The 576716-nt window shown below is 44.1% G+C and overlaps 9 protein-coding genes, 1 long non-coding RNA gene and 6 pseudogenes across 19 annotated transcripts; 4 read left to right on the plus strand and 12 right to left on the minus strand.

Annotated features, from left to right (window-relative positions):
- Positions 1–44909: 44909 nt before the first annotated feature.
- On the plus strand, positions 44910–277570 carry RAP1GAP2 (RAP1 GTPase activating protein 2). Of its 10 annotated transcripts, XM_064271568.1 has the most exons (26): positions 45095–45169; positions 50132–50167; positions 61309–61381; positions 142543–142627; positions 192083–192118; positions 196354–196398; positions 197566–197598; positions 197946–198158; positions 199319–199422; positions 217657–217735; positions 218557–218610; positions 221857–221940; positions 230687–230787; positions 233728–233857; positions 236022–236177; positions 242928–242999; positions 243737–243823; positions 247430–247564; positions 258532–258669; positions 265284–265402; positions 266728–266841; positions 267106–267223; positions 267923–268049; positions 271814–271890; positions 272725–272763; positions 273855–277570. In XM_064271568.1, the coding sequence occupies exons 4-25, from the start codon at positions 142622–142624 to the stop codon at positions 272731–272733; spliced, it is 2037 nt and encodes a 678-aa protein (XP_064127638.1). In that variant the 5' UTR covers positions 45095–45169; positions 50132–50167; positions 61309–61381; positions 142543–142621; the 3' UTR covers positions 272734–272763; positions 273855–277570. The 10 variants fall into 10 exon arrangements, 8 of the variants coding, with proteins under 8 accessions (XP_010594797.2, XP_064127635.1, XP_064127634.1 ...); XR_010318428.1 differs by lacking the exon at positions 61309–61381 and having other exon boundaries at positions 44910–45169; positions 267928–268049; XM_010596495.3 differs by lacking the exon at positions 61309–61381 and having other exon boundaries at positions 44910–45169.
- Positions 54965–79302, plus strand: LOC100662785 (heterogeneous nuclear ribonucleoprotein A1-like; annotated as a pseudogene).
- Positions 227264–233727, minus strand: LOC135228114 (uncharacterized). The gene is made up of 2 exons (XR_010318430.1): positions 232206–233727; positions 227264–228284 (listed from the first exon to the last, which is right to left on the minus strand). It is a non-coding gene; the product is annotated as an uncharacterized LOC135228114 (long non-coding RNA).
- Positions 277571–297510: 19940 nt separating the features above from the next.
- Positions 297511–298547, minus strand: LOC100663072 (olfactory receptor 1A1-like). The gene has a single exon (XM_003416821.3). It carries the CDS (start codon positions 298532–298534, stop codon positions 297605–297607), a length of 930 nt encoding a protein of 309 aa, XP_003416869.2. The 5' UTR covers positions 298535–298547; the 3' UTR covers positions 297511–297604.
- Positions 298548–315852: 17305 nt separating this feature from the next.
- Positions 315853–317075, minus strand: LOC111752485 (olfactory receptor 1A1-like; annotated as a pseudogene).
- Positions 317076–333122: 16047 nt separating this feature from the next.
- On the minus strand, positions 333123–334325 carry LOC100663638 (olfactory receptor 1A1-like). The gene has a single exon (XM_023556110.2). The coding sequence runs from the start codon at positions 334279–334281 to the stop codon at positions 333352–333354; it is 930 nt and encodes a 309-aa protein (XP_023411878.2). The 5' UTR covers positions 334282–334325; the 3' UTR covers positions 333123–333351.
- Positions 334326–371728: 37403 nt separating this feature from the next.
- On the minus strand, positions 371729–372877 carry LOC100663920 (olfactory receptor 1A1-like; annotated as a pseudogene).
- A 41971-nt stretch (positions 372878–414848) lies between these two features.
- On the plus strand, positions 414849–417173 carry LOC100665632 (olfactory receptor 1A1). The gene has a single exon (XM_003416825.3). The coding sequence runs from the start codon at positions 415391–415393 to the stop codon at positions 416318–416320; it is 930 nt and encodes a 309-aa protein (XP_003416873.2). The 5' UTR covers positions 414849–415390; the 3' UTR covers positions 416321–417173.
- Positions 417174–444321: 27148 nt separating this feature from the next.
- On the minus strand, positions 444322–445492 carry LOC100665913 (olfactory receptor 1D2). The gene has a single exon (XM_003416826.4). It carries the CDS (start codon positions 445466–445468, stop codon positions 444506–444508), a length of 963 nt encoding a protein of 320 aa, XP_003416874.3. The 5' UTR covers positions 445469–445492; the 3' UTR covers positions 444322–444505.
- Positions 445493–470269: 24777 nt separating this feature from the next.
- On the minus strand, positions 470270–471448 carry LOC135228036 (olfactory receptor 1D2-like). The gene has a single exon (XM_064270388.1). The coding sequence runs from the start codon at positions 471369–471371 to the stop codon at positions 470403–470405; it is 969 nt and encodes a 322-aa protein (XP_064126458.1). The 5' UTR covers positions 471372–471448; the 3' UTR covers positions 470270–470402.
- Positions 471449–489279: 17831 nt separating this feature from the next.
- Positions 489280–492417, plus strand: LOC111752506 (olfactory receptor-like protein DTMT; annotated as a pseudogene).
- Positions 492418–500975: 8558 nt separating this feature from the next.
- LOC135228037 (olfactory receptor 1G1-like) lies at positions 500976–502514 on the minus strand. Its single transcript, XM_064270389.1, has one exon. It carries the CDS (start codon positions 502451–502453, stop codon positions 501512–501514), a length of 942 nt encoding a protein of 313 aa, XP_064126459.1. The 5' UTR covers positions 502454–502514; the 3' UTR covers positions 500976–501511.
- Positions 502515–522918: 20404 nt separating this feature from the next.
- On the minus strand, positions 522919–524532 carry LOC135228038 (olfactory receptor 1A1-like). The gene has a single exon (XM_064270390.1). It carries the CDS (start codon positions 524252–524254, stop codon positions 523325–523327), a length of 930 nt encoding a protein of 309 aa, XP_064126460.1. The 5' UTR covers positions 524255–524532; the 3' UTR covers positions 522919–523324.
- A 10961-nt stretch (positions 524533–535493) lies between these two features.
- On the minus strand, positions 535494–536703 carry LOC100666769 (olfactory receptor 1A1-like). The gene has a single exon (XM_064270391.1). It carries the CDS (start codon positions 536556–536558, stop codon positions 535563–535565), a length of 996 nt encoding a protein of 331 aa, XP_064126461.1. The 5' UTR covers positions 536559–536703; the 3' UTR covers positions 535494–535562.
- A 24993-nt stretch (positions 536704–561696) lies between these two features.
- LOC100668280 (olfactory receptor 1A1-like) lies at positions 561697–564019 on the minus strand (annotated as a pseudogene).
- Positions 564020–575289: 11270 nt separating this feature from the next.
- On the minus strand, positions 575290–576342 carry LOC100664774 (olfactory receptor 1A1-like; annotated as a pseudogene).
- Between the last annotated feature and the right edge of the window lie 374 nt (positions 576343–576716).

The following is a 576716-nucleotide window of genomic DNA, read 5'->3' on the forward strand; positions in this document are numbered from 1 at the left end:
GGAGCCTGCTGGTGTCAGGTTACCAGACTGCAGGCTGAGAGGGTTTCCGACGCATCCAGCAGAGTCACCTGGGCAGGGCCGGTGGAGCTCATGTCTCCAATGTTGGAATGTTCGGGGCTGCTTCGGCCAGTTGCCCGACCTTCTGTGCTTGGCGGGACTAGGATGCAGGGCAGCCAACTCAGCCCACACCTGCCCTAGGAGAGAAAACCCAAAAAACTCGTTGCTGTCCAGTCGGACTCATAGCGACCCTATAGGATAGAGGAGAACTGCCCCACAGGGCTTCCGAGGAGTGGCTGGTGGATTCGAACTGCCTTTTGGTTAGCATTCAAACGCCTAACCACTGTGGCACCAGGGCCCCACACTTGCCTTAGGAGGACCCCAAAATTAACAGGACAATGGCAGCGTGCGACCCCACCCCATCCCAAGTCACCCCGCCCACACCAGGGCCAGGGGGCGTCTCTGAAGTAGCATTCCCCCCACATCCACCGTGCACGTTCTGTAACTTGAATACCTATGACAACAATATTATCAATAATAGCAACGGGGACCTCCTGAGCACTTCCTACTGGCTCCTGGTAATCCAGGTCCAGGCACTGACCATGTTACTCTTCATGGCCCTACTCAGAGGAAGGCATTAGTACGCCCATTGTAAAGAAGAGGAAACTGAGGCTTGGAAAGGGAAATTGATTAGTCAAGGTCACCCAGTACGCAAATAGAGTCAGGTTTGAACCTAGGTCTTGCTGATGGACTTAACTGCTCTTCTCTTTTGCATCTTGTTTCCTGGATGGCCACACCCAAACTGCCACACATTCAAGCCACATTGTCAGAAAATCCCAGAATGTCAGAATAGGAGGGGTCAATGTGTTTCCAACTTTCTTATTATTTAATAGTGGAGTCACCCTTCAAATGAAACCCCAATCTATAATTCAGATAAAAGCAAAGTTAATCTGTATGAAGAGCTGACAGGAGCAGGCAGCTACTCAGTGCCCTCTTCCTTGAAATGAGGCATCAAACCAGGACCCCAGAGCCTCCCAGAGCAGTTTTCTTTAGTTTAATTCCTTCCCTCACTTCACGCAAGAGGAAACTGGATTCCTGCTCTGACTCTGTTTCTCTTGTGACCTCCGCACCACCTGGCTGGTTTGGATCTTGGACTGGACCTGATGCAACATGAAACATTGTTAGTACTCGAAGTTTTGGGTCCCCCATAGCCCCTAAGTACAAGCTCATCTCTCTGAGAGGGTCCTGAGGAAGTGACTTGAATGGCTGAGCAGCCTGGCAGGACGTGTTCCTGAGGGCAGGACACCCTCTGAGTCCCATGGCACACTCAGAACAAGTCAGTTGGCTTTTCCTTTGGCTGAGTCAAGATTCTTTCCCTTGTAGGTTTTAGAAACCAACTCAAACTTCCTCAAGAGAAAAAGGGAATTTATTGGCTTACAGAACTGAAAACTCCAGGAACTCGTCTGGTTTCAGACATGACTGGATTCAGGTGTCCAAATAATGTCACCAAATAACTCCCTGTTCTGTTTGTCCCTCTGTATTCCTCTGTATTGGCTTATGGAGGCAAGGTGTTCATTAGCAGCTGCAGGAAGCCCTCCTGAGAGCTTCCCTATCTCAGGGGATCCAATCAAAGGCTCAGGATGTCATCTCATGGGTCTGACTTTGCTCACATGCCCATCCCTGAGCTAATCACTGTGGTCAGATTGGTGGGACTGGGTCGTGTGCCGACCCCTGGAGCTCTGGGCTGGGGTCAGCTCCATTCAAAACAGAACTCTGAGAGAGGGGAAGGGTGGTGACTGGTCATTGAGCAATAAAAACAGCTAATGTTCACTTACCCTTTTGGAACAACCTGCTTCCTTTGAACCCTCCTTCCCCATACATACTCTCTGCAAAGTCCCCAAAACTAAATCAGAACCTGGAATGGAATCATCAGTTAACTTATTAAATTTGTATGACTTTGGTACTGCTATTATGTGTCAGGCCTGTGCCGGGGCCCGTGGATGACAGAGATGGACCCGGTTTTTGGGTTTCTGACAGTGGGGTTGGGAGTCTGAGAGAGGGAGCTGACAACTGGATCTGAGGCTAGACGCTAAGGCTATGTGAATGGTTGAAAAGGGTGCAGAGTACTCTGGCCCTGTTTTATTTATTTATTTTATTTTTTATTGGTGGCAGAGAGATCCATCACAAGTTTGAATCATGATTTATTCACCAATTTAACTGGCCTCCCTCTATGGATAATCTTTTGTTGTGCTTTGACTATTTTCCTAACAACAAACTTCACTGCAGTGAACATTCTTGAACCTATATCCATGCACATGTGTGCAAAGATAATGGCTGGATAAATTCTTCACTGTGACGTTAAGGGTAAACGCACATGCACGTTGTGAAAGGCAATGCCAACCTGGCCTCCAAAGACATTGTGCCATTTTATATTATCTCCGATATTGTGTGAAAGACCAATTTCCCCACAACGTTGCTCATACTGGGAATTATCAAACTTTAAACCTTTGACAGTCTCACTGGTGAAAAACAGTCTATCACTGTTGTTTAAGTTTTTATTTATTTGCTTATAAGATAAATTGAGCATTTTGTCATGTTTATTGTTTAGGTCTTTTTTTAATAAACTGATTCATTTCCTTTGCTCTTTTTTTGTTATCATTAGTTCATTATCTATTTTTGCATATTGTTTTGTAGAAGCTCTTTGTTTGTCAAGGGAATTAGTTTTCTTTTTAAGTAAACTTTGTATTTTAGAACAGCTTCAGATTTACAGAAAAATTGAGAAGATAGTACAGAGAGTTCCCATATATTCCTCACCCTTATTAACATCTTACATTAGTATAGTACATTTGTTGTAATGAATGAATGAATATTGATACATTATTATTCATTAAAGTCCATACTTTATTCAGATTTCCTTACTTTTTACCTAATGTTCTTTTTCTGTTCCAGGACCCATCCATTTAAGTTGCCGTATCTCCTAGGGTGCTTCTTGGCTGTGACTATTTCTCAGACTTCATTTTTTATGACCTTGACAGTCATAAGTAGTAGTACTGGTGGTATTTTGAACAGTGTCCCTCAGTTTGGATTTGTCTGATGTTTTTCTCATGGTTGGACCAGGGTCATGGGTTTTTGGGTGGAAGACCACAGAGGTATAAAGTGTCATTTTTATGACATCCTGTCAAGGGTACATACTATTCACATGACTTATCACTGTTGATATTGACCTTGGTCACCTAGGCGAGGTAGTGTTTGTCAGGCTTCTCCACTGTAAAGTCACTCCCCTTCTTCCCGCCCCCAGACTGTACTCTTTGGAAGGAAGTCACTATGTATAGCCCACACTTAAGGAGTGGGGAGTTATGGTCTACCTCCAAGAGGGCAGAGAATTTACACACATTTTGGAATTCTTTGGCACAGATTTGTCTCTTCTCCATTTATTTACTTATTCAATCATTTATGTAAGTATGGACTCATGGATATTTATGTTTTTCTAACATCGTTATTGAAATAGAATTCAAATACCATACTTTCACCCATTCAAAGTGTAAAATTCAATGGTTTTTAGCATAATCATAGAGTTTTGCAACCATACACCACAGTCAATTTTAGAACATTGTCATCACCCCAAAAGAAAACACTGTGCTCATTAACAGTCACCTCCCCCACTCCCCTTCCCTCAGCCCCTGACAACCACTAATCTCCTTTCTGTCTCTATGGATTTGCCTATTCAGTACATTTCGTATAAATGGAATCATACAATACGTGGTCTTTTATGACTAGCTTCTTTCACTTAGCATAATGTTTTCAAGGTTCATGATATAGCACTTACCAGTATTTCATTTCTTTTTACTGCTGAATAATATACTATTGTATTGATATATCACATTTTGTTTATTCATTCATCTGTTCATGGACATTTCAGTTGTTTCCGCTTTTTGGCTATTATGAATAATGACTAATGCTGCTATGCATTTGTGTAAATGTTATTGTGTGGATGTGTGTTTTAATTTGTCTTGGGTATATCCCAAGGGTGGAATTGCTAGGTCATGTGGTAACTCTATGTTTAACCTTTTGAGGAACTGCCAGATTGTTTTCCAAAGTGATTATACCATTTTATACTCCCACCAACAGTGTATGAGGGTCTGATTTCTCCACATCCTCACTAACCCTTGTTATCTTTCTTTTTGATTATAGCCATGCTAGTGAGCACGAAGTGGTATCTCATTGTGGTTTTGATTTGCATTTCCCTGATGACTAATGATGTTGAACATCTTTTTCACGTGCTTATTGACCATTTGTATATCCTCTTTGTCTATTCAGATCTTCTAGACATTTTAAAATTTGATTATTATTTTTTATTATAGAATTGTAAGAGTTGATATGTCATTTTGAGAACGAAAGTGTACTGTCCCAAGCTGTGGTATTTTCAATTGCCTCATATGCGTGTGAAAGTTGGACAATGAATAAGGAAGACAGAAGAGGAAATGATGTTTTTGAATTATGGTTTTGGAGAAGAATATTGAATATATCATGGACTGCCAGAAGAACAAACAAATATGTCTTGCAAGAAGTACAGCCAGAATGTTCCTTAGAAGCAAGGATGGCAAGATTTCCTCTCATGTATTTTGGACATGTTATCAGGAGGGACCAGTCCCTGGAGAATGACATTATACTCGGTAAAGTAGAGGGTCAGTGAAAAAGAGGAAGACTCTCAAGGAGATGGACTGACACAGCGACTGCAACAATGGGCTCAAAAACGACAATGATTGTGAGGATGGTGCAGGACCAGGCAGTCTTTTGTTCTGTTGTACATAGGGTTACTATGAGTGGGAACTGACTGGACAGCACCTAACAACAACAACAACAAGATACAAGATCCAAGTCCTTTGTCAGATATATGATTAGCAAAAAGTTCTCCCATTCTGCGAGCTATCTTTTTACCCTTGATGATATACTTTGCTGCGTGACAGTTTTTAATTTTGATGAAGTCCAACATATCTTTTATTATTATTTTTTTTGGTTGCCTGTGCTTTTAGTGTCACATCTAAGAAACCATAACTAACCCAAGGTCATGATAATGTTTTCTACTAAGAGTTTTATAGTTTTAGCTCTTAAGTTTAGGTCTTTAATCCATTTTGAGTTAAATTTTTTTATATGGCGTGAGGTAGGGGTTCAACTTCATTCTTTTGCATGTGGCTATCCAGTAGTCCCAGAACCATTTGTTGAAAGAATTATTTTTTCCTCACGGAATTGTCTTGGCAGCTTTGTTGAAAATAAGTTGACTGTAAATGTTAGGGTTTATTTCTGGATTCTCAATTCTTTTCACTGATGTATATGTCTCTCCTCGTACCTGTACCACATTGTCTTGATTATTGTAGCTTTGTAGTAAGTTTTGAAATCAGGAAGTTTGAGTTCTCCAACTTTGTTCTCCTTATGAATGGATATTCATTTTATACTTTGGGTTATAATCCAATACTACTCTATTTCGTTGCTCAAATTGTTCCAGCTTTGCTCATTGGCAGCTCTTTCAGTTGGCTCCTGTGTCTCTTTGACATACCACCATCATTGTGGCTTTTTTCTTTTTAGCACTTCCTTACTTTCTGGCATTATAAGATGCTCCAGGTTCATCTTATATACTTCCTGCCCCAGTCCTGAAATCAGCCATTTTCTCAATGAACCTCAGTTTCTTTTATTGGAGAATGGCATTAGAAACCAAAATCTAGGTGCTAGGTATGCTTAGTCCTTTATTTTTTAGTTGCAAATATTTTCTCCAAATTTTTCGATTGCTTTTACATACGGGATTTATATATTTTGAATACTCAGTTGTGTTTAAATGTCTTCTGGAAAGATAGTATTTTGGCAGGCAAAGATAGGGTTGTTGTAGTTAATTGCTGTGAGTTGGCTCTGACTCATGTCAACCCCATGTACAACAGAATAAAACCTTGCCTGGTCCTGTACTATCTAGAGATAGGGTAGGAGGGGACATTCCAAAGTACAGAAGACACATGGAAGCTGGAAAGCACAGAATGTTTGGAACAATACAAGTTGATGGGATTAACTGGGAAATTGGACCTATGTATAAGAGGAATATGAAATAGGCTCAAGAGAAATTAGAACCAGGTAGCAATAGAGCCCACCATGTGTCTGTCAGTTTGTCACACTATCGTTCTTCAAATTTATGCATCAACCACTAAGGCCAAAGATGAAGAAATTGAAGATTTTTGCCAACTTCTGCAGTCTGAAATTGATCAACCATGTAATGAAAATGCATTGATAATTACTGGGCTTGGAATGCAAGGGTTGTAAACAAAGAAGGATTTGTAGTTGAAAAATATGGCCTTGGTGACAGAAACCATGCTAGTGATCCCAAGATAGAGTTTTGCAAGACCAACAACTTCTTCATTGAAAATATCTTTTTTCAACAACATAAATGGCGACTATACACATAGACCTTGCAGGATGAAATATACAGGAATCAAATCGACTATGTCTGTGGAAAGAGACAATGGAAAAGCTCATTATCATCAGTCAGGGCAAGACCAGGGGCTGACTGTGGAACAGACCATCAATTACTCATATGCAAGTTCAAGTTGAAGTTGAAGAAAATTAGAACAAGTCCGTGAGAGCCAAAGTACTACCTTGAGTATATCCCACCTGAATTTAGAGATCATCTCAAGAATAGATTTGATGCATTGAACACTAATGAACAAAGACCAGAAGAGTTGTAGAATTACATCAAGGACATCATACATAAAGAGAGCAAGAGGTCATTGAAGACAGCAAAAAAAGAAAAGACCAAAATGGATGTCAAAATAGACACTGAAACTTGCTCTCGAATGTAGAGTAGCTAAAACGAAAGGAATAATGAAGTAAAAGAGCTGAATAGAAGATTTAAAAAAAAATTTTTTTTTCAGTGAACTTTAGATGAAAGTTTACAGAACAAACTACTTTCTCATCAAACAATTGCTGTATAACGTTGGTTAACAACACCATGGCATGTCAACACTTTCCCTTCTCAACTCTGGGTTCCCTATTATCAGCTTTCCTGTTCGCTCCTGCTTTCCAGTCCCTGCCCCAGGGCTGTTGTGACCCTTTAGTCTTATTTTGTTCCATGGGTCTGTTCAATCTTTGGCTGAAGCGTGAACCTCAGAAGTGGCCTCATTACTGAGCTGAAAGGGTGTCTGGGGGCCGTAGTCTCCGGGTTTCTCCAGTCTCTGTCAGGACAGCAAGTCTGGTCTTTCTTTTTGAGTTAGAATTTTGTTCTACATTTTTCTTCAGCTCTGTCCTGGACTGTCTATTGTGATCCCTGTCAGAGCAGTCAGTGGTGGTAGCCGGGCACCATCTCATTGTACTAGACTCAGTCCGGTGGAGGCCGTGGTAGATGTGGTCCTTTAGTCCTTTGGACTAATATTTTCCTTGTGTCTTTAGTTTTCTTCATTCTTCCTTGCTTCCAAATGGGTGAGACCAGTGGAGTATCCTAGATGGCCACTCACAGGCTTTTAAGACCCCAGATGCTACTCACCAAAGTAGAGTGTAGAACATTTTCTTTACAAACTCTGTTACGCCAATTGAGCTAGATGTTCCCTGAGACCATGGTCCCAACAGCCCTCAGCCCAGCAGTTCAGTCCCTCAGGGAGTTTGGATGTGTCTATGAAGCTACCATGGTCTTGCCTTGTACAGGTTGTGCTGGTTTCCCCGGTATTGTGTACTGTCTTACCCTTCACCAAAGTTACCTCTTATCTTTTGTCTGTTAAGTGTTTTTCCAACCCCATCCCTCCCCTCCCTCATAACTATCAAATAGTTTCTTTTTGTGTGTAAACCTTTTCATGAGTTTTTACGGTAGTAGTCTCATACAATATTTGTCTTTTTGTGATTGCCTTATTTCACTCAGCATAAGGTCCTGTGCTGAGGTCCTTTTGTTTGTGGATTTCTTTTTCATTTCTTTTGTTTTTGTAGATTTTGTTTTTATTGAGACTTTATGTTTCTCTTCTTTATTTTGATGAGTAGGTTTGTTAACTTTTTTTGTGTTTACCTTGAAATTTACCCTTATCTTCCTAAGTTTGAACCAGTCTATTATTACGTGGTATCACCTTGCCTTCCTCTCCATTAGAGAGTTCTATACCTATACCATTTATTTCCTCTTTTATTGTTCTGACATTGTTGTCATTTACAGATTAACTTCTCTGTTTTCCTGTTGCAATTGTTTTGGTTTTGGATACTCCTTGAGAGTTCATTTCCTAGGTTGGTATCTGGCTGGTACAGTCTTGCATCCTAGATTCAGGCTGTGGTCTGATGTTTGTTTTCAGGCCAAAGGACTCCCTTCAATAATTCTTTTAAGTCTGGTTTGGTTTAATTTCTGTTTATCTGGAAATGTCCTAATTTCACCATCATATATGAATGAAAGTTTTTCAGGATATATTATTCTTGGTTGGCAGTTTTTTTCTTTCAAGGTTTTATGTATGTCATCCCGTTGCCTTCTTGCCTGCATGGTTTCTGCTGAATATTAGTCTTATTGTTTCTCCTCTGTATGTGACTTTTTGTTTTCTCGAGCTACTCTCAGGATTTTTTCTTTGTCTTTGGTTTTAGTGGGTGTGATTATGATATGCCTTGGTGTTTTTCTTTTGGGGTCTATCCTATATGGGGTTCATTGAGCTTCTTGGATGGTCAGCTTTTCATCATTCATGATATTAGGGAAGCTTTCTGTCAGCAGTTGTTCAATGACCCTGTCTGTGTTTTCCGTTTTCTCTCCTTGTTCTGGAACTCCCACCACTTGCAAATTTTTGCTTTTGATTGTATCTCATGTAATTCTCAGGGTTTCTTCATTTTTCTTTGTTCTTTTTTTCTGAGTTTTCCTCAGACAGAGTTCTATCCAAGTGTTTGTCTTCAATTTTGCTGATTCTGTCTTCCAATGTTTCAAACCTGCTCCTTAGCCCTTCTATTGACACTGTCCATTTCTGAAATATTGTTGCTTATCTTTTGGATTTCTAATTGTTGTTTTGTATGATTTCTAGTTATGAATTTATTTTGGCATTTTGTTCCTGTATTACTTTCCTGAATTGTTCCTTTTTTTGTCTGTATTTTTCAAGAATTTGTCTGCCTTTTCCAAAAATTTGCCTATTTTTTCCTCATTTTTGTCTGCTTTTTGCTTCAACTCTTGGTTTGCTCTGAATATTAGAGATTTGAAATCCCTGTCGGGTAGTTCTAGTGCCTTTTCTTCTACTGGAAAGTCATCTGGTGTTTTATTTTGGATGCCTCCTGGACCCAACCTGTCCTGTTTTTTTTTTTTTTTTTTTGTATGTTTTGATATTGCCTGGTGTCTTTGGGACATTCAGTAGCTATTTTCTTCATTTCTTGATTGTAGATTTGTTTTGTCCTGCTTTTTTTTGTCTTATTTGGTTATGTCTGAGCAGGCAGGCTGTGAGTTCTTTGTTGTTTGCTTGTCTGTAGTCACAGTACTTTTCACCTCCTTGACCAATGGGCAGGGCCAATCATTCAGCTATGGTGCAGCAGGGCAGGTCCAGCTCAAGGGGAGAGGCTGGGATGGTTGTTTGTGGCATGTACTAGGGCCAACAGGGCAGGCCGGGAATTAGTGCTGGGCAGATTCCAATAGGCCATGGCCATGCTGCTCGGGGGTGTGATGTTCAGTGCAAGGTGCAGGTAGGCAGGAAAGAGGGGGGAGGTTGTGATGTGTAGAGCTAATAGGGGTGTGGGAAAGAGGAGCGAGAGGAGAGAAAAACAAGAGCCAAAAACAAACAAGCAAACAAAGTAAGAGAAAAAAAAAGAGTGTTAAGGGAGCTTGCTGTTGGAGTGGAGAGATGAGAAACCAAGAAATGCAGAAAAGCAAAAAGGAAAAAAAAATAGAAAAGAAAAAGGAAAAAAGGAAGAAAAAAAAAACTAGATAAAAATTCGGAAAAGAAAAGCCCGTAGGAGTCCCAGAGTCCCACCAGTGGGGCTGTTAAGACTGGGAGAGTGGCTCCCAGGCTGCGCAGTATAGCCTGGCTAGAGGGGGTATAGATGTCACACAGCACCAGGTATTCAGGAGAATTCTTTTCCTAAAGAAGATAAGTGTAGAGAGATGAGAACTGAGAAATGACTACAGACAGAAAGGGAAAAAGAGAGAGGAAAGAAAGAAAGAAAAAAATGCCCCCAGGGATCCCATCTATGTGGCTGCACAGATGTGGCGTGGCTCCTAAGCTGTGTAGTGCAGCCCAGCTAGAAGGGGCTTCTAAGGTGGGAAAAGAAAAAGAAAACAAACAAAACAAGACAGAACAAAGCAAAACAAGGGAAAAAAAGCCCCAGGGATCCCACCAGTGTGGTGTCACAGGCTGGGGGAGTGGTTCCCCAGTTGAGTGTGGCTTCACAGCCTTTCAAGAAGAAGGAAAAATGGTACACAGAGCCAGGTGTTCCAGAGAAAGGAGGGGGAGATGGTAGGAGGCACAGAAGAAACCAAAAGAGACGGAAAGAACCAACACCAGCTCAGGGGCCTGGCCAGCGTGGGCAGGGTGAATTAAGCAGCCTGAGGCCAAAGCAGTTGCCTCCCAACCAAGAGACTTGAGCTGGTGGGAAGCAGAGGAGGCCGAAGGGGGGGGGGTGCTAGGAAAGCATATATTGGTTGTTACCAGGTGCTCTGTCTCCTGCTGGGAACTTCATGAAGCTGCCTTCCTGTACCCCCTGTCCGCTGATCTCAGACGAGGGTGGGAAGAATCCAAGCGGCCAAGCCACCGCACCTAGCCAGGAAGCTTGGAGGTAGAGCAGCAGGGAGAGAATGGGGGTGGGAAAGTGTGAATCAGGTACTGTGTCTATGCTGGGAGTTCCATGAAGCTGCTTTCCTGTGCTCCCCGTCTGCCGGTCTGCCGATCCCCTACTGGAGCCCTAGATGGTGAATCCATGCTGCCTTAGCTGATGGGGTCGTCTGCATGTATCTCTCCTCACTCTCCATCCTCTATCAGTTTCTTATTCCATTTGGTGCTTGGCTGAGTTCTCTATCTCTTCATTTGGCACTTCAGGTTCCAGGAATGATGTTTGTCTCTGTTTTACTTAGTTTTTTTTGGTCTTTGCTGTGGAGGGATGGTGCTTCTGTCTGTGGCATCGTGTTGGCCGGAAGTCCTGAACAGAAGATTTCAAAGGGCAGCTCAGGAAGACAAAGTAAAGTATTATAGTGAAATGTGCAAAGACCTGGAGATAGAAAACCAAAAGGGAAGGACACGCTCGGCATTTCTCAAGCTGAAAGAACCAAAGAAAACATTCAAGCCTCGAGTTGCAATATTGAAGGATTCTACGGGGAAAGTATTAAACAATGCAGGAAGCATCAAAAGAAGATGGAAGGAATATACAGAGTCACTGTGCCAAAAAGAATTAGTTGATGTTCAACCATTTCAGGAGGAGGCATATGATCAAGAACCAATGGTACTGAAGGAAGAGGTCCAAGCTGCACTGAAGGCATCGGTGAAAAACAAGGCTCCAGGAATTGACAGAGTATCAACTGAGATGTTTCAGCAAACAGATGCAGTGCTGGAGGTGCTCACTTGTTTATGACAAGAAATTTGGAAGACAGCTATCTGGCCAACTGACTGAAAGAGACCCATGTTTGTACCCATTCCAAAGAAAGGTGATCCAACAGAATGTGGAAATTATCAAACAATATCATTAATATCACACACAAGTAAAATTTTGCTGAAGATCATTCAAAAGTGGTTGCAGCAGTACATCAACAGGGAACTGCCAGAAATTCAAGCCGGATTCAGAACAGGATATGGAACAAGGCATATTATTGCTGATGTCAGATGGATCATGGCTGAAAGCAGAGAATACCAGAAAGATGTTTGCCTGTGTTTTATTGACTATGCAAAGGCATTCAACTGTGTGGATCATAACAAATTATGGATAACATTGTGAAGAGTGGGAATTTCAGAACACTGAAGTGTATTCATGAGGAACCTGTACAAAGACCAGGAGGCAGTTGTTTGAACAGAACAAGGGGATACCACATGGTTTAAAGTCAAGGAAGGTATACATCAGGGCTTAATCCTTATTCAATCTGTATGCTGAACAAATAATCTGAGAAATTGGATTATATGAAGAAGAATGGGTTATGAAGACTCGTTAACAACCTGTGATATGCAGATGACACAACTTTGCTTGCTGAACGTGAAGAGGACTTGAAGCACTCACTAATGAAGATCAAAGACCACAGACATCGGTATGGATTACACCTCAACATAAAGAAAACAAAAATCCTCACAACTGGACCAATGAGCAACATCATGATAAATGGAGAAACGATTGCAGTTGTCAAAGATTTCATTTTACTTGGATCCACAATCAACACCCATGGAAGCAGCAGTCAAGAAATCAAAGGATGCATTGCATTGGGCAAATCTGCCGTAAAAAGCCTCTTTAATGTGTTAAAAAGCAAAAGTGTTACTTTAAGGACTAAGGTGCACCTGACCCAGGGTATGGTGTTTTCAATCACATCACATGCATGTGAAAGCTGGGCAGTGAACAAGGAAGGCAGAAGGAGAATTGATGCCTTTGAATCATGGTGTTGGTGAAGAATATTGAATATACCATGGCCTGCCAGAAGAACGAACAAATCTGTCTTGGAAGAAGTACAGCCAGAAAACTCCTTAAAAGCAAGGATGGTAAGACTTCATTTCACTTACTTTGGACATATTATCAGGAGGGACCAGTCCTTGGAGAAGGACATCATGCTTGGTAAAGTAGAGGATCAGTGAAAAAGAGGAAGACCCTTACAACAACGGGATCCAGCGTAACGACGACTGTGAGAATGGTGCAGGACCAGGCAGTGTTGTCTTCTGTTGAACTTACAGTCACTATGAGTCAGAACCAAATGGAGGGCACCTAACAACATAACAACAGCAACAGGGCTTGAATGCTAAGCCAAAGAGTTTGAGTTTAATTTGGTGAACAATGGGAGTCATTGAATGTTCCTGAACAGGGAGGAACACTCAACAATATGGTTTGTGAGAACTTCCATTAGGCAACTGGCTCTCCTATTTGAAAGCAATATTGGCCTCAAGCATACTGGGTAAGTTGGAATTCTTTCATTTACGGATGAAAGAAAACCAAACCCAAACTGCTAAAGCAAAACAAACCAAAAAACAAACAAAAAGGGAATTTATTGGTTCATTTTACTGAGCTGCCCTGGGGTGATTGTTTCAGGCACGGTTCCATCCGGAGGTCAAGGAATTATTTTCTAAGCTCTGCCTCTTTTGTATTGTTTCCATCTTCTAGCTGTCTCTTCAGGGAAATAAAATAGTGTTAGCCATCTCAAACCTTATATGGTTTATCTACCTTCCAGTTCAGTGAAAAAAGATCTGAGTCCCAACTTTTCTGTCACAAATTCTGAATGTCACTCTGATTGGCCTAACTTAAGTCATGTGTCTGTCCCTGAACCAACCATAGTGGCCAATGGAAGAAGTTATTTTGCTTTATGTTTGGAGCCAGGAGTTGGGGTCTATATCACTCAAACCACAAGGCTGAGATTGGGGTGAGGCTGGTTCTAAAATACATCCAGGGTATTGGTGCCAGAAAGAGGGGAACTGGGTTCTGGGCAGCCAATGGCAATGCCCACTACATATGTATCACTGCATCCGCCCTTGAAATGTGGGGCATGAAGCCTGGTCTTGGGAAGTGAGGGGCAGAGGAGACTGGGCAGGGACCAGCAGGAGGTGAGGGGTCCAGGGAAATTCTGCTAAGGACTGTTGGCAACCTAGGCTGTCTGCTGCTTTTATTGTGCGCCACCTGTATAAGTCTCTCCTTTGGGAGATCTTTCCTCCAAACCTGCCCTTCTTCCGCGTGAAGGATGCCATAGCCACCCACCTGCACAAACCAGAAACTCGGGAACAACCTCACTGCCTGTCTCCCCCTCACCCATATCCAACACGTCACCAAGTCCTGCCAACACTACCTCCTTAATTCGTTTAAGGAAACGGAGTCTCCCCATTTCTCTCCATCTCCAGCACTACCCCTCCATCCAGGCCGTCACTGTCTCCCACCTGGACCCCTGCAAGAGGTTCATTTTACTCTCTGGAAAGAGTACTGGATTGGAATAAGAGTCCTGACTCTATCACTTAGGGGTTCTGTAATCTGAGCCAATCACTTCCCTACTTTGGGGCAGTCTCAGTTTTCTCATCTGTTAGATGGGAGAATTATGCTTGCCTGAACTCCCCCAGTGTTGTTGGAAGGACCAATTGAACAAATAGGTACAACCTGTAAACTGCCTGACCCTTCTCTCTTTTGTTGATGGGATATAACCTCCTAGAGGTGCCACCCCACCCCCACGACCTGAGGCCTGTTTCTATGAGCATCTTCAATCCCTCCTCTTCTCATTCTTTCAACTTTCCCTGACTGCCTAGTTCTCTTGACTTCTACTCCTCCAGGAATAACTTGAGAAATTAGTTCTTGCTAAAGTGTTAATGGAGCCCTGTTAGCGCAGCGGTTAAGAGCTCGGTTGCTAATCAAAAGGCCAGCAGTTCGAATCTACCAGCTGCTCACTCCTTGGAAGCGCTATGAAGCAGTTCTACTCTGTCCTGTAGGGTCACTATGAGTCGAAATCGACTCCCTGGCAACAGGTTTTAAAGCGTTAACGGCTGATAATGTCTTAAAAGGTTGGCGTTCCGCAGTATTTAGTTTCCTTCAGTTCAATGGAATTTCAGGTGCATGGCTGGCTAATAGGGAAGGTATTTGGGGATGAGTGGCCTTCTGTTTTTTCTTATATTCAGTGCAGTCCAGTTCAGCAAAAACACTTCTTTAGTTAGTAAACGGGATTCATTAATGGAGATAATCCGTGCCACAGCATTCCGTGGAAGAAGCGTCCCAAAGATGTAATGAGTCAGTCGCTGCTGTGATTTTATGGCGGGCTGGCTCAGTCAACCCGAGGCTGTATGAGGACATTGCAGGGTTTCAGAGACGCATCAGACACAGTCTTCACACTCTAGTGAGGAGACAGACAGGCACATAAATAACCCACATACAGGCAGGCGGAGAGTTGCTCTGTGATCAAGGTTAAGCAAAGCATCCTGGGAACCTTGGGGCCGACTTGGATTTTGGCTGATGGATTGGGGACAGATTTATAGAAACTGTGGTTTGAGCAGTTGGGGCGGGATGGGGAGGTTTGGAGTACGCATGGAGGGAGGGCGGTTCAGCTAAGACCACGGAGCAAAGAAAGGCTCAGAGGCAAGAAAAAGCAGGGCATCTTTGGGAAGGACAAACAGGTCAGGAGTCTATATATGTGGGGTGGGGGTGGTGGATGGGGTGGGGGTGGGGACAACAGGTAACGGTGGGCAAGTCTGGAATGGGAACGAAGTGAGGCAGGATTTCACTTCTAAGATGAGCAGTTTGGATGATATTTGAGATGCAGTGGGAAATGTCTAACCTTTTTTTCTTTTCTTTTGTAATTTTTATTGTGCTTTAAGTGAAAGTTTACAAATCAAGTCAGTCTCTCATACAAAAACTTATGTACATTTTGCTACATACTCCCAATAGCTCTCCCCCTAATGAGACAGCCCGCTCCCTCCTTCCACTTTCTCTTGTCATGTCTACTTCTCCAGCTTCTAACCCCCTCTACCCTCCCATTTCCCCTCCAGGGAGGAGATGCCAGCATAGTCTCAAGTGTCCACCTGATCCAAGAAGCTCGCTCCTCACCAGCATCCCTCTCCATCCCATTGTCCAGTCCAATCCCTGTCTGAAGAGCTGGCTTTGGGAATGGTTCCTGTCCAGGGCCAACAGAAGGTCTGGGGACCATGACCACCGGGGTCCTTCTAGTCTCAGTCAGACCATTAAGTCTGGTCTTTTTATGAGAATATGGGGTCTGCATCCCACTGTTCTCCTGCTCCCTCGGGGGTTCTCTGTTGTGTTCCCTGTCGGGGCAGTCATCAGTTGTAGCCGGGCACCACCTAGTTCTTCTGGTCTCCGGCTGATGTAGTCTCTGGTTTATGTGGCCCTTTCTGTCTCTTGGGCTTCTTTTATTTTTTACTGTGGTAAAATAGTATCATGGATTGAATTGTGTCCCCCTAAAATATGTGTTGTAAACCCTAATGCATATGTGGTTAGATTGGTAGTTTGAACCTACCTGCTGCTTCCATAAAGATTGGAAACCCTCTGGGGCAGTTCTACTCGTGCTATAGGATTGTTATAAATCGGAACTGACTCTGACAGCAAGGGGTTTGGTTGTGGTTTTAATCTGGTTTGGGAATAGGTTTTATTTATGTTAATGAGGCAGTATTAGTGTAGGATGTGTCTTAGTCAATCTTTTTTGAGATATAAAAGAGCAGATTAAGCAAAGTTTCAAAAAAGCAGAGGAGGAGGAAGATAGATGCCGTGCCACATGAAGGTCACCAAGGAGCCAAAGAATGGAAGCTGAAGAGACAAGGACCTTCCGCCAGGGCTGACACAGAGAAAACCTTCCCCTAGAGCCAGCACCCTGGATGCGGATTTCTAGCCTCCTAGGGTTTCAGTGGGTAGCTATGAGAAAACAAACTTCTGTGGTTTAAAGCCACCCACTTGTGGTATTTCTGTAATGGCAGCACTAGATAACTGAGACACAGAGAAATAACATAAAATTTGTGATTTTAACCATTTTTAAGTGTTTTTTTTTTTTTAATTCAGTACATACCCATTGCTGTAGAGTTGATTCCGACTCATATGGACTCTATAGGACACAGCAGAACTGCCGCATAGGGTTTCCAAGGAGCATCTGGTGGACTCAAACTGCTGATCTTTTGGATAGCAGCCAAGCTGTTAACCACTAGGAGTGGCATTCATTAAACTCATAATGTTGTGCAACCGTCATGGCTATTCGTTTCCAAAACTTTTTCATCACCTCAAACAGAAACTCTGTTTCCCTTAAGCATTAACTTCCCATTCCTCCTTCCCGCCCCAGCCCATGATAACCACTAATCTACTTTCTGTCTCTATGCATTTACCTAGTCTGGATATTTCATATACGATCTTTCAAAATTTGTCCATTTGTATCTGACTTATTTCACTCAGCATAATGCCTATTGTTTTCAAGGTTCATCCATGCATGTATCAGAACTTCATTCCTTTTTATGACTGAATAATATTCCATTGTATTTATGTACCACATTTTGTTTCTCCATTCAGGTACTGATGGACGTTTGGGTTGTTTCCACATTTTGGCTGTTGTGAATAATGCTGCAATGAACACTGGTGTACAAGTGTCTGTTTGAGTTCCTGCTTTCAGTTCTTTTGGGTGTATACCTAGGATTGGAATTGCTGGATCTTATGGTAATTTTTTCATTTTTTGAGGAACCACAAACTGTTGTCCAGAGTGGCTGCACCATTTTACATTTCCACCAGCAATGGATGAGGGTTCCAGTTTCTCCAGATCCTTGCCAACACTTGTTATTATCTTTTTTTTTTTTTTATAATAGCCATCATAATGGGTGTGAAGAACCCTTAACCTTTTTGGACAGGGGAGGAGCTGAGAAGATCTGTGTTGGGAAATGGGGGCTGGCATGGAGACAGAAGATATGTTTGTGGTGGGGAATGGTTAGGAGGAAACTGGGTGCTGGGACTGAAGGTGCAAGGAAGCTTGGCCTCTGCATCTTCCTGCATGGGGACCTTGAAAAAGTACACTTCTCATCCTGAGTCTCTTCTTCCTCATCTCTAAAATGAGATCAACCAGTTCCACGACATTTGATGGGAGGCTTCGTGGAGATAATGCAGGGGATGGGGTTGACCTTGGTGAAGCTTGTCAGCCTGATGATGCCACTTGTGGAGGCCAATGAGGATTGTGGGAAGGGATGGCAATAATGATGACCTTGTGGAAAGTGCTTCACATGCATTATCTCATTTAATCCTCACAACACCCCTTCAAAGTGGGTATTATCACTGCTCCCATTTCGCAGTTGAGGAAACTGGGGCTCATAGTGGAATCCAGGTCAGTGTGCCTGCAAAAAGGAGCCCTGGTGGTTAAGTGCTAGGCTGCTAACCGAAAGGTCGGTGGTTGGAACCTACCAGCCACACCGGGGGAGAAAGATGTGCCAGTCTGCTTCTATAAAGATGACAACTTATGGGGCAGCTCCACCCTGTCCTATAGGGTCTCTGTGGGTTGGAATCGACTTGACCACAGTGGGTTTTGTTTTTTTTGGTGCCTGCAAAGCCAGTGTGTAACCACTTTGCTGAGTGGAGAGCAGTCCCTTCTGCTTGCCTTTGGGAAATGAGGGTGGGAGAGAGGGGACGAGGGGAGGACTGGCTGGGTTTTTGTTGGGCAAGGAGGTGGAGGTGTGCTTGTGGCTGGGGTTGTTTGTATTTCACATAGTGGCAGGGGCGAGTTGTGGGGGAGGAGAGGAGTTGGAGTAGGGGGTGGTTCCAGGAGCAGGTCTATTCCTCCTTCAGTCTGGGGGCTTGTGTGTGCCTGGTGGGGTGAAGGCCAGTCCTACTTGTGGTCTATCAGCTTGGTAGTCGGAGACATCACCACCAGGCCTGGCTCTGCCAGCAACTTTGGGCAAGCCTTGTGCCCTCTCTGGGCCTCATGTCCTCCTCTGTAAAATAAAGCTGTTGGACCAGATGAACGACCTCTTGGGATTTTTCTGGCCCTAACAACCTATGGGAGTCCTTGAGGAGTGCAAATGGTTAATGCGCTCGGTGGCTAACTGAAAGGTTAGGCTCGAGTCCAACCAGAGATGCCTCAGAAGAAAGGCCTGGTGATCTCCTTCCGAGAAATCATTGAACACCCTATGGAGCCCAGTTCTACTCCGACACACAGGGAGCCTCCATGACTTGGAATCAACTCGACAGTGACAGAAAAAAACTAACCCAGGATTTCATGATCAGTGCCAAAAAACCCCATGGCTGTTGAGTTGATTCCGACTCATGGCAACCTCATGTGTTACAGAGTAGAACTGCTCCACAGGATTTCCTTGGCTGTAATCTTTATGGAAGCAGATCACCAGGTCTTTCTTCCGTGGTGCCGCGGAGCGAGTTTGAATCAGCAACCTTTAGGTTAGTAGCCGAGTGCAAACCGTTTATGCCACCCAGGGACCTTTCATGATCAGTACCAAATCTGTGAACGTCGAGTCAATTCTGACTCATACCAACCCTATAGAACTGCCCCGTAGAGTTTCCAAGAAGTGGTTGGTGGCTTTTGGTTAGTAGCTGAGTTCTTAACCTCTGTACCACCAGGGTTCTACCTGATGAGTAGAGATCCTAGTGAGTCCTCCTCACCCTCTAGAGCTCAGCTCAAATGACACCTCCCCAGGGAGGACTTCTGGGAAATTCCCTCCCGTCACAAATGGCCTGTGCCTGTTAGGTAATATCAGAACAGCTGCACAATTTGTTTTGTAGCACTTTATGCAGTTTGTAATCACACACACACGCACAAATCAAACATTCGGAGTAGATAATTCCTTTCCTGTATAAAAAAAATATTGTTAAAAGGTCACCCACCCACCAAGTTTTCTCTTCTCTCACCCAGGTAATTACTTCTATTAGTTTTTATGTCTTCAAAAGGTTTTTTTTTTTTTTTAAAATGTTACCATTTTTGGTGAAGATACATACAGCATACATACATACATACAGCAGGACGTACGGCGATTCGACAATCTCTGTGTGTACAATTCAGTGGCGCTGGTTACGTTCGTCAAGTCGTGCCACTTTTCTCGATATCCTTTTCTGACTATTTCACCATCATCGACACAAACTCACTGCGTGTCTCCAGAGTTTTTATGTGTAAAGATAAGTGAATATGAATCTATGCTTTATTTCCTTGTCCCCTTTTAACATAAATTTCTCCTACTGCTCTGCACTTGAAATTTTCTCTTAACACTGTGTCTTGGAGATCTTTGTATGAGTTAGTGAGTAGATAGACTCATGATTCTGCAGAAGGGGGTGGCCAGAGTGAGAGAGAGACCACCTTCCCTTTGAGCTCCCCTTGCTCAGCCCCGCTTCCCTGATCTCTGCTCTGGGCTGACTGCCCATCCTGAGGGCAGCTGGAACTTTGTGTGCAGAGAGCACCCTCGGTTGAAAACTTTTTCTGTGGCTGCACCCTGTTTTACTCTATGGATATACCCATAATTCATTTAGCTAGTCCCCTGTTGGTAGGTGCTTGAGGGGTTTCCAGTCTTTTGCTATAAGCAAATGCCACAAATAACGTTGACACCATGAGAGAATCTGTAGGTAACTTTTCTAAAGTGGGATTGTTGGGCTAGAGGAGAAAGGCATTTGTAATTTTGGCAGATATTGTCAGATTGTCTTCCAGAGGGATTGCACCAATGGACACGGTAGTGTATGAGCAGGCCTGTGTGCAGTGGTGTAATTATTCATATGACTATTTGATGGTTTCTTTCCCCATAGGACTGTAAGCACCAAAAGGGCAGGGGCCGTGTCTGTTTTGCTCATCATCATAGGCGCTTGATCAGTGTTGAATGAATGAATGGATTCATGGTTCTGCTAGGAAGGGGTGGCCAGAGTGGGAGGGAGACTACCTTCCTTTTGTGCTCCCCTTGTTCAGCCCACCTTCCCCGATCTCTACTCAGGGCTGACTGTCCATCTGGAGGACAGCCAGAACCATGTGAGAGAGCCGTGAGATCTTGGAAGACCTAATCCTGACCTCTGACTCCCACTTTGAAGCAGCCCTTCTCCTGCTGTGAAATCAATTAGCATCTCAGCCCTGTAAAGGGGCTTGAAGGATGGACTCTTGTCTGCTGCTTGAATCCCTGGCCCAGCCTCTGCTTACATACCTCCAGTGACAGGGAACTCGCCACTGTCCGAGTGACTCCTTTCATCTCAGACAATTAGCTTTTAGAAAGCTTTTCCATCTGTTAGATTGAGACCTGCTACCCTGTGGCTGCCTCCTCTTCAGGGAATTCTAATTGCCTCCTTCTGGAAGCAGGACTCTCTGAAAGATGAGCAGGAGGGATATTTGGGGACAGGTGTGCCTTTATCTTCTTCTGGCAAGGGGGACCAACTCCCCAAAGGAGCTCTGCAGATCCCTCCCCCTCCTCACCCTGTCTTGTCCTGCCCACAGGTACGTGCAGGAAGGGCGGTTCCGAATTGAGGAGAGGACGCTGACGGCCTTCCAGTGGCTATACACCCCACAGCAGCATCGCATCCTGAGCCGTGCTGACCTCGAGTCTCCCTCCAGGTACGGGGACCTGCTCGCTGCCTTTAGCCCCAGTCTTGGGCCAGAGTTCAGGAAGTGGTGTCTTTCCCAGGTGATACTTAAGCAGCTAGCCCCACACTGGTCCATAAACCCACAGTGGGGAACCATTGCCCTTAGGGTTCTGCAAAGAGTTTGTCAGCCTGGTTGTTTGTTCAGGCTAGAATGCACTGAGTAATTTGTGGCAACTCACTTTACCCACTTTCTCTTCTGTAAAATGGGTATGATCATATTTCCCTGCCTTCTAATCAGGAAGACTGTGAGTCTCAAGTGAGATGATGCCTGCAGAGATTTCAGAGGCATGGAGATCACCTGGTACCTCTCCAAGAGGGAGAGTGCTGGGACATGAGCTGGGCAGTTCCGGCTCTGACCTGGCTGGAGCTGGCCCTGCCCTCCCGTCTCCCTCTCCCATGGCAGAGAATTCAGTTGGGATCCTGGGTCTGAGCTGGGGCTGGGAGAAGACTTTTCCTGACCCAGATTCCTGCCCCTGCCGGCTCCTCCTCCATCACTGTGGACAGGTGTGACCAACATTAGCAACCTTGGCAGAGATACTCTGGGCAACCCTGCCACTGCCACACCCTCCCCCAAGGCCTCTGCCAGTCCTGACCCTGGACTTTCCTTCCCACCACCCCCCATCAAAACGTCTTTGCACCAGCTTCTACATTGGCAGGACCCTAGCAGCCAAGAATGAACAGGTCTCTCCTCACGGGTGTTTTCATGAAAGAGGAATGGAAGTGATGTCACTTGGCAAGTACCTCATGGGCTTGCCTGCAAGAGAACAGGGATAATACTCTTCCTGCAACTCCCCCAACTGGCCCCAGGGAAAAAGCTTACAGGTGATGGGAAACACCCCCCGGCCAGACATCTGCCAGGAGTCCTGCTTAGCTGAAAGCAGAGCATCTGCTGCATTCCGGTCTCGTTGGCAATTTCAGAACGTACAGGAAGCAGCGAGGTGGACAGCTACCCTGCCCCCAGTTCTGACCAGTGAGGAAGAATTAATTAGATGATGAGGTGGAAGTGACAGGAACCCTGGGAGAGGTGACTCGGGCCACCTAGGAGCTCCTGATAGTCAGGGAATGGATGGTCACACAGGTGCCCTGGACTCCAGAGACTAGATTTCAAGTAATGAGAGTAAAGACAAGGAGTCTTGCTGGCACAGTGGTTAAGCACTCTGTTGCTAACCGAAAGGTTGATGGTTCGAACACACCCAATGGCTCTGTGGGAGAAAGTCCTGGCAATCTGCTTCCGTACAGATTACAGCTTAGAAAACTCTATAGGGGCAGTTCTACTCTGTCACGTGGGGTTGCTGTGAGCTGAAAATTGACTTGACAGCACTTAACAACAACACAGAGAAAAGACAGAAGAGCCCCCAGAGCTCCAGGCAAGAGCATTGAGAAGTGTGCAGAAATGAAATTCTAAGCGTGCAGCTGTGAATGCTCACGGGGGAGAAAAGAGGCTGTTTTGGCTCTCCTGGGGTCCCTCTAGTGAGACTTGGCACCCACAGAGGACACGTGGTCTGACTCAGTTTCAGGTAACATTCAAAGCCCGACTGCCTGTCAAGTGCTACCTGACATAAATAGCTTCCCCCACACCTTCTTTCTTTTTTCAAGCTCTCATCACCTGACATTGTCTCTTCTATTTGTTCCTTGTCCTTGTCCCCCGCTGGAATGCAAGTCTGTGGGGGCTGTCCCCAGGGCTTAGCACAGTGCCTTGCCCAAGGAGGAGCACATTTACAGGCACCGAAATGAATGACCAATTAGCATAAACGCAGGCTCAAGCCTGTAGGAAGGCTGACAGGGAGGTGAGCCCCAAGACTGAGGGGCCCAGATAAGACTACCCAAGACGATGGAAGAAAGGAGGAGGAGGAGGAGGAAGGTGAAGCCTGTTGCCCATGTAGGTTGCCTGAGGCTGATGGAACTGCTCCCATATTCTGAGCCAAAGAGCAAGAGTGCTCTTCCCGGTTACAGGGGCAGAGCTGAGTCCTCAAAGGAGGAAAGCAATTATAAGAGAGGGTGGAACCATTCAAATTAACTGTAGATTTCATACTTGGGAAGGCTACATCCCAGGGGAGCTGAAGGGAAGCCGCCATAGCTCCGTGACTGTGCTAACTGCGGTGATAGAATATTAATAGTTAATGTCTTGAGTGTGTATTACATGCCAGATGCTGTTGTAAATGCTTTGCCACATAACGTAAAACAATGCTATGATCTAAGTGGTATTGTTCTCCCCACTTTTCAGATGAGGAAACTGAGGCACAAAGGTTCAGTAATAGCTAGTAACTGTTAGGAGTCCCTGGGTGGTGAAAGTGCTCAGTTGCTAACCAAATGGTTGGAAATTCAAGTCCACTCAGAGGCACCTTGGAAGGAAAATCTGGAGATCTACTTCCAAAAAATCAGCTAGTGAAAACTGTATGGAGCACAGTTCTGCTCTGACACGCATGAGGTTCCCAAGTCGGAGTCGACTTGATGGCAACTTGTTTAGAAACCATCAGGGCTTGCCACCGTGATCCACACTGCCTCTGAGAGGCAGGTACCCAAAGATGTGGGACAGGGAAGGTAGTTTCTATCTTTACAAAGAGGAAGAAGGTGGCACCCAGAAGCATAGGTAGGTGGACTTGGCATCAATCCTGGTCACATTTCAGAGTCTGTTGTTATTAAAGAGATGGCTTGGCGGAGCACTTAGAACAGGAAGAGTTGGATGGTGAGCAGTAGCGAGTAAATTCCCAAAGAGCCCAACCTGCTGGGGAGCTTATTTGCTTTTCTGATGAGTTTTCAAGACTAGAAAGTAGATGGGTGACGGTGGAGCTGGAGACAGTGTTTCTGAGTTTCAGCAAGAAATTATTCTTTTCTTCCCATCAAAGCCTTGCAGGAGACAAGAGAAATGTGGTCTGGGGGATGGCACAGCTGAGGAGGCTGATGAGTGAGGGACAGGGACAGGGGCCATTATTGTCTGAGTCCAGCTCAGTGACTTGGGTTTTTATCAGTGACTTGGGTGAGGAAGGATGTGGACAGCATGCTGGTGACCTTGCTATGGCAGGAAGCTGGGTACCATCCCAGCAGATAAGATGGCAGAGTCAGGACCCCAAATTCCCTGGAGACTGGATTCCAGGACGAAGCCTGATGTTGTTGGGCACCATTGAGTCGATTCCAACTCATACTGACCCCATGTATCCATCTTTTGCTCCTCTACCACTTGCATAGAGTTGACTCCTCATGGCGACCCCATGTGCATCAGAGTAGGACTGTGCTCCATGTGGTTTTCAGTGGCTGATTTTTCAGAAGTAGATCACCAAGCCTTTCTTCTGAGGCATCTCTGGATGGACTCCAATCTCCAACGTTTTGATAGCAGCTGAGTGCTTAACTGTTGTGCCACTAGGGCTTTCTTTTAACGGGATTAAGGAGAAATCTCCTATTTTGTCCCCCAAACTTGTCTTCATCTGGGCAGCAGGGGAAAGGGAATCAGAGCTGTTTGAGAGGTTTTCATTGACTAGAATCTTGGTTTTGGCTCCATGTTTTAGGTGTTTACCAAAGAAAACACTTGCATCTTGGGGCTGCAGGAGCTCAGGACAGAGTCCAGAGCAAGGGATGCCCTTCTGAGTTTCCAACTCTAAGAGGAATGAATGTTTGTTTATTTGTTCATTCATTTGATGGACATTTGTGCAGCTTTCCTCTGTTAGACACGGTGCCAGATGTCACCCTTAAATGGCTGAATAGGCTGCACTGCAGGGCAATGGACCAGGCTGCTGAAAGGACTCAGACTGCAGACTGCTCACTCCTGCCTCCCTTTTTTTTTACCCATAACTATCCATGATAAAAGGAGCCCTGGTGGTACAATGGTTAATGGCTCAGCTGCTAACTGGGAGATTGGTGGTTTGAACCCACCCCGTGGCTCTGCATGAGAAAGACCTGGCAATCTGCTTCTGTAAAGACTATAGCCATGAAAACCCTATGGGGCAGTTCTACCCTGTCCCATGGTGTCGCTATGAGTTGGAATCGACTTGAACGGTACCCAACAACAACATCCATGATAAATGGAGAAAAGAATTGAAGCTGTCAAGGATGTCATTGTACTTGGATCAACAGTCAATGTCCAAAGAAGCAGGAGTCAAGAAATCAAATGAAGTGTTGCACTGGGCAGATGTGCAGCAAAAGACTTCTTTAAAGTTTTAAAGAGCAAAGATGTCACTTTGAAGGCTAAGGGGCACCTGACCCAAGCCACGGGCTTTTCAATCGCCTCATATGCATGTGAAAGCTGGACAGTGAAAAAGCAAGACAGAAGAAGAATTGATACATTCAAACTATGGTGCTGGTGAATAATATTGAATATGCCGTGGACTGCCAAGAGAATAAATTGGTCTTAGAAGAAATACAGCCAGAATGTTCCTTAGAACGAAGGATGGTGAGACTTCAGCTTGCTTACTTTGGACACATCAGGAAAGACCAATTGGTAGAAAAGAACATCATGGTTGCTAAAGTGGAGGGTCAGTCGGTGAAGGCAAGGAAGGCTCTTGGTGAGATGGATTGACACAAAGGCTGGAACAATGGACTCAAACAGAGCAATGATGGCACAGGACTGGGCAATGTTTTGTTCTGATATACATAAGGTTGCTATGAGTGGGTGCCAGCTCCATGGTACCTAACAACAACAACAACCACCTGTTGAGAACTTGCTCGGGGTCAGGCCATGGGGTTACAGTGATGATCAAAGCAGACAATGGTCCTGCCTCTAGGGGGCACACATCTAATGGGAGAGAGAAAATAAAGGTAAACAAATAACCAAAAGCCCCATTGCTGTGCAGTTGATTCCAACTCATAGCGACCCTATAAGATAGCGTAGAACTACCCTATAGGGTTTCCATTCCAAGGCTGTAATCTTTGAGGAGGCGGACTGCCACATCCTTCTCCCAAGGAGTGGCTGGTGGGTTCGAAACCACTGACCTTTTGATAAGCAGTTGAACACTTAACCACTGTGCCAACAGGGTTTCTTATGTAAACAAATAGAAGACTTTCCTGAGATGATCAGAGGGCTGAAGAAGCTAAAACAGGGCATCGAGATAAAGAGTGACTGGTGGGTTGTGGGAATTTTGGAAGAGGTAAGGAGAAAGCCATTGTGACCAGAGTAGAGTGAGGCCATGGCCAACAGATGGAAGTAAGGCGATTTTGGTACAATTAAGGGAAGGACTTTTTAGCACTTAGAGTCCTCAGAAGATGGCCTGGGCTGCCCTGGGGGAATGAGCATCATGTCACGGGAGGTGTGCAAGCCACATTCAGGGTCCACCTGCTGAAGAAGAGATTCAAGCATCCCAAGGCTGGCTAAAGGAGCCTTCTTCCCTTCAACCATTCAAGTTCAGGAGCATCCTTAGTTGGCAGAAGCTGTTGAGAGACAGACTCAAAGCTCCAGGCCGCCAGACCATGGCAGGGGGGCAGCTTCAGGGGCTCTGGCAGCCCTCGATGCTCCCCACTTCCAAGTACAGACAACACTGTATCTCCTCCCCGACCCCACTCCAGGCATAACTGATGAGGGCCCCAGCGCGTCTCCCTCATTAGACCAGGAAGGAATCCACGGATCTTTCCGCACCCCCGTTCCCGGTTCCCCACGGCTCCGGGGCCCTATCCTCCAGGAACCTCAGGTGAACTGTTCCATCACTCCATCCCCGGGGTCCCTTGGGCGCGCCTGCCCCGCCCCGCGCCTTTGTTCCAGAGGAGCCGCCTCGGGCAGTCCCCTGGTGGCAGCGACAGGAGCGTCCCCGCGGAGGGCGCAGTGCTCGGGACCCCCTGTACCCCAACCCCCACTGCCCTTCTCCGCCCCCACTGCTCGCCCCCGCCTTCCCGGTCCTCCCTCCAGCAGCTGCGCGGCGGCTGCGCTTGGCGAGCCGGGGTGGGCACAGCCAGGACCAGGACGCGGATCGGGCGGCAGCGTGGCTGGCGGCGGAGAGCGAGGTAGGCGCGGCCAAGAGCTGGAGCTGCGGGAGGACCCCCGGCCCCGCGCCAGTCTGGGCTTTCCGGTTGCGTTGTGCACGGCTCCGGCGGCTGGGGGCGCGCCCGCCAGGTGTGCGAGCAGCGCGGGCGGGCGGAGGGCACAGCTTTGTGCGTCCCCAGCCGCGGAGCCGGGTGTGCGCGTGTGCGCGCAGCGGTGACGGGGCACGCGACTGGGCGGGCTGCGAGGGAGTCCGCCGCCCAGGAGGAGGGGGCTTGGGTCCGGATGGAGTGGGGTGGACGCCGCCGATCCGAGCGCACTGGCAGGGTGAGCTGTTGGGACTGACTGCTGTCGTTCCGTCGCCGTCGGAGAGTGAGCCTTCCGCGTCAGGCGTCACGGAAGGTCAGTGAGTCCAGCCTGAGCTGGGTTGTAATTCCGTAGCTAGCCTGGATCAGGACGTGAGTCCTGGGTGTGACTGAACGTGGAATTGGGCTGTATGTTGTGAGCGTGAGTGTGTGTGTTCGCAAAGAGAAACCCAGCCTGTATGGACGTGTGTGAGGGATCGGAGCTGCGATTTCGCAGAGCAGTTCAGCGTAGTGAGCTGTTTGGAAGGTGGGGTGACTGTCCTCAGAAACCCATGCAGGGTGGGGCGTTGCACACACACGTCCATGATGGGGGTGCGTGTGTGTGAGATGTTGTTCAGCCCCCGTCAAAGTCTCTGGAAAGAGAAGCTGACCGAGGTGGAGGTTCGAGGTGGGGTGTTTACAGGTGGTGGTAGAAGGAAAAAGCCAGGAACCCCAGGAGAACCCTGAAGCTAGCCTGCCGTTAGTTTATTTCTGAAGGGGTGTAAACTCCACCTCATCTTCACCCCATCCTTTGCCTTTTGCAGGGAGGGGCGCTAGGATGGTGGGTTGCTGGCTGAGAGGCCTTCAGGGACCTTTGGGGTAGGACCAGACTCCAGCCTGATGCTCATTTCTGGAGGCCCTGGATAAGTGATCTTGGGGGTGCCAGTCCTGGGTGGGGGTCTAGGGCAGGTGTGTGTTCAGGGGACCCCGCTACCAGGTGCTGTGAGTCTGGTCTTGGAAGCTGGTTGGGGAGATAGCCTTCCCACTCCTCTCTGTTTTATAGCTCCCCCACACCCTTTTTAACAAATCCGAAGGGCATTTACATGCAAGTGGGGTTCAGGGTCTGAATGCCAGGTTCTAAATGCTGGGATCTGCCTCTGTTGAGTGGCCCCCATCAGAGCAGCCTGATAGAGAATAACGGCGCTGGTCTGGGCTGGGTGCCAGGGCTCTCAAGTTTTTTTTTTATGCTTTGTGACCCTGGGACCATCCCCAAGTCCCCCGGGCCTCAGTTTCCCATGGAAAGGGGAGAAGGCCCTCTCCCCTCCCCCTTTTTTCCTGCTGCAGAGTGAGGAGTAAACAGCAAGCTAGCACAGCTGTCTGGGCCTGAGAGGCCGGGAGTGACTCAGGGCCAGTGAGGTCCTGAGCGGTGATTTCCCGCAGGAAAGTCCCAGCACAGCTTTGTGACTTGGGCAGGAGTTGGGGGGGCTTGCTCTCACCCCAAGCAGGTGTGCTGGATTTTCTGAGTCCCTGGGGAGGGAGATGTCTGTGCTAGATCTGGCTGCTCAGGCTTCAAGAAGCTGCCTAAGGCCCCCCTCCGTCTTGAGTTGTTGAGGAGTGGGGGTGAGGTGGGGCTTGGGGAATGGAGAGAAGGGGTGCGATGGGGGACTGGAGGTGAAGAGCCATAGTAGCAACTCTCAGGCCCCTGTTGTTGAAGTTTCTGGGCAGAGGCAGATGCTAAATCTGGGTAGGTCAGGGCATATTGAGCTGGGCCTTCTGGGCCTTCAGCCAGGGGTGTTGAGATGATTTGGTGAGATGATGAGCCTTCTTCTGCAGCAACCTCACAACCCTCCTCTCCTCATCTCCATGAATCTGCCACAGTGGTTCGGAATGACATGGGCCTTGAGGGAAAGAGACCCTGGAATGGGTGGTGGTGGTGGCAGTGTAGCACAGTGGTCAAGCATGAAGGCTGTCTTGTCACTCAGACCTGAGTTTGATCTCAGGTCCACCACCCGCTTGCTGTAACTCCTCCTGCATCCCCCAAAGCAGAGTCTGAGATAAAGGCTTGGACCCTGGTGGCTTATTCGGAAGTGATCTCAGGAACAGGAATGGGGGCAGGAGTATGAAGGAGAGGAAGGGAAAGCAGCACGAGGATGCATTATTTTTTACCGTTACCACCACTCTATTCGGGTGGTTAATGTGCTCAGCTGCTAACTGAAAGGTTGGAGTCCACTCAGGTGCCTCAGAAGAAGGGCCTGGTGATCTACTTCCCCCAAACACCGGCCATTGAAAACCCTGTGGAGCCCAGTTCTACCCTGTTACACATGGGCTCTCCATGAATTGGAATTGACTTGATGGCGACTGGGTTTACCTGGGTGGTCTTCTGAGGAGCCGCGTGGAACGCATTTCAGAACTGCCCACTTAGGGAAGAAACGGGAAGCGTTCATCCTTTGGCTCCCGTCCTCTGGCTCTGTGAGTGTTGACGCCTGTGCACTTCCGTGTGTGTGAGGGCCTAGTGAATGTCTGTGGGCGTCCCCCCTGCAGCTGCAGAGAAGACCTGGGGCGGCCCCAGGTGAGGCACTGGCTTGTCGCACCTGTGAGATGCTGCTGAGGTCTTGCAGGACACTGGCCCCTGCAGAAGTGGCTGGAGTAAGAGGTGGCGCTGAGAGGGTTTGAAGTGACACACTCAGGTGTCCAACACTGAGTGACCTTGGGCAAATTACCTAAATTCCTTAAGCCTCAGTTCCCTTATCTGGGTGTTTATGGGATTCTTGGACAAAGCGCTGGGTCCATAGCAAGGGCTTCATGAATCAATTATTTCTGTAGAGTCAGGGGAACAGCACTTTCTGGGTAGTTTGGATATTCATTCCTCAAGGAGGGGGAGGCTGGATAAGAAGACCTCTAAAGACCCCCTCCTGGTTGTGGGTTCTGGGGCTCGAGGACTAGACTTGTGACCTGGTCAACGCCTCTGGGGGCCAGGAGCTAGTTTCCCAGACTCCCGGAATGTTCTGTGCATCGGAGCCAGGAGCGCCCTGCCCCTGGCTGACTGCTCAGATGTGCCTGTCTCTGGGCTCAGCTCCGGGAAAATCTTGGGCCCAACAATCAGCAGAGGAGGACATGGGGAGCATGCAGCTTGGAAGCAGGTGCTTGAAGGAGGAGCGGAGGGAGGGAGGGTGCTGGCGTTTGGAGCCGGCAGATGGTCGTGGGCACTGGCCTGGGCCACAGTTGGTGGGGAGGGCAGGGCAGGAATAGAGGGAACAGAGAGCAGGATGCAGAGGAGAGTGGGCTGCCAGAAGGTGGCCAGGAAGGGTGGAGGAACCAGGGCTCTGGGGTAAGTTGTCAGGAATTAAGGGTATATGGGGTGATGGAAGCCCTGGTGGCGTTGTGGTTAAGTGCTACAGCTGCTAACCAAAAGCTTGACAGTTTGAATCTACCAGGCGCTCCTTGGATCCTCTATGGGGCAGTTTTACTCTATTCTATAGGGCCACTATGAGTCGGAATTGACTTGATGGCAACGGGTTTTTTTCAGTGGTGGTGGTGATGGAGTGGGCAGGCTTGGGCCTGAGGAGGGCAGTAGGGTAGCATGAGAAAAGGGAGGTAATGGCTGAGGATGAGTTGGTGGCCTGGGGCATAAGCCAGGGCAGGCTTCATATTTCAGTGTACAGCACCCCAGCCCTCCTCATTCTTTTTTTTCTCATCTGTCTACCTGCTCCTTTGACCGGGGAGGTGCTATCTGCAGGCACTTTTAAGTCCTGCCATGAGCTGGCGATTGGAGGAGTTACGGAAGTGATTCTGCCAAGCCCTGTTGCCATGGTGCCAGGGTGGCCCTTGGTCGCTCCCCTCTGCCATCTCTGAGCAACGGGCCACCACCTCAGGGAGAGGTCCCAGCGGGGAAGGTGCCCAGCTGCCTGTTGCTCACACACAGGCTGCTCAGACTGGAGCTCCAAAGGTCACTGTGTCCATCCCTCTACCTGTGGGCAAGGTCACATGCAGCTGCCACTCTGTCTTCATTTAATTAGCTGTTTAAAGACTACTCTGACCTCTGATATTTGGGGTTTCTTTTGTTTTTAGTGGAGTCCCTGTTAAGTGAAAGGTTGGAGGTTCTAGTCTACCCAGAGGTACCCCAGAAGAGAGGCCTGGTGATCTGCTTCTGAAAATTCAGCCATGGAAAACCTTGTAGAGCACAGTTCTACTCTGACACACATGAAATTGCCGGGAGTTAGAATTGACTTGACAGCAACTATTAAAAAATAAAAAAAGAAGTTTAGTAAAAAAAAAATAGTACCACCAGCCTATTCTTCTACTCCCCTTTTAAATAGGGCATCTTTTTATGGAGCCAGATAACACGTTCTTCTTGCCCACACCTCTTTCAGTGCTTTGATGCTTCTTTAGCTGGAAGTCCTACCTTTTATCTCATCTCAACCTGCCATATTGCACTTTTTTTTTCCTCTTTCTTTTTTTTTTTTTGCTGTGTTTGCCGCCACCCTTCAGGGCTTCCAGATGGCTATAAGGGGATTCCGCTCTACTCACTCACGCTGTGAAGCAGCTGTAGGGGCTTCTGAGGCACGTGGGATGGCAAGGCAGTGATTATGCTTTGGGGGACCTGGCTCTGCTGAGCCTCTAGCCGTGCCTGTGCTCTGGTTCTGGCTCACAGCTTGCGCTCAGGGCCAGGTTATGTCCCCCGCAACCCTAGTTCAGATCCATGGTTATCAGTCTCTTCCCTGGATCACCCTGGTCTTGCTGGCTGGGCCTGGCCAGGTCCAGGTCAGCAGATGGCAGCAAGGGCGAGCACCTGGGGGACCTGGGCACAAGCCAGGGCTCTGCCAATTAGATGCTGGTAAGAGCAGCAGATGAGTGACAGGCACAGAAGGACACGGTGAGGTGTGCCTGACGTGTGCCCACAAGTGTGCTTGGTGTGGCGTGTGTCCCTGCAGGGCCTGTCCCTGACTTTGTGTGTCTGCGTCTCTGTGTGGGCAGTTGTGGTCCCTCTGAGCATGTCTGTATGCACTGTTGTCTGTCTGGTTTGCTCCTGGGTACTTTTCTTTGGGCATTCATGTGTTGGCCACCTGCTGGTGCCCTCCAGAGTCCTTGGGGATATGCCTGTCCTGATGGCAGGTGATACTTTACCCCAGCAGGATTTCCTGGCCCCCTGGGGCTCTCTGAGTCTTCTGTCTGCCCAGCTTTCCTTCTCTCCAGGCTCCCCTTCCCTGGCTCTCCCTCTGCCTTGAGGAAGCTGCTTCTCCCCCACTGGCTGTGTGGGTGGCTGTTGCCTCTGGGTGGAGTCTGGGGAGAGACAACCAGTCCAATCTCCAGACCTATCCTCCTGATCCCTGAGCTGAGGGTGACTGGTGGGTGAGCCCTGGGTTGGGGATGAGTCAGGGATGGCTGCAGAGGGTGGGCGGAAGCTGGGCTGTGTCTCTGCGTGCTCCAGGGAAGTGAGTGCTCTCCCTATGTTACGCCTCTCAGTGGTTTGGGCACCAAGGCAGCAGTGGCAAGGCCTCCTCTCGTCTGACTAGCCACACTCTTTTGCCTGGTATCCTTGACTGGCACAGCTTCTAGTGGGGAGCAGAGTGGTCTCTGGGGCTCTGAGCATCGTGCTGGGGACCCTGGTCTCAGCATGATTCATGTCCTGACAGTCATTTCTATGTATGGAGTTCTTCCTGTGCTGGGCCCTGGACCACACACTTTACACGTGTTAACTCACTTACTCCTCAGAACAAGCCTGTGAGGTAGGTTCTGAAAACATTCCTGTTGTATGAGAAAATGGAGGCTCAGAGAGGTTGGGTCGCTTCCACAAGGTCACACAGCTAGTAAGTGGTGGAGCTGGGATGTGAACCCAGGTTTGTTCTGGACATTTGCTGCCTTTCCCTGCACTCTTCACAAACTTGGATCCATCTCATCCTCCCAGCCTCACCCCCTCAGAGAGGCCATCCCAGATCACCTCCTCTAAATAGGGCTTCCCACCCAACCCAGTCCCCTTAAGGTCACATCACCCTATTTTAAATGCCTGTATGAACGTACCCTCTTTTATCCCCCATGTCCTTACCCTCCACCCAGGGCAGGGATCTTGTCTGTCTTGTTCACTGAATATCCTTAGCACTAGCAGAGAGCCTGGAGCACAGTAGAGATGCAATAAACATTTGATAAATGAATAAATGAATGAGTGAATACATGCAGATATGGCTGACTCCAAACCCTGGCTCATAATCCCTGCTCTGTCCCTCACATGACAGGGATCATTGAAGAGTGGCTAGGAACACAGGCTTAGGAGCCAGCCTGCTTGGTTCAAATCCTGACTCTGCCACTCTTCCGGTTATCTCATGTGCATAAAAAGCCACCCAAAGGCTTCTGGCTTGAAACAATGATGACATTTATTTTGCTCTGGAATCTGCAATTTGGGCAGGGCACGGAGGGGATGGATGGCGTGCATCTGCTCTACTCAGAGGCATTCGAGGTGGCTTAAAGCCTAGGAGCTGGAATCCTCCAAAGGCTCTCTCGCTCACACGCCTGACATTTGATGCTGGCTGTTGGCTTGGGGTCTCAGTTCCTGTCCACACGGGCCTCTCCATGCGCTGTCTCTTGGGCTTCCTTGAAGAGTGGTGGCTGGGTTAAGGGGCAAGTGTCCCAAGAAAGGGAGCCAGGCAGAAGCTATAGCACCTTTCCTTGCCTAGCCTTGGAAGTTACATAGCATCCTTCTGCCATCGTCACAGACCTGCACAGATTCAAGGGGAAGGATCAGAGACCCACCTCTCAGTGGAGGGGACTCAGTGTTATATGGTAAGAAAAGCATGTGAGGTCAGAGGTCTAGTGGCATGGCCATCTTTGGAAAATACAACCTGCCACAGCCACTTACTAGGAGTGTAACCTGGAGCAAATCAGTCTCTCTGGGCCCCACCCAAAATGGGGACACCATCAGTATGTACCTCATCGGGGTTACTTTTTTAGCAACGACTAGACTCTCACTCATGGATCCCCCTGGCCACAGATTGGTCCAGGTTCTCACCTCGTTGCAGGGTCCGGCCCCAATCCCTGACCCGGGATCTAACCACCGCCAGGTAGTACAGGAGACACCTTGCCATGCAGAGCCTTCCTGAGGGCAGGGCTGGTAATGGGAAGTGAGGGGAGGGGGGCGGGACTTTGAGTGCAAAGGGCCTTTTCTGTCTTAGTTTATTACGTCGTTCCAAGTCAGCTCTGCCCCCTTCAAAGGGGCAAAAGAACGTGTTTCTGATGGATACCACGAGGCTGGAACCCAGCAGGACCTGGCCCGGGGGTGAGGCAGACCCTGCTAGGACCCCCCATCTTTATCCAGTGACATCAGGGTAAATGAGTCACGAACATGCTGTGTTTGAGCCACAGGCTTTTTTGTAAGTCCTCAGGGAGGCCCTCCCTTCCTCTGTCTCCCCTGCCTGCTTCCACCTGAGTCACTGTTCACCTGCTGGCACTGTGATACCGCAGCCCCCCTCCACACACACCCCAGCTCACTAGGCCTTGGGGAGGAATCTCAGGGTTTGCTCCTCCCAGCCGAGGTTGGCGCTACTTATCACCTGGGCATTGACGGGGAGCCCAGAAAGAATCTTGGGGTTTCCTCAAGTCCAGCCTGGCAGCGTCTCTATTTGGTGCCTCCCTCATTTGAGGTCTGTTCCCTACAGGAGCGGCACATGGTGAAAAGCAGGGGCTCTGGGCTTGAATTCTGCTGCTGTCCTACCAGCTGTGTGACCTTAGGCAAGTCCCTTAACCTCTCTGAGTCTCCCGTTAGGAATCACCAGGAAAGTGGACACAGTTGTGGTAAGGATTGAATAAGACAAACCAAATGACATATCTGGTTCATGGTACAGTCTCAAAAAATGACGGTAGTTATTAAAAAACCGAGGCAGAGGGAGTTTAAGTGGTTCCCCACAGGGACATTTAACGGCAGAATCAGGGTGAAAACCCTCACCTTCTAACACCAGGTGGTTGTTGCTCATCCTCTGTAACTCAGAGAGATTCCCCATCTCTTAATCCCTTTTGCCAGAGGTCAATGTGGCCGCAGCCCTGAAAATACAAACAAGACCCTCTTCTCATTGTACCACCAAAGCTTGCCTATAGAGGGTGCTGCTGTCCATCTTCTGGCCCATCCTGATGCAGGGAAGTAACCTGGTGAGCCTCTGCTGTGGGCAAATGACCGATCTCCTTGAGGGTCAGCAGATGCAGGGAGGGACGAGAGCTGGCTGCTTGATCTCCTTTGGCGATTTCCTTCAGAAAGCCACTAGTGCTCAACTCTTCCTCGGGCTACCGATGTGGATATTGTAGTGGATTTCTTTCCAGTGTTTCCCACACTATCAGAATCATGTGGGGAGTTGATTAAAGATGCAGATTCCCTGGCCCCACCCCAGAATGATAGAATTTCAGCAGCCGCACTAGCTAGCACTTCTATAGCTCTGTGCCAGGCACTGCTCTGAATGCTCAACGTGAATTAACTTTTTCACCCTTGTCAGCAACCCTGTGAGGAAGTACTATTATTATCCCCATTTTATAGATGGAGAGTCTGAGGCACAGAGAGGTTAGGTGACTTGTTCAAGGTCACACAGCCGGCAAGCAGCGAGGCTGAGGTCAAACCCATGCTTTTCAAGCCTCAGTTGGTTTCCTTTCTTGTCTCCTTTTGCTTCCTTTTATTTGTCATTATTTTAAACATTGTTTATTGTGTCTTTCTGTTTATAAAATAAGGTATGCATGTTTCAGGAAATTCAGAAAAACACAAAGAAGAAAATAATGATCTATTATCTCACCTCCTGAACAATATGACCCATAGCATATTGTTTAGCCTTCTTTTTTCCACTCAGAAATTTACTGTAACTGTTTTTGCATATCATTACAATACCATCTTCTCCTTTTTTTTTTTTTTTTAAGCCAACCCATCTTATTTTGTCTGGTATGAAAAAAAATTTTTTTTTAAATAATTTTTATTGTGCTTTAATTGAAAATTTACAAATCAAGTCAGTCTCTCATATAAAAACTTATATATACCTTACTACATACTCCCAATTACTCTCCCCCCAATGAGACAGCCCACTCCCTCCTTCCAGTCTCTCTTTTCGTGACCATTTTGCCAGCTTCTAACCTCCTCTACCCTCCCATCTCCCCTCCAGGCAGGAGATGCCAACATAGTCTCAAGTGTCCACCTGATCCAAGTAGCTCACTCCTCATCAGCATCTCTCTCCAACCCATTGTCCAGTCCAATCCATGTCTGCTGAGTTGGCTTCTGGAATTGTTCCTCTCCTGGGCCAGCAGAAGGCTTGGGGGGCCATGACCACCGGGGTCCTTCTAGTCTCAGTCAGACCATTAAGTCTGGTCTTTTTATGAGAATTTGGGGTCTGCATCCCACTGTTCTCCTGCTCCCTCAGGGGTTCTCTGTTGTGTTCCCTGTCAGGGCAATCATCTGTTGTGGCTGGGCACCATCTGGTTCTTCTGGTCTCAGGATGATGTAGTCTCTGGTTCATGTAGCCCTTTCTGTCTCTTGGGCTTGTAATTGCCTTGTGTCCTTGGTGTTCTTCATTCTCCTTTGATCCAGGTAGGTTGAGACTCATCGATGCATCTTAGATAGCCTCTTGCTAGCGTTTAAGACCCCAGATGCCACTCTTCAAAGTGGGATGGATGCAGAATGATTTCTTAATAGATTTTATTATGCCAATTGGCTTAGATGTCCCCTGAAGCCATGGTCCCCTGCTTTGCTGACCTTCGAAGCATTCAGTTTATTCAGGAAACTTCTTTGCTTTTGGTTTAGTCCAGTTATGCTGACCTCCCCTGTATTGAGTGTTGTCTTTCCCTTCACCTAAAGTAGTTCTTATCTACTATCTAGTTAGTAAATACCCCTCTCCTACCTTCCCTCCTTCCCCGCTCTTGTAACCACAAAAGAATGTGTTCTTCTCAGTTTAAACTATTTCTCAAGCTCTACCACCTTCTTTACATTGACTACAATGTACTTTATTGTTGGCAGATGCCCTATTTCTTTAGCCTACCTCTATTATTGGATGGAATCCCTGAGTGGTGCAAACAGTTAATGTACTCAGTTGCTAATCGAAAGATTGGAAGTTCCAGTTCATCGAAAGGTGCCTCAGAAGAAAGACCTGGCAATCTACTTCTGAAAGATCAGCCACTGGAAACTCTGTGTGGCATAGTTCTACTCTAACACACGTAGGGTTGCCACGGGTTGGCATCGGCTTGACGGCAACTGGTTATTATTGGGTATTTAGGTTTTTCTGGAGTTTCCTGGTTCTGAGCAACAGTGTGACGGAGACACTTGAAAGTGCAACTTTGTACCCAGCTCTCATTATTTCCCTTGGGATAAAGTGGAATTTGAAATGCAATTGCTCAGTCAAAAGCTGTGCATATTTAAGTGGTGTCCGGGGTCTTAAACACTAGCAAGCGGCCATCTAAGGTGCATCAATTAGTCTCAACCCACCTGGAGCAAAGGAGAATGAAGAACATCAAAGACACAGGTAACTACGAGCCCAAGAGACAGAAAGGGCTACATGAACCAGAGACTACATCATTCTGAGACCAGAAGAACTAGATGGTGCCCGGCCACAACAGATGACTTCCCTGACAGGGAACACAACAGAGAACCCCTGAGGGAGCAGGAGAACAGTGGGATGCAGACCCCAAATTCTCATAAAAAGACCAGACTTAATGGTCTGACTGAGACTAGAAGGACCCTAGTGCTCATGGATCCCAGACTTTCTGTTAGCCCAAGACAGGAACCATTCCCAAAGCCAACTCTTCAGACAGAGATTGGACTGGACTATGGGATAGAAAATGATATTGGTGAAGAGTGAGCTTCTTAGATCAAGTAGATATGTGAGACTGTGTTGACATATCCTGTCTAGATGGAAGGGTGGAGGGGGTAAGAAGCTGGCTGAATGGACATGAAAAGAGAGAGTGGAGGGAAGGAACATGCTGTCTCATTAGGGGGAGAGCAATTAGGAGTATATAGCAAGGTGTGTATAAATTTTTGTATGAGAGACTGACTTGATTTGTAAACTTTCACTTAAAGCACAATAAAAATTAAACAAACAAAAAAAGCTGTGCATATTTAAAAAAAACTTATTATCAAAGCAGAGTATATGTACAGGGAAGTGCACGTATTTTTAGTGTACAGGTTGGTGACTTTCTACAACTTGACACACCTATGTGAAACCAACATCACGATCCCAATACAGATGAGGACCTGGGCTAAAGAAGCCCTCTTGGCGTGCACATTTTAAGAATTCTGATTCGTATTGACAGATTCTCTCTAACAATCTTGTGTTTTGGTCTTCCTGAAATTCTCTTATTTAGGATTGAAGCACAAACTCTTTGCTTACAAGCAGAGTGGATGGAAGAACCATATGGAGGGTTAAGACAGACTTCTCTCCAGGCAGAAGGGATGGTTCCAGGCCTGGAATCCATGGTCAGTTTGAGCTCTAAATAGTTCTAAGAAGATTTTAAAGGAATGAACTTTCATAGCTTCTTTAGTCCACAGCCACATATTGCCAGCAGCTCTCTTGGTAGACAGGGATTACTGAACAGATAAGAATGAACTGTGCAGTCACTGTGTGCCTGGGTCCCGCTTTTGGAACCAGTTTTTACAAGCACTCTTCTTGCAATTTTTTGGGGGTCATCATCTTGCTTTTTAGAATTTGTGCCATGGAAAATTCAGTCTAGCCCTTGAGGTGATCTGTGGTCTGCAAGTCACTCTACAAGCTTCAGATGTCATTTTCTTTTGTTCCCAAGGCATGGATTCTTAACTGATGTGGGGCTGCTGGCTCTGGATGCCACTGCATCCTGTTTTCCTGGAGATCAGAGAGTATTTCTCTGCCATCTTCCTTTATCCTCACCAGGTTTGAAAAGGACCTTTTGATGAGATGTGAACTGAAGTTCCCAAAGTCTAGGTGGTCTGCTCAAAGTGACTCAGTGGCTGAGCTAGGAAGAGAGCAGTGCTCCAAAGGGCCGAAGCTGGTGCCAGCTGAGGCCGTCTGGGGTGGGGAGGATCCAGGCCGAGCAATCCAGTGCTGGCCTCTCTAGGGGCATCTGTTTTCTGAATTTCCTGTAACTGCCTCATCCCCACGCCTGGGAAAGGAGCTTGTCTCATCTTCTGCTCTTACTCATGACCGCGAGAACAGAGCTGCCCAAGCAAAGGAAAGCACACTTCTCTTCTTGCCCTCCTGCCCTTGAGAGCCTGGGGACCTGATGGAGGGACTGCTGTTGGCAGGGCCTTCTCTGATCCCAGCCAGCTTTCCTGGCTCCATGTACATCTATAGCCCATAGAAGCTGGGTGGGTTTTCTGGTGCTCTGCACTGGTTTGGGAGCTCTGGCTGAGACTTGCTCCCTTGGCTGTTCCTCTGGGAACATCCACAGGTCTCTCACCAGGAAGTTAGGGCCTCATGACTTGGTGACCCCAAGTAAGGTCTGTGGGAGAGATGAGGAGCAACCCTGAGAGAGAAGCCCACGTGGCCAGTCATTGGGAGGATGGGGCCATGGAGACTTGGGCACTTGCTCTTTCCATTTCATCATTGTTCTTTCCCAGCTACTGAGCTGAGCTTTGCTTTCAGTGCCTTAGTTTCCCCATCTGTAAAATGGGCACGGTGTGCATGAATCTCTGAGTAGCGTATTTCTGCAGCTTGAATCTGGTGACTGGTACCTACTGACTCCGATTGCAATACAGAGCAGTGGTTAAGAGCTTGGGTTCGGCAGTCAGACCTGACTCTGGTGCCATGAGCTGGGTGAATTTCATCAAGTGCCTTAAACTCTCAAGCCTCAGTGTCCTTATCTGTAAAATGGGGATAACCCTGGTACCATCTCAGAGGTGGTTGTAAGGTCGAAATGAGCTAAGTGGTTAGGACAGCACTGGCCTATAGTAAACTCAGAGATGCGGGCTCTGGCCCTGGCTCCCCTGTCCCTGTAGCTTGTCCTTGTCCCCGCTGTGACTCCTAGGCGTGCCAAGTCAGCCAACGTCTGAGCGGAAGCTTGGCTGTGCTTGGTGGGGGGAGGGGGTGCGGGCCTGACTCACAGAGGGCTTCCCTTTTCTCTTGACGCATGATCCTTCCCAGGGAGCCCATGCCTCCCTTTGCGCCCAGCTCTACACAGAAGAGGAACTGAGGGGTCAGAGCAGATGGGACAGGAAGCTGAGTAGGACTGAGGGAGAGCATAATCATAATTGATATGATAGCTCCCATAATGGTGTTGGAGCCCTGTGCTAAGTGTTTGTTGTTGTTAGCTGCCGTTGACTTGACCCCCTCACCGACTAACAGCTCGTCATGCGCGATGGAACAAAATGCCGCCCGGTCCGGCGTCATCCCCGTGATCTGTTGTGCGTTGGACTTTTGTGATCCATAGTGTTTTCGTCAGCTGATATTTGGAAGCAGATCACCAGGTCTTTCTTCCTAGTTGTCCTAAATCTGGAAGCGCCACTGAAACTTATTCAGCATCGTAGCAACAGGCAAGCCTCCACTGACAGATGGGTGGTGGCTATGCACAAGGTGCATTGGCCAGGAATCGAACCTGGGTTTCCAACATGGAGGGTGAGAATTCCACCACTGAATCACCACTGCTGTCATGCTAAGTGTACAACACAAGAGCAGTGATGGTTCCTTTATAATCTTATGAGATTGGTGGCAGCTGCCCTGTTATAGAGGAGAAAACTGAGTGCCAGAGAGGTTAAGTAACTTGCTTGAGGTCACACAGCTAGGAAGGCTGGCACCAGCCCCAAACTAGGTGTGCCTGATTCCAAAGTGTGGGAGACTGAGAGCTGAGGAGGGAAGCATGGAGGGGGCTCTAGAGTGGCTCTCACCCCTTCCAGGGCTCAGATTCAAAGCCATCTAAGAGCTTCCCTTCTCTCTCTCCAGCTCCTCACTCTGGGTCCTTCTGGCTTCTCCAAGGTTCCTGGATCTGGGTGGCATCAAGGAAGCCCAACATGCCGTGAATTTTGTGCCTCTCCCTGCTAATGCAGAGATGAGGAATGGCCCTGTGGCCAGGTTTGTGACTCTCATGAGTGTCTTTGGTGGCTGCCAGGGCAAGGGGCCAGAGTCCCAGGGGTGTGGCAACAGCTGAGGCTTTGAAATGCACCTCCTTGCCTGGCCGCTAGGCGGGCCTGCTCACCTTCAAATGCATGGGCTTGGGCCCAACTCCTTCCTGGCTATGGAACACTCTGTCCAGGTGGCCTCCCACCTGGTGTCACCATACGGTGGGGTCCTGTCTAAGAGCATCTCCCAGCTTTTTCTTCCCTACAGTCCATGTGGTGGACAGCACTCACACATGCTCAGGTGGGGTGCAGATAAGAATAGATAAGGTGGGTGGTGGGTGTGCCCAAGCCTGGAGGGCTGGGACCCCACCTCTTTGTCTCACACTTGAAAGCACATCACAATCCATGATGGGCTTGCCATGAACTCCTCTAAGTAATGTGCAAATGGAATTTTGTTCCTAGTTACCAACCGACACCCACTCCAGCAGTTCCTGAGCCAAGGCCAGGAGTTGTGTCTGGCTCACCCTGGTATCCTCTTCACCCAGCACCTTGCTTGACACAGAGGGTGTTGGTGTGTCTGCTGAAGGAGCCGGCAGAGGGTCAGACAGGCTGTTTGTCGTGCTTTCATTCTTTCGCTGGTTAGTTTAGCTGCTGTGGAGTCAGCCCCTGACTCATGGTGACCCCATGCACCACGGAACAAAATGCTGCCTGGCCCTGTGCCATCCCCACGATCGGTTGTGGATCAGACCATTGTGATTCATAGGGTTTTCATTGATTGATTTTTTTTTTTAGTAATTTTTATTGTGCTTTAAGTGAAAGTTTACAAATCAAGTCAGTCTCTCACACAAAAACCCATATACACCTTGCTGCATACTCCCAATTACTCTCCCCCTAATGAGACAGCCCGCTCTCTCCCTCCACTCTCTCTTTTCGTGTCCATTTTGCCAGCTTCTAACCCCCTCAACCCTCTCATCTCCCCTCCAGGCAGGAGATGCCAACATAGTCTCAAGTGTCCACCTGATCTGAGAAGCTCACTCCTCACCAGCATCCCTCTCCAACCCACTGTCCAGTCCAATCTCTGTCTGAAGAGTTGGCTTTGGGAATGGTTCCTGTCCTGGGCCAACAGAAGGTCTGGGGGCCATGACCACCGGGGTCCTTTTAGTCTCAGTCAGACCATTAAGTCTGGTCTTTTTATGAGAATTTGGGGTCTGCATCCCACTGCTCTCTTGCTCCTTCGGGGGTTCTCCGTTGTGTTCCCTGTCGGGGCAGTCATCGGTTGTAGCCGGGCACCATCTAGTTCTTCTGGTCTCAGAATGATGTAGTCTCTGGTTCATGTGGCCCTTTCTGTCTCTTGGGCTCGTAATACCTTGTGTCCTTAGTGTTCTTCATTCTCCTTTGATCCATCATTGATTTTTGAAAGTAGATTGCCAACCATTTTTTCCTAGTCTGGAAGCTCCGCTGAAACCTGTTCAGCATCTTTCGCTCATTAAGCCCTTTATCTTAGTTGGGACTTTTTCAGTTGAGAGAGAGAGAAACCCAACTCAAAGAGGCTTTAGGAATAAAGGGATATATCGGCTCTTCAAGCAGTTTGCGATTGGCTGCTAACTGAATGGTTGACCATTTGAACCTGTTGAACCCACCCAGTGGCACCTTGAATGAAAGGCCTGGCAATCTGCTTCTGTAAAGGTTACAGGCAAGAACACCCTATGGAGCAGCTCTACTCTGTCACACATGGGGCCACCACGAGCCGGTGGGGGAGGGTGGGCAACTAACAACAACAACAATATACCCAAGGGCTCCTGCTGCTTTGGAGGAAGGGAGCCTGCACTGGCCTGCTCCAGCCCTGCTGCATGAGTCCCCTGTAGCTTCCCTGCTGGGGAGGAGTCAAGAAGAGAGAAATCCATGTGCCCTTTGTCTGTGACTTGGGGGTGGCCTGTAGCACCTCAGTTTGGAGCTTATGAGCCCCCAGAGTGGTAGTGGGGGCCTCAAACCAGAAACTGTGGGAAGGGTCGGCAGGAGAGTGAGACCCTGTGGTGGCAACTTGTGGCTTGGTTTCCCTTTCTCCACTGCTTGAGGGCAGGGCCGGGGATCTGGCACCTCGCTGCGCCCCCACCCATATCTGTTGTACTGGGGTGGACGTGCTGTGCCCCACCCAGGGGCACACTGAATGGCAGTCATCAGTGACGCCTACTGTGTATCTGGCAGTCAGCCCTGCTGCAGGCAAAAATAAGAAGTAGCCCCGTGGGAACATCGAGCTCAATTGGCATGACAGAGTTTATAAAGAAAATGTTCTACATTCTACTTTGGTGAGTAGCAATCTGGGCTCTTAAAAGCCTGTGAGTGGCCATCTAGGATACTCCACTGGTCTCAAACCCCGCCTAGAACAAGGGAGAATGAAGATAACCAAAGACACACGGAAAAGATTAATCCAGAGGACTAATGGACCACAACTACCTCGGCCTCCACCGGACTTGAGTCCAGAACAACCAGATGGTGCCCAGCTGCCACCACCGACTGCTCTGACAGGAATCACAATAGAGGGTCCCGGACAGAGCTGGAAAAAATGTAGAACAAAATTCTAACTCACAAAAACAAACAAACAAACAAACAAACAAACCAGACTTACTCGTCTGACAGACTGGAGAAACCTGGAGAATATGGCCCCCAGACCCCCTTTTAACTCAGTACTGAAGTTACTCCTGATGGTCACACTTCAGCCAAAGTTTAGACGGGCCGCTAAAATAAAACAGGATTAAAGGGGCACACCACCCCACGGGAAAGGAGGAGAAGGCAGGAGGGGACGGAAGAGCTGCTAATAGGGAACCCAAGGTCGAAAAGAGGAGAGCGTTCACATGTCGTGGGGTTTGCAACCCATGTCACAAAATAATATATGTATTAAGTGTTTAATGAGAAACTAGTTTGCTCTGCAAACCTTCACCTAAAGTACAATTAAAAAAAAAAAGAAGAAGAAGTATCCCTGTGGTTCTACTTGGAAAGACAAACACACCTTGCACAGAACTGCGGCCCCCTCCCCACCACTGCCCTTGTGAGAGCGTGGCACAGAGCTTCTTCCCTGAAGCCTGTCATGGGTTACCTGGGCACATCACCTCTGTCCAGACGCTTGAGGGAGTCTGAGCAGCGCAGATCTGAGCCATGTATGTGCATTGTACATGTGATGCATCCTATGGGTGTGTGTCTAATCTGGGTGTGTGCCTGGGTGTGTAGACATGTACGCTGATGCATGTGAACGTAGGTGTGTGCATATGTCTGTCTGGGTATTTGCATGTATATGAGATGTGTGTGCACATGTCTGTCAGTTTTGTGTACCTGCATATGAGCACTCATTGTGTGTACGTCAGTGTGCATATACTGGTACATGACACGTGTGATCACGCATGCACCCATGTGATGTATTCTGTGCACATATACGTATGTGTGTGCCTGTGTGTCCCTGTGCCCATGTGTGCATGTATACTTGTGTCCGGGTGTATGCACAGTTGCGATTCTGTATCGTGTGGTGGTTTGTCTGGTATGTGCTTGAGCCTTTGTGGAGTGGGAAGGCAAAAGTCCGGTCTTGGGCAGCCCCAGGGACTGCGTATGGGGACCCTCAATCCCAGGGCTCCCAGGGGACTCCTGACAGGTCTGTTCCTCCCTCCCAGGCCTGGTTATGAGGCTCCTCAGCCTCCTTTGGCTCTGGAAAGCTGGGGCTGTGTGGGGCTGAGCTGCCAACTTGGGCTATGGCGCAATCTGCCAGCCAAGCCCCTTCCGGAGCTGTGGGTTCCTCTGAGTGTGGGGAAGCTGCCCTCTTCAAAGCCCCCGCCCCCCTGTCTTGATGCCTCCCTGCAGGCGTGCAGGACCCACCTCCCAGCCCTGCAGCCTCGCCCACAGGAAGTGCTGGGGTGTGGGCGGGCGAGGGGGTGCCTCACTAGGCACCCCGCCCTATGCCGGTGGCCCACACACCCCACTGCACTACGGCTCTCTTACTAACAGCCCTGGGGACATCGCTGGGACCCGGGGCCCTGAGGCCACAACCATGTTTCACAGGAAGCGCAGCGTCTCCTTTGGGGGCTTCGGATGGTGGGTGACCAACGGGAGGGTGGCTGAGCAATGCGAGCGGACCCAGATGTGAAGTCTGGTTGAGTGCGGGGGCTGCCTGTGGGAACAGAGGGTTCAGGCACGGCCTGTCTGTCTGAGGGACCCTGGGCTGTGTAGAGATGTCAGTTCCTGGTGGAGGGCAGCAGAGACCAAGCTTTTCCTCTCTGCCCTGTGGACACAATCTTCTAGGGGTCTAGGAACTTGGAGCGGAGTGCCAGTGTGTGTGTGACTGCCGTTCAGTGTGAGTCTGTGTCTGTGTCAGCGTGTTCCTGTGTCTGTCTGTGTGTGCACGTCTGTGTCTGTGATTATTTCTGAGTGTGCGAATGCATGACCGTATGTGCATGCGTGACTGTGTGCAAATGTATGTGTACACCTGTGGTTATTTCTGAGTGTGTGTGCATGCGTGTGCAGATGTGCATGTCTGTGATTATTTCTGTGTGAGTATGCGTGACTGTGTAAGTGTGTGTGTGGGCACGTCTGTGATTATCTGTGAGTGTATGTGTGTGCATGTGGAAGACTGTATGTGCAAGCGTGTGTGCATTCGTGCGTGTCGGTGATTGTGACTGCCAGTCTGTGTGACCCTGTGTAAAGGCTGTGCGGGAGGCGTGTGCCTGGCTGGGTGGGTGTGCCTGTGTGTGTCATCACGTGTGCAACTTTATGTTTCTGAGGAGGTGCTGCCTGCATCTCTGCTCCCTGGGTCTGTGTGTGCTCATGTCTGTGTGCGTGTGTCACGCTCCTGTCTGTGTCATTCTTGTGACCTTGTGGCAGGGAAATCTATGGCCTGCTGGAACTTTGGGCTGCCTCCTCTCTGAGGGGGTGAATTGTGAGAGGAGGGACAGCCTGTCTCCAGGCCTCCCCACCCCCGCCAGGCAGCCAGTCCTCCTCTGTCTGAGCAGGGTCTTCTATCAGCTTCTTGCCTGGCTCTCTGGGTCGCCTTTTGCCGCTAAGTTTCCCTTTAGGGCAGGGGAGAGGCTCTTTCCTCCCCGGTGGGCCAGGAAGTGGGGGAAACTGAGGGCAGAGGCTTGTCTCTGGTTCCCAGCGGCTGGCAGCTTCTGCTCAGCTAGGGAAAAGAGCCTGGTGGTTCTCATTATCGGTTTCCTTCCAGCTCCTCTGGGTGTTGTCAAAGAGAAGGTTACTGCTGCTGGGGAGGGTGTCCTGGTGTGGAAGCAGGTGGGCTCATGGGGGACGCAGGGGCAAGGGAGCAAGGGAGGGAGGACAGAAGGGCAGGGAAGAGACAGGCTCTGTTCCTATGGTTGATTACTTGCTTCCGTGTGTGTAGCTTTTTCTTTCCATTTTTCCATCTGTGAGAGCACATTGCTATCCATCCTCTGGCTGGGAGGCGTTGTAGGGGGGGCTTTGTGTTTGGCAGAGGGTGGGGATGGATTACCCAACAAGCAAGGTATGCACAGGCTTAATTGTGCTTACTTACTAATCTGTAGTGAACAATATCATCTGGTTTTCATCACATCTGATGTTTTGCACATGGCAGGCATTTGGTTGGGGACCGTGGAATTTAAGGGGACAGCAGGGCCTTCTGGGGGACTTGGAGGGTTAGGGCATCCAGAGAGAGGGTTAGACTGGAGATGTGAGTTTGGGCATCATCTGGGTATAGCTCTCAGCTGGGGCGGGGGATATCCAAGTAGGCTGGCAACTAAAATGCAGATTCCTGGAGTCCTGGCCCACTCCAGACAAGACCTCTGGTGGTGGTATTTAAAAAGTGCCATTGGCTGCCAGTATGGATAACCACTGGCATCAGTGGTAGGTAGTTGATGAAGGTGAGTGGGTGGGGGAGGAGAGGAGGAGAGAAGGCTCCAGGGAGAACCCGAGACTCTGGTTTCCTGAAAGGGAAAAGCCCAGCCTTGTGGCCCCATTTCAACTCTGCCACAGACCCTGCCCTTCCGGGGCCACACCCAGCGTGGGAACCCTGTGGGCAGGCCACAGGATAGGTGTGGGGCTTAGGGAGCAAGGGTGCTGTCGGGCACTTCCTGCTCCGGAATCAGCCTCGCACGGGGCTCTTGCGAGGATGTACCAGGCACTGGGCAGCTGGATGTGGCAGGGGGCTAGGGGCCACTGTGACTCAGAGTCCTGGCAGGCGGCGTGGTGGTCAGAGCTGTCCACATAGAGATCCAGAGGTCCTCAAGTACTAATATTGGCTTCACTGGGGAACTTGGATGAGGCACTTCTCTCTGGATTTCCCTTTCCCCATGAGTAAAGGAGATTTTCTGCTCTACCCACAACACAGGGACCCTGTAAGGATTACAAGAGATGCCTTGAGAAAATGTAAAATGTAAGGGCTTATTATTAGGGGTTACAATTGGATTGAGGAACTCTAGTGGCACAGTGGTTAAGTGCTGGGCTACTAATCAAAAGGCCAGAAGTTTGAACCCAGCAGCTACTCCGTGGGAGAAAGATGTGGCAGCCTACTTCCGTAAAGATTTACAGTCTTGGAAACCTTATGGGGAAGTTCTACTCTTTCCGACAGGGTTGCTGTGAGTCAGAATCAACTCCATGGCAGTGGGTTTGGTTGGTTTTGACAACTGGATTGCTCTGGGCTAAAAATATTACCGTAGAAGGTGGGGATCTGACTCCCCATCTGGGGAGGGGGGTTGAACAGGAGAGGAGGGTTTACATCCCATAGGGGATGGGGGGCCCACAGTGAGACCCTAGGGGACCAGTAGTGGAAGCCCCAAGGAAGGGGTCCAGGGAAGAGTGTGGGGAAGAAGCTAGGAGGGACCTAAAATGGAGCCCCAGGTGGGGCTTGTTCTGCTGTTGGGAACTGAGATCCGAAGGCGCTGGGAGCTAACACAGAGTGAAAGGCTGCACCCCCCAGTCCAGGGCTTGGTGTTGACTGTGCCGTCAACACTGACACTTTGTGATTGCTGGGGCAGCCCTGTGTCTTCAACACGTGGCCCTTGACGCCTCTTCCCTACCCACACTGGCCCATTAGTCACGTGTATAGCAGAGCCAAGCTGCCTAGACAGGGGGGCCTGAAAGAACCTTCCAGGGTTTCAAGCATCCTGGAGCTGGGATGATAGACACTGGTGGTGGTGGTGACACCAGTGGTGGTGTGACACTGGTGGTAATGGTGACACTGGTGGTGGTGGTGACACTGGTGGTGGTGTGACACTGGTGGTAATGGTGACACTGGTGGTAATGGTGACACTGGTGGTGGTGGTGACACTGGTGGTGGTGGTGACACTGGTGGTAATGGTGACACTGGTGGTGGTGTGACACTGGTGGTGGTGGTGACACTGGGGGTGGTGACACTGGTGGTGGTGGTGACACTGGTGGTGGTGTGACACTGGTGGTGGTGGTGACACTGGGGGTGGTGACACTGGTGGTGGTGGTGACACTGGGGGTGGCGACACTGGTGGTGGTGGTGACACTGGTGGTAATGGTGACACTGGTGGTGGTGTGACACTGGTGGTGGTGGTGACACTGGGGGTGGTGACACTGGTGGTGGTGGTGACACTGGTGGTAATGGTGACACTGGTGGTGGTGTGATACTGGTGGTGGTGACACTGGTGGTAATGGTGACACCGGTGGTAGTGGTGACACCAGTGGTGGTGGGACACTGGTGGTAATGGTGACACTGGTGGTGGTGACACCAGTGGTGGTGGTGACACCAGTGGTAATGGTGACACTGGTGGTGGTGGTGACACTGGTGGTAATGGTGACACTGGTGGTAATGGTGACACTGGTGGTGTGACACTGGTGGTGGTGTGACACTGGTGGTGGTGTGACACCGGTGGTGGTGGTGACACTGGTAGTAATGGTGACACTGGTGGTGATGATAACACTGGGGGTGGCGGTGACACTGGTGGTGGTGACACCGGTGGTGGTGTGACACCGGTGGTGGTGGTGACACTGGTAGTAATGGTGACACTGGTGGTGATGATAACACTGGGGGTGGCGGTGACACTGGTGGTGGTGACACTGGTGGTGGTGTGACACTGATGGTGGTGTGACACCAGTGGTGGTGGTAACACTGGTAGTAATGGTGACACTGGTGGTGATGGTGACACTGGTCGTGATGATAACACTGGGGATGGTGGTGACACTGGTGGTGGTGTGACACTGGGGGTGGTGGTGACACTGGTGGTGGTGTGACACTGGTGGTGGTGGTGACACTGGTGGTGATGGTGACACTGGGGGTGGTGACTTCTAAACAAGAGTAGACACAAACAGTGGGTCGAAGGCCCAGAGTTCTGTCTCTGAAGAGGGACGGGGCCTCCTTTTAGCCACCATAAGGCTGGCATATGCAGGGGGTAAAAATAGAAGCTTAGAAGTGCTGCCTTGCCTCCCAGGAGGGTGGGCACAGGCTGGGGGCGGAGGAGTGGCTGCCAGGACAGTCTGCAGCAAACGTGATCTTCCCTGCTCTGAAACTCTGCCTGACGGAGCCCACCTGCCGGTTTACCCTGGCACCTGTTGTCAGGTTCTGTCTCCCTGCATGAACTGGCAGCAGCCCCCTGAGCAGGAGAATCCCTGGTGGAGGCGGTGCTCGCATCTTCCCAAAGCAGAAACCCAGGAAATATTGATGTGTCGATTGTCCAGCTGCTAGTGGCTAATGGAGCTGGGCTGTAGAGTCTTCTCGTGGGAATGGAGATAATAAAAGGAGAGGCCACATAAAGAGTGCCTAAGACCCTGGGTCTGGAGTCAGATACCTGGATTCAGACTGGGCAAGTGATTGTACCCCTTACAAGCCTCAGTTTCCTCATCTTTAAAATGGGGAGAATAATGGTACTTGTGCCATAGGGTTCTGTGTGTCCCCAGCCCTCCCAGAGCTCATAGTCCTCCCCTTCCTTCCCCCTACAGCAGCTGTCTCCTACTGACCCTGGCAGTCTGGTGGTCTCGCTGGCCCCGCGACCCCTCCCCTGCAGGTGCCAGGTGGGAGGGAGCTTCCAGCCCCAGCACTGACTGAAGCCTCTGCTTTTCTCTTGGCAGGATCGACAAGACCATGCTGGCGAGTCTGAAGGTCAAGTAAGTAGCCACTTCCTGTTCTGTAAACGCAGAGGCCACGGCAGACTGTGTGCCTCTGGGGCCTCATTTCCCCTCACGCTGTGGGAACATGAGTGGGGCTGTCGCGCTTGTCATGTTCTCCATCTGAGCCTGGGTGGCTTCCGGGTTGGAGAAGGCTGGAGCAGGCTGTCGATTTCTGGGTGTCCAGAAGAGGCAGAGGCAGCAATGGAAGCAGCAGGCACTGGGGTGGTGAGAATGTGGGTGTGTGTATGGGGGGGGGGTGTGACTTTCAGGCCATAAACTCAGGGATATAAGAAAGGTAACTGTATTTCCTATCACCTTAATTTCTATTGGAAGTCTCAATCCTACCTACCTGAAAAATTGTGGCACGTAGTTCTAAAAAAAAAAAAGGTCTAGAACCCCACAAAATGCCCTGGCATCAGGGTGTGTGTGTGGTCAGCTGGTCACTGAGTTACCAGACATATGTCACGCTGGCCAGTGTGGCCCTGGGGCTCTCTGAGGCCTCCATGCCAGATTCAGCATCTGGGAATTGTTCAGGGAGAGAGCTGCCATGATTTTTTCTGCCTCAGTTTACTGTGTGCCCGCTGTTCTGAGCAGGCGTGCCTCTCTCCTAGAACCCTGGACCTCTCTTACTTCACTGCCTTTGTTCCTTTTCCCTCCACGTTTCTGTCCAAGCCATTTTGTCTGCATCCTGATCCTGTTCCCCCTTAGAGGCTTAACAGAAGTCTATCCTACTTCTGCCTGCCTCTCCCTCTTGGGGCAGGGGTACACCTGCTAACCACTTGCTCCAACCGAGTGAATCGAAAGGGAGGGAAATTCAAGGAGGGAAAAATAGCATCGATCACTGGCTCAAAATATTATCCTGCCATGTGTGAATTAGCTCTGCGTGAAAAATCCCTCCATTAAGTTGTCTTCCTTCAGAGGCAGCATCTCCAGTCATAACTCCCCCATCTCAGGTTGTCCAGGCCAGCCTCACTCTGTCAATGCCATTCAGTTGCCAGTACTGACTGTGTCTCCTCTGGGTACAGGTTCCGGGGTACAGGTCACTGGGCAAGGCACAGCCAGCCTTGAGGATTGACATGGAACCCAAACCCCAGAGAGGGGTCAAAATGAGAGAAGTCCCACTCTGGTTTGTTCTGCTCAGATGGGTGTGAGTGGGTGGTTAGCAGGGCTGGGATAAAGAAAACTGTCCCTGCCCTCTGAGAACTTTTGGCCTCTCTGCCAGGGGTGCAGTGATAGCAGTCCCAGAAGACTGCCAGGAAGAGGTGGCTCTAAAGCAGTTCTTGAAGATGGGAACAGTTGGCTCACCAGCCTGTGCTGGACTGGCATGGGGTATGTGTCAGTGGAGCCTACCGTTCAGGGCAAGTCATTCTCGGGCAAGACACTTCACTTCCCTGGGCCTCAGTTTCTGTAGCTTTTGTCCAGTGGGCACAGTGATGCCTGACTTTCCCAGAGCTCCCCAGAGCTTCTCTGAATATTGAATGAGACACCAGGCTTGAAGGCCGAGTTCCTAAGGTGTGTAGGGTAGTTGGAATGTTTCTTTTGGTGCTCTCATGGGACATTTAGTTCAATTTCACCGGCATTTATTGAGGGCCTGTTTTATGCTTGAACTAGTAAAGATGACATTTATAACCTGGAAGGGGACTAGTCACAGGGTGGGGGCATGGGCTTCTTTTGGGAATGGGGCCCTAGTGGGGTTTCTGGGTATCCAAGAGGCAGCCTGGGAGCTCAGGCACTGGGGAGGGGATATTGAGATGGTGGTTTGGGGTAATGTGTAGGACTGTGTTCCTGTTTGTACTTGGTTAAGGTTCTTTGGGTTGCAAGAAACAGAAAGCCAGTGTAGCTGGTTAAGCAAAAGATTAAATTTATGGAAAAGGTCTCAGGAGGCCTTAGGGAACCTAGGGGGATGGAGTGGAGATAGAGCTTAAGAGGGCTTGAACCAGGAACTGGAAACCTTTAGGGCTCACTTGTGCTCAGTCTGTATTTGCTGAATTAATCAATTATGGCCCATCACGCGCAGGTGGAGGGATGGAGAGAAAAAGGAAGGGACCAGCCTGTTCTGGGGGCTGGCTTGAGTCAGGGTCCCCATCTGCAGTAGTTGAGCCATAGATGGACTGGATCTGCCCAGAGAGGTGAGTGCAGGGAGTCAGGGTTTGCTCCTGGAGGTTCCTGGAGCAGTACTCAGAGGGTGAGGGCCTGAGCTGGGAGCCTCAGGTCCTTTCCTTCACCCATTTTCACTGCCTCCTGCCCTCCCTCCCCAGAGATCTCTGCCTCTTTGCTAAAGAAAGAAGGGTGTGTGTGCTGTATGGGCTGGTAGGCCCTGATCTGGGTTCAGCCACAGAGACGACCGTTGTACACAAAGACTGGCCATTGAGCGACTGAAAGTGCAGCCTGCCTCCACTGCTGGAGGCGCAATGTCAGGTATACCTGTTGATGATGGAGAAATCTAGAATCGTTGCCTTATAGGAGAAGTGATCCAGCTTTTAAATTGGATGGTCCCAAGAAATGGCAGCTCTGAATAGGGAGGAGGCACGCGAGGAGACATGGGGTGGTGGTGCCCTCTTACTTCTACAGGAGAAGGAGGGAGAGGGCCTGGGGGAGTTGTCTCCAACCACCTGGGTGGGAGCAGCACTTTAGCTGTATTATGGTTTGGCCAGAAGACACCACACACAACTGCCTTTACTCTAAATCCAGGATTCAAAATCCAATTAGAAATGAGGTGGCCAGTGAGGGCAGGAGCAGACAGTGTATCTTCCCTTGGCCCCTGGGGTCCCTGGTGGCAGCTGCTGGAGACCTTGTCCATGTGGAACGGGGGCTTGCCAGATTTAGAAAGCTCAATTTCTTACTATGCCGCAGCCCTTTTAAACTTGGGACTTCCATCCCTAGTCTGTAAGAATTATCTGAAATTTAGATGATTGCCTTTATAAACATCTGCCTCTCCTGGTTTTGTTGGTGTTAGCAAGACCACATTCTCATCTTGGGGGAAGAAAGCAGAGTCAGAGCTCAGATGTCCCTGAACCAAATCTCTACCTCCAGATTTCTAGCTTACCTTCTGGAAAACCCATTTCTTTACATTCCAGCCCTTGATGGCTTTTTCATGCATGATTTAGATACTGAGTTGGGTTGAGGACCATGACCACAATTCATTACTCCACCTTTGGTCACCATGTCTTTGTTTACTGTGGGTTTCCAGAGTCCTCAAGATGTTCCAGAGCCCTCTGGGGCTGACCTATCTCAGTCAGCTCCTCGCCTACATACCTACGGTATCTGCTGAGAGTTTGCTGGGGTTGTCAAGGACAGGACGACCTTGATGTTTTGGGGGTAAATGGCTGAATCAGTTCAACAGACATTTACTGGACATCTTATATTCTAAGCCCAGTCCTGGGCCCAGGGGTTGGTGGAAGAACAAAGACGAAAAAGACCCAGTCTGTGCTCTTTAAAGCTTACAGCCTCGCGGTAAGACGGACGCACAGACAGACCGTGGCAATTGAATGTGACAAGTGCTAACAGAGATGCCCTCAGAGAGGATGGAGGAGGGCTTCCTGGGCTGAGTCTCCAAGGATGAATACGGTCAGCCTGGAGAAAAGGGCAGACACTCCAGGCAGCAGCAACAGCATGTACCAAGGCAGTGAGGCATGAAACAGCTCCGTGTGCTAGGAACTCCTGAGCGGTTATGATTACCAGATAGAAAATAGGGGCGAGGGTACTGGACAGGCTGGGCCATGCCTAGGAGGGCTCCGTGGCTTGGTTTTCTAGGTGATGGGGAGCCATCCAAGGGCTTTAGCAAGAGTCGTAGTGCGGTCAGATTTGAGTTTGAGGAACCTCTCTGGAGCCACACTGGCCGGCTGACTGGGAGGCTGGGTAGGACAGTAGGGTTGGGAAGAGTGGACAGGACTTGGAGAGCTACCGAGGAGTGGACTTGCCAGCTTGGAGCTGGTTTGAATATGGGGGTGAGGGTGAAGGAGGGGTCAAGGTGGCAATTCTCAGGTTTCCGAGTGAGCCCCTGGGTGGTTCAGGCAGTTTGGGGGAAGGGTGGAGGAAAGACTCTGCGTATAGAATCCACCTCCCTCTTTCCACTCTTACCTTCTGTGTGGTTGGCTTAAATCTTCACCCTGATACTTACTGCCCTGCAGAGGGACACAGAGGAGAGGAACAGTGGCTTGAGGGGTATGACAGCTGGCTGCAGGCAGAGCTGGCAGTGGTCCTGGGCTTGGGCCCCGACCTTGCTCGGCTCCTGTAGTACTTTTGGCAGGTGAGGTCCAAGCGGACACGGCTGATGTCATCAGGAATGGCTTACCCAATAAGCAAGGTATGCATTCGCTTCCTTGTGCTTACTCACTAATCTCCGGTGCACAATTTCACCTGTTTTTCACCACATAATGTGGTGAAACCCGTGTGAAATTATGCACTACAGACTGGTAAGTAAGCACAAGTAAGCCCATGCTTACCTTGCTTACTGTAAGCCTCTGAATACCTTGCATACTGGTATTTGCTCCTGGGTGTCACTAACGGCCGGCCGGCCTGGGCACGCAGGGAATCCCTTTTCAGGCACCTCCAGGTGGGCCTGAGGGAGAGTCCTTGTTTCTGTCCCGAGTGTCAGGCCCTGACTCAGTGATTTCTCCTGGATGGGCCCCAAGTTGGTGGGTGTGTGCGTGTGTAGGTGTGTAGGCGTGTAGGCATGTGTATATACTTACTCGTGCAGTGGACGAGAGCTCTGAGGGCCCATGTTCGTGTCTGTATGGTGCCTTTTTTTGCTTTAGCGGGTTCCTATGGTAACCACGAACATGTCTGTTTTAGGATCTGGATTTGCAGGCGTGAGTGGCTACAGGGAGAAGCAGGGCGGGCGGTCGCTTAGCTGGCAGTTGGGCTGTGGCCTGATTTCATTGCCAGGCACGGGGGATGCACCGGGAGGTGCCATTTGCCAGACAACCAGGTCTGAAAACTCCAGGGACCCGAGTGTTCCTGGCCCTCACCTGGCCAGTTCCCGCCATGCCCAGGAAGCTCTGGTGAGTCCCTGCTCTGATTTCTTGGTGGCCTTGACTCCCCAGGCCTGGTAGGTATCTGGTGGCTGACGGGCAGGCAGGGAGCCAGGTGGGCAGCCCTGGCCAGCAGGTGCTGGAGATGGGGCTCCTCTGAGGTGGGCGTGGGTCAGTGGCAGGAGGGGCTTTGCTATTTCTGCAGTCCTGTGAGGGTGTTTCCACGTGACCAGTGGAGATGAGTGGTCCTGGCTGATCCCAGGGAATGGGGAAACTGTTAGTGTGGAGGACAAGGGCCGGGATGCAGGAGAGGAGAAGGCAGATGGGTAGCCTGTAGCCCACCAACCCAGCCCCAGCCATCCCTGGAGGCGTCCCCCACCCCAGCTGACTCCCTGAGGATTCCTTATGGACCCGAGGTCTCTGGCCATGCACTTGGCCTTCCTCACAGGTCTCCCCAAGACCAGGAGCTCGCTTGGCCTGGATGGAAAGGCTCATGTCCCATGGAAGAGGAGGCTGGAGGACACTGTCTGGCTCACTAGGGACCTGGAGCTGGGGAGGAATTGCTCCCGCTGGGCTTTGGGGCAAAGGTTCTTGGCTGCCCAGACTGTACTGACCTGTGCTTCTTGTCCACGTAGTGTGGACTCCTGGATGTGTCCTGATGGACAGACAGGGGGTCAGGCAGCACTCAGGCCACAGAGGCTGGTGTTGGTGTCTGGGAGTGGGCAGGTGCTTTCTTCTCCTGTTGGCTTCTCCGGAGCTGGTAGCAGCGGGTAGGGGTTGGGAGTGTCAGGAGGATGTCAACAGCCCCTCGGGCCTGTTCCAGGAGCCCCCCTACCTATGCGCTCCCTCTGCGTCTGTGGGAGGCCTGGGTGAGGCTATGTTGGGGATGATGCGGCAGGGGTTGTTGGTCTGGCTTTGGCTCTAGGCTTCCAAGGAAGGGAAAGGGGAACAAAGAAGTGAATGTTCTGTACTTTCTCCTGACCTTCTAAGCTTTTCCTCTCTGGGAGGCAGAGTCCAGAGCTTGCGTAAGGAGAGGGGAGCCTTCAGGAGAGACCCCCAGCTCTCTGGAGTCCTTGAATCTTAGGGCTTGATGTCAAGAAGTTGAATTAGCCACTGCGTGAACTCCCTGTGCCTCTAAAACTGGTCACTTAGCTTGAGCTTGGTCACTGCTAGTGATGGGGAGCCCATTGTCTGCTAAGGATGCCTATTCTATTGAAATACAGCTCTGGTTGTTCGATGCTGACCTTCTGTTTCACCTGGAATCTCTGTAATAGCCATTGCGTGGTCCAGCCCTATCTCCTGGCACCCTTCCCCATCCCTCCCCCTAAACAAGGCTATTCTCCTTTTCTCCTGAGAGCCCTTTGGACGTTGGAGGTGGCTCTTGTGCCCTGAGTCTTCTTTTCCCCTGGTTGATCATCCCAACCCCTTTGCCTGTTTTGGGGATTCCTCACTGTGTGGGCTGGTCTTCATTGGAAGAGTTCCATCTCAAAGCTGGGCCGGAGGGACTGGCCTGGCAGCCTGCGGGAGCTCCATGACCATGGTGATGGATCCCAGAGGTCATGGCTTTCAACCTCCTTATTTTTCAGGTGAGTAAACTGAGGTCCCAAAAGGGGACGTTTCTTACTTGATCTAGCATGGCAACAAGATGGTGGGTGCAGGATCAGGGTGTGGAGAGGCCTGTTCTAGGTCTCTCGTCTTGCTTCTCCATCATCTCCTCCATCTTTACTACTTTCTGACCTAACACCTCCTCTCTTCTTCTTTTTTTTTTTTAAATAATTTTTATTGTGCTTTAAGTGAAAGTTTATAAATCCAGTCAATCTCTCACACAAAAACCCATATACACCTTCCTACACACTCCCAATTACTCTCCTCCTAATGAGACAGCCCGCCCTCTTCCTCCACTCTCTCTTTTCGTGTCCATTTTGCCAGCTTCTAACCCCCTCAACCCTCTCATCTTCCCTCCAGGCAGGAGATGCCAACATAGTCTCAAGTGTCCACCTGATCCAAGAAGCTCACTCCTCACCAGCATCCCTCTCCAACCCATTGTCCAGTCCAATCTCTGTCTGAAGAGTTGGCTTTGGGAATGGTTCCTGTCCTGGGCCAACAGAAGGTCTGGGGCCATGACCACTGGGGTCCTTCCAGTCTCAGTCAGACCATTAAGTCTGGTCTTTTTATGAGAATTTGGGGTCTGCATCCCACTGCTCTCCTGCTCCCTCAGGGATTCTCTGTTGTGTTCCCTGTCAGGGCAGTCATCGGTTGTAGCCAGGCACCATCTAGTTCTTGTGGTCTCAGGATGATGTAGTTGCTGGTTCATGTGGCCCTTTCTGTCTCTTGGGCTTGTAATCGCCTTGTGTCCGTGGTGTTCTTCATTCTCCTTTGCTCCAGGTGGGTTGTGACCAATTGATGCATCTTAGATGGCTGCTTGGTAGCGTTTAAGACCCCAGATGCCACTCTTCAAAGTGGGATGCAGAATGTTTTCTTAATAGATTTTTTTATGCCAATTGACTTAAATGTCCCCTGAAACCATGGTCTGCAGACCCCTGCCCCTGCTACGCTGGCCTTGGAAGCATTCAGTTTATTCAGGAAACTTCTTTGCTTTTGGTTTAGTCCAATTGTGCTGACCTCCCTGTATTGTGTGCTGTCTTTCCCGTCACCCAAAGTAGTTCTTATCTGCTATCTAATTAGTGAATGCCCCTTTCCTACTCTCCCTTCCTCCCCTTCTCGTAACCACAAAAGACCTCCTCTCTTCTTTCTGAAGACATACCCAGGTGCGACCCTGGGGAACAGGGTCTGGGGGTGCTGGCAGGCTCACACCCTGCCTAGAAGGGCTGGCAGCCCCTGGTCAGCTCCAGCCCTTGGCACTGTGCAGGAATGCTGGGCCCATTTCACAAGCTTCGCTTTCCAAGAGAGGCTGGAAGTCTGGATTTTTAGGCAAAAATCTTACAATGAACTAAAAAATTTAAGAACAGAGCCTAAAAAACAAAAAACTACCCTGCAGTCTAAGTTCAGCCCATGGAGCCCCCGTGCGCCACTTCTGCTCTGGGCGGGTGCTTCCTCCGAGGTATCAGCTCCCCGGGGCTGATTCCCAAACCCCTTTCCCCAGGTCCCCCTTCTGGGAGGTCTCACCCCCCACCATCAGCTGCTGCCTGGTCATTTCCAGCTCTGTCCCCACAGTGGACTCACTCGCAATTAACCTTTCTTCCTTCCAAATCCAGCTCTTTCTCTGTCATCCGGGTTGAGAAGCCTCTTAGTCACAGGTTTGGTCCTCTCCCGCCCTCCTCCCTGCTCCTCCACCTCCTGGTTCAAGCCCATTATCTCCTGCCCAGACGGTGACAAAGGCCCCTAATTAACCTCCTCCTCCGTGCCCCACCAGCTCTGACTAATTCATTATCTGTGAAGCCGGCTCCAGTCCTGCATCCCTGCTCCGAAGGGGCCCGTCCTCAGTGCTGACGGCAGACCTCATTAATGCTGAGCCCACGCAGGCACCTCCCCAGAACCATGGCTAGCCATGGGCCCCCACACCCTGGCTAGGGGGGTGCTGGCCAGGCGGTTGGTTGTGTTTTCTCTAAAGTGACTGCTCTGTCTGGCATTAACATCCATTAAACTGTCTTTAGATCCACAGTAGATAATTTGAGGTTCCTCCTTCCCTCCCCAAGGCAGTCGTTCCCACACTTTGCTGCACAGTACAATCACCTGGGGGGGCTTAAAAATTTTTGATAACCATGTTGCACCCTACACCAATTAGAATGTTCAAACGTGGGAGCCAGGCATTTGTACTTTTTAAACATTCCCAGGTTGTTCCAACGTGCAGCAAAATTTGGGGAGCACTATCCTTAGGGAAGGGTCCCTAGGTGGCTCAAATGATTTGCTCTTGACTACTAACCTAAAGGTTGGCAATTCGATCTCACCGGTGCCACAGAAGAAAGGCCTGGCAATCTGCTTCTGTAAAGATTACAGCCAAGTAAACCCTATGAAGCTCATTTCTATTCTGTAACAACATGGGTTTGCCATGGGTTGACTCAGTGGCAACTTGTTTGGTTTTGGTTGGCCCCAAAGGATAACAAGGGAGATTATTGTCAATAGTTCAGGTTGGGCTGGGTGTTAAAATGGGCTCCAGGTGGGTGTGAGCCACTCTGGGCCAGGGTTTCTCAATCTCAGCACAACTGGCAATTTGGGCTCCATAATTCTCTGTTGTGGGGGCTGTCCTGGGCTTTGTAGAATGTTTAGCAGAGTCTGTAGCCTCAATCTGCTAGATGTCAACAACCCATTCCCCTAGATGTGACAATCAAAAATGTCTCTAGGCATTGTCGAATTTCCTGGGGCAGGGGTATATGATCCCCCTCCTCACCCATTGAGAAAGACTGCTCTAGGCCTAGCCAGGTTCACCTTTATAGCGTTCTAAAATAGGCAGAGAAGACAAGGATACCGACTGGCAAACCCCATCTTAGTGGTTAGTTCCTGGACTCAGGCAGCCTGTGCTTGAATCCTGACTTCATCACCTACTAGATGGGTGGCCTTGGGCAAGTTATTTAACCTCTCTGTGTCTCAGTAAATGTCCAGCTTTTTTTTTTTTTTTTCCTTACAACCCTTAGCTCCCGATGGTGTTACCTGCCATTGACTGACGCTTTTCAGCTCAGACGCCTTTGCTTATGCTGCTTTCCCTGCAGGAAGGGCCTTTACCTCTCCCCCGTCAGTATCACCTGTTGACATCCCACCATCCTTCCAGGACTACCTTAGGTGCTCCTTCCTCTGTGGTCCACTCCACCCGCCATCAGAATGAAGCGCTCCCTCATTTGCTCCTGGAGCAACTAGGGTCCCATTTAGCTTCCCCTGCCCTGGATGGTGCAAATGATTTGCATTCGTATACTAACCTAATGGTAGGCAGTTCGAACCTGCCCAGTGGTGCTGCAGAAGAAAGACCTGGCTAACTGCTTCCCTAAAGATTGTTGTTTGTTGCAGTCCAGTCAATTTCGACTCATGGTGAATCATGGTGCGTCAGAGTAGGACTATTTTCTGTAGGATTTTCAAGGCTGTGGCTTTTTGGAAGCAGCCAAGAGAACCTGATGGAGGAGTTCTACTCTGTAACACGTGGGGTTGCTGTGAGTTGGAATCGACTCAGTGGCAATGGCTTTGGGTTTTCATTTTATTTTGCCCTGTAGTGCAGTGGCTTCTGTCTGCGCCCATCTCCTCTGAGGTCTGAGACTGGGGTGGGGGGGTCCTCTCCTTTGCTCAGTCTGGTACCGGAGGTTGGGTTCCGTGGTTGTTTGTTGCCCAGGTGAAGTGGCTGACCCCTCCCTGCCTCAGCTGAACTGTGAATCAGCAGGTGACCGCAGCATTTCCACCTCCCCACCCAGCTCATCCTGAGAGGGTGGGGTGGGCGGAAATCTGTGCCCCGCAGGCCACAAAGCCACATAACTGACTTCTGGAGCCTTCCTTGGGTGTGTGTGTGACGACAGGCAGCCACCACCCCTTTCTTGGTTGTCTTGCCACTAGCACTTTCTGGAATTGGGAAACTTTGGGCTACTTTCCCAGGCCTGTTTCTGGGCTAGAAACAGGACTCCAACGGACAGGCCCTGTTCCCACCCTGTCACACCCTTGCACCAGCTGAGCCTGGCTGGACCACTGGTCGCCCTCTGTGGCTGCAGTGCCTACTCATCTAGGGGACCCTGTTAAAGCACAGCTTCCGGGGCCCCACCCTTGGAGACCCTGCTTGACCAAGCCTGGGTGGGGCCCAGGAAGCCTATGTGTTATCAAGCGCCAGAGGTGGTGTGTGTGATGCAGCTGGTTTTTGCAGCTATCTGGGAACTTGCCATTTAAAGCTCTCTTCCCCAAAATGCAGATTCAGTGGTTAGGCTCGTGTGCCTTGGAGCCAGGCAGTCTGGGTGACCTTGGGCAAGTTATACAACCTCCCTGTGCATCAGTTTTTTTTTTTTAATCTGTAAATGGGGATAATAATAGTACCTACATAGGGTTGCTGTGAGGTTTAAATGAGATAATCCAGGTGAAGCCTGGAGCATAGTACCTGGTACATGGCTAAAAGAAACGAGTTGCTGTTGAGTCGATTCTGACTCACGGCGACCCCATGTGTGTCAGAGTAGAAATGCACGCCAGAGGGTTTTCAGTGGCTAATTTCTCTGAAGTAGATCTCCGGTCCTTTCTTCCAAGGTGCCTCTGGGTGAACTTGACCTACCAACCTTTTGGTTAGCTGTCCAGTGCTTCAACCATTTGTACCACCCAGGTACGTGTTTAGTGCTGAATAGGTGTTACTCGCCTTAGTGTTTCTGATAGTATTAACGATAGTCCTGGGCTGTATGGACACAAATGTAGCCGTGTGACGTGCCCACATACATGCAAACATCCCCAATGGGATGTATACCCAGCCCTAGGCCTCCTGCCGAAGACAGATGGGTGCACATGGTGGCATTGCTGCAGACACACGCGTGAGCACGCAGACACTCAGATAACTGTGGTCAGTAGGGCACCTGGCGTATACAAGCCCCAGATGACCAGGGCTTTTTTTATTATTCACACTCTGACATTATTCCTGGAGTTAGCAGCACCTGGGCTCAGCTCTGGGAACCCAAGGTGCCCCTTGTTTCCATAGCAACCACAATGCAGTAAAAATAGGAGGAGGAGGGAAGAGATGGAAACAAAAGGCTTGAGCCAGCTGTGAGGGGCATCCTGCCTGCGTTGGGCCTGGTTCCACATCCTCGGCCACACAGAGGACAATGACATGGCAAGCCTGTGTGCTCATGACCCAGAATTGACAGTTGTTAACGTCTTGTTGCATTTTTTGGGGGGGATTTAATACTTTTTTTTTTGTTTCTTTTATTGCTTTAATTTTTTGCACTTTACTTGCAATTTAATTTTTTTTTGGTCTAAGTAATAGATAAACATAGCTTAAAAAGTCACATAGTATTATTAGGCTTGTAATGACGGTCCATTGTTGAACCTTCCCATGTCTCCTATTTCTATTCTTTATAGACAATAACTTTACAAACTTTTAGTTATTTTATCTTTTTTATTTTTTTACGTTTTCATCAAGCTTCTTTCTTGATTAAAGAAATAAAACATCACAGATAAACCTACGTCCCTGGAATCGCTCCTTCTGGCCCCATTTCCTGTCCGCCCCATCCGTGGAAGCAACCACTGTCGGGAATTTGGTGTGTTTTCTTTCAGTCCACTTAAAAAAAAAAAAAAAATTTATTGTGGTAAAATGTACACAACATAAAATTTGCCTTTTTAACCCCATTTTCAAGTGTATGTCCCTGCGGCATTAATCACACTCAAAATGTTGGGCAGCCAGCACCATTATTTGTTTTTAAACCTTTTTTTTAAATTGTACTTTAGATGAAGGTTTACGGGTACAAACTGGTATCTCATTAAATAGTTAGTACACATATTTTTTTTCTTTTTTTTAATTGTATTTTATTTTTTTTTTATTATACTTTATATGAAGGTTTACAGAACAAACTAGATTCTTATCAAACAGTACACATATTGTTCTATGACGTTGGTTAACAAACTCACATGTCGTCACTCTCCTTCTCAACCCTGGGTTTCCTATTACCAGCTTTCCTGTTCCCTCCTGCCTTCCAGTCCCTGCCCCAGGGCTGGTGTACCCCTTTTGTCTTGTTTTGTTCCACCGGCCTGTTCAATCTTTGGCTAAAGGGTGAACCTCAGGAGTGACCTCATTACTGAGCTGAAAGGGTGTCCGGGGGCCACACTCTCAAGGTTTCTCCATTCTCTGTCAGGACAGCAAGTCTGGTCTTTCTTTTCAAGTTAGAATTTTGTTCTGTATTTTTCTCCACCTCTGTCCAGGACCCTCTATTGTGATCCCTGTCAGAGCAGTCAGTGGTGGTAGCCGGGTACCATCTAGTTGTACTGGACTCAGTCTGGTGGAGGCTGTGGTAGATGTGTTCCATTAGTCCTTTGGACTAACCTTTCCCCTGTGTCTTTAGTTTTTCTCACTCTTCCTTTCTCGCAAAGGGGTGAGACCTAGTACACATATTTTTTTATGGCATTATTTAACAACCCCACAACACATCAACACTCCCGCTTCTCATCTTTGGATTCCCTCTTACCAGCTTTCCTGTCCCATCCTGCCTTCGAGTCCTTGCCCCTGGGTCGGTGTGCCCCTTTAGTCTCGTTTTATTTTATGCGCCTGTCTAATCTTTGGCTGAAGGGTGAACCTCGGGAGTGACTTCATTACTGAGCTAAAAGGGTGCCGGGGGGCCATACTCTCAGGGTTTCTCTAGTCTCTGTCAGGCCAGTAAGTCTGGTCTTTTTTTGTGAGTTAAAATTTTGTTCTACACTTTTCTCCAGCTCTGTCCAGGACCCTCTATTGTGATCCCTGTCAGAGCAGTCAGTGGTGGTAAAAAAAAAAAAAAAAAAATTTTTTTTTGGGGTAGCCGGGCTAAAAATTTTTCATCATCCCAAGCAGAAACTCTGTACCCATTAAGCAATGACTCCGCATTCTCCCCTCCTCCTAGCCCTTGGTTAACCTCTGATCTACTTCCTGTCTGTCTGCATTTGCCTGTTCTAGATGTTTCGTGTAAGTGGAATCATATAATATTTGTCCTTTTGTGTCTGGCTTATTTCACTCAGTGTAATGTTTTCAAGGTTCATCCACGTTGTAGCATGTATCAGGACTTCCTTTCTCTTTACCGCTGAGTAGTCCATTGTATGTATGTACCACATTTTGCTTAGCCTTTCATTTGTTGATGGACACTTGAGTTGTTTCCATCTTTTGGCTCTTGTGAATAGTGTTGCAGTGAACGTAGGTGTACAAGTATCTGAGTTCCCGCTTTCAAGTCTTTTGGGTATATAGCTAGGAGAGGAATTGCTGGATCACATGGCAGATTTATGTTTAACTTTTTGAAGAACCACCAGACTGTTGTTGATAGTGGCTGTACCATTTTACATTCCTCCCAGCATGCATGGGGGTTCAGTTTCTTCACGTCCTTGCCAACACTTGTTTCCTATTTCGGTCCACATTTTTAATACTTTCACATCCACAGAAAGGTCTCTAGAAACAACATATAGCTCTTTTGAATGTACGTAAGTACCATGTGGTGTAATGGTCAAGAATACAGATTCTGGTGCCAGGTTGCCTGGGTTTACATCTTGGCTCTGCCACTTATCAGCTGTGAGACCTCTAGCGACTTAGTCTATCTGCGCCTCAGTTTCCTCATCTGTAAGATGGGAGTAATAGTAAAACCTAAAAACTACTTGTAGGTGTAGAGTTTTTTGCGGGGGGGAGGGGATTAAGTAGGCTTATAAGGAGCCGTGATGGTACAATGGTTAAGTGCTCAGCTGCTAGCCAAAAGGTTGGTGGTTTGAACCCACCCAGCAGCTCTGTGGGGGAAAAAGACCTGGAGATTGCTCCCATAAAGATTATAGCCTAAGAAACCCTATGTAGCAGTTCAGTTCTGTCTTATAGGGTTGCTGTGAGTCGGAATTGCCTCGATGGCACACGACATCAAGTAAACTTATCTTTGTCAAATGCTTCGGACACTGCCGAGACTTGATGTACGCTGGATGTGTTGTTGCCGTTATTGTGCTCTACTTCTGCCCCTCTACATGGCCTTTGGAGCCCTGGTGACGCAGCGGTTAAGAGCTAGGCTGCTAACCAAAAGGTCGGCAGTTTGAATCCACTAGCTGCTCCTTGGAAACCCTATGGGGCAGTTCTACTCTGTCCTATAGGGTCGCTATGAGTCAGAATCAACTTGAAGGCAGTGGGTTTGGTTTTTTATGGGTTTACATGGCTTTTGGGGTCTATTCATGTTGTCAGACATAGATCCTTCCTTTCAACTGCCATATGGTATTTATCTGTACAAGTATATCACATTTTGTATCCCCTACTGATGGAGTCCCTGGGTGGTACAAATGGTTAACACACTAGGCTTCTAACAGAAAGGTTGGGGGTTCAGGTCCACTCAGAGGCACCTTGGAAGAAAGTAGTGATGATCTCCTTCTAAAAAATCACCACCAAAACCTTATGGAGCCCAGTTCTGCTCTGATACACATGGGATCGCCATGAGTGAGAAGCCACTGGTTTACTGACGGAAACTTAGGTTGTTTCCATTTTCTGGCTTTGCAAACCATGTTGCAGTGACCATCCCCTCATTTGACCCTCTGTGCACTTGTGTGAAAGGTCACCAGAGGAGGGACCTGTTGCGTTGTAGCTTTACTTACTACATGTTCCAAGTTTGCCCTCAAGAGTGGTTTTACCAGTTCATATTCCAACCACGGTGTATGAGAACTCTCTCAGATTTCTACCACACTTCCTCTCCTCACTGATTTTTCATTTGTATGTCGATTTGATTGACAAGAGCATGTTCCATTTTATTCTTGTTTTAAATACGAACTTTAATGTAACTCTGAATAAAAGAACGAAAACCCCCATGGCCCAACCATCTGAGCAAAATGTCTGTGTCTGGTTCGAGTCCCTATCTGCAGGCTGGGGTGGATGTGCTTGTGTGACCCTTGTTTCTATATTGTATCACAAGCATTTCCCCATGTTGGCACAGGCCTTTTTCCCCTTTTAAAGATAGCATTTCTTCCTGCTTATAAAAATAGTACATGCTCACTGTAGAAGACTTGGAAAGTACAAATATAAAGATGAAAAACTGAAAGAATACACAGCTCACCACCCAGAGATAACTAATGTTTTGATATTTCATTACAGTCTTTTTTTTTAGCTTCCTTTTTAAACCTTAAAATTTATGTAGCAATTTTTTCCACATTAAGTATTCTTTAAAAACATGGTTTAAAATGTTGCACGCTATCCTGTCACTGTGATATTCCCTAGTTTATTTAAGTATTGCTTTATTTTTTAGGCATAAAGGTTGTTTTCAGTTTTTAACTCTTAACAAATGATGCTGCAAAAATATCCTGGTATATAAAACTTTATAAGTATGTCTGAAGGAGCCCTGGTGGCACAGTGGTTAAGTGCTAACCTGCTAACTGTAAGGAAAATATTAGTCCAAAGGACTAATGGACCACATGAACCACAGCCTCCACAAGCCTGATCCTGGAAGAACTAGATGGTGCCTGGCTACCACCACTCTGACGGGAATCCCAATAGAGAGTTCTGGGCAGAGCAGGAGAAAAACGTAGAACAAAATTCAAATTCACAGAAAAAGACCTTATTTACTGGTCTGACAGAGATTGGAGGAATCCCTGAGACTATAGCCCCTGGACACTCTGCTAACTCATAACTGAAGCCACTCCCAAAGTCAATATTGGGGTGTATGACATCCCAGAAAAATGGCACACTTCCCGGTACCCAATAGTAACATTAGTGCCCTGGTCCCTCTTGTCACTCAGTAGCAAGTGTCCGTTGCTTCCTACTGCCTTCTCTTTGTGTATTGTATTTATATGCCTATCGGTCAGTTAGTCACCATCTGATTCGTGGCCAGAACCCATTTCAAATGAGCCCAAGAAGAAAGGGTTGAATTGGTTCCTATAACTGGGAGGTCAAGGGGGTCTGTCTGGCTTGAGGCCAGGGCTTTGAACCGGTTCGTTCCCTTTCAAACCCCTGCTGAGAATTTGCATTTCCACCCCATATATACTGAACCAGAATTTACATTTTTATAAGACCCCCGGGTGATTCTTATGTATAATAAAATTTGAGAACCACTACTTTACTGGTGGTTCTTAGAATTGGACCCTAACCAGCAGCATTAGCATCGCCTGGAAACTTGTCAGAAACAGGTTCAAAGCTCTACTTGAGGCACAGTTGGTCTCCAGGGGTAGCTTACCCAGTAAGCAAGTTAAGCATGGGTTTACTTGTGCTTTCTCACTAATCTGTTACCAAAAAACAAAAAAAACCAAACCTAGTGCCGTCGAGTCGATTCCGACCCATAGCGACCCTATAGGACAGAGTAGAACTGCCCCACAGAGTTTCCAAGGAGTGCCTGGCGGATTTGAACTGCCGACCCTTTGGTTAGCAGCCGTAGCTCTTAACCACTAATCTGTTACAGGGACTGTAAATTTGAAAAAGAGGCTCTGAGTCTGTAGCAAGGTGCTGTGGGGTTGGGAGACGGACAGGTGCCAGCCATATCTGGAAGCAGGATTTTTGATATAGTGAAAAAATGTGAAATTGTTCATTACCGATGATCAGGTAAGCAAGGTAAGCACCGTGCTTACTTTGATTATTGGATAATCTTCCCTGGCTGGTCCCAGGGCTCAGTCCTCCAGATCTGCTCTGTCCAGGACAGCAGCCACTAGCCATGTATGGCAATTTAAATTAATTATAATTAAAAATTCCATTTTTCAATCGCACTAGCCACATTTCAGGTGCTCAATAGTCACATGTTGCCAGTGGCTACCATATTGGACAGTGCAGATACAGAACGTTTCCATCATTGCAGAAAGTTCTGTTGGATGGTTCTTGTCTAGATTGAAGGCCAGACTCTGGAGGATTTCCGAGGGTCAGACAAGCCTGGAAATTCTACCCAGTCTGTGACTTGTCCCGTGTTGCAGAGATGCTCCGGGACCCCCAGGCCAGGAGGGATCTGAGCGGCACAAATCACGTGCCACTAGGTGGTGCCATGGAGGCGGCCACAGCTGTTCTCTTTGGCTGTTGGACGCTCAGAGACAGCTTCTGCCTTGTTAGGCTTCGGAGCAGCAGAGAACTGCCACCTCAGTAAGTTCCTAGTCCTGTGGTCAACATCCAGTTCAAGTGTAAGATGTTGTGGGGCCTGGCTTCTCCTGCATCCACACTCACATATACACACACAGGTACATGCATTCAGATAAAACCACACATACTGTCCCTTGCGGTCACACACACACAGCCACATCCACTCTCAGAAACACACGGTCCCAAAAAAGGCACAAACAAGGCCAATGGCATTAAAAATATTATTATAACAGCCAAAAGCTATTATTTTTATTGTGCTTTAGGTGAAATTTTATAGAGCAAGTTAGCATCCCATTCAATAGTTTGTACATAAAGTGTTTCACGACCTTAGCTTTGTTCCCCACGATACGTCAGCACTCTACCCATTTCTGCCCTGGGTTCCCTATTTTTTTTCCTCCTGATTTTCTACCCATTTCTGCCTTCTCATCTTTGCTTTTGGGCAGATAATGCCCTTTTGATCTCATATAATTGATAGTCCGAAGGAGTAGTTTCCTCTCAGCTGTTGTTTATCTTATGTGATTGCCTGTTGTTTGACTGGGAGGTGGTCTCTGGGAACCGCTTCAGTTCCAGGTCAGAAGGGTGTCTAGGGCCATAGTCTTGGAGGTTCCTCTAGCCTCTGTCAGACCAGCAAGCCTGATCTTTTTTGTGAATTTGATTTTTTGTTCTACGTTTTTTCTGGCTCTGTCCAGGACCCTCTGTTGTGATGCCAGTCAGCGGAGTTGGTAGTGGTGGCTGGGCACCATCTAGTTCTTCTGGTCTCGGGGTCATGTAGACTGTAGTTCATGTGGTCCATTAGCCCTTTGGACTAATTGCTACTTTGAGACTTTGGTCTCCTTCACTCTTCCTTGCTCCAGACAGAAAGAGACCAATAGTTGTATCTTAGATGGCCGCTCGCAAGCTTTTAAGATCCCAGATGCTACTCAGTAAAGTAGGATGCAAAACATTGTCTTTGTGTACTACGTTGTGCCAATTGACATAGATGTCCCCTGAGTCTATGGTCCTTTGCCTTCTAGCCCAGGAACTTCACCCTGCGAGGTGTTGGTTATATCTAAGAGGTTTCCCTGGCTGTACCGCTTGTGCACTGTATATGAGCCACACGTACAGTCGTGTATGTAGAAATATCCACCACGAAACCTATATTTGCCGGTGGGTATGTTCCCATACATCCTCGTACATTTCTTGGCCTATCTGTCTACTTGTCTGTCCATTTGTAAATTGTTGTTTTTTAATACTATTGCTGCAGAATTGTCTATGCTATAGTATGCCATAGTAGTTACCGTAGCTGCTCTTTAGTCTTGCGTTCCTCTCAGTGTCCCTCTTTTCTTGGTCATGTGGTGGTGACTTCCCCCATATTATGTATTACCTTTCCCTTCACCAGTATTAACTCATGTCTTCTCTCTAATTGATATTTTTTCCTCCCTCCCCTTCCTGTCTCTGGTAACCGTCTTCTTTTCCTGTGCATAAATCTTTTGTTGTTACTTTAGTGGTCTCATACAATATTCATCCTTTTGTGATTGACTTATTTCAATGTTATTATCTTATAACAGCAACAAAAATAGCTGCCAATTCCTGAGCACTTGCTCTGTTATCTCATCCGACACTCACAGCTGTCCTGTGAGGTGGGTCTAGTTCTATTCATTCTAAAATGGAAGAAAGCAAGACTCAGGTGGTTAAGTAACTTGCCCCCGTCACACACTGGTACGAGATGGAGCTGAGATTCAAGCTGGGGGGGGGGTCTGACTCCAAATGCTTTGCCATTCTGTTGTCATCTTCCTCGTACCTGACTCTGCGCCTAGGCACACAGACCCAGGCCCACACGCAGACCATTGTGATCACACGCAGACACACGATTGCAGGCGTGGAAGGACGGGTTGTGCTCTACACCCTCAGAGACATACATTGATGCCGCTGATCCCACTGAAGCTTGATGCTGGTGCTGGCCCGAGAGGCCCGTGGAGTAATGTTGGAGTCAATGAAGGGATGATGATTGCTGCCTCCCAGGGGTGTGAGGCACACATGGGTGGAAAATCCCTTGGTCAAATGTAAAGTGCTGTAAATGGGGGTGTGCCTGGATCCAGAGTATTTAGGGGTTATGGAGATGGAGTGGGGGTGGGGCTGGCTTCCTGATATCTGAGTTCTGGCATTCTCTCTGTTTACACTTGAACCCAAGACTTCCAGGTGCGGTTGTTGAAGCCCTATCAGCCAGGGAGTTGGAAGGACCTCACTTTCCCTTGAGCCCACGTTTGTTTCCGGGTCATGTGAGACTGGGAGGGCTGTGTTCAGAGAGGACATGTCCCTGTGTGTTATGTGGTTTTGGCCCTCCACCCCAGGCCCAAGTTCCTTGGAGGGAACTGGGACCCAGGCTTTGTCAGGGGAACCCCAGCAACACCTGCCTGCTCAGCCCTCCAGATGGTGTGGGTTCAGGAGTTTGTGTCAGAAAGGAAAACTTAATTAGGATTTAGTTAAGTAAAAAAATCATTTTTGCCGTGATTTTTTCTTGGTGTCTCTCAATCTGTTCTTAGTCAACCACAAGTGTTGAGTATCTACCGTGTGTTTCCTGGGGAGGCGCCTCGAGGCCCACAGAACGAGCATGGGCTGTCTGCGTCCCCTCCAGGAGCTGTGAGCCTCACATTTCTCTCTGGACTAGCTGTCCAGGACTTACAGCTCACGTGTCCATCAAATCAAGGTCAAACATGCGGTCATGTTCCTGAGGGGTCATGTAACCAAAGACCATGTGACAAAGAGTACAAAACAATACTGGGGCAATTACTGATTAAATAGAATGGGAAACAGCATTGGGTAAGAGACAGTTTGTTGTTGTTAGTTCCCATCGAATCAGCCTCCTACTCATGGCGACCCCATGCACAACAAAACAAAATGCTGCCCGGTCCTGTAATTGGTTGCAGATTGGGCCATTGTGATCCATAGGGTTTTATTTTCTTTTTTTAAATTTTATTTATTTTGTTGTTGCTGTTGACAATATAAATAGCAAAACATACACCAATTCAACAGTTTCTGAATGTACAATTCAGCGACATTGATTAAATTCTTTGAGTTGTGCCCATAGGGTTTTCGTTGGCTGATTTTTGGAAGTAGATTGCCAGGCTTTTCTTCCAAGGCACCTTTGGGGGGACTTGACCCTCCAACCTTTCAGTTACCAGTGGAGTGTGTTAAAAGAGATTATTTACTTGTCGTTAATTCTGTGGACTGAACAAAAGTAAGGAGGCTTGACCAGAGAAGAGGAAGAAAAGGCACGTGGCAAAACCTGTGGTGTTTCTGAAGGAAACACCTGGAATCTTTGAGCGATGCCTCTGCCCAGTGTCTAATTTCACCTAAAAACTTACAATTCCCCTTTACACATAGGCTCATCACGAGCATTTCTTTCATCTGTCACCACAGGGTCATTTTGGACAGGAGGAGGGAGAGGAAGAGAGGAGGAGAAACTTTGCTGGTGTAACTGGGTCGGAATCAGAAGAGAGAAGGCGAGAACATATGATGTTCATACCCTTCTCTGAGGTGTGAACACACCAAGGTCAGATGCAGGAGAAGTGAAGCTGGTCATTTATCTAATGAATATTCATTGAGCCTCTACCCTGTGCCAGGCGCTGTTTTAGGTGCTGGGGATCCCTTGGTGGACCCTGGCTCTGCCACTCACTAGTGAGGTTCTCTTAGGCAAACCCCTTCACCTCTCTGAGTCTCTTTTCCCCATCCAGAAAGCGAGGCTGGTGAGAGTCTCTCCCTCTTATCATCTGGTCCTTGGCACAGTTAGTGCCCATGACTGCCCTGTTTAATTAAAGACAGAGAGTGGTTAAGTGTGACTAGAGCCTACTCTAGTCTGAGGAACTCACGGTCCATGAGGAACTCACGCCTGAGGAACTCACGGTCCATGAGGGAAACGTATTTAACAGCCAGCCACCAAGCAGGAGGCAGTGTGCACTCTTCCTAGTGAAATCGGGGGAGACTTCATGAAGGAGGTGGCATATGAAGGTTGAAGCAGAACCCCAAGGAGAATAGACTTGTGGGGGCATTTCAGATTGAGGGAGTGGCACACCTGTTGCCATCAAGTCAATTCTGACTCATAACGACCCTATAGACAGAGTAGGAATTGCTCCATAGGGCTTCCAAGGAGTGCCTCGTGGATTCAAACTGCTGACCTTTATGGTTAGCAGCCGAACTCTTAACCACTACGCCACCAGGGTTTCTGAGTGAATGGCAAGGGATAGGAAAGTGTATGGGGCTGTTTGAGAAGCTGAATCGGGCTCCAGAAATGGATGGAGGGATGTGGCAAGTGTGGGGTGTCTGCTTAGGAAGGGTCTTGGATGTGGTGCTGAGGAGGTGATGGGTGCTCCGGAAGAGTGAGATGGGGTGGGCTTTCTCCTTGGTGATTTGGGAAGGTAACTTTGGAAGTCCTGAGGGATGGATTAGGGAGTTGATGCTGCTGTGCTCCTGCGGAGAGTTGGGGGCCTGAACCTTAGAGGTGGCTGGGGCTGGAGAGGAGGGGCCTGGTTAGGGCCACGTGGGTGTGGAAACCTCAGACAGGTGTCTGCTCCATGTGAGGAGTGGGAAAGGAGGGATCCCATAGAAGCTGGGGTTTCCTGCTTGGGGGATTTGTAATCTTGTGGATCACCCACCGGGGAATGTGGGAAGGAAATCCTGTCTGCAGGGGAAGATAATAACTTTGCTCTTGAACATGGTGAGTCTGAGGTACTTGTATGTCATTCCTGTGGAGTGTGAAGTTGGGTCCTTGAGCTCAGGAGAGTTCAGCTGAGTGACTGGAATCATTCATTCAACAATGAAACAAAACAAACCCATTGCTGTTGGGTCGATTTTGACTCATGGTGACTCCAGGTGTTACAGGCTAGAACTGCTCCATATGGTTTCCTTGGCAGAAATCTTTACAGAAGTAGTTTGCCAGGCCTTTCTTCCACGGTGCTACTGGGTGGGTTTGCTGATTCCCGAGGCATGAGTAGGCTCTCTGCTGCTCGCTCTCTCTAGCTGTGGAAAATGCATCCTGAATGCTACTGTCAGCTCTGCTGTGGTCTCACCAGGGGATGGGGGCTGAGGGGCGCTGGTTCCTGCTGAGTCAGGTCCGGCAACTCCTCGCCGCTTCAGAACTGTCTCTCCTTCCCACTGCTCAGTCCGATTTCTTAACTTTGCCTTTGATGTTCAGGGCTCCTAGCTTGTCATATATGTAATTGATATACTTGTTTTTTCTTTGTTGTGAGAGGGACCACCGGAAGCACCTGACTACTCTGCCATCTTGGCCCGGCCCTCTCTACTGGGTGTGTTTGGACCACCAAACTTTAGGTTAGTAGTTAAGTGCAAAATGCTTGTGCCACCCAGGGATCTCATTCCACAATACTCAGCGACAATTGTTAAGACCTGTTCTGGGTGCAAGTCATGCAAAAGTGAACACTTCAGACCCTGTTGGGCCTCGTGGTACCTTCTAGTTGGGGGGAGACAGACAGTAAACAGAATAAAGAAACCAGATGGTTCCAGATAATGTTCAGTCCTATGAAAGAAATGGAAAGGTGAGGTGATGGGGTGAGGGGTGCAGGAACTGCCTCTCTATAGAAGGGACACTTGAGCTGAGGCTGGGAGGAAGAGGAGCCAGTCATGAGGATATCTGGGGGAAGGGCCTCCCAAGCACTGGGAACAACATGTGCAAAGGCCTTGAGGCAGGAAAAGTCCTGGCAGGTTTAAAGATGAGGAAGAAACCTGCTGAAAGCTGAGAGGGAGAGGGAAGGGCGGCAGGTGGGGAGTGGAGAGGTGGTGAGGTCTATCACCAGGTGGTGGGTAAGATAGGAATACCAGACTGTACTCCCACCACCAGCAGGTGGCACTGTTAGCCCCAAACCCATTGCAGTCCAGTTGATTCAGACTCATAGTGACCGTATAGGACAGAGTTGAACTGCCCCACAGAGTTTCCAGAGTGCCTGGTGCTCTTAACCACTACGCCACTGGGGGGCGGGGGGACTGTTAGCCCAAGACTACCTATTTTTGAAAGTCTCAGGGTGGTGCAAAAAGTTAACCAAACTTTTGGCTAACCAAAAGTTTGAAGGTTCAAATCCACCAAGAGATGCCTTAGAAGAAAGCCCTGGCAATCTGCTTCCAAAAAATCAGCCATTGAAAATCCTATGGAGCACAGTTCTACTCTGACACACATGGAGTCGCCATGAGTTGGAACTGAACTGGTTTGCCTATTTTGGGGCATAGCCAGGAGGGCGAGTGGGCAAGCAGATGCCTTGACCTCAGGTTTGTGACTCCGATTGGGCCCATCTTAGGACCCTGGCTCCCACCATCATTCAGAGGAGGTGAGGCTGACACATGCGAAAGCCCTGGCTGGAGGCAGAAGAGCATGTAACGGTTCCCGACTGCTCTGCTACCCCTCTGTGGCTGTGGCTTCTTGGCAGTGTTCCTTTGCTCCTCTCCTCCTGTTTCTGGATCTCTGTGTCTTTCCCCCTCTCTGCTTCCCTGTCTTTTCTTCTCCCCTCTCCCAGTGCTCCCTGGTGCAGCTTGTTTGTGTCCTAAAGATAATTACTTGTTCTCCTGATGAGGAGGTGAGTTAGGGTTGGGTTCATACTGTGTCTTATCTCAGTGCCACCCCCCTTCCTATGGCTTCAGCTGTCCATGAAAGACAGGGGCCGGGGTAATGACTCCGTCATCAGAGAATGGCCCTCAGTCCAGGACCCCTTGGGCCCGGCTCCCACTGCCACACCCAGCTCGCCCTCAGCGCCTCCAGCAAACAGCCCTGGCTTCACGTGATCGCTGAGAGTGGGGACCAGGGCTTGGACTGAGCGGGGAGAACTGGGCAGTGAAACAGACCACATAAAACAGCGGCAAGAGTTCAGTGTTGGCACTGTTACCAATGGGTCATTTTAGTCTACAACGACAAAGCTTTTATCCTACCTGCAGGCTGAACCAGTTGCCATCTAGTTGATTCCGACTCATGTGACCCCATGTGAATTGCAGTAGTAGTGGTTAGCAGCGTCAGAACTTGTCTAGATTCCTCAGGGGTGACAAACAAGATCGGTCCAGAGCTGACTCCTGTGAGATAGAGGTCAGACATACCTCCGCTCTCCAACTTCTTTACCGTTTCTGACACCAGCTGTCCCCTGGGACTTTCTGTTTCTATGCTGGGTTCAGTAATCCATTGCAATGGCCACACAGAACTCGCAGGCCATACTTAACACTTAAGTGTTTTTTTAAGAAGTGCAATGCAATGAATTGCTATTATATGGCCCTTCTAGCCATGGTCTTGTAACTCCCACAAAATGATTGGGTGGGACTATGCAAATAAGATGTTTGTGGCCCACCAAGGGGGATTGGACAGCCTACTAATACAAATAAAGTACCTGGAACCCTGGCATGGGTGGGGCTATGCAAATAAGGTGCATGGTACCCTTGTAGGGGATTGGTCAGTTTTGCTATCCCGCTAAGCTCAAAGGGAGCCAATCCCAGAAGTTAGGGGTAGGAACCTCACTACCGTCAAGAAGATGAGCCAGGAGCAGAGTACATCCTTTGGAGCTGGGATCCCTGCACTGAGAGCCTCCTACACTCAGGAGACAGAGTGAATTGTAACACTGGAGACAGCGTGAGATGGTGAGAAGTGGTGGCCAAAAGTGGCAGCAAGCAAGGAATAGTCCAATGGCAGCAGAACCAGGATACCGGCACAAGACAGTGCAGTGGACTTTCTAGCCCACGGAGCAAGAGAGCTGAGAGCCTATGGGCAGGAAGCTTGTTGGCAGAGTGGGGTGCCTCCAGGCACTTATTGGCAGAGTTAAAGAGCTTTGTAACATTTGCCTGAGCAGGCAGAGGCTGAGAACAAGGGCCCAGGCTGAGAGCGTGGGCCTGGCAGCAGCAGTCGAGAAGAAGCTGGCCTGCCTGAAGAACCATATCCCGAGTTGTTCCTGCTACTTCCCAGTTAATTCTGATCTTAAATTGTAACCTGTAACTTACCTAATTAACCCCATAATCGTTAGTATGGTCTGTGAGTTCTGTGTGGCCATTGCAATGAATTATCGAACCCAGCAGAGAAGTAGAAAGTGCTATGGGAGGGACAGCTGGTGTCAGAACTGGTAAAAAGGTTGGAGAGTGGAGGCATGTCTGGCTTTCATCTCATAGGGGTCAGCTTTGGGCTAATGCTGATGGTGAATCTCTCTCCTGCTCCTGAAGATAGAGGACCTCTGATGCCATGACATTTTTATAGGAAGTAAGGGTACAACTTGGCATCAGGATCAAGAAGCATGTAGGCAAAGCCTGGAACGCTCCCCCTGAAGTGGGGAGCACGTCTCTCCCTTCTTCAAGTGCAGGACAGCCCTCTCAGTTCCTCTTGGCAAGCAGGCAGGCCCTTCTCTCTGCCATGCACACCCGCTCTCCGCCATGCAGCCCTCTCTGCTGTTGGCCTCCCTGTTGTAGGCCTCTCCATTGCTAAGTGACCCAGCTCATAGCCAGTGTAGCAGCTTTGTTTAGCTCCCTTAGCTGCATTCCTAGGAGCAGGTTTCTGCTGCCACCACCGACTCTGCTGCAGGGACCCTTCCAGGCCTCTTGCCACCAATTCTGCTATAGGGCCTCTTCTGGGCCTCTGTCTTCAGTGTTACAGCCCTTGACTTGTTACAGCTCTTTTAGGAGGTTCCTTGCCTCTTTTCTCTCTTCCTGCCTCTCTTGCCTTTTCTCCTTTCCTTCTTTCTGAAACCTCTGTGGGGCTGGCTGCACATATAAGCAAACTTTTTGTCAATTTCAAGGCTTGGCCCTCCCAGCAGGGCCATGAACTGACCAACCACCTCGGTGGACCATAGTCACTGGTGCCATTTATTTATTTACTGCACCACCAGGGCTCCTATTTATTTGTAGTTTATTGAATTTTTGAATAGGAGATGTATTCAAATAGTTCAAGAACCAAAATGATATAAAAACATATATAGTGAGAAGATTCTTTCTTCCACCCTGACCCTACCTTCATAAACCCATTTTTGAGTTTCTTATGTAACTCGCCAATGCTTCTTTATTCATGCAATAATATGAATATGTATTCTTCTTATTTCCCTTTCTTATCTAAAAGGGGATATCTTACACAACATTTTTACTTCTTGCTTTTTTTTGCTGGAAAATGTAATTCACAGATCTGTCTACTGAAATTTTTTTCCTCCTTTTCCTTTTTTTTTTTAATAACTCTGTGGAGGTACCTTCCGAAAATTGATGATACTTTTAAGAAATTTAATTTTATATTACACACGTAATATCCCCTAGGCACAGTTACCATCGAGTTGACTCCAGCTCATGATGACTCCATGTGTTTCACAGTAGAACCGAGCTCCTTAGGGTTTTCAGTGGCTAATTTTTCAGAAGCAAATCTTCAGGCCTTTTTTCCAAGCCACCTCCGGGAGGACTTGAATCTCCAACCTTTCAGTTAGTAATACCAGCAGTCACTGGTTTATGCATGTCTGACTTAACATACAACCTGTAGTTATGAATCAATCCCCGTAAAACCTATTATATTAAAAACATGAAGTACATACAGTGGTTCATAATAACAAACAGGTGCTACTTTGTGATGCCCATGAAAACATTACCATTATTATTACTGTACTGTTAAGTTAAGGATGTTTTAGTGTATCTGAAAGTGTTTCTCTAGTGCTTTTATGCATAGAAAGGCACATTATATACTATATACTAAGACACACATTTGACTAAGTGACATTAGATATGAACCATATCTAACTGTTCCGACTTACGTACAAGTTCAACTTACAGACAGTTAGAAACAGAACTCATTTGTAACACGGGGACTGCCAGTATAAGGAGCCATTTTTCCTTTTTAAAAAAATCAGAGGATTAAAGATAAAGTCCCTGTTGGCCACTAATGCGAGTTCCCGTCACTCTTCAGAGTAGCCACTGTATAGTTTCGTACATATTCTTCTAGATGTTTAAAAAAAAAAAAAAAAACTTTTACATGCATCTTAAGAAATCATAGCCAATCTATAGTATTACTTTGTGTGAATTTTAAAAACGCAAATAGTATATGGTTGATATGGTTCTGCACCTTAATGTTTTTTTTTTTTTTTAGAAGTCTTGATATTCCTTTTTTTTTTCTTTTAATTTTTATTGTGCTTTAAGTGAAAGTTTAAAAATCAAGTCAGGTTTCTGCTTGTGGACGCCACCGAAGAAACATCGTTAAGTAACCTCTTCTCACTACCATCATGTCTAAGTCAGAGTCTCCTAAAGAGCCCGAACAGCTGCGGAAACTCTTCATCGGAGCTTTGAGCTTTGAAACAACGGATGAGAGTTTGAGGAGCCATTTTGAGCAATGGGGGACGCTCACGGACTGTGTGGTAATGAGAGAACCAAACACCAAGTGCTCTAGAGGCTTTGGGTTTGTTACTTACTCTACTGTGGAGGAGGTGGATGCAGCCATGAATGCAAGGCCACACAAAGTAGATGGAAGAGTTGTGGAACCAAAGAGGGCTGTCTCACGAGACGACTCTCAAAGATCAGGTGCCCACTTAACTGATAAAAGATCTTTGTTGGTGGCATTAAAGAAGACACTGAAGAACATCATCTAAGAGATTATTTTGAGCAGTATGGGAAAATTGAAGTGATTGAAATCATGACAGACCGAGGCAGTGGCAAGAAGAGGGGCTTTGCTTTTGTTACTTTTGATGACCACGACTCCGTAGATAAGATTGTCATTCAGAAATACCATACTGTGAATGGACACACTGTGAAGTAAGGAAAGCCCTGTCAAAGCAAGAGATGGCCAGTGCTTCATCCAGCCAAAGAAGTCGAAGTGGTTCTGGAAACTGGTGGCAGCCGTGGAGGTGGTTTTGGTGGGAATGTCAACTTTGGTCGTGGAGGAAACTTCAGTGGGCGTGGTGGCTTTGGTGGCAGCTGCGGTGGTGGTGGATATGGAGGCAGTGGGGACGGTTATAACGGATTTGGTAATGATGGAAGCGATTTTGGAGGTGGCGGAAACTACAATGATTTTGGCAGTTACAACAATCAGTCTTCAAATTTTGGACCCATGAAGGGAGGAAACTTTGGAGGCAGAAGCTCTGGCCCTTATGGTGGTGGCGGTCAATACTTTGCCAAACCACGAAACCAAGGTGGCTATGGCGGTTCAGGCAGCAGCAGTAGCTATGGCAGTGGCAGAAGGTTTTAATGACTGCCAGGAAACAAAGCTTAGCAGGAGAGGAGAGCCAGAGAAGTGACAGGGAAGCTACAGGTTACAACAGATTTGTGAACTCAGCCAAGCACAGTGGTGGCAGGGCCTAGCTGCTACAAAGAAGACATGTTTTAGACAATACTCATGTGTATGGGCAAAAAACTCGAGGACTGTATTTGTGACTAATTGTCTAAGAGGTTATTTTAGTTTCTGTTCTGTGGAACGTGTAAAGCATTCCAACAAAGAGTTTTAATGTAGATTTTTGTTTTTCACCCATGCTGTTGATTGCTAAATGTAATAGTCTGATCATGACGCTGAATAAATGTGTCCTTTTTTAAAAAAAAAAAAATCAAGTCAGTCTCTCACACAAAAACTTATATACACCTTGCTAAAAAACTTATATATACCTTGCTACATACTCCCAATTGCTCTCCCCTGAATGAGCCAGCCCGCTCTCTCCCTCCACTCTCTCTTTTTGTGTCCATTTTTTCAGCTTCTAACTCCCTCCATCCTCTCATCTCCCCTCCAGGCAGGAGATGCCAACATAGTCTCAAGTGTCCACCTGATCCAAGAAGCTCACTCCTCACCAGCATCCCTCTCCAACCCATTGTCCAGTCCAATCCCTGTCTGAAGAGTTGGCTTTGGGAATAGTTCCTGTCCTGGGCCAACAGAAGGTCTGGGGGTCCTTCCACTCTCAGTCTGACCATTAAGTCTGGTCTTTTTACAAGAATTTGGGGTCTGCATCCCACTGCTGTCCTGCTCCCTCAGGGGTTCTCTGTTGTGTTCCCTTTCAGGACAGTCATCGGTTGTAGCCGGGCACCATCTAGTTCTTCTGGTCTCAGGATGATGTAGTCTCTGGTTTATGTGGCCCCTTCTGTCTCTTGGGCTCATAATGACCTTGTGTCCTTGGTGTTCTTCATTCTCCTTTGATCCAGGTGGGTTGAGACCAATTGATGCATCTTAGATGGCTGCTTGCTAGTGTTTAAGACCCCAGATGCCTCTCTCCAAGGTGGGATGCAAAATGTTTTCTTAATAGATTTTATTATGCCAGTTGATTTAGATGTCCCCTGAAATCATGGCCCCCAAACCCCCACCCCTGCTACGCTGGCCTTTGAACCATTCAGTTTATTCCGGAAACTTCTTTGCTTTTCGTTTAGTCCCGTTATGCTGACCTTGCCTGTATTGTGTGTTATCTTTCCCAGCACCTAAAGTAGTTCTTATCTACTATCTAATTAGTGAATACCCCCCTCCCACCCTCCCTCCCTCCTGATAACCATCAAAGAATATTTTCTTCTCTGTTTAAACTATTCCTTGAGTTCTTATAATAGTGGTCTTATACAATATTTGTCTTTTTACAACTGAAAAATTTCACTCAGCATAATGCCTTCCAGATTCGTCCATGTTATGAAATGTTTCACAGATTCATCACTGTTCTTTATCAATGCGTAGTATTCCATTGTGTGAATATACCATAATTTATTTATCCATTCTTCCGTTGATGGGCACTTTGGTTGCTTCCATCTTTTTGCTATTGTAAACAGTGCTGCAATGAACATGAGTGTGCATATATCTGTTCGTGTAAAGGCTCTTATTTCCCTAGGATGTATTCCAAGGAGTGGGATTGGTGGGTCATATGGTAGTTCTATTTCTAGCTCTTTAAGGAAGTGCCAAATCGATTTCCAAAGTGGTTGTACCATTTTACATTCCCACCAGCAGTGTATAAGTGTTCCAATCTCTCCACAGCCTCTCCAACATTTATTGTTGTGTATTTTTTGGATTAATGCCAGCCTTGTTGAAGTGAGATGAAATCTCATTGTAGTTTCGATTTGCATTTCTCTAATGGTTAATGATCATGAACATTTCCTCATGTATCTGTTAGCTACTTGAATGTCTTCTTTATTGAAGTGTCTGTTCATATCTTTTGCCCATTTTTTAATTGGGTTATTTGTCTTTTTGTAGTTGAGTTTTTGCAGTATCATGTAGATTTTAGAGATCAGACGCTGATCGGAAATGTCATAGCTAAAAATTTTTTCCCAGTCTGTAGGTAGTCTTTTTACTCTTGGTGAAGTCTTTGGATGAGCATAGGTGGTTGATTTTTTAGGAGCTCCCAGTTATCTAGTTTTTCTTCTGCATTGTTAGTAATGTTTTGTATACTGTTTATGCCATGCATTAGGGCTCCTAACATTGTCCCTATTTTTTCTTCCATGATCTTTATCGTTTTAGATTTTATATTTAGGTCTTTGATCCATTTTGAGCTCATTTTTGTGCATGGTGTGAGATATGGGTCTTGTTTCATTTTTTTTTTGCAGATGGATATCCAGTGATGCCAGCACCATTTGTTAAAAAGATTGTCCTTTCCCCATTTAACTGTTTTGGGGCCTTTGTCAAATATCAACTGCTCATATGTAGATGGATTTATGTCTGGATTCTCATTTCTGTTCCATTGGTCTATCTGCACCTTACTGTTTTCACTTACTGTTTTGGGATCCACTCATGTTGCTACATATAGGCTTCTGTTATTCCTTCTAACCACTGCAGAGTGTCCAGTTTATGCATATACCACGTTCTACCTGTCCATTTCCCCTCTAAATGGTTATTTCCGTATTTTTTTACTCTGTGCTCTGGTGAACATCCTTGTGCTTGTCTCTGTACACATGTGTCTCTCCCTAGAGGACTACATCTTAGGAGTGATAGGGTAGATGACATTTTAGTGTTATAATACTGCTAAATTGCTCTCCAATTTCAACGCCCACCACTAGTAGGCGTGTACATTTTGCCAGTCTGGTGGGTGAAACATCCTATCTGCTTGTCATAGTGGCACTTCCCTGATTTCTCATCCTCTGTGTTTCTCTGGCTGTGTGTTGCCTGCCATACCCTCTACCTAGACAAGCACGGTCCCTCGTTAGCCAGGTGGACGCTTGCCCTCTGCAGTTCTGGCATCTGCCTGGGGCCTCTGCGGTGTGGCCATTTGCTGAGAGTCTCCTGGTTTTCCTTTCTTCAGAAGCCCTGGGAATCCAGAGGGCTTTACTGACCAGAGAGGTGGCCTGGGAGTTGACACGGGACTGAATGCATTCACTTCCCTAGCTGCGTTCTGAGGGGCTGGCCTTGGCTTTTCACCCTTATCACAGTTATTAAGATATAGGTTGTGCCCCGAGGGCACCTTGGGGAAGTCACAGCTTTGCTGGTTGAAATGAGCTGTCCAATTCTCATGGCACTAGTCCTGAGATGTTACCTGCCATCTTAACCCCAGGGTCTGGTTGTAAGAACTGGGTCCCCTGAGAGGCCTGGAATTGGGTGGTTGGGAGAGAAGGAGGAGTGACCTTGGACAGTTTCTGCCACCTATACCCACCTCCTGAGAGAGGACCTTAAGATGGAAGGACCATCTCAAAAAGGGCTTGGCTTCAGATCTGAACCCCTTCACGATGCTACTCCACCCACCCAAATCCTTACATAGCATCTTGTGAGTGCTTACAGAAGCTTTGTCCCTCACTTTACGGCTGAGAAAAGAGACCTAGGAAAGGGACATCCACGTAGTGAGAGGACAGATCTGGTCCAGAAGCTGGTTCTGCTGACTTCTGGCCCAGAGTCCTTTCCACACTAGTCTGTGGCGTTGCAGAATGTGTTTACATGCATGGTGTTGCATGTGTGCACATATGTGTGTGCAGATTTGAGGGCAAGTATAGGCAAGGGAACCTGGTTGTGCAATGGTTAAGCGCCTGGCTGCTTACTGAAAGGTTGGTGGTTCGAACCCACCAGCGGCTCTGCAGGAGAAAAGACCTGAGGATCTGCTTGCGTAAAGATTGCAGCCTAGGAAACTCTATGGGACAGTTCTGCTCTGTCCAATAGGGTTGCTATGAGTCAGAATTCACTCAACGGCAACGGGTTTGGTTTTGGTTTTTATAGTACAAGGCAAGGAGCCCTGGTGGCATAGTGGTTATGTGCTCAGCTGCTAACTGATAGGTCAGCAGTTCAAATCCACCAGCTGCTCCATGGGAAAAAGATTTGGCAGTCTGTTTCCATAAAAGATTACAATCCTATGGGGCAGTTCTCCTCTGTCCTATAGGGTCGCTGTGAGTCGGAATGCACTTGACAGCACACAACAACATAGGCAAGGGTGATGCAGCCTTCCTCCGCACTCTGATTTTTCGTTTTCAAAATTATCAACCTACCCAAAAATTAGAAGAATAATACAAGAATACTTACATTCACCTAGATTCACCACTGAACATTTTGCCACAGTAGTTCTTTCTCTCTCTTTCTCTGTATAATGGTAGATAAATTAAGTTGCAGGCATCACGACACCTCACACTTAAATACTTAAGCAGGTGTCTCCCAAAAATGTCATTGTCTGACATATAAGCACAATATCATTATTAGACATAGGAATACTGAGATTAATTTAATAATCTAATCTAATATCACTCTGTGTTGACATGTTCCTAGTTGTCTCCACATTTGAATATGGACTGTATGCTGGATTATTTTGTTAACAGTGTTGATCGTCACTCATTGCATTGGGTTGTCACGTCTCTTTCATCTCTTCAAATATAGAACAGCTGTGCCCTCCCACACCTTTTTCATGCTGACTCTTTTGAAGAGAGCTGGCAAGTTGTTTTGTAGAATGTCCCACATTTTGGATTCGTCTGAATGTACCTTTTTTCCCAGCATTTTTCTTGAATAGTCCTTGGTTTTCCTGAAGAAAGAGGGAGTGAGTGACCTGAATGACCAGAATGCAGAGAAAGGGAAAATCCCTTGTCTTATCATCAGGGCCAGTTTGTGCCTTCCCCTTGGGCAGGGTCAAGAGGGTGGTCCACAGACTGTCCCTAAGCCTGTCACTTATGGGGCAGGTTAGTGCATCTGGGTGTGCTTGGCTTTGGGGAAGTAGCCCCAGGGGCTCCTCCTGGGAAGGCTTCCTCATGGCCACCTTCAGAGTGGCATGGCCTTTGCCCTTACTTGCTGCCTCCTTCTTACTTGTCTACAGCTGTTATTTTGCATCCTCATGTGTTTCTTTGCCCTTTGAGTAGAGATCTGCTATGTCAATTAACTAGGTTCCTAGTGATAGAAACCTAACTCAAGCTGGCTTAAGCAAAAAGGGGCCAAAAACAAAACCCAAGATAGCTCTTGTAACTGATAAGTTTAAGAAAAACTGGCTTCAGGAATGGCAGGATCCGGGTGGTCAGACAAGATCACTGGACCATCTTTTGGTCCTTATCTCTCGGCTCTACTTTCATCTGCATTCACTTCATTCACAGGCAACTCTCTTCTCATGTTACAAGACAGCCACCAGCAGCTCCAGGCTGAGATCCCCCCACTTTGGAAACCCCAGTGGGTAGTGAGCTTTTCCTTCCTAAAGGTACCAGCAAAAGTTCAGGTGTTCACTCTGTTTGGATCAACTTGGTTTACAACCCCATCCCTGAAGCAATCACTGTGGACTGGTGCATGGAATACCTGGATTGGCCAGGTCTGGGCCATGTGCCTAGCCTAACCCAGAGCTCGGGGTGGGTGGGTTGAGAGAGGGACAGCCCCACTTGAACCACAAAAACCTATAGTGGTATCAGAGTAGTCCCCAAGGGAGAGTCAAGGTACTGTCAACCAGAAGAAGGGCTATGGGTGGTGAGCAGCAGAAAAGCAGGCTTTTCTGGTGACAAACATAATGAGCATCTGATTGACTGAGCCCGTGTCCAGTCTCTGGGAGTCTCCAGTCTTCTGGGAGTCTCCAGTCTTCTGGATTTTGTGGAAGTCAGCATCTACAGAAATACTTGTGTCTGGGTCCCAGCTCTGCTTCTTAGTAACTGTGTGATCCTGGACAGAAGTGTTAACCTCTCCGGATCTCAGTTTATTCATCTAGCAAATGGGGATGTTAGTTATATTCCTTCCTTACAGAGCTGTGAATTTCAAATGGAATAATAGGTATGAAAGTACTTGCATGCTGTAAAATACTATACCAAGGTGGGGGGAGTGTTTATTACCCTCCAAGTTGATTCTCCTGCTTGAGGGTGAGCAGGGCTGGCTCACACAGCTGAGGCAGGGGCCACTCGGCTGGTGATGTCCACCTCATGGAGCCAGCTCCATGCAGGCATCTTTTTAAATGTCTCTCGCTATGAGTCGGAATTGACTGGATGGCACTGGGGATTTGGGTTTTACTGTTATTGTAAGGAGCCTGTGTGGTGCAAGCGGCTTATGATTGGCTGCTAACCTAAAGGTTGGTGGTTTGAACCCCCCCAGTGGCACCACAGAAGAAAGGGCTGGTGAACTGCTTCCATAAAAATTATAGCCAAGAAAACCCTATGGAGCAGTTCTACATGGGGTCGCTATGAATCGGAATCAACCCAAAGACTTTTTTTTAAACTGATATTGTAGATCTGTCTATTTCTCCCTTCAGTTTTGTCAGTGTTTGCTTGGTAAATTTGGGGGCTCTGAGGTTAGGTGCATAAATATTTATAATTGTTACATCTTCTTGATGAATTGACCCTTTTATCATTCTGTGGTGTCCTTTTTTGCCTCTTATGACAGATTCTGACTTACAGCCTATTTTGTCTGTTATTAAGATTACCAAGTAGCAGGCATCCTTTTAGACACCTCCTGGGAGAAGATGGAGGATGGGTCTCCATCCCTGGGACCATGCTGCTGCCCTGTCCTCCCGTCCCCTCGGCTAGTCCAATTCTTCAAGTCAGAAGCCTAAGACATTTTTTTCAGGGGCAAAGGAGGCTTGGACTCTGGGACGTAATCCTCCTGGGGCGGCGGAGGTAGGCAGTAAAACCAAAAACCAAACCCATTGCCATCGAGTCAATTCTGACTCATAGTGATCCTATAGGACAGAGTAGAACTGCCCCATCAGGTTTCCAAGACTGTAATCTTTACTGAAGCAGACTGCCACATCTTTCTTCTGCGGAGCTGCTGGTGGGTTCAAGCCGCTAACCTTTCAGTTAACAGCCGACCACATAACCATTGAGCCACCAGGGCACCTTTCGGGAGGGAGGATACCCTCCCTCATTTTTTTTTTTTCTTCTCTTCCTCTTTTTTGCCCATCTTCTTTCCCTCTCGGTAATATTTATTGAGGATTAGATGGTCTCTGGGTGGCACAACCAGGTTGCTCTTGGCTACTAAACTAAAAGTTGGTGGTTTGAACCCACCTTGTGGTGCTGTGTAAGAAAAGCCTTACCAGTCAAGAAAACCCTATGGCACAGTTGTACTCTATAATACATGGGGTTGCCATGAGTCAGAATTAAACTCAGTGATAATGGATTTGGATTTTTTTTCTTCTTTTTTAAAGAATGGTCAGGTACCATCCTAGGCATGCAGTGGGGTGGGGGGTGGTTAGGGAGAAGATACTGATCAATAAGAGACACACAGTCCTGGCCCCCATGGAGCTTACATTACACTAGGGGAAACAGACCCAAACCAAGCAAACAGATAAATCAATTAAAAGAAAGAATAATCCTGGAAGCTAGAATGACTGCTTGCAGAAAACAAACCAGAGGTGCAGAATAACCTAGCCGGGGTGTGCTCTAGGTGAGTGGTCAGGGAAGGCCGCCCTGGGGAAGTGACATTGATTTAGGACGGCTCTGCAGCTGAAAAGCCAGCTCAGTAGCTGAAAAGCCAGCTCAGTGGATTTCCGCGTTGGAGCGTTTGGTGGCATTACACTCACAACAAACTGTTTACACGTATCCTGCGCTTCCCACTGCCTTGGGGGGCGAGGCTGCACTGAGACTCCGCCCACCCCAGGTTCTCCAAGGAAGGACAGTCTCTCACTTTCCCCAGCCCTTGAAGAGAGCGAATCTAATAAGGGACACGGGGCCACACAAAGGTCACTGCTGACGTTGCCTTGAGACCGTATCGTGGAACACGCTTCCCCACGTCTCCCGCGCTGTGACAGAGAGATGATGGATGGTGTCCACGCAATAGCACGCTCCAGAGCCCAGCTCCCCGAGTGAGGGGAATGTTTCAGAACGTTGAAACTGCTCTGATGTATTAAAAAAGAAGGAAATGATTTGCAAACTATGGTACTTTGGTTATTAGCTGTAACACATTATTTGTGACCCATGGCACCCCCATCCTGGTTTTTGTCTGTTCAGAGAGTCAGGGAGGCTGGAGCAGGGGGGAGGTGGAGAGAAGCAGACTTCTGAGTCGCTGCGGGGTGAAAAGAAACAACCAATGCAGTTTCTGAACTTACCTTGGGACTTGGGGAAGGTCTAGGACAGTGGGAACTGGATGCAGTTTTTCCTAAGGGTGGGAGAGTTGCTTAGGAAAAGAGAGCTTAGATTACAACAGGAGTGATGCAGGCTAGACAGCTGAAAGAACTTTCCTGAGGGACATAGCTGAAAGGCCCGGAAAGCAGGTCTGGTACAAGGCTTGCAAATTTTAGGAACAGCTGCTGAGCAGGAGACACAGAGCTCAGTTCTGGGCGGGGCCAAGTCTGGAAGAAGCTTGGGAGTCTGTGTCAATATGGAAGATAAGCTTTGTGTTTGTCTTTAAGGCTAAAAGGACTTAATGTCAGGGTGCGAGAAAGAGCCATTAACATATCAAAGTGTTGGAGTCCAGCATCTTTTATGTGGGGAACTGTGTTGCCAGCTAAGTAGAAAGGTTTTGATTATTATGCTAACCAATAAGGGTAATTTCCCTCTGCAAAAGAGTATCCAACCCATAGTTCTTCAGGTGCATGTAGAGGCAAAGGATTAATTCAAACAAGAAACAAACAAACAAACAAACAAATGAAAAACAACTTCACCAGGTAGATAGAGCCCCAACCTATGAATTTTCTGGTTGACCACGAATAAACTAGGAATCCAGGGCAGTCTGCAATCCACATGGTGACCTGTGTGTTGCTGAATCGAAGGAGAAGTGCTGTGTCCCTGTGCTCCTGTCCCATCACCTCCTGGCCTGAACCCTCTGCACCATGTCCACATCCCTGAGCATGCACGTGTGCACGCATGCATATACCCCAGTGGAGTGCGAAGAGAATGCAGACAGGCCACAATGGCCACCTAAGTCCTAGATTGGACCACAAGGGTCTATATTTAAATAAATACTCAACCACATACAGCAGTGCCTTAGCAGTGTTTTTGAGATTCATCTTTGTTGTTGCGTGTATTGGTATTTTGTTCCTTTTTACTTCTGAGTGGTATTCCACTGTATGGATATACCACAGTTTGTTGATGGGCACCTGGGCCATTTTCAAACTTTGGCTATTTTGAATAAAGCTGCTATGAACACTCTTATACAAGTCTTTATAAGGACCGTACATGTAATCCTTTTAATCCTTGCAGTAACCTTAGTGGGTTATTGGCGCATTGTTATAACTATTGTTATCCCCATTTTACAGATGAAGAAAGTGAGGCTCAGAGAGGTTAAATTTCCTATCCCAAGGCCACATAGGTAGTAAAAGCTGGAGGCGTAATTCTAACCCAGGGTTGTCTGACTGCAGGGTCTGTGTTTTACTCTCACTACAGAGAATTGACTCGACAGCACTGGGTTTGGTTTTTTACAGTGTCTTTGGAAACCCTGGTGGCGTAGTGGTTAAGAGCTACATCCGCTAACCAAAAGGTTGACAGTTTGAATCCACCTTGGAATCCACTTTGCGCTCCTTGGAAACTCTATAGGGCAGCTCTACTCTGTCCTATAGGGTCACTATGAGTTGGAATCAACTCAACAGCAACAGTTTTTTTTTTAATGGTAGTGTCTTTGCAGCACAGCTGTTTGGGGCCATTAAGTGTAGGGACAAAGGGGCCAGTGATCTCAATGGCCTGTCTGTTCATACCTGCATTTTAGCTCAGTATAGTAGCTGGTATTCACAACAATGGCCCTGACTCATCAAGAAAAAAGTTACATAAAAACGATCTTTAAAAAGGACAAAAGTATGTAAGACATTTTAGAGAAATTTCTAGCCAAAGTCATTACAAGAAAAACAAGCAAGCACACAGATGTGCTACTCAAAGCTCTAGTTGGCTGAAAAGCTCACTCAGGGGTAATAGGTTCTCTCCCGAGAAGGCCCAGCACAGAAGGCATCGCCGATGATATAAAATAGTATATAAATACTGCACATATAAGAAAGCAACTATTCTTTGTAGAGCCAAACAGAATAGGTTTTTGGAGAGTCTGCTGGCTCTTGCTTTGAGAGATGTTGCTAAGCAATATTGCTAATGTTATGGAAAGACAGCTTCCCTCCTGACTTTTCCACTCAGCCCCAGAAACCTCCAAGTTGGAAGTGGCTTCTGTGGTAGCAGCAGCTGGGGGAGGCTTGGTAATTAGTGAGGTGGGGGCTGGAGACCCTGGGTGTGATGGGAACCCTGTTGCAGGCCACCTGGCCCCAGGCCTCATGGTCTCCTGACTCTCCGTCTGGCCCCTTTGCAGCCTCTGTGCTAAATTCTCTTCGTGTTCACGAGAAATTTCAACTCACAGTGAATGCTTCCGCTGTGGGAAAAATTAGAGTCACGAAGCTTAGCAAAAACTCAAAAATCCACAAATGATCAAAATATATTTTAAACATCTTCAGCAACCCAAACGCTAGATGAACTCCTTTGTTTTCTTCCAGGCTGCCTCGCTTTTGTAATCTCTGAGCAGGTAATCAGCAAAGGTTCTGGTTGGCATCGTGCCTTGCGGGCTCCCCCTTGATGGCGTTGGGTACCAAATTATGTACAGTCCAAGGGCTGAATCCCCCTTCTGAGTGGGGTCTGTGGGCTTCTTCAGGTGTGGTTTCTTTTCCCTGACGCTCAGAAATGCTACACCAGTCACCAAGATTCATTTCCAAAGCCTGAGCCAGTTTCTCACCAAATCCTTTGCTTTATATGCCATGGGTGGGTCTAGGAAAGTCGGAGTGAGCTGCAGTTCCCAAGGCCGGTTACCCTTGCTGAAAGATTCTGTCGTGGTGGAATGGAGCCTCCAGGACTGGTCCCGGCACTGGGAGGGGAAGAGTCAGCGTGTTGGCAGACAGTCCTGTCTCTCTCTCCTAAAGATAGAGACAGTCCCCCTACCTTAAATGACCTTTCAATCTCTCTCTCTCTGTCTCGTCTCCCTTTTCTCCGGACTTGGTCCTCTCCTTCTGTCTCCTCTCTTTCCTTCGTACGGTAGTATCTCAGAGCAGCAATTGTGCTGTGCCCAGCAGGGGGCGCTGCTGTACCTGCCAAGAACCAATGTCAGGTGTGAGTGCTCAGCGGAAGTGAGGCGTACACGGGGCTACTGAGTGACTTCCCCGACGGGGTATGTGCCCCCCATCCCGCCCCAGGCAAAAGTGTGGGGGTGCTGGCCTGTCCTGGGCACGTCTGAGGTTGTACGTTAAAAAAAAAAAAAACATAGGAGAATTGCTTCAGGGGTTGTGTGACCCATGGAATGGCTGGGGCCCCTCTCCCCTGCAAAAGGGGAGGGGCTGGACATCTGAGGATATCTGGTTTTCAAAAAGAGCCCACCTTCCTTGCTCTATGTCTCTTTTCTCCCATGTTGTTGTTGTTTGAGGGTGTTGTCGAGTTGACTTCAACTCATAGTTACCCCATGTGACAGAATAGAACTGCCCCGCAGGGTTTTCTAGGCTCTAATCTTTACGGAAGGAGCCCTGGTGGCACGATGGTTAACTGCTCTACCGCTAACGGAAAGGTCGGTGGTTTGAACCCACCCAGCGACTATCTGGGAGAAAAGAAATGGCTATGTGCTCTCCTAAAGGTTACAGGCCAGGAAACCCTATGGGGCAGTTCTACTCTGTCCTATAGGGTCACTATGAGTCAGAATTGACTCCAAGCACACAACAACGATCTTTACCGAAGTAGATCCCCAAACCTTTCTGCTGTTGAGTGGCTGGGTGGGTTCAACCTCCAACCTTTGGTTGGCAGCTGAGCGCTTAGCTATTGGGCCACCAGGGCTCCGAAAATGGTTGCAGCCATTTTGCAGAGTGGCAGAGCCACTGGAAGTTGGAGGTGGGGTGGGGTGGGGAGGCAGCGCTCAGCCCCAGACAGCTCTGGGTTCTCTGAGACCCAGGGGTGCTGGCAGCCAAGCCCATTCCCGGTTTCACATGGATGTGCCTCCCAGAGTGGGTTCCCAGGCACAGAAGGCCCTTTTCTTCCAGACCATGCATGCGTATCTGCCTGTCTCAACCCACTGGCCCTTAGGAAGGAGCAGTGCAGCTGCCTACCCTCTGTTCATGATTAACTTCCTGTCCCCTCCCCCATCTCTGCTCCCACCCAGGCCACCTCTGCCTTTGGGTTTCTCCTGGATTGGGGCAGAGACCCAGGCTGGCAGCTGGCTAATACTTTGTTCTCAGGGACTGTGGGCTCTGGGGGCAGGGGGGGGAAGTGGGGGGCTGGAACAGGCCTTTGAGGTCTTGTGAGCTGGGGGTTGCCTCTAGGCGGGAGCCCCTGCCAACCTGCTTAGACAGTGAGGCCATCCAATGCAGCATTCCAGCCTGTGAGCGCTGGTGCCAGGTGGGGGCACTGGTGGGGGTCTGCTGCTGGGTGGGACGGGCTCTGGGCAAAGACCCCTTCTTTAACTACTGCAGTCCTTCCTGATGTGGCTCCTGTGGTCTGAATTCAGTGTCCAGCTGTCTCTGTCCACCCCAAGGTGGCCCATGGATGTGGCCTTAGAAGACCTTCGAGTGACCAGTGTGAATTGTTCCCTTCTCAGTTCTCTCTCAAACTTTGTGATTTCTTCCAGGACAGTGACTTAGTTTGGTACAAGTGTGTCCTTAATACCTAACGATTTATTTTTCTTTTCATCAGAGGTGCTTCAGCCCTGGAGCCTTCTTCAGGCAACAGTATTGAGCTAGAATTTAGTACGTTTCCTATTTGTTTACATGGTATTAATGGCAAGTAATAATGGTATTTCATTTAGGGTGGTAATGTTTTCTTTTAAAATTAATGAAGTAAAAAAGTGAGTTGACTTAATTAAGGCAAAATCGTAAGTAAATAATCAAGTAGTGTGATGTTAAGACAAAAAATTGTAAAGGCGGTAAGTGAATGGCCTAATTTTGAGAAACTTTGGCTGGGTCACAGTGCACAAGGCAGCCCAGAACAGTGTTCCATGTTTGTTAGCCCTGCTTGTTCTGGGCAAGGATTATGTCTTCATTTCTCTCTCAGCCTAGTCTTTTGCACAAATCTGGATGCACAATAAGTGTCTAATAAAAGTTGGTGGAATGGGCAAGTCTAGCATTAAAAAAAGATTGCCATCCAGTCAATTCTGACTCCTGGCAACCCCATGTGTCACAGAGTACAACTCTACTCCATAGTGTTTTCTTGGCAATAATCTTCCCAAAAGCAAATCATCAGGCCCTTCTTCTGAGGCACCTCAGGGTGGACTCAAACCTCCAACCTTTTGGTTAGCAGCTGAGTGTGATAACTGTTTTCACCACCTGGGGACTCCAAAGTCTAGCATAAATTAAATTCCACAGATGGGTTTTCTTAAGTTTTGGTGTTTCCTGTGTGGGGTGTGGGTGAGGTGGGAGCTGACACAGGGGTTAAGCAGAGGAGTTTGAGTGGCCCTGTCTGTACCCCAAGGATGGAAGTCTTGTGGGGACAGGAGCAGAAGGAAGGGCCTCCTCTCCCAGGAAACATCTGTCTCTTAGGGTCCCAGGAATCAGAATCCGAGAGGTCCATGGTCTTTTGGAGACAGCCTTGTGTTTTCAGCCACTTTGGGGCTAGAAACATTGAGGTTGCATAGTGACTGAGAGGTCCTGGAACCCAGGAGCAAAAATGAATAAAGAAACCTGCTTGGCAGGAAGATTTTGCGTCTTCACCCCAATGCCCTGTTGCCCACTGATCCACTTGACCTGAGCTATCTCTCAGGCAGTGAGTGTGGGTAGGCAGTGTCGGGGCTACCCACACTCCAGCCCATGGGGGATGGTTAGGCCTTCCACAGAAACGCAGCCTTCTCTGTGTGGATGAAATACATGCCATGCTAAGTAGACCTATGGCCAGAGCCACATCACCCTCCCTGCTTCTAGCTGAAGTAGTCCGTCAGCTTGGTCCTATGTGGTACAGCTGGCAGGGGAAGCCTGGGCTGCACCAGGGCTCTGTCTGCTCTGGTCCCACTGAGGACACTAATCCCCCCAGTTCTTCCCGGCCCATTCTCAGGTCACTACTGGTATACTCCTTGCAGGCAGCCTCATTGCCAGCCCCAGGGGTGGGGCCTGGGTCACTCGCATCTGTGGCTATAAATAGATGTCCGGTGCTATATCTGTGATCCCCCACCACCCAGGCAGGCCCAGGGGGCACCAGGCCACTGCTAATGGATGCTTCATAAATAAACCAGAGCATTTTGGAACCACCCTGGTGCTCGCTCCTCTCCACTCCAACTCCAATGCCAGGAAGGAGCTGGGCTGGCTAGAGAGGCCGGGCTGAGGCCTCTCGCTCCTTAAATTCATTTGCAGCCCCATCCACTCTCCAGCAGGGTCCCCTTCCCTGCCTGGATTTGTGTGCTTGCTGCGTTGGACATCATCAGACTGTATAAAAAACAAGGCAAATTGCCTCAGGGACCTCTTTTGGCCGTAACGGGGCTGTTTCCAAAGATGGACTAATTGGCTTGTTTTAATTCCCTCCAGCCCCTCGCCCGCTGCTCTTCCCCTAGAGGGATGGAAGGAGAAGCAAAGCTAGTAGTTCTGCGTGGGGGGCAGGGGGGGCTGCTAGACAGGGCAGCAATGAGATTGGGTGAGGGGAGCGTAAGCGTGGCCCCGCCCGGATAGCAGGGACAGCTTAGCGGCCTTTTCCCCAGGAGCAGGCGTGATCTTCCGTCCTCCCGTTCCCAAGTGAAGGTGAAGCTTGCACACGGAGTGCGGGAGGAGGGAAGACCGCTTGCGGAGTGTGTGCGTTGGCCAGCGCTGGGGCCCTGGGCGCTGGCGGGGTGGAGGGGGGGCGCTCCACCTGCATCTCCCTGGCAACCTGGGCGGCTACGCAGAGATGTAGCCGCTGTGAAGTTGATCATTGACTCTATGTAATGTCACACTCCCAGGGTCAGGAAAACAATTGTTCACCGGGAGCTGACCCCGGCCCACGTAGGAGCCAGCACAGGGGTAGACCCCTCCACCCCCGCTCGACAATCCTTCCTCGGACTCGGAGGGTGGTGGAAGCTAGCATCCAGCTGAGTCTAAACGTTCCCCAGCTGCACGGCCAGTCCAAGAGCCTTGGGTTGCGGAGGGCAAGTGCCCGGCGCTTGGGTGGACCCTCTGTCCGCCTTGCAGCCTTGTCCTGCCGGGGGTGACGGGGCTGAGGAAGCCCGCGGCGGTGGCCGTTGTGCGAAGGCAGTTTCGCTTGGATTGAGGACGCGCGTTTCCTCTCGGTGCATGTTTTTTCTCCCTCTGTTTTAAACACTGACAGCATCGGAGAAGTATCCCGGCGGGCCGGACTGGGAGAGCGCGTCAGTCGCCTCTGCCTGGGGAGAGAGCCCGGGGCTCGGCCGGCGGGCACGCGGGGTGGCGGCCGGGGAGTGCTGCGCAGAGGACGGAGAGAGGACGCGAAAGGGTGGGAGATATCAGCCAGTCCGGCCGGTCCGAGGGTGGAAGCCCGGGCACTGGGAGAGGGCGAGGGGAGCGCCTCTCTCCCTCTCGCCCAGCGGGTCTGGCCCACCGAACCGCCTGCGCCCGGGGCCAGCTGGGGTACCCGGGGCCGGGGCGCGGGAGGCGGGGCCAGGGCGAGGTGCCGGCACGGCGGCGCGTCTGAGTGAGAGCCCAGGAGCCGCCCGCCCCGGCCGCGCCCGGAGCGAGCCTCCGAAATGCCTGCCCCGGTGGAGCGGGCGCCGGCCGCCCCGCGGGCCCGGAGGAGATGGTGAAGGTCGCTGGGAAGTGAGCGCCCAGTCACCTGACCCCCGGGGCGCACCTAGGCGGGGCGGAGCCCATGCGCGGCGGGCGGCCGGGGGCCGGGGCGCGGGCGCTGGGGCCGGGCGCGGGCAGAGCAGAGCGCGAGGAGCCGGGCTGCGGGGGCGCGCGGAGGGCGGGCGGGCGAGCGAGGGCGCGGCCGGGGACCGCCGGCGGCCTCGCCATGTCCCAGCCGGCCGGTAGGATGCATTGCCGAAAGGCGGGGATCCGCGCCGCCGTGGTGCTCATCGGACTCCTGCACAAATCCCGAAAACAGAATAAAGAGAAAAGGTAAAGACTGGCCGCGCCGCCTACCCTTTCCTCCCTTTCCGGGCCAAATCCTGTTTTCTTTGGGGTGGACTTTTCAAAGGCGTTTGGGTCCCTGTTTGATAGCAAAAAGACTGCACCCCTGGTGCTGAGGTGGAGAGCGATTGCAGAGCTTCGCCCCAGATACTGGCTGGTAGGAGGCAGCCCAGGCAGGACATCGGCTGGGTCGGAGGGCGGCAGAGAGGACCCATCAGGGTTCATCCTTGGCTGAAGGACCCCAAGACTTTAACCTCCACTTCCTGCATTTGCCGATTCGGGTGCCCTTCCCGAGTCCTGCGGCGCAGGTAGCGTTGATACAGCCCGGCGACAGTCCCTGACTCAGGCCGAGTGGCCCAGTGCGCTGGTGATGCCATTTGCTTCTCTGCAACTTGGCTGAGCCCGCGAGCTGCCCGCCGGGCCGAAATCTGCTTGCCCTGCGCAAGGCGCGCCGGCAGCCACGGAGCAAGTTTGGAGATTGTTTTCTTCCTGGCTGGGTCTCTGCTTTTGGATTTTTCTGCTTTCGATCCTTGGCCTTGGTCGGGTTTACTCTTCTGAGTGGTGCTGTTTGCTCCTGGGTGTTGAACATCCTTCTCTTGGGCTATTTCAGAGACACGGCGGACGACCTATGGGGTGAGAGGTGTGGGGCTTGCGGTGGAGGAAGGTGGTTCTGGGACAGCTTCCTGGGCTCCCACGGAGCTGCCCACACACGTTACTGGCGCACATCTCCCTTCTCCACTAGGGTGCCTGGATCCAAAGCTTCCTGGCAAATGGGGGTCATTGGAGCTGACTGCACAGAGAGATGTCTTGGGAATTAGGGGTAACCTGTAGTGGCCCTGCTAGATCCTAATTTCCAGGGGAGTTTTGGAGTGATTTGTGCTGTGCTCTGCATAAGCCAACAGCTAAGATAAGGTCATCAGGGCCAGAGACGCCTGGGTGATGACTGGAGGCCCCTGAGCTTGTCCAGAAGCTGAGTGTCCCCGGAGGACGTGGTGGTCAACTGAACAGGAAGCCTTTGAGAAGCTGGCATGGGTAGCTCCTGTAATGGGGTTGCCTCCCATCCCACGTGTCCCCTGTTTCCATAATGTAGTCTTTTGTGATGTTTCCCACAGTGTAGGATGAATCTCCAATAAAATGACTTAAGGTGGTTAAGCATGAAATAACATTGAGTCACCTAGTGAGAAAGTTCTTCCCTTTTCATTTCTCTATTATCCTTGTGATTTCTTCAAGGGGAAAGGTTCAGGCTGATGCTAGTCTGGCTTTAACACCATTTTAACACTTACCGATCTTCCTTTTTATGACAGAGAGAGGACTTCTGGCTCAGGGCCTTTAGTGGAGAGCACTGCCTGCCTGGGACTTAGGTGGTTTTGTTTTGTATTCCGAATTTTTAAGAGTTCTCTCCTATTTATGGCTGGTGATACGGATTTTCCATTTGTGGTAGTCATGTAAAGCATCATTTTAAATTAAATGTGTTAAGTCACGAGAATGAGTCAGTTTAAGTGAAATAGCGGTGGTGATACAAATGGTATGGAAGATGGCAGCAATCCTCCAGGTGGTCTAGGAATGACTGAGGTGGGGAACACACTGTCTAGTAGAAAAAGCTGCCAGTAGACCTCTGGAGCCCAGCGCTCCAGCTCTGTGCCCCATTCTTCCCTGGACTTTGATTCTCTTTCGTTCTCTGACGTCCAGCGTTGTATCTGTAGGGCGGGATGAACAAGCCAGCTCACTGAAGTTAGGATGTGAGGGATGGGTGTTCTAAGACAACCTGGGTCTGTTTTGAGGAATGAGAAGGAAAAAGTACTGGTTAGAAAGGCAGATGCCTGGGGCCAGCTCCTGATCCTGAGGATAGAATGTGGAGTGGTGTGGGAAAGTCCCTGCGAGGGGAGCTGCACCTTCTAGCTCTGGCTCGGCCCTTGACCATGGTGCGATCTGATGTGATCCAGTGGCTGTCGAGTTGACTCCGACTCATGGCAACCAGTGTGTGTTGGAGTGGAACCGTGCTGCACAGGGTTTGTGTTGGCTGATTTTTCAGAAGTTGATCCCCAGAACTTTCTTTCAGTTAGTAGCCGGGCTCGTTAGCTGTTTGTACCACCTATGCATTTAATCTCCCTGAGCCTCAGTTTCTGCCTCCGCCTAAAGGGATTGTGAGGCTTCTGTGAGATAACCTGGGTGAAGATGCTTCTGAAAGGCGTAAAGTGCTGCATGAGGGTGAGGAGGGTTTGGTCAGAACCGTTCTCTCTCTCCTCCTGCGGCACCTGGGCCCCTGATGACGGAAGTAAGATGTCTGATGACGGAAGTAAGATGTCTGGTGGTGGTGATCTCACTAGTAGTCAAGATCAGCCATGCACAGGTGGAGGAGGTAGCCAAGTGGGCATGGACCTGGGCAGACATAGCTTGGGGGGATACAGTGAGTCACAGCAGAGGACCTGGCCAGAGGATTAGGAGGGATAGGCCAGGGTCAGGATGCCCCAGGCCCATAGCATCTTTCCTTCCTCCCAGATGCACCGTGCTCTTCCCTCCAATGCAGGCTGACCTATTGGTGGTCCTCCCAGCCCCTGGCTTCATTGCATTTGGCTGCTGCTCCTGCCATCTTGATGACTTTGGCCATGTACTTAACCTCATCCTAGGAGAGAGAAGAATTGATTTCATCTTGGTGCTAAATGACCTTTGCTTCCCTTGTTGTAATCTGGAGTTTCTTTGTCTTTAAGCTTCTGAAATCAATGCAATGCACATTATTGACCTTTGCTCTGTGGGGCATTGGCCATGGGGTGCCTGGAGAGGCTGCAGCTGGCAGTCCTTCTTAAGCACTCCCTAAACTCAATGCTAGGTGTTAAATTTGCCAAGTTCCTCCTTCCTCCCTTCTCTCCTCACAGGCTCAGGCCAAACTCGGCCCCTCCTTCATCCTTCCGAGAAGTCTTGATCTATCCATCGATCTTTCCAGCACCTCTAATTGACAGGCCTGTGCAGATAACACTTTTAGCCCTTGGCCTTAAGGGATGAAATTGTTGTATGTAGCTTGCAGTGATGGCCCGGTGGTCTTTGTCATCCTTCTGCTCTTCCCAGGCTACTTGGAAACCTTACGTATGGGTGGGGGTAGGTCGGTGTGGCATGGGGGATGATAATGAGACAGACAGGTAACCTTGTGGGCTCACAACCAGGAGACAGCATTTTCTGCCAGACACTCTTAGGAGATCCTGAGGCCTGTGCTCCAGGCTCCAGCCTCGCTTTGCCTCCTGGAGAAATGGATGTGGTGGTCGTCAATCTTTGCTTAACGGCTCTCTAAGTGAGTTGTGGAATGAGTTGAAGGTTCTGACTCTTTCTGACCATCTTCCAGGAGGACGGTCCAGTGGGTCCTGTGAAAATGATGGTGTGTTTGAGAGGGGATTGGATTTGAGTACTGTTCCAAGGGGCATTTGGACAAAGCCTTCTTTGGAAACTGCAGTTCGAAATCCACTGTCATGGACAGTTCCCAGTTCTCTGAAGTGCTTTGATTTTCAGAGTCTGCTTTCTGAAAGACAGGGAAGATCAAGGTAAGCTCCAGAGTAGCAGTGCTGTAATGATCGAAGTGCATGTAGGGCTGGGGGAGTGCAGCCCTCTAAGGTGGAAAAGGCATTTTTGGTGGGAAGGATAGAGGCAGAGGAACAAAACCAAAGTATGTAAATTTTGAAAGATGTGGATAAAATCAGTGTGGCCTTGGGTGTGACATTGTGAATTATGACAGAGGTCAATTAGCATACATGAAAAAAATTCTTGCAGGGAGTTGTTATTTTGGGGCAGCTTCCACCATGGCCTTTATGAGGAGGAAAATATGAGTTCATTCAGCAGCTTCACCATTTTACATTCCCACTAGTAATGCATGAGGGTTCGAATTTCTCCACCTCCTTGACAGTATTTATTAATATCTGTCTTGTTTATTATGGCCACCTGAATTGGTCATTTTTATATCTTCTTTGGAGAAATGTCTATTCAGATCCTTTGCCTGTTTTTAAATAGGGCTGTCTTTTTATTATTGAGTTGTAAGAGTTCTTTATATGTTCTAGATAAGAGGCCCTTATCAGATACATGATTTTCAAATGTTTTATCCTGTTCTATGTGTTGTCTCTTTACTTTCTTGATGGTATCTTTTGAAGCATCCCTAGCTTTAAAAAAAGCAAAAAACAGAAAGAATACAAAACCCAAAAAACAGTATTTTATTATGGAAAATTTCAAACATACAGAAAAGTCAAGAGAATAGTATAATAGAATACCCACCTTGAACCATTATCAATTCATGGATAATCTTATTTCCTTTATTTCTCAACTCACTCCCTCACAAGGAGATTTTGAAGTAAATTCCAGATATTCTGTCATTTCATTCTTAAATATTTCAGAGTTGTATTTTAAAAATAAAAACAGTTTTAAAAAATGTAACAACACTACCATTATCATATCCTTCAGAAACTAACAATAATGTCTTAACGTTATATTCAGTCAGTATTCATGTTTCCATGATTATCTCATAAAATTTTTTCAAAAGTTTTTTTGAGTCAAAATTCAAACAGTTCAGTGTGTGATACGTCTCTTAATCTGTAAGTTTTCTCCTCCAACTCTTTTTTTTTCTTCTTACAATTTATTTATTGAAAAAACTGGATAGTTTGTTTTACACAGTTTTCCACAGTTAGGATCTTGTGGATTCTATCTCCCTGGTGTCATTTACCATGTTCTGCTGTCCCATGTCTTTCCTGTAAATTGGTATTTCGTTCTCGAGCTTCCATCGTATTTGGATTTGATTCTTCTTTTTTTTCAAGACCATATTGGAGGTTGTCTGGTTGTTTGTTTCTGTGATGTTGGCAGCTATTGATTGATCTGTCCGTAGGGTTTTAGGGCTGGTGTTGTGGAGGACACTGTGTATCCTCCATTAGATAGCCAGAGACAGCCCTTAGAGCTGGCTGGACATAGGGTCTGAGCCTGTGGAGTGTCTAGAAGTTCTGGCCTTGAAGTCACAGTCATAGAGCTGGCAGGGGCATGATGCGGGAACTCCAGAACAGATGGCTGCTTGTTCTCGTCTTAGGAGGTTGCTGGGTCCTGCCCTTTCTGGAGAGGTCTGTCTTCATCCTCTCTTGTCTGATGTTTGAATGCCACCCAGCTGGCTGTTGTTGCTTTAAAGAACAAACATCTCCCTTTAACTAGCTTCCTGTTTTTTAACCTCACTGAGTTTCTGAGAAGTTAGACCCTTAGAGTTTAAAGCACAAGATTTGAGGCATAAATGAATTCATTTGATTCCTTGTGAGCCACTATTTTAATTTCTCATTTTGTCCATGCTGCCATCTCCTTAATCTATAATTCTTACAGTGGCCAGAGTGAACTTTATAAAATTCCAATAAAATTTGGACTTTCTTCTGTGGAAAGCTCCCCTTAGGCTTTCCATTATATTTTAAATGAAATCTAGCCCCTCTCTAGCTCTCTGACCTCACCTCCTACCCTTTGTCCCTCACTCATCTTGATCACTGTGCTTCTGTTGCAGAGGCTTTCTTTCTGTACCTGGAACCTGCCAAGCTTGTTCTTGCCCAGGACCTTTGTACCTGCTGCTCACTGTGACTTAATTGTTTGGTATTTCTTCCTCACTAGGCTCTCATCAAGTGTCATCTCCTCCAAAAGGACTTCCCTGACCCTCCAATCTAAGCAGCCTATTCCAGTCATTATTGCATTGCCCTGATTTATTTCCTCCATGGCATCTAGGATTAACTGACATTATCTAGTATATTTAGGAGCCCTGGTGGCTCAGTGGTTAAGAGGTACAGCTGCTAATCAAAAGGTCAGCAGTTCAAATCCACCTGTTGCTCCTGAAGCCCTATGGGGCAGTTCTACTCTGTCCTGTAGGGTTGTTATGAGTCGGAGTCAACTCAACCACAACAGGTTTAGTTTTTGGTTTTATCTACTATATTTAATAAACAGTTTATCAATTGTCCCCCTGCCCCAGAATGTGAACCCTTCTGAGAGGAGAGACTTTGCCTTTTTCACCGCTGGGTCTCTATTGCCTAGAATGGGAGGTACTTAGTACATATTTGCTGAATGAATGAATGAATGCTCAAGAAATTCACTGGCTCTCCAGGCGAAACGTGCCATTGCCTGATACCCTGAGGTCCTAATGCTGTAATGCCCTCTGACATGACTTTTCTTGTCTGGGATTGGGGAATTTTCCCCATCCCTCTCCTTTCTGTCCTTCCAGAAGAGATTTTGGAGAGAAATACAAACGATCACTTTGTTGTTGTTGTTACTGGCTGCTGTCGAGTTGGCTCTGACTCATGGTGTCCTTATGTGTAACAGAACAAAACGTTGCCCAGCCCTGTACCATCTCTGTGATCGTTCATATGTCTGAGCTCATTGTTTCAGCTACCGTGTCAATCCATCTCATGGAGGGTTTCCCTCATTTTCTCTGACCCTCTACTAAACATGTCCTTTTATAGCGATGGTCTTTCCTGATGATATGTCCAAACTAAGCAAGAGAAAGCCTCACCATCCTTGCTTCTAAGGAGCATTCTGATTGTACTTCCTCCAAAACTGATTTGTTTGTCCTATAAAAAAAAAAAAAAAAAATTTTTTTTTTGTCCTGTTTGTCCTATAGTCCATGGTATATTCAGTATTCTTTGTCAACACCATATTTGCATATATGTAATTCCACCATTTCTCCTCTGACCCCTTCTCTGCCTTTGTGTGGTTTTGATACCCGTAGAAATGAGGGGCCAGGCTCAACCCTGACCACCCTGAAGTTGGGTTCCTGATTCTGGGTTCCTAGATCTTGGGTCCTGATTGGCAGAGGCAAGCTCCCTTCGTTTATCTCAAAGAGGGGCCAGTGGGCGTCTGAATTAATGAACAGTCGCCATTAGCAAATTTATGTTTTTTCTAAATGCAGCTTTATCTCTTTGGAGCCCGCATGGTGTACAGATGGATGGTTACCAGGATGTTGCCAAATAGAGGGCTTGCCAGGCCTGCTCAGTTAAACCAGCGAAAATCACGGAGCAAACGGGGGCTGCTGGAGGGCTCAGGAAGTTTCTTTTAAGCAGATGAGCACCCTTCCCCCCAACTGAGTGTCTTTGCCTACCAAGCCCATAAAAAGCAAATGAGGTAGGCAAGTTGATTTCAGGTGGACAAGTGCTTTTTATTTTAATAGCTGTTTAAAAAAGTGAATTCTGGCAAGTGATACTGGTGTTCCACGTATGATAGTTATATAACATTTTAAAAAAGTGAATTTGTTTAAGTAAAAAATTGTGAGTCAATTTAAAGAAAAGTGCTAAGTAAGTCAGGTGGTACATGGATTTGGCAAAAACTGGGAATGTGGTATGGAAATGCCTGAGGTTTAGGGAGCAACGTTTGTGGTGGGGCACACGTTCCCATATGTTAAAATGGACCTTACAGCACCTATATCCTAGGGTCATTGAGGGCTGAATGACTGTAACAAGGCATTAGTTGAAGCTTAATGTTTGCTAAGGAAACCCTGGTGGTGTAGTGGTTAAGAGCTAACCAGTAGTGGTTGGCTGCTAACCAAAAGGTCGGCAGTGTGAATCTAACAGGTACTCCTTGGAAACCCTATGGGGCAGTTCTCCTCTGTCCTACAGGGTCACTGTGAGTTGGAATCAACTCAATGGCAACTGGTTTTGATTTTAATATTAGCTGCTGGCACAATTGGTTAAGCGCTGGCTGCTAACTGAAAGGTTGCCGGTTTGAACCTACCCGGTGGTTCCAAGGAGAAAGACCTGGCCATCTGCTTCCTGAAAGATTGTTGTTGTTAGGTGCTGTTGAGGCTGTTCTAACTTATAGCTACCCTGTGCACAACAGAACGAAACACTGCCCAGTCCTGCGCCATCCTAACAATTGTTGCTATGTTTGAGCCCATTGTTGCAGCCACTCTGTCAGTCCATCTGGTTGAGGGTCTCCCTCTGTTTTGCTCACCCTCTACTTTACCAAGCATGATGTCCTTCTCCACGGGCTGGTCCCTCCCGATAACATGTCCAAAGTAAGTGAGATGAAGTCTTACAATCTTTGCTTCTAAGGAGCATTCTGGCTGTACTTCCTCCAAGACAGATTATAGCCAAGAAAACCCTAGAGGGCAGTTCTACCCTGTCACATGGGGTCACTATGAGTCAAAATTGACTTGACAGCACCTGACAGAAACAACAATGTTTGCTAGGCTCTGTGCCAAGGGTTTGCACGTGTTATCTGTTTAATTGTACCAGTTATTATCTCTGTTTTCCAGCTGAGGGACTGAGGCTCAGAGGTTGAGGAGCATGCTGGGGGCAGAGTTAGGAGGTGGTGGAGCAGCAGGATTTTATCCCAGGTCTGTTGAGGTCTGGGGGCATTGGTAGTTCAGTGGTAGAATTCTTGCCTTCCATGTGAGAGACCCAGGTTCAGTTCCCAGCCAATGTACCTCATGTGCAGCCACCACCTGTCTTTTAGTAGTTTGTATGTTGCTATGATGCTGAAAAGGAGACTTGGTGGTGCAATGGTTAAGTGTTTGGCCACTGACTAAAAGGTCAGCAGTTTGAACCCACCAGTGTCTGTGGGAGAGAAAAAACCTGGCCATTTGCTCCTATAAGGATCGTAGCCTAGGAAACTCTATGGGGGAAATTCTCCTCTGTCCTGTAGGTTTCCTGTAGGTCACTATGAGTCGGAATCAACTTGACGGCACACAGCAACAGCATGATACTGAACGGGTTTCAGCGGAGCTTCCAAACTAAGATAGACTAGGAAGAAAGGCCTGGTGATCTACTTCCAAAAATCAGCCAGTGAAAACCCTATGGATCACAATGGTCTGATTTGTAATGGATCATGGGGGTAGCTCAGGACAGGGCAGTGTTTCATTCCGTTGTGCATGGGGTCATTAAGAATTGGGGACCAACTCGATGGCAGCTTATAACAGCTATTGAGGTCCAGTGGTCATGCTCTTAACTGTCATACCATTCAGAATCCAGGATAAGCTCTTGGTTGGTGCAGTGCCTGGCTTGTAAGTGTTTAATACATGCTTCTGTTATGATTATTATCATAAATATTGATATATAACATGCATATGGTAAGTGCACAAATCTTAAAGCCAGAGCTCAATGAATTTTCACCTATGTATCCATCTGTGTAGGTCCCACCCAGATCAAGATATAGAATTTACTAGGATCCCAGCAGGACCCCCCCATGCCTCTTCACAGTCAATACCCTGTCCCCCCACCCCCCTGCTAGTTATTATAATTAATGTGATGTCAGGTCCATCACCTTGCTTCTGGGTGATGCTGAGCTCATTCAGTGACTGGATCAGAAGAAAGGTTACTGGGAAGACTTTTCCACTAATGACAACAGAAAAAGAGTGTCTGGTATCCCATGGATTTCTGAGTGGAGAGGCCTGGTTCAAGCCTGAAGTTATGTTAGGTGCCGTTGGGTCAGTTCCGACTCATAGCAACCCTATGTACAACAGAATGAAACATTGCCCAGTCCTGTGCCATTCTCATGATTGTTGTTATGCTTGAGTGCATTGTTGCAGCCACTGTGTCAATCCATCTTATTGAGGGTCTTCCTCTTTTTCGGTGACCTTCTGCTTTACCAAGCATGATGCCCTTCTCTAGGGACCAGTCCCTCCTGATAACATGTCCAAAGCAAGTGAGACAAAGTCTCACCATCCTTGCTTCTAAGGGACATTCTGGCTGCACTTCTTCCAAGACAGATTTGTTCGTTTTTTGGGAGTCCATGGTGTATTCAATATTCTTCACCAACACCATAACTCAAGGGCATCAATTCTTCAGCACTGAAGAGGAAGATGTAAAAGAACCCAAACCAATTTCTAGAGGCAAGTGAGCATGGTTTAACCTTCCCTTCTCCTTCCAGACATGCTCAGTGGGAATCTGAAGCCAACACTATTTATTCACTGCCCTTGAAACAAGGGTGGGTTGAAAAATTGTCACTTGCTTTTAAGCTTATCAGTTGTGAACACTCTGTTTCATGAAGGCTGGAGTTCTTGCCAAGTCCTTCCCAGAACCCTCCAGGGGTGGGGAGGCATGGGGCAGGGCTTGGGACCCATCTCTGTAGGCATACTCGGCCCCATGTGTGTCCTGAGACAGCTGATCTGCCAGGCCTCATGCAGCCCTTTCCTTGTAGGCAGGAGGGAGAAGAAGGCCCATTGAGTAGAACAGCCCTCTCCCCTGTCCTTCCCTCCTCTTTTTCTGCTTCCTTCTTGTAAAGGTCTTCACCAGCTGCACTGAATGCTGTGTGGTGGAATCAGGGCACCGGGGTGATTGATGCCTCTCGTTGTAAGCACTTACTCTTCGGGCTGCTAAGCCCTATACTCACATTCTCCCTCTTTTTTAAAAAAAATTGTTTTTTGTTGTAAAAAATGTGTATAACACAACATTTGCCAATTTAACGTTTTTTATTGTGGTGAAAATATACACAAGAAAACACATGCCAATTCATCAATTTCTACATGTATAATTCAGTGACAATGATTACATTCTTCAAGTTGTGCAACCATTTTCCCTATTCTTTTCTGAATCATTCCACTACCATTCATGCAAACTCAATGCCCCCTAAGCAAAAGCTCCCCCTCTCCTCCCTCCTACCCCTGCTAAACCTAAACCCGTTGCCATCGAGTTGATTCCGACTCATAGCGACCCTATAGGACAGAATAGAATTGTCCCATAGGGTTTCTGAGGAGCAGCTAACTGGTGGATTTAAACTGCCAAACTTTTGGTTAGCAGCTGAGATCTTAACCACTGTGCCACCAGGGCTCTCCTACCCTTGGTAACCATTAATAATCTTTAGTTTCTATATATTTGCTATTTTCATACAAGTGAGATCAGTTAGTATTTGTCCTTTTGTGTCTGGCTTATTTCACTCAGCTTGATGTTTTCTAGGTCCACCCATGTCGTAGCATGCATCAGAACTTCATTTTTCTTTATGGCTGAATTTTTAGTATACCATTGTGTGTATATACCACATTTTGTTCATCCATTCATCTGTTGATGGACATTTTGGTTATTTCCACCTTTTGAAAAGTGCTACAGTGAACATGGGTGTACTAGTATCTGTTTGCTTTCCTGCTTTCACTTCCTCTGGGTATATACCTAGGATTGGGATTGTTGTTGTTAGGTGCCGTTGAGTTGGTTCCAACTCATAGCGACCCTATGTACACAGAATGAAACACTGCCCGGTTCTGTGCCATACTCGCAATGGTTATGCTTGAGCCCATTGTTGCAGCCACTGTGTCAATCCACCTCATTGAGGGTCTTGTTCTTTTCCGCTGACCCTGTACTTTACTAAGCATGATGTCCTTCTCCAGGGACTGATCCCTCCTGACAACATGTCCAAAGTATGTAAGACGCAGTCTCGCCATCCTTGCCTCTAAGGAGCATTCTGGCCGCACTTCCTCCAAGACAGATTTGTTCGTTCTTTTGGTGGTCCATGGTGTATTCAATATTCTTCGCCAACACCACAATTCAAAGGCGTCAGCTCTTCTTCGGTCTTCCTTATTCATTGTCCAGCTTTCACATGCATATGATGTGGTTGAAAATACCGTGGCTTGGATCAGGCGCACCTTAGTCTTCAAGGTGACATCTTTGCTCTTCAACACTTTAAAGAGGTCCTTTGCAGCAGATTTGTCCAGTGCAATGCATCTTTTGATTTCTTGACTGCTGCTTCAAGATTGTGGATCCAAGTGAAATGAAATCCTTGGCAACTTCAATCTTTTTTCCGTTTATCACTACGTTGCTTATTGGTCCAGTTGTGAGGATTTTTGTTTTCTTTATGTTGAGGCGTAATCCATACTGAAGGCTGTGGTCTTTGATCTTCATCAGTAAGTGCTTCAAGTCCTCTTCACTTTCACCAAGCAAGGTTGTGTCATGTGCATAACACAAGTTGTTAATGAGTCTTCCTCTAATCCTGATGCCCTGTTCTTTTTCATATAGTTCAGCTTCTTGAATCATTTGCTCAGCATACAGATTGAATAAGTATGGCGAAACGATACAACCCTGGCACTCACCTTTCCAGACTTTAAACCACGCAATATCCCCTTGCTGTTCTGTTTGAACAACTGTTTGAACAACTGTCTCTTGCTCTAAGTACAGGTTCCTCCCGAGAACAATTAAGTATTCTGAAATTCCCGTTCTTCACAATTTTATCCATAATTTGTTATCATCCACACAGTTGAATACCTTTGCATAGTCAATAAAACACAGGTAAACATCCTTCTGGTATTCTCTGTTTTCAGCCAGGATCCTTCTGACATCAGCAATGATATCCCTGGTTCCATGTCCTCTTCTGAATCTGGCCTGGATTTCTGACAGGTCTCTGTAGATATACTGCTGCAGCCACTTTTGAATGATTTTCAGCAAAATTTTACTTGCATATGATATTAATGATATTTGCTGGGTCATAATTTAACATTTTTTACATGTACAATTCAGTGCTGGTTATCTTTTTTAAAACTCGTAGCAGCCCCACAAGGAAGGCACGTCTCTCTTCCCTGTTTTTTCAGCCTGGGCCCCAAGTCACAGAGTCTAGTAAAAGCAGAGGCAGCTTGCCACTCATTTTTCACTGTCTTGTCCTAAAGTTCCATGCTGTCCTGTCCCCGGAGAGCAGGTGGGCAGCACCCCGGCCACTAGGAGTTTGCAGTTGGAGACAGAAGTTGAAACCTGGCCACTGCAGATCCCTTAACTCTTTATGAAGCCTTGACTCTGTGCCGGACACTGTTCTAGGTGCTGGGGATAGGGCCGTGAGCAACACAGAAAAAAAGCCACGTCCTTTTTTTGTTGTTGTTGCTTGAGTTGATGCTTTAAATTTGGAAAGTTCCATTTTACAAATTTCAACCTTGTCTTGAAAAATCAGAAGCTCTGGCAATATTGGCTTAGAGTCTGTCTTCCTGCATCGCACCTTACTGCCTGCTCAGTATAGGGCTGGTGCCCTCCTCACCACAGCCCTCCACCCCTGAGGGATTTGGTGTGCTGTCTGGGAGGCCCAGATTGGGGAGCTCTAGGTGTAACTTGGAGTCCCTGGCTGGTGCAAATAGTTAATGTGCTCAGCTGCTAACTGAAAAGTTGAAAGTAGCGATCTACTTTCCCTAAAAAATCAACCACTGAAAACTCTATGAAGAACAGTTCTACTCTGACACACATGGGGCTGCCATGAGTTGGAATTGACTCAATGGGAGCTGATTGGTTAGGTGTAATGCACAAATTTTGGAGGCTAGGGGTTGGGTCCCAACCCTGCATACCCACCAGGCTTTTCGTGGTTTGGGGCAGGTCCTCTGTGATTGGAAATAAGGTGTCCTGGCAGCCTAGGCAGGCTGTCTGCAGGGAGCTGGGCTGAAGAATAACCTCTTTTGATTTGCCTTCAGATTTTCCTCCTCCCTAAAATGACACAAAACCAGCCCACTGCTGTTGTCAAATCAACTCCAACTCGTAGCGACCGTATAGGACAGAGTAGACCTGCCCCCACAGTGTTTCCAAGGCTGTAAATCTTTACGGAAGTAAACTGCCACATCTTTCTCCTGCAGAATCGCTGGTGGGTTTGAACTGCTGACCTTTTCGTTGGCAGCCATGAGCTTAACCACTGCTACACCATGGCTCCTTCCTGTTCCTTAATTACTCCCAAATGACATGACAGTAATTATGGGAGTCTGTGTGTTACAGTACAGAAAACTCCGGAATAACAAGAGAGAGGAAAGAGGTAGGGATACACTTCGAGCCCCACGCTGGGCATGGCACTGGGCTGGCACTTATACTGCACTCGACTCACTTCGTTCCCTGCCCTACAGTTACTGTCGTCATCTCCGTTTTTCACAGAGCAGAGAGCTGAAGTTCAAAAGGGGTGACCTATCCAGTGTCACCCAGCTTGCTTAGCAGCGCTGGAATTCAAACCCAAATCTGTCCAATGCCAAGAGCTGTGCCTTTTCTCCCATTGCTGATTATGTGGTGATCCTGACCAAGTTACTTAACCTCTCTGTGCTTGACATTTGCCCCCTGTGAAGTGGGTAGTGTGGCACAGAGGAGACCAGCCAAAGCCCCCTCTGTCGAGTTGATTCCAACTCATAGCTGCCCTATAAGACAGAGTAGAACTGCCCCATAGGGTTTCCAAGGCTGTAAATCTTTTTTTTTTTTTTTAATTGTACTTTAGATGAAGGTTTATAGAACAAACTAGTTTCTCATCAGACAGTACACACATTGTTATATGATTTTGGTTAACAACCCCATGACATGTCACTACTCTCCGTTCTCAACCCTGGGTTCCTTCTTACCAGCTTTCCTGTTCCCTCCTGCCTTCCAGTCCCTGCCCCAGGGCTGATACTCCCCTTTAGTCTTGTTTTGTTCCATGGGTCTGTTCAATCTTTGGCTGAAGGGTGAACCTCAGGAGTGCCCTCATTACTGAGCTGAAGGGGTGTCTGGGGGCCATACTCTCAAGGTTTCTCCAGTCTCTGTCAGGCCAGTAAGTCTGGTCTCTCTTCTTTTCCTTTCTTAAAAAGTTAGAATTTTGTTCTACATTTTTCTCTACCTCTGTCTAGGACTCTCTATTGTGATCCCTGTTAGAGCAATCAGTGGTGGTAGCTGGGCACTATCTAACTGGAGGCCGTTGCAGATGTGGTCCATTAGTCCTTTGGACTAATCTTTCCAAGGCTGTAAATCTTTATGGAAGCTGATTGCCACATCTTTCTCCTGTGAAGCGGCTGGTTGGTTTGCACCTACGACCTTCTGGTTAGCAGCTGAGCGCTTTAACCATTGCTACACGAGGGGTCCTGTCAGAGGAGACCAGGTGTATGAAAATGCCTCAAAACATTAAAGACAGTGGGAATTTATCAGGTTCTAGTTATTTTTTCAGGAAGGGATTGGATGGGTCTCTGGGGCAGCTGGGCTTGTTTTGAATATGTGACCTGAGCTGGTGCGGGGGGGGGGGGGGGGAGGGGAGGGGGGAGGGTGGTTTGAGAGGCCCTGGAGTCTGGAGTGGGGGAAGGGTCTGTCCTGTCAGGCTTCTGATAAGCTGAAAGGTCTTCTGGCTGCTGTCCTCACTAATTAGAAGAGAAATTCCTGGTTCTCTTTGTGAACCGGCAGGTCCCTGCTGCAGTCTGAGCTCATCCAGGCCATCTGTATTTTAATAGTACATTTATTTTAATAAGATGTTTAACCCAAGATGCAAAGGCAGAAGCCGTGTGTAAATCAAGAGGTAACTGAAACAGGCTGTCTGAAAACCAGATCTGCAAACGTGCCAGGAAGGGCTTTTGAGTGTGACATCAACAAAGACCAGTTAGCGATAGCTGAGAAGATTCTCCAAGGGCACAGCCACGTGGAGGCAGGACACAGGCTGTGGTGCAAGTGATGGGAGTGGGGAGAGTTGGCTTCCAAGTCTCAGGTCTGTGCTGCCTTCCCGCTTCTGGAAAGTGCATTTACCCTCTCTTTCCCCTCCATAAATGTAAACACAGGCAGCGCCCTGCCTACAAATGGGTTGTGTGCCAAACATTCATTTGTGCTGTGGTTCAGCTCACTTCCGTCAATATTTGTGGAGTGCCAGGTGTGTACCAAGCCCTGGAAAACGGCGTCTAGGAGAATAAGACGCGCACTGCCCTCAAGCAGCCCACACTCCAGGAGAGACCAGACAGGTAATGGGAACCCACAACAGAAGAGGGCATGTGCTGGAGAAGGGATGCAAGGTGGCCTGGAGGTCAGAACCCTTTGTGGTGCAGTCGCTTCTGACTCGGAGAGACCCTGTAGGACACAGTAGAACTGCTGCATAGGGTTTCCAAGGAATGCCTGGTGGATTCGAACAGCTGGGTTTTTGGTTGGCAACCGTAGCTCTTAACCGCTATGCCACCAAGGTTTCCGGAGGTCAGAAGAAAGGCAGGATTATCCAAGGAAGGCTTTGTGGAGTTGGTGGCATTTGAGGTGAGCCAAGGAGACTGGATAAGATTTCTGAAGGAAGAAATGGACTGGAGAAGTACATTGTAGGTAAATGAGACAGTGTAAGCAAAGGAATGAGGACCTTGGTCATTCAGTGGCAGGATTCCCACCTTCCATGCAGGAGACGCATGTTCAGTTCTCGGCCAGTGCACCTCATGCAGAGCCCTCACTTGACTGTCTGGAGGCTTGTGTGTTGCTATGATGCTTAACAGATTTCAGTAGAGCTTCCAGACTAAGATGGACTAGAAAGAAAGGCCTGGTGATCTACCGCAAATCAGCCAATGAAAACCCCAGGGATCACAATGGTCTGATCTGCAACTGGTCATGGGAATGGCACAGGACTGGGCAGCATTTCATTCTATTGTGTGTGGTGTTGTCATGAGTCAGGGTCGACTGGGAGGCAACTAACAGTAAGAGAAGCTTAGAGCTAGGGAGTCTTTGTGTTGGAGGGATGGTCAGTGGTACCCCCAAAATGATCCATCTGATTGGCAGTTTAGCGGAATTAGTCAGGAATCTTTGGTTGAAAATTAGAGGAACTGTAGAGTTCAAGGGGAGGATTCAGGCATGGCTTGATCCAAGGCTCCCATGGCGTCGCTGCACACTGGCTCTCTCCCCCCATCTTTAGGCCCTGCTTTCCTTTGGGTTATCTTCATCCTCAGACTGGTTATCCACAAAGATGTCTGATGGCTGCTCCAGGCTTACATTCTACCTGTTTAGCAGGAAGGGCATACCTCTTTCCCACCAGTTTCAGCAGAAATTCCTGGGATGACTTACATTGGACAGCGCGGGCCGCCTGCCCATTCCTGAGCAGAGGGATGAGATACACTGGTTAGCTAAGCCTGGATCTTGTCTCCACTCCTGGTTCCAGGGATGGAGCCTCTTGGACTGAGCCTGTAGAAGGGATGGGTCACCTAAGGAAATCTGGTGAACTGCTGTCGGAAGAGCAAGGCATGGGAGCTGCATCAGGGAAGAAGAGAGAACATCTTGCCCAGCAGAAGTGGCAGGAGGTGCTCCTACCTTTGGGAGAGTACCAGCCATCTTGTCACCTTGTAGGGATACCTCCTGTTGCCTCTGCTGGGTGAAGTGTTCTCCTCTCATCTTCCCTCATGCAGCATGTTAAGTCTCCCCCCGCACCCCTTCCTGGACATTTAGACAGTCAGACATGTGGCTGCGTGAGGTGTCCCTGGGGCACACAGGCTGCTGCTGAACCCCCTCTGGGAGGACAGCCTGGCCTTGTCCAGGATTAGCTGTCAACTGTGGGGTTGGGTAATGCTTCCCCAAATTCCTCTGCTAATGCTCTGTGGGGCCCAATTACCCTTCAGCCCAGAAAGTATGAATTCTTTGAATATAGATTGCTGCTCCCTCCAGCCATCTGGGTAATGGGTACTTTTGGTCACAAGGTCCTGGTGAGAGTATGGCTGGAGTTCTGTGGTCCATCCCTCTGCTGGAGGCCCAGGCCCAAGCACTGGTCTCAGGGGTATGAGAGGTAGGGACCCCTAGATATCTAGAAGAACTCAGGGGAGGCAGCACCATGTATGATCTTGAACATACGTATATGGTGTTCAAACTGCAGCCCTCATTTTCCCCATCCGTGAAATGGGACTAGGACTAGTTAATGATTTTTAGTCATTCTTTAGTAGAATGATTTGTGTAAGTAAAAATACACAGAGCCCTAATACGCACAACAGATAAAAGAGGGTGTTTCTCTGGTTGTTGATGAGGTGGGTGGGCAGGAGTGGCTGCAGCCTGGTCGCTGTGAAAACTGAGATGCGTTTGGAACCAGAGTGCCTTGGGGACTCCAGGGAAGTGACAGCCCTCCCTTCCCTAACAGTCCGTGTTTTGCAGTTGAAGGTCCTTGAGCTCTGTCCGGGCCAAGCTTCTATCCCTCACCAGTTAACAGTTCTTGCTAGGGGAAGGTCAGGCCCAGAAAGCAGGTGCTGGAGGAGCTGGACCACCTTCTGCGAGTTCTCCTTTCATCCCTCTTCATGGGTGACATTTCCCTTTGGCTCATGGACAGGCACTTGCCAGGGCCCTAATGGGGCTCTCCTAGAAGGCTGATGTGGTCGGTGCGGATTTCTAGGGGGTCAGCATGGGGTCTAGGAGGAGTGTGGGCAGAAGACTCTGGGCTTTGGGGCTGGCCTTTGGGCGTAGTCTCAAGCCTGTGGGGCCACACAGATAGAAGGCTTGGGTTTAGTGACCGCAGCGTGGATACTCTGCAGTGGCCTGCCAGCCAGCTTTGGGATGGGCAGCAGCCCCCCTTTAGGGTACACTGCTTGTGCAGAGCAGGAGCGGGTGCCTCTGCTTCCTGTGACCACGGTCCAGGCTCTGAAGTTTCCGCTGAGGGCTGGCCAGCTGCTTATTTCCGATCTGATTTCTTAAAGAAATGTTTATTATATTTTAAAATCCATGTTCCTCACAGAAAATTTGGAAAACACGGAACAGTACAAAGACTAAAATAAAACTTATCTGCAGCCCCAGACGGGCCATTGCAGAGATAACCACTATTAACGTTTAATATATTTTCTTCTGGCCCTCTTTTCTATCCGAATACCTACCCTCCCACAGGCTATATTTATATCTGTATCTACATCCGTTTCTCTGTGTTATAACACAATTGGGATTATACTTCATATATAGTGTATTAGTCAGGATTCTTGGTGGCAAGTGACAGAAGCCCAACTTGAATTAGTCAAACAAAATAGGGGAATGTCGTAGCTGGCATAACCCATCTGGAGGAGCTCTGGTGGTGCATTGGTTAAGTGCTCAGCTGCTAACCGAGACATTGGCAGTTTGAACCCACCAGCTGCACCAAGGAAGAAGATGTGGCTTTCTGCTTCTGTAAAGATTACAGCCTGGAAACCCTATGGGGCATTCTGTTCTGTCCTGTAGGGTCGCTATGAGTTGGAATTGACTTGACGGCAGTGGGTTTGGTTTTATGGGATAACCCATCTGTGGAAAGGGCTGGGTGGTAGGAGTAGCTAGATCCAGAACCATCGGAGCCTCCTTCTCAACCTCTTGTCTCTGTATCTCTTTGTGTTGGCTTCATTCTCTTGTACCTTCTGTCCCCATGGTGCTGGAACCATGACTGCAGGCCACTCTGGTCTTAACTTTTTACCCTTTCTCTCCCAGCTGGTTCCTTTTCACCAGCTCCAGTTAGACAAATCCTAGGGAGGCATTCTGATTGGCCTGGCTTGGATCATGTGTCCATCTCTGAACCAATCACTGTATTCAGGGGGGTTGGGAACAGTGATTGGCCCAGCCTGAGGCACAGGCTCATTCCTGAGGTCAGGATGTGGGGACTATGATTACATGTGAACTTTCCAGCAGGGGAGGGATAGTTCTCTAAAATAAAGGTGGGAGTTTTGTTACCAAAAGTGGGTTGGGCGGACAAAAACTGCTTTGGCATTGGTTCCAGCCATGAGGGCAAGCACAGTGTGTTGGTTAAGCACGTGGGCCCTCCCTCTCACACCAGTTTAACCAGTTGCTGTCAAGTGGACTCTGACTCATGGTGACCGCATGTGTGTCAGAGTAGAACTGTGTGCCATAGGGTTTTCAATGGCTGATTTTTTGAAAGTAGATTGCCAAGTGTTTATTCCAAGGTGCCTCTGGGTAGACTTGAACTTCCAGCCTTTCGGTCAGCTGCTGAGCGCGTTAACTGTTTGCACCACCCAGGGACTCCTATACCAATTTAACAGGAATTAAATTGGTACAGTGCCACACGCAGTACAATTTGGCAGCATCTGTCACCATTATACATGTCTATTCCCTTTGACCCAGTGAAGCACCTTTGGGAATTTGTCTGATGTGTGTATTTCCATACACGTGGAATGAGGTAGAACAAGGTCACTTGCTGCAATATTACTTGCAATAACGAAACATTAGAAAAGACCAAGTGCCTATCAATAGGGAACTGGTTACTTAAATTATTTCACATGTATGCCGTGGACTACTACGTAATTTAAAAAAGAATGGTGAAGCTGTCTATGTTTTGATAGGAATTTCTCCCAGACATTTTAAGTGAAGAATACAGGGTATAGAATGGAATACATAATATGCTACCTTTTGTGGTAAAAAAAGGGGAACATAGGTTTCCATGGATGTATCGACTTGTATTTGCATAAAGAAACTGCCGAAAGATATGTACAAATCATCACATAAGCTGGGTGAGAACTGGACAGACTGAGACAAGGATAAGACAAAGAAAGACTTTTCACTGTATAAACCGATTGCTATTGAGTTGACTCCTACTCATGGTGACCCCGTGTGTGTGAGTAGAGTCGTGCTCCATGGGGCTTTCACTGGCTGATTTTTTGGAAGTAGATCTCCAGGCCTTTCTTCCCAGGTGCCTCCTGGTGGACTTGAACCTCTAACCTTTTGGTTAGCAGCCGCTTGTTAACTGTTTACACCACCCAGGGACACCTTTCACTGTATGCCTTCTAATAATTTTTGGTTTTTGCATCCCACCAGTGTGTTACTCATTCAAAAATCAACAGACTGATTTCCTTTTTGGACGATGAAAAAGTCTTGAAAGTAGATAGTAATGATGATCGCTTGACATTGTTAGTGTATGTAATGCCACTGAATTCTACGCTTTAAAAATGGTTAAAATGGTAAATTTTATGATGTGTATATTTTACCACAATAAAAAATGTGAAAAAAACCCCAACAACAACAGTAACAAAACAAAACAAAAAAAAAACAAAACAAAAAAAGGAGGCGGAGAAAGGAGAAGAGGAGGGGGCTTCAGCCCCAGTCAGCCTAATCTGCTGTCTTCGACTCAATTCTGATTCTTAGCGACCTATAGGACAGAGTAGAACTGCCCCATAGGGTTTCCAAGGAGTGCCTGGTGGGTTTGAACTGCCGACCTTTTGGTTAGCAGCCATAGCTCTTAACCACTATGCCACCAGAGTCAGCCTGCCTGGGTTCAAATCCTCGCTTTGCCACCTTTTAGCTACTACGGTCCTGGGCAAGTTGACCTCATTTCTCTGAGAATCAGTTTACTCATTTGTAAAATGTGGGTAAAAAAAAGATCTGTGTTTTGAGAGGTTAAGGTTTTAGCTCCCTGCCTGGGGGGAATAGTCAGGCTCCCCACATTTGCATTTTAATGGAGACTCTTGAGGACTAAAAACATTCAAGACTCAAAGGAAGGAATGGTTGGAATTTCAGAGAAATTCACAGCTTGTATCAGGGGAAAAAGGTCTTTTCCCTTGAGAGGCGGGTTAAGCTCTCATTGTCCTCACCTGTGTCCCCATGTGGACGTGTTGGAGCAGGTGAAACCAGAGACCAGGGTGTCCTATCTACAAAGGGCCTTCCTTGCACTCATATTTTGAGAAACTATATTCAATGTAGTAAAAATCTGCTGCAAAAGACTTCTTTAAAGTGTTAAAAAGCAAAGATGTCAGCTTAAGGTGTGCCTGATCTAAGCCGTGGTGTTTCAGTCTCCTCATATGCATGCGGGAGCTGGACAGTGAATAGGGAAGATTGAAGAAGAATTGATGCCTTCAAATGATGGTGTTGGTGAAGAATATTGAATATACCATGGACTGCCAGAAGAATGAACAAGTCTGTCTTTGAAGAAGTCCAGCCAGAATGCTCCTTAGAAGCGAGGATACCAAGATTTCATCTCACATTGGACATGTTATCAGTAGGAACCAATTTCTGGGGAGGGACATCTTGCTTGGTGAAGTAGAGGGTCAGCGAAAAAAAAGAAGACCCTCAATAAGATGCATTGACACAGTGGCTGCAGCAATGGACTGAAACACAGCAATGAATGTGAGGATGGCACAGGACCGGGTGGTGTTTCATCTTGTTGTACATAGAGTTGCTGTGAGCCAGAACCAACTCATTGGCACCTAAGGACAACAACATTCATTGTATGTGTATGAGAATGACCCTGCTGATAGGAAGAGGGGAAGAGGAGGACTAAGGGGAAGGGAGGAAGGAGAGGAGAGGATCTGAACAGAAAATGGTCCAATCCTTCCTCTGGGGAAATGAGCTCATGAGAGCTGGCATCACCCATTTAAAACAAAGGACCAACCAACCAAGAAAAAAGCCCCAAACTCCACTCTGCCCCATAGCCATGCTATATCTCTCTATTTACTCTCTTTTGTAGCAAAACCTCTTGAAAGGCTGCCCTCCAGCTTTGCTCCCCACTACTACAGGGAAACTGCTCTTGTTGAGGTCACCAGTGAACTGTTATGGAATCCAGTGGTTTTCAGCCCTCATCTTAGCAGCATTGAGACAGCTTGGTACTTCCTCTTTCTTGAAACACTTTCTTCATTTTGCTTGTGACAACTCCCACTCCTGGTTTCCCTCCATCTGGCTGGCCAGTGTGTCCCATCCCCACCCACTTCTGTTTTACTTGAAATGCTGCTGTGCCTGGGCCCTTTCCTTTTCTCTGTCTCTAGGTGAGCTCCACTTGGATGTCTAATGGGGCATCCCAAACTTCATGTGTCCCAAGTGGAATTCCTGATCCCCACCCTTCCCTCCAGAAACCTCACCCTCCTGTAGTCTTCCCCATCTCAGCTGCTGCGTTCGTTTCATAGGGCTGCCATAAGGAAGTACCACAAAGTGGTAACTTTAAACTGCAGAAGTTCATTGTCTGAAAATTCTGGAGGCTAGGTGGTGTGGTAGTTAAGAGCTCGGCTGATAACCAAAAGGTCAGGCATTCGAATCCACCAACTGCTCCTTGGAAACACTATGGGGCAGTTCTACTCTGTCCTAGAGGGTCGTTATGAGTTGGAATCGACTTGATGGCATTGAGTTTAGAAGTCCAAATCAGGGTATCAGCCTTTTTGATTCTTTCTGTGGGCTCTGAAAGAGGAGCTGTTCCAAGACTCTCTCCCAGCTTCTCGTGGCTGCCGGCAATCCTTGGCATTCTTTGCTGCTTGTAGGTGGACCTTCACGCGATGGCTACTGCTGTGTGTGACTCTGTGTCCATTCTCCCCTTTTATAAGGCACCCCTCAGGAGGGATTAGGACCCACTCTATTTCTGTATGACCTCATTGACTGAACTGATAGCATCTTCAAAGAAAGACCCTATATCAAACCAGGTCACACTCACAGGTACAGGGGTTAGGACTTTAACATACGTTTTGGGGGACAAATTTAAATCCATAACAGCTATTGCTTAGGACACGCAGCAGGGCCTATTTGGTGCTCAACGCCAGCCTAAGTGGGAAAATGAACAGGAGCCTTTCCCCTGAAGGAGGGGCTGGCCTGGGTAGGGGCCTACCTGTGGTAGGCCAGACAACAGCTGGACAACCCCGGGTTCTGAAGGAGGAGGTACCTGGGTGATAAAATTCAGGGACAGTCCTTGGTTGTGGTACAGCCGTCCCGAGGGGCCGTCCAGGAGCATTTGGGAGACCCTGCAGATCCCACTTTTCTACTTGGTAGCTGGGCGACCTTGGGTAAGGTGTTTCACCTTTTTGGACTTCAGTTTTCTCATCTGTGAATTGGGGTAATAATAGTGCCCTCTTTTTTTTTTTTTTCCGTGTGTACAATTTTGTGATCAATTACATTAAACATGTTGTGCAGCCATCACCCCAATCGTTGTCAAATTTCCCATTACCATAAACAGAAATTCACTGCTTCCTAAATAATGGCTCCCCCTTTCCTTCTCCCTCCTACCCCTTCCATTAAGGTGCCCTCTTCTGTGTGGTGTTTGTGAGGGTCAATGAGATGGTGTGTGCGCCACGCTGAGTTTAGGGCCTGGCATTGGGCAGCACTCAGTGGGTTATAATTATAATTCGAGGTGGGTGTGGCTGTTGGCCTTGCCTACTCCCTCCCTTCCCTACGCCTGCTTGCACTGGGCTTGGCCCCACCTCCAAACCCTTTCTCTTATCAAAGGCCTCTGCTTCCTCCTTGGTCCCTCTCCTTGGCTTGACTCTCCTATTTCTCAGATCAGCCTGCAGTGATTGCTCTGGCTTCTGAATCCCACTGCGTTCTAGGCATTCAAGCTTTCCTCTTGTCCATTCATTTTCCCCCAGTGGATTGCGTAATTGACCATCTGTTAGTGTCCCTTGTTGGACTAAGAGGCTGTTGAAGCTGGGGTAGGAGCTGAGGATACATGGGGAACGAGGCGGGCCTATCCCTGCTTTCTTGGAGCTCACAGTCTGAGGAAGATGGACACTGAAAAGGACATTACAATTGAGGGTCTAGAGGCTAAGATGGGGGTGAATAGGGTGTGGGGGGTGTGGCAGGTAGCACAAGTGGCCCTATGTAGAATGGGCACCAGGACATGGCGTCTCGGGGAAGGAACATTTAAGCAGAGACCTAGAGGATGGATAAGGCACAGGTAGACGAGGTCTGGAGTTGGGTAGGTGTGTCAGTGAGAAAGGGGGTCTAGGTGGAGCGAATGGTGGGCACTGAGGCTCTGATGTGAGTGAGAGGTGGCTCACTGGAGGAACTCATGAAAGTTTTGGAGAGTGGTGGGGCAGGTGAGGAGAGGAAGCAGGCAGGAGAGAGAGATGAGGCTGACTGGGCCCATCTGGACAACAGGGGCCTGTGATTAGAGTTGAGTTTGATCCCAAAGGTAGTGGGAAGCTGTTGAAAGGAGGGTGACATGACCAGCTTTGCATATTTTTTCTGACCTTCATTTTTTAGGAAATTGTGGTAACATACAGATAGCCTAAAACTTGCCCCTTTAACAATTTAGCTAGTTCAGTGGCACGAGGTAGTTTCACAGTGTTGTACAGCTAGCATCACTATTGAGTTCCAGAACTTTCGTATCATCCCAAAAGGAACGCATGTATCCATTCAGCAGTCACTTGACCTACCCCAGCCCCTGATAGCCATTAATTTGCTTTTTGTCTCCATGAATGTGCCTATTCTGAAGAATCAGAGCCTCACACCTGCTATTCCTTCCATCTAGGCCTCCCTTTTTGCTCACACATTGGGTTGCGGGGGTGTTAGGATGGAGGATGAGTGATAATTTCAAAGCACCGTCTCATCTTCTCTTTATTTCAAGGTGTCCAGCCCTAAGAGACCGTGTGGGTGGGGCTGGAAAGCTGGAGAGAATGGGTTTTTGGGTGGAGTCTGCATTAGTGGGGGGCAGTTGAGGGCCAGACTGGCAGTATGAGGGGCAGTGAAACCTTCTCTGGGGTCCCCCCAAGCTGGCCAGGGTGCCTGGGGATGCCACCTGCAGCCCCCTAGGCTCTTGGAGGGGGAGCCCAGGGAACTCCGCCCAGCCCTTCTTGGTTCCCATTAATGTTCCTGCCACTGGCCCCTCTGCTCAGTGTGCCAGCCCCACCTGCCGCGGTTTCTCCTGCCTGGCGGGCTTTCGACTGATGGATTCTGGCCCTGATGGGCATGGAAGTGTCTTCAGTCTAAAAGCATCCAAAAGCTTCCGCTGTTTCCGCTTCCTCTCTCCACCTCGTCTCTCTTTCCTCTCTCCTCTGCCCCTCTGCGCCCCACCCCCCAATCTGTAAACCTGTAAAACAAACACATTTAAAAAAAACCTCATGCTACTGTTTGGTGCAGAATAAAGCTGCTGCCCTCTTTGGAGTTGATTTTTAAACTCTGAGCATTCCTCATCTCTGCTCCCGACAGCCACAGGCTATCTGAGTAGAATCCTGGGGTGCCTGGCCATCTGAGTAGAATCCTGGGGTGCCTGGCTGTGGGGTGGCCTGGTACCTCATCAGCCAGGCTTCAGTCTCTGACCTGGATAGGAGGTGGGTAGCCCTTTTTCCACTCCCTGCTCACCTTCTGATTCAGATAAAACCACAAAACCAGTTGCCATCAAGTCAGCTCTGACTCATGGCAACCCCACGTGTGTCAGAGTAGAACTGCGCTCCACAGGGTTCTCAATGGCTGTGATCGCTCCACAGGGTTCTCAGTGGCTGTGATCGCTCCACAGGGCTCTCGATGGCTGTGATCGCTCCACAGGGCTCTCGATGGCTGTGATCGCTGATCGCTCCACAGGGCTCTCGATGGCTGTGATCGCTCCACAGGGCTCTCGATGGCTGTGACCGCTCCACAGTGCTCTCGATGGCTGTGACCGCTCCACAGGGCTCTCGATGGCTGTGACCGCTCCACAGGGCTCTCGATGGCTGTGACCGCTCCACAGGGCTCTCGATGGCTGTGACCGCTCCACAGGGCTCTCGATGGCTGTGACCGCTCCACAGGGCTCTCGATGGCTGTGACCGCTCCACAGGGCTCTCGATGGCTGTGACCGCTCCACAGGGCTCTCGATGGCTGTGACCGCTCCACAGGGCTCTCGATGGCTGTGACCGCTCCACAGGGCTCTCGATGGCTGTGACCGCTCCACAGGGCTCTCGATGGCTGTGACCGCTCCACAGGGCTCTCGATGGCTGTGATCGCTCCACAGGGCTCTCGATGGCTGTGATCGCTCACGAGTAGATCGCCTGGCCTTCCTTTTAAGATGCTTCTGGATGGATTTGAACTGCCAACCATTTGCACTAACCAGGAACTTCATTCAGAGAGAGATCTAGAAGGACCAAGCAGGGGCCCCGGTGACTTCAGGCAGCCTTGGAGCTGCAGTGACAACAAGACGTCCACTGTAGCCACTCCCTGGTCAGCGTGGGCAGCAGGCTCCCACCTCTGCCTGATCTCTCTCCAGGGAGAGTCCTGGGCATTCGGTGGAGGACTTGCTGGAGGCCACCTCAACTCCATTATGTTTCTTTCTGGCCTAAGCAGACCCAGGCAACTCATGCAGCCACCCCAAGTGCTACACCAGCAAGGACATGGATGTGTCCTTTGCTTGACCAGTCAGGAATTCTTTGCTCAGCGCTGTTGGAGGTGTGGGGGATGCAAGGAGCACGGGGTATGATCCTTGGAAACGTCTTTTTTTGTTGTGGTAAAAATAGATATAACACAACGTTTGCCAGTTCAAGACTTTTTGTATGTGTAATTCAGTGACACCGATTGGGTTAATCACGCTGTGTGACCCCTACGAGTATCCACAGCCATATTCCATCACCATTAACCGACACTCAGTACCTCCTAAACAGTGACTTCCCTTTTCCCCCTCACTCCCTCCCTGGTAAACCAAACCCCACTGCCATAGAGTTGATTCTTGACTCACAGTGACCATATAGGACAGAGTAGAACTGTCCCATAGGGTTTCCAAGGCTGTACACCTTTACAGAAGCAGACTGCCACATCTTTCTTCCTGGTGGGTTTGAACTGGTGACCTTTTGTTTAGCAGCCGAGCACTTTTACCACTGCGCCACCAGAGCTCCCTTCCCCTGGTACCCAAACCAAATCATTAGCCACCGAGTCGATTTTGGCTCACGGTGCCTCCATGTGTTAGAGTAGAACTGGTCCATAGGGTTTTCTTGGCAGTCATCTTTGGAAAGCAGATTGCCAGACATAAACTTTTGTCTCTAAACATTTGCCTATTCTAGATATTTCATATAAGTTCTCACTTCTAATATTTGTCTGGAAACATCTGTTTTACATGGTGAGTGAGAAACACATGGAGAGTGATACCCTCATGGAGCTGGAGAAACGAAGCATAATGAATTAGGTGCTTTGTTACGGGCTGAGAGGGTTAAGTGCTGTGGGTATGCAGAGGTGGGGGAGGTCAGAGAGGGCTGCACCTCATTTCATTCATTTTCTCATGTGTTCATCCACTCATTCACTCCAATAGTAAATGCAATAGTGTGGACCATAGACCCTGGAGTCAGAATTCTAGAGCTTAAGTTCCTCCACTACCTAGCCATGTTTCCTTTAGCAAATGCTTCAGCCCTTTCCAAGCCTCAGTTGACTCATCTATAAGATGAAAACATCACTCCTTGCCCTGAGCATCTTCCCAAAACGTTGTCACTCAAATCGTTATGCAAATGTAAGGTCTGAGTATTAACAGACATTTTTGGAGGGCCACAGTATATTGAGGAGTCCCTGGGTAGTACAAACGGTCAATACACACTCAGCTGCCGACCAAAAGGTTGGAGGTTTGAGTCCACTTAGAGGTGCCTTGGAAGAAAGGCCTGGCAACCTACTTCTGAAAAACCAGCCATTGAAAGTACTATGGAGCACAGTTCAACTCTGATACACATGGAGTTGCCATGAATTAGAGTTGACTTGATGGCAACCGGCAGCTGATTTTAAGTATACGGAATGCTGCCCTGGGCCCTGTGGGCTCTACTAAGATATGCGAGACAGCCCTTGCCCTCAAAGAGCTTAGTCTGGTGTGCAAAAAGACACACCTCCTAGTTTGCTAGTGCCTCTGTAACAGAAATACCACAAGTGGGTGGCTTTAAAGAGCAGAAATTAATTTCCTCACAGTTCTGGAGGCTGAAGTCCAAATTGGGGTCTTGGCTGTGTTGATTCCTTCTTTTTCAGTAGCCCCATGTGTTCCTTGGTTTCTTGTTGATCCTCACATGGCATCTGTCTTCCCTGTGTGTGTCTATTCTGATCTTCTTATAATTCGGAAGTAATTAGGTTTAGGACCCACGATATACTGGTATGACCTCATTCACACAACAGAAGAAAAACCCTATTTCCAAATAGCATTCCATTCATAGGTATGAGGGCCAGGAATTCAACATATTTTTTGGGGACCCAATTCTATGACAACACATTTCTTGGAGGATCTGGCTGGAAGGTTCCTAGGCTTTCTCATGGCACACTGACTCAACATAGCCCCCAAGCCCTTCAGTTGATTCAACAAAGAGTTATTGAATGTCCACAAGAGCCAGGTACCATGCAGGGGACTGGACCAGTGGGTGGAATACACTGGAGGCCAGCAAAGGGGCCAGGTTCTCATTGAGGTTTTTTTTTTTGGTGTTCTTTTTTAAAGTTCTATTGTGCTTTAGGCGAAAGCTTACAGTGCAAATTAGTTTTTCTTCAAAAATTTGTATACACATTGTTTTGTGACATTGGTTGCAATCCCTGCCATGTGTCAGCACTCTCCCCCTTCCCACCCTAGGTTCCCCGTGTCCGTTCATCTAGTTTTTCTGTCACTTCCTGCCTTTTCTTATTGCTTTTAGGCAGGAGTTGCCCATTTGGTCTCATATATTTGACTGAACTTAGAAACACATTCCCTCGCCTGTGTTATTGTGTTTTATAGGCCTGCCTAATTTCTGGCTTAAAAGATGGACTTTGGGAATGGCTTCAGTTTTGAACTAGTGGGGTGTCTGGAGGGCCACAATCTTGGGGGTTCCCCCAGTCTCTGTCATACCAGTAAGTCTGGGCTTTTTTTTTGTGAATTTGAATTTTGTTCTACATTTTTTGTCTACTCTGTCGGGGACCCTCCTCTGTTGTGATCCCTGCCAGGGCGGTCGGTGATGGTAGCCGGGCACCATCTAGTTCTTCTGGGCTCCCATCGAGTTCTGAAGCTGTGGCTGGGTTCTTGTAGGCAGAGGCTCTGTGTTGTCTCCCTTTGGTTGCTCTTCCCTTTTCACTGCATGCACTAAGTTCTGAGTCCAGGGGCTCAAGTAATGTCTGTTTCCGTGGATGGTGGCTGGCCTAGAAATGTCCTCTTCCTATCCACCCTTTGGTCTAGCAAACTGGGGCAGGAAGTAGGTCTGGGAGGGAAAGACAGAGGCCCTGGGTGGGGACTCTAATTCTCAGTGGTCCCAGCTGCCTGTGAAGGCGGACTTGGTCCGTCCTGGGGAGAATGATGCTGAGTCCACGGACAGACCCTTCCAGTGTTATTGATGGTGATGTATCATCTTGTCACTTAAGTGGCCAGGGCAGCTGGAAATGATTCAGCAGGAAGGCCGCAACACCAGCCTTTTCTCAGCCCTGATTCCCTGTGGCAGGTGCCTAGTCTGCTCCCAGGGGCCCAGGCGCTTGGTTTGACATGTCGCATCAGAAGAGCAGAAAGCAGATGTGGCAGCACCCCCTCCCTGTCCCACTTCATTATATGCCCCTGGATGCTCTGAATTTTTTTCCCCAAAGAGTATGTGTTAATATTTACAATAAAAATTTAAAAACCAGAAATAGAATAATAAGGTTTCTCACTCAAAGGTATGCCCTTTGAAACAATCAGAGATTGAGTTATGTATTTGAAAAGAAATTTTTGTAGGCATTTAGCAAATTAAAAAATAATTTTCTCTTAAAAAATGTGCTTCTCAGGTCTTTTCCCAAGCAGCATTGCTTTTGGATCTCAGCTTGGTCTAGGAGGGGGCTCCCAAGGGTCTTTTCCCAGTGATTGAACCCAATGCTTCAGCTGTTGGCTTTCAGACACCAGGGCTGTTGGGGTGGGGAGGGGACCAAATGCTGAGGCCTCCAGAGCAGGAGGGTGGCAGACGGAAGCCATCAGGGTCACTTAGAATCCCAGCTCTGCTGTAAGACCTTCCAGAAGTCACTGACCCTCTCCGAGTTTCAGTTTCTTCAACTGTAAAATGGGGAGAATAATACTGTACAACCGCAGGGTTGTTGAAAAGATTAAATCTTTATACCAAGCATATAAAGAACGCAGCACAGTGCTAGGTAAATTATTTATTGAATAGACCGTGGCCTGCCAGAAGAGTGAACAAGTCTATCTTGGAAGAAGTACAGCCAGAATGCTCCTAGAAGTGAGGATGGTAAGACTGTCTCAAGTACTGTGGACATGTTATCAGGAGGGACCAGTCCCTGGAGGAGGACACCAGGCTTGGTAAAGTAGAAGGCCAGTGAAAAAGAGGAAAATCTGCCGCGAGATGGCTTGACACAGTGGCTGCAACAATGGGCTCAAACATACCAACAGTTGTGAGGATGGTGTAGGACCGGGCAGTGTTTCGTTCAGTGGTACATGGGGTTGCTGTGAGTTAGAACTGACTCAACAGCACCTAACAGCAACATCAACAACATCATGATGACGATGATGGTAAGAATACTTTTATTATTTCTATTATCAATCTCCAGAGGAAGAATTCAAGGTCAGGAGCCGAATCAGTTACCAGGGAAGGACATGAGCTTAGTAACAAATCAAACCAGTGGGGGAAGGGGTTAACTCCGTCTCAGACTCCTGAGTTTGGAGGTGAGATCAGCCAAAGCAGCCATAATTGCAGTGGAGGTAAGGACCAATTTAGCCCCTAGCTCTTAGGGTCCACAGTTTCCAGTTTGTGTATTCATTCCTGACTTCATTCAATGCTAGGCATAGTGCAGGGGTTGAGCCAATGGACAAAGTCCATGGTAGAGGCCAGCAAAGGGGTCGAGGGTGGTTCATGACGGCCCTTTCTTCTCACTGACTCAGGAGGTAGACGTGGCCAGGAAACTGGGTTTTGCTCATTGTTTGGAGATCTTGGTGCTCCAGGCTGTTGAGCCACTTTTCAGAACCTTCTGGCTGTAGAGTACTTGAGAGTCATGCCCAGATTCTGGTATGTCCCTGGGGACTCTCACGGTCGTCTTATCCTTCCTTTCCTAATGTCCCCAAGAAAGAGGCCAGTGCTGGGAGGAGGCAAGAGGTTTGGAATCCCTGGGTGGGTTTGTTCATCTCTGGTGGGCTTTGTAGATTGGGTTAGGGCATGTTGTTGGTAAGATGAGATTGCAGGCCTGGTTCCTGTGGGCAAAGTCAGTTCTGCTTGGTTGCTTGGCCACAGGTAGAACCCCCTGTCCTTGACATTCATTTCCTGATGATGTATCATGGTCACAAAAAAGAAAGGGCAAAAATTGAGGGCAGGCCATGTACCCAGTTCTCAGAACTGGGAAACAGCTACAAGCATTTGTCTTCCTAATGAGTGAAACTTTCATAGACAATAAAATTATTAACTGAAAAACAATGATAAAAAAGTCAAACCAGTCAGTTCTGACTCATGGTGACCCCGTGTGTGTCAGAGTAGAGCTGCACTCCATAGGGTTTTCAGTGGCTAGTTTTTCGAAAGTTTTTCAGGCCTTTCTTCTGAGGAACGTCTAGGTGTAGTTGAACCTCCAACCTTTCCGTTAGCAGCCCAGTGGATTAAATGTTTGTCCACCCAGGGACTCTATTAATGGAAAAGACCAAACATATTTACTCCGAAATGGTATAGACTGTCGTCACTGAAAGGAGCCCTGGTGGAACAGAGGTTAAGTGCTCAGCTGCTAACAGAAGTTCGAACCCATCAGCAGTTCCTCGGGAGAAAGATGTGGCATTCTTCTTCCATAAGGATTACAGCCTTGGAAACTCCAGGGGCAGTTCTGCTCTGTCCTGTAGGGTTGCTATCAGTTGAAATTGATTTGATGGCAACAGGTTTGGTCTGATCCTTGCTGAAACTGTCATTTAGTTTGAACCAATGATGAAAACCTCTGTTGGGTGTATCACCAAATGATAGCTTATTCGGAAGAGTTAAATGTTAAGGAGAGACAGAGTGTGTGTGTGTATGTGTGGGTGATGGCTGGAGCGATGCCTTAGCTGGGAAACTGGCTGTCTCTGTGATAACGGTGGTGACTTCCAATGCCCACAGACTCTTACGTGGCTTCTTAGCATGAATGGTTTTATACGCTTCTGTGCTGGCTACTCTGAGGTGGGGAACCTCAGCTCTCCTAGACCTTACCAGTGAATTCAGTCAAGACACAAAACTGCTAAGCAGTGTATCCTCCCGGTAGCACCATTTTGGTTCAGCTCAGTAGTCACTGCTTACTATGACTGTGTAAATATTGCTTATTGTTGAGACAAGGAGGGCGCTGTAATTATGCTTCCTTTCTTGTATAACTTTTTATTTTTCTTGGAGTTAATGATTAACTCATGTTTCCACGATTAGCATAGTGTTCTTTGTTGTTGTTACTTGCTGTCGAGTTGGCTCTGACTCATGGCAACCTTATATATAACAGAATGAAATGTTCCCCAGTCCTGCGCCCTCTTCACAATCGTTTGATAGGTTGGAGCCCGTTGCTCTGGCTATTGTTTCAGTCTCCTCCATTGAGTTTTCAATGTACTTAGCTTTATTTTTCTCTTTTTATTTATTCTACCTTAATTCTTTTAATAGTCCCCCCTCCCCCGCCAAAGCATGCACACATTAGATATCTTATCAGTTCCATTCTTGTCACCAGGAGACCTTGCTTCCAGAGCTCTCTGTCCCCTAATCTGGACAGTTACATTTCAACAGTTGCCTCCAAAGAAGCAAAATTATTTTTAGGTCAAAAATAATTTTCCTTTAGAATTTTGTATATGGTTTTTGTGTTTACATCTTGTCTCTAGAGTCATTGAGGATTTTTCATTTAGCCAGGTGTTTTGACATTTTCTGACAATGTGTGAGGTGGATCTTTTGTCATTCATTGTGCTGGGTGTTCAGTGGACCCAAAAACTTAGGACCTTTTGTTCTGGGAAATGTTTTGTACCATTCCTTTGATAATTTATCCTGTTGTGGATATCTGTTGCTATGTAACAGACCACTCTAAAACTTAATGATGTAGAATGACAACCATTTTATTATGCTCACAATTCTGTGGGTTAGGAATTTAGGTAAGACACAGTAGGGATGGCTTGTCTTTGCTTCACAATGTCTGGGACCTTGTTTGGGATGGCTTGAATGGCTAGAGATGGCTGGGATTGCTCAACTGAGGCCATATGTCTATGGCCTTGGCTCTTCTGGTTCCTAAGTTCTTTTCCTCATGGCATGTCCAAGACCATTTCTTCACTCACGTGTCTGGGACTTGGACTGGGATGGCCGGACCATCTGGGAGTTGGCTGAAGATCTCTCTCCATGCAGCCTCTCCATGTGGCTAGCTTGGGCTTCCTTACAGTATGGCAATCTCGGGGAAGTCAAACTTCTTACATGATGGCTGCCTTTCCCTAAAGCAAACTTTCCAAGAGATCCATGGAAGCTGCGAGGTTTCCAGTGACTCAACCTTAGAAGTTAAGCAGTGTTACTTCTGTCACATTTCAATTGGTTACAACTGAGTCATGGAGCCCAGATTCAAGGGAAGGGGACTACACTACCTAAGAGCATCAATACCAAGAAATATGGTTCACCGGGAGGCCAGCTTTGGAGACTAGCTACCTCAACGTCCCTCGTCTTTCTCTGTTACCCCTTTTTGGAATCTTTATTGATTGGATATCGGATCCTCTGATGTTCTTATCTTTCTTTTTCATTTTTCATGTCTTTGACTTTTTTTTTGGATAGAATTAACAAAATTTTTTTATTGTGCTTAAGGTGAAAGTTTACAGTGTAAATTAGTTTCTCATTCAAAAATCTATACACAAATTGTTTTGTGACGTTGGTTGCGGTCCCTGCAATGTGTCAGCACTCTCCCCCTTTCCCTTTATACCTCTGGTTTTCCGTGTCCATTCATCCAGTTTTCCTGTCCCTTCCTGACTTCTCGTCTTTGCTTTTGGGCAAGTGTTGCCGGTTATGTACTTGACTGAACTAAGAAGCACATTCTTCATGTGTGTTATTGTTTGTTTTATAGGTCTGTCTAATCTTTGGCTTGAAAGGTGGACTTCGGGAGTGGCTTCAGTTCTAAGTTAGCAGGGTGTTCGGGGGCCATAGTCACGGGGGTTTCTTCAGTCTCTGTCAGACCAGTGAGTTTGGTCTTTTTTTGTGAATTTGAATTTTGTTCTACAGTTTTCCCCTGCTTCATCTGGGACCCTCTGTTGTAATCCTTATCAGAGCCATTGGTGGTGGTAGCCAGGGACCATGTTGTTCTTCTGGGCTCAGGCTGGTGGAGGCTGTGTTTCTGTGGTCCATTGGTTCTTTGGACTAATGTTTTCCTTGTGTCTCTGATTTTCTTCATTCTCCCTTGCTCCAGACAGCATTGAACCAACTGATGTATCTTGGATGGCCACACAGAAGCTTTTAAGACCACAGATACTATTCACCAAAGTAGGATGTAGAACATTTTTATGAACTATGTTATGCCAGTTGACCTAGATGTCCCCTGAGACTGTGGTCCCCAGCCCTCAGCCCCAGTAACACAGTCCTTCAAGGTGCTTGGATGTGTCTAAGAAGCTTCTATGACTTTTCCTTGGTCAAGTTATACTGACTTTTGTTCTATTTTCTGGGAGACTTCCTCAACTTAGTTTTCCAATCATATTTCTAATTTTAAGATCCCTTTCTTGTACCCTGATCATTTCGTTTTAATAGCATTCTCTCCTTGTGTCATGGACACAGTGTCTTGTCTTATCTCTCTGAAGATAATAATTTATAGTAAGTTTTGAAGTTTTCTTTGGTTCCTTGTCTGTTTCCTTTAGGTTTCTCTCTTTTATTATTTTGGCGTCTCTTCCTCATGTTGGAAGCTTTCCTCAATATCTGGTCATCCTTGGTTTTCTCTGTACCCAAGAGTGAGGCACCAGCAAGTGGGTTGGAAGCTGTTCATGAATGGGCTGGCTTGCTACCTGGGGGCTTCTGTGCAGGGGACTTCCTGAATCAGATAGCCAACTGCCCTTCCTATTGGAGAAGCCCAGATGTTATCTTTTCCCAGAGATTGTTCAGTTTCTCTCAATAAGCCAAGTCCTGATCACCTGTAGGTCAGTTTCTTTGGAGGATAAGTGTCTGGTCTCCCATTGTGCTAAGGGTAGGGAGAATCATCCGGTGGGTGCGGCAGTGACCTGGGGTGGGGTGGAGTGTCCAAAGGCTCAGTGCCTCAACTATCGAGCACTATTCTCAGCCCTGCATCTCAGGTGAAGATGCCTGGAGCCTTCTTGGGTTCTATGGGACGCTGCCAAGGCAGTTACCATCCTGCATCATGTCCATCTTCCAGACACCGACAATTTCTTGTATGCTGAATTTCCCCCTCCCATTATATTTGCCTTGTCAGTTCACACTTTTTCCCCCTTTAAAAAAAAACAAAAACAAAAACTTATTTTAAGGGTCAGACCAGCCTGACATGTTCATCCTGGAAGTTCCGATAAGCCTAATAATCTCTCTCTCTCTAGCTCGGAAACCAGTTGCTCTCACGTCGACTCTGACTCCTAGTGAGTGTCAGAGTAGAACTGTGTTCCATAGGGTTTTCAGTGGCTGATTTTTTGGAAATAGATCACCAGGCCTTTCTTCAGAGGCTCCTCTGGGTAGACTCGAACCTCCGACTTATTGGTTAGCAGCTGAGCGTTTGTTTGCACCACCGAGGGACTCATCTCTATCTCTGTGTCATCTCCTACAGGAAGTGAGAGAACATATTTGTCACTACTTAAAAATTATTTTTTATTGTATTTTATGTCATATGCACAAACCAAATGGATAATAACAGCCTTCATGTACTCACCATCCAGGTTAAGAAATACGAATAGGCTGTTAAAGTGCTAATATTCTAAGACTTGGTGACGCCATGGTTTTGTGATTTTGCTTCTGAAGCTTTCTGAAGCTGTGACCTTGTGAGCTGGCCGCCTTTGATCTGACTGTGATGTGGCTCCCTCATCTAAGGCCAGGTAGTGCCGAGCAGAACCGCTGACCACGTGAGAGAAGCCGCTTAGTCTGCAGTTTGCAAATGATGCAGAGCCTTTTAAGGGCTGGATGATGGCAGCGCATAGGGATTGTGATTTCTTCGGTGCTTGGAAAATGGAGCCTCTTGTGTAATGAGTTGACTGGACCACTGCTGTCTTCTGGACCCACCCCGCCTCAGCTTCCAAACTCCATCCATTCCTGCTCAGCTCCTCTCCCCTCACCTCTCCTTTCTTGCTCCATTGGAAGGCTCCTGTTCCTTTTTGGTTTTTAGCTCTACATATTCTCCCTGGGGAATCCCTGGGGGATACAATTGAAAGGTTGGAGATTCAAGTCCAGAGATAGCTCGGAAGGAAGGCCTGGGGATCTACTTCTGAAAAAGCATTCACTGAAAACCCTATGTGGCACAGTTCTACTCTGACACACATGGGGTCACTGTGAGTCAGAGTCAACTCCGTGGTAACTGGTGTTCTCCTTGGGACCTCCTCCACTACCGTGGCCTCCACCTCCACCTCCATTCTCGTTACGCCTGTCTCTGTACTTAGGCTTCAGTCTTTTCTTGTCCCACCTGGGTGTCCCCAGGGCACCTGACTCACGCCTGTCCAGAATGAACACTATCATCAGCCTCTTGCAAACCCCATTTTCCTCCTCAGCCTGTGTCATGGTTGAAGCATCAGTCACTCTGTTCTCTTCGCTGAAGCCTGAGTCTTTTTGAGGTTTTGAGCTCCCTCTTCTTCCCTGATTTACCCTTAGTCACTGAGTGCTGTTAATTTTGCCTCAGAGATGTGTTTCGAATCCGACTCCTTTGTTTAATTTCTGTGGCGACGATTACAGCCGAGCCCCTCCCGCTCTACTACTCCCTCTGCCTCCTCCCAGTCCAGTCACTCCAGTCTCTGCTCTGCTGCCACCGGAGTCCTCCCACAAAGCTCTGCAGAGCTCTGGTGTTCTGGCCTCCGGACCTGCCACTCCCCTTTGCCAGTGAGACAGAGTTCAGATTTCTCAGTGCTTTTTCCAAACTTCAGCCGTCTTCAAACCACTTTCACTCTTTCTGTGTGCTACCTGTATTAGTAACTTAGTATTTTCTGTTAACTGGCTCAGTTTTTAAAAATTTAGTAAACTTATTTTTAGAAGGCAACTCCCACAAAACAATGATAAAAGAAAAACCAGGTGGCCTGCCGCCAATAAACTAAACCGAAACCAAATCAGCTGCTGTGGAGTAAATCTGACTCGTGACGACCCCATGTGTGTCAGAGTAGAACTGTGCTCTGTAGGGTTTTCAAGGGCTGATTTTTCGGAAGCAGATTGCCAGGACTTTCCTCTTAGGTGCCTCTGGGTGGACCCGAACCTCCAACCTTTTGGTTATGCCACCCAGGGACTCCTGTAACAAATAGAAGGTAACTCTAAAAGATCAATGAATAACTATTACAGTGATGATCACTGTAGATCATCTCGGTGTCGCAGCGATAAAGGTGCTCCACTTTGGCAAGCAGCCCTAGTGTGACGTAGAAGCTCGTCATGAGCTGGCTGCTTTATGCCTCAGAGGCAGTGCAGTAAAGTGGTTAAGATCATGGACTCTCTCTGGAACCAGTCTGCCTGGAGCTAAGCCTTGCTCTGCTACTTTCCTGCTGTGTAACCTTGGGCAAGTTCCTTAACCTCTCTGAGAGTTAATTTCTCCATCTGTAAAGTGAGATTAATAATATTTACTTCCAAGTGTTGTTGTATTAAATGAGATGCTATATGTGAATCACTTCAAAGAATACCTAGTACGCGATGAGCCCTTGATGGCTCTAGTATTTGCCTTTCTTTTCTGAGGACCTGCTGTGTGCTAGGGAAGTGTTTCCGTTTCACCAGGGACACTTGATGGTCTACCCATAGTGCTGTTCACTTTTGCTTCTGTGCCTTCCCCTCCCATTTTCTCTCCCAGGTAAATGCCAGCCTTTCCCTCTTGACCCAGATCAGCCATCACCTCCTGTGTGAAACCTTAGCTGATGTCCCCAGAGACTTGGGCCTCTCTTCCCTGTGTCTCCGTGGCCCTTTATTCTGGATCTCTGTTTTAAACCCATAACCTACAATTACTGTTTGGCAAATGGGCCTTTCATGTGGGTGTGTGTTGGGCCTTAAGATGATTTTTGCATTTTTACTTCTCCTGCTTGGATCATATTCTGAGGCGCTTGTAAATAATACCGAGGTCACAGCCCATGCTAAGATGCACAGCCCACCATTGGTCTCCAGTGAACTCAGGCTTTAAGGACATGAGAAGATGCTGGCCACTGTCCTTTCTGCATGTCCTGCTGTGGGCCTCAGGCCAGGCGGAGCTGGCTTTCTCATTGGGACGGGAAAGAGCAATGGGATTGGAAAGAGCAATGGGATCAGAGTCAGAGATCTTGGTTTGAGGCCCAACTCATGCATTTTCTGGCCCTGGGATCTCAGGCCCACACCAGACCCCTTGGAGCCTCTATTTGCTTGTGTGTGTAAACTGAAAAGCATTAGTCAGTTCTAAAAGTGGCTGGTTCAATCAGGCTTATTTTCCCAGGCTTATTTGCTCACGTGGGTAGGCTGGTCCATCAATTCTGAGATGTAATACAGTGGGGTACTCATCACCCCATCCAGGAAACCCTTCAGCCACTGCTGGTTCTCCCTGTCATGACCTGCTCCTCTTGGCTCCTGCCCTTTCTCCTCGCACCTGGTCCAGTTTAAGGATTTAGAGTCTTTCTTTTTTTTTTTTAAGGAAGGATAGTGCCATCCTCAGCCAACATACCCAGAGAGAAACCAGTATCCTTTTTTTTTTTTTTAATTGTGGTACACGTAACAAAACATTTGCCATTTCAACCTTTTTTACGCATACCATTCAGTGACATTATTTCCACTCACCATGCTATACAACCATTGCTACTTTCCATTTCCAGTCTTTTTCATCACCGTTAACAGAGACTCAGAGACCTGGCGGCGCAGTGATTAAGATCTTGGCTGCTAACCAAAAGGTCAGCAGTTCGAATCTACCAGCCACTTCTTGGAAACCCTGTAGGGCAGTCCTACTCTGTGCTTATAGGGTCGCTATGAGTTGGAATTGACTCGACCGCAGAGGGTTTGGGTTTTGGTTTTAACAGAGACCCAGTGCCACTAAGCAATAATTCCCTCTTTCCCCCGTCATCAGCTCCTCGTAACCACTTATAAACTTTGACCTCCATTCATTTGTCCATTCCAGATATTTCATAGAAGTGGCGTCATAAAATATTTGTGCTTTTGTGTCTGATTTATTTCACTCAGCATAATGCTTTCAAGGTTCATCCATGTCATAGCATATGTCAGAATTTCATTTTTCTTTACGACTGGATAATATTCCACTGTATGTATGGACACATTTTGTTTTCCACTCATCTGTTGATGGGCACCTTTTGGCTATCAGAGTGTCCTTAGAAGCTGCAGTCTTCATATGCAGCCCATCACATAGCTCAGGGCTCAGCCTCTGGCAGAGCCCACACCTGGCCTACCGCCTGCTCATCCTCCAGTCTCTGGCTCTCCCAGCCTGGGCCGCTGCCGTCAGTCCACTCTCTAAGGGGACATATAAACCTCTTTAGGTTCCTGGGTGGCGCAAATGGTTTGTGCATGACTACTAAGCTCAAGGTTGACGTTTTGAACCCACCCAGCAGCACCGCAGAAGAAAGACCTGGTGACCTGCCTCCGTAAAGATCACAGACAAAAAAACCCTATGGAGCAGTTCTAACCTGTAACACATGGGGTAATGATGAGTCAGAATTGACTCAATGGCAATGGGTTTGTTTTTTTGTTTATAGACCCTTTGGCCCCCAACCCCTCCATTCCCCTCATACAAGGGCCCTGGCACTCAGTAGGTGCTTTATAAATGTTTGTCAGTTAGCCAGATGTGCTTCCTGACCGGCTTTTCCTAGAGATGTGGCTTGCTCCCTTCAAGCAGACTCATGCTGAGGTTATTTGGAAGCTGTGCCTCTTCTCTGGAGAGGAAGACAGAAGAGGTGTGCTGTGGGATTTGGGCACCTCTACCTCTCTGGCCTCAGTGTTCTTGTCTGTATAATTAGGCTGTTAGATGGCATGTACCATAATGGTTTCTCCCAGGGCTGCTGGTCTATATGAGGCCATGAACCCTAGGATTGAACGGTGTGTGTGTGTATATGTGGGTTGGCATTTACATTCCCTGGGGAATGCAAAAGGAATCCTTGAAGTTCAGAGTTATGCTCTAAGTCTCCAAGATCCTCCTAGAGTGTGTACTGGGATGGGATGTGACCCCAAGGTCAACACTGGCGGGTGCTAACGAGTGAACACCACCCTCTTTACTCCACCTGTCAAAGCCTCTGGTACCTGAATGCAGTGGCCCCCCCCAACACCTCTGCTGGGGTCCCCTTCTCCCTGACACTTGGGCCCAGCACAGACAATGCGGACATTAACACCCTCACCTCCATATCTGTCCCCTTGGGGCTTGGAGTTAAGCCACGTGCACATACCCAGGACCTAGTGGCTCCCACACAGCAGCACGACTCTCCTGTCCCTGCCCTCTAGGCTTCGGGTCCAAAGTACTTGGGGCATCTGAGCTACCCCAGGTCCAACGACATCCCTGTCTCCCCTCTGCCTTCTGATTGGCTTTCTGTGATGGCCCCTTCTTGTCACACCTACTCCTTATTCCAGTTCATTTGACCAGAGCCTTGGTAACAGCAGTGGTTACCACGTGTTGAGTTCTGGCTGTACACCAGGCATGGTGCTAAATGCTTTACAGGCCTTTTTGAAAGCATCCAGTGCAGTAGGTATTCTGAGACCATTTTACAGATGAGGAAGCTGAGGCTCAGAGAGCTGACGTAACCGGACCAGGATCATATGGCTACTCAGGGGTGGAGCTGGAATTCAAATCCAGGCCTGGTGGACTCTTAACACTGTCCACACTGCCCTCCTGCACCTTGCAAACCTTGAGGTCAGAGCTGGCCCTCCTGCTGCTCTAGTCCACTGCTGGGCTGCCCTGCCACGCATGGATGGATCTTCTCAAGCACTATTTCCCACCCACAGGGATGACCAGCACTGCTGGCTTCTAGAGTGAGGGCTGTGTGCTTTTGCCACTGGGCCTGAATCTCTGTAGATGGCCAGTGGGCTCCTCCAGGCATGTACTCTTGGTTGGTGCCCAGCCCAGTCCCTGCTCATCCCCTCCTGTGGCTCAACTGGCCCAGTGACTGCAGAACTCTCTGCCACTGTAAAACTTTCCAGGACTCTAGTCATATTGAAGCAGTAAGCACAACTCTCTAAGGCCTGTATGGCTTCCAGGGAACAGGAGTTGGGAGTTAGCCTGACCATTTTGCAGAGGGGAAAGTAGAGATACTTTGAGGATCCAGCTTGTCAGGGCTAGAGCTAATCCTGGCTTCTAGCTGACCTTTCTTCCCATTGTGTTGATTTCCTAGGATGACTTCTCTCAAAGCTTTTTATTTTTTAGCCTATAACGAATGGTCTAAAAAAGTGAGTAGAAAAAAAAAAGACACAAAAAACCCATTGCTGTGGAGTCAATTCTGACTCATAGTGACCCTGTAGGACAGAGAACTGCCCCATAGGATTATCCAGGGAGCCCCTGGTAGATTCGAACTGCTGACATTTTGGTTAGCAGCTGTAGCTTTTAACCACTACACCACCAGGGTTTCCAGGGGCATGGAAATGTGAAAAGTTAGAACTCTAAAAATCTCTACAAATGAATGACTACGTTGCATCTGCTTAAGACTGCTGGGAGTTGGGAGGAAAGGCGGGTTCTCAACTGGTGAGGATGGTAAGGGAGCTCCATTCAGCATCCTAAACATTCATCGTTGTTGCCACAAACCGCAAACAAACACACAAGCTCAGGGCCCTGGGGCAGCAGCAGGCAGCTTCCTCTTACCGTTCTTCACTTGAGATTAAGACGTAATTCACATACCATAAAATGCACCCCACTGAAGTGTGTCTCAGTGATTTTTAGTACATTCCCAAAACTGTGCAACCATCACCACTGTCTACTTCCAGAACATTCTCATCACCCCTAAAAGAGACCCTGTACCCGTTATCAATCACTCTCCTTTTTCCCTCCTCCACCCCCTGGCAGCCACCAATCTATTTCCTGTCTCTGGCCTTGTCTATTCTGGGCATTTCACATAAATGGAGTCATACAATATGTGGTTTTTGTGATTGGCCTCTTAACACAGTGTTTTCAAAGTTCATCCACGTTATAGCACCTATTAGTACTTCATTTCTTTTTTTATGGTTGAATGATGGTCCATTTTTTTGATATATACCACATATTGTTTCTCCATGTATCCATTGATGGCGTTTGGGTTATTTCCAGTTTTGGCAATTAGGAATACAGTTTGGTTTTCTGGAGAAGCTTTTTACAACAGCCTGCTATCTGTCGCTCTAGCTTGGCTGTTTGGAAGGCAAGGGAGAAAGTAGAGTTGAGCCTAGTGTGGGGAGCTGTAGAAAAGAGACGTTTGGGAGACCTCAAACCTGACCCCAGGGCCATCTGCTGATTAAAGAAAACAAAACCAAACCCATTGCTGTCAGGTCGATTCTGACTCATAGTGACCCGATAGGTCAGAGTAGAACTAACCCACACGGTTTCTAAGGAATGGCTCTTGGATTCGAACTGCTGACCTTTTGGTTAACAGCCAAGCTCTTAACCACTGTGCCCCTAGGGCTCTAGTGCTTATTTGAGTTGCTAGAAATGTTTTCAAAGACACTGACACAGCCCTAGACCCTTGCTTCTCTCTCCCCACTTGGAGACCAGATCACCATTTTATAATAGTTGTAATAATAATGATGATAATAATAATGGTCTACACTTGTGTGAGACTTGATGTTTACTTCCCAGCCATTACTTTTAATTCCTCAGAATGTGACTGCCTCCATCTTTGGAGAAGGAACTAAGACACAGAGAGATGAGGTAACTTAACCAAGGTCATACAGCCAGGTAGCAGGCAGAGTCAAGCTGGAATCCAGGAATCTCCTGATTCCTAGTGTAGGGCACTTTCCATAGCAATGTTGGAGAGGTGGTGGCTGAATATGACCTCAGAAGGTCTGGAGTGGAGCCATCTCGGGTGGAGGTGAGAACCCTGGGGGCCTGGGTACTATAATAGGGGCCTTCCCCAGGGTCTGTCCAGTTCCCTGTGAACAGATTTCCCTGTGGACAGCCCCATCTGGGTGAGCCATCCCCTTTGGTTTCACAGCTTCCACTCCTGGTCCCTTTGATGCTTTCCTCCTGAGATTTGCATCTCCATAAAGCCAACTAGAACCTCTCTTGACCTCCCTGAACCCTCTCTTGTGCCCCAGGATCTCCCATACTTCTGAGAGTAGAAAACCAGCATGGGCCCTGGGGCTGAGAGGAACTCCTAGGGCAACAGAGATGCTGATTGGCAGCCTCCATGACTCCCCTCAGGCCTGGAGGAAGCTCTGCTCACCTGCCCATTCACACCTGGTCTTGTCACCCATCTCTCTCTCATTTTAATTGTAGTAACACAGGGGATCACCAGGAGTCAGGATGGACTAGAGGCAACCAGCAATAACTAACAACAACAACCGGAAGCCAGAACCATTGCTGTCCAGTCGACCCCGTCTCATGGCGACCCCATGTGTGTCAGAGTAGAACTGCTCCATAGGGTTTTCAGTGGCTGATTTTTTGGAAGTAAATCATCAGGCCTTTCTTCTAAGGCACTTCTGGGTAGACTCGAGCCTCCAACCTCTTAGTTAGCAGGCGAGCACTTAATTGTGCCACAAGTATCCATATAACAAAACATTTGCCATTTCCACATTTTTTACGTGTACAATTCAGTGACATTAATTCCATTCATCATATTGTGTAGCCTTCACCACTTTCAATTTGCAAATTTTTCCATCACCATTAACTGAGCTTCCTAGTTTGATCTCTATACACTGGCTTATTCTAGATATGTCGTGTAAGTGGCCACTCTTCTCATTTAGCTGAATTGTAATCTTCCTCTCCCCTCCTGTACCTTCTCTCCCTCTCCCTCTTCCTCCCTTCCCTCCTTTCCTTGCAGCCTCTATCACCATCGCCTCCTCTTCTGGGTTTCTGTGTATCCCTGTGTGGGTCTGGGGTCCTGTGTCCTTAGAATATTTGACTGGCTTCTTTGGAGGACCGGTTTTCAGTCTCTGTGCTGTGACACATGTGGAGGTCATTGGGGGTTACAAGAAACTTGTTACAAATGGTAATAAAGGTGTCAACTTTCGTTAATAATTTACCATTTGCTTATAATAAATGAGAGCAGATTCAAGGTTATCTCTTGATATGATCGCGTTACTTTCATCTATTCATGTTTGATATGCTTGCTGAGTGAGAGAGAGAGGGGCAGAATCACATGAGTACCGCAGCTCTGACTCTGTCTTATCTCAGCACCAGCTGGTGGCTGGCCCGACTGGGGCCTGGCCGTCCTTGGGAGTGTGGCTCATGTGCATATGTCATTGGTGGTGAGGGCTGGGGCAGGACAAGGTTGAGCACAGCTGATCCGAGCAGGGTTGGTGAGGCAGAAGCAGTTGCTTTGATCCTCCTTGTTTTGTTCTTTCAATTACAAGGTCAAGGCTAGAACCTGGGACTTGGGCAGTTAGCTCTTAAATATGTGCCGTTGGCTCCTAGGAGGGAGGGCTGGAGTCTAGAGCGGGAATGGTGCAGTGTGGCCCATTCCCCGCCACCCCTGCTTCCTGGAGGTGCCACTCGGGTCGTCTGGATGCCAGGGCAGGGTAGATTTCAGTTTGTGACAAAGGGTCTGTTCTGCCTTGGGTTCTGATCTTTTTGAGTGCAGCAATGATGCCCTCTGCACACTCTGGTGTCCCCTCCCCTGAGTCTTAGACGGAGACTTGGAGTTAGCATAAGGACAATAAGCCACTGATGCTCATTCCTGTTCTGGCACCTTCCAGGCTCCCAAACATCACTCCCCAATTCCTGCTGGCGGGAAGATCCCCTGAGCTCCCACTTGATAGTCCTCACTACTCCCTGGGAGACTGGTTCCAAGAGCTTATTCCAGCTTCCAGTAGAAACAGACTGGCCCAGGGGAGAGGGGCTTAGCTGGGGCAGGGTTGGGTGCTGGGGCCCTTTGCTGGGGGCTCAGGGGCCTTGGACAATAATTATATCTGCTCTGGTCCCAGGGTCCCAGGGAAGTGGACATCTTGCCTCTGGTGGAGAGAACTGGACAGCGTGGCTGTGTCTATGGAGTGCACCTTGGCCAGTGATACTAAAATCTGCCAGCACTGTCCTCCTCTAGGGCTTGTGTTCCTGGAGAGCCAGGGCTTCTATTGTCATCTTCAGGGCACAAGGCCAGAGGTCCTCAGCTAACCCCAAAGCAGTCCTAGAGACTTCGGGTGGGGGCGAGCTTGCCTTCCATCCTCTCCCTGCTTACTTTTCCCTACTGGGCCCTGAGCCCCACAGTTGAGCTGTCCTCATCCTCATCTGAGGGCGAAGCTCCCCATCATTTATCACCTTCCTCCTTCTCTCTCTCCCATCAATGGCCCTAAGGACTCAAGCCCAACGAGAGGGAACAGTGGCTGCCCAAGAGAGGGCAGAGATGCGGGAGGGGCAGAGCAGCCGTACTGGACTCCATGACAGTAATGTCCAAGGCCATAAATGGAAGGGGGAGGCTGGGGGTTCCAGCTGAGAGGTGGCAGGAGCCAGGTCCATTCCTCTGCATGTGAGTGTGGGTGTGTGCATGCATGCACGTGCTGCTGAGCCCTGGCCCTGCTGGTTCTTGCTCCGGTTACACTCTGGGTCAAGAGGGAGGGGCCCTCTCTAGCCATCACAGAGAGACCAAGTCCCAGAAAAAGAAAGTGGAAGGGAGATGGAGGAGCAGACAGGGGAGACTGGCAGGTTGGGGTTCATGGGTTGTATGGCTTCTCTGCCAAGGCAGATGTTCAGGCGGCCTCATTATCTGGCTGCTTAGAGGACAACGAGGTACAGCAGGCTGCAGGGGCACACAAGTGATTGAGCCAGGGTAGAAGGGGCCTCTGCAGGGCCCTGGCCTGGTTTCTTAGGCCTTCCAGGTGCCAGAGGCCATATAAGGAGGCTGCCTGAACATGTGGCTTGGCTGAGGAGCCATATGACCCCATCAACCTCAACCCTGCCAATCTCTCCTGTCTGTGTCTCCACCTCCCTTCCACATTTTTCTTCCTGGATCTTGTTCTCTCTGAGATGGCTGGAAAGGGGCTGATGCCCTGTGGGCTGAGGGGAGCAGGACTAGATGGAGTCTGGGCACCAGGGCCAGGGCACCCCTCTGGAACCTGGAGGTCTGGGCGCTGCAGGGAGGGGTGGGCTTCTCCTATGAAGAAGGCTTAGGATTGGAGCTGTTGCCCCAGTTGGCAGGACATGAACTGGACAGGGGTACAAAACCATTCTCTCAGGTGGCAGTGGGATCCTTTATCATTTAAATGGGGACCCAGGTGTAGGTCTGACTTTCTTGGCTGCTTCATGGGGGAGCTCTGGAAAAGGAGAGAGCTACAAAGCCGGGGGGTTCAATGGCCCAGATCTCTCTTCTTAGCCTCTTAATATCATTATCCTTGCCTCACCTTCACCCCTGGAATATAGCCAGGGCAGGGCCAGGATGCCAGAGTCCCTTGTCCAGGGATTCCCCCAGGTTCTGCCCAGCTGGCCCTGTTGCGTAACCATTGCCGAGAAGACTTATCTCACCCCAAACATTCTGCCTGGTAATGAGAATGCAAACAGCCTGGTCACCAGCACGGGCCAGATGGAAAGTGGGGCGTGTGTGAGAGCAGCGAAGTTGTCGCAATGGTGTTGTCATGGTGACACAACTCTGTTTAGCTGCCTCGCCACTGTCCTAGCTGGCAATAGCCTAAAATAAGTTTTACCTGCAGCTTACACAGCAGGCAGTCTCATCCTCCCAAGGGCCGCTCTCTGGCCAGGGCCTTGGTGTATGTTCTTGTATGCGTACATATGTGTGTGTGTGTATAGGGACAAAGGGGCTCGAGGGAGGATGGATCCCCAGTAATGACCCCTTCTCCCCTTCTTCTCCTACCCCAGTCTCAGTCCCGTGACCTGTATCTGTTTTCATCAGTGGTTCTCAACCTTACGCATGCATCAGAATTACCTGAAGAATTTGCTAAGACACAGATGCGTGGACCCCCTTGCCGGAGGTCCTTGTATGCACCTGAGAATTTGCATTTCTAGCATTTCCCAGGTGATGCTGACGCTGACAACCCAGGGCCTGCACTTGGAATAGCACTGCTTTAGATTTTAGAATATCCCAGCAAAGAAAATACCCTCAACTCCTTGTTCTCTGCATTGTGTGTTAGACTGTGGCCCTGAACTCAGCACTCTTGTAGGAGGCGGGAGGAAGGTGGTGGGCAGGTCCTCACTCACCAATTCTGTGTTCTTTGGCCCCTTCAAGGAAGCAGGAGCTGGCCAACAGCTCGGACGTGACCCTTCCAGACCGGCCGCTGTCCCCTCCTCTCACTGCGCCTCCCACCATGAAGGTAAGAGCTTAGAGTTGGTAAGTGTGGAGGGGAAGCATGTGGGAAAAGTATGGAGGCCTTGATGTCACTTTGGCTGCAGACTCAGCTGTTCTCATCTCAGTGGGGTCCATGAAGTGCCCGATACCTCTGGAGACAGCATCTGGTTATGCTGCACCGGTGTGGGAGGAGGGTGGGGCTGCGAGACTTCGGTGTGGCTGTGTCAGGGGATGGCAAGGAGATGGACTGGTGCCGAAACGGCATTGGCAGGGCTCTGGGTCATTAGCTAGAGGCCTTATGGGGCCAAGGGGCTCAGGAGCAAGGAGCCTAGGCGGGAGGAAGTGGGCCGGACTTTGCGTGCAGCGGTGCCCTAGGAGGCAGCCACCCAAAAGGACTGGCTGGGTCTGGGGGTGGGGAGGGGGCGTCCTGTGTGATGCGACCCTCAGGGGACTTGGATGGCACTCCCATGTTGATCTCCCTGCCTCTGACTGTCCCTCTGGGATGGCCCTGGGCCCTGTCACTGCTACCCTGTGCCTGTGGGAAAGTTGACTTGGAGGTTGGGTGGGAGGGCATTAGCTCTTTTCCCACTAGTGCTTCATTCATAAGTCTGTTCCCGGGGAGACCACTCCCAGGACCCCAGACCCAGGACACTCTTGTTCCTGGAAAGGAGCAGGGGACATTACTCTTCTCCCTCCCTCTTTTGTCCACTTTCCAATCCACCCAGAAGGATGGCCCCACAGGCCCGAGCTGGCCTGCAGGGGGACTTTGGGCTCAGCCAGTGTCCTGCCTAGGCAGTGAAGCACTTCCCTCTCTAACACTTTGCCGGGTGAGGAAGAGCTCTGAAGAAGTCACTTGCTTCCTGAATCATCTGAGGGGACATCTAGGCTAGTGTCCATCTCTCTCCTGTGGTGTGACTCACAGGGAAATAATTAGGCATCTCTTCCCTGCTGCTTCCTGTTGCACCCCCGCTTCCCTGACCTAACCTGTTGCAAGGTGATACCCCCAGAGAATGCAGGTAAAACCTATCCATCTTCCCACTCTCCTCCCATACTGAATGTCCTCCAGGAGCAGGGCCATGTGGTATGAGAATGGCATCCAGAGCCGGCCCTGGTTGGATTAGGAGTTCAGCAGTGAATGGGTTTAGGGCTGACTGCTGACTGAGGACCTCCTGGTGGGGTCCCCAGGGGGCATTGAAAATCAGACCAGCTTCACCAGCCTGGCCCCATTGTTGGTATCTGAGCCGGGTGCTGGGGTTGGCTTGTTTGCACAGAGTAATGCTGAGAAGCATGTCACCATTCTGAGTTTCAGCCCTGTGGTTTGCAAAGTTGGGTCTGGGATGCTTGTCTCTGGGCTCATGGATAATGTGTGTTTGCAGGGAGAGCTCCAAAAGTCTTCTAGGAGGAGTTACTGAGTTCTCTTGGTAGACTTTACTTATTTACTCACTCGCTCATTTAATTCACTCAATGCCCAATATTTATTTGAATGTCGTAGTAGTCAGGACTCTTGGTTGCAAGTGACAGAAACATAATTCAGTTTGGCTTAAGAATAAAAGGAAATTTATTGTCTTTGTAGTGGCAAGTTTAGACCCCAGGCATGGTTGCATCCATGAAATCTCTCTCTTTCCATCTCTCTTCTGTGTTAGTTTCATTCTTTGTCAAGCTCTGTCCCTGTGTTGGCAGGATGGTGACAGCAACTCCTACCTACTAAAAGTAACCCCGGTGGAAAGAAGAGTATCTTTTTTGCAGTAGTTCTAACAAAGATCCCAGGGATGAAGCTAATTGGCCTGGCTTAGGTCACATGTCTATCCCTGAACCAATCACTGTGACCAGAGAGATAGAAGGCATTGACTGACGAGCTTTAAGTCTCATGCTCACTCACCTAAGCCATAAGAGCTGAGAGTGGGGAAGGTGTGGTTCCTCAAAGGAAAATTGAGGTGTTGCTATGAATAGAAGGGGAAATGAGCGGGGTGGGCAAGACCACAAGTGCTGACGAGGTGCCAGGCCCTGTGCTGGATGCTGGGGATCTAGTATTGAACAAGACAGTTTTGATTCCTGCTCTCCTGGAGCTCGTACTCTAGCTAGGGAGAGAAAAAGTGGAAAAAATAATTTCAAGAATGAGGGACAGACAGGTGTGATGACTATTCTGAAGAAGAAGCAAGGGTAGCTCAGGAGAATATAACAGAAATTAGGGGTACCTAACTTAGTCTTCAGGAAACCCTGGTGGCATAGTGGTTAAAGTGCACTGGCTGTTAACCAAGAGGCCGGTAGTTCAAATCCACCAGGTGCTCCTTGGAAACTCTATGGGGCAGTTCTAGTCTGTCCTATAGGGTTGCTACGAGTCGGAATCGACTTGACGGCAGTGGGTTTTCTGGTTTAACCTAGTCCTGGGGAGGGTCAGGTAGGGCTTCTTTGAGGAAAAGGAGTCTAAGCTGAACCCTGAGAGTTGAATGGGAATTAGTGAGGCGAAGGTGGAGTTAGGGTAAGAATGTTCTAGATCCTTGTAACTCAAAGTGAGGCTAAGGCACCAACACTGGCATCTTTTGGCTCATCCTTGGCACCATTTGGAGCATTCTAGAAATGCAAAATCTTAGGCCCTATCCCAGACTTCCTGAATCAGAATCTGCATTTTACCAAGATGTCCAATTTATGAATTTGCACATTAAGCTTGAGAAGCACTGCTCTGGGCACATACAAATGGCCCGAGGCAGGAAAGAGAAGCATACAATAGAGGACATGGAAGAAGATCAGAATGGCTAGAGCATCCAGGGTTAGGGACAGAGAGGCTGGGCATATAGGCAGAGACCAGAACAAGCAGACAATGCCATGTTTTGCCAAAAGATTTTGGTGTTTATCCTAACAAAGCACACTGAAGTCACTGATTTTCATCAGAGGAGTCAGAGGATGAGGTTTTTGAAGATCACCTGGCGGTTGTGTAGAGAATGCTTGAGATGGAGCGGAGTGGAGATTGGGAGATGAATTGGGAGGCTGCCATGGTAATCCAGGTGGGAGAGGATGGTGGCCTGACTCGCACCTCAGATTTCAAGGAGGTAGACTGAGGAGATTTGAGGATTGGGGGAGAGGGAGGAGCAAAGAATGGCTTCCAGGTTTAGAGCAACTGGATATATGGTGTATGTAGCCTTTTGCTGAGGTTGGGGCGACTTGGGGTGTGGGGGGTGGGGAGGTGAGAGGCTAAATTCTCAATGTGCTGAGTTTGAAGTGCCTGAGGCACGAGTGGGATGTCCGTGAGCAGCTGGGCATTTGGGGCCAGGCTCAGAAGATGGGTCTGGGCTGGAGGCCCAAATCTGGAAGCATTCTCTCAGTGATCAGCTGGCAGTGGTGAGCTCTCCAGGCCGAGGGTAGAGTGAGAAGAAAGGGACTCCCGTGTGCAGCTGGTCCTGGGTCTCTGCCCAGGAGGCTGGACCTGGACATGGAGGGAAGGGATATTGCACAAAGTGTCACATGCTGCAGAGAGGCCAAGTGCTGTGGCAGTGCACCGTGGCCCCTGGCTGTAGTGGCCTGGCGGTGCTGCTGACGTAGATGAGCACAGCTCAGGGGAGGGCTGGGAGGTGGACAGCAGACTGTAGTGCCCTGTGGAGTGAGTGGAGATGGCGAAAGTCAGGTGTAGGTGTTGCTTTTGAGCTGGGGAGATGCGAGTGCATGGAAGAGCTGGAAGGAAGGAGTCAGTGGGGCATGAGGAGAAGCTGGAGAGAGTGGAGATCAGGAAACCCAGGCCACAGTGAGGGATTGTGAGTTAACATATTTATTCATTCAAAAATATTTATAGACATCCTTTGAGTGCTTGACCCTGCTTTGTTCTGGGGGGTCACAGGGTCCAGAGCGCTGTCAGAGGCTCAGGCTGGCCTGGGCGGAGTCCCAGGCAGGCCCAGAGCAGAGCAACCTCATTGACCCACTATGGACTCTCCCCGTCCATCCCTCAAACACTGTGTCCTGCTGTTTGGACTCAGCTCAGGAACGTCCCAGCCAGTGACTTTACTGCCCAGAGCCCCAAGATATGGGGGTTACCCCAGGGATTTAGAGATTGCGGTTGGGCCCTTCTGTGGTTGGTGTTGGGACCAGTGTGTGTGGGATGCCTAGACTTCGGGTCTCTTTGTAACTGTGATTTGGGCTTATTCTATGGCTAAGACTCAGCCTGTGGCTGTGGTTAGGAGTTTGTGGCCAGGACATTTGTTCTCTTTGTGCAGAGCTAACTGACCCGTGTGGGATTTCACACCACAGTCCTTACTCCACACCAGCCTGCCCCAGCCCCAGAGTGAGCATTCCTGTTGTGATTGCACTTAACCAAATTCTATCACAGTTCCTGTTGCTGAGAAGTTCCAGCCCTTGCCCTAGACTGAGTTCCTTGAGGGCAGTGACTGTGTCCTGGCTTGGGGTGGGTGTCTGATAGATGGTTATAGTGTGTTGACTGCATGGGAAATTCAGACCCATGGAGGCAGGGACTCTGAGCTTGCTCAGGCCTTGATCCTTCACCTCCCTGGCTTTGTTTGAATCTTATATTCTAGCAGGCTCTCTGCCACCGGGTGATGTTTTTCTAAATTAAGGCCCTAGACATGTGTTCTTTAAGCTGTGGACCAAAGACCCCTCCTTTCCCATCAGTCTCCCCTGGGGGTCTTGCTAACTCTGCAGATCTGGGCTCCCACCTGCATGTCAGCCTCTACTTTGTTGATACTTCCTACCTCTCCGAGTTATTCTTGCAAGCTGAGGTCTGAAATGCCCTGGGGTGAAGGCTGAACCCTTTCTGAGGGTCTCTGGGGGTCTCCACAGGCCTCCTGATAAATCTGCTCTCTACCCTCTGACCATCTGGGCAGTTGGGGTGCCTGACCTGGTTCCCTTGGTAATGCAGACATGGGGTGGGATGCCCCTTTGACTGATTAGCTTGGCAGTCATGGAATGCCAGGCATGGACAATCCATTTCCTTTATAGGTTAACTGAAGGTCCAGAGACAGGAAATGACCCACTCAAGGTCCCAGGCAAGATAGTTGTGTTCCTCCTGTGGAATAAGTTCAATTCTAAGACCCTCTTCATCCCACCCCAAATGCCTAGACACAGACCCCCCCCTCTTGTTGCTCCTTCCACTGCCCCCTGTAGGGACTGCTGGAATAGAAGTTGGTGCCCAACCGGGAACCTCTCGTGCCCCCACTTGCCTGCTGCACCTGGTTCTTTGCTCCCCCACCTCTGTTGCTTGTGTTTTTCAAGGGAATTAAAAAAAATTTTTTTTTTCTAATATGAAGCTGAGAAAAAGCAACCCAAGGAGATGGTAGCAGATGGGCTGAATGAGAGCCCAGCTCCCAGCCAGAATGCACACTGGATGGTGCCAGGGTGGGCTGGGAGCGGGCCTGGGGCTGCCTCCTTTGGAATGCTGTGGGTTGTTTTCAGGGCCGCCTTTTTCATGATCTGGTGTTCATGCCCAAATGGATCAACAGACATTTAGGGAGGGGCTACTGTGTGCCCAGCATTGTGTCAGGCCCTGTGGGGTCATACCGAGGCCACAGTCCCTGACCCTCAAAGAACCCGTTCTCTACAGGGGCCTTAACCAAGCAGAAGACACCATATGGCTCAGCATGTGACAAAGTTCAGTACTACTGCAGCTTCTCCTCGAGTAGAAGGGAGTGGGAAGGCTTTGTGGGGAGGAAGGGTGAGGGGTTGGAAGGGCTCTAATGGCAAGCAGGGGGGACCTTAGACCCACTGGGACCTTAGACTATAAGCTCTCTGGGCTTCCTGAAATGAAAGGGCCGGGGCTAATCTTCCTGGTTCCCTTCCAGCTCACAGTAGGTACATGGGGCATTTCACTGAAGTTGAATGTGTTTGGACTTGATCTGAGCAACCTTGTCTCTGAATCCCCACCAGGCCCTGGGCTGGGCTGGCCAGCTGAGAGGTGACCTTCCTCAGCCTTCTCCTTTCTTCTTCATATAAGTCTGAGACCTCTTTATCAGAAGAGGATAATGGACCCCCAAGAGCTAGTGTTGTTCCTGTGTAGCTCCTTTGGTGCTTTGCTCTCCATACCTCATTAATGCCCCCAGAGACCCTCCCAGGTGGGCTAGGCAGGTACATATGACTTCCCATATTAGGGAAGAACATGTCCATCAGAGGGCCTTCTCGTCTTCATACTTTTGGGCATGCCCTTTGGGCAGAGCTGTGCTGTGTCTTCCTCACCTCCCTTCCAGGCTCCTGGTTGCCCACAGGCCACTCTCCCTCCCTGGGGGTTGGGTTTCTTTTCCAGTTCATAACATTGCCCCAGGCCTGATTCCATCTCTACTTTCCCCATGGTTACCACCTCCTCTCTCCTGTTCTGGGCCTGGGGAAAGAAACTGTCCACCTCTGTCAGGGTTGAGCGAGGATATATCACCCCTATCAGATCTATCAATTTTGTATGGATGAGGTGAGGAAGCATTTGTGGAAGGATGTTGGGAGCCTTCCTGGGTGGTGCAGGGAGGACTCAAGGACATCAGCAAGGAAGTTTGGGTGCTTCCCTTTTCACAGAAGCCCTAGAGGTGGATGTGAGAGTTAGGGCAAATATTTGTTCCTCCCTTTTATTATCCAGTGGAAACCCTGGTGGCGTAGTGTTTAAGTGCTACGGCTGCTAACCAAGAGGTCGGCAGTTTGAATCTACCAGGTGCACCTTGGAAACTCTGTGGGGCAGTTCTACTCTGTCACTATGAGTCGGAATCGACTCGATGGCAGTGGGTTTTTTTTTTTTAATCCACTGGAGTCCCTGGGTGGTGCAAACCATCAGCATGTTTGGCTGCTAGCTTAAAGGTTGGAAGTTTCCGTCCACCCAGAGGTACCTTGGAGGAAAGGCCTGGTGGTCTCCCTTCAAAAAATCAGCCATTGGAAACCCTATGGAGCATACTTCTACTCTGACACACGTGGGGTCACCATGAGTCAGAATTGACTCAATGGTAACTGTTTTTTTCTTTTTATCACATCAGCTGGTTCTCTTGTTGAGGCTCTGTGTGCACTGGGTGAGTCATCTGTGGTCTCTGCACAGGCCCCATTTATGTCACCTATATCCACAAAAAAAAAAAAAATAATAAAATTTTTTTTTTTTTTTATATCCACAGACTTAGCTGTGACAGATGCCATCTCCTCAGGAGCCATTCTTCCCAGCAGCCCTTTGATTTATATAGACCTTTTTTTTATGGACAGGGGCTTAAGTGCTATGACTGCTAACAAGAAGGTCGGCAGTTCAAATCCACCAGGTGCTCCTTGGAAACTCAATGGGGCAGTTCTACTCTGTCCTGTAGGGTCACTATGAAGCAGAATCGACTCGATGGCAATGGGCTTGGTTTTTGGTTTTATATGGTCATGGGAGCCTAAGGCAGAGCATGTTGGATTTAAGTCAGACACAAGAAAGGACTTATTTGGATACTGAGGGTGAGAATGCTCCTTTAAGGCTCCAAGAACATAGGTGCGTTCACATGTGCACCTGCTTGTGTGAACCCACCTCATGTGTACACATCTGCACATAGGTATTTTTTTCCTGATTTTGTTTGGAGGCCAACTAGTTTACAGTTCTTGCAAGTTATTTTGGGTGTAACTGGATTAAAAAAAATTTTTGCATGCATTGAAATACATTAATCACAGCTATATACTTTTGCTCAGGGATACACTTGTATGACCAGTACCCTTATGAAGATATGGGACACTTCTACCACCCCACGAAATTCCTTTGTGTTCCTTCCTAGTCCATCTCAACCACTCGCTCCAAATTTTTATCTTCCATAAATGCTTCCTCACCTCATCCATAAATACCTAAAGGTGGAATTGTTAGGTCAAAGGGGAGGTGAATGTTTAATATTATTTGAAGCTGCCAAACTCTTTGCCTTTTAAATTTTACTCAGTCTCATGGGTGTGTCATGGTATCTCATTATGGTTTTAATTTGCATATTTCTGATGACCGATGATGTTGAACCCTTTTCTTATGCTTATTGACCATTCTTATAACTCCCTTTTACCCTTCCCCCTTTTTACAAACTGGATTGTTTGCCTTCTTATAGTTATCTTTTATATATTCTGGATAGAAGTTTATTCCTTTTCTTAGATGTCTTTGATGAACAGAAGTTTTAATTTTGATGAATTCTAATTTATGGGTTTTTCTCTTCTGTGTTTATAGCTTTCTGTGTCCTAGGAAGTCACAAAGATTTTCTTCTAGAAGCTTTAAAACTATAGCTTCTAAAAACCTATGGTTTTAGCTACAGGTCTAAGTTCCATCTCGATTTATTTTTTGTGTATGGTGTGATGTAGACGTTTATGTTCATTTACTCTCATGTTCCAGCACCTTTTGTTGAAAGGATCCTCCTTTCCCCAAAGGAAAATAAACTGGCCTTTTGGAAAGAGATATTGGTGATGGTTGCATAATACAGTGAATGTAATTAATGTCACTGAATTGTACACTTAAAAATGGCAAAATGGCAAATTTTATGTTATATATGTTTTGCCACATACGCAAATCAGTTGACTGTGTAAGTACACCACATATTTGTATAGTTGTCTCTACAAGTCATGATGCTTTGCTAGATCAGGGATGGCAAATACGTGACATTTGTGCTATCAGTCTACCCTCTGCCCCCATGGATGTGATTAGTAATTGATCATGGCCCTCATTCCCGTGAGCTGAGACATGGGCTCAGACTCCTCGCCAGCAAATCGCAATGGGCTACCACTGCCAATCATTTGGAGTTGACATTTGAGATGAATCACTCTGGCATCTCTGATTTGAAATTGTCAGAAGTTATTTGCTCAAGGCCCACAGCTGGTTAGTGGCAAAGCCAGGATTTGGATTCGAGAGTGTCCGTGTGGTTCTGAAGCCTGTGCTGTCTTAACAACTGCTCCAAACTGCTTTGTGTAATTCATTTCAGCGAGTTACTGGATCTCCCTGACTTTTCATTTCTTCACCTGTATAATAGGGATAACGGAGGAGTGGATATGAGGAGGAGGAGGAGTGGATATGAGGAGTAATGAGGTAATCTGTAAAGCAGCTAATGGAGTCCCCAACACATACTATAAACCAAAAAGCCAAACCCACTGCCGTCGCGTTGTTTGCAACTCACAGCAACCCTATAGGACAGAATAGAACTGCACCATAGAGTTTCCAAGGAGCGCCTGGTGGATTATAGGTGCTCAATAATTGGTTATGATAATCATCATTAACGTTATTGATTATAACATTAATTAATAATTATATCAATTAAAATGAATTATAATGATAAATAATATTATCAATGATAATATTATCATTAGGATGCAGTCTCGCCCTTGAGAAGCATACAGACAGGGCTTTTCTCTAGGGCCATGGGAGCCACCAACACGTAAGGGCTCTTGCCTGTTCCCTTGTAGCCTTGGGCCCCTGGTATTCCCATATGATGTTCATGGGATTGAGATAATGTACATCTATCACTTAGAACAGAGGTCTGTAGTATGTGCTACATAAATGTTAGTCATTGTTATTCCTCCAAAAAAACTTTGTTTCTGGAACATACAGAGAATAGCGAAGCTTAGAGGGAAGGCCTGGAAGGAGTACACTGCTTTTTCTGTGGTTAGTATAGTTTTCCTCAGGACTCCCTGATTTCCTGCCTGGCCAGTTGCCCATGGCTGAGGGGCCTCTCCATGTCGAATGGACTAGAATTGAAATTGCGTTTTGCATGAGTCGCCCCACCTGAGCCTTTTGTATCAGATTTGAAATCCTGCCTGATAAATGTGGATGATAACGAGAGTATTGGACAAAGCCGCGAACAAGAATCTAGCCCAGCAAACTGAACAAGGATCTAGCCCAGCAAACTAAGAAAGACCTGGAGGAGGGAGGTCTTCAGGGAAGGAGCAAATCTTCTGGATTGTTCCAAGAGGTAATCAGGGGGCATAGGCCAGTGGTCCCCGTGTCTATAGAAAGAACCTGCAAGGCCAGGGTCTTGCCTTAGAGGTCTTTGGAGGTGGATAATTCAGAGCTGTGCAGAGATCCCAGGTTGGCCTTGGAGTGTATTTTATGATTTGTCCCCATCAGAAATTTCCTTCCTAATTCCTTTTGCCTTTGGCTACTTTTAAATGAGTCTGTATTCATAGGACACACACTGACCTTGTGAAGAACATTGGAAGGCAGGAGGTAGGGCCTAAAAGCCAAGGGAGGCCAAACTGGGCTAAAGACACCTTGTCAGCTTGAGAATCCCTGTTGTCTAGAAGGCCCAGGCTTACTGGAAATGGAAAAAAACAAAAAACAAACCCAAATCAGTTGCCATTGAGTTGACCCTGACTCATGGTGACTTCACGTGTGCCAGAGTAGAACTGTGCTCCATAGGGTTTTCAGTGGCTGGTTTTTCAGAAGTAGATCGTTAGGCCTTTCTTTCTAGGTACCTCTGGGTGGACTTGAACCTCTAACCTTTTGGTTAACACCCAAGAGCATTAACCGTTTGTGCCAGCCAGGGCCTCCTGGCTGACTGGAGTAGTTGCTAAACTGCCAGGCCCCTCTTGCCTCAGGATTCTCTCCCTTTTTCTTGTGATGCTCCCTCTTCCTTCTGCCTCTCAGTGGAAGCTGAGCTCAGACCCACCTCCCTTGTCTTCAGGAGAGCCTGATCGAGTACTTGGCATTCAGGGCGTCTTCCTGGGGACCTTCCCATCCCAGGCTACTCTAGCCCCAGCCATGCCACTTGCCTTTGAAGGCCTGACCAGCTGTCCAACCCCGGATCTTTGCACCTGGTTCTGCAATATGTCTGCTTATTTCGGGTCCTACCCTTCCAGCTGGATTGTGCTGGGCATGGAGCACAGGGCCCTGGGTTTTAGTCCTGGGGTTTAGTAACCAACGATGTGACATCGTGTAGTTCAATAATCTGTGAGCCTCAGGTCCTTTATTTGTAGAACATAGCCCACCCCTGGGAGGATTAAAGGAAGAATAGGGGCAAGGGCTTCACAAGGGCCAGGCATCTGTGGGTATCATGTATCAGTCTGTATTACCACAGTTAATAAGCTAAATGCTAGTTGACTGATGAGGGCAGTTTAATTTATAACCCCACTTTTCTCTTCCAGCTACCATAGATACTTCCTCACTGAGACGAGCTCAGGATTGGGGTTCTGGAAGGTTCTGTGCCCACACGCTACACCCAGACTCGTACTTGTCATTTACCTGACATTCAAGCCCAGTGTGTCTGGGCCCCAGGGACAATGGGCTCTGTGCTTATTTCTGAAGGGACATTGCCTGCATGGTTCTGAGCCTCCATTAGGCACCCCTGTCTGTCTCCCTCCCATTGGCCTTTTACTCCTGGATCCCCAGCAGACTCCCTTCTCTTGTCTGAGTGTGGAGATAGAGTTTCAGTCCTTGGGTGTATATTAATTTCCAAGAGGTGCTGTAACAAATTACTACAAATCCAGTGGCTTGAAACAACAGAAATTTGTTCTCTCACAGTTCTGGAGGCTAGAAGTCTGAAATCAAGGTCTCGGCAGGGCCAGGGTCTCTCTAAAGGCTCTAGGGGAGAATTTTTCATTCCCTCTTGCAGTTTCTGGTATCTCCCATTGTGCCTTGGCCTGTGGCTACATCATTCCAATCTCTTGTCTGCCTTGGCTTCACAGAGCCTTTTTATCCTTCTCCCTGTGTATCTCTTATAAGGTTAAGTGCTTGGCTACTAACTAAAAGGTTGGCAATTTGGACCCACCCAGAGGCACCTTGAAAGAAAGCCTGGCAATTTACTCCTGGAAAATCAGCTACTGAAAATCCTATGGAGCACAGTTCAACTCTGTAACACATGGGGCTGCCATGAGTCGGAATCTGCCAAGGCTTTAGACTGGTTCCTTCTGACGCGAATCCCTGTTGAGAATTTGTATTTTTAACAAGTTCTCAAACCAAAAAACCCAAACCTGTTGAGATCAATTCCAATTCATAGCGTCACTATAGGGCGAGTAGAACTGCCCCATAGGGTTTCCAGGGATCGACTGGTAGATTTGAATTGCCGACCTTTTGGTTAGCAGCTGGGCTTTTAACCACTGGACCACCAGAGCTCCAACAAGTTCCCAGGCAATGCTAATGCTGCTGGTTAGGGACCAATTCTGAGAATAAGGAGTAGAGCAGTGGTTCTCAAAATTTATTATACCTAAGAATCCCCTGGGGATTCTTAAAATGCAGAATCTGATTCTGTATCTCTGGGGTGGAAATGCAAATTCTCAGCAGGGGTTCGACCTGGACCGAGCTGGTTCCCTGAAGCCCTGGAATCCACTCAGTGGCAACGGTTCGTATTTTTATTTTTTGTCATTGGATTTAAGGCCCTCCTATATAGGGTTGCTATGAATCAGAATTGACTCGATGGCAGCAGTTTTGGTTTTTTAGTGGGTAATCCATAAGAAGCCCTTGTGGCGCAGTGGTTAAAGTGTTCGACTGCTAACTGAAAGGTTGGCAGTTTGAAACTACCAGCCACTCTGCGGGAGAAAGATGTGGCGGTCTACTTCCATAGAGATTTGCAGCCTTGGAAGCCCTGTGGGGTCGCCATGAGTTGGAATCTACTCGATGGGCAGTTGGTTTTTTTTGGGCAATCCAGGATGATCTCTTCTGGAGATCCTTACTTAATTACACTTGCCAAGGACCCTTTTTCAAAATTGGAAACCTGGTGGCGTGATGGTTAAGTGCTCATGGCTGCTAACCAAAAGGCCAGCAGTTCAAATCCACCAAGCGCTCCTTGGAAATTCTATGGGGCGTTCTACTCTGTCCTGCAGGGTCACTACGAGTTGGAATCGACTTGATGGCAATGGGTTTGGTATTTGGTTTTTCAAAAGAAGGTCACGTTCACAGGTTTTGGGATGTGGACATATCTTTTGGGGGGCCACCAATCAATCCACTTAGGATGTGCCTGGCCTCTCCCAGGGGCTCCTGCTGGGAGCTTGCTGAGGCCCAGGAGCTCTGCCAGCACCTGTTCCCCCCTGCGTGGTTGGGAGTCATTTAAGTGTGAGAGCAGGAAGGTGTGTGTGCTGGGGGAGGGCACAGGGGCAGGGCTAGGAGGAACCGGCCCAATGCAGCTTCAGCTCTGTGTCCTGACGGGGCAGGGCGTGTCCTCCCATGCCACAGAGGCCGGTGTGCAAGGGCCCACAGTAGATGCTTCGTAAATACCTAGTGGCTGGTACTTAGTAAACACTCATAGTAGGTGATTTCTGAATCCTCACTGATTGAGCCAGCCTCGAGAAAGTGGCGTTGAACAGGAAAACCCAGTATTTTTTTTGGCAGCATTTTTATAAAACTTTTTTCTTTGGCAAGTAAACAGCGAAACAATTACTATTTTTAAGTAAAATGATATAGGGTTATTTCAGAAGATTTAAGCAATTGTAAAGTGCAAAGAAAGTAAAAACGCAAACAAACCCCAAGTCCTACCATCCAGAAATTCCGTTCTTACTGCTTGCTAAGCATCTGGATGTCTTGGCAGCATGCACAGAGGTGGAAGGATAGATAAATGGGGTCACACCGCTTGTGCACTTTTGTAAAAAAAGAGTTTAATTTTACTTGCACTTAACCAATGAAGGAAAAAAAACCAAGTGGCTCAAAAGGAATTACTGAAATTTAGATAAATGCTTCCTTTTCATCCAAAACCAAAACCAAACCTGTTGCCGCCGAGTTGATTCTGACTCATAGCGACCCTATAGGATGGAGTAGAACTGTCCCATAGGATTTCCAAGGGGCGTCTGGTGGATTCAAACTGCTGACCTTTTAGTTAGCAGCCGTAGCTCTTAACCACTGCGCCACCAGGATTTCCACCCTCTTTTTAAAGATGAAATAAAAAACCAAAAAATAAAAAAACAAACAAAACAACAAACCTTTAAGGGCGGAGACATTACTCTTTTTTTATACTACATAACTAAATTATTTCAACTTTAGATAGAATTTGTCAGCTCCCTGCTTTGAGATGTGAGAACCAGTGGTTTGGGGTTCCCCTTTTGACACTAGGGGAGGTGGTGCAGTGTGCGAACCCCTCCTTTCTGAGAGTGAGGGCACACTCCTTTTGAGAGGAATTGCTGAGCTCTGAATGGGAGGCTGGGTTGGCAAGGGTCTGCATTGTTAATTCTCCACCTATAGGAAGAGTGTGTTCAAAGCTTGATGTCAGTTCCACATGGAAATCGAGGTGATCTGATCTCAGTCTGAGCCAATGGCAGCAGTGAGTCGGTTTGTTAGCAAAAGATGTGGGCTGAACTACTTAGGTTTGACAGCAGGACTGAGGAGTGTCTGAAATGTCGGATGTTAAGAGGATGGCTGGTTGCCTTTAAAAGGGAAGCCAGAAGTGGCGGGTGGATGGCTGGGCGGGATCATCTGTTGTACAGGAGGAATTTGGGAGAAAGAAAATCAGAGGTAGGGAGGGGAGGAAGAGGCAAGGCAGGAGGCAAAGAAGGTGGAAGAAGGGAAGGAGAGGCTGGCTGAGGAAGGAGAAGGAAGATGAGGCGATGAGAGAGATAAGGTGGAAAAGTTGGGTTTCCTGTATCAGGGGTCACAAACGGGGCCAAATTTGTCCTCAGATATGCTTTGTTTGGCCAACGTGATGTTTAAATGTTTAAGACCTTTGCAAAATGACTGGTTGCTCTTTCTAGAGTCCTTCCCTCCAGTGTCCAAACCGAAACCCCTTGCCGTCAAGTTGATTTCGACTCATAGTGACCCTGTAGGACAGAGGAGAAAGGCCTCATAGGGTTTCCAAGGAGTACCTGGTGGATTCAAACTGCTGACCTTTTCATTAGCAGCCATAGCTCTTAACCACTACGCTACCAGGGATTCAGGGAGGGCCATTATTCTGTCTTTCATGAGGTCAGACCAGTTCACAGTTCAGTGGGAAGAGACTGAGCTTTGTTCAGATGTGGGTTTCTTATCCTGCTTCCTAGAAGAAGCCCTGGAGGGCCTGACACACAGTAGGTCTTCCTCCTGTGGGATTCCGTGGTTCTGTGACTGATTCTCCACCTGCTTGTTTTCATTGCTTTGGCTGATTATATGACAGGTGTCATCTCCCGGATCACATGCCTATGGGACTTGAAAGGTAGACCTGTTTTATGTCTCTAAGCTTCTCCACAGAGGAAAGATGGCCATACAACACTCATGTGGTCAGTCTAGAGCTGAGCGGTGACTTGATTTTGTTACCTTTAGTCTGCAAATTTTTGATCCCCCATCCAGGTGGAAAGGTAACCACTCACTGAGAAAAAAAAATAAAGGCTTAAGGTAAGCTTTGCCCAGCTTCAGTTTGACGTTGTCCAATCATAAAGGCTCTGTTAGTTGGAGCCAACTTGACAGAAATTAACAACAGCAAATCTTTTCTGGAAAGAAGGTACCATTGGCTGCCTTCAGCTGCACACTGTAATCTTCCTTGCATCTAACCTGAATCTTTTTTGCTTCAATTTCAGCCTGCTGGCTCTTAGTTTGGCCGGCTGGGAAATAGCACAGATGCCCCCTCAGGTCGATAATGACACCTAACCTGGCGATCTGATTCTGCCCTATTTTGATAGTGCCACTTCCGTTCCAAGGACCACCCTCTGCTTCTTCCTGACAGAGTGGAGAACATATGGATTTGGGGTCATGTGGGGGTGAGGGTAGGAAGACGCGGGTGAGGAGGGAGGCTGTTTGTTATATTCAGATTAGCCACGCTTAGATAACCCTCCCCAGGTGACCTGCCTGGTACGGAAAGTCCCCCTCCTGGTCCCCCCGGTCAGATAGTGTTGCCTGGCTACGGGCAGCTCTGGCAGGGAGAGTAAACAGACACACATGTTTAAAACTCAATCTCATCAGACGGGCAAACACTGTCAGGGCCTTGCAGCCCACTGACAATCTCAATTCTGCCCAGTCAGTGAGTGGGGTCGGCGCTGTACCAAGACCCAGATGGTCTCTTCTGGGAATTGGCCGTCCTCTGTTGCGAGGGACAGGGAGTGGGTGGGTGAGCCACAGCCGCAGGCAGGACTCCTGAGACACCCTGGGGCTGGTCTGGATGCCTCAATTGGATGGAGCTTGAAGGCAGGGGCTGGGCTGATGGAACCTGAAGCCCCAAACCTCAGTATGGGGATCCCGGAGTGGTTCGTCCAGATCCCCCACTGCCTCCAACTGCAAAGGGCTCCTGGGGTCGCTGTGGGTGGGGGGCGGGGCATGGGGCGCGGTTTGTCCCTGCACAGCGGCCACTAGTGGAGTGGCTGGCCAGGCTGTGGGCCCTGTGAGGGCCTGCATCTGTCCAGAGGAGCGGTATACCCAGAGGGGTGCCTTTTTCTAATTCATACAAAGGCACTTCGTGGGCTAGTCTTGGTTGAGCTAAAGATAACTTGTTAAGTTGGTTTAATCCTGAAGAATGTGGGCATTGGTGTTTCAATGGTAGAATTCTTGCCTTCCATGTGGGAGACTCAGGTTCAAGTCCTGGCTGATACACCTCAAGTGTAGCCACCACCTGACTGTCAGTGGAGGCTTGAGTATTGCTATGATGCTGAACAGGTTTCAGTGGAGCTTCCAGACTAACAGAGATTAGGAAGAAAGGCCTGCCGATCAACTTCTGGAAATCAGTCAATAAAAAACTGTACGGATCACAACAGTCCGATTCCCAACCAATCATGGGATTAGTGCAGGACTGGCAGTGTTTCATTCTGTTGTGCATGGGGTCACCATGAGTTGGGGGCTAGGGCCGGATGACAGCAGCTAACAACGACAATAACTACAACACACGGGGGATGTTGCGTATCATGTGGCTTGTTCCCTGGCAGTCTCATTTCCTACAGAGGTACAGTGGGAGTCCTAGCAACTGGCGGGGAAGTGGAGGAGGTGGGCAGACCCACTCCATCTTGCATGCGTTGGCAAGGTATGCCAGGCTCCTCTTAGCTGGAGCTGTACCAGTGGCTTCTTGGGGCACCTCCCAGGGCATGTAGGTAGGGTAGGGTCATTCCTGGAGCAGGGATCATTTGACATCAACATGGTGGTCCAGAGCCAGTCTGGTTGATTAACTTCCCTGCATTGCCCCTCTTCTGTTGCTCAGGCTCTTCCCCTCCAGTAACTTTCCTTGGATGCCATCTCCCCCCAGGAAGCCTTCCTTGATGCCTCGAGTGAGAGTGTGGAGCTCCTCAAGCAGGGGCTTTGTATTGCTTGCTCTCTTGCCCAAGAGCCCCTTACACATAGAAGTGCTAGTTAAATCCCCTCACTCATGTCACACATATTTATTGAATGCCTCCCATGGGTGAGGAACTGCTTCTGGCCCTGGGGATACATCTGTGAACAAGGTGGACCTTCTAGTGAGGGATTCAGACTGTAAATAAGAACATAGTAAAATAATTGCAACTTGTGATAGGTACTCTGAAAGAAATAAACAGTGTTTGGGTGGTCATGAATTCAAGGGTGGTGGTCTAGATGTCTAGTCATCATGGACTAGACAAAGGATGGGTCTTGACTTGCGCAAAGGGTGGGTTTTGGTCCATTTTTCCGAGATGGAAAAGCCTGGGGAGAAGCTGTGAAGGAGGCTCTCTTTTGGACACGCTGAGTTTGATACACTCATGAGACAGCTAAGTGGAAAAATCAAATATGCAATTAGAGATGCTCATTTGGAGCTCCAAGGAGAGATCAAGGTTAGAGCTGAGAATCAGCATAAAAAAAAAAGTTTGTTTTTTTTTCCCCCCAGCAAAAAAAGGTGGTATTAAATCCATGGGAATGGATGGGGTAGCTTAAGGGGAGAGCGTAGACAGAGGTGTGAGGTGGATCCAGGCCGAGTCTTGAGGAGCTCCACCACTTAGAGGTCACCTAGAGGGAGAGGAACCCTCGAGGAGAACTGATGCCCCCTGAGGGAGAACGAAAACCAGGGGAGCAGGGCTGTAGTGTGAACCAAGAGGAGGGAACATTGCGGGAAGGCAGCAGAGGGGATGAGAGATGAAAATGAGGGCAAAAGGTCTTCTTTAATTGAGCAACATGAAGGTCATTGGTGACGTTGACAAGAGCAGTTTCAGGGGACTTGTGGGGCCAGAATGACTGGCCAATGGAGGCAGAAAGACTGTTACTTAAGGGTTGCAGGATTCACAGAGCTGATCAGATTGGCCAAGCTGTAGGAAGACCAAGACTTCACTTACTACTGCTGGAATCAGGGTCCCGTGTGCAAGGCAGGGTTATCCCCCTGGTGGCTCAGATCCCATGAATGCCCTGCCCCACAAAGGCAGTGAGGTCCTTTTACCATCCAACTACACTGTTTCCCAGAGTCAGTGCAGATCCTGCTGCTTGATGATTCTAGAGAAGATGGTGATGAGGGTGGGCACCCAGCGTGACCCTCAAGGTCATGAATAGACCTCACTTTTCCGGAAGACATGTCCTGTCCATTAGGCCTGGGAGAGTTGGTCATAATTTCATAGTCCTAGTTTTTTTAGTGACCCTTTCAGACTGGTTACTGCCAGGGCTCCAGGTCACCTTTTCCTCTGGACAGCCGTCTTACCCATATGGCTGACCCCAGGGTCAAGGCATATCACTGCCCTTGGGGGAGCTAAAAAGGTCTTGGAAGTGTGTCTGGAGCCATAAGAGACCAGAGGTCTCTTTAGATGTATCTGCTTTGTACTCACCTGCTCTGGCTTCATCCACCCACATCGCAGCGAGATGACTTGGAGCTCAGAGATGCGCCAGCTGCGGGTTTGAACCTTCCATATCGCTCATCAGGCCCCCTTGTGGCCAATATCATCAACACCAGATAGTAGCCCGGGGCTGGGGCTGGGGGTGACAGGGGAGCATTGATAAGCCTGCTAAGTTACCTGGGCACAGTGTGTCCACTGCCGACCTGACCACTCAAGTGCCCTGGAGACCTCCTTAAGGGGGACCAGTAATATAGGGGTGGGGTGGGGGTGGCACAGCAGCCTTCCTGGGTTAGAATGAGTGCCTCTCCCCCTGGAGCCGCCTTCCCTAGATGTCAAGCTCACCTGCTGTGTAGTCAGCCCTGCCTTTAGCTCCAGTCCGAGTTCTGAAAGATGGCACCAGCCCTCAGAGCCAGCACCAGCATGGCTTTCAGCACATCCACTGGGGCCATTTGTCTCTTTGTTAGAAAAGGAATTGGATTGTGAGAAAACCGCTGAGGTCTTAAACTGCACCCTCCCTCCCCCTGTGTGCCTCCTTTGTTGTCTGTTTGCTCTGGAGTGGGGAACCACTGGGCAGGCAAATTAGAAACAGCAAAAAATGAACTCTGTTTATAGCGAGAGGGCATGTGCAGCTTGCTAATGGTCCTCACCTTTGGGGCCATAAACCTCACAGAGGACTGGGAGGACTAGGCTAGGCATGTGTGTTTTCATGAGTGAATATTTGTTATGTGTGTGTGTGGGTGAGTATGGATGTTTTGGGTGGCTCTCTGTTGTGTTATCGGTGTGTTTGACATGTTTTGGGCTGGGTACTGTGGGACTTGCGTGTGTGCGAATGTATTTGCAGCCAGTGATTCCTCCAACCAGGACAGCTGGGCCTGGGTGGGCAGCCCAAGGTCCCTGCCCCAAACCTTGTTAGAGCCTCCATTTGCCCCGGCACCCCATTCATCAGCCTCAGCTGGCAAAAGGGGGAAGGGCGTTCATGTTATTTGGCATACGGTTTATGGGGAAGAGAGCTGTTTAGCATCAAAGTCCCCATGCGGTTGTACATGTATAATTAGGCAGTTGGAGCAAGGGGACTGACTGTTAGAATCACAGGGGACTGAAGCATTTATTTAGGTAATCATTAATTAGAAGATGGGGAAGGGAAAAGAACATGCAATTTGCAGACGGCCCCTTCCTGCAGGTTAGCCTGAAATGAAACTCCCAGCAAGCAGGGAGGCTGGAGCTCCTAGGCCTTCCTTCTACCATCTTCCTCTGGTAAGGGGCAAACTGGGGTCCCTTAGGGGCTGCTGGGGTCAGGGGGCTGAGCTTGGATGGACTTGGATGACATCGAAGACACACCAGAAGCATGACCCTCCAAAGTCACCAGCTTCTGTTATTGCCCTCTGCTTAGCCGAGTCCTGGGCACATCCCAGGGGCACAAAAAAAATATTGATTTATTCAGTTCTCAGTCCAATATGTTTAATGAGCACCTGCAGTGGGCTAGGCAAGGGACTGGCCTCAGCAAAACCTCAGTCATCTGTTGTGCTGCATGTTGTTGGTGGAGTTGACAGGACGAGCCCAGATAATGGAAATTCTGCCTTGGTTAATCTCTAAACCTCGTTTCTTGCCACTTACTTATAGTGCTGATGTGGGCATGGGGTACAGGGGGCTTTGATTTTCTTCTTTGCCTTAGCGCAGAGGGATGTGTAGCTGGGGACATCTAGACAGGAGCGTGCTGGGAGCAGCAAAGTGCAGGGACAGTTACAGTCTGCTGCTGACGTCAGGGGATCGAATGTTCTCTCTGAGGCCAATGCCGAGGTCCTGATGGCATGCCTCGTGGTTTACTTATTTATTATTGTTTTTTATTGTGCTTTAGGTGAAGGTTTACAGAGCAAATTAGTTTCTCATTGAACAATTAATATACACATTGTTTTGTGACATTGGTTGCCAACCCCGCAACCTGTCAACACTCTCCCCTTCTTGACCTTGGGTTCCCTATTTTCATTCATCCAGCTTTCCTGACCCCTGCTGCCTTCTCGTCCTTGCCCCTGGGCTGGTGTGCCCATTTAGTCATGCATACAAGATTGAGCTTCATGTATTATTGTTTGTTTTACGGACCTGCCAAATCTTTGGCTGAAGGGTGAAACTCAGGAGTGACTTCAGTACTGAGCTAAAAGGGTGCCTGAAGGCCATACTCTCAGGGTTTCTCCAGTCTCTGTCAGGCCAGTAAGTCTGGTGTTTTTTTGTGAGTTAGAATTTTGTTTTACATTTTTCTCTATCTCTGTCTGGGACCCTCTATTGTGATTCCTGTCAGAGCGGTCAGTGGTAGCTGGGTACCATCTAGTTGTGCTGAACTCAGTCTTGTGGAGGCTATGGTAGTTGTGGTCCATTAGTCGTTTGGACTAATCTTTCTCTTGTGTCTTTAGTTTTCATGCCCCATAATTAACGTGGAAGCTGAGGCCACAGAGAGAGGAGACCCATCAGGAAGATTTATTGTGTCTTGGTAACTGGTACCTTCTCTTTTAGAAGTGGTATGAGGTTGCATCCTCGATTCACTCTGTCTTCCCCAAAGACCTCACTGGGAATGAGTTAGGTAGTGACTGGGATGAGTCTTTATTTTGGAGCTGAGGGAATCAAGCTCTGGTTCACAGCCAAGTCACTGGCAGTGCTAGAACTTGCTCCCCAGTTGCAGGTGGGTGTGTGCCTGGTGCCCTGAGATGATGCTCACCTGTGGCTGGAGGGCTGTGGTACTCCCATGAGGGACAAAGGCAGGTGAAAGGGGAGCTTGGGCAGGGGACAGCTTCTGAGGTACAGGAGGGGGAGCTGGGAAACTGGGGAGGGGCGCAGGATCCACATCTAGTCTGTGATGGGTTCTCTCTGAATTGGCAAAGCCAGAAACTTCAGTCTCCTTTCTCCTCCAGGCACAAACCAAGGGCAGAACTGGGGGAAGGAGGTCCCCAGAGTCTGTAGTGCCTGGTTCTTTAAAAGTGCTGGGTGGAGGAGCGGGTGGAGAGGAGTTGGCAGGGCTCAGCATGCTTCTGCTTCCCTTGGTTCCAAACCCAGATTCCAGATGTGCTGGGCAGCCTGGCTGCAATTTCCATTCTCAAGGAGCCAGGAAGAGAGTGGGCAGAAGGGCGGGAAAGGAAGAAGGGAAAGGGGAAGGAAGTGTAGTAATGTGAGAAGGCTGAGTGAGTTGGAAGCCACTCTGGTTTATGTGCAAACCTTGCCTGGAGAACAAAGACCACCATGGGTGAAGGAGGGAGGCAGCGGGTGCTGAGCTCAGCCAGACACACCGCCCACCAGAGCCAAATTAGGAGGGAGTGCGAGCTTTACAGCACATGGCACTTTGCACTTCCCCGGGGGAAGAAGGCTTGTAGGGAAGCTGAGATTTTCTGAGAGGCCAGCCCCATTTTTTTTTTTATCGTGCTTTAAGTGAAAGTTTACAAATAAAGTCAGTCTCTCATACAAAAACTTACATACACCTTATTATGTACTCCAAGTTGCGCTACCCCTAATCAGACAGCACACTCTTCCTCTCCACCCTGTATTCCCCATGTCCATTCAGCCAGCTCCTGTCCCCCTCTGCCTTCTCATCTTGCCTCCATACAGGAGCTGGCCACATAGTCTCATGTGTCTACTTGAGCCAAGAAGCTCACTCCCCACCAGCATCATTTTCTGTCTTATAGTCCAATCTAATCCCTGCCTGAAGGGTTGGCTTCGGGAATGGTTTCAGCCTTGGACTAACAGAAGGTCCCGGGCCCATGACCTCTGGGGTCCTTCTAGTCTCAGTCAGACCATTAGGTCTGGTCTTTTTATGAGAATTTGAGGTCTGCATCCCACTGTTCTCCTGCACCATCAGGGATTCTCTGTTGTGTTCCCTGTCGGGGCTGTCATCAGTTATAGCTGGGCACCATCTAGTTCTTCTGGTCTCAGGCTGATGTGGTCTCTGGTTATGTGGCCCTTTCTGTCTCTTGGGCTCATGATTACCTTGTGTCTTTGGTGTTCTTCATTCTCCTTTGCTCCAGGTGGGTTGACACCAGTTGATGCGTCTTAGATGCCTGCTTGCTAGTCTTGAAGACCCCAGATGCTACTCGCCAAAGTGGGATGCAGAATGTTTTCTTAATATATTTTGTTATGCCAATTGACCTAGATGTCCCCTGAAACCATGGTCCCCAGACCCCTGCCCCTGCTACTCTGGCCTTTGAAGTGTTCGGTTGTGTTCAGAAAACTTCTTTGCTTTTGGTTTAGTCCTGTTGTGCTGACCTCTCCTGTATTGCGTGTTGTCTTTCCCTTCACCTAAAACAGTTCTTGTCTACTATTTAATTAGTGAATACTTCTCTCCTTCCCTCCCTTCCCCCTCTCATAACCATCAAAGAATATTTTCTTTTCTGTTTAAACTATTCCTTGAGTTCTTTTAATAGTGGTCTCATACAACATTTGTGCTTTTGCAACTGACTAATTTCACTCAGCATAATGCCTTCCAGATTCCTCCATGTTATGAGATGTTTCACGGATTCATCGTTGTTTTTTATCACTGTGTAGTGTTCCATTACCAATACCACCTTTTTCTCCTACCCCATCAGGCTTGAGATCTCTTCATTTTCCATTTCTGTCTTTGCACTCAGCTATTAACCAAAAGGTTGGTGGTTCAAATTCACCCAGTGGCACTGCGGAAGAAAGGCCTGGCAATTTACTTCCATAAAGATTAAAACAACAACATAAAAACCAAACCAGTTTCTGTGAAGTTGATTCTCCTGGTGATCCCAAGTGTGCAGAGCTGAACTGTGCTCCACAGAGTTTTCAACGCTGTTACCTTTCAGAAGCAGATCACCAGGCCTTTCTTCCAAGGTGCCCCTGGGTGAGTTCAAACTGCCAGCCTTTTAGTTAGTAATCCAGTGCTTAGCCATTTGCACCACCCAGGGATGTGCCTGTAAATCACTGCCATTGAAAACCCTATGGAGTGCAATGCTACTCTGACACATGTGGGTTGGACAGGAGTGGAAGTCAACTCCATGGCAACTGGGTTGGGATGGATACCAGCAGGGAGACCAGGGTTTCTTTGGTGAGACCAAAGCCAAACTAATTCTTGTCACTCTCCTGCCTCTAAGCCTTTGTTTAGGCTGTGGCATCTTCTAGAATGCCTAACTCTCCAGTTGGTCCTGTTATAGCCTGGCAAGGCTTATCTGCAGTCACCTGGCGAGATTTGCAAAGCTATCTTTCCAGTCCCCCCTCTGTGAGTCTTAGAGCCAGAACTGAGCCCAGCTTTGTGGGGAAGACTGGAAGTTCCAGGCCACAGACTGGGTCAGAACTGGAAACTGCGACTGACACCCAGAGCCTGGCTGAGACGCCTTCATGGCGGTGCACCTGACGGCTTCAGGGTGTAGATGCCATCATTCTGTCACCAATGCTCAGCTGGGCACAAGTGTCATGCCATTGATCCAAGGTAGGGGAAACCCTGGTGGGGCGGTCGTTAAGTGTTATGGCTGCTAACCAAAGGGTCGGCAGTTCGAATCCGCCAGGCGCTCCTTGGAAACTCTATGGGGCAGTTCTACTCTGTCCTATAGGGTCGCTATGAGTCAAAATCGACTTGACAGCACTGGGTTTGTTTTTGGTTTTAAGGACAACTGGGAAGCAGGAACCTAAGCTGTTTCCAAGAAAATGGGGCTGGATTGCCCCAAAGTGGCCACACTCTTACAGTGCCCCTTGTAGACACCTACAGGGCTTCCTGGTTCCATCCATAACATTGGTGGTGTCCATTGTCCCTTCTTCATTTCATCCTGTTTACACTTTAATACAACTCAGAAAGTGCTTTCTTGAACTCTTCTGGTTCTCGCAGCCACTCTGAGAGAGAATTATTTCCCCCACTTTACAGATGGGAAAATTGAGGCTTATAGAGATAAATGAAGCGTTCCTTTTAGCCACCTGCTAAGATACAAACCTGAGTCTTGTGATTTCCAGTTCAGCGTTCTTTCGACTACCGTAAGAAATAACTACTGAGTACAAATAATTACCGAGTATCTGCTACTGTATTTCATCATTTCTAAGATTAGTGTTTCTTCCCCCCTCTTCACACACCCCCCCCCCTCTCATTTAACAACTCTGAGATCAAGATGCATCTTACAAGCAAAGACATGCCATAGTTGGTAACTGGCTGTCCTTTTGCTTTCTTACATAAGATAACGTGCATCCTACAATGGATGGCGTTTTAGATTTAATGCAGTCTGGCATGTGTATGACTCTGGTGGATAGATGGGGCCTCAGCCCTCCAGGAGCTTACTGTTTAAAGGAAAGATCAGACAGCCATAGCCATTAGCATAAAACAGAACATGACATGTACTAAAACCAAGTCAATTGCTTTGGGAATTCTGACTCAGGTTTCAGAAAGGCTTTCAGGGGCATGGGTGGGTTCTGTATCAACCAGCTGATCTAAGTCGTGTACCCAAGCCCGTGAGTGAGTGTGGTGGGCACAGCTTGGGCTCTGGAGACTGGCTGTGGGTTTGCATCACTGATGCTGGTTCTTGGCCTAGTTAATTAACTCTTCCAGCCTCAGTTTCCTCAGTTGTATTGTGGGGATAACGATAGCGCTCACCTCATAGGTAGTCACGGGGCTTGAATAAGAGAACCCATACAAAGTATTTCTCAGGGGCCCAGCACGTGGACTAAGAGCTCAGTAAGTGTTACCCCCCCCGCAAATCATGAAATGAATTGTAAAAATTCAACAGATTTAGAATCAGCGAATGTTTGTTGATCAGCTTCTGTTGTCCTGTGTCTTGGTCATCAAGTGCTGCTATAACAGGAATACCACAAGTGGATGACTTTAACAAAGAGAAATTTATTCTCTCAAAGTCTAGTAGGCTACGAGTCCAAATTCAGGGCATCAGCTCCAGGGGAAGGCTTTCTCTCTCTTTTGGCTTTGGAGGAAGGTCCATGTCATCAATCTTGCCTTGGTCTGGGAGCATCTCAGCGCAGGAACCTCAGGTCCAAAGGATGCACTTTGCTCCTGGCACTGCTTTCTTGGTGGTGTGAGGTCCCCATGTCTCTCTGCTCGCTTCTCTCTTTTATATTTCAAAAGAGATTGGCCCAAGATACTACCCAGTCTTGGAAACCTCATCAATATAATTGCTGCTAATCCATTTTATTACATCATAGTGATACGATTTACAACACATGTAGGGAGATCACATCAGAAGATAAACTGGTAGACAATCATACACGACCTAGCCAAGATGAAATTTTTTGGGGGGACACAGCTCAATCCATGGCACCCTGTGTTAGGCATGTTTGCATTTGCCATCTCATTTCATTTAAGTACCCTGGGAGGGGCATCATTAGTTCTTTGCTTCTCTCCTTCCTCATTGTCTCTGCGTGCATTTCTGTGTGCATTCATGTGCAGAAGCAGGGGCTTGGACCAAGTGGCTTGCTGAACCTTGGGGTGCTGTGGCCAGGGGGGTGGCATGTCCTGCCAGCCCAGGGCATGCTGTACCTTGTAAGGGGGAGGGGGATGAGGCTGCAGGAATGGGCATGGCAGGGTGGGTTGAGGGGAGGTTGTTGTTAGCTACCGTTGAGCTGGTCCCCAGCTGTAATGATTTGAATTATGTCCCCCCTCCCCTGCCAAATCTGTGTTGTAAATCCTAACCTCTATGCCTGTGGTTATAATCCCATTTGGGAATGGGTTGTCTTTGTTATGTTAATGAGGCAGGAGCAGTATAGGAAAGAGATTATACGAATGAGCAAAGCAGAGATGGGGGAAGAGAGATGCCAAGCCACATGAAGATTGCCCAGGAGCAGAAGCTCAGAAGAGACAAGAACCTTCCTCCAGAGCTGACAGGGAGAGAAAGCCTTCCCCTAGAGGTGGCACCCTGAATTTGGACTTCTAGTCTCCTAAACTGTGAGAAAATAAATTTCTGTTGGTTAAAGCCACCCATTTGTGGTACTTCTGTTGTAGCAGCACTAGACAACTGAGACACCAGCCCATGGTGACCTCATGCACACCAAACAAAATGCTGCCCAGTCCTGTGCCATCCCTATGATCAGTTGCAGATCAGACCCTTGTGATCTATAGGATTTTCAGAAGTAGATTGCCAGGCCTTTCTTCCTTGGCTGTCTTAGTCTGGGAGCTCTGCTGAAGCCTGTTCAGCATAATAGCAACGCACAATCCTCTGCTGACAGACAGTTGGTGAGGTGCATTGGCTGGGAATCAAACCTGGGTCTTCTGCTTGGAAAGCCAGCATTCTTCTGCTAAACTACCACCGCTAAATGACTCATTGGTTCTGAGCAGGTAGAATGGAGACTGGCCAGAGGTGGGTGCAGGAGGGAACAGGGAGGATGGTGAGGTGATCCTCAGCCTGGGCCCGTTTTCCAGGGAAGGGAGAGAAGGGCTCATTAGGGGCAGGCCTGGTCAGGGAGGCCAGAGAGCTTGGCTGCATCCCTTCCCTTAAGACGATCTTTTCTATGAGAATCTGAGGAGTTGGAAGGGATGTCGCTAGCCTTGTCCCCACTTAGGGTCCCTCTGCCTTATGGCTTCTCCAAATGAATGTGATGACGTAGTTCTCATCCTAGAAATCTGCCCCTCCCCAACCCCACCCCTCTGACCTCCAGTGCTGTTTCAAGCCCTAGTGACGGGCCCATGCCAAGGCGCTCCTGCGCCTGCCCTGGATTGAGCTGTACCTTCCCCCAGGCCCTGGGGACATGTTCTGGCCTCTCTGTTCTCCCATGGGATGCGGGCCGTGGTTTCTGGGGCTCCGGCAAGTTCAGGATGGGGTTGGGCTGGAGGGAGGAGATGGGTGCATGGCAGTAGACTGGGCAGGAGGGGGAAAGGGAGACAAGATTGGCTTCCTGGATGGGCCTGAGCATGTAGTGGGGAACTTTGCACGCTGTGTTGGGGGCCGGGCTATGAAAAGTAGGCACCAAACCAAATCTGGGAGGAAGAAATAATGATCCTCACAGCTGGCATTTACTGAGCATGTTTCGTTCCCTGCTGAGCACTGGACACGTTACATGCATCTCTCCTACTCTATAGCCACTTTGCCCAGTGGGTCATATGTATCCATTTTACAGATCTGGAAGCTGAGGGTCAGAGGCCTTAGCTTGTAAGCCACAGCTTATAAGCAGCAGAGCCGCAAGTCAAAGCCTTGTTCTGTCACATCATGCTGCCATTCTTGGAGGGATTTAAACATGTATTCCATTTCTTCTGAGACAGAGACATTGCTTTCATCCCAAACCTGAAACGGGGACCCTGGATGGGTATTGAGTATCACGCTTTTATTACTGTGGGAAGGAGACTCTGAGACCCAGGTTAGCCCTGGGCTGAGTCCCCATGGCTGGCGTCTCACTCTTCCCTCTCAGGCTCTTGTTAACTGCCTCTCAGCCTTGAGCTGGGGGTGCAAGTGTGAGTCTCTCCAAGCCACTTAAGTTATTTTTAATTTTTCTTGTGGGATAGTTACAGGGCATGAGGACTGCTCTCTTTCCTAAAGCACGTTAAAAAAAAAAATTTTTTTTTTTTTAACAGTGTATACAATGGATTAAAAAAAAAAATCTAGGCTTTTCCTGAAAGACAATTCCCTATCCCTCTGCCTTTTCCCACAAGTCCCACCCTTAGAAGCAAGTGCTTATTTTAGCTGTTTCTTCAGGTCTTTGGCTAGTGGTGTTTTAGGCCCTGTTAGGTCTTCATGAATGCCTTTAAAGATGCAGGCATCTGATTTCCTTCTCTCACTTCATTTCTGTTCTCATTGAACGTTGTCGTTATTTGCTGCTGTTGTGTTGACCTGGACTCATGGGGTTTTCAATGGCTGATTTTGGAAGTAGGTCACCAGGCCTTTCTTCCTAGTCTGTCTTAATCTGGAAGCTCTGCTGAAGCCCGTTGAGCAGCGTAGCAACACACAAGCCTCCATGACAGATGGGTGGTGGCTGCACAGGGGCTGCACTGGCTGAGAATTGAACCTGGGTACACACAGGGCTTCCCAATACACAGATGGAAAATATGAGGCCCCAACCAAGTGAAATGCCTGCCTGGAATCCCACAGCCGACCAGACCTCTGGTTTTCAGGCCTTGCACTGTTGCTCACATCCTTGCCCCGCTCTGCCTTCCAGCTGGCATCACAGGCTGGCAGCATTGAGAACTCACTCCAGGCACGAATGGGAGGGAAAGAATGCCGCCCGCCCCTTACTTTTCTAGGCTCCAAAATGGGTTTCTTTTTACAACCTGCTGGCATGGTACCTCTCCTCTGGGAGGGACCCCTTGCCCTTAAGACGCATGATGTGTGGCAGCTCCACCAGCCCTGGGCTCCCCAGAAAAACAGCACTGGCAAAGGAGAGGTCAAAGGTCAGTGCAGTCAATGTGGAATAACAACTCCGGGCGGACACCCAAATCCTGCAGTTCCTTGTTTGATCTTAAGGAAGTTGTCTAACGTCAGCAGCAGCAGCAGCAACAGCAGCAGCAGTAGCACAGCCGTGGTGGCAACAGCAGCCCTGCTGTGGTGCTTAGGCAGACGGGCCCCCGTGCCAAGGGGAGAGGGGCTGGTGGAAGATGATGATGGATTTCTTAAAGAACCTTTTGGTAAGTGTCCCCGGGCTGTGGAGGAATGCCCGTGCAGGCCTGTGGCCCAGAGACGGGGCAAGGGCAGAGCCGTCCTGCTGACACCTGGCAAGGAGCCCTTGGTGACTGTTTGCCTACCATGGGGCATGGAAGCCACCTGTCACCCAGGGGAAGGAGGGACAGAGACCAGGGACAGAGGGGACTCTGGGTGTGTATTGGGGTACGGGGTCATAAGGAGTGGAACAGAGTCAGGGGCAGGACCTTTCCCCCTGGCCTGGAGATCAGAGGTGGGGATCCTGGCATGGGCCTGGGCAGAGCTCACCTGGGCAGAGCTGAGAAAGCTTCTTGGCATTTGTGCCAGGGCCCGAGAGGACCCACTGCCAGCTGAGAGCTATGCCACAGGTGGGGGTTTCTAGGGTAGAGAGGGAGGGACTCTGGCAAGGCTGGCTCCAGTCACTGAGAGCTAGCCAGCCCAGCCCTGTGGGTCCAGCCCTCTGTCCTCTCTAGGCTGTGGTGCGCAGATGGCCCTGGCAAGGGGCCTCAAAGCTGTGCGTTTGGTGTGACACTCGAGTGGTATGTGTAAGGTTCCCACTGGTCTGCAGAGAAAGGTCCTTTTCTGCCAAGCCAGACTGCCTCTGGAAGCCCTGTGGGTCCCCTGCTACAGCACTGCCAGACCCTTGGTGCCCCTCTCTGGGAGCATGAGGGGGCCCAGGCTGATTTGGCCAGGTTTGGACTGCTGGTCTCATCCTCATTCACAGGTCTGCCTGCTGTTGGTGGGGATGTGCTGTTTTCTCCCCTCAGCTGTGTCATCCCTTTTTTCTAGGGTAGCTGAGGGTGAACCTTTAGGAAAGAGTATGGCAAGTGACAGGACAGTTGTTGGAGGTTGGGCCAAGGAGTTCCCCAACCTCAGGCTGAGCAACCACTGGCTCCATGCTGGGTCGGGGGGGCGGGGTGGTGCTGGTGACCCTATTTATCAAGCAGAAATGGCCTGACCCCTCTAGAACATGGCTGGGGATGTGTAGTGGTGTATTGGGAGGTCTTATGCTGAGGACTGGTGTCATCTGATTTATTTTTCCAGAAAGACCATGGAGCTGTTGTAGGGGGAGCTGGTTGGGGAGGGGCTGGTGTGGAGGTAGGGAGGCTGACAAAGACGCTGTTGTGTGGTCCAGATGTGAGATGAGGAGGGGGGATGGTGGCAGTGGGGTGGTGAGAGGTGGTCAGACTCCAGGTGTATGTTGATGGTGGACTTATGGGTGCATTGGATGTGAGGGAGGAGGGAACGAGAAATCAACAGTGACCGTTAGGGTTTTGTCCTGAGTGTTAGGATGGATGGAGGTCCTACTCACTGAGATGAGGGGACTGGTCAGGGTGGAGGAAGATTTTTTTTAATTGTGATAAAAAAAAATACATAAAACAATTTTGCCACTGTAACCATTTTTAAGTGTATAATTCGGTGACATTAATTAAATTCAGTGTTGTGCAACCATCGCCACTATCCCCAAATAGAAGCTCAGTACCCAGTAAGCAATAACTCCTGTCCCCCCTCCTCCAGTCCCTAGTAACCTCTAATCTACTTCAGTCTATAGGCATCTGCCTAGTCTAGATATTTCATACAAATGGGATCGTACAATATGTGTTCATTTGTGTCCAGCTTATTTCACTCAGCATGATGTTTGCAAGGTTCATCTACGTCGTAGCATGTATCAGAACTTTATCTTCATGGCTGAATAATTTCCATTGTACTATAAAGACCACATTTTGTTTATTCATTCTTCTGTTGATAGATGCTTGGGTTGTTTCCACCTTTTAGCTATTGAAAACAATGCTACAGTGAACACTGGTGTCCAAGTATCTGTTCGGGTCCTGATATTAAGCCTTTTGGAGTATATACCTAGGAGTGGAATTGCAGAGTCATATGCTAATTCTACATTCAACTTTTTGAGGAGCGGCCAAACTGTCGTCCATAGCAGTTGTATCATTTTACAGTCCCACCAGCAGTGGATGAGGGTTGCAATTTCTCCACACCCTCACCTGGAGGAGGTTTATGAGGGAGAGAAGTAATGAGAGTTCTGTTTGGGGCCTGTTATGTTTGAGATGCCTAGCAGTCAACTACGTGAAACGTTGGTCTGGATAGATCTGGATTTGAATCTGGGTTCCGCCTTTACTGTGTTAATTTTGGGCTAGTTGCTTAACCACTCTAGCCCTACCTCTGGGCTCCTGTGAGGGTTATTGGGTGACATTTGTCAAGTGCCTGGTTCAGTGCCCAGTGCCTGATACATCGTGGGTGTCCAACAGAGACTACCTTGGACTGGCTAAAACTTTGCTTTTATCATCTCATTTTTTTCTGGCTCAGGAACATTCAATGGCTGCCTGTTGTCCAGAGCAGAGCTTGGAACTTGTGTCCTGTGGACTGATTTGACTCACAGATATATTTTGTTTGGTCTACATGTATGTCATATATATTTTTTTATTTTAATTGGTTATCAATATATAAAAATTGGGAGAGTTCACATAAAAATTAGGATTTCTGGCTTATGTTAAAAAATTGAGCACTCTGACAACAATGAGCCTGCATTTCCGCTTGGCAGCCTGGCTGGGGATAAGTAGCGGCTGCCCCTTTTGGAAAGGGCATGCATCTCCCAGTTTGCCATCCCCCCCGCCTCTGTCCCATCTGCCACTTGAAACCTTTATGTTACGTGTCTAGTACCTGTACTCATTTGCATTTTCAAATCCTGTCTTAGAGAGGTCAATATACATGTCTGCCTGCTTTTTAAGATGGCCTATAAAAATCCAGCCATCCTGCCACTCTACCCCACCCTGCCCCGTATCTGCTTTGACCAGGTTGGTCTCCTGCACACACCACCTGCATTCAACATGACTAATCCCGTAGGTCAGTGGTTTTCAAACTGTGGTCCCTGGCCCAGCAGCATCAGGATCACCTGGGAACTTGTTAGAAATGCAAATTCTCAGGCTGAGATCAGAAACTTGGAGGTGGGTCCCAGGAACCTGTGTTTTAACAAGACTTCCAGGTGATTTCCCTGTGCCCTTATGTTTGTGACCCAAGGTCCCTGGGTGGTACAGATGATTTGTGTTTGACTGCTAACATAGAGGTTGGCAGTTTGAACCCATCCAGTGCCAGGAAGAAAGGCCTGGCGATCTGCTTCTGTCAAAATTGCAGCCCAGAAAACCCTGGGGAACAGTTCTACTCTGTATAACACACGGGTCGCCGTGAATCAGAATTGACTCACTGGCAACACGTTTGATTTTGGCCATAGGTTGTGGAGCGCCATTGTAGGCTCCTGGCCCAAGTGACGGAGCTGAAGCCTCCAGCAGCAGAGGAGCTGCGCTCAGCATGAGATGGAGGGAGGGGAGGTCAAAAATTGGAAGAAGAGAATGAAGATGGGTTGATGGTGGGGAGAGGCTTGGTTGAAACAGGCCCTGATTCTGATGACAGCTTCTCATTGGTGGTACTCCTGGGGGTAAGGTTGGCTGTCCAGGTGTGAGGGGGTGCAGTCTGCGACCAGAGACAGTCAGTGCTAACCAGCAGGGACACTGGCTTGTCCATCCCTGACTCTAGCTGTCCTGAGGAGCCAGCCCCGTCTACTCTCCAGGCCCGGGGCTCAGCCTCCAGTGCCTGCTTCATGTTCATCTTGCCCAGCAGAGTATCCAGCCATTCATTTGCCAGCTGGTTCTTGAGCATGTATTATGTGCCAGGCAGTTCTAGGTCCTGGGGATACAAACCAAACCAAACCACTTGCCATCGAGTTGACTCTGACTCGTGGTAACCCCATGTGTGTCAGAGTAGAACTGTGCTCCATCGGGTTTTCAGGGGCTGAGTTTTTGGAACTAGGTGTCTAGGCCTTTTTTCCGAGGCACCTCTGGGTGGACTTGAACTGCTAACCTTTTGGTTAGTAGCTGAATGTGGTAATTGTTTGCACCATTCAGGAACTCCCTGGGGATATAGCAGTGAGCAAAATGAAAAGCCCTGCCCTCTGGGAGCTTCCATTCTAGCGAACTACCTTTTGTGTCTTGCCTGGTAATAGCCTTGGCATTTTCTGCAGGCCACGGCAGTCAGGCTGGTGGCCAGCTGGCCCTCCCCCTGCTGGCCCTGTGGACATGGGCCTCTGAGCCAGCCGCAGAGCCAGGGCAGTTAGGCAGGTGTGTACACATCCATCTGACTCCAAATGGGTGTGTGCTCTGGGCTCCGGTTCCCCCAGCTTTCCATAACCTCGATGTATCTTTACAAAACTCTTCAGAAATCTTTTTTTTTTTTTTTGTGATGTTTTTCCTCTGAGTGGAGACGAGAAACTTGCTCTATACCTGCCTCTCTTCCTCCCCCAGCACTACCCAGCCCATATCTCTACCTCATTTTCCTGGGACCCAAGCTGGGTGGAAAACACCTTCTCCTTCATCTTGTCTTGTTTTCCTGTCTCTTACGGCTTTTGGCATTTCTTTGTCCCCCTTGGTGTGTGTCCTAGTTGAGATGGGCAGAGTCACCAGGCAACCACCCCTGTGCATGGAGTGTGTACCGTCTGCTGGGTGCTGTACCACAGCTCTGCACACACTGGCTCCTGTCACCCACTGTAGCCCTGGGAGCAGGCCGTCCGAGACTCAGGATCCTCGGCCTGTACTCTGAGCAGGAGGTGTGAGGCACCTCCTGCGAAGGCTGCTCACACCCACACCCCCACCTCCAGGAGAGGGGAGAGGAGCCCAGATCTAGAGCAGGCCACCCAGCAGGGACCTGGTAGGTCACAGGTGGATGGCAGCAGGCACCGCTTCTCTCACCACAGTCACAGAGGAGGAGGAGGGAAAGGAGAGTATGTTGGCCTCGCCAGCTGGGAAGCAAGAAGGGCAGCCACCAATCTGCAGGGAAAAGCCACGTTCACTCTTGATGTGTGGAGCTGCCGTGGACCAGAGGGCAGGCCAGTCATGGCCACTCAGGCCTGTGGGGAAGGGCCTGGGATATTGAGATGGGCTCCATTAACCCCTGCTCCCCACCCACACACACTTGCCGACACCACACGAACGCCGTCTGTATTCTTCCCATTGCTTCTACTTCTTCACTGTCTAGGCCGTGGGTTGGCTCCAGAGCAAGTTTTCCTGAGGGTCCCTAGGTAGGCTGCAAGTGGTGAGATCGGGGAAGATTATTCTGGACTGGCCTTATAGTTCCTGTTCACATCTGGTCCAGCTCCGTTGGACCTTCTCCAGCACTCTCTCCCCAAGGGCACCTTTTGCCCTCCCTAAGGAAGAAACCAGGTGTTTGCTATATTGGGAGGTGGAGAGGAGAGTAATTGGACCAGAATCGAACCCTGAGACCCAGCCTGTGACTTCCTTGCGTGGAGTGTTGGCTCTGGGTGATGATTTCATGGCCTGCTTGACAGACTGTTAAAGCAGAGGCCACGGAGAAATGCTGGCCACCGCTCTGCTCTGGGTGGCAATGGCCGTTACTAATAATAAGCTGAGTGGACACTGCTATTGACAAGGAGGCTGAATTCCATTCCTCTTTGCAAAGCCAGTACCTGGTGCCCGATGTGGGGGATCCCTTTCAGAGGAGGCCCTGGAAAGGGCTTCATTCTGTCCCAAAGGGCCTGTGGGACAATGCCAGTGCGTCACTGAGCATTTATTAAGTGCCTGCTGTGTGCCCTTGGCTGTGTGACGCCATCTCCGGGGGTGTGGACCAAGGGTGGGTCTAAATGGCCGGGGCTGCTGTTCCATGCTGGCCTGAGTCACTCTGCTTCTGGGTGGAAAAGGAGACACACTGTTAGCCAAGGCTGGAGCTGTCCCACTGGAAAGTTCAACAAGTCACTGAGGAGCGGGGCCAGCCTGGTGGGTGTCTGCTCCTGGGCTGACCACGCAGAAGCCATCCACCCAGTGCACTACTCAGGCTGAGCATGAGTCATAGCTCTTTTTTCTCTCTACCTGTCTCAGCCTGAGGCCATGGAACATCTTTATCCAGGAAACACAGACTCTTTTAGGCAGTAATCTAAATGCTTTCTATCTCTGGGAAGACCGGTGAAGTCAAGGAAAGCTAAATAGCCTATAGCTGCTAGACCCTCTCCCAACAGGACAAAGCTGGTTTCAAGTAATCAAACCAGTTGCCATCTAGTTAGTTGATTCTGACTCATGGCGACCCCATGTGTGTCAGAGTAGAACTGTGCTCCATAGGGTTTTCAACGGCTGATTCTTTGGAAGTAGATTGCCAAGCCTTTCTTCTAGGTTGCCTCTGGGTAGACTTGAACCTCCAACCTTTTAGTTAGCAGCCAAATGTGTTAACTGTTTGCATCACCCAGGGACTCCATGTTTCTAATAGCTCCTTCTAATAGCTGCTATTTACTGAGTGCTCCCGGTGGGCCAGTCTCTGGCTCAGCACTTCCTAGAATGTTCTCATTCCATCCTCATAAGAGCCCTGGAAGGCAGGGAATGTTTGCTTCAGTTTAAAAATGAGGAAATGGAATTAAGAGAGGTTGTGCAACTTGCCTAAAGACACACAGCTATACAGCAACAGGTCAGCCACTGCCTTCCTGTGTCTTTCCACTGTACCTAAACCTCAGTAGCTCTCCACGGCCTTCCAGATGAAGTCTGCATTCGTGGTGTCCAGAGTTCCTCAGGCCTAGACCCCAGCCCCCCATTCCAACCTGGTCTTCAGGATGCCTGACCCAGAGGCCTCAGTCCAGCAAGGGTGATCCACTCACCGTCCATTGAATACATGTCCTGCTTCTCCAGCTTTCCACCTTGGTGCACGCAGTTACCACTGCCTGGAATGCCATCTTTACTCTTCTCTGTCAAGTGATTTCTGTCCATCTTTTAAGGTTTGGCTGGGATTCCACCTCTTCCAAGAAGACTTTCTTGATGTGGTGGTTTGAAAATATGTCCACATATTCGTTGATACTCCTTTCTTCAAAAGATAGAACCTTATTCCCTTCCACTTGAAAGTGGCCTGGATGTCAAGACATGCTTCTAATGAATAGAATAAATTGGAAGTGATGGTGTATGATTTCAGAGACTAGTCATAAAAAGTACTGCAGCTTCTTCTTGGATTGCTTGCCCCGGGAGAAGTTAGATGCCATGTTGTGAGGACATTCAAGCAGTCTATAGACAGGCCTATGTGATGAGGAACTGAGGCCTCCTGCCAGCAGGAGCCATCTTGGGAGTGGATCATCCAGCCTCAGTCAAGCCTTTAGATGACTGCAGCCCCTTTCTGCAGCCACTTGAGAATCCCTGAACCAGAACCGCCCAGCTAAGCCATTCCTGAATTCCTGACCCACAGAAATTAAGTCACTAAATTTTGGAGTAATTTGTTACACAGCAATAGATAACTGATACACTTAACCTCCCAGCAAGAAGTGCTTTCTTCCTCCTCTGAACCACTGTGGCACTGGTTGTCTCATAATTAAGGTCAAGGACCCTAGACTTTGGGCTCTTGCTAGTGTATCATCATTTGCCCAGCATCCAGTCCATGCCTTGCACATAGTAGGTGCTTAATCAATTGAGATTAACTGATTGACCAATAGAAGGGTATTGTCTAAGGATAAAACTAACATATTTTTTGATTGCCAGTTTGTCATACTGTGGTGGCTTGTGTGTTGCTGTGATACTGGACACTTTGCTACCAGTATTTCAAATACCAGCAGGGCTACCCCTGGTGGACAGGTTTCAGCAGAGCTTCAAGACTAAGGCAGACTAGGAAGAAGGACCTGGCAGTCTACTTCTGGAAAAATTGGCCAGTGAAAACCTTATGAGTAGCAGTGGAACATTTTCTGATATAGTGCCAGAAGATGAACCCCTTAGGTTGGAAGGCACTCAAAATACTACTGAGGAAGAGCGCCTTCTCAAAGTAGAGTCGACCTTTATGATGTGGATGGAGCCAAGCTTTTGTAATCTTCATTTGCTGATGTGGCATGACTGAAAATGAGAAGAAACAGCTGCAAACATCCATTAATAATCAGAACGTGGAATGTACAAAGTATGAATTTAGGAAAATTGGAAGTCATCAAAAATGAAATGGAATGCATAAACATCAATATCTTAGGCATTAGTAGCTGAAATGGACTGGTATTGGCCATTTTGAATCAGGCAGTCATATCATCTACTCAGCCGGAAACGACAAATTGAAGAGGAATGGTGTTGCATTCATTGTCACAAAGAACATTTTGAGATCTATCTTGAAGTACAACGTTGTCAGTGATAGGATAATATCCATACGCCTACAAGGAAGACCGGTTAATATGACTATTACTCAGATTTACATACCAAACATTAATGCCAAAGATGAGGAAATTGAAGATTTTTCCCAACTTCTGCAGTCTGAAATTGATCAAACATGCAATCAAGATGCATTGATAATTACTGGTGATTGGAATGTAAAAGTTGGAAACAAAGAAGAAATATTGGTAGTTGAAAACTATGGCCTTGGTGATAAAAGATTGCATAATAGAATTTTGCAAGACCAACGACTTCTTCACTGAATACCTTTTTTCAACAACGTAAATGGCAACTACACATGTGACCCTCACCAGATAGAAAACACAGTAATCAAATCGACTACATCTGTGGAAAGAAACAATGGAAAAGCTCAATATCATAAGTCAGAACAAGGCCAGGGGCCAACTGTGGAACAGACAATTGCTCATATGCACGTTCAAGTTGAAGCTGAAGAAAATTAAAACAAGTTCAAGAGAGCCAAAATATGACCTTGAGTATATCCCACCTGAATTTGGAGACCATCACAAGAATAAATTTGACGCATTGAACACTAATGACCAAAGACCAGACGAGTTGTGGGAAGACATCAGGGACATCGTGAAGAAAGTAAAAGGTCATTAAAAAGACAGAAAGGAAAGAAAAGACCAAAATGGATGTCAGAAGAGACTCTGAATCTTGCTCTTGAACATAGAGTAGCTAAAGTGAATGGAAAAAATGATGAAGTAAAAGATCTGAACAGAAGATTTCAAAGGGCAACTCGAGAAGACAAGGTAAATATTACAATGAAAGGTGGAAAGACCTGGAGTTAGAATACCAAAAAGGAAGAACATGCTTGGCTTGTCTCAAGCCTCTGTTTGCAATTTTGAAGGATTCTATGGGCAAAATATGAGTAATACAGGAAACATCAAAAGCAGATAGAAGGAATACACAGTGACTGTACCAAAAAGAATTGGTCAACATTCAACCATTTCAGGAGGTAGCATACAATCAAGAACTGATGGTACTGAAGGAAGAAGTCCAAGCCACACTGAAGGCAGTGGCGAAAAAGAGGGCTCCAGAAATTGATGGAAAACCAATTGAGATATTTCAACAAATGGATGCAGCACTGGAAGTGCACTTGGGCCTATGCCAAGAAATTTGGACGACAGCTACCTGGCCAACTGACTGGAAGAGATCCATATTTGTGCCCATTCCAAAGAAGGGTGATCTAACAGAATGTGGGAATTATCGAGCAATGTCATTAATATCACACACAAGTAAAATTTTGCTGAAGATAATTAAAAATTGGTTGCAGCAGTACATTGACAGGGAACTGCCAGAAATTCAAGCCGGGTCCAGAAGAGGATGTGGAACGAGGGATATCATTGCTAACATCAGATGAATCTTGGCTGAAAGCAGGGCTTACCAGAAAGATGTCTACTTGCATTTTATTGACTATGCAAATGTATTCGACTGTATGAATCATAGCAAATTAGGGGTAACATTCCAAAGAATGGGAATTTCAGAACATTTAATTTTGCTCATGTGACACCTGTACATAGACCAAGAGGTAGTTGTTCAAACAGAGCAAGGGGATACTGCGTGGTTTAAAATCAAGAAAGGTATGCTTTCACCATATCTATTCAATCTGTATGCTGAGCAAATAATCTGAGAAGCTGGAGTATATGAAGAACGGGGCATCAGGATTGGTGGAAGACTCATTAACAACCTGCGTTATGCAGATGACACAGCCCTGCTTGCTGAAAGTGAAGAGGACTTGAGGCACGTATTGATGAAGATCAAAGACCACAGCCTTCAGTATGGATTGCACCTCAACATAAAGAAAACAAAAATGCTGGACCAATAAGCAACATCATGATAAAGGTAGAACAGACTGAAATTGTCAAGGATTTCATTTTACTTGGATTCACAATCAACAGCCATGGAAGCAGCAGTGAAGAAATCAAATGACACATTGCATTGGGCAAATGTCTTGCAAAAAACCTCTTTAAAGTGTTGAAAAACAAAGGTGTCACTTTGACGACTAAGGTGTGCTTGACCCAAGCCATAGTGTTTTCAGTTGCCTTATGCGCATGTGAAACCTGGACAATGGATAAGGAAGATGGAAGAAGAATTGATGGCTTTGAATTATAGTGTTGGTGAAGAATATTGAATATATCATAGGCTGCCAGAAGAACGAACAAACCCGTATTGGAAGAAGTACAGAGTCCTTCTTGGAAGCAGGTAAGACTTCATCTCACTTATTTTGGATATGCTATCAGGTGGGACCAGTTGCTGGAGAAGGACATCATGCTTGGTAAAGTGGACGGTCAGTGAAAAAGAGGAAGACCCTCAGTGAGATAGACTGACACAGTGGCTACAACGATGGACTCAAACATAACAATGATTGTGAGGATGGTGCAACATCGGTCAGTATTTCGTCTTGTGGTACATAGGATCACTCTGAGTTGGAACCGACTTTATGGCACCTACCAACACAGCTGGATTTGCAGGTGATTGGAGAAGAGCCTGTTAGTCTACAATCCACAGAGCCAAGGAGAGACCCAGGAATGAATTGGCCTGAATCCAGGGGCTTTCTGCAGGCACCGAAGGCTGTGTACTTGTGTCCTTGGACACACCCTGTTACAAAGGGACTGTAGCAGGGGCTGAGGGAAGCAAAGAAAGCAGAGCCTCCACTCATGTATCAAAGTCTTAAAAATATTGACAATTGTAAAAATAATTTGTTTTTAATAGAAAATTAAAAAATACTGAAAAGCAAAAGGGGAAAAAATCGTCCTTAATCTTATAACTCATTTTGACGTGTATCATTCAAGGTATTTTTTCTGAGGGATGATGCGTATATTTATATGAAGACCTATACCTATATATACCCAGACTTGCTTTTTATGTTTAATTGAAAAAATGGGATCACCTTGTTTTTACCCACCGCCCCCCCCCCCCCGCTTTTTTTCCCCTCACTTAGCAATGCACTGTGAATCTTTGTGGGATTTTATTGGAGGGCATACTCCCATACATTATTCACTCTTTCCCTCACTGGTGGGTACTTCTACTATTTCCACATCTTTGCCTGTAAACAGTGCTGCACCCAGTGTCCTTGTGTACTTGTCCGAATATTGCTTTAGGGTAAATTCCTTGTTGTTTGTTGTTAGCTGCCCTGAAGTTGGCCCCAAACTCAAGGTGAGCAACCTATTGCACAGTGGAATGAAACGCTGCCATCCCCGTGATCGGTTGTAGATTGTTGTGATCCATAGGGTTTTTATTGCCTGATTTTCAGAAGTAGATCTCCAGACCTTCCTTCCTAGTCTGTCTTAGTCTGGGACGTCCACTGAAAGCTGTTCAGCACCGTAGCAATACGCAAGCCTCCACTGTCAGACTGGTGGTGTCTGCACGTGAGGTGTGTTAGCTGGGACTCAACCCACATCTCCCACATGGAAGGCAAGAATTAAGGATGTGAATATTTTTAAGGCATAGGGCATATATAGTGTCAACTGTCCTTTAGAAAGTTTGTCCCAAGTACACGCTTACCGCACCTACACTTCCTGTGTCCTTACCCCCACATCCCTTTTTACACCCAATCAAAGCTATTATCTTATTAATATTTTAATTTATTTGATAATTATGGAGTTGGACATGTTTTGATATGTTTATTAGCCATTTTGTGTTTCTCCTTTAGTAAGTTGTTCATGCCCTTTGTACACTTTTCTGTTTCCTTTACCAAATTTGTTTAGTGTTTTTAAAGTTTAATTATGCCAGTAATGTGGGTCTACATGCTTGTGAAGCAGGCAGAATATAAAGCAAAACCATCTTCACCACTTATTCCACCCCTCTGGGTAGAATCACTTTTTGACAGTCCGAGGCACATCCTTCTGGATCATTTTCTATGCATTTACATACATACATAGAGATTTTTTTAGCTGTCTATAAGATTCTTTTATAAAAATGGGATCATATTTGCTTCTTTACCCTTCATATAACTTGGCGATATATGTGAGCAAAATAAATCTGTTGCTTTCTTTCGAATAGCTGAATAGTATTTTGGTAACAGGTTTATTGAGCTACAATGCACCTATGATGCAATTTACCCATTTAAAGTGTGCAGTTCCGTGATTTTTAGTATATTCACTGAGTTGTGCAACCATCACCATAATGTGTTTTAGAATATTGTCATTACTTCAAAAGTAAACCCGATGCCCTTCCGCCGCCACCACGTACCCTCCCATCCCCCTCCTTGCTAAGCAACCGCTAATCTACTTTCTGTCTCTGTAGAGTTGCCTATTCTGGACATTTCATATAAATGGAGTCGTACAATATGTGGTTCTTTGTGTTGGGCCTCTTACACTTTGCATAGTGTTTTCAAGGTTCATTCGTGTTGTAGCATGCATTGGTACTTCATTCCTTTTCATGACTGAATAATATTCCATTGTATGGATATACCACATTTTACTTTTTATCAGTTGATGGATATTTGGAGTGTTTCCACATTTTGGCTATTATGAATAATGCTGCTATGAACATTCGTGTACAAGTTTTTGTGTGGACGTAAGTTTTCATTTCTCTTGGGTATATACCTAGGAGTGGAATTGCTGGGTCAAATGATAACTTTCTGAGGAACTGCCAGTTTTCCACAGAGGCTGACCATTTTATGTTCCCACAAGTAGTGTATGAAGTTTCCATTTTCTCCACATCCTTATCAACTCCTGCTAGTACCCATCTTTTTTTAGTCTAGCCATCTTAGTGGGTGTGAAGTGGTAGCTCATTGTTTTGATTTGCATTTCCTTGATGACTAGTGATGTTGAACATCTTTTCATATGCTTGTTGGCCGTTCGTATATCTTCTGTGCAGAAATGTTTACTCAATCCTTTGCCTGTTTTTAAGTTGAGTTATTTAATTGAGTTATTATTAAGTTGTAAGAGTTCATTATATGTTCTAGATACAAGTCCTTTATGAGATATATAGTTTGCAAACATTTTCTCCCATTCTGTGGGTTGTCTTTTCATTTTCTTGATAGGGTTTGTTGAAGCACAAAAGTTTTTTATTTTGACGAAGTCCAGTGTATCTTTCTTTTATTGCTCATGGTTTTGGTGTGATGTCTAAGAATCCATTGCCAAATCTGAGCTCATGTAGGCTTACTCTGCATTTTCTTCTAAGAATTTTATAGTTTTAGCTCTTACGTTTAGATCTTGGATCCATTTTGAATATATGGTGTGAGATGAGGGTTTAACGTCATTCTTTTGCATGTGACTAGTCCAGTTGTCCTGGCACCACTTATTGAAGAGACTGATCTTTCTCCATTTAATGGTCTTGACACCCTTGTTGAAAAACAATTGACCATAGATACCATACTTTTATGCAAACAATGCACACCTTCTATGTTTGTCAACTGCGCCCTACTCCCGCGAGGTATTTTCATGAGCACTGCTATGCCAATTTTTTTTACATGTTACTGTAAAAAAAATTAGAGCCATAGTGTACTTCTAAAAATACCTCACAGGGGGAGGGCGTGGTTGCTAAACAAACGTAGATATGCATTATTTGCCTAAAAATATGGTATACAGGTTTATTCCTAGACTATCAATTCTACTCCATTAATCTGTATATTTATTCTATGATAGTACCACACTGTCTTGATTACTGTTGCTTTGTAGGAAGTTTTAAAATTTGGAATGTGAGTCCCCTCAAACTTTGTTCTTTTTAAAGAATGTTTTGGCCGTTCTGAGTCCCTTGAGTTTCCATATCAGTTTTAGGATCAGCTTCTCAGTTTCTACAGAGAAGCCATCTGGGATTCTCACAGGGGTTGCATTGAATCTGTAGATCGTTTGGAGAGTACTGGCATCTTAACAATATTAAGTCTTCTGACCCATGAACATGGGATGTCTTTCCATTTATTTAGATTAAAATTTTTTTTCATCAGTGATTTGTACTTTTCTGAGTATAAGTTTTGTACTTTTTATTATCTTATTGTTTTGATGTTTTTGTAAGTGGAATGTTTTCTCAATTTTATTTTCAGATTGTTAATTGCTAGGGTATTAAAATACAATAGGGTTTTCTATCACAAGATTATGTCATCTGCAAATAGAGATAATTTTACTTTTTCCTTTCCAATCCGGATGCCTTTTGTTTTTCTTGCCTAATTGCCCTGACTAGAACCTCTGGGACAATTTTTTATGCTAGTCTTTTTTTTTTTAATTAATTTTGTTGTTGTTGTTGAGAATATACACAGCAAAACATACACCAATTCAACGGTTTGTACATGTACCATTTAGTGACTTTTTTTTTTTTATTAACTTTTATTGAGCTTCAAGTGAACGTTTACAAATCAAGTCAGTCTGTCACATATAAGTTTATATACATCTTACTCCTTACTCCCACTTGCTCTCCCCCTTATGAGTCAGCCCTTCCAGTCTCTCCTTTCGTGACAATTTTGCCAGCTTCCAACTCTCTCTATCCTCTCATCCCCTCTCCAGACAGGAGATGCCAACACAGTCTCAAGTGTCCACCTGATATAATTAGCTCACTCTTCTTCAGCATCTCTCTCCTACCCACAGTCCAGTCCCTTTCATGTCTGATGAGTTGTCTTCGGGAATGGTTCCTGTCCTGTGCCAACAGAAGGTTTGGGGACCATGCCCGCCGGGATTCCTCTAGTCACAGTCAGACCATTAAGTATGGTCTTTTTATGAGAATTTGGGGTCTGCATCCCACTGATCTCTTGCTCCCTCAGGGGTTCTCTATTGTGCTCCTTGTCAGGGCAGTCATCGATTGTGCCCAGGCACCAACTAGTTCTTCTGGTCTCAGGATAATGTAGGTCTCTGGTTCATGTGGCCCTTTCTGTCTCTTGGGCTCTTAGTTATCGTGTGACCTTGGTGTTCTTCATTCTCCTTTGCTCCAGGTGGGTTGAGACCAACTGATGCATCTTAGATGGCCGCTTGTTAGCATTTAAGACCCCAGATGCCACATTTCCAAGTGGGATGCAGAATGTTTTCATAACAGAATTATTTTGCCAATTGACTTAGGAGTCCCCTTAGAGCATGGTTCCCAAACCCCTGCCCTTGCTCCACTGACCTTTGAAGCATTCATTTTATCCCAGAAACTTCTTTGCTTTTGGTCCAGTCCAGTTGAGCTGACCTTCCATGTATTGAGTATTGTCCTTCCCTTCACCTAAAGCAGTTCTTATCTACTAATTGATCAGTAAAAAACCCTCTCCCTCCCTCCCTCCCTCCCCCGCTCGTTACCACAAAAGTATGTGTTCTTCTCAGTTTATACTATTTCTCAAGATCTTATAATAGTGGTCTTATACAATATTTGTCCTTTTGCCTCTGACTAATTTCGCTCAGCATAATGCCTTCCAGTTTCCTCCATGTTATGAAATGTTTCACAGATTCGTCACTGTTCTTTATCGATGCGTAGTATTCCATTGTGTGAATATACCACAATTTATTTACCCATTCATCCGTTGATGAACACCTTGGTTGCTTCCAGCTTTTTGCTATTGTAAACAGAGCTGCAATAAACATGGGTGTGCATATATCTGTTTGTGTGAAGGCTCTTATTTCTCTAGGGTATATTCCGAGGAGTGGGATTTCTGGGTTGTATGGTAGTTCTATTTCTAACTGTTTAAGATAACGCCAGATAGATTTCCAAAGTGGTTGTATCATTTCACATTCCCACCAGCAGTGTGTAAGAGTTCCAATCTCTCCACAGCCTCTCCAACATGTATTATTTTGTGTTTTTTGGATTATTGCCAGCCTTGTTGGAGTGAGATGGAATCTCATCGTAGTTTTAATTTGCATTTCTCTAATGGCTAATGATCGAGAACATTTTCTCATGTATCTGTTAGCTGCCTGAATATCTTCTTTAGTGAAGTCCATTTAGTGACATTTATTACATTCTTCGAGTTGTGCAACCATTCTCACCCTCCTTTTATGAGTTGTTCCACCTCTGTTAACGTACATTCACTGCCCCTAAGGTTCCTATCTAAACTTTCGAGTTACTCTTGTCAATTTGATCCCTTATAGATAGTTCTTAAAGAGCATAATGTTCAAGGCAGACTTTTTTTACTAGTTAAGATAAACTACTGTTTGATTTGAAGACTTCAGGGGATATTTTTGGTTTAAGTTTTCAAGATCATCTCGGGGCAGTAGTTTCAGGGGTTCGTCCAGCTGTTATGGGTCCAGGAAGTCTGACGTCCATAAGAATTTGAAATTCTATGCTGCATTTTCCCCCTTTTGATCAGGATTCTTCTATGGAATCTTTGATCAAAATGTCCAGTAATGGTAGCCAGGCACTGTCCAGTTCTTCTGGTCTCATGGCAAAGGAGGCAGTTGTTCATGGAGGCAATTAGCTACACATTCCGTATCTTTTCCTATTCTTGATTCTCCTTCTTTGTCTGTTGTTTCAGGTGGATAGAGACCAGTTGTTGTGCCTTGGATGGCTGCTTGCAAGCTTTTAAGATCCCAGGCACTACACATCAAACTAGGAGATAGAACAGAGGCACTAAACATGTTTTTAGACCAGTTAACTGAGATGTCCCGTGAAACCATGACCTTAAACCTCCAAGCCAAGAAACCAAATCCCATGAGGTTTTTGGTTGTACATGATCAGCCACAGCATCTACTCTTCCTTTTTTTTTGGTCCTTGTTGTAAATATGTCTATCACACAACTTTTGCCAATTCAACTTTTTACAGGTGTACAACTTATTGACAGCAGTTACAATAATTAGCTGTGCAACCCTACATTTAGTCAACGTGGTATTTCCATCACTATTAACCCTGCCCTTCCCCTTTCCTCCTACCCCTGGCAACCACTGATAAACTTTAATCTCTACACATTTGTCTTTTCTTGTCTTTTTATATAAGTGAGCTCATACAATATTTGTCCTTTTGTGATTGGTTTATTTCTTCAAGCTCCATCCATGTTGAAGCACATATCAAGACTTCATTTCTTCTACAGGCTGAGTGGTATTCCATTAAACGTATGTACCACATTTTGTTTATCCATTCATGTGTTGATGGGCATTTAGGTTGTTTCCACCTTTTGGCTATTGTGAATAGTGTTTCAGTGAACATTGGTGTACAGGCCTTTGTCTGAATCCCTGCTTTCAAGTGTTTTGGTACATACCTAGGAGTGGAATTGCTGGGTCATATGGTAGTTCTAGTTTTCATTTTTTGAGGAACTGACACACTGTTTTCCACAACGGTTGCACCATTTTGCATTCCCACCAGCAGCTGATGAGAGTTCCAATTTCCCTACATCTTCGCCAACGTTTGTTATTTTCTGTTTTTTTTTTTTTTTTTTAACCTTAGCCATTCTGGTGTGAGTGAAATGGTATCTCATCGTGGTTTTGATTTGCATCTCTTTGATGGCTAATGATGCTGAGCATCTCTTCATGTGTTTGGTGGCCATTTGAATGTCTTCTTTGGTGAAATGTCTATTGAAGTCCTTTGCCCATTTTATGATTGAGTTATTTGTCCATATGTTGTTAAGTTGCCAAAGTTTTATATATGTTTTGGTTATTAGGTTCTGTTTTAAAAAAAATTTATTGTGCTTTAGGTAAAAGTTTACAGAGTAAATTAATTTCTTGTTCAAAAATTTATACACAAATTATTTTGCGACATTGGCTGCAATCCCTGCATTGTGTCAGCACTATCCCCCTTTCCACCCTGGGTTCCCCATTTGTCCAGTTTTCCTGTCCCTTCCTGCCTTCTAGGCTGTGTTTTTGGGCAGGTGTTACCCATTTGGTCTTTTATGCTTGATTGGAGTAAGAGGTGCCTTCCTCATGTGTGTTATTGTTTTATAAGCCTGTCTAATATTTGGCTGAAAGGTGAACTTCGGGAGTGGCTTTCTAATACAATTTTAAATAGCAATGGTGAAAGTGAAAGCATTATGTCTTTAACCATTATGTATGTTTTTATGATGTTAGCTGCGGGTTTTTCATAGATAGCCTTTATCAAATTGAGGAAGTCCCCTTCTATTCCTAGTTTGTTGAGTGGTTTTTTTTTTTTAATCATGAAAGGTGTTAGATTTTGTAAAATGCTTTTTCTACACCTATTGAGATGATAATGTGGTTTTTGTTTTTTATTCTATTGATGTGATACATTACGTTGGTTTTTAGGTGTTAAACCAACCTTGTATTCCTTGGGTGAGTCCCACTTGTTCATGATGTACAATTCTTTTTTCTCTGCGGCTGAATTTGGTTTGCTAGTATTTTGTTGAGAGTTTTTCTGTCTTTATTCATAATAGATATTGGTCTGTATTTTATATTCTTGTGATGTGTTTGTGTGGTAATACTAGCCTCACAGAATGAGCTGGGAAGAGTTCCTTCCTCTTCTGCTTTTTTGAAAGAGTTTATGAGGAATTGGTATTAATTCTTTAAAAGTTTGGTAGAATTCACTAGTGAAGTCATCTGGGCCTGTACTTTTCTTTCTGGGTAGTTTTTTTTTTGCTTACTAATTCAATCTCTTTACTCGTTATAGATCTATTCAGATTTTCTATTCCTTCCTGAGTCATTTTCAGTAGTTTGTATCTTTCTAGGAATTTATCCATTTCATTTGTTTAATTTATTGGCATTCAGCTATTGATAGTATTTGTATTTTATTCTATGAAAGTAGCCTACTTTAACCAATTTCCTATAGATTGGGAGTTAAGTTGCTTCCATTTTTTATTGTTACGAACAATGCTGCAGTGAACATTTTCATGTATCTGTCTCTATGCACATGTGTGAGTATGTTTATAGCATAAATTCCTAGCAGTAGAATTGCTGAGTCAAAGGTGTGTGTGTTTAAAATATTGATAGATTCTGCCCCTTGCCATCCCTCTGCTCATCTTTCCATCTTTATGATTTGTACATGCTCTTTCTGTCTGATAGCCTTGGTCCCCTGGAGATTGGAGATGGTAAGAATGCAAAGTGTGTGTGGTGCCTTTATACCCAGAACAAGTGGGAGTGGTGGGTTTCAGAGCTGGGTGTTTGGTGGCTGCCTGTGGTCAAGAGTGCTGGATGTGGGTGCCCCAAGCTGTCCCCACACCTGTCCGTTCACCTGTGGGATGTCCAGACATTATAACCCGAACTTTTGGTGAATCAGAGGCTTTTTGCCTCTAACAGGGAAGCTTTGTCCTGACTGAAGTCATTTGGAGTCTGCTGCAGAGCTGGGTCTCCCTGGTGATCCCACAGGGGTCCTTCCCATGGTGGTTCTATTCTGGGAAGTTAGAGGAAGGGAGAGCTTGGGTGCTTTACTTGCCACTGTGTGAAGAAGTGATGAGGACAGATGCACTCCTCCTCAGCGTTGCTTTCTGTTCTCCTGTCCTTTCTCCAGTTGTCTGGGGACTTTCTGTTCTGGGCATCCATTAACTCATGGTGTGCCAGTGTCTAGATGTGGCCAGTGATGTTATGACAGGGAAGTATAGCTGTTTTCACGGAATGGGATGTGGGGAGTTCTTCTGAGGAAACTGCATTTGCTTTGCTGGGGACGAGCTTCCATCCCCTCACCCTCCCATTCCACTTCCTTTTTCTCCTCCTTTTTGTCTCTACCTGGAGGTTACAAAGGTGGCACCAGAGTAGGTTAAATGCTTGGACAAGTGTGGTTTGAAATTTTTAAAAGGCTTCTGAAGTGTGTAGTTCAGTGATTTTCAGGTTTTGCTTCACAAGCTGTAGGGTCCTGAAGAGGTGCCTCAGGGTCAAAGGGCAAGGGACAGGGGGAGGCAAGGTGGCACCTCAAAGGCTCAAGCCCCCACGGTGGCTCAGGCCAAAGCGGCTCTGCTTTTATTGGTTTTATGTATTCGGGGTCTGAGTGAGATTTTGCCTGAGAAGACAAAGAGGGCTGTGTTACCACAGGAGCTGGAAAACTACTTGCATTGGTCATCTCGGCTCTGCCGTTGGACTGCACCCATCCCAAACGTGAATCCTGCTAGGGGCTGGGATGAATCCCAGGACTCCCAGGCATTTTGGGGAACTTGGCTTTTCCCAGGGGCCGCACAGGCCTCTCTTCTTTGACAGAGACGGGGGGTTGCTCTCCTCAGGGCTGCTTTCCAGCCTCGGTGGTTTTTTTTCCTTTTTGTTAAATGGGGTGTTCTGGCCCTCTAGCCCTGCAAAGCCAAAATCAAATTATCTTCTCTCTTGATCCAAATGAATTTTGTCCCTCAGAGGAGCCCCAGGCTTGGCTTCCAGACAGTTGGTGAGAAGCTTTCTCGGAAGACCGCCTGGCTGACCGCCCCCCTTTCTCCCCTACCCTCTTTGTGTCTTTCAGTCTGCCGAGTTCTTTGAGATGCTGGAGAAAATGCAGGTGAGTGTCTTCAAAGAGGGGAGCCAAGACTTTGGGGTGAGGGGCTGCTGTTATCTCATCTGACCTCAGCACCGGGTACAACCCATGGGCAGAACCTGGGTACCTCCAAAGGAAGAGATGGGAGAAGAGAGACTCCACACAGTTCCAATTGCCCACACGACCTGAGGTCATTTTGCTGTTGAGCGGCACAGGAGACTGTGGAAAACTGCCTGAGCGACAAGGAGAAGATAAAAAACTGAACTTTTCCAGCAGAGTAGGGAGGATGCCATCAACCCTAAGGATGTGTGGAGGGTTTGAAAGAGTCCCTTGTTCCTGGAAAGATGGCCTGAGAAAGAAAACCCCTTCTTAGAGGGAGTGTCTTGTGTCTGGGAGGCAGAGCTGGGGGGTGGGAGAAAGACAGACTTTGGGGTCAAACAGATCTGAGTTCAAATTCTGCATCTAACACTAGGATGAGTTACTTAACTTTTCTAAGCCTCTATAAATAAATAAGAATAAAAATACCCACTTAGATGGTTGTTGGGCTGAAATGAAGTGGTCGTTATTAGTTGCCCTTGAGCTAATTCTGACTGATGGCGACCCCATGTGTGTCAGAGTAGAATTGCGCTCCATACGGTTTTCAAGGCTGCGACCTTTCAGAAGTAGATTGCCAGGCCTTTCTTCCGAGGCACCTCTGGGTGGACTTGAACCTCTAACCTTTCAGTTAGCACCAAAGCATGTAAAAAACTGTGCTTAATGTGGATTTGGGGACCCTTTATAATTTCCTGCCCCAAAGGGCCAGGGATCACAGGTAAGAACAGCTGCGCTAGGGAATATGGGGAAAGGTCCAGGAGGGTTAATGGATAAAGGTAGAAAGAGTGGGAAGAAGATGCTGATAATGCCATGTATATTTCAAGTACTTCTCTGGACCCAGAGATAGACAGGTATCTTCTCATTTATTCTTAACAAGGACCACAGGAAGTAGTTATTATTATTAATATTACTACTACTACTATTATCCACATTTCTCAAATGAGAAAACTGAGGCATGTTGTTGTTGGGTGCTGTCAAGTAGATTCTGACGCACAGCGACCCCATGTTACAGAGTAGAACAGCCCTGTAGGGTTTTCTTGGCTGTAATCTTTACGGATTACAGATCACCACCTGCTTGGTGGGTTTGAACCTCCAACCTTTCAGTTAGCAGCCGAGCGCTTAAACCATTGCACACCGTTAGATAGCAGCTTCAGAACTAGAGGGCTTAGTTACTATATTATGATGCCTTTTTACCGTAAGTAGATGCTACAGGCTCTAGGAAGGAGGGGCTGGTGACGGAAGATTATGTAACAAGGTCTGGAAGCTCTAGTAGGAGAGGCAAATTTGACTCTCGCTGAAGTCCCTGAGTTGCAGGCAGAGGTGATGAGAGAGCTGTGCAGGTGAATGTGGTCATCAGGGAAAGCCAGGTCTCCCTGAGGGTAGGGAGGGGGAAGGGCTAAGGGAAAATTATTACTATAGGGTCGCTATGAGTCAGAATCGACTCGATGGCACTGGGTTGGGTCATTACCATGAGCAAGTTATTAACATCCTCCTCTGTGCTTCTGTCCTACAAAATACAAACTAATTTTGTAGCGTTTAGGGAACTTGTAATCAAGCTGCGGAAATGAGGATGGCATGTTCTATGATAGCCAGAGGTGGGAGACAGGGTATAATTAAGTATGAAATCACTGGGAACAAAGTGGGTATTTTCACCTTTGACCCGTGAAGCCCTAGCACCCTGGGAAGATGGCAGGGGGTCAAGACTCACCCCGTGCTCATCACCCCGCCTTCTCTTTGGCTGCTTCCATGAGCCCACCCAGCCTCTACCCGCAGCAGGAGTCCCCTGCCTTCTCCGTACAGAGCACAAAATTCAGCCCCACTTAACCGGCCTCACATTGTTCTCTTGTTTAGAGGCTGCTGGGTTTGTCTTCTCAACTAGATTGGAAACCTCTTGAGGGCAGGAGTCTTGTTTTTATCTCCCCTTTGAATACCCATGGGTGATTTGCCAATTCCATCTCAGTTCAGACTGTTGGGGGTTGAAACCAAACTTCCCAGTGTTTATTAAATAGCATACACCCTTTCCTGCTAACCAAAAGGTTGGAAGTTCAAGTCCACTCAGAGGTGCCTTGGAAGAAAAGCCTGGCAATCTACTTCTGACAGATCTCAGCCATTGAAAAACCCTATGGAGCGCAATTCTACTGTGATGCACATGGGGTCACCCTGGTTTGGAGTTGACTTGACAGCCAATAGTTTTTGGTTTACTGTTTGGTTTACCCCCCGAGGCTCCCAGTTCCCAACTCCTGTATGTATATGAAACTCACTTAAGACACCACGGGCAACTGATGGTGGCAAAGGGGGTGTTGCACCAGACCCTGTCCTCCAGCGTGGGCGCCATCTCTCCTCATCCTGCAGGTGTGAAAACTGAGGGTCAGAGCAGTTAAGTGCCCTGGTCGCTTTACAAGCTGTGAAGAGGTGAAGCTAGGTTCTAGGACTCCTGACTCCAGCCCAAGAGATGAGGGGTTTAAGGAGGGGAACAGTCCCTGTGAGGCAGTGGGGTTCAGAGCGCAGGCGATCTGGTTGGTCCTGGGTTCAAGTTCTAACCCTACACATAGTAGCTGAGTATCCTTCATCAAACCACTTTACCTACCTGGTCCTCAGTCTCCCTGTTGAGAAAAAAGGGGATAATGGTAAGAGGCTAACACACGGAGGGAGAGGGCCCAGCGGTAGGGGCTCTGTCATGGAGAAGGTGTGCAGTGGCAGAGTAGACAAAAGGTTTGCTCTCCTGTCCCAGGAGCTGTTCCCCAGCAGGCAGGGGATGACTAATGCAGGGCAAACAAAACCACCTCCTGACATCACCCCCTCCCCATCTGCCCCGTTTGCCTTCCTGGACAGGGTCCACAGGGCCACCCAGCTGGTTTCTCCCTGTGTGGGGAGAGGAGCACCTGTCTGGTGGGAGAGGCCTTCCCATGTCCTTCTGCCGGGTGACTCAGCCCAGAGGAGGCCACGTGCAGTTCCCCGAGGTAGCAGGCGCCCTGGCTTCCCAGGATGAGAGATGAGAGCCTGCACTCGGGGAACACCAGCCGTGCTTCAAATCCAGGCCCTGCCCCTTCCTTGCTGGGTGACATTAGGCAAGGACTGCCCCCTTGGGGCCTCAGTTTCCTCACGGTAAAAAGGTGCTGTGAGCTCAAAGGAGACAACAGAGGGAGCGCACTTTGGAAGGTTAAAATCCTGGTGCTTTAGGATTAGGATCAGGCAGGGATGGCCTCTGGAACTCTCTCCCCTGCAAGGGGAACTGGGAATTTCTGCCCAGGCCTGTTTCTCCTAGTTTGTTTCCTCATCTCTTTCCTCTCCCGAGTTATTCAAACAGTTTTGGCAACGCCATGGACACCCCCCTTGCAAAACCCACTTAAGTCAGAACTCCACTGCAGAACTACTGGGCAATGAATGCACTATTCCTCAGAAGCGAATCTTCCAGATACTTATAGGTGAACTCCTTAACCCAGTCCCCAACCGTCATATCTGATCCTTATAGTAATATGTGTCAGGTGGGAGGGCAGGTGTTACAGTCACTTCAGAGACGAAAAGTACGGAAGCATCAAGAAGTTAAACTTGACCAAGGGTCACCAATAGTATGTTAGTGATTGAATGAGGACTAGGGTCCCAAGTGGACCCTCCTTCTGGACAGGTAGCAGAGCAGGTAGGGCGTGAGGTCCAGAGTGCTGGCGCTGACATCTTTACCCCGCACCTTCTAGCTCAGTGATCGTGGGAATGATATTTAATCTCCAGGATGATACTTCCTACCTCATAATAATAACAGCAAGCACACAGCACAGACCATGTAGCCAGCACTGTTCTAAGAGCTGAACACATCAATGTTTAACTTTCACCACAACAGCAGGTACTGTTATCATTCCCATTTCACAGATGAGAACACTGAGCACAGGGAGGTTTTGTAAGTGGCAGTGTTGGGATTTGAACCTGGGAATCTGGCTCACATCTGTGTTCTAACCACCTTGCCCTGCTGCCTCACCTGGGCGTGCCATGAGGACTGAGTGTGACAATGAGTATGGCGTGTAGTACCAGGTACACGCTAAAGGCCCAATACATGTTAGCTGCTGTTGCTGTTGTTACTAACCCTCAGCAAGGCCAGGTGCTTTGCTTTTCTGCTTGGCCTCTTCTTTGTATCCTTTGCTTTTCCACGGATCCTCTTTTCCTTGTTTCCACAGGGGATCAAGCTTGAAGAGCAGAAGCCGGGACCCCAGAAGAACAAGGTGGGCTGGGTGGGTGAGAGGAAGGCAGAAGGAGCAGTGAGCTGGTCTTCTATCTCACACCCGTCTAACTCTGATTTCCACCAAGAACCACTTAAGTGACCGTATCCTTGTTAGACTGGTGTGTGGTAGGCAGCAAAGGGGACCCCAGCTTGATGCCTTTAGGGATAGCTTGAGAGCAGCCTGGGGATGGAAACTTCTGGGGAGACCTAAGACTCTTCTGACCCCTCCTGCACCCTACCCGCTCACTGTGTCTAGGCCAGGGCGATCAGCTTGTGCTCTGGGCTCCAGTGGGCAGTGAGCTCTCAGCTTCAGGTTCCATGTCTAGGGCCCAGCGGTACAGCTCAGCGCTCGAAGCTCAGCCCCCTTGTCTGAGTGGGGCCCACAAATGGGATTCAGAGAAAGCTGGGGTGCCTAAGGCTTACCTCCCAGAGATATCTTAGTCACCCAGTGCTGCTGTAACACAAACACTGCAAGTGGGTGGCTTTAAAGAACAGAGATTTATTGTCTCCCAGTTCTGAAGGTTGGAAGTCCAAATCAGGGTCTCAGCCATGTTGATTCTGTCTGTGAGCTTCTCTGCTAGTTTCTGGTGCCTGCTGGCAATCCTTGGTGCTCCTTTGCTTGAAGATGATTCTCACGCGGTGTCTTTTTTTCTCCAGTGTGTGCATCTCTGTGTCTGTTCCGTTTTTTTTTTTTTTTTTTTTAACTCAGAGGTGATTGGGTTTATAATCCACCCTATGCAGGTATGACTTCATTAACAACAAGAAACCCCCCTATTTACAAACAGGGTCATGTTTACATGTACAGGGCTTCAACACATATTTTTGGGGGAACACAATTCAATCCATAACAGATGGCATCCTGGGCAAGAAGCTCATGTGGCCAGAGGCATGACATTTAGCGCCTCTGTCTACTGCATCTTCAGCAGGCAGGATTTGTGTCCAGGTTCTGTCCATTACAAAAAGAGCTCAAGGGAAGTCAGATCCCAGAGCTGCCTCCAGACTGTTCTCCTGTCTGGGGGTCTTCCCACTGATGCTCCCAAATGCCTGGTGCAGCCTTCCAGGTCCCCACCCAGCTGCTCCCCAGGCCTGGGAGAGGGAGATGGGAACAGTGGTCAGACTTTATGGGCACTGCTGGGACTAATGGTGGGTTCTCTGGTTTGTCTTGCAGGATGACTACATCCCATATCCTAGCATTGAGGAGGTAGGATCCCATCCTGGCTACCTATGCAGTTTGCTCTGGGCCTGGTGCCTGGGGCGTGGCCTGTGGAGATGATGGTGACGGTGATGGTCCCTGCCCAGCTCCATCTTGCCACTGGGACTCGAGGGCTTGAGGCTTCTTCCCATCTTTCCCTCTGTGACCCCAGGCTTCCTGTGTTTAAACTGGGGGTGCTGATCCAGGCCTTGCAACCCTGGGCTTCATGTGACTCCCTTTGTCCTCAAATATGGTGGTCCCCCCTTGGAGCAGTTCAGAGGTGGGTGGGGATGCCAGTGGTGGTCTACTACAGTCCCAGGGCAGGCTGCAGTGTGAGACCCTCCCTCTGTCTCCAGGTTGTAGAGAAGGGTGGCCCATACCCCCTAGTCATCCTGCCCCAGTTTGGGGGCTACTGGATCGAGGACCCTGAGAACGTGGGCACGCCGACATCACTGGGAAGCAGCATTTGTGAGGAAGAGGAAGAAGACAACCTCAGCCCCAACACATTCGGCTACAAGCTGGAGTGCAAGGCTGAAGCCAGGGCCTACCGCAGACACTTCCTGGGGAAGGTGAGGCCCAGGCCTGGGAGAAGATAGCTGCCAGGGGGGTCACAGGCCTGAAGAGCCCTGCACTCCCCTCTCCAGTGCCCCTCTTCTCACCCCATCTCTTCTCCTTCCCGGTGCCTGCACCACCTCCTTGCTTCCTGCCTCCGCCTTTGGCCAGAAAGCTCACTGACTGGTCCTGCTCCTGGGGCAGGGGAAGAGGGGGTAGTGCAGAAGCCAGGAAGGCCTGGGGCAGTGGGCCCTTGTGGAGACCACCCCCAGCAAATGTTTTAGGAAGTAATGCCATGGATAGTGTTTGGGGGTGAAGGAGGGTGGAGTGGAGTTTTAACTATTCGAGGAAAAATATGTTCTCACACCTTGGAAGTCTCCGTTTCCATCTAAATATAGTCCACATTCTCATGTACTCATTCAAACAGGTCCCTTGAGTACTTGTACGGGATGGGGCACTGCGAGCCTTTAACTGCTTAAAAGTGACGGTGTTACATTTCTTTAAATATCTTCTGCCCTCAGACATGCCAGATTCTCCAGGGGAAGAATCCCTGGGACTCTTGTTAAAATGCAGACCCCAGGGCCCCACCCTGATTCGGCAGGTCTGGAATGGGCTCCAGGAAGCCATGGTTTTAGCCAGTGCTCCCTGAGCTGGGGAGAGACCTGGTGGTCCAGGGGCCCTCGGCAGGTCCCTTTGGGTCTGAGATGCTGCGGTTCCTGCTTGCTTTCTTCCCACAATTAGTCTGCATCGGTGAGGGCTGCACTCTGGGGGCAAGACTCAGCGTCTTGTGATGAAGAACTTGAGCTTTAGAGTCAAGATAGACTTGGATTTGAACCCTGGCTCTTTCACTTACTAGTTGTGTGACCCTGAGCAATTACTTAAGCCTCCTGAACGTGGGTTTCCTTATCTGTCAAATGAGGATGGTGATGTTACCGACTGAGTAAGTTGTTGGCTAGGATTATAGGAGGCAATGGATATTACGCACTTAATACAGTTCCTGGCACATACTGAGGACTCGGGAGTTGGTAACTATTAATGTCATCACTGTCCTCACCAGTAGCAGTACATCCTTTTCTTCCTGGTTGCTATGGGACTTCTAATTCCGGGTGAGGGAAGTGGTTTGAGGGGGCATGTCTGGAAGGTCTACTCCTCTCTAACATCTGATTTCTGTTTGCAGGACCATCTAAACTTTTACTGTACGGGCAGCAGTCTGGGCAACTTGATCCTGTCCATCAAGTGTGAGGAGGCAGAGGGGATCGAGTACCTTCGGATCATTCTCAGGTGGGGCCTCTGTACTCTCTGAGGCCACGCCTCTTTTAGGCAGGGCTGCCATAAGTGTCTGGGACCCAGAAATACCAGTCTGACCAGTCTGGTCTGGGTGTGCTGTGGGGAACAGACTGGCTGTAATCCTGGGGCTGTGTCTGAAGTTTGCCAAGCAGGGAGACCCAGGTGTGCCAGCCAGCTGGCGGATGGTGGGAGTCACAGTGGTGTCCTGGGCCCAAGGTCGCTTAGACTATCCCCCTACCTGCCTCTCTTTCTTGTGGGGGACTGTGGCTCTGCGAAGATGGGAAGAAAAAGTAAGGGTGGCTCACTGTGGCTCCAAATCCTCCTAGGACAAGCTTTGCCAGAATGTATGGCATACATCTGGTCAGGGAAAATAGATTCTAGGGCATCTGTTGTATGAGCTGGGCTCCCTGAAATGGAATGATGTTCATAACCGGAATGCTTTGGAGAGAGCGTTGATGTATAGCTGAAGCCAGCACACCTCTCTCTGGATTATGACCTTCTCAAGGGCAGGAGGTAGAACTGGTTTCTGTTTGGTTCAACTGAAATGTTTTGAAAACCTCCTGTGTACCAGGAACTGTGCAGGTGCTGGGGATACAATGATGAATAAGACTTGGCGTCTGTTCTCGAAAGACTTACAATCTAGTAGGAGAGAAAAAGGGAGAATTTTAATATATGTTACATGTATTATTTTAGTGATATGCACAGAATGCCCTGGGAGCATAAAGGAGTATGCATCTTATTTATCTCCATCCCTGGTGGCGTGGTGGAAACACAAGGAAGGTCAAGTGTGAAGGCCAAATGCCATAAACTTGTTCAGCTTTCAATCCATATTTGTTGAATCTGAAGTCCTTGAAGGTATTTGAAAACAGAGCAAGAACCGTTTTTTTTTCTGCCCAAATTTTGAGATAAATATGGGCGGGAAAATAAACACATAGCCCTGCTGTTGGGGGTGGGGAGAGGACGGGGTATGAGGTATTTGTCAACACCCATCTGATCTTGGTTTAATTTTTATTAAGAAAGGAGGCAATTTTCTTTACAGAGGCTCAGCTGGCTAGAAATCATATTTGCAAGGCATGGAAGAGTGAATTAAATAGGCAGAGCCAATTTTCTGAGTGATAATACCTGGATCCCCATCTCCAAGTAGGATTTCTAGCTAGGTTTGCCTCTGTAAAGAAAGTACCTTTCTTTCTTAATAAAAATTAGAACAAGATTCGGTAGGATTCTGAATAATATAAAAACTGAAACATAAGATCTAACCCCCTTATTTCAGTACTATAAAAAATACTGCATCAGGACTGAATGCTAGGGAAAGATGCCAGGCATACAACATACACTTTGATAATTTTTTTTTTTTTTTGGTAATCTGCGGGGCAGTTAGGACTAAAATGAAGGGAATACAGAAGGTTGAACCCCAGCTCTCCTTCCTTAGAAAGCAGCTTAGTATGGGAATTTATGAAATTAGAGATTCTAGAAGAATCCTGTAATTTTTAGGACTAAGGGCTACCCCTGGAATAGTCAGGGGTCTTTTCATGTGGAGCCACTTTTTTGTTTTTGGGTCAATATCATTTGAAATCAGTGCCCTGAGGAGCCCAAGGGTAAGTTCAAGTGTGGTTCTCCCAAATAGAAAACGAGCAGGTAGGGTGGCAGAAATAAACCAGGCACCAGCTAAGAAATTGGACAGTCACATCATGTACTTGGAGTGATGGCCAGGCCAAATTGGAAACCAGACATAAAAAATTGGCCCCATGGCTTAGCAGCTTCACCAGACACAGAGAAAAACTTATCCGGAGATGAAATTCCCCTGCTGGCATTGACTACTGTCCCAGATTCTTCCTTATTCTCAGGAGGCTTCTGTATTATTTAATTGATATCACGAACTTACAACAACAGCTCTCTAGCCTAAAATCTGGGCAGAGTGTTCTACAGCTTCAGTGTATGCCATGAGAATAGCCAGGAAGAATCCATCCATAGTTTAGAGACAAATAACAAACTTGGGTAGATTTCCTCTTTTTTAAGTTTGAATAAAAAGAAGGGAAACAAACAAACGAACAAAAAAGCCTCACAGATCCATGAAAAAAAAAAGATTCTGCATCTACGAAAACATAACCTAGCTTTAAGTAGGTAGAGAAATAATAGAATTTTGAAAAGGATTTACTACAGAAAGTCAAATAAAGTTTAGATACTATTAACTTTCTATTTTCAGCAAACAAAAATTGATGTTCCTAAGCTGGTTGAAAACTTAAAGCTGCAAATCAAAATGACTTGTCCAGTATGAGGCAAAACCAATGAAAGGAAACTAATAGCTGGACATTTTATAATGAAAATTTAGTATTTCATAGATATAAGATCACTGGTAGAATGAAAATGTTCCAAATTATAAAGGAAGACAAAACTTCTACATATAGAAAAAGAAAATAAAGGAATTATAAATAAATATGATGACAGAAATGAGTGGGTATATGTGATTGTAATACATATAACCCAACCACTAAAAAAAATATAAATGAATTAAATTCCACTATTAAACAACAAAGATTCTCAGTTTGGGTCATCCCCCCACCCAAAAAAAAAAACTTACAAATATGCATGTGTGTGTGTGTATGTATACACACACACATATATATGTTTATGTATGTATGTGTATACACACTCACACACATTTAAGAAGTAACTCAGAATAGTTAAGAAGAAAATACAAGAAGAAAGCAAAGTTGGCAATATTAATATAGAAATGTAGAATTAAATGCAAAAAAGCAATTAGTGTGTTTCAACCAATGTCACAAAACAATTTATGTATAAATTTTTGAATGAAAAACTAATTTGCTCTGTAAACTTTCACCTAAAACACAATTAAAAAAAGTTAAACAAAAACAATCACTGGCAAAGAGAGCTATTGTCTATTCATAAAAGGTGAATCACATGAAGATATTTTATAAAACTTTATATCATGTGTGTATATATATATATATATATATACACACACACATATATATACACACATGCATATTTAGTGATTGAAATAGGGAAAAACTCACAGAATACAATTTTAGTGCCAGGTTTTAACACATTCCTCATTACTTGACAGATCAACTAGACTAAGAAGGGAAAAGATATGGATAATCTCATTAATATTATTTATGTCAATTATATATATATTTATCTTTATGTGTATCTATATCTAGCTGTCAAACTTTGATCCTCTAAACAGAGATTTCTGCTTCTTTTTCAGGTAGCTATGAAATATTTACACAAATTGCTTGCATAGTACATCAGTGGTTTTCTGTGAACCTGCTACATCAGAATCATCTTGAAACTTCAAAACAAAGCAAATGCCTCAACCATTAAAAAACACACACACACATATAAATATATAAGATATATAAAGATTTTAAAGTAAGAATATACATTCTTATATATAAATAAGAATGTATATTCTTATTTTCTCCCCTTTCTAACACAAAATGTAGCATCCTGTAGAACACAGTTTTGTAACTTGCTTCTCTTAACAATATATCTTAGAGATCTTTCTGTATTAGTACATAGACAGACTCTTAATTCTACTTACTTTCTTCACATAGTATTCCACTGCATGGATGTGAAATAATTTATTCAATTGATCCCCTATTGATGGCCATTGGCAGTCTTTCGGTATTACAAATAATAATGCAATGAATTACCTTGTAGAGATGTCAATTTATACAGATTAAGATAAATTCTCCAAAGTGAGATGGCTGGGCCAATACATGAATGTGTTTGTATTTTAGTAGATATTGCCAAATTAGCCTCTGTAGGGGCTGTATAAATTTGAACTTTCACCAGCAATGTATGAGAGTGCCTATTTTTCCAAAGCTTCTCCAACAGAATTCGTTGTCAAGCACTTGTATTTTTGCCTATCTGATGAATGATGTTGGGTATTTCTTCATATATTTAAGGAACACATGCATTTTTTTCTGTCACCTGTCTATTCATAATCTTTGATCCTTTTATTATTAGATAGTTACTTGAAATTTCTATTTTTAAACATCTTGCAGGTAATTCTTGATGGCGGGTGAATTTAGCAACCAGTCTTTTGAGCCACAAAACAATCTAAAAACACTTCAAAAAACAGACACTTCACCAGATATATTCACTTATGATTTGATAATAAAACTAGAAATTAATAACAAAAGAATGTTTTTTAAAACACACTTAGCTACTTAGGAATAAGCAATCTCAAACTTTCCTAAATAACTTTTAGCCAAAGAGGAATTGAGTTATAGAATATTTATAAAAAGTGACATTTATAATATTATATATAAAAGCTTATTGGCTGTGTCTAAAGTTGTACTTTGAAGAAAATTCAGTTGCCTTCAGTGTTTTCTAATTAAATAAGAAAGAATGATATTTGTGAGTTGTCATTGTTAGTAACCTCTTTGTGCCTCAGTGCTTTCATTCACAAAGTGGTGATGATAATATCTGCCTTAAAATTGTCGAGTGCTTATTATGTGCCAGGGCCTGACATTATAGCTACCCGATAATGCTAGCTTGTATTGTTATTGTCATCAATATTGTTACCTAAAAAAATAGTAAGAGGAAGGAATTGACAAAGATTAAAGCAGAAATAAATTAATTAGAAGTTAAAAAAAAAAAGAACACTAGACTTGATAAATAAATCTGAGCTACTTCTTTTTGGAAACAAAACAACAAAATAGGTAACTATCTAGCTAGTTAAATATATATAAAAGGGGGAAAATACACAAAAGTAGGCATAAAAAAAGGCATATAATCACAGATGTGAAAAAGATTAAACAATTACTAATGGATGCTATATGTTTAGCCCATAGTATTAAATTGAAAATTTTATTTGGAGCAGATGACTTTGTAGGATGTAACTCAACATGAGGGTAAAACACACACACACACACACACACACACACACACACACACACCCCAAAACCTGAGCAGATCAATAACTATGGAATAAATTGAAAAAGTTATCAAAGAATTATCTCTCCAAAACTTTCTCGATCTAGATGGTTTTTAGGCAGGTATTTTAAACTTTCAAGAACAGATTTAGTGCTATTTAAACTGTTCAAGAGAAAAGAAAAACATGGAGAATCCTGAAAGATGGCGGTGTAAACAGACCATCATTCCAACCCTCCCTCACAAATACAACAAGGAAACGGTGCGGTGCTCGGCTTTGAGGGACTCTGAGTCAGGGAGGAAAGGAAAGCAGCTGGGAACTGCAGGCAGGCAAGAATCAAAGAATCAACAATGAGTCACATATGGCAGGAAGATCTCTTCTCCCACTGTCTCTGCCCCTCCCCCCAGCCATGCGGGCCACCAGCTGCTGTGAACTGGGGAAGTGACCCCAGAAAAGGAGCCTGCTTCCCTAACTGTACAAAGAGACAGGACTCCAAGCTTCTGCTCTAAAATCAACAAGGCAGGCCTTCCTGGGAGTCCATTTGGAGTGTGCCAGCACCTCCCCATCTGGACACTGTTGACTGCAAGCCTACTGTGAAAAGCTACAGAAGGCCCGTGCAGTGGAGTCTGCTTTCATAGTCAACGCTCTACCTGCCTCCCTAGGCACTCCATAGCTCAGGCTTCTGAAATCAACAGGACAGACCTCCCAGGGAGTCAGTTCAGTCTGTTTGTGCCCCCTTCCTGTTGGTGCCAAGGACTGCTGACTGAGGCTACTCTGTGCTAGGAAGCAGGCATCTTTAGTGGAGGCTACACCCACAGCCAACATACTACAGGGGGCTCTGATAGCAACAAGAAAGACCTCCCGGAGGTCTGTTTAAAACGTGCTAGCATCTCCCCACCCAGACTCTGTTGGCTGCAAGTCTGCTGTGAATTGCTACAGAAGGCCTGAACAGTGGAGTTGGCTCCCATAGTCAGCAGTCTACCTGTCTCCTTGCTCAACCCATAGCTCTGGCCTCTGAAACCAACATGACAAACCTCCCTGGGGGTCAGTTAGGGTTAGTCTGCCCCCACTTCCGATTGGCACTGAGGAGTGCTGACTGAGGCTGCTGTGTGCTAGGAAGCAGGAGTATTGGGTGGAAGCTGCACTCACAGCCAGCAAGCTACTGAGGGGACTCCGATGGCAGCAAGGCAGACCTCCATGGGGATTTGACCAGAGAGTAGCATCCCCTTTCCCACCTAGCAATTATTGGTTGCTAGGCTTTTGCAAATTGCTACAGAAGACCCCTGCAGTGGATCCTGCTCCTATAGTTAGCTCAGGCCTCCAAAACCAACAGGACAGATCTCCTCGGGGGTCAGTTTGGGTCCGTCTGCTCCCGCTTCTAGTTAGTGCTGAGGACTGCTGACTGAAGCTGCTGTGTGCTAGGATTTAGGCATCTTGAGTGGAGGCTACACCCACAGCTAACATATTATGGTGTGGCTTTGATAATAATAAGGCAGACCTCTCTGGGGGTCTGTTTGGAGTGTGACAGCCCCTCATCCAACTTGTAACTGTCAGCTGCTGGACTGATATGAACTCCTACGGAGGGTTCCCTACCGTGGAGTCAGGAGGTGTGTTGCCTAATTGGAGACTGCTCCTCCAACTACTGCGGAGCCAGTGGGATGCTGAAACCAATGAGACAGATCTCCTGGAGGTCCTTCTGGGGGAGTGCCAGCCCCCCCAGAGGAAAATCTGCCTGTACTTTGCCTGAATGCTAGCTCAGACATAAGCAGTCCCCACAGAGCAGGGATGGAAGCCTAGGGAAAAACCAAAGGATGAAAGCTTGCCCTGAGTGTTGGTGTCCACTGGTGGACAGACTGACCACAGTGTGTTCTCTGGTGTGTTTGGGAGAGATTGAAAGTTGAAAACTGAGACCTGGAGCTTTTGAATCCTAATTAAACCAGGAAGGGAGAAGGAGCTATCACAGAGAAGGAGAGGAAACGGTAAGCAAAGGCCAAAGGCTCTGCCTGTTTAAGAATTTTGTGCAGAAAGTTTTACAGGCAAAAATAACAAATATTGGGGAAAAATGAGAAAGTTAATACTCTTGAAAATTCCAGTGCCCCAACAAAAAATCACAAGACACACAAAGAACAGAGAAACAATGACCCATCCAAATGAACATGACAAAGGGAGTTAAAGTGCATTGAGGGATGACCAAATAATAAAAATAGGAAGAATACCATACAACAACGTTAAACATAATTAAAGAACGAAGGAAAAATGTAGAAAAAAGCTAAAAGAAATAAGGAAAGCTATGCAAGAACAAAATGTTGATATAAAAAAAAAAACATTGCAACTGAAAGGGACTAACAAGAAAAACACAGTAGAAGGACTCACCGTCAGATTTATTAAGGCAGAAGAAAGAATCAGTGAATTAGAGGTTAAGATAGTTAAAATTACAGACACTGAAAAGCAACAAGAACGAAAGCTCAGGAAAGTTGAGCACAGTTTAATGGAATTATGGGACAACAACAAGAGACCTAATATATTCATCATGGGAATTCTAGAAGGAGATGAGAGAGAGAAATGGACAGAAAGAATATTTAAAGACATAATGACAGAAAATTTCCCCAATTTAATGAAGGACATAAATCTACAAGTCCAAGAAGTTCAAAGAACCCCAAGCAGAATAAAACCGAAGAGGTCTATACCAAGATACATCATAGTTAGGCTCTCAAAAAGTGACAACAGAGAATCCTGAAAGCAGTGAGAGAGAGGCAAAGAGTCACATACAAAGAATCCCCAATAGATTAAGTGCCGATTTCTCCTCAGAATCTTTGGAGGCCAGAAGGCAATGGAATGATATTTTTAAAGTGCTGAAAGAAAAGAAGTGTCAACCAAGTATACTATACCCAGTAAAACTATCCTTCAAGAATAAGGGTAAAATTAAAACATTTCCAGACAGACAGAAGCTGAGAGAGTTCATATCCACCAGACGGGCCCAACAAAAAATACTAACGGGAGTTCTGTAGATGGAAGGTAAAAGACACTAGAAAGTAATTCAAAGGTATACATAGAAAGAAAGATCCCTAATAATGAGAAATGCATGGACAAGTGTAAGGGCTAGTAATAAGGTATTCATACTTGATAATTCTAAATGTTTTGTCTTTCATATTTTTAATAACAAATATATAAAAAGCAAGGGTAGAATTATATTACAGGGTACATAAAATATAAAGAGATAATCAGTGATAACAACGGCAAAGGGGAGGAGGAGTGGTAAAGATACAGAATTTTTTTGTACGTTATTGAAGTTAAGTTGGTACCAACTTACCCTAGAATGTTACAAATACAAGCTGCTAAATATAATATTCATGGTAACTGCTAAGAACATATGTACAAAATACACAAAAGGAAAGGAGAAAGGAACCAAAAAGGCTCACTACAATATACCAACAAAACACAAAAGCAATAAGTAGTAAAGGAAAAACACAAAGAAGGCTTGGGCGCACAAAAAAACAAAATGACAGAAGTAAGTCACTGCTAATCAGTAATTACAGTGAATGCAAGTGTACTAAATGCTCCAATCAAAGGTGAGGAGTGGCTGAATAACACCTTGCTTAAAAACCACTGAGTCAGATAGGCCCATAAAACAAAATGAGAACTAAAGGGGTGTGCCAGCCCACGGACAAGGACTAGAAGGCAGAAGGGGACAGGAAAGTTGGTAATAGGGAACCCAAGATTGAGAACAGAGAGTGTTAACATGTCGTGGGATTGGTAACCAATGTCAGAAAACAATATGTGTACTAATTGTTTAATGAGAAACTAGTTTGTTCTGTAAACCTTCATGTAAAGTACAATTAAAAAAAATAAACCCACTGGGTAATAGAAGAAATCAAAGAAGGAATGAAAAAAAAAAATGCCTAGAATCAAACGAGAATGAAAACACATCCTAGCAAAGCCTCTGGGACACAGCAAAGGCAGTGCTCAGAAGCCAATTTATAGCAATAGACGCATATGTCAAAAAAGAAGAAAGGGCCCAAATCAAAACATTAGCTATACAACTTGAACAAATAGAACAGCAAAAGAAAGGAAATAATAAAGATCAGAGCAGAAATGAATGAAATAGAGAATAGAAAAACAGTAGAAAGAATTAAAAAACAACCCAAAAAGTTGGTTCTTTGAAAGGATCAACAAAATTAACAAACCATTGGCCAAACTGACAAAAGAAAAAACAAGAGAGGTTGCAAATAACTCAGATAAGAAATGGGGGACATTACAACAGACCCAACTGAAATAAAAAGGATTATAACAGAGTAATATGAAAACTATACCCTGACAAATTTGAATACCTAGAGGAAATGAACAAATTTCTAGAAACATACTCCCTGCCTAAACTAACACACTGAGATAAAAAAATCTGAACAGACCCATAACAAGAGAAGAGATTGGAAAGGTTAACAAAAAACAAAAACAAAAAAACTCCCAACATAAAAAAGCCCTAGCCCAGATGGCTTCACAGGAGAATTCTACCAAATATTCAGAGGAGAGCTTGCACCAGTACCACTCAAACTATTTCAGCACATAGAAAAGGAAAGGATACTTCCAAATTCATTCTATGAAGGCAGCATAACCCTGATATCGAAACTAGACAAAGACATCACACAAAGAAGAAAATTATAGACCAATATCTCTCAAGAATATAGATGCAAAAATTCTCAACAAAATTCTAGCCAATAGAATTCAGCATCATTAAAAAAAAATGCCATGACCAAGTGGGATTCATACCAGGTATGCAAGATTGGTTCAACATTAGAAAGTCAGTCAATGTAATCCACCAAAAAAAAAATAAGTAAAATAAAAGAATCACATTGTCATCCCAGTCGATGCAGAAAAGGCATTCGATAAAGTCCAACACCAATTCCTGGTAAAAATTCTCAATAAAATAGATACAGAAGGGAAATTCCTGAAAATAATAAAGGACATCTATACAAAACCAACAGCCAACATCATTCTTATTTAAGAAGGGCTGAAACATTCCCCTTGAGAACAGGAACAATACAAGGATGCCCTTTATCACCACTCCTATCTAACATTGTGCTGGAAGTCCTAGCTAGAGCAATAAGACAAGAAAAAGAAATAAAAGGCATCCAAATTGGTAAGGAAGAAGTAAAACTTTCTCAATTTGTAGACGATATGATACTATACACAGAGAACCCAAAGGACTCCACAAGAAAACCACTGGAACTAATAGAAAGATCCAACTGATTTTTGTACATTTATCTTGGATTCCTGTACACTGATAAAGAGAACTATGAAAAGGAAATCAGGAAAGCAATACGATTTATAATAGCCCTTAAAAAATAAAATACTTAGAATAAATCTAACCAGGGTGTAAAAGACCTACACAAAGAAAACTACAAAACACTACTGCAAGAAACCAAAAATGATCTATAAATGGAAAAACATACCATGCTCATGGATAGACTTAACATTGTGAAAATGACAATTCTACCCAAAGCAATCTACAAATACAATGCAATCCTGATCCAAATACCAACAGTATTCTTTAAAGGGATGGAAAAACTAATCATTAACTTTTATATGGAAAGGAGAGGCTCCAGATAAGTAAGCACTATTGAAGAAAAAGAATAAAGTTGGATGAGTCACACTAACTGACCTTGGAACCTACTATATAGGTACAGTAGTCAAAACAGCCTGGTACTGGTACAATCACAGACACAATGCCCAATGAAACAGAATCGAGAACCCAGATGTAAATCCACCCACCTACAGTCACCTGATGTTCGACAAAGGCCCATTAAGTGGGGGAAAAGATAGTCTTTTTAACAAATGGTGCTGGCAGAACTGGATGTCCATCTGTAAAAAATGAAACAAGACTCATACTTCACACCATACAAAAAAACTAATTCAAAATGGATCAAAGATCTAAATACAAAACCAAAAACTATAAAGATCATAAAACAAAAAGTAGTGTCAATGCTAGAGGCCCTTATGTTGTTGTTGTTGTTAGGTGCCGTTGAGTCAGTTCTGACTCATAGCGGCCCTATGCACAACAGAACGAAACATTGCCTGGTCCTGCACCATCCTTACAATCGTTGTTATGCTTGAGCTCATTGTTGCAGCCACTGTGTCAATCCACCTTGTTGAGGGTCGTCCTCTTTTCCACTGACCCTGTACTTTCAGGCATGATGTCCTTCTCCAGGGACTGATCCTTCCTGACAACACGTCCAAAGTATATAAGACACAGTCTCCCCATCCTTGCTTCTAAGGAGCATCCTGTTTGTACTTCTTCCAAGACAGATTTGTTCGTTCTTTCGGCAGTCCATGGTGTATATTCGATATTCTTCGCCAACACCACAACTCGAAGGTGTCAACTCTTCTTCAGTCTTCCTTATTCATTGTCCAGCTTTCAGATGCATATGATGTGATTGAAAATACCATGGTTTGAGTCAGGCGCACCTTAGTCTTCAAGGTGACATATTTGCTTTTCAACACTGTAAAGAGGTCCTTTGCAGCAGATTTACCCAGTGGAGTGTGTTGTTTGATTTCTTGACTGCTGCTTCCGTGGCTGTTGATTGTGGGTCCAACTAAAATGAGGTCCTTGACAATTTCAATCTTTTCTCCTTTTTTCTCTTGGAGTTAGCTACCCTTAGGGCGTCTCCTCTGTCCCCCACCCAATTCTGTAAGTCTCCCCTCAGCAGACCTCACAGGCAGAGGCCTGCCACTGCCTAGCACTGAGTAGGTAAATTTGGCTAATTCTATGGTTTAGCTAGAAGACCCATTTCATCTTCATATTAGCATGTGCTTCCACTTGGCCTTTGTCAATAATAAAGGAGTAATTTTGACTCCCAACTGCCTTACTCTTTAGTTTTTGTTTGTTTCTTAATTTGTACAGAACCTGGACAGGGACAGATGCCTTTTGTTGCTGTTATTCAAATTTATGCACCAACCATGAATGCGAAAGATGAAGAAATTGAAGATTTTTACCAACTCCTGCAGTCTGAAATTGATCAAACATGCAATCAAGGTGCATTGATAATTACTGGTGATTGGAATACGAAAGTTGGAAACGAAGAAGAATCAGTAGTGGGAAAATATGGCTTTGGTGATAGAAATGACACTGGAGATCACGTGATAGAATTTTGCAAGACCAACGACCTATTCACTGGAAATATACTTTTTCAATAACATAAATGGTGACCTCGCCAGTTGGAATACACAGGAATCAAATCAACTAGATTTGTGGAAAGAGATGATGGAAAAGCTCAATATCATCACTCAGAATAAGACCAGGGGCTGACTGTGGAATAGACCATCCGTTGTTCATGTGCAAGTTCAAGTTGAAGCTGAAGAAAATGAAAAAAAAAATCCATGACAGCTGAAATGTGACCTTCAGTATATCCACCTGAATTCAGAGGCCATCTCAAGAATAGATTTGACACATTGAACACCAATTACTGAAGACCAGATGAGTCGTGGGATGACATCATACATGAAGAAAACAAAAGGTCATTAAAAAGGCAGGAAAGAAAGAAAAGACCAAAATGGATGTCAGAAGAGACTGAAACTTGCTCTTGAGAGTAGAGTAACTAAAGCAAATGGAAGAAATGATGAAGTAAAAGAGCTGAGCAGAAGATTTCAAAGGGCAGCTCAAGAAGACAAAGTGAAGTATTATAATAACATATGCAAATACCTGGAGTTAGAAAACCAAAAGGGAAGAACATGCTCAGCATTTCTCAAGCTGAAAGAACTGAAGAAAAAATTCAAGGCTTGAGTTTCAATATTGAAGGATTCTATGGGGAAGATATTGAACGAAGGAGGAAGCATCCAAAACAGATGGAAGGAATACACAGAGTCACTGTACCAAAAAGAAGGTCAACATTCAACCATTTCAGGAGGTAGCATATGACCAAGAACCGATGGTATTGAAGGAGGAAGTCCAAGTGGCACTGAAGGCAATGGCTAAAAACAAAGCTCCAGGAACTGACAGATACCAATTAAGATGTTTCGACAGATAGTACACTGGAAGCCCTCACTTGTCTAGGCCAAGAAAGTTGGAAGACAGCTACCTGGCCAACTGTCATGGATTGAATTGTGTCCCCCCCAAAAATATGTGTCAACTTGGTTAGGCTGTGATTCCCAGTATTATGTGGCTGTCCTCCATTTTGTGGTTGTAATTTTATGTTAAGAGGACTAGGGTGGGATTGTAACACCACCGTTACTCAGGTCACCTTCCCGATCCAGTGTAAAGGGAGTTTCCCTGAGATGTGGCCTGCACCACCTTTTATCTCTCAAGAGATGAAAGGGAAGCAAGCAGAGAGTGGGGGGACCTCATACCACCAAGAAAGCAGCACCAGGAACAGAGCACGTCCTTTGGACCCAGAGTCACTGTGCCTGAGAAGCTCCTCAACCAGGGGAAGATTGAGGACAAGGACCTTCCTCCAGAGCCCACAGAGAGAGAAAGCCTTCCCCTGGAGCCGATTCCCTGAATTTGGACTCGTAACCCATTAGACTGTGAGAAAATAAATTTCTCTTTGTTAAAGCCATTCACTTGTGGTATTTCTTTTATGGCAGTACTAGATGACTAAGACACCAGCCGACTGGAAGAGATCCATATTTGTGCCCATTCAAAGGAAAGGTGATCCAACAGAATGTGGAAATTATCGAGGGATACCATTAATATCATACACAGGTAAAATTTTGCTGAAGATAATTAAAAAAAGATTGCAGGAGTACACTGACAGGGAACTTTAAGCTAGATTCAGAAGAGGATGTGGAATAAGGGATATCATTGCTGATGTCAGATGAATCTTGGCTGCAAGCAGAGAATATCAGAAGGATGTTTACCTGTGTTTTATTGACTATGCAAAGGCATTCAACTGTGTGGATCACGACAAATTATGGATAACATTTCAAAGAATGGGAATTCTAGAACACTTAATTGTGCTCATTTGGAACCTGTACATAGATCAAGAGGCAGTTGTTCAGAACAAGGGGATACTGCATGGTTTAAAGTCAGGAAAGGTGTGCATCAGGGTTGTATCCTTTCACTGTACTTATTCAATCTGTATACTGAGCAAATAATCTGAGAAACTGAACTATATGGAGAAGAATGGGGCGTCAGGATTGGAGAAAGACTCACTAACAACCTGTGATATACAGATGACACAACTTTGTTTGCTGGAAATGAAGAGGACTTGGAAACACTTACTGATGAATATCAAAGACTACAGCCTTTATTATGGATTGCACCTCAACATAAAGAAAAAAAAAATCCTCACAGCTGGACCAATAAGCAACATCATGATAAATGGAGAAAAGATTGAAGTTGTCAAGGATTTCATTTTGCTTGGATCCACAAGCAACGCCAATGGAAGCAGGAGTCAAGAAATCAAAGGACGTATTGCAGTTGGGCAAATCTGCTGCACAAGACCTCTTTCAAGTGTTAAAAAGCAAAGACGTCACTTTGAGGACCAAGGTGTACCTGACCCAAACCGTGGTGTTTTCAATTGCCTCATATGTCTGTGATAGCCAGACAGTGAATAAGGAAGACCAAAGAAGAATCAATGCCTTTGGATGATGATGTTGGTGAAGAATATTGAATATACCGTGGACTGCCAGAAGAAAGAACAAATCTGTCTTAGAAGAAGTACAGCCAGAACGCTCCTTAGAAGTAAGGATGGCAAGATTTCATCTCACATATTTTGGACCTTGTCATAGATTGAATTATGTCCTCCTAAAAATGTGTGTATCATTTGGGCTGGGCCATGATTCCTGGTATTGTGTGATTTTCCTATGTGTTGTAAATCCTGCCTCTGTGATGTTAATAAGGGAGTATGGGTGGGAGTTTTATTAGTGAGGCAGGACTACAAGATTGGATTGTGTCTTGAAGCAATCTCTTGAAATATAACAGACAGAAGCAAGCAGAGAGACAGGGGGACCTCATACCACCAAGAAAGCAGCAGCAGCAGCAAAGCGTGTCCTTTGGACCTGGGATCTCTGTGAGTGACAACCTCCTTGACCACGGGAAGATTGAGGACAAGGACCTTCTTCCAGAGCCGACAGAGACAGAAAGACTTTCCCTGGAGCTGATGCCTTGAATTTGGACTTTTAGCCTACTTTACTCTGAGGAAATAAATCTCTCTTTGTTAAAGCCAGCCACTTGGGGCATTTCTGTTAAGGCAGCACCAGATGACTAAGACAGACATGTTATTAGGAGGGACCAGTCCTTGGAGAAGGACATTATGCTTGGTAAAGTAGAGGGTCAGTGAAAGAGAGGAAGACCCTCAATGAGATGGATTGACACAGGGGCTGCAACAATGGGCTCAAACATAGCAGCGATTGTGAGGATGGCGCAGGATTGGGCAGTGTTTCATTCTGTTGTACATAGGGTCGTTGAGTTGAAATCGATTTGATGGCACCTAACAACAACAGCTGGGCTCCCTAAGAACCTCAACCTACATGTTGATAGAGAGGACAGTTGATCCAGAAAATCTAACGGTCATGAGTTTGTTTTGAATTAAAAAAAAAAAAGCATGTTGTTGTTAGTTGTCATTGAAGTTACCCCCTGACTCATGGTGATCCCATGCACAGTGGAACAAAATGCTGCCTGGTCCTCTGCCATCTCTATGATCAGTTATGAATTGGACTGTTGTGATCCATAGGGTTTTCATTGGCTGATTTTTTGGAAGTAGACTGCTGGGCCTTTCTTCCTAGTCTATCTTAGTCTGGAAGCTCTGCTGAAACCTGTTTGGCATTATAGCAACATGCAAGCCTCCACTGAGAGAGGCATGGTGACTGTCCATGAGGTACAGGGGTGGGGAGGGGCGGGAGCCTTGGTGGCTTTAAAAAAAAAGCACTCAGCTGCTAACCAAATGGTTGGTGATCGAACCCACCAGCCACTCCGAGAGAGAAAGATGTGGCAGTCTGCTTCTATAAAGATTACAGCCTAGGGAAGCCCTCTGGGGCAGATCTACCCTGTCCTATAGGTCACAATCGACTCAATAGCAGTGGGTTTTGAATTAAAAAAGAAAAGCAAAACCTGACAGAAATAAAAGGAGAAATAGACAAATTCTCAATGGACAGAGAGATTTTGACACATCTCTCAGAAGCTGATGGATCAAGCAGACAGAGAATTATGAGCATATAGAAGAATTTGAACAATACAATTAACACATTTGATCTTATAACATATATTCTTGCACTCAATAGACGTTCCAAACCCACATGGAATGTGGAAAAAAAGTCCACATATTAAGTCAACAAATTTAAGTAATTATTATGTGGCTCATGCTCTCTGAATATAAGACAATTAAATTAGAACTCAACAATTAAAAGACTGAAGAAAAAAATTCATACATTTGGAAAATTAAAAAAGAAAACTCTTAAATAACTCATGGGCCAAGGAAGAAGTCACAAAAGAACTGACAAAATATTTAGCACTAAGCAGCAATGAAAATACTACCTATAAAAATGTGTGGGATGTAGCTAAAGTGGTACTTAGGGAGACATGCTGAATTTTAAGTGCATTTGTAAAAAATGAAGGGAAGATCAAATGAGTAAGCACAAAGCTCGGGAAGTTAAAAATAGAATAGAAAAGAATATACCCAAAGAAAACAGAAGGAAGGATATTAAAAAGACAAGAACAAGTTAGTGAAATAGAAAGCAAAAATTTAAAAAAGAATAGAGATGATCAAGAAAAGCTCTCTGTTTGAGGGGAGCCCTTGTGGCCCAGTGGTTAAGAGCTGTGGCTGCTAACCAAAAAGGTCGGCAGTTTGAATCCACTAGCTTCTCCTTGGAAGCCTTCTGGGGCAGTTCCACTCTGTCCTCTAGGGTTGCTATGAGTTGGAATTGGCTCAAGGGCAATGGGTTTGGTTTTTCGGTTTATCTGTTTGAAAAAAAAAAAAAAAAAATTTTTTTTTTTTTTGAGACTAATAAAATAGATAAATTTCCAGCTAAGGCTGATCAGGAAAAAGAAAAAATACAAACAAATAGTATTATAGCCATAAAGGAGGGGACACAACTATAGATAGAGATGCTGTCATAAGAGAATACCAGACAACTTTATATCAATGTGTTTGATGGATAATCCTATAGAAAAGTAAAAATTACCAAACTTAACTCATTAAGGAATATAAGACCTAACCATTCACCATTAAAGAACAGAATCGATAGCCAAAAGTATCCCCCACAAAAAAACAGCAGGTGTATAGATTTCACAGGTGAGTTTTAGCAAACTTTTAAGAAACAGATAATCCCTATATTATTCAAATTATTTCAAAGATTAAGAAGCTACCTAGCAATTTTATGAGGCTGGAGTAACACCTTGATATCAAAATGTGTCAAAGGAAGTACAAGAAAACTAAAAAAAAAATAAAAAAGGCCACTGTTGCTCTTGAACATAGATATGAAAATCTAAATAAGATATTAACACATTACCTTTAGCAGGATATTAAAAATAATACATCAGAACCAAGTGGAGGTTTCCCTGTGGACTGAAAAGATGGTTCAGCAGAAATGGAATCCACCAGGTTAACAGGTTAAGAACCCTGCGATTATTGCAACGGATGCAGGAAAGTGTTCAGTAAAATTCAGCCCTTTCATAATGTGCTAAATGAATCAGGGGAACAAGCTAAATTTAGAGACTTATGGTGAATCCCTTTATAAAGCACATTTTCGTCCTGTTTATATTTTGAGTGAATCCAGATTTTCAAATATTAGCTTTTTCTTATTTTTTTAATTGAGGTTCAGTTATATGTCAGAACCCAGATATATCTGGAAAGCTGTGCCCGGTTCTTTGGGGGAACACAGAAAACCCACAAACCAACCAAATAATAATGGTGACATTTGAAGGCAGCGATTTGCATTTCCCAAGAATATTTCGGTTGCAAACATAGTACTGGGCAGGTTCTTTAAGTATCCCCCTTCCCTGGGGTGCCTAAGTTGTTGTTAGTTGCCATCCAGCCTACTTCGACTTATGGTGACTCCCATGAGTGGAGAGTAAAACTGCTCCATAGGGTTTTCTGACCTTTCAGAAGCCTGTCTTGTCACCAGGCCTGTCTTCTAAGGTGCCCCTGGGTGAGTTTGAGCCGCCAGCCTTTTGGCTAGTAGATGAGTGCTTAATCATGTGTGCCATCTAGGGGTACCTAAGTAAGGTTCCATTTTACCCCCCATTTGAGTGGTTGGGTAAAATGAGGTAGATCTGACCCTGGAAAGGCGTGAAGCAAGGCATGCCAAAAATCGTGGTCTGGTGTAGGCTCAGACACCTCTCTCGTTGACCCTGTTTCTCACGGATGCCTTTTCCTCACCCTCTTCTACCTGGGCAGGTCCAAAGTGAAGACAGTGCATGAGCGGATCCCCTTGGCTGGACTCAGCAAATTGCCCAGCGTCCCTCAGATTGCAAAGGTAAAAACTGATCCCTCATACAACCCAGGGCTGGCCTCTGAGTGGGGGTGCAGCTTGCCCTGGGTGGGCTCTGCCCTTGGGGAGGTGGCAGCCTCTTTACTATTTGGCCCTTGTCTACATGGATGGGGGCGTGAGAAGGGCTGTTGGCAGATGCTTCATTTTCCCTACACCCTCCCTATCTCATCCTTGCTGCTGAGGTTGCTTGAGGAACAGCATAACCCCAAGTCCCTGTCCCCGTGTCATTCACAGCTAGTTCAGGAGACAAGAGAAATGGAAAGACAGGGCTAGAGATGGCTAGTGGGTGGGGGATGGCCAGGGGAACCTTCACAATAGAGGAGAGGCCTGAATTGGGCTGAAGGATGGCCAGGCTGTTGATCCAGAAGAGAGCCATCCCCTGGCATAAGGAGCAGTCAGCTGGTGGAGGGCCCATGTCACTGGTCTAGGATACTGAGAGCCTGGGACCAAGTCAGGAAAAAGGGTGGTTGGATGGGTTGCATTGGCTCCATGTGCTGGGAGCAGGAATCCAGGTACAATCATGCTGAATATCTTAATTGGGGGTTGGGGCTGGATAGCTTTATGGGGTCACAGTGGAAAGAGGTCTGCAGCTTCATCTTGTCCCTACCCTTACTTTCTCAGGAAACCCCAGTGCAGTTAGTCAACTTACCTGGGCACATATTAGTGAGCGGCAGGGTCAAGATTTGAACACGGGCCCTGATACCTCATGTCTTGCCCTCCCTTGCTGCTTTCTCTTGGTGGGTGGAGGAGCCCAGATGTACTCTATGGACATGGCCCCTGAACTGTATGTTTCTCTTTTTTCTCAGGCTTTCTGTGATGATGCAGTGGGGCTGAAATTTAACCCTGTCCTCTACCCCAAGGTGAGACCTTCCTCCCCCGCTCCCTTTTACCCAGGGCTCTGCAGCTTGGCATGGGTTTGCACACCTGTGACTCACTGGGAGGTTCTCTGCATCTTGGTGTGGGTCTCCGTGATAAACCTTCCCATCCTTTCAAAACTGAGTCCACTGGGAACCCATCCCAGATCTCCAGCCCAGGAATTTGCCCTCGGCCTGTTTGTGGAGGTGGCAGAGATGTAGCAATGTTGTGGTTTCTCTACTTTGCACTGGTTGTGCCTCCCTAAGGCCAGTGCTGGGGTGAGGATAATTTTGCTTATGGTTCGAGGGCTGGTGCAGATTCAGTCTGCTGTCATGGGGGATTAGGGATGGGCAAGTCAGAAATCCCCTAAGAAATAAAAGGCCACACAGCCACTCCCCACTGCTGATGCCACTGCAGCTCTGGCTCTTGTTAAGGCTGGCTCTCTGTTATTGGTTTCCTAAGGATGTGGGCAGATCTCAACCCCCGTTTTGGTGTGGGGGTGTGGGTGGGGAGAAGAGCAATATTAACAGAACAAATCCACAAACCCACTCAAGAACAATTACAGCATGACAGGGCTTAAATCACCATGAATAGTGAATTGCTTTCAGTTGGCCACAGGAGAAGACCCAGTGCATGGACTGCTTCTTCATGAACCAGTAGGGCCTGAGAGAAAAATCACAGCAGAGCTATGCTGTTAAGCTTCCTGCTGTGGCCTAAGGCTGTGGCAGCTGAGGCCTGCTCCGGCCTGTTCATAGTCAATTTCCTGAGCACCAACTCTGTCAGCCAGGACCATGAGAGGACATGTTTGGTGGGAGAAGAGAGGCCAGTGTCACGGGTGGGATATCCAAAACTCCCTGGAACAAATGCCTGAAATGTTCCCAACTGTCCATGAGACTCTTAGAGACATCTATTTATCCATACTACTACCTGTCTATCAGCTTGTCATACTGTGGTGACCTGCATGTTGCTATGATGCTGGAAGCTATGTCTCCAGTATTTCAAAGACCAGTAGAGTCACCCATGGTGGACAGGTTTCCATGGAGCTTCCAGACTAAGACAGACTAGGAAAACAGGCCTAGAGATTCATGTCTGAAACTTAAAGAGTGAAAATCCTTTGGCTCACAACAGAATATTGTCTGATATAATGCTAGAAGATAAGCGCCCTAGGTTGGAAGGCACTCAAAATACCCAGTGGCCTCAACAGTGGGCTCAAGTATACCAATGATTGTGAAGTAAATTGAAACATTTTGTTCTATTGTACATGAGGTTGCCCTGAGTTGGAGCTGACTTGATGACAACTAACAACAACAACGCCATTTATCTAGATACAGTTGATAAACTAACAGCAGAGTCCTCTGCTCAACAGAGCATGTGCCAAACCTCTTGTCTCAAATGCCTCTTTTTAGCCATTTGAGTGTCTGTAGGCACTTCTGGTAATATGCTGCATTCCCCTGAACATTTTCTAACAAGTAGGCTAACTTCCCTTTTATAATTAAAGCTGAATTAGTGAGGTTTAATCAACTATTACAACCCCATCATAACAGCCTAATCTAACTGCAAATTTGGCAATTTTTCTTGTCAAATCATATCCACTGAGAGAACCAAATGACGTTCATTTGCATTGTTCATGCCATGACTTGGAAAGCCTCTGGCCCTGGTAATAATGGAGGAGCAGCTGTATTTTCATGTTTTCTATATTTGAAGGACTGCCTAGTCCAGCTGGGACATTAATCTGGCTGAGATATGTGTGTGTGTTTTTAAAATTTGCAGGGTTTAGGACGTTCCTTGGAAATTCTCCATGGCCTGGTGCCTCTTTCTGGTGGGACAGCTGTTCCTCCCCTTTGACTCATCCCAGGCAGGAGTGGAGGGCTTCCTCCCAGGTCAGCTGCAGTGCTCTTGCTGGGGGGGAGCTGAGAAGTATCCATTTCTTCCAGCAGCTGAGAGCTTCACAGAGATGTGCAATGGGTGGCCACCAACATGGACCACATATTCTAGCCAAGAACTCATGGCCGATTTATTCTTACCCTAGACTCACACATGGTAGAATTCCTCCTTTTTATTACAGAGGACGTCTAAGGATTCTCCAGAGAATCAGAACCAGTAATAAACAGATACTATCCATCAGGAGGCAGGCTGGAGACTTCTGCAGGCTTGTGTCCCAAAATATGTAGGTCCAGTAATGGGAAGAGTGCAGAATTGAGAGAGAAGAAAGAGAGAGAGACCCACCAAGCCAAAATATCTACTTTATAATCTGAATGCAGACCACATCTTAAGGAACTCCCCTTTCAACTGATTGACTGGTTACATCACATTAGATTATATATTATGGAAAATGATTACATTACATTGTGGTACAGCAACTAGTGCTTGGCAAAACCACTGGGAACCATAGCTTAGCCAAGTTGACAGAAAATTAACCATCGTGGGGAGTATCCCAACAGCTTTAAAAATTGTCTTCTCTTTCCCAACAAACTGGCTCAGCTCTGATCTTTCTGGAGGGTTACATAGATGATGATGATGTTAACTGCTCTGTGCTCAGCACTTTATGTGCCTGATTTCAATGAATCTTCACAACTACACATCGCCTTATAACAGAGGGCAAACTGAGGCTCGGAGAAGTTAAGTGACTCATCTAAAGCCACATAGTAAAATCACCGGATTCAAAACTCGAGCTTAGTGTTTCTGATCCCTAGATGCCAACTCATGGAAGCATAATAGAAAATTAGGTAGAATCAGTGGTCTTATTTTTTTTTTTTCTTTCATATAGTATTAGGGTATATTTAGATACCTCTTATTTTATGGACGAGGGGATGAAGCCTGGGTGGGAACAGTGACTTGTTCAGAATCACTGCTGATTAGAGGTGGAGTTAGAACTAGAGTAGACCGGTTCTTAGACTCCTGGCTTCATTTTTCAAACTACAGATTAAACGCTAGTAAGTCAGTACCCTGAGATCTGCTGGACTCCCTGTGTGCCCAACTCTTGGCCAGCTTATCTGAATGGAAATGGAATGGGTGACTCAGAGGTTTGGCCACTACTGGGGGAAACCCAGGTGCTGGCCACTAACTAAGGCCTGTGAAGTAGCATCTTAACCATCTACTTCTTTTTCCACCCTTTCTCCTCATATGTGTGAATGTCTCATATCAAGGGGCACATTCTCTACCTAAATAGTCTTCTTTCCCTTCCATTTGCTTCCTCATGTGCCTTCACATCCACAAGCAATCTGATTTTTTTTTTTTCCCTTGTTTTCCAGGCCTCCCAAATGATTGTGTCCTATGATGAACATGATGTCAACAATACATTCAAGTTTGGGGTCATTTATCAAAAAGCCAGACAGGTAGGCACCAAGAAACCATACTGGTCCCTATAGCCCATGGCATCTCATTGAGGACTCTTTTTTTCCCCCACCCCAACCACAGGCACAATGTACTAGATTCTTAAACATTCTGAACATGACCGTCACATTTAATGTATCACTTACACTGGGGGTGGCAGAATCTTCAAGGTGGGCTGCTCCTCACAAAAGGCCTGCGGATCCTTTAGAAGGGGGTGTAGTTTTTGTACAGTATGTTCTGATTCTGCCTGGCTACCTCAGCTCATCGTTTTCTGACTTGCTTGCTTTGGACACATAATCAGAAGGGATCAATCACTAGAGGAGGATATCATGTCTGGTGAAATAAAAAGCTAGTGAGTGCAAGGGAGACCCTCGCTGAGAAGGATTGGCACAGTAGCCACAACGATGCACTTATACATTCTGGTGATTAAGAGAATGACACAGGCCCGGACAAGATTTCTTTCTGTTGTGTATAAGGTCTTCCATGAGTCACAGCTGACTCAATGGAGCCGACTCGACATCAGCTAACAACAACAACCTCCAGCTTTTATTTCTCTATGGGCTGTTGGTCTCAAGAAAAATGATGGAATGGATCAATGGAAGCTTCTGTCTCCTTCTCCACCGTTTTTCCAGCTGGGAGTTCACTTTTTCTCCCCAAACTTCAGTAGTATGGTGGAGCCAGTTGTGTACTTTGGCTTCAGCATGTCATGTTGATCACTTGGAATCAACCATGGTGAAGAGTATTTACACCACGGTAATTGGCGAACATCAGGGCTTATGTTTTCCTTCTTTGGAGAGCCAGTTTTTAAAAATTTCCTGGGGTACTGCTGCTCACCCTGTTTCTTTCTTGTAGCATTTACATGCTGCTTTCGAGTTTTTTTTTAGAGTTGGCTAGAGTAATGTTCCATGGGACACTAGTCTGGTGAGGTACATTGTGGATAAGCAATGAGTTGTAGGGAAACATTTAAAACATTTTTTTTGTTGTGGTGAAATATATATAACAAAACATTTCCCATTTTAACCATTTTTATGTGTACATTTCAGTGACGTTAATTACATGCCCCATGCTGTGTAACCCATCACCACTGTTTCCAATTTTTTTCATCACCTGAAACAGAAGCTAAATACCCCTTAAGCAATACCTCCTCATTTCCGCTTCCCACCTCCCTGGTAACCACTAATAAACTTTGGTTTCTAGACATTTGCCCCTTCTAGATACTTCATGTAAGTGAGGTCATACAATATTCATTCTTTTGTGTTGACTTATTCCACTCAGCATAATGTTTTCAAGGTTCTTCCTTGCGATAGCATGTATCAAGACTTCATTCCTCTTATGGATGAATAATATTCCATTATACAACATTTTGCTTATCCATTCTTCTGTTTCTGAACACTGGGTTGTTTCCACCTTTTGGGTATTGTGAAAAATGCTGCTGTGAACATGGGTGTACAAGTATCTGTTTGAGTCCCTGCTTTCAGGTCTTTGGGATATATACCTAGGAGTGGAATTGTTGGGTCATATGACAGTTCTCTGTTTAACTTTTTGGGGAACCACTACACTATTTTATGGGCTCTAAGAACCCTCAAAGGAGCCCTGGTGGTATAGTGGTTAAGGTACTCAGCTGCTAACCAAAAGGTCAGCAGTTCGAATTCACCAGCTCCTCCATAGGAGAAAGATATGGCAGTCTGCTTCATTAAAGATTTATAGCCTTGGAAACACTATGGGCAGTTCTACTCTGTCCTGTAGGGTTGCTTTGAGTCAGAATCAACTCGACAGCAGTGGGTGTTTTTGGAAAAATCCCCAAGGTAAAGAATTCTATAACTTTTTGAGCTCAGTGTTCCCACACTTAAATGACCACAGAACGTTGCCACCTGGCCTCCCACTCTCCTATCATGAACATTTATTAACATGCCGAGAACTATGATGTTACCTCACCCAGGTTCTATGGAAGAAGGTCAAGAACCATTTCATTTTTGTATTGTTATGTGAATTAATGAATGAATAAAAATTTTTGTCCTTGCTGTGGTAGGTCAAAAGTATCATCCCATATTATCTGGTCTTTTTGCTTGATGACGTCTTTCTTGGCTAGATGACAGCAAATTTCCTTGTCTGAAGATATCAGAACACAAGCTGCATGTCTCTACTTAAAAACACTCTAATTAGGTGAAGTGTTCAGGAGCCGAAAGACCAATACGAATGAATCTTATAATTTAAGGGAGATTATTCAGGAAGCCACTCTAATTATTTTCACATATTGCATTTTTATTTTGTAAGCTCTGCTAATATAACTCCCTAATTAAGGGTCTTTGCTTGTGAAATTTACCGAAGCAGATCTCATAAGGTGATTACAAACCCGTGTTCCGGCAAAGTTGTAATTATTGAACATTAGCCATCCACGTCTGAGATGGAGTCTGTGTGTTGTTTATGTACCTGACGCTACCTGGAAAGATAGAAGTCTTTAAAAAAACAAAACAAAACAAGGCAGATTGTTGTTTTGTAAACCTGCAGCTGGGGGGACATTTAGTATGAACATTTGTTGCATAAAAGCCCCGTGATGGTTCTGGGATATAAATATGCCTCTCCTAACTCTCCCGTTTGTCAGGCACTGTGCTAGGTACTGAGGGAGATACAGGGATGATTAAGATCCCCTCCCTGAGTGTGTGGTCAAGCTCAAGGCCAATATAAAAATAATGACGCTGCTAATAGCAGGCTGAGTGTGAATCCTGGAAGAGAGGTGCACACCACAGAGCAAACACTGTTTTCCCAGGGGGAGATACGGATCGCCTGGGAGCCACTGTTCTCCCGAACTGTGGCCTCCTGGCCAGGGGAAAACACGATGCATTGCTACAGGTGTGATGCTATTCCTGGCATGCTATAGATCTGAGGCCAGCAAACTTTTTCTGTAAAAGACCAGATAGTAAATATCTGCAGGCCATAAAGGGTCAGTCGCAACCACTCAACCCTACCTTTGTAGTACGAAAGAAGCTATAGATGATATGTAAGTAAATGGATGTTCCTGTGTTCCAATAAAACTTTATTTACAAAAACAGGCCATGGGTCAGACTTGGCCCACAAGCTGTAGTTTGCTAATCTCTGCTACAGAGCAGCATTTTCCAGACTTCAGACATTCACAAATTATATCCAGGATTTGTATCATGTCATTTATTCCACCATATGCCACTGTTACAATTTTTATCATACCTGTTTACCACTTATTCTGTTAAATGTTGTTACCAGTTGTCAAGCTGGCCCCTGATTCATGGAGAGCTCAGGCAAAACAGAACAAAATGCTGCTTTGCCCAGTCCTGTGCTATCCCCGTGATTGGTTGCAGATCAGACCATTGTGATCTATAGGGTTTTCATTGGCTGAGTTTGGAAGTAGATATCCAGGCCTTTCTTCCTAGTCCGTCTTGGTGTGGAAGCTCCACTGAAACCTGTTCAGCATCATAGTAAGACACAAACCTCCACTGACAGATGGATGGTGGCTGCGCATGAGGTGTGTTGGCTGAGAATCAAACCCAGGTCTCTCGAATGGAAGGAAGGAATTCTGCCACTGAACCGCCAATGTCCCTATCCTATTAATGACTTAATATTTTCCTTTAAAAAGATGCTTTAAAAAAAAATAAATGCATTTATTGTAAAAGGAAATTTTATATCACTACTGTACTGAGAAACAAGTATCACTTGACATGAAATGAAGGAAATTCTAAAAGGAAATACTATGAAAACACAATACTGTGAAGTTATTGAAATCTAACTAGATTATGTTGCTTGTTGAAGGCTTGAAACCTGCTCTCTGCTCTTTTTTGGTATAAAGCAGGGATTAGGGAGATGTTAAAGAATCACTTACTTCTTGAAGTAATCAGGCCGGCTGGAGTGTCTTCTTGTGTTCTGCAGTTATTGACCGCAGTACGTGGATGTTTGCAAAGCCTTCAGGTGTTTGCAGAGCCTGCCACTGTGGTTAGCGTCTGTTGATAAGGCAGAGTCGGTCAGTGTTCTAAGCTTTTCTCTGTCTTCAGAGCTTGCTGCTGTTTTCAGCTTTGCCTTGTTTTTTCTCCAATTAGACTTTTTTTTTTTATTAACTTTTATTGAGCTTCAAGTGAACGTTTACAAATCAAGTCAGACTGTCACATATAAGTTTATATACGCCTTACTCCGTACTCCCACTTGCTCTGCCCCTAATGAGTCAGCCCTTCCAGTCTCTCATGACAATTTTGCCAGCTTCCAACTCTCTCTATCCTCCCATCCCCCCTCCAGACAGGAGATGCCAACACAGTCTCAAGTGTCTACCTGATACAAATAGCTCACTCTTCATCAGCATCTCTCTCCTACCCACTGTCCCGTCCGTTTCATGTCTGATGAGTTGTCTTTGGGAATGGTTCCTGTCCTGTGCCAACAGGTTTGGGGACCATGACCGCCGGGATTCCTCTAGTCTCAGTCAGACCATTAAGTCTGGTCTTTTTATGAGAATTTGGGGTCTGCATCCCACTGATCTCCCACTCCCTCAGGGGTTCTCTGTTGTGCTCCCTGTCAGGGCAGTCATTGGTTGTGGCTGGGCACCAACTAGTTCTTCTGGTCTCAGGATGATGTAAGTCTCTGGTTCATGTGGCCCTTTCTGTCTCTTGGGCTCTTAGTTGTCGTGTGACCTTGGTGTTCTTCATTCTCCTTTGCTCCAGGTGGGTTGAGACCAATTGATGCCTCTTAGATGGCCGCTTGTTAGCATTTAAGACCCCAGACGCCACATTTCCAAGTGGGATGCAGAATGTTTTCATAATAGAATTATTTTGCCAATTGACTTAGAAGTCCCCTTAAACCATGGTTCCCAAACCCCTGCCCTTGCTCCGCTGACCTTTGAAGCATTCATTTTATCCCAGAAACTTCTTTGCTTTTGGTCCAGTCCAATTGAGCTGACCTTCCATGTATTGAGTGTTGTCTTTCCCTTCACCTAAAGCAGTTCTTATCTACTAATTAATCAATAAAAAACCCTCTCCCTCCCTCCCTCCCTCCCCATCTCGTAACCACAAAAGTATGTGTTCTTCTCAGTTTATACTATTTCTCAAGATCTTATAATAGTGGTCTTGTACAATATTTGTCCTTTTGCCTCTGACTAATTTCGCTCAGCATAATGCCTTCCAGGTTCCTCCATGTTATGAAATGTTTCACAGATTCATCACTGTTCTTTATCGTTGCGTAGTATTCCATTGTGTGAATATACCACAATTTATTTACCCATTCATCTGTTGATGGACACCTTGGTTGCTTCCAGCTTTTTGCTATTGTAAACAGAGCTGCAATAAACATGGGTGTGCATATATCTGTTCGTGCGAAGGCTCTTATTTCTCTAGGGTATATTCCGAGGAGTGGGATTTCTGGGTTGGTTGTCTGGTAGTTCTATTTCTAACTGTTTAAGATAACGCCAGATAGATTTCCAAAGTGGTTGTAGCATTTTACATTTCCACCAGCAGTGTATAAGAGTTCCAATCTCTCCGCAGCCTCTCCAACATTTATTATTTTGTGTTTTTTGGATTAATGCCAGCCTTGTTGGAGTGAGATGGAATCTCATCGTAGTTTTAACTTGCATTTCTCTAATGGCTAATGATTGAGAGCATTTTCTCATGTATCTGTTAGCTGCCTGAATATCTTCTTTAGTGAAGTGTGTGTTCATATCTTTTGCCCACTTCTTGATTGGGTTGTTTGTCTTTTTGTGGTTGAGTTTTGACAGAAGCATATAGATTTTAGAGATCAGGCGCCAATTAGACTTTTTATTTGAGAATAATGGTAGATTCACATGTAGCTGTAAGAAATAATACAGCGAGATTCCATGTACCCTTCATTCAGTTTTTCCCAATAGTAACACCTTACGGAGTTCTTGTATAATGTTCCAACCAGGATATTGACATTAATAAAACCCACCAATTGTATTCAGGTTTCCCCAGTTTTACGTGAACTCTTTTGTGTGTGTGTGTGTGTTGAGTTGTATATAATTTTATCCCATGTGTATGTCCCATAGCCAAGGTACAGGACAATTCCATCACCACAGCCATCCCTGTGTTCACCTTTTATAACTATGCCCTCTCCCTCCTGCCTCCATACCTACCCATAGCTCCATGATCCCTAACCTCTGACAGCCACTAATCTGTTTTCCAGTTTCTAAAATTATGTCATTTCAAAATGTTATATAAATGGAATCATACAGGATATAGTCCTTTGGGATTGGCTTTATTCCCGTTAGTATAATTTTCTGGCGATTCATCTAAGTTGTTGCTTATATCGATAGCTTGCTCCTTTTTATGGCTGAGTAGTATTCCATGACACGCATGTCCTCATAGTTTGCTTAGCCAGTCACCTGTTGAAGGACAGTTGAGTTATTTCCAGAGTTTGGCTATTGTGAATAAAACTGCTATAAATATTCATGTCCAGGTTTTTGTGAGAACATAAGTTTTCATTTCTCTGGGATAAATGCGCGAGAGTATGCTTGCTGGGTTTTATCGTTTAAGTGCAGTTTGAGTTTTAGCAGAAACTGCCAAACTATTTTCCAGAGTGGCTGCACCATTGTACATTCTCCCCAGCAGTGTATGACTGATTCAGTGTGTCCACATCCTCACCTGCAGTTGGTGTTATCACTGTTTTTTATTTTAGCCATTCTGATGGGTGTGGCCAAACCCACAAACCCATTGCTGTCGAGTTGATTCTGACTCAGAGTGATGGATGTGTGGTGATATCTTATTGTGGTTTTAATTTGCATTTCGCTAATGGCTAATGATGTTGAACATCTTTTCCTGTGTTTATTTGACATCTGTATATCCTCTTGGGTGAAATGTCTGTTCGTATCTTTTGACCGTGTTCTAATTGGAATTTTTTTTTTGCTGTTGAATGTTTTATTATTTTAGATAGCTTTATTGAGATATAATTTACAAGCCAGATAACTCACTCATTTAAAGTATACAGTTCGATGGGTTTTAGTGTATTCACAGAGTTACAGTTATCATTACAACCTATTTTAGGATTTTTTTTTTAATCTTTATTTGTTTATTTAAATTGTGTTTTAGGTAGAGGTTCACAGAGCAAATCATTTTCTCGTTAAACAGTTAATCCGCAAACTGTTCTGTGACATTGGTTGCCAACCCCACAATGTGTTAACGTTTTCCCTTCCTTGACCTTGGGTTCCCCATTTCCATTCATCCAGATTTCCTATCTCCTCCTGCCTTGTCCTTGTTGCCCTGGGCTGGTGTGCCATTTAGTCTTATATATACCCATTGCTGTCAAGTTGATTCCAACTCACAGCGACCCTATAGGACAGAGTAGAACTGCCTCATAGGTATTCCAAGGAGTGGCTGGTGGATTCCAACTGCCATCCTTTTATTTAGCAGCCAAACTCTTAACCACTGTACCACTCCTTATGTATCTTAGCTATTTTATTTACTTATTTATTGTGACTTAGGTGGAAGTTTACAGAGCAAATTAGTTCTTCATTAAACAGTTAGTACACAAATTGTTTTGTGACGTTGGCTGCCAACCCTGTGATGTGTCAAACTTCTCCCCTTCTCCACCGCAGGTTTCCTGTTCCTATTTACCCGGTTTACCTATCCCTTCGTGCCTTCTCGTCTTTGCTTTTGGGCTGGTGTGCCCATTAGTCTCGTATACACGATTGAACTATAGAGCATGCCCCTCATGTGTGTTATTGTTGGCCCTATAGACCTGTCTAATCTTTGGCTGAAGGGTGAACCTCAGGAGTGACTTGAGTATGGAGTTAAAAGGGTGTCTGGTGGCTATACTCTTGGGGTAATTTTAGAACATTTTTATCCCCCCAGAAGAAACCCTGTATCCATTATCAGTCACTCTCCATTTCCTTCCAGCCTTCCTCCTTCCCTCCTTCCTGTCCTAGGCAGCCACTTTCTGCCTCCAGATTTGCCTGTTCTGGACATTTGCTATATGGAATCATAAAATACGTGGTCTTTTGTGACTGGCTTCTCTTACTTAGCATTATGTTTTCAAGGTTCATGTATATTGTAGTATGTGTCAGTACTTCATTTCTTTTTTGTCAAATAATATTCCATTATATGGATGTGCCACATTTTATTTTTTCATTTATCATTTGGGTTGTTTCCACCTTTTGGCTATTATGAATAATCTTTCTATGTACATTCATGTACAAGTTGACTTTTATGTTGACTTATGTTTTCATTTCCCTTGGGTGGAATTGCTGGGTCATGTGGTGGCGCTATGCTTAGCCTTTTGAGGAATTGCTAGACTGTTTTCCAAAGCAGCTGCAATATTTTACATTCTCACCAGCAGTTTATGAGGGTTCCAATTTCTCCACATCCTTGCCAGGCACTTGTTATTGTCTTTCTTTTTGAATGTAGCTATCCTAGTGGTTGTAATGTGGCATCTTCTGGTGTTTTTGATTACTGTTGAGTTTTAGTATTCTTTACATATTCTAGATACTAGTCCTTTGTTGGAGGTCCATTTAGCATTTTGGTATCAAGTCAAAGAACTCGTCTCAGCTTTGTCTTTGGAATTGACCATTAGCCTTTGTTTGAATAGAAAGACCTTATTAACCATCCTGGAAGATCCAGCTCTGTAGAGCCAGCCTCCGTCAGTTGTTCGTCCAATCTAAGGCAGAGCTACCAAATGGCAAATGTGTTGGGAGATGGGGAGAAAGGACAGGGTATTTGGAAAACCATATTCTCCCCTTGGCACCAAGAAGGCTTTTTCTAACTCCTGCCCCTGTTCCTGTTTCTCTTTCAGACCCTGGAGGAGGAGCTTTTTGGGAACAATGAGGAAAGCCCGGCTTTCAGGGAGTTCTTAGACCTGCTGGGAGACACGATCACACTGCAGGACTTCAAAGGGTGGGTTTCAGCCAGGAATGGCTCCGGCTCCACTGCTGAGGCCCTAGTGGAAGGGTGAGGGGCATACAGCTAAGTCTCAGGGATAGCGTGTGAGAGTTAAGAACACACTCAAGGAATAGGATCGTTTTTTAGCATATGATGAACGCTCATTTATCTGCATTCCGAAGGAAAAGGTGGTACAGGGATGACCCAGAATGGCAGGTTATCTGAAAGGCACTGACATGTGGCCTTAGGATGCATGCTGAACTTGCTCCCCCACAGACTGGGCTTTCTACGTACGTTGGCTCAGGCTGAGAGTAAAGTGCGTCCTCCTCTCTTACCACTCACCTGCCAGGCATCAGGGGAAGAGGGCCCTCTGCAGTTTTGGGGTGGAATGACCCTTTTTAGGTAATACACAAAGAATGGATAATTATGAGTTGGTGTAAATATAGTAATCCTGCAGGCAGGAGTCCCTGCGACAGCCTAAGTTTCTCTAAGCAGATAGAAAGATTGACTATGGAGGCCATTGCTTCAAAAAATTCTGGCCCTTGATTTTCCTTGGCAATGGCAAAATTTGGGAAGAAGCTTCAGACCTGGCCAGCCTGGCCTGTGTTTGGTAGCTGATACATGGCTGAAGCCTCTCAGAACTCCTGACTCTAGCACCTAACATCATGTATGATAGCCCTTAGTCCAGTGCCTGGCATATAGTAGGTGCTCAGTAATTGCCACCCTCCCTCCTCTTCTTCCCTCTCCTTCTTTCTTCCCCCTCCTTCTTTCTTCCCCCTTCTAAGTCATTACTACTGTCTGGAGTCAATCACAAATTAGTTAAAATCCCAGCTCCACCACTTATTAGCTCTGTGACTTTGGACAAGTAGCTTACCTTTGCGAGCCCCAGTTTCTTCATCTGTAAAAAAGGAGATAAATAGAGTTCCAACCCATAGGGCTCTTGGGGATTAAGTGAGATAACGTATGTGAAGCATGTAAGCTAGTGCCATGCACAGAGCGAGCACTGGTAGTTGTTGCTGTTACTGTTCTCGTTACACCATCTTTCATTGACTTTACCATGCCATTGCAGTCCCTGGGTAGGATAAATGGTTTATGTACTTGGCTGCTAACCAAAAGGATGGAAGTTTGAGTTCACCCCTAGGTGCCTCAGAAAAAAGGACTAGTGATCTACTTCTGAAAAACCAGTCATTGAAAACCCCACGGAGCGCAGTTCTACTTTGACACACATGGGGTTTCCATGAGTCAGAATTGATTCTATAGGCAACTGATTTTACAGACAGATGTTAAAATGTGAAGCAATGTGGGTGTTAGGATAGATGAAATGTAGCTTGTGAAAGCCAGGAAGGACCTCAGAGATCATGTAATCCCATCCTTTTACTTTACAGAGAAAGGAAACAGGTCTTAGAAAGATGAAGGGAGATCCCCAGACTCACGTGCTGACTTAGTGGCAGAAGCAGGTCTGGAATCTGGAGTGCCAGCTCCCAGCAGTGCTGGTGGGACTGACATCAGAGTCCAGCGTATTTCATTGTCTTAAAGGACCTGCACCCTCCTCCCCCTACTGAAGAATAGGAACCAAAACTAGCAGCTGTGTTGCCATAAAGGCAGAAGGGCAGGAAGCCCACCCAGTTCCTTAGTGCTTTTCTTTCCTGTCTGTGAGGAGACAGCCAGAGAAGGGGCCTCCCTGGATGCTTCCTAGCTGGGCGCTGCCATGGTTGGCCTCCATATTGTGGACTACCTGGGTTGAAGTCAAGTACCTGACATCTCGTGTTGCTGGATCCAGACGCTCCTGTGGGGCTCACCACCATCCTACCTGGTTGCCCTGGCTCTGGGGTGAGGGCTTGGATATGGCCTTGCAAAGAGCAAAGGCCTCTGTCTGCGCTCAGCCTTAGGGACCACATAACCTGGGATGGGCATTTGCCTGGGATTATGGATAGATGGCCTCCTTTCCCACGTGACGGTCTTGTGTGGAGGGGAAGCAGCTAAGGCTTGAAGTGGAGGTTTTGCCTTTGTCTTTTTTTTTTTTTTTTTGAGGTGAAATTCAAATGACATAAAATTAACCATTGTAAATTGTACCGTTCAGTGGCATTCACAATGCTGTGCAACCATCACAACTATCTAGTTTCAAAACTTTGTCATCACTGCAAAAGATCCATTAATATCCATTAATTAGTCATTCCCCCATTTCCCCCTTCCCCCAATCCCTGGCAACCACCAATCCGCTTTCTGTCTCTATGGATATACCTGTTCTGGATATTTCTTATTATAACTGGAATCATATCATATGTGACCTTTTGTGTCTGGTTTCTTTCACTCGTCGTAATATTTCTGAGGTTTATCCACATTGTAGCATATATCAGTACTTCATGCCTTTTTATGGCTGAGAAGTATTCCATTGTATGGATTTACCACATTGTATGTATCCATTCATCCATCAACGGGCATTTGGGCTACTTCCGCCTTTTGGCTACTGTGAACAGTGCTGCTGAGAATGTGTGTGTGTGCGTATTTGTTTGAGTTCCTGTTTTCAAGTCTTTTGGTTTGTACCTAGCAGTGTAATTGCTGGGTCGTATGGTAATTCTATGTTTAACTTTTTGAGGAACTGCCAAACGGTTTTCCACAGAGGCTGTACCATCTTGCGTTCCCTCCAGCAATGTAGGAGGGTTCAAATTTCTCTCCATCCTTGCCAACACTTGTTTTTTTTTTTAAATAGCTATCCTAGTGGATGTGAAGTGGCGGCCTTTGTCTTTTAAATAATAGATTTATGGTTAGAACTGGGGCTAGCCTCTTCTGAGGTGTAAATCTGCCTGCTCCCTGACATCCTAATTCCCTCAGCCCCCAGCTCCTCCTGTCTTCTGGTTCGTGCCCCCACCCCATGTATTTTGGGAAGCTCACATCACATTGCCCGTTTCCCCTCCCTCTCTTTCTCTCCTGACTCTTGCCCCATTCTACTGACAGTTTCCGAGGAGGCCTGGATGTCACCCATGGACAGACAGGGGTGGAATCAGTGTACACGGTATTCCGGGACAGAGAGATCATGTTTCACGTCTCCACAAAGCTGCCGTTTACTGAAGGTGATGCCCAACAGGTAACCTGGTTTGAAGGGTTTTGGGAGTCCCAGGGCAAGCGAGGTGAAGGTAGGTTTCTGGTCTGACCTGCTTGAGGGACTTGGAGCCCATCCCCATTTTTGTAATCCAGAATCCGGTCTTATCAGCTATATGGTGTCTTCAAGGCCTTTTCTATTACATTATCTCTCCAAGTCTGCACAGCAGCACTCTGTGTGGGAGGCAGGGCCAGGCTCCTGTCATTTCCCTCTTTACGATGAGGAGACTGCAGCTCAGGTGTTCTGAGGGTGGTGGTTAAAAGTACGTGATGGGGTCTGCAGGTGGGGGGTTGAATCCCAGCATGGCCACCTGTGTGACTCTGGGCAAGTCGCTTAACCTTATGGCCTCATTTTCCCTGTCTATAAAATGAAGATAACAACACTTACCTCAGAAGGTTGTTGTGGAGATTCAGAAAGCTCCGAATACAGAGTTCAGTATGATGTCTGCTTGTGGTAGGCTTCCTACATACAGCTGTTCACTATCCTTTTACTAGCCTTTTTACTTCCCTTCCTACCCCAGTGATATAAAGCTGTTTATTGCATGAGACCACCCGCCCCCAACCACCTAAGCTTTCCTAGTCTCACAGCCTCTTCCTCTCCATGTCTGCCAGTGTGGGCAAGAATCCAGCCTTCCCCTCAATCACGGAACCTGAGGGAGGTGTCTACTTCCAGTGTTTTCTTTTTGTCCCTCACACTGGCTCCTCTGACAGCCATGTATCCCAGGAGGGCCTGGCTCCTCTCTCTCTGAACCAGAAAACCACAGCTGGTCTCTGGCTTCTGCAACACCATCTGCCCTGTCCCACTCTTTCGCCCCTTCTCAGCCTCTAGGAGAATCAGAAAGGCCAGTAGCCCTTTGCCTAAACTCTGACCCATTTGTTTCTGAGCAGAGAACTGGGGAGGGAGCACAGATGTAAAATTGTAAACATAGTGCCTGGCTTCTTAGGCAAAAAGGAAACTGGCAAATGATACTGTGATTTGGCTCTAAGATAATGACGGAATGTTCCAGAAACAAATGAGAGCAGGATTCCTTTTGTATCCAAAGTAGATTTTCTCTCAGCGTTTCATCTTCAGTCTCTCTGTTACTCGTGGCTTCCCGCACCCCCTGCCCTGGCCTGAGGCTGAGGGTTGTTCATTCCACTCCCTTACGTATGTTGAATAGGGAGCTTTTGGGCAGGACTAAATAAAAATCCATTTTCTCTTCCCCAAAAATGAGATGATGTGTGTGGAAAAAGTGAGACAATTTGTATGCAAGTGCCCAGCATGGTACTTAATGTATAGCAGGTGCTTAGTAAATGAGAAACTCAATGTGAAAGGGCCTAGCATAGTGTCTGCATGCAGTAGTCACTTAATAAAGGAACAAATGTGTAGGTGAGCACTAGCCAAGACTTGATATAAAGGAGGGGCTTACAATTTGAAATCATGCATGTGAAGAGCCTGAAGAGACAAGCTGGCTCCTGAGACACAGTAGGTGCTTGGTGACTGCGGTCATGTGTGGAAGCCCCTAAAACAGCTTGGGATACTGGGTCAGGGTGGGATTTCTCTCTCCCCCAGGACCTCCACCAGGCCAGGTTGCCCATCCTCTCTAGGCTTGGCTCTTCTCCCCTTTGGTTCATCACCTCATCTCTACTAATCCACATTTCTGTCAAGATCCCACCCCTGCCCGGTCTCCTCTTCCAGGAAGCCTTCTTGGGTTACCATCTGATGTCACCATCTTCTCTGCCCCCATAGATGTCAGGCACTGCATGTGTAGCAGCTGACGTAGCACTTGTTGGCTGGTGGCTTCGTTAGTGTTTTCAGGTGGCTTCACCTGTGTTTGTGTCTCTCCTGGATCAGTTACAGGCTCTACCAAGGAAGATCCAGCCTTACCTTTTAAATATACTCCCTGAATCCTGAGTCAGGGTTCTGTACATTGTAGAGCTTAGTAAAATGCTTGCCAACTTCTGCCTAGGAACTTGAGCACCCTTCCTTTTTTTTTTTTTTTTTTTTTTGTGGCTTCTGAAGATTGAAAGAAGAACTTCCCTGGAGAGCTAGGTCTCAGAGTTCCAGGGTTGATGTATAAAGATAAATAATGAGGAATGTCTTGTATAGAACTATTCTGTTTTCAGGATGCTTTTATCTGGCTTTTAACAACTGAACACCTTTCATTTAGCTCCAGAGAAAGAGACACATTGGGAATGACATTGTGGCCATCATCTTCCAAGAAGAGAACACACCATTTGTCCCAGATATGATTGCGTCCAATTTCTTACATGCCTACATTGTCGTGCAGGCTGAGAACCCGGGCACAGAAACCCCATCCTACAAGGTAAGGAGATGCCTGGTAGGAGGAAGTGATAAGCCCAGACACCTCACCCTGCTTTATGAATTCAGCAGCATCAAAGGGCACCAGCTCTCAATAACTTATCAGACCATCGTCCAAAGCGGCATCCCTAACGTCAGTGTTGGTTTAAAATGATGTGATAGATTTTCTACAAGTTCAAAGGTTTCTGGAATTTGGGGGCTAGACTCTTGGTGGAGAGCACCTTCTGAGGTCCTCTCATCTATCTTGCTGCTTCCAGCTGTGGCAGGATCTAACTCAAGGGTGGAGAAGCCCTGACTGCCTTATTTAGAATCTGGTAATGCCATTTACTAGAGTAAGACAGAGCTGGAGGAGAGAAAGAAAGAGAAACAAGGTGAGAGCATTAGCAGGAAAGGGGAGAGAAGAAGAGCGGTAGCAAATAAAGGAAGGAAAGGAAAAGGAGAAATGTTGATGGTGAGAAGGGTGAAGAGGAGGGTGCCTGGTAGACCCTGGCCATTGGGTAGGCCCCTCTGGTCTAGCTATTCTGAAGAAATGGTCAGCCTTAGTTTGAAGACTTCCAGGGATGCAGGGTTTGCAAGCATCTGGATCTCAGCCCCCTGACCAATAGGTGGTAGGTCAGTTTGGCTCAAAACCCTCTCTGATGCAGCCGAGAAAAAGATAGTGTGATCATTGTCCTCAGCTGCCAGCACCCTGCCCTCTCCTAATGGCTGTATTGCTAACCCTCCCCTCCTCTTCTTCATGCAAAACAATCCCAACCTCTTGGGCAATGGTTTCTCTATATCACAGTGGTGTTGGGGAACATGGTACCCACGGTAGATAGACTGAGGCTGAATTTTTAAGGTGGGTATTAGGTGGTCTTTGAACCCCTCAAAGGTGTGTGCAGAATATTGAGATTGTGTGCTTCTTTGCATTTTCTGGGGAGAGAGGCCATAACTCCCTGCTCCCCAAAATGTCAGGAACCCTGATCTAAGGGAGAGAAAAAACGAGCCTGTCTCTGCTCATGGAAAACAATGAGGTCTGAGCATGTTTCCTGTGTAATAATTTCAGCTCATACACTTCAATTGGGGTTCACAAAGTCATAGTTGCCTCATGACCATCTTCATGAAGTATCAATTTTACTGAAACAAAGATTTTGGGGAAAGAAAATGATGGTATGTAATTGTTTTATCAGCATAAACCCAGATACAGTACGCAATAAGTCCCCGGGTTACAAATGTCTGAGTTACAGACAGCTCATAGCTGCCCTTTAATATTGTGTAAGTTTGCCCTCACCTTCAATTGGAACAGTGGAACCAACCCCTGCACACAACAAATTGTTTACAACCACCTTCACTGGCTGCGCATGCAGCTTTTAAATCATTGAAAAGACTTTGAGCCTTTTCCTGCACTAAAAGTCTGTTGTTATGGAGTCGATTCTGACTCATTGTGACCCCATAGGACAGAGTAGAACTGCCCCATAGAGTTTCCAAGGAACGGCTGGTGGATTCGCGCTGCTGACATTTTGGTCATCAGCCAAGCTCTTAACCAATGTGCCACCAGGCCTCCTTTCTTGCTCTAAAGGTTAAATAAGAACCGTACGCATCTGTTCTAACTTACCTACAAATGTGACTCCATGACACAGGAACGGTTGTTGTTCGTAACCCGGGGACTGCCCGTACATTAAGGAACAGAGTGGGAAATTCACATCAACTCGTAAAAGCAAATCAGATTTCAAAAAATTTTCCTCCCATGGAAGCAGGCTGGTCCCTTTATGTGCCCACGTACGTGTTCATACTCTATCATTGAGTAATTTGAGCTGGGAAGTTGGAGAAACCTTGGTTTGGGCGTTTGTTTGAAGGCTACAGGATCACCTGTTTTGACTGAAATGGGCATTCCAGCTTAAAAACTAATTGATTAATTTGTTGGTGGAAGGAAGTTTACTCATTCAGTGTCTGCTGAGTGCCAGTCACTGTGCTAGGGGGCCAGGCATGTGCAAGAGATGAACTGAACCAGCTTCCAGGGCCTCCTGATCTGAGAGGACACAGATGCCTGGGGAGTACAGTTCAGCCACTAGGCGGCTCGAACAGCCAACTAGCTCTTTTAACAGCCAGTAAAGGCAGAAGAGGAGTCCCTGGTGTGGTGTCCCTGGGTGGCACAAAGAGCTAAGTGGTTGACTGCTAACCAGAAGGTTGGCTGTTTGAATCCACCCAGGGATGCCTCGGAAGAAAGGCCTACCAGTGTGCTTCTGAAAGGTCACAGCCATCAAAAACCCAATGGAGCAGTTCTGCTCTGCACACGTGGGGTTGTCATGAGTCAGAATCAACTCAACAGCAACAGATTTGGTCTTTGTTTCTTTGGGAGGCAGAAGAGCTACTGAGAAGGATCCCTAAAGTAAAGCTGTGTGTTAGGAGGGCTCCCGGACCCTCCCAGGCAGTCGCCTGTGTGTGGCTTGTCTGTGGGCCTCCGCCGGCAGGGCGAGGCCTCTTGCAGATGTTTAGTATAGGAAATGAACCTCAGCTAACTGGCTTCTCCACTCTCCCAAGAGCTTAGCAGAGTGGTGGGTCCATCCAGAGAAACTCAGAGATCCAAACAAAGCACCACCACCTCCAGCTTTGATCCCAGAAGACTTTACAAAGTCTTCTAAGCAGCAGGTGGTCCAGGAAAAAGTGTCTTCCTCATGTGGTGAGAAGCAGAGAATCAGGACCTCCCCGAAGGGCAGGGTTGAGTCCCGGGACTTGGGGCCTTGTGCTCCACCTGCGAGGCAATCACCAAGGCTGGAAGGTGACAAAAGTGAATGGGTGTCAGAGAGGCAGAGGCCAGGGAGGCATCTTCCAGGGTGTGCCCAAAGTGCTGTCGGATGGACCTCCAGTAAAGAGCAGACCAGAGGAGAACCTATTCAGGTCCCTCAGGGGGTCCAAAGTGAAACAGGACCTTGGCTGACCCCTGCAGGCTTAGGGTCTGTGGCAGAGGAGGGGGAGAGCTCCCGAGGGGCTGAGCAGTGCCCCAGGAGACCTCCACTGGGGAGAAGGACCAACAGGAAAGAAGAGGGAAGGGAGGGAAGAGCGGAGGAGGAAAAATGTACAGGAAAGGGTCCCAGATGGAGAGGCTTGGGGGCCCTGGCTTCTGGTCCTGGCCCTACCCCTGACTGGCTGTGTGACCTTGGGCCAGTTCCTTCCCTCTCTGGGCCTCTGTTGCCACCTGTGTGAAATACGGCAGTTGGACTAGACAGCCTCTGAGCTCCCAATCAACCCTGACATCCTCTGTGTGTGTGTGTGTGTGTGTGTGTGTGTGGTGGCGGGGTGGTGGAGTGCGGTGGAGAAGAGCAGTTGAGGAGTGTGGGGGGGTTGAAGGGTGGGATAGGAAGTGGTTTGGGGGAACTGTAGTGGTTTCAGGTACCTGTTACTAGGTGGAGGTCAACAGGGAAAGTAAAGCCCAGGATGACAATGGTTATCACTTCCTGGGTGCTCTCTCCTTAGGTCCTTAGAAGCATGGTCTTCTTTCATTCTAACAGCCACTCAGAGAGGCAGGGCCTCTTCTTAGCCCCATTTTCTAGGGGAGAAATTGAGGATGAAGAGCTTAAAAGTCATTTAAGGACTTAAGGTCACTTAAGACCACTCAACCAGGCAGTGGTGGAGCTGGAGTTCCCATTGAGGTCCAACTGTGGCCTTCATTGCTGAGCCGTAGTAGCAGATGGGAGCTTGGCTCCACAAACTCAGGTATGCAAGAAGTGGTCACATCATATTATTTTTCAGAAATGAATTTGGTCCCCATCCCTCCAGGTTGGAAGGATTAGAAGGAAATTCCAGCTCAGCCATCACTGGTGCTCCTCCCCTTTCTCTCTGGGAGACACCCCCCCCCCACTTGTGAGTCATGAAAAGGTCTCTGGAATCTTACGCAAAGCAGACCATGTGGAGAGGGCCCTTGTCTTTGTGCCCCCACCCCTTACCTGTCCACCCTCCATGGTCTCTGAGGCTGGCAGGCCTCACCCAGGCATGGGGCTTTGTCAGGTTGGAGCCGTCTGAGGCACTCTTGGTCCTCCCTGATGTGTCCTTATGGCTCACAGACCCCCAGGTGTTACTGCAAAACACAGATTTGGGCCGCCTGCTGCAAAGCCAATACTGAGACAGGGGTGAGGTAAGCAGCAAGAGGGCTTTATTGTATACCAGTATACAAGAGACAGAGGGGTATGGATTTCTCCAGAATCTGCCTGTCAGAGACCGACCAGAGGGTTTCACAGGATTAGGGCTTAGGCTTGAAGAATCTAGAGAATGGCGGTTCACCTTTGAGGGGGCCATGCTGACCACGTTTCAGACATGTTGACCTGCTGTGAGTATTCTTAGTGGTCTTCTGATGCCATCCTGGTTTTGGTCACAAGATGGGCCCCATTGTCTGGTTGTCTTGTCCCAGATCTTATTGATCGTTGTTCTGCTTATTCAAGAGGAACATAGGTTAATTTTAAACTTTATAGAATCATGGAGAATGGGAGAGGGAAGGGAGGAAACAAACCACAAATCACAAAATCACCAGGGTATACAAAAGCTAACTGTGGAAGCAACGTAGAAACAGTGCTGCAATACCCAGGACGTTAGGCCCCTATAATCTCTTTCTCACGCCCCCCTTTCACAGGCCTCCTTCCACTTTCTAGCCAGGAAGATTCTTTCCCCAGGGTCACCTCCTCCTCCTCTCTCCATCTGAGCCCTTCTCACACCCCGACTGAATTTAGAAAACAGGAAGATGGCTTTGTGTTCAGGCCACTTCTGCTTTCAACCAGGCAAACCAAATGTACCCAGAAGAAGGGGACTCAAAGGCCTAGCCTCCTTGGGGTGGGGTTGGGAGAGGAGCAGAGTGAGAATGGAAGACAAATGGCTCACACAGTGAATGACCCTGCTCCCGGCCTCTCTGACATGGCTGCTGCAGTGCAGTTGTCTGGCTGGCAGACTTGGCACGGATTTAGGAGCATGTCTGAAGCCATTTACCCAGGCAGCACAGACCACACCAGGGCCAACATGAGAAGAAGGGGGAGGCCAGGTTGGGGCAGCTTGGGAAGGGCTGAGAGCTGGGCCCGGCCTCTCTTCTTCCTCCCAGAGCGACCCTACCACCCCCTCCCCAAATCTGGCCCTGTGGGTGGAATTCTTGACTGATGCCATGGGTGCACGTTAGGTAGTGGCAGAGCTGTGTTTAGCAGCTGGAATCCACCCAGAAATCACAGCAGCCAAACACACCATTTCCTGACTGTGGGTACTGCAATTTGGGCTGTGCTGAGAGCCTTGAACTTGGGGAAAAGAAGCTTTATTGCCCACCTCTCCCCTGCTTCCTCTGCTCCCGACCCTTTTCTTGGCATGGCTCCATGCTGCCGGCTCAACTAGTCTGGCAGCCTCCCTGCATCTGCCCTACTTCACAGGCCAGGCAGGCTGGCGGCATGCCAGGCTGGGCTCACGTCAGCAGCTGGGGGCAGGGAGAGGGCAGTCTCCTGAGAGCCCTGCAGCCTCATGGGCTCAGAGCAGGTGAAACCAGGGCACCTCTGTGCTAAGAGGAGACAGAGGTGTGGGGCTGTCCTGAGCCTGGGGAACCCCCACATGGAGCACCTTGATGCCCCCTTCATGCCCCAGCCCATGAACTCTGTTTGTCCAAGCCTTACCCATACTGGGCGGCCCTGCGTGTCGGCCTCAGGCTCCCAAACACAAGCCCCCGACTGCGTACATACTCCCAGGAGCTTAGAAAAGTTGTACACTCCTGTCTTCGCCCCAGAGCTTCTGATCCATAGGTTTGAGGGGGAACCATGCAATTGCTATTTATTTTTTAAACACTCAAAGTGATTCTGATTTATGGCCAAGTTTGGGGGTCACTGTTGCAGAGAAAGCACCCCAGAGCCAGGCTGGGAGAGGTCTGGATTCCCCACTCATCTCCTTGGCTAAATAGCTGTGTGACTCTGAGGGGATCGCACCGTGTCTCTGTTTCTGTATCAGTAAAACGAAAAACCGAAAAAACCAAACCCATTGCCGTCGAGTTGATTCTGACTCATAGCAATTCTATTAAAAAAACCAAACCAAACCAAACCAAACCTGTGCCATCAAGTGGATTCCAATTCATAGCAACCCTATAGGACAGGGTAGAAGTGCCCCATAGGGTTTCCAAGGAGCTGCTGGTGGATTTGAACTGCAGACCTTTTGGTTAGCAGCCAGGCTCTTAACCACACTGCCCCGTAGGGTTTCCAAGGCTGTAATCTTTACAGAAGCAGCCTGCCACGTCTTTCTCCCGCTGAGTGGCTGGTGTATTCGAGCCACTGACCTTTCAGTTAGCAGCCGAACACTTAACCACTGTGCCACCAGGGCTCCTCCATCAGTAAAACAGGGATAATAATTCTCATTGCACCTTCCCTGTAGGATAAATATTACAATGGAATGAGGTGATACAACACTTCCTGGGCACGTGTACTGTGTTGCAATTAGGCTTCTGGGTGGCTCCTCAGCCCTGTCCAGTTATCTAGCAAACACTGTCCACTCTGGCCTTGAGGCATGCAGATGAGAGAATGTGAATGGTGCAACCCAGCCCATCCCCACTTCTAGGAACAGTGCCTTGGGGTACCCGTTTTGGCAGTGTTCTTGGGAGCATTTTACTTGTGTACTCTAAACAGTGCATTCTGGGAAGGAGAAGACGGTATAGCAAGTAGCTTGGCTGTGGGAATGTGGCTTCTGCATGCGCAGGGCACAAAGCATGTTCTCACCCACAGCTCTGACCTCTTCCTCCTGGGCCCACACTGCCGTTCTGGTGTTTCAGGTTTCGGTCACCGCACGGGAAGATGTGCCTGCCTTTGGCCCCCCTCTGCCCAGCCCCCCTGTTTTCCAGAAGGTAAGAAACACTTCTTTCTGCTCCTCTCATATCCAGGGTCTGGGTGGTGCAAATGGTCAACCCGCTCGGCTGCTAACCAAAAGGTCCCACCCTAGGTCGCCTAGGTCACCTAGGTCACCTCGGGGGGAAGGCCTGGTGATCTACTTCTGAAAAATCAGTCATTGAAAACCTATGAAGCTCTGTTCTATTCTGACAAACATGAGGTCGCCATGAGTCAGAAGCTACTCTATGGCAACTGGAGTAAGGTTTCAATACCTGAGTAGTGGTGGTTGGAACAGGGCAGAATTTGAGCTGGGAATATTAGGGAGGCCATTTTGCAGGTTTGGGAGAAATCTCCTTACCTGAGGCCTCTTTCCACCTCTCCTCAGGTGGCCGGTTTGGCCTAACAGAGTGTTTCTTGTGGAGGTGTTTGATACTTGGGGAGGTGGTACCTTTCTGCTACAAAAAGGTGTTTCTTGTTTGTTTGGTTTTTAAATGCATACCATATTCCAGTCCCAGGAATATGCCTGCAGACATAGACATGTCTCGTGGGCGTAGGGGTTGATTTCCCAGGACCAGGGGAGCTGGTTTCCATGATGGCATATTAGCAGGTGGACTATTTCTGATCAAATGTCAGAAAGAGGACCTTTCTGGGGCTCTCATCAGACCCCTTGTTCTACCTGCCTGTAACTGGGACTGGAGCGCTTTTGGCAACAGCTGAAGGAGGGAGAAATCCCAGGGCATTTTGTCTGTTCCAGGGCTCGGAGTTCAGGGAGTTTCTGCTCACCAAGCTCACCAACGCAGAGAATGCTTGCTGCAAGTCGGACAAGTTTGCGAAGCTGGAGGTGAGTGCGTAGTTTCTGAAGGCCTTCCCCCTGCCCTCTGGCTGCCTGTTAGCCAGACTCTCTTGGGGGTCTGTTCTTGGGGGCTGCTCAAGGGAGGGAACACTGTCTTTGCCCCTCCAAGCCCTCAGCTCCGTGTTGGTATAAGAACTATTTCTTCTTGTGGAAATTCCATCCAAACTTTTAAGTCTAGTTGGCCGTTCAATAGTCATTTATTGAGCACTTACTGTGTACCAATCTTGGATACAATGATAAGCAAGGCATAGCCCCTGTCCTTTTAGAACTCACAGGCTGGCGTGGGGTGGTGTGGGGGACATTAATAAAGAGACAGTTACAGTGTATGTGCGGTGGCATGATGGAAGCCAGTACTGGGGCTGTGGCTCAGAGGATGTAGTGAGGATGGTTCTGCCTGTGGGAGGCTGAGAACGTGTTCAGAGTGGGCTTATTGGAAGAGGTGACCCTTGAGGTGCTGAATCTTGATATTTGATGAGGCTTTTGCCAGGAAGAAAGAATGGGAAGGGTTATTCCAGGCATGGGAAACAGCACGAGCAAAGGCTGACAGAACCAGAGAGTTTGCTGTCTGGAGGGAGCTTCAGAGGATTTGCTGTGGCCTGAGAAAAGGACTCATGTGGAAGATGGAACGGTGAGACTCTCAGCTGGAGAGGTTGGTTGGGGTCAGGTCAAGAAGGGCTTTGATGCCAAAAGATAAACTAGATAACTGGGAGCTCCTAGAAATTAAACACTTATGCTCATCAAAAGAATTCACCAAAAGAGTAAAATAGAGAACCTACAGACTGGGAAAAAAATTTTGGCTATGACCTATCTGACAAGGATCTAATCTCTAAAATCTGTAAAATACTTCAACACCTCAACAACAAAAAGACAAGTAATCTAATAAAAAAATGGACAAAGGATACAAACAGACACTTCACCAAAGAAGACACTCAGGCAGCTAACAGACGCATGAGGAAACGCTCGCAATCATTAACCATTCAAAAAAAAAACAACAGACCTGTTGCCATTGAGTCGATTCCAACTCGTAATAATCCTCAAGGACAGAGTAGAACTGCCCCATAGGGTTTCCAAGGAGCACCTGGTGGACTTGAACTGCTGACCTTCTGGTTAGCAGCTGTAGCTCTTAAGCACTACAATACCAGGATAGCTATGAGTCCAGCTCAATACCAACAGATTTGGTTGGAAACCAAAGTGGTTAAGAACTACGGCTGCTAACCAAGAGGTTGGCAGTTCGAATCCACCAGCTGTTCCTTGGAAACCCTATGGGGCAGTTATACTGTGTCCTTTGGGGTGACCATGAGTTGGAATCAACTCAACAGCAGTGGGTTTGGCATTAACCGTTAGAGAAATGCAAATGAAAACTACAATGAGATACCATCTCACCCCAACATTACTGGCATTAATTAAAAAAAGAAAATAACAAATGTTGGAGAGGTTATGGGGAGGTTGAAACTCTTATGCACTGCTGATGGGAATGTAAGATGGTATAACCACTACATAAAAGGATATGATACCTCCTTAAAAAGCTAGAAATAGAAATACCACATGATCCAGCAACCCCACTGCTAGGAATATATCCTAGAGAAATAAGAGCCATCACACGAATAGACATATACACACCCATGTTTGTTGCAGCATTATTCACAATAGAAAAAGATGGAAACAACCTAAGTGCCCATCAACAGATGAATAGATAAACTACGGTACATACACACAATGGAATACTACACAATGATAAAGAACAATGATGAGTCGGCAAAGTCTCTCACAACATGGATGAATCTGGAGGGCATTATGCTGAGTGAAATAAGTCAATCACAAAGGGATCGATATTGTATGAGACCACTATTATAAAAACTCAAGAAAAGGTTTATACACAGAAAAGAAAAAAAACTTCGATGTTTACGAGGGAGGGAAGGGGTAGGGAGGGGAAATCACTAACTAGATAGTAGGCAAGTGTTAACTTTGGTGAAGGGAAAGACAACATACAATATAGATGAAGTCAGCACAGCTTGACCAAGGCAAAGTCATAGAAGCTTCCTGGACACATCCAAACACCTTGAGGGACTGAGTTGCCGAGGCTGAGGGCTGGGGACCATGGTCTTTGGGGACATCTAGGTTAACTGGCATAACATAGTTCATAAAGTATCTACATCTTACTTCGCTGAGTAGGATCTGGGGTCTTAAAATGGTGTGAGCATCTAAGATACATCTATTGATTTCATCCAGTCCAGAACAAATGAGAATGAAGAAAACCAAAGACTCAAGGGAAATATTAGTCCAAAGGACTAATGGACCATATAAACCACAGCCTCCACCAGCCTGAGCCCAGAAGAACTAGATGGTGCCCAGCTACCACCACTGACTGCTCTGACAAGGATCACAATAGAGAGCCCCAGACAGAGCAGGAGAAAAGTATAGAACAAAATTCAAATTCACACACACACACACACGCAAAAGACCAGGCTTACTGGTCTGACAGAGACCAGAGGGAGCCCCAAAACTGTGGCACCCAGACACCCTGTTAACTCAGAGCTGAAGCCACTCCCAAAGTCCACCTTTCAAGCCAAAGATTAGATAGGCCTATAAAACAAACCATAACGCACGTGAGGAATGTGCTACTTAGTTAAATCAAGCATATGAGACCGACTGAGTAACATCAGCCCCAAAGCAATGATGAGCAGGCAGCAGGGCCAGGAAAACTGGACGAATGGACACGGGGTGGGAAGGGGGAGAGTGCTGACACATTGTGGGGATGGCAACCAATGTCACAGAACAATTTGTGTATAAATTTTTGAATGAGAAACTGATTTGCTCTGAAAACTTTCATCTAAAGACCAGTTTAAAAAAAAAAGAAGAAGACGGGCTTTGAGGGCCAGGCCAGAAGTGATGGCATCCTAATAAAGTTTTCATTAAAGTCTGATTTGTTTGCTAGAAGGATTACTCTGACAGTGGTGAGGATGATAGGCTGAAGCGAGTCCAAGAGAGCTGATGAAGGCTTAGGACATGGCAAGAAATGGTTTAGGGTCAGAGTCAGCAAGACTTGATGGGCCCCTGGGTGTAAGGGTGGGGAAGTAGAATTAGAGGGCAACTCTTAGGTCTCTGGCCTGGGCTCTTCACTGATATGAGGATATGAAGACAACTGGGAGTTCTCTTTAGAACCTGTTGACCTGGAGGTGCCTGCAAATGCTGTGTTGCTGAAAGGACTGGTCCTGGCCTGTGTGAATGGCACCCTCTGGAGGCTGTGTGGATGGCCCAGGAGCAACATCTGAATGGAGAGGACCAGTTGGGTACATGGATGTGGAGCTTGGGACAGAGATCTGCACTGGGACTCACCAGGGTAGAGGTGGTGGACAGAGATGCCGGATGGTGAGATGGTCCAGGGAGAAGGGGTGGAAGCAAGACAGCAGGAGGCCAGGTGTGCAGTGTTAGTGTTAACGGCAGCATTTGCGAGCATGGAGCCTGACCTGGCTGTAGGTCCACACCTTCCCTGGGATGCCGTTGAGAAGGCCAGGTATCTGGAGCCCACTCAGAGATGGGGCATATCTCTGCCCTTGGTGCCACTCCACAACTCCCTCCCTTCTTCCCTTCTAGGATCGGACGAGGGCGGCCCTCCTGGACAACCTTCATGATGAGCTCCACAGCCACACACAGGCCATGCTAGGCCTGGGCCCGGAAGAGGACAAGTTTGAGAATGGGAGCCATGGGGGCTTCCTGGAGTCTTTCAAGGTACGGGCACAAGAGTGGCTGGGATTGCTGGGACAGGGAGGGCTAGGGCCAGGAAAGGAAGAGGTCCAAGGTCCAGGTGATCCTGACCCCAGAGCCCAAGTGCCAGCCAGAGGTGGCAGTATCAGGAGGGCATCTAATATGTTTGCAAAGAAAGTGTGAGCGATTGGGGCAGCCTTGCATGCCAGCAGTGATTCCAGGGCCTCTGCCTTCCTCCTTGGTCTGGAACGTCTCCTCCGGGTTCAGGAGTCTGATAAGCAGGGACAGGTAACAGCTTAGCTGCAGGAGCGGAACTGGTGCAAACCAAGAACGTTATTGCAGTCATCTGCCTTTATCTGTGGTCGGGAACCCCAGGGCAGGATGGCAGGAGCAAGGGCATAAGCCTTGGGGGTCTTTAGCAGCCAATGTGGGGCGCTGCAGTGATTTCTTCCCAACTGCCAGGGCATTGGAAGTCCAGACTAGGGCCAGTGGGAAGGAGTTACAGGTGGGTCCCTTTGGAGTTTGCAAAGCGAAGAGCTCTCTAACTTGAATGAGCTGCTAAAGGAAGCAGTAAGCTCTCTGTCCCTGGAAGTATTCAAGTGGAACTTGGACAGCCACTTAGCTGGCATGGGGCAGAGAAGGTTGGTTGTCACGTGGTTGTCGGCCCATACAACGCTTTCACACCTGGAATCTGAATTGAGCCTGCCGCAGTCCTGTGGGCTTGGCTGAACAAGTATTGTTATTTTGACTAACGCATGGGAAGACAGGCTGAGAGACCACAAGAGGCTCAAAACCTCACACGTAAGTCGAGGTAGAGCCTTATTTCACACTTAAGCTTTCTGATTCTTAGCTCAGATTTTGCCTGGGATATTTATTTATAGATAGAATTATTTATAAAGCATTAGAGAATTATTTATAAAGCTGAAGACATCGAGGTGGTTCAGTGATAGAATTCTTGCCTTCCGTGTGGGAGACAGGGTTTTGATTTCCGGCCAATGCACCTTATGCGCAGCCACCACCCAGTGTCAGTGGAGGCTTGTGCGTATGCTGAAAAAATTTTTAGCAGAGCTTCCAGACTAAGACAGACTAGGAAGAAAAGACCTGGCGATCTACTTCTGAAAACCAGCCAGTGGAAACCCTGTGGATCACAACTGTCTGATTCGCAACTGACCGCAAGGGTGGCACAGGACCAGGCTGTGTTTTGTTCTGTGGTGCATGGGGTCATGACCAGGGCTGACTCCTTAGCAGCTAACAATGACAACAACAACAACAACATATACAGGATTAGGGTTAAAACTGCCTGTATTAGAGTCCCAGCTCTGCCCCTGTTGATCCGTGTGGTGTAGGGCAAATTCTTTAAAGCCTGTAAGCTGTTGTTTTTTCCGTCAAAAACACAAGTTTGATAGATAAGACTCTTGCCATAGAGTTGTGAGAATTAATTGAAATAATGCCTGTAAAAGTGCACTGTGCCTGAAATACTATCACTGCTCAGAAGTGTGCACTGTTGTTGTTGTGTAAAACGAAAGCTTCAGATACATTATCCCACCTAAATCCTCCTGGCTACCCTCGAAGTGCCCTCTGTGGAAGGCTATTATTATGGGTATAGTAATTTATATCTGATTTTCATAATTATGGGTATAATTTTACATATGAGGAAGCTAAGACTCAAAGAGACAAAGTAATTTGTTCAAAGTCACCCAGCAGACGTGGGAGTTGCATCCAGGCCTGCTGGATTCCAAAGCCCGTGTGCTTAACGGCTATGTGATACTGCCTTGCAGTTCTTGACTCAGAGATTTAAAGTTCCACCCACGTGGGCCTGGGCAGGCAGCCAGTTAGTCCCTGGCTGCCCAGCCGGACCGCAGAGAGCAGGGCACAGCTCAGCTGGTCCTGTTTGGGCCAGCTGCTGAGGTTCCTCCTGAGGGTGGAGGAGGAGCCTCCCTGCTTGTCCAGGCTTGTGGGAGACTCCTCCTCAGGCATCTGCTTTAGTGCTGATGGACAGTGGTGGCCAGGGTGAAATGGGAGAAATCAAGGGCCAAGAGGAAGGGGGACGAGGGAAAAGAGGAATGGGGACGAGGGAAAAGAGGAATGGGGACGAGGGAAAAGAGGAATGGGGGAGAAAAGAGGGAGCCAGGATGGCTAGTCCGGCAGAAAAAGGGATGAATGTGAGAGCCAGTAAATAGGAAAATGGGCTTGGGTTCAGGGAAAGCAGCTAAGCAGGGCCTTTTAAAGGGCTTCGTAGGCTCTGGATTATTTTACTTCTGGCAGCTTCACCCCACATCATAGCAAGCGTATTAAAGTGCTCCCTAAGGAGCTCTGGTGGTGCAGTGGTTAAAGCTATTGACTGCTAACCAAAAGGTCGGCGGTTCAAAACCATCATGGCTCCACAGGAGAAAGATGTAGTAGTCTGTGTCTATAGAGATTTACAGCCTTGGAAACCCAATGGGGTCGCTATGCATCGAAATCAACTCAATGGCAGTGGGTTTTTGGTATCCCACAGTAAATTTTATTTACATACAACTCTAAGAGGGGTCTCTGTGTGGCACAAATGGTCAAGCACTCGACTACTAACTGAAAGGTTGGTGGTTCAGACCCATCCAGAGGTGTCTCAAAGGAAGGGCCTGGCGATCTGCTTCCAAAAAGGCAGTCTTGAAAACTCTACGGAGCATACTTCTACTCTGCATGCATGGGGTCACCATGAGTTGGAATCAACTCAGTGGCCACTGACAACAACGTAAATCTAAGATTCGAGTTGCATTTGACTAGCTGACATAATGTATTTTGTAGACATTTAATGGAGCATTTGTTGATTTCGTTTTTCAGGTTTCTGTCTGTATTTTGGAAGCAACCATTGTGTTTTCAGGTTTCAAATACTTTTGTAACCTGGAAGAGCTTGTAGGCTGTGGACACTTTGCCCTATGTGTCTAATGGAAAAAATGACCCAGCATCTATAGGTGAAGGCCCAAAGGAGTGTGGCCTGAGGCCATTGTGTCCAGTCCCCTGTCTCTGGCAGGAGTAGCAATTAACCTGTGTTTGACTCTAGGGGTGGAGGGTCTGGCGTGTTCATGAAGGGGTTACCAGGAGAGGAAATGCTTCAGGCCTTGGTCATTACTTGTCTTTGATCCAACCATCTAGGGAATTCTTCTTTTCAACCTTAAGTCCTTCTGACTGTAGGTCGAAAACAGACCTGCTTCTGTATCCTGCTTTCACTCCGGTCTCCGGGGTAGCCCTATGGGGCAAGGGAGGGCACTGTCATGGTCAGTCACACAGAGGAGGCCTTCAGAGCTCTGATGATTTTGATCAGCGTTTTTCTCCCCCACTGGGGACATGAGCTCTTTTGCCATCTCTTTCATCATTGCCCTCTTGTCCCCAAGCTGTGGAGACCTGAGCTGTGGGCAGGAGAGGCTTAGCACACGGACTATGGTGGCCAGGTGGAGTCCGGTGTCTGAGTCAGACATGTGGCCTTGTCTAGGTTGGTGAGAGAATCACACCTGTGGCCAGGCTTATGGGTGGGACGCAGCCTAGGAAGCAGCCTCTGCTTTTAGTATTTCTTCATGGACACCCTAGGTGGTGCCATGGCGTCATGATTTTTGGCCTTCTTCCTGGAGCTCCCCCGGAGCTCCTCGGAATCCTCCTGGAAAGAAGTGGTGCATGAAATGATTCCAGGAGGAAAAGTTGCATGCTTTATCTCCTTCCTGTCAGAGTTCTCACCTCACAGGTGGATGGGAACAGAATTGGGAATTCCTCAGGCTAAAAGCCATCTCAACCAACCATCCCTTGCCTCTTGTGAGACCCACCTAGAGCATGATGACTCTTTGTGTCTCTCCTAAGGAGCAGACCCATCATTGCCCTCAGTTTTGCTGCTGGAGCTTCACACCACTTAGAGTGGTTCTTCGTATTTCGTATTTCATTTTAATTCTACTGGCTGTAATTTAAGCTCCTCCCCTACCCCTCCCTGTGAGAGGCAGAGCAGTTGGTTTCTGTATATCTAGACCTGTTTCTCAAACTGAGGTGCTTGGGGATATTCTCAGGAATCTGCCAGTTCTCCAAACATTTTTCGATTTTGCATTTTTTACTTAGATGATTATCAAAAATATATTTTATATATTTCCAATTATAAAGTCTAAACGACTACAGAGATAACGTAGTTAAAAAGACATTTCTATGAATAAGAGGGTAGGGTATGAAGTTGGCATTGCCCTCGCAGTCCGTGGGACAACTGCTGTTGGGAGTCTCTAGACATATTCTTGGGAGTCTTGCAAGAATATTTTTCTTTAGAAAGGAGCTGTGTATTACTCACCTTTTCACCTTTGAAAAATACTGATCTCTGGACTATTGTTTTCAAGTGCTGTTCTCAACAACTGCCAGCCATTGAGAAGTTATTCGTCTCTAACAAAATCCAAAGAAAACATGAGGATACTCGATGTATCTGCATGATATGTACGTAAATGTGTCATGTTTTGAAAAACTCTGTGCTAGCTGGACCCTTCACTGACCTGTTCGTGGAGAAGAGGGACAGAGGGCGACAGAGGAGAAGGCACCACTGCAGTAGTTGAACCAGGACCACAGCAAGCTGGGATTTGGCAGGTTAATTTCTCCCAGCCTTTGAGGAACTGTGATGGTTTTGCGTTGGCCTGACCTGACCCCTAGTGGCAGGAAAGAAGCACCCATTTGCAGTTGTTGCCGGCCTGCAGCCTGGGCGGTGCTAGTGATGGTGGGTGAAGCCCAGCAGGGACCCGGGCAGAAATCCAAGCGTTTAGCATCTCTGAACCCCCTTTTCACCCGGGTTCCCTTTCCAGCCACTCCCAGCTCTGAGATAGGAAGGTGTGATATGAGGACGGTCCCACTGCCTTTGGGTATCCAGCTGGGAGGTGGAGAGAGCTCAGGCCTTGGGCATGGCCCTGCTTAGCTCAGTGGGCTGGAGTCCCACAGATGTCCCTCATGTTCCCTTGGCAAGAGGATGGCTCATGTGACTGCCTTGGACTGATCATGACTTATTGCATCCCAAGAAGGAGGAGGTGACATTGGACCAGATAATGGCTCTGCCAGTCAGGAATGGGGGATACAGTTGGAGTGGAGATCTAGAGGGATATGTTATTTTACCTGTCAACTTCCAGTCTTTATTTGTTCTGCTAGAGGGACAGATGAAGGCAGTGGTGTCTCAGTGGTAGAATATTTACCTTCCACATGGAAGACCCGGGTTCGATTCCTGGCCAGTGCACCTCAGCACGGCCACTACCTGTCTGTCATTGGAAGCTTGCATGTTGCTATGATGCTGAACAGGTTTCAGCAGAATTTTCAGATTAAGACTTACTAGGAAGAAAGGCCTGGCAATCTACTTCTGAAAATCAGCCAATGAAAACCCTAAGGATCACAACAGTCAGATCTGCTCAGACCCAAACATGGGGATGGCGCAGGGCTGGGCAGTGTTCTGTTCTATTGTGCAAGGGGTCACCATGAGCCGAGGCTAACAACAACAACAGTAACAGAGGGATAGAAAACCCGACTCCAGACCTCGGAGTACTGCCTGATTAGGAGCCATCTCAGCAGGCAAGAGATTAGCATCCTTATCTTCAAGGACCCCTGCTTCTGTCCCTTGCCTGGTACAGAGAGGACTGTCTTCCTTGGTGCTTATCAGGGCTCTGCATGCAGTGGTCCTTTGTGTTGAGGTTGTTAATTGAAACGACCCACAAAACCCATTTGCAAGGAGGCGAGGGGTGTGGTTACCAGGGAAGGGAATTACTCCCTCTGTGAAGCTAACTGGTGCTCAAACCCCGGTGAAATGAAGCAACAGAAGCAGAAAATGAGAAAGTAATGCCATCTCTCTTTTCTCACTCTCCCAAAGGAGAACTTGTGCAAAGGTAAGCAGTAAGGTGTGCTGAGGACTCGGCAACCATGGTGACTGAGGATGGCTGATGGGACCTGAGATGGTTAGCTGAGAGGAGAGCAAACTCTGGACGGCAAATGACAGTGGTGTGTAGTATGGAATAGACTGAGATAAGACTCCAAGGGCATACTAGACCATGGTCTAGGAATGGTAAGATTTCATCTCAGCATTCGAAAGACGTTTCCGAAGGTCAGACTGTCCAGCACAGGAACAGGCAGCCTCTAAAGTAGTGAGCAGTCCATCCCTGGGAAGAATCAAACTGAGGGGAGATGAGCGTTGGCAGTCATGTGAAAGGACTGAGTGGGGAAGGGTCAGATGACCCCTAAACCCCCCAAAATACCAAACCCATTGCTGTCAAGTTGATTCCAACTCATAGCGACCCTATAGGACAGAGTAGAACTGCCCCACAGAGTTTCCAAGGAGTGCCTGGTGGATTCGAACTGCTGACCTTTTGGTTAGCAGCCGTAGCTCTTAACCACTGCGCCACCAGGGTTTCCAGATGATCCCTAGAGACCTTCAAATGCTGATGCAAGGCTGCATCTGCCTGCCCTTTCCTCTCTGGTTCTACTCTCCTGCCTGCCTTTTTCTTAATTAAAACATTTTTTTTTTTTATTGTGGTGAAAATATACATAACAAAACATGCCATCTCAACAACTTCTACATTTACAACTCAGTAACATTGATTACATTCTTCAAGTCATGGAACCATTCTCACTGTCCTTTTCCAGATCATTCCACCGCCATTAGCATAAGTTCAATGCCCCCTAAGCAAACGCTTCCCCTTCCTACCTCCCTTCTACCCTTGGTAACTGCTAACTTTGGTGTCTGTATATTTGCTTATTCACATGATTGAGATCATACAATATTTGTCCTTCTGCAACTGTTTTGTTTCGCTCAGCATCGTGTTTTCAAGGTTCATTCATGTAGTGGCGTGCATCGGGGGACTTCATTTCTCTTTATGGCTGAGTAGGATTCCAGTGTGTGTATATTTCACATTTTGTCTCTCCTTCCTCTTCCCAGCCCACTGCCCTCCTTTCTAGTCTTCACCTTTTCCCTGTCTCTTCTGCCCAGTTTGAGGCTAGTGCTTCTCTCCAGCTCTACATCGGACTGAGAAGTGAACTACTTAGGACCAGCCATATCACTACGGGATTTCGTCCGACTTGAGCCCTATCTTAGGGCATAGATCTAGCCCTCACCTCTCTCTCCCTTCTTCCCTAAGAGTAGGGGAGGAGAGCTAACACTGACCGGGCAGGTGTCATGCCAGGTGTTTTACATGCATTGTCTCACATCACTCTCATGGCAGTCCCTCACGTCAGGGATCACCAGTGGCATTTCACAGATGAAGAGACTGAGTCTCCGAGAGGTTCACACACTAAGAGGAAGAACCAGGATTCAGATCACTTCCCGTTTGACTTTGAGCAGCCTGCCACCCTACCAGTAACAGTTGCTGTTGAGTAACTGACTCCTGGTGACTCCAAGTATGTCAGAGTAGAGCTGTGCTCCGTAGAATTTTCAGTGGCTGATTTTTTGGATGTAGATTGCCAGGACTTTCTTCTGAGGCACCTCCACACATCTCTGGAATTACCCATCAGCCCATTGTCTCTTCAAACTCAATTTGCTGGCTCTGACAGCAGCATCAAGGGTATTTGAGGAGAAGGTGTCCTCCCTGACATCAGCCTCTGAGATTTTTGGGGGCGGGGGGCCTGAGACTCCCTTGTTTCTGATCATCCTTAGTCCATCAACCAGTTGAATTATGCTTTCAATCTGGACCACTTTTTGAGTCCTGGGATGCTTTCATCTGGAGCTCAAGGTCCTGGGTGTCGGTCCTGGCTTCATCTCTTACCTGTTCTGTGACATTCAACAGTCATTTACCTTTTGAGACCTTTTCTGTGAAATGCCTGTTCTGTCTATATTTTAGAGTTCTAAGGATTAAATAAGATCATGCCAGTGAAGCTAAGTAGACCAGATACCATCACACAGGGCTTGTTACTCACGCTGAATGCTTTTTGGAAAGAGACAGTGAGGAATATGTCATAGCAGACGTGATTAATTTGAACTGTCATCATTGGCGATGTTAGTGGTGGAGGGACACACACCAAAGCACCAAAGGAATAGTGAGGACTGCATCCTGCCTGCCTTTCTATCCAGATGATGAGTCCATTCACGTATTTCAGGGTAGAACTATGCACCTCAGGATTTAAAATGACAGACTTTTCTGAAGTAGCTTGCCAGGCCTTTCTTCTGAGGTACTTCTGGGTTGACTTGAACCTCCAACCTTTTGGTTAGTAATTGCATGCATAAACTGTGCCACCCAGGGACTCCTAAATGAGTTAAGTGCTCCAGAAGTGTCAGCATTATTTACAAATGGCCCTCCCTAGTGAATCTACTTCCCTCTTTGGGATAGAAAGGCAGGTGGGATGCAGCCCATTGCAATCCCCCAGCTTGGAGAATCCCTGAACTCTAGCAGCAATCCCAGAGAGATCTGCTGTCTGGGTTGTGAATGGGTCCTGGTGGGTGCAGCGTTCATGCTGATTTCCTGGGCCCACCTTCCGCACACTGAGCTTTTCCCTGGATGCTTCGAAGGAGGGGCAGAGGCTCATTCGTTCTTCTACACAAGACCATCTGTAGGTTGCACATGAGGTGCCTGAGCCGACACGTGTTTGTATGTGCCCTGGTACACGTGAGGAAGGGCGCAGTGGCCTCGTGTTAGTCCTTCCATGTCAGTTTTCTGAAGCCGAGGTTCTAAGGATCCCCAACCTCAACTGGTTCACATAACAAAAACCTGTTAGCTCACTTAACAAAAAGACCAAGGCTTCATGGCTCCGTGTGGCCATCAAGATCCAGGTTCTTTCCATCTTTCTCCTCTGCCATTCTCAGCTTTGTCCCACAGTCTTGGTCCACCATGGCGCCAAGACTTCAGTTTTAGATGTCACATGCAGACATGTCACTCAGTGGAATCATTGAGACCTCTCCCCAAAGCCCCCAGCAGATATCCCCTCATGTTCCCCTGGCAAGGGTTGGGTCATATGACTACTGTGGACTGATCATGACTTAGTCCTCTGTCCCAAGGGGAAGGAGGAACATTGAACTAGATAATGGCTGTGGTAGCCCTAGTCTGGGGGTGTCCTTGTGCATCAGCTACTAATAATGTCAGTGAGTCTTTGTGTGTGACTCCCAGGCCCTGGGGGGCCCTGGACAACTAATTAATGGAGAGAGAGGGAGCCCCCACTAGCCCTGGCCCTCTTGGCATTGCCCCAATTTGAGGCATGTGTCTTGTTTCCCCAGTTGGCTTGTATGCTTCTTGAAGGCAGGGGCTGTCCTTGCACCCTCCGTCTGCCATCCCCCCAGTTCCTGGTGCAGGGACGGGCACATGGAAAGCATGCCACAAATGCTTTTTACTAGAATAAGGATAAAAAACCCAAACCAGTTGCTGTTGAGTCGATTCCGATTCATGGTGATCCCGTATGTGTCAGAGTAGAACTGTACTCTGCTCATTGGCTGGTTTTTGGGAAGTAGATTGCCAGGGATTTCTTCCGAGACACCTCTGGGTGGGTTCCAACCCTCAACCTTTTAGTTAACAGACAAGCATATTAACCATTTGCGCCACCCAGGGGCTTCTTGCCGTAAGAATAGCCACGTTTAGCAGGCACTTATCATGTGCTGGGCAGTCTACTAAGAGCTTTATAGGTCTTCTCTTGTGGTGTAGGTATCATCCATCCCATGTCACAGATAGGTCTCAGAGAAGTTAGGTAACCTGACCAGGACTACTCAACTGATGAGAGGTAGAGCCGAGAGACCAGATATATCCTAAGTCTGACCCAAAAGCTTGTGTGCTTTTGACCGCCAAGTTCTTGCTGTCTGGTCGTGTTAGTGAAGGACTGAATGATCAAAGGGAGGTGCTGCAGGGGTTTGGGCGCTCACTGATGAGAGCCTCCCCTTCCTACAACTCTCATTTCATCTTCGAAGGCCTCCAGAGCCAGAGAGAGCATTGTCCGTGGGATAGTTGGAATCCTCTAGAACTTGTTGGAAATCCTCCCTTAGGTCTAGCTGGGCTTTGCCTCACTATGACCGCTGCTCCGTTGTTCCCATTCCAGAGTAATACAGCCCTGTAGAGCGTCAGAGAGAGTGGTGTCTCCTCCCAGGCCCACCCCTCCCCTGGGTTCCGCAGTCTTGGTTTCTCTACTGTTCTTCCCACCTTCATCTGTACTGTGACAACCCCTGACCATACCCATTGTCCTCTCCTGACACTCCACCCTTTGCCAGTGTGGTGGCCCTAAGTGGGCCCTAGGCTCCAGGTGGCTTGAGCAGCTTCACACCCCTGTGGTCCCACACTCCTGCACAGTCTGAGCGTGCATGCCTTCTTAGCAGTGGTGTCAGACTGCCGGCTTGTACTGAAAACATATCTTAAGGCTCCTGCGGGTCCAAGAGATGGCTCGCAGGATAAACTCGAGTGCATAGATAAGTAATTGCTCCTTAGGCGGTTTAGCCAGGGGAAAAATGTTCCAAGTTGCAAAAAGCACACGTTGGGATGATAGCAGAAGCGACAGTCCAGTGGTTAAATAGAAAGAAGCTTAGTTTGGTGGGAAGAATAGCCAACTCAGAGTCAGAGACCTGGTTCCTGATCCTGCTGGCTGTGTTTAATCCTCACCAGCATCCCGTGGTGGGATGTGTATGTAGTTGTTCCCATTTTACAGATGAGAATCTGAGAGAGGATGGAAACTAGACCAGGGTCACACAGGTGCAGCGAGCTCTCCAAGTCTCATTGTCCTTACCTGCAAAATGGGATAACAACCTTTGTCCACCTCACAGGGAGCTGGAGCACCAACCCCCTCAGATCCCCTTGGCGGTGCCCTCCTTCCCCTCCACCTGAGCAGGCTCCCGTGTCCAGAGCGTGGACAGAATATGTGGACATTCTCTAAATTGCAGTGACCTTAGTGTAGGCCTTGTGGGCCTCTGTAAGCATGAGTATGTGTGTGTGTGTGTGTGAATGTGAGTGTGCACATGCTGAGGTCTGTGTCTGTGCAGACCCCATGAAGAGGGATGGGTCATAGGGCCAGTGCCGCCTCTCAGGCCCCTGCTACCCTGCCCCACCCCGCTGTCCCCACAGAGAGCTATCCGTGTGCGCAGCCACTCCATGGAGACCATGGTGGGCAGCCAGAAGAAGCAGCACAGCGGGGGCATCCCTGGCAGCCTCAGTGGCGGCATCTCCCACAACAGCGTGGAAGTCACCAAGACCACCTTCTCGGTGAGTGACGGCAGGCTCTGGAGTGGCACGTGGGAGGCGGGAGGGTCCCCCAGGCCAAAGGGGAAAGGGTGCACCCACCCCCGGATTGGGTGGGATGAAAACAGCAGGGCAAATTGGATGATGGAGGGAAACCAAGGTTGCCTGGGGTGTCACCCCAACCCCTGCCCTCTGCAAGTAGTCCTTTGGGGCCTCTTAGCCTGCATGAGAAGCCCTCCTGTGGTCCTGTTCTCTGAGCTTCCTTAACAACTGGGCCTCTTCCTTGGGGCCAGCTGTGTAAAGTAGCCCTGGGGTGCATTTCTCTGTCCCGGGGCTTGGGGCCCATGAGCATGCCAGGGATGTGCTTGCCTTGTGATTATTAACGGTAATGGTGGCCACCACTTAAAGATGCTTACTGTGCACCAGGCGCCGAGTTAAGTAATTCATAGCCATCATCTCATTGGATCCCTGTAACAGCTATTCGAGGTGGGTAAGGATGTGTCCCTCATTCTGCTTGCAGAAAAGCGAACCCAGAGGGATTAAGTAACTTGCCCAGATTCTCCCAGCAAAGCTGAAGAACTGGAATGCAGATCCCTGATTCAAAGCCTGTGCTCTTAATGACTGTGTGTACAGTTCCCACAAAAGAGTACCTGCCAGGCCTGTGAATGTGGGCCTGGTCTGCTTGCACCAGGGGCTGGCGAGGCAAGGGGACCACACAGCCCATCCTGTTATAAAGCAAAGTGCCTTCGAGTTTGTGTAGACTTAGGGTTTTTGTTTTTAATAGCAGAACGTACCACCTATCATGATTCTAATGACTAGTCTTATCAATGGTCTTGCATAGTTTATTTAACTTACAAGTACTTTCACAGCATTATCTTGTTTTACCCTCCCAGGAGGTCTGCAAAGAGAGTAGGCCAGGGCAATTGTTTCCATTTTGTGGATGAGGAGACCGAGACTTGGAGAGTGCTGCCACTTGCCAAGGTGCCACAGCACAGGAGTAACCCATGAACCTAGGCTTCTGTCACCCCTTCCTAAGACTCCACCACTCCCTCTGTCTGAAGTAGATGCCTTCCTGGCTGGCTCCCTCCTGGCCCTGCCCCTCTCAGTCTGTCTTGCTGTTGGTGACACCCAGCCTGGGTCCTTTATTTGAGAGCAGTGCATGGAGAGCCAGGAGCCCTGGGTTCTTATCCTCATCCTGCCAGTGATTTGCTACATGACCTTGGCCAAAACTCGTCCCTTCTCTGGTCCTCAGCTGCTGCTGCTTTTTTTTTTTTTAATTGTGCTTTAAGTGAAAGTTTACGGCTCAAGTTAGTTTCTCATACAAAAATTTATGCACATGTTGTTATGTGACCCTAGTTGCTATCCCTGTGTGGGCGTACTCCTCCTTTCCACCCTGGATTTCTAATATCCATTCAACCAGCTCCTGTCCCTTTCTGCCTTCTCATCTCACCTCCGGACAGGAGCTGCCCATTTAGTCCCAGGCATCTACTTGAACTAAGACGTACAGTCTTCACGAGTATCCTTTTATGTCTTATAGTCCAGTCTAATCTTTGTCTGAAGAGTTGGCTTTGGGAATGTTTTCAGTTCTGGGCTAACAGAGAATCTGGGGGCCATGTCTCCTGGTTTTCCTTCAGTCTCAGTCAGACTATTAAATCTGGTCTCTTTACTAGAATTTGAGTTCTGCATCCCACTTTTCTCCTGCTCCATCAGGGACTCTCTGTTGTGTTCCCTGTCAGGGTGGTTATTGGTGGTAGCCGGGCACCATCTAGTTCTTCTGGTCTCAGGCTGATGGCATCTCCGGTTTATGTGGCCCTTTTTGTTTCTTGGGCTAATATTTGTCTTGTGTCTTTGGTGTTCTTTATTCCCTTTTGCTCCAGGTGGGTTGGGACCAATTGATGCATATTAGATGGCTGCTCGCTAGCTTTTAAGACCCCAGACGCCACTCACCAAAGTGGGATACAGACCATTTTCTTAATAAACTTTGCTATGCCTTAGGGTTTCTTCATTTTTTAAAAAATTCTTTTATCTGATTTTTCCTCAAATATGTTGGTGTCAAGTGTTTTCATCTTCAGTCTCACTAAATCTGACTTCCATTGCCTCAGTTCTGCTCCTGTGACTTTCTTTTGAGTTGCCTAATTCTGAAATTTTATTGTTAATCTTTTGGATTCCTGTTTGCTGTCTCTCTGTGGATTCTTGCAGCCTGTTAAATTTGTTGTTATGCTCTTGTATAACCTTCTTACGTTCCTCTGTCGCTTTGCCTGTGTGTTCTTTGGCTTGTTCTGCATTTTGCCTGATCTACTTTCTGATCTCTTGAAGGGCTCTGTATATTAATCTTTTGAATTCTACCTCCGGTAATTTCAAAAAATTATCTTCCTCCAGAAGGTTTCTTCTTCTTTTTTTTTTTTGCCTTAAACAAACAGAAATTTATTTTCTCACAGTTTAGGAGGCTAGAAGTCCAAATGCAGGGTGTCGGCACTACGGGAAGGCTTTCTCTGTCTGCTCTGGGGGAAGGTCCTTGTCTCTTCAGCTTCTCTTTCCTGGTTCCTTGGAGATCTCCATATGGCTCTGCATCTATCTTCTCCCATCTCTGCTTGTTTAATCTGCTTTTTTTAAAAAAAAAATTTTATTGTGCTTTAAGTGAAAGTTTACAAATCAAATCAGTCTCTCACATAAAAACTTATGTACACCTTGCTACATACTCCCGATTACTCTCCCATTACTCTCCCCCTAACGAGACAGCCCACTTTCTCCCTCCACTCTCTCTTTTCGTGTCCATTTTGCCAGCTTCTAACTACCTCTACCCTCTCATCCCCCTCCAGGCAGGAGATGCCAACATAGTCTCAAGTATCCACCTGATCCAAGAAGCTCACTCCTCACCAGCATCCCTCTCCAACCCATTGTCCAGTCCAATCCATGTCTGAAGAGTTGGCTTCGGGAATGGTTCCTGTCCTGGGCCTACAGAGGGCCATGACCACCGGGGTCTTTCCAGTCTCACTCAGACCATTAAGTCTGTTCTTTTTATGAGAATTTGGGGTCTGCATCCCACTGCTCTCCTACTCCCTCAGGGGTTCCTGTTGTGTTCCCTATCAGGGCAGTCATCGGTTGTAGCCGGGCACCATTTAGTTCTTCTGGTCTCAGGATGATGTAGTCTCTGGTTCATGTGACCCTTTCTGTCTCTTGGGCTCATAATGACCTTGTGTCCTTGGTGTTCTTCATTCTCCTTTGATCCAGGTGGGTTGAGACCAATTGATGCATCTTAGATGGCCAGTTGCTAGCGTTTAAGACCCCAGATGCCACTCTTCAAAGTGGGATACAGAATGTTTTCTTAATAGACTTTGTTATGCCAATTGACTTAGATGTCCCCTGAAATCATGGTCCCCAAACCCCTGCCCCTGCTACATTGGCCTTCGAAGCATTCAGTTTATTCAGGAAACTTCTTTGCTTTTGGTTTATCCCAGTTGCGCTGACCTCCCCTGTATTGTGTGTAATCTTTCCCAGAAGGTTTCTTGATTCTTTGTTTTGGGTGCTTGCTGAAGCTATCACGCCTCTTTATGTGAGTTGATATTGACTATTGTCTCTGAGCCATCAATATGTTATTGTATTTATTTTATGTTTGCTTACTGTGTCCTCAGGTCTTGTTTTGTTTTGTTTTGATATGCTCAAATAGGCTGGTCGTGTGAGCTAGTTTGATTATTGGTGTTTTTGAAGCTCTCACATCCTGTCCTCTGGTGGTTACAGCTGTTACTAGGTATGTGAGCCTAGGAGTCTGCTTACTTTTCTTGTATGGATTCAGCTCAGGTGTCCAGGTAGTAGATTGAGCTCAGATGTCCAGGTAGTCCGTCACAAGTGTGTGGTGCAGGCTCTCACCTACAGTCCCAGATGGGCAGGGGTGATTGGAGTAGGCACAGGTATCTGGCTGCAGTAGGGAGTCATGCATTGAGCAAGGCAGGGGGCTGATGGCTGCCCCCGAGTGTTTGGGAGGAAAGCACGTACCTGTTCCCTAGAGTTCGTAGGTGGGTGGGTTTTGCAGCTGGACTATGGGTACCCAGTGCTGTTGGCTGTAGGGATTGGGAGGCCACACTTATTCTTGGACCCCTGTTCTGGGTGGCTAGGTGGTGTGGTGGAGCCATCAGTCCTCTGGCCCCTGATGTGGGTGGGTGCGAACCCTGCTTAATAGGCAAGTCGGTGTCAAATGTCATGAATCTGCTACTCCCCCTTGTAGCTGATATAGCTGAAAATAGGCTTCAGGTATGTACCATGTAGCACTGTGCTAATGAGGGCCTGTGCTGTTGAAATGGGTCCACACTGGTGAAAGGCATTCAAAGTCCATGGACCCTTTATGCCTATGCCTAGGCAAAAGGGCTGTGCCTTCCCTGAGTTCCCAGCTTAGGGGAGCTGGCAGATTATTTTTTCCTGTTTGTTAATTTGTTCCATCTCCAAAGCCGGGAGAATGGCTGAGGGTGTGCGATGGGGTCCTACTTCTGGCCCAGGGGGCAGAACAATCGCTGAAGGTAGACCGGGACTGGTACAGAGGGGGGAGGGGGCAGGTAAATGGGAGAGAGGTTCTTCCCAGAGGTCGTGGTTTTTTTTTTTTTTTTTTAATTTTGCTTTAGATGACAGTTTATAGAACAAACTAGTTTCTCATCAAACAGCACACACATTTTTCTGTGACATTGGTTAACAACCCCATGACATGTCAACTCTCTCCCTTCTCAACCCTGGGTTCCCTATTACCAGCTTTCCCATTCTCTCCTGCCTTCCAGTCCCTGGAAGGGGCCATACTCTCAGGGTTTCCCAGTCTCTGTCAGGCCAGCACATCTGGTCTTTCTTTTCGAGTTAGAGTTTTGTTCTATGTTTTTCTCCAGCTCTGTCCAGAACCTTTTATTGTGATCCCTGCCAGAGCAGTCAGTGGTGGTAACTCGACACCATCTGGTTTTACTGGACTTAATCTGGTGGAGGCCATGGTAGATGTGGTCCATTTGTCCTTTGGACGAATCTTTCCCTTGTGTCTTTAGTTTTCTTCATTCTTCCTTGCTTCCAAAGGAGTGAGACCAGTGGAGTATTCCAGATGGCCACTCATAGGCTCTTAAGACCCTAGACACTACTCACCAAAGTAGAATTTAGAACGTATTCTTTATAAACTATGTTATGCCAGTTGTTCCCCAAGATTATGGTCCTCACGGCTTTTAGCCCAGCAATTTGGTCCCTCAGGGAGTTTGGACGTGTTTATGGAGCTATGAGTCAGAATTGACTCGATGGCACTGGGTTTGGTTTTTCTATTTTGGCTTATGGAGCTACGATGACCTTACCTTGTGCACATTGTGCTGGTTTCCCTGGTATTGTATACTGTCTTGCCCTTCACCAAAATTGCCACTTATCTATTGTCTCTCCTCCCTCATAACCATCAAAGACTGTTTCTTTTTGTGTGTAAACATTTTCATGAGTTTTTACAGTAGTGGTCTCATATAATATTTGCCCTTTTGTGATTGACTTATTTCACTCAGCTTAATGTCCTCCAGATTCATCCATGTTATGAGATACTTCACAGATTCATCATTGTTCTTTATCGTTTTTTTATACTCCATTATTTATTTGTACCACAGTTTGTTTATCCATTCATCTGTTGAAGGACATCTAGGTTGTTTCCATCTTTTTGCTATTGTGAGCAATGCTGCAATGAACATGGCTGTGCATGTGTCTATTCATGTGTTGGCTGTTATTTCTCTAGGATATATTCCTAGGAGTGGGATTGCTGGATTTCTGGTATTTCTATTTCTAGCTTTCGAAGGAAGCGACGTATCATTTTCCAAAATGGTTGTATCATTTTGGACTCAAAGGGGGTGGTTTTTTGATCTGTGCAGTAGATTAGCTGCGTATACTTAACTTTTGCTACTAGTTCTGGAGGGTTGAGCAGACTCTCTGAAGCTCAGTCTCTCTTGATGTGGAAAATGCACCCCGAGGGCCACTGCTTGCCTCACTGTGCACGCCAGCTGATCCAGCCTGCAGCTTGCTGGTACCAGCCAGGAGAGGTCCGGCAACTCCTTGCTGCTTCTGAACCGTCTCCCTGTGTCTCCGTTTGATTCCTTAACTTTGCCTTTGATGTTCAGGGCTCCTAGATTGTCATATATAATCGATTCACTTGTTTTTCTGGGTCTTTGTTGTAAGGGGAACCACAAGAAGCATCTGACTACTCCGCCCTCTTGGCCCCTGCCTCAGTTCTCAGCTTCTTCATTGACAAAATGACAGCTTGGACCAGGTCACTCTAAGAAGCCTTTTGCGGTTCTCGGCCTGTGGCCCCCCTGAATGATCCTGTCCCTCTCAATCCATGGAGCTCTCCTCATAGTGGCTCTGACCTCTGCGTTCCCCTAAAAACCCTGGCCTTTGGTGGATTCTTTCCAGGGACCACCTGGCTTTGCTTAAGAAAAAGAAGCTGTAGCTAGCTGAGTCTCTTGGTCTCAGCTCCTGTTATATAGATTCCATCCTTTCTGTCTTGGTATTTTTTGGGGGTCTCTTCCAGCCCAGGGAGGCTGGAGCCAGTGGAGGTGTTGCAGGGAGCCATTTGTAGACCAGGGAGGGAAAGAAGGGAAGGAGGTGTGGGATTAGGGTGTGAGTACACATTTTGCCGGTTTAATTGGCAGCCTCCCGTGGGAGCAGCAACAGTGAAGAACCAGTCACGGAGCCCCATCAAGCGGCGGTCAGGGCTCTTTCCCCGTCTGCACACGGGCTCTGAAGGCCAGGGGGACAGCCGGACACGAAGGTAACTGTTGGGGCCCCACCACTCCAGTCCAACTGTGGGTGGGGTCTGTCGGCTCTCTACCACTGCAGCCGCCAGATGCCCAACCTTGGGAATAGCTTTGCTCAGCTTCCAGAGATGACATTCCTCTAGCCCAGTCCCCTACTTTGGGCATGTGGACACTGACAATCACTCCTTAATCTTTATCTACTGAGGCTGATTTAGCCAGTCCTTCCACAGGTCCTTCCTAAGTCATTTCTGCAGCATTTTCACCCAGGCTGAAAACATTGCTTAGATTCTTCTCTTTCTTTGTTTTTTGTCAGTGCTCACTCAAATGTCCCCTTTTATGTAAACCTTCCTTGATTCATTCTACCAGGCAGAGTTAACTGAACCTTCCTTATAGGGTTGCTATGAATCAAAATTAACTCGATGCAATGGGTTTGGGTTTTTTTGCTTTTAGGGCTTCTAGAAAGTTCTATTTAAAAAAAAATTTTTTTTTTTTTTTAAGCAACTCTCCTTTGCATTATACTTAACCTTAAACTACAGGAGAAGCAAAATCTCAAGATTATCCCTTGGTCTTTCCTTTGCCAAGATGTCCTTCTTAGCGCCCAGGGCCCCCTGGCCACACCTCTCCAGGGAGCTCTTTATTTTCACCATTGGGAACACAAGTTTGTTATTATTATTTTAGTTAAAAAAAATTTTTTTTTGTGGTACAGGTATGCATAATAAAACATTTGCCAATTCAACAATTTTTATATGGTATTGATTACATTCTTCATCTCGTGCAACTATCCTTTTCCAAATTATCCCACCACCATTAGCATAAACTCTGTGCCCCCTAAACAGTAGCTCTCTGTTTCCCTCTCGGGAAGCCATATTGTGGTGATGTGAATGGTGCCCCTGGGTTATGCAGTGGGTGGCCCTGTTAACATCTGCGTGTTGAAACCTTCCCCAGTCCTGGGGGTGACTTTCACAGACCCCACTCCCTTTCCTCTGTGGTCCTCTGTTGATGTGTAGCTCTGACAGGCTGGACAACCCTCTTGGGTGAGGGGGTAGACTTGGGCTGGGTGTATCCTCCCAGGACCCTTGCCTTGGGAGCTCTCTATTTTGCCCCAGGAGCCTGGAGTAGCCGCTGGTTGAGCAGAAAACCCTGTTGTCTACAGCAGCCTCTGAGGGGGAGCTCGGGCAGGAAAGGAAATCTTGGTGGCTGAGCTTGGGCAGGGTACACTGTGACCCCCACAGGCCCACATGGTGCCAAGAACTGGCTAGACTCTGCCTTGGGCCTGGGGGTAGGGTGGGGCCTGGGGGCACCTCCATGACCTCACTCCTTTTCATTCCCGTTTTCTCAGTGACAGCGCATCCAGCACCCCCAAAACCCCGGATGGCGGACACTCTTCCCAGGAAGTCAAGTCTGAGACTTCATCCAACCCCAGCTCTCCGGAAATCTGCCCCAACAAAGAGAAGTAAGAAACTGCGGGTGAGGGAAGAACTGGCTTTAGCTCTTCAGAGCCCTGGAATATGCTCACTGCCTCCAAATAGGCTGAGCGGAGCACGCCTTGCTCCAGAAACCCCCTGGAACACAAACACCTACAGACAGGGGCAGGGGAGCAGCCGGTGGGCAAGCTCAGATCTCCCCCGGGCCTGCCCTGTTCTCCTGCCCCTGCCCCAGGAGGGTCTGGGGGTCCTCTTGTGTGAGCAGGCCTTGCCTTGCTTTCTGTCTCCCACAGGCCCTTCATAAAGTTGAAGGAGAATGGCCGAGCCAACATCTCTCGCTCCTCCTCCAGCACCAGCAGCTTCAGCAGCACCGCAGGGGAGGGCGAGGCCATAGAGGAGTGTGACAGCGGGGTAGGTGTGGCCCTGTCCAGCCCTGGGGAGGAGGAAGGGGCACCCTGGGGCCCAGCCAGGCATCCCCTGTGTACATTAACATAGTCACTGTGGCAAAGCCCCGATCTAGGCTTTCGGGTTAAAGGGGCAAGTATGGAAACAAAAGGTGGCCCTCAGCCATCTCCACCTTCTGGGGGTGGTGGTGGCTGAGGAGGAACCCCCTCCAGAGTGACATAGCCACAGAAGCAGAGACAGAGGCCAGGCTGCATGGGATCTCTGCCATCGGGCTTCTGGCTAGAGGGGGCTGGGAGAGTGTGGCACCAGGGTTAAAGGCCGCAGGCAGGAAACAGCAGGTCAAAGTTGGGAATGGGAGGCAGGGGCTGCCCTGAGCTTGATGGGGCCTGTCTCAGGCCTGCTGAGGACTGGGGCACCCTGTGGGGCTTGGAAGGGCCGTGGGATAATGAAAATGGCTTGTGCTTGACTAGTAACCTAAAGGTTGGCAGTCTGTACTTACCCAGCAGTGCCATGGAAGAAAGGCCTGGCAATCTGCTTCCATAAAGACTACAGCCAAGAAAACCCTATAGAGCAGTTCTACTCTGTAACACATAGGGTTGCCGTGAGTCAGAATTGACTCAACAGTAACAGATTGTGGGGCTTAGAGGGACTGTGGGAAGGCTGCCGTGCTGGGACTGGCCTCGCTCACCCGGCCTCTCTCCCCAGAGCAGCCAGCCGTCCACAACCTCACCCTTCAAGCAGGAGGTGTTTGTCTACAGCCCGACCCCGAGCAGCGAGAGCCCTGGCCTGGGGGCGGCAGCCACCCCTATCATCATGAGCCGGAGTCCCACAGGTCAGTGGCATCTGGTGGTGTACAGGAGGTGGCCAGGAGGGTGGAGCGTTTCTTGGGGAACGCATACCAGGCACACTGAACTAGTCAGTTTCTGCTCTTCCCTCATGGTGTTAGGCCCTTCGACTCTGCTAGCTCACTTTATCTGTTCATCAACCTTAAGAGGCCTGTGTTCTTCTCCTCTTAATACGAATGGGGAAACTGGGATCAGAGAGGTGAAATGATTCACCTGAGATCTCATAGGGAAGGAGCCAGGATTGTGTGATTCGAGGGTGAAGGCTCTTTCCACTGACCTCCCCTGTCCTTATTCCAGGGCCCACAAAGTGATAGCAATTGTCCGACAATATATAAGGTAAAGAGGTGGGAAGAGTGTTGCAGGTGGAGGGAACAGCATATGCAAAGTCCTGGAGGGAATAGAGAGATGTGTGTTCTGGGATCTGCAGGTGGCCTAGTTCAAGGAGAGGAAGGGTGAAAGGAGAGAGGTGAGGTCCAAGGGACAGGCAGGGGCCACCACGGGAAGTCTGGTGGGGATCTGGCATTATCCTGTCAGCAGTGGAAACCACTGGAGGAGCAAGTCTTTGAAGGTTCTTAAGTTGAGGAGAGCCACCTGGTGCTGAGAAGGACCATTTTGGCAGCTGCCTGCAGAAAGGACTGGGAGGGGCAGGGGAGGAGAGGAGAGGAGGGGAGTGGGGAGCAAGAACAGGGGGAGGCAGATCAGTGGGGTGTTTACATTGGGGTGGTGTGGGTGATGGGGCCATGGATTGGGGTGGTGGCTGGGGTAATGGGGAGAAGGAAGTAGATTCAGAGCTGTCAGAGAGGTAAAATCTACTGGGTTCAGTTGTGGCTTGCGGATCCCTGGAACAGGGGTCAGTGGGGCATCCACTTGGACCTTCGCAGTAGGTGGCCTGCAGATGCCCAGAAATAAAAGCCTTGGTCCCCACCTTGAAGAGGCCAGCACAGCAGGGGCAAGCACAGGACCCTTGAGCCAGATTGCCTGGTCCAAATTGTGATTCTCCCATTTACTAGCAATGTGACATTGGGCAAGTTACTTAGCCTCTCTGAGCCTCAGTTTTCCTGAGCAAAAATGGGGGAAAGGATGGGAAATAGTCATTTCTACCCCACATGGTTGGTTTCATGAGGAGTAAATACATTTCACATTGCAAGAGACTTAAAGCATTAGTGTTTGCCAAGTAACAAGAATAATAGCCTAAATCAGCCAGGGGCCATCTTGCTCCCCAGGGACATTTGGCAATGTCTGGAGACATTTTGATTGTCATGATTGTGGTGTGGGAAAGTATTATTGGCATCTAGTGGGTAGAAGCCATAGAGGCTGCTAAATATCCTACGATAAACAGGACAGCCCTCACAACAGAATTATTTGGCTCTATTTTTAAATCCAGTAGGCTGAGGGTGAGAAACCTGGGCTAAATGATTGAAACACAGAAAGGGCCAATGGGCCAGCAGGGCGGTTTGAGCCAAAATGCTTCTGGAGTTCTCACAGTAAGTTGGCAAAGGGAAGAGGCAATGTCGGGGGGAAAAAGGGCAAATGGTAACTAAAAAGCAAAACCATTCTTTGCATTAGTGCCCCTGTGCTTCCCAATTGAGGGAGCCGTGCACTGGCTTACTCTCGTTTGACCTCCCGTGGGCGGTAGCTTTGAGTTGGGTTCTCATCTGGGCTGCGGCACTGACAAACTTACCTCTTAGAGCCTCAGTTTCCTCATCTGTAAAATGGGGTAATAATACAAGTTCCCTGATTTTTTTTTTTTAACAAGGCTTAATTAAATATTGAAAGAATCCCTTACAAACCTAGCTCCTAGTTGGCGCTATTTATCAAAATCAATAAGGTTTTCAGTAGAGGGAGGTTTCTGCCATTCGGTGAACATCACATAGGGCGGAACTGGACCTGAAATGGGCCTGGTAACTCCTGCCCCAGTGCTAATTGCACCACCCTTTGGTTACCACCCCACCCCTGCCCTCCAATATTTAATCCTGAGGACCTGCCTTTTACCCTCACGGAGGTTGTGCTGGGTACCCCCAGGACTAGGATGGGGCTTGAGGAGATCTGGAAATCTGCTTCAGGCTGTTCAGCTGAGCCTGGGGAGAGACAGGGCTGAGGGGAGGGAGGTAGCCTGGGAGTGCCTGCCATTTCTCTCTCCCATAATCTCAGATGGTCTGACCCTCCCTCATTTCCTACCTGGGCTCCTTGGGGCCCAGAGGAGGGATTGGCAGGTCACAGAGGCAGGCACTCACAGCCCCTGATTTGAAACACCAGAAACAAGGCAGCAGCCTCCATGGGAACTGAGTGAGGTGTTGCTCCCTTTAGCCAGAGAAAAACCAGAAACCCATGTGGCCCCTGCTAGGGAGAGCTGGTGAAGGTTTACTAGTTGGTTCTCTCTCTGTCTGTTTCTCACACACACACACAATCATCTGTTTGTATAAATCTTACTGATAGAAAGGATCTGAAGCACACAGTTCACAAATAATGATAAAATACAGACTATTCCTTACTGAAAATTCCATATAGCCAATTGAATCTCACAAAATGCCTGTTGATTTTTGCCTAACTTTTGCATCCATAGCCAACCTAAGGTTGCCAAATGGTAGACAAGTGTAGTTCCAGTATGAATATTGACGGATATTTTAGTTTATGTTAGGAATAAGGTGGGAGTGAAACTGAGTGAAGAGAACTTCATCCGTTCACAAATGATGTGAGCAACTTATTTCCTGAATCAGGTAATACAGGGAAACCGGCTCGAGCCGGAGCTCGACCAGACTGCCAACGTTTTCCACCTTTGACAGCCTGCGGTCTTATCACTTTTCTGTCGCACTCTGTTAGTGGAAAATATTTGAGTTTTCCCTCTCTGACAAGTTTCTGCCTTGTGTGGTTTCTAGCTTTTGCAGGTTTTACTGTAGCTTTCAAATACTGGAAGAATATGTACTCAGCTTTTTTGTGCTATTCATCATGTAATAACTATAAACATAGCAACGATTGTGAGGATGGTGCGGGACCAGGCAGAGTTTCCTTCTGTTGTACACGGGGTTGCTATGAGTTGGAATTGACTCGATGGCACCTAATGATAACAAATGACTATACACACACACATTTTTAAGTTTAATCTTCATTATTCACAATGTCTCCATCACTTTCTAAAGTCTAGGCAACAAAACAGTAAATCAAGCCTTGATTTGTAGTGCTTGCTGATTTCTGTAGTGTAAATACTCCCACCATGGCTGATTTCAAGCTACCGACGTGACATCAGTGAAGGCGCACTTGGGAAGAGAGGCCCAGTAGCCCGCCATTACATAGTATTACCACCGTTCAGATATAGTAGATGGAAATAACCTTAAGAGCACAGAGACTAGTAAAACATAGTAAAAGAATTTCAAAGTGATGGATTTGAGTATATTTGCTTTTGTTTTAATATTTTTGTAATGTTTTGTTTTAATACTTAAGTGTAAGCTTATGTAATTTAATTTTTTTAAATGTCTGTGCTTAACAGCCACCTCAAAACCCTTCTGAAAATTTAACAGTTGTCCCTGGTAAGTCCATATGAGTCAGCTCCAGCGTGCCAGAAAATCAGGGAACTTATATTATTACTCCATTTTACAGATGAAGAAACTGTCTTGGCAGCTGAGAGGCTACCTGGCCTCTTGGGACAGTGGCTAGTGGAGACATTTTTCCCGCCTCCAGGTCTAGTCAATCCCCCACAGCCCCTGTGACTTCTAGAGCTCCACCCTGGTTTCATGGTTGTTCTCCTTTTTCTTAGATACCAAAAGCAGAAACTCCCCGAGGTCAAACCTGAAATTCCGCTTCGATAAGCTCAGCCATGCCAGCTCCAGTGCGGTAAGGACCTGGGGGAGGGGGAGTAGCAGGGGAAGCAGCCTCGGTAGCCCACATTCCGACTGCCTTCAAAAGCCAGCCTCCCGTCCTGGGGCTGGATGGCGAGGAGGCTCATACATCACACCGGGGGGCCTCTGCAAAGGAGAGCTCTGGTCGCATCTGGGGTGACGCTATCTATCCCTGCATGTTGCAGACTTTAGCCTGGGGGGTCACCTGCCACCTTTGCACCATCTCCTGTGTTAGAACCTCACCTGGGACAGAGCCATGCTCAGATGTGAGATGTGAACTGTTGCTTCTGGGCGTGCAGCACACTGTTATACAGAATCAGACACGAGAGATAACCGTAAACTAAAAAAACAAATGAGTTGTGGTGGAGCTGACTCAGACACATAGTGACCCCATTTGTGTCAGAGTGGAACTGTGCTCCATGGGGTTTTCAATAGCTGATTTTTCAGAAGTAGATTGCCAGGCCTTTCTTCCAAGGTGCCTCTGGGGTGGACTCGAACCCTCCAACCTTTCAGTTCGCAGTCAAGTGCTTAACCATTTACACCACCCAGGGACTCCAGATAACCTTAAGAGCATAGATAATAGTAAAACAGTAAAATCATTTAGAAGCAATGAATTTTGAGTATGTTTACCCTTGTTTTAGTATAATTTCTGTAACTGTAAACTTGTATCATTGGGTTTTTTTTTTAATGGCCATGTATAACAACCAGCTCACAGCATTTCCCTCCCTGAGCTCACTGGACAGCTGCGAGTTGGGTGCACAGGAGCTGCCATTGGTGGGATTATGTTGCTGGTTATTAAACGCTCTCTTATGGATTTTTCTTAAAACAGGGTCACTAATGTGAAAGAGGAATCCTTCGCTTGTTAATGGTAGGTTGAGTGTTTCACTTGTTGTGGCCGCGAGGGGAGGTGGGTCCCTTTAAGATCAGGGTACCAGTGGCCTTATAATCTTGAGAATGACCAGAACGACCCTGCCAGCTGGCAGAATAGATAATAGTAAAGCATAATAAAATAATAAAATCATTTTAGTTTATAAAATTATAAAAGGGAGCATAAAATAATCCCTGAAGCCTCTAGGATGATGGATCCCAGGTCCAGATGAGAAAGAGAGGGCAGGATGGCCTTGGAGATGGATGGGAAGGGTTGCCCGATAGGATTGGGCCAGACACACTAGGATTGGTCTCTTGCCCACTGGATGGAGCTTGGTCCCAGCGGGCAGAAGATGGCAGCAACCCAGAGCCCACCTTCCTTTCCCAGTGGGAGGAATTCTTCAGTTTGCTCCCTTGCCTCCCTGCTGTCAGGCAGCCCTTCCCTCCTCCTAGCCAAATGTCCTTGGAGTCCTTGGCTAGCACTCCGGGCTGGCATGTGTTCTTCCTATTGTACCCAGAAGTGCCCCACCCCACCTAATGTTATAAGGGACATCTGCAGGGTGGATCTCTCCTCGAGGAGTCACGTGGATTTCAGTAGAGAGGGAGGGGCATGGGTCCAGCTTACCACCATCAAGACCACAACTGCTAGTGACGTTGCTAGAGACACACCTGACCCCCTCCCCCTGCCGCCAGCCCTCTTCCCACCATGGGGCTCCCAGGGGTATGAGTGACAGTTGGAACCAAGAGGAGGGGTACAGTTGAGGCCACTTTATGTAAACCTGGTCTGTGAAAAAGCAGAAGAGAAAATGGGAGTGTTGGCATTTCATTTTAACTGCCAAATGCCTTGGTTTAACAAATTAACGTTTGTGCCCAACTTCTTGGGGCTGACAAAGAATACCCCACTTGCAGAAAGTCTAGTACCCTGTGTTCTTCTCCCTCCTCATCCCAAGTCTATTCAGTGGGCCATAGCCGTGGGCACATCTGTTCCGCACCCCCTTGCGCACTGGGGTCTGCACCGTCAGGGCTTGTATTTTCCCTTCCTCCCTTCACTGAACCAAAAGGTCATCATCTCCCTCCTCCTTATCTTCTCAGGGAAGCCTCGATTCCGTCCTGGAGAAGGCTCCTATTCCAGCTCTTTGGGGGTGCCGTCCACTACTCTGACCATCAAGGCCTGCCGCCCCACTCGGCACCTGCCCACCAGACCAGCTGTCTGTCCCACTGCCCCTGTCCGGCCACATCCCTGCCTGCCCCTTCACTGGGACACCCTACAAGCACCTCCCCATCTCTGGACAAGGCCTCCTTCCTCGAGGCCCCCTCCTCTTTGTCTCCTCCAGTGTAATGTCTGCCTGGGTCATTTGTCATCTTGTTTTGTCTGAAGAGGACAAGGAAGTTGGGCAAGGAGGGATTGGGCTGCTGGGGCACTGTCAGGAACTGGGGGGGTCACCTGCCACAGAGGCAGAGCGTGGTGAGGCAGGGAACAGAGATCCACAGCAGGGGCATCCCTGTGTGTCCTTGGTCACAGTGCCTCCTTGGACATGACAGGCTGGAGCCAAAGCGAATGCATTAATGGTGGTAGAGGGACCACTTTCCAGGAGCCAAGATTTGTACAATCAGGATGCCCACGTCTCTGGGGCTTTGAAATGTCTACTTGCTTCTCTGCTCAGAACTTCTTAGCCATCAACTGATGTCAGGCCAGGCTTCCCTGTCCCTGCTGCCCATGAAGCTGCCCATGAAGCTGCCCGTTGAAGCTGGGAGGCAGCTGAGTATATACGGGAGGAGTCCTGCAGACATCCTTGGCTGCAGCTGGCATTTTCTGTTTCACCCGACTTCACGCATGCACCTCATGACCATTGCTGTGTGAGCAGCCGTGTGTCAGTGTCTTCCCTTTGAGCAGCTGTTTTTTCCCATAAAGAGGTGGGCAGACAAGAGTGTGAAGGAATTCAGGGAGAGGGGACACTTAGGTTCATTGGGCTTTGATTGAGGAAAACCTCAGGGCTTGAGGACTTGACTGGGATGCAGTGGTGGTGGGGGATCATGGAAGGCAGAAATACTTAACCCACCCACTACCCAGGTAAGAGCAAGAGAGGTGAGGTGGGGACGACCTGTCAGGGTTTGGTCAGGCTGATATGTAGTGAGCAGAACTTTGGTTTGGTCAGGGAGCACAACATCTTTCATGACTTATGTCTCTGGCATCTGTAGGGGGCTCAGCGCTGCCTTGGGAGCTGCTTCCAGCCATGGTGCCATTCAGTGTGTCTGGGCTCCGTCCCCCAGTCCTCCTCCTGCCCTCTCCAACTGAAGTCCGGGCAGTGGTCACATCTGTGGGAGCCCTGCAGCCTGGCTGCATCTGAGTGTTGTGCAGGCGCCCTGTGCCACTCACACCCTCAGCCAGAGCCACCTTTGCTGGAATGAACCAGCTCGCTTCCTGAGGAGCAGCCCCCAGCTTCCCATTCTTCCCAGTCTGGGGTGTGACGGGCTGTTTCTGCTGCCTGGCCACAGTGGGCTTTAAGGTGGCATGTCCTCCACGTGAAACGTAAAGCCTGAAGAGCAGGACTTTTGGAGGTGATCAGCTTTGGTGCGTCTGTTGCCTCTGTGGCATGGGGCTGCCAGGGCTGAGCCCTGGGCCTGCCCGCTCTAATGAGTAGATGACAAGTCTTTCCAACTATGCTTTATTTATAGAGGGAATTGGGCTTGTTCCCAAGCCGAGGCATATAAATGTTACACGTTTTTGACTGATGTTGTGACAATTTCCCCATTGCTTTTGTCATAAGAGCAAAATCTTGATCCTTCGTACCCACTCTTATGGCAATTGGGGGATCCTATTTGCAGACTGGGGTGACCTCTCCCCTTACACTATTGAAAAATGTGTGTATGTAAAGTGCTAGTCAAAAAATCCATTCCAGTTAGGAGATTCACAGAAGAGCTGTTCAGCTTAATTGAGTTCTATTCAAAATCATTTCAGCAGCACCCACTGCTGGAACGAGGCCCATGGGTTCTGGCAGCATTCTGTTGGCTGGGTTTCTGAAAGAACTTGAAAGGTCAAACTACATTTCTCTAAAACATATTCCAGGCTTCTGCTTGCCTCTCTGGGTAGCTTGTATTTGTAGCTGCTTGGTGGTTGTGTTGTGTTGTGTGGTTGTCTGGGGGCTCTCGGAGGTTTTCAGGTGGTCCCCACTCTGTCCTACTCTCCCCATGACTCTAGCTGCCTCCCACTGCAGCCCCTACCTCCTGGGCAGTCTTTGCCCCTGCCTCTGAGTGTTGGGTGGAGTCCCTGCGTGGCACAAATGGTTAAGCGCCGGACTGGTGATCTGCTTCCGAAAGGTCGTAGCCTCGCAAGCCCTATGGAGCAGTTCTGCTCTGCACACATGGGGTTGCCATGAGTCGGATCCTACTCGACGGCAACTGGTTTGTTCATTTGTTTGTTTGTTTTGGTTCTGAGTAGTGGGCAGGATGGTGAAGTGTGTCCAAAGGAACTAGGAGGCACTGGTGTGCTTCCTAAGATGCACAGCCCTGAAAATGATCTTACCCTCTGTTTGCTATTGGGATGCTCTGGACAGGACCCCAAATCTCCCTCCCTCTGGACCTTACCTCATCATCTCTAGAAGGTCCATCCTACAGCGTTTAGAGTGCATACTACCAGCCCACCTGAGGTGTGGAGGAGAACAAGGATGGGGCCCAGTCTCCCCTCCTCCCCCTGGACCAGAGGGCAGGTAGCTCGGGTTCCTGGAGGGCTGTCTCCCACGCTCTCCCTGTGTCTGCTCTGATCCATAAAGTCTTTCCTCCGATTCCTGTGCCCAGGCTTCAGGTGCAGAAGTTCGCTCAAGCCACATGGGTGTTTTTGACTAGACTCGTTTAGAGGGTGCTCATGCTGGCATTTGAGGGATTTTCACTTATGATCTCCATAAAAAAGGCATTTTCTGGAGACTCTGTGGCTCTGAGGACTGCCTGATTCACTGAAGAGACTGTACTTTCCAGTGCTGTAGGGCACCCACGTGCCACCAGCTAAGCTGATGCAGAAAAACAGATGCAGAAAGAACTCCAGATAGGTCCTACCAGAGTTTCTGTCTGTGCTAATGAATGTTCATGGTGTTTCTTGGAAAATACTCTGTGGTTCAGCATTGTCAAGATTATCTTCTTCCGGGACCTTATATATTATCTAGTCCAACTATGTCCTCAGATGAGAAAACTTAGCCCAAGGGAGGGGACATGACTTGCTTTAGGGTACACAACCAGCTCTTGGCAAGGCTGGGCTTAGAACCCACAACCCAGGGACCTTTCCTCTGTACTGTCTACATGTTGGTGAATAAGTGGCTATGTTTGCCGGGGCCATGGGCTTTGGAGAAGCCAGTAAGCTTGTGCCTCAGCTCTGGCCTGGAGGCAATGCAGTCAAGGATGCCGGTGGAGCCTCTGACTGTTCTTTCCATCAGGGGGGAGAGTCTGTTGGATTTTTCAGCGAGGGTCTTGGGATTTGGGATGCAGCTTGGAAAACAAGGAGGGAACATGATTCCACTGAGCAGGTTCTCTCTGGCTTAGGCAGTCACCTAGGTGACCCCGGTCTATAAAGGGGGTGGAGGCCAGGGCAAAGATGCAGTTAACCAACCCTCACTTGTCCCTTTTTAAGTTAAGAAAAAAATAGTGGTAAAGGAAAACTCTTCAATTCTCCCTGATTCTTAAACAAAGCCCTGACCCTTTAAGGTGCCAATGCAAACACTACCTTCTTCATTCATTTCTAAGTCAATGGAGACAGGTCAGTTGTAGGGGAATGGATGAGACTTCAGGTAGATCTTATGGCTACAGGTGGCCAGTAGGGACCAGGGCCAGGCAGCCAGGCTGAAGACCCCACAGCTCCTTGCTCAGCCTCTAGCTGCCCCTTTCTAAAAGGCAAAGGTGGGTCAGTAAACACTTGCCAAGGCTGCCTCTGCAGCCTGGCTAGGGGGCTGGTTGGGGCATACATCTGCCAAGCTCTGATATGTTTTATCACTAGCTCCTTGCTCACCCCAACCCCACGTCTCTCTCCTTTCAGCTGGGCCAGGTGCTCAGTGGGGGTGCCCACATGTGCGCCTTTGGGAGGAAGAAGTCAACCCCGACTAGGGCCAAGGACAGCAGATCCCTGCTAAGGGCAGAGAGGCGGTTGGGGCAGTGGCTCTGTCCTGTGCCTTACCAGCCGTGGGGAGAGGGTGTTTGGCTGGAAGACTGGAATTGAATTGCCATTGTCTTTGATTTTGTACCATTTTTGCTTGGAAGGCCAATGCTCCCTTTCCGCTCCCTAGCATGTGTGCTGACTCCCTTGTATGGATGTTACCCTTCGACACTCCAGCCCGGGGAGTGCAAATGTTTAAGTGTGAAGAGATTCCTCTGTGTCATAGAATCTAAGAAGTGTAGCCTGGAAATCATGATCTGTATGATGATGATTTTTCTTTTTTTTTTCTCTCTTAGCGAGGAGGTGATTTGTAGACCTCGATTGCCTATGTAATGTAAATAGTGTATATTTAATTTATTGCTATCGTAGCACATTGTATTTGTTTATGTATAAAACAAATTCTAAAAGGTTGACAAATGTATATTTTGTTGCTTAAATGTGTCTTTGCAGATATTGACAATAAATAACATATTTTGTGTCCATCAGTGTTCAGACTTCTTTGGATGGGACCCCAAGCCTGAATCTCGCCTTTCAGTTCACCAGACGTTGCATACTGGCAGCCTACAGGGATACTGTAGATGGGTTATTTTGGCCTGAAAAAATATTTAAATTTTTTGAATTAGTTGCTGATGTTTAAACATCTGGAAATTTAATATAAGATTCGAATTTTCTGATTCTCCTGAAAATCAGATGCTGGGTCTACTCCTCAGGCCAGGGCTCCGAAGAAGCTACCCCTTTAGATGGGGACTGATTGTGCCATAGTCCCCACCATTCCCTATCGTTCACACCTGGAGCATTTCACTCATTCCTGTTCTTTGCTTGGGCCCTGTAGGCATCTGAGTTTGAGACCCCTGCTATTCACGGCTTTGTCTCCATGCTGCAATTTTCTTCCTCCTACCCACTTTCTTTCTCAAATTCCCAATTGACTTCTTCAAGGGTTAGCTCATGATTAAATGCGCTCTCTTCCTATCCCTCTTTGACTCCCAAATGTCCACTCTTATGCACACTTTGGGGCCCTGGTGGTGCAGTGGTTAAGCGTTTAGCTGCTAACAAAAAGGTTGGCAGTTCAAATCCACCAGCTGCTACTTGGAAATCCTATGATGCAGTTCTACTCTGTCCTATAGGGTTGCTCGCTATGAGTCAGAATTGACTTGATGGCAACAGGTTTGATTTTTTTTGGTTTATGCACACTCTGCCTTACAACTTCTGGATGTAAGCTTAGAAGTAATCTTGTGATGCAGTGAATTACTTAATATGACCCTTCTAGCCATGCATCGTCCTGTGACTCCCACAAAACGATTGGGTGGGACTATGCAAATAATGTGCTTGTGGCCCACCAAGGGGATTGGACAGCTTGCTAACAATGCAAATAAGGTATGTAGAAGACTTGTGGTAGTGGGACCATGCAAATAAGGTTTATGGAACCCTAATAAGGGGATTGGTCAGTTTTGCTGTCCTGCTAGGCTTAAAGGGAGTCAATCCCAGAAGTGAGAAGGGGACCTCACTACCATCAAGAAAGAAGAGCTGAGAGCAGAGCATGTCCTTTGGACCTAGGTTCTCTGCATTGAGAATCTCCTAGAGCCAGGAGACAGAAAGAACTGTAACAGCAGAGATGATGTGAGACGGCGAGAAGCAGTGACAGAAATGGCAGCAGCAGAACCAGGAGACCGGCACGAGACGGCATGGTGGGCTTCCCAGTCCATGGATCGAGGCGGCTACGGTGTGCTTGCCAATCTGTGGAGTGAGAGAGCTGAGTGCCTCCGGGCAGAAGGAGTAGGGTGTTGGTAGAGTAGGGTACATTCAGGCACTTGTCAATGAAGTTAAAGAGCTTTGTAACACTTGACCAGGCAGGGCAGAGGCCAGGCCTGAGCGGGGGCTGAAGGTTGAGAGAGGAACCTGTCCTGAGGGGGCTGAGAGGAGCCTGTCCTGAGGGGGCTGAGAGGAGTCTGTCCTCAGGGGGCTGAGAGGAGGCCTTCATAGCCAAGAGGAGCTAAGAGAGCTGTCCCGCACTGAAGAAGGGAGACTTTGCCTATGTGCTTCCTGATCCTGATCCCAGGTTATGGCCTGTGACTTCAGTTTTGCTATCCTGCTAGGCTTAAGGAAGCCAATCTCAGGCGTGAGAGGGGGACTTCACTACCATTAAGAAAGAACCAGGAGTGGACCTGTCCTTTGGACCTAGGGTCCCTACAATGAGAACCTCCTAGACTCAGGAGACAGAGAGGGCTGTGACACTGGAGACCAGGCGAGGTAGCAGCAGAGAAATGTGTAGCAGCAGAACCAGGAGACCAGCGTGAGATGGCACTGTGGGCTAGGCCCACCCATGGAGTGAGAGCTGAGTGGCTTTGGGCAGGAGGCTTCATGGTGGGCACTTATTGGCAGAGCTAAAGAGCTGTAACACTTGCCACAGCAGGGCAGAGAGTGAGGGGCCGAGGGGCTGAGAGAGAGACCTGCCTCTGGACATGGCTGACTGAAGAACTATACTCTGAATAGTTCCTGATCCTGGATTGTAGCCTGTTACTTCCCTCATAAACCTTGTAGCTGAGTATGGTTTGTGAATTCCGTGTGGCCATTGAAATGACTTATCAAACCCAGCAGAGAAGTAGAGAGTGCTGTGGGAGGGATGGCTGGTGTCAGAATTCGTAAAAAGGTTGGAGAAAAGAGAGATGTTTGACCTCTGCTTGGTAGGAGTCAACTTTGGGCTGATGTTGATCTTGATTCTCTCTCTTCTCATTGAAGTTGGATGAGGTAAGACACTGCTGTGATGCCATTTTTACTTACCTGTATTTTTTTTTTCCTTAAGAAATTTGAAGACAAGGAACAGACCTTTAAGTATATACCAGGGATTGGTTGTGTGATTCTGGGCAAGTTACTTAACGTTCCTGGATTCGCATTTTCTTTCATGAATAATCAGAAAAATAATCCACGTGCAAAGCACGAGGATAAGAGTGAATTCAGAACTGGGAAAGAAGTTAGAAAAAACTGCAAGTGTAATTCAAGCGGCAGAGATTTCATAGTAATAATAATGATAATAATAGCAGCTGACATTTATTGAATGCTTCATACATGCTAAGTGTTATACATGTAGTCAGTTTTTGTTATAATGTGATGTAGGAACCCTGGTGGCGCAGTGGTTAAGCATTCGGCTGCAAGCTGAAAGGTTGGCAGTACAAACCCACCAGTCGCTATGAGGGAAAAACATGTGACAACCTGCTTCCGTAAAGATTTACAGCTTTGGAAACCCTATGGGGCAGTTCAAAATCAACTTGACAGCAACGTGTTTGGTGTTTATGAGCACCTAAAAATCACTGTGCCGTTATGCAAAATACTGCAACCACAGGGCTTAGGGAATAAAATGGGGTTGGGGAATAACACTCAAACACTTTGTCAAGTAAGGAAATGAACAGACACTTCACCAAAGAAGACATTCACGCAGCCAACAGACACATGAGGAAATGCTCACGATCACTGGCCATTAGAGAAATGCAAATCAAAACCACAATGAGATACCATCTCACCCGAGCGTTACTGGCATGAGTCAAAAGAACAGGAAATAACAAATGTTGGAGAGGCTGTGGGGAGATCGGAACTCTTATGCACTGCCAGTGGGAATGCAAAATGATACAACCATTTTGGAAAACGATATGGTGCTTTCTTAGAAAGCTAGAAATAGAAATATCAAATGATCCAGCAATCCCATTCCTTGAAATATATCCTAGAGAAATAGGAGTGGCACACGAATAGACATATGCATACCCATGTTCGTTGCAGCATTGCTCACAATAGCAAAAAGATGGAAACAACAACCTAGATGCCCATCAACAAATGAATGGATTAACAAACTGTGGTACATACACACAGTGGAGTATTACACAATGTTGAAGAACAACGATGAGTCTTTGAAGCATCTCATAACATGGATGAATCTGGAGGGCATTATGCTGAGTGAAATAAGTCAATCACAAAGGACAAATATTGTATGAGACCACTACTGTAAAAACTCATGAAAAGGTTTACACACAAAAAGAAACAGTCTTTGATGGTTATGAGAGAGGGGAGGGGTGGGGATGGAAAAACACTAAATAGACAATAGGTAAGTGGTAACTTTGGTGAAGGGTAAGACAGTACACAATACTGAAGAAGCCAGCACAACTTGTACAAGGCAAGGTCATGAAGGTTCCGTAGACAGATCCAAACTTTCTGAGGGACTGAATTGCTGGGCTGAAGACTGTGGGGACCATGGTCTCAGGGAACATCTAGCTCAATTAGCATAACAGTTTATAAAGAAAATGTTCTACATTCTACTTTGGTGAGTAGCATCTGGAGTTGTAAAAGCCTGTGAGTGGCCATCTAGGATACTCCACTGGTCTCACTGGTTTGGGCACAAGGAAGAATGAAGAAAACTAAAGATACAAGTAAAAGATTAGTCCAAAAGACTAATGTGGACCACATCTACCACGGCCTCCACCGTACTAAGTCCAGTACAACTAGATGGTGCCTGGCTACCACCACTGCTCTGACAGAGGTCACGATAGAGGGTCCTGGACAGAGCTGGAGAAAAATGTAGAACAAAATTCTAAGAAAGAAAGACCAGACTTGCTGGTCTGACAGAGACTGGAGAAACCCTGAGAGTATGGCCTCCAGACACCCTTTCAGCTGAGTAATGAGGTCACTCCTGAAGTTCACCCTTCAGCCAAAGAGTGGACAGGCCCATAAAACAAAACGAGCCTAAAGGGGAACACCAGCCCAGCAGCAGAGCCTAGGAGGCCGGAGGGGACAAGAAAGCTGGTAATAGGGAACCCAAGGTTTAGAAGGGAGGGTATTGACATGTCATGGGTTTGTTAACCAACGTCATAAAAAAATATGTGTACTAACTGTTTAATGAGAAACTAGCTTGTTCTGTAAACCTTCATCTAAAGTACAATTAAAAAAAGAGAAAAAAAAAAACTTTGTCAAGTGCCACATTAAAAAAAAGATAGGAACTTCATAAAAATGGTAGCATAGTTTTAGACATCTTAAATACATAAAATGCTACAAAAAATACCATATCTTATCTTGAAAAAGACCTGAAGTTTTCTTGTGGAAGTGGACTCTGGAAGGGTTGCAGCTTGTGAGTTATTGTGAAGAGGTGCAAGGCAGGATTATCTGAAATCCAACCTCACATGTGGATGTGGTTCATAACACATGGTGAACCCAGGTAGCTGGTGGATGTTTGAGGCACGTGCATGTGTGTGTGTATTCGTACACAGCTCAGTTCAGCTGTGTGTAGGTTTCTGCACAAACCTGGTATTTCTCATGAATGAAGTGCATAAGCATACAGGAAATTCACGTTACACTCAAATTGTTCCCTAATATATCAGTCACATTGTACCAAATGTGCATTTTCAAATCAAGTGTTACAGCAGAACTGACAGTATTATCCCATGTAGTCAGCAAAACAACCCACTAAGGCATGTATTATTATTATCTCCGCCTAACTTAAGGATCAGAAGCAAATGTTGGTTTGGGATCCAAATCTGCTGTGGTGACCTCAACATGCAGGTAAGTCTCAGAATGTGGGGGTCTAGGTTCACAGGGATGCCCAGGGTAAAATGCCTCCCAACCTTCTTGGGTTGCCCTGCCTGGCTTCGAGCTGTTGTCCTAGAACGCATGTCTGCAGCATCCTGGGCTTCTCATATCACACCCACGGTATGTGGTGCCTTGTTTGAGCCATGGCTTCAGGCTTCCTGTTTCTCAGATTTCTAAATTCCTCGTGCTGAGTCTCCCTGGCTGCAAATGAAGCTGCAGTTTTGGATTGTGCCCCCACTCCCCTGCCAAATACATCCAGTCCCTAACCCCTGGTACCTATGCATGTGACCTTGTTTGGAAACAGGTCAACATAAGGTCATATGGAGTAGGGTGGGTCCTAATCCCATACATAGTGGTGTCTTATGAGAGAGGAAAATAGACAGGGTTAGACAGAGGAAGAATAGCCCTACGATGATGGAGACAGACACAGTGGCAAGCCAAGAAACGCCAAGGATTGCCGGGAGCCACCGGCAGCTAGGAGAGAGGCATAGAACAGCTTCTCTCTGAGCCCACAGAAGGAGTCAACACAGCCAGTAATACCTTGATTTGGATTTTTAGCCTCTAGAACTGTGAGACAATGCATTTCTGTTCTTTAAAGCCACCCACTTTGTGGTATTTTCTGACGGCACTCCTAGGAAACTAAAATACCCCCAGGCTCCATTTGCACCTCTTGGTTGCTTCCTGAATTCAACCCCTCTTCCCGGAAGCTGACAGGTCACTGATGCCCTGCAGCTTTTGTGGAGGATGAACTTCTCCTGCCTACGTGGGAAGATGCTGTCAGATTCAGTGGACCACATTCAGCTGGGCCAGTTACTGTCCTTCTAAGACTTCAGGGCCTCCTAGGGTCCTGAACACTCACCTTCTGTCTAGGTGTCTGTGTTCAGGTCTTCTCCTCCAGTAGGCAGGGCACTCCTCCAGGTGAGGGGCTTAGTCTAAGGACTCTTGAAATTCATTCCTCTACCTGAGTGTCCAACAGAATGCCTGGCACACAATAGGAGCTCCACATATGGGGACTGAGTGAAAACCTGTGCACAGCTCTACCAGATTTGAAACTACCAAGAGGTGCCTCAGAATATAGGCCTGATGACCTGCTTCCGAAAGGTCACAGCCTTGAAAACTCTATGGAGCAATTCTACTCTACACACATGGGGTCACCATAAGTTGGAATCCCCTCTATGTCAACTAACCACAACAACAATAGCATGAGAAATTGCTTACAATATAATGTTACATAAAAAAAACAGAGGTACAAAATTGTGCATATGGTGTGATTCCATACTGAAAACAAAGCCTGGGAGAAAATATGGAAAAATGTTAACAGTGTTTGCCTACAGGAGGCAAATTATCAGTGACTCTTCTTTATACTTTATATTTGTGCATATTTTCCAAATTTTGTTGAGAAAATGTTATTTTTTGTAGTTCAACTAATCATTCTAGTCCAGGGAGACTGTTTTAGGTCATTGTATTAAAATTCATTTGGTTTCAAGTGTCAGGAAACCAGTTTAAACTGAATTAAGGGAAAGGCTAATTGACTGACTCAGGCAGCTGGGACAAACACAGGGGAGCTCACTGAAGGGGAAGCATTGTATGTAGGAACTAGACCTCAGGAAGCCGGCACTCAGCGATGGTAGAAGTCAGTCTCCCTTTTTCTTTCCTGCTGTTTCTCCTCTCTGTGTTGACTTTCCCCATGGCAGGAACGATGGCCTCAGTGCCCCAGGCCTATAGGCTTACATTGTATAATCCAGAAAGAACAAAGGGCTACCTTTCCATCTCCAATTTGAAAAATTCCAGGGAAGAATGCAAATTGCCCAGGCATAAGTCACGTGTTCATTCGTTGGGCCAATCACTGTGTTCAGAAGGATGCAGTAGGATGATTGGCCCAGCCAAAGTCACGTGCTTGCTCCCATGGCCATAGGGGTGGGTCTTAATGATTGACAGCCCAATAGGACCATATAACCTGGGGGAGGAGTTCTCTAAAGGAAAGTGGGTGCTGTAATCAGAAGGAGAAAGAGGAAAATACTGGACAGACAAAACCCATAATGACTGCAGTCTACTCTCTTGATTCTGCCACCCCACGTTCTATATTTATTATTTTACTCAGCTTCCTGCATCTGCAGACCCTCTCTATCCTCAGATTATTGGTTAAAAAACCAAACTAAACCAAAACAAAAAAAAGGAAAAAGAATTAGCTTATGTGCAAGTAAGTCTTCTGAGGGAATTTCTTGGAAAGTAAAAAGGGTTATGAGGAAGAGTCATATCCTCCTCTGTCCTTTCTGGCCTCTGTATTTCGTTGTGTGAGGATGTGAGGCTTGGAGCGGCTGCAGCCATGTTGTGGCCACAAAATTCAGACCAAAGGAGCAAAGCCAAGAAGCTGAGAACATTGTTGTTGTTAGGTGCCATTTAGTCAGTTCTGGCTCATAGTGACCCTGTGTACAACAAAATGAAACAATGCCTGGTCCTGCACCAGCCTCGCAATTGTTGCTGTTTGAGCCCGTTGTTGCAGTTACTGTGTTACTTTGTCTTGTGGAGGGTCTCCCTCTTTTTCGCTGACCCTCCACTTTACCAAGCACGAGAAAAGCTGATTGTAGCAGAGTGAAATGGTGAAAAGAACTGCTTTGCTTGTTATTTGTTTTTAATGGCATAATTGAGCTTCTGAATTAACCATCCCTGAACCTGCTTTAGCTACAGACTTATTGAAATATGAAAGGACATTTACCTTACTGTTTTTCTTACTGTTTTCTTTTTACTTCTAAGTCCTGTCCCTCTTCCTGACCACGGCTAAAGGAGGAGATAAACCTGAAAAATTCCTTCTCAACAATCATTTTGTTTGTTTCTTTCTTCATTTTTAAGGACCGAGACAAAATATTACAGAATTCTTTCTCTTGGCATTCCTTTTGTAACACATCCTAATTTCCCTTCAGGCTCATGAATGCCTGGGGCAGACTATGTAAAAATATTATGCATTCAGGGAAGCAAAATAGAAAAACATTTAAAATTTTTAATGAACATTTCTACTGTTACAGAGTGAAATGGAAAACGGCTTATTAAATGGTTCTGTTTCCTTTGTTTTCTCTCCTCTCTCTTCCTTGGATCACTGGGTTAACTAGAGCTAATTGTGCATATGGCTCGGAGCTCACAGTGAGGCTGGGTTTACCACGTGCAATTCTCCCTGGCCCTTCACCCTTCTTGGAAAGTCTTGATAATCTCAGGCTAGCTCCGGAAAGAGTCTCCGGGTGGTGCAAATGGTTAATGGGTTTGTCTACTAACTCAAAGGCTGGAGGATTGAGTGCATCCAGAGGCACCTTGGAAGAAAGGCCTGGCAATCTACTCCCCAAAAATCACCCTTTGAAAACTGTATGGAGCACAGTTCTACTCTAACACACATGAGGTTGCCATGAGTTGGAATCGACTTAAAGGCAATTGGTTCAGTTACAGGAACTCAGCTCCTATGGCCTGTTCAAATGTCTGCCCTCTCAACATTTGTTGTGCACTGGTTATGGGCACTAGTTATGGGAACCAGGATTAAGTTCCAGAGCGAAAGTCTGAGAAATAGTTATGACCCCTAGGGAAGGTGTCTGTATTGAGCCAATTTATGAATCTCTCCAGATCCCTGAGCCCCACATGCCTCCTGGGTCTTCAGCTGCTTGCTTAGTGGGCAGATTGCCCTGGGAGCGGCTGCCTTCCCACATCTCTTAACAACTTGGACCAGCTTGGCTCCCCTGAAGTGAGGGCTGAGCTCAGGCATTGCCTCTACTGCTCCCACCGAGAAAAGAGCCACAGCAGCGCCACCCCCCAGAGGCTGCTTCCACCATCTCTGCACTCACTGAGCCCTGGGGTGTGGAATAGGCATCCCTTGAGGCTGGGTTTCATAATTTGGAAGTCCCAGGTGTTAAAGTCCTGTGGGGTGAAACGTGACCAAGGAGAAGGGGCCCTTTCCCCTCTTCCCAGTCCCCATCATTCTGAGATGCGGTTCCTTACAATCTGTCTGGAGATGTCTCTGTAGCTAAGGAACCAGTTCTCAAAAGTTTGAGCAGGTAAACTTTGCCTCAGGTTTTTTTCTTTAGGGAACCAGGGCTAAAACCACTCTCTGCCAAGGGAAAATATTTATCAGGACTCTTTCCAAGTCTGTAATTGGAGTGGTCGTACTTCCAGTCCTCAGAAGTGGGTGCATAGGAAGGCGAGTTGGGTCCCAGTCTGGGTCTGAGATGGCTCCATCTCCCGGGTTGCACTGGGATCTGTTTCTTTGAGTCTAAGGACTGTGTCTACCTGGCTGAGGTTGAGGTTCCTGTCCCATCTTCTTATAGGGAAAACTAATGGCTTTCAGCCACCCAAGTTTGGGAAGGACAGGTCTTTAATGCCTTTAGAAGTCTGGGAACATGTAGAAATATACCTACTGGTTCAGCATGTGTCCACAATAAGTCACTCTACTTCACTTGTAATTGGCCATCAGGGCCACTCTCCATAAGGTGATTCCTAGTAAATGAAGGCTGTAGGATTTGAGCCTACCTGCGCACACCCTGGTGACTCTACAGTTTGTTGTTGTCGTTAGCTGCCATGAAGTTGGCCCTCAACTCATGGTGACCACGTGCACGATAGAACAAAATGCTGCCCAGTCCTGCCCCATCCACACGATAGGTTGCAGACTGGACTATTGTGATCCATGGGGCTTTCACTGGTTGATTTTGAGAAGTAGATTGCCAGGCCTTTCTTCCTAGTTCATCTTAGTCTGGAAGCTCTGCTGAAACCTGATGACCGTCATAGCAATATGGAACCTCCACTGACACATGGTTGCTGGCTCTGTGTGAGGTGTATTTGCTGGGAATTGAACCTGGGTCTCCTGTATGGAAGGCAAGAATTCTATTATTGAACTATCAATGTCTCCATCATTACAGCTTAGTGAAGCTTCATTACGTTGGCCCTAGCAGAACTTTATTCATAAGGAGACTTGAAGCACTTACTGCTGAAGATCAAAGACCACAGCCTTCAGTGTGGACTACACCTCAACATAAAGAAACAAAAATCCTCACAACTGGATCAATAAGCAACATCATGAGAAATAGAGAAAACAGTTGTCAAGGATTTCATTTTACTTGGATCCACAACCAATGCCCATGGATGCAGCAGTCAAGAAATCAAATGACGTATTACATTGGGCAAATCTGCTGCAAAAGACCTCTTTAAAGTGTTAAAAAGCGAAGATGTCATTTTAAGGAGTAAGGTGCACCCGAACCAGGCCCCTAGAGTGGTCTGTGTCCAAGAATTAAAGGCGGTGGGGGGGGGGGTATGTGTACCTGTGTGTCATGGGGGAGGGTGGGGAAGATAGTTGATGAACATCAAGCTGGGGAGAGGTGGGAGTAGGGGTCAGTGACTCTGGGGAGAGGACTTCTGGTCTCTGTTTTTTCAGGCAAGGATGATACCTGTTGGACGCATCAGAGCCTGGAGTGACCTTGTAGAAGGATGTTCCCAACTTCAGGCCAGCCCCCTCCACTCTCTGAACATGATACTGCTTCCATCTGGGGAGGTCTTCTCCAGGAGTTCAGCTTCAAACAAACAGAAACTAGTTACCCTCGAGGCAACTCCAACTCATGGCAACTCCTTGTGTGTCAGAGTAGAGCTGTGCTCCATTGTTGTCAGCGCCATTGAGTTGATTCCAACTCATAGCGACTTTGCGGGACAGAGTAGAATTGCCCCATAGGGTTTCCAAGGAGCAGCTGGTGGATTCGAACTGCCAACATTTGGTTAGCAGCTGAGCTCTTAACCACTGCTACACCGTATTTTCAATTGCTGATTTTTCGAAAATAGATCGCCAGGCCTTTTTTCCCAGGGTGCCTCTGGGTGGACTCAAACCTCCAACCTTTCAGTTAGCCGCTGAGCATGTCAATCATTTGCACCACCCAAGGACTCCACTTAGTGGTAGGGCGCATAAAAATCACCTGGGAGAGAGTGTTAAAATGCAGATTCCGAGGCACCATTCCAGGGACTAGAATTCAATTGATCTGGGTGGGCCCCAGAAATTTGCATTTTAACATGCACATGAGGGATTCTGATGCAGTCTTTCACTTTGGGAACCACTGAACCTGTCTATAGTCCCTACGTGAGTCTCTTACCTATTACCATAGTCTTGGGTTCGGTGAGAGAGGGGCAGCACCCAGCAAGGGTGCTGGGGGCTTGAAAGATGCGAGTCCTCCACTATGGGAGGTGTTATCATCTTTGTCACAAATGTAGGAGAGTGTCTGTCCCAGCGAGACCCAGGATCTTGCAGGAAAATGAAGTGGAATTGCTGGAGAGAACCAAATACAGAAATATACATAAAAAGTAAAAGTTTCTAAGGAGTGGTTTACTATGAAAAGGTATTATGGCTGCGTGAGTGACAAGGGCATGCTGTTATAAGAAACGCTGAAGAAAAGATAAGCACCATGCATGAAACATCAGAATTTGGTGAAAAGAAAAATCAGGTGCTGAAAGAATTGAAAATTAAATTAAAAGAAAAAGATACAGCTAGAACTGGTAGCTCCAAACCAAAACAAATGATGAGATGAATGGTGTGATGTGAGACTCCTAACGCTTACTGACAATCTAGGGGCAAACCATAGCTTCTGGAAAGAGCTGATGCTAACACCCGTGGGTGAAGTGTTCCCTATCGCTAATGATGTTAAAGGCAAAATAATCTAGTTAACCACAGCAGATAAAAGAAAGAATATGGCTGAGGAATTGACTTCATCAAGTGGAATAATAACATAAAACAGCCAATATAGAAGAACTAATAAAACCAATTTGCAACATAAACGGCTCTACATGAAAGCATTATAGAAATGAATGGTTCGACAGACACAAGCAAGACTGTAATGTGGAAAGGCGCAGACGCTTCATGAGAAAGACGGTACAAAACTTGCTCAGATGCTGGATCTAAGGATTTTTACTAATCCCCTTGCAAGGCATTACATTAAAAAAAAAATTAAATCTAAGACTAAGAAGGAAGTCTTTATAGCCTTGCTCTAAAATACAAATTGCTACACTTTATAGGGACTTATCGCCAATAAGGGATCTGAGGAAAAGTTCAGGGAAAATGAACTATGAGATCCAAAGGAAATCCAGGTCTGTCACTTAAAGTAAAATAGTGACTAAGATTTTAGCATTTTTATTTATAGAATTTTCCACTAAAGAAGAGTTTCCAAAAACTACAACAGATAGAACTCTAGCAGATACAAACAACCGTATCCCATGAAAGAGGCCTCTGGGTGGCGCAAAGGGCCTGAGCTCATCTACTAACCAAAAGATAGGTGATTTGAACTCGCCCAGTCGTGCCACAGAAGAAAGTCCTGGTGATCTGTTTCCATAAAGACTGCAGCTAAGAAAACCCTCTGGAGCTCAGGTCTGCCCTGGAACATGTGGTGTCACCATGAGTCAGAACCGACCCGACAGCAACAGGTTCGGTTTGGTTTAACCTGTTACAAGAACTCGGGTCTCATAAGATTATGATCTTAGATTTTAAGTCAGTGCCTTATTATTGCCAGCCTGTATTGATTAGAATTACTTTGTTGCAGGGCTTGAAGCCAGTTCAAACTAGTTTAAGAAAAAAAAAAATCACGGGGTCATTTATTAAAATGATACGGAGATGTGTCCTGTAACCACAGGAGAGGAATAAAGCTGTGTCACAAGAGGGGCAGGAAGGGGGGCTGAGCCTCTCGCCTGTCTTTGCCTCTGCTTTTGTTTCTCTCTGGGCTTCTCTGTATTTCTTTTTCTTTCTATCGTGTTGTTGGTCCTTTCCTTACTACTTTGTGACACTTTCATGTTTAGCTTTATTCTCTTCTTGAAGAGAGGTTATTGATGTATTTATCTTTCAGCTTGAAATTCACTCTTCATTGCCTAGTCTGGGGAGTGAATCTGGGCCCTTTAAATATATTTCCTCTGCCAGCCAGCACAATGTCAAGTTTGCCATTAGAGGGTGCGGGAGAGACACTGCGGGAGGAAAAGGTTTTGTTTCCTGATTCTCTTGTACTCACTTAGGAGGCTCTTGCAGCTCACTTGGCGGGCTCGGAAAGTGCACGCAGCTTCTCCAGTCCTGGCTCCTGTAGCACGAGAGGTCCTCTAGCATCAAACACCTGCAGTGCTGACAGCTTCTGTAGCACCCAGCTCCTGCAGTGCCTGGCAGCCAGCAGCACCCAGTGGCCAACAGCTTCTCCCAGAAAACCCCTCCCCTACCCCTCCCCACACACAGCCCAAGTGGTTTTGTAGTACAGTGCCTCATGTGAGATACCTTCTAATGAACAGCTTTCCCTGGCACACTAGAGGGTGGGTTTCTAGCAAGTTCTGTTGGTGTAGCACCACAGTGACATCTCTTTCTTCTAGTGACCCATGGCCAACAAGATCTGGAGCCTTGTTGAAGATCCGGTGATCATAGGTGGATGAATTTACATTGGGGTTTTCAAGTCTGCTCCATTGGTCAATGTATCTGTCCTTGTAGCAGTATCAGGCTGTTCTGACAACCATCGCTGTAGTTCTATGTGCATTGGAAAGGACTGTGTACTTTGGAGCTCTTGGGTGGAGTGTTCTATGTAGGGTAGGTAGTGCATTGCTAGAAATTTGTCCATTTCCTCTGGGTTTTCAAATTTGTTGTAGTTATTTACAATACTCTGTTATGATCCTTTTTATTTCAGTTGGGTCTGTTGTAATGTCCCCCATTTCATTTCTTTTTTGGGTTATTTGCCTCATTCCCTGTTTTTCTTTTGTGACTTTGGCCAGCGGTTTGTCGATCCTTTCAGAGAACCAATTTTTGGTTTTGTTGATTCTTTCTATTGTTTTATATTCTCTATTACATTTATTTCTGCTCTGATCTTTATTATTTCCTTTCTTCTGTTGGCTGTATGCTTCTTTCGCTGTTCAATTTATATAGTTAATGTTTTGATTTTGTCCCTTTCTTCTTTTTTGATGTGTGCGTCTATTGCTATATATTGACCTCCAAGTACTGCCTTTGCTGTCTCCCGAAGGCTTTGATATGATGTATTTTTATTCTCGTTTGATTGTAGGAATTTTTTTATTCCATTTCTGATTTCTTCTATTGCCCAGTGGTTTTTAATCAGGCTGTTATCCAGTTTCCATGTAATTGATGTTTTTCCCTCGCTCTTCCTCTTGTTAATTTCTACTTTGACGGCATTGTGGTCAGAGAAGTTACTTTGCATTATCTCAATGTTTTGGATTTTGTTGAGGGTTGCTCTGTGGCCTAAGATGTGGTCTCTTCTGGAGAGCGTTCCATGTGCGTTGGAAGAGCATGCGTACTTTGCAGCTGTTGGGTGGAATGTTCTATATATTTCTACAAGGTCAAGTGGGCTAATGGTGCTCTTTAGCTCTTCTGTGTCTTTGTTGAGTTTTTTGTCTAGATGTCTGTCCTTTGCCGAGAATGGTGTGTTGAAGTCTTCTGCTATTATTGTGGAACTGTCAATTTCTCTTTTTAGTGCTGTTAGAGTTTTTTTAATGTATTTTGGAGCCCTGTCATTGGGTGCCTAGTTGTTTATTATGGTTAAGTCTTCATGATGGATTGTCCCTTTAATCATTATATAGTACTCTTCTTTGTCTTTTATGGTGGATTTTGTTTTAAAGTCTATTTTATCTGAGATTAGTATAGCCACTCCTGCTCTTTTTTGGTACTTATTTGCTTGGTATATATTTTTCCATCCTTTGATTTTTAATAAATTTTCATCTTTGTTTCCAAGGTGTGTCTCTTGTAGACAGCATATTGATGGATCCTGTTTTTTTAATGCATGCTATCACTCTCTGTGTCTTTATGGGTGCATTTAGGCCATTTACATCTAATGTGATTATTGATAGGTGTGAGTTTATTGCTGTCATTTTATAATGCTTTTTTTTTTTTGTGGTACTGACATTTCCTCTGTTCCTATCCCTTGCCTGTGCTGAATTCCTTTTGTTTCTGGATTTCTTTTGTTTTTATTGAGGGTTTATGTTTTTCTTCTTTATTTCGATGAATAGGCTTGTTTACTTTCTTTGTGGTTACCTTGAACTTTACCCTTATCTTCTGGGTTTGAACCAGTCTGTTATTACTTGGTATCACCTTCCTTTTCTCTCCATGAGAAAGCTCTATACCTACGTCATTTATTCCTTCTTTTATTGTTCTGACATTGTTATTTACAGATTAACCTGTTGGATTGCTTTTGGTTTTGAATAGTCCTGGAGAGTTCATTTCCGAGGTTGGTATCTGGCTAGTACAATCTCGTGTTCTAGATTCAGGCTGTGGTCTGATGTTGTTTGTTCTCAGACCAAAGGACTCCCTTTAATAATTTTTGTAAGTTTGATTTGGCTTTTACATATTCCCTTAATTTCTGTTTATTTGGAAATGCCCTGATTTCACTGTCATATTTGAATGAGAGTTTTGCAGGATAAATTATTCTTGGTTGGCAATTTTTTTCTTTAACGGTTTTATATATGTCATCCCATTGCCCTCTCGCCTGCACAGTTTCTGCCGAATAATCAGAGCTTAGTCTTATTGTTTCTCCTCTGTGTGTGAATTTTTGTTTTTCTCAAGCTCCTCTCAGGATTTTTTCTTTGTTTTAGTTTCAGTGATTGTGATTATGGTATGCCTTGGTGATTTTCTCTTGGGGTCTATCCTATATGGAGTTTGTTGAGCCTCTTGGATGGTCAGGTTTTCATTTATCATGATATTAGGGAAGTTTTCTGTCAGTAATTCTTCAATGATTCTCTCTGCATTTTCTGTTTTCTCCCCCGTTCTGAAACTCTGATCACTTGCAAGTTTTTGGTTTTGACTGTATCCCACATAATTCTCAGGTTTTTTTTTTTCTTCCTTCTTTTTTTCTGATTTTTCCTCAGAGTTGTATCCAATTGTTTGTCTTCAATTTCACTGATCCTGTCTTTTCCATCATATATCAGACCTGCACCTCAGCTTCTATGATGCTGTCTATTATTGAAATCCTGTTGTTTATCTCTTGGATTTCTAAGTGTTGTTTTTATATGATTTCCAGTTGTGAATTTATTTTGGAATTTTGTTCCTGTATTATATTCCTGAATTCTTCCATTTTTTTTGTTTGTATTTTCCATGAATTTTGTCTGCCTTTTCTATGAATTTGTCTATTTTTTCTCATTTTTGTCTGATTTTTGCTTCAACTCTTGGATAGCTGTGAATATTAGAGATTTGAATTCCCTATCCAGTAGAAAAGGCACTAGAAGAAAAGGCACAAGTGCCTTTTCTTCTACTGAAAAGTCATATGGTGTTTTATTTTGGATGCATATTGGAACCATCCTGTCCTATTTCTTGTTTGTTTTGATATTGTCTGCTGTATTTGGGACATTCAGTATTTATCTTCTTCATTTATTGATTGTAGAGCTGCTTGTTTCATCCTACTTTTTTGTTTTATTTGGTTATGTCTGAGCAGATGAGCTGTGTGTTCTTTGTTGTTTACTTGTCTGTGGTCACAATAATTTTCACCTTCTTGTCAAATGGGCAAGGCCAGTCACTCAGATATAGTGAAGCAGGGCAGATCCAGCTGAAGGGGAGGGGCTGGGATGGGTTGTTTGTGGCAAGTACTACGGCCAACAGAGTGGGCTAGAATCAGTGCTGGGCATGTTCCTGGTAGGCCATGCCTGTGCTGCTTGGGGGTGTGATGTTCAGTGCACGGTACAGGTAGGCAGGAAGAAGTGGGGAGGTTGTGATGTGTGGGGCTAATATGGGTATGGGGAAGGGAGGAGAGAAGAGAGAGAAACAGGAGCCAAAAGCAAACAAACAAACAAACAAAAAAGACTGCTAAGGGGTCTTGCTTTTGGAGTGGAGAGATAAGAAACTGAGAAATGGAGAAAAACAAAAAGGAAAAAGAAAACTAGATAAAAATTAGGAAGAAATAAAAGAAAGAACAGAAAAGCCCCCAGGGGTCCTACTGGTGTGGCTCCAGAAACCAGGGAAGTGGCCCCCAGGCTGCGCAATATAGCCTGGCTAGAGGGGGTATAGATGTCACACAGCACTAGGTATTCAGGAGACAGGAAAAGAATGTACGTATAGAGAGATGAGAACTGACAAATAAAGAAAGACAGAAAGGAAAAAAGAAAAAGAAAGAAAGAAAAAAGAAATGCCCCCAGGGATCCCACCTATAGGCTGTGCAGATTGGGAGAGTGGCTCCTAAGCCATACAGTGTAGCCCAGCTAGAAGGGGCTCCCAAGGCAAGAAAAGAAAAAGAAAACAAAGAAATAAACAAACATAACAAAGCAAAGCAAAAAAAAAGTCTGGAGGATCCCACCAGTGTGGTTTTGCAGTCTGGGGGAGTGGTTCTGCAGTCGAGCATTGCTTCACAGCCTTTCAAGAGGAAGCAAAGAAGGCACACGGAGCCAGGTGTTTGAGAGAAAGGAGGGGGAGGTGGTGGGAGGCACGGAAGAAACCAAGAGAAGCGGAAAAAAGCAACCCCAGAAACAGACAAATGGCACTCAGTGTGGGTGGGAGTGTCTAAGCGGCTGAGGGCCAAATTGGTTGCCTCCAGGCCAAAAGTCTGGAGCCAGTGGGAAGCAGAGGAGGCTGGGGCGGGGGGAAGAGTAGTAGGGGTTAGGAAATTGTATATGGCTGGTTACTGGGTCCTCTGTCTCCTGCTGGAAACATTGTGAAGCTGATTTCTTGTACTCCCTGTCCACCAATCTGGCAATGTGAGTGGGGCAAATCCAAGTGGCATAGGCACTGCACTTCCTGGCTGGCTGAGCCACTACTGCCAGCCTGGAAGCATGGAGGTAGAGTAGCGGGGAGAGGATAGGAGGGTGGGAAAGTGTTCATCGCTGGTTACCAGATGCTCTGTCTCCTGCTGGGAGCTCCATGAAGCTGCTTTCCCGTGCTCCCTGTCTGCCAATCTTTGACAGAAATCCAAGATGGCAAATCCGTGTTGCCTTAGGTGATAGGGGACCTTTGCAGACATCTCTCCTTGCTCTCTGTTCTCTGTCAGTTTCTTACTCCATTCCATGCTTGGCTGAGTTCTTTACCTCTTCATTTGTCATTTTGGGTTCCAGGACTGATGTTTGTCTCTGTTTTGCTAGTTTTTCAGGTCTTTGCAATGGAGGGGTGGCATGGTGCTTCTGTCTTTGGCACCATGTTGGCCGGATGTCTCCATAGGGTTTTCTTGATGGAATCTTTAGTAGCAGATCACCAGGCTTTTCTTTCATGGTGTCACTGGATTCCAGCTGCCAACCTTTCTGTTAGCAGCCAAGTACAAGTTTAAAGAATCACATCAGGACAGCATGTTTGGTGGAATGAAATGAAGATGGCTGAGGCTAACAATAATTCACTTTACATGTAGGTTCAGTGATTCTTATTCACAGTTAAAGGCACAAATATATGTACAGACTCTTAAGATCATTGTAATTTCATTGATGAAATAAGAAGCACTATTTTTTTTTTTTTTAAGGAGGATGGTATAAAAGAACAGGGGAGAAAATGTAGATTCTTAGGAAAACTTCATACAATCAACGCTGTAACAACCTTACATTATAGTTCTGTCTAACTTTAAGTTAGACAAGGGGAATTGAACTCCACTACCGTGTGAGCATGAAAAAAAAAAAAAATGAAACCCACTGCCACCAAGTCGATTCTGACTCCTAGCGACCCTATAGGACAGAGTAGAATTGCTCTGTACGGTTGCCAAGGAGTGGCTGGTGGAATGGAACTGCCAACGTTTTGGTTAGCAGCTGTTTAACCACTGCACCACCAGGGCCCGGTATGAGCATAGTAGGGGTGATTAAATGTAATAATGCAATAAAAATTGACATGTCAATAGCGATTTATATCCCTCAAACCATAAGCTTATGTGATCTTCTCAGCCTTGTGTGGGAGGCAGGACAGACATTAGTCCTAATAGGTAGATGTGGGAGCCTAGGTTCATACTTTCTCAAATTTATTCTGCTAGTCAGTAGCATAACTGGGGCATGAACCCAATATTTGTGTACTGCCACTCTGCCAAAAGGAGCAACAATATGTACAAAGTGTTAGTAAGATGTCTCATCAAACTACTACAAGATTTTGAGGAGAGGAATTTTCTGGCTGGAAAGATCAAAGATGGTTTCTTGGAGGCAGATAACATTGGGGCTGGACCCTATGTGCATGCTTAATGGTGACTACCTTCCCCAGTGTATGACCCCAAGTTGGTTATGAGGAAATTCTCTTGCTGAAGAGTTTCCCCAAGGCAGCGTTTATGTCCCTGTTTCTCAGACTATAGATGAAAGGATTTAACAATGGGGTCACTGCTGTGTACATCACAGTTATGACTGAATCCTTTAGGTTGTAACTGGTCAGAGGACGGAAATACATTCCCATCACTGTCCCATAATACAAAGAAACAACTGTGAGATGGGAACCACAGGTAGAGAAGGCTTTGAGCATGCCCTTAGTGGATGGAACACGTAGGACAATGGAAAAGACCCAAATATAAGAGCTAATAATGCATATTAATGGCACACAGAAAACACCAACCCCTAAGTACATCATTTTCACATTGAAACGGATATCAGAACAGGACAACTTGAGCAAAGAGGATATATCACAGTAGAAATTGGCCACTTCTTGGATCCCACAGAAGGACAGGCTAGCTGTGAGTAGGATGTGGGGGAGGGTATTGGCATTTGCAATCATCCAAGACCCAACAACAAGCAGAAAGCAAGACCTTGGGCTGATAATTGTTGTGTAATGAAGAGGGCAGCTGATGGCTATCGCACGATCATATGCCATCACCGCCAAGATATAGCTATCTGTGTTAGCCAAGGCAATCATGAAATACATCTGTGTTAGGCATTCTCCAAAGGAAATGGCTTTGCTGCCCAAGAGGTGGTTTGCTAACATCTTAGGGACAGTTACAGACGAGAAGAGGATGTCAACAAAGGAGAGATTGGCAAGGAAAAAGTACATGGGGTTATGAAGGCGAACGTCGGACAGAATTGCCAGGATGATGAGCAGGTTTCCAATCAATGTGCTGGGGTAAATAAACAGGAGGAGGATGAAGAAGATGTCTTCCTGCTGTTGCTGACCAGTAATTCCCAGGAGAATGAAACCCAGGGTAGAGGACTGGTTTTCTTCTCTCATGGTTCCTTCAGTATGAAAGGGAGAGAGTCCAGATTACTAAGGAATTTACTGTATGTAATGATCATCCTTATTTACCATCTTTGACTACAAAGTTCAGCTACCTCTCTACCTAGGTTTACTAAGTCCTAAGATATCCAATAACTTGGGGAAAAAAATCCCTTTTGGTCAGTGGGACTAATGATCAGTCACCCCTGGACTAAACACTCTGTTAGGCCTCATGGAACATCACAAATCTGAGAAAAATACAGTTCATTAATCCATTTGTTTAATATAGTGTTATTAAGAATGCACTGTGTTGGAGAAAAGAAGATGAATTGAGGCATAGTCTCTGCCTTCAGTGTCCTTACAACTTAATGGAGAAGTCAGAATTATACATCATAATGAAAGGACAGCATTTTGGAATCTGAGACGACATACTCCAGTGTAATGGGTGTGTCAGTAGAAGGACTACCCTGGACAGTTAGGAATTCGTCCACTGACCAAACTTAGAATGAACCAGAGCCCAGGAGGTGACAGAAACCTGTACTGGTATCAGACAATTAGAAATCAAAAGGAGCAAAACCAGCCATTGAATTCTCCACACTTCATATGTCTCATTTTCAGTGAAGACTTTTGCCATCTTATTTGATAGGTTTTTATCTCTTTTCCAAGCCCTTAACTATATGTAATCGTAACGCTTTTCTTCCTGGTCTTCTTCTCCCTTTCTTCATTACTCCTTTGATGACTTATCCAGCTCCACCGTGGCTTCAACTACCACTTTGCCAATGACTCTGAGGGATCTATCTGTAGATGAGATCTCTCTTTCCCGTATTTCCATGTAGAATCATCCTACTAACATGTGTGACCAAACCCCATACTCAGCACATCCAACCTAATTAGAACTGCAGAATTTTCTGAGGAGGAAAACCACATCTTTTTCATTTTTGTATCCTATAGAGAGATTACCGTGGAGTATTTTTCATTGTTGACACCAATATGTTTGTACTCAATATATCTTGAGTTGAGTCCAGGTATATTCCATGGGTTCCACACATGTGAGGTACTCACAGGCACATTCACTCACTTTCCCCCTCACTCTACATCTGAGCTCGTTGATTCTTTATTTAAAAGAATTCTTACATAACTCCACTTTTGTATTATAGTCTCCATGCTTTAGCTTAGACCATCATCATTTTCTACCCGAAATATTGTATTGCTCCTTTAACTGCTTGACTATAGTTTCCCATCTCTTTGATCTGTCTTGCACTCTGAGACCATAGGGATTGTGACAGAGACTACTAGCTGCTCACTCAAACCCATGTTATTCTCTTTTTCCTGGACACTCAGCAAGGTTACATTTCCCAGTCTCCTTTGTAGTGAGATGTGGTCATGGGACTGAGTTCTAGCCAGCCCATTGGTGTGTTCTAATTCTGGGCCTCTTCTACAGTCTCCTTCTCCCTTTTCCAGCTAAATGCAAATGGATAGAGGCTTAATGGGATGGTGGAGTCACTTGGTGGAATGAACCCTGTTTCTTATTCTCCAGCTACTACTAGAAATACTCACTGAAACTGTGATCTATTTCTTACTATAGTCCACACTGTTGTTGTTGTTAGGTGCCATCGAGTTGGTTCCGACTCATAGTGACCCTATGCACAACAGAACAGAACACTGCCCAGTCCTGAGCCATCCTTACAATCGTTGCTATGCTTGAGCTCATTGTTGCAGCCACTGTGTCAATCCACTTCATTGAGGGTCTTCATGTTTTCCGCTGAGCCTGTACTTTGCCAAGCATGATGTCCTTCTCCAGGAACTGATCCATCCTGGCAACATGTCCAAAGTATGTAAGACACAGTCTCCCCATCCTTGCTTCTAAGGAGCATTCTGGTTGTACTTCCAAGATGGATTTGTTCATTCTTTTGCCAGTCCATGGTATATTCAATATTCTTCGCCAACACCACAATTCAAAGCCGTCAGTTCCTCTTTGGTCTTCCTTATTCATTGTCCAGCTTTCACATGCATATGATGTGATTGAAAATACCATGGAAAAAAAAAAGTTTTTTTTTTTTTGGGGGGTCAGGTGTGCCTTAGTCTTCAAGGTGACATCTTTGCTCTTCAACACTTTAAAGAGGTCCTTTGCAGCAGATTTACCCAATGCAATGCATCTTTTGATTTCTTGACTGCTACTGCCATGGCTGTTGATTGTAGATCCAAGTAAAATGAAATCCTTGACAACTTCAATCTTTTCTCCATTTATAATGATGCTGCTCATTGGTCCAGTTGTGAGGATTTTTGTTGCCTTTATGCTGAGGTGCATTCCATACTGAAGGCCGTGGTCTTTGTGGTCATTAGTAAGTGCTTCAAGTCCCCTTCACTTTCAGCAAGCAAGATTGTGTCATCTGCATAACGCAGGTTGTTAATGAGTCTTCCTCCAATCCTGATGCCCCATTCTTCTTCATATAGTCCAGCTTCTCATATTAAATGCTCAGCATACAGATGGAATAGGTATGTTGAAAGGATACGACCCTGACGCACACCTTTCCTGACTTTAAACCAATCAGTATCCCCTTGCTCTGTCCAAACAACTGCCTCCTGATCTATGTAAAGCTTCCTCATGAGCACAATTAAGTGTTCTGGAATTCCCATTCTTAGCAATGTTATCCATAATTTGTTATGATCCACACAGTCGAATACCTTTGCAATCCCGGCATAGTAGGCTATATGATTGTCCGATTCAAAATGGCCAGTACCAGTCCATTTCAGCTCACTAATGCCTAGGATATTGATGTTTATGCTTTCCATTTCATTTTTTAAAATAATTTTTATTGTGCTTTAAGTGAAAGTTTACAAATCAAGTCAGTCTCCCATACAAAAACCCATGTACACCCTGCTACACACTCCCAATTACTCTCCCCTTAATGAGACAGCCTGCTCTCTCCCTCCACTCTCTCTTTTCGTGTCCATTTCACCAGCTTCTAACCCTCTCCACCCTCTCATCTCCCCTCCAGGCAGGAGATGCCAACATAGTCTCAAGTGTCCACCTGATCCAAGAAGCTCACTCCTTACCAGCATCCCTCTCCAGCCCATTGTCCAGTCCAATCCATGTCTGAAGAGTTGGCTTCGGGAATGGTTCCTGTCCTGGGCCAACAGAAGGTCCAGAGGCCATGACCACCAGGGTCCTTCTAGTCTCAGTCAGGCCATTAAGCCTGGTCTTATGAGAATTTGGGGTCTGCAACCCACTGCTCTCCTGCTTCCTCAGGGGTTCTCTGTTGTGTTCCCTGTCAGGGCAGTAATCATTTGTAGCCAGGCACCATCTAGTTCTTCTGGTCTCAGGATGATGTAGTCTCTGGTTCATGTGGCCCTTTCTGTCTCTTGGGCTCCTAATCGCCTTGTGTCCTTGGTATTCTTCATTCTCCTTTGATGTAGGTGGGTTGAGACCAAATGACGCATCTTAGATGGCTGCTTGCTAGCGTTTAAGATCCCAGACGCCACTCTTCAAAGTGGGATGCAGGATGTTTTGTTAATAGATTTTATTATGCCAATTGACTTAGATGTCCCCTGAAATCATGGTCCCAGACCCCTGCCCCTGCTACGCTGGCCTTTGAAGCATTCAGTTTATTCAGGAAACTTCTTTGCTTTTGGTGCAGTCCAATCGTGCTGACCTCCCCTGTATTGTGTGCTGTCTTTCCCTTCACCTAAAGTAGTTCTTATCTACTATCTAATTAGTGAATGTCCCTCTCCCACCCTTCCTTCCTCCCCCCTCTCATAACCACAAAAGAATATTTACTTCTCAGTTTAAACTATTTCTCAAGTTCTTATAATAGTGGTCTTATACAATATTTGTCCTTTTGCAATTGACTCATTTCACTCAGCATAACGCCTTCCAGATTCCTCCATGTTATGAAATGTTTCACAGATTCCTCACTGTTCTTTATCGATGCATAGTATTCCATTGTGTGAATATACCATAACTTATTTATCCATTCATCCGTTGATGGGCACTTTGGTTGCTTCCATGTTTTTGCTATTGTAAACAGTGCTGCAATAAACATGGGCGTGCATATATCTGTTTGTGTAAAGGCTCTTATTTCTCTAAGATATATTCCAAGGAGCGAGATTGCTGGATCATATGGTAGTTCTATTTCTAGCTTTTTAAGGAAGCACCAAATCAATTTGCAAAGTGGTTGTACCATTTTACATTCCCACCAGCAGTGTGTAAGTGTTCCAATCTCTCCACAGCCTCTCCGACATTGATTATTTTGTGTTTTTTGGATTAATGCCAGCCTTGTTGGAGTGAGATGAAATCTCATTGTAGTTTTGATCTGCATTTCTCTAACATTTCATTTTTGACGATTTCCAATTTTCCTAGATTCATACTTTGTATATTCCAGGTTCCCATTATTAATGGATGTTTGCAACTGTTTCTTCTCATTTTGAGTCATGCCACATCAGCAAATGAAGGTCCCGAAAACTTTACTCCATCCACATCATTAAGGTTGACTCTACTTTGAGGAGGCAGCTCTTGCCCAGTCATCTTTTGAGTGCCTTCCAACCTGGGGGGCTCATCTTCCAGCACTATATCAGACAATGTTCCACCACTATTCATAAGGTTTTCACTGGCTAATGCTTTTCAGAAGTAGACTGCCAGGTCCTTCTTCCTAGTCTGTCTTAGTCTAGAAGCTCAGCTGAAATCTGTCCTCCGTGGGTGACCCTGCTGGTATCTGAATACCAGTGGCATAGCTTCCAGCATCACAGCAACACGCAAGCCCCCACAGTAGAACAAACTGACAGACACGTAGGGGGTAGTCCACACTATCCTAAGTAATTCACTGTTTTTTTTTTAAATGGACCTCTACTCAGTAATTAATTCAATCTATAAGTAATTAAAAAAAATTTTTTTTTATAAGTAATTCAGTCACTAATTCTTAGTGTCTGCTACAGTACATATGAATTACATTCTAGGCACAGGGGATGCAGTTCTAATTATCTTTCCCAAAAATATGATGTGCTTTCTCACCTCTGGTTCTAAAGGAATTTGGTTTCTTCTCCTGAAATGCCTTTCTCTCCCTTCGCACAGAATTTTAATGCCTCAGGGTTGGAAGGGTTGAATAGAGCTGGAGGGCTCAGAGACTGTGGTTAGCTTTTATGGTGTGGCAGTGTAAGATTTCAGAGGTGGACCTCTTGGAAACATGGTAGACTAAGCTGATGCTGGTAGGTCTCATTCTTATTAAACCATATAAAAATTCTAGATAAGTCATAAAAACAAGCAAAAACATGTTGCTGTTCATTCAATTCCAACTCACAGAGACCTTAGAGGACAGAAGAGAACTGTCCCATAGGGTTTCCAAGGAGCAGCTGGTGGATTTGAACTGCCACCCTTTTGCTTAGCAGCCAAGCACTTAACCGTATGACAAGAGGGCTCCAAATTATAGAGGTTAAAAAAAAAAAAAAAAAAAGCCACATCCCAAATCTAAGAGAAAGAAAGGGGAATACCTAGGTATCAGAAACAAAGAGAAAGGTCAAAGCAAGAATTGAAGCCATAGCTAGTGCTACAATGGGCCCTTAGTGTTATCGTTCAGGAATTAGGCCCTAAGAGCTAGAATCTGGCATGTTAATACCCCTTTGGTACAAGAAATGTGGCCACAGATCCACAAGAAGCAGGGGAGCTTTACTTGCTCCCTGTGCATGAAACACTTGAAGTGTCGCCCTGCTTGTGAAAAGCACACTAGGGAATATACGGGCATATAAGGATTGGAAAGAACAAAGTGGATAGAAGTCACAGAAAATATGGTTGTCTGTAAAAAAAAAAAAAAAAAAATCCAAAGGAATCTCTAGATAATCTAAGAGAGTTCAGGAAGTTTCTTGGATATAAATAAATGTTTTTTAAAAATCAGCACTGTCCTATACCATCCTACACTTAAATAGCAATACTTTAGAAAATATAATTTTTGTAAAGACACTCCACCATTCACAATAAAAACAAAATGCCAAACCCGTTGCCATGGAGTCAATTCCAACTCATGGCGATCTCATGTGTTACAGAATAGAAGTGTAACTTAGGGTTTTCTTGGCTGTATACTTTAATGGAAGTAGGTTCCCAGGCTTATCTTTCATGGCTTTGCTGGATGGGTTCAAACTGCCAACATTTGTATTATTAGTCAAGTGCAAATCCTTTGTATCACCCAGGGACCTCCATTCACAATAGCAAGTGCAATTGTAAGGACTCTAGACATCATTCTAGGGCCCCTCGTGGCTCAGTGGTTAAGCCCTTGATTGCTAGCCAAGAGGTCAGCAGTTCGAATCCACCAGCTGCTCCATATAAAACCTATGGGGCAGTTGTACTCTGTCCTATAGGGTCGCTATGAGTCAGAATCAACTCGACGGTAATGATGTAGACATAATTCTAAGGAGTTCTTGTGGCTGAAGTGACTAAGGGTTTGGCTGCTAACTGAAAGGTCCTTGTCTAAACTCATCAGCTTCTCAGCTGGAGAAAAATGTGTCAGTTTGCTTGCATAAAGATTATAGCCTTGGAAACCCCATAGGGGCAGTTCTACTCTGTCCTATTTGTTCCCTATAAATTTGAAGAGACTCAATGGCGAAGGGGTTTGGGTAGACATAATTCTAACAAAAGAGGTCCATGACCAGTATGACAAAAATCATAAAGCTTTACTGAAAGACAAAAATGAACACCTAAATAAATGGGAGATTTGCAAGGTTAATGGATGGAAAGGTTCATGTGGTAAAATGTCAATTATTCTCTAATTAATCTACAATTTGATGCAATCTCAGTCAAAATATAACAGACTTTTTTTAAACATGGAATTTAACAAAATGATCCTAAAATTCACGTAGAAGAACAGGGAGCCTAGAAAAGCTACGTGAATTTGAGGGAAAGGATTAAGGAGAGAAGAATAGCCCTATCAGTCATCAAAGTGGAATAGTACTGGTGAAAACAAAAAAACCTAAACCCATTGCTGTCCACTTAATTCTCACTCATAGCCATCCTATAAGACACAGTCAAACTGCCTCATATAGCTGTAAATCTTTTTGGAAGCCAGCTGCCACATTTTCTCCTGTGGTGGGTTCAAACCACGAGGTTTTGGTTAGCAGTCCAGTGCTTAACCTTTTTTGCCACAGGGCTCCTAGTATTAGTATAGGGACTGACAACTAGACTGTAATAACAGTTTTGAAAGCCCAGAAGTAAGCCAGACATACATTAGCAGTTAGAATATGACATGAGTTAGTTTAGAAATACTTGAGGAAAGGATGGACTATTTAGTCAAGAGGGCTGGGGCAATTGGATACATATATATATATATATATATATATAACTGCACAATAATTCCTAAAGAATTGTGAAAAGCAAACTTCAAACATTTTAGAAGAAATTTTATAAAGGCAAATATGTTTATGGTATCAGTGTAGGAACTGGTTTCTGAAACCAGATACAAAGTGTGTGAAACATAAGCAAAAATATTGTAAAATTTGTCAATACTAAAATGAAAAACATTTGTATGAAAAAGACTTAATAGAAAAAAAGGAAAGAAAAATCTTGGACTGGAAAGATTATCATGCTTAATCAATAAAGTATTAGCATTCAGAATACATAAGAGCCATACACACTAATAAAAAAAAAAGACCAAAAACCCTGTGGGAAATAATGAGCAGGAGACTTGAATAGGCAAGTCAGGAAAGAGGATCCTGGTGTTGCAAATAAACAAATGAAAAGATGGGTCATCCTCATTAGTAATCAGAGAAAGGCACAATGACTCAAAATACGATTTAATATTCTTCATCCCAGAATAAGTGCAAAAAGTGACAATTTCAAGTTTAGGAAGCAAATGGAAGAATGGAAACTCATGTGCTCCACTAATGGAACTCTAAATTAGTATAACCACTTTGGAAGACAATTAGGCAGTGTCTAGGAAAGCTGACATTCATACGCCTCTGACCCAGCAATTTCACTTGGAAATTACACTTTAGAGAAACCCTAGCACAGGTGCTCAAGAAGACATCCACAAGGAGGTGCACCATCATGTAGGAGATTTAGATGTGGTCCACCGATTGAGGAATGGATAAGTAGATTGTAGTGTTTTCTTATGAATGAACCCTGTGAAATAGTTCAAATTAATTCATATGGATTAAAAAAACATGTAATAGAGGAAAACAAGTTGATGGAAAATCTATACAATATGACACCACCTATGTAAATATTAATACATAAAATAATACACACAAATGTAGTAAAAGTATAAATCCTGAGTGGGAGTGTACTACCAACTCCAGAAGAGTGGTTATCTCTGGGGTGAGAGGGGGAAATAAGATTTTGGAAGAGAAGAAACTGTATCTGTACTATTTATTTTTAAAAAATTTGTAGCAAATATGACTGTTACATTTGCTAAAATCTAGACGATGAATTTTTGCCATGTTATTTGTTATGTCTTTGGATGTTATAACAATATCAAATCTAATTCAAGAGAAAGATTTTACAGGGTTGGGTGATAACAGGATTCAGATTATAGCCATGGAGCTGGGTGAGTCAAGTCCATGTTTCATTGAAGGTAGGAGGTAGACTGTTGCTTTCAAAGAGGTTGAGGATAAGCAGAAGTTTAGTTACACTGGGGAGAGGGAACCAAGAGCCATTCTATCACGCTAAGGCAGAAGGATGTTAAAGGAGAAAGATTCAGGTTAGAGAAAGCAAATAGTGGATGCAAGTAGGGATAGATTTTAACAACCTCTTGCTACCATTATTTAATCATCAAGGTGCTGCTCCTCCCAGCTCATTATTTTGTGGGTACCTGTTATTTGACCCAATGGTAATCTCCTGTCTCTTACCCTCTTTACTGCATGTCAGGTAGTCAGCCCAGTTGTGGTGCTTTCATCCCTTCCTCCTGCGGCCCATGGTCACCCGCCCTTCAATAAAACATCAACCCTAAGACAATCTGCCCGTATTTTCACTTCCCTTTTCCTGGGACGGAGCCCTGGTGATGCAGTGGTTAAGAATTCAGCTGCTAACCAAGAGATTGGCAGTTACAATTCACCAGCTGCTCCTTGGGAAACCTATGGGGCAGTTCTACTTTGTCCAATAGGGTTGCTAAGAGTTGGAATCGACTCAATGGCAACAGGTTTTTATTTTATTTTTATTCCTGGGAAGCGAAGGCATACTGAAGAAATCACACAAACTCGGAGCTAGAATTCACGATGCTGAGTTCCATTTGGATCCTCAATACTCTTCAGCAAGCCTCCCTCTCCCCATTCCTTTGCCACTCTCCTCAAAACTCACCACAATATTCTACATCGTAGCTCTCATGGAAGCTTGGGTATTGCTTCCATCTTCACTGAGAAAATTAAACCCATAGTGGAATAATTCCTCAATATTCTCCCCTGCACGTAATTTCCATACACATACTTCCATCCTGTTCTTTTTTTTTCCCCAAGACTCAAAATGAAAGTGTATATCCATATATATGTTCTCATTCGTATTCCTTTCTGTTTCTTTGGCAATATTGCTCCATCAGTTCATTCAGCTGCTTGGACACCTGCTCTTTCCCATTAAGCAGTAAACATATTATAGCCTCTTTAGTCATTAAATGAGAAATTTCTGGGTGATGCAAATAGTTAAGAACTCAGCTAGTAATCAAATGGTTGGTGGTTTGAACCCACCAGAAGCTCATTGGAAGAAAGGCCTGGCAATCTGCTCCCCAAAGGTCATAGCCCTGAAAACCCTACGGAGCACAGGTCTACTCTGCAACACCTGGGGTTTCTATGAGTTGGAATAGACTTGAAGGCAACTGGTTAGCCATTAAATGAATCTTCCTCAAACTTGCAACTGTTTTTAGCTACCACCCATTTCTTATCTCTGTCCTTTGTCAGCCAGGTATCCTTATAGAGACACCTATCTGCTTCTGGATCCAAAATTACGTTTCTAAAATTCACATGCGAATATGCATCTGTTTAAAATGACTCAGTCTCTACCCATCACCTACCAGATGAAGTTCAATTAACTTATCATTGAGAAAAAACTTAACATTCAGACAATGGAGTATAAATTCAGGCAAAAGTGTGCCGTTGATTTTTATCAGGAGCAGAGGGTACAGGCAGGGGAGTAGGAAGAAATCAGTCTGGAAAAGGAGTTTTGGGTTATATTGTGGAGGGTTTTGAAATAATGCAAGAACTTTGTACTTTAGGTACTAAGAATTAATATAGTGGATATGGGTTATAGTAGCCTTTTCTGGTAATACAGATATGAAATCTTTAATGTAAACACAGGAATTTGGACATATAAACTAAATTATTGATTAATAGGGCAAATTCTGGAGTGTCAGTACGGCCCAAGGAAAACTTCAAGCTGATTTTACAAAGGTGTGTATACACACCAACACACACACTTACAATGTTATTTCACCCAAACACGCGCTCATGCACACACACACACACACACACACACCCTTACAATGTTACTTCGGGAGATACAGTTTAGGACTGAGACAACCAAATCAGAACTTCCCCTTCCTGATCTGTTTCCGTGGTCAAGAGCCTGAGGAGAATTGTCAGATAGAATCGAAAGCCGTTTCTTGTACCTTTTGGTCCATTATTGTGATTGCTGATGCTGCATTGTACTTGGAAGAGGGAAAGCAGAACGCTCTGATAGAATAGAAGGGGAGGCACGTGTGCTTTCTCTCTGCCTTGTGTTTATCCCCAGCTCTTCCCTCTTTGAGAACCTGGGTTCTGGAGCCAAGCCGGGATTCTACTCCTAACTTTGCCATTACTTCTCCCAGTTACTTTATGCAATCCATTTCACCATTTTTTTCTTCTTCATCTGACAAAACTGACATAATATTTCTACTTACCTCTTAGGGGTTTGTGAGGGTCAACGGAGATACTGCATGGAAGGCAGTTGCTGGCACATAAGTGCTCAGTTAAAAGCTAACTATCCCTTAATGTTGTAAAGACTCTTCTGCAATGTCTACAGCCCTATCTGAGGATTCTTGCTGAGCTGGATGGTGCCCCAAAGAGCCATGGCCCTGTGGCTTTCACACCCCTTCCATAAATGGGAAATTTCTAGCCAGGTCATCTAGCTCCATTCAGCAATGCTTTTTGGGAGCACGATGGAGAAAGGGCCATTACAGGGTCTGGAGTGTGGGCCCCTGGTCCTTTGTTCCTGAGGTGGAGGAGAGAGGGCCAGGCTGATATGGAAACAGGAGTCCTGAGTTTCCCAACCTTGGAGCAGAAGGGGCAGACAGGGCCTATGGACCTGGAGCTGTCCTGAATGGACCCTGAAGATAAGTCATTTAGTTTCTTCCCTGAGAGGCAGCTCTGGTCATAGCACAGAGACAATTTGAAATTATTAGCTAGGTTATAAAGGCTCTTGAAACACAACTCCCCCAGGTCTTCATTCAGGCTGAAGTCAGGTAATTGTTGAGACTCTAAATGAGTCCATGCGTGCCCTGAGAGGATACAGTGGCTCCCAAAAGTAGTTGTTCCCAGAGTTCTTTTCTAGGAGGAAGAATCTGCGAGAAGATTTTCAAGAGGGTAGGTGTTCAGGGTCCAAGCTCTGGGGTGGGCTACTCTAACATCTTTGTTGGTATGTGGGTCCCCTGTTTCTGTGGTTCAGCACAATCCTGGAACCATCCCTTTGGACTACCAGAACTATGGTCCAAATGAACTCTTGGTGTTTTCTTTTGGCCCACATTGAATCCTCTCTGGTGTTCAGTGTGGCAAAGAAGAAGAATAATTATATTTCATCTTTGCTCTAGGATCTGACACAAGGAGTGTTAAGGTGGTAGTTATACTTTCCATTGTCCAGCACTCTGGTAGTAGGTATCCTAAATTTTTAGATTCTTAAAATCATGTAAAAAATCAAAGTAAACCCATTTCAGTCAAGTTGATTCCGACTCATAGCGACCCTGTAGTGCTGAGTAGAATGGCCTATATAAAGTTTCCAAAGAGTGGCTGGTGGATTGAACAGCTGACCTTATGGTTGACAGCCAAGACCTTAACCACTGGGACACCAGGGTAGTATAGCTTTTATAACAGCCTTGATTGATGGTCATTGTCCTATGATTTGGGCCTTTTGTGGGGGACCCAAATCATAGATTAAAAGCTATGGCTGCTAAGCAAAAAGGTGGTAGTTCGAATCTACCAGCCCCTCTTTGGAAACCCAACGGGGCAGTTCTGCTTTGTCTCATAGGGTCGCTACAAGTCGGAATCCACTACAGAGCAATGGATTTTTTATGGTCCTATGATTTACTCTGTCTTGTGCCAGAGAGGTCACTACCTTTCCACAGAGGATCATGGTAAAAACTGTGAGCTCTGGCTGTGTTTGAATCCTGGCTCTGCCACCTACTGGTTGTATGACCTTGGACAGTTATTTAATTAAATTTGTTAAACTCACTGCTGCAAAAATAATAATGAATAACATTTTCATAAAGTTGTAATGCTGATATCATGGTAATGTCTGAGCAGTTCTTAAAACAGAGCCTGATATATAGTTAGTGTTTTGTAAATGTTGGTAGTTTACTACCTCCTACACTAGTCATTTAATCGTTGGCTAACTCTCCAAAATCTGCCAGACTATGCAGACCAAAAGTTGGCAGTTCAAATCTACCAGGTGCTCCTTGGAAACCCTATAGGGCAGTTCTACCCTGTCCTATAGTGTCGCTGGGAGTTGGATTCCACTCAGCATCAACGGGTATTCCGATGGTAAGAGCAGAAAAATGTTAAATCACATTTTCCACTACCTAAGTCCAGGTCCAGGTCACACAACCCTGTTGGTTGTGTTGTTATCTGACCTGTATTTGGATCATGCTCCTGTTCCAAATACACTGCATTTTCTCCTAGCTGTTTCAGGTCACACAACCCTGTTACCTGGCCTGTATTTGGGTAACGCTCCTGTTCCAGGTCATGGCCTTCCAAGCCATGGATAAGATGACATCTGTCTTAGTCATCTGGTGCTGCTATAACAGAAATACCAAAATGGATGGCTTTAACAAAGAGAAATTTTTTCTCTCACAACTATAGTAGGCTACACATCCAAATCTAGGGTGTCAGCTCCAGGGGAAGGCTTTCTCTCTCTGTCAAATCTGGAGAACAGTCCTTGTCATCAGTCTTCCCTTTTTCTGGGAGCATCTCAGTGCAGGAACCTTAGGTCCAAAGGATGCACTGTCCTCTTGGCACTTCTTTATTGGTGGTATGAAGGTCTCTGCTTGCTTCTCTTTTATATCTCAAAAGAGATTGGCTCAAGACACTACCTGATCTTATAGACCTCATCAATATAACTGCAGCTGGTCCATCTTGTTACATCACAATGACAGGATTTAGAACATATAGAGAAATCATATCAGAAGATAAAATGGTGGACAATCATACAATGGAATCATGACCTAGCCAAGTTGACAGATATGTTTAGGGGACACAATTCAATCCATGACAATATCGTATGATAAAAATTTTCTTCCTAGTAATCACATTTTGCTCTTAGGGCCCATCTCAGACTCTCTTATAGTTTCATCGTTTATGTATTGTGTATCCATGAGGAGCAAGGAATTGTGCAACAGCATAGAATTATGAAGAAAATACTTTAACCCTCAAAAATTTGCAAATATTTTCTGTGGACTGTGATTACAGTTTTATTTAGCTAACCGAAGTAATCTGAGACTACCATTCCCACCCATTCTTCTACAAGATCCATTTGTTCATTCTACATTCATTCATCTACTGATTCTACAAGCTTCTCAGTCTACACTCTTAGATAATTTCATTGATTTCCATAACTTTATGTATCAACTTCACTCTGATCTATGCTTTGTTAATTTTGCTCCAAAGTTTCACATCTTCATTCTATTATTTTATTGAGTACCTCCATGAGAGTGTCCCACAGGAACCCTTGAAAATACGTTGAAAACAGAACTTATTTTTTTTTTGAATTTCGCTTTGTCCACTATTTTTGCTAAAGGCATCCTTTTTCTTTTAGTGGCTCAACCTTCAAACCTTGAGGATATTTTCATCTCCTTATTTACTACTGTCATAAAAATGACTACTTTCGATTGCTTCTATTTCCACATTATTTTGTATCTAAATCCTTTGTCTGTAGATCTTGACTTTCTCTTCACTACACAGCTTTAACAGCTGCCCGGTTTCACCATCTCCCTTACCCATATCTCTATTCAATCCTTGATTTCAGACAAACTCTCATCATTGCTTTATGCAGAGCATCTATCTGTCTGTCTGTTAGTCTCCCTGTCTATCTATCTAGAATAATATCATAAACATCCATGGACCCACCACCTAACCTGAAAATTAAGACTTTAGTAATAACCTATGTCTAACTGCATGGTACTTTCAATTCCACTTGCCTGACTCTCCCTTCTTGAGTTTCCTGTCATCCTGTATCCCATGTTCATCTTTCCCTTGCTTTGTTTTTGTGCGCTTTGATTGTGTCTGTATATATTGCTTGAAAGTGTACTAAAAAAGTTGTTTATAACCTTATTAAAAGGGTACCAATAACAATCTTCTGGGATTCACATTTTTTTGAATTGAACATAATATTGCGAAGATTCAACCAAATTGTTGCATGTCTGTAGGTCATTCAGAAAAAAGCAGTATCTCTACTGGTTGGAGGGATTGATCCCAATTACCAAGGGAAACTGTGTTGTTGCTACACAATGGGGGCAAGGAAAATTGTGTCAGGAACCCAGAAGATTCTCTGTGGTGACTTGTGGTATTTCCATGTCCAAGAGCAAATGTTGGTAGAAACTACAGAACCAAAGAAAGGTATTCCTAAATGTGATCTTCTGCTAACCTAAAGGATGGAGGTTCACACTCACCCAGCAATCTACTGAAGAAAGGCCTGGTGACCTACTTTTGTAAATACTATAGCCAAGAAAACCCTACGGAGCAGCTCTACTCTGTGACATATGGAGTTGCCATGAGTTGGAATCGATGGCAAGAGGTTTTCTTTTTTTTTTTTTAATTGATTACTCAGACCCCTCAGGAATATAAATTTGAGTCACGTCACCAGGTGAGGACCAAGGGTTCAGCAGTTGCTCTCAGTGATCTGAGCATTAGGTAAGTGGCTGTCCCTCCTCTACATGCCTAGGTGCTGGGAATACCACCTTTTCCCTCTTGTTCCCCCAGTCCTCACAGACATAACTTCTTTCTGCAGTTAGTATTTTCTGGATTAATCAGTAGCCATCTTTTTTTCTCTTTTAGTCTACTTTAGGATGCACCTGTTGTGTTAGGCTGGGTTCTCTAGAGAAGCAAAACCAGTAAAGAGTATATATACATACATAGAGAGAGAGACAGAGACAGAGACAGAGATTTATATCAAGGAAACAGCTCATGCAATTGTAGAGGCTGGAACGTCCCAAGTCCTTGGATCAGGATAGAGGTTTCTCCTGATTCATGCAGCTGCAGGGGCTGGGGAACCCACAATCGGCAGGTTGGAAAGCATGGCTCTTGCTCACAGACTGAAAAGGTTGATAAATCCCAAGACTGGCAGGCAAGACTGCAAGCCTTCTCCTGATTCAGGTAGCTGCAAGGGCTGGCGAGCCCAAGATGGGCAGATGGGAGAGCAGGACTCTTGCTCACAGGCTGCAAAGATCCAAGAATCCCAAGATTGACAGGTAAGATGCTAGCTCAAATCCCAAGAACCAGAGAGATAAACAAGAGGCAGCTGCAGGATCCAGAACCAGCCAAAAGCCTTGGCAAGGTGAACAGGAAGGAAATAGGAGGCAGAAGGTAGAGAGATGAAGGCTGGGGGGGGGGTGGTTAGCTGCCACAGGCCTCGCCCCCACCAGAACCACTCAGCAGATTCCATCATGGGGGTGATTAAATACCAAATTTCAACAGAGAAATGACCACAACATTATACAACTGCCAAAACACTGAGTATCATGGCCAAGCCAAGTTGACACACAATCTTAACCATTACACATACGTATCCAATTTCCTATATTAAATAATTTGTTTGAAAATACTGGGCGTTATTTCTGTTTTCTGACTGGAGTTTAACTGACATACCAGCACATAGTCATTTCCTGGCTTACTCAACCATGGTGACTTAGGACTCTAGTATTAACCAAATTTCTTAAGTAAATGAAGTGTATGAAGTAAATTAAATGAAAAGCAAAACAAAACGAAACAGACAGGCATATAAAACAAACAATAACACACATAGTTCTACCAAGTATTTGAGACTAAATGGACACACCAGCCCAGAGACTAGGAAGAGAAGGCAGAAGGGGACAGGAAAGCTGGATGATTGGAAATGGGGAATCTAAGGTCAAGAAGGGAGAGTGTTGACATGTTGTGGGGTTGGCAACCAATGTCACAAATCAGTATGAGTATTACTTGTTTAATGAGAAACTAATTTGCTCTGTGAACTCCCGCTGCTGCTCAGTCCGACTCCTCAACTTTGCTCTTAATGTTCAGGGCTCCCAGACTATAATATATAATCAATTCACTTGTTTTTTTTTCTGGGTTTTTTTGTAAGAAGGACCACAGGATGCATCTGACTACTCCTCCACCTTGGCCCTTCCTCTCTCCTCTAAAGTACAATTAAAAAAAAAAAAAATTGTCACTGAGTCAATTCTGACTTATGGCAACCCACGGTGTTACAGAGTAGAACTGAGCTCCATCGGGTTTTCTTGGCTGAATCTTTGAAGAAGGCCACCAGGCCTTTCATGGTGCCACTGGGTTCAAACTGCCAAACTTTTGTTTAGCACCCAAGTACAAATTTAAAGAATCATTTCAGGACAGCATGTTTGGCAGAATCAAAGAAGATGGCTGAGGCAAATAATAATAGAGTCGATATGTAAGTTCAGTGATTCTTCTTTGCAGTTAAAGCCACAAATATACATATAGATTCTTATCATTGTTGTAATTTCACTGATGAAATAATAAGTACCAAGGAGGATAGTATTAAACAGGCACGGTGGATTCTTAGGAAAACTTTACACTATCAACTGCTGTAACAACCTTACATTATTCCTCGGTCTAACTTAAAGTTAGACAATGGGAGTTGAACTCCACTACTGCTTGAGCATAAAAAAACCAAATCAAACCCATTACCACCAAGTCTATTCTGACTCATGCGGACCCTATAGGAGAGAGTAGAACTGCCCCAAAAGGTTTCCAAGGAGTGACTGGTGGATTGGAACTGAAAAACTTTTGGCTAGCAACCAAGCTCTTTAACCACTGTACCACCATGGCCTGGTTTGAGCATAGTAAAGATGATTAAACGTAATAGTGCAATAAAAATTGACATTTCAATAGTGACTTATATCCCTCAAAGAGTGAGCTTATGTGATCTTCTCAACTGTGTGTGGGAGACAGGACAGACATATTATTCCTAATAGGTAGATGTGGGAGCCTAGGTTCGTACTTTGTTGACTTTATTCTTCTAGTCAGTAGCATAACTGGGGCATGAGCCCCAATATTTGTGTACTGCCACTCTGCCAAAAAGAGCAACAATGTATACAAAGTGTCAGTAAGTTGTCTTATCAAACTATTACCAGATTTTAGAGAAGAGGAATTTTCTGGCTGGAAAGATCAACGATGATTTCTTGGAGAGGGAGGACATTGGGGCTGGAGATTTCTGTGCATGCTAAATGGTGACTGCCCTTCCCAAAGTATGACCTCACACTGGTTATGAGGAAGTTCTCTTGCTGAAGAGTTTCCCCAAGGCAGCCTGCATGTCTCGCTTTCTCAGACTGTAGATGAAAGGATTTAACATTGGGGTCTCTGCTGTGCCCATCAGAGTTATAACCGCATTTTTTAGGCTGTAACTGGTCAGAGCACAGATACACATACCCATCACAGTCCCATAATACAAAGAAACAACTGTGAGGTGGGAGCCACAGGTGGAGAAGGCTTTGAGCACCCCCTTAGTGGATGGAACCTGTAGGACAATAGAAAAGACCTGGATATAGGAGATAATGATACATATTAATGGCACATAGAAAACACCAGTCCTTAGGTACAACATTTTCACATTAAAGTGGGTATCAGAACAGGACAACTTGAGCGAGAGGAAATGTCACAGTAGAATTTTGCCACTTTCTAGTTCCCACTGAAGGACAGACTAGATGTGGGCAGAATGTGGGGGAGGGTATTGGCATTTGCAATCACCCAAGACCCGAAAACAAGACCTTGGGGTGATAATTATTGTGTAATGAAGAGGGCGGCTGATGGCTATGGCATGATGATATGCCATCACCGCCAAGATATAGCTATCTGTATTAGTAAAGGCACTCATGAAATACATCTATGTTAGGCATCCTCCAAGGGAAATGGCTTTGCTGCCCAAAAGATGGTTTGCTAGCATCTTAGGGCCAGTTACAGATGAGGAGAGGATGTCAACAAAGGAAAGATTGGCAAGGAAAAAGTACATGGGATTGTGAAGGCAAACATCAGAATGAATGGCCAAGATGGTGAGCCAATTTCCAATCAGTGTGCTGGGGTAAATAAACAGGAAGAGGATGAAGAAGACATTTTCCTGCTATTGCTGACTGGAAATTCCCAGAAGAATGAAATCCAGGGTAGAGGACTGGTTTTCTTCCCTCATGGCTCTTTCAGTATAAAAGAGAGAAGAGTCCAGATTACTAACGAATTTACTGTGTGCAATAATGATCTTTATCCACCACCTTTGACTACAAGGTTCAGCTACCTCTCTACCTAGGTTTAGTAAATCCCGAGATAGCCAATATATTGGGGAAAAAGTCCCTGTTGGTCAGTGGGACTAATGATCCGTCAGCCCCGGACACTCCATTTACTAAACACTCTGTTAGCCCTCATGGAAAATCACAAATCTGAGAAAAATGCAATTCATTTAATCCATTTGTTGAACACGCAATTATTAAGGATGCACTGATTTTGGAGAAAACATGGTGAAATGAGGCTTAGTCTCTGCCTTCAGCGTCCTTACAAGTTAATGGAGAAGCCAGAATTACACATTAATTTTATTATACATGATAATGAAAGGACTGCATTTTGGAATCTAGACAACAGACTTTAGCATAATGGGTATGTCAGTAGAAAGACTACCGTGGACAATCAGGAATTGGTCCACTGACAAAACTCAGAGTGAGCCAGAGCCCAGGAGGTGACAGATGTCTATACTGGTATCAGCTAAGTATAAATCACAAGGAGAAAAGCCAGCCCGGTGAATTCTCCACCATCCCATATGTCTCATTTTCAAAGCAGAATTTTGCTACCTCATTTGATAGGTTTTATCTCTTTTCCAAGCCCTTAATGATATGCAGTCACAAAGCTTTCCTTCTTGGTCTTCTCCTCCCTTTCTTCATTACTTCTTTTGCTGACTCATCCACTTCACCGTGGGTTCAACTACCACTTTGCCAATGACTCTGAGGACTCTATCTGTAAACTTGATCTCTCTTTCCCATATTTTCATGTTCAATCATTCTGCGAACCTGTCTGACCAAACCCCATACTCTGCATATCCAACCTAAGTAGAATTGCAAGTTTTTTTGAGGAGGAAAACCTCATTTTTTTTTGTTTTTGTATCCTCCAGGGAGATTATTATGGAGCATTTTTCATTGTCTTGACACCAATAAGTTTGTAGTGAATATTTCTTGAGTTGAGTCCACATTTATTCCATGGGTTCCACAAATGTGAGGTACTCACAAGAACATTCACTCACTTTACCCCTCACCTCTACATTTGATCTTTTTGATTCTTCATTTAAAAGAATTCTTGCATAGCTCCACTTTTCCGTTATAGTCTCAGTGCTTTAGCTTAGGCCCTCAACATTTTCTATCTGAAATATTCTAATGCTCTCTTAACTGCTTGACTATAGTTTCTCACCTCCTTGATCTATCTTGCACTCTGGGACTATAGGGATTGCGGCAGAGACAATGGCTGCTCACCTAAATCTACGTCATTCTCTGTTTCCGCTACACACTGCGAGATTACATTTCCCAGCCTCCGTTATAGTGAGATGTGGTCATGTGACTAACTTCTAGCCAATCCAGTGGTGTGTTCTAACTCTCGGATTTCTCTACACTCTCTTTCCCCCTTTGCCAGCTGAATGCAAGTGGATAGAGGCTTAATTTGATGGTGGAGTCACTTGTGGAATGAACCGAAGACAGGGAACAAAGGCCCTGAGATTGGGAGGTGACTGTTTGAAGAATAGCAAAGAGACTGGTGTGGTTAGAGGAGAAGCAAGTAAAAGAGAGATAGGCTACACTACCAGGGAGGTAATAGGGGGCTGGATGTGGAATCTAGGGATTTATTAAGACAGAGAACAGAGGGCCCCCCAAATCTGCAAATAAAGTAACAAGAAATGGACCAGGGTGCAGAAACAAAGCCATTCCCCAGAACAATGCGGCAGGGTATCAGAAAATAGCCGGCAAACTTCTTTAAAGATGTCTTTAAGAAGCAGCTGGAGTAAACCAGCCCCAGGGACATGTGCAGAACATCCACCTGTGACCACCGTGTGATCTTCCACCTGGGGCAGTGAGGGGCTGCAGCAGCATCCGGGAGACTGCACAGGTGCAACACCCCATAATAAGTCCTACTATGAATCCCAGAGGCCTCTGGGACAGGAGCCATCTTATAAAGCTGCTGGGTGCACCTTAGTTAACATATCCCTGCCTATGCCTGTGAATAAACATGAATCTTTTTCCACCCAAGAACTTTTAAAACTCAGGCCTATCTTTTGTTCTGTGAGAAGGAGGTATGTGTTGCACTAGGCCCTCCTTGTCTTCACTTGCAAGCCTCTTCAGTAAAGCTTGCTCATGTGGAAAACTCTATGTGCCTTACCTGTTCATTCTTGACCAGTGAAAGGCAAGAACCTTATTCCTGTAACCCTGTTTCTACTTTCACATCGAGGAGAACCACCTACTATTAGAAATAGTCACTGGAACTGTGATCTATTTGTTATTGTACTCTACATTATCCTATGTAATTCACTAGTTTTTCTAAATAGAACTCTACTCAATAATTCGATCTATGATTAATTTAGTCACTAATTCCCAGTGTCTGCTGCAGCACATATGAACTATATTCTAGGTACAGGGGATGCAGGTCTAATTATCTTTCTCAAAAATATAATGTGCTTTCACCTCTGCTTCTAAAGGAATTTGCTTTCTTCCCCCGAAACGCCTTCTCCATCTTCACACAAAATTATAATATCTCAGGGTGAGAAGGGTTGAGTAAAGCTGGGGGTCTCAGAGACTATGCTTAACTCATATGGTATGGCGGTGTAAGATTTCAGAGGTGGAGCTCTTGGAAACATGGCAGACTAAGCTGATGTTGGTAGGTCTCATTCTTATTAAAAAACATAAGAATTCTAAATAAATTATAAAAACAAACAGAAGCTTCTTGCTGTTGAGTCGATTCCAAGTCATAGTGACCTTAGAGGACGGAGTAGAACTACCCCATAGGGTTTCCAAGGAGTGGCTGATGAATTCGAACTGCTGCCCTTTTGGTTAGCAGCTGAGCTCTAAACCACTATGCCATGAGGGCTCCAAATCATAACAGTGAAAAAAAAAAAAAAAAAAAAAAGCCACATAGCCAAATCTAAAAGAAAGAAATGGGGACACTTAGATATGAGAAACAAAAGAAAACTCAAAGGAGGATTTGTAAGCTGTAGCTGATGCTGCAACGGGCCCATAGGCTTATCATTCAGAAATCAGGCTCTAAGGGCTGGAAGCGGGCATGTTGATACCCTTTCTGTACAAGAAATATGGTCACAGATCTACATGAAGCAGGAACTTTACTTGCTTCCTCTGCAGGAAACAATTTAAGCGTTTCCTTGCTTGTGAAAAGGCCCTAGGAAATATATTGGCATGTAAGCTTTGGAAAGAACAAAGTGGATAGAAGTCACAGAAAATTTGTTGTCTGCAAAAAACAAAAAAACCAAAGAAATCTCTAGGTAAACTAAGAAAGTTCAGGAAGTTATTTGGGTGTAAATAAATTTTTTTTAGAAATCCATACTGTTCCATACTGTCCTATACTTAAGTAGCAATAGTTTAGAAAATATAATTTTTATAGAGACCCTCCACCATTCACAATAAAACCAAAATGCCAAACCCATTGCCATGGAGTTGATTCCAACTCATGGCAACCTCAGGTGTTACAGAGTAGAATTGTAACTTTGGGTTTTTTTTCTGTCCACTTTACTGGAAGCAGATCCCCAGGTCTGTCCGTCAAGCTGCTGCTGGATTGGTTCAAAGTGCCAACCTTTATATTATTAGTTGAGTACAAACTATTGGTGTCACCCAGTGGCCTCCAATCACAATAGCAAGAGCAATTTTAAAGGCTCTAGACATAATTGTAGGGGCCCTGGTAGCTAAGTGGAAACCCTGGCGGCGTAGTGGTTAAGTGCTATGGCTGCTAACCAAAGGGTTGGTAGTTCGAATCCACCAGGCGCTCCTTGGAAACTCTATGGGGCAGTTCTACTCTGTCCTATAGGGTCGCTATGAGTCAGAATCGACTCGACGGCACTGGGTTTGGTTTTTTTTTGGTTTGGTAGTAAGTGGTTAAGCAGTTGACTGTTAACCAAAAGGTTGGCAGTTTGAACCCACCAGCTGCCTCTTGGGAACCCTATGGGGCAGTTCTATTCTGTCCTATAGGGTTGCTATAGGGAATTGACTAGACAGCAACGTTCAGACATAATACTAAAGAGTCCAGGTGGTGGAGGCGACTAAGCGATTGGCTGCTAACCAAAGGTTGCCACCAGCCACTCACTCAACAGGAGAAAGATTTGGCAGCCTGCTTGTTAAAGATTACAGCCTTGGAAACTCCATGGGGTCAGTTCTACTCTGTCCTATGGATTCTCTATAAATTTGAATAGACTCAACAGCAACGGGTTTTGGGAAGACATAATTCTAACAAAAGAATTATAAAACATTACTGAAAGACAAAAATGAATACCTGAATAAATGGGAGTTTTGCAATGTTAATGGATAGAAAGGTTCAGTGTGGTGGCATGTCAATTGTTCTCTAATTAATCTGTAATTTGATAGAATCCCAGTCAAAATGCAATAGACTTTTTTTTAAAACATGGGATTTAACAAACTGATTCTAAAATTCATATAGAAGACTAGAGAGCCTAAAAGAGCTAAATTGATTTGAGAAAAAGGAATAAGGAGAGAGGGATTGCCCTACCAGTTATGTTATCAAAGTGGAATAGTATTGGTATAAACGAAAAAACCCCAAACCCATTGTTGTCAAGTTAATTGTGACTTATAAAAAAAAAAATTGTGACTCATAGCAACCCTAAAAGACAGAGTCAAACTGCCCCATATGGCTCTAAATCTTTTCAGAAGCAGACTGCCATGTCTTTCTCCCGTGGTGTGTTCAAACTACCCTCCTTTTGTTCAGCAGTCCAACGCTTAACCACTTCACCACAGGGTTCCTGGTACTGGTGTAGGGGCTGACAAATGATCTTAATAATAAATTTGAGAGCCCAGAAACAGGCCAGACATATATTAGAAATTAGAATATGACATGAGTTATTTTAGAAATACTTGAGGAAAGGATTGATTATTTAGTCAAGGCATAGAGGCAAGTGGATACCCATATATATAAAAAACCACACTGAACAAGAATTCCTAAATGGTTAATTGTAAAAAGCAAAACTTCAAACATTTTAGAAGAAATTATATAAAGGAAAATACGTTTATGGTATGAGGGTAAGAATTGGTTTCTTAAACCAGGTAGAAAGTGCACAAAACATAAGCAAAAATATTGCAAAATTTGTCAATATTAAAATGAAAAACATTTGTATGAAAAAGACATAATAGAAAAAAGGGAAAGAAAGATCATGGACTGCAAAGACGCACCATGCGTGATAAAAAAAAAAAAAAAAACCCATTGCTGTTGGGTCAATTCGGACTCATAGCAGCCCCATAGGACAGAGTAGAACTGTCCCATAGAGTTTCCAAGGAGTGCCTGGTGGATTCAAACTGCCAGATTTTTGGTTAGCAGCCATAGTACTTAACCACAATGCCTCCAGGGTTTCCAATCAATAAAAGGATTAATATTCAGAATACATAAGAATCATGCACACTAATTACAAAAAAGAACAAAAATCCAGTAAGAAATAATGGGCAAGAAACTTGAATAAGCAAGTTAGGAAGGGGGTTACTGGTATGGTCAATGAACAAATGAAAAGATGCTCAACCTCTTTAATAATCAGAGAAATGTACAGTGACTCAAAATTCAATTTAATATTATTCATCTCAGAATAAGTGCAAAAACTGACAAGTTGAAGTGTTAGGGAGCAAATGGAAAAATGGGAGCTCATATGCTCCCCTGAAGGAACTCTAAATTAGTATAACTACTTTGGAGGACAATTAGGCAATCTCCAGTAAAGCTGACATCCACAAGGATGTGCGCCATCATATAGAAGATTTAGAAATGTTCCACCAATTGAGGAATGGGTAAGTAAATTGTAGTGTTTTCTTATGAATGGATCCTGTAAAGTAGTTAAAGTGAACTCATATGGATAAATAAAAAAAGCACAATAATAGAAAAAAGCACGTTGTTGGGCAATCTATACCATATCATACCATCTATGTAAATTTTAATACATAATACACACAAATGTAGTAAAAGTATAAATCCTGAGTGGGAGTATACTATCAACTCCAGAACAGTGGTTATCTCTAGGGCAAGAGGGGGAAATAAGATTTTGGATGAGAAGAAATTCTGTCTGTACTATTTATTTTAAAAAATTGGTAGCAAATACGACCGAATGTTCCATTTGTTAATTGTAGATGATGAGTTTTTGTTATGTTATTTGTTATGTCTTTGGATGTTTTAACAATATCTAATTTAAAAGAAAGATTTCACAGGGTCGGGTGATAGCTGGATTCAGAGTTTGCCATGGAGCTGGGAGCTGAAGTTCATATTTAATTGAAGGTGGGAGATAGAGTATTGCTTTCAAAGAGGCTGAGGATAAGCAGGAGTTCAGTTACACTGCGAAGAGGGCCATTCTACCATGCTAAGAGAGAAGGATGTTAAAGAAGAAAGATTCAGGTTAGAGGAAGCAAATAGTGGATGTAAGTAGGGATATATTTTAAGAATCTTTTGCTACCATTTTAATTGTCAGGTGCTACTCCTCCCAACTTATTATTTTGTGTGTACCTGTTCTTTGACCCAATGGTGACGTCCAGTTTCTTAATCTGTTCATTGCATGTCAGGTAGTCAGCCCAGTTGTGGCAATTTCCTCCCTCCCTGCCTGCAGCCCTTTGTCACCTGCCCCTCAACAAAACCTTGCCCCTAAGACAATCTGTTCGAATTTTCACTTCTGTATTCCTGGCTATGGAGCTCCGGTGTAGTGGCTAAGAACCTGGCTGAGGACCAAAAGGTCGGAAGTTCGGATTCACCAGCTGCTCCTTGGAAACCCTATGGGGCAGTTCTACTCTGTCCTATAGAGTTGCTTTGAGTTGGAATCAACTCGATGGCAACAAGTTTTTATTTTATTTTTATTCCTGGGAAGTGGAGGCATACTGACGAAATCACACAAACTCAGGGCTGGAATTCACGATGGTCAATTCCATTTGGACCTTCAACACTCTTCAGCAAGCCTCCCCTTCCCCGTTCTCTTCAGTAGTCCATGCAAAACTTTTGCCACTCTCCTCAAACTCACAATACATTGAAACTCTCATGGAAGCCTGGGTGTCACTTCCCCCTTCACTGAGAAAATTAAACCCATAATGGAATAATTTCTCAATGTACTCCCCTGCACATAATTTCCATACACGTACTTCAATCCTGTGCTTTTTACCCCCGAGCCTCAAAATGAAAGTTCACATCCATGTGTATGTTCTCATTCTTATTCCCTTCTGTTTTCTTTGGCAATACTGTTCCATCAGTTCTGTCAGCTACTTGGACATCTGATTTTTCCCACTAAACAGTAAATACATTATTGTCTCTTTAGTCAGTATATGAGGAGTTTCTGGGTGGTGCAAATGGTAAGCAGTCAACTACTAATCAAATGGTTGGTGGTTTGAACCCACCAGAGGCCCCTTGGAGTACAGGCCAGGCAATCTGCTACCAAAAGGAAATAGCCCTGAAAACCCTGTGGAGCACAGGTCTACTCTGCAACACCTGGGGTCTCTATGAGTTGGAATAGATTTGAAGGCAACTGGTTAGTCATTAAATGAATCTTCCTCAATCTTGCAACCCTTTCTATCTACCACCCATTTCTTACCTCTTGCCTTTTTCAGCCAGGCTTCCTTAAAGAGACATCTATCTGCTTACTGGATACAAAATTATGTTTATAAAATTCACTTGTAAATGTGTGTATATTTAGAATCATTCACTATCTACAGATCACCTAACAGGTGAAGATGAATTTCGATATCATGGGGAAAATCCCAAGAACAGGGTTCAGACAATGGAGTGTAAATTCAGGCAAGAGTGTACTGTCTATTTTTATCAGGAGTAGAGGGTACAGGCAGGGGAGTAGGAAGAAATCAGCCTGGGAGAAAAGTTTTGAGTTATATTGTGGAGGGCTTTGAGATAAAGCAAGACCTTTGTACTTTATTGTTTAGGCACTAAGAATTAATACAGTGGTTATGGGTTGTATTAGCCTTTTCTGGTAATACAGATATGAAATCTTTTGTTTAATGCAAACACAGGTATTTGGGCTTATAAACAAAATTATTGATCAATAACGCAACATTTGGAGTGGCAATCTGGTGCAAGAAAACCTTCAAGTTGTTTTTAAAAATGTGTATACACACACACACACACACACTCACAATGTTACTTCAGGAGATACAGCTTAGGCCTGAGAAAACCAAATCAGAACTACCCCTTTCTGATCTCAGCCCAAGGAGAATTGTCATATAGAATCGAAAGCCCTGTTTTCTGTATGCTATGGTTCATTATTGTGGTTGCTGATGCTGGATTGTACATGGAGGAGGGAAAGCAGAATGCTCTGGAAGAGGAGAAGAGAAGGGGAGGGCATGTGTGCTTTCTCTCTGCCTTGTCTTTATCCCTACCTCTCCCCTCTGAACTTGGGTTCTGGAGTCAAGCCAGGATTCTAGTCGTAACTTTGCCATTACTTCTCTCTGTTACTTTATGCAATTCATTTCACCATTTTTTTCTACTTCATCTGATAAAACACGTAACAGTTCTACTCACCTCTTGGGGGTTTGTGAGGGTCGCCGGAGGTACTGCATAACAGGCAGTTGCTGGCACATAAGTGCGCAGTTAAAAGCTAACTATACCTTGACGTCGTAAAGACTCTTATGCAATGTGTACAGTTCTGCCTGAGGATTTTTGCTGAGCTGGATGCTGCCCCTGAAGCCCTGTGGCCTTCACACACCTTCCATAGGTGGGAAATTTCTAGCCAGGGATTCTAGCTCCTTTCAACAATGCTTTTTGGGAACATGATGGAGAAAGGGTCAGTAGAGGCTCTGGATGGAGGGTCTCTGTGTGGTCCTATGTTCCTCAGGTGGAGGAGACAAGGCCAGGCTGATATGGAAACAGGAGCTCTGTGTTTCCCAAACTTGGAGCAGAAGGGGCAGACAGGGCCTGTGGGGCTGGAGTTGTCCTGAAAGGACCCTGAAGATGAGCCATGTAGTTTCTTCCTCAAGAAGCAGCATAGGTCATAGCATAGACAGAATTTGGAATTATTCACTAGGTTATAAAGACTCTTGAGACACAACTCCCCCAGTTCTTTATTCAGGCCAAAGTCAGAGTAATGCTTGAGACTCATTTACACACTCCTTCTGCTGTATCTTAAGGGGATAAAGTGGCTTCTAAGAGTAATCGTTCCCAGAGTTCTTTTCCAGAAGGAAAATCTGGGCAAGGAAATTCAAGAGAGTATGTGCTCAGGGTCCAAGTTATTGAGTGAGCTACTCTAGGACCTTTTTTTGGAATGTGGGTCCCCTCTTCCTGTGGTTCAGCACAATCCTGGAACCATCCCTTTGGGCTACCAGGGCTATGGTCCAAACGAGCTTTTGGTGATTTCTTCTGGCCCACATTGAATTGTTCTGGTGTTCATTGTGGCAAAGAAGAAGAACTGTAGTTCATCTTTGCTCTAGGGTCTGACACAAGGAGTTTTAGGGTGGTAGTTACACTTTCCATTGTCCAGCATGCTGGTAGTAGGTAACCCAGGTGTTTAGATTCTTAAATTCCTGTAAAATACCAAACCAAACCCATTGCATTTAAGTTGACTCTGACTCATAGTGACCCTGTAGGGCAAATTAGAACTGCCTACAAGATTCCCAAGGAGAAGCTGGTGGATTGAACTGCCGATCTTTTGATTAGCAGCCAAGCTCTTAACTACTGCGCCGCCAGAGCCGTGTAGCTTTTATAATAGTCTTGATTGATGGTCATTGTCCTATGCTTTGGATCCCTGGTGGCCCAATGGCTAAATGCTATGTTAAACTGCATTTTCCTCGTTAGTGTTTCAGGTCACACAACCCTGTTAGTTGTGTTGTTACCTGACCTGTATTTGGATCATGCTCCCCTTCCAGGTCATGGACTTCCCAGACATGGATAAGATGACACCTGCCTTAGTCATTTAGTGCTGCTATAACAGAAATACCAAAATGGATGGCTTTAGCAAAGAGAAATTTATTCTCTCACACTCTAGGAGGCTATAACTCCAAATCCAGGGTGCCAGCTCCAGCGGAAGGCTTTATCCCTCTGTCAACTCTGGAGGAAGGTCCCTGTCATCAGTCTTCCCTTGTTCTCGGATTATCTCAGTGCAGGAACCTCAGGTTCAAAGGACAGTCTTGGCTTCTGCACTACTTGCTTCTCTCTTTTATATCTCAAAAGAGACTAGCTTAAGACACTATCTAATCCTGCAGACCTCATCAACATAACTGCTGCTAATCCATCTTACTGCATCATAGTGATAGAATTTACAACATATGGAGAAGTCACATTAAAAGATAAAATGGTAGACAATCATACAATGGAATCATGACCTAGCCAAGTGGACAGATATTTTTGGGGGACTCAATTCAATCCATGACAATATCCTACGATAAAAATTTCTTCGAAGTAATCACATTTTGCTCTTATTGTCCTTCTCCGACTCTCTTATAGATCCATGGTTTATGTATTGGGTATCCATTAGGGGGAAGGAATTGTGTGACAATATAGAATTATGAAGAAAATGATGCTTGAACCCTCAAAAATTTGCAAAAATTTTCTGTGGACTGTGATTACAGTTTTATTTTGCTAACCAAAGTAATCCGAGTCTACCATTCCCACCCATTCTTCTACAAGTTTCATTTCTTCTTTCTACATTCATTGATCTACTGATTTTACAAGATTCTCAGTCTACACTCTTAGATAATTTCATTGATTTCCATAACTTCGTGTATCAACTTCACTCTGATCTATGCTTTGTTAATTTTGCTCCAGTTTCACATCTTCATTCTACTATTTAATTGAGTATCTCCATGAGAGTCTCCCACAGGAACCCCTGAAAATACATTGAAAACAGAACTTTTTTTAAAAAAAATTACCCTCTTGCTGACTATTTTTACTAAAGGTATCCTATTTCTTTTAGTGGTTCAACCTTCAAATCTTGAAGACGTTTTCTTTTCCTCATTTACTGCTATCATAAAAATGGCTACTTTCAATTGTTTTTATTCCCCCATTATTTTGCGTCTAAATTCTTTGAGATCTTCACTTTTTCTCTTCTCTAGATAGCTTTAACAGCTGCCTAATTGAACTCCTGGTTTCATCATCTCCCTTACCCATCTCTCTTTACATTGAATCCTTGATTTCAGACAAACTCTCATCATTGCTATATGCAGTGCATCTGTCTATCTACCTACCTATCTGTCTTTCTGTCTGTTTACCTATCTATTTAGAATAATATCATAAACATCCATGGGCCCTCCACCTAACCTGAAAAGTAAGACTTCAGTAATACCTATATCTAACTGCATGGTACTCTTAATTCCACTCCCCTCTTGAGTATCCCCTCATCCTGTATCCTGTGTTCATCTTTCCCTTGTTTTGTTTTTGGGCACATTTACCGAGTGTATATATATTCCCTGAAGTGTACTAAGAAAGTTGTTTATAACCTTATTAAAAGTGTGCCAATAACAATCTTTTGGGATGTGTTTTTTTTTTTTTTCCAATTGAATATAATGTTGCTAAGATTGAACCAAATTGTTGCATGTCTGTAGGTCATTCAGACAAAAGTTGTACCTCTACCTTTTGGAGGGATTTATCCCAATTACCAAGGGAAGTGTGTTGCTGCTACACAGTGGGTGCAAGGAAGATTATGTCTAGGATTCAGATGATTTTCTGGGGTGACTCGTGGTATTTCCATGTCCAATAGCAAAGCTTAATAGAAACTACAGAACCAAAGAAAGGTAGTCCTAAAAGTGATCTGCTGCTAACCTGAAGGATGAAGATTTGAACTCACTCAGCAATCTACAGAAGAAAGGTCTGGTGATCTGTTTTTGTAAAGCCTATAGCCAAGAAAATTCTATGGAACAGTTCTATTCTGTGACATATGGGGTTGTCATGAGTTGGAATTGATGGCAACAGGTTTTCTATTTTTTTTTAATTGAGTACTCAGATCCCTCAGGAATGAAAATTTGATTCACTTCACCAGGTGAGGACCAAGTGTCCACTGTTCAGAAGCTCCTCTCAGAGATATGAGCATCAGATAAGTGGCTGTCCTTTGTCTGAGTGGCTAGGTGCTGGTAACACCACCTTTTCCCTCTTGTTTCCCCAGTCCTCGTGAAAATAACTTCTTTCTGTGGTTCATAATTTCCGGATTAATTCAGTAGCCGTCTTTTTTTCTCTGTTAGCCTATTTTAGGATACACCTGTTGTCTTAGGCTGGGTTCTCTAGAGAAGCAAAATCAATAAGGCATATATATATATATATATATATCAATATCAAGGAAACAGCTCATGCAATTGTACAGGCTAGAACGTCCCAAGTAGGTGGATCAGGATAGAGGTTTCTCCTGATTCACAGGAGAATCTAATCCTGATTCTCCTGCAGGGGCTGACAAACCCAAGATAGGCAGGTTGGAGTGCAGGGCTCTTGCTCACAGGTTGTGAATGTTGATGAATCCCAAGACTGGCCAGGAAGATCACATGGCTCTTCCTGATTCATGTAGCTGCAGGGTTGGTGAACCCACAATTGGCAGGTTGGAGAGCAAGATTCTTGCTGACAGGCTGCGAACACTGATGAATCCCAAGATTGGCAGGTAAGCTGCTAGCTCAAGTCGCAAGAACCAGAGGTCAAGCAAACAAGAGGCAGCTGCAGGATCCAGAACCAGCCAAAAGCCTTGGCAAGGTGAGCAGGAAGGAAGTAGGCAGTGGTAGGTGGAGATGAAGGCTGAGGGGGCAGTGAGACACCACAGGCCTCGCTGCCACCACTACTGCTCAGCAGATTCCATCATGGGGGTGCTCAAACATTAAATTTCAACAGGGAAATGATTGCAACTGCCAAAACACTTAGAATCATATCCCAGCCAAGTTGACACACAGTCTTAACCATCACACATGTGTATCCAATTTCCTGTATTAAATAATTCAATTAAAAATACTGGGTGTGATTTCTGTTTTCTGATTGGACCTTAACTGCCATACCAGCATAGTCTTTTCCTGGCTTATTCAATCATGGGGACTTAGGATTCCAGTATTAACAAACTTCTTAAGTAAATGAAGCATATAAAGTAAATGAAATGAAAGAGAAAAACAGAAAAAAATTAGGCCTTAAACAAACAATTACACATGTAGTTCAACCATGTATTCAAGACTAAATGGACACACTAGCCTAGCAGCAAGAAGAGAAGGAAGAAGGGGGCAGGAAAGCTGGATGAATGGAAATGGGGAACCCGAGGACAAGAAGGGAGAGCGTTGACATGTTGTGGGGTTGGCAACGAATGTCACAAAACAATATGGGTATTAATTGTTTAATGAAAAACTAATTTGCACAATTTATCTGATTTTTCCTCGAGTGTGTTTATGTCAAGTGCTTTATCTTCAATCTCACTAATTCTGACTTCCATTGCCTCAATTCTGCTGCTATGCCTTTCTATTGAGTTGTCTAATTCTGAAATTTTATTGCCAGTCTTCTGGATTTCTGTTTGCTGTCTCTCTATGGATTTTTGCAGCCTATTAAATTTGTCGTTGTGCTCTTCTCTTATCTTCTTAAGTTCCTCTATTGCTGTGCCTGTGTGCTTCTTGGCTTGTTCTGCATTTTGCCTGATCTCCTGAAGTGTTCTGTATATTAATCTTTTGTATTCTACCTGTGGTAACCCCAGCAAGTTATCTTTCTCTGGAAGATTTCTTAATTCTTTGTTTTGGGAGCCTGCTGAAGCCATCATGTCCTGCCCCTTTGTGTGATTTCATATTGACTGTTTTCTCTGAACCATCAATAAGTTATCATATTTATTTATTTTGTGTTTGCTTACTGTGTCCCAGCTTCTTGCTTTGTTTGTTTTGGTATGCCCAAATAGGCTGATCATGTGAGCTAGCTTGATTAGTGGCACCTTTTAAACTCTAATATCCTGTCACCATGTGTTTAGAGCTGTTACTAGGTATCTGAGCTCAGGAGTCCATTTACTTTTCTTGTATGGATTCAGCTCAGGTGTTCAGGTAGTCAGTCGGCTACCAAGTGTGTGGTGTAGCCTCTCACCTACAGTTCTAGACGGTCAGGGGTGATTGATGTAGGCACAGTTATCTGGCTGCAGTATGGGGTTATGCACTGAGCAAGGCAGGTGGCTGACAGCCACCCCTGAGTGTCTGTAAGGATAACATGTCCCTGCTCCCTAAAGCACATATGTGGGTGGGTTTTGCAGCTGGACTATGGGCACCCAGTGGTGTTGGCTGTAGGGACTGGATGGCACCACTTATTCGTGGACCCCTGTAGTGGGTGGCTTGGTGGCGTGCGTGGCACCACCAGTCCTCAGGCTCCTGATGTGGGTAGGTGAGGACCCTGCTTAGCAGGCAGAGTGGTGTCAAATGTCACGACCATGTCTCTCCACTATATATCTGAAACAGTTGAAGTTAGACTTCAGGTATATACTCTGTTGGACTGTGTTGATATGGGCCTACACTGTTGAAATGGGCCCACACATGTCTATGCAGGGGTGAATGGCAATCAAAGTCTGTGGACCCCTTATGCCTGTGCCTGTGCAAAGGAGCTGTTTCTGCTCTGAGTTCCCAGCTTAGCGGAGCCGGCAGAATATTTTTTCCCTGTTTGTTAATTTGTTCCCTCTCCAAGGCTGGGAGAATGTCTCAGGATGCTTGATGGGTCCTACCTCTGGCCCAGGGGACACAGCACTCTGTGAAGCCATCTCAGATCTAGTGCAGAGTGGGAAGGGGGCAGGTAAGTGGGGGAGAACTTTTTCCCAAAGGGATTTTGTTTTTTGATCTTTGCAGTAGGTTGAAAACATGTACTTATCTTTTGCCAAATGAACACTGCTTTTCAGTGATTCTGAAGGCATGAGCAGACTCTCTGCTGCTCAGTCTCTCCTGATGTGGAAAATGTGTCCCTGAACGCCACTCCTTGCCTCACCACTGGTGCTAGCTGATCGTGGCCTGCAGGGTGCTGGTTCCTGCTGGGTCAGGTCTGGTAACTCGTTGCTGCTTCTGAACTGTCTCTCCCTTCCCCTCCTGCTCAGTCCGATTCCTCAACTTTGCCTTTGTTACTCTTAGATATAATCGATTCACTTTTGGGGGAGGTATTTGTTGTAGGAGGGACCACAGGAAGTGTCTGACTACTCTGCCATCTCGGCCCTGCCTCCTTTACCTAAAGCACAAATATAAATAAAATAAAAACCACATAGTCACTGAGTTGATTCTGACTTATGATGATCCCAGGTGTTACAGAGTAGAACTCCGTGGGGTTTTCTTGATCGAATATGGTAGCAGATCATCAGGCTGTTCATTCATGGTGCTGCCGGGTTCAAAATGCCAACCTTCCCTTTAGCAGTGAAGTACAAGGTTAAAAAAATCACTTCAGGACAGCATGTTGGGCAGAATCAAATGAAAATGGCTGAGGCATACAATAACTGAGTTAACATGTAGGTTCAGTGATTCTTTTTTGCAATTAAAGCTGCAAATATACAAATAGATGTTTATGATCATTGTAATTTCACTGGTGAAATAATAAGTGCCAAGAAGGATAGTATAAAAGAACAGGGGAGGAAATGTAGATTCTTAGGAAACTTCATACCATGAACTGGTGTAACAACCTTATATTATTCCTCCGTTTAACTTAAAGTTAGACAAGGGAATTGAACTCCACTACTGTATGAGCGTAAAAAAACCCCAAATCAAACCCACTGGCACCAAGTCGATTCTGACTCATAGCAAACCTATAGGGCAGAGTAGAACCACCCCATAGGGTTTCCAAGGAGTGGCTGAGGGATCGGAATTGCCACCCTTTTGGTTACCAACCAAACTCTTCAACCACTGCAGAACCAGGGCCAGATATAGGCATAGTAGGGATGATTAAACATAATAATGCAATAAAAATTGACATTTCAGTAGTGATTTACACCCCTCAAGGCATAAGCTTATGTGATCTTTTCAATGCTGTGTGGGAGGCAGGACAGAAATATTTTTCCTAATACGTAGATGTGGGAGTGGAGGTTCATACTTTCTCAATATTATTCTGCTAGTTAGTAGCATAACTGGTGCATGAACCCATTATTTGTATACTGCAACTTTGCCAAAAGGAGCAACAATGTGTACAAAGTGTCAGTGAGATGTCTCATCAAACTAATGCAAGATTTATGAGAAGGGGAATTTTCTGGCTGGAAAGATCAACAGTGGTTTCTTGGAGAGGGAAGACATTGGGGTTGGACTGTTATGTGCATGCTTAATGGTAACTACCCTCCCCAATGTATGACCTCACAATTGTTATGAGGAAATTCTCTTGCTGAAGAGTTTCCCCAAGGCAGCCTTCATGTCTCGGTTTCTCAGACTATAGATGAAAGGATTTAACATTGGAGTCACCGCTGTGTACATCACAGTTATCACTGCATCCTTCAGGCTGTAACTGGTCAGAGGACGGAAATACATGCCCATCACTGTCCCATAATACAAAGAAACAACTGTGAGGTGGGAACCACAGGTAGAGAAGGCTTTGAGCATGCCCTTAGTGGATGGAACATGTAGGACAATGGAAAAGATCCGAATATAGGAGATAATGATACATATTAATGGCACAGAGAAAACACCAACTCCTAGGTACATCATTTTCACATTAAAGTGGATATCAGAACAGGACAACTTGAGCAAAGAGGAAATGTCACAGTAGAAATTGGCCACTTCCTGTTTGCCACAGAAGGACAGACTAGCTGTGAGCAGAATGTGGGGGAGAGTACTGGCATTTGCAATTACCCAAGACCCAACAACAAGCAGAAAACAAGACCTCGGGCTGATAAATATTGTATAATGAAGAGGGCGGCTGATGGCTACTGCACGATCATATGCCATCACAGCCAAGATATAGCTATCTGTTGCAGCCAAGGCAATCATGAAATACATCTGTGTTAGGCATTCTCCAAAGGAAATGGCTTTGCTGCCCAAGAGATGGTTTGTTATCATTTTAGGGACGGTTACAGACGAGAAGAGGATGTCAACAAAGGAGAGATTGGCAAGGAAAAAGTACATGGGGTTGTGAAGGCGAATGTCGGAATGAATGGCCAGGATGATGAGCAGGTTTCCAATCAATGTGCTGGGGTAAATAAACAGGAAGAGGATGAAGAAGACATCTTCCTGCTGTTGTTGACCGGTAATTCCCAGGAGAATGAAACCCAAAGTAGAGGACTGGTTTCCATCCCTCATGGTTCCTTCAGCATGAAAGAGAGAAGACTCCAGATTACTAGTGAATTTACTGTGTGTAATGATCATGGTTATCCACCACCTTTGACTACAAAGTTCAGCTACCTCTCTATTCTGAGATAGCTAATATTTTGGGGAAAAAAGTCCCTGTTGGTCAGTGGGATTAATTATCAGTCATCCCCGGAACGTCCATTTGCCAAACACTCTCTTTGGTTTGGTGGAAAATCACAAATCTGAGAAAAACACAGTTCTTTAATCCATTTGTTGAACATAGAATTATTAAGAATGAAATCTGTGCCAAGCACTGTGTTGGAGAAGAGAAGGCGAATTGAGAAATAGTCTCTGTCCTTAGGATCTTTACAACTTAATTTAGAAGCCAGAGTTGCACATTTATTTTATTACATATGAAAAAGAAAGGACAGCATTTGGGAAAAAGAAAACATACTCCAGAGTAATGGGTATGTCAGTAGAAGGACTACCCTGGACAATTAGGAATTGGTCCACTGACCAAACTCAGAGTGAGCCAGAGCCCAGGAGGTGACAGATGTCTATATTGGCATCATCCAATTATCAATCACAAGTTGCAAAAGCAGCTCAGCGCATTCTCCACCGTCCCACATGTTTCATTTTTAAAGTAGACTTTTGCTACCTCATTTGATAGGTTTTATCTCTTTTCCAAGACCTTAACTATATGTAATCACAATGCTTTTCTTCTTGGTCTTCTCTTCCTTTTTTTTCATTTACTCTTGGTGACTCATCAAGCTCCAATGTGGCTTCAACTACCACTTTGCCAATGACTCTGAGGGCTCTATCTATAAACTCGATCTCTCTTTCCCATATTTGCATGTTCAATCATCCCACCAACATGTCTGACCAAACCCCATACTCTGCACATCCAACCTAAGTAGAATTGCAAGTTTTTTTGAGGAGGAAAACCACATCTTTTTCATTTTTATATCCCCCAGAGAGTTTAGTGTGGAGTATCTTTTATTGTTAACACCAGTAAGTTTGTACGAAATATTTCTTGAGTTGAGTCCAGGTTTATTCTATGGGTTCCACACATGTGAGGTACTCACGGGCACATTCACTCACTTCGCCCCTCACCTCTACATCTGATCTTTTTGATTCTTCATTTAAAATAATTCTTACATACCTCCACTTTTCTATTATAGCCTCAGTGCTTTAGCTTAGACAATCATCATTTTCCACCTGAAATATTGTATTGCTCCCTTAACAGCTTGACAATAGGTTCCCAACTCTTTGATCTATCTTGCATTCTGAGACCACAGGGATTGTGGCAGAGACTACTAGCAGATCACTCAAATCACTGTTATTCTCTTTTTTCCTGGACACTTAGCAAGATTATATTTCCCAGCATCCCTTGTAGAGAGATGCAGTCATGTGACTGAGTTCTAGCCAATCCATTGGTGTGTTCTAATTCTGGGCCTCTTCCACACTCTCTTTCCCCCTTTGCCAGCTGAATGCAAATGGATAGAAGCTTAGTGCGATCATGAAGTCACTAGGTGGAAAGAAACCTGTTTCTTCTTCTCTACCTACTACTAGAAATTCTCACTGTAACTGTGATCTATTTGTTACAGTAGTCCACACTATCCTAAGTAATTCACTAAAAAAAAATTCACTAGTTTTTCTAAATAGACCTCCACTCAATAATTAATTCAATCTATAAGTAATTCAGTCACTAATTCTCACTGTCTGCTACAGTACATATGAATTATATTCTAGGCACAGGGGATGCAGGTCTAATTGTCTTTCTCAAAAATGTGATGTTCTTTCTCACCTCTCGTTTTAAAGGAATTTGGTTTCTTCTCCAGAAATGCCTTTTTCCATCTTCACACAGAATTATAGTATCTCAGGGTTGGAAGCAATGCGTAGAGCTGGAGGGCTCAGAGACTATGGTTAGGTTTTATGGTATGGCAGTGTAAGATTTCAGAGGTGGAGCACTTGGAAACGTGGCAGATGAAGCTGATGTCAATAGGTTTCATTTTTATTAAAACACATAAAAATTCTAGAGAAATTATAAAAACAAGCAACCATGCAAAAACTTCTTGCTGTCGAGTTGATTCCAACTCATGGCGAGCTTAAAGGATGGAGTAGAACTACCCCATAGGGTTTCCAAGGAGCAGATGGTGGATTTGAACTGTTGCCCTTTTGTTTAGCAGCCAACCTCTTAACCACTAGGCCATGAGGGTCCCAAATTACTAAGTAAAAAAAAAAAAAACGCCACAGAGCCAAATCTAAGAGAAAGAAATAGGAATGCCTAGGTATCAGAAACAAGGAGAAAGTTCAAAGCAAGGGTTTTAAGCCATAGCTGATGTTGCAGTGGGCCCTTAGCGGTATCGTTCAGGAATTACATCCCAAGCACATCAGGTGTGTCAATACCCCTTTGGTACAAGAAATGTGGTCACAGACCCGCATCAAGCAGGGGAGCTTTACTTGCTCCCTGTGCATGAAACACTTAAAGTGTTGTCCTGCTTGTGCAAAGAGCACTAGGAAATATATTGGCATATAAGGATTAGAAAGAACAAAGTGGATAGAAGTCTCAGAAAATTGATTGTCTGCAAAAAAATCCAAAGGAGTCTCTTGATAAACTCAGAGGGTTCAGGAAGTTTGTTGAATGTAAATAAATGTTTTTTAGGAATCAGTACTGTTTTGTACTGTCCTATACTTAAGTAGCAATAATTTAGAAAATGTAATTTTTGTAAAGACCCTCCACCATTCACGATAAAACCAAAAGGCCAAACCCGTTGCCATGGAGTCAATTCCAACTCACGGCAACCTCGTATGTTACAGAGTAGAGTTGTAACTTAGGATTTTCTTGGCTGTACACTTGGATGGAAGCGGATTCCCAGGCCTATCTCTCATGCCTTTGCTGGATGGTTTCAAACTGTCAACCTTTAGATTATTAGTCAAGTGCAAACCATTTGTCTTCCCCAGGGGCCTCCACTCACAATAGCAAGAGCAATTTTAAAGACTCTAGATATAATTCTTGAGGACCTGGTGGCTCAGCGGTTAAGCCTTTGATTGCTAACCCAGAGGTCGGCAGTCTGACTCCACCATCTGCATCTTGGAGTAGGAATCGACTCCTCGACAATGGTTTAGACATAATTCTAAGGTATCCTGGTGGCTGAAGTGACTAAGGGTTTGACTGCTCACTGAAAGGTTGCCCTGTTGGAACCCACCAGCCTCTCAGTGGGAGAAAGTTCTGGATTTCTGCCTGGGTAAAGATTACAGCCTTGGAAACCCTATGGAGGCGGTTCTACTCTGTCGTATAGGTTCCCTATAAATTGAAATAGACTCGACAGCAATGGGTTTTGGGTACACATAATTCTAAGAAAAGAACGTTAATGGGTGGAAAGGTTCGTGTGGTAAAATGTCAATTATTCTCTAATTAATCTATAATTTGACGCAATCCCAGTCAAAACAACAGATTTTTTTTTTTAAACAAGGAATTTAACAAACTGATTTTAAAATTCGTGTTTAAGAATAAAGGGCCTAGAAGAGCTTAGTGAATTGGCGGAAAAAGGTTAAGGAGAGAGGATTTGCCCTATCAGTTATCAAAGTGGAACAGTACTTGTGTAAAGAAAAAAAACTCCAAACCCATCACTGTCAAGTTAATTCTGACTCATAGCAACCCTATAAGACACAGTGAAAGTGCCCCATATGGATGTAAATCTTTATGGAAGGCCACTTTCTCCCATGTTGGGTTCAAACCACCCAACTTTTGGTTAGCCATCCCGTGCTTAACCACTTTGCCACAGGGCTCCTAGTACTGAGGTAGAGACTGACAAATAGACCGTAATAACAGATTTGAGATCTCAGAAACAGGCCAGACATATATTAGAAATCGGAATATGACATGAGTTGGTTTAGAAATACTTGAGGAAAGGATAGACTATTTGTCAAGAGGCCCGGGGCGATTGGATACCCGTATATATTAAAAAAAAAAACACTGAACAATAATTCCTAAAGAATTTAATTGTAAAAAGCAAAGCTTCGAACATTTTAGAAGACATTTTATAAAGCATAATATGTTTATGGTATCAGTGTAGGAACTGGTTTTTTAAACCAGATACAAAGTGCACAAAACATAAAGAAAAAATATTGTAAGATTTGTCAGTGTTAAAATGAAAAACACTTGTATGAAAAAGACATAATAGAAAAAAGGAAAAGAAAAATCTTGGACTGGAAAGATGTATCACGCTTAAACAATAAAGGATTAGTATTCAGAATACATAAGAGTCATACACACTAATAAAAAAGAAAACGAAAAATCCTGTAGGAAATAATGGGCAAGAGACTTGAATAGGCAAGTCAGGAAAGAGAATACTAGTATGGCCAATAAGCAAATGAAAAGATGGGTCATCCTCATTAGTAATCAGAGAAAGGCACAATGACTCAAAATTCAATTTAATATTCTTCATCTCGGGATAAGTGCAAGAACTGACAACTTCAAATGTTTGGGGGCAAATGGAAAAATGAAAGCTCATATGCTCCACTGATGGAACTCTAAATTAGTATAACCACTTTGGAAGACAATTAGGCAGCGTCTAGTAAAGCTGACATTCATACACCTCTGATCCAGCAATTTCACTTGGAAATTAAACGCTTTAGAGAAAGTGCAGTACACGTGCTCAAGAAGATATCCACAGGGATGTGCACCACCACATAGGAGATTTAGAAATGGCCCACCAATAGAAGAATGGATAAGTAAATTGTAGTGTTTTCTTATGAATGGATCCTGTAAAATAGTTAAAATAAATTCATATGGATAATTAAAAAAAACACCTATTGGGGAAAAGCCAAGTTGTTAGACGATCTATACCATATCACACCATCTATATAAATGTTAATACAAAAACGGTTCACACAAATGTATTAAAAGTATAAATCCTGAGTGGGAGTGTACTACCAACTCCAGAACAGTGGTTATTTTTGGGGTGAGAGGGAGAAATGAGATTTTGGGGGAAAAGAAACTGTGTCTGTACTATTTATTTTGTTAAAAATTTATAGCAAATATGACCAAATGTTACATTTGTTAAATTTAGATGATGAGTTTTTGTTATGTTATTTGTTATGTCTTTGGATGTTTTAACAATATCTAATTTAAAAGAAAGATTTCACAGGGTTGGGTGATAACTGGGTTCAGAGTTTGCCATGGAGCTGGGGGCTGAAGTTCATATTTAATTGAAGGTAGGAGATAGAGTATTGTTTTCAAAGAGGCTGAGCATAAGCAGGAGTTTAGTTCCACTGGGGAGCGGGGTCCAAGGGTAATTATATCATGCTAAGAGAGGAGGATGTTAAAGGAGAAAGATTCAGATTAGAGGAAGCAAATAGCGGATGCAAGTAGGGGTAGATTGTCATAATTTTTGCTACTGTTATCATGAGGTGCTGCTCCTCCCAGCTTATTATTTTGTGTGTACCTGTTCTTTGACCCAATGGTGATCTCCAGTCTCTTAGTCTCTTTACTGCACATCAGTAGTCAGCCCAGTTGTGGCACTTTCCTCCCTCCCTGCCTGTAGCCCATGGTCACCTACCCTTCAATATGACATCAACCCTAAGACAATCTGTATTTTCACTTCTCTTTTCCTGGGTAGGAGCCATGGTGGCACAGTGCTTAAGAGTGCAGCGGCTAACCAAAAAGTTGGCAGTTTCAATTCACCAGCTGCTTCGTGGAAACGCTATGGGGCAGTTCTACTATGTCCAATAAGGTTGCTATGAGTTGGAATCAACTCAATGGCAACAGGTTTTTATTTTATTTTTATTCCTTTGTAGCGGAGGCATAGAGGAGAAATCACACAAACTCGGAGCTAGAATTCACGATGCTGAGTTCCATTTGGACCCTCAACACTCTTCAGCAAGCTTCCCTCTCCCCATTCTCTTCAGTAATCCGTGCAAAACCTTTTCCACTAACCTCAAAACTAACAACGCTCCACGTCGTTACTCTCATGGAAACCTGGGTATTGCTTCCATCTTCTGAAAATTAAACCCACAAGGGAATAATTAATTCCTCAATATTCTCCCCTGCACATAATTTCCATACGCATACTTCCATCCTGTTCTTTTTTTCCCCCAATACTCAAAATGGAAGTGTGTATTTGTATATATGTGCTCATTCTTATTCCCTTCTGTTTCTTGGGAAATATTGCTCCATCGGTTCTTCCAGCTACTTGGACACCTGCTCTTTCCCATTAAACAGTAAATGTATTACAGCCTCTTTAGTCATTAAATGAGGGGTTTCTGGGAGGTGCAAATGGTTCAGCACTAGGCTAATAATCAAAAGGTTGGTGGTTTGAGCCCATGAGAGGCTCCTTGGAAGAAAGGTCTGGCAATCTGCTCCCCAAATGTCATAGCCCTGAAAACCCTATGGAGCACAGGTCTACTCTGCAACACTTGGGATTTCTATGAGTTGGAATAAACTTGAAGGCAAGTGGTTAGTCATTAAATGAATCTTCCTCAATCTTGCAACCCTTTCTAGCTACCACCCATTACTTACCTCTATCCCTTTTTAGCCATGCTTTCTTACAGAGACGTTTATCTGCTTACTGGATCCAAAATTATGTTTATAAAATTCACATGTGAGTATGTGCACGTTTAAAGTCACTCACTGTGTACCCAACACCCAATAGATGAAGTCCAATTTACTTATCATGGGGAAAAACCCAAGAACAGGGTTCAGACAATGGAGTGTAAATTCAGGCAAGAGTGTACTGTCAATTTTTATCAGGAGCAGAGGGTACAGGCAGGGGAGTAGGAAGAAATCAGCCTGGAAGAGAAGTTTTGGGTTATATAGTGGAGGGTTTTGAGATAAAGCAAGACCTTTGTACTTTATTGTTTACGTACTGAGAATTAATATAGTGGATAGGGGCTGTAATAGTCTTTTCTGGTAATACAGATATGAAATCTTTTGTTTAATGCAAACACAGGTATTTGATAATATAAACTAAATTATTGATCAATAGGGTAACATTTTGGAGTGGTAATCTGGTGCAAGGACAATTTGAAGTTGATTTAAAAAATGTGTGTATATCCACATGCACACTCACAATGTTACTTCATACAAACACACACACACACACTCACTCACTCACATTATTAGTTCAGGAGATATAGCTTAGGTCTGAGAAAATCAAATTAGAGCTACCACTTCCTGATCCCGTTTTCATGGCCAAAAGCCTGTGGAGAATTGTCAGAATTGAAAGCCCTGTTTCCTGTACCTTTTGGTTCATTATTGTAATTGCTGACGCTGGATTGCATATGGAGGAGGGAAAGCAGAATGCTCTGAGAGAGGAGAATAGAAGGGGAGGCACGTGTGCTTTCTCTCTGCCTTGTGTGTACCACCGGCTCTTCCCTCTTTGAGAACCTGGGTTCTGGAGCCAAGCCAGGATTCTACTCCTAACTTTGCCATTACTTCTCTCATGTAATCCATTTCACCATTTTTTTCTTCTTCATCTGACAAAACTGACATAATATTTCTACTTACCTCTTGGGGGCTTGTGAGCGTCAACGGAGATACTGCATGGAAGGCAGTTGCTGGCACATAAGTGCTCAGTTAAAAGCTAGCTAACCTTTGATGTCGTAAAGACTCTTCTGCAATGTCTACAGCCCTACCTGAGGATTCTTGCTGAGCTGAATGGTGCCCCAAAGAGCCCTGGCCCTGTGGCCTTCACACCACTTCCATAAATGGGAAATTAACAGCCAGTAGTCTAGATCCTATCAAAGTTTTTTGGGAGCGTGGTGGACAAAGGGTCAGTAGAGGCTCTAGAAAGTGGGTCCCTTGTCCTTGGTTCCTGAGGTGGAGGAGAGAGGGCCAGGCTGATATGGAAACAGGAGTCCTGAGTTTCCCAGCCTTGGAGCAGAAGGGGTGGACAGGGCCTGTGGAGCTGGAGCTGTCCTGAATGGACCCTGAAGGTCAGTTATCTAGTTTCTTTCTCAAGAAGCAGCACACGTCATAGTATAGGGACAATTTGGGATTATTCCCTAGGTTATAAAGGCTCTTGAAATACAAATCCCCCAGGTCTTCATTCTGGCCAAAATCAGAGTAATTGTTAAGACTCATTTAAACACGCTTCCACGTGTGCCCTGAGGGGATACAGTGTCTCCCAAGAGTAATTGTTCCCAGAGATCTTTTCCAGGAGGAAGAATCAGGGAGATTTTCAAAAGGGTATGTGTTCAGGGTCCAAGCTCTGGGGTGAACTACTCTAGGATCTTTGTTGGAATGTGGGTCCCCTCTCTGTGTGGTTCAGTGTAATCCTGGAACCATCCCTTTGGACTACCAGGACTATGGTACAATTGAGCTCTTGGTCTTTTCTTCTGGCCCACATAGAATCATCTCTGGTGGTCAGTGTGGCAAAGAAGAATTATATTTCATTTTTGCTCTAGGATCTAACACGAGGAGTGTTAGGGTGGCAGTTATACTTTCCATTGTCCAGCACACTGGTAGTAGGTATCCTAAGTTTTTAGATTTTTTTTTTAATAATTTTTATTGTGCTTTAAGTGAAAGTTTACAAATCAAATCAGTTTGTCACACATAAGCTTATATACACCTTACTCCATATTCCCACTTACTCTCCCTCTAATGAGTCAGCCCCCTCTCTCCTTCCAGTCTCTCCTTTCGTGATGGTTTTGCCAGTTTCTAACCCTCTCTACCTTCCCATCTCCCCTCCAGAGAGGAGATGCCAACACGGTCTCAAGTGTCCACTTGATACAAGTAGCTCACTCTTCATCAGCATCTCTCTCCAACCTATTGTCCAGTCCCTCCATGTCTGATGAGTTGTCTTCAGGAATGGCTTCTGTCCTGGGCCAACAGAAGGTTTGGGGACCATGACCACTGGGATTCTTCTAGTCTCAGTCAGACCATTAAGCCTGGTCTTTTTACGAGAATTTGGTGTCTGCATCCCACTATTCTTCTGCTCCCTCAGGTGTTCTCTGTTGTGCTCCCTGTCAGGGCAGTCATTGGTTGTGGCTGGGCACCATCTAGTTCTTCTGGTCTCAGGATGATGTAAGTCTCTGGTTCATGTGGCTCTTTCTGTCTCTTGGGCTCATAGTTATCTTGTGACCTTGGTGTTCTTCATTCTCCTTTGATCCAGGTGGGTTGTGGCCAATTGATGCATCTTAGGTGGCCGCTTGTTAGCATTTAAGACCCCAGATGCCACACTTCAAAGTGGAGTGCAGAATGTTTTCATAATAGAATTATTTTGCCAATCGACTTAGAAGTCCCCTTAAGCCATAGTCCCCAAACCCCTGCCCTCGCTCCGCTGACCTTCGAAGCATTCAGTTTATCCCGGAAACTTCTTTGCTTTTGGTCCAGTCCAGTTGAGCTGACCTTCCGTGTATTGAGTATTGTCCTTCCCTTCACCTAAAGTAGTTCTTATCTACTAACTAATCAATAAATAGCCCTCTCCCACCCTCCACCCCCCATAACCACAAAGGTATGTGTTCTTCTCAGTTTATACTATTTCTCAAGATCTTATAATAGTGGTCTTATACAATATTTGTCCTTTTGCAACTGACGAATTTCACTCAGCATAATGCCTTCCAGGTTCCTCCATGTTATGAAATGTTTCACAGATTTGTCACTGTTCTTTATCGATGTGTAGTATTCCATTGTGTGAATATACCATCATTTATTTAACCATTCATCCGTCGATGGACACCTTGGTTGCTTCCAGCTTTTTGCTATTGTAAACAGAGGTGCAATAAACATGGGTGTGCATATATCTGTTCGTGTAAAGACTCTTATTTCTCTAGGGTATATTCCGAGGAGTGGGATTTCTGGGTTGTATGGTAGTTCTATTTCTAACTTTTTAAGAAAACACCAGATAGATTTCCAAAGTGGTTGTACCATTTTACATTCCCACCAGCAGTGTATAAGAGTTCCAGTCTCTCCGCAGCCTCTCCAACATTTATTATTTTGTGTTTTTTGGGTTAATGCCAGCCTTGTTGGAGTGTTTAGATTCTTAAAGTCATGTAAAAAACCAAACCAAACCCATTGCAGTCAAGTGGATTCTGACTCGTAGTGACCCTACAAGGCAGAGTAGAATGGCATACAATGTTTCCAAAGAGCGGCTGGTAGATTGAACTGCCGACCTTTTGGTTAGCAGCCAAGCTCTTAACCACTGGACCACCAGGGTTGTGTGGCTTTTATAACAGCCTTGATTGATGGCCATTGTCCTATGATTCTGGTCCCTTGTGGCCCAGTGGTTAAAAGCTATGGCTGCTAACCAAAAAGGCGGCAGTTCGAATCTACCAGTGGCTCCTTGGAAACCCTATGGGGCAGTTCTATTCTGTCTTATAGGGTCACTATGAGTTGGAATCCACTGCATGGCAATGGATTTTTTATCGCCCTATAATTTACACTGTCTTGTGCCAGAGAGGTCACTGCCTTTCTGTAGAGGATCATGGTGAAAACTGTGAGCTCTGGCTGGGTTTGAATACTGGCTCTGCTACTTACTGGTTGTAAGACCTTGGACAGTTATTTAACTTAATTAAACACGCTGGTGCAGAAATAATAATGAATAACATTTTCATAAAGTTGTCCTGCCAATAACATGGTAATAAGTGAACAGTTCTTAAACCTAAGCCTGATACATAGTTAGTATTTTGTAAATGTTGTTATTTTACTACCTCCTACGCTAGTCATTAAATTATTGGGTAACTCTCCAAAATCTATCAGACTATGCACATGGTAGATGTTGAAAAATGTTAAATTGCATTTTCCTGTAGCTATGATTCAGGTCACACAACCCTTTTGGTTGTGTTGTTACCTGACCTGTATTTGGATCATTCTCGCACTCCAAGTCTTGGTCTTCCCAGACATGGATAAAATGACATTCTATGATGAATATTTTCTTCCTAGTAATTACATGTTGCTTTTAGTTTCCTTCTCAGAATCTCTCATAGTTCTATGATTTATGAATACGATGCTTTAACCCTCAAAAACTTGCAAAATTTTTCTGTGGATTGTGGTTTGCTTTATTTAGCTAATCAAAGTAATCTGAGACTACCATTACCACCCGTTTTTCTACAAGATTAACTCATTCATTCATCTTTTGATTCTACACGATTCTCAGTCTATACTCTTGGATAATTTTATTAATGTCCGTAACTTTATTTATTAACTTCACTCTGATCTGTGCCTTGTTCATTCTGCTCGAAGTTTCACATCTTCATTCTACTCTTTGAGCACCTCCATGAGAGCTCATAAATAAAAAAAAAAATAAAACTTTTTTTTCATGAGAGCATCCCACAGGAACCGTTGAAAATACACTGAAAACAACCTTTTTTTTTTTAATTACCCTCTTGTCTGCTATTATCACTGAGGTATCCTTTCTCTTAAAGTGGGTCAACCTTCAAACATTGAAGACATTTTCATCTCCTTATTTACTACTCTCATAAAAATGGCTATTTTTGATTATTTCTATTTCCGCATTATTTTGCATCTAAATCCTGGGTCTGTAGATCTTCACTTTCTCTTCTCTACATAGTTCTAACAGCTGCCTAATTGAACTCCTGTTTTCACTCTCTTCCCCATCTCTCCCTCTATCCAATCCTTGACTTCAGACAAACTCTCATCATTGCTTTATGCTGAGCATCTATTTGTCTGCCTATCTATCTAGAATAAGATCATAAACATCCATGGATCCACCATCTAATCTGAAAATTAAGACTTATCTAATAACCTATGTCTAACTGCATGGTACTCTCAATTCCACTCCCCTGACTCTCCTCTGTTGAGTTTCCTCTCATCCTGTATCCTGTGCTCATCTTTTCCTTGTTTTGTGTTTGTGCGCTTTTATTGCATCTATATATATTCCCCAAAAGTGCACTAAAAAACTTGTGTGTAACCTTAGTAAAAGGGTACCAATAATCTTTTTGGATTTACGTTTTTTTTTTTTTCAATTGAATATAATGTTGCTAAGATTCAACCAAATTGTTGCATGTCTCGGTAGTCCTTCAGAAAAAGCTATTATCTCTGCTGGTTGGAGGGATTGATCCCAATTACCAAGGGAAACTGCGCTGTTGCTACACATTGGGGGCAACAAGGATCATGTCTGGAACCCAGAAGATTCTCTGGGATGACTCTTGGTATTTCCAAGTCCAATAGCAAAGTTTAATAGAAATTACAGAACCAAAGAAAAGTAGTCCTAAATGTGGTCCTAAATGCTGCTAACCTAAACGATGGAGGTTCGCTCTCACCCAACAATCTAGAGAAGAAAAGCCCGGTGGTCTGCATTTGTGAAGACTATAGCGAAGGGAACCCCGTGGAGCAGTGCTACTCTGTGACACACGGGGTTGCCATGAGCTGGAATCAATGGCAAGAGGTTTTCTTCCCTTTTTTTAATTGAGTACTCAGACCCCTCAGGAATGAAAATTTTAGTCACGTCACCAGGTGAGGACCAAGTGTCCACTGTTCAACAGCTCCCCTCAGAGATCTGAGCATCAGAGAAGTAGCTGTCCCTCCTCTGAGTGGCTAGGTGCTGGTAACACCACATTTTCCCTCTTGTTCCCCCAGTCCTCATGGAAATAACTTCTTTCTGCAGTTAGTATTTTCCGGGTTCATTTAATAGCTTTTTTTTTTTCTCTGTTAGGCTATTTTAGGATACACCTGTTGTCTTAGACTAGGTTCTCTAGAGAAGCAAAAGCTGTAAAGCCTATAAATATATATACAGAGAGATTTATATCAGGAAACAGCTTATGCAATTGTAGAGGTTGGAATGTCCCAAGTCTGTGGATCAGGATAGAGGTTTCTCCTGATTCATGTAGTTGCACGGGCTGGAGAACCCATGATCAGCAGGTCAGAGAGCAGGGCTCTTGCTCACAGGCTGTGAAAGTTGCTGAATCCCAAGACAGGCAGACTAGACTGCAAGGCTTCTCCAGATTCCCATAGCTGCAGGGGCTGGCGAACCCAAGATTGGCAAGTTGGAGAGCAAGACTCTTGCTCACAGGCTGCGAAGATCAATGAATCCCAAGATTGTCAGGTAAGCTGCTAGCTCAAGTCCCAAGAATCAGAGGTTAGATTAATAAGAGGCAGCTGCAGGATTCAGAACCAGCCAAAAGCATTGGCAAGGTGAGCAGGAAGGAAGTAGGTGGTGGAAGGTGGAGAGATGAAGGCTGAGGTGGCAGTGAGCAGCCACAGGCCTCACCCCTGATGGTACCATTCAGCAGATTCCATCATGGGGGTGATCAAATATCAAATTTCAACAGGGAAATGATCACAACATTACACTACTGCCAAAACACTGAGAATCATGGCCCAGCCAAGTTGACACACAATCTTAAGCATCACACCTGTGTATCCAATTTCCTATACTAAATAATTTATTTGAAAATACTGGGTGTGATTTCTGTTTTCAGACTGGACCTTACCTGACATACCCGCATATAGTCTTTTCCTCGCTTACTCAATCATGGGGACTTAATACTTCAGTATTACCCAAATTTCTTAAGTAAATGAAGTATATGAAGTAAATTAAATGAAAAACAAAACAAAACCAAAAAATATTAGACAGGCATATAAAACAAGCAATAACACACATAGTTCAACAATGTATTTGAGACTAAATGGACACACCAGCCCAGGGGCAAGGAAGAGAAGCAGAATGGGACAGGAAAGCTGGATGAATGGAAATGGGGAACCCAGGGTTGAGAAGGGAGAGTGTTGACATGTTGTGGACTTGGCAAGGAATGACACAAAACAGTATGTGTATAAATTGTTTAATGAGAAACTAATATGCTTTGTAAACTTTCAGCTAAAGCACAATTTATCTGATTTTTCTGCAAATATGTTGCTGCTTTACCTTCAATCTCACTAATTCTGACTTCCATTGCCTCAATTTTGCACCTCTGCCTTTCTACTGAGTTGTCTGATTCTGAAATTTTATTGTTAATCTTCTGGATATCTGTTTGCTATCGCTCTATGGATACTTTCAGCCTACTAAATTTGTCATTATGCTCTTCTCTAATCTTCTTAAGTTCCCCTATTGCTGTGTCTGTGTGCTTCTTGGCTGGCTTGTTCTGCGTTTTGCCTGATCTCTTTGCTGATCTCAGAGGAGTTTTGTATATTAGTCTTTTGTATTCTACCTCTGGTAATTCCAGGAAATTCTATTCCTCTGGAAGGTTTCTTGACTCTTTGCTTTGGTAGCTTGCTGAAGCCATCGTGATCTACCTCTTTATGTGATTTGATATTGACTGTTTTCTCTGAGCCATCAGTAAGTTATTGTACTCATTTATTTTATTTGCTTACTGTGTCCTAGCTTCTTGCTTTGTATTGATATGCCCAAATAGGTTGCTTCTGTCACCTAGCTTGATTATGGGCACCTTTGAAGCTCTAATATCATGTCCCCAGGTAGTTAGAGCTGTTACTAGGTATGTGATCCCAGGAAGTCATTTACTTTCCTTGTATGGATTCAGCTCAGGTGTCCAGGTAGTTGGTCACCAAGTGTGTCATGCAGGCTCTCACCTATAGTCCTAGACAGATGGGGGTGATTGTTGTAGGCACAGTTGTGTGGCTGCAGTAGGGGGTCATGTGCAGAGCAAGGCAGGGGACTGACAGCCACGCCTGAATGTGAGGATAGTGTGTCCTGTCCCCTAGAGCACATATGTGGGTGGGTTTTGCAGCTGGACTATGGGCATCCAGTGCTGCTTGCTGTAAGGATTGTGAGGCACCACTTATTCTTGGACCCCTGTTACAGGTGGCTTGGTGGCATGTGTGGCACCACCAGTCCTCAGACCCCTGATGTGGGTAGATGAGGACCCTGCTTATTAGAGAGAGCAGTGTCAAATATAACAAACCTGCCTCTCCACTATGTATCTGAAACAGTTGAAGTTAGACTTCAGGTATATCCCCTGTACTGTGCTAACATAATATGTGGCGGGTGCTAATATGGACCTACACTGTTGAAATGGGCCCACACAGGTCTATGCAGGGGTGAAAAGCATTCGAAGTCTGTGGACCCCTTATGCCTGTGCCTGTGCAAAGGAGCTGTTTCTTCCCTGAATTCCCAGCTTAGGGGAGCTGGCATATTATTTTTTCCCTGTTTGTTAATTTGTTCCCCCTCCAAGGCTGGAAGAATAGCTCAGGACACTTGATGGGTCCTATTTCCAGCCCAGGGGACACAAGGCTCTGTGAAGCCAGCTTGAATACAGTGCAGACGGGGAAGGAGGCAGGTAAGTGGGAGAGAAGTTTTTCCCAAAAGGATGTTTTTTGATCCATGTGGTACATTAGATGCATATATTTATCTTTTGACGATTGAGTCCCTCTTTTTACTGATCCTGGAAGCGTGAGTAGACTCTCTGCCACTCAGTCTTTCCTGATGTGGAAAACAAGTCCTGAATGCCACCGCTTGCCTCACCACTGATGCCAGTCGATCCCCATCTGCAGGGTGCTGGCTCCGGCTGGATCAAGCCTGGCAACTCCTCCCTGCTTCTGAACTGTCTCTCCCTCCTGCTGCTGCTCAGTCTGATACCTCAACTTTGCCTTTGATGTTCAGGGCTCCTAGATTGCCATACATAATCAATTCACTGTTTTTTTCATGTCTTTGTTGTAAGAGGGACTACAGAAATCATCTGACTACTCCGCCATCTTGGCCCTGCCTCCTTCACCTAAAGCACAATTTAAAAAAAAAAAACAACACATTGTCATTGAGTTGATTCCGACTCATGGCGACCCCAGGTATCAAAGAGTAGAGCTGAGCTCCATAGGGAGTTCTTTTTTTTAAATGAATTTCTTCTTCTCTCTTTATTTAATTTTTATTTATTTAAAGTTTTTATTGTACTTTATATGAAGATTTACAGAATAAACTAGTTTCTCATTAAACAGTCAGTACACACATTGTTGTATGACATTGGCTAACAACCCCACAGCATGTCAAAACTCTCCTTTTTTAACGTTGGGTTCCTTATTTCTAGCTTTCTTGTTCCCTCCTGCCTCCTAGTCCCTGCCCCTGGGCTGGTGTGCCCCTTTAGTCTGGTTTTGTTTTATGGGCCTGGCAAATCTTTGGCTGAAGAGTGAACATCGGGAGTGACTTCATTATTGAGCTGAAAGGGTGTCCTGGGCCCATACTCTCAGGGTTTCTCTAATCTCTGTTAGGCCAGCAAGTCTGGTTTTTCTTTTTGAATTAGAATTTTGTTCTACATTTTCCTCCAGCTCTGTCTGGAACCTGCTATTGTGATCTCTGTCAGAGCAGTGGTGGTAGCTGGGCACCATCTAGTTGTACTGGACTCAGTCTGGTGGAGGCCGTGGTAGATAGGGTCCGCATGAGTCCTTTGGACTAATCTTTCCCTTGTATCTTTAGTTGTCTTCTTTCTTCCTTGATCGCAAAGGGGTGAGACCAGTGGAATATCCTAGATGGCTGCTCACAGGCTTTTGAGACCCAAGACACTGCTCACCAAAGTAGAATGTAGAGCATTTTCTTTATAATCTATGTTATGTCAGTTGATCCAGATAGTCCCTGAGGCCATGGTCCCCACAGCCCTCAGCCCACCAATTCTGTCCCTCGGGGAGTTTGGATGTGTTTACGGAGCTTACAGGACCTTCACTTGTACAAGTACTGCAAGCTTCTCCAGTACTGTGAAATGTTACCCTTCACCAAAGGTACCACTTATCTATTGTCTGTTTAGTGTTTTTTTCCTCCCCTCCCCACCTCTTATGTACCTAGTAACCATCAAAGATTGTTTCTTTTTTGTGTGTAAAGCTTCTCATGAGTTTTTTTAAAAATAATTTTTATTGTGCTTTAAGTGAAAGTTTACAAATCAAATCAGTCTCTCACACAAAAACCCATATACACCTTGCTACACACTCCCAATTACTCCCCGCCTAATGAGACAACCCGCTTTCTTCCTCCACTCTCTCTTTTCATGTCCATTTCACCAGCTTTTAAGGGAGTGCCAAATTGATTTCCAATGTAGTTGTACCACTTTACATTCCCACCAGCAGTGTATAAATGTTCCAATCTCTCCATAGTCTCTCCAACATTTAATTATTTTGTGTTTTTTGGATTAATGCCAGCCTTGTTGGAGTGAGATGAAATCTCTGTGTAGTTTTGATCTGCATTTCTCTAATGGCTAATGATGGTGAACATTTCCTCATGTATCTGTTAGCTACCTGAATGTCTTCTTTAGTGAAGTGTCTATTCATATCTTTTGCCCATTTTTTAATTGGGTTATTTATCTTTTTGTAGTTGAGTTTTTGCAGTATCATGCAGATTTTAGAGATCAGGTGCTGACTGGAAATGTCATAGCTAAAAACTTTTTCCCAGTCTGTAGGTAGTCTTTTTGCTCTTTTGGCGAAGTCTTTGGATGAGCATAGGTATTTGATTTTTAGGAGCTCCCAGTTATCTAGTTTTTCTTCTGCATTCTTAATACTGTTTTGTATACTGTTTATGCCATGTATTAGGGCTCCTAACGTTGTCCCTATTTTTTCTTCCATGATCTTTATTGTTTTTTCTTTCATGATCTTTATCATTTTTGTATTTAGGCCTTTGATCCATTTTGAGTTAGCTTTTGTGCACGGAGTGAGGTATGGGTCTTGTTTCATTTTTTTGCAGATGGATATCCAGTTATGCCAGCACCATTTGTTAAAAAGACAGTCTGTTCCCCATTTAACTGTTGTGAGGCCTTCGTCAAATGTCAGCTGCTCATATGTGGATGGATTTATGTCTGAATTCTCGATTCTGTTCCATTGGTCTATGTATCTGTTGTTGTACCAGTACCAGGCTGTTTTGACTACTGTGGCAGTATAATAGGTTCTAAAATCAGGTAAAGTAATGCCTCCCACTTTGTTCTTCTTTTTCAGTAATGCCTTATTTATCCAGGGCCTCTTTCCCTTCCATATGAAGTTCGTGATTTGTTTCTCCATCTCATTAAAGAGTGTCGTTGGGATTTGGATCAGAATTGCATTAAATGTATAAATCGCTTTTGGTAGAATAGACAGTTTTGTAATGTTAAGTCAAGCAAGGTATGTTTTTCCACTTATGTGAGTCTCTTTTGGTTTCTTGCAGAAGTGTACTCTAGTTTTCTTTGTATAAGCCTACATCTCTGGTAAGATTTATTCCTAAGTATTTTATCTTCTTGGGGGCAACTGCAAATGGTATTGATTTGGTGATTTCCTCTTCAACGTTCTTTTTATTGGTGTAGAGGAATCCAACTAATTTTTGTAAGTTTATCTTGTATCCCAATACTCTGCTGAACTCTTCTATTAGTTTCAGTAGTTTTCTTGAGGATTCCTTAGGGTTTTCTGTGTATAAGATCATGTCATCTGCACATAGAGATACTTTTACTTCTTCCTTGCCCATCTGGATGCCCTTTATTTCTTTATCTAGCCTAATTGCTCTGTCTGGGACCTCCAACACAATGTTGAATAAGAGCAGTGATAAAGGTCATCCTTGTCTGGTTCCCGATCTGAAGGGGTATGCTTTCAGGCTCTGTCCATTTAAGATGATGTTAGCTTTTGGCTTTGTTTGAATGCCCTTTATTATGTTGAGGAATTTTCCTTCTATTCCTATTTTGCTGAGAGTTTTTATCATGAATGGGTGTTGAACTTTGTCAAATGCCTTTTCTGCATCAATTGATAAAATCATGTGATTCTTGTCTTTTGTTTTATTTATTTGGTGGATTACATTAATTGCTTTTCTAACATTGAACCATCCCTGCATACCTGGTATGAATCCCACTTGGTCATGGTGAATTATTATTATTATTTTTTTTGATATGTTGTTGAATTCTATTGGCTAGAATTTTTTTGAGGATACTTGCATGTATGTTCATGAGGGGTATAGGTCTATAATTTTCTTTTCTTATGGTGTCTTTACCTGGTTTTGGTATCAGGTGGCTTCATAGAATGAGTCTGGTAGTATTCCGTCCTTTTCTATGCTCTGAAATACCTTTAGTAGTAGTGGTGTTAATTCTTTTCTGAAAGTTTGGTAGAACTCTGCAGTGAAGGAGTCCGGACCAGGGCTTTTTTTTTGTTGTTGTTGGGACTTTTTTGATTACCTTTCAATCTCTTCTTTTGTTATGGGTTTATTTAGTTGTTCTACTTCTGTTTGTGTTAGTTTAGGTAGGTAGCGTGTTTCTAGGAATTCATCCATTTCTTCTAGGTTTTCTAATTTGTTAGAGTACGAGTTTTCATACTGTTCTGATATGATTCTTTTAATTTCAGTTTGGTCTGTTGTAATATTGCCCATCTCATTTCTTATCAGGGTTATTTGCTTCCTCTCCTGTTTTCCTTTTGTCAGTTTGGCCAGTGGTTTATCAATTTTGTTGATTTTTTTCAGAAAACCAGCTTTTGGTCTTGTTAATTCTTTCAATTGTTTTTCTGTTTTCTATTTCATTTAGTTCAGCTCTAATTTTTATTATTTGTTTTCTTCTGGTGCCTGTGGGTTTCTTTTGTTGCTCTCTTTCTATTTGTTCAAGTTGTAGGGGTAATTCTTTGATTTTGGCCCTTTCTTCTTTTTGGATGTGTGCGTTTATGAATATAAATTGGCATCTGAGCACCGCTTTTGCTGTGTCCCAAAGGTTCTGATAGGAAGTGTTTTCATTCTCATTGGATTCTCTGAATTTCTTTATTCCATCCTTAATGTCTTCTATAATCCAGTCTTTTTTGAGCAGGGTATTGTTCAGTTTCCAAGTGTTTGATTTCTTTTCCCTGCTTTCACACTTTTATGGCCTTATGGTCAGAGAAGATGCTTTGTAATATTTCAATGTTTTGGATTCTGCTAAGGCTTGCTTTATGATCTAATATGTGGTCTATTTTAGAGAATGTTCCATGTGCACTAGAAAAGAAAGTATACTTGGTTGCTGTTGGGAGGAGTGTTCTGTGTATGTCTACGAGGTCAAGTTGGTTGATTGTGGCATTTAGATCTTCTGTGTCTTTAATGAGCTTCTTTCTGGTTGTTCTGTCCTTCACCGAAAGTGGTGTGTTGAAGTCTCCTACTATTATTGTGGAGCTGTCTATCTCACTTTTCAATGCTGATAGAGTTTGTTTCATGTATCTTGCAGCCCTATCATTGGGCACATAAATATTTAATATGGTTATATCTTCTTGGTGTATTGTCCATTTAATCATTATGTAGTGTCCTTCCTTATCCTTTCTGACGGATTTAACTTTAAAGTCTACTTTGTCAGAAATTAATATTACCACTCCTGCTTTTTTTTGATTGTTGTTTGCTTGATATTTTTTTCCATCCTTTGAGTTTTAGTTTGTTTGTGTCTCTAAGTCTAAGGTATGTGTCTTGTAGGCTGCATATAGACGGATCTTGTTTTTTAATCCATTCTACCACTTTCTGTCTCTTTACTGGTGTACTTAGTCCATTTACATTCAGGGTAATTATGGATAGGTATGAATTTAGTGCTAACATTTTGATGTCTTTTTTTGTGTGTCGTTGACAGTTTCTTTTTCCCACTTAATTTTATGTGCTGAGTAGATTTTCTTTATACATTGTCTTTTCCTCATATTTGTTGTTGTTGATTTTGTTTCTGCTAAGTTTGTATTTTATTTTGATGAGTAGGATAGTTTGTCTCCTTTGTGGTTACCTTATTATTTACCCCTGTTTTTCTAAATTTAAAACTAACTTTTATTTCTTTGTATTGCCGTATCTTCCTCTCCATATGGAAGGCGTATGATTACATTTCTTAGTCCGTCTTTATTATTTTAATGTTGTCTTCTTTTACATAATAACATCTCTGTTACCCTGTTTTGAGCTTTTTGTTTTGTTTTTTTATAATCTTGCTTTGTTTTTTTAGATTTCCCTGTCTGGGTTGACTTCTGATTGCTCTGCCCAGTTTTCTAGTCTTGGGTTGATACTTGATATTATTGATTTTCTAACCAAAGAACTCCCGTTACTATTTCTTGTAGTTTGGGTTTGGTTTTTACCAATTCCCTAAACTTGTGTTTATCTGGAAATGTCTTAATTTCACTTTCATATTTAAGAGACAGTTTTGCTGGATATATGATTCTTGGCAGGCAATTTTTTTCCTTCAGTTTTTTAAATATGTCCTCCCATTGCCTTCTTGCCTGCATGGTTTCTGCTGAGTAGTCTGAGCTTATTTTTATTGGCTCTCCTTTGTAGGTGACTTCTCTTTTATCCCTTGCTGCTCTTATAATTCTCTCTTTATCTTTGGTATCAGCAAGTTTGATTATAATGTCTTGGTGAATTTCTTTTCAGATCTACCTTATGTGGAGTTCGATGAACATCTAGGATAGATATCTTCTCATCTTTCACAATATCAGGGAAGTTTTCTGCCAACAAATCCTCAGCAATTCTCTCTGTATTTTCTGTTATTCCTCCCTGTTCTGGTACTCCAATCACTCGTAGGTTATTTCTCTTGATAGAGTCCCACATGATTCTTAAGATTTCTTCATTTTTTAAAAATTCTTTTTATCTCATTTTTCTTCAAATATATTAGTGCCAAGTGATTTATCTTCAAGTTCAGAAATTCTAGCTTCTACTTGCTCAATTCTGCTCCTCTGACTTTCTATTGAGTTGTCTAATTCTGTGATTTTAATGTTAATCCTATGAATTTCTGATTGCTTTCTATGGATTTTTCCAGCTTATTAAGCTTTTCATTATGTTCCTGAATAATCTTTCTAATTTCTTCAATTGCTTTATCTGCGTGTTCCCTGGCTTGTTCTGCGTATTGCCTCATTTCCTTCCTGATGTCTTGAAGGGTTCTGTATATTAAACTTTTGTATTCTGCCTCTGGTAATTCCAGGAATGCGCTTTCATCTAGAAGATCCCTGGATTCTTTGTTTTGAGAGCTTGTTGAGGTGATCATGGTCTGTTTCTTTATGTGACTGGACATTGACTGTTGTCTCTGAGCCATCCATAAGTTTTTGCATTAGTTTGCTTGCTTACTGTCTCGTAGCTGCTTGCTTTGTTTTGTTTTGGTATACCCCTATGGGTTGCTTGAGTGAGCTAGCTTGATTATTTTCGCCTTTGGAGCTCTGATGTCCTGCTGCCAGCTGGCTAGAGCTGTTATCAGGTATATCAATCTAGTAGTCCATTCAGTTTTCTTGTATGAATTCAGCTCAGGTTTCCAGGTAGCTGATCATCAAGTGTGTGGTACAGGCTCTGCCCTACAGTCTTAGAGGGGCAGGCGTGATTGGCGTATATACCGGTATCTGATTACAGCAGGGGGTCATGCTCTGAACAAGGCAGGGGGCTGAGACTCGACCTTCGAGTGTCTCTGAGGAAAACATGTTCCTGTTCCCTAGAGCATGCAGGTGGATGGATTCTGCAGATGGGCCTTGGGCACCCAAAGTTTTTGGTTGTAAGGACTGAGAGGTACCAGTTATCTTTGGACTCCTTTCGCTGGTAGCTGGGCGACCTGAGTGAAGCTACCAGTCCTTAGGTCCCTGATGTGGGTAGGTGAGGACCTTTGTTTAATAGGCAAAGCAATCTCAAATGTCAAACACCCACCTCTCCACCACACAGCTGAAATGGTTGGAGTTTGCCAACAAGGGCCTATTCTCCCAAAATAGGCCCATGTAGGTCCATGCAGAAGGGAAAGGTGCTCAGGGTCCATGGACGGTTTATGCCTGGACAGGAGCCGCTTCTGTCTTGAGCTCCCCCGGTTAATGGAGCTAGCAAATTATCTTTCCCCCCCAGTTGCAAATTATTTCCTTCCCCAAGGCTGGGAGGATGGCTCTAGGTGCTCACAGGGTTTATCTCAGGCATAGGGATTCACCTGCTGAAGCCGGCTTGGGGGTGGGGCGGTGGGGCAAGGTAAAATACATGCAAGTACTTAGGTTTTGCCGGAAGCGCTGTTCTTCTCAGGTTCAGGAGGTGTGAGTAGGCTGTGTGGCCGGCTACTTCTCCCTGAGGAAACTGCAGCCAAATGCTAGTACCAGCCCGCTGCCGCCACCACCGCCACTCTGGGAATGGTGCCTGAGGGCTCCCCACGATTCAGGTCTGGTAACTCCTCTCCACTTCTGAAAGGCCTCTTCGTCCCCCTGCCCCTCAGTTCATTGTCTAAGCTTGCCTTTGATGCTCAGGGCTCCCAGCTTGTCACAAATATACTTGTTTCACTTGTTTTTTTGGGTCCTTGTTGTAAAGAGAGCTCGCCGGAAGCATCTGTCTATTCCTCCATCTTGGCTCCGCCCCCTTCTCATGAGTTTTTACAGTAATGTTCTCATACAATTTTTTGTCCTTTTGTGATTGACTTATTACACCCAGCATAATGTCCTCCAGACTCATCTATGTTGAGATGCTTCCCAGATTCATCATTGTTCCTTACCCTTTCGTAATACTCCATTGTGTGTATGTACCACAGTTTTATTATCCATTCGTCTGTTGATAAGCGTCTAGGTTGTTTCCATCTTTTTGATGTTGTGAACAATGCTGCAGTGAACATGGGTGTGCATATGTCTATTTGTGTGATGACTCTTATTTCTCTAGGATATATTCCTAGGAGTGGGATTGCTGGATCATGTGGTATTTCCATTTCTAGGTTTCTAAGAAAGCACCATATCATTTTCTGAAATGGTTGTATCATTTTGCATTCCCACCAGCAGTGCATAAGAGTTTTGATCTCCTCTCCAACATTTGTCATTTCCTGTTTTTTTTTTTTTTTTGATTCGTGCCAGAGGAGAGATGGTATCTTATTGTGGTTTTGATTTGCATTTCTCCAATGGCTCGTGATCACAAGCATTTCCTCATATGTCTGTTGGCTGCTTGGATGTCTTCTTTGTTGAAGTATCTGTTCATTTCCTTTGCCCATTTTTTAACTGAATTATTTGTCTTTTTGTTGTAGAAGTGTTGGGCTTTCTTGTAGATCTTAGAGATTAGACCTTTGTCTGATTTGTAGCAGCCAAAAATTTTTTCCCAATCTGTCGTTTTTCATTTTACTCTTTCGGTGAAGTGTTTTGATGAGCATATGTGTTTAATTTTTAGAAGATCCCAGTTATCTAGCTTATCTTCTGGATCTTGTGTGTTGTTTGTTGTGGTTTGTATCTTGTTAATGCTGTGTATTAGGGCCTCTAGCGTTGATCCTATTTTTTCTTCTTTGAACTTCAGAGTTTTTGGCTTTATATTTAGGTGTTTGATCCATTTAGAGTTAGTTTTTGTATATGGTCCTGTTTAATTTTTTTGCAGATGGACATCCAGTTTTGCCAGCACTATTTGTTAGAAAAAAAGCTGTCTTTTCCCCATTTGATGGATTTGGGCCCTTATCGAAGATCAGGTGACCATAGGTGGATGAATTTACATCTGGGTTTTCAGTTCTGTTCCATCGGTCAGTGTGTCTGTCATTGTACTAGTACCAAGCTGTTTTTACTGCCATAGCTGTAGTTCCATGTGCTTTGGAAAAGAATGTGTACTTTGGGGCTGTTGGGTGGATTTTTCTGTATAGGGTAAGTAGTGGGTTTCTAATAATTTGTCCATTTCCTCTAGGTTTTCAAATTTGTTGGAGTATAGTTTTTCATAATACTCTGTTATGATCCTTTTTATTTCATTTGTCTCTGTTGTAATGTCCCCCATTTCATTTCTTATTTGGGTTATTTACATCCTCTCCTGTTTTTCTTTTGTCAGTTTGGCCAGTGGTTTATTGATTTTGTTGATTCTTTCGAAGACCTAACTTTTGGTTTTGTTGATTCTTTCTATTGTTTTTCTATTTTCTATTACATTTACTTGTGCTCTGATCTTTATTATGTCCTTTCTTCTGGTGGCTATGGGCTTCTTTTGCTGTTCTCTATTTGTTCAAGTTGTGTAGCTAAGGTTTTAATTTTGTCCCTTTCTTCTTTTTGATGTGTGCATCTATTGCTATAAATTGACCTCTGAGTACTGCCTTTGCTGTGTTCCAAAGGTTTTGGTATGATGTGTTTTCATTCGCATTTGATTCTAGGAATTTTTTGATTCCATTTCTGATTTCTTCTATTACCCAGTGGTTTTTAAGTGGAGTGTAATTCAGTTTCCACACAATTGATCTTTTTCTCTTGCTCTTCCTGTTGTTAATTTCTACTCTGATGACACTGTGGTCAGAGAAGTTACTTTGTATTATCTCAATGTTCTGGATTTTGTTAAGGATTGCTTTGTGGCCTAAGATGTGGTCTATTCTGGGGAACGTTCCATGTGTGTTGCAAAAGAATGTGTACTTTTTTCTGTACCTTTGGTTCATTGTTGTGGTTGCTGATGCTGGATTGTACGTGGAGGAGGGAAAGCAGAATGCTCTGAGAGGGGAGAAGAGAAGGGGACAGCACGTGTGCTTTCTCGCTGCCTTGTGTTTATCCCCATCTCTTCCCTCTTTGAGAATTTGGGTTCTGGAGTCAAGACAGGATTCTAGCCCTAACTTTGCCATTCCTTCTCTCTGTTACTTTATGCAATTAATTTCACCATTTTTTTCTACTTGATCTGATAAAACACGTAACAGTTCTACTTACCTCTTGGCGGTTTGTGAGGGTCAACAGAGATATTGCTCAAAAGGCAGTTGCTGGCACATAAGTGCTTAGCTAAAAGCTAGCTATCCCTTGATGTCGTAAAGACTCTTCTGCAATGTCTACACTCCTACCTGAGGATTCTTGCTGAGCTTGATGCTTCCCCAAAGAGCCCTGGCCTTGTGGCCTTCACACTCCTTCCATAAATGGGAAATTTCCAGCCAAGTGGTCTAGCTCCTTTCAACAATGCTTTTTGGGAACACGATGGAGAAAGGATCAGTAGAGTGTCTGGAGAGTGGGTCCCTGGTCCACTGTTCCTAAGGTGGAGGAGACAGGGCCAGGTTGATACGGAAACAGGAGCCCTCCGTTTCCTAACCTTGGAGGAGAAGGGGCAGACAGAGCCTGTGTGACTGGAGGTATCCTGAATGAACCCTGAATTGAGTCATCTAGCTTCTTCCTTAAGAAGCAGTACGGGTCATAGCATAGAGAAAATTTGGAATAGTCACTAGGTTATAAAAGCTCTGGAAACACATCTCGCTCAGGTCTTCATTAAGGTCAAAGTCAGAGCAACTGTTGAGACTCATTTACACACTCCTCCAACTGTGCCCTGAGGGGATACAGTGGATCCCAAGAGTAATTGTTCCCAGAGTTTTTTTTCAGGGGGATTAATCGGGGAGAAAGTTTTCAAGAGGGTCTTTGTTCATGGTCCAAGTTCTGGGATGAGATATTCTAGGATCTTTCTTGGAATGTGGGTCCCTTTCCTCTGAGGTTCAGCACATTCCTGGAACCATCCCTTTGGACTACAAGGACTATGGTACAATTGAGCTCTTGGTCTTTCTTCTGACCCACATTGAAACATTTCTGGTGTTCAGTGTGGCAAAGAAGAATTGTAGTTCATCTTTGCTCCAGGGTTGACACAAGGAGTGTTAGGCTAGAAGTTATACTTTCCATGGTCCAGCATACTGCCAGTAGGTATCCTAAGTAGATTCTTAGATTCACGTACATGTAACTTTTATAACAGCCTTGATTGATGGTCATTGTCCTGTGTTTTACTGTACCCTGTGCCAGAGAGGTCACTGCATTTTTGTAAAGGACCATGGTGGAAACTGTGAGTTCTGGCTGGTTTGAATCTAGGCTCTGCCACTTACTGGCTGTATGACCTTGGACAGTTATTTAACTTAACTAATTAAACCCACTTTTGTAATAATAATAAATAACATTTTCATAAAGTTGTTATGCTGATATCATGGAAATATCTGAAAAGTTCTTAGAACAGAGCCTGGTACATATGTTTTGTAAATGTTATTATTTTACCTCCTATACTAGTCATTAAATTGTTGGATAACTCTCCAAAATCTATCAGACTATGCACATGGTAGATGATGAAAAATGTCTATTAAATTGCATTTTCCTCCAGCTATGTTTCAGGTCACACCACCCTGTTGGTTCTGTTGTTACCTGGCCTGTATTGGAATCATGCTCCAGTTTCCAGAACATGGCCTTCCCAGACATTTATAAGATGACTTTCCATCAGGAATGTTTTCTTCCTAGTAATCACGTTTTGCTCTTAGTGTCCTTCCCAGACTCTCTTATACTTCCATGGCTTGTGTACTGGGTATTCATGAGGAGCAAGTAATTGTGGGATGGTATGGAAAAGAACTATGATGAAAATGATGATTTAACCCTCATAAAATTTGCAAGTATTTTTTGTGGACTGTGACTACAGCTTTATTTAGTTTATCAAAGTAATCTGTGACCACCATTCCCACTCATTCTTCTAAAACGTTCATTCTTTCTACATTCATTCATTTATACATTCCACAAGATTCTCAGTCTACACTCTTAGATAATTAATTTCATTGATTTCCGTAACTTTATTTATTAACTTCACTCTGCTGTATGTGCTGTTAATTTTGCTCCAAGCTTTCACGTCTTCATTCTATTTGAGTACCTCCATTACAGCATCCCACAGGAACCCTTGCAAATGCACTGAAAAAAGAACTTATTTTTTTTTTTAATTACCATCGTGTACACTGTATTCATTAAAGGCATGCTTTATCTTTTAGTGGCTCAACCTCCAAATCTTGAAGACATTTTCATCTGCTTATTTACTGCTGTCATAAAAATGACTTTTGATTATTTCTATTTCTACAATATTTTGCATGTGAATTCTTTGTCTGTATCTTCACTCTCTCTTCACTATATAGCTATAAGAGCTGCCTAATTGAACTACTGGTTTCCCAGCTCTCCCTTACTCACCTCTCTATCCAATCCTTGATTTCAGACAAGCTCTCATCATTGCTTTATGCAGAGCATCTGTCTGTCAATCTCTCTAGAATAATATGATAAACATCCATGGACCCACCACCTAACCTAAAAATTAAGACTTTAGCAGTAACCATATCTAACTGAATGGTATTCTCGATTCCACTCCCCTTACTCTCCCTTCTTGAGTTTTCCCTCATCCTGTATCCTCTGTTCATCTTTCCCTTGCTTTGCTTTTGTACGCTTTTATTGCGTATATATTCCCTGAAAGTGTACTAAAAAAGTTGTTTATAACTTTATTAAAAGGGTACCAATAACAATCTTTCAGGCTTTACTTTTATTTTTTCAATTTAATATGATGTCTCTAAGATTCAACCAAATTATTGCATGTCTCTGTAGGTCATTCAGAAAAAAGCAATATCTACTAGTTGGAGGGAATGATTCCCATTACCAAAGGAAATTGTGCTGTTGCTACATAATTGGGGTAAAGAGGACTGGGTTTGGAACCCAGGAGTTTCTTTTGGGTGACTCTTGGTATTTCCATATCTGTGATGGTCAAGATTGTGTGTCATCTTGGCTGAGCCATGATTCTTGGTGTTTACATGTGATCACCTCCATGATGGAAACTGCTGTGAGTAGCCAGCCAGTTGAAGGGGAATTTCCTTGGGCATGTTGCCTGCATCCGAACATAAGTGGACGTTATGGCTTTTGCCTGCTCTGGATCCTGCAGCTGGCTCCTGTTCATTGGGTCTCCACTTCCTGGGACTTGAGCTAGCAGCTTACCTGCTGATCTTGTGATTCATTGATCTTCACAACCTGTGAGCAGAAAGCCCTGTTCTTTTACCTGCCAGTGTTGGGTTTGCCAGTCCATTCGGCTACGTCAATCAGGAAAAGCCCCCATCCTGATACACACGCTTGGGAATTTCCAGCCTCTACAATTGCCTGAGCCATGTCCTTGATATAAATTACTCTGTCTATATATTTACACACTTTACTAGTTTTGCTTCTCTAGAGAACCCAGCCTAAGACATTTGGTGCCGAGAGTGGTTCTAGAGAAACAAACTCGTAATGATGAGTTTTCTAAATTGGTTCTCAAGTCTGCTTAGTCTAAGAGATGTTGATGACTTGCTTCCAGCAGTAAAGAGGGCTCAGCTAATCCATGGCATGAGGTGGCAATAGAGATATGCAAAATATCACCACTAGTAGATTGGGTATTGGTGCAAGTCGAGGCTCTTGATAAGACATGTGTGATATCTTTCTATAGTTTTGTCAGAATTTGAAGTATAAGGAAGCTGGTTGGTTGGTCCTACTTTCGCTGGACTAACTGGTAAAAGAAAGAGGTGTGCTCAGGGCTTCAGAGGCAAAGCTGAAGTGCCGCATAAATGACCTCAAAGTTTCCACTTGTGCTTTGAAAGAAAGCCTTATTTCTTGTAGCAACAGAGCTGAGATTGCAGAAGACCAAACCCAGAGCCTTATTGTAAGAGTGGCTGAATTACAACGATAGCTCAATTTCCAACCTCAAGAGGTGTCTGAAGTTATAGTGAGGGCATTGATTGGGAAGAAATGGGATCCTGAAACTTGGGTTGGGGACATATGGGCAGGTGATTATCTATTCTATTAGTAATCTGTGACCACCATTCCAACTCATTCTTCTACAAGATTCATTCATTCATTCTACAGTCATTCATTTATTCATTCTACAAGCTGGAGACACTGAGCCCCTAATCTTCATTGAATCACTCCTGCCAACAGAACCACTTCCATCTGAAGAGATTACTTCATGTTTGTCTGCTACACCACCCTGCCCAGAAAAACCATTAGCCCCTCTACTCCCATCTAACGAGAGCAGCCTTATCCCAGCTGCCTCTAAAGAGCCCTTGCCTGAGTCATTGCCTGGGGCATCACCTGAGGCAGATGCTTTACAAGACAATGCCGAATGTTCTCAAAACAATTCTACACTACCAATTCTGGTTTCTGGACCTAAACTAGACTTAAGTTCCAATGATCTCCAAAAGGTGAAGGACAAAGTGTGACCCAGGAGGAGGTATGCTACACTCCAAATGAACTGCTTGACTTTTCTAATATGTACAAACAGAAACCCAGGGAAATGTGTGGAAATGGCAATTGAGGGTATGGGATAATAGTGTAAGGAACATAAAGGTGGATCTGCCTGAGTTTATCGATATGGATCCAGTAAGCCTAGACACTTCATTCAATGTTTTAGCTCGAGAAGTAAGGAAAGGAGCTAATAGTTTACTTGGATGGGTTGCTGAATCATGGCTTATGCAGTGGCCTACACTAAATCAAGTTGAAGTACCAGACTTGCCTTTGTATACTACAGAAGAAGGTACCCAAAGGCTTAGAGAAACTGGCATGCTAGAGTGGATTTATCAGATTAGACCCACAGACCCGCACATGGAATGCCCAGAGAACATACCTTTTACCACAACTGTGAGGAACAAATTTGTGAAGGGAGCGCCAGCATCTTTGAACACTGCTGTGATTGCTATTTTATGTAAATCAGATTTGGCAGAGTGAACTGCTCTAACTGATTAGACACCTAACTACAATGGGGCTGATTGGACCCTGTAGTAGTAGGGTCCAAGTGGCAGCACTCAATCCACAAAGAGAAGGTGAGTGTGGTTATAGTAATGGACAGCAGAGTCAAAGCAGTAATTAGAATAGTCTGACTTGTATGGATTTATGGTGTTGGCTACTGAGTCATGGTTTCCCTAGGAGTGAAACAGATAGGAAATCTACTAAATATTTACTTGATCTGTACAAATGGATGAATTCAAGGTCAGGTGAACAGCACTCTAAGTCAAATTGCCAGAATAGACAGTCATATTCCCTCAATCAATTTCTAGAATTGAGCAAGTTTAAAGATCCACAATCTCTTGAATGAAGGAGATGCTGGGTCCCCTTGAGGAAGGACTCCAATAAGTTGCCCAACATTTATACTGTTAATCTCTCTCCCAGCATTCCCCAAAGGGGTTTATGGCCTTTTATGAGAGTGACTGTTCACAGGAGAAAGGAAATAATCAGACTTTTCAGAGATCACTGGATACTGGCTCTGAACTGACACTAATTCCAAGAGACCCAAAAAGGCACTGTGGTCCACCAGTCAGAGTGGGGGCACATGGAGGTCAGGATATCAATGGTGTCTTGACTCATGTCTGTCTTACAATAGATCCAGTGGTTCCCTGAACCCATCCTGTAATGATTTCCCCAGTTCCAGAATGAATAATTGGAATAGATACACTCAGCAACTGGTGGAACCCACACACTGAATCCCTGACAAATGAAGTAAGTGCTATTATGGTAGGAAAAGCCAAGTGCAAGCCATTAGAACTGCCCCTACCTGGGAAAATAGTAAACCAAAAGCAATACTGCATTCCTGGAGAGATTACTGCTACCGTTAAGGACTTGAAGGATGCAGGTGCAAAAACAGATGGATTTTGGAGAAAGACAGTAGATTATTAAAAACTTAACCAGGTGGTGGTGACTCCAGTTGCAGCTACAGTTCCAGGTGTACTTTCGTTGCTTGAGCAAATTAATACATCACCTGGAGCCTGATATACAGCTATTAATCTGGCTAATGTCTTTTTCTCCAAACCCGTTTGGAAGAACCATCAGAAGGAGTTTTCCCGGGAAAGCCAGCAATACACTTTTAGTTGCATACCTCAGGGCTACATTAACTCTCCAGCCCTATGTAATAATTTAGTCAGCAGGGACCTTGATTGCCTTTTCCTTCCACAGACATCACACTGGTCCGTTACATTGATGACAATATGCTGGCTGAACCTAGTAAGGAAGAAATGTCAATGACTCTGGACTTATTGGTAAAATGTTTGTGTGCTAGAGGGCGAGAAATTGATCCCACAAAAATTCAGGCACCTTTCACCTCAGTGAAATTTCTAGGGGTCCAGTGGTGTGGGGCATGTTGAGATAGTCCTTTTAAAGTGAAGAATAAGTTTTTGCATCTGGCTGCTCCCACAACTAAAAAGGGGGAACAATGCCTAGTGGGCCTCTATGGATTTTGGAGGCAATGTATTCCTCATCTGGATGTACTACTTTGGCCTACTTACCAAGTGATTCGAAAAGCTACTAGTTTTCAGTGGGGCCCAGAACAAGAGAATGCTTTGCAACAGGTTCAGGCTGCTGTGCAAGCTGCTTTGCCAATTGGGCCATATGATCCACAGATCCAATGGTGCTGGAAGTGTCTGTGGCAGATAGAGATGCTGTTTGGTGTCTTTGGCAGGCTCCTATTGAGGAATCACAACACAGACCCTTAGGATTTTGGAGCAAAACCCTGTTATCCTCTGCAAATAACTGAGGAATAGCTTTTGGCTTGCTACTGGGCCTTAGTAGAGACTGAAAGCTTAATCATGGGACACCAAGTCACCATGTGGCCTGAGCTGCCCATCATGAACTGAGTGTTGTCTGACCCACAGAGTCATAAGGTTGCATGTGCATAGGAGCACTCTGTCATTAAATGGAAGTGGTATATATGATATTGGGCCCGAGCAGGACCTGAAGGCACAAATATGTTGAATGAGAAAGTGGCCCAAATACCCATGGTGTACGCTTCTGTCACATTATTTTCCATCTCCCAGTATGCACCTATGGCCTGATGGAGAATTCCTTATGATCAGTTGACTGAAGAAGAGAAAACTCATGCCTGTTTTACAGCTGGTTCTGTGCTACATGCAGGCACCACTAAAAAATGGACAGCGGCAGCACCACTAAAAAATGGACGGCGGCAGCACCACAGCCCCTTTCTAGGACCTCCCTGAAGGACAGTGGTGAAAGAAAATCCTCCCAAGGGGCAGAACTTCCAGCAGTGCATCTAGGTGTTCACTTTGCTTGGAAGGAGAATGGTCAGATGCGTGATTGTATACTGATTCGTGGACTATGGCCAATGGTTTGGCTGGATGGTCAGGGACTTGGAAGGAACATGATTGGAACATTGGAGACAAGGATTTACGGGGAAGGAGTATGTGGATAGACCTCTCTGAATTGGCCAAAGAAGTGAAGATATTTGTGTCTCATCTGATTGCTCACCAAAGGGTGGCCTCAGGAGAGGAGGATTTTTAACAATTAAGTAGATAGGATGACAAGTAATGATGACACTAGTCATCCTCTTTCCCCAGCTATTCCCATCATTGCTCGATGGGCTAATGTAACGAAGTGGTCACGGTGGCAGGGATGGAAGTTATGCACGGGCCCAAAAGCATGGACTTCCACTCACCAAGGCTGACTTGGCAACAGCCACTGCTGAGTGCCCAATCTGCCAGCAGCAGAGATGGACTCTAAGTCCCCAGTAAGGCACCATCCCTCGAGGTTATCAACCTGGTGGCAAGTTCGTTACATTGGACCACTTCCATCTCAGAAAGTGCAGTGTTTTATCCTTACTGGAATAGATACTTACTCTGGATATGGATATGCCTTGCCTGCATGCAATGCTTTTGCCAAAACTACCATCTGTGGACTTACAGAATACCTTATGCACTGTCATGGTATTCCACACAGCATTGCCTCTTATTAAGGGAACCGCTTCACAGCAGATGAAGTACGGCAGTGGGCCCGTGCTCATGGAATTCACTGGTCCATGTTCCCCACCATCCTGAAGCAGCTGATTTGATAGAAGGATGAAGTGGCCTCCTATAGACACAATTACAGTGCCAGCTAGGTGGCAATACCTTGCAGGGTTGGGGAAATGCTCTCCAGGAGGCTGTTTATCCTCTAAACCAGCATCCAATAATATATGGTGCTGTTTCTCCCACAGCCAGAATTATTGGGTCCAGGAATCAAAGGGTGGAAATAGAAATTACACCACTTGCTGTTACTCCTAGTGACCCACTGGCAAGATCTTTGCTTCCAGTCCCCATTACCTTAGGCTCTGCAGGTCTAGAGGTCTTAGTTCCAAATGGAGGAATGCTCCCACCTGGAGACACATCACTGATTTCATTGAACTGGAAGCTAAGAATGCAACCTGCTCACCTTGGGCTCCTTTTGCCTCTGGATCAATGGGCAAAGAAGGGAATTACCACACTGGCTGGTATGACTGATCCTGATTACCAAGAGGAAATAGGATTGATATTACATAATGGAGGTAAAGAAGAGTATGTCTGAAATGCAGGAGATCCCTTAGGGTGTCTCTTAGTACTACTATGCCCTGTGATTAAAGTCAATGGAAAACTACAACAACCCCATTCTGACATGACAACTAATGGCCCAGACCCCTCAGGAATGAAAGTTTGGGTCACCCCATGTGATGGTTAAGATTGTGTGTCAAGCAGGCTGGGCCATGATTCTCAGTGTTTATAAGTGATCATTCCCATGATGGAATCTGCTGTGAGTGGCCAATCAGTTGAAGCAGAGTTTTCTTGGGGGTGTGGCCTGCATCTGAATATATGCAGACTTTCTGGTTCTTTCCTCGCTCTGGATCCTGTGGCTACCTCCTGTTTGTCTGATCTCCAGACCTTGGGAGTTGAGGTGTTAGCTTACCTGCTGATCTTGGGATGCATAAATCTTCACAGCCTGTGTGTGAGTGGGAGGCCTGCCTTCTGACCTGCCCATCTTGGGTCAGCAGCCCCTGCTGCTACTTGAATCAGGAGAAGCCTTGCGGTCTTGCTTACCAGTCTTGGGATTCGTTGGTATTCACAGCCTGTGAGCAAGAGCCCTGCTCTCTGAACTGCTCATCTTCGGTTTACCAGCCCCTGTGGCTACTTGAATCGAGGGAAGCCTCTATCCTGATCCACTGATTTGGGAAGTTCTAGCTTCTACCATTGCCTGAGCCATCTCCTTGATTAAATTTCTCACTATACACATTGATAAGCTTTACTGGCTTTGTTTCTCTAGAGAACGCAAACTAAGACACCCCACCAGGTAAAGAACCATGACCAGCTGAGGTGCTTGCTGAGAGCAAAGGGAATACAGAATGGGTGGTGGAAGGAGGTAGCTCTAAATACCAGTTATGGCAATCTGACCAGTTGCAGAAATGATGGGTGTAATTGTTATGAGTATTTCTGCTTTGTATGTGTGCATCAAATATTTTTGTTGTCTTCACTCTTAAAATATAAGATGTAAACTGGGCTAGTGTGTTTTCGGCTGTACACCTGTTAGTTGAATCATTTTAGGTACAAGTATGACTTTGCAATTGTCTTTATTCAGAGATTATGCATGGTTTAGGGAGACGTGTACAGGTGCCAGGTTGAAAGTGATGGACTGTGATGGTTAAGATTGTGTGTCAACTTGGCTCTGCCATAATTCTCAGTGTTTATATGTGATCACCCCCATGATGGGATCTGCTTTGGTTAGCCAATCTTTTGAAAGAGAGTTTTCTTGAGCATGTGGCCCACATCCGAATATAAGTGAACTTTACAGCTTTTGACTGTTCTGGAACCTGCAGCTGGCTCCTGGGTTCATCTGATCTCTAGTTCTTGGGACTTGAGCCAGCATCTTACCTGCAGATCTTGTGATTTGTTGTCAGTCTTTACAGTCTGTGAGCACAGCCCTGCTCTCCCACCTGCTGATCTTGGGTTTGCCAGTCCACTCGGGCACCTGAATCAGGAGAAGGCCCTATCCTGATCCAAGGGCTTGGGAAGTTCCAACTTGTACAATTGCCTGAGCTTTTTCCTTGATATAAAACTCTGTCCATATATATTTATATGCTTTACTGGTTTTGCTTGTCTATTTTTAGAGAACCCAGCCTAAGACGATATCCAATAGCAAAGGTTAATAGGAACTAAAGAACCAAAGAAAGGTTGTCCTAAATGTGATTGGCTGGTAACCTAAAGGTTGGAGGTTTGAACCCACACAGCTATCTACGGATTAAAGGCCTGGTGGTCTGCTTCTATAAAAATTATAGTCAAGAAAACCCTATGGAGCAGTTCTACTCTGTGACACATGGGGTCTCCATGAGTCAGAATGGATGGCAACAGGTTTTTTTAAATTGAGTACTCAGACCCCTCAGGAATGAAAATTTGAGTCACATCACCAGGTAAGGGCCACGTGTCCACTGTTCAGCAGCTCCCCTCAGACATCTGAGCATCAGAGAAGTGGCTGTCCCTCCTCTGGGTGCCTAGCTGCTGGTGATGCCACTTTTCCCTCTTGTTTCTCCAGTTCTTGTGGAACTCCTTTGCAGTAAATATTTTCAGGGTTAATTCAGTAGCCATCTTTTTTTCTGTGTTAGTCTATTTTAGGATACACCTATGTATTCAATTTCCTATATTAAATAATTTGTTTAAAAATACCAGGTGTGATTTCTGTTTCCTGACTGAACCTTAGCTGACATACCAACATATAGTCTTTTCCTGGCTTAGTCAATCATGGGGACTTAGAATTTAAGTAATAACCAAATTTCTTAAGTATATGAAGTAAATTAAAGGAAAACAAAAACAAAAAATATGACAAGCCTGTAAAACAAACAATAATGCACGTATTTCAACCATGCATATGAGACTAAATGGACACACCAGCCTAGGGACGAGGCTGAGAAGGTGAAAGGGGACAGGAAATCTGGTCAAATGGAAATAGGGAAACCGAAGTAGAGAAGGGAGAGTGTTGACATGTCATGGGGCTGGCAACCAATGTCACAAAACAAAATGTGTATTAATTGTTTAATGAGAAACTAATTTGCTCTGTAAACTTTCACCTAGAGGACACACACACATGTATGCACACACACACACACACATACACACAGAAAATCATTGTCACTAAGTCCATTCTGACTCATGGCAACTCCAGATGTTACAAAGTAGAACTGATACCCATAGGGTTTTCTTGGTTGAATGTTTATGGAAGCGGGTCACCAGGCCTTTCTTTTTTGGTGTCACTGGGCTCAATCTGCCAACCTTTCGATTAGCAGCTGAGCACAAGTTTAAAGAATCACTTCAGGACACCATGTTTGGCAGAATCAAAGGAAGATGGCTGAGGCAAACAATAATTGACTTGACATGTAGGTTCAGTGATTTTTATTTGCAGTTAAAGCCACATATGTACACATAGATTCTTACGATCATTGTAATTTCACTGGTGAAATAAGTGTCAAGGAGGATAGTACAAAAGAACAGGCGAAGAACTGTAGATTCTTAGCAAAACTTCATACCATCAAAGCCTGAAACACCCTTATATTATTCCTCTGACTAACTTAAAGTTGAACAAGGGGAATTGAACTCCACTACTGTACAAACATTAAAAAACCAAACCAAATCCTCTGCCATCTAGTGGATTCTGACTCATAGTGATCCTATAGGACAGAGTAGAACTGCCCCATAGGATTTCCAAGAGGTGGCTGGTGGATTGGAAGTGCCAACCTTTTGATTAGCAGCCCAGCTTTTTAACCACTGTCCCAACAGAGGCCTGTATGAGCACAGTAGGGGTGATTAAACATAGTAGTGTGATAAAAATTGACATTTCAATAGTGATTTATATCCCTCAAAGCATGAGATTATGTGATCTTCTAAACCCTGTTTTGGAAGCAATACAGATATATTATTCCTAATAAGTAGATGTGGGAGCCTAGGTTCATACTTTCTCAACTTTTTCTGCTATTCAGTAGCATAACTGGGGCATGAACTCAATATTTGTGTACTGCCACTCTGGCAAAAGGAGCAACAATGTGTACAGTGTCAGTAAGTTGTCTCACCAAAGTATTACAAGGTTTTTGAGAAGAGGAATGCTTTGGCTGCAAAGATCAATGAAGGTTTCTTGGTGGGGGGAAGACATTGGGGCTGGACTCTTATGTGCGTGCTTAATGGTGACTGCCCTTCCCAGTGTATGACCTCAAGTTGGTTATGAGGAAATTCTCTTGCTGAAGAGTTTCCCCAAGGCAGCTTTCATGTCCCGGTTTCTCAGACTATAGATGAAAGGATTTAACATTGGGGTCACTGCTGTGTACATCACAGTTATCACTGCATCCTTCAGGCTGTAACTGGTCAGAGGACGGAAATACATTCCCATGACTGTCCCATAATACAAAGAAACAACTGTGAGGTGGGAGCCACAGGTAGAGAAAGCTTTGAGCACACCCTTGGTGGATGGAACCCGTAGGACAGTAGAAAAGACCTGAATATAGGAGATAACGATGCATATTAATGGCACACAGAAAACACCAACCCCTAGGTACATCATTTTTGTATTAAAGTGGATATCAGAACAGGACAATTTGAGCAAAGGGGTAATGTCGCAGTAGAAGTTGGCCACTTCCCGGTTCCCACAGAAGGACAGACTAGCTGTAAGCAGAGTGTCGGAGAGGGCATTAGCATTTCCAGCCACCTAAGACCCAACGACAAACAAGACACAGGACCTTGGGCTGATAATTGCTGTGTAATGAAGAGGGCGCCTGATGGCTATGGCACAATCATATGCCATCACAGCCAAGATATAGCTATCTGTTGTGCCAAAGGCAATCATGAAATGCATCTGTGTTACACATTCTTCAAAGGAAATGGTTTTGCTGCACAAGAGATGGTTTGCTAGCATCTTAGGGACAGTTACAGATGAGAGGAGGATGTCAACAAAGGAGAGATTGGCAAGGAAAAAGTACATTGGATTGTGAAGGTGAATGTCGGAATGAATGGCCAAGATGATGAGCAGATTTCCAATCAGTGCGCTGGGGTAAATAAACAGGAAGAGAATGAAGAATATATCTTCCTGCTGTTGCTGACCGGTAATTCCCAGGAGAATGAAACCCAGGATAGAGGACTGGTTTCCTTCCTTCATGGCTCCTTCAGTATGAAAGAGAGAGATTCCAGATTACTAACGAATTTACTGTGTATAATGATCATCCTTATTCACCACCTTTGACTGTGAAGTTCAGCTCCGGCTCTACCTAGGTTTACTAAATCCTGAGATAGCCAATATTTTGGGGGACAGAAGTCCCTGTTGGTCAATGGGACAAATTGCCAGTCACCCCTGGACACTCCATTTGCCAAATACTCTCTTAGGCCTCATGGAAAATAGCAAATCCGAGAACAATACAGTTCATTTATCCATTTGTTGGACACAGAATTATTAAGAATGAAATCTGTGCCAAGCACTGTGTTGGAGAAAAGAAGGTGAATTGAGGCATAGTCTCTGCCCTCATGGACTTTACAACTTAATGGAGAAGCCAGAATTACACATTAATTTTATTACACATGATAATGAAATGAAAGCATTTTGGAATCTAAGACAACATACGCCAGTGTAATGGATATATCAGTAGAAGGTCTACCCTGGACAATTAGGAATTGGTCCACTGACCAAACTCAGAGTGAGCCAGAGCCCAGGAGGTTACACATATCTGTATTGGTATTGGCCAATTATAAATCACAAGGAGCAAAATCAGCCCAGTGAATTCTCCACAGTTCTATATGTCTCATTTTCAAAGTAGAGTTTTACCATCTCATTTGATAGGTTTTATCTCTTTTCCAAGCCCTTAACTATATGTAATGACAAGACTTTTCTTCCTGATCTTCTCTCTTTTTTCATTACTTCTTTTGGTGATTCATCCAGCTCCACCATGGCTTCTACTTCCATTTTGTCAATGACTCTGAAGGCTCTATCTGTAGAGTTGATCTCTCTTTCCCATATTTCCATGTTCAATCATCCCACCAACATGTCTGACCAAACTCCATAGTCTGAACATATGTCCTAAGGAGAATTGTAAGGTTTTTTGAGGAGGAAAACCACATCTTTTTTGTTTTTATATCCTCTAGACAGATTCTTGTGGAGTATTTTTCATTGCTGAAGCAAATAATTCTGTGCTCAATATTTCTTGAGTTGAGTCCAGGTTTATTCTACAATTTCCACACATGTGAGGTACTCACAGGCACATTCACTCACTTTCCCCCTCACCTCTACATCTAATCTTGTTGATTCTTCACTTAAAATAATTCTTACATACCTCCACTTTCCTATTATAGTCTCAGTGCTTTAGCTTAGACCATCATCATTTTCTTTGTGAAATATTGTATTGTTCCCTTAACTGCTTGACTATAGGTTCCCACCTCTTTGATCTATCTTGCATTCTGAGACCATAGGGGTTGTGGCAGAGATTAACGGTTGCTCACCCAAATCACTGTTATTCTCTTTTTTCCTGGACACTCAGCAAGATTACATTTGCAAGCCCCCCGTGTAGTGAAATGTCATCATGTGACTGAGTTCTAGCCAGACCATTTATGTGTTCTTGTTCTGGGCTTCTTCCACACTCTCTTTCCCCCTTTGCCAGGTGAATGCAAATGGATAGACATTTAATGGAATGGTGGAGTCACTTGGTGTGATGACCCCTGTTTCTTCTCCACCTCCAGGAGGGCCATCTACTACTAGAAATACTCACTGGAACTGTGATGTATTTGTTACCGTAGTCTACGCTATCCTAAGTAATTCACTAGTTTTTCTAGATAGAGCTCTACTCAATAATGAATTCAATCTACAGTTAGTCACTAATTCTCAGCATCTGCTACAGTACATATGAACTATATTCTAGACACAGGGGATGCAAGTCTAACTATTTTTCTCAAAAATATGATGTGCTTTCTCACCTCTGCTTCTAAAGGAATTTAGTTTCTTCTCCTGAAATGCCTTTCTCCATCTTTACACAGAATTAGAATATCTCAGGTTTAGAAGGGATGAATAAAGCTGCAGAGCTCAGGGAGTATGGTTATGCATATGGTATGGCAGTGTAAGATTTCAGAGATGGAGCTCTTGGAAACATGGCAGTCTAAGCTGATGTTAGTAGGTCTCATTCTTATTAAAACACATACAATTTCTAGACAGATTATAAAAACAAATGAAAACCTCTTGCTGTTGAGTCGATTCCAACTCATAACAACCTTAGAGGGCAGAGTAGAACTGCCCCATAGGGCTTCTTGGTCACTTTCTTTTGGGATCTACCTTGTATGGGCTTTCATGAGCATCTTGAAGAGATATCTTCTCCTCTTTCACGATATCAGGGAGGTTTTCTGCCAACAAATCTTGAACAGTTCTTTCTGTATTTTCTGTTATCACTCCTGTTCTGGTACTCCAATCAATCGTCGGTTATTTCTCTTGATAGAGTCCCATGTGATTCTTAGGCTTTCTTCATTTCTTGAAATTCTTTTATCTGATTTTTCATAGAATATATTGTTTCCAAGTGTTTTATCCTCAGTTTTGTTAATTCTGACTTCCATCTCCTCAATTCTGCTCCCCTGGCTTTCTACTGAGTTGTCCAACTCTGAAATTTTATTGTTAAACTGAATTTCTGATTGCACCTTGTTAAATTTTTCACTGTGTTCTTGAATAACCTTCTTAATTTCCTCTACTGCTTTATCTGGGTAGTCCTGGGCTTGTTCTGCATTTTTCCTAATCTCCTTCCTGATGTCTTGAAGAGTTCTCTTTATTAATCTTTTGTATTCTACATCTGGTAATTCCAGAAAGACCTCTTCATCCAGAGGATTCCTTGATTCTTTATTTTGAAGTTTGTTGAAGCAATCACGGTCTGCTTCTTTATGTGATTTGATATCAACTTTTGTCTCCCAGCCATGTAAGTTATTGCATTAATTTATTTTATGTTTGTTCACTGTGTCCTAGCTTCTTGCTTTGTTGTTTTGATATACCTGAAAAGGCTACTAGAGTGAGCTAACTTGATTATTGGAGCCTTGGAAGCACTCTTGTCCTATCACCAGATGCCTAGAGCTGTTATCAGGTATATGAGCCTAGGAATCTATTCACTATTCTTGTATAAGTTCAGCTCAGCTGTCCAGGTAGTCGGTCATGCAGTGTGCGGTGCAGGCTCTCACCTACGATCTTAGAGAGCAGTGAGGATTGGTGTATGCACAGGTTTCTGGTTTCAGAAGAAGGTCACACTCTGAGGAAGGAAGGGGGCTGACAACATTCCCCCGAGTGTCTGTGAAGAAGGTGCATCCCTGTTCTCTAGAGCACAGTGGTGGGTAGGCTCTACATTCATACCACAGGCACCCAATGCTTCTAACTATAAGGACTGGAAGGCACTGCTTATCCTTGGACCCCTGTTGTGTGTGGCTGGGTGGTGTGGGTGGAGCCACCAGCTATCAGGTCCCCGATGTGGGTAGGTGAGGACCCTCTTAAATAGGCAGAGCAGTATCAAATGTCAAAAACCCACCTCTCCACCTCACAGCTGAAACAGTTACAGTCAGACCTGAAGCACATTCACGCTTGCAATATAACAGCAAGATCCTGGGTCCATAGCAGGGGAGAAAGATATTCAAAGTCTGTGGACCACCTGTGCCTGGACAGGAGCAGCTTCTGCTCTAAGTTTCCAGATTAGGGGAGTTGGCAGATTATTTTTACCCTGTTTGTTAATTTGTTCCTTCTCCAAGGCTGGGAGAATGGCTCAGGAAGTGCAGCAAGCCGTATCTCAGGCCCAGGGAAATCAACTGTCACTGAAGCTGGCTGGGGCACAGGGAGAAGGGATCAGACATATGCGAGAGTTCTCTCAAAAGGAGGAGCTGTTAGATCCACACATTAAGTTAGACGAAATCACTTATCTTGTGCTGAGAGTGCTGTTTTTTCACCATCTCCAGGGGTGTGGGTAGACTCTGTGTGCTGCTGACTCAGCCCTGCTATGGTCACACCAGGGGATCCGGGCTGCTCCACTTTTCTTGCCTTCTTTTGCTGAAGTAACTGTGTCCCAAATGCTACCGCTAGCCCCTCCACGGTTGTGCCAGGGAACGGGGCTGAGGGGCACCAGTTTCCACCTAGTCAGGTCTGGCAACTCATCACTGCTTCTGCACCTTCTCTCCATCCCTCGTTACTCAGCCCAATTTCTTAACTTGTCCTGTGACGTTCAGGGTTCCTAGCTTATAATATATATAATTGATTCACTTGTTTTTTTCTGGGCTTTGCTGTAAGAGGGGCCACTGGAAGTGTCTGACTACTTCACCATCTCTGCCCTGCCCCCCCCCCATAGGGTTTCCAAGGAGCAGCTGGTGGATTGGAACTGCCACCCTTTTGGTTAGCAGCTGAGCTCTTAACCACTATGCCATGAGGGTTTCAAATCATAAAAGTGAAAAAAAAAAAAAAGCCACATAGCCAAATCTAAAAGAAAGAAATGGGAATACCTACGTATGACAAACAAAAAGAAATCTCAAAACAAGTGTTCTAAGCCATAGTTGATACTACAGTGGGTGCTTAGGGTTATCATTCAGGAATTAGGCCCTAAGGGCCAAAATATGGCATGTTAATACCCCTTCGGTGCAAGAAATGTGGTCGCAGATCCACATGATATAGGGGAGCTTTACTTGCTCCCTGTGCATGAAATTCTTGAAGTGTTGACCTAACTGAGAAAACGGCACTAGGAAATATATTGGCATATAAGAATTGGAAAGAACAAAGAAACCAGTACTCTTCCATACTTTCGTATACTTAAGTAGCAATAATTCAGAGAATATAATTTTTATAGAGACCCTCCACCATTCACAATAAAACCAAAATGCCAAACCCATTGCCATGGAGTCGATTCCTCATGTGTTACAGATTAGAATTGTAACTCATTTTTTTTTTTTTTTTGACTGTCCACCTTACTGGAAGCAGATACCCAGGCCTGTCCATCAGGCAGCTGCTGGATGGGTTCAAACTGCCAAGATTTAAATTATTAGTTGAGTGTAAACCATTTGTTTCACCCAGCGACCTCCATTCACAATAGCAAGAGTGATTTTAAAGACTCTAGACATAATTCTAGGGGCCCTGGTGGTGCAGTGGTTAAGCATTGACAGCTAACCAAAAGGTTGGCCATTTGAATCCACCAGCTGCTCCTTGGAAACTATGGGGGCAGTTCTATTCTGTCCTGTAGGGTCACTGTGAGTGGGAATCAACTCAATGGGCAATGGTTTAGACATAATTCTAAGGAGCTCTGGTGGCCAAAGTGACTCAGGGTTTGGCTGCTAACCAAAATGTTGCCTGTTCGAACCAACAGTCACGCAACAGGAGAAAGAAGTGGCAGTCTGCTGGCATAAAGATTACAGTCTTGGAAACCCCATGGGGGCAGTTCTACTCGGTCCTATAAAAAAAAAAATTTTTTTTTTCTTTTCCTATAGGTTCCCTATAAATTGGAATAGACTAGATGGCAACAGGTTTTGGGTAGACATAATTCTAACAAAAGAGGTCTGTGACCAGTATGAAAAGAATTACAAAACTTTCCTGAAAGATAAAAATGAATACCTAAATATATGAGAGATTCCCAAAGTTAATGGATGCAAAGGTTCAGTGTGGAATGTCAATTATTCTCTATTCAATCAATAATTTGATGCAATCACAGTCAAAATACAACAGATTTTTTTTAAACACGTGATTTAACATACTGACCCTAAAATTCGTGTAGAGGAATGGAGAGCCTAGAAGAGCTAAGTCAGTTTGAGAAAGAGGAATAAGGAGAGAGGAATTGCCCTCTGGAATAGTGCTGATGTAAACAAAACAAATAAACAAAAAACCCAAACCCATTGCTGTCAAATTAGTTGTGACTCCTAGCAACCCTATAAGACAGAGTTAAACTGCCCCATACGATTTCTAAGGTTGTAAATCTTTCAGAAGACAACTGGCACATCTTTCTCCCGTGGTGGGTTCAAGCCACCCACATTTTGGTTAGCTGTCCAGTACTTAACCACTTTACCACAGCGCTCCTAGTACTGGTGTAGGGACTGACAAGTAGACCTCAATAACAAATTTGAGATCCCAGAAATTAGAATATGACATGATTTACTTTAGAAATACGCAAGGAAAGACAGACTATTTAGTCAAAGGGCTTGGGCAATTGGATACCCATATATATAAAAAATAACATTGAACAATAATTCCCGAAGGATTAAATGTGAAAAGCAAAACTCAAGCATTTTAGGAGAAATTTTTAAAAAGCAAATATGTTTATAGTATCAGTGTAGGGACTGATTTCTTAAACCAGATACAAAGTGTACAAAACATAAGCAAAAATATTGCAAAATTTGTCAACATTAAAATGAAAAACATTTGTATAAAAAAGACAGAATAGAAAAAAGAGAAAGAAAGATCATGGACTCGTAGGATGTATCATGCATAATCAGTAAAGTATTAGTATTCAGAAAATGCAAGAGTCATACACACTACTTAAAAAAAGAGCAAAAATCCAGTAGGAAACAATGGGCAGGAGACTTGAATCTGCAAGTCAGGAAAGAGGATACTAGTACAGCCAATAAACAAATGAAAAAATGCTCAACCTCATTAGTAATCAGAGAAATGCAAAATGACTCAAAATTTGATTTAATATTCTTCCTCTTGGAGTAAGTGCAAAAACTGACAGCTTCAAGTGTTAGGGAGCAAATGGAAAAATGGGAGCTCATATGCTCCCCTGTTGGAACGCTAAACTAGTTTAGATGTTCCACTTTGGAAGACAATTAGGCAGCGTCTAGTAGAGCTGACATTCATACACCTGTGACCCAGCAATTTCACCTGGAAATTACCCTGTAGAGAAACTCTGTCACACGTGCTCAAGAAGACATCCACAAAGATGTGCACCATCATATAGAAGATTAGAATGGTCCACCAGTTAAGGAATGGATAAGTAAACTGTAGTGTTTTCTTATGAATGGATCTGGTAAAATAGGTAAAATGAATTCATATGGATAACTAAACACCAGAATAGTGGTTATCTCTGGGGTGAGGGGGGAAATTAGATGTTTGACGAGAAGAAACTGTGTCTGTACTATGCATTAAAAAAAAATTTCGTAGCAAATATGACTGGATGTTCCATTTGTTAAATCTAGATGATGAGTTTTTGTTGTTATTTGTTATGTCTTTGGATGTTTTAGCAATGTCAAATTTCATTTAAAAGAAAGGTTTCACAGCATTGGGTAATAAGTGTGTTCAGAGTTTGGCCATGGAGCTGGCTGGCTCAAGGCCATGTATCATTGAAGGTAGGAGATAGAGGGTTGCTTCCAAAGAGGCTGAGGGTAAGCAGGAGTTTAGTTACATTGGGAAGAGAGATCCAAGGCCTTTCTATCATGCTAAGAAAGCAGAATGTTAAAGGAGAAAGATTCAGGTTAGAGGATGGAAATAGTGGATTCAAGTAGGGGATAGATTTTAACAGTCTTTTGCTACCGTTATTAATTGTCAGGTGCTGCTGATCCTCCCTGTTCATTATTTTGTGCCTTTTTCTTTGACCCAGTGGTGATCTCCAGTCTCTTAACCTCTTTATCGCACCAGTATTGCACTCAGGTTGTCAGCCCAGGTATGGCACTTTCATCCCTTCCTGCCTGCCACCTGTGTTCATTCACCCTTCGATGAAACCTCAACCCCAAGACAATCTGTCCATATTTTCACTTCTCTGTTCCTGAGTATAGGGCCCTGGTGGTGTAGTGGTTAAGAGTTCGGCTGCTAACCAAAAGGTCAGCAGTTCAAATCTACCAGCTGCTCCTTTAAAAGCCTATGATGCAGTTCTCCTCTGTCCTATAGGGTCATTATGAGTCAGAATCAATGCCATAGCACCTAACAACAACAACAACAATTCCTGGGTATGGAGCCTTGGTTGTGTAGTGGTTAAGAGTTTGGCTGCTAACCAAAAAGCCGGCAGTTCCAATTCACCAGCTGCTCCTTGGAAACCCTATGGGGCAGTTCTACTCTGTCCTATAGGGTCGCTATCAACTCGACGGCAACAGGTTTTTATTTTATTTGACTTTATTTTTTATTCCTGGGTAGTCGAGGCATAGTGGAGAAATCACACAAATTCAGAGCTCAAATTCACAATGTTCAATTCCATCTGGATCCTCAACACTCTTCAGTAAACCTCCCCCTCCCCATTCTCTTCAGTAGTCCATGTGAATCTTTTGCCAGTATCCTCAAAACTCACCACAACACTCTACAACAGAACTCTCACGGAAGCCTGGGTGTCGCTTCCCTCTTCAGTGAGGAAATTAAACCCATAAGGGAATAATTCCTCAATATTCTCCCCACACATAATTTCCATACACATACTTCCATCCTGTTCTTTTTTCCCCCAAGACTCAAAATGAAAATGCCTATCCGTATACATGTTCTCATTCTTGTTCCCCTCTGTTTCTTTGGCAATATTGCTCCATTAGTTCTTTCAGCTACTTGAACACCTGTTCTTTCCCATTAAACAGTAAACATAGCCTCTTTAGTCATTAAATGAGGAGTTTCTGAGAGGTGCAAATGGTTAAGTACTTGGCTACTTACGAAAACGTTGGTGGTTTGGACCGACCAGAGGCTCCTTGGAAGAAAGGGCTGGCAACCTGCTTCCAAGAGGTCATAGCTCTGAAAACCCTATGGAGCACAGGTCTACTCCGCAACACCTGGGATTTCTGTGAGTTGGAATAGACTTGAAGGCAACTGGTTAGTCGTTAAATGAATCTTCCTCAATCTTGTAACCGTTTCTAGCTACCACCCATTTCTTTTCTCTGTCCTTTTTCGGTCAGGCTTCCTTACAGAGACATCAGCTTATTGGATCCAAAATTATATTTAAAAAATTGGAATATGAATATATCCGTCCCTTTAAAACCACTCACTGTCTACCCATCACCCAACAAATGAAGTTCAATTTCCTTATCATGGAGAAAAAACCCAAGGACAGGGTTTAGACAATGGAGTGTAAATTTAGGCAAAAGAGTGCCATCTATTTTTACCAGGAGCAGAGGGTACAGGCAGGGGAGTAGGAAGAAATCAGCCTGGAAGAGTAGTTTTGGGTTATATTGTAGAGGGTTTTGAGATAAAGCAAGAATTCTGTACTTTATTCTTTAATACTAAGAATTAATACAGTGGATAAGGATTGTATTAGCCTTTTCTGGTCATATAGATATGAAATCTTTTGTTTAATGTAAATGCAGGTATTTGGACATATAAATTAAATTACTGATCAATAAGGCAACATTTTGGAGTAGCAATCTGGTGCAAGGACAATTTCAAGTTGATTTTTAAAACGTGTGTATACACACACACACACACACACACTTACACATTCACAATGTTACTTCAGGAGATACAGCTTAGGTCTGAGAAACCAAATCAGAAATACCCCTTCCTGATCCCAACTTCATAGCCAATAGCCCAAGGAGAAGAATTGTAAGATAAAACCTAAAGCCTTGTTTTCTGTGTCTTTTGGTTCATTATTACGGCTGCCAGTTGGAGACTGTATATGGAGGAAGGAAAGCAGGATGCTCTGAGGAGGAGGAGATGAGAAAGGGAAGGTTCTTTCTCTCTGTGTTTATCCCCATCTCTCCTCTGTTTGAGAACTTGGGTTCTAGATTCAGTCCAGGATTAGAGTTCTAGCTTTGCTGCCACTTTTCTCTGTGACTTTAGGCAATTCATTTGACCATTTTTTAAAAAATCTGATAAAAATGACATACTTGTTCTACTTACCTCTTGGGATTTTTGTGAAAGTCAGCAGAGAGAATGCTTGTAATGCAGTGCTAACACGGAATAAGTCCTCAGTTATAAGCTAGTTATCCCTTGATTTCATAAAGACTCTCTTCTCCAACATTCACAGCCCTGTCAGAGGAGTCTGTGCTGGGTTCAAATGCTGTCAGAAAGGGTCCTGGCCACATGGCTTTCATTTCTCTTTCACAAACGGGAAATTTACAGTCAGCTGGTCAACATTGCTTTTTTGTAGCTTGCTGGAGAAAGGGCCAATAATGTGTCTGGGGCATAGGTCCCTGGTCTTCTGTTCCTGAGGTGGAGGAAATAAGGCTGGGATGGTATGGAAATAGGAACCTTGAATTTTCCAACCTCAGTGCAGATCAGAAGTGGTAGACAAGGCCTGTGGGGCTGGAGCTGTTCTGGATGAGTCCTCTAGTTTCCTCCTCAAGGAAGCAGGATGGGTCATAGCATAGAGATAATTTGGAATTATTCACCAGGCTATAAAATCTCTTGAAACACAACTCCCCTAGGTCTTAGTTCAGGCCAAACTTGGTAATTGTTGAGGTTCATTTACACACTCCTCCAGCTGTGCCCTGAGAGGACACAGTGTCTCCTGTGAGTAATTATTCCAGGGTTCTTTTCCAGGAGGAAGGATGGGCTTCCAGGAAGTGTGTCTCCAGGGTCCAAGCTCTGGGGTGAGCTACTCTAGGGTCTTTGTTGGAATGTGGGTCCCTCTCCTCTGTGATTCGGCACAATCCTGGAATCATCCCTTTGGACTACTAGGACTATGGTACAATTGAGCTCTTGGTCTTTCTTCTGGCCCATGTTGAATCCTTTCTGGTGCTGAGTGGCAAAGAAGAAGAATTATAGTTCATCTTTGTTCTAGGATCTGACATAAGAGAGTTAGCGTGGGAGTTATATTCTCTTTTATTTAGCATGCTGGGTAATAGGTCTCCTAAGTTTTTAGAATCTTAGAGATGGAAATGGCCAAGACGTTATCTAGTTCACTTCATGTGTGTGTCATCTTTATAACAGCTATGATTAATGGTCATTATCCTATGATATAGCCCCTTTTTTCTTAGGGAGGTGATTACCTTTGTGTAGAGGACCACGGTGAAGGCTGTGGACTCAGAATGTGTTCAGATCCTGGATCTGCCACTTATTGGCTGTATAACCTTAGACAGCTATTTAACTTAACTGTATAATGGGAATAATAATATCTTCACAAAGTTGTTAGGGGGATAAAATGAGTTAATATCTGAATAGTTCTGGAAAGAAAACCTAGCACATAGTTTAAAAAAAAAAATTGCTAGCGAGTCAATTCTGACTCATGATGACCTCATGTGTTTCAGAGTAGAACTGTGCTCCACAGGGTTTTCAATTTGTAAATGTTAATTGTTGTTTTATTACCTTCTACACTAGGTATTTAGTTGATAACTCTCCAAAATATTCTATCAGACTGTTGAAAAAAAGTTTGTTAAATTGCGTTTTCCTCTAGCTATGTTTCAGGTCACTGCATCCTGTTGGTTCGTTGTTACCTGACCTGTATTTGGACCGTGCTTCGGTTTCTAGGACCTGGCCTTTATAGACATGTATAAGATGTCATTCCAACGTAAATAATGAATATTTTCTTCCTCGTAATCACATTTTTCTCTTAGTGTTCTTTTCAGAATATCACTACTTCCATGTTTTATATATTGGGTACCCATTGAGGCAAGGAATTGATCAATAATTTGTATGTCCAAATACCTCTGTTTATGTTAAACAAAAGATTTCATACATGTAGTGCCAGAAAAGGTTATACAAGAGAACTATGTAGAAAATGATGCTTTAACGCTAAGAATTTGCAAGTATCTTCTGTGAACTCTGACTACAGCTTTAGTTAGCTTATCAAAGTAATCTGTGACCCTTATTCCCAACCCTAACCCATCAAAGAACAAAAATCTGATTGAGAGAGAGAGACAGGCTCAATTCAATTGTCTTTTGGGAAATTCTAGACTTAGTTTAAGCCTTAGTTAAACCCCTCTTGTTTAAGGACATTTTGAAAAAAAAGTGATCTGTGAAATATATTTGCAGAGTATCAGAAAGTTAGCAACAGCTTAAGTAGTTGCAAGAAAAATTTATACTTGGAAGTATCATTTTTACACAAACAACACGTGCCTTCCGTTTATTTGCTGGCTGCCCCAGCGCCCCAGGGTATTTTTGTAAGTGTGCTATGCTATTTTTTTTTTTTTTAAAGCAACATATGGAAGAAGATTGGCATGGTGGCCCTTGTGAGGGTGCCTCAGGGGTGGAGGGAGCAGCGAGCAAACTAATGCAGAAGGCAGGCAGACTGAAAACCAAGTCCAAGGACTGACTGTGAAGATTTAGATTTGAGCACCATCTCAGTGCTCTATCCTGCCAGATCTCTTATGCTTAGGAAAGACACTGGTGGGGAAGAAGTGGGACTGTGAAACAACGAATGGGTACGTTGAGGACTCACAGACAATGCTGAGAACCATTGCCTCCCCTAACCCCACAATCTCCACGAAACTTCCTTTCTGGCTTAGGCAGCCTTGCCCACACCTCTACTGCCACTGGTGGGGGAAGTCAGCCTTTCCCTGAAGAAAAGTCTTTCAATGACAGCACCTGTGCCAAGTGTCTCACAAGGTGATGGTGATTCTCCTCTTGACTCGTCCCCACCAGCCCCAGGAGTTCGTCCTTAATATGGCCCAGATGGGGCTGTACAAGGCCTGCTTCTGAGGAGATAGCCTGCATCCCAAAAGAGCTACAGGATCTTTTCAGTTTGTATCAGCTGGAGTCTGAGGAGCATGTGCAGAGGCAAATTCTAAGGTGTCAAGACCAAGAAAGATGAAACATGAGGCTCAGTCAGCCCAAATTCAGTTACGTGGCTGCACTTACCCAGACTTTGCGTTTCTCTAATGACTGATGATGTTGAGCATCTTCCATGTGCTTGTTTGGCCATTTGTGTATATTCTCTGGAGAAATAGCTATTCAGGTTCTTTGCCCATTTTAAAATTAATTTGTGTTTTCGTTACTGAGTTGTAAGTTCTTTATATATTTTGAACATTAGATCCTTATCAGGTGTATGATTTGAAGATTTTTTTCTCCCATTCTGTAGGTTGTCTTTTCACTTTCTTGATAATGCCCCTTGATGCACAGAAGTTTTTAATTTTGATAAAGTTCAGTTATCTATTTTTTCTTTTGTTACTCATGCTTTTGATGTCATATCTAAGAATTCATTGCTAAATCCGAAGTCATGAAAGTTTACCTCAATGTTTTCTTCCAAGAGTTTTACAGTTTTAGCTCTTATATTTAGGTTGTTGATCTATTTTGAGTTAATTTTTGTATTGGGATGAGGTAGGGTCCAAGCTTTTTTTTTAGCATGTGGATACCCACTTGTCCCAGCACCATTTTTTGAAGAGATTATTCTTTTCTTATTGAATAGCCTTGTCATCCTTGTCAAAAATCAGTTGATCATAGATGTATAGGTTTATTTCTGGGCTCTCAATTCTATTTCTTGCTCTGTATATCTATCCTTATGCCCGCACCACATGTTTTGATTACTATAGCTTTGTAGTAGGTTTTGAAATCAGGAAGTATGTTGATTTACAACTTTTTACATATCCAAGAGATTCTTTGTCTTATATATGTATTGTCAAGATTTCTTCCTAGTTTGGCTTGTCTTTTTACCCTCTTCATCATGTCTTTTTTTTTTTTTTTTAATAATTTTTATTGTGCTTTAAGTGAAAGTTTACAAATCAAGTCAGTCTCTCACATATAAACTTATATACACCTTACTACATACTCCCACTTTCTCTCCCCCTGATGAGTCAGCCCGCTCCCTCCTTCCAGTCTCTCCTTTTGTGGCTGTTTTGCCAGTTTCTAACCCCCTCTCCCCTCCCATCTCCCCTCCAGACAGGAAATGCCAACATAGTCTCAAGTGTCCACTTGATGCAAGTAGCTCACTTCTCATCAGCATTTCTCTCCAACCCATTGTCCAGTCCAATCCATGTCTGCTAAGTTGGCTTCAGGGATGGTTCCCGTTCTGGGCCACCAGAAGGTTTTGGGACCATGACTGCCGGGATTCTTCTAGTCTTAGTTAGACCATTAAGTCTGGTCTTTTTATGAGAATTTGGGGTCTGCATCCTGCTGTTCTCCTGCTCCCTCAGGTGTTCTCTGTTGTGCTCCCTGTCAGGGCAGTCATTGGTTCTGGCCGGGCACCATCTAGTTCTTCTGGTCTCAGGATGATGCAGTCTCTAGTTCTTGTGGCCCTTTCTGTCTCTTGGGCTCATAATTACCTTGTGACCTTCATGTTCTTCATTCTCCTTTGATCCAGGTGGGTTGAGACCAATTGATGCATCTTAGATGGCCACTTGTTAGCGTTTAAGACTCCAGACGCCACACTTCAAAGTGGGATGCAGAATGTTTTCTTAACAGAATTAATTTGCCAGTTGACTTAGTTGTCCCCTGAAGCCATAGTCTCCAAACCCCGCCCTTGCTTCACTGACCTTCGAAGTATTCAGTTTATTCAGGAAACTCCTTTGCTTTTGGTCCAGTCCAGTTGTGCTGACCTCCCCTGTATTGAGTGTTTTCCTTCCCTTCACCTAAAGTAGTTCTTATCTACTATCTAATCAGTAAATAACCCTCTCCCTCCCCCTTCTCGTAACCACAAAAGAATGTGTTCTTCTTAGTTTAAACTATTTCTCAACATCTTATAATAGTGAGCTTATACAATATTTGTCCTTTTGCATCTGACTAATTTCACTCAGGATAATGCCTTCCAGGTTCCTCCATGTTACGAAATGATTCACAGATTCATCATTATTCTTTATCAATGCGTAGTACCCCATTGTGTGAATATACCATAATTTATTTATCCATTTGTCCATTGAAGGACATTTTGGTTGCTTCCAGCTTTTTGCTATTGTAAACAGTGCTGCAATAAACATGAGTGTGCATATATCTGTTCGTGTAAAGGCTCTTATTTCTCTAGGATATATTCTGAGAATTGAGATTTCTGGGTCTTATGGTAGTTCAATTTCTAGCTTTTTAAGGAAACGCCAGATCGATTTCCAAAGTGGTTGTACCATTTGATATTCCTACCAGCAGTGTATAAGTGTTCCAATCTCTCCACAGCCTCGCCAACATTTATTATTTTGTGTTTTTTGGATTAATGCCAGCCTTGTTGGAGTGAGATGGAATCTCATCGTAGTTTTAATTTGCATTTCTGTAATGGCTAATGATCAAGAGCATTTCCTCATGTATCTGTTAGCCGCCTGAATATCTTCTTTAGTGAAGTGCGTGTTCATATCCTTTGACAATTTTTAATTGGGTTGTTTGTCTTTTTGTGGTTGAGTTTTAACAGAATCATATAGATTTTAGAAATCAGGCGTTGGTCAGAGATGTCATAGCTGAAAATTTTTTCCCAGTCACAAAGGTGGTCTTTTTACTCTTTTGGTGAAGTCTTTAGATGAGCATAGATGTTTGATTTTTAGGAGCTCCCAGTTATCTGGTTTCTCTTCGTCATTTTTAGTAATGTTTTGTATTCTTGTTTATGTCTTGTATTAGGGCTCCTAAGGTTGTCCCTATTTTTTCTTCCATGATTTTTATCGTTTCAGTCTTTATGTTTAGGTCTTTGATCCACTTGGAATTAGTTTTTGTGCACGGTGTGAGGTGTGGGTCCTGCTTCATTTTTTGCAGAGGGATATCCAGTTATGCCAGCACCATTTGTTAAAAAGGCTATCTTTCCCCCAAATAACTGACACTGGTCCTTTGTCAAATATCAGCTGCTCATATGTGGATGGGTTTTTATCTGGATTCTCAATTCTGTTCCTTTGGTCTATGTGCCTGTTGTTGTACCAGTACCAGGCTGTTTTGACTACTGTGGCTGTATAATAGGTTCTAAAATCAGGTAGAGTGAGACCTCCCACTTTCTCCTTCTTTTTCAGTAATGCTTTGTTTTTCTGGGGCTTTTTCCCTTCCATATGAAGTTGGCGATTAGTTTCTCCATCACATTAAAAAATGTTGTTGGAATTTGGATGGGAAATGCATTGTATATATAGGCTGCTTTTGGTAGAATAGACATGTTTACTATGTTAAGTCTTCCTATCCATGAGCAAGGTATGTTCTCCCACTTATATAGGTCCCGTTTAGTTTCTTGCAGTAGTACTTTGTAGTTTTCTTTGTATATGTCTTTTACATCTTTGGTAAGATTTATTCCTAAGTATTTTATCTTCTTGGGGGCTACTGTGAATAGTATTGATTTGGTGATGTTCTCTTCGATGTTCTTCTTGTTGATGTAGAGGAATCCAAGTGATTTTTGTCTGTTTATCTTGTAACCTGAAATTCTGCCGAACTCTTGTATTAGTTTCAGGAGTTTTCTTGAGGATTCCTTAGGGTTTTCTGTGTATAAGATCATCATCATGTCTTTTGATGACTGGAGTTTTTAATTAAAAAAAAAACCTTTTTTATCATTTACTATAATTTGTTGTGTGTGTGTGTTCTCTTTAAAAAATTTTTGTCTACTCCAAGGCCATGAAGATATTTCCCCTTATTTTCTTCTAGAAGCATAATAGTTTATCTTTCACATTTAGGCCCATGATCCATCTTAATTTAATTCCGTTTGTGTGTGTGATGTGAAAGGTGGGTCAGGTTTCATTTTTTTTTATTCAGATATCCAATTATTTGAAAACATCTCTTCTTCTCCACTGATTTTTGTGGATAATTTGTGGATAAACCAACACACTGTTTATACAGGTCTATTTTTGGACTCACTATTCTTTTCCATTTTTCTCCTTGTCTGTCCTTGCATATGTACTCCACTGCTTCGGCTAATAAAGCTTTATATTAATTGAAATCTGGTAGTGTGACTCTCCAACACTGTTCTTCCCTTTCAAGATTGTCTTATTTATTCTAAGTCTTTTGAGTTTCCATATAAAGTTTAGAATCAGCTCTGTGAATTTCCTCCCCCCCCCCAGTTGTATTTTGTTTGGGATTGCATTGACTTTATAGCTTGATTTGGTAATAAATGACATTTTAACAACTTTTAGGCTCTCAATCCATGAATATAGTGTTTTAGAGTAACCATCCTTACTCTGATTAATATAAAACTGAGAGGTGTATTGAAAGTAAAGAGAGAGCTCGAACTGGAGATAGACTGAACTCCATGCCGTGGAACCAGTAATACAATATGGCAACTCATCAGTGATGTTTTACAAGAGGGAAATGAAAGGCATGAAGTACAGTACTTGACTGCTATTTACAAATTTAGATCATTGAAAAACATTACTTGATTGGTAATTACAGGCTTAGATCATTGAAAGACATCACTGAATTTGTAGTAGATCTTTTTAAGGTGTGACTTCCTGTGGTGGGAACTCATAGGGCAGGACTTCCTGTAGTGAAACCTCATAAGGTGATTGGCTTTAAAAGGATATATGTGTCTTCTTAGTTTGGTTACAATGTGGTAATCATATGTAATGGGGGTGAATGCAGGGTAGTTGCATCATAATTACTGGACACTCCTCTCTCAGGGAAGTCTCGGTGTATTGCATCATTACTGCCAGACATTTCTTAAGTTCACGATTAAGTCTACACAGAAAATGGCTCTTGCTAGGGTGGAAACAGAACTAGTCACAAAGGAATCACACTGAAACCTGAAGTTGGCTACTTCAGATCTTCTCAGGTACCTTAAATTTTAAAATTCTCTTACATATTCCCCTCCTTTTGATCAAAGATTTTAAAAGAAATTTTTTTGATCAGTTCATGACCACTATTCTGAAAGGAGGCTTTCTTTGCATGGACATTGAGCATATGTTTTATTCTGGATGGCTGTTTGTTAAATAAACCTTTAAGACCTCAGAAGCTATGCTTGTCAAAAGGTTGTAATTGTTGTTAGGTGCTGTCAAGTTGGCTCTGACTCAGAGACTCCATGCAAAAGAGTAGAAAACCCTGCTTGATCCTAAGCTATCCTCCCTCCTTAGGAGCATTCTGGCTGTACTTCTTCCAAGACAGATTTGTTCATTCTCCTGCCAGTCCGTGGTGTATTCAATATTCTTCACAAACACCCTAATACAAAGCTGTCAATTCTTCCTCAATCTTCCTTATTTGTTGTCCAACTTTCACATGCCAGTGGGATGGTCGAAGATACCATGCCTTAGGTCAAGTACACCTTAGTCCTCAAGGTGACATTTCTGCTTTTCCACATTTTAAAAAGATCCTTTACAGCAGACTCACCCAAATGCAATACATTGTTTGATTTCCTGATTTTGGCTTCCAGGGGCGCTGTGGATTCAAGAAAAATGAAATCAAACTATGAATAGCTGCAGAACATTGTGAAAAGGTAGCTGGCCATTAGTTGACATCTTCACCATTCCATAGCTTTAGCCTCTTGCTTCTGTGGTTTTCTTACTTGAGGATTAGTGCTGAGCAGGTTACATTAGAGGAACATCCTGACATCTGATGGCTTATGCAAGGAATGGGCTCAAGTCAATCTGAAATATAAATACTGTCAATGTACATTATTCCTTTCAAAGGCATTAAGTGGGTCTTTTGGGTAATGGCATTTGCCAAATGTTTCATACAACATTTTGTAGACCCTAACATTACTACAATGACAATGAATATTATTAATTTGGTTAACAATATAGACTTAACCCTTTGTCCAACACCTGAGGATAGCCAGCTGAAAATATCTAGAAAAGGGTAGACTGAGGGTGGAGGTATATGGAGCCAAGTAGCCTTTGGGTAAATTAGTTTAATATCTTGTTTCTGACACAGTGGCTGCAAGAATGGGCTCAAGCATAACAATGATTGTGAAGATGGTGCAGGACTGGGCAGTGTTTTGATCTGTAGTACATAAGGTAGGTATGTGTCAGAACTGACTCAATGACACCTGAGAACAACAACCTTTCCTGAGATGTTAAACCAGGTGCAGCAAGAGGTGTTAACTATACACAGACCCTTCCTTTCTGGGTTAACAGAAAATCTAGGACAATTCAATAATCTAAAACTACTTTGAAAAGTGAGTTCAGTGATTTCTCTTGAGCAGTCATACCTCTTGACTGTTTCTCTTCCTTTCTAATAGTTTCAGGTGATCAGTCCAATGTAAACTCTCATTGTAAGAATGAATGTCTAGAGGGATTCCCATATGGCCTAAGGTACATTGACCTGTCATATTCCAACCATCCAAATAGGATAAAGCCCAGGTATAGGACTTACTGTTTGGATACGCATTGGTAAAGGTCGGGTATCTTCAGATTGAAACAAATTTGAATCAGGGCAAGTTGCCCAATCTGGGAGGGCCATCCAGTAATAATCTCATGAGGAGTTGATTTGTAAAGTCCAAATGGAGTAATTCTTAAATTTAAAAGGACCAGAGGCAGCACATTAGTCCAAGGCAGTTGTAAAGATTTCTAAAGTTTGGCTAGTTGAGTTTTCATTATCCCACTAGTTTTTTCAACTAGACTAGAGGATCCAGGATAAGGTCAATGAAGTCTTTGAAAAACAGAAGATTTTACACATTTCCTTAATTATTTGCCCAGTAAAATGGATGTCTCTACAATTACAAAGGACCCTTGGGTGTCCCCAGGTGGAGTAATGTTCTCAAGAAGTTTCTTAGCTGCAAAAGTGGTAGTGGCTTGACAATCGGCGAAAACGTCTACCCAGTGAGAAAATCCACAAGGCATTACTAATATAAACTTGTAACCACTTGAGAAGGGAAGTTGGATAAAATCAATCTGCAGGCATTGTTCCTGATGGCAGGGGAAATTTTCCAGGTGGAGCTTTCCAACATTTACCTAAATTAAATTGAGAACGAATTGGAAATTGGAAAGCCATTTGTTTAGCAGCTTCATAAAAATGTCCCAGCAATATTTCTTTAAAATTTCTATCATCTTATTTCTTCTCAACTGTGTGTTCATGTGCAATGAGTAGGTCTATTTTAATTTTATAATTTTATCTGTAGAGGTTAATTGTTGATGTTTAAAAAGTGATTCTGAAATTTCTTTCTAGTCATATTTTGTTGGGCAACATTTTACTGGTGCCATATTTACAGGCATCCCAACAGTTTTGTTATTATTATCTAGCCCCTCCTTTTCATCGTTATCACGAGTGGAATTATCATGGTCGTGAATGAGGGCAGTGTCTTTAAAGGGTAATTGGGAAGCAGCTTGTTTAGCTTCTCTAGCAGCTAAGTCATTTCCTTTAGTTTCCTTTGTTTGTGGAACCCCTTTGGGTTGATGGGCCTGGATTTTAATTACAGCAATCTCAAAGACTAGCAAAAGGGCATCCAGGAGGTCTTCTACTAAAGCGGCTTTTTATCTTGTGTCCTAGAAGAAGTTAGGAACTTCCTTTGTTTTCATAACTTGCCAAAATCATGAGTAATTAAAAAAAAAACCTACATCGAATCTGTAAATGCTTACCAACCATCCAGAAGCCAGTTTGCAAGCTATTTTTAATGTAATCAGTTCAGCTTGCTGAGCTAAAGTGGTGTCAGAAAAGGTGCCACTTTCGAAGACCTTGGCAGAAGTGGCCATGGCATATCTTCCCTGGTAAAGAGAGCTGGCAGGTGTTGCCTGTAAATATGACCTATAAACAAATAGCATTAAATCGGGATTTGATAATGGGGATTCTTGTAAATCTTGCCTAGGAGACAAAAGCTGTTTAGTAGGATTTAAGCAATCATGGGATGGATGGTTATCATCATTAGGTAAAGGTAACCACATAGCTGGAGTCAGAGAAGTTGCAATACATAACCAACTATTAGAAGCTGCCAAAAGGAGAACTTCATAAGAAGTCAGCTGGTTGGCTGAAAGATGTGGAGTTAATGTTGGGTTTAGAATAGATGACACTGTCTGAGGGACATACACATTAATAAAATTACTCAAAACTATATCTGCTGTGATCTTAATTAGTCTAGCAGTTGTAGTGACTGCTCTAGGCCAAGGGGAGCAGCCCCTTGTGAAGGGGGCTCCGCTGGATACTATAATAACCAATGAGTTTCTGTTGTCCTCTGTGTTTTTGAATGAGGATTCCTAGTATTTTTAGAAGACCTGTGGACAGAATGTGAAAAGTCTGAATTATAATTAAGAAACACTAGAGTAGGAGTCTTAATTAATACTTCTTTTAGCTGACTGATGCCTTTATTTCTTTCTAATTTTTATTGTGCTTTAAGTGAGAATTTTTGAATCAAGTGAGTCTCTCACATGAAAACTTATATACACCTTGCTACATACTCCCAATTGCTCTCCCTCTAATGAGACAGCCCGCTCCCTCCCTCCACTCTCTTTTCATGTCCATTTTGCCAGCTTCTAACCCCCTCTACCCTCTCATCTCCCCTCCAGCGAGGAGATGCCAACATAGTCTTAAGTGTCCACCTGATCCAAGAGGCTCACACCTCACCAGCATCCCTCTCCAACCATTGTCCTTTCAAATCCCTGTCTGAAGAGTTGGCTTTGGGAATGGTTCCTTTTCTGGGCCAACAAAAGGTCTCGGGGCCTTGACCACCGAGGTCTTTCTAGTCTCAGTCAGACCATTAAGTCTGGTCTTTTTATGGGAATTTGGGGTCTGCATCCCACTGCTCTCCTGCTCCCTCAGTGGTTCTCTGTTGTGTTCCCTGTCAGGGCAGTCATTGGTTGTAGCCGGGGACCATCCAGCTCTTCTGGTCTCAGGCTGATGTAGTCTCTGGTTTATGTGACCCTTTCTGTCTCTTGGGCTCTTAATCCTTGTGTCCTTGGTGTTCTTCATTCTCCTTTGATCCAGGTGGGTTGAGACCAATTGATGCATCTTAGATGGCTGCTTGCTAGAGTTTAAGACCCCAGACGCCTCTCTCCAAGGTGGGATGCAGAATGTTTTCTTAATAGATTTTATTATGCCAATTGACTTAGATGTCCCCTGAAACCATGGCCCCCAAACCCCCAGCCCTGCTATGCTGGCCTTCGAATCATTCAGTTTATTCTGGAAACTCCTTTGCTTTTGTTTTAGTCCAGTTGTGCTGACCTCACCTGTATTGCGTGTTGTCTTTCCCAGAGCGGCTTTTTGGCCATCCTCGCATAGTTGAAAGGGATCATCCTGTGAACTCTTAAGATAATGGTAAAGAGATTGAGCTAGTAAAGAAAAATCTCATGTCCAATTTCTGTAGTAACCACAGAGTTCCAAAAATTCTTTTATTTATTTATTTATTGTGGTAGGGACAGGATAAGCTAAGATAGTCTATTTTTTATTTTGGAGTTAACAGTGGCTCCGTTCACTGAGATTATTTTTCAAGTACTTAACAGAAGATTGGGCTACCTTTGATTTTTCTTTTGAGGCCTCATGAGATTCTCTGTCAAAATATTGTAACAACAGGACACTATTGGTAAAACATCCTGTTGAGAGTTAAAACAGCCCAGTGAAGTATTAACTTATTATAGCAATGTAGACCCTTTGTATGTTCAGACATTCAACTAGACAGAAAGAAGAACCAGCTTTTTATTTTGTTACTCAAGGGTTATGAAGACTGTTTGGGATAATGGATTTGGTCTAGTTCTTTAAATCCCAGGCCTTGGTGTCAGATGGGCGTATTTTGCCATGCATCGACTCTAAAGTTCCTTGTGTCCTGACACCAGGAGCAGACTGAGCAGGTCAAGCTTCTCACCACTTCGGACCTGGAACAACGCAGGGCTCCCAGATGTCTATGATCCAGCCCAGGGACGGAGGAGGGGACGCCATTCTCTGCTCAAGCTGGGGCAACAAAAGGCACTGCGGAGCTAGAGCCAGAGTCCAGGCTTGGCTGCCTTCCTGCCATGCTGCTCAGCAAAATAGCCAGGCCAAATGCTGGAAGACTGTGCTGTCATGACCCTGCCCTGGGCCTGGGCCCTGCACCTCGATATTTTTTTTCTCTTGCTGTCTGTGGCTCCTGCCTACCTTCCTGGGCTGCTTGTTATGTTTACGTACAGGGAGTGGGCAAGTGGACTCTGCAGTGTCCACATCCTCTGCACCAGCCACATGGATGCCAGGCTCAGGCACAGCCAGCCTGCGAACAGTTTTATCCAGGTTGCAGCAGCCAGTGCTAGGACAAAGAAGTGCGGTGGCCTCTGGCTATCACTGCCGCTGGGACTTGAGACATCACACTTAACTTGCTTATTCAGCCCCTCTTTATGGCTGAGGTCGGGATATGGGGAGAAGTGACCAGAGCGCAGCCTTCCCACCATCTTCTTCCCTTCTCCCCATGGAACACTGCCGCTTGTGTAAGCGGTTTGTACCAGGAGCACGTATGAGCTGCTGAGGCACATTCTCTCTGGGCACTCTCACTTGGTTTAATCAGCAGGCCAGCTGGAAGGTGGGACACAGTGAGCATGCATTTGCTTGGTCTGATTAAGGTATTTATTAAATTATATAAGTCTGCCAGGCCAGGTTATAAGTTTCATCGAAAACTAAATTCCTGGGTTAACTTGTGGAGATTTTCAGGTGGACTGGGAAATTGTTTACAACGGCACAAAGTTCCACTTTGGACCATAGGGTAAATGTAACATGATGTTTCTCAGCCCCTTTGGATATTTAATTCTAAAACGCATTTTGGAAATGGGTTTTTCTTCTTCTAAAGGTTATTTAGGGTAGTATGAGAGTTCAGATAAGGTATTTTCAGAGCGAGGCATAGGACAGTAAATGTGGCTGAAGAGTGGAGGCTGGCAGAGGGGCGGAGAGGGGAGGAGGCAGCCAGGTATCTGAGGCTAGGGGTGGATTATAGACGCTGGGGACTCTGCCATTTTGGTTAAGGGAGTATATAGGGCTTGTTGCCAGCCAGGTAGCTGGTGAGGTTATAGAGCTTTGACACTGTAACTTTTAATTTGTTTAACTTGTTTCAAAATGGTCTCTTGTAAGGAGGCAAATTTAATATTTTGATTTCTTTTGGAAGCTTCCAAGTAGTAATAAATAAAAAAAATATGCCTCTTGTTAGTTTTGTTTGATACGGAAGCCTGTATTTTAATTAAATGATCCCTATAATAGCCATAGCCATGGAGCCCTGTGGTACAGTGCTTAAGAGCTTGGCTGCTAACCAAAAGATCAGCTGTTTGAATCCACCAGTCACTCTTTGAAAACCCTATGGGGCAGTTCTACTCTTTCTTAGAGGGTCGCTCTGAGTTGGAATCGGGTTGATGGCAACGGGCTTTTTTTTTTTTTTTTTATAACAGTCATTGGTCTTTTGCATGTCCCTGAGTAAGTGCCTGCCACTGGCCTCAATACAAGACTGAACTGGAGCCAGCAGGAGCTGCAGGAGTTCCATTAGGGGGTCCTGCTCCAATCTTGGACATGGCATTACCAACCTTACTGAGAAACTTGAAAGTATTAAAAAACCTAAGTGTTTGTGAAAACCTTACAGTACACAAGAATGAAAGAGAGTTCAATAGTGAATCTCGTGAGTCCCTCAGGAGATGAGCAGAAAACGAAGACATTGTCATGGATTGAATTGTGTCCCCCAAAAATGTGTGTATCAATTTGTTTGGTCTGTGATTCCTGGTATTGTGTGATTATCCACCATTTTGTCATCTGATGTGATTTTCCCATGTGTTGTAAATCCTGCCTCTATGATGTTAATGAGGGGCGATATGTGGCAGTTATGTTAACGAGGCAGGACTCAATCTCTAATATTGGATTGTGTCTTGAGCCAATTTATTTTGGGATATATAGAGAGAAGTGAGCAGAGAGACAAGGGAACCTCATACCACCAAGAAAGCAGTGACGGAAGGGGTTCCTGTGCTGAGAAGCTCCTAGTCCAGGGGAAGATTAATGAGAAGGACCTTCCTCCAGAGCCCACAGAGACAGAGAGGCTTCACCTGGAGCTGGCACCCTGAATTTGGACTTTCAACCTACTTTACTGTGAGAAGATAAACTTCTCTTTGTTAAAGCCATTCACTTGTGGTATTTCTGTTATAGCAGCACTAGATAGCTAAGATAGGTATTGAGAAATGATAAACAAATCTCTCAAAAAACCACCTTTGTAATAAGTGGAGGCTTCAATCCGAGAGGCTTACATCCAGTGTTCCCCATGAATTAGAGGAGATGGCTCTGGGCACATAGGGCCCTTGCTAGTACCAGGGCTAGCTGGCTATGTGACTTATGTGACTTCTTGGGAATGCCAAAGATAAATATTTCTTCAGCACCCCACCAAGTATACCATTGAAATATCCTAGAGTAACCATCTGTGCTCTGATTAACACAAAATTGAGAGATTTATTGAAAGTAAAGGGACAGCTCAAGCCAGAGGTAGACTGAATTCCATGCGGTAGAACCCAGTAATCCAATTTGATAACTCGACATTGACATTTTATACGGGGGATACAAAGGATATGAAGTATAGTACTTGATTCACATTTATAAGCTTAGATCACTGAAAGACATTACTTGATTAGTAATTACAGGCTTAGATTATTGAAAGACATTACTTAATTGGTAGTAGATCATTTTAAGGTGAGTCTTCCTGTGGTGGGCACTCGTAAGGCAGGACATCCTGTAGTGGAAGCTTGTAAAGGCAATTGGCTTTGAAAGGATATATGTGTCTTTCTTACATTGGTTACATGTGGTAATCATAAGTTTATGTAATGGGGGAATTGCAGGGTAGTTACATCATCATTACTGGACATTCCTCTTTCATTGGAGCCTCAGTGTAGGTACATCATCATTGCTAGACATTTCTTAGTTTCATGATTATGTCTGCACAGAAAATGGCTGTTGCCAGGGTGGAAACAGAACTAGACACAGAGGAGTTGCACTCCAACTTCAAGTTAGCCACTTCAGATCTTCTCAGGTGCCTTAAATTTTAAAATTCTCTTACACAGTAATATATGTCTCCATTTATTTAGATTCCCTTCAATCTCTTAGCAATGTTTAAAATTTTTTTTTTATTGTGCTTTAAGTGAAAGGTCACAAATCAAGTGAGTCTCTCACACGAAAACTTACGTACACCTTGCTACGTACTCCCAATTACTCTCCCCCTAATGAAACAGCCCGCTCCCTCCCTCCACTCTCTCTTTCATGTCTGTTTCACCAGCTTCTGACCCCTTTTACCCTCTCATTTCTCCTCTAGGGAGGAGATGTCAGCATAGTCCCAAGTGTCCACCTGATCCAAGAAGCTCACTCCTCACCAGCATCCCTCTCCAACCCATTGTCCAGTCAAATCCCTGTCTGAAGAGTAGGCTTTAAGAATGGTCCTGTCCTGGGCCAACAAAAGGTCTGGGGGCCATGACCACTGGGGTCCTTCTAGTCTCAGTCAGACCATTAAGCTTGGTCTTTTTATGAGAATTTGAGGTCTGCATGCCACTGCTCTCCTGCTTCCTCAGGAATTCTCTGTTGTGTTCCCTGTCAGGGCAGTCATTGGTTGTAGCCAGGCACCATCCAGCTCTTCTGGTCTCAGGCTGATGTAGTCTCTGGTTTATGTTGCCCTTTCTGTCTCTTGGTATCGTAATTACCTTGTGTCCTTGGTGTTCTACATTCTCCTTTGATCCATGTGCGTTGAGACCAATTGATGCATCTTAGATGGCCGCTTGCTAGCGTTTAAGACCCCAGATGTCTCTCCCCAAGGTGGGATGCAGATTGTTTTCTTAATAGATTTTATTATGCCAATTGACTTAGAAGTCCCCTGAAACTATGGCCCTCAAACCCCTGACCCTGCTACACTGGCCTTTGAATCATTCAGTTTATTCAGGAAACTTCTTTGCTTTTGTTTTAGTCCAGTTATGCTGACCTCGCCTGTATTGTGTGTTGTCTTTCCCATCACCTAGAGTAGTTCTTATTTACTATCTAATTAGTGAATACCCCTCTCCCACCCTGCCCCCTGCCTCCCTCCCCCCTTTCGTAACCATCAAAGAATATTTTCTTCTCTCTTGAGTTTTTATGTTAGTGATCTTATGCAATGTTTGTCCTTTTGCAACTGACTAATTTCACTCAACATAATGCCTTCCAGATTCCTCCATGTTATGAAATGTTTCACAGATTCATCACTGTTCTTCAGCGATGCATAGTATTCCATTGTGTGAATATACCGTAATTTATTTATCCATTCATCCATTGATGGGCACCTTGGTTGCTTCCATCTTTTTGCTATTGTAAACAGTGCTACGATAAACATAGGTGTGCATACATCTGTTTGTGTAAAGGCTCTTATTTCTCTAGGATATATTCCAAGGAGTGGGATTGCTGGAGCATATGGTAGTTCTATTTCTAGCTTTTTAAGAAAGCACCAAACCGATTTCTAAAGTGGTTGTACCATTTATATTCCCACCAGCAGTGTATAAGTGTTCCAATCTCTCCACGGCCCCTCCAACTTTTATTGTTTTGTGTTTCTTGAATTACTGGCAACCTTGTTGGAGTGAGATGAAATCTCATTGTACTTTTGATTTGGTTTTCTCTAATGGCTAATGATCCTGAGCTTTTCCTCATGTATCTGTTAGCTACCTGAATGTCTTCTTTAGTGAAATGTCTGTTCATATCTTTTGCCCATTTTTTAATTGGGTTATTTGTCTTTTTGCAGTTGAGTTTTTGCAGTAACATGTAGATTTTAGAGATCAGGTGCTGACTGGAAATGTCATAGCTAAAAACTTTTTCCCAGTCTGTAGGTAATCTTTTTACTCTTTTGTTGAGGTCTTTGGGTGAGTACAGGCGTTTGATTTTTAGGAGCTCCCAGTTATCTAGTTTTTCTCTGCATTGTTAGTAATGTTTTGTATACTGTTTATGCCATGTATTAGGGCTCCCAAAGTTGTCCCTATTTTTTCTTCCATGATCTTTATTGTTTTAGATTTTATATTTACATCTTTGATCCATTTTGAGCTCGTTTTTGTGCGTGGCATGAGGTATGGGTCTTGTTTCATTTTTTTGAAGATGGATATCCAGTGATGCCAGCACCATTTGTTAGAAAGGCCATCTTTCCCCTGTTTAACTGTTTTGGGGCCTTTGTCGAATACGAACTGCTCATATGTGGACGGATTTATGTCTGGATTCTCAATTCTGTTCCATTGGTAAGTGTATCTGTTGTTGTAACAGTACTAGGCTGTTTTGACTACTGTGGCGGTATAATAGGTTCTAAAATCAGGTGGAGTAAGGCCTCCCACTTCGTTCTTCTTTTTCAGTAATGCTTTACTTATCCAGGACCTCTTTCCCTTCCATATGAAGTTGGTGATTTGTTTCTCCATCTCATTAAAGAATGTCGTTGGAATTTGGATCGGAATTACATTAAATGTATAGATCACTTTTGGTAGGATACCCATTTTTCTGATGTTAAATCTTCCTATCCATGAGCAAGGTGTGTTTTTCCACTTATGTAGGTCTCTTTTGGTTTCTTGCAGAAGTGTATTGTGGTTTTCTTTGTATAAGTCTTTTACATCTGTGGTAAGATTTATTCCTAAGTGTTTTATCTTCTTGGGGGCTACTGCAAATGGTATTGATTTGGTGATTTCCTCTTCAATGTTCTTTTTGTTGGTGTAGAGGGATCCAACTGATTTTTCTATGTTTATCTTGTATCCTGATACTGGGTTGAACTCTTCTATTAGTTTCAGTAGTTTTCTTGAGGATTCCTTAGGGTTTTCTGTGTATAAGATCATGTCATCTGCAAATAGAGGTAATTTTAATTCTTCCTTGCCAATCTGGATGCCCTTTATTTCTTTGTCTAGCCTAATTGCTCTGTCTGGGACCTCCAGCACAATGTTGAATAAGAGCGGTGATAAAGGTCATCCTTGTCTGGTTCCTGATCTGAAGGGGAATGCTTTCAGGCTCTCTCCATTTACGATGATGTTAGCTTTTGGCTTTGTTTGAATGCCCTTTATTATGTTGAGGAATTTTCCTTCTATTCCTATTTTGCTGAGAGTTTTTATCATGAATAGGTGTTGAACTTTGTCAAATGCCTTTTCTGCATCAATTGATAAAATCGTGTGATTCTTGTCTTTTGTTTTATTTATGTGACGGATTATATTAATTGTTTTTCTAATGTTGTACCATCCCTGCATACCTGGTATGAATCCCATTTGGCCATGGTGAATTTGTGTTTTTTTTTGATATGTTGTTGATTTCTATTGCCTAGAATTTTGTTGAGGATTTTTGCATCTAAGTTCATGAGGGATATAGGTCTGTAATTTTCTTTTTTTGTGGGGTCTTTACTTGGTTTTGGTATCAGGGATATGGTGGCTTCATAGAATGAGTTTGGTAGTATTCCGTCCTTTTCTATGCTCTGAAATACTTTTAGTAGTAGTGGTGTTAATTCTTCTCTGAAAGTTTGGTAGAACTCTGCAGTGAAGCCATCTGTGCCAGGGATTCTTTTTTCGTTGGGAGTTTTTTGATTACCTTTTCCATCTCTTCTTTTGTTATGGGTCTATTTAGTTGGTCTACCTCTGTTTGTGTTAGTTTAGGTAGGTAGTGTCTTTCTAGGAATTCATCCATTTCTTCTAGGTTTTCAAATTTGTTAAAGTACAATTTTTCATAGTAATCTGTTATGATTCTTTAATTTCAGTTGAGTCTGTTATAATATCGTCCATCTAATTTCTTATTCAGGTTATTTGCTTCCTCTCCTGTTTTCCTTTTGTCAGTTTGGCCAGTGATTTATCAATTTTGTTGAGTTTTTTTCAAAGAACCAGCTTTTGGTCTTGTTAATTCTTTTAGTTGTTTTCCTGTTTTCTATTTCATTTAATTCTGCTCTAATTTTTATTATTTGTTTTCTTCTGATGCCTGAGAGTTTCTTTTGTTGCTCTCTTTCCATTTGTTCAAGTTGTAGGGATAATTCTTTGATTTTGGCCGTTTCTTCTTTTTGAATGTGCGCATTTATTGATATAAATTGGCCTCTGAGCACCACTTTTGCTGTGTCCCAAAGGTTCTGATAGGAAGTGTTTTCATTCTCATTGGATTCTATGAATTTCTTTATTCCATCCTTAATATCTTCTATCATCCAGTCTTTTTTGAGCAGAGTATTGTTCAGTTTCCAAGTGTTTGATTTCTTTTCCCTGCTTTTTCTGTTATTGATTTCTACTTTTATGGCCTTATGGCCAGAGAAGATGTTTTGTAATATTTCAATGTTTTGGATTCTGCTAAGGCTTGCTTTATGACCTAATATGTGGTCTATTCTAGAGAATGTTCCGTATGCACTAGAAAAGAAAAGTATACTTGGTTGTTGTTGTGTGGAGTGTTCTGTATATGTCTGTTAGGTCAAGTTGTTTGATTGTGGCATTTAGATCTTCTGTGTCTTTATTGAGCTTCTTTCTGGTTGTCCTGTCCTTCACCGAAAGTGGTGTGTTGAAGTCTCCTACTATTATTGTGGAGCTGTCTATCTCACTTTTCAATACAGATAGAGTTTTTTTTTTTTTTTTTTTTAATGTATCTTGCAGCCCTGTCATTGGGTGCACAAATATTTAACATGGTTATATCTTCTTGGTATTTTGTCCCTTTAATCATTATATAGTGCCCTTCCTTATCCTTTCTGATGGATTTAACTTTAAAGTCTATTTTGTCAGAAATTAATATTGCCACTCCTTTTCTTTGTAGATTATTGTTTGCTTGATACATTTTTTTCATCTTTTGAGTTTTAGTTTATTTGTGTCTCTAACTGTAAGGTATGTCTCTTGTAGGGAGTATAGAGACAGATCTTGTTTTTTAATCCATTCTGCCACTCTTTACTCTCTTTATTCGTGCATTTAGTGCATTTATATTCAGCGTGGTTATGGAGACGTATGAATTTAGTGCCATCATTTTGATGTCTTTTTTTGTGTGTTGTTGACAGTTCCTTTTTCCCAGTTAATTTTATGTGCTGAGTAGATTAACTTTATATATTGTCCTTTCCTCATATTTGTTGTTGTTGATTTTGTTTCTGCTGAGTCTCTATTTTTTTCTTGTGTTTTATTTTGTTGAGTAGAATAGTTTGTCTCCTTCGTGGTTATCTTATTATTTATCTGTATTTTTCTAAATTTAAACCTAGCTTTTATTTCTTTTTATCACCATATCTTCCTCTCCATGTGGAAGATCTATGATTACATTTCTTAGTCCCTCTTTATTGTTTTAATGTTGCCTTCTTTTATCTCTGTTACCCTGTTTTGAGCTTTTTTTTTTTTTAAATCTTGCTTTGTCTTTTTTTTTGTTTCCCTGTCTGGGTTGACTTCTGATTGCTCTGCCCAGTGCTCTAGACTTGGGTTGATACCTGATATTATTGATTTTATAACCAAAAAACTCCCTTTAGCATTTCTTGTAGTTTTGGTTTGGTTTTCACAAATTCCCTAAACTTGTGTTTATCTGGAAATGTCCTAATTTCACCTTCATATTTAAGAGACAGCTTTGCTGGATATATGATTCTTGGCTGGCAGTTTTTTTCCTTCACGTTTTTGAATAAAGTCCTCCCATTGCCTTCTTGCCTGTATGTTTTCTGCCGAGTAAAAAAAAAAAAAAAAAAAAAAAAAGCCTGTATGTTTTCTGCCGAGTAGTCTGGGTTTATTCCTATTGACCCTCCTTTGTAGGTGACTTTTCATTTATCCCTTGCTGTTCTTAAAATTCTCTGTTTATCTTTGGTTTCAGCAAGTTTGATTATAATATGTCTTGGTGACTTTCTTTTAACATCTGCCTTATGTGAAGTTCGATGAGCATCTTGGATAGATATCTTCTCATCTTTCATGATATCAGGGAAGTTTTCTGCCAACAAATCTTCAACAATTCTCTCTGTATTTTCTGTTATCCCTCCCTGTACTGGTACTCCAATCACTTGTAGGTTATTTCTCTAGATAGAGTCCCACATGATTCTTAATGTTTCTTCATTTTTTTTTTAATTATTTTATCTGATTTTTTCTTCAAATATATTAGTGCCAAGTGATTTATATTCAAGTTCAGAAATTCTGGCTTCTACTTGCTCAGTTCTGCTCCTCTGACTTTCTATTGCATTGTCTACTTCTGTAATTTTATTGCTAATTTTCTGAATTTCTGATTGCTGTCTGTCTCTGGATTTTTCCAGCTTATTAAGCTTTTCATTATGTTCCTGAATAATCTTTCTTATTTCTTCAACTGCTTTATCTGTGTGTTCCTTGGCTTGTTCTGTGTATTGCCTCATTTCCCTCCTGATGTCTTGAAGGGTTCTGTGTATTAATCTTTTGTATTCTGCCTCTGGTAATTCCAGGAATGCACTTTCATCTGTAAGTTCCTGGATTCTTTGTTTTGAGAGCTTGTTGAGGTGATCATGGTCTGTTTCTTTATGTGACTTGATATTGTCTGTTGTCTCTGAGTAATCTATAAATTATTGTATTAGTTTATGCTTGTTTACTGTGTTGTAGCTTCTTGCTTTGTTTTGTTTTGATATACCCAAATGGGCTGCTTGAGTGAGCTAGCTTGATTATTTTCACCTTTGGAGCTCTGAAGTTCTGTTCCCAAATGGCTAGAGCTGTTATCAGGTATATTAGTCTAGGAGCCCATTCACTTTTCTTGTATGAATTCAGCTCAAGTGTCCAAGTAGCTGATCATCAAGTGTGTGGTACAGGCTCTATCCTACAGTTTTAGAGGGGCAGGGGTGATTGGTGCAGGTACCGGTACCTAATTACAGCAGGAGATAATGCTCTGAACAAGGCAGGGGGTTGAGAAATGACCCTCAAGTGTCTCTGAGGAAAGCACGTCCCTGTTCATAGAGTGTGCAGGTGGGTTGGTTCTGCATATGGAGCATGGACACCCAATGTTTTTGGCTGTAAGGACTGGGAGGTACCAGTTATCCTGGGACCCCTGCCACGGGTGGCTGGTGACCTGAATGGAGCTACCAGTCCTTTGGCCCCTGATGTGGATAGGCGAGAACCCTGTTTAATAGGCACAGCAATGTCAAACATCAAACACCTACCACTCCACTGCACAGTTGGAACTGTTGGAGTCTGTCAACAAGGGCCTATTCTCCTGAAGAAGCCCACACAAGTCCATGCAGAAGGGAAAGATGCTCAAAATTCATGGACCACTTATGCCTGGACAGGAGATGCTTCTGTCCTGAGCTCTCCCCGTTAGTGGAGCTGGCAAATTATCTTTTCCCCAAATTGCAAATTTTTTCCTTCTCCTGGGCCAGGAGGATGGCTCTAGGCACTCAACAGTGCCTATGTCAGGGCCAGGGAATTCAGCCGCTGAAGCTGGCTTGGGGGTGGGAGGGTGCGGTAAAATATACGGAAGTACTTAGGTTTTGCCAAGAGCACCGTTCTTCTCAGGTTCTGGAGGTGGGAGGAGGCTGTGTGGCTGGCTGCCTCTCCGAGGAAACTGAGGCCGGATGCTAGCACCAGCCTGCAGCTGCCGCTCCTGGAATGGTGCCTGAGGGCTCCCTGTGATTCAGGTCCGGTAACTTCTCTCTGCTTCTGAATGGTCTCTTCATTCTCCTTCCCCTCAGTTCATTTTCTAAGCTTGCCTTTGATGCTCAGCGCTCCTAGCTTGTCATAAATATACTCCTTTCACTTGTTTTTTTGTGCCTTTGTTGTAAATAGGGCTCACCGGAAGCATCTGTCTATTCCGCCATCTTGGCTCCACCTCTCAGCAATATTTTTTAGTTCCCGGTGCATAGGTGTTGCATGTTTTTTGTTACATTTTTCCTAGATACACGATATTTTTGATGCTATTGTAAATATATTTTTAGTTTAAGTACTTTCCAATTGTTTGTTGCTAACCTATAGAAATACAATTGACTTTTCATTCTCACCTATATTCAATACTTTGTCAAATTGATTAGCTCTAATTGTTTGTAGATTCTTTAGGGTTTTCTATGCATACAATTATGTCTTCTGTGAATAATAATACTTCCATTTCTTCTTTTATTTTTCAATAGTAGTACTTTTTGTTTCTTTTCCCTGACTTTTGGAACTGGCTAGGACAATGTCAAATAGAAGTGAGAACAGTGGACATCTTTTTCTTGTTTCTGACCTAGGGGAAAGTATTCAATATTTACGATAAAGAAGTTCCTTTCTATTCCAAGTTTGTTGAGAATTTTTGTCATAAATGAGTACTGAATTTTATTCTCCCTTATTTTGTTCATGTTATAAATTGTGTTGATTATCTAATATTAAACTAATTTTGCATTATTAGGAAAAAAAACCCCGAGATGATCATTAACTTCTGTTTTGATTCGCTCCTCTTGTGTTACAAACCACCTTACTGTCATCTCTGGCCTATAGAAGAAGCCTGCTTCAGTGCTCTTTAAGGATAGTGGTGGTCCCCTCACTAACCTCTTTCTCAATGCCTTGTTTAAAGGCACTCCTGAGAGGTATGTTTAGGGAGGAGTGAGAAAAATTGATTAATTAATAAATTTCAGTATTTCTGTTTCCCTTTGGTTTCCTTCTGTTACAGAATGCAAAAGAAGTTATGGCAGTTTAAACTCATTGACCATAGGCAATTAATTAGACAGCCTAGAAGACTGTTGATGCCTCTCCCAGGCACTTCAGTTAACACAGAATATCCCATATTATGGGTGAGTGCACCCATGTAAATTAATTTGGACCCACTGAGTTTTATATTTCATCTTCTTTGGTTTTTCACCCTTCAAATTTGCTTCTGCACATGGTCTTCAGACACCAGCTGCTATTTCCTAAAGGAGCAGGCCCCGTACTGCCCCATCTGGGGTTTGCTGAGAGCTAACTTTTGGGGTGGTAAGGGGTCAAAGGAGAGCCACTATTACCTTGTGAGACACTTGGCACAGCTACTGTCACTGAAAGACTTTTGTTTAGGGAAAGGCTGACTCCCTCCAACAGTGGAAGTGGAGGTGATGGTAAGGTTGCCTAAACCAGAAAGGAAGTTTCAGGGACATTGGGGTGGGCGGGGGGAGGAGTTCTCAACATTGTGAGTGCCCAAAGTTTACTCTGAAGAGCAACTCTGTCCCCTCAGGGCAGAGCTGGAGGAGCATGTAAATGAGTCTCAATAATTACTCTGCCTGTGGCCTGAATGAAGACCTGGGGGAGTTTTGTTTCAAGAGTCTTTATAACCTAGTGAAAAATTCCAGATTATCTCTATGCTATAACCCATGCTGCTTCCTTGAGGAGGAAACTAGAGGGCTCATCTTCAGGGTCCATTCAGAACAGTTCCAGCCCCACAGATTCCATCTGCCCCTTTTGCTTCATGACTAGGACACTCAGGGGTGACTCCATACCATCCTGGTCCTGTCTCCTCCACCTCAGAAACAGAACAGGGACCTACTCTCCAGGCCCACTACGGACCCTTTCTCCATCATGCTCCCCAAAAGGAATACTGACAGGAGTTAGACTTCTGGCTGTAAATTTCCCATTTGTGGAAGAGGAGTGAAGGCCGCAGGGCCAGGACCCTAAAGGGACAGCATCTAGTCCAGCTCAGCACAGACTCCTCAGATAGGGTTGTTGACATTGGAGAAGAAAGTCTTTATGACGTTAAGGGATAGTTTTTAACTGAGGGCTTGTTATGTGTCAGCAATTGCATTACATGCATTATCTCCTTTGACCCACCCCCAAACCCCAAGAGGTAAGTTGAACTACTGTATCATTTTTATTAGATGAAAAAAGAAATGGTGAAATGAATTATCTAAATTCAGAGAGACATGTAATGGCAAATCTAGGACTCGAATACTGGCCTGACCTCAGAACCCAAGTTCTCAGAGAGAGAGAGGGACACCCCTCGTCTTCTCTTCTCCTCCTCCTCAGAGCATCCTGCTTTCCATCCTCCATATACAATCCTGCACTGGCAATCATAATAATTAACAAAAAAAAAAAAAAAAATCCAGTAAACAGGGCTTTAGATTTTATCTTACGATTCTTTTTCTTGGGCTGTTGGCCATGAAAATGGGATCAGGAGGGGTAGTTCTGATTTGGTTTCTCAGACCTAAGCCATATCTGCTGAAGTAATATTGTGTTTGTGAGTGTGTGTGTGTGTGCATGAAAGTATGTGAATATCTGAGTATGTGCAAGTGTATACATGCACATACACGAGCACACTGTATTAGAGAGGAGCTACAAAGCCACCTCCATTTGCATTTTCAGTGGTGCCCGTTAAGGGACCCCTTCAGAAATTTATGTTATTTTGTTGTCAATGCTGTGAATGCATCAGGGAAGTCTCAAAACACTCAGAGAACATGTCTTTGGCCTAACCTGCTGTCCCCAGATGCCAAGGGGAAGCACTTGGCCTCTTTTGTCCCTCTGAAGCTGTCCTCAGCACCATTACACTCATGAGGATCTCAGAGCACAAGTGAATTTTAGTGGCCCAGCATTGCCCAGGACTCTGGCTTCAGTCTGGAGAACTCAAGGCTCTCACTCTGCCCCTAGTATCCATGTTGATGCACTTCTTGACTGCTATGCATGGGAGTATAAGTTTCTTTTACCTCTTTCTTCAGAGTTTCAGCAAAAATCATCTCTCCCCATGAAAAGCCTCTGACATCCAGCACTGTGGAACTCTAACCAGAAGCCCAGGTGCTCAGAAACCTCTCGTCTCTAGTTCTCTTCCTGTTTCTTTAGTTACCAAATTGATTATATCAACCACTTGTCTTACGCTGGTGCTGCTTTTTTTTTTTTTTAGATTATTTAATGCTTTTTGTTTTTTTTTAAATCACTTGTATTTACCCTTGCACCAGACTGTCACTCTAAAATGTTGCCCTATTGGTCAGTAACTCAATTTATAGGTCCAAATACCTGCGTTAAAGGTTTCATCTCTCTATTCCCGGAAATGACTAGTGCATTTAGTGCAACCCACATCTATATTAATTCTTAATACCTAATGAATAAAGCACAAAGTCCTTGTTTTGCTTAAAAACCCTCCACAATATAAACTCAAACTTCTCTTCCAGGTTTATTTCTTCCTATTCTCCTGCCTGTACTCTCTGCTCCTGCTAAAGACAAAACACTTTTGCTTGAATTTACACTCCATGGTCTGAACACTGTCCTTGAGTTTTATTTATGATGAGTTTCTTGGGCTTCATCTATTAGGTGATGGGTAGAGAGTGAGTGCTTTTAAAGAGACAGACACATTCACATTTGGATTTTATAAACACATTTTGGATTCAGTAAGCAAATGTCTTTATAAAGTAGCCTGGCTGAGAAAGGAAGGACAGAGGTAAGAAATGAAGTGGTAGCTAAAAGGTTTACAAAACTGAGAAGGCTCATTTAATGACTAAAAATGCTGTGATATGTTTACTAGTTAATGGGAAGGAGCATTTAGTATCTACTAAAGAGAGACATACTAAAGAGAGAAAATACAGCAGCTGAAAGAACTGATGGAACAATATTGCTGAAGAAATAGAAGGGAGTAAGAATGAGAGATGCCGTGCAGTGATTTACTTAATACGGCCCTTTTAGCCATTCAAAATTTTGAAATGATGGAGTGGAACTATGCAGATAAGGTGCTTGTAGCCCACCAAAGAGATCGGACAGCCTACTAATAATGCAATTAAGATGCATGGAACCTTTTTGGGGGTGGGACCGTGCAAATAAGGTGTATGAAATCCTAAAAAGTGGATTAGTCAGTTTTGCTGTCCTGTGAGGCTTAAAAACAGAGCCAATCCCAGAGCAGAGGGAGACCTCACTACCACCTAGAAAGAAGAACCAAGCAGAGCATGTCCTTTGGACTTGAAGTATCTGTGCTGAGAATCTCCTAGGCCTAGGAGAGAGAGAGAGCTGTAACACCAGAGATGGTGCAAGACCATGAGAAGCGGTGGCAAGCATGGCAGAGAAGTGGCAGCAGCAGAACCAGGAGACTGCAGGAGATGGTGCAGAGGGCTTCCTGGCACATGGAGCAAAAGAGCTGAGTGCCTGCAGGCAGGAGTCTTGCTGGCAGAGAGCGGTGCCTCTGGGAACTTTGTGGAGCTAGGCTTGTCAACCCGTGGGTCTAGAGCTGAGCACCTTTGGGCTGAGGCTTACTGGCAGAGTGGCGTGTGTCTGGGCACTTATCAGTGCAGCTCAAGAGCTTTGTAACACTTTCCTGAGCAGAGCAGAGTCTTGGCTGGCCCAAGGGGTAGAGGTCCATGGAAAAGCCTGCCTGTGGGCACAGCCAAGGAGCTGTCCTAACTAAAGAACTGTATCCTGATTCATTCCTGACTCTGAATTGTAACCTGGTACTCCCCTAATAAACCCCATAATCGTGAATATTGTCTGTGAGTTCTGTGTGGCCATTGCAACAAATTATTGAACCCAGCAGAGGAGTAGAGAGTGCAGTGGAAGGGACGGCTGGAGTAGGAATTCGTAAAAAGGCTGGAGAGACAAGGCATGTCTACCTGCACTTCATAGGAATCAGCCTTGGGATGCTGACAGTGATAATGATTCTCTTTCTGTCCCCTTGTGAAGTTAGATGAAGAGGTCTGACGCTGTAGCCATGCCATTTTTGTAGTTGGCACCATTTTTTACAGGAGCATATATGTGGATATATACTTTTATTTTGAGTCTTGGGAGACAAAGAACAGGATGGAAGCTTATGTATGGAATTATGTGCATGGGAGAATATTAAGGAATTGTTCCGTTATGGGTTTAACTTTCTCAGCGAAGACGGAAGTGGCACTCAGGTTTCCAAGAGAGTTTTGATGCAGGATGTCATGGTGAGTTTGAGGACAGTGGGAAAGGTTCCATGGACTGCCACAGAGAGTAGGGAGAGAGAGTCTTGCTGAAGAGTATTGAGGGTTCAAATGGAATTGAGCATCATGACTTCTAGCTCCAAGTTTGTGTGATTTCTCCACTATTTACTACCCAAGAATAAGTAGTAAGACTGGTCTCCATGGAGTCCATTCTAACTCATGGTGACCCCACATGTGTCAGAATTGTGTTATATAGGGTTTTCAAGGACTGATTTTAATAGATCGTCCCACCTTTCTTCTGATGTGTCTCTGGGTAGACTTCAACCTCCAACATTTCAGTTAACAGCCAAGTGCATTAACTGCACTACCCAGAAACTCCAAACCAGTGACCAACAAATTGATTCCAACTGGCGGTAACAGATTGTCCTAGGTTTGAGGCTTTATGAAGGGTGGGTGACCATGGGGTTCAGGCTGGGGAGAGATTAAAGCACCACAACTGAGTTGACAGCCTGAGATGCAATAAGAGGTTAAGAGACTGAGTAGATTAAATAATGATAGCAAAAGCTTGTTGAAATCTATCCTTACTTGCATCCACTTACAATTTGCTTCCTCTGTCCTGAATCTTTCTTCCATTCCATCTTTCTCTCTTAGCATGATATAATGGCCCCTGGGTCCCTCTTTCCAGTGTAAATAAGCTCCCATTTATTCTTAAACTTTTCACAGGCAACACTCTGTCTCCAACCCTCAGTGAAACATGGCCTTCATCACTCAAACCTGTGAAATCTTTATTTTCAACTAAATTTGTTTATTATGATAGTATTAAAATATCAGAAAGACAAAGAGAATAACATAACAAGAACCCATTATCTAGATAACTCATTATCTAGATTTAACAAATATAACATTTGGTACATTTGCTCCAAATTTTAAAGAAATGTAGTACAGATACAGTTGTAACCCACTTTGTTCTCATCTCAACCCCCCTACCCCATACCAGGCATAATCACTATTCTGGAGTTGGTCGTATACACTCATTCAGGGTTTATGCTTTTACTACATGCCACTGCCATTGATTCCGACTCATAGTGACCCCCACAGGGTTTCCCAAGGCTGTAAATCTCTACGAGCGCAGACTGCCACATCTTTCTATGCAGAGCCACTGGTGGTTTCAAACTGCCAACGTTTGGTTGGCAGTCGATAGCTTTCTTCAACTGATGGACCAATTCTAAGTTTTCTATGTAACAACATACATCCTTGTGAATGTCTCCTTGAGCACATGTTATAGAGTTTCTCTAACATCTAATCTCCAAGTAGAATCGCTGGGTCGGAGGTGTGTGAATGTTCAGCTTTACTAGAGGTTAAAAGCAAACAAAGAAAAAACCTGTGGCATTTTGATCGGGATTGCATCAAATTCATAGGTAAATTGAGTCCTTTTACCACATTGAGTCTTTCTATCTATTAACATTGGGTATCTCCCCATTTATTTAGGTATTCTTTTTCATCCTTAGCAAAGTTTTGTAACGTTTTTTGATGCTGGTCTTGGACCTCTTTTGTTAGGATTGTTTCTAGATTCCTTAAAGCTCCTAATGCTGCTGTGAATGGCAGGGTCTTCAAAAAATTAAAATTTGTAATTTATTGTTACTTAAGTATAGGAAAGTATGGGACAGTATTGATTTTTCAAAATGTTAATTTATATCCAATAAGCTTGTTGAACTCTCTTAGCTTATCTAGAGATTCCTTTGGTTTTTTGTTTTTCTTTTTGGAGACAACCATATTTTCTGTGACTTCTATTCACTTTCCAATCTTTATATACCAAAATATTTCCTAGTGTTCTTTTCACAAGCAGGGCAGCCCTTCAGATGTTTTCTGCAGAGGGATCAAGTTAAGCTCCTCTGCTTCATGCAGATCTGTGACCACATCTCCTGTACCAAAGGGGCATTAACATGCCACATCCCAGCCTAATTCCTGGTAGGAAACCTCAAGGGCCACTCCAGCTTGGTATAATGTTTTGAGAAGATCAATCGCTTCAAAGTGACAACAGTTCCACCCTAGAATTACATAGCCAATTATGTGTCTTTTTTATTTGTCACACTGGATTAGATTTCTGGCCCATCTAGTTAGGTAGGTTGCCTCTGCCAGTGACCAATATAAGTGTACAACTCTTGCTTTAAGCTTGCTCTTTGCTTCTCATATGTAAAACCAAACCAAACCCATTGCCGTCGAGCCGATTCTGATTCACAGTGACCCTAAAGGACAGAGTAGAACTGCCCCAAAGGGTTTCCAAGGAGCGCCTAGTGGTTTCGAACTGCCAACGTTTTGGTTAGCAGCTGAACTCTTAACCACTGCACCACCAGGGTTTCCTTCTCATACATGAGCACTCTCATTTGTTTTGCTTAAGTTTGGCTATGTCTTTTATTTATTTAACTTTTATAATTTATCTAGAATTTTGTGTGTTTTAATAAGAATGAGACCTATTGACATCAGCTTAGTCACGTTGCCAAAAGCTCCTCCTCTGAAATCTTATATTGCCATAAATAGGGATTTACCATAGTCTCTGAGCCCTCCAGATTTACTGAACGCTTCCAACCCTGAGATATTATGTATGATTTTGAATGAAGATGGGAAAGAGCATTTCGGGAGAAGAAACCAAATTCCTTTAGATTCAGAGGTGAGAAAGCACTTCACAATTTGGGGAGAGATAACTAGACCTGCATCCCCTGTTCCTAGCATTTAACTCACCAGTGCACTATAGGAGACACAGAATTGGTAATTGAATTAATTATAGATTGAATTACTTACTGAGTAGAAGTCCATTTAGAAAAATTAGTGAATTACTTAGGATAACGTAGACTACAGTAACAAATAAGTCTCAACATGTAGAATGGTTTAAAGAGAATACAAGTTTATTTTTCTCCTTTGTAACAGTTGTAGTGGGTATTTTTGGTGGTGGGTGGCTCTACTAGACATGGAGAAGAAGGAACACTGTTCATTCCACCATGTGACTCCATTATTCCCTTCAGTCTTCTGCCATATGCACCCAGCTAGAAGAAAGGGAAAGAGTATGGAAGAAGCCCAGAACTGGAACACACCAATGGGTTGGCTAGAACTCAGTCCCATGACCACATTTCACTGTGAGGGGGGTTGGGATTTGTAGTTTAGCTGAGTGTACAGGAAGAAGAGAATAGCATGGGTTTGGGTGAGCAGCTAGTAGACTCTGCCACAATTCCTATGGTCTCAGAGTGCAAGATGGATCAAAGAAGAGGGACTCTGTAGTTATCTGTTCAGGGAGTGTTACTGTATTTCTGGTGGGAAATGATGGTGTAAGCTAAAGCCCTGATGGAATGAGTAGAAAAATAGAGTTAAGTAAGACATATTTTAAATGAAAGATCACCAAGATCAGATGTAAAGGTAAGGGAAAAACTGGGTGAAAGTGCCTGTGAGCACCCACATGTGGAGACCCCATGAAAAAAATTTGGATGCAACTTAAGAAATATCCAGTGCAAAGTTATTGGAGTCAACAATGAAAAATACTCCACAATAATCTCCTGGAGGAGATAAAAATGAGCAAGATGTGGTTTTTCTCTTCCGAAAACCTGGCAATCTACTTAGGGTGGATGTGCAGAATACAAGGTTTGTTCAGACACGTTGGGGGGATGATTGAACATGGAAATATGGGAAAGAGAGATCAAGTCTACAGATACAGCCTTCAGCGTCATTGGCAACATGGTAGTTGAAACCACTGTGAAGCTGGATGAGTCATCAAAAGAAATAATGAAGAAATGGAGTAGAAGATCAAGAAGAAAAACATTGCGATTACATATAATTAAAGGTTTGAGAGATAAAACCTATCAAAGGAGAGGGCAAAAGTCTCTTTTGAAAATAGAACACCTGAAGGGGGAGCTGTGAAAAATTTACTAGGCTGCTTTTGATACAACCTACACTCAATGATCCTTCTTTACAACTGACTGATGTCAGTGTAGGTACCTGTCACCTCCTGGCCTTTGGCTCAGTCTGAGTTTGGTCAGTGAACCAATTCCTAATTGTCCAGAGTAACCCTTCTATGGACACACGCATTGCAGTGGAGAGTTTTTTTTTTTTTTTCCCCTTAGATTTCAAAATGCTGTGCTTTTCTTATCATGTGTAATAAAATTAGTGTGTGATTCTGGATTTTCTATTAAGCTGTAAAGTTGAAGGCAGAGACTATGCCTCAATTCACCTTCTTTTCTCCAACATAGTCCCTGGCACAGATGGTATGCTTAACACCTATATGTTGAATAAATAAAATCTACTTTTCTCAGATGTGTCATTTTTTATGAGGCCTATCGAAATGTTTAGAAAATGGTATACGAAAAGTTAATTATTTGCTAAGTGATTATGTCCTGGGTGTTTGGGTTGGTGGTTTGGGGTGGGGAGGATGAATTCACAGATTCCTCACTTCTTAGACATGAGTTTCTAGGGGTGACTGACAAATAGTCCCACTGACCTGCAGGGATTTTTTTCCCCTCAAAATATTGTCTGCCTCTGGATTTAGTTAACCCTGGTAGAAAGGCAGCTGATCTGTTGAGTCAAAAGTGGAGAATAAGGAAGATCATCAAAAAATAACTTCACCAATAATTCTAGATTCTTCTCCCTTTCATACTGAAGGAGCCATGAGGAAAGAAAACCAGTCCTCTGTCCTGAATTTCATTCTTCTGGGAATTACCAGCCAACAGGAGCAGGAAGATGCCTTCTTCATCCTCTTCCTGTTTATTTACCCTATCACATTGATTGGAAACCTGCTCATTATCTTAGCCATTCGCTCTGATGTTCGCCTTCACAACCCCATGTACTTTTTCCTTGCCAACCTCTCCTTTGTTGACATCCTTTTCTCGTCTGTAACCATCCCTAAGATGCTGGCAAACCACCTTGTGGGTAGCAAAGCCATCTCCTTTGGAGGATGCATAACACAGATGTACTTCATGATCGCTTTGGGTAACACAGATAGCTATATCCTGGCTGCGATGGCGTATGACCGTGCTGTGGCCATCAGCCGCCCTCTCCATTACACAACAATTATGAGCCCAAAGTTTTGCATCTTGCTTGTTGTTGGGTCTTGGGTTGTTGCAAATGCCAATACCCTCCCTCACGTTCTGCTCACAGCTAGTCTGTCCTTCTGTGGGAACCGGGAAGTGGCCAACTTCTACTGTGACATTTCCTCTTTGCTCAAGTTGTCCTGTTCTGATATCCACTTTAATGTGGAAATGATGTATCTAGGGGTTGGTGTTTTCTGTGTGCCATTAATATGTATCATTATCTCCTATATCCGGGTCTTTGCCACTGTTCTACGGGTTCCATCCACCAAGGGTGTACTCAAAGCCTTTTCTACCTGTGGCTCCCACCTCACAGTTGTTTCTTTGTATTATGGGACAGTCATGGGTATGTATTTCCGTCCTCTGACCAGTCACAGCCTAAAGGATGCAGTGATAACTGTGATGTACACAGCAGTGACCCCAATGTTAAATCCTTTCATCTATAGTCTGAGAAACCGAGACATGAAGGCTGCCTTGGGGAAACTCTTCAGCAAGAGGATTTCCTCATAACCAATGTGAGGTCACACTTTGGGGATGGCAGTCACCATTAAGCATGCACTTAAGAGTCCAGCTCCAATGCCAGCCCCTTCCAAGAGCCATCATTGATTTTCTCAGTTAGAAAATTCTTCTTCTCAGAAATCTTGTAATAGCTTGATAAGACATCTGATTGAGGTTTTCACTTTGTACACAGTCTTGCTCCTATAGGCAAGATGACAGCAGAAGAATATTGGGTTTATTTCCCAGTTATGCTACTGACTAGCAGAGTAACATTGAGAAAGTATGATCATTGGCTTCCGCATTTACATATTGGGAATAATAATCTATGTCCTGCCTCTGTCATTGATAAGCCAAAAATGAGAAAACATCTTCACAATACATAGAAAAGACAATCTCTTGGCTATATGTGTATATAAACAAACTATAAATCAACATACGTACTTATTTCAAAACTCACTGCAAAGCTGCAGCAATCGAAACATGTACTGGCATGAGGATAGACATATAGAGCAGTGGAATGGAATTGAGAGTCCAGAAATAAATCTATACATCTATGGTCAATGGATTTTTTTTTAATTTTAATTTTTTTGTGAAAATACGCACAACAAAACTGCCCCTTGTTCCACAGTTTCTAGACATAAGGATCAGTGACATTGGTTACATTCTTCACGTTGTATCAATATTCCTGTTTTAGTTGTTTCACTCACATTTACTTACTCTCTCTTCCTCCCCAACCTTTTAAATCTATGCTTTAAAATAGCTGTTGACCCTTTGGTAGTATATATATTTTTTTAAAACACAGTATTTATTCAAAGGGGAAAATCTTTAGTCTTTGGGCTAAACTGTCACTTAGCTTAAAGATGACTTCAGGGGATAGTTTCAATTCAAAATTTGAAGAGTAATTCAGAGTCATTGCCTCTGGGACTCCTCCAGCCTCAATAGGTCAAATGAGTCTGGATTCTTTAAGAATGTGAAGTTCTGTTCCAACCTCAATAGGTCAAATGAGTCTGGATTCTTTAAGAATTTGAAGTTCTGTTCCACACTTTTTTCCCCTCTTTATCAGAATCCATCTATTGTGTTCCTGATCAGAATGCTCAGTAGTAGTAGCTGGGCACCATCTAGTTCTTTTGGTCTCCAAGTGCAGAAGGCCAAGGTTTAGGTAGACAGTTAGTACTGTAGTCCAGTTCCTTCTATGATTATTGTGTTTCCTTCTTTCTGTTTTGTTCCAGACAAATAAAGATCAATAGTTGTTATCTTAGATGGCTGCTTGTCAGCTTTTAAGACCCCAGACACTGCTTACCATACTGGGAGATGGAAAGTAACCTTTAAAAACTATATTTGACTGGGATGTCCCATGAGACCATGGTTCTAAGCCCCCAAATCAAGAGAACTAACCTCATGGGGAGATTGGTTATATTTAATTAGTATCAGGATCTGTAGCCCTTCCCTTCTTTTTTTTGGTTGTTGTTATGTGGTGCAGTGGCTAAGAACTTGGCTGCTAACCAAAAGGTTAACAGTTCAAATCCACCAGCTGCTCCTGGGAAACCCTATGGGGCAGATCTACTCTGTCCTATAGGGTCACTATGAGTCAGAATTGACTTGACAGCAAAGGGTTTGGTTTTGTTTTTCTTATTGTAGTAAAACCATACACAACCCAACATTTGCCCATTCATCCCTTTTTCCTGTGTACAGCTTATTGACTTCAGTCACCTCGGTCATGCTGTGCAAACTTCAGCCATATTCAGTGCCACCTTTCCCCATTTCTATAAACAAAAAGTGACTACTATCTAGGGAGTACTTCTCCCCCTTCTCCTTCCCCCCACCTCTGGTAACCGCTAATGAACATTAGTTTCTGTATATTTACTTATTCGTGTAATTTTGTAAATTGAGAACATACAATATATGTTTTTCTTTGATTGACTTATTTCACTCAACTTAATGCCCTCCAGGTTGATTTGCATTGTAAGATGTTTTGGGATCTCATTTTTCTTTATCACTGAGTAGTAATCCATTATATGTATGTACCACATTGTACTTATCCATGCAGTCATTGATGGGCCCTTAGGTTGTTTTTGTCCTTTTGATATTGTGAATAGTGCTGCAAGAAACATAGACATGCATATGTCTGTTCATGTCACTTCTATTAGATCCCTAGAGTATATACCCAGAAGTGGAATTACTGGGTCCTATGCAAGTGTAACTCTAGTTTTTTGAGGAATCGCCAGGCTGTTTTCCACAATAGCTGTATCATTTTGCATTCCTACCAACAATGGATGAAGGAATTAATTTTGACCAGGGAGACAATACCATTCAATGGGGAAAGAATAATCTTCAGAAAGTGGTGCTGAGATAACTGGATATTGACAGGCAAAAAAATGAACTTGGACCCTATTGTTGTTAGCTGCCATTAAGTTGGTCCCTGACTCATGGCAACTCCATGTGTAACCGAGTAGAACTGCCCCCTAGGGTTTTCTTGGCTGTAACCTTTATTGAAGCAGTTAGACAGGTGTTCTGCATGTTTCTATAATGTTCTCAAATCACATAAGGTATATGTCACTATTATGTTTTCAAATACATTTGTATAAGCACTAATAATATGACTTTAGAAATAGAAATATGTGTGCTTTTGTGAAGCCCTCTAGTATTAACTGTAAATCATTAGAAACATTCATGCCATTAGAAGTTATCTAGAAAAAATTTGAACTTACCCACAGAAGCATGTGAATTATGTGAAGAATGTAAAGAACCTTCAAGTTGACTTCGATCTGACATGCTGTGGTTAAAGAAAACATAACTAGTTAATCTTTGTAAACCAGCTTGAAGACATAAGTCTAAACAGCCTCCTTCATCTCTAATCTTGAAGAAAAGGTGTGACATTTGGCTAATCTCTAACCCCGGAGAGAAGACATAGCATACTAGTCTTTGATGTCACACTGGCCCTTATTGGGTGATGCCAAGGTGAAACATTCGCATATAAACTCTGAATTTCTGGTCACTCACTGAGAGAGGACAAAGATGGAACGTACCTCTGGAGTCTGACTCTCTCTGAAGACTGAGATTCTGGACTGAGGTTCTGTCCATCTCTGCCAGCCTTGGAACAAAGCTACCAAGGACATTCACTAAGTTGAAGCCTTTATCAAGCCTTCCTCTGAAGAAGACTTGTAAAAGGTAAAGTTTAAAGTCTAAAGATTTGGACTCTAACCATCAAATAACATTGTAATTATAATTGTTAGTTCTGATTCTCTGGTTCTAAATGAATGTCATGAGATCTCACTTGAGTGCCTTTCCATGACTACCATGCAATAAACTAAATGAGTTTACACATCTCAAACCTGAGTGTTTCTCTATTAATGTCTAATATTAAAATCTACACAACAGGGTCGGGTTGGGTACACAACACCAGGCCTTTCTTCTAGACAGTCACTCAGTGTGTTCCTACTGCCAGCCTTTGGGTTAGTAGTTAATCATAAACTGTGCCACCCCGGCTCCTACCATACACCAATATAACAACTTGCTCAAAATAGGTCAACAACCTAAATGTAAGAGCTAAAACTATAAAAGTCTTAGAAGAAAACACTGAGGTAAATTTTCATGACCTGGGATTCTTAGATATGACACCAAAAGCAAGAGCAACAAAAGAAAAAATAGATAATTGGACTTTATCAAAATTAAAAACTTTTGTGCATCAAAGAATAGTATCAAGAAAGTGAAAAGACTACTTATAAAATGGGAGAAAAAATACAAATCAGATACCTGATAAGGATCTAGTATCCAGAATATATACACAATTTACAACTCAATAACAAAAACAGGAACAATCCAATTTAAAAATGACAAAGGACTTGAATAGACATTTCTCTAAAGAAGATATACAAATGGCCAACAAACACATGAAAAGATGCTCAACATCATTAATCATTAAAAAAAAAAATGAATGATTAGAGAACTGCAAATCAAAACCACCATAGGGTACCACCTCAGACCCACTGGAATTGCTATAATTTAAAAAATGAATAATAACTAGTGTTGCTGAAGATGTGGAGAAATTGGAAGTCTTGTCCATTCATGGCTATAATGTAAAATGATGCACCCACTATATACAGTAGTTTGGCGATTCTTGTTAAACATAGAATTATCACATGATTCAGCAATTCCACTCCTACGTATGCACTCAAAATAACTGAAAGCAGGGACTCAAACACATACTTGTACCTCAGTGTTCATTGCAGCATTATTCACAATAGCCAAAAAAGGTGGAAAGAACCTAAATATCTTTCAACTAATGAATGGATACACAAAATGTGGTACAGTCATACAACAGGGTATTATTCAGCCATAAAAAGAAAGTATTGATACACTGTATAATGTGTGAGTGACCTTGAAAACATTATGCTAAGTCAAAAAAGCTAAACACAGAAGGCCACATATTGCATGATTCTACTTATATGAAATCTTTATAACAGAGACAGAATGCAGATTGGTGGTTAATAGGGGCTAGGGATAGGGCAGAATGGGGAGCCACAGTTAATGAGCATGGGGTTTCCTTTTGGGGTGATAAAAATATTTTGGCACTAGATAAGGTGGTAGTTACCCAACATTGTGAATGTACTAAATGTCACGGAATCGTTCAGTTTAATATGTTTAATTTTATGGCCAAAAAGCATATGCAAAAGTGCTGAACCTCATTAATCATCAGGAATCAGGAACTTAAAATCACAATGAGATAATCACGTATACCCACCAGGATGGCTAAAAATTATGACTGACAATACCAAGTGTTAGCAAGGATGCAGAATAAATAGAGCTCTCATACATGACTGGTGGGAACGTACATTGGGACAACCATTTTGGAAAGCTTTTGGGCCATATTTATTTACCTTATGAGAAAACAATTCTGTTGTTAGTTGCTGTCAAATAAATTCTGATTCATGGCAATCCCATGTGCACTGAGTAGAACTGTTCCATAAGGTTTTCAAGGCTGTGAGCTTTTGGAAGCAGATCACCAGGCCTATCTTTTGAGGCACCTCTGGGGAGATTCAAACTACAACCTTTCAGCTAGCAGTCGAGCACATAACCATTTCTGCCACCCAGGAACTCTTACAGAAATTCTATTCCTGTCTGTATACTCAAGGGAAATGAGTGCAGTGATCACCAAAAGACATGTACAAAAATGTTCATAGCACTTTATTTATAATAGACCCAACTGGAAACAACCCAATTATGGAGAATGGAGAAAGAATTTGCAATTTATTCACACCGTGAACAAACTACTAATGCATGCAACAAAACGGATACATCTTACAAAAAAATACATCAAAGTAGACAAAAACATTTACCTACAGTATGATTCCAAACATACGAAGTTAAGAACAGTGAAAATTAGTCAAATGTGAAGAAATGAGAAAGTGATTACCTATGAGGCAGGTAGTGACTAGGAAAGGGCTTGGGGAGCATTTTGGATTCCCATTTGGAGCTATTATGAATACAGTTGTCATGAACACTCTTGTACAAGTGTTTTTGTGGATATATGTTTTCATTTCTCTTGGGTAAATACCTATAAGCGGATTTCCTGGTCATTGTTGTTTGCTGTTAGGTGCTGTTGATTTGGTTCTGACTGCTGCTTCCATGGGTGTTGACGGTGGATCCAAGTGAAATGAAATCGTTAACAAGGTCAATCTTTGCTTCGCTTATCATGACTTTTCTTATTGGTCTAGTTGTGAGCACTTTTGTTTCCTTTATGCTGAGGTATAATCCATACTGATCTTCATCAGTAAGTGGTTCAAGTCCTTCTGGTCATAGGATAGGGTATGTTTAGTATTTTAAGAAATAACTAGACACTTTCCCAAAGAGACTGAACCATTTTACACCCCCACCAGCGATGTATGAAAGTTCCTGTTGTGGTTGTAATTTGAATTTCCCTGATGACTAATGAACACTTTTTGCCTGTGTTTATTGGCCATTCATAGAGCTTCTTTTGTGAAATATTTGTTCAGATCTTTTCCTATTTTTAAAGCTGGATTGCTTACTTTTTAAAAATATTGCATTGTGTTGTTGTTGTTCTTGTAAAGTGCCATCAGGTCGGTTCCACCTCACAGCAACCCTAAGTACAACAGAACAAAACACTGCTGGATCCTATGCCATCCTCACAATTGCTGTCAAAAATGCTTGAGTCCATGGTTGCAGTCACTGTGTCAATCTGTCTTCTTGAAGGTCATCTTCTTTTTTTGCTGACCCTCTACTTGCCCAGCCATGAAGTCCTTCTCCAGGGACTGCTCCCTCCTGACAACATGTCCAAAGTAAGTAAGACGAAGTCTCGTCATCCTTGCTTCTAATGAGCATTCTAACTGTGCTTCTTCCAGGACAGATTCGTTTGTTCTTCTGGCAGTCCATGGTATATTCAGTATTCTTCACCAACACCATAACTGAAAAGCATTGAATCTTCTTCAATCTTCCTTATTTATTGTGTAGCTTTTTGATTGAAAAGTACCATGGCTTGGGTCAGGTGCACTTTAGTCCTTAAAGTGACATCTTTGCTTTCTAACATTTTAAAGAGGTCTTTCACAGCAGATTTGCCCAATGAAATGCATCCTTTGATTTCTTAACTGCTGCTTCCATGGGTATTGACTGTGGATCCAAATAAAATAAAATCCTTGACAACTTCAATCTTTTCTCTGTTTATCATGATGTTGTTCATTGGTCCAGTTGTGAGGAGTTTTGTTTTCTTTATGTTGAAGTCCAATCTATGCGGAAGGCTGTGGTCTTTGATCTTCATCAGCAAGTGCTTCAAGTCCTCTTTACTTTCAGCAAGCAAGGTTATGGTGTCTGCATATCGCAGGTTGTTAATGAGTCTTCCTCCAAACCTGATGCCTGGTTCTTCTTCCTATTGCCTGGTTTCTGGGATTATTTGCTCAGCACGTAGACTGAATAAGTATGGTGAAAGGACACAAACCTAACGCACATCTTTCCCGATTTTAAATTACCCGGTATCCTCTTGTTTTAACCACTGCCTCTTGTTCTATGTACAGGTTTCTCATGAGCACTAGTAAGTATTGTGGAATTTCCATTCTTTGCAATGCTATCCATAATTTGTTATAATCCACACAGTCGAATGCCTTTGCATAGTCAATAAAAAACAGACGTCAGCAATTATATCCCTGGTTCCATGTCCTCTTCTGAAACCGGCTTGACTTCCTGGCAGTTCCTTGTCAATGTACTGTAGCAACCATTTTTTAATTATCTTCAGGAAATTTTACCTGCAAGTGATACTAATGATATTGTTCAATAATTTCTGCATTCTGTTGGATCAACTTTCTTTAGAATGAGCACAAATATGAATTTCTTCCAGTCAGTTGACTAGGTCCTTGCTTTCCAAATTTCTTGGAATAAATGAGTGAACACCTTCAGTGCTACATTCCTTTGTTGAAACATCTCAATTGGTATTCTGTCAATTCCCGGAGGCTTGTTTTTCGCCAGTACCTTCAGTGCAGCTTAGACTTCTTCCTTCAACACTATCGGTTCTTGATCATGTTCTACTTCCTCAAATGGTTGAACAATGACCAAATCTTTTTGGTATAGTGACTCTGTATATTCCTTCCATCTTCTTTTGATGCTTCCTGTGTCGTTCAATATTTTGTCCTCAAAAGTGCAACTCAAGGCTTGAAAGTTTTCTTCAGTTCTTTCAGCTTGAGAAATGCTGAGTGTGTTATTCCCCTTTGGATTTCTAACTCCAGATCTTTGCACATTTCAGTGTAATACTTTATTGTGTCTTCTCCAGCTGCCCTTTGAAATCTTCTGTTCAGCTCTTTTAATTCATAATTTTTCCCATTTGCTTTAGCTACTCTACATTCAAGAGCAAGTGTCCTATTCTCTTCTGACATCTATTTTGATCTTTTATCTCTTTCATGTCTTTTTAATGACCTCTTGCTTTCTTCATGTATGATATCCTTTATGTCATAGCAAAACTCATCTGGTCTTCTTTTATTAGTGTTCAATGCATCTAATCTGTTTCTGAGATGGTCTCTAAATTCAGGTACGATGTACTCAAGGTCATATTTTGGCTCTCATGGACTTGTTCTAATTTTCTTCAGCTTCAACTTGAACTTGCATATGAACACTAGATGGTATGTTTTGCTGTTCGTCCCTGGCCTTGTTCTGACTGATGATATTGTGCTTCTCCAGTGTCTTTTTCCATAGATGTAGTCAATTTGATTCCCGTGTATTCCATCAGGCAAAGTCCGTGTGTATAGTCGTCATTTATGTTGTTGAAAAAAGGTGTTTACAATGAAGAAGCCATTGGTCTTGCTAAATTCAGTCACATGATCTTTGGCATAGTTTCTACCACCAAGGCCATATTTTCCAACTACTGATAGTTCTTCTTTGTTTCCAACTTTTGCATTCTAATCACCGGTAATTATCAACGCATGTTGATTGCATGTTTGATCAGTTTCAGACTGCAGAAGTTGATAAAAATCTTCAATTTCTTCATCTTTGGCATTAATGATTGCTGTGTAAATTTGAATAATAGTCATATTAACTGGTCTTCTTTGTAGGCGTATGGATATTATCCTATCACTGACAGCATTGTATTTCAGCATAGATCTTGAAATGTACTTTTTGATGATACATTTGATGTCATTCCTCTTCAATTTGTCATTCCTGGCATAGTAGACCACATGATTGTCCAATTTAAAATGGCTCTTACTAATCCTTTTCTGCTCCCTAACGACTAAGGTATTGATGTTTATGAGTTCCATTTCATTTTTGATGACCTCCAAGTTTCCTTGATTCATACTTCATACATTCCACATTCCTATTATTAATGGATGTTTGCAGCTGTTTCTTCTCATTTGGAGTCGTGCCACATCAGCAAAAGAAGTTCCTGAAAGCTTGACTCCATCCACATGATTAAGGTCAACTCTACTTTGAGGAGGCAGCTCTTTCCAGTCCTCTTCTGAGTACCTTCCAACCTGAAAGGATTATCAGGCAACGTTCTGCTGCTCTTCATATGGTTCTCACTGGCTAGTTTTTTTTTTTTTTTTTTTTTCTGAAGTAGACCACCAGATCCTTCTTCTTAGCCTGTCTTAGTTTGGAAGCTCTGCTGAACGCTGTCTACCACGGGTGAACCTGCCGGTGTTTGAAATAGCTAGTGGCATAGCTTCCAGCATCACAGCAACATACAAGCCACCACAGTGGGACACACTGACAGATGAGTTGTGGAATTGTATGGTAGGCGTTCTTTATATATTCTGGGTACAAGTTGTTTGTCAGATACGAATTGCAAATATTTTCTCCTAGTCTATGCTTGCCTACTCAGTTTCTTAATGGTGTCTTATTTCAAACTTTATCTTGGAGCAATTTCAGACTTACGGAAAATTGACATAAAAATGTGCAAAGAATTACAGCACACCCTTCACCCAGAATCCTCAAAGGTTAACATTCTACCATTTTTACCTTATAACTCTCTCTCCCCTTTGTGGATGTAAATTTATGTTAAAAGTGGCTATTTTACTTTCATTTCAAGAGTGCTTTTCTTATTCACGAACTTAAAAATTCCTGATGCAAAATTAATCTGCTGTTTTTTTTTTTTTTCTCTCTCTCTCTTTTACCCAAAGTGGACTCACAAGGACACATCAACAGTGCCCTGAGGTACAAAAAGAATAGCTAAAATCATCTTGGAAAATACCTCCTAGGGAACCCTTCACGTAAACCAGTCGAACAGAACACAAAAAACTTTCCACTCTTATCTTTTACTAGTAGCGTTTAGTGAATAGAAAATTTGTTGGACCAGTGAGGACCCTCCTGACTGTCATTACTGAAACCTGTACCAATGATTATTAAGAAAGACAATTCAAAATGTACGATCACAGTTTCTAGCCAATCTATAAAAAGCTGAAGCTTTCAAAAGTTTTGTCCATTTGTAATGATAATATATACTGATGACTCTGTAATGTTTTCTGGACTCAGGCAGACATAGCTGTGACAGTATGCTTGTCCATTTTCCCACTTTCATCTGTTCTGTAATATTTCCCTTGACTCAGGCAGACGTGGCTGTGACAGCATGCTTGTCTGTTTTCCCATTCTTGCTTATTCTGCAATATTTCCTTGGATTCGGGCAGACACTAACTCTGGCAGCATGCTTGTTTACTTCCCACGTTTGTCTTTTTGAATATATGCTGAATAAAACTTCCTTTTTGCTTTACTAAACTTCATAATGTTTTTTTCTCTACAACATGAGAAAGAGTCAGACTTCCTATTTTTTTTTTTTTTATTTTTATTGTGCTTTAAGTGAAAGTTTACAAATCAAGTCAGGCTGTCATACAAAAGTTTATACACACCTTGCTATATACTCCTAGTTGCTCTCCCTCTAATAAGACAACATACTCCTTCCGTCCACTCTCTGTTTTCATGTCCATTCAGCCAGCTTCTGATCCCCTCCACCCTCTGATCTTCCATCCAGATAGGAGTTGCCCACATAGCCTCATGTGTCTACTTGACCCAAGCAGTGCAATCTTCATCAGTATCAATTTCTATCCCATACTCCAGTCCAATCCCTGTCTCAAGAGTTGGCTTTGGGAATGATTCCTATCTAGGGATAACAGAAGGTTTGGGGACCATAACCTCTGGGGCCCTTCTAGTCTCAGTCAGACCATTAAGTCTAGTCTTCTTACCAGAATTTGAGGTTTGCATCCCACTGTTCTCCTCCTCCCTCAGTGGTTCTCTCTTGTGTTCAGGGCAGTCATCGGTTGTAGCTGGGCACCACCTAGTTCTTCTGGTCTCAGGCTGATGTAGTCTCTGGTTTATGTGGCCCAGCAGTCCCACCCCTAGGAATATATCCTAGAGAAATAAGAGTTGTCACATGAATAGATACACTCATGTTCATTGCAGCATTGTTCACAATAGCAAAAAGATGGAAACAACCTAGATGCCCATCAATAGATGAATGGATAAACTGTGGTACATACACACAATGGGTTATTCCACAGTGATGAAGAACAACCTGAATCTGTGAAGCTTCTCAGAACATGGATGAATCTGGAGGGCATTATGCTGAGTGAAATAAGTCAATCACAAAAGAATAAATATTATATGAGACCACTACTGTAAGAGCTCATGGAAAGGTTAACACACAAAAAGAAATAATCTTTGGCGGTTAGGAGAGAGGGGAGGGATGGGATGGAAAAACACTAAATAGAGAGTAGATAAGTGGTAACTCTGGTGAAGGGTATGACAGTACATAAAACTGGAGAAGCCAGCACTACCTGTACAAGGCAAGGTCATGGAAGCTCCATAGACATATCTGAACTCCCTGAGGGACTGGATTACTGGGTTGAGGGCTGTAGGGACCACGGTCTCAGGGAACATCTAGCTCAATTGGCATAATATAGCTTGTAAAGAAAAAGTTCTGCGTTCTACTGTGGTGAGTAGCATCTCGTGTCTTAAAAGCCTATGAGACTAAACCGAAAGCAAAGAAGTTTCCTGAATAAACTGAATCCTTTGAAGGCCAGAGTAGCAGGGGCAGGGGTTTGGGGAGCATGGTTTCAGGGGACAATTAGGTCAATTGGCATAATAAAATCTATTAACAAAACATTCTGCATCCCACTTTGAAGAGTGGCATCGGGGGTCTTAAACGCTAGCAAGCAGCCATCTAAGATGCATCAATTGGTCTCAACCCACCGGGATCAAAGGAAAATGAAGAACACCAAGGACACAAGGTAATTATGAGCCCAAGGGACAGAAAGGGCCACATGAACCAGAGACTACATCATCCTGAGACCAAAAGAACTAGAAGGCGCCCCGCTGCAACCGATGACTGCCCTGACAGGGAACACAACAGAGAACCCCTGAAGGAGCAGAAGAGCAGTGGGATGCAGACCCCAAATTCTCATAAAAAGATCAGATTTAATGTTCTGACTGAGACTAGAAGGACCTGGTGGTCATGGTCTCCAGAACTTGTTTTGGCCCAGGACAATAACCATTCCCGAAGCCAACTCTTCAGACAGAGTTTGGACTGGACAATGGGTTGGAGAGGGATGCTGGTGAGGAGTGAGCTTCTTGGATCAGGTGGACACTTGAGACTGTGTTTGCATCTCCCACCTGGAGGGGAGATGAGAGGGTAGAGGGAGTTAGAAGCTGGTGAAATGGGCACGAAAAGAGAGAGTGGAGGGAGAGAACAGGCTGTCTCATTAGGGGAAGAGTAATTGGGTGTATGTAAAAGAAAAAAAATGTATGTAGCAAGGTGTATATAAGTTTTTGTGTGAGAGACTGACTTGATTTGTAAACTTTCACTTAAAGCACAATAAAAAAAAAAAAACCCTGTGAGAGGCCATCTAGGATACTCCACTGGTCTCACCCTTTCAGGAGCAAGGAAGAATGAAGACAACTAAAGATAGAAGGGAAAGATTAGTCGAGAGGACTAACGCAGACCACATCTACCATGGCTTCCACTAGTCTGGGTCCAGTACAACTAGATGGTGCTTGGCTACCACCACTGGCTGCTCTGACAGAGATCACAATAGATGATCCCAGACAGAGCTGGAGAAAAATGCAGAACAAAATTCTAATTCAAAAAGAAAGACCAGACTTGCTGGCCTGACAGAGAATGGAGAAACACGGAAAGTATGGTCCCTGGACATTGTTTCAGCTCAGTAATCAAGTCGCTGCTGAGGTTCACCCTTCAGCCAAAGATTAGACAGGCCCAGAAAACAAAACAAGACTAAAGGGGCACATCAGCCCAGCAGCAGGGACTAGAAAGCAAGAGGTGGCAGGAAAGCTGGTAATGGGAAACCCAAAGTTGAGAAGGGAGAGTGCTGACATGTCATGGGGTTGTTAACCAATGTCATGAAACAATATGTGACCAACTGTTTAAGGGAAACTGGTTTGTTCTTTAAACCTTCATCTAAAGTACAATTAAAAAAAAAGAAAAAAAAAGTTTGTCAAGTGACACCTGAAAAAAAAGGTAGGAATTTAATAACAATGGTAGCACAGTTTTAGACATGTTAAAATGTTAAGAAAAAAACACTACAATAGATACCATACTTTTTCTTAAAAAAGACCTGAAGTTTTCTTGTGCAAGTGGACTCTGGAAGGGTTGCAGCTTGTGAGTTATTGTGAAGAGGTGCAAGGCAGGGTTATCTGAAATCCAACCTCAGATGTGGATGGGTGTGGTTCATAACACATGGTGAACCCAGGTAGCTAGTGGATTTTTGAGGTGTGTGCATGTATTATTTGTGTGTGTGTGTGTGTGTACTTGTATGCAGCTCAATTCAGAAGTGTATAGTTTTCTGTATAAAACTGGTATTTCTCATGGATGAAGTGCATAAGCATATGTGAAATTCATGTTACACTCAAATTTTTCCCTAATATATCAGTCACGCGGTACCAAGTGTGCATTTTCAAATCAAGTGTTACAGCAGAACTGACAGTATTATCCCATCCAGTCAGCAAAACAATCCACTAAGGCGTGTGATATTATTATCCCCGCCTAACTTAATTTTTAACTTAAGGATCAGAAGCAAATGTTGGTTTGGGATCCAAACCTGCTGTGTTGCCCTGAAGATGCAGGTAAGTCTCAGAATGTGGGGGTCTAAGTTCACAGGGTTGCCCAGGGTAAAGTGCCTCCCAACCTTCTTGGGTTGCCCTGCCCGGCTTCAATCACCTGTCCTAGAACGCATGTCTGCAGCATCCTGGGCTTCTCATATCACACCCATGGTATGTGGTGCCTCGTTTGAGCCACGGCTTCAGGCTTCCTGTTTCTCAGATTTCTAAGTTCCTTGTGCTGAGTCTCCATGGCTGCAAATGAAGCTGCAGTTTTGGATTGTGCCCCACTCCCCTGCCAAATATGTTCAGTCCTTAACCCCCGGTACCTATGCATGTGACCTTGTTTGGAAACAAGTCAACATAAGGTCATATGGAGTAGGGTGGGTCCTAATCCCATCCCAAGTGGTGTCTTATAAAAGAGGAAAATAGGTAGAGTTAGACAGAGGAAGAATAGCATACGACGATGGAAGCAGACACACCTGCAAGCCAAGGAACACCAAGGATTGCTGGGAACCACCAGCAGCTAGGAGAGAGGCATAGAACAGCTTCTCTGAACCCACAGAAGGAGTCAACACAGCCAATAATACTCTGATTTGGATTTTTAGCCTTAGAACTGTAAGACAATGAATTTCTGTTCTTTAAAGCCACCCACTTTGTGGTATTTTCTGAGGGCACTCCTAGGAAACTAAAATACCCCCAGTGTCCATTTGCACCTCATGGTTGCTTCCTGAGTCCAACCCATCTTCCCGGAAGCTGACAGGTTACTGACGTCCTGCAGCTTTTGTGGAGGATGAACTTTTCATGCCTACGTGGGAAGATGCTGTCAGATTCAGTGCACCACATTCAGCTGGGCCAGTTACTGTCCTTCTAAGACTTCAGGGCCTCCTAGGGTCCTGAACACTCACCTTCTGTCTAGGTGTCTGTGTTCGGGTCTTCTCCTCCAGTAGGCAGGGCACTCCTCCAGGTGAGGGGCTTAGTCTAAGGACTCTTGAAATTCATTCCTCTACCTCAGTGTCCAACAGAATGCCTGGCACACAGTAGGAGCTCCACATATGGGGACTGAGTGAAAACCTGTGCACAGCTCTACCAGATTTGAACCCACCAAGACGTGCCTCAGAAGATAGGACTGAAGGGTCACAGCCTTGAAAATCCCATGGAGCAGTTCTACTCTGCACACATGGGGTCACCACGAGTTGGAATCCCCTTGATGGCAGCTAACCACAACAACAATCGCATGAGAAATTGCTTATAACATAATGTGACATAAAAAAACAGAGGTACAAAGTTGTGCATATGGCGTGATCCCATACTGAAAACAAAGCCTGGGAGAAAATATGGAAAAATGTTAACAGTGTTTGCATACGAGAGGCAAATTATCAGTGACTTTTCTTTATACTTAATATTTGTACATATTTTCCAAATTTTGTTCAGAGAATACTGTTTTTTATAGTTCAACTAATCATTCTGGTCCAAGGAGACTGTTTTAGGTCATCGTATTAAAATTCATTTGGTTTCAAGTGTCAGGAACCCAATTCAAACTGAATTAAGGGAAAGGCTAATTGACTGACTCAGGCAGCTGGGACAAACACAGGGGAGCTCACTGAAGAGGAAGCATTGTAGGAACTAGACCTCAGGAAGTGGGCACTCAGTGATGGTAGAAGTCAGTCTCCCTTTTTCTTTCCTGCTGTTTCTCCTCTCTGTGTGGCTTTCCCCATGGTAGGGACGATGGCCTCAACACCCCAGGCCTATAGGCTTACATTGTATAATCCAGAAAGAACAAAGGGCTACCTTTCCATCTCCAATTTGAAAAATTCCAGGGAAGAATGCAAATTGCCCAGGCATAAGTCACGTGTTCGTTCATTGGACCAATCACTGTGTTCAGAAGGATGCAGTACAATGATTGGCCCAGCCAAATTCACGTGCTTGCTCCCATAGCCATAGGGGTGGGTCTTTATGATTGACAGCCCAATAGGACCATATAACCTGAGGGAGGAATTCTCTAAAGGAAAGTGGGTGCTGTAATCAGAAGGAGGAAGAGGAAAATACTGGACAGACAAAACGTATAATGGCTACAGTCTCCTCTCTTGATTCTGCCACCCCATGTTCTATTTTACTCAGCTTCCTGAATCTGCAGACCCTCTCTATCCTATCATTGGTGAAAAAACTAAACCAAACCAGACCAAAACACAAACACTGAAAAAGAATTAATTAGCTTATGTGCAAGTAAATCGTCTGAGGGAATTTCTTGGAAAGTAAAAAGGGTTATGAGGAAGAGTCATATCCTCGTCTGTCCTTTTTGGCCTCTGTATTTCGTTGTGTGAGGATGTGATGCTTGGAGCGGCTGCAGCCAAGTGTGGCCACAAAATTCAGACCAAAGGAGCAAAGCCAAAAAGCTGAGAACATTGTTGTTGTTAGGTGCCATTGAGTCAGTTCTGGCTCATAGTGACCCTGTGTACAACAAAACGAAACAATGCCTGGTCCTGCGCCAGCCTCACAATTGTTGCTGTTTGAGCCCGATGTTGCAGTCACTGTGTCACTTTGTCTTGTGGAGGGTCTCCCTTTTTTTCACTGACCCTCCACTTTACCAAGCACAAGAAAAGCTGAGAGTAGCAGAGTGAAATGGTGAAAAGAACTGCTTTGTTTGTTATTTGTTTTTAATGGCATAATTGAGCTTCTGAATTAACCATCCCTGAACCTGCTTTAGCTACAGACTTATTGAAGTATGAAAGGACATTTACCTTACTGTTTTTCTTACTGTTTTATCCTCTAAGTCCTGTCCCTCTTCCTGACTGCAGCTGAACTTTAATGCAGGCAGAGCTATCTTCTGTACGCCTCTGGTCAGCTCTGTGGTTGCTAATCTGCTGCTAACGGAGGTAAACCTGAAAAATTCCTTCTCAACAAATCGTTTTGTTTGTTTCTTTGTTCATTTTTAAGGACTGAAACAAAATATTATGGAATTCTTTCTCTTGGCGTTCCTTTTGTAGCACAGCCCAATTTCCCTTCAGGCTCATGAATGCCTGGGGAAGGCTATGTAAAAATATTGTGTATTCAGGGAAGCAAAATAGAAAAACACTTAAATTTTTAGTAAACATTTCTACTGTTAGAGAGTGAAAAGGCAAATGGTTTACTAAAAGGTTCTGTTTCCTTTGTTTTCTCTCCTCTCTCCTCCTTGGGTCACTGGGTTAACTAATGTTAACTAGCACTAATGTGTGCACATGGCTCTGGGCTCACAGTGAGGCAGAATTTATCAGGTACAATTCCCCCTGCCCTTCTCCCTCCTTGGGAAGTCCTGATAATCTCAGGCTGGCTCCGGAAAGAGCCCCGGGTGGTGCAAATGGTTAATGGGCTTGGCTTTTCACTCAAAGGCTGGAGGATTGAGTACATCCAGAGGCACCTAGGAAGAAAGTCCTGGAGATCTATTTCCCCCAAACCAGCAGCCCATGGTGTAGTCAATATCCTTCGCCAACACCATAATTCAAAGGTGTCAACTCTTCTTCTGTCTTCCTTATTCATTGTCCAGCTTTCACATGCACATGAAGCGATTGAAAACACCATGGTTTGGGTCAGGCGCACCTTAAAATGACGTCTTTGCTTTTTAACGCTTTCAACTTTTGCAGCAGATTTGCCCAATGCAATGTGTCCTTTGATTTCTTGACTGCTGCTCCCATGGGCGTTGATTGTGGATCCAAGTAAAATGAAATCCTCGACAACCTCAATCTTTTCTCTGTTTATCATGATGTTGCTCATTGGTCCAGTTGTGAGGATTTTTGTTTTCTTTATGTTGAGGTGTAATCCATACTGAAGGCTGTGGTCTTTGATCTTCATCAGTAAGTGCTTCAAGTCTTCTTCACTTTCAGCAGGCAAGGTTGTGTCATCTGCATCTTGCGGGTTGTTAATGAGTCTATTTCTCTCCCTAGACTCCTTCAATATTGTAACTCGAGGCTTGGGTTTTTTCTTCAGTTCTTTCATGTTGAGAAATGCCGAGCATGTTCTTCCCTTTTGGTTTTCTAATTCCAGGTCTTTGTACATTTTATTAAAATACTTTGCTTTGTCTTCTTGAGCCGCCCTTTGAAATCTTCAGTTCTTCATCATTTCTTCGGTTTGCTTTAGCTACTCAACGTTCAAGAGTAAGTTTCAGAGTCTTTTTTGATATTCATTTTGGTCTTTTCTTTCTTTCTTGTCTTTAATGACCTGTTGTTTTTTCATATATGATGTCTTTGATATTATTCCACAATTCGTCTGGTCTTCAGTCTTTAGTGTTCAGTGAGTCAGATCTATTCTTGAGATGGTCTTTAAATTTAGGTGGGGTATACTTAAGGTTGTACTTTGCCTCTTGTGGACTTGTTTTAATTTTCTTCAGCTTCAACTTGAACTTGCATTTGAACAATCAATGGTCTGTTCCACATTCAGCCCCTGGCCTTATGCTGACTGATGATACTGATCTTTTGCATCGTCTCTTTCCACAGATGTAGTTGACTTCATTCCTGTGTGTTCCATCTGATGAAGTTCATGTGCATAGTCACCATTTATGTTGCTGAAAAAAAGTATTTGAAATGAAGAAGTCATTGGTCTTAAAAAATTCTGTCCTGCCATCTCCAGCATGGTTTCTATCACCAAGGCCATATTTTCCTTCTTCATAGTTTCCAACTTTTGCATTCCAGTCACCAGTAATTATCAATGCATCTTGATTTCATGGTCGATCAATTTCAGTCTGCAGAAGTTGGTAAAAATCTCCAATTTCTTCATTTTTGGCCTTAGGAGTTGGTGAGTAAATTTAAATAATAGTTGTGTTAACTGATTCTTTGTAAGCATATGGATATTATCCCATCACTGACAGCATTGTACTTCAGTTCATTCATTTTGACAGTGAATGCAGTGCCATTCCTCTTCAAATTTGTCATTTTTGGCATAGTAGACTATTGATTTTCTGATTCAAAATGGCCAATACCAGTCCACTTCAGTTCACTGATGCCCAGGATATCAATGTTTAGCACTCCTATTTCCTATTTTCCTAGATTCGTCCTTTGTACATTCCACGTTCCTATTATTACTGAATGTTTACAGCTTTTTCTTCTCATTTTGAGTCATACCACATGGGCAAAGGAAGGTCCTGAAAGCTTTACTCCATCCACACCATTAAAGTCAACTCTATTTTGAGGAGGCAGCTCTTCCCCAGTATTTTGATGCCTTCCAACCTGAGGGGCTCATCTTCCTTCACTACATCAGATAGTGTTCTGCTGATATTCATAAGGTTTTCACTGGCTAACTTTTTTCAGAAGTAGACCACCAAGTCCTTCTTCCTAGTCTGTCTTAGTCTGGAAACTCAGCTGAAACCTGTCCACCATGAGTGACCCTGCTTGTATTTGAATGCCGGTGGCATAGCTTCCAGCATTACAGCAACATGCAAGCTACCACCACAGGACAAACTGACAGATGGGTGGGTCTTTCTCATATACATAAATTCATTTCTTTTCTTATGTTCCGTTGAATCTACTTTTCCCCTGATACTGAATCTACTTTTACCCTTTATCTTTTTGTTCCAACTTGGCCTGGTTGCTTTCCAGGCCTATGGTGTCACCATTATCCTGGAACTTTTTTTTTTTTTTCCCCTCTACTATCCTGGGTTAAATCTGACTTTCTGGATCTCATTAACTCCTTGTCCTTTAAGTATTCCCTGTTTGCTGGGAGTGGTCTCCTGGTAGCTCCTTAAAAAAGAATGGGAGAGAAATTTTCCTAGGCCTTTCAAATCTCTATTCTACCCTTACACTACATTACAAGTTCGTCTTGAAATTCTGGGCTAAGAATATGTATTTTTACAGAATTGTGAAGTCGTTGCTTCACCGCTGAAATCCAAGGTAGTCATTCTAACTCTTCAGTTTGTAGTTCATCGTTTTTCTTTTCTGGAAGCTTTTATGACCTCCACATAAGGCCTTGTAGTTTACTCCTGATCTCCAAAACAGAAAATGAAAGCTGTGAGGGAAGAGGTATTTCTTTTCGTCTTGTCAACAGGAATGCTTCTGGTGCTTCACACAGTGTGAGATCTGCAGGGCTTTTCTGAGTGTTTATTAAGATTTCTCTTAATTCTTAGTTTACTTAGAGTTTCATTTTTTTCCTTAAAATGAGTAATAGATATTAACTTTTATCAAATGTCTTTTAGTCATCTATCAATCTGATAGATCATGTCATTTATTCCTCAACTTAATTTACTACTATCTCATGTAGAATCCTTCACAGGTGTGAGAGAGGGATTTCGTTTTAAGGAAGGGTGGAAGGGCGGGGGGCTATTTCCTTGCTTGATAGTAGGTGGGGAGGGCTGGCGGGATTGTCCTTTCTTCTGAAATTGGGGAGCGCCACCGGAGTTGGTGCAGAGGTTTTTTTGAGTGTGTGTGGTAAAGATATAAATAACAAAACATTTGCCATTTCACCAGCCTTCTCATGCACAGTTCAGTGACATTAAGTATGTCTACCGGGTGGATTTTAATCTTAGTCAGAACGACGCTCTAAGTCCCTGTCCGGCCGCCACTGGATGGCGCACGAAACCTGCAGAGCGTGAGAGCGTTGTTCATGGCGGACCGAGAAGGGTAATTTGACCGCAGACCTCCATGGGCTTTTCATTGGCTGATTCTGCAGGAGTCCCGCCTTTCCATTCTTTCTATTGGCTGTCGGCCCAGGGTGGGCGTGTGGACGGCCCGCCCATTCAGGGAGCCTGAAACGGATCTAGAGCCCACTGAGAGGCCGGGCCTAAGGAGGGCGGACCGACTAGGGCGTCCAGTTGGCTGCTGCCTGGCTCCCACTGTTGTCCCTTTGGGGCGACCCGGGTTCCCCATAGCTCCTGAACCGAATTAGGCTGGCTGGAAGCCCTGCCCACCGATCTTTGCCTCAGTCCCGTGGATAAGGGATGAAGGAGCTTCGGGACCTTCCACAGAGACGCCTGGTCCCGGGGAGGGCTTAGGTGGATTCAGCACCGTCGCCCCTAGTAGAAAAGGGCGGGAGGCAGGGAAGCGGTGTTTTTCTTTCCATCCCTCTCTGGATGCTCTGCCAGGGGCCGAACGGAGTCTGGGATAGAGCACTGGATGGAGAGGGAGAAGACCACTCTGGTCAGCCCTCTCTCCCCATGAGCTGAGTGGGTGGCAGTCAGTCCCAGCCAGCGTCTCCCAGCTGTTGGTTAGGAGACCTTGGAGGCCCTCTTAAGGCGCTTAGTACTGGAAGAGACAGACAGACACAGACAGACAGACAGATCAGTTTCCTTCCAGTGGATTCTGACTTAGGGCGACTTCAAGTGTTTCAGAGTAATTTTCAATGTCTGCGACCTTTTGGAAGTAGATCACCAGGCCTCTCTTCTGCGTGGATTCCAACTGCCAACCTTTAGGTTAGTAGCCCAGCGCTTAACCGTTTGGAAGCCTAACTCTATGAAATGTCAAACTCATTAATATGCACCTACACCCAACTATAAATAATTGGTAGGTGACTCTCAAAGACTTGAGTTGTTGACAAGTTGACGTGCTAGTTTTTGAAACCATTTAAATACATATTTAGTAATTTCAATTTTGCAATTTTCTTTTAGTATTTTGGAGCCAAGAATACATATTTTTTCAGGATGCCAGCATTTTATTGATTCTTGGAAAGCTTGTAGGCCCAAGATCAGTAACCTGTAATAGTTAGTGGAGAAAACTGTAGCTCCCCCACCCTTTCCAACGCACATGTGGTGCACACACATGTAAACTCACTCTGGGTCTTCATGGAGTTGCTGGGTCCTGATTCATGGAGAAAGGCGATGGTTATTTATACACCTAAGAGAGGCTGGCCCCATCTCCCTGCAGAGGCACAGAGCTGGGTCTTGCTGACTGCTCATATGTAGCTAAAAGGCTGAAGCAATACAACCAGAACGGAAACAGTGGGGAATCTTGCCAAACAATAAAATTCAAGATAGAAAATACTCTATAAGCCAACCTGGGACAGGTTCTGGTACCGAGGCCGTGGTCTAGTCACATGAGCCTGAGCCGAAAGTGATGGTGCAAGACGAAGTGGGCAGTGCCACATGGCAAGCTGGAGACAGTTGCTCCAGCAGCATCGCTAGCTTCACATCTTTATCTCTGATCTGTCGTCTGACCGTGAACCACAATTACACAGGGCCTTATTGCTGTGTGCAGGTAATTTAAGTGCAGTTTATCCCACGATGTTGTATGTGGACATGGACGGGAACACACTGCTGGCCCAGAAAAGCTATGCAGGAAGGGTGTGAAAGGATACACGTAAAAACTGTTAACAGTGATTACTCCTGGGATAGCAAAGTGGACATGGGGAATGAAGGGTAGAGACTTAATTTTTATTTTACTTTTTTTTACCATTTTGACATTTTTTAAATTGTGGTACAGTCCAGTGACATTAAATATGATCATCATGTTGGTCAACCATCACCATTAACCATTTTTGAATTTTTCCATTCCCCTTAAGAAGTTCAGTCTCCTGTAGGCATTGTGTTTTCCTTTCCCCCTCCCTCCACCCTGCCCCTGGTAACCACTAGTGAACTTTGGTCTCTATGCACTTGCCTATTCTATATATTTCATGTAAGTGGGATCATACAATATTTGTCATTTTGTGACTGACTTCCTTCACTCTGAGTAATGTTTTCAAGATCCATCCATGTCGTAGCATGTATTAGACATTCATTTTTCTGTGCGACTGAGGACTAGTCCAGTGAATGTATGTATTACATTTTATTTATTCATTCATCTGTTGATGGATATTTAGGTCGTTTCCACCTGTGGCTTTGTGAATAGTGCTGCAGTGAACACTGGTGTACAAGGATCTCTGTTCCTGCTTTCAGTTCTTTTGGGCGCATACCTAGGAGTGGAATTGCTGGTTTGTATGGTAACACTAGAAACCCTGGTGGCGTAGTGGTTAAGAGCTACAGCTGCTAACCAAAAGTTCAGCAGTTTGAATCCACCAGGCACTCTGTTAATGCTGTGTTTAATTTTTGAGGAACCATGTTTCACTTTTAACTATATATATATAAATGTAGCGTATATACATGAATAAAAAAGTACAAACCGTATAAATGAGTAATTTACGAAAATTAACTCTAACCCCTACCCTGGTGTCCTTATTCCCATCTCCAAAGGAAACTTCTAAGCTTCTTGAGTACCCTTTACAGCATTATCTATACAAATAAGGCATTTATGTATACAGAAGCCTCCCTTTCTTACCTTCTGCTTGTCAACATTGTTTGTATAGATTTAAAGAGTCAATTAAAATCTGACTCAATGGGGGCTTCATACATAATGTTTTGGGTTAATTAGAAAGAAGTTTTGATATTTATTTTCCCATCAGATGGCACCTTACGTACCAGTGCTTGGGGTGCTCAGAATACGCACATCTGGTTGTTCTCTTTAGAGCTGAGGTCTGGAGTCTATTTGTGTGTGTGTATGTGTGTGTGTCACTGTTAGGCGGGGAAGATGCTTTTGGTCAGAGGTAAGTAGACAGGATGCCAGACCATGAAAAGATTGTAACCTGGGAAGTAAGCCCTATGGCTTGGAATGAGAGAAAAAGGCTGGTGCTCCATTTAAAATTCCAAAAAGTTAGAGACCTCGCAAATGTAAAATGTAGTTGTTAAAGTGAAAAAAAAAAATATATATATATACATACAGCCCAAGTAGCAGAATGGACCCAGCTGAAGAGTAAAGGAGTGAGCTGAAAGATAAGGCTAATGATTTTCCCCAAGACCCAGCACGTAGGGCTAAAGAGATGGGATGTATGACAGGTTCTAGGACAGGCGGTTCACTTCCAGCTATGCCCCTGGGTGTGAGGGTGGAAACTTCTCAGGCTCTGTTTATGAATTTTCCTAAAAATAACTACAAATCTGTACTCCAACCATTAGTGCATGGAAGTGGCTGTTTCTCTAGACCTCACCGACAATGGGCATTATCAATCTTTTTTTTTTTTTAAAAAACTCTGCTTTCCTCCCTCCTTCCAGCCCCTGGTAACCACTAATCTTCTTTTGTCTCGATGGATTTGCCTATTCTAGATATTCATAGCCCCACTTCATTTAAGTGGGACATTGAAATATTTGTTCTTTTGTATCTGACATTTCACTGAGCTTGTTTTCGAGGTTCCTCTATCTCATAGCCTATACCAGAACTTTATTTCTCTTTATGACTGAATGATACCATTGTATGTATATACCATATTTTGTTTATCCATTCATCATTGGTGGGCACTTGGGTTGTTTTTGTTGCTAATTTCTTAAAGGTTAGTAGCAATGTGGAGTTTGATAGCGCATATCAACGAACTTTTTATCCTCTCTGACATTAAAATCTGTTGACCTAACTTGCATTTTGAATCAATCGTTTACCCATGTGTGACTTTGTCACATAATGCATTGATCATTCGAAAAATATTGATTCACTGAGTCATATGGATCTTCTAGATGTTGATACATTTCATTATATGATCTTGCATATCTGTATCTATCTACTGATCTATCTACTTGTCTATATGTCACTACTGATTTCATCAGAAAAGTCTTAAAGTATTGACAAGCTGTCAAGATCACCATGGCAGAAACAAATTTTCCAAAATTTTAATAATTTGCTTGAAAGCTCAAATATTATTGCTGGTGACAAATACTGTCTGTTGTTTTCGTTATAGTGACAAGCTCGCTTTTTTCATTTTTGAGAAAATACCTGCCAAATACTCAAGTCTGAATAGCCATAGTTTATCAGTCGGTTCTTTTCAAATAAAAATGGTGTTCCACGAAGTGGCTGGTTCAGCTCAAACCCAAACAATTACACAAGTATATCCTCTCAAGACAACCATTGTACTTTGTGGTGTAGAAGTGTTTTATGTGTACTTCCCATTTTATTACTGAGAATATTAAAAAGATAATGCTCAAGGGTTGAGATTTAATAAAATAATTTTACTGCTTTATCAAGGACATTTTTTGTTTAAAATTTTATCTGGTGTTTTCTCCGCATCTATTGATATAACCAAGTTTTTTTTTTTTTTCAATCTGTCAGTATAGTGAAGAACATTTATGAATAAAAAAATACTAAGTTATCTTTACATACCTGTGATAAACCCAAATTGGCCATCTCGTATTATTATTAGAACACTCTATTGGATTCAATTTACTATTATTTTGTTCAGGATTTCTATACTTATAGTCTTAAATGAAATTAACCCCTGAACCTTTCCTTTCTGGCATTGTTTTTTTGCTTTAGTGTGAGTTATACTGACCCATAAAATGAATTGGGAAGTTTTATTTCTTTTTCGACCCTCTGAAAGAATTATAAGAAAATTAGATGATCCACAACTTGCTGAAACTAGCCTGTAAAACCGTTTGCATCTGATGAATGTGTATGTATTCTTATTTGGGAATATTTTTTTACCATTGCTTCAATTCTTCTAATAGTTATAGGACTATTCAATGTTTTCATTTCTTCTTGAATCAGCTCTGGCAAGTCATATTTTTCCAGGGATTCATTCATTTTGTCAAAATGTTAAAAATTTTTGGTCTATGGATGTTGGTAATATTCTATTGTAATCATTCTAATCTTGATTTTATCCTCCCCCCCTTTTTTTTCCCATTGTGGTATTTGTTTGTGTCTTCTCTCTTCTTCCTTTGATCATCTTTCAGATGTTTTTCCACTCCATTATTTTTTATTAAGAATCAACCTTTGGCTTTTTCATTCTTTCCATTATATTTTATTTTCTATTTCATTGATTTCTACTCCCAATTCCTTTGTCTCCTTTCTTCTATGTTCCCTGATGTCATTTCTTTGCTTATTTGTTCCAGAGACCTAAGATGAATATTTAGCTCAAAATGCATTACACTTTATTTCTTTCTAGTATAATTATTTTAGACTGTCATTTCCCTCAAAGCACCATGCTTGCCATATCCTACAAGTCTTTGTTATCACTCAGTTCTAGATATTTCCATTTTGATTTTTTTTTCTAACCCTGAGTTATTTAGCAGGATGCTTCCCAATGTCCAAACATTTGGGGGTTCTCCATTCACCTTTCTGTTATTAACTCCCAAACCAATTGGCTGGTTGTGATCAGAAACTGTGCTTGGCCCATATAGTCCTTGAAATTTGTTGAGATTTTCTTTATGACCCGGTATATGACTCATTTCTACAAATGTTCAGCATGTGCCTAGGAAGAATATTCACTTTCCAGTTGTAGGATGCAGAGCTCTACATAAGTCTAGATCAAGTTTGTCAACCACCACGCTGTTCAAATCCTTCACAGTTTTACCAACCCTCTGTCCATCTGACTCACCAAAAATCAAGAGAGAGCTGATGGTGATTCTGTCAATTTCTCGTTATGGTTATGCCAAAATTACTTCATATATTTTGAGACTATCTTTTAGGTAAAAGCAATTTTAAAATTGCTTTATTTTAGTGACTTAAGTAGTGACTCGGCATACACATGTTTTTGGGGCCTGAAGCTATGTAGTTTGGGGGTCTCATGTAAGAAAAAAATATTACAAAGAAAAAATTAAGTAAGGGCCTTGGATGCCCCTGGGTGGTATAAGATGTTTTGCACCAGACTACTATTCTGAAGGTTGATGGTTCGAACCCATTCAGAGACACTGTGGAAGAAAGGCCTGGCATTCTGCTTCTGTAAAGATTACAGCCAAGGAAAACCTATGGAACACTTCTACTCTGTAACACATGCAGTTGCCCTGTGTTGGAATTGGCTCAATGGCAATTTTTTTTTTAAGGGCCTTGGAAGGGGCCCCTGCAAAAAAGGGGTGACAAGGCTTAAACTTTATCTCACAGAGTGTCTTGGAAAAGTTCAATAATGCTTTTTGCCTTTAAGTTTCTTTTATGAGATGTTAATATAATTATATTCAGCTTTCTTTTGATTAGTATTTTCCCAATATGTCTGTTTCTATTCTTTTACTTTCAACCTTTGTGTATTCTTGTGCTTTTGGCGTGCCTCTGTTAGATATCATATTTCTGTACTTTACTATTTAGTAAACCTGTTAAACATTGCCTTTACTGATGAGTTAGGTCCATTTAATTTACTGTAATCATTGTCTACTTCCCCAGGAGACTGCGAGCTCCTTATTCATGCTTGTAAACCAGTTTGAGGGCCCTAATGAGCACTAAGTCATTATCAGTTGAATGAATTAATGAATGACTGAATGAACATCAAATCAGTTCAACTCTACTTGTCCTTTAAAGTCTAGGTCAATTCCTGGTTCTGCTGTTTCATCTAAAAATGATTGCCCCCTCCTTCAAACTGCCACAGTCCCACTGACTAAACTGCTCATCAGCTATTACACACTACTTTCTATCCATTCATTTATACAAGGCTTGCTGAACCTAAGTAGATATAGGGTCTCACAGTTCTTTCCTCCCTCTCTACTGCTGCCAACACCACTCCTGTTCATAAGCATGTATTGACATGACAGGATATGTCATGGCATGACATGACATGACATGACATGACATGAGGAAAGGATGGAGTTGTGTGAAGAAGAGATGAAAGGCAAGGAACCACAGAAATAAAGCATAGGATTACCTTCCAATGCCAAGCTCTATCTTAGAAATGCCAGAGACAGGCACAGGCAATATTGTTTGGACTCAAATGATAAAAATCAACTCCGAAAGAAAAGAGAGGAACATCCTTGTCCAGAGGGACTGTGAGTCAGCATGAAGCAGTGGGAGTTGAGCCTGACACATCAGGAAAGGAGCACCCTTCTTCAGGGAACCTACAGTTGTTGTTGTTAGCTGCTGCCCAGTTGGTTCTGACTCATAGTAACCCTGTGTACAATAGAACGAAACTCTGCCTGGTCTTGTGCCATCCTCACAATCATTGCTATGTTTGAACCTATTGTTGCAGCCACTATGTCAGTCCATCTCATTGAGGATCTTCCTCTTTTTAGCTGGCCCTGTACCTTACCAAGCATGATGTCCTACTCCAGGGACTGGTCCCTCTTGATAACATGTCCAAAGTATGTGAAACAAAGTGTCACCATCCTTGTTTCCAAGGAGCACTCTGGCTGTACTTCCTCCAGGACAGAGTTGTCCCTTGTTCTGGCAATCCATGGTATACTCAATATTCTTCACTAACACCATTAATTCAAAGGCATCAGTTCTTCTTTGGCCTTTCTTATTCATTGTACAACATTTGCATACATATGAGGTGATTGAAAATATTATGGCTTTAGTCCTCAAAGTGACTTCTTTGCTTTTCAACTCTTTGAAGGGGTCTTTTGCAGCAGATCTGCCCAATGCAATGCATCATTTGATTTCTTGACTGCTGCTTCCAAAGGCATTGATTGCAGAACTCAAGAACATGAGTGGACATGTCCTAGAGGACAGAAGAGACCATCCCATCCTATGCCAGTACCAATTGAGTGTATTTTGATAAGGATGAGACAATGGCATTGTAGCCCTGTGGTTAGGCAAGTTGGATTTTATCCTGCAAAATTCTAGTGTTAGTAGCGTGACCATATTTATGGCCAAGGCTGGTGAAGTCTAGGGGACATTGGGTTACATGTATATGTCTTTTCTTCACCACTGATCTATAATCTTATTCTGAGCTGGATCTATATCCTAACTACTCCTGCGTACTCCACAGGCTAATGCTTTGCACATGGTGGAGGGAATTCCTGATCTCCGTTTAAATGCTCTCTTTCCAAAATTACTCTTATGTCAACCTCTGAAAAGCTTTTCCAAGGAAGAGTTTTCCTAGAGCTCCATGCATATCCTTGTTCCTCAGGCTGTAGATGAAAGGGTTCATCATGGGTGTTATCACAGCATACATCACTGTGGCCACTGAGTCCTTCATGGAGTAGGTGTGGAGGGGCTGCAGATAGACCATACAAAGTGTCCCATAGAAAAGAGAGACCACAGCCACATGGGAAGCACAGGTAGAGAAGGCTTTGTACTTCCTAAAGGTGGAGGGTATTTGGAGGATGGCTCTGACAATCCAGATATAAGACACAATCATGAATCCAAAGGGAACGACAAAGATCAAGCAGCCAGTGACAATCAGCATTGTATGATTGACCTGGGTGCTGGAACACGCAAGCCTTAGCAGGACGTACATCTCACAGAAGATGTAGTGGATCTTCCGGGACTCACAGAAGGTCACTCTGGTCATAAGGAGGGTGTGGATGAGGCCGTAGAGGACAGAGAAGACCCAACACAAGGCCAGGAGCAAGATACAGAGGCCAGGGCTCATGACTGTGGTGTAGTGGAGGGGGTGGCAGATGGCCACATAGCGGTCATAGGCCATTGCGGCCAGGATGAGGTTGTCCAGGGCTACCAAGGAGACCAGGAAGTAGAGCTGTGTCAGGCATCCCTTGTAGGAGATGGCTTTGTTTTGGGACTGAAGGTTCACCAGCATCTTGGGTATTGTGTTAGTGACAAAGAAGAGGTCGGTGAAGGAGAGGTTGGCCAGGAAAAAGTACATGGGAGTGTGCAGGTGGGAGTCAGAGCTGATGGCCAGGATGATGAGCCCATTTCCCACCACTGTGACCAGGTACATGGACAGGAACATCCAAAACAGGATTCGTTGCTGCTCGGGCTTCTCTGAGAGCCCAACGAGCAGGAACTCGGAGGCCCCGGTCTGGTTGTCTCCATCCATTTCCCCAACAGTCTGCAACATTAGCACCAGCAAATGTTTATCAAGTGCCCTCGATTGAATAAGGAGATTCAGATAAGCAAGATCGAGTTTTCTTAGCCTTAAAAATGTCTTAAACTAGACTTTACATGTTTTTCAACTATGCAACAAGGTATTAACAGAGTCAAAAACATAACATGGGAATTCTTTATGTAGTTTAAGTATTCTAGCAACTTTTAATGTGCCATACACAATGTTACAGAAATAATGCTTATGATTTTATTTTAAATCCTATTATTTTGCAATACCTGCAGAAGTGTTAAAAGATTACAGATTGCCTTACATATTACAGTATTGTATAAGTTTTTAAATGATATTTAAAATAGGTATATGCATTCTAAGAAGTGTGTGTTGTACAGTTGGACAAAGAAGGGAACGTAAACATATTGGAAAGGAGAAGGAAAGGTTATGATTATTTGCTGATATGGTGATCTAACTGGAAAACCTAAGACAATCAATTGGAACACTATTAGAAATAAAAAGGGAATTCAATAAAATGGCCAGTAACAAAAATAGATAAACTAAACGCATTCCCAATGATTAAACCTGTGCTGTCAAAATGCTTAAATCTAAGTCTGAGCTCTGCCGCTCATGAGCTACGAAACCTCAGGCAAGTTGCCTGAAGCTCTTTGAGACTCAGTTTCTTCGTGTGAAAATGGGTTGGGGTGAGGACAAAGTTAAGTAATAAAGTGCTTAACACAAAGACCTGGCATGCAGTGAGGACTCAATAAATATTACCTATTACTATGCTGGAAACCCTGGTGGCGTAGTGGTTAAGTGCTATGGCTGCTAACCAAAGGGTCGGCAGTCCAAATCTGCCAGGCATTCCTTGGAAACTCTATGGGGCAGTTCTACTCTGCCCTATAGGGTTGCTATGAGTTGAAATTGACTCGACGGCACTGGGTTTGCTTTTTTTGGTATTACTATGCTATTAAATAATAATCAGGTTGAAATATAATGGGAAACAATCCCATCCATATTATCAACAAACTAATCTATGCATTCAGATGTTACTAAGAATTAGGCAGGACCTTCAATTCTCCAAAGGGGAATAAAATCAAGATTTAACATATGGGCAGACATACTGCGATTTCAGATAGAAAGGTAAAATTCTGCAAAGGCACATGTTCACCTGAATGAATCTAAAATACTAACAGGGTTTTTGAGAAACAAAAAGAAAGTAAATTTCCTCTAAAAATAATGCACGAAAATTTTGAAAAATTTTTGAAAAAAATTTTTGAAAATTTTGATATTGCCCTGTGGAATATCAAGGACTTTAGACAGCTTGGGAGCAGTGCTAGGATGGATGATCAACAGCAATGGACAGGAACTTCAGAAACAGAGCCAAGCACACGTGGGATTTAGTGGACTGTTCTAGAAGCACTTTAAATCAGCAGGTAAATGTTGCATTATTCAATAAATGACATTGGGAGAGCTAATTATTCGGGGACAAATTTAGGAAATTTGGCAAGATTCCATATCTTACCAAGCACATTGCAAATATACTAAAGATTAAAACAGCTTATCATATCCATTTTTCCTTTTGAAAACCTAATGTATATGCAATAAATATTTAGAAATCCAAAATATGTAAAGGAAGAAATATAAATAAATTATGTCAAATTTCATCATGTAGAGATAGATAACCACTGTTCACATTCTGGTGTCTTTTTAGACATGAACGACCAAAAAGCCAGTCTTGATAAGTGCTGGGGAAGGAGTATGGCAGATGGCTATTTGTGCAAAGGCCCTGAGGTGGGAAAGATTTTGTACCTCTTAAGGAGCTAAATATGGGTCAGTATGGCTGGAGTGGAGGTCCCTGGTGGCTCAATGCTTAAATGATCAGCTGTAACCGTCAACAGTTCAAACTTACCAGCAACTTCACGGGAGACAAGATCTGGCGATCTGCTCCCATAAAGACTACAGCCTAGGAAACCCTGTGGGGCAGATCTACTCTGTCCTACAGGGTCACTATGAGTTGGAGTCAACTCAGCCGCACACAACCAAAACAAGCTGGTTGGAGAGAAGAGGAGATTGGTGAAATGTAGGGTTGTGCTTTTGGCGGAGGCCAAATCATTCAGAGCTTTGCTAAGGTTTTAAAATTTTATTCTTGGTGCAGTAAAGAGCCATGAAGAGCTTTAATTAGAAATGGATGTGTATATTTAGCAACTATCTTTCTCTTTGTATTTTACCTACAACCCATTGCCGTGGAGTTGATTCTGACTCTTAGCGACTCTATAGAACGGAATAGAACTGCCCTGTAGGGTTTCCTAGGCTGTAATCTTTATGGAAGCATATTGCCATACCTTTCTCCTGCAGAGTAGCTAATGCATTCGAACCGTTGACCTTTGGGTTAGCAGATGAGCACTTAAGCACTGTGCCACTATCTTACCTATAGTATTTTAAAAATCAAGTATGACCGTTGCATTTTTAATCAAATATTTTTTCTGTGTCTATCCGGATATATTATGTTAATAACTTTCCTAATATTAAACTATACTTGCATTCCCTGTGTAAATTACTGAAATTGATTTGCTAATACTTTCTTTGGAGCCCTTGTAGCTAGTAGTTAAGAGCTTGTCTGTTAACCAAAAGGTTCAAATCCACCAGCTGTTCCTTGGAAACTCTACCGGACACTTCTACTCTGTCCTACAGGGTCGTTATGAGTCGGAACTGACTTGATAGCACCTCACAACAAAAATAACACTTTATTTAGGTTTTTGTGTTATATTGACAAATGAGATGGTTCCCCTCATTTATAAGTTCAGGTGTTTTTGTTTTGTTTTTTGTTTGCATGTCCATCCTTATCAATGTTTTCATATGATTTGGCTTGCATAGCTTCCATTTTAAACTTGTATTCACTTATCATCAATTTCTACTACTTGGAATTTGTTGAAATATATTTAATAGCTTAACATGTAAAAATTTAAAGATATTCCATGGATTTTTTTTCCAAATAAGAATAACTTTTTACTATACTGCAAACTGTTGGTTGTAAAGAAAATTTTCCATTGTGAAGAATTCAAGAAATACAGAAAAACGTAAATTAAAGAAAGTAAAACATATTCCAAATATATTAGGGTAACCACTATTAACATTTTGATAAGCATAATTCCCATTTTTTTTTTTCATTTACTCATTTTTATTCACTCAACGATTTGCTGGGGGAATTTCTCCAAGTCAATAATGTCACTTATTGTTCATTTTTTTTTTCTTGGTGTGGAAACTAATATTTCTGCCTGTATTATTTTTCTTTAATCTTTAAAAAATTTACCAAGCTCTATTCAGTGGCTTTCTTTTTTTATTAATTTACCTGATTTAGAGTGTCTTTGTCCATCTAAAAATTACATCCCCACTCATTTTAGAATTTTCTTTAATTCTCTAATTACTTTATTTCTCTTATATTCTTGGAATTTATAGTATCATATATAGGATATGGAGCTCTGGTGGCTCAGTGGTTAACAACTCAGCTGCTAGCCAAAAGATCAGCAGTTTGAATCCAACAGTTGCTCCTTGGAAACCCTAAGGGTGGTTCTACTCTTTCCTATATGGTCGCTATGAGTCAGAATCAACTCAATGGCAACAGGTTTTCTTTTATTTTTTAATATGGTATATATAATTATCATTTCATTTTGGGAAACTCTTCTATCCCCTCTAAAGCAACTCATAAAAAATCCCAACCTGCCTCTTTAAAAATAGACAGATTAGAACACCAGTCATTTAAACAGGCTCCAATTCTGAAAGAAGGGCCTCACTCCCTCACTCCAAATAACCAGGCAAATGATCCCCTTAGAAATTTAATTCATGATCTTACTGTCATGGGTGTATTGTATCTATTAAAAGATAAAGGTCCACTATCAAGAAAGCTTGCTTTGGGTGAAAATAAGATTACAAAATTTTAAAATATAATGGAATAGGTGGTCAAATTCCAGTATGATAGCATTAGGAGCTCCACTGATGCACTTCTGAGTAAAACTGATAAAAGTTATATTAAAAAACAAACTAACATTTAAAGCCTCTGGAGGAAGTGGTCTTAAAGGCAAACAGCAACTGAAGAAACATCTATTCAAAAAAATCTATGAAATTTGGTAAGAAATGTGAGTCATGTGAACCAAGATGTCTCCCTCCCTCTCATCCCAGTTCTGCTGCAGCCAGGAACATGGGACTTGCTCTCTCCTAGGTCCTAGTTGGAGGGCTTTCTTCAGGGAGGAGCAGAACTTCAAAATTTCTCATCCTGCCCCCAGCTACCTGTGTGGCTAAGAGAGAAGCTTGCTATTGTTCCCCCAGATTTAGAGGGATGTGTGAAAGCACTTTGAAAACAGCAGAATACTAAAAAGGTAGGAGGCACTGTTATATTACCTATAAACGCTAAGGGATTAGATTGCATGAAGACTTTCCAGAGTATGCGAGTATGTTTGTGACAGAGAGATAATAGAGACAAGAAAAGAAAGGGCGGAAAGGAGTGAGCCTGAGACCTCGGGCCTTACCTGGCTGCTCTGTGCTGCTTTCAGAGTACACTGGTTCCGTGGCCTCCACTGTTCTCGACTCCATGATAACTCAGCCAGGACACAACATAATACCCCATTGCTATCGAGTTGATTTCGACTCATAGCGACCCTATTAGGACAGAGGGTTTCCCAAGCAACAAAGACCCTAAGACATCATTTTCTGTATTGGGTTTTGGGACTTGTGGCCAGGATAGGATAAAGGTGGGAAGCAGGTGAATTGGTGCCTGGATCTTTTATCCCTGCAAAAAAGGAGGGGGAATGTAAGGGCTCTGGGTGGGAGATCTAAGGACTAAGGGATCCAGTGAGGATGGGGGGATCTGAGGACTGATGCTTAGATCCCAAGCTCATGAAGAAGAGGCTGAACCAGGACCACCTCAGGCCCATTTGTCAGTTTGAGAGAAGCTTTGGGGAAGCAATCTCAAGAGAGCTTCTTGAGATGAACATGGGTAATTGCCCCAATGTTATTATCTACAGGCAAAGGCCTTGGGAAATGAATCTTGTTTACAAGGAGTAAACCAATTCCATATTGGATAACAATCTTCGAAGTGTCCTAAGAGTAAGAGCAAGCCAGAAGTAAAGCAGAATTCACATACAGTGTAGCCTGGCTTTGAGTCATCAGTGGTCTAGAAAAATCTGTAACACCAAAGCTGGATTAGGATGATCCCAGATACCTAGTGGCCCCAAATACTAAGTAAAAGCAATTGAAAACCATATTTATAGGAAATAACATCACCCTAGACTTCAAATTATTTATCTTAATAAATTTTCTAACACAATGTTTAGCACAAAATCAAAGATTAATCAAGTGACTGTATATGTAAACCTGTTGTTGTTTTTCTTCTTGTTCTTGTTCTCCTTCTTCTCCTCCTCAGTGTTTTCTTCTTCTTCAGTAGTTTTTTTTTTTTTTTTTGACTATTCTTGGTTCTGCCTTTCCATATAAATTTTAGAATAGGCTTGTCAATTTCCTTATAAAGCCCTTTTGGAATTTTTATTTGGATTGCAATATAACTAAAGAATAATTTGGAGAAGACTGAGCATTTTTGCAATATTGAATACACCTGGGAGAGGCTAGTCTAGCCTCCCTGCAGAGGCTCAGAGCTGGGTCTTGTTGAGCATTCATACGTAGCTAAAAGGCTGAAGCTAGACACACCAGAATGGAAACAGTGGGGAGCCTTGCTGAACAATAAAACTGAAGATAGAAAATATTCTGTAATCCAGCCCGGGACAGGTACTGAGTACTGAGGCAGTGGTCTAGTCACATGGGCAGTGCCACGTGGCAAGCTGGTGAAAGCTGCTCCAGTTGCGTTGCTAGGTTCACGTCTGTATCACTGATCTGTTGCTCTGTCACTCTGACTGTGGATACAACAATAACATAGGGCCTTATTGCTATGTCTAGGTAATTTAAGTACAATTTATCCCACGATGTCATATGTAGAGATAGGCACACATCATTGAACCAGAAAATGTATGGAAGAAAAGATGTATATCAGAAAGGGTGCACATAGGGACTGTTAATAGTGGTTATTATTCCTGGGGTTTTAAAAGGGGAATGGGGGAAGGGGAAGAGATTTTTTATTTTTCTTTGGAAATCTATATATATGCTTTTTTAAAAGTAATACAGATACATGAAAAAAAATGCAAGCAGATAAGCAAATAATCAGTGTGAAAATAACTCTCTCTCCTACTGTGGTGTCCCCGTTCCCATCTCCAGAGGGAATTTGTAAGTTTCTTGAGTATCCTCCCCAACATAGTGTATGCAAGAGGCATTTATGTGTATACAGATTCCTTACTCTTCATGTTATGCATGTTTGTTAGTTTTAAAAAGCAAACAAATTAAAAATGACTCAATGGAGACATCATACCTAATATTATACATCAAGTAGGGAGGGGTTTTGATTTTCATTTTCTAATCAAATGGTATGTTAGCCCTGCTAGGAATGCTCAGGATATGCATACCTAGTCATTCTCTTGAGAACTAAGTTCTGGAGTCTCTTTGAAAAATGTATTCCCTAAATTAAAAAAAAAAAAAAAGTGACTCAAGTAGTAGAATGGACCCAGCTGAAAGATCAAACTGATGGTTTTTACCAAGACATGGTACATAGAGAAAAAGAGATGCAAAGAAAGAAAAGTTCTAGGTGGTTTACTTCAAGCTATGATCCTGGGTCTGTGGGTGGAAAATTTCCAGGCTCTGTTTATGAATGGGGTAGAACTTTCTCAGCTCTTTTTCATTTTTTTAATATAAGAAATCCAGTTCTAAAACCCACCTCACCTAAGCCCTGTGACTTTTAGTTTCTGGCTCTATGGGAGATAAAGTCCAATCCCCTGTGGTTCCTAGTCATTCCAGAGGCCACCAATTCAATTCCTTGTTGCTAAGGATTCACTTCCACTTCGGGTGATTTTTCTTTCTAGATTTACAAGCTTGACAATTTTCTAAAATGTAAAAATAAATTATCCAGATTTTCTATGTGCTTGGAGGGGGAAGAAAAGTGTTTCCCATATCTGATTATTCTTCCAATTTACATGTCAAACCTGTTGTAGAGTAACCATATGTACTCTGATTAATGTAAAATTGAGAGATTCATTGAAAATACAGAATCAGCTCAAACAGGGATAGACTAAATTCCATGCAGTGGAATCTAGTAATGCAATATGGTGACTCAGCAGTGCTATTTTATAAAGGGAGAACAAAGGATATGAAGCACATTACTTGATTAGTATTTACAAACTTAGATCATTGGAAGACATTACTTGACTGGTAGTAGACCATTGTTTGGTAGCCCTTCCTGTGATGGGAACTTGTAAGGCATGACTTCCTGTGATGCAAGCTAGTAAGGCTATTGACTTAAAGGTATATACATATCTTTCTTAGATTGATTACAGTGTGGCAGTTACAAAGGTATGTGATGGCAGGGAGTCTTAGTGTAATTATGTCATCATTACTGGACATTCCTCCATTAGGGGAACTGCAGTGTAGTTCTGTCATTATTACCAGGCATTGCTCTCTTAGAAATAGCAGGGAGGACTGCTCGCGCTAGGGTGAAAATGGAACCACTAGCCAAGGAATTGCACCCAATCCTCAAGCAGGCCATTTCAGATCTTATTAGGTGCCTCAATTAAAAAAAAAAAAAAATCCCTTACACATACCCTTCTTTTGATAAGAATTTTGAGGCTTTCTTCTGCACGGACTTTGAGCATATGTTTATTCTGTATGGCTGTTTATTTACTAAGCCTTGAAGATCTTGGGTTGCTATGCATGTCAAAAGGTTGTTATTACTGTTAGGTGCCATCAAGTCAGCTCCAACTCATAGTGACTCCGCACACAACAGAAAGAACGCCTGCTGGTATTTCTTTCAAGACAAATTTGTTCATTCTTTTGTCAGTCCATGGCACATTCACTATTTTTTGCCAATACCCTAATGCAAAGGTTTCGATTCTTCTTCAGTCTTCCTTTTATTCACTGTTCCACTGTCACATGCATATAAAGTGGTTGCAAATATTATAGTCTGGGTTGAGTGCACCTTAGTCTTCAATGCAATATCACTGCTTTTTAACATTTTAAAAAGGTCTTTTGCAGCAGATTTGTCCAAATGTAACTCTTCATTTATCTCCAAACTGTCACTTTCAGGACTGTTGAGTGTGGATTTAAAAAAATGAATCAGAGTATGAATAGCAACAGAACATTGTGAAAAGGTAGTCAGGCACTATATTTGACATCTTCACTGTGCCGTAGCTTTAGACTCTTGTTTCTGGGTTTTACTATTTGAGGGTTAGTGCAGGCAGGCCACATTAGAGGAATAACCTGACATCTGATGGCTTACTCAAGGAGTGGTCTCGAGTCCATCTAAAATATAATTACTGTCAATGTACATTATTATTTTCAAAGGCATTAAATGGGTCTTTTAGGTAATGCCATTTGTCAAAAATTTCATACAACATTTAATACTCCCTGGACTATATGAAGAAGAACATGGCATCAGGATTGAAGGAAGACTCATTAAGAACCTGTAATATGCAGATGACACGATCTTGCTTGCTGAAAGTGAAGAGGACATGAGGCACCTATTGATGAAGATCAAAGCCTTCAGTATGTAATACACGTTAACATAAAGAAAACAAAATTACTCACAACTGGACCAATAAGCAACAACGTGATAAATGGAGAAAATACAGAAGTTGTCAAGGATTTCGTTTTACTTAGATCCACAATCAACGCCCATGAAAGCAGCAGTCAAGAAATCAAATGATGTATTGCATTGGGCAAATCTGCCACAAAAGACCTCTTTAAAATATTAAAAAGCAAAGATGTCACTCTAAGGACTAAGGTGCACCTGACCCAAGCCATGGTGTTTTCAGTGGCCTCATATGCATGTAAAAACTGGACAATGAATAAAGAAGATCAAAGAAGAATTGTTGCCTTTGAATTAAGGTGTTGGCAAAAAATACTGAACATAGACTCGGAATCGACTTGACGGCAACAGGTTTGATTTTGGCCAGAAGAACTAACAAATCTGCCCTGGAAGAAGCACAACTAGAATGCTCCTTAGAAGTGAGGATTGCAAGACTTTGTCTCACATACTTTGGACATTTTATCAGGAGGGACCAGTCCCTGGAGAAGGTTATCATGCTTGGTAGAGGGTCAGCAAAAAAGAGGAAGACCTTTAACAGAATGGATTTGCACAGTGGCTACAACAATGGACTCAAGCATAACAATGATTGTGAGGATAGTGCAGGACTGGGCAGAGTTTTGTTCTGTTGTACATAGGGTTCCTACGAGTCAGAACTGACTTGATGGTACCTAACAACAGGAACATGATTATTACAATGACAATGAATATTATTAATTGGATGGACAATATAGACTTAATCCATGATTCAATGACTGAGGGTAACCAGCTGAAAATATCTAGAAAAGGGGAGTCTGGGGGTGGAGTCATACGGAACCAAGTAGCCTGCTGGCAAATCAGTTTAATATCTTGTTTCACTTCTCCTAAGGTGTTAATCCAGGTACAACAAGACGTGTTAGCTATAGCACAAACCCCTCCATGCTAGGCTAACAGGAAATCTAGGGAAAGTTGTTATCCAAAACTACTTTGACAAGTGAGTACAGTGGTTTCTCTTGAACAATATAGCATTGACAACATCATCTGCTGTTCCTTCCATGGTTCTGGAAATGTTATGAGTGGCAGGTTCTAAATTACCTACTCCATACCAAGGGAAGAATAGTCTCAAAAAAATATAACCTAAGGAAGGGAAATCCTTTAAAGGGTGCCCTCCATCTCACCCTTGCTCATCTCTTGACCATTTTTCTCTCCTCCTTTCTAATAGTTTTAGGTGATCAGTCCAATGTAAACTCTGATCTTAAGAATGGATGTCTAATGGGATTCCCATACGTCCTAAGGTACATAAAAAAAAAAAAAAGGTACATAGTCCTGTCATATTCCAACCATCCAAACAGGATAAAGCCCAGGTATAGGGCTCTTTATTTGGATTTGAATCGGCAAAGATGGGGTTTCTTGATCCTCCACATAAAAATACGTATCCAGCACATATTAGGCTGGTCCTGGTATCTTTACCTGGGAGCTGGATGGTTTGATTCATCTGTTCAATTCAATTCTCCATCAAGGAGTTGTCGCAAAGAGACAGTTGCCCTAACCTTAGCCAATTTCATATTCGGACACAAAAAGATCTTTTTCCTTGTAGACATACTGTTAAATTTCCTGAAAAAGCCACATTTCAATATCTGAAAGGGACATTACATGAATTTAAGGGCACGTCTTTACAATGAAGAGGAGATCCAGGGTATTTTGGAACACTCTTTAATCTGAGTCAGATTGAAACATGGGACTTGGGGGTGAGCTGGGATCTAAGAAGGATGCCACAGTCCCACATGTATGGCTAACCTGAAGTGATGTCAAAATTGACGGTAGCAGGGGAAACAAAGCTATAATTCAGTATGGGAGTAGCTAATGGATCTGAGTTCTCATGTATAGTTTCGAGTAAAGGATGACAGATCCAGCATTCCGTTGATTTGTAGATCGTGCAACTGCCTGAGGGAGCTTAACAGAGGCATTCTCCTGCCAAGAATTAATCGGAGCTAGGATGAGTAGCAGTATGGGCAGAAATATTAAGAAAGACTTCATAATGGAGAAACACAGCCCAAAAGAAATAAACAAAGGCTATTATCATACGAATAATAGTGAGGACAAAATAAACTTCAGCAATGAAAACCCTGAAGGAGGATAAAAAGGCTACTAAACAATAAAAGACAAATATAATTAGAATGCTAATGATAAAAAGTTACAATATTCCACCAATATACATGTGTCTTACTAAATTAATCTGTGACTGGCATTAATAGCAAAAGAGAATAAATGTTGTTAAAATTTATAAAAATTTGATTAGAATTTAAAATAAAAGATGGATTCTAATCCTAGACAGGTCATAAGAAATATAACTTTTCGATAAAAGTGGTGCTTATAAAAATAGGTCTGCATTCTCAGGGGAAGAACAAGATATTAAAACAAGGAATAATACCTCACAGTTGGAGTCCAATGACAACATAAGGGATTAGAGTAATCGGAAAACAAGTACTTATTACCTCTACAGCTAATTTTTTTCCATCCTAAAAGTTCAAATTTATAAAAGAAAAAACTGTTTCAAAAGCAGTGAGAAATTAAGCAAATATGACTATAATGGCCAACTGTAATGGTCAGAAGGTGCCACTACAGATGAGTTAGATCATTAAAACCATCAAAATACCCACAATTAAAAATCATGGTCCCGGTGACTAATAAAAATTCAAAAAGAGTTAAAACCCTCATTAAACAACTTATTTCAAAGATAACAATTGGCATAATATAATCACCAAAACCCCCAGGATATAATTCCACAATCATGGATAACAGGTAACAATACTAAGATAACAAAAATGATAAAGAAAAGGGCAAAAAGTCCAAATTTTACTACGAGCTACATAGGCAGCTTCAGGTCCACTCTGGAGGTCTTGGGAACGCATTCTACCCAACTGTCATCTACTTCTTTTTTGGTGATGTTTGAATTTTAATTTCAGTCCACCATGAGGCTCATCAGTTCATTCAGGAGTCAGGATTTTCTTCAGTTGGGATAAATGAATCCAAGCCTTAACTCCCTGTAATTTCGTGGCGCAAGGATTATTGAAAAGGACAAAATAAAGTCTTTTCCATAGAGGTTTGAAGGAATGCTTTAATTGGTGTCCTTTCCGGTAAACATGATCTCCAGGTGGAATATTAGGTAATTTAGCTCTTTTTTGCTTTTGACTATCAAAAGTCTCCTTAACTTGTGTAAAGCATGCAATAGAATATTGGACCAGAGATTTGCAATATTGAAACGAATCAGATTGAACTAAATTTGAATCAGGGCATGTCACCCAATGGGGGAGGGTCATTGGCTGTCCAGTGATTATTTCATGAGGAGTCAATTTGAGAAGTCCAAAGGGAGTAGTTATTAAATTTAAAAGGACCAGAGGTAGCACCTTAGTCCAAGGCAATTGCAAAAATTTGGAAAGTTTGGCTAGTCGAGTATTATACCATTAGTTCTTTCAACTAGACCAAAGGATTGAGGGTGATAAGGACAATGAAGTCTTTGAAATGTGGGGAAGATTTTGCATATATCCTTAATTATTTGCCTAGCAAAATAGGGACCCCAGTCACTACAAAGGACCCTTGGGGCTTCCCTAGTTGGGATAAAGTTCTCATGAAATTTCTTAGCCACAAATGCCACAGTAGCAAGATGATTCGGTAAAGCTTCTTCCCAGGGAGGAAATCTACAAATCATTACAAAATTGTAATCACTTGGGGGGAGAGGGAATTATATAAAATCAATCTGGCAGATCAAGCGTTGGTTCTGACAGTAAGGGAAATCTCCCAGATGGAGCCTTGTAAGGTTTACCTGCATTAAATTGAGAGCAATTGAACATTGGGAATCCATTTGTTCAGTGGCTTCATAAAAATGTGTCCACCAATATTTCTTTAAAATTTCTATAATCTTAAAAAAAAAAATCATCTTACCTCTTCCCAAATGGGTATTCATGTGCAATACCTCCAGTACAAGGGCTTGCAGGGGTTTGGGGGAGAACTAAGTTTTCATTGGGTTCCGTCCATATCTCAGAGATGGGGCATTGGGAGCAACCATGTTTTTTCCATTTCTCAATCTCATTATGTGGGCTTATTTTGTGTGTGTGTGCTTTAAGTGAAATTTTACAATTCAAATCAGTTTTTCATACAAAAACTTATACACATATCGCTATGTGAACCTAGTTGCTCTCCCTACAATGTGACAACACACTCCTCCTCTCCACCCTGTATTTCCCATGTCTGTATATCCAGCTCCGGTCCCCTTATGCCTTCTCACCTCACCTCTGGACAGGAGCTGTCCATCTAGTTTCATGTATCTACTTGAGCCAAGAAGCACACTCTTCACCACTATCATTTTTGTCTCATAGTCCAGTCTAATCTTTGTCTGAAGAGTTGGTTTTGAGAATGGTTTTAGTTCCGGGAGGCGCTGATTCTTGATGTCCAAATAAATCTTTTAAGGCAATTTCTCCAGACCTAGATGGATTCTTTATAAGCATGTTATAAGGTTGTTCATTACCTAAGACAGTCCTCCAATGTGAGGGACTATACATAATTTAAAAGCTTGTGAGGATCATTAACAGGATTGAAACAAGGAGTAGTGTGATCTTTAAAAGTATGAGGGAAAACATGCTCTACAGAGAAGAAAAATCTCCTCACTAATGGGCTTCTAAAACCCAGACTAGTTCATCCATCATTATCCCTATTTTATCATGCCAGTAATTTCAAATCATAGAGACTTGTAAGCATTCTGGCAAAATGGTTTTTTTTTGTTAGGCTTTATCCACAATCCAGTGGTTGGATCCTGATGACAGCTGGCCTGTTCCCATTCTTTAATTTCCTCTGTGGGGTTTAATTGTTGTTGTTTAAAAAGTGATTCTGAAATTTCTTTTGGGTCAAATTTTGGTGGGCAACAATTTACAGGTGCCATATTTACAGGCGTCCTAACTGTTCTACTACTGTTTTCTATTTCCTCCTTTTCATCATGATCAAAAGTGGAATTATTATAGTCATGAATGAGGGTGGCATCTTTAAAGGGTGATTGGGAAGCAGCTTGTTTAGCTGCTTTGTCAGCTAGGTCGTTTCCTTTGATGTTCTCTGTTTGTGAACCTCCTTTGAGTTGATGTGTCTGTTAGTTGTCTAGTGCTGCTGTAACAAAAGTACCACAAGTGGATGACTTTAACAAAGATAAATTTATTCTCTCACAGCCTTGAAGGCTGGAAGTCCAAATTCAGGGTACCAGTTCCAGGGGAAGGCTTTCTCTGTTGGCACTGCAGGTAGGTCCTCGTCATCAGTTTTCCCTGGTCTAGAAGCTTCTCTGCACAGGAATCCTGGGTCTGTGCTCTGCTCCAGGCACTGCTTTCTTGATGGTATGAGGTCTACATATCTCTCTGTTCACTTTTCTCTTTTATATGTCAAAAAAGATTGACTTAAAATACAACTTAATCTTGTGGATTGAATCCTGCCTCATTAACATAACTGCCACTAAAATTCTACCTCATTAACATCGTAGATTTAGGATTTACAACACATAGGAAAATCACAGCAGATGACAAAATGGACAATCACACAATACTGGGAATCACGGACTAGCCAAGTTGACACACATATTTGGCAGACACAATTCAATCCATGAGAGTGGGCATGGACAATAAATAGAGAAATTTCAGAGGGGAGCAGAAGGGCTTCTAAGAGGTCTGCTAGTAAAGGATCGTTTTTAATTTGGGTCTGAGAAGAAGTTAGGAACTCTTTTTGTTTCCATACCAGTGCAAATCATAAGTAACTCCGAAAACAGATCTAGAACCAGTAAAATATTTACTCACTGTCCAGAAGACAGTTTGCAAGCTTTTGAGTGCAATTCATTCAGCTTGATGAGGTGAAGTGATTTCAGGGAGGACATCACTTTTGAGGACCTTGGTTGAGGTTGTTGTGTGTCTTCGAGTGGATTCCAACTCATAGCACACTATAGGACAGAGTAGAACTGCCCTGTAGGGTTTCCAAGGAGTGGCTGGTGTTTTCCAGCTGCAGACATTTTGATTAGCAGCCTGAGCTCTTAGCCACTTCACCACCAGGGCTTCAGTTGAGGTAGTCTCAGTATATCCTCCCTGGTAATGAGATCAAGTAGCTTCAGGCTTTAAATATGACCCATCAACAAATAGAACTAAAGCAGGATTCGATAACAAGGTTTCTGACATAGAAGAAGAAAGTTGTTCAGCAAGATTCAAGCAATCATGGGATGGATGGTCATTATTAGGTAAAGGTAACAATGTAGTTGGATTCAGAGAGGTTACAGTATGGAACTAAGTATTAGAAGTGGCCAAAAGGAGAATTTGATAAGCAAGCAGCCTGCAGGCCAACCGCTATTGAGTAACTGTTGAATTTAAAATGACTGACTTTGCATGAGGGACATAAATATCAAGAAAATTTCCTAAAACAATATCTGCTGTGGTCTCATCTAGCCTAGCAGTTGTAGCTACTGCTCTAAGGCAAGGTGGTTAGCCCCTTGCAATGGGGTCCAGCTGGATGCTATAATAACCAATGGGTCTCTGTTGTCCCTTGTGTTTGTGAGTGAGGATTCCTGGGCATTCCCAGAAATCTCATGGACAAAAAAGAAGAAAGTCTAAATTATAATTAGGAAACCCAAGAATAGGAGTGTTGATTAATGCTTCTTTTAGTTGAGTTATGGCCTTTTGTCCATTCTCAGAGAGCTGGAAGGGGTCAGGCTCTGAACAGTTTAGCAAATGGTAAAGAGGTCGAGCCTGCAAAGGAAAATTACATATCCAAGTTCTGCAATAGCTGCAGAGTCCTGGAAATCCTCTTAACTTTTTCTTGGCAATAGGGACAGGGTTAGCTAAAATGGTCTTTTTTCTTTTGGGGTCTATAGTGACCACTTTTGCAGAAATAATGTGTCCCAAGTACTTAACCAAATGCTAATAAAGAAAAAACCGTATTGCCATTAAATTGATTCCAAAAAAAGGTTGGGCTAACTGTAATTTTTCTCTGGAGGTGTTGTGACTTCCTCTGGCCAAATCTTGTAACAACAGGATACTATCAGTAAGACATGCCTGTTGAGAGAGCAGACTAGTAAATCATCCACATATTGTAATAATGTAGGCTCCTGAGTGAACTGTAAGGTCTGTAAATCTGCATGTAAAATCTGAGAAAACTAGATGCAGGACTTGATAAAACCTTGGGGCATGGCAGTCCAGGTAAATTATTGGTTCCCTCAAGTGAAGGCAAGCAAATATTGACTCTCCAGGTGGACTGGAATGTTCAAAAACATGCAGCAAAGATCAACTACTGTAAAATGAGTCACTTCGGAGGGGGAATATTAGAAGCAGGTGAGGGTTAGGATCTATGGGGAATCTTGGAATTAGTATATGATTAATAGCATGCAAGTCTTTTATAAATCACCAGCCCTGTTTGTTGGGCTTCTTTACAGGAAAAACCAGAACGTTGCAAGCATTGGTGCAAGGGATTATTATGTTTTTAGCCATAAAGTCTTGAATTATAGGAACAAGTTTCTTCCTTAGCTTCTAGTTCTAAAGGGTATTGAAAAAACTTAGGTAAAGGTTTAGGGGTAGCTATTTGAGTTTTAATTGGTTCAAATTACAGGACTCAGCAAACATTAGTAGAAGCAGTGGCCTGCAAATTTTCAGGTACAGAAGAAAGACATTTGATAGAATTGGATAAATGACCTTGTGGTTGTAAGCTGAGGGTTTTTAAATAACAAATAGGCTTCTTTACATAAAGTGTTTTTTATCTTAGAGTCTATCTGTTGATTGGCTTCAGATAAATCTAATAGCATTCCTCCTGTTCCTGAGAATTTTATATGGCAATTCCATTTGGATAACAGATGTCTTCCTAGTAAGTTTACTGGACTATCTAAGGTGAGAAAAAAAATGGGTGCGTGTCCTTTATAGGACCTAAAGAGACAGAAACAGGCTGGGAATAGGTTAAAATCTGTTCTTGATTAGTGACCACAACTCTTGAGGTTTTATTACTCTGGGGCAAAGCCCTTTGTAAATTTGTGAGGTTTATTACAATGGTCGTGAGAATGGTGCAGGACCAGGCAGTGTTTCATTCCGTTGTACATAGAGTTGCTATGAGTCAGAACTGGCTCGATGACATCTAACAACAACAACAACATTGCAGATAAGGTAGTGCCTGTGTCAATTCAAAATTTACATGGTTCTCCATTTGTTTGTATAATAGCTTCTCCCTGAGAATATAGTGCTACCATAGGAAAAGCCCCTGATTTGCCCCCAGAGCTCCTTCATTCTATTGTCTTCAAGGCTACATCTGGTGTTAGGTTGCCCAGTTTATTTTTTAGTTTTAAATATTCCCTTTAAAAATGTTCAGGCTTATTAGAGAAATGCAAATCAAAACTACAATGAGATTCCATCTCACTCCAACAAGGCTGGCATTAATTTAAAAAAACACAAAATAATAAATGTTAGAGAGGTTGTGGAGACACTGGAACACTTACACACTGCTGGTGGGAATGTAGAATGGTACAACCACTTTGGAAATCGATTTGGCACTTCCTTAAAAAGCTAGAAATAGAACTACCATACGATCCAGCAATTCTGCTCCTTGGAATATATCCTAGAGAAATAAGAGCCTTTACACAAACAGATATATGCACACCCATGTTCATTGCGGCACTGTTTCCAATAGCAAAAAGCTGGAAGCAACCAGGGTGCCCATCCATGGATGAATGGATCAATAAATTATGGTATATTCATACAATGGAACATTACACATCAATAAAGAACAAAGATGAATCCATGAAACATTTCATAACATGGAGGAATCTGGAAGGCATTATGCTGAGTGAAATTAGTCAGCTACATAAGGACAAATATTATATAAGGCCACTCTTGTAAGAGCTCAAGAAGTAGCTTAAACAGAGAAGAGAATATTCTTTGATGGTTCTGGGGAGGGGGAGGAAGGGGTTTTCACTAATTAGATAGTACATAAGAACTATTTTAGGTGAAGGGAAAGACAACACACAATACAGGGGAGGTCAGCACAACTGGACTAAACCAAAAGCAAAGAAGTTTCCTGAATAAACTGAATGCTTCGAAGGTCAGCAAAGCAGGGGCAGGGGCTTGGGGGTCATGGTTTCAGGGGACATCTAAGTCAACTGGCATAATAAAATCTATTAAGAAAACATTCTACATCCCACCTTGGAGAGTGGTGTCTGGGGTCTTAAATGCTAGCAAGTGGCCATCTAAGATACATCAATTGGTCTCAGCCCACCTGAAGCAAAGGAGAATGAAGAACACCGAAGACACAGGTAATTCTGAGCCCAAGAGACAGAAAAGGCCACATGAACCAGAGACTACATCAGCCTGAGACCAGAAGGACTAGAAGGCACCCAGCTACAACCGATGACTGCTCTGACAGGGAACACAACAGAGAACCCCTGAGGGAGCAGAAGAGTAGTGGGATGCAGACGCAAATTCTCGTAAAAAGACCGGATGTAATGGTCTGACTGAGACTAGAATGACCCTGGAGGTCTTGGTCCCCAGATCTTCTGTTAGCCCAAGATAAGAACCATTCCTGAAGCTAACTCTTCAGATAGGGATTGAACTAAACTATGGGATAGACAATGATACTGGTGAAGAATGATCTTCTTGGATCAAATGGACACATGAGACTATGCTGGGATCTCCTATCTGAAGGGGAGATGAGAGGATAGAGAGGGTCAGAAGCTGGCCGAATGAACACAAAACAAAATAGAGGAGAGAAGGAGTAGTCTGTCTCATTAGGGGGAGAGCAATTAGGAGTATATAGCAAGATGTTTATAAATTTTTGTATGAGAGTCCGACTTGATCCGTAAACTTTCACTTAAAGCACAATAAAAAATTTCTTTTTAAAGTGCAGTCTTTTTATAGTAGTAACAAACAAGGGCAAGATAGTGGGCCCAGTCTTAGACATATGTCATATCCTGTATGGGAACATTCTTTTGCAGCTCTGTCTGCAACTGTAATTGCAGGACCATAAGTTGATTTTGTTTAGCTTTAGTTCACTGTTCAGCTTCCCTAGCCTGCTGCTTTAGAGTTTGAGAACTTATAGGCTAGAGTGGCTAACTGTGAAGAGTTTTCATTTATCCAATCTAATTTGTGGCAATCGACTAACTCTGCGAGCTCTGAATGGAGGCCAGTGGCAAAAGGGCATTGAAAGCAATATGGGATCCAGACTCTTCTAGCTTTAAACTGGAGTGTTCTTCAAACAGTTTAGTCAAAACACCCCTGTAATCATAAACATTTTCATCTTCATTTTGTTTGCATCCCTGAACCTTGTTCCAATCTATTTTTTGGGGGGAAAACCTTCACGATAGCTTCAGTAAGATTCGTGACAACATCTGTGGCCTGTGCTGTTAGTTTCATGCCTGAAATATTAGGCTGGATGATTAGAAATTCTGTGGAGTTTTCCATCAGACCTTTCCCATTCACCTTTGTTCATCACCTGGCCCTATCAATGAATTTATTACATTATATATGTGTGCCAGACCAGGTTCTTAGGTATCAGTCAACATCCTAAATTCTTAAGTGAATTTGTGAGGATCTTCACAAGAGTTGGGAAATTCCTTAACAATAAGTACAAAGTTCCACTTTTGATGAAGGGGCAAAAGTAACTTGTGGTGGCTTCTGAGCCTCTTCAGGATATCTGATTTTAAAAGGCACTTCCCAAATGGATTTTACTTCTTCTAGAGGTTCCTTGACGGCACTGGGGCTGGGTTTAGAGGTTCCTTGAGATAATATGGCGATTCAGTAAGGGGGTTTTCAGTGGAGTAGGTCGGTAAAGAAAGGTACAGGGGAGTAACTGTTAGAAAAGCAGAATAAAAGGAAGAGTGCCAGGTGTTGGAGGCTGGGATTGGAGTGCAGATTCTGGGGACTTCAGCATTTTTGGAAAGGAAGCCAATTTGGGAAAGGGAGTCATTTTGAGAAAAAGAGTGTATAGGGTTTTCTGCCAGGTAAGTAGTCATCGAGGTTACAGAGCTCTGACACTGTTAGCTTATTTTAAAACAGTCTCTGGCAAGGAGACAAATTTATCATTATGATTTCTTTTGGAAGCTTCCAAGTACCAATTACTAAATGCCTCCCATTACTTTAGTTTTGTTTGTAAGCCCTTATTCCCTTACTTGCTGCACAGAAAGCTCAAATTGGTTAACTCGAATAACTCCCACAATGCCCATTGGCTCTTTAAATTTCCTTCTATAAGTGCTTGCTTGCCATTGGCCTAAATACAGGACTGAACCAGGGCCATAATGCTTTGTCATATAATCAGCAGGAGTTCCCTTAAGAGGTCCTACTTCAGTCTTGGATGTGGCATTCCCCATCTTATGGAGAAATTTGTTAGTATTAAAGACCTAAACGTGCATGAAAACCTTACAGTGCACCAGAAAGAAAAGGGAGTTCAGTAAAATAGACGGGCCATGAGATGGCAGGCCCGCCAAACTTAATTTGGTAATGAATGGAGCAAGATGCTCAGGAAATGAGCAGAAAATGGAAGTATAGAGAAAAGATAGCAAATAAATCCCTCAAAGAACGATCTTCACAATAAGATGAGGCTTCGATCTGAGAGACTTACTTCCAGCGAACCCACCGAATTTAGGGAGGTGGTCTGGGTACAAAGGGTCCTCACTGGTACCAGGGCAAGTCGGCTCTGCAACTTCTTAGGAATACAGAGGATAATATTCCTTCAGAAATCATGCCAACTATACCAGTAAATGTCATAGAGTAACCATCTGTACTCTGATTAATGTAAATTTGAGAGATTACTGATAATATAAAATCAGCTCAAGTAGGGGATAGACTAAATTCCATGTGATGGAATCCGGTAATCCAATATGGTGACTCAGCAGTGATGTTTGTGTCCCCCCAAAATATCTGACTTGGCAAGTCATGATTCCCAGTGTTGTGTGGTTGTCCACCATTTTGTCTTCTGATGTGATTTCCCTACGTGTTGTAAATCCTATCTCTATGATGTTGTTGAGATATGGGATTAGTGGCAGTTAGGTAAACTCAATCTACAAGATCAATCTGCAATTTAAGCCAATCTCTTTTGAGATAAAAAAGAGAGGAGTGAGCAGACAGACAAAGGGACCTCATACCACGAAGAAAGAAGCACCAGGAGCATAGTGTGTCCTTCGGACCCGGGGTCTGTACACCGAGAAGCTTGATGACAAGGACCTCTCTGCAGAGCCGGTGAGAGAGAAAGCCTTCCCCTGGAGCTGGCAGGCTGAATTAGGATTTCTAGCCTCCTAGACTGTGACAGAATAAATTTCTCTTTGTTAAAGCATCCACTTGTGGTATTTCTGTTATAGCAGCACTAGATAACTAAGACAGGAAGGCACAAAGGATATGAAGCACATTACTTGATTGATATTTGCAAATTTAGATCACTGAAAGTTATTACTTGATTAGTAATTACAGGCTTAGATCATCGAAAGACATTATTTGGTAGTAGATCATTATAAGGCAGTATTTCCTGTATCAGTAACTTTTAAGGCAGGACTTCTTAGGTTGGTTACAGTGTGGTAGTTACAAGGGTATGTGATGGGAGGGGGTTTTAGGGTACTTAAGTCATCATTCCCAGACATTCCTCCCTTAGGGGAGTTGCAGTGTAGTTACATCATCATTACCAGACATTCCTTTCTTAGAAATAGCGTAGAAGATTGCTGCCACTAGGGTGAAAACAGGACCAGCAAGGAAAAACACCCAGTCCTCAAACTGGCCATTTCAGATCTTATCAGGCATCTCAATTTTTTTTTAAATTCCCTTACCCAAACCTAATTGCAAATCAAACTTTCAGGTCATTGAAAAAGTGAAAATATTAGTTATGAATAATTTCAAGCATGCAACAAAATATGAAAATAGTCTTAGGCAGGTACATACCCACTACAGAAATTAAACAGTATTAATTTACTACCTTCTTTTGTCACTTCTCTCTCTTGAAAAAGATTTAAAATATTAATGATATCACTAAAGTGCTATCCCCATTTCTTTCCTCCACTCTATCCTCTTCCTCAAAGGAACCATTTTTCTGAATTTGATGTGAATCATTTTCAAATATGTTTGTACTTTAAGAGAACCATTCTGAAACTTTTAGTCTCAGGATGCATTTACTCTCAAAATTATTGAGGACCTCAAAAAGCTTTTCTGTATGTGAGTTATATATATATATCTTACCATATTAGATATTTTAAAAATACTTATTAACTAGACCAATAATTCATCATTACATGTTATCATTAGACAAATTTTTAATAAAAAGTATGTTTTCCAAATCAAACAAAAATTTTGTGAGAAGAATGCCATTGTTTTACATTCTTTTTTCCAAATCGTTTTGATGTGTGACTTGATAGAAGATAGCTGGAGTCTGATACCAGCTTCAGCACTTATTTCGTTGTGATATGTTATTTTGGTTGAGGTATATGAAGGAAATCCAGCGTTATACAGATATGTGATTGGAAAAGTTAATTGTGATTATTTTTCTTTGATACTACATCAAATCTTGACAGTGCTAGTTTTTTCCTTTTCTTTTTTGCTTGTATATATATTCTTACTTAGGCAAAAGGGATTATACTATGCACAGTATACTAAACTGTGCTTTTTTAACTTCTCAAAATCCATTTGAAGTCTTTTCATAAGAATGCACATAGATTTAGTTATTATTTTAATGGCTGCATAGATTCCATTTTATGGCTGTGTCATAATTTATTTAAACAGTCCTCTAACGTTGAAATTAGATCATTTCCAGTTTTGCTGTCATTATAAATAAGATATAAGGAACAGCCTTTTTTGTTTATCTAGGATACTTTTGTATATCTATCCACGGGAGCAAATTCAGAGCTATGTAATTACTAGATCATGGGTGTATGTATTTAAACTTTTGATTGATATTGCCAAATTGTTCTAAAAATAGCCACAAATTTGTATTCCAACCATTGGTGCATTAAAGTGGTGTTTCCCTAAACCATAACCAACATTGGGTATTATTAACCTTTTTTTTTCTTTTTAAACTCCTCATTCTTCCCCCCACCCCACTTGCCCCCCTCCTTTTTTTTTTTTTTTTTTTTTTAGCATTTCTATATTTATAGTCTTAAGTGAAATTAACCCCTGGACTTTTCATTTCTTGAATTCTTCTTCTGCTAGAAATAAAATGAATTGGGAAGTTTTATTTCTTTTCCATTCTCTGGAAAAATTTGTAAAAAAATTAGATGATTCCTAATTTGCTGAAACATGCTTGTAAAACCCTTTGTATTGGTGACACAGTGGTTAAGCGTTTGGCTACCAACCAAAAGGTCAGTAGTTTAAATCCTCCAGCTGTTGTTTGGAAACTATTTGGGGCAGTTCTACTCTGTCCTATAGGTTCATTATGAGTCAGAATTGACTCAATGACAATGGGTTTCAGTTTTATTTATATATAAAATGAAACTACTTTAATATTTCCAATAGTTATAGGACTATTTAAAGTTTCCATTTTTTCTTCAGTCAGCTCTGGCAAGTCACATTTTTTCAGGGGTTCATTTATTTTGTTGAAATAGTTTGTATATGGATGTTGGCAATATACTCTTGTAATCATTCTAATCTTGATTTTATCCCTCTTTTTTTTTTTCTCATTGTATTGTTTGTTTATGTTTTTTTCTCTTCTTCCTTTGGTCAGACTTCCAGGTGTATTTCTGCTTTGTTATTTTTTCCTATGAACCAACCTTTGGCTTTTTTCATTCTCTCTGTTATATTTTTATTTTCCATTTCATTGATTTCTACTTCCAATTTCTTAATCTCTTTCCTTCTATGTTCCCTGGGGTCATTTCATTGTTTATTTGTTCCAGAATCTTAAGATGAATATGTAGCTCAATAAACACGATGCTACATATCTTTCTAATATAATTAAGGCTGTAATTTCCCTCATAGCACCATGCTTGCAATGTCTGTCATGGATTGAATTGTGTCCCTCCAAAATATGTGTCAACTTTGTTAGGTCGTGATTGCCAATACTGTGTGGTTGTCCTCCAATTTGTGATTGTTTATGTTAAAAATGATTAGGATAGGATTGTGACACCCTTACTAAGGTCATATCCTTGATCCAATGTAAAGGGAGTTTGCCTGGAGTGTGGCCTGCACCACCTTTTATCTTACAAGAGAGGAAAGGAAAGGGAAGCAAGCAGAGAGTTGGGAACCTCGTACTACCAAGAAAACAGTGCCAGGAACAGAGCATGTCCTTTGGACCTCGATTCCTGTGTGGAGAAACTCCTAGTCCAGGGGAAGATCAATGATAAGGACTTTCCTCCAGAGCTGACAGAGAGAGAAAGCCTGTCCCTGGAGCCGATGCCCTGAATTTGGACTTCTAGCCTACGAGACTTCGAGAAAATAAATTTCTTCTTATTAAAGCCATCCACTTGTGGCATTTCTGTTACAGCAGCTCTAGATGACTAAGACAATGTCCTACAAGTTTTAACATACAGTGTCTTTATTATCACTCAGTTCTAGATATTCCCATTTTTATTTCTTTTCTATCCTTGAGTTATCGAGCAGCATGCTTCTCAATGTCCAAACATTTGAGGATTCTCCATTAACCTTTCTGTTATTAACTCCCAAACCAATTGACCAGTTGTGATTACAGACTATGCTTGGCTCATATATTCCTTGAAATTTGTTGAGGTATTCTTTATGGCCAGTACATGATTAATTTCTGCAAATCTTCAATGTGTGCCTTAGAAAAATATTCACTTTCCAATTGTAGGATGTATAACTCCATGTAAGTCTAGATCCTATCTATCAACCATGCTATTCAGATCCCCCACACTTTCCACTGTATTGAAGCAGTAGGAGCTGTGCCTGGCAGAGCCTCAGGAAAGACACCTCACCCAGGGGACCATCTCTCAATGACTTGCAGGCCACAGGCTTCTTAGAGAAGGCCAGAGCTCAGGAATATGAGTGCAGGTGTGCTCAAGAACATGAGAAACAGCCTCCCTCCCATAAACTATGATTGTGTATATTTTGATAAGGATGAGACGTTGACTCTGTGTTCCTGTGGACAGGCGAGTTGAAGGATTTGATCCTGCAAAGTTTGGGCATTATTGTTAGTATGGTCTTATTTATGGCCCAGGCAGGTGAAATGTGGGGGACTTTGGGTTACACGTACGTATCTTTTCTTCACCACAGATCTATAAGCTCATTTTGAGCTGAATTTATGTCCTAATCACCCTGTGTACTTCACAGGTTAATGCCTTGGATATGGAGGAATTCCCAATCTCTATTTAAATTCCCTCTTTAAAAACTTACCCTATGTCAACCCCTGAAATACTTTCCCTAGGAAGAGTTTTCTGAGAGCCCCATGCATATCCTTGTTCCTCAGGCTGTAGATGAAAGGGTTCATCATGGGTGTCACCACAGCATACATCACTGTGGCCACTGAGTCCTTCATGGAGTAGGTGTGGAGAGGCTGCAAATATACCATACCAAGTGTCCCATAGAAGAGAGACACCACAGCTAGATGGGAAGCACAGGTAGAGAAGGCTTTGTATTTCCCAGTCACTGATGTTATTTGGAGGATGGCTCTGACAATCTGGACATAGGACACAATCATTAACCCACAGGGAGTGAGGAAGATGAAGCAGCCGGTGGTGACTAGCACTGTGTGATTGACCTGTGTGTTGGAACATGCAAGACTGAGCAGGACGTACATCTCACAGAAAATATAGTGGATCTTCTGGGACCCGCAGAAGGTCACCCTGGTCATAGGGAGGGTGAGGATGAGGCCATAGAGGACAGAGAGGACCCAACACAAGGCCAGGATTAAGATACAGAGGCCAGGGCTCATGACTGTGGTGTAGTAGAGGGGGCGGCAAATGGCCACATAGCGGTCGTAAGCCATTGCAGCCAGGATGAGGTTGTCCAGTGTCACCAAGGAGATCAGGAAGTAGAGTTGCGTCAGGCACCCTGCGTAGGAGATCGCTTTGTTCTGGGACTGAAGGTTCACCAGCATCTTGGGGATTGTATTGGTGACGAAGAAGAGGTCGGTGAAGGACAAATTGACCAGGAAGATATACATGGGAGTGTGCAGGCAGGAGTCAGAGCCGATGGCCAGGATGATGAGCACATTTCCCATCACTGTGACCAGGTACATGGACAGGAACATCCAAAATAGGATTCGTTGCTGGTCGGGCTTCTCCGAAAGCCCAACTAGCAGGAACTTGGAAGCCTCGGTCTGGTTGTCTCCATCCATTTCTCCAGTAGTCTGCAACACTAGCATCAACAAATACCGAGTGCTTTCAATTTACTAAGGACATTCAGGTAAGCAAGATCAAGTTTTCTTAACATTAAAAATGTCTTAATCTAGACTTTATATATTTTTCAAATAAGCAACAATTAACAGAGCCAAAAAAGTAACACGGAAATTCTTTATGCAATTTAATCTTTTTAGCAATACCGGGCTGTATTTTGTTCTGTTGTACATAAGGTCACGGTGAGTCAGAGCTGACTGGACAACACCTAACAGCAAAAACAACAGCAACTTCTAGTCGGGCATATTCAATATTATAGGATTAAAAAAAAAAAGTCTATATCTTATTTTAATCCTATCATCCTACTATATATGTGGAAGTGTTTAAAGATTACAGATTGCCTTTTACATATTACAATATTGTATAGGTTTTAAAATTATATTTAAAGTAGGTATATGGATTCTAAGAAATGTATATTGTACAGTTGGACTGAAGGGGGAAGTAAACATCCCGCAAAGAAACAGGAAAGATTATCATTATTTGCTGATATGATGTCCTATCTAGAAAACCTAAGGTAATCAAATGGAACACTAATAGAAATAAAAAGGGAATTCAGTGAAGTGCCCAATAACAAAATAAATAAACCACAAACTAAAAGCATTCCTGGTTTCAGCCATATAATGCAAAGATTAAGCCTGTGCTGTCAGAATGCTTGAATTTAATTCTGAGCTCTGCCACCTATTATCTATAAATCCTCAGGCAGTTTATCTGAGCACTTTGCAACTCAGTTTCATGTGAAAAATGGATTGAGGGTGAAGATAAAATTAAGTAATAAAATGCTTAACACAAGAGCTGGCATGCAGTGAGAACTCAATAAATATTGCCCATTAGTCTGATACATAAATAATAATCAAGGAAATCAGGTTAAAATATAATGGGAAACAATCCACCCACATTACCAACAAAATAATCTATGCATTAAGATGTCAAAAAAGGGGGACACTAATCTTCAACTTTATATGGAAAGGCAAGAGGCCCCAAATAGCCAAAACAATCTTAAAGAAGAAGAACCAAGTAGGATGCTTGACATTTCCCGATTTCAAAACACACAATACAGCTATAGTAATCAAAATAACCTGGTGCTGGATTAATGATAGTCACACAGACCAATGGAATAGAAATGAAAGCCCAGAAATAAATCCATACATTTATGGTCAACTGATTTTTGGCCAAGGTACTAAATCCATTCAGTGGGGGAGGAACAATCTCTTGAACAAATGGCGTAGGGAAAATTGGATTTCCACATGCAGAAAGAGTCACTATACCAAAAAGAATTGGTCGACACTCAACTCTTTCAGGAGGTAGTATATGATCAAGAAATGATGGTACTGAAGGAAGAAGTCCAAGCTACACCAACAGCATTGATGAAAAACAAGGCTCCAGGAATTGATGGAATGCCAATTGATATATTTCAACAGATGGATGCAACACTGGAAGTGCACTTTCATCTACGCCAAGCAATTTGGAAGACAGCTACCTGGCTAACCAACTGGAAGAGATACATATTTATGTCTATTTCCAAGAAATGTGATCCAACCAAATGCAGAAATTATCGAACAATATCATTAATATTACACACAAGTAAAATTTTTGCTGAAGATCATTCAAAAGCAGCTGCAGCAGTATAGCAACAGGGGGCTGCCAGAAATTCAGGCCTGATTCAGAAGAGGATGTGGAATTGCTGATGTCAGATGGATCCTGGCTGAAATCAAAGAATACCAGAAAGATGTTTACCTCCTTTTTATTGACTATGCAAAGATCATCAACTCTGTGGATCATAACAAAGTATGGATAACATTGCAAAGAATCGTGCTCGTGAGGAACCTATACTTAGAGCAAGAGGTAGTCATTTGAACAGAACAAGGGGATATCGTGTGGTCTAAAGTCAGGAAAGGTGTGTGTCAGGGTTGTATCCTTTCACTATACTTATTCAATCTGTAGGGTAAACAAATAATTCCAGAAGCTGGACTACATGAAGATGAACAGGGTGTCAGGATTGGAGGAAGACTCATTAACAACCTGCATTATGCAGATGACACAACTTTGCTCGCTGAAAGTGAAGAGGACTTGAAGCACTTCCTGAGGAAGATCAAAGTCCACAGCCTTCAGTATGGATTACTCCTCAACATAAAGAAAACAAAAATCCTCACAACTAGTCCAATAAGCAACATCATGATAAACGGAGAAAAGATTGAAGTTGTCAAAGGTTTCATTTTACTTGAATCCACAGTCAATGCCCATGGCAGCAGCAGTCAAGAGATCCAACAATATATTGCACTGGGCAAATCTGCTGGAAAAGACCTCTTTAAAGTGTTAAAAGGCAAAGATGCCTTGAAGACGAAGGTGTACCTGTCTGAAGCCATGGTGTTTTCAATCACCTCATATGCATGGGAAAGCGGGACGATGAATAAGGAAGGCTGAAGAAAAATTGATGCCTTTGGATTGTGGTCTTGGCAAAGAATACTGAATATACCATGAACTTCCAAAAGAATGAGCAAATCTATCTTGGAAGAAGCCCGACCAAAATATTCCTTAGAAACAAGGATGTTAAAACTTCATCTCACATACTTTGGACAAGTTTTTGGAGGGACCAGTCCCTGGAGAAGGACATCATGCTTGGTAAAGTAGAGGGTCAGTGAAAAAGAGGAAGACCCTCAATGAGAAGGATTGACACAGTGGTTGCAACAATGGGCTCAAGCATAACAACGATTGTGAGAATGGCACAGGACTGGGCAGTGTTTTGTTCTGTTGTACATAGGATCTCTGTAAGTGTGAACTGACTGGAGGGAGCCTAAAAACAACACGCAGAAAAATGATGCAGGACCTATACCTTATACCATACACAAAAACTAATTAAAAATGCATCAAGGAACTAAATGCTAAATCTAAGACTACAATATTCCTGGAAGAAAATATAGAGATGAAAGCCTGGGACTTATTATTTTTTTGTTTTTTAATGATAGATTATCAAAAATAACAAATGCACAAGCAGCAGAAGACAAAATTGATAACTGGGACCTTACGAAAATTAAATGCTTATGTTCATCTGGTACATTGAATTACTCAATATGGCCCTTCAAGCCATAGTCCTTGTAATTTCCACCAAATGACTGGGTGGGGTTATGCAAATTAGGTGCATGTGGCCCACCAAGGGAATTGGATAGCTTGCTAATAATGTGAATAAGTTGCATGGCACCCTTTTGGGGGTGGAACCATCTAAATAAGGTATATGGAACCCTATGAGGGGATTACTTAGTTTTGGCATCCTGCTAGGCTTAAAGAGAGACATGGAGAGAGAGAAAGAGAGAAGCCACAACATGAAAGTGAGAGATGGCAGCACAGTAGCAGCAAGAGTCAAAGTGGCATGAGATGGCAGGAACCAGGAGACTGGTGGGAAAAGGCTGCAGTGGGGCTTGCTGACCCATGGGGTTAAGAGTTTTAACACTTGCCCAAGAAGGCCTCCAGCAGGGCCCAGTGGCAGAAAGGTTCCAACAGGACCCAGTGGTGGCAGAGAGCGAGAAGAAGCTGTCCTGATCAAGGAACTGTATCCTGAGTTATTACTGTTACTTCCAAGTTGATCCAAATTCCAAGTTGTGCCCTGTTACTTCCCTAATAAACCACTTAACTGTAAGTACTGTTCATGAATTCTGTGAGACATTGCAGTCAATAATGGAATCCAAAGACAGGAGGGAGAGTACTGAGGGGAGGGGGAGTAACTGATGTGAGATGATGGAGTGGTACAGCAGTTTGGAAAAGTTGGACATTTAGGGCACCTTTAACCTTCACCTCATAGAAACCAGCTTTGTGCTGGCCCTTATAAAAGAAATTATTCATTTATCACGCAAAGACTTTACCAAAAGACTAAAAAGACAACCTACAGACTGAGGAAAAAACTTTAGGAATCGTATGTCTGATAAGGGTCTAATACCCAAAATATATATAACCTTCTACAGTGTAACTACAAAAAGACAAATAACCTAGTCAAAAAATGGGCAAAGGACATGGACAGACACTTCAGTAAAGAGGATATTGAAATGGTCAACAAACACATAAAAAGATGCTCATCGTCATTAGCCATTAAAGAAATGCAAATCAAAACTACACTGAAATACCACTTCATCCCTACTAGAATGGCAATGATAAAAAAAGAAAGAAAGAAAATAACAAATGTTGGTGAGGATGTGGAGAGATTAGAACCCTTATCCATTTCTGGCAGGAATGTAAAACAGTACAACCATTGTGGAAAGCACTATGGCAATTCCTCAAAAAAGAAAAAGAAAAAAGAAATAGAGCTACCATCTGACCCAGTAATTCCACTCCTATTAGGGACCTAAAAGTAGCCACATGAACAGACATATGCATGTCTATGTTCATTGCAGCACTATTCACAATAGCAAAAAGGCAGAAACAATGTTAAGTGCTCATTAACAGATGAATGGATACTACACAGCCATAAAGAGAAATGAAGTCCTGATACATGTTGAAACATGAATGAACCTCGAAGACATTATGCTGAGTGAAATAAATCAATCAGAAAAGGACAAATATTGTATGATCTCACTTACATGAACTGACAAGAATGACTAAATAAGTAGAGACCAATAGTTATTAGTGCTTACTAGGGAGGAGGGAGAGAGAGAATCACTCCCTGGGAAGAGTGAATCTTTGTCTATGGTGATGGAAAAATTGTCATCAACTAAGGGTAATGGGTTACACACCTTGACTAATGTAACTGATATCGAAGCTGTTCACCAGAAAAGGGGCAAAATTTCAAATGTAGTGTTATGTATAGTTTTACAGCAACCAAGAAAAAAAAATGCAGTTGCTGATATTACCTGGGTACAAATGAACACTTCATGGAATTAGTTTTCTTGGTTCAAAAGTTTAGGACCATGTTTTGTGGGTCTGTCCATTCGATTAGCCTAATAGTGTTTTTAGAATTTCTGATCTACCTCCTAGTTTGATGAGTAGTGCCTGGGGTCTTAAAAACTTGTGAGTAGTCTCTATTCACCTGGACCTCTACTTTACTAAGCATGAGGGCTTGTCCCTTCTGGGATCATGGCCAAAATAAGTGAGACGAAGTCTCGCCATGCTCACTTCTAAGAATCATCCTGACTGTACTTCTTCCAAGACAGATTTGTTCATTCTTCTGGCAGTCCATAGTATATGCAGTATTCTTCACCAAAACCATAATTCCAAGGCATCAATCTTCTTTGGGCTTAGTTATTCGTTGCCTAGCTTTAGATTGCATATGAGGTAATTGAGAATACCATGGCTTGGGTCAGGTTCACCTTAGTTCTCAGAGTGACAGCTTTGCTTTTTGACACTTTAAAGAGCAATATATTGTTTGATCTCTTGACTGCTGCTTCCATGGGCATTGACTGTGGATCCAAGTAAAATGAAATCCTTGACAACTTCAATCTTTTCTCCATTTATCGTGATCTTGCTCATCATTGGCCCAGTTGTGAGGATTTTTGTTTTCTTTATGTTGAGGTGTAATTCATACTGAAGGCTGTGAACTTTGATCTTCCTCAGGAAGTGCTTCAAGTCCTCTTCACTTTCAGAGAGCAAAGTTGTGTCATCTGTATAACGCACGTTTTTTATGAGTCTTGCTCCAATCCTGAACCCCTGCTCTTCATATAGTCCAATTTTTTGAATTATTTGCTCAGCATACAGATTGAATAAGCATGTTGAAAGGATCAATAAATGAGGACTGAATAGAACCATTTAGAATATCAGGCATCTCATGCATTTCAGATGAAAAGACGGGGAAGAAATCTAAATAAATAAGAGACAGATAAAAATGCAGTTGTTTGGAAAGTCAGCCAGTGTGTCAGGAAATTGTGGAGCCTGTCCGTAAAATTCAATCTGGAACAGGAAGAATTTGAAGTTGCAGCAGGATAAGCAAATGTAGTGTAGGAAGTATGAGCAACGCAGGAGAGCAAGGTGATTTGGAGCTCCAGGTTTTGTGGGGGGGGGGGGGGAATGAACATCGTTACACCAAATTACAGAGTTGAACTCCGAATATCCAGTGTTGGTGGTAAAGTGGAAGGTTTTGAGTCAGAAGCTCTGGTTCAAACCCCATCTTAATGAATACAACTGCTTTTGAGAAAACTACTACCCTTTACTGAACTCTTGGTCAGATAATGTGTTAAGTGTTCTCTCTGTATATTTAGTTCTATTATTTTGTTTTAATGATGAAGTGATGGAGACATAAAAGACTAATGAGGTTCCTAAAGTCACTCAATGAGTAAGTGATGAAGCCAGGATTTGGACCCCTCTCTTGTGCCTCCAAAGTCCATGGCCTAACCGTTCTACCATACATTAAATGAGAGTAATAATGCCCACCCTCCTGGGGGATCAGAGAAGACAGAAATGCTGTATCTAGAAGCATTCTCCAACCATAAAAGAAACCAAAACCGTTGCTGTCAAATTGATTCCGACTCATAGCCACCCTATATAGGACAGACTAGAGCTGCCCCATAGGGTTTCCAAAGAGTGGATTCGAACTGCCAAACTTTTGGTTAGAGCCCTGAGCTTTTAACCACTGTGGCACCAGGGCTCCTCTACAACCTAGTCTGTACGTAATAAGAGGTGCTGTTAAGGCGATCCCAAAGGAAGTCCTATTCTAAACAATTTCTCCAAACTTCTGATTCTTTTTCACCTAAGGAAACCTTGCTTTGAGGACAGAAAAGGATCAGGGGCCTCAGTCTTGCCCCCTTCTTGGGCCTTATTGTGCCCCTCACAAGAGCAGCTTCTGCCTACCTGGTACCTGCTGGGAATGGTCCAGGATGTCCAGGTAGAGACTCATTTGTGGCTGACACCTTGGTCCTGTCTACAAGGGAGAGAAGAGAGTGAATGAATGTACTATTACGGGCTATCTATACAAAAAGATATGGATTTTCTGGGCAGGAGCCTTGGGATAAAAAGAGAGACATGGAGATGAGCCAGGCTAACTCCTGAGAATTAAAGGTTTGTGTCAGTAAAGGGGCCTGGTGAGGAAGTGAATTCCCTGTCATGGGAGGCATTCAAAATTCAAAAACTGCATGATCCCATGGTCTGAGTGGCTGTTTCAGTGGGAGTAGGTGATGGCTAGGAGCCCTCATGGTACAGTGGTTAAGCACTCAGTTGCTAACTAAAAGGTAGACGGTTTGAACGAGCTGCTCTGGGAAAGAAAGATGTGACAATCTGCTTCCATAAAGATTGTAGCCTCCGAAACCCTATTGGGCATTTCTACCCTGCACTATAGGGTCACTGTGAGTTGGAATCTACTTCACAGCAACAGGTTTGGCTTCGAAGTTTTAGCTGATGGTTAAGGTCTCTTTTGGAAACCCTGGTGGTGTGGTGGTTAAGAGCTACAGCTGTTAACCAAAAGGTCAGCAGTTTGAATCCACCAGGCACTTCTTGGGAGCCCTATGGGGCAGCTCTACTCTGTTCTATAGGGTCACTATGAGTTGGAATTGACTAGACGGCAACAGATTTAAGGCCTCTTTTAACATTAAGATTTCAAATTATACAGTAATCGTGTGGTGGTCCTTTGGCCTTTGAGTGAGCACAAAAGTAAACCTTAGCACGCATTCTAGAGACTTTTTGTATTTACAGCTTCCCCACAACTGTTATTTGTTACTCATATAATTCTCCTGTGGTTCTATACCATGACTGATCTCATTTGAATCCTCACAGTACTAAAATGAGCACAATTTAAAAAAAAAAAAAGCTCTGCTCAGGGTCACGGAGTGAGGCTTTGACCAGGAGTTCCAGGCTGTTTGTTAACCTAGTACTGGGAGAAAGGAGGGAACCTGGAAGCCTGAGGCAATCAAAGGAGATGCTGCTTGCCTCTTAGAAAAATGAAGAGTTGCAATGGGAAATGGGAACTGATGGGCTCATCTTACAGCTACTCCAAGACCCCCAAAGTGACCTCAGGATGAAAAAGGGTGCCATTATGACTTCCTGCAGTGACCCCAACTTTGAGCTTACCTGGCCACCACCTCTGTTTCTGCCATGAAGAGAAGTCTTTCACCTCCTCAGACCCAGTCAGAAACTAACTCCTTCCACAGCCCGGTACCTGGAGTTCAGGACCCTCTGGGACATCTGCCTGATAGGATGGAGAGTAGGAGGCAGGTAACAGGGCTGGGGAAAGCCAGAGGACACACAGAGAAATTAATACACTTTCTTCCTAAGCCTTAAGGTAAGTGTCTCGCACACTTCAGTGGGTATCAGAATCACCAGGGATGCTTGTTTAAAACAAAAGCTGATTTTGTTTTGAAATACTGGTTTAATAGATCTGGTCTGAGAATGAGGGCCTTTTCAGTGAGCACCCAAGTAATTCTGATCTTATGTTTTAGAAACACTGCTGTGAGTCTGTAACAATCATTGGATTCTGGACCCTTGTATGGTCAGCAGGCCTTAGAGCCACAAGCCCCTCTGCTATGCGGCTAAGAGGAGAGGAGAGAAGTGGTTGGGGCAATTTAGGTGAAAGGTCCCCAAAATTGGCATTGGAAAACTGGATGTTAGCACCTCCTCTGTTGCTCCCTAGCTGTAGGGCCTTGACTAGGCCACACAACCCCCTGGGCCTCCTCATCTCACTAACAAAGCCTTTCTTGGAGGTTGTGAGAATCACACGCAACAGGGTGTATGAAAGCACTTTGAAATCTGCAGAGTGCTAAAAAGATGGGAGGGTTATTACATTTCCTTTAGACACTAAGGGGTTAGATTGTATGAAGACTTTCCAAAGTGTGTGAGTATGTTCGTGAGAGAGGCAATGGAGGAGAAGAGACAAAAAGGAGACACGAGAGAGAAAAGTGAGCAAGTAAGCTTGAGACTTTCGACCTCACCTGGATGCTCTGTGCTGCTCTCAGAGTTCACTGGTTCTGCAGCCTCCACTCGTCTCCATTCGATGAAAACTCAGCAAGGACATCAAGGACCCTAAGACACTGTTTTCTGAATAGAGTTTTGAAACTTGTGGCTAGAACAGGGTAAAGGTGGGAAGCGGGTGAATTAGTGCCTGGATCTTCTGTTCCTGTAAAAGAAGAGACAGAATGTAAGGCTGTGGGTGTCCTGATGAGGGTGGAGGACCAGAGAACTGATGCTTGGATCCCAGGTTCATGAAAGAAAGGTGTGAACTAGGGCCACATCAGGCCTGTTTATCAGTTTGGGGGAGGCCTTGGGGAGGCAATCCCAAGACAGTTTCTTGAGATGAACAAGGGTAATCTTTCCCAAGTTAATACCTCTAAGCAAAAGCCTTGGGAAATGAGTCGTGTCTGCAAGGAGTAAACCAACTCCATATTGGGCAGCAATCTTAAAAGTGCCCTAAGAGTAAGAGTAAGCCAGGAATAAAGCAGACTTCCCACATACTGCAGCCTGGCTTTGAGTCATCAGTGGTTCAGAAAATCTAAAGCACTAAATTTGGATTAGGATGATCCCAGATTGCTAGTGACCCCATATGCTAAGTAATGCAATTGAAAACCATATTTATAGGAAATACTATCTGTGGTGCAGTGAACTACTTAATATGGCCCTTCTAGCCATAAGCTTTGTGACTCCCACAAAATGATTAGTTGGGGCTATGCAAATAAGGTACTTGTGGCCCACCAAGAGGATTGGGCAGCTTGCTGCTACTGCAAATAAAGTGCATGGAACCCATGTGGGAATGGGACCATGCAAATAAGGTGTAGAGAAACCTAATGAGGAATTGATCAGTTTTGCCATCGTGCTACTCATAAAAAGAGAGCTAATTCCAGAGCAGAGGGGGGATCTCACTACCACCAAGAAGAGCCAGGAACGGAGCACGTCCTTTGGGCCCAGGGTCCCTGTGCTGAGAACCTCCCAGACCCAGAAGACTGAAGGGACTGTAACACTGTAGATGGCATGAAGCTGTGTCAAGCATGGCAGAATCCAGCTGCAGAGAAACCGCAGCAGCAGAACCAGGAGACATACATGAGATGGCTGCTGTGGGCTTCCCAATCCTCCGAGTGAGGTGACTACAGTGGGTGTGCTGACCAACCCACAGAGTAAGAGAGTTGGGTGAGAGTTTTTTTGAGTAGGAAGCTTACTGGTATAGTGAGGTGCCTGTGGGCACTTATGGCAGAGCTAAAAGGGCTCTGTAACACTTGCCTAAGCAGGGCAGAGGCCAGGCTGAGGGCTAAGAGAGGAGGCCTATCCTGAGGGCCCAAGAGGAGCCTGTTCTTAAGACAGGGAACAGAGGGGCCCCCAATTCTGCAATTCACATAAACAGATTAAAGTAACCAAGTACCAGGAAATGGGCCAGTGCACGGAAACAAAGCCATTCCCCAGAACAATGAGGCAGAGTATCAGAAAACAGCCCACAAACTTCTTTAAAGTTGTCTTTCAGAAGCAGCTGAATGAAACCAGCCTCAGGGACATGTGCAGAACATCCATCTGTGACCACTGTGTGACCTTCTACCAGGGGCAGTGAGGGGCTGCAGCCATAGCTGGGGAATTGAACTCGGGGAGAGAGAGACTGCTCAGGCATGACACCCCATAATAGGTCCTGCTATGAATCCCAGAGTCCTCTGGGACAGGAGCCATGGTACAAAGCAGCTGCATGCACACCATGGTTAACATATTTCCGCCCAGATGGGCCACCTCCTGCAAAACCCCGCCTATATCTATGAATAAACATGAATCTTTTTCTCGTTCAAGAATCTTAAAAAAAAACCCATGCAAGTCCTTTGTTCTGTGAGACAGGGGTAAGCGTTGCCTAGGCCTTCCTCATCTCTGCTTGCAAGCTTCTTTAATAAAGCTTTGCTCGTGTGGAAAATTCTCTGTGCCTTACCTGCTCATTCTTGACCAGTGAGAGGCAAGAACCTTATTTAACCGAAGGCGTAGAGGTGCTGGCAGCATTCTAAGGGGCTGAGAGGAGACCTGCATGGCACAGAGGAGCTGAGAGAGCTTTCCTGCACTGAAGAAGGGAGACTTTGCCTACATGCTTCCTGGTCCTGATTTCGAGTTTAGACTGTTGACCCTGATCCTGAATCGTAACCTCTTACTTCCCTAACAAACACTACTATTGTGAGTATTGTCTATGAGTTCTGTGTGGCCATTGCAACAAATTATCAAGCCCAGAAGAGAAGTAGAAAATGCTGTGGGAGGGAAGGCTGGTGTCAGAACTGGTAAAAAGGTTGGAGAGAGGAGGTATGTCTGACCTCTACCTCATAGGAATCAGCCTTGGGCTGATGTTGATGATAATTCTCTTTCCTCTCCATTGTGAGACTAGAGGAGGTCAGGTGGTCTCTTGCCAGTTTTGCATCATCCTCGATCTCAGATTATTTATCTTAATAATTTTTCAAATACAATATCCAGCACAAAACCTAAGATAAGCCCACATACAGGGAAAAAAGACCCCAAAAGCTAGAAGCAACAGATAAAACGCACACAGGGGATTCAGATAATATAATTATCAGGCAGAGACTGAAAAACAATGATACTTATCAATGTTTTGGGAAATGAAAACAACTCTGAAATTTTTGGCAAGAATTTTTACAAACGAAACAAACCTGTGTAACTAGCACTCATATTAAAAAAATGCATTTTTAACAGCTCTGCAAAAGTTTCCTCCACCATGTGTCCATCAGTTTGTCGTACTGTGGTGGCTTGTGTGTTGCTGTGATGCTGGAAGCTTTGCCACTTGTATTTCAAATACCAGCAGGTCACCCATTGTGGACAGGTTTCAGCTGGGCTTCCAGACTAAGACAGACTAGGAAGAAGGACCTGGAAGCCTACTTCTGAAAAAATTGGCCAGTGAAAACCTTATGAATAGCAACAGAGCATTGTCTGATATAGTTCCGGAAGATGAGCCCCTCAGGTTGGAAGGCCCTCAAAATACTACTGGGGAAGAGCTACCTCTTCAAAGTAGAGTTGACCCTAATGACCTGAATGGAGTCAAGCTTTCAGGATCTTCATTTGCTGACGTGGCATGACTCAAAATGAGAAGAAACAACTGTAAACATCCATTAATGATAGGAACATGGAATGTACAAAATATGAATCTAGGAAAACTAGAAATCGGCAAAAGTGAAATGGAATGCATAAACATTGATACATGGACTGGTACTGGCCATCTTGAATCAGACAGTCATATGATCTACTATGCCGGGATGATAAATTGAAGAAGAATGGCGTTGCATTCATTGTCAAAAATAACATTTCGAGATCTATCCTGAAGTATAACACTGTCAGTGATAGGATAATATCCAGACCAGTTAATACAAATGTTATTCAAATTTACTCACCAACCGCTAAGGCCAAAGATGAAGAAACTGAAGACTTTTTACCAACTTCTGCAGTCTGAAATTGATCAAATGTGAAACCAAGGTGCATTGATGGAAAAGTTGGAAACAAAGAAGAAGGATTGGTAGTTGGGAAATATGGCCTTGGTGATATAAATGATACCAGAGATCACATATAAAATTTTGCAAGACCAGCGACTTATTCATCACAAATACCTTTTTGTAACAACATAAATGGTGACTATACATGTGGATCTTGCAGAAGAAATACACAGGAATCAGATTGACTACATCTATGGAAAGAGACGATGGAAAATCTCAATATCATCAGTCAGAACAGGGCCATGGGTCAACTGTAGATCATCAATTGCTCATATGCAAGTTCGGGTTGAAACTGAAGAAAATTAGAAGTAGTCCATGAAAGCCAAAGTACTACCTTGAGTATACTCCACCTGAATTTAGAGACCATCTCAAGAAGAGATTTGATGCACTGGGCACTAATGACCGAAGAAGACCAGAGGAGTTGAGGAATGACATGAAGGACATCATACATGAAGAAAGCAAAAGGTTATTAAAAAGACAGGTAAGAAAGAAAAGACCAAAATAAATGTCAGAAGAGACTCTGGAAGTAGAGTCTTGAACTTAGAGTAGCTAAAGCAAAGGAAGAAATGATGAAGTAAAAGAGTTGAACAGAAGATTTCAAAAGGCAGTTTGAGAAGACAAAGTAAAGTATTATAATGAAATGTGCAAAGGCCTGGAGTTGAGTTAGATAACCAAAAGGGAAGAACATGTCTGGCATTTTTCAAGCTGGAAGAACTGAAGAAAAAATTCAAGCCTCAAGTTGCAATATCGAAGAATTCTACAGGGAAAATATTAAAGAATACAGAAAGCATCAAAAGAAGATGGGAGGAATACACAGATTCATTGTATCAAAAAGAGTTGGTCAACTTTCAACCATTTCAGAATGTAGCATATGATCAAGAACTGATGGTACTGAAGGAAGAGGTCCAAGCTGCACTGAAGGCACTGGCGAAAAACAAGGCTCCAAGAATTGACAGAGTATCAACTGAGACATTTCAACAAATGGATGCAGCACTGGAGATGCTCAAGTGTCTATGCCAAGAAATTTGGAAGACAGCTACCTCACCAACTGACAGGAATAGATCCATATTTGCACCTGTTCCCCAAAGAAAGGTGATCCAACAGAATGCAGACATTATCGAACAACATCATTAATGTCACACACAAGTAAAATTTTGCTGAAGATCATTCAAAAGCGGTTGTAACAGTACATCAACAGGGAACTGCCAGAAATTCTTAGCTGGATTCAGAAGAGGACTTGGAATGAAGGATATCGTTGCTGATGTCAGATGGATCCTGGGTGAAAGCAGTGAAAAATTTTTACCTGTGTTTTATTGACTATGCAAAGGCATTAAACTGTGTGGATCATAACAAATTACGGATAACCTTGCAAAGAATGGGAATTCCAGAACACTTAATTGTGCTCATGAGGAACCTGTACTTACAGCAAGAGGTAGTCCTTCGAGGAGAACAAGGGGATTTAAAGCCAGGAAAGTGAGGTCAAGGATGTATCCTTTCACTATACCTATTCAATTCGTACGCTGAGAAATAATCCAAGAAGTTGGACTCTATGAAGAAGAATGGGGCATCAGGATTGGAGGAAGACTCATTAACAACCTGCATTATGCAGATGACAGAACCTTGTTTGCTGAAAGTGAAGAGGACTTGAAACACTTACTGATGAAGTTTCAAGACTACAGACTTGAGCATGGATTATATCCAAACATAAAGAAAACAAAAATTCTCACAGCTGGACCGATAAGTAACATCATGATAAATGGAGAAAAGATTGAAGTTGTCAAGGATTTCATTTTACTTGGACCCACAATCAATGCCCATGGAAGCAGCAGTTAAGAAATCGAAGGATGCATTGCATTGGACAAATGTCCTGCAAAAGATCTCTTTAAAGAGTTAAAAAGCAAAGATGTCACTTTAAGGATTAAGGTGGGCCTGACCCAAGCCATGGTGTTTTCAATCACCTCATATGCATGCGAAAGCTGAACAATGAGTAAGGAAGACCAAGAAAGAATGATGCCTTTGATTTATGGTGTTAGTGAAGAACACTGAATATACCATGGGCTGCCAGAAGAACAAACAAATCTGTCTTGGAAGAAGTACAGCCGGAATGCTCATTAGAAGCAAGGATGATGAGACTTCGTCTCACAGACTTTGGACAGGTTATCAGGATGGACCAATCGCTGGAGAAGGACATCATGTTTGGTAAAGCAGGGGGTCATTGAAAAAGAGGAAGACCCTCAACAAGGTGGATTGACACAGTTGTTGCAACAGTGGGCTCGAGCATAATGATTGTGAGTATGGTGCAGGACTGGGCAGTGTTTTGTTCTTTGTACACATGGTCGGTATGAGTCAGAACAGACTTAAGGGCACCTAACAACAAGAACGAAATACTCTCATGTTCTCATTCAGTCACTGTTTCAAGAGTAACCACTACCCTGGCTTCTAACAGCATAAATTAGTTTCACCTCTTTTTTTTTTTTTTTACCCCATTTAAGTGGAAGTACACAGTTTATACTGTTTTTATATTCAGTTTGTGTCTGCTTCTTTCACTCAACGTTATATTTGTGAGATTCATCCACGTCATTGTATGTGGTTGCAGATTGTTCATTCTCATTGTTGTGTAGTATTCTATTATATGAACATACCATTAAAAAAAAGCCATTCTACCATTAATGGGTGTTTGTAATCTTTAGTTTTTGGCTCTTATCAATACTGCAGCTACACATTTCTCTTGTATGTACATTCCTAGATGTGGAATTTCTGGATTAAAGAGTAGGCTTCCTTTTAGCACTAGTAGGCAGTACTACACAGTTTTTTAAGGGCTGGTACCAATACACCCTCCCTCAAGCAGCGTATGAGAGTTCCACTTGCTCTACATTCTTAACAACGTGATTTGATTTTTTTTTTTTCATTTAAACTATTTTGTGGGTGTATAGAGGAACTCAGCATGGTTTTAATTTACACTTCCCTGGTGACAGATGAAGTTAATCACTTTTTCATACGGTTGTCATCCGTAGGTATATCTCCTAGTGTTAATTATCTATTCAAGTTTTTGCTCACTTTTCTATTGGTTTATCTGTCTTTTTCATGTTGATTTGTAGGGGTTCTTTATGTATTCTGTTAGTCCTTTACCAAACATATGTAATGATGTAAGTATTTACTCTTTGGCCCATTACAGAGGAAGTTTTCTGACTCCTCTAAATCTATTTTGCCCATATTTATAGGATTAAAAACATTTTCTTTTCCTGGCTGATTTTCTTATATATTCATTTAAAGGCTATATGTTTTCTTCTAAGTACTGTTTTAGCTGCATTCTACAAGTTTTGATGTTGTGTCTTCGGTATCATTCAGTTTAAAATATTTTCTAATTTTCATTTTTTATTTCTTCTTTGAATCCTGATATTTAGAAGTGTATTGTTTAAACTCCTGGTAGTTGGAATTTTTCTGTTATTTCTTTGTTATTAATTCCTAACTTAACATCTTTGTGGTCAGAGAATATCCTCTGAATGGTTTCAATCTTTTTAGATTATTGACCTTTTCTTTATGACCTAGTATATGGTTGATTTTGTTAAATGCTCTATATGAACTTGAAAACGATATATATCTTTCGATTGCTGCAAATAGAGTCCTAGATATGTCATTTAGATTAATTTTGTTAATTGTATTATTCAGATTTTCTACATTCTCCCTAATTCTCTTGTCTGCTTGTTTTATCGACTGTTGTGAGAAGCAAATTAAAGTTTCCCACTAAGACTCAAAATGACTTTTCCTAAATGTAAATAATGGGACTAAATGCATCCATTGATCAATAAAGAACATTTAGTTCTCTGTTCTTGGGACAATATTTCAAAAGCAATAATGGAACAACACACATCAATAGTTTATCAGTCTTATGTACTTCAGAAGACAAGTGCTTTAGGAGTTAATGAAGAAATCAGACAAGGAAGACACCCCATGGGCTAGGGTAGTCAGGTAAGCATCCCTGAGGGGCTAGGGCATGAGCTTGCTTCCCGTGTTGCCTTCTCCTACCCCAAGGATGACTAGTCATTAAGAAGTCCCTGCCTTAGAACTTCTAGGGGATTTGTCCCAGAGAATCTCTGGGTAATTACTTTGTTATTAATGAGTTATTCAAGACCTAAATTCCACCGGGACACAGTGTCCCTCAGGTCTAGGAAGGTGTAGACCAGAAGATGTGAGAAGGGATAGTATGGGCTCAGGTGATGATTCCAGGTGCTTTATCTCTATATGCCTATAGTGAATAAAGTGGAGCAGGATCCCCAGTCAGGGCCCTGGAGTCTCTCTCAGATACACTGAGAGAGCTGAAAGGTGGATTCTTCAGGGTCCTTACAGCCTTAGACTTCAGATTACCAAGGTTCTATAATGTGACTTGTAGGATTGTTCTTCAGGCAGAGTAAAATTTACGTAACTACTCCAAAACCAAACCAAAACAAAATCCATTGCCCTCGAGCCGATTCTGTCTTATAGCGACCCTACAGGACAGAGTAGAACTGCTCCATAAGGTTTCCAAGGCTGTAATCTTTTTTTTTCTTTTTTTCATTCAACGTTGTGCTTATCAGTTTCATCCACGACAAACATTTTTTTCCTCTCATTCAAAAATTTATATGCAAACTATTTTGCGATTTTGGTTGCAATCCCTGCAATGTGTCAGCATTCTCCCCCTTTGCACCTGGGTTCCCCGTGCCCATTCGTCCAGTCTTCCTGTCCCTTCCTGCTTTCTCATATTTGCTTTGGGGATGGTGTTGCCCCTTTGGTTTCACATACTTGATTGAAGTAAGAAGCACTTTCTACATGTGTTATTGTTTTACAGCTTGTCTAATTTTTGGCTGAAAGGTGTACTTTGGGAGTGGCTTCAGTTCTGAGTTAGCAGGGTGTCCAGGGGCCACAGTTTTGGATGTTCTTTCAGCCTCTCTCATACCAGTAAATCAGGTCCTAAGGCTGTAATCTTTACAGAAGAAGATTGCTATATCTTTCTCTTGTGGAGTGACGTGTGTGTGTGAATAGCTGACCTCTTGGTTAGCAGCTGAGCATTTAACCATTCCACCACCAGGGCTCTTTCATCACCACTTCACATTCTAGAAATATGATTACAGTCTACCTGTTTCAATCTGTTTATTTAAAACAGTATTCATAAGTGTTGCATAAGAGTTCTCCACACTTTGTAAGGCATTTTCAAAAGGGATTTCAACTTTAGAACAGCTCTGTGAGGTAGGCAGGGGCATATCATTATTATTATTTTAAAGCTGAAGAAAATGAAATTCTGGGAAATGAAAGGAGTAGATAAAGCTTCAACAATGGCAGCATTTTTAGATGCTATCTAGCTGATTTGGCTCCCTAATTAGACATTTTACAGAAGAGATGGCTCCCACCCAGTCCCTAGGAAGGGACATTTTTGAGGTATCAGCTGTAGATATCTTCTCCCAATTAAAGTATGACAACGCATCTTTCTTTCCACCGTCCAAGTGTAAAAACACATTTATCTAGGTGAATTAAACCTCATAATCTTGGTGAATATTCCACAGTCAGGGCTCTGTTCTGTCTCTTCAGTGCTTGGAGAAGTTCCCTTCATCCTGAAATGCTTCTCCTTAGCAATTTTTTATCAATCCTGAGTCACACTGGGGAGGGGTATCTGGAGGAAATCTGGAATGATGTCCAAGAGATTGGAGATTATCTTCATTCTTTTTGCTTTTCCCATGATCTCTAAGCTTCCACATCAATCTAATTTCTTCCTACATTGATGTCTTTGATATCATTTAATATCAAGGAGAAAACAGCACAGTTGTCTGAGTAGATTGCTTTTAATCCATATAGAAAGATAGCTTAAGATGGGGTAGTATCCTGGCCTGGGAAGGGAAGTTCTGACCAATCCGTAGTGCAGCATCTGATGGAAAGAAAAACAAAGGACTTAGATAAGGGAGCGCTTGATCTGGAAAAGCTCAGTGGCAATAAATATTTAGTCTCCAACGTTTTTGGCTTTGCTGAAACAATTCCGTTGTCCTTCAGGTTGTGAACATTTTTTTGCCACACATTTTTCTAAATGTAGGGGTTCAGAAGTGAACAAGATAGATCCTTTCCCTATCTTTAAAGTCTAGCAGAGACTAATCCAAAGTTTAATGATCTGGAAGATGATTTGCCAAGAATAAGGATGAAGTGAGGTGGAGAAAGCATGTTACTGGCCATGGAAGTATGATGTGCCATGGTGAGTGAGGAAAGAATGCCTTTGAGAAAATGATAAAAACCCCTTATGCCTGCAGTTGAGAGAGGAGCAATGTCATTAAGGGACTTGTGGGTCATGTTAACCATTTTGGACTGCTTTCTGAATGGAAAGGGGAAACTTTTTAATTAGAATAGTGATATGAGCAGATTTGAGTTAAAAAAGAACAATTCTGAATAATGCCAATGGATTGGAAAGGAGCAAGAGTAGATGTGGGGAGACCAAATCTGTTGCAATTGTTCAGGTTAGAAAAGTAGGTGACCTGAATGGTGGCTATAGGATGCAGAGAAGGGACATGTATGAAAGATTTTCAGAAAATGGCCATAAGATATACCAACTGAATGAGGGGAGCGAAGGAGAGGTAAGTGTCAAGAATGATTCTTAGATTTCTGGCTTGGATACCTTGCAGATGGTGCTGTCAAGAGAGCTAGAGAGCACTAAGAGTGCAGCACATATGGGGCAGGGAAGCCCACAGATTTAGTATCAGAAAGATTAGGTTTGAGGTGTCAGTGAAATAAGGTGGTCATCAGGGAGCTGAACTTGTGGGTCTGAAGCTCAGAGGAGTGCCTGGGTTGAAGAAATACATTTGGGATTCATTGGCATTTCTGGGGAAAGTGTAGAAGGACAATACTCTGAGGGACACAATGATTCAAAGGAGGATGGAGCAGAAGGAGCTCTCTAAGGAAAGTGGAAGGGATTGCAAGGAAGGTAGGAAGAAAACTAGGAAGGTGAGGTGTCACCAAGGCCACGAGAAGAGAATGCTTTATGAAAGAGGGAGTGATCATTACTCTCAAATGTGATAGGCTATTGGATTTAGACATGGATGTCACTGATGACTTTGTGGGGGCAGTTTCAATACAGTGGTGGGTGCCAGATCCAATCTGCCACCTGTACTTAAATTCTCACCCATCCACCAATTTACGATAAGCCACATGCCACAGAGATATATTCATTTGTTATTCGTGGATTTTAAGGTGCATTACTTTCTTCATAAAGATGGTAGAATCACAGCATGACAAAGAGGAACCAAACCACTGTCTCAGAGCTCCTCCTCTGGGGCTTGCCCATTGAGCCAGATTGGCAGAACCTCTTCTACATCCTGTTCCTAGTCATGTACCTTGCCACCATCCTGGGGAACCTCCTCATCATTGTCCTCATTCGGCTGGTTTTCCACCTCCACACACCCATGTATTTGTTTCTCAGCAACTTATTCTTCTCTGACTTCTGCTTCTCCTCTGTCACAATGCCCAAATTGCTGCAGAACTTGCAGAGCCAAGTCACATTCATTCCTTATGCTGGCTGCCTACTCCAGATGTATTTTTATTTGTTTTTTTTTTGAGTTCTGGAGAGCTTCCTCTTTGTGGTCATGCCCTATGATCACTATGTGGTCATCTGCTTTCCTCTGCACTACACCACCACCATGAGTCCCAGGCTATGCCTCTGTCTCTTGGCACTTTCTTGGCTGCTGACCACTGCTCATGCCATGCTGCACACCCTGCTCATGGCCAGGCTGTCCTTCTGTACTGACAACGTGATCCCCCACTTTTTCTGTGATGAAGCTTGCTTGCTCTGACAGTACGATCAATGGATCGGTGATTTTTTTTTTTTCATGGGAGGGCTCATTCTTGTCATCCCATTCCTACTCATCATCATGTCCTGTGCATGAATTGTCTCCTGCATCATCAAGGTCCCGTCTCCTGGGGGCATCCGCAAGGCTTTCTCCATCTGTGGCTCCCGCCTCTCTGTGGTGTCTCTCTCCTATGAGACAATTATTGGTCTCTACTTATGCCCATCAAAGGATCATTCTACTGTTAAGAAGACTGTCATGGGTATGATGTACACCGTGGTGATCCCCATGCTGAACCCCTTCATCTACAGCCTGAGGAACAGAGACATGAAGGGAGCCTTGGGAAGAGTCTTTTGCAAGAGGAGAGTTTCTTTTGCTCTAAAATAGCAACAATTGGAATTTTACCATTATGTAATCCAGTAGGTAAAGTAATGTTGACAATGGAATATTACTCTAAATCAATGGATTTTTGTCAGTTTTAAAACCACCAAACAAGACCTTATGCTAAAGGTTAACATGAAAAAGTGATGACAACAGAGCTGTTTGAAGTAGCTTTGGGGGCAGGAAACTATACTGCTCAGTATCTTTCTTTCCTCCTTCCCAGTGGACTTGAAGTTTGAAAATAAAATTTAAATATGTGCCAACCCCTATTATCCATATCAGTTCACGAGTTACATTTTAAAACATCACTGAAGTCATTGCCTTCTTCCTGCTCAAGAACTCTCAATGTCACTCTCAAATGAAGAAAGGATAACACTTGACCTTTCCTGTCTCGTGGAACACACAGACTCCTGGAGTTCTCGACTTTCAACATACCCTACTCTTCACTGCTAAATAAAAGCGTTTCTTTTTTCCTTCCCCTCATACATGCTCACGTCATTCTATCCTTTAATTTTGCAGACCCAGATCAGAGCCCATCATTAATTAACTTGTTAGTTAAATTGTTGGGTGCTTTTCTATGTGTCAGGCACTTTTCCAATCTATTCACACACCAACTCCTATTATTACCTCAATTTTATAGATGAATTATTGGTTTCTACTTACACACATCAACTGATCAGAATTGTGGTGTTGGCAAAGAATATTGAATATGCTGTGAACTGCCAGAAGAACGAACAAATCAATACAACCAAAATGTTCCTTAGATGTGAGGATGGTGAGACTTTGGCTTGCTTGCTTTGGACACATCATCGGAAAAGCCCGATCACTAGAGAAAGGCATCACCTTTGGTAAAGTTAAGGGTCAGAAAAAATAAGGGAAACCCTCAATTAGATACATTGCCACAATAGTCACAACAATACCAAAGATCACAAAGATGGCACAGGAAGGGGCAATGTTTCATTCTATTATACATAGGGTCTCCATGAGTTGGCACCAACTGAATGGCAACTAATAACAAGATTGGCTCCAGAGATCAAGATCCTCATGACTACACTATACTGCATCTTAAGACTACAGAATCTTACTCTCCCCTCTGTTATAATAGTACATCCCGTTAGGTTCCAGTTATTTGTCAGTTATTCATGATAATTCCTTTCATATCGTCTTCACGTTTCTCGTTGTGGTCTTGAATTATGATTTTCTTTAGATACCATCATAAAGTATAGAACAGGTGTTGTAAAAACATATTCCCAAGATGGCCAAGCAGATAATGTAGATGAGAGAGTTAAAGTGGGCCAGAATTAAGAAAAATCAACTGGAAATATATGATCGAAGACATATTATTAACATATGGAGTATGCCTTTAAATAAAACAAATATGTACACTATTGGAGACATTTTAAGATTGATGTTGAACAAATTCTAACTGAAAAGTAGAAATGCTTAACCATTAAATATATTTTTGTAGTTTGTTAGTCCTTTGATTTGAAAGGGGGAACCTGCCATCTTTTCTTCCTCACGAAAATGCCAGTGTGAAGTCTGATGTTTTTTCTTGAATTGTACAGTACATAGTTTAGCTTTGGGTTCATTAACCAGGAGCCGTATTTAGATTTTTTTCTGTTTGATAATAGAAAAGAGCTCTTCACAAATGTGCAAACTTTGAACATGGATCAACCTTTACATGAACATTATGTTTGCTGTTTTTGTTGTGTGCGGTTGAGTTGATTTAGACTCTTAGTGACCTATACGACAGAGTAGAAGTGCCCCATAGGGTCTCCTAGGCTATAATGCTTACCAGAGCAGATTGCCAGGTCTTTTCTCCTGCAGAGCCACTGGGAGGGTTCAAATTGCTAACCTTCCAGTTAGCAGTCAAGCACTTAACAATTGTGCCATCAAGGGTTACTTTTATGGAGATATATGTATGTAAGTATATACATATATATGTATGCGTGTGTGTGTATATATATATATATGTATGTATGTATGTATTATAGGTTGGGTTGGCACTTCCCTTTCAGTTTGTCTTACCTTGGTGACTTGCATGTTGATGTGATGGTGGAAGCTATGCCATCAGTATTTCAAATACCAGCAGGGTCACCCATTGTGGACAGGTTTCAGCAGAGCTTCCAGACTAGGAAGGAAGACTAGGAAGAAGGACCTGGTGGTCTACTTCTGAAAAAAATTAGCCAGGGAAAACCTTATGAATGGCACTGGAACATTGTCTGATGTAGTGACCAAAGATGAACACCTCAGGTTGGAAGGCATTCAAAATTCACCTGGGGAAGAGCTACCTCCTCAAAGTAGAGTCAACCTTAGTGACGTGAATGGAGCCAAGCTTTCAGAACCATCGTTTGTTGATGTGGCATGACTCAAAATGAGAAGAAATAGCTGCAAACATCCATGAGTAATCAGAATGTGAAATGTACAAGGTATGAATCCAGGAAAATTGGAAGTCATCAAAAGTGAAACAGAACACATATAGATCAATATCCTAGTCGTTAGTGAGTTGAAATGATCTGGTATTGGCCATTTTGAATTGGACAATCATATGGTCTACTACGCTGGGAATGACAAATTGAAGAGGAATGGCGTTTCATTCATCATTGAAAAGAACATTTCAAGATCTATCCTGAAATGCAGTGCTGTCAGTGATAGCATAATATTCATACACCTACAAGAAAGACTAGTAATAAGACTATTATTCAAATTTACTCACCAAGCACTTATGCCGAAGATGAGGAAATTGAAGATTTTTCCAACTTCTGCAGTCTGAAATTGATCAAACATGCAATCAAGATGCATTGATAATTACTGGTGATGGAAATGCAGAAGTTGGAAACAAAGAAGGATCAGTAGTTGGAGAACCAAAATACAACCTTGAGTATATCTCATGTGAATTTAGAGACCATCTCAAGTGCACTGAACATTAGTGGCCTAGGACCAGAGGGGATGTGGGATGACATCAAAAATATCGAATATGAAGAAAGCAAAAGATCATTGAAAAGATGGGAAAGAAAGAAAAAAACAAAATGGATGTCAGAAGAGACTTTGAAACTTGCTCCTGAACCTAGAGCAGCTAAAGCAAATGGAAGAAATGATGAAGTAAAAGAACTGAAGATTTCAAAGGGTAGTTTGAGAAGACAATGACGATGAACATTATAGTGAAATGCGCTAAGACCTGGAGTTAGAAAAACAAAAGGGAAGAACATGCTCAGTATTTCTCAAGCTGAACGAAGCGAAGAAAAAATTCAAGCTTTGAGTTGCAATATTGAAGGATTCTATGGGCAAAATATTGAACGATGCAGGAAGCATCAAAAGAAGATGGAAGGAATACAGAGATGCACTGTGCCAAAAAAAATTGGTTGACATTCGATCATTTCAGGAAGTAGAATATGATCAAGAACAGATACTACTGAGGAAAGAAGCCTAGGCTGCATTTGAAGGCATTGGTGAAAAACAAGCCTCCAGGAACTGATGGAATACCACTTGAGATGTTTCAACAAATGGATGCAGCACTGGAGTCGCTCACTTGTCTCTGCCAAGAAATTTGGAAGACAACTACCTGCCCAACCGACTGGAATAGATCCATATTTGTGCCCCTTCCAAAGAAAGGGGATATAAGAGAATGTGGAAATTATTGAACAATATAATTAATATCACGCGCAAGTAGAATTTTGCTGAAGATTATTCAAAAACAGCTGTGGCAGTATATCAACAGGGAAATGCTAGAAATTGAACCCAGATTCAGAAGAGGACGTGGAACAAGGGATATCATTGCTGATGTCAGATGGCTCTTGGTTGAAAGCAGAGAATACCAAAAAGATGTTTACTTGTGTTTTGTTGTCTATGCAAAGGCATTTGACTGTGTGAATCCTAACAAATTATGGACAACATTGCGAAGAACGGGAATTTCAGAACACATAAGTGTGCTCATGAGGAACCTGTACATAGACCAAGAGCCAGTAATTTGAACACAAAAAGGGGATGCTGTGTAACTTAAAATCAGGAAAGTGTGGGTCAGGAGTGCATCCTTTCACCATACTCATTCAATCTCTACATTCCAGAGCAAGTTTCAGAGTCTCTTCTGACATCTGTTTTGGTCTTTTTAATGGCTTTTTACTTTCTTCATGTATGATGTCCTTGATATCATCCCACAGCACATCTGGTCTTTGGTCATTAATGTTAAATGTATCAAATCTATTCTGAAGATCGTCTCCAAATTCAGGTGGGATGTATTCAAGGTTGTATTTTGGTTCTCATGGACCTGTTTTAATTTTCTTCAGCTGCAACTTAAACTTGCATACGAGCAATTAATTGATGGTCCATTCCACCGTCGGCCCCTGGCCTTGTTCTGACTGGTAATATTGAGCTTTTCTATCATCTCTTTCCCCAGATGTACTTGATTTTATTCCTATGTTTTCAACCCGGTGAGGTCCATGTGTATGTATAGTCACCATGTATGTTGTTGAGAAAAGGTATTTGCAATGAAGAAGTTGTTGGTCTTACAAGATTCTATCATGCAATCTCCCACACCACTTCTGTCACCGAGGCCATAAAAAAAACAAAAAACAAAACAAAAAAAACCTATAGATCCCGTTTTTCCCCAACTTTTGCATTCCCATCACCAGTAATTTTCAATTCCTCTTGATTGCATGTTTGATCAGTTTCAGACTGCAAGAGTTGGTAAAAATCTTCAATTTCTTCATCTTCGGCATTAATGATCAGTGTGTAAATTTAATAATAGTTGTATTAACTAGTCTTCCTTATAGTTGTATGGCTATTATCTGATCATTGACAGCATTGTACTGCAGGATAGATCTTGAAATGTTGTTTTTGACGATGAATGTGATGCCATTCCTCTTCAATTTATCATCCAGGCATTTTAGACCATATCATTGTCTGATTCAAAATGGCCATTACAGGTCCTTTGCAGCTCACTAATGCCTAGGATATTGATCTTTTTGCGTTCCATTTCATTTTTGATGAGTTCCAATTTTCCTAGATTCATACTTTGTAAATTCTACCTTTAATTACTAATGGATGTTTGCAGTTGCTTCTTCTCATTCTGAGTTGTGCCACATCAACAAATGAAAGTCCCCAAAACTTTCCTCCACCCATGTCATTAAGGTCAGTTCTACTTTGAAGAAACAGCTCTTTTCCAGTCATATTTTGAGTGCCTTCCAACCTGAGAGGCTCATCTTCTGGCACTATATCAGACAGTGTTCTGCTGGTATTCATAAGGTTTTCACTGGCCAATTTTTCAGAAGTTGATCTCCAGATGCTTCTTTCTAGACTGTCTTAGTCTGGAAGTTCCACTGAAAGCTGTGATGCTGGTAGCTATGCCACCAGTGTTTCAAATAAAATTACAGGTGGGCATACTAATTACTAAAAATGTAGGCTAGGAGAATAAATCGCATGGGAACATAATGCTTATGGAAGTGATTTTTAATATTCAAAAATTTGGATTAATCCTCAAACAAAACAGTAGGGTCATTTTGAGGAAACTATAGCATAATTTTTTTTTATAGCATAAGGACATATTGACACCCCTCAAAAGCTATAATTATGACCCACACGTAAACAATCTTGATACATAGAAATTCACATACGATATATACATATGAAAGAGTAACAACTAATTCAAGTTTAAAACATAGAACTTAAAACACTGGTGCACATTAGTTAAAACAATGAAAGATGCATGCCTGTCAAGAAGTTAGGAGGGACTTTAGGATGGTGTAAACCTTTGTATTGTAAAATTAAGTAGGTGAATTTTTACTGTAAATTTAAATACACAGAAAGCATGGTTTCAAAAGTAGACTGAAAGCTTCTGGGCATATGAATTCAATAAGTAGGTGATCCAGTATTAAACCCCACAAAAACCAAAACCCATTGTCGGGGAGTCGATTCCGACTGATAGCGACCCTATAGGACAGAGTAGAACTGCCCCATAGAGTTTCCAAGGAGCGCCTGGTGAATTTGAACCGCCGGCCCTTCCGTCAGCAGCTGTAGCACTTAACCACTACACCACTAGGGTTTCCATTAAACCCCATGGTGTCCTCCAAACGAGTGATTTTACAAGGTCCATTCTAGTTTTGCAGTGTAGGCCATAGGTAATTCCTTACCAGCAATTCTTGAAAAAAAGTGAATTCACTTTGCTGCTGCGGCTTGGCTTTCATTTTAACAAGGACTACCACAACAAAAACCAGCATTTACTGAAAACACACTATATACTAGGAATTAGCCCTCTGCATGCTTATATTCGGAGACGCTGGTGGCGTAGTGGTTAAGCGCTACGGCTGCTAACCAAAAGGTCAGCAGTTCGAATCCAACAGGTGCTCCTTGGAAACTGTATGGGGCAGTTCTACTCTGTCCTATAGGGTGGCTATGAGTCAAAATCGACTCGATGGCAGTGGGTTTGGTTTTGGTTTTTTATGCTTACATTCAGACCTCATTTAATGATCACAATAAATGCTGTACACACATTATCATATTTAAACTTGTTGATAACACAGTGAGGTAGATTATACTTGCTTTGAAAGGTGATGTAATTTTCTAAGGACACACTGCTTACAAGTAAGTGGCAAATCCAAGATTTGAGCTAGTTTAGTCTGACCCTAAAGCCCATGCTGCAAAAAAAACCTTTTTCAGTCCAGCCTATCCCTACTCATAGCGAACCTATCAAGACAGAGTAGAACTGCCCCATAGGGTTTCTAAGGAGCGCCTGGTGGATTCGAAGTGCAGACCTTTCAGTTAGCAGCTGAACTCTTAACCACTACACCACCAGTGTTACTACCTTTTATTGTCAAAAGACAGTGTGTTGTTTTAATGTAAGGTAAATAGGGAGGAAACGAGCTGGGTATCAACAATTGACCTCCACGGGAGAGGCTGTTATCTGCACAAATCACGACTAATGTCCCTGCAGTGTCCTAGTGAAGTCACTGGACCAACGCTCTGATATATTAAAACAAAAATTTTATTGAAGGAATAATTTTAATTCCATGAGAGAACACATGTTCAGGCCAACTGCTGCCGTGTGTTCTGCTTTGCAGGCAGAATAAAGAGGTATTTTAATAGATGGCGTAACTAGTTCACATCAGATGGGTGCAGAGGAAAAAAAGGAAGGGTGGGGGCGGGGGTGGGGGGGAGATTTACCAGGGTCAATTAGCTACAAACCTTCTTCACATCATGTCCTAATCTAACACAAATCCCTCACTTTTGATGCAATTTAACTAAGGCAATATTTCTAAAATTAAAATACAAAGATTCTTGACATGGAGGTTTCCTGATGTAAGCTGAGTCATGCTTAATCGGAATGGGAGTCTTGGGATATAAAATCAACCGTTAGTTAGGAAAAAGTAGAGATTAGATCAGTTTTACATCTAAGTCTTTTGAAATGTAAAAACTAGCTTATTCAGATAAAACGGAAGAAGAAAAAATCCAGGCGCCTGCTGGGAAAATTCCTTCGAGATAGTTAAAAATGACAAGTTTATTTACAGCTCTAACTTACTGAGCATCTCAATGAGAGCCTCCCCCCTTCCTTTCCCAAACCTCCATCCTCCCTCCTGCCTCCCAGAAACATATTTGGTATAATAGACAATGAACTTTGTTTTTCAGTCGGTAAAACTTTAACAAGCCAATTGTTTATTGGGAGAGCAGAAGGGAAATTCTCGGTTAACTTCAGAACGGAGTGCCTAGTTTTAGTTCTGAAATCTCCCAGACTCTGACATACTGGCACCTCAGAATTAAAAAATTCACATTCAGCAGTATGCAACCAGATCCTAAAGGAAACAAAGACGCCAAGAATAAAAATTAGCACCTCATAGTGGTATTTTCAGTGCCTTTGAATTATTGTGTTGGCAAGGAACATTGACTATACCACGGACTGCAAGAAGAATTAGCAAATCTGTCTTGGAAGAAGTACAGGCAGAAAGCTCCTTAGAAGTGAGGATGGTGAGACATTACCTCACGTACTTTGGTCATGTTCTTAGGAGGGACCAGTAATTGGAGAAGGACATCATGCATGGTAGAGGGTCAGTGAAAGATAGGAAGGTCCTCAATGAGATGGATTGACTCAGTGGCTGCAACAATGGGCTCAAGCATAACTATGATTGTGAGAACGGTACAGGACTGGACAGCCTTTCCCTCTCTTTTAAGTAGGGTTGCTGTGAGTTGGAACTGACTCAGCAGCACCTAACAACAGTGGTATTTTAATTTCTTATAGAAATTTATTGGTATGGCTGTACCTCATTGTACAGATTTTGCCACAACTTTTACTGACCTAGATTTTCTGGTCTTTTTTAGCTTCCATCAATAATAACTAATATGCTATAAAAATATTAGCCTGAGTTGGTCTTGGGGGAATATGGAATAGTGTGAGCTAATGATTGACCATTAAGTTATGAACTGATTAAGGCGGTCTTTGGATTACACGTTTAGTTGTTTAAATTTTCTTCTGTAGGCAGTATAAAACCACTGGAGATTTCTGATGGGATGGTAGTGGTGGTGATATGCTGTATTCTACCAAGATTAATCTGATGCTGGTGTGAAGAATGGATGCAATGGGAAAGAGAGACTGAGAAGATGAGATCAATTAAGAGGGGATTTCAATCATTCAAACTGAATATTATGAAATGTCTATAAAAATCATTCTTTCCTAACTCCATGATTTTAACCATCCCGGTGGGGTTCAGTACACATTAACTGGTGCCAGGTACCATGCCAAGTGGTAAGCATTGGGACTACAAAGATGAAAAAGACTTGGAAATATTGCTGCAAAGGGAAGAATGAAGTTTTCCTGTGAAATTTAAGGTGGCAAGAGGACTGTGGGTCTTGGACTCTGGGTGAAATATTGTAGTGAGTCTACCTAAAGATCCATCCCCAACAAACCCTTCCCAGTCTTTGTTCCTAGTCATTCAGCATGATGCCATCACAGACCTGGGGAACCTCAGTGGCAAAAACACTGTTGGTAGAGATACAGATCATCAAGATCACAGCTATCGTGGGCCAAGTGTTGTCTTTCCTTGATTTTATTCTTGGCCACATACAACACCCCAGCCATACACTCCCTTATTTTGGTCATGAACTGTCTTATGTTGTTCAAAAGTATTCAAGCACATTCTTTATCATATTATAAGTCTGGATGACTATGATTTTAGAACATTATAATTGTAAGAATTTAAGCTAATTACATTACCTGATGATGGGTTTGCTCTGATTGAGTCCTATAGCTTAGGCCTGAAGATTTCAAGTTGAGATCACAAATACTGGAAGTGAAGTCTTCTATTTCTCTCCCTCTCCTATTTCTGCTTAGTGTGGTGAATGCAAATGGGTGGAGAGGCCCATGTTGGATGTCAAATCTCTACCACTAAATCCTAGCAAACCAGTTACCATGAGGTTGATTCAGACATGGAGACCCCATGTATTGCATAACAGAACTGTGCTCCACAGGGTTTTTTATGGCTGTGACTTTTTGGAAGCAGATCACCAGCCCTGTCTTCTGAGGTGCCTCTGGGTGGGTTCAAACTGCCAACCTTTCAGTTCGTAGTCAAGTGATTAACCGTTTTTGCCACCCAGGGAATTTTAAAAGGAATGTATTTTCCTAACCCAAATGAGCTTTCTCAGGGAAGACTTGATGTCTTGGTTCCTTAAACTATAGATAAAGGGATTCAGCATTGGGGTAACCACGGTGTACATCACTGATGCAGCTGTGGCCTTCTGTGCTGAGCGGGTGGAGGGAGGACTGAAATAAACACAACAGGAAGACCCAAAGAAAAGACAGACTACAGAGAGATGAGAACTGCAGGTAGAAAAGGCTTTCTGCTTTCCCTGAGCTGAGGGGATCTTCCGGATGGTTGAGAAAATATATGCATAAGAGATAATCAGACAAAGCATATAACCTAGGCCTGCCAGTCCCCCTAGGGTGAAGATCACCAACTCATTGATAAAGGGGTCTGTGCAGGACAAACTCAGGAGAGGGTTGATGTCGCAGAAGAAGTGTGGGATCTCATGGTCTGCACAGAAGGACAGGCTGTTCATCAGGAGTGTGTGTAGCAGGGAGTGGAGGGCATTCATGATCCAAGACGCAATGACTAGAAGGACACAGAGCCCAGGGCTCATGACCATGATGTAATGGAGCGGGTGGCATATGGCCACAAAGCGGTCATAAGCCATGACAGCCAAAAGGAACACCTCCAGCATCACAAATAACATGAAAAAATATAGTTGAGATAGACACTCTGCATACGAGATGACTTGACTCTGGGTCCATATGTTTGCCAGCATCTTGGGGACTGTGGTAGACACAAAGCACGCATCAGCAAGGGAGAGGGTGGCCAGGAAGAAGTACATTGGGGTGTGGAGGTGAGCATCAGAGATGATAGCCAGAATGATGAGGAGATTGCTTGCCACAGTAACCAGGTACATGGACAGGAACAGCCCGAAGAGGACTTCCTGCTGCTCCTTCTGCTTGGAGAACCCCAGGAGAAAAAATGCTGAGACACTGGACCAGTTTTCCTTTCCCATCCCTGGAAGCAGAAAGTTGGGTCAATTGTCTAAGGTTGCTAACCCTTGGATTGTGAACTCTGAAAATTATGCAAAAGTCCAATCTTGATCTTCTAGCGTTAGGATGAATCACATGAAATTTTCAGTATTGGACTGGAACCTACAAAAATGGCAATTTCATACAGCTCACCTGAATGTTTGCGTGTGTCTGTGCTTGGTGGCATGGGAAATCAAAGATTTGTTTTCAGTCGGAGAAGAGGCTTTTCACCTTATTATGTAAGCTTTAATCCAATACATATATCTTGCGGTACTTGTTGGCCTAGCTATTATGCTGTTTGCATGGAAATCTTGAATTAATAAACCTAAGATTTCATAGGTTAACTCAGTCTTTCACATATTTTTCCAATACTTCAAAAACCATGGCCACTGGAAAAGGGGTTTTGGAATTGGTGAAAAGGATGTTAACACTGAAATTATCACTACCATTTACACAGTTGGTCTGGCCAGAGATCTGAACATCATCACTGGTCTCTTTTTCTTCCTGCCCTCTCACATTCAAATAATTACCAAATTTTGGCAATTTTGCTTTCTCAATACAGCTCAAAGTTACCCACTTTTCTCTATCCTAGTTGCCACTACCATAAATCCAGAAAAAAAAAAAAACCCACTGCCGTCGAGTCGATTCCGACTCATAGCGACTCTATAGGACAGAGTAGAACTGCCCCATAGAGTTTCCAAGGAGTGCCTGGTGGATTTGAAATGCCGATCTGTTGGTTAGCAGCCGTAGCACTTAACCACTACACCACCAGGGATTCTACTATAGATCAGGGGACCATGATTTCTAACTTGGATTTAGGTAATTGTTCTTCCTTCCTCTATTTGTGCCCACCTGTCATCTGAGTCCCTTATCATAGTAAGAATGAGCTTTTTACATATCAAATCTGATTTGGTCTTTCCACAGAGAAATCCTTCAAGAGCTCCCCATTACTCTCAGGAAAAGCTCTAAGCTTCTTAACATGGCCTGGTGGTCCTGGGTTGTCACTGGCACTTATTACAGACGGGCCCATCTTCCCCCATCCCTCAAGGACCTCTCTTCTCCAGTTATATTAAACCACTTTCGATAACTTACTTCTGGGCTTTGGCCCATGTTATTTTCGTGCCTGGACCGTCTTCCCTCTCCCATTCATTAGTCTTTGCCAAACATCGAATCTCAGATGTTAGTTCTAGGAAGACTTCCCTGATCCATCCTTCACAACAAACTCATGTTCGTGCTCCTCCTCATACTTCTGTACCTCCACTACCCCCCTCACCACAGCAGAAGTCATCTGCATTTTAACTGCCTGTTTTCTTGTCTGTGTCCTCCATTCTACTGACAGCATCATGGAGATTAGGCAGAGAAGACACCTATCTCATTCTCCTTTGAAATCTGGCGTTGGCACTGAGCCTGGTGCAACATGTGCTCAGTGAGTACCTGGTATATGAATAAATAAACCTCAACAAATGGAAAACAAAATTGGACAGAGGTGGTATCAGGCAAAGGGAATGGCATGAACCTTTTTGTGAGTCAGGTCACATGTTGCTGTGAGTTAATGTAATTCTCGTCATTCCTGGCCACAGGAATCACAAAAAACAAAAGAACCAAACCTACTACCATCCAGTTGATTCTGACTTATAGTGACCGCATGGGGTTTCCAAGGCTGTAAATCTCTGCAGAAGCAGACTGCCACATCTTCCCCGTGGAGCCACCACTGGAGGTTTCAAACCACTGACCTTTCAGCTAGCAGTTGATTGCTTTAACCACTACACCACCGGGGCCACAGAAGTAACCCACAGAATCAGTTTTCCCTGATGCTTATTTTCCCCCTGAAGTTAAGCATATTCTGGGAGACTATCAGCCCTATTTGCATCCTCCTTGAGTTTATCTCCTGCTGAGCTCTGACTCAGCAGAATCAGGAGCCTCAGCCCTAATTCCCCTTCTACTTTCCCTCTTGGAAACCCTGGTGGTGTAGTGGTTAAGTACAATGGCTTCTAACCAAAAGGTCAGTAGTTTGAATCCACCAGGTGCTCCTTGGAAACTCTATAGAAGTTTTGCTCTGTCCTCACCAGGGACTTTACTTCTTCCCTTCTTTCACCTTTTACCATACTTTAGTCCCAATTTTTAGGCCATCTCCTGCCCAAAGAATACCCAGGACTTCACCCAAATATAAAAACCTTTAAATACAAAACCCTTCCTTCTCACATGGAATCAATGGGTATTTTTCCAGGCTTGTTATGAAATACAAAGCCTACAACTTAAAAAAGGAAAACAACTTGAGTGCTGTTTTAGGAGATATAAACTTCCTGTGGTTGGCTGATTAAAATTTTTGGTGAACTCAACTTGGTTGCCCTTGGAACTTAGGTTCAGGTTTAAAAAGGGAAACTGAGCTGAGAGAAACCATATTCCCCACTGATGGGGGAGAAGCACCCATAGGGGAAATAAGTGAAGGTTAAAGCTAACAAACAGAGGGAATAAGGTGGTGGTTGGGACTAAAGAGTTCTGGTCACGTCTCAAACACATATCCCCATTGTCTGCCCCAAACAGAAACACATTTTGTCCCATACCCCAAAATAACATGCATTTATACTGGTTAATATGTTCATTAAAAAATCTCTGAAAGAATAGGCAGGAAACCAATAACAGTGATTATTTGTTAGAGGTGTGGGAATTGGGTGGCAGAGGGGTAAGAGTGGGTGAGAGATTTTTCATGTGTACCTTTAGGACATATTGCAGTTTTACCTATGTGAATTGAATGTAATACTTATTAAAAAATAAATTAATTAAGGAAACCTTATCCCAGCAATCAATCAGGAGCTCATAGAATGTGTATAATGGAGGACAATGCAATATAATGCAGCCTCTGTTTTATGGAGGGTCCGTAAATAGCAAAGAAACTTGTATGGTTGATGCTATATTCTTTTAAAGCCTTAATTCTATATGGGGCCTGAGTGGGTATGCTCATGTGTTTGTGTATGTGTGTAGGTGTGTGAGTGCATGTGTGTTTTCTGTACAGTGTGGGAGTTTGGTGAAAAGAATCATGATGGAATTACCTGGAGAGAAACCACTGTTGACTCCTTATATCACAAAGGCTCTCATTGTCTGTAAGATCTTAAGGACCTGGGGCTCTGCCCCTTTTGGCTGCTGAAGTAACACAGCATCATTATTGTTGTTGTAGGACTGTTTGCAGAAAGGCTGTGTGAGAGGTGGCTCCTACCTGACCATAGGCTGGGATGGGTAGAAGGGGAAAGGGGAGAAAAAGAATTGAAAAGGAGCTGGTTATCTCCCTCTCCTAGTCTCTACCTGGATGTTCTTGCCATTCGCTGAGGCTGCTACTGGCTGACCTCTGTTTCATATACATCTCTCCCACTGTGGATGACAAGGAGGTGACGAGAGCTTCTGTTAAAGGTACCAAAAAGGCAATTGCTTCATGCGTTGGATGTGTTGCCTGACGATTATTGCCATCACTGCATCTTGTCCAATTTCTCTTTTGTCTCACAGTATTAGAGAAACCATTTATTTTTGTCCACTCTTAGAATGAAGGAACAAGGGCTCCAGATCAGGACCCGGATCATGCCAGTATACATTATCCCTGGAAGCTGCATTCACAGGAAGACCAGAGGAGGCCTAATAACAATCACGTAGCCTCCCTTTTCTACTTTTCCAGAACTTGATGCTAATGTCTGCCTTATCAAAGCCCATGAGAAATGTGTTCTCATAATTTCATCAGTACCCCCGAATTTAGAGTTCTGCTGTTCTTAGCTGCGGGTTGGACCAATCTCAAGGTCTGTTAAATTGAAGATAATTAATTCTGTGAGGTATCAAATCCCAAGAGGTCTGAGAATTCAGTGCTGTGTCCCTGCTATGAGTTGGTCCAAGAGAAGCTAAGGCATTAGGGACTTGGCCATGACATTTCTGTGGTCCTAGCAGGATTCTGCCATTCCACACACCAGCAGAGCAGCTAAGGGAGTTTGGGTTGCTTCATTTAGCCTTGAGGTTTAGAGCTTTTCAAGGAAGTGCAGAGAGAGGCTTTCAGCATCATGAAAAATGCCAGAAGGGTTGAACCACTGTTGGCTTAGAGAGGACTCTACTGTCTCCTCTTCTTCTAGAGATGATAATCCCAGGCCGGGTTAAGGCTATGTCAGTGCTGTCTTTACCTCCTCTGGACATTCCATATCATGTAGATGCCAGCAACCTGAATTCCATCCTTGCAGATGTTGGATAACATGTCCTTGGGGCAGGAGGGAGCTGAAATAACATTGAGCTAAATGGAGTCTCTTCTTTTTCCTGTAGAACTGACCTCCAACTAGCCTCCCTTCTCCTAATCATCTAATCAGGGTACACAGAGAATATAGAAACAAGACTATGAATGACCCAGAAATATGGATTATTCTTGGAATCTCTGTGGAACAGTGTCCAATTCCTTGTATGTTCTCCAAGTGCTAGTATGACACACCCTTATATCAGGAAGTTACTGGTTTAAGTATCTTATTCCACTTGATTGAACAAAGAAACCCCTGTATAACTGCATGTTAAGAAAATCCAGCTTAATTTTTTTCTGTCATGGATGGGCAAAAGGAAAAGAGTGACCCAGTCCTTTTAAGAAGAAAGTGGAAGCATGTGACAGCCAGAGTCTCTGCCAGACATGTAACGCTCGGCACCTGTGATATTCGATGCTCCTTGTTCATTGACTACAGTGAAATAGCAACTGGCACAGGTGAATGAACATAAGCTGAGAAGAGTGATGCGCTGTTAGGCTAGAAAGATGATCTCTGCTGAGTTCCTCTTCCTATACCACTTCCTCCATCTTCGATTCTGGAGAGAGAGGACATCAAGGGAGCCCCAATCCAACTCAGGGCTCCCCAGTTTGACCAGATGAACACCCCTAAAGACCATCTTTAGCTTTCTCAGTCTTAAAGTTTTTCTTTTTTTTACTGTTGTAAAAATGTATATAACACAATATTGGCCAATTCAACATTTTCAGGTGTATAGTTTAGTGATATCAATTACAGTAATCATGTTTTTCAATCATCACCCATAGTCATTGCCGAATTTCCCATCACCGTAAACAGAAACTCAGTGCCTCCTAAACAATGACTTCCCCTTTCCCCCCACCTCCTGTAATCGCTAATAAACTTTGTTCTGCATACGTTTGCCTATTCTTGTTATTTCATTTAAGTTTGTTGTTGTTAGGTGCCGTTGAGTCGGTTCTGACTCACAGCAACCCTATGTACCACAGAAGGAAACTCTGCCTGGTCCTGTGCCATCTTGCAATCCTTGTTATGCTTGAGCCCATTGTTACAGCCACTGTGTCAATCCATCTCCTTGAGGGTCTCCCTCTTTTTTTGCTGACCCTCTACTTTGCCAAGCATGATATCCTTTTCCAGGGGCTGATCCCTCCTGACAACACGTCCAAAGTATGTGAGACGCAGTCTTACCATCCTTGCTTCTAAGGAACATTCTGGTTGGACTTCTTCCAAGACAGGTTTGTTTGTTCTTTTGGCAGTCCATGGTATATTGAATATTCCTCGCCAAGACCACAATTCAAAGGCATCAATTCTTCTTTGGTCTTCCCTATTCATTGTCCAGCTTTCACATGCATATGAGGAGACTGAAAATACCACGGCTTGGGTCAGCTGCACCTTAGTCTTCAGAGTGACATCTTTGCTTTTCAACACTTTAAAGAGGTCCTTTGCAGCAGATTTACCCAATGCAATGCGTCTTTTGATTTCTTGACTGCTGCTTCCATGGCTGTTGATTGTGGATCCAAGTAAAGTGAAATCCTTGACAATGTCAGTCTTTTCTCTGCTTATCATGATGGGGCTTATTGTTCCAGTTGTGAGGATTTTTGTTTTCTTTACATTGAGGTGCAATCCATACTGAAGACTGTGGTGTTTGATCTTCATTAGTAAGTGCTTGAAGTCCTCTTCACTTTCAGCAAGCAAGGTTGTGTCATCTGCATAATGCAGGTTGTTAATGAGTCTTCCTTCGATCCTGATGTCCCCTTCTTCTTCATATAGTCCAGCTTCTCAGATTATTTGCTCAGTATACAGATCGAATAGGTATGGTGAAAGGATACAACCCTGATGCACACCTTTCCTGACTTTAAACCACTCAGTATCCCCTTGTTCTGTCTGAACAACTGCCTCTTGATCTACGTACAGGTTCCTCATGAGCACAATTAAGTGTTCTGGAATTCCCATTCTTCACAATTCTATCCATAATTTGTTATGATCCGCACAGTTGAATGCATTTGCATAGTCGATAAAACACAGGTAAATATCCTGGTATTCTCTGCTTTCAGCATCTGACATCACCGGTAATACCCATGGTTCCACGTCGTCTTCTGAAACTGGCCTGAATTTCTGACAGTTACCTGTTTTTATACTGGTGCAGCCACTTTCGATTGATCCTCAGAAAAATTTTGTGTGCATGTGATATTAATGATATTGTTTAATAATTTCCACATTCAGTTGGATCACCTTTCTTGAGAATAGGCATAAGTATGGATGCCTTCCAGTCGGTTGGCCAGGAAGCTGTCTTCCATATTTCCTGGCATAGATGAGTGAGCACTTCTAGAGCTGCATCTGTTTGTTGAAACATGTCAATTGATATTCCATCAATTCCTGTAGCCTTATTTTTTGTCAAAGTCTTCAGTGCAGCCTGTACTTCTTCTTTCAGTACCATCAGTTCCTGATCGTATGCCACCTCTTGAAATGGTTGAACATCAACTAATTGTTTTTGGTATACTGACTCTGTGTATTCCTTCCATCTTCCTTTGATGCTTCCTGTGTCATTTAATATTTTTCCCATAGAATCCTTCACTATTGCAACTCAAGGCTTGAATTTTTTCTTCAGTTCTTACAGCTTGAGAAATGCCTAGCGTGTTCTTCCATTTTGGTTTCCTATCTCCTGCTCTTTGCATATGTCATTATAATACTTTGTCTTCTTGAGCTGCCCTTTGAAATCTTCTGTTCAGTTCTTTTACTTCATCGGTCCTTCTTTTGCTTTGGCTGCTTGATATTCGAAAACAAGTGTCAGAGTCTCCTCTGACATCCATCTTGGTCTTTTCTTTCTTTCCTGTCTTTTCAATGACCACTTGCTTTCTTCATGTATGATGTCCTTGATGTCATTCCACAACTAGTCTGGTCTTTGGTCATTAGTGTTCAATGCATCAATTCTATTCTTGAAATGGTCTCTAAATTCAGGTGGGATATACTCAAGGTTGTATTTTGGCTCTTGTGGACTTGCTCTAATTTTCTTCAATTTCAGTTTGAACTTGCATATGAGCAATTGCTGGCCTGTTCCACAGTCAGCCCCTGGCCTTGTTCTGTCTGATGATATTGAGCTTTTCCATCGTCTTTTTCCATAGATGTAGTCAGTTTCATTCCTGTGTATTCCATCTGGCAAAGTCCATGTGTGTAGTCGCTATTCATGTTGTTGAAAACAGGTATTTGCAATGGAGAAGTCATTGGTCTTGCAAAAGTCAATCACGCAATCTCTGGCATCGTTTCTATCACCAAGACCATATTTTCCAACTGCCGATCCTTCTTCTTTGTTTCCAACTTTTGCATTCCAATCACCAGTAATTATCAATGCATCCTGATGGCATGTTCGATCAATTTCAGACTGCAGAAGGTGGTTAAAGTTTTCAATTTCTTCATCTTTGGCCTTAGTGTTTGTCGTGTGAATTTCAATAATAGCATTAACAGGCGTTCCGTGTAGGCGTATGGATATTATCGTATAACTGACAGCGTTGTACTTCAGGATAGATCTTGAAATGTTCTTTTTGATGATGAGTTCAACACCATTCCTCTTCAAGTTGTCATTCCCAGCGTAGTAGACTATATGATTGTCCAATTCAAAATGGCTAATACCAGTCGATTTCAGCTCACCAATGCCTAGGATATCAATGTTTATGCATTCCATTTCATTTTTGAGTATTTCCAATTTTCCTGGATTCATACTTCATACATTCCAGGTTCTGATTATTAATGGATGTTTGTGTCTGTTTCTTCTCATTTTGAGTTGTGCCACACCAGCAAATGAAGGTCCGAAAGCTTTACTCCATCCAAGTCATTGAGGTCAACTCTACTTTGAGGAGGCAGCTCTTCCCCAGTCGTCTTTGGAGTGCCTTCCAACCTGTGGGGCTCATCTCCCGGCACTATATCAGGCAATGTTCTGCTGCTATTCATAAGGTTTTCTCTGGGTAATTCTTTTCAGAAGTAGACTGCCAAGTCCTTCTTCCTAGTCTGTCTTAGTCTGGAAGCTCAGCTGAAACCTGTCCTCCATGGATGACCCTGCTGGTATCTGAATACCGGTAGCATAGCTTTCAGCATCACAGCAACACACAAGCCCCCACGGTATGACAAACTAGAAGTTAGATCATACAGTATTTGTTCTTTTGTGATTGATTTATTTCACTTAGCATCATGTATTCCAGACTCATCTCTGTTGTATCATGTATCAGGACTTCATTTCTCTTTATGTTGAGTGGTATTCCATTGTATATATGTACCACATTTTGTTTATCCATTCTTCCATTGATGGGCATTTAGATTGTTCCCACCTTTTGGCTATTGTGAATATTGCTGCGATGAACATTGGTGTATGTGTTGAGTCCTAAAGTTTTGAGAGGCGTGGTATGGTCACAACTGATTGATAGTTCTGGAGTCAGATACAGTGGGCTTGAATTCCAGCTGAGCAAGTTTAAGTTCTCTGAGCCCTAGTTTCCTCACCTGGCTGACCACCGAACCGCTCACACGTGGGACAGACTCCGTGGAAGCATAAAAGAACTAAACTGAGATTAAAGCTGCTGCCTAAGAGTAAGAGTTTTAATAGGCTGTGGTGACACAAAGATGAAAGAGATAGTTACTATCCTCAAGGAGTAAATAATCTAGTTGGCAGATGCATCACAGATTAGTTTATAGAGTAGTGCTTCTCAAAATTTTTGGTCTCGTGACCACTTTACACTCTTAAAAATAATTCAGAACCCCAAAAACTTTTGTTTATATAGGTTATACTTATCAATACTCACAGTATTAGCAATTAACACTGAAAAAAATTTGAACTACTTATTTATCCATCATCTAAAAATACAATAATAAATCCATTCTCTGTTGTAAAAATAGCATGTTTTTATGAAAAGTAACTGTTTTCCAAAACAAAAATATTTTAGTGTGAAGAGCGGCATTACTTTACATTTTTTAAATCTTTTTTTTTTTTTTAATTATTGTACCTTAGATGAAGGTATACAGAACAAACCAGCTTCTCATTAAACAGTTAGTACACATATTATTTTATGACATCGGTTAACAACCCCATGACATGTTAACACTCTCCTTTCTCGAACTTGGGTTCCCTATTACCAGCTTTCTTGTACCCTCCTGCCTTCTAGACCTTGCCCCTGGGCTGGTGTGTCCCTTAAGTCTTGTTTTGTTTTACCGGCCTTTTTAATCTTTGGCTGAAGTGTGAATCTCAGGAGTGACTTCATTACTGAGCTGAAAAGGTGTCCGAGGGCCATGCTCTAGGAGTTTCTTCAGTCTCTAGTTTCTCCAGACAAGTAAGTCTGGTCTTTTTTTGTGAGTTAGAATTTTGTTCTACATTTTTCTCCAGCTCTGTCTGGGACCCTCTATTGTGACCTCCGTCAGAGCAGTTGGTGTTTGTAGCTGAAAATCATCTAGTTGTACTGGACTCAGACTGGAGGAGGCCGTGGTAGTGGTTGTCCATTAGTCCTTTGGACTAACCTTTCCCTTGAGTCTTTAGTTTTCTTTATTCTCTGTTGCTCCTGAAGGAATGAGACCAGTGCAGTATGTTAGATGTCTGTTTACAGGCTTTTAAGGCCCCAGTAGCTACTCACCAAAGTAGAATGTAGAACATTTTCTTTATAAACTATGTTATGCCAATTGAGCTAGATATCCCCAGAGACCATGATCCCTACAGCCCCAGCCCAGTAATTCAGTTTCTCAGGGAGTTTGGATGTGTCTATGGAGCTTCCACGACCTTGCCTTGTACAAGTTGTGCTGGCTTCCCCAGTATTCGTGGGTACTGTCTTACAATTCACCAAAGTTACCGCTTATCTATTGTGTATTTAGTGTCAAATCTTTTTAATGTCTGACTTAATAAAAAGCAACTGGATTCTCATACTTGTTTCTGAATTCAGCCTGTTGTGATATTTTGGTTTGACTTAAGAAAAAGAAGAAACTCTGACCTTATCTAGATATATAGTTGGGAAAGGGAGAAGATTTTTCAAAAGATTGTGGATATTTTTCTTCAATACTATGCTAAAACTTTCCAAGTCATTATTTCTTAAAGGATAGGGGCAATGTGGCATCTGATACCATGTCAATGAACTTTCAATCTTCTTTTACATTAAAATCCACTGGTCTGTCTTGCACTTTTTGTGATTTTATAGCAAGCATTGGACATTTGGAAAAAAGTGTTTCACTGAGTTATTCAGATCTTCCAAATGTTCACACGTTCCTCTATATAATACCAAAAAAACACACTTGTTAAAATCATTAGTGCCCTCACCAGACCAGTCTGTAAATATTGGGAAGCTGTCAAGCTGACGGTAGCAGATACAAGTTTTTAAAAATTCTAATGTTTGCTTGGAAGTTTGAAGATGATCATTGGCAACAAACACTGCTCGTCTTCCTTGGGATGACAGGCTCACTTCCTTCATTTTCAAGATACGCCTGCAGATACTTAAGTCTAAATAATCATAGCTGGTCAGTCAGTTGTTCTTTTAAATAGAATTGTGTTCCAGGAAAAAGTGGCTGATTTAGTTGTCAACTCAGAACAATCACACAGCACTTTTTCTTAGAACAGTCATTGCACTTCAGCATAGATAAGAAGGGCTTTATGTGAACTTCATATTAAGTGTACTTATTAAAAAGATGTACACTTAAGGTTTAGATAGATAGGTAGACAGACAGACAGATAGATAGATAGACAGACAGATAGATAAACTGCTGTTGAGTTGGCTCCAACTCATGGCGACCCCACATTTAACAGAAGGAATCACTGCCCAGTCCTGCATCATCCTCATCATCACCAGCAAGTTCAAGTCCATCTTTGCAGCTCTTCTGCCAGTCTGTCTCACTGAGGGTCTCGCTTGCCCTTGCTGGCCCTCTACTTCACCAGACACCATGTCCTTCTCCAGCGATTGAGCTCTCCTGATGATGTGTCCAAAGCGAGTCAGACAATATTTTGTTTTGAACTATAAGGTTCTCATCTGCTAATTTTTAGGAGTAGATTGCCAGACTTTCTTCCCAGATCGTCTTAGTCTGTAGGCTCTATTGAAATCTGTCCACCATGGGTGACCCTGTAGGTATTTGAAATACTGGTGGCATAGCTTCCAGCAACACAGCAACATGCAAACCACCACAGTATGACAGACAGACAGACAGGTGGTAGATTTAAGGACTAAGAGTTAATAAAAGTAATAATTCTCACTGCTTCACCAAGGACATGGAAACTATCTTTTATTTTTGTTTTTGTAATGTTTTATCACAGGTGACAGTGAATCGGAGGTAGATGCAGATGTCACTTAGAATAGTGCTTCTGACTGTACCGTGCATACTAATCACCTGGGGGTCTTGTTAAAATGCAGATTCCAATTCAGCAGTGGTTAAGAGCTTGGCTGCTAACTAAAAGGTCTGCAGTTCAAATCCAACAGCTGCTTATTGGAAATCTTATGGGGCAGTTCTACTCTGTCCAGTTGGGCCCCTGAGAGTCAAAATTGACTCAAGGGCAATGAGTTTGGGGAGGAATCTGAGATTTTGCATTTCTAACAAGCTCCAGGATGACCGGATGCTGCTCAGCATTGAAGCACACTTTGAATAGCAAGGCTCAAGAACATTTTTCGGCCTGCAGAAGATATTCTCTTGGGATACCCCTGCCTGGTGAGCTTCCTGTTTGGTAAGGTAGCCTATTCTCTTACCATGCATTTATAATTAATTAGACATTTTGCCTATGGAGATGGAGATAAGGTGTGCACTATTCTAATTTCCATTGCTTGGTGGTAACGTGGATGAAAACCCCATGTGTAGCATAGTGCCTGGAACCTAATAGATTGCAAACAAATATTAGTTGAAGTGGGATTAATCATAGACCTTCCCTCTGGACCTATACAGGATAAACTAACCCCTTTGACATTAGATAGATTCTAAATATGAAACATACTAAATGTTCTAAATAATGTTTAGAAAAAGTTCTAAATATTAAACACAACCCTTAGATATTTCTGTGATTGTTGTTCTTAAACAACAGGGATAGGAGGAGAGATGGATATGTGTGTCTCAAAGAACCAATTACCTCTCCCACCACCCAGGCCTTGTGTCTATCTGAGATGTCTATCACAGAGGTGTGGCTCTGATGCCACCACTTGCACCTGGAGATTATGAAATGTTAAGAAGCTTGGGTGGCACAAGTGGTTTGCAATCACCTGCAACTGAAAGGCTGGTTATATGAATCCACTCAGCAGCTCTGTGGAAGAAAGTCCTAAAGATCAGCTTCTATAAATATTATAGCCAAGAAAACCGTATGGAACGGTTCTATTCTGTAATACATGGGGTCACCATGAGTAGGGACTGACTCAATGGCAGCTAACAGCAAGAACAGCAACAACAGTGAGAAGCTGATAAGGGATCCTACAACTTTTCCTGTTGGCCTGAGCTACAGAGGCAGCAAACCGTAGTGATTGAGAGCTTGGATTCTGGAGTCGGACCACCTGGGTTTGAATCACAGTTTTACCATTTACTAACTGTGGGACCAGTGCCAATTATTTAGTTTCTCTAGGTCTTAGGTTTCTCATCTGTGAAATGGGGATAGCAATAATGCCCCGTCATAAGGGAAGCTAGAATTTGTAAAGTGCTTGACACCTAATTCAGTGTTGTATATGTTTTTGTTAAATACATTCATTCCAGATGTGTAAAAGGGTGGAATCACTCGGGAAATGGAGCCTCTTTCATAGTCCCTGGGACAGTGAAGGGCAACATATGGAGATCTTTCCAGGCTTTCTGGGGCCATCTGAGAGCACAGCCCCATGGCTCCTTATTAACTCTAGACAATGAGCATTTGTCCTCAGAGGACACCAGATGCTCACTATCCCTTTCATCAGAAATAGAGAAGGCATAATTTTAGAGAAGGAATTCTTTCTCTGATTTGTTTTTTGCCCAAACCCATAGCCCAATGCCATACTATTTAAAATTTCTCTGTGACTTTCTGGGAAACCAGAGGCACAAATGGAGTGTGACAGCTGTGATTTATGTTGTCATCATGCGCTTCTTGTGGAATTCTTTGGCATCAACTTCAGTAGGCGCTGGATCCATTTGCATTGACTGAATTATGGTTGTGAAGATGAGGAACAGAGACTAGAAGGATCGTTTTATGTTTATGTTTCTAAAGTTGTCGTTGTTATCTGGCAGCAGGAGAAAGCCAATAAAGCTTCTGGTGGGAGTGTAACAGAAGGGTCCTGGATACCATCTGCCTGAGTTCAAACCTTGGCTCTGCTAGCTTTTGATTTTTTGGTCAAGGGGCTTCACTTTCAGGTGGCTCAGTTTCATTTTCTGCAAAATAGCAGTAAAAAACAGTGGCCACTTAAGATTATATAAGATAAACTAAAAACCATGTACCTCATTGCATGGCATATATTTCTGTTGTGCCACGAGCTAGATGTTCCCCAAGACCATGGTCCCCATAGCCCTTGGCCCAGTAATTCAGTCCCTCAGGGTGTTTGGATATGTCTATGGAGCTTCCATGACCTTGCCTTGGACAAGTTGTGCTGGCTTCCGCAGTATTGTGTACTGTCTTACCTTTCACCAAAGTTACCACTGATCTATTGTCTGTTGTTTTGTTTTATGGCCCTGTCTAATCTTTGGCTGAAGAGTGAACCTCAGGAGTGACTGGCATTTTTCTCCAGCTCTGCCCAGGAACCTCTGTTATGATCTCTGTCAGAGCAGTTAGTGGTGGTAGCTGGGCACCATCTAGTTGTGCTAGACTCAGCCTAGTGGAGGCTGTGGTACTTGTGGTCCATTAGTCCTTTGGACTAATCTTTGCTTTGTGTCTTTGGTTTTAAGTCTTCCTTGCCTGCTACCCCTAGGAGCTAATCATTCTTTGCCTGTTCCTAGGTCCCTAAAACTCCAGCCCATGTCAGCAGGAAGTAGCCAGATGTGTCACCGACCCTTATCCCTTAAGATTAAGGAATTGCTACAACCCAAGGGGGGATTGTAACCTGACCCTATAAATGCCAGTCAATTTCCACTAGTCTTTAACTAGCCCAAGCCAGATTTGGCCCACCATATGCAGAAGGGCCAACTGTAACCCATAATTGACCTCAACAGAAGACGCAGCAACGGGAGGAATGAATCAGAAGGAAAATCATCACCCGGACCATATTCTGAAGTGACAAGAACCGTATTTTCTTCTGTTTCCTGGCTGCCTTGTAGAATTTTCCTTCCCCCAGTATGCCTGCATGGCCACCATCTTGCTGCCCAAATCACAGGTAAGCCCTACTTCCCCATAGCTTGGGGAGTAGAATCTGAGGAACTTCCTCTTGGCTCCTTGCTCTGCTCATTGCAATAAAGTTCTCTTTCTCAAAAAAATTGTTGTTAGCTGTGGTAGAGTTGGCCTCTGACTTCTGCTGACCCCATGCACAACAGAACACTGCCTGGTCAGATCACTGTGAGTTTTCATTGCCTGATTTTGGGGAGGAGATTACCAGGCCTTTCTTTCTAGTCAGTCTTAGTCTGGAAGCTCCACTGAAAGGTTTTCCAGCATCATAGCAACACGTGAGCCACCACTGGTCATGGTTGTCATTAAGTTACATTGACTGGGAATGGAATGCAGGTCTCCTGCATGGAAGGCGAGCATTCTATCATTGAACCACCACTGCCCCCATTCGAAGTTTGATGACTTTTGTATAAGGCTCATGTATCCTGCCTCTTCTCTAGAGCTCATGCTCTTACTGAATTTTTATGTAAATGACGCATGCTTTCTACATTTGTTCACCAACCACACCCTCTCACTCCCCCTTGGAGGTATTTTCATAAGCGTTACTTTGCTAATTTTTGTACACATTGCCTTAAAAAATTAACATAGTATGGTTACAAAAATACTTCTGGATGGGGGAGGGTACCCTAAAAATACGGCACTACGATTGGAATGTCATGGCTGCTTGTCAAATTCTAACCATGCTTTCTGGCAGTGCAGACATCCTGACTGACTTAGATATATCCCCTTATTATATTGTATTTCCTCTATGTATCAGCTGAACAGTCACGGGGAGAACACTGATCATCAGGAAAACCTGGCTCACATTCTAGATTCGAATCTAAGTAATTGCAAGACATTGAACCTTTTAGAAATTTGGTTTCCTCATCTGTATAGGAGTGCCATTACCACCTGTTCCACAGGGCTCTTTTGAAAATTAAAAGAGACAATAACATACGTGATATAGTAAACGCGCACACACGTGTATTTGATATTTAATGCACTGTCTACTGCTTGGAACTTCCTTTGTCACACCTGAAAACTCTGGTGGCATAGTGATTAAGAGGTACAGCTGCTAACCGAGAAGTTGGCAGTTCAGATCCACCAGGCCCTCTGTGGAAACTCTATGGGGCCGCTCTACTCTATCCTAAGGGTTTGCTCTGAGTCGGAGTCAACGGCAACAGGTTTGGTTTGGTTTTTGGTTTTGTCACACTTACTACTTTCTTATTTGTGTTGGTTATTGTTTCATTTTTTTCTTTAAACAAATATTTGAGTGCCCACCGGGGACAATACCCTGTGCTATGTACTAAAAAGGACTGATTAAAAAAACTGAGACCGACGAGTAGTTTGACTTGTGGAAACATCAAGTCTGGATTGTACAAGTTTCTTATGTCCCCCACTAGAATCCTTATTCCCTACTATGGCTCCCTTTCCTGAAATTTATTCATTCTACAAGATTCTCAGGCTACACTCTTAGATGATTTTACCTATTTCTGTAACTTTACGTATCAATGTCACTCTGATCTACTGTTAATTTTGTTCCAAGGTTTCATATCTTCATTCTACTATTTAATTGAATACCTCCATTAGAGGAGTGTCCCACAGGAACCCTTGAAAACAGAACTTATTTTTCTTAAATTTTCCTCTTGTTCACTATTTTCATTAAAGGCATCCATTTCCTTTAGTGGTTCAACCTCAAAACCTTGAAAATGTATTCATCTCCATATTTACTACTATAAAAAATTACTACTTTCAATTGTTTCTATTTCCACATTACTTTTATATTTAATTCCTTTGTCCATATCTTCACTGTCTCGTCTCTAGATTGTTCTGAGGTCTGCCTATTGAACTGGTTTCATCACTACCACTCTCCCTTCCCGATCTCTCTCTCTATATCCAATCTTTGATAGAAGACAAAGTCTCATCACTGCTTCATGCAGGACATCTATCTGTCTGTCTGTCTGACTATGTATGTATTGTGAACATTCATAGACCCACATCATGAGTTCTGTCCTCTTCTTTTCCTTGCCTTTATTTTTGTGCACTTTTATTGCACCTATGGAAACCCTGGTGGTGTAGTGTTTGACCTACAGCTGCTAACCAAAAGGCTGGCAATTTGAATCCACCAGGCTCTCCTTGGAAACTCTGTGGGCCAGTTCTACTCTGTCCTACAGGCTTGCGATGAGTCATAATTGACTCGATGGCAATAGGTTTGCTTTTTTTTTTTTTTTTAATTGTACTTTAGATGAAGGTTTACAAAACAAACTAGTTTCTCACCAAACAATTAGTACACACATTGTTCTATTACATTGGTTAACAACCCCAGGACATGTCAACACTCTCTCCTTCTTGACCTTGGGTATTTTTCACGACTGTTTTTTTCAAATAATATTTATTTATTTATTTAATAGTTTTAACACTTTTCATTTAAGTACTTTGTAGAGAACACATAAGAATTGATCTATTAAAAACATTGCAACTGATAATTAGTGATTGTATAGGTTGTAATATAAACCTATACTAGCTGTTTAGTTTTATGTACTCTACTTTATGTTTTCTTGCATCTCCTTGTTTTTTGAATTTGTCCAGTTCTCTCAATCTCTACTGCCCTTATTCAAGTCCAAATTTTATTTTTTATTTTTTAATTAATTTTTATTGTGCTTTAAGTGAAAGTTTACAAATCAGGTCAGTCTCTCATACAAAAATTTACATACCCCTTGCTATACACTCCTAATTGCTCTTCTTCTAATGAGATAGCACAGTTCTTCCCTCCATTCTCTCTCCTTGTGCCATGCGGGTAGCTTCTGGCCCCCTCTGCCCTCTCATCTCCCCTCCAGACAGGAGGTGCCAACATAGTCTCATTTGTCTACTTGATCCAAGAAGCTCATTCCTCAGCAGTATCATTCACCATCCCATATTCCAGTCCAAACCTTGTCTGAAGTATTGGCTTTGGGAATGGTTCCTGTCTTGGGGTAACAGAAGGTCTGGGAGCCATGGCCTCCGGGGTCCTTCTAGTCCCAGTCTGACCATTAAGTCTAGTCTTTTTATGAGAATTTGGGGTCTGCATCCCACTGCTCTCTTGCACCCTCAGGGGTTCTCTGTTGTGTTCCCCGTCAAGGCAGTCATCGGTTGCAGCCAGACACCACCTAGTTCTTCTGGTCTCAGGCTGATGTAGTCTCTGATTTATGTGGTACTTTCTGTCTCTTACGCTCATAATTACCTTGTATCTTTGGCATTCTTCATTCTTTCTTGCTCCAGGTGGGTTGAGACCAATTGATACATCTTAGATGGCTGCTTGCTAGCGTTTAAGACCCCAGATGCCACTCTTCAAAGTGGGATGCAGAATTTTTTCTCAATAGATTTTATTATGCTAGTTGACTTAGATGTCCCCTGAATCCATGGTCCTCAAACCCCTGTCCCTGCTACGCTGGCCTTTGAAGTGTTCAGCTTATTCAGGAAACTTCTTTGCTTTTGGTTTAGTCAGCTGTGTTGACCTCTCCTGTATTGTGTATTATCTTTCCCTTCAATAGTTTTGGGTTTTTTTTTTTTTTTGGTTTATTCTACCTATGTATATTTCCCCAAAGCTTACTTTTTAGTTTTTTATAGTCTTATAAAAAGGATACCAATAACAACCTTGGGATTTTTTTTTTTTTCAATTTAATGGCATATTGCTAAGATTCAACCAAATTGTTGTATGTGTCTGTACGAGGACTGTGCCTGGAACCCAGGAGATTCTCTGGGGTGATTTTGCCATGTGCAATAGCAAAGGTTAATAGAAACTACAGGAACCAAAAAAAGGCAGTCCTATTGAGAACTCAGACCCCTCAGCATTGAGAATTTCGGTCACCTCACCAGGTGAGGACCAACTGTCTGATGTTGAGCAGCTCCCCTCAGAGACCTGAGCATCAGAGAGGTGATGCTTCTTTCTCTGATCTCCTAGGTCCTGGTAACACCACTTTTTCATTTTTCTTCCCACAGATCTAGTGGAAATAACTTCTTGCAGTTAATAATCTCTGGGGTATTTCAGTATCTGTCTTTTTTTCTTTCAGTCTCTTTCAGGATACACCTGTGTATGCAATTTCCTATATTAAAAATTTGTTTAAAAGCACTGGGTGTGATTTTTGTTTTCTGACTGGACCTCAATTGACATACCAGCCATATAATCTTTTCCGGACTTAGTCAATCCTGGGAATTTAGGACTTTAGTAATAACCAAATTTCTGAAGTATATGAAGTAAATTAAATTACAGTTTAAAAAATTGCTTCAGGACAGCATGTTTGGCAAAATCAAAGGGAGATGGCTGAGGCCAACAATAACTGACTTGGCGTACAGGTGCAATGATTTTTATTTTTAATTGAAGCTACAAAAATATACATAGATTTTCATGTTTATTGTAGGTTATAAGGTAAGGAGGAATAATGTGAGGTTGATAGAGCAGTTAAATGGAATGGAGTTTTCCTGAGTATTTGTATTTCCTTAGTTCTCCTTTTATGCTATCCTCTTTGGCACTTAGTATTTCACTATGGGAAATATCTCATAACATTTGGCCTTCTTGAGTTCACCCAGCAACGTGAGTCACGATGGATTTATTATTTAGACATAAGATTGAAGGATTCTTTTAAGACAGATTTATTGAGTAACTACTATGTGCCAGTACTGTTCCAAGGCCTGGGGGCACAGCAGTGAACAGACCTCAGACCTTCACATTCTAAGGAGGGAAGACAGACAATAAACAGATTTACATAACATTTTTTTTGTTGTTAACCTTAACAATTCCCTAAATGAATACTTTCATTCACTCCATCATTTTGTCACTCAATCACACAGATTCATATTCACTTTTAATCAAATTCCTTTTGGTTCAAAAGGAGATAATTTTAATAGTTCTCAACTTGGTGTTTTAGGGTGCCAGAAAGCATTGAAAGGTGAATACGATCATCTTCAACACCATGGAAAAATTCTTGGCAATGTGAATTAGCTATAGAAAATAAAAATTTTGAACTTTTACTGGTGACTAAAAATAGTAGATAATAAACCGACTTGTACATTGCTCTAAGATACACTCAATTCACTTCTTCAAAACATTGTTATGTTTGGAAAGATGAGGTTTATGGACAATCACTTATATATTATTAATGTTTTGAAAGAGTTTAATAGTTTTCTCACAATAGAATCAAATCATAGATAGTGGGATTCCTTTATGGGTATTTAGTGACCTCTTTGGGGAGTATTACTACATGGTCAGGGCTGGTCACCCAAAATCAAAGCCTTATCTCCCCCAGGCCATGCTGGAGAAATATGGTCACATCGTTTTCAATACATATCTTTGTTTTTTTCTTTATTATTTGGCACCCCAATTTTCTGCCAAATCAGTTTTATTTCCTGTTAGAATTAATTAAATCAGAACATGTCATGTCTTTATTGCTTTAATATGCAATAAATCTATTGATGAGTGTCATTCTAATAATTTGTTAGGTAGAATCTTATGATCTTTAGAGACAGTGTAGTTTAATCAACTATGCAGTAAGAACAAAAATATCTCCCAGGGTCAGTTCCTTTGAAGATTTTAATAGACAGGTAAATAATCTCCAGTTTGATTAAAAAAAAATAAAACCTTTGAGTTGATTTTGACTTACGGCAATCCTATCTCTATCAGAGTAGAACTGTGTTCCAAATGGTTTTCAATGGTTGATTTTTTTGGAAGTAGATCACTAGGCCTTCCTTCTGAGGTACCTCTGGGTGGACTTGAACTACCAACCATTTGGTTAGCAGCTGAGTGTACTGACCATTTGCACCATCCAGGGGCATCCCATTCTGATTATGTCTGATCACTATCAGATTAAATTTCAAAGACTGGTAATTTCATTCATTCATCATTCTTTCTACCAATAATTATTGGATGTATTTTTATATGACTGATGTTGTGTTAAGTCAACTCCTGCCCTCAGAGGCATGTAAGCATAGTAGGGGTGATTAAACATAATAGTGCAGTAAGAATTGACATTTCAGTAATAATTTATATCCTTCAAAGCATGAGCTTATGTGATTCTCTCAAACCTGTGACAGGCACATATGTAGATGTTGCAGCCAAAGCTCCGACTTTCTCAACTTTACTCTGCTAGTCAGTAGCATAACTGGGACATGAACTTAACAATCTTGAGCTGCCATTCTGCCAAAAGGAGCAATAATGCAAATAAAGTGATAATTTCAATGAGATGTCTCATGATATTGTAATAAGATTGCTGAGAAGAATTTCTGGCTGGAAAGATCAACGATGGCTTCTTAAAGGGGGATGACATTGGGGCTGGACTCTTATGTGCATGCCTAATGGTGACTGCCCTCCTCAATCTATGATCTCATACTGGTTATGAGGAAATTTTCTTGCTGAAGAGTTTCCCTAAGGCACCCTTCATGTCCCGGTTTCTCAGACTGTAGATGAAAGGATTTAACATTGGGGTCACTGCCACGTACATCACAGTTATCACTGCATCCTTCAGACTGTAGCTGGTCAGAGGACGGAAATACGTGCCCATCACTGTCCCATAGTACAAAGAAACAACTGTGAGGTGGGAGCCACAGGTGGAGAAAGCTTTGAGCACACCCTTGGTGGATGGAACCTGTAGGACAGTGGAGAAGACCCGGATATAGGAGATGGTAATGCATATTAATGGCACACAGAAAACACCAACTCCTAGGTACATCATTTTTACATTCAAGTGGGTATCTGAACAGGACAATTTGAGCAAAGGTGTAATGTCACAGTAGAAGTTGGCCACTTCCTGGTTCCCACGGAAGGACAGACTAGCTGTGAGCAGAGTGTGGGGGAGGGCATTGGCATTTGCAATCACCCAAGACACAGCAACAAGCAGGATGCAAAACTTCGGGCTCATAATTGTTGTATAATGGAGAGGTCGGCTGATGGCTACAGCACGATCATATGCCATCGCAGCCAAGATATAGCTATCTGTGTTACCCAAAGCAATCATGAAATACATCTGTGTTAAGCATCCTCCAAAGGAGATGGCTTTGCTGCCCACAAGGTGGTTTGCCAGCATCTTAGGGATGGTTACAGACGAGAAAAGGATATCAACAAAGGAGAGGTTGGCAAGGAAAAAGTACATGGGGTTGTGAAGATGAACGTCGGAAAGAATGGTCAAGATGATGAGCAAATTTCCAAGCAGTGTGATGGGATAAATAAATAGGAAGAGAATGAAGACAACACATTCCTGCTCCTGTTGACTGGTAATTCCCAGGAGAATGAAATTCAGGGTAGAGGACTGATTGTCTTCCCTCATGACTCCTTCAGCATGAAAAGGAGAAGAATTCAGAATTATTAGTGAAATGACTCTGTATAATGATCTTCCTTATGCACAACTTTTGACTTCAGAGCTCAACTCTCTTTGTACCTGGGTTTACTAAATCAATAAAGAGTCCATATTTTGGGTGAAAAAAATCACTCTTGGTCAGTGGGACGAATTGTTTGTCACCCCTGGACACTCCCTTCTAAGAAGTGAGCAGTCTGTGAGTCAGGGATGCCTATCCTCACCAACCCAGCAGCAGCACCACCAAAACATCCAGGACTTAATCATGCCATATGTGCCAGATGCTATGCTAAAGAAAAGAAAGTGAATTAAGACATAGCCTCTGCCCTCAACCTTACGATTTAATGGAGAAGCCAGAATCGCATGGTGATTTTATTACACATAACGAAAGGACAACATTTTGGAATCTTTGTCAAAACATTACAGTGCAAAGCGTATGGCAATAGAATGACTACTCTGGTCAATTAGGGATTGGTCATCTGATTAAACTCAGAGTGAGCCAGATCTCTATGTCGGCATTAGTCAAATGTAAGTCACAAAGACCACTAAATTTCACCTAGCAAAACCAACCTTGTGAATTATTCACCTTTCCAGGTGTTCCATTTTCAAAGTAGACTTTTGCCATCTCCTTTGATAGGTTTTATCTCTTTCCCAAACCCTTAATGATATGTCATCACAATGCTTTTCTTCTTGATCTTCTTTTCTCTTTATTCATTATTCCTTTTGGTGAGTCATTTAGCTCCATAGGGGCTTCAACTACCACTTTGCCAGTGACTCTCAGACCTCTACCTGTAGACTTGCTTTTCTTTCTTTCCCATGTTTCATGGTCAGTCATCTCCCCAACATTTCTGGCTAAACCCCATACTGTGTACATGTAATCTAAGTAGAGTGCAAGATTTTTGAGGAGGAAAACCATATCTTGCTTATTTTTATCTCCTCCAGAGAGATTATTGTGGAGTATTTTTCACAGTTTTTACCAATAAGTTCACACTCAATATTCCTTGAGTTGAATCCAGGTTTATTCCATGGGTTCCCAATACGTGGGGTGTCTACAGGCACACTCATCTAGTTTTCCCCTCACCTTTGGATCTGATCTTGTTGATTCTTCATTTAAAATAATTTTTTGCTTAACTCCACTTTTTTACTCACTGTCTCATTGTTTTCGTGTAGACATTATCATTTTCTACCTGATATACTGTAATGTTCCCTTAACTGCTTGACCACAGGTTTCCTGCTCTTTGATCCATCTTGTACCTGAGAACATACGAATTGTAGCAGAGACTACTAGCTGCTCACCTAAATCCATGTTATTCTATTCTTCCTGGACACTCAGCTAGACTACATTTCCCAGGCTCCCTTGCAGTGAGGTGTGGTCACATGACTGAGTTCTAAGCTTCCTCCAACTCTAACCTTCCAGCTGAATGTATATGGCAGAAGGCTTAATGGGATAGTGGAGTCATATGATGACATAAACCTGTGTTCCTTCTTCTCCAAGTCCAGGCAATCTATCTGTCACCAAAACAACCACAAGGACTGTTACACAAGAGAGAAATAAGCTTGTATTCTTACCCTTACCAATTCTCAGTGTCTCCTACAGTGCACATGTGAATCTCCTGCTAGGGGCAGGAGATGCAGGTCTAATTATCTTTCCTCAGAATGTGAATTGCTTTCTTACCTCTGAATCTAGAGGCATTTGGTTCCTTCTCCTGAAATGCCTTTTCCCATCTTCATTCAGAGTCATGCATAGTACCTCAGGGTTGGATGGGTTCAGTAAAGCTGGAAGGCTCAGGGACCATGATTAGCTATATGGTACGGAACGGTAAAATTTCAGAGTTGGAGGTCTTGGCAACATAACAGTCTCAGCTGATGTCAATAGGTCTTATTCCTATGAAAACACATAGAAATTCTAGATAAATTAGAAAAATACACAGACAGTCAACTTTAAAAGAAAGGAAGGGGAATATCTAGGTATGGAAACAAAGAGAAAGCTTACAGCAAGAGGTGCAAGCTGTAGCTTATCCTATAGTGGTCCCTAGGGGTTTCCAACCAGGGAATAAGCCCACAGAACTGGGGTTAAGGTGTTAATACCTCCCTATTACAGGAGACCCACATGAAGCAGGGGAGCTTAACTTACTCTGTATAAAACACTTGTAAGTATTGCCCAGCTTGTGAAAAGAGCTCGAGAAAATACTGTCCAATAGAAGGATTGAAACAGAAAGAACAAAGTGGATAGGATTCACAGAAAATATCTTTACCTGCATAAGGCAATTCAAGGGGCTTTATAGGGTCGCTTTGTGTCACGATCTACTCCATGGCAAAGGGTTATAGATGAACTAGAGAGTTCTGCAGGTTTGTTGGCAATAAATCAATATTTAAAAACTTGATACTGTTCTATACTTAACTAACAATAAATAAGAAAATATAATTTATAAAAACACCCCCCCGTCTAAGTAGCAATAGCAATTTTAAGGAATCTAGAAATAATTCTAATGAAAGAGATCGAAGACCAGTACCAAAAAAATTCTAAAACTTTACATACATAAATACCCGTATGTATGGGGAGAAGACTGAGGAAGAATCAATACCTTTGAATTATGGCATTGGTGAAGAATATTGAATATACCAAGGGTTGACAAAAGAATGAAAAAAGTCAGTCTTGGAAGAAGTACAGCCAGAATGCTCCTTAGAAGCAAGGATGACAAGACTTTGTCTCACATACTTTGGGCATGTTATCAGGAGAGACCAGTCCCTGGAGAAGGACATTATGCTTGGTAAAGTAGAGGGTCGCCAAAAAAGAGGAAGACCCTCAGCAAGACAGATTGACATGGAGGCTGAAACAATGAGCTCAAGCATAACAATGGTTGTGAGGATGGCGCAGGACCAGGCAGTGTTTCATTTTGTTGTACATAGGGTCGCTATGAGTTGCAAATGACTCAAAGGCACCTAACAACAACAACAATGCAATGCTAATAGGTCTAAAGACTTAATGTGGTAAAAATGTCAACTAGCCTCCATTTAATCTATGAATCTGATGAAATTCTAATCAAGATACAACAGGTTTTCTTTAAACATGGAACTTTACAAATTGATCATGCAGAAGGAAAGAGAGCTAAGAATAGGTAAGACAATTTGAAGAAAAGGAATAAAGAGAGAGGAATTGCCCTCTCAGGTATTAAATTGATTGACCATGGCTTTAAAAAAAAAAAAAAGCTGTGGTAATTCAAACAGCAGAGCAGTATTGGTGTAGGGACTGACAAATAGAACTAAGTAACAGATGAGAAAGTCCAGAAACAGGCCAAGCATATATTAGAAATTGGAATATGACATGAGTTAGCTTAGAAAAGAGGGAGAAAATGGACTGACTATTTTGTGAAGAATGATGAGGCAATTTGATACCCATACAGTAAGGATAATACAGAGAAATGAGTCACAAAGGATCAGTTGTGAAGAGCAAAACTTCAAAAAGCTTAGAGAAAAATAAAGGAAAACATGTTTATGATATTAGGGTAAGAATTGATTTATAAACCAGACACAAAATGCATAAAACATAAAAACATTGTAAAACTTGAGAACATTAGAATAAAAAATAATCCACGAAACATCTCATAATAACCTGGATGAATCTGGAGGCATTATGCTGAGTGAAATTAGTCAGTCACAAAAGGACAAATATTGCATGAGACCACTATTGTAAGCACTCAAGAAAAGGTTTAAATGCGGAAGAAAACATCCTTTGATGGTTATGAGGGTGCGGAGGGAGGGACAGAGGAGAAGAGAAGGAGAGGGCATGTGTGCTTACTTTCTGCCTTGTGTTTATCCCCATCTCTTCCCTCTTTGAGAACTTGGGTTCTGGAGTCATGCCAGGATTCTAGTCCTAATTTGCCATTCCTTCTCTCTGTTACTTTATGCAATTCATTTCACTTTTTTTTTTTCTTTTTCTTCATCTGTTAAAAATGACATAATAGTTCTACTTACCTCTTGGAGGTTTGTGAGGGTCATGAGGAGATACTGCATGAAAGGCAGTTGCTGGCACATAAGTGCTCAGTTAAGATCTCTCTATCCCTTGATGTTGTAAAGACTCTTCTGCAATGCCTACAGTTCCACCTGAGGATTCTTGCTGAGCTGGATGCTGCCCCAAAGAGCCCTGGCCCTGTCACCTTCACACCCCTTCCATAAATCGGAAATTTCCAGACAGGGGATCCAGCTCCTTTCAACAATGCTTTTTGGGAGCTTGATGGAGAAAGAGTCAGTAGTGGGTCTGGAGAGGGGGTCCCTGGTCCTCTGTTCCTGAGGTGGAGGAGACAGGGCCAGGCTGATATGGAAACAGGAGCTCTGTGTTCCCCAACCTTGGAGGAGAAGGGGTGGACAGGGCCTGTGGGGCTGGAACTGTCCTGAATGGACCCTGTAGATGAGTCCTCTAGTTTCTTCCTCAAGAAGCAGCACAGGTCATAGTATAGGGAGAATCTGGGATTATTCACTAGCTTATAAAGGCTCTTGAAATAACTCCTCTAGGTCTTCATTCAGACCAAAGTCAGAGTAATTGTTGAGACTCATTTACACACTCCTCCAACTGTGTCCTGAGGGGATACAGTGGCTCCCAAGAGTAAGGTGCCCAGAGTTCTTTTCCAGCAGGAAGAATCAGGAAGAAAGTTTTCAAGAGGGTCTGTGTTCAGGGTCCAAGCTCTGGGGTGAGCTACTCTAGGATCTTTGTTGGAATGTGGGTCCCCTCTCTCTGTGGTTCAGCACACTCCTGGAACCAACCCTTTGAACTACAACGACTATGGTAGAATTTAGATTTTGGTCTTTTCTTCTGACACACATTGATGCCTTTCTGGTGTTCAGTGTGGCAAAGAAGAGGAATTATAGTTCATCTTTGCTCTAGGGTCTGACACAAAGAGTGTTAGGGTGGTAGTTATACTTTGCATTGTCCTGCGTGCTGGTAGTAAGTATCCTAAGTTTTTAGATTCTTAAATTCCCATAAAAATCCACACCAACCCATTGCAGTCAACTTGATTCCAGCTCTTAGTGACCCTATAGGGCAGAGTAGCACAGCCTATAAGATTTCCAAGAAGTGGCTGGTGGGTTAGCAGCCAACCTCTTAACCACTGCACTACCAGGGGCACATAGCTTTTATACTAGCCTTGATTGATGGCTATTGTCTTATGATTGGGGTCCCTGGTTGCACAGTGCTTAAAAGCTATGGCTGCTAACCAAAATGGCGGCAGTTCAAATCTATCAGCAGTTCTTGGAAACCCTATGGGGCTCTTCTACTCTGTCTTATAGGGTCGCTATGAGTGGGAATTCACTCAAAAGTAATGGATTTTTTTATGGTCCTATGATTTACTCTGTCTCGTGTCAGAGAAATCACTGCATTTCTGTAGAGGATCATGGTGAAACCTGTGAGCTCTTGCTGGTTTTGAATCCTGGCTCTGCCATTTATTGGCTGAATGACCTTGGACAGTTATTTAACTTAATTAATTAATCCCACTGGTACAAAAATAATAATAAATAACATTTTCATGAAGTTGTTATGTTGATCACATGGTGATATCTGAACAGTTCTTAAAACAGAGCCTGATACATAGTTAATATTTCTTAAATGCTGGTATTTAACTACCTCCTACAGTTGTCATTAAACTGTTTGATAACTATCCAAAATCTAACAGACTATGCACATGGTAGATGTTGAAAAATGTTAAACTGCATTTTCCTCTAGCTTTGCTTCAAATCACAGAATCTTGTTGGTTGTGTTGTTACCTGACCTGTATTTGGATCATGATCCCATTCCAGGTCATGGACTTCCCAGACATGGATAAGATGAACAAAAAAAAACCAAACCCGCTGCCGTCGAGCTGATTCCGACTCAAAGCGACCCTGTAGGACAGAGTAGAACTGCCCCCATAGAGTTTCCAAGGAGTGCCTGGTGGATTCAAACTGCTGACCTCTTGGTTAGCAGCCGTACCTCTTAACCACTATTCCACCAGGGTTTCTGGATGAGATGACATCCTGGGATAAATATTTTCTTCTTAGTAATCACATTTTGCTCTTAGTGTCCTTCTCAGACTCTGTTATAGTTCCATGGTTTATGCGTTGTATATCCATGAGGGGCAAGGAATTGTGCAACAGCATAGAATTATGAAGAAAATGATACTTTACCCCTCGAAAATTTGCAAATATTTTCTGTGGACTGTGATTACAGTTTTATTTATCTATCTATCTGTCTGTCTATCTAACTATAATATAATATCATAAACATCCATGAACCCACCACCTAACCTGAAAATTAAGACTTCAGTAAAAACCTCTGTCTAATTGCATGGCATTCTCAATCCCACTCCCCTGACTCTCCCGTCTTGAGTTTCCTCTCATCCTGTATCCTGTGCTCATCTTTCCCTTGCTTTGTGTTTGTGCATTTTGATTGTGTCTACATATATTGCTCAAAAGTGTAATAAAAAAGTTGCTTAGAACCTTATTAAAAGGGTACCAATAACAGTCTTCTGGAATTTACTTTTTTTTTTTCAATTTAATATAATGTTGCTAAGATTCAACCAAATTTTTGCATGTCTTTGTAGGTCTTTCAGAAAAAAGCAATATCTTTACCTGTTGAAAGGATTGATCCCAATTACCAAGGGAAACAGTGTTGTTGCTATACAATGGGGGCAAGGAGAACTGTGTCTGGAACCCAGAGGATTCTTTGGGGGTAACTTTTCATATTTCCATGTTTTAATAGCAAAAGTTAATAGAAACTACAGATCCAAAGAAATGTAGTCCTAAAAGTGATCTACTGCCAACTTAAGGATGGAGGTTTGAACTCACCCAGCAATCTACAGAAGAAAGGCCTGATGATCTGCTTTTGTAGAGACTATAGCCAAGAAAACCGTTTGGAACAGTTCAACTCTGTGACACATGTGGTTGCCATGAGTTGGAATCGATGGTAAGAGGTTTTCTTTTCTTTTAAATGAGTACTCAGGCCCCTCAGGAATGAAAATTTGAGTCAAGTCACCGGGTGAGGACCAAGGATCCACTGTTCAGTAGCTCCTCTCAGAGATTTGAGTATCAGATAAGTGGCTGTTCCTCCTCTGAGTGGCTAGGTGCTGATAAAACCACTTTTCCTTCTTGTTCCCCCAGTCCACGAGCAAATAACTTCTTTCTGCTATTAGTATTTTCTGGGTTAATTTAGTAACTGTCTTTTTTTCTGTTAGCCTATTTTAGGACACACCTGTTCTCTAGAGAAGCAAAACCAGTAAAGTGTATAAATATGTATAGAGAGAGATTTCTGTCAAGGAAACAGCTGATATGATTTTAGAGGCTGGAACATCCCAAGTCTGTGGATCAGGATATATGTTTCTCACTGGGTTTTGGGTTGATGCATGTAGTTGCAGGAGCTGGCGAACCCAAGATGGGCAGGACGAAGAACAAGGCTCTTGTTCATAGGCTGTGAAGGTTAATAACTCCTAAGATGGGCATGCAAGACTGCAAGGCTTCTCCTGATTCATGTAGCTGCTGGCGCTGGTGAACCCAACATCGGCAAGTTGGAGAGCAGGGATCTTGCTCACAGGTTGTGCAGATCAATGAATTCCAAGTTTGGCAGGTAAGTTGCTAGCTCAAGTCAAAAGAAACAGAGGTCAGATGGACAAGAAGCAGCTGTAGGATCCAGAACCAGCCAAGGTGAGCAGGAAGGAAGTAGGCAGCGGAAAGTGGAGAGATGAAGGCTGAGGGGGCGGTGAGACACCATAGTCCTGGTCCCCACCATTATCACTGAGCAGATTCCATCATGGGGGTGATCAAACTTCAACCAGGAAATGATCACAACATTATTCAACTGCCAAAACATTGAGAATCGTGGCCCAACCAAGATGACACACAATATTAACCATCACACCTCTGCATCCAATTTCCTATATTAAATAATTTCTTTAAAAATACTGGGTGAGATTTCTATTTTCTGACTGGACTTTAACTGACATATCAGCATATAGTCTTTTCCTGGCTTACTCAATCATGGGGACTTAGGACTCCAGTATTAAGAAAATTTCTCAAGCAAATGAAGGATATGAAGTAAATTAAGTGAAAAACAAATCAAAAGCAAAAAATATTAGATAGGCGTATAAAACAAACAATGACACACACTAAATGGACGCACGAGCCCAGGGGCAAGAAGAGAAGGCAGAAAGGGACAGGAAAGCTGGATGAATGGAAATGGGGAACCAGAGATCAAGAAGGGAGAGTGTTGACATGTCATAGGGTTGGCAACCAATATCACAAAAAATGTGTGTTAATTGTTTAATGAGATGCTAATTTGCACATTTTATCTGATTTTTCTTCAGATATGTTCGTGTCAAGTGCTATATCTTCAATCTCACTAATTCTGGCTTCCATTGCCTCAATTCTGCTTCTATGCCTTTCTATTGAGTTGTCTAATTCTGAAATTTTATTATGAATCTTTTGGATTTCTGTTTGCTGTCTCTCTATGGATTCTTGCAGCATATTAAATTTGTTGTTATGCTCTTGTCTATCTTCTTAAGTTCCTCTGTTGCTGTGTCTGTGTGCTTCTTGGCTTGTTCTGTGTTTTGCCTGATCTTCTTCCTGATCTCTTTACTTCTGTATATTAATCTTTTGTATAGGAATCGACTCGATGGCACTGAGGTTTGGATTCTACCTCTGGTAATTCCAGGAAGTTATCTTCATCTGGAAGATTTCCTGATTCTTTGTTTTGGAAGCCTGCTGAACCCATCATGGTCTGCCTCTTTGTGTGATTTGATATTGACTGTTGTCCCTGAACCATCAATAAGTTATTGTATTCATTTTTTAATTTTATATTTGCTTACTGTGTCCTAGCTTCTTGTTTTGTTTTGTTTTGATATGCCCAAATAGGCTGCTCATGTGAGTTAGCTTGATTATTAGTATCTTTGAAGATCTAATGTCCTGTCACCATGTGGTTAGAGCTATTACTAAGTATGTGAGCCCAGGATTTTGCTTCCTTTTTTTGTATGGCGTCAGCTTAGGCATCCAGGTAGTTGGTCACCAAGTGTGTGGTGCAGGCTCTCGCCTACAGTCCTGGATGGGCAGGGGTGTTTGATGTAGGTACAGGTATCTGGCTGTAGCAGGGAGTCACATGCTGAGCAATGCAGACTTTGAGGAAAGCCTATCCCTGTTCCCTAGAGCATGTATGGGGGTAGGTTTTGTAGCTGGACTATGGGCACCGGATGCTGTTGGCTGTAAGGACTGGGAGGCACCACTTATTCTGGGACCCTGTTGTGGGTGGCTTTGTGGTGTGGGTGGAGCCACCAGTCTTCACACCCCTCAAGTCAGGAGGTAAGGACCCTGCTTAATAGGCAGAGCAGCGTCAAAATCATGAACCTGCCTCTCCACCATATAGCTGAAACAGTTGAAGTTAGACTTTAGGTACATACCCTGTTGTACTTTGTTAATAATGGCCCATGCTGTTGAAATGCGCCACACAGGCCTGTGCAGCGATGAAGGGCATTCGAAGTTCTTGGACCACTTATGCCTGTGCCTAGGTAAAGGAGCTGTTTCTGTCCTGAGTTACTGGCATAGGGGAGCTGGCAGATTATTTTTTCTCTGTTTGTTAATTTGTTCCCTCTCTAAGGCTGGGAGAATGGTTCAGGGGAAATGATGGGTCCTATTTTTTGTATTTCCAGCCCAGGGGACTTGGCACTCTGTGAAGCTGGCTCAGACCCAGTGCAGAGTGGGAAGGGAGCAGGTAAGTGGGAGAGAGGTTTTTCCCAAAGATATGTTTTTTGATCCATGAGGTAGGTTAGACACATGTACTTATCTTTTGCAGTTTGAGTGCCACTTTTCATGGATTCTGGAGGTGTGAGTATACTCTCCACCACTCAGCCTCTCCTATGTGGAAAATGTGTCCTGAACACTACTGCTTGCTTGGTGCCTGCTGATCCAAGCCAGCAGTGTCCAGTTCTCGCCAGGTCAGATTTGGCAACACTTGCTGCTTCTGAACAGTCTTCCCCACCCCACCACCCCCCCCCCCCGCCGCCCCGTGGCCAAGTCTGATTCCTCAACTTTGTCTTTGATGTTCAGGGCTCCTGGATTCTCATGTATAATTGATTCACTTGTTTTTTCTGGTTTTTGTTGTAAGAGGGGCCACAGAAACTGTCTGACTACTTTGCCATCTAGGCCACTCCTCCCTCACCTAAAACACAATTAAAAAGAAAAAAACTGTCACTGAGTTGACTCTGAATCATGGTGACAGCAGGTGTTACAGAGTACGACTGAATCCATAAGATTTTCTTGGCTGAATCTTTATGGACGCAGATCAACAGGCCTTTCTTTCATGGTGCCGCTGGGTTCCAGCTGCCAACCTTTCAGTTAGCAGTCAAGTACAGGTTTAAAGTATCACTTCAGGACAGCTTGCTTGGCAGAATCAACGGAAGATGGCTGAGGCAAGCAATAATTGACTTGACATGTAGGTTCAGTGATTTTTATTTGCAGTTAAAGCCACAAATATACATATAGATTCTTATGATCATTGTAATTTTACTGGTGAAATAATAAGTGCCAAGGAAGTAGAACAAAAAAACAGGCGAGCGACTGTAGATTCTTAGGAAAACTTCATACTATCAACTGCTGTAACAACCGTACATTATTCCTCTGTCTAACTTAAAGTTGGACAAGGGGAATTGAACTCCAGTACTGTAAAAGCATAAAAAAAAAAAAATCAAACCCATTGCCACAAAGTCAATACTGTTTCCTAGGGACCCTGTAGGACACAGTAGGGCTGCCTCATATGGTTTCCAAAGAGTGACTGGTGGATTGGAACTGCCAAACTTTTGGTTAGCAACCAAAGCCTTTACCTGCTGCACACCAGGGCCCAGTACGAGCAAAGTAGGGCTGATTAAAAGTAATAGTGCAATAAAAATTGACATTTCAGTGGTGATTTATATCCCTTAAAGCATGAGCGTATGTCATCTTCTCAACCCTGTGTGGGAGCAGGACAGACATATTATTTCAAATAGGTAGATGTGGGAGCCTAGGTTCATACCTTCTCAACTTTATTCTGCTATTCAGTAGCATAACTGGAGCAAGAACCCAATATTTTTGTACTGCCATTCTGGCCAAAGAGCAACAATGTGTACAAAGTGTCAGAAAGATGTCTCTTCAAACTATTACCAGAGTTTGAGAAAAGGAATTTTCTGGCTGGAAATATCAATGATACCTTCTTGAAGGTGGGTGACATTGGGGCTGGACTCTTATGTGCATGCTTAATGGTGGCTGCCCTTCCCAATATGTGACCTCAAGTTGGTTATGAGGAAATTCTCTTGCCGAGGAGTTTCCCTAAGGCAGCCTTCATGTCCCGATTTCTCAGACTGTAGATGAAAGGATTTAACATTGGGGTCACTGCTGTGTACATCACAGTTATCACTGCATCCTTTAGGCTGTAACTGGTCAGAGGACGGAAATACATGCCCATGACTGTCCCATAATACAAAGAAACAACTGTGAGGTGGGAGCCACAGGTAGAGAAGGCTTTGAGTATGCCCTTATTGGATGGAACACATAGAACAACAGAAAAGACCCGAATATAGGAGATAATAATGCATATTAATGGCACACAGAAAACACCAATCCCCAGGTACATCATTTTCACATTAAAGTGGATATCAGAACAGGATAACTTGAGCAAAAAGGAAGTGTCACAGTAGAAGTTGGCCACTTCCCGGTTCCCACACAAGGACAGACTAGCTGTGAGCACAGTGTGGAGGAGGGCATTGGCATTTGCAATCACCCAAGACCCAACAACAAGCAAGACACAGGACCTTGGGCTGATAATTGTTGTATAATGAAGAGGGCGGCTGATGGCCATGGCACGATCATATGCCATCACAGCCAAGATATAGCTATCTGTGTCAGCCAAGGCAACCATGAAATACATCTGTGTTAGACATCCTTTGAAGGAAATGTCTTTGCTGCCCAAGAGATGGTTTGCTAGCATCTTAGGGACAGCTACAGATGAGAAGAGCATGTCAACAAAGGAGAGATTGGCAAGGAAAAAGTACATGGGGTTATGAAGGCGAATGTCGGAATGAATGGCCAAGATGATGAGCAAATTTCCAATCAGTGTGCTGGGGTAAATAAATAGGAAGAGGATGAAGAAGATATCTTCCTGTTGCTGCTGATCGGTAATTCCCAGGAGAATGAAACCCAGGATAGAGGACTGGTTTTCTTCCTTCATGGCTCCTTCTGTAGGAAAGTCCAGATTATTAATGAATTTACTGTGTGCATTTATTTTAATGATCATCCTTATTCACCACCTTTGACTACAAAGTTCAGTTACCTCTCTCCCTAAATTTACTAAATCCTGAGATAGCCAATATTTTGAGGATAAAAGTTGCTTTTGTTCAGTGGGACTGATTATCAGTACCTCCGGACACTCCATTTGCTAATCTCTGTTAGGCCTCATGGAAAATCACAAATCTGAGAAAAATACAGTTCATTAATCCATTTGTTGAACATGTACTTATTAAGAATGCACTGTGTTGGAGAAAAGAAGGTAACTTGAGGCATAGTCTCTGCCTTCAGTGTCCTTACAACTTAATGGAGAAGTCAGAATTACACATTAATTTTATTATGCATGATAATGAAAGGACACCATTTTGGAATCTAAGACAACATACTCCAGTGTAATGGATGTGTCATTAGAAGGACTACCTTGGACAGTTAGGAACTGATCCACTGACCAAACTCAGAGTGAGTCAGAGCCCAGGAGGTGACAGATGTCTATACTGGTATCAGCGAATTATAATTTCCTCACAAGGAGGAAAACCAACCCAGTCAATTCTCCACCCTCCCAATATGCCTAATTTTCAAAGTTGCCTTTTGCCATCTATTTGATGGGTTTTATCTCTTTTCCAAACCCTTTACTATATGTTATTGCAACGCTTTTCTTCTTGGTATTCTCCCTTTCTTCATTATTTCTTTTGATGACTCATCCCACTCCACCGTGGCTTCAACTATCACTTTGCCAATGACTCTGAAGGCTCTCTCTGTAGACTTGACCTCTCTTTCTTGTATTTCCATGTTCAGTCATCCCCCCAACATGTTTGACCAAACCCCTTACTCTGCACATTCAACCTAAGTAGAATCTCAAGCTTTTCTGAGGAGGAACACTGCATCTTTTTCATTTCTGTATCCTCCAGAGAGATTATTGTGGAGTATTTTTCATTGTTGACACCAATAAATTTGTATTCAATATAACTTGAGTTTAGTCCAGCTTTATTCCATGGGTTCCACACCTGTGAGGTACTCACAGGCATGTTCACTCACTTTCCCCTTCACTCTACATCTGATCTTGTTGATTCATCATTTAAAATAATTTTTACATAGCTCCACTTTTCTATTATAGTCTCAGTGCTTTAGCTTAGGCCATCATCATTTTTTACCTGAAATATTGTATTGCTCTCTTAACTGCTTGATTATATGTTCCCTCCTCTTTGATCTATCCTCCACTCTGAGACCATAGGGATTATGGCAGAGACTATTAGCTACTCACCCAAATCATTGTTATTCTCTTTTTCCTGGGCACTCAGCAAGATTACATTTCCCAGCCTCCTTTGTAGAGAGATGCAGTCATGTGACTGAGTTCTAGCCAATCTATTGGTGTGTTTTAATTCTGGGCCTGTCCACACTCTCTTTCCCCCTTTGCCAGCTGAATGCAAATGGATAGAGCTTAATGGGATCGTGAAGTCACTTGGTGGAATGAACTCTGTTTCTTTTTCTCCACCTACTACTAGAAATTCTCTATTTGTTACCGTAGACCACACCACCCTAAGTAATTCACTAGTTTTTCTAAATATAAATAGGCCTCTTCTCAATAATTAATTCAACCTAGAAGTAATCCAACCTCCAATTCTCAGTGACAGTACATATAAACTCTATTCTAGGCACAGGGGATGCAGACCTAATTATCTTTCTCAAAATCTGATGTGCTTTCTCACCTCTGCTTCTAAAGAATTTTGGTTTCTTCTCCAGAAATGCCTTTCTCCACCTTCACACAGAATTATACTATCTCAGGGTTGGAAGGTTTGAGTAGAGTTGGAGGGCTCAGAGACTATGGTTAGGTCATATGGTATGGGAGTGTAAGATTTCAGAGGTGGAGCTCTTGGCAACATGGAAGACTAAACTGATGTTGATAGGTCTCATTAGTATTAAAACACTTAAAACTTCTTGCTGTCAAGAAGACCTTAGAGGACAGAATAGAACTGCTCCATAGGGTTTCCAATGAGTGGCGGGTGGATTTGAACTGCCACCCTTTTGCTTAGCAGCTGCGCTGTTAACCAGTGTGCCAAGTGGGCTCCAAAGTAAAAAAAAAAAAAAAAGCCACAGAGCCAAATCTAAGAGAAAGAAAGGGGAATACCTAGGTATCAGAAAGAAAGAGAAAGATCAAAGCAAGAGCTGTAAGCCATAGCTGATGCTACAAGGGTTCCTTAGTGTTATCATTCAGGAATTAGGCCCTAAGGGCTGAAATCTGGCATGTTAATACCGCTTCAGTACAAGAAATGTGGTCACATATTCGCATGAATCAGGGGAGCTTCCCTTGCTCCCTGTGCATGAAACACTTGAAGCTTTGCCCTGCTTGTGAAAAGGGCACTAGGGAACATACTGACATACAAGGATTGGAAAGAACAAAGTGGATAGAAGTCACAGAAAATATGGTTGTCTGGAAAAAAAAAATCCAAAAGAATCTCTAGATAATCTAAGAGAGTTCAGGAAGATTGTTGGATGCAAATAAATGTTTTTTAGAAATCAGTACTGTTCCATACTGTCCTATACTTAAGTATAGCAAGAGTTCAGAAAAGAAGTAGCAATAATTTAGAAAATATAATTTTTAAAGACCCTCCACCATTCACAATAAAACCAAAATGCCAGACCCATTGCCATGGAGTCAATTCCAACTCACAGCGACCTCAGGTGTTACAGAGTAGAACTGTAACTTAGGGTTTTCTTGGCTGTACACTTTACTGGAAGCAGATTCTCAGGCCGATCTTTCATGCCACTGCTGGATGGGTTCAAACTGCCAACGTTTGTATCAGTCGACTGCAAATCCTTTGTGTCACCCAGGGGCCTCTATTCACAATAGCAAGAGCAATTTTAAAGGCTCTAGACATAATTCTAGGGGCCCTAGTGGCACAGCAGTTAAGCCTTTGCTAACCCAGAAATCTGCCATTTGAATCCACCAGCCACATCTTGGAAACTCTATAGGACTGTTCTACTCTGTCCTATAGGGTCACTATAAGTAGGAATCGACTCTACCGCAATGGCTTAGACGTAATTCTAAGGAAACCTTGTGGCCGAAGTGATTAAGACTTTGGCTGCTAACTAAAAGCTCACCTGTTGAAACCCACCAGCCTCTCAGTGGGAGAAAGATGTGGATTTCTGCTTGCGTAACGATTACAGCCTTGGAAACCCTATGGGAGCAGTTCTACTTTGTCCTATAGGTTCCTTATAAATTGAAATAGACTCGACAGCAAAGAGTTTTGGTTGCACATAATTCTAAGAAAAGACGTCCATAACCAGTATGAAAAAAATTATAGAACTTTACTGAAAGACAAAAATGAATACCTAAATAAATGGGAGATTAGCAACGTTAATGGATGGAAAGGTTCAAGTGGTAAAATGTCAATTATTCTCTAATTAATCTATAATTTGATGTAATCACAGTCAAAGTACAGCAGTTTTTTTTAAACATGGAATTTAACAAACTGATCCTAAAATTCCCATAGAAGAACAGACAGCCTAGAAGAGCTAAGTGAATTTGAGGAAAAGGATTAAGGAGAGAGGAATTGTCCTATCAGTTATCAAAGTGCAATAGTACTTGTATAAATAAAAGAACCCCAAACCCATCACTGTCAAGTTAATTCTGACTCATAGTGACCCTATAAGACACAGTCAAACTGTCCCATATGGATGTAAATCTTTATGGAAGCCAACTGCCACATCTTTCTCCCATGGTGGGTTCAAACCACCCACCTTTAGGTTAGCTGTCCAGTGCTTAACCAATTTGCCACAGGGCTCCTAGCACTGATGTAGGGACTGACAAATAGACCATAACAACAGATTTGAGGGCCTAGAAATAGCCCAGACACATATTAGAAATTAAAATATGACATGAGTTGGTTTAGAAATACTTGAGGAAAGGATGGAGTATTTAGTCAAGCAGGCTGGGGCAATTGGATACCTATATATATTGAAAAAAAAAAACACTGAACAATAATTCCTAAAGAATTAATTGTAAAAAGCAAAACTTCAAACATTTTAGAACAAATTTTATAAAAGATAATACGTTTATGGTATCAGTGTAGGAAGTGGTTTCTTTAACCAGGTACAAAGTGCATAAAAGATAAACAAAAATATTATAAAATTTGTCAGTATTGAAATGAAAGCGCTTGTATGGAAAAGACATATTAGAAAAAAGGAAAAGAAAAATCTTGGACTGGAAAGATGTATCACGTTAATCAATAAAGGATTAGTCTTCAGAATACATAAGAGTCATACACACTAATAAAAAAAAAAAGGCCAAATCCCACTAGAAATAATGAGCAAGAGACTTGAATAGGCAAGTCAGGAAAGAGGATATCATATGGCCAATAAACAAATGAAAAGGTGCTCATCCTTGTTAGTGATCAGAGAAATGCACAATGATTCAAAATTCAATTTAATATTCTTCATCTTGGAATAAGTGGAAAAACTGACAATTTCAAGTGTTAGGGAGAAATGGAAAAACGGGAGCTCATATGCTCCACTAGCGGAACTCTAAATTAGTGTAACCACTTTGGAAGACAACTAGGCAATCTCCAGTAGAGCTGACATTAATACACATGTGACCCACCAATTTTGCTTGGAAATTATACTTTAGAGAAAGTCTAGCATATGTGCTCAAGAAGACATCCACAAGGATGTGCACCATTATATAGAAGATTAGAAATGGTCCACCAATTGAGGAGTGGATAAGTAAATTGTAGTGTTTTCTTAAAATAGTTAAAATGAATTCATATGGATAACTAAAAAGCACATAATAGGAAAAAGCAAGTTTTTGGACAATCTATACCATATCACACCATTTTTGTAAAAGTTAATACATAAAATAATTCACAGAAATGTAATAAAAGTATAAATCCTAAGTGGGAGTGTACTACCAACTCCAGAATAGTGGTTATCCCTAGGGTGGGAAGGGGAAATGAGATTTTAGAGGAGAAGAAACTGTGTCTGTACTATTTATTTTTAAAAGACTTGTTGTAAATATGACCATTAACATTTGTTAAATCTAGATGATGAATTTTTGTTATGTTATGTCTCTGGATGTTTTAACAACATCAAACTTAATTTAAGAGAAAGATTTCATAGGGTTGGGTGATAACTGGGTTCAGGGTTTGGCCATGGAGCTGGGTGGCTCAAGTTCATATTTCACTGAAGGTAGGAGATAGAGTATTGCTTTCAAAGAGGCTGAGGATAAGCAGTTTAGTTACACTGGGAAGAGGGATCCAAGGGCCATGCTATCATGCTAAGAGAGAAGGATGTTAAAGGAGAAAGATTCAGGTTAGAGGAAGCAAATAGTGGATGCAAGTAGGGATAGATTTTAACAATCTTTTGCTACCGTTATTGTCAGGTGCTGGTCCTCCCAGCTCATTATTTTGTGCATACCGCTTCTTTGATCCGATGGTGATCTGCAGTCACTTACCCTCTTTACTGCATGTCGGGTAGTCAGCCCAGTTGTGGCACTTTCATCCCTTCCTGCCTGCAGCCCATGGTCACTTGCCCCTCAATAAAATGTCAACCTTAAGACAATCTGCATTTTCACTTCTCTTTTCCTGGGTAGGAGCCCTGGTGGCACAGTTGTTAAACCGTTCAGCTGCTAACCAAAATGTTGGCAGTTCCAATTCACCAGCCGCTCCTTGGAAACCCAATGTGGCAGTTCTACTTTGTCCAATAGAGTCGCTATGAGTTGGAATCGACTCAATGGCAACAGGTTTTTATTTTATTTTATTTTTATTCCTGGGTAGCGGAAGCATAGTGGAGAAATCACACAAACTCAGAGCTAGAATTCATGATGCTCAATTCCATTTGGACCCTCAGCACTCTTCAGCAATCCTCCCTCTCCCCATTCTTTTCAGTAGTCCGTGTGAAACCTTTGCCACTCTCCTCAAAACTCACTGCAACACTCTACATCAAAAATCTCAAAGATGCCTGGGTGTCGCTTCCCTCTTCACTGAGATAACTAAACCCATAAGGGATAATTCCTCAATATTCTTCCCTACACATAATTTCCATACACATAATTCCATCCTTTTCTTTCCCCCCCTCCCCGGCCCTGATCCTCAAAATGGAAGTTCATACCCGTATATATACGTTCTTGTTCTTATTCCCTTCTGCTTCTTCAGCAATACTGCTCCATCAATTCTTTTAGCTACTTGGGCACCGGCTCTTTCCCATTAAACAGTAAACATATTATAGCCTCTTTAGTTATTAAATGAGGAGCTTCTGGGAGGTGCAAATGGTTAAGCACTTGGCTACTAATCGAAAGGTTGATGGTTTGAACCCACCAGAGACTACTTGGAAGAAAGTCCAGGCAATCTGTTTCCAAAAGGTCATAGCCCAGAAAACCCTTTGAAGCACAGGTCTACTCTGCAACACCTGGGGTTTTTGTGAGTTGGAATAGACTTGAAGGCAACTGTTTAGTTGTTAAATGAATCTTCCTGAATCTTGTAACCCTTTCTAGCTACCACCCATTTCTTATCTCTGTCCTTTTTCAGCCAGGCTTCCTTACAGAGACATCTATCTGCTTACTGGACCCAAAATTATGTCTATGAAATTCGAATGTGGATATATCTCTGTTTAAAATCACTCTCTGTCTACCCATCACCTATCAGATGAAGTCCACTTTCCTTATCATGGAGAAAAACAAAAGGTCAGGGTTCAGACAATGGAGTATAAATTCAGGCAAGAATGTACTGTCTATTTTTATCAGGAGCAGAGGGCACAGGCAGGGGAGTAGAAAGAAATCAGCCTGGAAGGGAAGTGTTGGGTTACATTGTGGAGGGTTTTGAGATAAAGCAAGAACTTTGTGCTTTATTGTTTAGGTACTAAGAATTAATACAGTGGGTATGGGTTGCATTAGCCTTTTCAGGTAATACAGATATGAAATCTTTTGTTTAATGTCAATACAGGAATTTGGACATAAAAACTAAATTACTGATCAATAGGGCAACATTTTGGAGTGACAATCTGGTACAAGGACAACTTCAATTTGATTCTAAAAATGTGTGTCTACACACACACACTCACAGTGTTACTTCAGGAGATACAGCTTAGGTCTGAGAAAACCAAATCAGAACTACTCCTTCCTGATCTCATTTTCACAGCCAAGAGCCAGAGAAGAATTACCATATAGAATCGAAGGCCCTGTTTTCTGTACCCTTTGGTCCATTATTGTGGTTGCTGATGCTGGATTGTACATGGAGGAGGGAAAGCAGAATGCTCTGAGAGGGGAGAAAAGAAGGGGACAGCACGTGTGCTTTGTCTCTGCCTTGTGCTTATCCCCATGTCTTCCCTCTTTGAGAACGTGGGTTGTGGAGTCAAGCCAGGATTCTAGCCCTAACTTTGCCATTCCTTCTCTCTGTTACTTTATGCAATTCATTTCACCATTTTTTTCTACTTCATCTGATAAAACACATAACAGTTCTACTCACCTCTTGGGGGTTTGGGAGGGTCAACAGAGATACTGCATGGAAGGCAGTTGCTGGCACATAAGTGCTTAGCTAAAAGCTAGCTATCCCTTGATGTCGTAAAGACTCTTCTGCAATGTCTACAGTCCTACCTGAGGATTCTTGCTGAGCTTGATGCTTCCCCAAAGAGCCCTGGCCCTGTGGCCTTCACAACCCTTCCATAAATGGGAAATTTCCAGCCAGGTCATCTAGCTCCTTTCAACAATGCTTTTTGGGAGCATGATGGAGAAAAGGTTAGTAGGCAGTCTGAAGAGGGGGTCCCTGGTCCTCTGTTCCTGAGGAGGAGAAGACAGGGCCAGGCTGATATGGAAATAGGAGCTTTGTGTTTCCCAACCTTGGAGCAGAAGTGGTGGACAGGGCCTGTGGGGCTGGAGCTGTCCTGAATGGACCCTGAAGATCAGTCATCTAGTTTCTTCCTCAAGAAGCAGCACGGGTCATAGCACTGAGACAATTTGGGATTATTCACTAGGTTATAAAGGCTCTTGAAACACATCTCCCCCAGGTCTTCATTAAGGTCAAAGTCTGAGTAACTGTTGAGACCCATTTACACACTCCTCCAACTGTGCCCTGAGGGGATACAGTAGCTCCCAAAAGTAATTGTTCTGAGTTCTTTTCCAGGAGGAAGAATCAGGAAGAAAGTTTTCAAGGGGGTCTGTGTTCAGGGTCCAAGCTCTGGGGTGAGCTATTCTAGGATCTTTTTTGGAATTTGGATCCCTTTCCTCTGAGTTTCAGCACAATCCTGGAGGCATCACTTTGGACTACAAGGTCTATGGTACAATTGAGCTCTTGGTCTTTTCTTCTGGGCCAAACTAAATCCTTTCTGGTGTTCAATATGGCAAAGAAGAAGAATTATAGTTCGTCTTTGCTCAGGAGTTCACACAAGTAGTGTTAGGATGGTAGTTATACTTTCCATTGGCCGGCATGCTGGTAGTAGGAATCCTAAGTTTTTAGATTCTTAGATTCATGTACCTATAGCTTTTGTAACAACCTTGACTGATGACCGTTGTCCTATGATTTACTATATCCTGTGCCAGAGAGGTTGCTGCCTTTTTGTAAAGGACCATGGTGGAAAATGTGAGTTCTGGCTGGTTTGAATCTTGGCTCTGCCACTTACTGGCTGTATGACCTTGGACAGTTATTTAACTAAACTAACTAAATGCATTTTTGTAATAATAACAATAATAAATAACATTTTCATAAATTTGTTATGCTTCTATCCTGGTTATACCTGAAAAGTTCTTAAAATAGAGCCTGGTACATATGTTTTGTAAATATTATTATTTTACTACCTCTTATAAACTCACCCAAATCTATCAGACTATGCACATGGCAGATGTTGAAAAATGCCTATTAAATTGTATTTTCCTCCAGCTATGTTTCAGGTCACACCACCCTTTTGGTTCTGTTGTTACCTGACCTGTATTTGAATCATGCTTTGGGTTGCAGGACATGGTCTTCCCAGGCATTCATAAGATGACTTTCCATCATGAATATTTTCTTCCTAGTAATCACATTTTGTTCTCAGTGTCCTTCTCAACCTCTCTTATACTTCCATGGTTTGTGTACTGGGTATCCATGAGGAGCAAGGAATTGTGGGATGGTATGGAAAAGAATTATGAAGAAAGTGGTGAATTTAGCCCTCACAAAATTTTTAAATATTTTCTGTGGACTGTGACTACAGGTTTATTTAGTTTATCAATGTAATCTCTGGCCACCATTCCCACTCATTCTTCTACAAGATTCATTCATTCATTCTACATTCATTCTACAAGATTCTCAGTCTACATTCTTAGATAATTTCACTGATTTCCATAACTTTATTTATTAACTTCACTCTGATCTATGCTCTGTTAATTCTGCTCCAAGGTTTCATATTTTCATCCTATTGGAGTACTTCCATGAGAGCATCCCACAGGAACCCTTGCAAATACACTGAAAACAGAACTTAGTTTTTTAAAAGTTACCATCATGTTCACTATTTTCATTAAAGGCATCCTTTCTCTTTTAGTTGGAAACCCTGGTGGCACAGTGGTTAAGTGATACGGCTGCTAACCAAATGGTCGGCAGTTTGAATCCGCCAGGTGCTCCTTGGAAACTCTGTGGGGCAGTTCTACTCTGTCCTATAGGGTCGCTCTGAGTCGGAATCAACTTGATGGCACTGGGTTTGGTTTGGTTTTGGTTTTTTCTCTTTTAGTGGCTCAACCTCCAAATCTTGAAGACAGTTTCATCTGCTTATTTACTACTATCATAAAAATGACTACTTTCGATTATTTCTACTTCCACATTATTTTACATGTAAATCCTTTGTCTGTATCTCACTAGATAGCTCTAAGAGCTGCTTAATTGAACTACTGGTTTCCCAGCTCTCCTTTGCCCACCTCTCTATCCAATCCTTGATTTCAGACAAGCTCTCATCATTGCTTTATGCAGAGCATCTGTCTGTCTATCTCTCTAGAATAATATCATAAACATCCATGCACCCACCACCTAACCTGGAAATTAAGATTTTATCTGTAACCACATCTAACTGAGTGGCACTCTCAATTTCACTCCCATGACTCTCCCCTCTTGAGTTTTCCCTCATCCTGTACCCTGTGCTCATCTTTCCCTTGCTTTGTTTTTGTGTGCTTTTATTGCATATAGATTCCTTGAAAACATACTAAAAAAATTGTTTATAACCTTATTAAAAGAGTACCAATAACAATCTTTTGGGATTTACTTTTATTTTTTCAATTTAATGTAATGCTGCTAAGATTCAACCAAATTGTTGCATGTCTCTGTAGGTCATTCAGAAAAAAGCAATATCTACTGGTTAGAGGGAATGATTCCAACTACCAAAGGAAATTGTGCTGTAGGAACACAGTTTGGGTAAGGAGGACTGGGTTTGGAACCCAGGAGATTCTCTTGGGTGACTCTTGGTATTTCCATATCTGTGACAGTTAAGATTGTGTATCAACTTGTCTCAGCCATGATTCTCAGTATTTGTATGTGATCACCCACAGAATGGAAACTGCTGTGAGCTGCCAATCATTTGAAAGGGAGTTTCCTTGGGTGTGTGGCCTGCATCCAAATATAAGGGAACATTCTGGCTTCTCCTGCTCTGGATCCTGCAGATCCAATCTCCAGTTCTTGGGACTTGAGCTAGCAGCTTATCTGCTGATCTTGTGGTTCACAGATTTTCACAGCCTGTGAGCAACAGCCCTGTTCTCTGACCTGCCTAATCTTGGGTTTGCCTGTCCCTTCGGCTAAGTGAATCAGGAGAAGCCCGTATCCTGATCTACGGACTTGAGAAATTCCAGCCTCTACAATTGCCTGAGCCATGTCCTTGATACAAATTACTCTTTCTGTATATTTATATACTTTATTGGTTTTGCTTCTCTAGAGAACCCAGCCTAAGACTTTTGGTGCCAAGAGTGGTTCTAGAGAAACAAACTTGTAAGGATGAGTTTTCTAAATTGGTTCTCAAGTCTGGTTAGTCTTACAGATGTTGATAACTCTGCTTCTAGCAGTAAAGATGGCACTGCTAATCCATGGCATGAGGTGGCAGTACAGATATGCAAATTATCACCACCAGTAGATCAGGTATTGGTGAAAGACGAGGCTCTGGGTAACACATGCGTGATATCTTTCTACAGTTTTGTTAGAATGAGAAGTATAAGGAAGCTGGTTGATTGGTCCTACTTTTGCTAGACAAACTGGTGAAAGAGAGAGATGAGCTCAGGGCTTCAGAGTCAAAGCTCAAGCGCCGCATAAACGACTTAAAATTTTCCACTTGGCTTTTAGAAAGAATGCCTTATTTCTTATAGCAACGGAGCTGAGATAGCCAAAAACCAAACTCAGAGCCTTATTGTAAGAGTGGCTGAATTACAACACCAGCTCAATTGTCAACCTCAAGAAGTATCTGAAGTTATAGTGAGGGCATTGATTGGGAAGAAATGGGATCCTGAAACTTGGGTTGGGGGCATAGGATTATCTATTCTATTAGTAATCTGAGACCACCATTCCCACTCATTCTTCTACAAGATTCATTCATTCATTTATTCATTCTACAAGCTGGAGACACTGAGCCCCTAATCTTCATTGAATCACTCCTGCCAACAGAACCACTTCCATCTGAAGATATTACTTCATGTTTGTCTGCTACACCACCCTGCCCAGAAAAGCCATTAGCCCCTCCACTCCCATCTAATGAGACCAGCCCTATCCCAGCTGCCTCTAAAAAGCCCTTGCCTGAGTCATTGCCTGGGGCATCTCCTGAGGCAGATGGTTTACAAGACAATGCTGAATGTACTCAAAACAATTCTACACTACTGATCCTGGCTTCTGAACTTATAATTAATTAGACTTGAGTCCCAATGAACTCCAAAAGGTGAAGGACAAAGTGTGACCCAGGAGGAGGTACACTACACTCCAAATGAACTCCTTGACTTTTCTAATATGTACAAACAGAAACCAGGGGAATATGTGTGGAAATGGCAATTAAAGGTGTGGGATAATAGTGCAAGGAACATAAAGATGGATCAGTCTGGGTTTATCGACACGAGTCCAGTAAGCACAGATTCTTCATTCAATGTTTCAGCTCGAGAAGTAAGGAAAGGATCTAATAGTTTCTTTGGTTGGGTTGCTGAATCATCTACCCTAAATCAAGTTGAAGTACCAGGCCTGCCTTGGTATACTATAGGAGAAGGTTTCCAAAGGCTTAGGGAAACTGGCACACTAGAGTGGATTTATCAGGTTAGATCCACAGACCCGCACATGGAATGCCCAGAGGACACAGCTTTTACCACAACTATGAGGAACAAATTTGTGATGGGAGCTCCAGCATTCTTGAAGACTGCTGTGATTGTTACTTTATGTAAATCAGATTTGACAGAGGGAACTGCTCTAACTGAATTAAGACACCTAACTACAATGGGGCTGATTGGACCCCATAGTAGTAGGGGCCAAGTGGTAACACTCAATCCACAAAGACAAGGTGAGTGTGGTTACAGTGATGGACAGCAGAGTCAAAGCAGTAATTAGAATAGCCTGATTTGTATGGACTTAGGGCCTTGGCTGCTTACTTGTGGTTTCCCTAGGAGTGAAATAGACAGGATATATACTAAAAGTTTACCTGATCTTTACAAATGGATGAATTCTAGGTCAGGTGAACAGCCTAAGTCAAATTGCCAGAATACACAGTCCTGTTCCCTCAGTCAATTTCCAGACTTGATTGAGTTTAAAGATCCATAATCCCTTGAATGAAGGAAAGGCCAGGACTCTTCAGGAAGGACTCCAATAAGTTGCCCAAAATTTATAATGTTAATCTCTCTCCAAGCCTTCCCCAAAGGGATTTTATGGCCTTTTATGAGACTGACTGTTCACTGGAGAAGAGGGAATAACCAGACTTTTCAGAGATTACTGGATACTGGCTCTGAACTGACACTAATTCCAGGAGACCCAAAAAGGCACTGTGGTCCACCAGTCAGAGTGGGGGCACATGGAGGTCAGGATATTAATGGAGTCTTGGCTCATGTCTATCTTACAATACATCCAGTGGGTCCCCGAACGCATCTTGTAATGATTTCCGCCTCTCCAGAATGCATAATTGGAATAGATTTACTCAGCAACTGGTCGAACCCCTACATTGAATCTCTGACAAATGGAGTAAGTGCTATTATGGTAGGAAAAGCCAAGTGCAAGCCATTAGAACTGCCCCTACCTAGGAAAATAGTAAGCCAGAAACAATACTACATTCCTGGAGAGATTACTGCCACCATTAAGGACCTGAAAGATGCAGGTGCAAAAAACAGATTGATTTTGGAGAATGGCAGTAGATTATTGAAAACTTAACCAGGTGGTGATGCCAGTTGCAGCCGCTATTCCAGATGTACTTTTGTTGCTCAAGCAAATTAATACATCTGGCTAATGTCTTTTTTTCCTTACCTGTTTGGAAGAACTATCAGAAGGAGTTTGCCTGGCAAGGCTAGCAGTATGCCTTCAGTTGCTACCTCAGGGCTACATTAACTCTCCAGCCCTATGTCATATTTAGTCAGCAGGGATCTTGATTGCTTTTCCCTTCTACAATTACATTGAGGACGTTATGCTGACTGGGCCTGGTAAGGAAGAAGTGTCAATGACTCTGGACTTACTGGTAAAATATTTGTGTGCTAGAGGGTGAGAAATTGATCCCACAAAAATTCAGGCACCTTTTATCTCAGTGAAATTTCTAGGGGTCCAGTGGTGTGCAGCATGTTGAGATAGTCCTTCTAAAGTGAAAAATCAGTTATTGCATCTGGTTGATCCCACAACTAAAAAGGAGAACAATGCCTAGTAGGCCTCTATGGATTTTGGAGGCAATGTATTCCTCATCTGGGTATGCTACTCTGGCCTATTTATCAGGTGACTCAAAAAGCTACTAGTTTTGAGTGGGGCCCAGAACAAGAGAAGGCTCTGCAACAGGTTCAGGCTGCTGTGAAAGCTGCTCTGCCATTTGGGCCATGTAATCCATAGATCCAATGGTGCTTGGAGTGTCCATGGCAGTAAAGGTACAGTTTGGTGTCTTTGGCAGAGTCCTATTGATGAATCACAGCACAGACCCTTAGGTTTTTGGAGAGAAGGCCTGCCATCCTCTTCAGATAAGCACTCTCCTTTTGAGGAACAGCTTTTGACTTGTTACTGGGCCTAAGTAGAGATTAAAGACTTAACCATGGGACACAAAGTCACCATGTGGCCTGACCTTCACATCAAGAACTGGATGTTGTCTAACCCACACAGTCATAAGGTTGGGTGTGCATAGCAGCACTTCATCATTAAATGGAAGTGGTATATATGATATTGGGCCCAAGCAGGACCTGAAGGCACAAGTAAGTTGAATGAGGAACTGGCCCAAACACCCATGGTGTATGCTTCTGTCATTTTACCTTCCATTGCCCAGTCTGCACTTACGGCTTTATGGAGAATTCCTTATAATCAGTTGACTGAAGAAAAGAAAACTCATACCTGGTTTACAGCTGGTTCTGTGCTACAAGCAGGCACCACTAAAAAATGGACAGCGGCAGCACTACAGCCCCTTTCTGGGACCTCCCTGAAGGACAGTGGTGAAGGGAAATCCTCCCAAAGGGCAGAACTTTGAGCAGTGCACCTAGGTGTTCACTTTGCTTAGAAGGAGAAATGGCCGGATGTGTGCTTGTATATTGATTCATGGGCTATGGCCAATGGTTTGACTTGGAAAAGGAACATGATGGGAACATTGGAGACAAGGATTTATGGGGAAGAAGTATGTGGATAAACCTCTCTGAATGGGCTGAAGAAGTGAAGATATTTGTGTCTCATGTGAATGTTCACCTAAGGGTGGCCTCAGCAGAGGAGGATTTTAACAATTACGTAGATAGGATGACACGTTATATCGAAACTAACATTATGTCATCCTCTTTCCCCAGCTATTCCCATCATTGCTCAATGGGCTCATGAACAAAGTGGTCATGGTGGCAGGAATGGAAGTTATGCACGGGCCCAAAAGCATGGACTTCCACTCACCAAGGCTGACTTGGCTACAGCCACTGCTGAGTGCCAAATCTGCCGGCAGCAGAGATGGACTCTAAGTCCCCAAAAAGGCACCATCCTTTGAGGTTATCAACCTGGTGGCAAGTTGGTTACATTGGACCACTTCCATCTCAGAAAGTGCAGTGTTTTATCCTTAATGGAACAGATACTTACTCCAGATATGGATATGCCTTGCCTGCATGCAATGCCTTTGCCAAAACTACCATCTGTGGACTTACAGAATACCTTATGCACTGTCATGGTATCCCACACAGCATTGCCTCTGATTAAGGGAACCACTTCACAGCAGATGAAGTACAGCAGTCAGCCCATGCTCGTGGAATTCACTGGTCCATGTTCCCTACCATCCTGAAGCAGCTGACTTGATAGAATGATGGAGTGGCCTCCTAAAGACACAGTTATGGTGCCATCTAGGTGGCAATACCTTGCAGGATGGGGGCAATGTTCTCCAGGTGGCTGTTTATGCTCTAAACCAGGATCCAATAATATATGGTGCTGTTTCTCCCATAGCCAGGATTCTTGGGTCCAGGAATCAAGGGGTGGAAATGGGAGTGACACCACTCGGTGTTAACCCTAGTGCCCCACTGGCAAGATCTTTGCTTCCTGTCCCTGTTACCTTAGGCTCTGCAGGTCTAGAGATCTTAGTTCCAAAGGGAGGAATGCTCCCACCTGGAGACACATCAATGATTCCATTGAACTGGAAGGTAAGAATGCAACCTGGCCACTCTGGACTCCTTTTGCCTCTGGATCAGCAGGCGAAGAAGGGAATTACCATACTGGCTGGTGTGATTGATCCTGATTACCAAGAGGAAATCGGATTGATATTACATAATGGAGGTAAAGGAGAGTATGTCTGGAATGCAGGAGATCCTTTAGGGTACCTCTTAGTACTATCATGCCCTGTGATTAAAGTCAATGGAAAAATACAGCAACCCAATTCTGACATGACTACTAATGGCCCAGACCCTTCAGGAATGAAGCTTTGGGTCACCCCAAGGGATGGTTAAGATTGTGTGTCAAGTTGGCTGGACCATGATTCTCAGTGCTTTATATGTGATCATTCCCATGATGGAATCTGCTGTGAGTGGCCAATCAGGTGAAGTGGAGTTTTCTTGGGGGCGTGGCCTACATCCAAATATAAACAGACGCTCTGGTTGTTTTCTCATTCTGGATCCTGTGGATGCCTCCTGTTTGTCTGACCTCCAGTCCTTGGGGGTTGAGGTGTCAGCTTGTCTGCTGATCTTGGGATTCATTGATCTTCACAGCCTGTGTGTGAGTGGGAGGCCTGCCCTCTGACCTGCCCATCTTGGGTTAGCCAGCCCCTGATGCTATGTGAATCAGGAGAAGCCTTGTGGTCTTACTTGCCAATATTGGGATTCATCAATATTCACAGCCTGTGAGCAAGAGCCCTGCTCTCTGAAGTGTTGATCCTGGGTTTATGAGCCCCTGCAGCTACTTGAATTGAGGGAAGCCTCTATCCTGATCCACCGTCTGGGGAAGTTCCAGCCTCTACAATTGCCTGAGCCATTTCCTTGATATAAATCTGTATACATATTTATAAGATTTACTAGCCTTGTTTCTCTAGAGAACGCAGCCTGAGACACCCCACCAGGTAAAGAACCATGACCAGCTGAGGTGCTTGCTTAGAGCAAAGGGAATACGGAATGGGTGGTGGAAGGAGGTAGCTCTAAGTACCAGTTATGACAATGTGACCAGTTGCAGAGATGATGACTGTAATTGTTATGAGTATTTCTGCTGTGTACGTGTGCATCAAAATTTTTTTTGTCTTCACTGATAAAATATAAGATGTAAACAGAGCTAGTTGTTTTTAGTTGTACATGTGTCAGCTGAATCATGTTAGGCACAATTATGACTTTGTAATTGTCTTTATTCAGAGATTATGCATGGTTTGGGGAGATGTGTACAGGTGCCAGGTTGAAAGTGGTGGACTGTGATAGTTAAGATTGTGTTTCCACTTGGCTCGGCCATGATTCCCAGTGTTTATATGTGACCACCCCCATGATGGGTTCTGCTTCGGGTAGCCAATCATTTGAAAGAGAGTTTCCTTGGGCATGTGGCCCACATCCGAATATAAGTGGATGTTCTGGCTTTTGCCTGTTCTGGAGCTTGCAGCTGGCTCCTGTTCATCTGAGATCCAGTTCTTGGAACTTGAGCTAGCAGCTTACCTGCATATCTTGTGATTCATCATCAGTCTTTACAGTCTGTGAGCAAGAACCCTGCTCTCCAACCTGCTGATCTTGGGTTTGCCAGTCCTTTTGGCTAAGTAAATCAGGAGAAGCTCCTATCTTGATCCAGCCTCTACAATTGCCTGAGCCTTTTCCTTGATATAAATCTCTCTCCCTATATATTTTTATGCTTTTCTGGTTTTGCTTGTCTAGAGAACCCAGCCTAAGACAATATCCAATAGCAAAGGTTAATAGAAACTAAAGAACCAAAGAAAGGTAGTCCTAAATGTGATCGACTGGTAACCTAAAGGTTGGAGGTTTGAACGCACACAGCTGTCTACAGAAGAAAGGCCCCTCGTGATCTGCTTCTATAAAGATTATAGTCAAGAAAACCCTGTGGATCAGTTCTACTCTGTGACACATGGGGTCTCCATGAGTCAGAATGGATGGCAACAGGTTTTTTTTTTTTTAATTGAGTACTCAGAACCGTTGGGGCTGAAAATTTGAGTCACTTCACCAGGTCAGGACTAAGTGTCCACGGTTCAGCAGCTCTTGTCAGAGATTTAAGCATCAGACAAGTCGCTGTCTCTCCTCTGAGTGCCTAGCTGCTGGTGATACCACATTTACCTCTTGTTTCTCCAGTTTTTGTGGAACTCTTTTGCAGTAAATATTTTCAGGGTTAATTCAGTAGCCATCTTTTTTTCTGTGTTAGTCACATCATCCTTGGAGGGCGTTCCGCTATCCCCAGGGGGGGCCGTCATCCCCGGGGGGCATCCCGTCATCCCCGGGGGGCGTCGAGTGTTCCCTGGGGGGTGTTGCATCTTCCCTGGGGGGTGTCGCGTCTTCATTGAAGGGCGTCCTGTCTACCCTGGGGGGCATCCAGTCTTCCCTCAGGGGCATCGCGTCTTCCCTGGAGGGCGTCATGTCTTCCCTGGGGGGTGTCCCGTCATGCCTGGGGGGCATCCCGTCATCCCTGGGTGGTGCCGCGCCTTCCCTGGAAGGAGTCCCCTCATACCTGGAGGGCGTCTCATCATCCCTGAAGGGCCTCCCAACTTCCTTGGAGGGCCTACCGTCTTCCTTGCAGGGCCTCCCGTCTTCCTTGAGGGCTCACGGCTTCCCGGGAGGGCGTCCCGTCTTCCCTGGAGGGCTTCCCATCTTCCCTGGAGGGTGTCCCCTATTCCCTGGAGGACGTCCCATCATCCCTGGAGGGCGTCCCATCATCCCTGGAGGAACTCCCGTCTTCCCTGGAGGGCCTCCCGTTTTCCTTGGAGGGCCTCCTGTCATCCCTGGACTGACTCACGTCTTCCTTAGAGGGCCTCCCATCTTCCTTGGAGGGCATGCCATCTTCCTTGGAGAGCCTCCAGTCTTCCTTGGAGGGCCTCCCGTCATCCTTAGAGGGCTTAACTTCTTCCTTGGAGGGCCTCCCGTCTTCCTGGGAGGGCCTCCCGTCTTCCGTGGAGGCCCACCCGTCATCCTTGGAGGGCCTCCCTTCTTCCTTGGAGATCGTCCCATCTTCCTTCGAGGGCATCCTGTCTGCCTTGGAGGGCCTCCTGTCTTCCTTGCAGAGCCTCCAGTCTAACCTCGAGGGCATTCCATCATTCCGAGAGGGCGTCCCATCATCCCGGGAGGCCGTCCCATCACCCTTGGAGGGCCTCCCGTCTTTCTTGGAGGGAATTCAGTCTTCCTCGGAGGGCCTCCCGTCTTCCTTGGAGGGGCCCCCGTCTTTCCGGGAGGGCCTCCCGTCTTCCCTGAAGGGCCTCCCGTCTTTCTTGGAGGGTCTGCAATCTTCCTTGGAGGGCCTCCTGTCTTCTTTGGAGGGCCTCCCATCTTCCTTGGAGGGCCTCCGGTCTTCCTGGAAGGGCGTCCCATCATCCTGGGAGGGCCTCCCGTCTCCCCTAAGGGCCTCCCGTCTTCCCTTGAGGGCCTCCCGTTTCCCTGGAGGGCATCCCATTGTGCTGGTAGGGCGTCCCATCATCCCTGGAGGCCGTCCCATCACCCTTGGAGGGCCTCCCTTCTTCGTGGACGGCATCCCTTCTTCCTTGGAGGGCCTCCCTACTTCCTTGGAGGGCCTCCCGTCACCCCTGGAGGGACTCACGTCTTCCTTAGAGGGCCTCCCGTCTTCCTTGGAGGGCCTCCCGTCTTCCCGGGAGGGCCTCCCGTCTTCCCCGGAGGGCCTCCCGTCTTCCCTGGAGGGCATCCCGTCGTCAAATGAGGGCCTCCCGTCTTCCCTCAAGTGCTTCCCGTCTTCCCCAGAGGGCCTCCCATCTTCCTTGGAGAGCCTCCCCTCTACCTGGAGGGCCTCAGGTCTTCTTTTGGAGGGTGTCCCGTCTTCCTTAGAGGGCCTCCCGTCTTCCTTGGAGGGCCTCCCGTCTTCCTTGGAGGGCCTCCAGTCTTTCTTGGAGGTCCTCCCGTCTTCCTTGGGGGTCCTCCTGTCTTCCTTAGAGCGCCTCCCGTCTTCCCTGGAGGGCCTCCCGTCTTCCCTGGAGGGCCTCCCGTCTTCCGTGGAGGGTGCCTTGTCTTCCTTGAAGGGCATCCCTTCTTCCTTGGAGGGCCTCCCATCTCCCTTGGAGGGTCTCCCGTCTTCCGTGGAGGACCTCCCGCCTTCCCTGGAGGGCCTCCCATCTTCCCTGGGGGGCCTCCCGTCTTCCTTGGAGGGCGTCCCGTCTTCCTTGGAGGGCGTCCCGTCTTCCTTGGAGGGATCCCGTCTTCCTTGGAAGGCCTCCTGTATTCCTTAGAGGGCCTCCCATCTTCTCTGGAGGGCCTCCCGTCTCCCTTGGAGGGCCTTCCATCTTCCTTAGAGGGCCGACCGTCTTCCCTGGAGGGCCGACCGTCTTCCTTGGAGGGCCTCCCGCCTTCCTTGGAGGGCCTCCCATTTTCCTAGGAGGGTCTGCCGTCTTCCTTGGAGGGTCTCCCGTCGTGCCGGGAGGGTGTCCCATCATCCTTGGAAGGCTTCCCAACATCCCTGGAGGGCATCCCTCTTCCTTGGAGGGCCTCCCGTCTTCCTTGGAGAGCCTCTCGTCTTCCTTGGAGAGCCTCCCGTTTTCCTTGCAGGGCATCCTGTCTTCGTGGAGGGCCTCTCGTCTTCTTGGAGGGCCTCAGTCTTCCTTGGAGAGCCTCTCGTCTTCCTTGGACAGCCTCCCGTCTTCCTTGGAGGGCCTCCCGTCTTCCCTGGGGGTCCTCCCGTCTTCCTTGGAGGGCCTCACATCTTCCTTGGAGGGCCTCCTGTGTTCCTTGGAAGGCCTCCCGTCTTCGCCTGAGGGCCTCCTGTCTTCACGGGAGGGCGTCCCATCATCCCGGGAGGGCCTCCTGTCTTCCTTGGAGCGTCTCCCATCTCCCTTAGAGGGCCTCGCGTCTTCCTTGGAAGGCCTCCCGTCTTCCCCGGAGGGCCTCCCGTCTTCCCTGGAGGGCGACCCGTCTTCCCTGGAGGGCCTCCGTCTAACTTGGAGGGCGTCCGGTCTTCCTTGGAGGGCCTCCCGTCTTCCCTGGAGGGTGTCCCATCATCTTGGTATGGCATCCCATCATTCCGGTATGCCGTCCCATCACCCTTGGAGGGCCTCCCGTCTTCTTTGGAGGGCCTCCCGTCTTCCAAGGGAGGCCTCCCGTCTTCCTTGGAGGTCCTCCCATCTTCCTTGGAGGGCTTCCTTTCTTCCCTGGAGGGCCTCCCGTCTTCCCTGGAGGGCCTCCCGTCTTCCCTGAGGGCCTCCCGTCTTCCTTGCAGGGCTTCCCGTCTTCCTTGGAGGGATCCCGTCTTCCTTGGAAGGCCTCCCATATTCCTTAGAGGGCCTCCCATCTTCCCTGGAGGGCCTCCCGTCTTCCTTGGAGAGCCTCCCCTCTACCTGGAGGGCCTCAAGTCTTCTTTGGAGGGTGTCCCGTCTTCCTTAGAGGGCCTCCCGTCTTCCTTGGAGGGCCTCCCGTCTTCCTAGGAGGGCCTACCGTCGTCCTGGGAGGGCATCCCATCATTCCTGGCGGGCCTCCCTTCTTCCTTGGAGGGTGTCCCGTCTTCCTTCGAGGGCGTCCCGTCCTCCTTGGAGGGCCTTCCTTCTTTCTTGGAGAACCTCCTGTCTTCCTTGGAGGGCATCCCGTCTCCCTTGGAGGGACTCCATCTTTCTTGGAGGGCCTCCAGTCTCTCCTGGAGGGCATCCCATCATCCCAGGAGGGTGTCCTATCACCCCTGCAGCCCCTTCCGTCTTCCTTGGAGGGCCTCCCGTCTTCTTTGGAGGGCCTTCTTTCTTCCTTGGTGGGGCTCCCGTCTTCCAGGAAGGGCCTCCCATCTTTCTGAGGAGGGCTCCTTTCTTCCTTAGAGGGTCTCCCGTCTTCCTTGGAGGACTTCCAATCTTCCTTGGAGAGCCTCCCGTCTTCCTTGCAGGGCCTCCCTTCTTGGAGGGCCTCTCGTCTTCTTGGAGGGCCTCAGTCTTCTTTGGAGAGCCTCTCGTCTTCCTTGGACAGTCTCCCGTCTTCCTTGGAAGGCCTCCCGTGTTTTTTGGAGAGCCTGTTGTCTTCCTTCGAGGGCGTCCGTTCTTCCTTGGAGGGCATCCTGTCTTCCAGGGCAAGTATCCCGTCTTCCTGGGAGGGCCTCCCGTCTTCCCTGGAGGGTTTCCCGTCTTCCTCGGAGGGCGTCCTGTCTTCCTTGGAGGGCCTCCACTCTTCCTTGGAGGGCCTCCTGTCTTCCTTGGAGGGCCTCCCGTCTTCCTTGGAGGGCCTCCCGTGTTTTTTGGAGAGCCTGTTGTCTTCCTTCGAGGGCATCCATTTTTCCTTGGAGGGCATCCCGTCTTCCAGGGAAGGTGTCCCGTCTTCCTGGGAGGGCGTCCCGTCTTCCTCAGAGGGCCTCCCCTCTTCCTTGGAGGGCCTCCCGTCTTCCCGGGAGGGCATCCCACCATCATGGGAGGGCATCCCTTCTTCCACCGAGGGCACCCCTTTTTCCTTGGACGACCTCCTGTCTTCCTTACAGGGCCTCCCGTCTTCTTTGGAGGGCCTCCCGTCTTCCTTGGAGAGCCTCCCGTCTTCCTTCGAGAACCTCTCGTCTTCCATGGAGGACCTCCCGGCCTTCCTCATGGGCCTCCCCTCTTCCTTGGAGGGCCTCCCGTCTTCCTTGGAGGACGTCCCATCATCCCTGGAGGGCATCCCAACATCTCGACAGGGCATTCCATCATCCTTGGAGGGCCTCCTATCATCCCTGGAGGGCATCTCATCATCCCTCAGGGCCTCCCTTCTTCCCTGGAGGGCCTCCCGTCTCTCCTGGAGGGCCTCCCCTCTTCCCCGGAGGGCCTTTCGTCTTCCCTGGAGGGTGTCGCGTCTTTCTTTGAGGGGTTCACGTTTTCCCTGGAGGGCGTCGAATCTTCCCTGAAGGGTGTTCCATCATCCAGGGAGGGCATCCCATCATTCCTGGAGGGCATCTCATCATCCCTGGAGGGCCTCCCGTCTTCCGTGGAGGGTGATCCGTCTTCCTTTGAGGGCATCCCGTTCCCTGCAGGGCGTTGCGTCTTCCCTGGAGGGCGTCCGTTCTTTCGTAGCGGGCGTCCAGTCTTCACCGGAGGGTGTCCCTGGGGGGCGTCCCTTCTTCCTTGGAGGGCGTCCCGTCTTCCTGGGAGGGCGACGCGTTTTCCTTGGAGGGCTTCGCGTCTTTCCCGGAGGGTGCCCCTTCTTCCTGGGGGTGCATAACATCTTCCTTGGAGGGCCTCCCATCTTCCCTGGAGGGCCTCCCGTCTTCCTTGGAGGGCCTCCCGTCTTCCTTGAAGGGTCTCCCGTCTTCTGTGGAGGGGGCCTTGTCTTCCTTGGAGTGCATCCCGTCTCCCTTGGAGGGCCTGCCGTCTTCCTTGGAGGGCCTCCCGTCTTCCCTGGAGGGTTTCCCGTCTTCCTTGGAGGGCCTCCCGTCTTCATTGGAGGGCTTCCCGTCTTCCTTGGAGGGTTTCCCGTCTTCCATGGAAGACCTCCCGTCTTCCCAGGAGGGCGACCCATCATCCCTGGAGGGCCTCCCGTCATCCCTGGAGGGCCTCCCGTCTTCCTTGGAGGGCGTCACATTATGTCTGGTGGGCCTCCCGTCATCCACAGAGGGCTTCCAGTCTTCCCCGGGGGGCCTCCCGTCTTCCCCGGGGTGCGTCCCATCATCCCCAAGGGGCGTCCCGACCTCCAAAGGGGGCGTGCGCTTCGCCGGGGGGCGTCACGCCTTTCCCGGCGAGCGTAGCGCCTTCGCTGGGAGGTGTCGCGCCTTCCCTGGGGGGCGTCCCGTCCTCGCTGGGGGGCGTCACATCATCCCTGGAGGGCCTCCCATCTTCCTTGGAGGGCCTCCCTTCTTCCCTGGGGGGCCTCCCGTCTTCCCTGGGGGACGTTGCCTCATCCCCAGTGGGCATCCGGCCTTCCCCGGGGGGCGTTGCGTCCACCTCTGGGGGGCGTCCCGTCCTCCCTGGGGGGCGTCGCGCCGTCAATGGGTGTCTTCGCTCCCTCCCTGGGGGGCGAAGCGCCGTCCGTTGGGGAGGGGTCGCGCCGTCCCTTGGGAGGCGTCGCGCCTTCCCTGGGGGGCATCGCGTCTTCCCTGGAGGGCGTCACCAGGTGTGATTTCTCTTTCCTGACTGAACCTTAGCTGACATACCAACATATAGTCTTTTCCTGGCTAAGTCAATCATGTGGACTTAGAATTTCAGTAATAACTAAATTTCTTCAGTAAGTAAAGTGTATGAGGTAAATTAAAGGAAAGCAAAAACAAAAAATATGACAAGTCTGTAAAACAAGCAATAACACACATATTTCAACCATGTATATGAGACTAAATGGACACACTAGCCTAGGGACGAGGATGAAAAGGCAGAAGGGGTCAGGAAATCTGGACAAATGGAAATAGGGAAACCGAAGTAGAGAAAGGAGAGCGTTGACGTGTCGTGGGGCTGGCAACCAATGTCACAAAACAAAATGTGTATTAATAGTTTAATGAGAAGCTAATTTGCCCTGTAAACTATCACCTAAAGGACACACAACACACACAGAGAAAATCATTGTCACTAAGTCCATTCTAACTCATAACAACCCCAGATGTTACAGAGTAGAACTGAGACCCATAGGGTTTTCTTGGCTGAATATGAAAGCAGGTCATCAGGCCTTTCTTTCCTGATGTCACTGGGTTTAACCTGCCAACCTTTCAGTTAGCAGCTGAGCACAAGTTTAAAGAATGACTTCAGGACAGGATGCTTGGCAGAATCAAAGGAAGATGGCTGAGGCAAACAATAATTGACTTGACAGGTAGGTCCAGTGATTTTTATTTGCAGTTAAAGCCACATATGTACGTATAGATTCTTATGATCATTGTTATTTCATTGGTGAAATAAGTGCAAAGGAGGATAGTACAAATGAACAGGCGAGGAACCGTAGATTCTTAGAAAAACTTCACACCATCAATGCCTGTAACAACCATACATTATTTCTCTAACTTAAAGTTGGACAAGGGGAATTGAATTCTGCCACTGTAAGAGCATAAAAAACCAAACCAAATCCTCTGCCATCTAGTCGATTCTACTCACCGTGATCCTATAGAACACAGTAGAACTGCTCCATAGGGTTTCCAAGAGGTGGCTGGTGGATTGGAACTGCCAACCTTTTGATTAGCAGCCAAGCTCTTTAACCAATGTGCCAACATGGCCAATTATGAGCATAGTAAAAAAAAAAAAAAAGAATTTTTTTTTTTTATTATATAGTGCAATAAAAACTGAGATTTAAATAGTGATTTATATCCCTCAAAGCATGAGCTTATGTGATCTTCTCAAGCCTGTGTTGGAGGCAGGACAGACATTATTATTCCTAACAGATGTGGGAGGCTAAGTTCGTACTTTCTCAACTTTATTCTGCTATTTAGTAGTATAACTGGTGCATGAACCCAATATGTGTGTTGCCACTCTGGCAAAAGGAGCAACAATGTGTAAAAGGTGTCAGTAAATTGTCTCACCAAACTATTACAAGATTTTTGAGAAGAGGAATCTTTTGGCTGGAAAGATCAACGAAGGTTTCCTGGTGAGGCAAAAGACATCGGGGCTGGACTCTTATGTGCATGCTTAATGGTGACTGCCCTTCCCAATGTACGACCTCAAGTTGGTTATGAGCAAATTCTCTTGCCAAAGAGTTTCCCCAAGGCGGCTTTCATGTCCCGTTTTCTCAGACTATAGATGAAAGGATTTAACATTGGGGTCACTGCTGTGTACACCACAGTTATCACTGCATCCTTTAGTCTGTAACTCGTCAGAGGATGGAAATATATTCCCATCACTGTCCCATAATACAAAGAAACAACTGTGAGGTGGGAGCCACAGGTAGAGAAAGCTTTGAGCACACCCTTTGTGGATGGAACCTGTAGCACAGTAGAAAAGACCCGAATATAGGAGGTAATGATGCATATTAATGGCACACAGAAAACACCAACCCCTAAAAAACATCATTTTCACATCAAAGTGGATATTTGAACAGGACAATTTGAGCAAAGGGGTAATGTCACAGTAGAAGTTGGCCGCTTTCTGGTTCCCGCAGAAGGAGAGACTAGCTGTGAGTACGGTGTGGGGGAGGACATTAGCATTTCCAACTAGCCAAGACCCAACAACAAGCAAGACACAAGACCTTGGGCTGATAATTATTGTGTAATGAAGAGGGCGGCTGATGGCCACAGCACGATCATACGCCATCACTGCCAAGATATAGCTATCTGTGTTAGCCAAGGCACTCATGAAATACATCTATGTTAGGCATCCTCCAAAGGAAATGATTTTGATGGCCAAGAGATGGTTTGCTAACATCTTAGAGACAGTTACAGACAAGAAGAGGATTTCAACAAAGAAGAGATTGGCAAGGAAAAAGTACATGAGATTGTGAAGGCAAACATCAGAAAGAATGACCAAGATGATGACCAGATTTCCAATCAGTGTGCTGGGGTAAATAAACAGGAAGAGGATGAAGAAGACATTTTCCTGCTGTTGCTGCCTGGAAATTCCCAGAAGAATGAATCCCAGGGTAGAGGACTGGTTTCTTCCCTCATGGCTCCTTCAGTAGAAAAGAGAGAAGAGTCCAGATTACTAATGAATTTACCATGTGCAATAGTCATCTTTATCCACCACCTTTGACTACAAGGTTCAGCCACCTCTCTACCTAGGTTTACTAAATCCTGAGAGAGCCAATATATTAGGGAAAAAATTCCCTGTTGGTCAGTGGGATTAATGATCTGTCAACCCTACACACTCTATTTGCTAAACGCTCTGTTAGCCCTCGTGGAAAATCACAACTCTGAGAAAAATAGAGTTCATTTATCCATCTGTTGAACATGTGATTATTAAGAATGCATTGATTTTGGAGAAAACATGGTGAATTGAGGCATAGTCTCTGCTTACAGTGTCCTTCCAACTTAATGGAGAAGCCAGAATTATACATTAATTTTATTATACATGATAATGAAAGGACAGCATTTTGGAATCTAAGACAACTGACTCCAGTGTAATGGGTCTGTCAGTAAAAGGACTACCAAGGACAATTAGAAAGTGGTCCAGTGACAAAACTCTGAGTGAGCAAGAGCCCACGAGGTGACAGATGTCTATATTGATATCAGCCAATTATAAATCACAAGGAGCAAAACCAGCCCAGTGAATTCTGCACCCTCCCACATGTCTCGTTTTCAAAGTGGACTTTTGCTACCTCATTTGATAGGTTTTATCTCTTTTCCAAGCCCTCAACGATATATAGTCACAAAGCTTTTCTTCTTGGTTTCTCCTCCCTTCCTTCATTTCTTCTTTTGGTGACTCATCCAGGTTCACCATGGCTTCAACTACCACTTTGCCAATGACTCCGAGGACTCTATCAGTAGATTTGATCTCTGTTTCCCATATTTCTATGTTCAGTCATCCCACCAACATGTCTGATCAAACCCCATACTCTACACATCCAACCTACGTAGAATTGCAAACTTTTTTGAGGAGGAAAACCACATCTTTTTCATTTTTATATCCTCCAGTGAGATCATTGTGGAATATTTTTTATTGTTGACACCAATAAGTTTGTACTCAAACATGTGAGATACTCACAGGCACACTCACTTTCTTACACAATTCTTACATAACTCCACTTTTCTATTGTAGTCTCAGTGTTTTAGCTTAGACCATCATCATTTCTATGTGAAATATTGTAATGCTCCCTGAACTGCTTGACTATATGTTCCCTCCTCTTTGATCAGCTTACACTCTGAGACCATAGGGATTATGGCAGACTAGTCGCTTCTCATCTAAACCCATGTTATTCTCTTTCTCCTGGACTCTCAGCAAGATTACTTTTCCCAGCCTCCCTTGCAGTGAGATCTGGTCATGTGATGGAGTTCTAGCCAATCCATTGGTGTGTTCTAGTTCTGGGCTTCTTCCATACTGTCTTTCCCTCTTCGCCAGCTGATTGCAAGTGGATAGAGGCTTAACGGGATCGTGAAGTCACTTGGTGGAATGAACCATGTTTCTTCTCCATGTCCAGACGAGCCACCTGCTAGCAGAAATGCTCACTGAAACCGTGATCTATTTGTTACCGTAGTCCGCGCTACCCTAAGAAATTCACTAGTTTTTCTAAGTAGACCTCTACTCAGTAATTAATTCAATCTATAAGTAATTCAGTCACTAATTCTCAGAGTCTGCTACAGTATGTATGAATTATATTCTAGGTACTGGGGATGCAGTTCTAATTATCTTTCTCAAAAATATGATGTGATTTCTCACCTCTGATTCTGAAGAGATTAGATTTCTTCTCCCGAAATGCCTTTCTCCATCTTCACACAAAATTATAATATCTCAGGGTGGGAAGGGTTGAGTAAAGCTGGAGGGCCCAGAGACTATGGTTAGCTCATTTGGTATGGCAGTGTAAGATTTCAGAGGTGGAGCTCTTGGAAACATGGCAGACTAAGGTGTTGTTGATAGGTCTCATTCTTACTAAACACATAAAAATTATAGAGAAATTATAAAAACAAGCAAACAAGTAAAAGCCTCTCACTGCCAAGTCGATTTCAACTCATGAAAACCTTAGAGGACAGAGTAGAAAAGCCCCATAGGGTTTCCAAGGAGCAGCTGGTGGATTTGAACTGCTGCCTTTTGGTTAGCAGGTGAAGTATTAACCACTACTCCACGAGGCCTCCAAATTTTAAAAGTAAAAATAAAACGAACAAAAAACCACATGGCCAAATCTAAAAGAAAGAAATGAGTCTACCAAGGTATGAGAAACAAAGAGAAAGCTCACAGCAAGACTTGTAAGCCATAGCTGATGCTGCAGTGGGCCCTTAGGGTTATGATTCAGGAATCAGGCCCTAAAGGCTGGAGTGTGGCATGTTGATGCCCCTTGGGCAAGGGAGATATAGTCACAGATCCGGATGAAACAGAGGAGCTTGACTTGATTGCTCTGCAGGAAAACCTTAAAGTGTTGGTTTGCTTGTGAAAAGGGCTCTAAGGAATATTTTGTCATATAACGGTTGGAAAGGAAAAAACAAAGTGGATAGAAGTCACAGAAAATACGGTTGTCCGCAAAAAAAAAAAAAAAAAAAAAACTCCTAAGGAATCTCTTGATAAACTAAGAAACTTCAGTAAGTTTGTTAGATGCAAATAAATGTTTTAATGTCTTAAGTACCAATAATTGAGAAAATATTTTCATAACGCCTCTCCACCATTCACAATAAAACGAAAATGCCAAACCCATTGCCCCAGAGTTGATTCCAACTCACGGCAACTTCATGTGTTACAGAGTAGAATTGTAACTTGGGGTTTTCTTGGCTGTACGCTTTACTGGAAGCAGATTCTCAGGCCTTCCTTTCATGGCGCTGCTGGATGTGTTCAAACTGCCAACATTTAGATTACTAATTGAGTGCAAACCATTTGTGTCATCTAGGGGCCTCCATTCACAAAAGCAACAGCAATTTTAAAGACTCTAGATATAATTTTAAAGACTCTAGACATAATTCTAGGGGCGCTGATGGTGCAGTGGTTAAGCATTTGAGTGCTAACCAAAAGGTTGGCAGTTTGAATCTGCCAGCTGCTCCTTGGAAACACTATGGGACAATTCTACTCTATCCTATAGGGTCACTATGAGTCGGAATCAACTCGATGGCAATGGCTTAGACATAATTCTAAAGAGCCCTGGTGGCCGAAGTGACTACGTTTGGCTGCTAACTGCCAGGTTGCCTGTTAGAACCACCAGCCTCTCAGCGGGAGAAAGGTGTGGCAGTGTGCTTGTGTGAAGATTACAGCCTTAGAAACCCTATGTGGGCAGTTCTACTCTGATCTATAGGTTCTCTATAAATCAGAATAGACTCGACAGCAATGGGTTTTGGGTAGACTTAATTATAAGAAAAGAGGTGACTGACCAGTATGAAAAAATAACAAAACTTTCCTGAAAGGCAAAAATGAATACATAAATAAATGGGAGATTTGCAATGTTAAGGGATGGAAAAGTTCAGTGTGGCAAAATGTCAATTAACCTCTAATTAATCTACATTTTGATCCAATCCCAGTCAAAATACAACAGATTTTTTTTTTTTTAACGTGGAATTTAACAAACTGATCCTAAAATTCGTGTAGGAGAATAGAAAGCCTAAAAGAGCTAAATCAATTTGAGGAAAAGGAATAAGGAGAGAGCAATTGCCCTATCTGATATCAAAATGATTTATTATGGTTTAGCTTTGATGATTCCAACAGTGGAATAGTACCGGTGTAAACAAACAAACAAAAAAAACACGAACCCATTGCTGTCAAGTCAATCCTGACTCATAGCTACCCATAAGACAGAGTCAAACTACCCCATATGGTTGCCAAGGTTGTAAATCTTTACCAAAGCCAACTGCCACATCTTTCTCTCATGCTGGGTTCAAACCACCCATCTTTTGGTTAGCCATCCAGTGCTTAACTGATGCACCACCAGGGCTCCTGGTACTAGTGTAGGGACTGACAAATAGACCATAATAACAGATCTGAGAGCCCAGAAATAAGCCAGACACATATTAGAAATTAGAGTATGACATGAGTTGGTTTAGGAATATGTGAGGAAATTATAGACTGACCATTTAGTCAAGAGGACTGGAGCAATTGGATATATATATATCCAAACAGTAATTCCTAAAGGATTCATTGTGAAGAGCAGAGCTTCAAACATTTTAGAAGAAATTTTATAAAGCAAAGTATGTTTATGGTATCCGTGTAGAAATTGTTTTCTTAAACCAGATACGAAGTGCACAAAACATGAGCAAAAAATATTGTAAAATTTGTCAACCCTAAAGTGAAAAGCATTTGTATAAAAAAGATATAATACAAAAAAGGGAAAGAAAATTCATGGACTGGAAAGGTGTATCATGCATAATCAATAAAGGATTACTATTCAGAATACATAAGAGTAATACAAACTAATATAAAAAAAAAAAGTCCAAAAATCTCGTAGGAAACAATGAGCAAAGGAATTGAATAGGCCAGTCAGGAAAGGGGATCCTGGTATGGCCAATAAACAAACGAAAAGATGCTCAACCTCATTAGTAATCAGAGAAACTCACAGTGACTCAAAATTGAATTTAATATTGTTCATCTTGGAATAAGTACAAAAACTGACAACTGCAAGTGTTAGGGAGCAAACGGAAAAATAGGAGCTCGTGTGCTCCACTAATGGAACTCTAAATTAGTATAACCACTTTGGAAGACAATTACGCAGCGTCTAGTAAAGTTGACATTCATACGCCTCTGACCCAGCAATGTCACCTGGAACTTACACTTCACACAGTGCTCAAGAAGACATCCACAAGTATGTGCACCATCACACAGAAGATTAGAAATGGTCCACCAATTGAGGAATGGATAAGTAAACTGTAGTATTTTCTTATGAATGGATCCTGTAAAATAGTTAAAATGAATTCATGTGGACAACTAAAAAAAACACAAAATAGAAAAAACCAAGTTGTTGGACAATCTATATCATATCACACCATCTACGTAAATTTTAATGTGTAAAAGAATACACACAAATAGAGTAAAATATAAATCCTGAGTGGGAGTATTCTACCAACTCCAGAAGAGTGGTTATCTCTGGGGTGAGAGGCAGAAATGAGATTTTGGAGGAGAAGAAACTGTGTCTGAACCATTTATTTTTTAAAAATTTGTAGCAAATGTGAACAACTGTTGCATTTGTTAAATCTGGATAGTGTATTTTTGTTATGTTATTTGTTATGTCTTTGGATGCCTTAACAATATGAAATGTAATTTAAAAGAAAGATTTCACAGGGTTGGGTGATAACTGGCTTCAGAGTTTGGCCATGGAGCTGGGCAGCTCAAGTCCATATTTCACTGAAGGTAGGAGATAGAGTATTGCTTTCAAAGAGGCTGAGGGTAAGCAGGAGTTTAGCTACACTGGGGAGAGGGATCCAAGGGCCATTCTATCATGTTAAGAGAGAAGGATGTTAAAGGAGAAAGATTCAGGTTAGAGGAAGCAAACAGTGGATGCAAGTAGGCATAGATTTTAACAACGTTTTGCTACTGTTGCTTAATTGTCAGGTGCTGCTCCTCCCAGCTCATTATTTTGTGCGTTGTTCTTTGGCCCAATGGTGATTTCCAGTCTCTTAGCCTCTTTACTGCACATCAGGTAGTCAGCCCAGTTGTGGCACTTTCATCCCTGTCTGCCTGCAGCCGATGGTCACCCGCCCTTCAATAAAACATCAATTCTAAGACGATCTGTCCATGTTTTCACTTCCCTTTTCCTGGGAAGGAGCCCTGGTGTCACAGTGGTTAAGAGTTCAACTGCTAACCAAAAGGCTGGCGTTCCACTTCACCAGCTGCTCCTCGCAAGCCCTATGGGGCAGTTCTGCTCTGTCCTATAGGGTTGCTACGAGTTGGAATTGACTCAGTGGCAACAAGTTTTTATTTTGTTTTTATTCCGGGTTAGCGGAGACAAAGTGGAGAAATCACACAAACTCGGAGCTAGAATTCACGATGCTCAATTCCATTTGGAACCTCAACACTTCAGCAAGCCTCCCTCTCCCCACTCTCTTCAGTAGTCTATGCCAAACCTTTGCCACTCTCCCCAAAACTCACAACACTCTACATCAAAACTTTCATGGATGTCTGGGTGTTGCTTCCATCTTCACTGAGAAAATTAAACCCATAAGGGAATAATACCTCAATATTCTCCCCTGCACATAACTCCCATACACATACTTCCATCCTGTTCCTTTTCTCTCCCGAGCTTCAAAATGAAAGTGCATATACACATGTATGTTCTCATTCTTATTCCCTTCTGTTTCTTCAGTAATATTGCTTCATCAGTTCTTTCAGCTACTTGGACGCCTGCTCTTTCCCATTAAACAGTAAACATATTATAGCCTCTTTAGTCATTAAATGAGAAATTTCTGGGAGATGCAAATGGTTAAGAACTCGGCTACTAATCGAAAGGTTTGTGGTTTGAATCAACCAGATGCTCCTTGGAAGAAAGGCCTGGCAATCTGCTCCCAAAAGTTCATAGCTCTGAAAACCCAATAGAGCACAGTTCTAGTCTGCAACACCTGGGGTTTCTATGAGTTGGAATACACTTGAAGGCAACTGGTTAGTCGTTAAATGGATCTTCCTTAATCTTGTAAGCATTTCTAGCTACCACCCATTTCTTATCTCTGTCCTTTTTCAGTCAGGCGTCCTTACAGAGACATCTGCCTGCTTACTGGATCCAAAATTATGTTTATAAATTTCACATTTGAATATGTGCCTGTTTAAAATTACTCACTGTCTACCCATCACCTAACAAATGAAGTTCAATTAACTTATCGTGGAGAAAAACCCAAGGACAGGGTTCAGAGAATGGAGTGTAAATTCAGACAAAAGTGTGCGGTCAATTTTTATCAGGAGCAGAGGGTACAGGCAGGGGAGCAGGAAGAAATCAGCCTGGAAGAGAAGTTTTGGGTTACTGTGTGGAGAGTTTTGAGATAAAGCAAGAACTTTGTACTTTATTCCTTAAATAGGTACTAACATTTAGTATAGAGGATAAGGGTTATATTAACCTTTTCTGGTAATACAGATATGAGATCTTTTATTCAATGTGAACACAGGGATTTGGACATATAAACTAAATTATTGATTAATAGGGCAACATTTTGGAGTGTCAATCTTGCTCAAGGGCAACTTCAAGTTGATTTTAAAAATGCGTGTATACACACACACACACACACACACACACTCACAATGTTACTTCAGGAGATACAGCTTAGGTCTGAGAGAGCCAAATCAGAGCTACCCATTTCTGATTCCATTTTCATGGCCATGAGCTCGAGGAGAATCGTCAGATAGAATTGAAAGCCCTGTTTTCTGTACCTTTGGTTCTTCAATGTGGTTGCTGATGCTGGATTGCGCATGGAGGAGGGAAAGCAGAATGCTCTGACAAAGAGAAGAGGAGGGCACGTGTGCTTTCTCCCTGCCTTGTGTTTGTCCCCATCTCTTCCCTCTTGGAGAACTTGGATTCTGGAGTCAAACCAGGATTCTAGTCATAACTTTGCCATTCTTTCTCTCTGTTAGTTTATGAAATTCAGTTCACCGTTATTTTTTTCTTCATCTGATAAAACTGACAAAATATTTCTACTTACCTATTGGAAATTTGTGAGGGCCTATTTTTATATGAGATACTGCATTTTTATGGAGATACTGCATGAAAGGCAGTTGCTGGCACAGAAGTGCTCAGTTAAAGGTTAACTATCCCTTGATGTTGCGAAGACTCTTCTGCAACGTCTACAGTCCTACCTGAGGATTCTTGATGAGCTGGATGGTACCCCAAAGAGCCCCGGCCCTGTGGCCTTCACATGCCTTCCATAAGTGGAAAAATTAACAGCCAGGTGGTCTAGCTCCATTCAACAATGCTTTTTGGGAGCATGATAGAGAAAGGGTCAGCAGACGGTTTGGCGAGTGGGTCTCTGGTCCTCTGTGCTGAGGTGGAGGAGAGAGGGCCAGGCTGGTATGGAAACAGGAGTCCTGAGTTTCCCAACCTTGGAGCAGAAGGGGCAGACAGGGCCTGTGGAGCTGGAGCTGTCCTGAATGGACCCTGAAGATGAGTCATCTAGTTTCTTCCTTGAGAAGCAGCAAGGGTCATATCATAGGGACAATTTGGAATTGTTCACTAGGTTATAAAGGCTCTTGAAACACATCTCGCCCTGGTCTTCATTCAGGCCAAAGTCAGAGTAATCGTTGAGACTCATTTACACACCCTTCCAACTGTTCCCTGAGAGGATAGAGTGGCTCCCAAATGTAGTTGTTCCCAGAGTTCTTTTCCAGGAGGAAGAATCTCGGAAAAGATATTCAACAGGGTTTGTGTTCAGGGTCCAAGCTCTGGGGTGGGCTACTCTAACATCTTTTTTGGAATGAGGGTCCCCTCTCTCTGCATTTCAGCACAATTCTGGAACCATCCCTTTGGACTACAAGGTAGAATTGAACTCGGCCTTTTCTTCTGGTCCACATTGAATCCTCTCTGGTGTTCAGTGTGGCAAAGAAGAATTAGAGTTCATCTTTGCTCTAGGATCTCACTCAAGGAATATTAGGGTAGTAGTTATACTTTGCGTTGTCCAGCACGCTGGTAGTAAGTATCCTAAGTTTTTAGATTCTTAAAATCATGTAAAAAACCAAACCAAATCCATTGCAGTCAAGTCGATTCTGACTCATAGTGACCCTGTAGGGCAGAGTAGAACGTCCTACAAGGTTTCCAAGGAGCGGCTGGTGAATTGAGCTGCTGATTTTTGGTTAGCGGTCAAGCTCTTAACCACTGTGCCACGAGGGCCGTGTAACTTTCATAACAGCTTTGACTGATGGTCATTGTCCTATGATTTGGGTCCCTTGTGGCCCAGTGGTTAAAGGTATGGCTGCTAACCAAATGGGTGGCAGTTCAAATCTACCAGCTGCTCCTTGGAAACCCAAAGGGGCAGTTCTACTTTGTCTTATAGGGTCACTGTGAGTCAGAATCCACTACACAGGAATGGATTTTTTATGGTCCTATGATTTACTCTGTCTTGTGACAGAGCGGTCACTACCTTTCTGTAGAGGATCATGGTTAAAACCGTGAGCTCTTGCTCGGTTTCAATTCTGGCTCTGGCACTTACTGTTTGTATGACCTTGGACAGTTATTTAACTTAATTAATTAAAGCCACTGCTTCAAAAATAATAATGAATAAAATTTTCATAAAGTTGTAATGCTGACATTATGGTAGTGTCTGAAGCGTTCTTAAAACAGAGACCGATACATAGTTAGTATTTTTTAAATGTTGGTAGTTTACTACCTCCTACACTAGTCATTTAATTGTTGGATAAAACTCTCCAAAATCTATCAGACTATGCAAACGGAAAGGTTGGCAGTTCAAATCCACCCGGTGCTCCTTGGCAACCCTACGGGGCAGTTGTACTCTGCCCTATAGGGTTGCTGTGAGTTGGAATCACCTCGACCTCAGTGGGTATGGCCATGGTTGATGTTGAAAAATGTTAAACTGCGTTTTCCTCTAGCTGTGTTTCAGGTCACAAAACCCTTGTGGTTGTGTTGTTACCTGACCTGTATTTGGATCATGCTCCCGTTCCTGGTCATGGCCTTCCCAGACATGGATAAGATGACATCTGTCTTAGTCATGTAGTGCTGCTATAACAGAAATACCAAAATGGATGGCTTTAACAAAGAGAAATTTTTTCTCTTATACTCTGGTAGGCTACAAGTTCACATTCAGGGTGTTATCTCCATGGGAAGGCCTTCTCTTTCTGTCACCTCTGGGGGAAGATCCTTGTTATCAGTCTTCCCCTTGTTCTGGGAGCATCTGAGTGCAGGACTCTCAGGTCCAAAGGACGCACTCTGCTCCTGGTACTGCTTTCTTGGTGGTATGAGGTTCCCTTCTCTCTGATCATTTTTCTCTTTTATATCTCAAAAGAGATTGGCTTAAGACACTGCCTAATCTTGTAGACCTCATCAATGAAACTGAAGCTATTCCATCTTATTCTATCATAGTGACAAGAAATTGAACATATAGAGAAATCATATCAGAAGATAAAATGGTGGACAATCATATCATCAAAGAAGGGAATCATGACCTAGCCAAATTGACAGATATGTTTGGGGGACACAATTCAATCCATGACAACATCCTATGATAAATATTTACTTTCTAGTCATCACATTTTGTGCTTTGTGTCCTTCTCAGACTCATGGTTTCTATATTGTGTATCCATGAGGGGCAAGGAATTGTGCAACAGCATAGAATTATGAAAAAATGATACCTTAGCTCTCAAAAATCTGCAAATATTTTCTGTGGACTGTGATTACAATTTTGTTTAGATAATTAAAGTAATCTGAGACTACCATTCCCACCCATTCTTCCACAGGATTCATTCATTCATTCTACATTCATTCATCTATGATTCTAGAAGCTTCTCACTCTACACTCTTAGGTAAGACTGCAAGGCTTCTCCTGATTCAGGTAGCTGCAAGGGCTGGTGAACCCTAGATTGGCAGATGGGAGAGCAGGGCTCTTGCTCAGAAACTGTGAAGATCCACGAATCCCAGGATTGGCAAGTAAGCTGCTAGCTCAGGTCCCAAGTACCAGAGGTCAGATAAACAAAAGCCTTGGCAAGGTGAGCATGAAGGAAGTAGGTTGCAGAAGGTGGAGAGAAGAAAGTTGAGGTGGCAGTGAGCTGCCCCAGGCCTTGCCCCTGCCAGTACCACTCAGCAGATTCCATCACGGGAGTGTTCGAATATCAAATTTCAACAGAAAAATGACCACAACATTATACAACTGCCAAAACACTGAGAATCATGACCCAGCCAAGTTGACACACAATCTTAACCATCGTACCTGTGTATTCAATTTCCTATACTAAATAATTTGTTTGAAAATACTGGTTGTGATTTCTGTTTTCTGACTGGACCTTAAATGACATACCAGCACATAGTCTTTCTCTGGCCTACTCAATCATATGGACTTAAGGCTCCAGTATTAACCAAATTTATGAAGTACATGAAGTACATGAAGTAAATTAAACGAAAAACAAAAAAATATTAGACAGGTCTATAAAACAAACAATAACACACGTACTTCTACCATGTATTTGAGACTAAGTGGACACACCAGCCCAAAGACAAGGAAGAGAAGGCAGAGGGGGCAGTAAAGCTGGATGAATGGAAATGGGGAGTCCAAGGTCAAGAAGGGAGAGTGTTGACATGTTGTGGGTTGGCAACTAATGTCACAAAACAATGTGAGTATTAATTGGTTAAGGAGAAATTAATTTGTTCTGTGAACTCCTGTTGCCACTCAGTTCAACCCCTCAACTTTGTCCTTGATGTGCAGTGCTCCCAGACTGTCATATATAAACAATTTACTTGTTTTTTCTGGTCTTTTCTGTAAGAGGGACCACAGGATGCATCTGACTACTCTTCCGTCTTGGACCTGCCTCCCTCACCTAAAGTACTTTAAAAAAAAAAATTGTCACTGAGTTGACTTTCACTTATGGCCACACAAGGTGTTACAGACCAGAACTGAGCTCCATAGGGTTTTCTTGGCTGAGTCTTTGAAGCAGGTCACGAGGCCTTTCTTTCACGGTGCCACTGGGTTCAAATTGCCAATCTTTTGGTTAGCACCCAAGTACAAATTTAAAGAATCACTTCAGGACAGCATATTTGGCAGAATCAAAGAAGATAGCTGAGGCAAATAATAATTAAGTTGATATGCAAGTTCAGTGATTCTTCTCTGCAGTTTAAGCCACAAATATACATATCGATTCTTACGATCGTTGTAATTTCACTGATGAAGTAATAAGTACCAAGGAGGCTGGTATTAAAAAGGAACTGTAGATTCTTAGGAAAACTTCATGCCATCAGCTTCTGTAACAACCTTACATTCTTCCTCCATCTAACTTAAAGTTAGGCAAGGGGAGTTGAACTGCACTACTGTATGAGGGTAGAAAAAAACAAATCAAACCCATAACCACCAAGTCGATTCTGACTTATAGCGACCCTATAGAAGAGAGTAGAACTGCCCATAGGATTTCCAAGGACTGACTGGTGGAGTGGAACTACCAAACTTCTGATTAGCAACCAAGCTCTTTAACCACTGCACCACCATGGCCTGGTTGGAACCTACTAGGGATGATTAAATGCAATAGTGCAATAAAAATTGACATTTCAATAGTGACTTATATCCCTAAAAGCATGAGCTTATGTGATATTCTCAACCCTGTGTGGGAGGCAGGACAGACGTATTATTCCTAATAGGTAGATGTGGGAGCCTAGGTTCATACTTTCTCAACTTTATTCTGTGATTCAGTAGCATAACTGGGGCGTGAACCCAGTATTTGTGAACTGCTGCTCTGCCAAAAGGAGCAACAATGTGTACAAAGTGTCAGTAAGATGTCTCGTCAAACTATTACAGGATTCTTGAGCAGAAGAATTTTCTGGCTGGAAAGATCAACAATGATTTCTTGGCAGGGGATGACATTTTGGCTGGACTCTTCTGTGCATGTCTAATGGTGACTGCCCTTTCCAATGTATGACCTCACATTGGTTATGATGAAATTCTCTTGCTGAAGAGTTTCCTCAAGGCAGCCTTCATGTCACGGTTTCTCAGACTGTAGATGAACGGACTTAACATTGGGGTCACTGCTGTGTACATCATAGTTATCACTGCATTCTTTAGGCTGTAACTGATCAGAGGATGGACATATATGCCCATCACTGTCCCATAATACAAAGAAACAACTGTAAGGTGGGAGCCACAGGTAGAGAAGGCTTTGAGCATCCCCTTAGTGGATGGAACACATAGGACAATGGAAAAGACGCTGATATAGGAGATAATGATAAATATTAATGGCAAACAGAAAACACCAGTGGCTAGGTACAACATTTTCACATTCAAGTGGATATCTGAACAGGACAACTTGAGCAAAGAGGGAATGTCACAGTAGAAGTTGGCCACTTCCTGGTTGCCACAGAAGGACAGACTAGATGTGAGCAGAATGTGGGGAGGGTATTGGCATTTGCAATCACCCAAGACCCAACAACAAGCAGAAAGCAAGACCTCGGGCTGATAATTACTGTATAAAGAAGAGGGCGGCTGATGGCTACTGCACGATCATATGCCATCACAGCCAAGATATAGCTATCTGTTGTAGCCAAGGCACTCATGAAATACATTTGTGTTAGGCATCCTCCAAAGGAAATGACTTTGATGCCCAAGACATGGTTGGCTAGCATCTTAGGGACAGTTACAGATGAGAAGAGGATGTCAACGAAGGAGAGATTGGCAAGGAAAAAGTACATGGGATTGTGAAGGCGAACGTCAGAATGAATGGCCAAGATGATGAGCAGATTCCCAATCAGTGTGCTGGAGTAAATAAACAGGAAGAGGATGAAGAAGACATTTTCCTGTTGTTGCTGCCTGGAAATTCCCAGATGAATGAATCCCAGGGTAGAGGACTGGTTTTCTTCCCTCATGGCTCCTTCAGTATAAAAAAGAGAAGAGTCCAGATTACTAAGGAATTTATTGTGTGCAATAGTCATCTTTATCCACCACCTTTGACTACAAAGTTCAGCCACCTCTCTACCTAGGTTTACTAAATCCTGAGAGAGCCAATATATTGGGGAAAAAATTCCCTGTTGGTTAGTGGGACTAATGATCCATCACCCCTACAAACTCCATTTGCTAAACTCTCTGTTAGCCCTCCTGGAAAATCACAAATCTGAGAAAAATGCACTGCATTAATCTATTTGTTGGACATGTAATTATTAAGAATGCACTGATTTTGGAGAAAACGTGGTGAAATGAGGCTTAGTCTCTGCCTTCAGTGCCCTTACAAGTTAATGGAGAAAACAGAATTATACATTAATTTTATTAATGATAATGAAAGGACAGCATTTTGGAATCTAAGACAACAGACTCCAGCGTAACGGGTGTGTTAGTAGGTCTACCAAGGACAATGAGGAAGTGGTCCA

Source organism: Loxodonta africana, chromosome 18 (genome assembly GCF_030014295.1).
Source record: "Loxodonta africana isolate mLoxAfr1 chromosome 18, mLoxAfr1.hap2, whole genome shotgun sequence".
In the NCBI taxonomy this organism is placed as follows: Eukaryota; Metazoa; Chordata; class Mammalia; order Proboscidea; family Elephantidae; genus Loxodonta; species Loxodonta africana.

What these genes read in the sequence shown, in the direction of transcription:
- RAP1GAP2 (XM_010596495.3), top strand. Translation starts at nt 44,925, where the DNA reads ATGCCTCCCTGCAGGCGTGCAGGACCCACCTCCCAGCCCTGCAGCCTC. An exon ending in CTGAAGGTGATGCCCAACAG is followed by an intron (nt 233,858 to 236,021) that starts GTAACCTGGTTT and finishes CCTTTCATTTAG; the next exon opens with CTCCAGAGAAAGAGACACAT. An exon ending in TAGAGGAGTGTGACAGCGGG is followed by an intron (nt 267,224 to 267,922) that starts GTAGGTGTGGCC and finishes CTCTCTCCCCAG; the next exon opens with AGCAGCCAGCCGTCCACAAC.
- LOC100663072 (XM_003416821.3), bottom strand. Translation starts at nt 298,534, where the DNA reads ATGAGAGAAGAAAACCAGTCCTCTACCCTGGGTTTCATTCTCCTGGGA.
- LOC100663638 (XM_023556110.2), bottom strand. Translation starts at nt 334,281, where the DNA reads ATGAGGGATGGAAACCAGTCCTCTACTTTGGGTTTCATTCTCCTGGGA.
- LOC100665632 (XM_003416825.3), top strand. Translation starts at nt 415,391, where the DNA reads ATGAGGAAAGAAAACCAGTCCTCTGTCCTGAATTTCATTCTTCTGGGA.
- LOC100665913 (XM_003416826.4), bottom strand. Translation starts at nt 445,468, where the DNA reads ATGTTGCAGACTGTTGGGGAAATGGATGGAGACAACCAGACCGGGGCC.
- LOC135228036 (XM_064270388.1), bottom strand. Translation starts at nt 471,371, where the DNA reads ATGCTAGTGTTGCAGACTACTGGAGAAATGGATGGAGACAACCAGACC.
- LOC135228037 (XM_064270389.1), bottom strand. Translation starts at nt 502,453, where the DNA reads ATGGGAAAGGAAAACTGGTCCAGTGTCTCAGCATTTTTTCTCCTGGGG.
- LOC135228038 (XM_064270390.1), bottom strand. Translation starts at nt 524,254, where the DNA reads ATGAGGGAAGACAATCAGTCCTCTACCCTGAATTTCATTCTCCTGGGA.
- LOC100666769 (XM_064270391.1), bottom strand. Translation starts at nt 536,558, where the DNA reads ATGATCATTAAAATAAATGCACACAGTAAATTCATTAATAATCTGGAC.